Genomic DNA, 564,001 nt, shown 5'->3' with positions numbered 1-564,001 from the left:
GGAGTCCTCGAACAAAGTACCTCATTTGTTCAACATTTGAAAATTCTATTCCATGTTAAGAATCACGATATTTGAGCATAAGTTTGTGACTCTCGAGAATGATATAATATTGTCCACTTTGAACATAAGGTCTCGTAGCTTTGTTTTGGGTTTTCCAGCAGACTTGGTAGGAATGAAGATTCATTCTTGCTGACGTGGGACTCCCTCCCAACAAACTTGGTTGCAGGTAGAATTGGTGGAAGGGTCATCGTACCTCGGGCAGCCGCTTCCGTTCTCGCTCACGGCATTGATCTGGATCGAAGTTCTGGTGATCGGATACATCGAGTTTCAGAGGAACGCGGAGCTAGAGCCGGAGAAGAGATTGTACCCTGGAGGGAAGTTTTTCGACCCGCTGGGGTTGGCGGAGGATCCTGAGAAGAAAGCTGTTCTTCAACTGGCTGAGATCAAACACGCTCGCCTCGCCATGGTTGCCTTCCTTGGGTTCGCTGTTCAAGCTGCTGTGACGGGGAAAGGACCGCTCAATAACTGGGCCACCCATCTCAGCGACCCCCTCCACACCACCATCATTGACAACTTCTCCTCCTCTTCCTAACCTCTTCTCTACTTCCTAAACAATGCCATGACTTTGTAACTTACTTTCATTCCAAATTAGTATGTCAAATAATATATTGATAACCTGTGGGGACCCGAAAAAGAAATTAACTTCAAATTGTGACTAACAATGACTATGATATGTATGCAAGAAATTCAAACGAAAACATTATTTCAAAATGAATCATTTATTTCGTATGAAAAGCGTCCCAATACAAAGAGGACATAGGTAAACTGTTTTAGATAAGGAAAGAAAACATGAAGGACAAAGTGTATTAATCAGTAAGACCGGATTGACGCCCCGAGACACGCTTCCTCTGTGACAACCCACATCGTTCAACGCGCCCTCTCTTGACCCAACGCCTCAGGCATTCTGTGGGGTCCCTTGGAGATCAGCACAGTTCCTGGTTCTAGGTCGATCCCGAAGTTAACTTTCCTAACTGGGGGCAAACTTGGCAAATCCTAAAGGAAAACATCAATGAATTCCCAAACAAGTGTACTGACAAGACTGTCTGGTCATTTCTGCTGTCTAGGGTCACACCGGCTAAAAATGCACTTGCACTACTGCGGATCATCTTTCTAGCCTTTAGTGCAGTTATGACGCTTGGGGTTCTTTTGGAAGTGGCTCCCTTATATGTAAAACTATCCCCGGACGGGAGTCTGAGAGTAACTATTCGAGTTTCACAATCTATTAGAGCGCAATTCTCGCCTAGCCAATCCATACCCAAAATGACATCAAAGTCTTGCATACTTAATACTATTAAAGCAGCTTCCATGACACATCCCGACACTGTCACACTACTTTCCTAAACTCTATAAGTAGCCATTAATAACTCGTGAGCAGGGGTGAACACTGATAGAATGGTCTCTAAGGGTTCTTTTTCTAGGTGCGCTAAGTCAACGAATTCCTCAGACACAAACGAGTGTGTAGAACCCGAATCAAATAGTACAAAAGCCAAATGACCAAAAACGGGTAGTGTACCTGTAACAACTGCGTCAGGCGCGTCGCCTTGCCTGCCTGTGGTTGCATGGCCTACAGCTTGCCCTTGCTGTTGTTGGGCACCCCGACCTCTTTGATTTTGTATTACAGGTCGGTTAGTGTTCTGATCTCTCATCTGAGGACAGTTCGTTGCAAAGTGCCCTGTTTGGCCACAATTGAAACATGCATTAGTTCCAGCACAACACTCCCCCTTGTGAGGGCGCTGGCACTGAGAGCAATTAGTCTTATTCTATGCTGGGGCTCTTTCGCGATTGGTAGTGCCACCACGGGGTGGTCTGTCAGTCCTGGGATAGTTTCGGTTTATCTGTTTCCCCTGAACTGCAATATAGGATTTTTGGGCTGACCCTGACTGTAATTTATCAGTACGAGGCACATTAATGAGGGTCGCCATTTTGAGCGCTGTTGTATAATCTGTGGATGCCTGAGATGCCACATAACCTCTAATGTTCTCCCTTCGACCGACGATAAAACGTTCAACCTTAAGCTCTTCAGTACTGACATATATAGGAGAGAATCTTGGCAATATATTGAATTCCAGATCATAATCCTCCACAGATAGGTCACCCTGCTTGTTCATGGAACGCTGCCTGCAGCTTCATTCTAGCAGTGACTGGATAGTATTTGCGGAGGTAGGCCTCTTTGAACTGACACCAAGAAATAGACTCTACAAGCGGTGCAATCATTTTTTTAGCACCCTTCCACCAGAAATGAGCCTCTCCCTTCAACATACAAGCATTGCAAAGTGCCCTCTTTGAACTGACACCAAGAAATAGACTCTACAAGCGGTGCAATCATTTTTTTAGCACCTTTCCACCAGAAATGAGCCTCTCCCTTCAACATATAAGTTTTGCAATGAATAGCCTCAAGCCAGTTTTCTGCTGCAACGAGATCTATTTTGCCACCATCAAAGGAAGACGGGTTTTGCCTCTGGAAGTCTTTCAGTTAATGAGACTCCACAGTCATAGTCCCAGAGTCTCTAGTCCCTTGCAATGTTGTCTGTTGCATTGCTGCCTGTTTCATTGTTGCCTGTTGTATTGCATGTTGCATTGTATCCTAGTTAGTGACTAGTGTCTGCATCATATGAGTCATCTAAGCCTGATTTTCCCTAGAGGTTAACATGAATGCCTGTAGTACATCTGTAGTGAGGTTAGTTGTTTGCTAACTAGGTGGAACCTCTACATTATTGGTGGGCACCGATGAGACCGCCTAAGGAGAAGGAGCAGTAGAGTCTTGTTGGGTTTTATGTCCTAAAACTCATAGTTTGTAAACAAAAACATATTCTATTTTCGATAAAGTTATTATTGTTATTTATTCAGTAAAGATTGTTATTGAATAAAGTGAACTTTACGATCATTAATCTAAATCCAATAAACTAAGAACACTCTGGCTATAGTATGATTACTTGGACTATATGTAGAGACATAAGAGTGAATCAAATTCAAGTATATAGTCAAAATGATCTATAGTATAAGGATAAGGCTGAGTACCTTATTCTGGGGACACTATGAATGCGGCCCACTTTTGTATATGATATAAACAATGTGATCACTAAATTGTACATGTGGAGACATGTGAGTGGGGGCATCCTATGCAATGAGTATTACATAAGATCGGACCATGAAGAAAACCACTCTCACTTTATAATGTCGTTTACTGTTGAGACTGATTTTCTTTTCATTCGATAACCTAGGTAACTCGGTTTTAATCCTGAGCTAACCATGAACTCCTGTTTATTCGGAATTATCCTTAGATTTGCATGGGTGAGAGTGGCTCTAGTTCGCCGACTCAATAGGCCTCCCATTTCAGGGGTAAGACTGGGTGAATGGCTGGGGACGTGGGGTGCAAGATGGAATTCACTCCTACCCACTTTTAGGGATAGAAAAAAGGTAGTTCCCTTAAGCACTGACTCCAGGTCTTGAACAAGGGGTCCCACCCTCTTATTGGCCTGAGAGGGATTCAGTTTACTAGTTGGACCACAAACCAATTGTTCATTAGAGAATCAGTGAGACATAAGGAACAAGAAGTAACTTTAGGGGTAAAACGGTAAATTGACCCAGCTCTAGTTACGAACAACCTGTGAAGGATCGACTTACTAATCATGGTTATATCAAATGGACAGAAATATATCTATAGTGATGGGAGGGCAACTTCTAGGCTATAGTGGAGTGTCTTAGTAGTTAACGAAGGTTGGTTAACAAGGTTAATGAGTTTAGCCGGTTAATCTTGGATCGTTGGAGCCCATGATCTATAGGTCCATTAGGTCCCTCTGCTAGCTCATATCGGACTAAACCATAGAACAGTGTGACGAGTGAGTTCGAAGTGTTCGAATTCAAATTAGGGAATATGTGCTACATATATACGATATATTTAACCACATTTTTGTTTTATTTACGAACTAAACAAAAGGAGAGAATCTGAGATATTTAAATAAGATTTAAATATCTTAATCAATTATGTGTCGGAATTGATTGGGATTGACATTTGAATTAATATTAAATATTAATTAAATAGTTTAATTAATCATTTAATGTTACTTTAATTTGAAATTCATTAATCAAATTAATTGTTGAATTAAAATGAAGAAAGTCAAAATGTTGACTTCATTTAATGGAAAAATACATGTTAGTGGAATTTTGAGGTGTCAAAATTTGGTTTAACCAAACTTCATGTTTGCCAAATAAACCCCACAAGTTTGAGTGAAATTTTGAGTGTCAAAATTTGGTTAACTCAAACATGCATGCTTGCCACATAATCCCAAACATTTGAGTGGAATTTTAAGTGTCAAAATTTGGTGATCTCAAATTTGCATAAACATGACTCCTTAAATAGAGTGATCATGGTACATGGAAGGTCTTCTTCTTCTTGGTGGAAAACCTGGAGAAAAACCTCTCACAAACACTCTCTTCATATATACAAAATCCCTCCCAAGTTTAGCCACTCACCGGATTCCACAATCCCGTTCTAAGACAAGAGGATAGTGGAGAAGACACTAGTGGTGGTTCGAAACCGGTTCGTGAGAAAAAAGGAGTTTGAACTACAAAAGGTAAGTATCTAAACTAATTAAGTTTTAATACTTATGAACATGCTAGTTATATACTATAATTAATGTTCTAAAAGTGCCTAAGATCCAATTTGCTTCCGCATGTGTTATGCAATGGTTCGAGTGGACCACGGGTCGCCACGGTTCGTTTCATCGCGCGGGTATCGGGTCAGCAGAGGAACGCGGGTCGGGTTTCCTGGTCGCGGACGCGTGTCGCTGGAAGGTCGAAGCCGCGTCTCCCCAGGCGGTGTTCGACGCATGTCCGGTGGTTGTTGGTGCACGCAGGCTCTTGCCGGTTGACACGTGGCGCGTCGTCGCCTTCTCTCTCCTCCTAGTAGAAAAACGAGGTTTTCGATTAGTTTTCGACGTTCTTCTCATTTTTCTATCTCTCGATCCTTAATCCAAACCATAATGACTTCTTCAACAAAGTTTTAGATCATACTACAACCTACGTGCCAATATTTTTTTTCTTGATTTTTACATAATCATACGACGAGTTATGAGCGTCAGAAAGAGGTCCGATAACATTCTTACCGTTCTTGGAAAGATTCTCAGATCTCAACATTTCGTTCGATTTCCTCACAAAATTAGTGACAGATCTTCTCTAGATGAAGATAATAAACTTTAACACTCTATTCCCAAATGAAAATCTCAGATATGAAGAGTAACGTTCGAGATCTTACCTTGCAGATTTCTCTTGGATCTTGGCGAAAGAATGAACCTCAACAACACGAGTCTTTCTTCTCTCCAAGAAGAAACTCCAGAGTTTAAGTCTCGGTAGAGGATGAATTTCTTGGTGATTCTCCGACCAGGACTCCGGCGATTTACTTTTCCATCTCAAGTTTTCTCTCAACTCTCTTTCTCACAGAAACCTCAAGACCCCTATAATGGGCTGAGGGGTAAAATGTCCGTTTTGTTCCTTTGACTTTGACCGACTTTTTTTTTTTTTTTAGCGTTACATAACCTCTGCCACACAAACACAATTTAACCCTAAGAAAATTGGTAGTGAACTCTATTTGAGCAATTGGGAGCACTAACACAACCAAAGTTGTGTTGAGTTGTGAACCCTATTTCGAGTCATTCAGGTCATCAACTAAATTAATTGGTGTTGTGAACTCTATTTTAAGGTTGTGAACCGTGTTTCAAGTCTTTTGAGTCATACATCTAATCTATAGTTAAAGGTTGGGAACTTTAAATCTCAATTTTTCATCATACATATATCCGACAATATTTTTCTACTATAATAATTATATGCATGACGTGATCTTTTTATGCGAAAACTTTCATTTTAAATAGTTCGTAAATGATCTCATGGACTTGCATGTTAAAAATAAAACCCTTAAATCAAATTCAAAAACATATAAGAATGAGAATACATAATATATCAAAAACTAGAAAACAAAACATTGCCCTAATCTAACATAAGTTATAAAATAAGATGAATTGCAACCATCATAACACCAATGGAAATTTCCGTGACCCACGTGGAAACACGCTCCATAACCCTCACCTCGACCCGAAAAGCAACGTCGTCGTGTCCTTCCCCCTGAGTGACACGTGTTGGCCTGCAGCAAACAAAAGCTCTCAGCTTCGTGGCTTAGCTCGACTTGGCTTTGAGCAGTCCCTCGACTCAAAAATGGCTTAGGCGGCTCGATTTAGCAAATTGGACCCCGATCCTTACGTTTCTACCCTCCTGGAGTTGATTTTGACCCCGATTAAAGTAATTGAGGTCGTTTTAGGGCCGTATTTCACATTTACTAGTTGAATGATTATTAAATTGTGAAATACTAACGAAATGTGACAAACGGTGTGATAGAAAACGAACCCCGACAACATTTGGAGTAGCTCTCGAGAAACGGGAGCTAATGTTAATAAGTAGGGAGAATTCTGGCTAAGGCCAACCAAGTAAGTGGTCTTATATAGAATAGGCTAGTAATTGTATGGGCTATGATGTAAGATTGATTGTGATGACGTACGATGACGTATGCGATATTTATGATTTATGATGTATGAGTTGTATCGTATGATGTCTTACGTGAGTTATATTACGATGTATGAGTTATGATGTATGATAATATATGAGCTATGATGCATGATGATATACGTGAGTCATATTACGATGTATGACGTACTTGACATGCTTGATGCATTTAATGGCACTATGATGAGTATGATGTTTTTGCATGACGTTTACCTTAATATGATGATATTTTCCATACGAAGCATGTTGTGTGATGATAAATGTCATATTGCATCATATCGATAGATCGATGTAGGATACAACCCTAAGAGCATAAATAACGATATTAATATAAATATTTAACGAGCATGTGTTACTAAACGTAACAGATAGACGAGACTAGGGTTGTGTTAGAAGAGATGTTAAGATGAGTATTAGAGGAACCTCATGTATGTTGTGTGTACATAAGTATCGGGATACTTCCCTTTTATGACGATGAGTGTGGACGCGCATAGTTTGATGATGACGGTGATCATGGTGAGCATGACACCAGGGGTCTACTGACCTCTGGACATCGCTACGAACAGCTAGCTCGACCAGAGGGTCTAGGGGGTGTGCGAACCGTCTGCAGATTCACACTCGCACATGTGGGTTGTGTGTAGGAAAGTACTACACATCCATAGTAGTCTAGGAGGCCACCCCTACTATGAGAAAGAGATAGACATAGGTCCCTAGAGCATATTTGCATGTGATTGCATTTAGAATGACCCATATAGTGAGGTCACTTGCTGAATATTCTTCAAAATACTCAGGCCGTGTGCCACATCATTTTTCAGGTAAAGGCAAGGTGCCATGTATGGATGATAGTGGCATCGCGAGTTGCATGGATGACAGTGGCATCGCGAGTAGAGACCATGACACATGCATAGGGTAGATGCATATTTAAATTTCTAGTCTTAGGTTAGAATAGGTTGTTTTGCATTTCATCGTTTTAAATTATTTTGTATTTTTTTTTTTTTTTTGAAATTTAGTATTTTGTATGAAACACCTAAGAGCATGACGGTGTTTTCGAGAGATGAAGTTGTTTAAATGTTTTTGACATTTATGTTAGAAATAATATTTCTTTTATATATTTGAATATCTAATATACATTTGTGTCCATTGATTTAATCACTACAAGTAAGTCGATTCTTCACAAGTTGTTCATAATTACTATTGGAACAAACGTTTGTTTTACCCTTATACTTATATCTTACACCTTAAATACTACTAAATGAATAATTTGTTTATAATCCAACCATACACCAAGTCCCTCTCGGGCTACTGAGAGGGTGGGTCTCATTGTTCAAGTGTTGAATTAGCACTTAATGGAACTACATCTACTTACATTACATGAAAAGAAGTGAATTCTATCTCGTGAAATTATGTTACCAACTCCCTATTTAGTCAGTCATCAAAATGGTAGGTATATTGAATTGACTATAAACGTTATTCTCACTCATGCAAATCAGGACAAACCCTCATATGTAGGATTTCATAACTCGTAATTAATGATCATTTTGTAAAATATTAATTTCTCAATTAACGAATCTATAAGGAGAGATTAAGTATTTCATAGTCCAATGTTATACAAACTCATTATATAGGATACCATCACTCATGTCTCCACATAAACAATTTGTATTAAATCGTTTGTAATAATTATAAAGTGCACCATTTAAATCAAGTATTAAATTACATTAATAACTTTAGATTTTTCATACGGGTATTAAATTGTAAACAAAATAATCAAAATTATTATTAAAAATTTAAATAATTAATTATCCGACTTTAAAGCACAAATTCTAACCTCTTAAACTTTCAAAATAAAAATAAAAATAAAAATAAAAATAAAAAAAAACTAAGTTTGTTTTAGATAAAGAATATTAAAAAATATTATTAAACTTCAAAAAAGAATTTAAAAAATGTCTTGAGCTTTCAAAAATTTTATTAATGTTTTATTTTTTTATTCTAAACTTCAAAAACACTTTTAATTTTTTTTGAAAACTTAAAAAGTAATTTTATTATTAGTATACAGACCATAGTTGTGATGTCCCACGTTGGTTGAGGAGGAGAACAAAATACCCTTTACAAGGGAATGGAAACCTTCCCTGACATACGCGTTTTAAAGCTTTGAGTGAAAGCCCGAAAGGGAAGGCCTAAAGAGGAGAACAAAATACCCTTTATAAGGAGTGGAAACCTTCCCCTAACAGACACGTTTAAAGACATGAGGAAAAGCCCAAAGAGAACAATATCTGCTAGCGGTGAGGAGAACAAAACACTATAAGGGAGTGGAAACCTTCCCCTAAAGATAGCGGTAAGGAGAACAAAACACTATAAGGGAGTGGAAACCTTCCCCTACCTTCCCCTAAAGATAGCGGTGAGGAGAACAAAACACTATAAGGGAGTGGAAACCTTCCCCTAGCAAACGCATTTTAAAGCCTTGAGGGAAAGCCCAGAGAGAACAATATCTGCTAACTGTGGATCTGATCGTTACAAATAGTATCAGAGAAAGCCCAAAGAGGACAATATCTGTTAGCGGTGGATCTGATCGTTACAAATGAGCGGTGAGGAGAACAAAACACTATAAGGGAGTGGAAACTTTTCCCTAGCAACAGACACGTTTTAAAGCCTTGAGGGAAAGCCCAAATAAAACAATATCTGCTAGCGGTGGATCTGATCGTTACAAATGGTATCAGAGAAAACCCAAAAAGGACAATATCTGCTAGCGGTGGATCTGATCGTTACAAATGAGCGGTGAGGAGAACAAAACACTATAAGGGAGTGGAAACTTTTCCCTAGCAGCAGACGCGTTTTAAAGCCTTGAGGGAAAGTCCAAATAGAACAATATCTGCTAGCGGTGGATTTGATCGTTACATATGGTATCAGAGAAAGCCCAAAGAGGACAATATCTGCTAGCGGTGGATCTGGATCGTTACAAATGGTATCAAAGCCAGACATGGGACAATGCATAAGTGATTCTTTCTTTTTAAAATTTAAAAAAACTGTAAAATCTTGATTCTAATTTGTAATGTAAAACATGGTAATTAGAGTATGATTATCTGAGGAATATTAAAATATTAAAATCATTCCAACTAAAAACTTCCATAATTCAGGAGTGGGGTCCACCGCAGGAAGGAACCCAATTTGAAAACCACACCAACTTCGAGGCCCATTAAATTTAAAACATTGTCAGACCAAATATCCACCGTCGGATCACCAAGTTTGCTTCATCTCGAGGAATCCAACAGCCCACGTTTAAATCTGACCATCTTCTCCTCCCCCTTTGAATTCCTTTTCAATAATTTACTTTTTAAAAATTTCAATATTTCTACTTCAACTCCAAATTTTTTTGTCCCAACAAATTCATTAATCTTCATTAACTAATTTAATTATGATTAAGTTGTAAATTTTTACATAAATAAATAAAAATGGGCAATTTTTTAAAAATTAAAAATTGGAAAAATTTGAGAAGCTTAGGAGATATTATCTTATTATTATTATTATTATTATTATTATTATTATTATTATTATTATTATTATTAATTATTATTAATTATTATTCCTTGTTTCAAACTATGAGATCATTTATGATATTATTAATATTATTATTAGGGTTCCACGTAGGCGCAACCAAAATAATTCGAAATCAGATTATTTATTTGAATAATTATTTTTAAAAAATCTGAACGGCCACATGGGGCGAAGCCGCGGAGTGCTGAGATAGTGAAATACTGCAAATACTTTGACAAACAGAGCGAATCCAAAGCAAACAAGATTCACTTCATCTCTCCATTCCCGTTTTCTCGATCTTCACTGCTCCACGCCGACGCAATCTTCTGATTCAAGCCCCACCGGAGCATCACCGGCGCTATAAATGGTAATCGTTATTATTTGATTCTTATGATTCATGTTAAGTAATTAGTATATGCTTGTGCTTAAGCTTCTTGTATTCGGTTTGTTGATTTTTCGTTGGATCTGTTGGTCTCGTCAATGTTGAGGAGAGGACTGAGGACTGAGTTTTTTGTACCTGCGGTTTTGTTTTGTTCTTCTTAATGGAAGATTTATGATCAATACTCAGATTCGGACCTGAGATTGAGAGAAAGGACCGGCGGAATCGTGCTTTGTTTCTTTTAGTTAGAATTTCTGGAATGTTCACGAACGGGACGGAGGGAGAGCTTGCAATGTTGCTCGATATGCGAACGATTGAGAAGGAGATGGATAGTCAGACTCTGCTACATCGGAGCTATTCGGAGGATCTTGATCCTAATTCAGAAACCGTTTCGTTTTCCAGTGCCGGTCCGTCATTTTTTCTTCCCACACTTTTTAGAAATTTCTAAGTTTATTATCGATCAGCTTTTTTAGAAGATTTTGACTCATTCTTTTTTTGGCCTTTTCTGATTCGTAAATTGCAGAACCTAACAATAATGGTGTTTGTTCACCCGTCTCCAAGAATGTTGTATCACCCGTTCCACCGCGGAAGATCAGAGCGGAGGATTTTATGGATTCAGAAAATGAAAAATCTGAGTACGAATGGTAAGTAAATCACATTTTCTCTGATTTCATACTTGTAGCAACTCATATCTCAGTGATGAATCGGCTTTTCTTTTCAATTTTCTGTACATGAATTTTGAATACGAACCATGAAATATCCAATTTAAGAGTAGCATTGACTGGTACAGTGGGGTCGAATGTTGTTCATCAACGGATGCTTTTTCAAATAATTTCAAGAATTCATGTAGCACTAGGATGTAAACAGTACCTCACTGAGTTTTCTGGTCCTACTCGAACCTAAACAACGCGCCTGGTTCTTGTTTTCTTCATCTACATGGGGTTCCAATACGTCGTCTTTGTCAGCGAGATTCCCTTTTATTTTACCCGTTAAAGCGAAATGATATATTTGAAAAGACAAAGACGACTCGTGAAAGTCATTTTGTTCCTCAACGTTATCATTCATTCCCCTTTCTTCCTTTATCGTAGAATAAAACAGAGCTCTGTTATACTGTGTACTTCCCCCTTCCCTTTAACTTTATTCAAAGGTTTCCACAAAATCGATTTCATCAACCGCTTTGTTTTTTTAAAAAAACCTTGAACGTTTTCAAATCAAGAAAGTGATATTTGAATTTCTTCGCTGTTTTCATTGAATCCCTTGTTTTGGGAGTTTTATTTTTAGATTATTAGTGTTGGATGATGATAATTTAGGGAATGATCATGGGTTTGTAAACAAAGAAATACTATCTCCATTGGTATGAGACATTTTGGGGAAGCCCAAAGCAAAGCCACGAGAGCTTATGCTCAAAGTGGACAATTTCATACCATTGTGGAGAGTCGTGTTCGTCTAACATGGTATCAGAGCCATGCCCTAAACTTAGCGTGCCAATAGATTGGTAAATCCTCAATCCTCAGTCCTCAAATATCGAACAATGGTACGAAGGCAGTAAAAAATGACTAAGACTTCAAAGGAGGCGTGCTTTGTTCGAGGCCTGCCTTAACTTTCTCTGTTATATCTGTTGGATGATGGAAGTCCCACATCGACTAATTTAGGAAATGATCATGGGTTTATAAGTGAGGAATGCTAACTCCATTGGTATGAGGCCTTTTGGGGAAGCCCAAAGCAAAGCCATGAGAGCTTATGCTCAAAGTGGACAATATCATACCATTGTGGAGAGTCGTGTTCGTCTATCAATATCCACATTGATATCATCATTCAAGGACCAAGGATCATCCCCTGCCCTGAAACACTAGAGTAGCAATTTTTGAATGTCTTAGAACATGAATAGAGCCATGTAATGATGTTGTTGTAGATGTGGTAAATATTTGGTTATTATTGTTGATATGGGCATAATTATTATAAATTTGGATGCTGATCCATTATTTGAGTTCATACTTTTAAAAAGTGTTGCTTTGTTATCAAATTCACTATTCATTGTACTCTCTTTTGTTTCTCAGGCTCCTTACACCACCTGGTACCCCACTGTTTTCATCAATGGAGTCGGAATCACAGAAAAATCCTACAAGTAAGAATGATATGCTGAATTCTCGTTCCACTGCTCTGAAACCGAGGGTAAGAGCTCTCAACAAGTTTGATTAACCGTTTGAATAACTGCAAATTGTATACTTTCCAATCAAAACTGTTGAATTTGCAATTATTCAAACTCAATGTTCCCAATCTGTATTTGATTAGCCTTACACCTTTTGGGGTTGCAGCTTGTGAACATCCAGGAAGAGTCTAACTCGGTGAGTAACATAGCGAATTTGCAATCTGGACAACTGAATTCTTCATGTGCTAGCAATAGAAAGGCCTCATCAAAGGCTTCTGCAGCTACTGCTTCCAGATCTGCGACACCAACTTCACGGCCGACTTTAACTAAAAGTACAAAGCCTACAAGATCAGCCACGCCAACTTCACGAGTCAATGTTAAAGCTTCAGTCCCTCCAGTGAGATCTTCGACGACGGTGAAAACCACTGCTCGGTCATCAACACCATCTGAAAGATCCGTGTCGACTACAAAGAAAATATCAAGGTCAGCAACGCCTAATCGTTGTCCATCAAATCCAACATGTTCGTCTATCACTTCACGTCCTAATGAACGATCATCTTCGACCTCGAAGTTTAATGCTAGAAGCTCTAGTAATCCAAGACCTTCGAGAGGCACCTTTCCATCGATTATGACCAGACCTTCAAAACCCTCTGAGGTGCTAAATTTTCCACTTGATGAAGCTGCACGTCCATTATCAGAAAGGCCAGCTTCAGCCACAAGGGGAAGGCCAGTTGCAGCCAGTAGTGCTAAATCATCATCCCTTAGGGCTATGTCAAATGGGAAAACTCGGCAGAAACCAAGCTCTCCTTCGAAGCAACTTGCCTCAAACAGAAGTAGTGCATACAACAGTGGTAAAGTATTTCCATTCAAGCCGAGAATACGTTCCTCTGATGAAAATGAGGTTAGCCCGGTGGTCATGGGAACAAAGATGGTTGAAAGGGTAGTAAACATGAGGAAGCTCGCCCCTCCGAAGCAAGGCAGCTACCGCTCGAGCAGTGGTGATCCTTCCAGCAAGTCGTCGTCTATTGACGCCACTGGCTTCGGAAGGACACTTTCTAACAAATCACTAGATATGGCTTTGAGGCACATGGTATGCCTCTCCTCTCTTCCATTTTTTATGATGGTTAATTACTACCATAGATAAACATGATTTTTGCTCAACATAACATGGCAGCACCTAATGTGGACTTTTCTTCTTTTACAGGATATAACACTTAGCATTTCTGGTAAAGTACGTCCAGTGGTTACAAAAACTCAGGCCTCCTCCATCGACAGTGGCAGTTCGAGGTCTGCAAAAGTCGGAACGATTGGAGTTTCAGACTCTCCCCTTGCTACAAGCAGCAATGGCAGTTCTGCTCCGAGCGCATGGGGTAGTTCCATTCGTCTGGACGGCAGTGAAACTGAAGACACCGACATTGCCACCGAGACATTGTCGTCGTAGGGAATCCCTCTCCTGGCGAGCTATGTAGGCAACATTACCAGGTTCGTTCTCGGCTGCAAGTTTTTTTAGCAGTTTATATAACTCATGGATCCATTGTAAGGGAGGAGGTTGTAGGGAAGCAAATACATATTAGCGATGTAAAATCTATCATTAGTGTTAGAATTTATAGTAATTGTCCGATAATTCTATGATTTATCAGAGTGTTGTGAAGAAAAAGAAATTGTATTTTAAGATTTGGAATTTGAAGAGCTCCTTCATATGAAATTTGTTGCTGTGTTGTGTAGGAATCTCCATGTTATCAATTATGGCTTCAGTTACCCAACCAATTAACTTTCTGTTAATAATTTTGTTTTTATTTGAAAATAGATTCTATGAACATTCTCTATTTTTAGGTTCTCATTTCTCAAGAAACATTCTTAATTTATTATAGAGTTTTGAACAAAAATGCTATATATATATATATATATATATATATATATATTGCTCAACAAAGATAAATTTTGTATTTTTCTTTTTTGTGGCTATTTTTCCATTTTTTAAAACCAAAATCTAGTCCAATTTAAAAAATAAGAAGCAATATTTTTTAATTGGATAACTTGTTGATTTTTTTTTTATTGTTTTTACCCACAAAAAAAAAAAGTTTGTTTTTCTCACCATTTCTTTATTTTCTTTATTTTGGATCTCATCTTTCTTACAAAATATATATATTCTTAATAAAAATACAAAGACAAGACGGATGCAAAGACAAGACGGACAGCTCATTATCGGACAATCACTTATTCACAAATCTCGTATGGGTTAATAGCAAAAAAAACTAGCGGAAAGCTCACATTTTAAATCATAGCGGAAAGTTCACATTTTAAGAAATAACAAAACAAAAAAAAAAATTATAGCGGAAAGTTCACATGTTTCATATTTTAAATATGAAACAAATGAATATTTTATTTAAATTCACCTAACTTTCTTCGCTATAATTAAATATATAGTAAAATCTACCTCTGTTTTTTTATTCTTTTACTCGAAAAACCATCTCGTTTCTTCATCTTACTTAAACTCTAATTATACATTCAAAAATTTGCACAAATTAAACAATAAAAATTGTCTAATAATAATGCAATTTCTGAAACGATAATAATCAAATCGAAAGACTCGAAAATCGAACAATTTGGATTTTAAAAAATCTACTGAAAGCTCAAAAAATTATTAACCTTTTTTTCAAATTTTTGGTTTCGTTCAAACTAGGAAACAAATATGATTTATAATTAAAAATAAATAAATAAATAAACAAATTTTGTAGTACACACCAAAAATTATCTAGGCTCCATTGGTTGTATAGCATATAAACACTATATATATATATATATATATATATTCACTGAACAAGAGAAAAACTAAGCAGTATACAATAATCCACAATATTCGTGCCCGGATTATGATTTTCGAAGCCTTTTGTGTCTCTACCTACAAAGATCGCTACATTTCTGAAGTGCTTTATTGACTATATATGACTGACTGTTACTAGACATCAAGATCCATGAGAGGTAGCTACTTGTTCTTGAACATGCATAACAGGGAGTATGATATCTAATTTCAAGCAGCAGTTGTACCTTCAGAAGTTGCAACAGCAGCAGTCTTTGTTGAAGCTGCAGAAACCGAATTAGCAGTCGACGTTGCGCCTGCAGCGGAAGAGTCCCTTTCAGGGTCTGCTTTAGGCTTCATGTGAACTGGGGTGTTATGTTTGAGCTTCAAATGTATTTGGCGCATTCTCGAGAGATCGGTCGGTTTTCCGGGCTTGGGACCCTGAATAACTACAATACCAGGAGGCTTCTTCTCCTTGTCTTTCTTACCCCTTTGTTCTATGGCTGCAACCTCATTGGGGATTAGTTCTGCAATTGCCTTCCAATAGTTCTTCTCAGCTTCGGCGTGGAACCGATCTCGGTTCGCTACATATTGCTGCCATATGATGTTCAAATCTGAGTTAAGATTTAAGAAACATGGATGAATGGAGATTTTGTAAATGTTTTTCATTCTAATATGCACTAAACACACACAGAAAAGTAATCATAGTTGAGCTGTTACAACAACAAAATCTTGTTCAACAACGAGTGACTTTAGGATTCGAACCGTTGACTCGTGGTCGAGAATATTGTTCCTCAACCCCTGTTGGGCATGTAAATGTATTTCACACAGTAAAATCTCACACAATGATGTGAATATACACCTAATTAGTGATTCTAATATGATGTTGTGATAGCAAGTTTTGTGCTCAAATTCCTACAAACAACATTCCACAAAATCCTTCATAGATTCAGAAGCCAAATGGATTCAACATCCCACAAAATGATACTAGTTTTTGTTTGATTCTATGTTAAAGAAGAACAAGAACAGTTTTCATTATAAGAATGGGGAGAAATTTAACTAAGTTGTAGGATTATAGGAAATTCACCTTCTCCTTATCCCGATTTGAAGCTTTTCTATTATCTAGAGCAATCTTTTGCCTTCTGTAGAAGTCAATTTTGTACTCATCAGCCTCATCAATTATGTCTTGCAAAAGCTCCTTCTCCATCTTCTCCTTTTCTTCCAATCGAATCGCGTTCAATCTGCCATTCACAGCTTAAATTTACCAAAAAAAGAGAAAAACCGAGTAACAATAAGAACAGAATTACTTGCAAAATTGCAGTTCAGTTCGCAGGGGATTTAATCTCAAGAACATGCAACTCGACGATGCCGATGGCTCTCTAATTCACAGATTGACCTAAAAAACTTACGAAAATCCTCAAATCGCGAAGAATTTCAAACTATTTCTCACCTGCGCCATTCTCTTAAAGGAAATCCTTCCTCCGGTTCCATCACGGTCGGAGAGGAGAGGATCGGGCGGTCCGATTCGCCAAAACCTCCATCGAAGCCCTCGCTGTTCTGCTCAGGCGACAAACTCGAGAGTCCTCCATCAGCCGAGAAATTCGTAGGCGGAGTCGGCGGAACGTCGTCTCCCTGGTTATACGACTGGTTCCCGAAGATCAGTGGCGAGTCGCCGCTAGAATCGGCAGCAGAGGACTCGGCTTCGAAGCTAGTAGAGGATTCAAATCGATGAGAAGAGAGGCCAGATTCGAATCCGATAGCCTCGTCGTCGAACGGAGGAGTTCCGGCAATGGTTGACATGGCGTTGGCGTTTTCTGTTTCTCCCTCCGGCGGCCGGCAACAGTCAACCGCGCGAATCTTTCTCTCTGCAACTTGTCGACCGTTTCCAGTCGTTATTACAAGAAGCGAAGAAAAAAAAAATGACTTAACGGCGTTAATCTCCCGCTACAGCGACCAGCCAGTCCTTTAAAAAATATATATTTATTATTATTATTATTTATTCTTAAATTTCAAATTTGATGTCTATTAACTTTAATAAATTTATAATTTAGTTTTTAGGACTAAATAAAACTATAATATAAAAAAATATATATATTTATATAAATAATTTGATCAAATCATAACAAATTTTCACTTTTAAAAGCATTAAAATTCAATTTTTTTAATTAAAAATTTGTAAAAACCAAATTTATAAAATTTAATTATTTTATTTATTTTTATTTTTACGAACACTTAATTATGAATACTAAAAGGACTTGCTTTATATAATTTGGCCAATATCCTAATTTATCATTTTCTTTATTTTTTCTTGATAAGGATGGACAATTTTTTTTTTTAATTTTTTTTCTTCCAAAAGAACGCACAAAAATCAAACACAAAGGAATAAAATATATTCTCATATAGAAGACTTTTACCAAAATCAAACATAAAGTTACGGCGTTTCTTTAATATTTTTTAATCATAAAATATGAAAGTTGCAACCCCGAAAAGTTTCAAGAAAGGTAAGGGTTTTAACTTTGTGGGTTGAAACTTGAAATATATATATATATATATATATATATATATATATATATATATATATATTTAAGCTATAGGTGGGTAAGTTTCTTTAGATTGCATGTTTAGAATCATTAAAACTTGATGTGACCAATTTTGCTTGTGGAGTGATTCGAATCTCAATGTTTCAGTCTTAGATTTTGATCAATAAGTTAATTTAAATCTTACTTTCGTTAGAGTGTTCTTACCTTTCATTTAGTCGAGTGCTAAGTTTGTTTGCAATTCTATGCAGTTTAAAGTAAGAACACTAATCGTGCAACTTATCAATCCAGTGCAATTTATAACAACTTAATTCATTACTAACGTGCAAATATTCAATTCTAAAGCTCTAAATGGTTTTTTCTTAATCGAATCAGCTCGTAACACATGAAACAATGGTTGAACCGAGTCTATCCAATTTTGTGGATGAAGAATGAATGCTTGTTTATCATCTTGGCCTTTAATCGTATAATAGGTGTAGTTGGAATATTTGGAACAATATGATCCTTAACCGTTAAGATCATGGTTTTGCCTTTTTCTCGAATTCAATTGTTCAAAACATTAGTAAATTCCAATAAGTTTTTAAAATAAATTTAAATAAATTTACATTACATTATTCAATTATTTATTATTTATATAATAATATATAATAATAATTTTTTATAATATAAAAAAATTCTTATTTAAATAATGAAAATTATAAACAAACTAGATTTTTTTTTTTTTTTTTTTTTTTTTTTGAAGTCAAAAGGATTCAAATTCTTCTGATCTTTTATTATTTATTTGATTTTTTTTTTCAAAAAAAAAATTGTGACTTCGTGGTTTAAATAGATTGTGATGCACTTTTGTTAAGTACATAAAAAGCACCAACAAAAGATCGATAGAGAATAGAATCAGATAAAGGAGAACCATCAACAGCCACGTGTTGAGAAACAACCATGGACTGTGGACTATAGAGACGCGAGATAGAGGTTATAGAATTAGAGCGACGATTCTATTCTAAGATAAGAGCAAGAGGTAGAGAGAGAAGGTTTGATACTGACTCTAAAGAAGGAAGGGTGGATGTGGTGGCAGTCCTTGGCTATAACGTTAGAGCTAATACACAAGTCTTACGTTGATAGTTCTGGTTCTAGAAGGTCCGTCATAAAAAGTGCACAACCTAAGCACACGACGCTCTATATTGTTCTTGATTGCCCTATTTCAAAACATGCATATAAATTTTATACCCAAGTCTCATAATTAGATATTACGTAAAATTAGATGTTCACGACTAAATTATCCAAGTCTCATAATTAGATATTATGTAAAATTTCACGTTGTTTGGAGTTCATTTGAGCCATAAACATAACAGAATGTCTAATAGGGACATTTTCGTCATTTTAACCTTTATCGTTGGTTTAAATCCTAAATAGGCACAACAAAATTCATTTCACTTAGGTTTAGTTTTAGTGGAAGAATTTAGATTTTTAAGCCTCGAATTGAAATTCCAATTTTTACCTAGGCTCACCCTCGAGAACTAAATTAGGTAAATAATAAGGCAACCCTAATCTTTAGCCGAACGATCCAAGCTTTTGTTGAAGCAAGAACCCATAAATTCAAGTAATTAACATATGCTTGTACAAAATTCGGATCAACCAAGAGATAATACTAGAATTAAATTATCTCTTACGATCGAAGATCTAGAACGATTACTTTCTTATTTATCAAAGATAAATAAAATGGGTTATAAAGAATTAATTAATCAATTGGATATATGGGAGTCAAAAACTCAGTAATTTTAAAAGTAATTTTTAATTATTTGATTTATTAGATCTTGAATTTTTATGAACTTATTTGCATTTTCAGCAATTCATGGAAAGCTGAATGAGGAAAAACTTATGAATGGACCAGCTACAAGAAAAGACCTCATGATAGTCAATATGGGACCTCACCACCCATCAATGCACGGTGTTCTTCGACGCATCCTTACTTTGGATGGTGAAGATGTTATTGACTGTGAACCAATATTGGGTTATTTACACAGAGGGATGGAAAAAATTGCAGAAAACCGAACAATTATACAATATCTACCTTATGTAACACGTTGGGATTATTTAGCTACTATGTTTACAGAAGCAATAACTGTAAATGGTCCAGAACTGTTGGGAAATATTCAAGTACCTAAGAGAGCCAGCTATATCAGAGTAATTATGTTGGAATTGAGTCGTATAGCTTCTCATATGTTATGGCTTGGCTCTTTTATGGCGGATATTGGCGCACAGACTCCCTTCTTCTATATTTTCAGAGAAAGAGAATTAGTATATGATTTATTCGAAGCAGCCACCGGTATGAGAATGATGCATAATTATTTTCATATCGGGGGAGTCGCGGCTGATCTACCTCATGGATGGATAGATAAATGTTTGGATTTCTGCGATTATTTTTTGACACCGGTTGCTGAATATCAAAAACTTATTACACAAAATCCAATTTTTTTAGAACGAGTTGAGGGAGTAGGCATTATTTCTGGAGAAGAGGTAATAAATTGGGGGTTATCAGGACCAATGCTGCGAGCTTCCGGAATACCATGGGATCTTCGTAAAGTTGATCATTATGAGTGTTATGACGAATTTGATTGGGAAGTTCAGTGGCAAAAAGAAGGAGATTCATTAGCTCGTTATTTAGTCAAACATGGTGAGATGACCAAATCCATAAAAATTATTCAACAAGCTTTGGAAGGAATTTCAGGGGGACCTTATGAAAATTTAGAAATACAATCTTTTGATCGAGGCAGTCTCCGGAATGGAATGACTTTGACTATAGATTCATTAGTAAAAAACCTTCGCCAACTTTTGAATTGGCAAAACAAGAACTTTATGTGAGAGTCGAAGCCCCAAAAGGGGAATTGGGCATTTTTTTTGATAGGGGATCAGGGTGGTTTTCCTTGGAGATGGAAAATTCGCCCGCCGAGTTTTATCAATTTGCAAATTCTTCCTCAAACTTATAAATGACAAATATGATGCTCGAATTTCTAAGGGAAACGTCTCAATTTGAGATCTGAATTACATTCCTTCACTAATCTAATTTTTACCTAACATATTATGGGTATTTATAGTCTCCCGACATTTGTGGCTAAGATTTAATCTCGATCCCCTCTAATCTCCACCAAAGACAAAAGACGAAGTCAAATTGACCATTTGGCCCTTACAAACTTTATACCATTAAAAATAAAACTTTCTAACATATCCATTCTACAAAATATATGGGTAATCTCCGCCTAACGGTGTATGAACAAGTTTTAAAGAGTTTAATGCTCCGTAGGTCCATTATTTGTCCAAAAAACAGTATGCTCGATATCTAGAAAATAGTAGCTTGGTACTCGAGTTAATTGGAAACAGGGTTGGATAGCCGGATACTTACCTTGAACTTTTTTAAAAAAAATTAAAGGGAATTAATTTTTTTTTAAGTTCAAATATATATTTGAAATAAAGTCTAAATTCTTTTATTTTTTCAAATTTTTTTAGTATTTTAATTTAAGAAAAACAACAAAAATAGGAAGTCCTTACTGTGGCCGGGCAGGAGCCGGGCAGGAGAAGGAAGGGTGGTCATTGTCGTAATTTCCACATTCCCTAACAACTTACAAATACGAGCTGGACCGTGGCGCCTATAAATACGAACCCGCTACCGTTTTTCTCATTTGTTTGAAACCAAAGGGCTGAGGCCACGAAGAGAGAAAACTGGGAGGAGAGAGAGAAAGAGCGGAAGAGAGACTGGTGGTGGGGCTGAGATAGAGAGAGAGAGCGGAAGAGAGAGACTGACGAGAAGAGTAATAAGAAGAGACAGAGAAACTCCATGTTCAACCACTCTTTCTAACAATTTCTCACACATTTTTCTCTCCTCTTCTCTTTCTGATTTCTTTGCACGTTTTCCTTAATTTGTGTTGGAATGAGCCGGTTAGGGTTCAAATCGGTGGTCTATCATGGCGACGTGCGTCTTGGGGAACTCGACGCTATTCCGGCGACGGACCAGGATTTTCAGTTTCCGAACAACGAGATTAGAATCCACCGCATATCGCCGCCCAGTGAGAGATGCCCTCCCCTTTCAGTTCTTCAGACAATTTCTTCATTTTCTCTCAGGTGTAAGCTCCAATCTTCCTTACCTGTTGAACAACCTCACTTGATCCAGCTTCATTACTCCTGCTTCCATGAATTGAAGGTCAAGTCATTTTCTTGATTTTTTTTCCCCTGTTTGAATGTTTTGTTTTGTTTCTGAGAGGAAATATATGTATGAAAGTGCATGTGTGATGTGAATACTGATTTCTGGTTCTGTTGATTTTTTTTTTTAAATGATGAAACTGTGAATTTGGAGTGTAGAGGACGTATGAGAGTGAAGTTAGTTCGTAATTTGGATTCTGATGTTCTCGTCTGAACTTACAGACAGCAATTGTGATGGTTGGGGACGAAGAAATTCACCTGGTTGCAATGCCGAGCAAGCAGAAGAATTTTCCGTGCTTTTGGTGTTTTGCGGTGCCCTGTGGTCTATATGTATCCTGTTTAGGAATGCTAAATCTCAGGTGTCTTGCGATTGTTTTTGATCTAGACGAAACGCTTATTGTAGCAAACACTATGAAATCTTTTGAAGATAGAATTGAAGCTCTTCGAGTTTGGCTCACGCGGGAAACAGATCCATTGCGTGTATCTGGAATGTCAGCTGAACTCAGGCGGTACCTGGAAGATCGTTTGCTGCTAAAACAGTATATTGAGAACGACACTGTAAATGATAATGGGAGGATTTATAAGGTGCAGCTGGAGGAGGTTCCTCCCCTAAACGGGACCTGCGAGAAAGTAGTTCGTCCTATAATTAGATTGCTGGACAAGAATATTGTTCTTACTCGCATCAATCCAGAGGTTGGCTCTATTCTCGCGTTGTGCCAATAGTTCCATTCTATTATTGTTATTGTTATTGTTTTCATTTCCTCCCCTTTTCTATAAACGTAATTATTATTTTTGGATCCATTTTGGCATTGCATTTCAATATATACTGATTTAAAATGAGAAGAATAGAACTGACAAATTTGGATTCTAAATAATGATTAGTTATCTTGGAAGCAATCTGAATAGAGAACATCTAGCTCAAATCTCCGAACAGTTAGAGGATACGAATCTGTAGCCTGTTTCGTCTTTGCGTCCTTTTTCTTTTTTGAATAGGCAAAACGCATATATGCTTTAACCTTTAACATTGGTTACCTAACTTAAATAGTTAGGAAGAACATGTGGACATAGTCTTTTCAACGAATCATGGGATGTGTTGCTCAAGTGGTGAAGGCATAAGTAGAGGTTTGAATCCCAACCTCCTCATGTTGTTGAACTTTAAAAAAACGAACACAAGAAAACCGATATGATATGAGATTCACAGAGATAATGACTGGGATGAACCTATCCACCGTAATGACTCCAGGAAATATTTGTCATTCTAAAGCCGTATTTTCATTTCAGATTCGTGATACCAGTGTTCTTGTGAGGTTACGGCCTGCATGGGAAGACTTAAGAAGCTATTTGACTGCTAGGGGTCGTAAGCGATTTGAAGTTTATGTATGTACCATGGCTGAAAGAGATTATGCATTAGAAATGTGGAGGCTTCTTGATCCAGAAGCACACCTGATTGCAACAAAGCAGCTTCTTGACCGTGTTGTTTGTGTCAAATCAGGTAACAATTCTAATTAATCCTATTCTGAACCAGAAGTCACTGATTGTATAAGCAGGTAACTTGGAACAGCCTACAGCATATGGGTTGTAGATTCACATATGTTACCCGATGGCTGATGCCAACACTCATAGCCGCCTTGTGAAGAAGACTTTTGAAATTTTTATGATGATGCTTTTAATATTATTGATTATTTAGAGATGTGAGAAATCCCTTTCTTAATAGCTAATGTTTTAATAAGGGTCTTGAGGTGTACGCCTAGGCATTAGGCACAGATCTGCCTCGCCTTAAGGTGCACTTAAGAAGGTGCTAGGCGCAGCAAGGCAAGGTGCACTTAAGAGGCAGGGCGTTAAGTGTGTGCCTTCCTATGAAGCCCTGAGGCGCGAAGTTCAGCACCTTTCTTCTTTATTAATTGCATTTATGTTTTTTTTCCTCATATTCCCACTTCAACCATGCTCTCTCTTTCCTTGCTAATCCTTGAAGTAGTACGAATCCTGCAAGTAGAAGAGGAGAGTGATCTTCATTTTTTCCTTACTTTCTTGGGGGAACTTAAGACCAATAACTTAGGTTGGGGGACTTGGCAGGTTCTAAGAAATCTTTGCTGAATGTTTTCCAATCCGGTACATGTCATCCAAAGATGGCAATGGTTATTGATGACCGTTCAAAGGTTTGGGAAGACAAAGACCAACCACGCGTACATGTAGTTCCAGCATTTACTCCTTACTATGCTCCTCAAGCAGAGGTGTGAAAATGTTCTCTTTTATTTCAAGTAAAGAAATTAAGATAAAGACCAATTGAGTGTTTAATAATGTGATATTTCTTTTGGATAGATAGCAAACGTGGTCCCTGTCCTCTGCGTGGCAAGGAATGTCGCGTGTAATGTCAGGGGTTGTTACTTCAAGTAAGTGTAAATAGCTGTGCTAACCTACCAACACACGAACACCTGCCTTTATCGTTTGTTAAACCTAATCATATCTTATTGCCCTTATACAGAGAATTCGATGAGAGTTTGTTGCGACGGATTCTTGAAATTTCATATGAAGATGATGTCATTGATCTACCTCCTGCTCTTGATGTGAGCAGTTATATGATGTCAGAGGTATTTGAGACGAAGAATATCCACACTTACCGTTATAATCGTTGGTGGAATAAATTTTTATTAATTGCTTCATTGATGTATTATTGATAGGAAGCTGGTTTTGTATCCAATGAGATTGTGAATGCTCCAGTTGGTGAAGGAATGAATGGTGTTGAAGTGGAAAGGAGATTGAATCAGCCGGTGAGTTTTTCGTATGTGCGAGTCTATCAAACGTTTCATATTTTGAGTAATGAGTAATGAAGGCCTTTTTATATAACTCTTGACACTTCAGGATGATAAGCATGTAATAGACATGGCTAATAATCCTATTACAAGCCATACAGTTGTAAGAGCAGATACTTCTCAGTTGCTTACTCCAAATCCAAATGTTGTTGGACCAAAATCTTCAAGACCTCTACTGCCTTCTCAAAGTATGGGCCTCTAATATTTTTACTTTCTCTCAACGTTTTTCTTTACAGTGAAAAACCAAATTCCATTTTGGCATTCTGTAACGGTTTTACCTGACTCGCTTCTATCAAAAGAGCAGTAGAACTCATTTATTTTTGCATATTGTTTTAGAGCCTGGGTTGCTTGGAGCCCCTGTCAGACGAGATCTCTCTTCTGATTGTGATTATGACATGAAGAGAGGACTCCTTGCTACGAAACCTGGTATTGATCTTCGGGCTCCGAACTTTGGTGAACCCCTTATACTCCCCAGAATGCCCGTACAACTATCAGCATCCGGATTACAGGTGCAAGGAAATTCATTCGTGGATGATGACTCTAGTAAAGGACATCACAATAGTCGATCTTCAGGATTTATTCAAGAATCTGAAGCTTCAAAAGCTGATAAACATCGGTCTCATCAGATCCCATTCAGCAAAAATCCACAAGGTTCTTCTACCAGTTTATATTCCACGATCTCGACTTATTTAATTTTTGTAGTCTTACTTGACTGAAGCTTTGGCAGGAATTGCTATATCTCAAAATCGAGCATCTAGCAATAACAAAGAATCTCAACAACCTGAAGCAGGGAAAGTTACTATACCTCCGCCCTCTTTATACTTTGGAGTTCTACAAGAAATTGGTCGTAGATGCGGCTCAAAGGTACAGGGTGTCGGTTTTTTGAACGGTTTTTGCTTCTCACCTTGTTTTTTCTCACTTTGCCTCATTGTGTAGGTGGAGTTCAAAACTGTCAGTACCAGCAAGGATTTGCAATTTTCAGTTGAGGTTGGTGAAAAAATGCTCGTTATAGAAAAGTTTCAACTGTACATGAACAAAATTGAATATATTTTTTATATTTAAGTTGCTTTTTGCTACATTTAGCGTATTTTTCTGTATCAGAAAAGGAAAATCTTTGTGGATTGTTGATTTTCTAGAGATTGTGGAAATAAATTGTGTTAGAATGTTGCAAATTTCATGTTTCTGAGTGTTTGGTTCAGGTTTTGTTTACTGGCGAGAAGATTGGTGTTGGATTGGGTAAGACGAGGAAAGATGCTCTACAACAAGCTGCGGAGAATGCACTTCACAATTTAGCAGGTACAAATGCATTCTTTTTATTCCTTTAACATATTGCTCCACGGTTACGAAAACTCGTATATTTTGTACCTTCATGGAATTTCAGATAAGTATGCTGCACATATGAAGCCTCTTTTGGGACCTGGAGTAGACGCAGATCTCGACAAGCTTTCGATTGGAGGCGAAAATGGATTCTTATGGGACAATGTAGCTCCAGAAGTTAAGAAAGAAAACAAGTGGGAGGTGTGAATTAGTAGTAATCCATTTGGATAGAGATAGATGATTTGATTTTTGTGGTTCAAAAACATAGGTGGATGCTTGGATAAAGGGTATGAAGGAAAGTAATTTCCAGATGGGGGTGTTACTCTGCTCACAACCTCCTCCTCCGCCTTCTCGTCCTCCTCGTCCTCCTCCTCCCCCCCTTCCTCTACTTCATCTCATTGCCATCCAAATGTGAACACCAAAACCGAAACACTGAATGCAATGCAAAGTGAGCTGGGCTTCATGTTTTCCCCAAGCTGCCTCTCAAAGTTGTTCCAAAAAAAGGTATGAGCTCGGTCGGTGGTCAATCCCCCTCCCCCAGTTTCTACCCCTTATCCAAGTGCCTCCCATGTAGTTGAGTTCATTTGATTTGATTTGATTAGTGGAGGATTAAAGGATTTTGATTGATTTCTGTTTTTTGCTGTTTATGAAATATCTGAGATGAACTCTTTGAATCAACTCAATCTTGTTTGTGGAGGAACATTGGTTAAATAAAAACATTGAAGAGAATAGAAACATAGTTAATTGGTTATTTCAGTGTCATTGTTTTATTCCTGAAACTGCGTTCTTGTGATTACTGACATAAATGCTTTCAGGCTTCTGATGAACCTGAGACTACTAACTCTGTTTCGGCAAATCAACAGAATGTTCAGAAGCGCCAGTGTTCCCCGAGGTAACACCCTTTAACACATTCCTTTTTCTCCATTTGTTTCCAAGCTTTCTTGTTTCCTTCTCTTTTTTGGGAACTAAATTCGCTCTCTCTATCCATAACCACTTTTTGTTTATGTGATTTGAGTCGTTTTAATACTTTTTAATTTAAACATTTTCAATAAAAATGTTCTTATATCTTACATTTCTTCAAAAGTATTTCAAATAAATATTTGTTTAGTTAGATCACTTTAAATCACTCTCACTCACAATAAGCTGTACTAAACACACTTCTTACCATGTTCAACTATGTATATAGATCATTTCCAAGTAAACGATCAAAGGAGGAGGAGGAGGAGGAGGAGGAGGAAGAAGAAGAAGAAGAGGAAGAAGAAGTAGGATCTTTGAGGCAGAAGAATGGGAATTCCATTACTTGAACTGAATAAAACACCCAAACCCCACACACGTAATGTTCATTTTTGGAGACAGATTTTGTTTTGTAACCCAGGCCCCTCCCACCCTACAATGTACACTGCAACCGGTGCTTTCTTTGCCTCCCAACGGCCTTGAGGTGAAGAATAACCTTTTTAATCTTTTTTCCTTTTCTTTTTTTTTTTTTTTTTTTTTTTTTTTTTTTTTTTTTTTTTTTTTTTGGTGAGAAATATGGGCTGCAAATGTTTATTATTGGGTTCAGTCGCGGCCCTATTTCTTACTGCCTTAATGTTGGCCATTAGTGTCTCTACTTCTTTTTCTACCTCCCTCCTTAGGCTCACACTAATAATTTAAATCCTTCTCTCATTACACTCCTACTCAATCAAAATAGTCTTTTTAGCTTCCTTCTTTATTTTTATTATTTTATTTCGGTGAATAAAAAATATTAATACTCTTATAACTATTTTATTATAAATTTGTGCAGGTGAAAATAACCTAATTATTCAAATTTTAGTGTGAAAAAATTCCTTTATATAACAAAAAAGAACAGAACAATTTGAAGAAGAGAATAATAAATGGTCATATTCCACTTTACATTAAAGAAAAAAAAAACATTAAAATAAGTTACAAATAAAACATTCTGTTTTCTTGCTGGTGATTGGTATTTTAATCATTGAAATATGATGAAATTCTGGGAAGAAAGAAAAAACATTTAGTATTATGATTGTTCTAATTATAGCGCTATTTTCAGGAAATTTGATGATGGATTGGAGCAATATGAAAAGAAATATGATCCAACAAAACAATACAGGTTTGAAAGCGGGTCAACTGCCAAAGTCGGACCGGATCTAATGCTGAAAGGAAGAGGATGGTATGTTTTTTTTTTTTTTTTTTTTTTTTTTTTTCTTTTTCCAAAATCACCCATTCTCAACACAGGTCAGGATCATCTAGGCAAGCTTTTTCCTAAAATTTCATTGATTTTTTTTTATTATAACCTAAGGAGGATTACTCATAACCCGAGAAAGTTTAATGGACGACCTATATATCCATAACCCCAGTCATCGACTTTTGCCAACGCTTATTGAGCTACTCATGTCAAATAATCTACTGAGAGAGGTGTTTCCTTCTTTCATCAAGTCTAGTAAACTAAACTACTGCTTCTTAAAGATGATGCAGAGGAGGAGGAGGAGGAACATGAAGATGATACAGAGGAGGAGGAAGAGGAAGAACATGAAGATGATACAGAGGAGGAAGAGGAAGAGGAAGAACATGAAAATGCAGAAGAAGAGTAACTAACTGGGACTCAAGCATTTGTCGGATTCTTTCCTTTTTGGTCTTCTGGGCCAATAAACCTAGGTACCTCTTCTTCTTCCTCCTCCTCTTCAGTTACTCTTGGCATTGACAATAAAAGGCTTTGGTTGACATCAGGAGAAACTTTCTCTTTGTAGAGAGACGGTAGAACCTCCAAAACACTCATAATAAAAGGCAACATAGGTGGCTGAAATTGAGTTAAGAAATACAGTTTATTTTGTAGTAGAAAACACAGCCTATCCAAGGACGCAACCCAACTACTTTTTGTCTATATTTCTGAAACTTTTTTTTTTTTTCTTTTTAGTTCAATGATTGCGAAGTGAAGTGATCAACCATCGGGTGAACAATGCTCCAATTGGAGCTTATATTTTTACGGTTTTGTAGTCATTAAAATAAGTGATTCGTATTAGCCTATTACAGAGAGAATATTGGATAAATCTTCCCAAAGTCCGCTTAGAACTTTGTAGATAAACAAGCAATTGACGCTTCCATACAAAGGCAACAATCGGAAAGAAATTCGTAAAACCAGAAAGGAGCTAGTAGATTCTTTTTGTATCTAACGTTAGTCTAGAAAAGCTCTACTCTAGTGCCTTCGATAACATGGAGGAGGAAGCAAACTTACATTTCAACAATTGCCTGCTAATGACGCAAAGATTATCTATGAAGCATCAATAGTCGGAGCTTAGCTCAGAAAAGGTCAAAAGCAAGAGAAAGGGAGAGCGTACATACTTCGAGTAGACTGAGAAAGCAAACAACTGAAGAATTCATACAAAAATAATGCGAATATAAGAAGCGGAGGTACCTTCTGGATTTAGAAAACAAATTTCAAACAAACAAACAGAACTAGGCTGCTCCATGACTAGCGAGAGAAAAGAGACTCGTCGATTTCGATCTTGATTTTCTCATCGTCGTCAAACTTATCCTTTCTAGGCGGAGAAGGCGGAGTTGGTACTCTTGGTGTCCCTCTCCCTTTCGTCTTGTCCCGAGGCCTTGCCTGAACGTTTTTCCCCAAAAAAATCAAATTCGAACAAAGGAAATTCGAACGAACAAAGAAAAGAGAGAGTAAAGACATTTACATTTCCGAACGAGTGTTTGAACCGCTTTCCTTTCTCCGTCTTCTTATCGCCTCTGCCACAATACACTAAAAAAGCAAAAATAGAACAAAAATCAATCGATTGAAGGTGAACAGAAGAGACGTGAACAGTACAAAAGAAGGTAACAAATGCATACCGGCGGGAATTGAAGAAGGCGAGGAAGTTGCAGAGATTCCAGTAGAAGTACGCAGAGAGGTTCCTAGGGTTTCGGATTTGGAGAAGGAGAAACAACGAGGAGAAAGAGTAGGAGATTGAAATGTTGCCTGAAGAAGTCCGAAAGGAAGTGAAGCCATGGACGGATGAAGATGAAGCAGAGTGAAGGAGAGCGCGCGTCTGTGAAAGAATCACGAAGATAAGTTTCGAGTGGAGACCGTGACGGATTTTATCCCTCTTTTATACCTCACCCGCCCGGACTTTCGGAGCTCCGATAAGATATAAGATTACCGCTCTTTATAAAAACGACATGTCGTTCATGAAGATATAAGGAAGAAAGTAGCTATATAAAGTGGGCTCCACTCGTTTGGATTTCTGGGCTAACGGCCCATTAGACTACCCGTTCAAAAGCCCACACTCCATGATTCTTCTTCTTTATTTTATTATTTTTAATATATATATATATATAAAAGTATACGTACATGGTTATATTTAGTAAAATTAAACTATATAGAGTAAGCTAAAATATTATAAAACATATATATATATACACCGTAAACAGATATATAAAATAGACTGAAATATTATATATATATATATATTAGATGGTTATATCTAATAAAACTAAACTATATAAAAGGCTGAAATATTATATATATATATATATATATATATATATATATATAATAGATGGTTATATTTGATAAAACTATTATATATATATAATAGATGGTTATATCTGATAAAACTAATCTATATAGAGTAGGATGAAATATTATATATATATATATAGCAGATTGTTATATCCAATAAAATTAAGTAGGCTGATATATATAATTTAGAGAATTAATTAATAATGCTAAAAAAAATAGATAAATTTAAATAAAATAGAACAAAAATCCGAGAGTTACACACATGAAAATTAAAAGTTTTTTTTTTTTTTTTTTTTTTTCAAGAGGAAAATATTACTATTTTTCCTCTTACCATATGTTACAGAATAGAGTGAGTCAGTGACGATGTGTCGGCGGAGGGGCGAGGGAGGGCTTGCATTGGTAGCACTTGGCGAAGAGGCCAAAGGAGTCGATCTGTCGAACGAAGTTGGTGACGCTGGCCCAGCCGCCGAACCCGAACCCGACTACCAAGATCCAGACCACTATGAAGCTGTTCAATACGTACATAGCCGTCCAGCTTGGGAGGAAGAACGGCGGCTTCTCCGCCGCATTCTGCCGGAAATCAATCATAATTAGTACAACAAAATGGCGTTGAGAAAGAAGAATGAAAAGAGAAAGAGCGGACCTGTCTGGCTGAGGGCTTCCTGTAAGTGAGCATATGGGCGGCGGCGGGGATGATGTAGACGGTGAAGCTGACCAAAAGGGCGCCGACAGCAGAGTTGATTGGCCCAAAGAAAGGGAAAATAATAGCCAAAAACCATATGGGAATAACCACAGGCAGCCTCACAAGAGCCCTCAAACACAGGCTTTTTGTGTCGTGCATTCCAATCACTTTCTCCCACACAAAGTACAGCGGCGTACACGCGAACCCAAACGTAATGAACTGCATGTTCAATCGTTCGGGTCATAAATTTTCTCAACTCAAATAAATAATGAACCCAACTTAACCCAATCGTAAATTTTTAACGTTCATAATTCCATCCAAACCATTTGTTCCCCTAAATTTTGCTTCATTTCCTTGATTAAATTGACCAATACCCATTAAATAAATTAATAAAAAATAAAATTATAACTATAATTTCATTATAGATCCAATAATTTAATAATTAAAAAGTATAATCAATAATTTAGCTAAATATGGAACACGCCTAAAATGTTTAATTGACAAAAATAAAAGTTTTTTTTTTAAAAAAAAAGTTTGTGATATTTAAAAAGTTTGAAAGCTAATTAGAAATAATTAGAGTGAAAAACAAAATAAATTTGAATTAAAAAAAAAAAAAAAAGAAACCTGGTGAATGAGCATCAAGATAACGGCGGCGTCACGGTATCTGTTCTTGGGGAGGAGAGAGAAAGCGTTGGAATGGTTGAGAAGCTCGTCGCCAAAAGCCCAGTAAACGGCAGAAGCTGACGGAAGCGTTAAAGTGAAAACGTACAGCGTGGCCATGAAGTAAATAGCCTTGAACTTCTGGGGTTTCCACATCGCGTGCATTATTTCCCTTTAATAATAATAATAATAATAATAATAATAGAAATTAATTAATTAATTAAAGACTTATAAAAAAAAATTATAATTAAAAAAGAAAAGGAGGAGGGGGGGGGGGGGGGGGGGGGCTTACACAGTGACAGCGTGGCCGCCGAATGTGTAAAGAATATTGGTGGCGCCAGTGAAGTAGAGCACCAGCTTTGTCGGCCCGGAGTGGATAACACCGTCGACCTGCACCAGCAGCGGAGAGAAATGAGAAGGCAGAAGATCAGAGAGAGAGAGAGAGGGGCGGAGAGATAGAAACCTGGCCGTGGACGAGGGCGGCGACGGCCAAGTACCAGGCGGTGTAAGTGGTCATTCCAAGGCCGAGAAAGGACCAAATCCGGTAGTTATGAAAGGAAGGGATGAAAACAGTGGTGGCGCAGCATGCTCCGAAAATGTAGGTCCATGTTCTTTTGTCCAAGTGGTCATTTATGTAATATATATTACTGGATCACAAATTTAAAAAATATTTAATTTAATTGTTGTAATTAAATTAATTTAATTATGGTTTTGATATGGTTACCTTGCGCATCCAATAAGCTGGATGACAGATCCAAAGAGAAGGAAGGTACAGTTGAAAGCGAGCCCCACGGCCTTCCATTGAGGTCCCAAAAGCCCATCAAGAACCTCGAACCACTGCCAAACCAAACACAACAACAACAACGACGTCGTTTCATATTGGAAAAATGAAGAAGAGGAAGAGGGCTTTAATGGCGGCGGAACCTGAATGACATGGTTTTTGAAGCTAACGTTCTCCTTCTCCTTCCGGCTTCTGTATTCAATATACAGAACACTGATCAAATACGCCGTCCAACTTCCGAGCATCCCGTAGAATATTTGGAAGATGATTCCGGACAGCATTCCCAGCTGGGAAAATGAATACGGCAGTGTTAAAAGCACTTGAGCCACCTGCAAAACAGATATGCGGTAACATTCAGAGTGGTTTTCCGGCCAATTATGGGCGGTTTCCCGGTCAAATTTTGGGGGGGAGGGGGGTTTCACTTGATTTGAGGCACAGCTAAACCAAGCATCCCAGGCGGAGCCGCCGTGCCAGAGTAGATCTTTCATTTGGAAAACAGAGTTCTCTTCTTCTCCTTCCTCCTTTCCGCCGCTGTTTTCCGCCTCATTTGCGGCGGTCGGAACAATGGCTTCCTCTGCTTGTCTCTGTCCCAACATTTTTTTTCAAAATTAAACGTCTAAATCTCTGCAGATCTGTTGGAAATGAACACAAACAAGACAGTAAATATAAGACAAAACCCATCTCATAGTAATCAAATTAAATCAAATCAGATCTGTTTCTTCACCTCCAAAAATTCCTCCAATTTTGAGGTTAAAAAACAGAGCAATAAATCTCGAAAACAGAGGAAACCCCTCAAGAACCCTTAAATGACCTGAAATCCAAAAACCTAAGCTCAGAAATTAATGCGCGCCACCATTACGGTGGTGCTCAACCCGAAAACGGCGGCCCACGGCGGCGACTGCCAGAGAATCTGAAAAGTGAAAAGGCTGCAAAAACAGAGCGTAGGTTCTGCGAGTTTCGAAACGGCTTTTGTTTCAGAATAAATATATATATATAGTGAATGAAAGAGGAGAAATTGGTGATATTGTTGGGAATCAACCACGCCCATTGCGCCTATTTATACCCCTAATTCTAATGATAAGCAGAACCTGTAAACAAATAATTATTTAATTCTTTATAATATTTTCACTTAATTATTTCATTCTTTTTTCTTTTTTTTTTTATAACCTAAATTCTTGTATTAGATATTCCCTTTTTTTTTATAAACAAAATAATTCATTTAGGTTTTTCATCATACGCATCATGTCATATCATTCACATAACATACCATCCATCTCATATTATAAGATGTATTTTAACATATTATAGTCATATCATTTTATAATATATATCTTATCCTCCTCGTATCATATCTCAAATATCTCTTCAAACGCATCATATCATGACAGTTATCATATCATTACATAACATAACATTTACATTATATATCATAATCATATTGTTTCATAAATATTTTACACATGTCCAACATATGACACGTGTAGATTCCATAGGGCATGCGTCATCACACAACATCAAATTTTAAACAAACCAATAATAAGGTCACTTACTTGATTGGCCTTAGTTGACGTTCTATCCTATTTTCGAGATTGGCTTGACTTATCTCTCGTGAAGTGGATTAGGGCGAATAGTTGGACAACCCACTTACCAATTAAATTGAGAGAGCTCTTTGCAAAAATTAACGTTAATGGTTCAGACTATGTATTAATGGTATTAAAAGGTTCGGACTATGTATTAATGGTATTAAAAGTATTTTTTATTTTTTGAAAAATAATTAAAAATATTTTTAAGGAAGTACAAAGCTATTTTCCAAATAAAGAACCACCTTTTAAAGTTTATGAGTATATTTAAAGAAAGTACGAAATTTACAGATATTTTTATTAATTTAACCCTTTAATTTTTTTTGTTCGTATGTCACATCATTTTTTTCAAGAACATAAACTTTATTCAATAATATTCCAACACTCAAAAATTATATACGACACATTTAAATGTTAAAATTCATTAATACTTTTGATTTTTAAAAATTTTCATTTTCTTTACCATTTAGGTATCCATAAACTACAAACTGTTCTTCTCGAACTATTCCAAAAGTTTAATTATATTCTTACGTTAAAATTTTAAAATGATTTTACATCTTCGTTGAATTATTCATATTCTTTATTCATTTTAATCATAGTATTTTTTTTTTTTAATCAATTATTTTCTCTAAATTCATTTAATTCGAAATAAATGAAATATTTCCTAAATATTAAAATAAATAATTATTTATCAAATTTTTTATTAATTGGATCAAACTTCTCTTCTTCAAGCTTATTAAAATTTCAAAGGCAACATTTTCATATTTTTATATATTAAATGGTATTAATGAAATTTTAAGATTTTTTTTGGGTACAAAATTTAAATAGTAAGCCGCCGATCAAGTCTTAAGCCGATAGTAACGACTCCTTAATAATCTCCCACGGCTCAGCTCAAGCCAAGTCGGCAAAGCCACAGCCACTCTGAAAACCCCACCCTCCGTCGCCCAATGAGTGGTCATAATTAAACTTCTGATCCCTTTTTTTGGTTTGACGGCGGCGGCGAGGCCCATTGCTGGCCGCCAGCTCCACCACAATCCAAAATAACAATTATTTAAATTTAAATAAATATATGACGTGTAATTTAATAACATACAACTTAAAAAATAAAAAAAATGTCATTGAAATGGCATGCAAAGGGTGCCACGTAGCACCCGGCAAAGGCGGAATTTGTCGGGTTGGGAAGGCCCGCCACCCGGCCCAACACAGCCCGCACTTCGAAATTCCCGGTCCGGCCACTACTTAAGACTTTCAACGCTTTGTCAAATGGGTTCATTACAAAACAAATAAAAAATTAATAAAAAATAAAATATCTTTAATTTCATATTATTTATTATTATTTAATTTCGTTTTTCGGGGTGGCCAAAAACGTCTGTCATTTGACTGCTGCTAAAGTGCCCTAGGTGAGGGGAGCCAACCAATAAAAAAAAAGGGCCGTTAAGATTTCGTCAACACGCATAAATAAATAAATAAATATCTTTCTTTATTTTTAAAATTTAATTAATTTTTTTTGTTAATTAAACATTGGTTTTAGTGGAAGAAGTAATGATTAGGGAATGGATTATGACGCCACTAATTAATTAAAAAAAAAAACCCTAAACCACATAAAATTTAAGATGCACGTGGGACCCTCCATAAAAAAAATAATCCATTAAAAATCATCATTTAATATAAATTATTAATATAAAGTACCAAATACCTAAGGTAAAAAAAAATTATATTGTTATCTTCGTAACAAATATCTGTTGTTATAAGATACTTCTATATAGATATAAATATTTTGATATGATTCGTAAACTTTATTATAAGATAAGATCAAAGTTTTAATTGAAAGAATGCATCATCTCTATTTAATAATTAAGCATGCCTAGATATGTACTTGTTACTATTTATTTACTTTCAATTATAGAATATGCTTTTGAAACCTAAAATAAAATGCCCTTTCTTGCTAAGAGGGCCATGCTATGATTTCAATATTTGATGCTATAATAATCAGATAATTATGCATATTAATTAACTCTAGAAAATTTAATTATAAGATATAAATTTAGGTATGTTTTGAATAGTTTATACATTTCAATTATTAATGTCGTGTATGATGACATTCGTTATGATTGATTTGTATGATTTTTCTGAGATTAAAAAATGACAAGAACAGGGTTCGATCTTAATGGGCTAAATTTCAAGTCTATCTCCTTAGTCACTTAAACATATATCTCATAAATTATGTAATGGTCAAATGTTGAGACATTTCCTTAGAAATTTGATTAATTTTGTCATTTATAAGTTTCAAGCAATTTTTGTGATAGAATTGCATCCGAACCATTCAATATTTTGCTTCTATTCAGTTAAGCCTTGATCAAGTTAGATTGTGGGGTGACTCAATTTAGAACAAGGTTTCAAATTTTACTTTTAGATCTTTGATCGTAAGAGGTAATCTAATTCTAGCCTCCTCTTGGTGGATCCGAATTTCGTATAAGGAGCGTTAATTTCTTTGATTCAAAAGTTATTCTCCATCAAAAGCTTGGATCATTAGGTTAAGGATTATGGTTGACTTATGAAGTTGGTTAAATAATGAGCATATTAAGAAAAGTCCTTATTTATTCTTAGCTTTTAAGAGCCTAACACAAATCTTTTCAATTTTGTTTTCGATTACATGCATCATGGGAAAATTCACTCCAAGAAAAACGTGCTTAGCAACTTTATTTCTTTAAGCCTTTCTTAGTCATGTTATTCTCATGATTACTCCGCTTCCTCTCAAGGTTTTTAAAACACGTCTGTTAGGGCAAGGTTTCCACACTTTTATAAAAAATGTTTCGTTCTCCTCCCCAACTGATGTGGGATCTCACAATCCACCCCCCTTCAGGGCCCAACGTCATTGCTGGCACACTGCCTCATGTCCACCCTCTTTGGGGCTCAGCTTCTTCGCTGACGCATCGCACGATGTCTGGCTCTAATACCATTTGTAACAATCAAAACCCACCGCAAGCAGATATTGTTCTCTTCAGGCTTCTCTCAAGATTCTTAAAACACATTTGCTAGGGGACAAGTTTCTACACCGGTATAAAAAAATGTTTCATTCTTCTCTCTAACTGATGTGAGATCTGACACCTTAATTTACGTGGATATTACAAAAACTATATAATAAATATATAACGTAGTCTCATCGGTTAAAGTATATATTTATTTGAATAAAATAAAATGTCGGGGTGTGTCTGGATGTTTTTATTTAGGGAGAAATATATTAACGCATGAAATCATAATAATTGATAGGATTTGAATCCGACAGAAGCATTGAATAGATACTTCTATTTGCGTTACAGCTGCTTCGGTACAGCGCCTCCGCCTCCGGTTCCGGTGGTATCGGCGGCGGGAAATCCCCCGTGATTCTGTCCCAAATCCAACCTTGCTTGCCCGCTGCCCGCTGCCCACTAGATTAAAACTAAATATAATTAAACATCGTTTTAATAACCACTCGTTCAAATTTAACCTTGAAAAAATAAAATACTTTTTAAATTAAATAACTAAATATTATAAAAGAAATTAGGAATAAAAAAAAGTGTTAGAGAAGAAGATTTTTAATTAAATTATTTAGGAGAATTGATGCTTTCAAAAAGGATATGGCAAAATCCGTAATTGTCACAGTGGATCTGAAGATATTATGCTAAGTGGATTTGTTTATTTATTTATTAATTTATTTAATTTCCCTTATTTTAATAATTAATAGTTAATTTATGTTGTTGATGGTGAAATAATTATTTTATTTTATTTTATGGTGGTGGTGTGAATCTTTTAGCTTAATTGTTTACGTCATGGTTTTGGGAAATAATATTATGATATTCAAATATTTAAGGGAAATAAAAAGTTTATCTTTGAGTTTAATGTTCTTGTTAGCATTCGTTCTTTCTTTAATCGATGTGAGAATCCCTCGATCCATCTCTCTTCGGGGCTCAACCTACTCGTTGATATATCGTTTGGTGTCCGACTCTAATATCATTTGTAACCGTCAAAACTCGCTGCTAACAAATATTGTTACTTTACTTTTTGGGTTTCTCTGGATCTAACGAGATGTAATTATGACAAAGATAATAAGGTATAATAATAATAAGGTATAATAATGGGGAAATGGTAAGGCCACAAGGGGAACATTGGGGCCTTTGGTGCGTGCGATGCAGATGGGCACCCACGGCGACGGCCACGCACGCCCATCGCCCTCACCGGCTCTCCCATCCCATGCCTTTATCAACTCTCTTTATTCTTTACTTTTTTCCTTCTAAATTTTCATACCATCAACCCATTATCCATTATTATCATTATTATTACTTTCTTCTCTTTCTCCTTCATGCTTTGGCTTTGTTTGCATGCACATATGACCCACCTTTTCTTGTTTTTATTATTATTATTATTATTATTTTGTATGAACTTATTGAGGCTCTAGATCAAGAGGCTCGAACGTCTGCCTTAATTCAAACCGAGTGTATGAGGGTGTGCATTTCACACACCCGCAACCCAATAAATTCTAAAAGAAGCTTAGATCTAGCCTCTTTTTTTTTTTTAAACCCTATTTGAAAGAGGAACCCGGAAATCCTAAGGCAGTAGAGGAAGATGTTATTGGTAGATTCAGCCTTAGACTATTGGTTGGAGAGATGACCTTAAGCTTACGCATGTGGCAAATCTTACACACAAAGACGTCTACTTCGACTATACCATATTGAACTTTCCTCCCAACATTGGAATATAGATTGGGAAGGAAAAGTGGTTGAGACCTTCGAGTTGCGAGTTGCGTCTCAACTATTAGAGTCATTATAATTATATATATAATCGCCCAACACTTTCTTACTAAAATAATAATAATAAATAAATAACTAACTAATAATAATAATAATAATAATAATAATAATAATAATAATAATAATAATAATAATAATAATAATAATAATAATACATGTTAATATTTTGGTCATTTGTAATAAATTAAAAAAAAATTAAATGGGTAGAAATTAAATTGTTACGGAAGAGATATGCAAGTAAAATTAGTTTTTATTTTTAGAAAATATTTATAAAAAAAAACATTTTAAACGGACTATTTTTATTTTATTTTATTTTTGTTGAATTATAATTTTTTTTAGGAGAAGGAAAAAAAGAAAAAGAAAAGTGGTATCTTATCTTAAAAAACTAGTTTTGAAAATACAATAAAATCTTAAAAAATCCGAATCTAATAACCGACTGTTCCTTGTCATGCAGCCATGTAGGGCATGGCCATGTTTCCTTTCGTTTTTTTATTTTTATTTTTTTTTATTTTTATTTTTTTTTTATTTTTAATTTTTTAATAATTAAAATTTTGAAATAACATTTATTGTTAACTTTTTATATTTACCTATTCAATATTATTTTGTACAATGAAAAAATTTATAAAATTATCCTTATTATTGGTTTCAATGATTTTCAATCTCAATAATAATATTCAAATTTTTTTTTTTTGTCAAGAAAATGGTGAGATCTGACTTAGGTTGGGAGGAGAACTAAACATTTTTTATAAGGTGCAAAAACCTCTCTAATAAGGTCATCCTAATCCTCAGCCTAACAATCCAAGCTTTTGTTGAAGCAAATCCTGATGAACCCTTGAATCAAAGTAATTACCACTCCTTATACAAAATTCGAATCAACCAAGAGATAAGGCTAGAATTAGATTACCTCTTAATCGAAGATCTAGAAGAAAGATTTGAAAACCCTGTTTTAAATTGAGTCACTCCACAATCGAAGTTGATCAAGGCATTGAATGGCATGTGAAACCTTATTCTAAATTGAGTCGCTCCACAATCGAACTTGATCAAGGATTTGATTGAATGGCTCGAATGCATGATCAATACTTGATTGAATGACTAGGATGCAATCCTACCACAAGAATTGCTTGAAACTTAGAAATGACAAATATGATGCTCGAATTTCCAAGGAAACGTTTCAATTTGATATCTCAATTTCATTCTTCCACCAATCTAATTTTTAGATAACATATTGGGGTTATTTATAGTCTCCCAACAAAAGACGTTTGTGGTCGGAATTCAATCCCGATCCCTTCTAATCTCCACAAAATACGAAGTCAATTTGACCCTTTCACCATTACATAGGACTAAAAATAATAAAGTGTTCTTTGATAAGATAGACTTGAAATCTAGCCTGCACAGGAAGCTCGAAAAAGAAAGTTCAAACAGAACAATATATGCTAGCGGTGGACTTGGGCTGTTACAAAAATGATGTTAAATATATTTATCGAATCCAAATAATTAATTGGAAAATAAACATGGATGTAAAAAACATTGGTGTACAAAGGTGGTAGTAGCTAAAGAAATTGATTCCAAGGCAATTGAATTTGGTCGTATTATTGGACTTGAAAAATTAATGCATACCCACACACAAAAAAACTCATTAAAAACTATACTATTCTCCATGTGACTATGTTCCTTTTGGTCCGGAATATATTAAGTGTTCAAAATTTTACTTCCAAATATTCGTTTTTAGACCGAGAAATGGGTCTCAAATATAAAAATTTAGGTTTTACGATTCTCTACTCTACTCCTCTATATATAGATTCAGACACTATAAGTCTAAGAAGGCGTGACTTTCGAATATTATAAACGAAATGTGTTCGAAACAAAGAGTCGGGAGGAGCTAGAACCCATAGCTCCCTGTGGTAGGTTTGTGGTGGATACTTATAAGTCATCGAGATGGTGTATTGTGAGATCACATATCGATTGGATACGAGAACAAAACATTTCTTGTAAAGGTGTGGAAATCTCTCCATAACGGGCGCGTTTTAAAACTTTAAGGGAAAACTCGGGAGAGAAAGGCCAAAGAAGACAATATTGTTAGCGATGGGTCTCGAGTTTTTTTTTTTTAAGGTGGCATTATCTCTTAGGTGTGGAGTGACTACCCCATCTTCCACACTAGGTCCCATGGCTATTACATTCTTAGGGGTGAAATTACCGACCCACCCTTCTCAAACCAGGTAAATTCCCCCTAAACTATAAGGTTGACAATGTAATTTGACGATTGAAGAGAGGGGTATTTTGGGGATACAAATGATACTTCCTGTGAAAGCATTTAATGGCGACTCAATAAGTTGGAAGTGATTTTTGGAGGGATTGGGAGACAAACATTCTGATGGAGGGGCCCTCGTGCTTGTCACGTGCTTACAGTCCTATAGACCAAAAACACAGCTGCCCAACAAAGCCAACCACTCCCTTATTGCTCATTCTCCTGCCACGTAAGCTACCTATTATTTCTCCACGTGGCACCCCTACCCTTTTTAGAATTTTACATCATGCCATGCTTTTAGTTGTAGCTTTCAATTTTATTTTTATGAAATATAATGGAAATTAAACTTATTACCAATTATAATTTGTTTATATTAAGAATTCACATTTTTTATACTCGAGTTTGAATTTTTGTCATTTTTTAAGTACAAAATTAATCGATCACGATTTAAAATTGAATCATATAATAAAAAATTACTACAAAAGAAAGTAAGATTCATATTATGTTGATTGGATGTAAACGTTTGTTTGAGATTTCGAGTCACTCCACAAGTAAGATCGATTATGTTGAACATGAATGATTCTAAACTACATATAATTGCACGAAAAAAAAAAAAAAATCTAACTTTGAGCGGAAGGAAAGCAAAAATACTCTTTTTACTACATTTTTCAAATCTATTTTACACTGATAACTTACATGACTTTATATAGCTTCAGAACGAAACCCTTTACTTTCCATGAGCACTCTCTGATGGCTATTGATTTCTCCTTTTTTTCCTTTTTCCACTAAACTCACCGACAACCTCTTGGACTAAATACCCAAATGAGATCTCGTAATCAAATCATTCTTCATTCTTTTTCTCCACTTTTGGCTACAAATAATAACACGGCATGGAATGAATTACTTTCGGGTTTATAATCTAATATTTAGTTTTAGTGGACCTTCGAAATATCTATTTCGATTCATAAACTTTTCTAGAAGATTGTAAAGTACGTGGAAACAAGGGTTAAGTTTAAACTCAAAATCTTTTGATATTGTTATTAGTTAGTGTTAAATTATGGTCTAACACACCTGTAACTGTCGAAGTCCACCGCTAGCAGATATTGTTTTTTTTGGACTTTTCCTTTTAGGTTTCCTTTTAAAACTCGTATGATAGGGGGAGATTTTTACACTCTTACAAAGAATGCTTCGTTTTTCTCCCAACCAATATGGGATCTCACTAAATTTCTTGAAATATAGCCATAAATTTGTATTGAAACCTAAGTTGAAAGATGATACGAATAAAATAGGAATATATTGGAAAGGCACTAGATTTTGAGTGGGTAATGGGGATTGGAGGGTTTATGGCAGACAAAGAGGGAACTCATAGTGATCAAATGTGTCTGTAAATGAAAGAGACATTCCTATTTGCATATCTTAGTCAACATCGTAGTTATGCAATGCAAGATTGGCCACCATTCTAAAGCCAACACACCTTTCTTTTCTACCCTCTTTCAATTTCTAGACCGTCTCGAAGTTCGTAGCTAGTAATGAGTGTTTTGCCTTTTTTAAGTGCACGGGTATGAGGTTAGTGAGGTATGTTCGTGATATCGAACCATTCTTTTTCTATTTGTGTTATTATACTTTATTCTTCATAACTGAAGTATACTGGTTACGTTGAATTTGATCTAATGAACATGATTTTATTATTATTATTATTATTATTATTTAAGCCCATTTCCTCTATTTATGTCGATGGATGAATATATTTTAATCAGTTGAGTCATACTCAAGTAAACATGACCGTGACTTAAAACGACGTAGAAAAAATGACAAAATTAACGAATTTATTATATATATTATTTTTAATATGTGTTGAAAATATATTTAAAATAATATCACACAAATTTACGGATCAATAATATAATATTAAAAAAAAACAAAAAATACATGGGCCATGGCCCATGGGCCGATTGTTTGATGGCCCAAAAGATCCGGAAAAGGCGGCGTCACCTGGGCCGGGAGCCCAAAATCTTACGCGTGAAACTGTGGGAGAGACACTGGGCTGGAGGCCCAAATAACACACGTGTGAGAGGTAGCACGTGCGACTAAATAATATCTCTCTTTGTCACTGTCTGTATGGAATCGCTTCGGCGGCAATCATCATTTCTACAAAACCCAAAAGATAATTCCTTTGCGATCATATTCATATATTCTTTCTTTTTTTCTTATTTATTTATTTTAATTGTTTGTCGGTCACCGGGTATAGCCGGTAAGAGGTCGCTCTTGGTGGGTTCGTGTGGCGGCAATAGAGGCAAGTGTTACCGGTAGTTCAGGTTGCTCTAATCAATTTCCTCCTCTCCACGGGTTCGAATTCAACCCCTGGTTCTTTCTCAACTCTTCTTTCTCTCTCGGTCTTTGGAAAATCTCTGGTATTGATTCTCTGTTTCCTTTCCGATTCCTTTTGGATCGGACGGCTTGGTTCCTCGAAGGTAATCGATTCTCGTCTTTCTAGATCTCTTCTCTTTTCTTCTCTGTTTATACTTGGTTGTTCCACTTTTTTCATCTACTTCTACTTGTTTTGCCTGCAAAATTCGATTGAAACCGATTTGTTGCGTTCTCAATCTTCATCTAATTTGTGGAAGATTGTCTTTGTTGAACTTATTTGTTGTGTTTTCTATTGTTTAGAGTCTTAATAATTGGTACTGGAGTTGTTTAACAACTTCAACGAAAGAGTGAACTGAAGAAAGAGGTAGTAGAATTGAAGTAGTTGTGTTGACTCTATTACATTTTAGGTTTATTTTTCAGTATCTGCTCTGTTAGCGATTGAACTGTCGATTTTTCATGGCTGTAATACGCAGGAATCTGTTGAGTTCACTTTTCCTTGTTGTATGTAGTTTTAACTGTGAATTTCCTGTAGCTGGTTGATTATAGTTCATCAATTTTGGAGAGATGGCTTTTACAATTGAAATTTAGGGATTCTAGTCTCTTTAAGGTCAAATATGTACTTCTCGATTTGTTTGCTTCTGGATGTTCATCAATTATTACTTATCATATATGTAGTGTTCCTTTGACTTTTGTAAGAATGGTTTCTAGAGGTTGCTTTCACAGCATTTCTGCACTTTTTGGCATGTATTTTATGTTAGATATCTTGTTTTATTGATCCTTGTCTGGACTGTTTGAGGTGCTGATCTTTCTTATTTTGCCTCAAATTGTTCTTGTCGTGATTCTTATGCATGTAGGTTGTTGTTGTTTTATGAACTATTGGACTTGTAATAACTTGGCGTATCATTAACACTGTAATTATTTTCAACAGGTATTTGCCTTGCAGAATGAAGGAGTCCAAGGGCAAGAGAACGTCAAAGGTCTCGAAAGAAGCTTTGAAACCAGTGGATGATAGGTAGTGTTTTGCTCATTGTTCCTCTACAAATCTCATATCTTATTGGTTTGATGAAATAAATCCTTGTATATTGTTAGGTTATGAAATAAGTGTTTTCCAGCTAGTTTAATGAGTTCTATTGATGTGTAATATCCACATACTTGGTGGTGTACACAGTGTTTACAGGAATTTTGTAGTGACGGATCATAAATATATCTAATTCTTTACAGAAAGGTTGGGAAGCGAAAGGCTGCTGTCAAGGCCGATAAGGGAATCAAACGACCAACAAAGAAAGATTTGAAGGCCAAGAAAGATCCCAACAAACCTAAGAGGCCTTCGAGTGCTTTCTTTGTTTTCCTGTTCGTATTCGTCGTTTACTGTTTTGTTTTCAGGCTAAAACCTATTTGTTTGATTTCTTCTAGAAAGAAATTTTCTTATTTGTTGAAATTTGATGTAACAGCGAGGACTTCAGAAAGGAATACAAAAGGGAAAATCCTAATGTGAAGTCTGTGTCTGCAGTATGTGATCACTGAAATTGTTCTTAAGATTTACACAGCTTGAGATGCAAATATAGGATAAATTGTTAACATTTGCTCCACACTTGCAGGTCGGAAAAGCTGGAGGACAGAAGTGGAAATCCTTGAGTCAATCTGTAAGTAATATTGTGTATTACATAAAAATGGAAGCAGGCGAACTCTTTATCTTTTTTTACTGGTTGGGTTTTTCTCATTTAATGCCTTACTGATGTAAAAGGAAAGAGCACCATATGAAGCCAAGGCGGCAAAGAGGAAGGCCGAATATGAAAAGCTTATGAAGGCATATGACAAGAAGGTAGGTGTGGTGCTCTGTATTTTTGTGTATCGATCACGTTATAAAGCAACGTGACCACTAAGGTAGCGTGCTTATACTTATACACCCTTTTATCTGGGAATAGGCTAGTGCAGCAGAAGACGAAGAATCGGAGAGGTCGAAATCTGAAGTGAATGACGAGGATGAGGCCAGTGAGGAGGTATTTTTGACATATAATACGCAAATGGCTTCAGTGCCTGTAGTATAAGACTGTTTGCGTGCATTTCAGTTCATAATAAGCAAATTAAGATTATAGGGTATTCTGTATGTGTACATTAATGAAATTATGAGTAGCAACCCGAGCAGAGAAGTTAGAGGTTAGAGGTTAGAGGTTCGACCTCGCACAGGTCACCTGCCTTTCCTGTATCTAAATTATGTTAATTACTCAATTATTTGCAGGAGCATGAAGAGGAGGATGACAACAGTGAGGAAGATGATGACGATGAGGAAGACGATGACTAAATTGAAAGCATCTTTCTGACAATTGGAATGGCCGATCGAGATCGAGGGAGGGATCAGGTCAATGTATGTCCATATGTTTAGAATTTGCGTGCTTTCTGTTCTTTTGTGTGTGCAAAATGGGAAATGTCCTATGGCACTTCCGTGATATCTCTTCTTCTTACTGTTTAAATGGTCTTTCTCCACTCGCATCGCTTTTGTCATTATACATTGTTAAAATCTTTCTGGGGGTGTTCTGCTGGCCTTTTGATAACCAACATAAAATTATCAAATACATCCTTTTGAAAGCTGTACTTAACTTTCATAAATAGTTCTTAAATCCTCATAATCAGTCTTATTATTGAGGCTATTTATATGAAGGTTATTACAACGGTTAAAACTAAAGAAAAGCATTCCAACTTCCTTTGCTAAATTTTTTAATTTAATCTAAATATTCTCTATATTAACAATTATTATTCATAGAAAATGATGTATACTTCTCTTTAAACACATTTCAAAGGAGACTGCTCACTAAAATTTCTCAAAACATATATACATCATCTCTTACAATAAAAAAATGAGACAAGAATGGTAAGTAATACCTAAACTTTTTGTACTTATTAGATGCATACAAAACAAAATGTTTGTCTAATAACTTGCATATACATGTATAACAACAAAAGCAAGATAAGTATATATGGTAGGGGAAATCCCGTTTCCATCCTCGACTAGAATGCAAGAATCCCAGTTTTAACTTCTAATTTGTAGGTCAATGATATATGTTTTAATCAATTGAGTTTATGTTCAAGTCGGTGATATTAGATATTTTTAAATTTTAAAGGCTTATTAGACTCGACAAAGTTGATGGTATAAATTTGTAATTTAATAAAAAGAAAATGGGATGAGGCATCGAATTAGATCACACAAAATTGACCAAGACCATATTTCCAAGAAATGGGGTTCTGAAAAGATCTCAATACTGATATATCGTTTCCTATCAAAATAGGAACATATATGGTCGGCACCTATGCCCCTAGTATTTCATCCATGGCACCTATGCCACTAGTATTTCATCCATGGCACCTATGCCCCTAGTCTTTCATCCATGGCACCTACGCCAATCCTAATTCTTCCTTCTAACCAATAATTCTTCCTTAGACTTGTTATTAAGAATTTGGTCGACAAAATTTAGAGGGGTAGAGGTAGGATGTTGATTTTAAGTGTAATAGTAGAGATGCAGAAACTTCTCAAATTTATGAACCCTTGAAACCTCGAAGATCCAATAAGTACAAGATTAATTAACAAAAATCGATTAGGACGTTGTTTGGTACCTTCAAACTCAATTGATGTGTATCCCATCCACCTCCCTCCAACAGTTGCATAAAGTCATTAAACTTATCTTCCATTTCCGATAGGCTTCGTGCAAGCTGATCGACAACGCCCTCCGTGCTATCCCAGTGCTTGTCCAGCCAGTAAGTCTGCCAAATACTTCGTAAGACTGACATGCTAGAGGCACCCACCTGCATAGAAGTTCTTAGGAGTTAGCCACTAGCCAGTACATTACAAGCAAATAATCCTCAAAATTTTTCATGAGAATTGGTTTCATGAATACCTTAAAGGAAACAAATACTTTTAAGTCTTTGCCTTGTGAGTTCAGCATGAGGATGTATTTCTCATTGGCATATAATTTCAGAAGTTTCATCACCTACGCAGGGAAAATAGTTCAAATTGATGCTTTTCTTGACAAATGATGGAATGGTAAATGCAGCTATCATCATAAACCAAACCGAACCAAATCACCCCACTTTTAAGACCTCAAGCAACATTTCAAGTTGCTTTCCATCTGTGTTGTACATTCTACAAAAGAAAATTTGGCACGAATATACTGAAGCTAATTGATGTGGGAGGGGAGTGAGGAGTAGAAGAATACCGTGGAAGACGATCTATCACCACCCATCATCTCCTCCAATGATACACCAAAGATAATTGATGGCCTGGTAAATCTTTCCCACACTAATATGTTCTCTTGGCTGTTGCAGTCAACTGTTCCTGAAAGAAAGCTACTGACATGTCGATCATACTTGTAGTATGTATAATAAATAACTTGCCGGTGCAGGAGAAAAGTTGGGTTGTTTTAGCAATGCTGCAGAGAAGAATGAGGCAACCAAAAAGCTTTTGAAAACCAAATGTCGATGTCAACAATAGACTATAGGAAAAGAAACAATGTGAATTATAGAATTAATCATCGAAACTGCGAATATCACCAAATAGAAACGGTAAAAACAAGAGGGGAAAAAAAAACGGGCATACTATAGGGGAGGGGACGATTTTAAGGGTTCTCCAGAAAAATGGCACAGGCGTGTAAAGAAAGAGTCAATGATAAATTAACAAAAGCAAGATCCAGCCACAATGCATCATTCTTTCATATCATAATATATTCATACACAGCTAAAAGACCCCTCACCATCTGTCAATAAATAAATAACCATTATATTAAAAAAGATACGACAACAATCTCTAATCACAAAATGACCAGGGTTTTTCAAAAGTGGGGGTTTTCTTACTTTTTTTTTTAAATGGTGAATTTTCCTCTTGATCCCTGCCATAAAATAACACCAAACCCCTAAAACGTCCAACTTTCAGCTTTTCCTCTCGAACAGTTCAGTAGCTATTATTGCTCTCTACCCCTTTCAATTGTTCTTCATTGTTGCATTGGTTCTCCATCTTTGATTTAGGGTTATATTGTTCATACCGTCGATTCCATTTCTGAAATTTAGGAGGGTTTTGAAAACTAGGATTGTAAGCTGAACCAACACGAACCATCTTTGAAATTTGATTATTGTATAATAGTGAGGAAGTTGTCAAATGTTTGAAATACAACAAAAATAAAAACATGGCTAATCCATTGCTCAAACAATGACAAAAACCACTTATATATACCGATAAACAAAATTTGACAACTTTCCCATTTATTAGACAACAAACAAATTCCAGAGACGATTCATGTTGGTTTGACTAACAACCCTAGTTTTCTAAACCTCCTAAATTTTAGAAATGGAGTCGACAATATGAACATACCTTCAATCGAAGATGGAGAAGCAAAGAAACAACGAAGAATGGTTGAAAATGGTAGAGAGCAAGAACAGTTGCTGAAACATTTGAGAGAAAGACAGAGAGTAGAGAAAGTCTGAAGTCTGACGTTTTATGTTATTTTAAAAACAAGGGCAAAAGGGAAATTTCACCACTGAAAGAGAAGAAAAACCATTTTTGAAAAACCAGGTAATTTCTTTTATAGAGTTTTCTCTTCTCAGGTTAGTTTCAGCAATTTCCTCATTCTTATCTTTAATTAAACACTTGGGTCAATTTATGTCAATCATGTCTTAAATTTCTCTTAGACAACACAGACAGCCTGAATATCAATTACCTGGAACTTTGTTGTGCAAAATGTGAGCCCTTACTAGAATACGAGCACGCTTCAGATTTATCTGTTAGTAAAATAAAATAATAACTTAGTACTGAGATACACTTCAATGTATCAGGAGAATAATTTTATTCCCATATACTTCCCAAACCAGAAACGAAACCTAACGAGTACATTTCTGTATGTACACAATATACAATGACTCTTGCCATGCCCTTACGGTGTTAAAATGCAAGACAGCAAGTGATTGGTATCGAAACCAAAGATGCAGAAGTCGCATGCTTAACCATGTCAATGATAACACTGAATGTGAATTTACAAGTCCTGGTGTATCCTAAGTTGACAACAAGAAAGACAATTAGTTCAGCAAATCATGCAGTCATTGGTTTCGAATGAGATTACATTCTGAAAGATACAAATTTTTACAAGATATACCAAGATTAGGATGCCAAGGGCGAGACCGAGTAGCTGTGCAACTACTTCCCAAACTTCTTCCTGATACATTGAAGTAAGGAATGAGTAGCAAAACTTTGGGAAAAATATCTGAAAATAATATGGAACATCTCTATTCCTAATTCCCTTGTAATTATAATATGCCAGGAATCAGGAAGTTGACTAATGTGAGTGAGCTTTGAATTATATAGTTTATGCTTTTCCTAATTGGACTGCCAAATATGTCCTGTGAAAATCTCATCCACTACTTCCCTAGTCTCTATACCTTCTGTTACATTCTTAGCAAACTTTATAACAATGAAAACCGGATGTTTAAATTTAGGATTCCATGACTGAGATGTCGAATGCCTCCTTGTGCCTCTTTGTATAGATGTATAGATAAAATGTGAAGACTTTTGCATCCTAAATTATTTCGATAGCAAAAATATGCAGTTTATGTATAAACATAATATTCAGATATGAATTTTGCATGATGAAGACATTAGAAAGGATTAGTGTATACCTTTGCTGCTATTTCTCCCAAATTTCCTGAAATTGCAAAATGGCTTTGAATAACTCGAAATGAAGGATCTTTCAGTCCTCTTGCAACAGCCTACATAGTTTCAGAATCAGAATGGACACCAATTATTACTGTTAGCAGACGTTTCAAACTCCAATCATCAAGAAGTTTCCTTCAGTTTAAGAAACTAATGATAAATGCATAATTATTAACAACATGGTCTTTTTATGATTTTCTACATAATTTGCAATCATAAAACAGAAACACCACTAGTACTGTAAAATACCTTGGTAAGATTTCCAAGAGAAGCCAATGGTAGAAAATAGCTTGGATACAGTGGAGTAGCAAGATCAAAGATGCTGTGCATCACAGGCAATTACAATTAAGGTTTTACAATTTTAATAGTAAATCAACAATTTCATTGTCAAATAGAGCTTGGAAAATGGCACCTTCCCCCACTGCCAATGAAGTCTGCGTACATGCGCCATTGTTTTGGATCATCATCAAAAAGATTACCAAACCGTCCACCTGGAAAGGATGGCAACACTCACTGAAAAATTCAATATAACCTTCCATATTTTTAGATCTCTTTATGATTCCAGACCAATGAATAAGCGTCCAACAGCTCCAATGCCATCCTTGGAGACCCATCTGCGTAGTCAATAAAATAACGTACATTAGAGTCTATTACAAGACTGTAGTGGCATACAATAGTTTGATTTTTTTTTTTAAACAATAAACCAATGATTGCATAGGGTACAATACATGCCAAAAGATTGTGCAAAGCGTCCATTATTACATAGACAAAGTTCAAAGACAAATTGCTCACGGAGGATGCCTAAAGAAATGTTATGGGAAAACTTAGAAACCTGATGGCAGCAGCAGATGCAGCTGCAGTAGTTCCAGAGAAGGAGCCTATACCAACTGCCTGCAAATAGTCAATAAAAGAGTGGAATAAATACTGTTAAGGACCTTTTCTTTTCCTTCTTGCTAAGAGAACCACTATAATAGAATGAAACTGTACCTTTAGCAATATTTATCAATTAAGTTGAATTCTAGTTTCTTAATTATCTACCTTTAGTAGACTGGATGTGACCAACGTATGGCAGATCCATCCAGTAACATTAGTGGGGAACTGCAGTATCATGTACTGCAAGTAATCGTCAGACACTGATTCTGCAATGAAAACAATATAATTGTAAGAGAGCAGGTATAACGAAATACTGCCAGAAATTTTTTTGAGATATTACATTTGTTAATCATATGCTCATAGTTTCTTAGGTCAGTGATATTTACCCCCATCCCAAATGCTCATCGGCCACATGATATAACTAGGAAGACTAAAATCTAGTGGGTCGGTATTGTTGCAGCCTTGATTTGAATAATATGTACAGAAATGAAGAGATTTTAAAATATCTAGATTAATGCAAAAGATGGAGAGTTTAGAGTTCCTTTTCTAATTGGTGGGAATCCAGAGACGGATAAAGAGGAAAATTTATTGTTCTTATTTTATTACTTTATTAGGTAAGAAACCGTACTTTTATGGAGAGAAATGAATGAAAATACAAGGATATACAAAAACCAAGCCCCAACCAAATCGGAGTCCAAACCATAACTACAGAAACTACAATCCAAAAAAAAAAAAAAAAGGAAAAACAAACAAGATCAATCTCATAATTACAGAACGGCCTAGCGACCGACACTCACACGGAGGCAATAAATCTAGCCGCCTCCCACACCTCCTTACACGATATCTCTATCTCTCAAAAGATTATCTTGTTCCTCTCAAGCCAAATGCACCACAAAATGACAAAGAAACTCAAGAACAACACTTAACCCTTCTCCCAAAAAGGATGATTTGGAAGCACCTCCTCCATCATAGATCTACCATCTCTATTCCTAGCTCCACAAACATCAAACAATCTCATCCACGGACTCCAGAGGGATTGAGCAAACTGATAATTCTAATCTTTGCTAGATTGATGTACGTGATATAGAAACAAAGAAGGTTAAAAAAGAAAATAACCCAATTAGAAAAACGGAATACATCTAATTGAATGAATCAACGTAGAAACCAAATATTCTGGCTTGGAAACATCAATTAACAAAAAAGTTGAACGAAGAAATTATTAAGTGAGAAAGGAAAAGAATCTACGGATTATAGGTACCTGGGAATCCCGAAGGTAAGATAAAATCTTTTATCACATCTGGAAGCCAGGATAATTTTGTTTCTGAAAATTGAGACCCTTCGAACCCCTTGGATGTCGAAGATGTTTGTTCGTCAAGAAAAGTTTGCAACTGTAGGTTATCATCTAGACAATACCTGTTCATGGAATCAAAATTTCCCGAATTGAAGATCTTGTTGAAGCTCTTGGAAGTAGAAAACGATGCAGTTCTCAAAGTATATAAACAATGCTGATTACGTTTACAAGATCTTTAATTATCTCTATTATCCCTTCTTCCGGCAGTAAGTAACTCTCAACTATCAGCTTTATCCTGAAAGAAACTCGAACCTCTATCCTCAGAAAGCTAATGGCGTAGTTTTTCATTCACATGAAATGAATCCAACATATAGATTGCCTCAATAGAGTGATATTAACAGAAGTACAAAACCATAGCAATACGAACGTGAATATATTATCTCTACTAAAAAAATTTTAGGAATTAGATAAACAGATACACAAAAAGTGCATTCTAAGGCAAATATCACCGACTTCTTCACAGCGCTGTTTCCGTATTTCTCGACTAAGATTACTCGCCGCTGGCTGTGTCCTCTGCAACAAGATGAAAATAAAAATAATACAATCAGATGGAATACTACTGGTAGCATTATCACTGTCGGAGTAACAAAAAACCGCTTCCTCTAAATTGATATTTTCTTTCGCCACTTAGATAGCAAGACATATCATTTTCCGCTCAGTACAGAAGGAAATTGATCAAGACGTCAAGACATTTCAGGAAGCAAAGATAGATCAAATACAAAACTATGTTCCACATTTTTTCATCCATGAAATCCACCAGTTTACAAGATAACAAAACGGAAGAATGCAAAAGAAAAATCTCGTACCTGCCACAATCAACGCCGTTCTTTTCATCGTTTCCTCCACCACGAAAGTCAGTTTGGTTACAGAAAATCTGACGACGACTTCGCAGTCTTCCACTGTGAATCAAACTCGAAGACTCAAACGCACAAGTAGGCAATGAGAGCTGCACAGCGCTAGACATGCGGAGAGAAAGCGCTTTCAGAAGTCAAGCGACGTGATAGAGCTTCTTTCTTCAACTCCGTAGGCGTAAACTACAAACGAACGATTGCACTGTGGCAGAGAGATTCTGTTGGTGGTTGTCTGGTTGGTCATTTGCCGCGCGGCCATTGGGGAAGATGACCTCTCTATCCTATTTCTCCGGGCCTATCGGCCCATCTCCTAATTGGACAGCAACATAGCCCAAATGATATAATGGGCTCATAGATTTCCGGCCCAATCTCTCTATAAAATGATTTTTTAATAACACTATTTTCTAAAAGTAAATTGAATACATCATTAATTAATTGTTTTAAACTAACTATTCATAAATTAGAAATAAAAATAAATTATTGTAGCCACATATATCAGGTTGTTTTGTCAAGGTTGTTTTGTCATGAACAGTATCTTATTTTTCTTCAATTTTCATTTAATAGCTTTTATTGGTAGTTGATAGTTGAACTACACTACTTTTGATTATATTTTTAGATGTTTTAGAGGTATGTAATATTCAAGTTAAAAAATCACGGTTGAATTCAAAAATCTTGAAACCCTTTTGGTGTTATTTTTGTTTTTCAAATCTTACTTTACATTTGAAGTTAATCGATTCATTGGATGAGTTATTATCAAGCTAGTTCTTGAGTGAGTCGTCTTAGAATCTAAGAGTGACCATCATAGATTCTAAGTTCGATCTAAGAGTTATTTATCTTTATTTGTAAACGTTTGCAAGGATCCTAAGAAGGCATTTAGCTTTGCAAATCCAACAATTTTTTTTAGTCTCTCTCACTTTTGATAATGTTGATTAAAAAAAAAAAATGTTTTTAATTAATTCAATATTTTTGGAGCAATTTTTATTTTTAAAAAGCAACTTTTTATCCCATAAAATTACTTAATAAACTGTTAAAATAAAAAAATTGATTTGGTTAAAAAGAAACATTTTTCAGAAATTATTTCGAATATTATGAACCGATGTTTATTTATTTTAATTTATAAAGCTCTAACAAGATTAGAGTTATATTTAAAATTTTGGAATAAAATAAATATAATGTAAAAATTACAAATAAATAATTGAAAAGATATATAGCCAAATAATTATTTTATTCCTTCTCTTTCATCATCAAAAGTTCAACAAATATCCTGCTTCGATCTAAGGGAGATGCTGTTCTTGGAATTTTGGATTCTCTCATTAAACTAAAGGACTTGATTAAGGCCTGTTTTGATCATCTTTAATTTAAGCGTTTTTAAAAGAGCATTTTCAATTAAGCAATCTGATAAATAAAATATTAAAAAAAAAAAAAAAAACACTTACTCTATATCTACTCAAAAGTATTTAAACAAATAAAATATATAACAAAAACACTTCCGCTGTATCTACTCAAAAGTATTTAAATAAACTAATATATTTAAATGTGTAGTTATAACAATATGTGTCAAATCACCGATTAGAGAGGAAAACGACATCGGTTGGAGAGAAGAACTTTGAGGGAAAGTTCGAAAAGAAAAATCCAAAAGAAGACAATATCTGCTAACAAAGCTTGGGCCATTACAGATAGTATCAAAGCCAGCCACCGAATGGTGTGCCAACAGAGTATACTGAACCCCAAAGGGGGTTAAATTGTTAGATCTCATATTGATTAGAGAGAGGAACGAGTGCTAGCGAAGACACTGAGACACAAAGAGGTGGATTGTGAGATCTCACATCGATTGGAGAAGGAAACAAAACATTCTTGTTAAGGGTGTGTAAACCTTTCCCTAGCATATGCATTATAAAAATCTTGAGGGGAAGTCCGATAAGAAAAAAATCCAAAAAGAACAATATTTGCTAATGGTGGACTTGAGCTATTATAATATGACTAACCCGCTAACCCGCTATATTCAACCGCGGTTGTTGGAGTGGTCGCTTCTATTAAAAAAAAAAGTTCAAATTAAACCAAACCGACCCAAAATGCTCTAAAAAGTTCAATATGGCTCTCTCAATTGACTTTGCACCTGCATAAAAAGAACCCAAAACCACACATTCTTTTGAAAAACAATGGCAAGAAACATGATTTCCTGCATTGTAGAAGTGATTTAACACCACAAACTCCTTCCTTTTAGGATTATATCTGGCACATAGCCTCAAGTATGGAACTTCAAGACAAGGCAACACTGAACTTGCTATTCCAAACATTTTCGTTTAAAATTATACTCAACTCGAGAATAGGTCGGTCTAAGTCGAAAGCACACGAGTTTCTCAGACTCCAGCAGTCAAAAGAAAAGATCAGGCCTATGAAAAGTTCTTGGAGAATAGGATTTCCAGCTTCTCAAATTTCATCTCATAGATGCAGAAATGAATGCTTAGTAGAACATGATGTACTTTATCATTGAAGACATCTAAAACTAAACCATATGTTGGAAGGCAGGCCAAACTTGGGAAACTAACTTAATTAAAACAAGTATACAATTAAAGAACACAGCTCAAGAACAGATACTAGTATCTAAAAAATTTCTAGCCTAATCCTTTAGCATACACCAAAAATATTAGCTTTTCCTAGATACGCATTTCTCTCACAAAATTGGATATGCAGTAAACAATGACTACAGACACTAAAATGAGACAAACTTCAGGATCGTTCAATTACTTGTTTGGGATTTCTTCTCGCGATTATCTTTAACTATTTGCTCGAACTCCTTTTTACTCATAGCTACGACACCCTTGAGATAGTCGAACACCGTAAGCCTGATGCTGCAGCATAAGAAATGAAGTAAAGAATCAATAGCTTGGACAGTACATACAGACGGACAATTACAAGCGAGAAATTAATTCAATCAAGTTGCATAGGTGTATATGACCATCAAGGGAAGTAAAGGTTTACTAGCTCATAGCTGCATGTGATGGTAACGCCAGTAAAAAAGCTTAATCACTCCCAAAAAATTAATAATAATAATAATAATAAAGAAGAAAGAAAGAAAGAAAAAGAGAGGGCATCATATTAGTATTGATCATCAATGGTAATCAGTTCTCAAAACCTCGGTTCAAATGGGCTACAAGCAAGCTTTAAAAACAAGGCCCCTAGATCCATGCCTGACTTTGGCATATGGAGCAAATCAGTGGGGGATTATACATCATGGTACCATTATCCCTTGAATAGAAATTATGTCATTCAACAGATTAAATCCTCATAACATGGACTTCCCATTCTCAGAAACAAAAAAACAATATCAGATAAATACTCTGGACTTTCAAATATCAAAATCACGAAGAAAGTAGACGTTTAAAATTCATGGCAAAAATTCATTGTGAGTGCATACTGCATGTTCAATTCAAGGGAAACAATAAAATGCATACTGGGTAGAAACATCCTTATATGGAGCGGTGGAAGCATTTATAAGTACACAATAGGAGAGAATGCCAACCTACTGGCTGGAAGGGTTTTCAAAGCATTTGCAACAAAACCCCTGTACAAGCCAACGACTCCATCTTGTTCAACGATACCTGCATCAGAGATGTCAACCAAGATGATTCTTTCCACCAAATTTCAACTCTTTATATTAACAAATCAATGTCTATGCAAAGCTTTAAAAGATAAGTTTCATTCCTGCCTTCCATTTAACTAATGCCCATTCCATTACCTGAGAACGCTTCCAAAACTGTCTTGTAAGGTGTGCCCCTCATTTGCATCTGTCTTCTCACAGTGTCCAAAGGATAACACGTTAGTGTAGCACAGGAAGCTGATATCAAGGCACTTAGTAGAGATGTTTGAGGTCTCTTTTGAACATTCTCAGGTAAAGATTTCTTCAATCTGTATGTAAAAAGAAAAAGGAAAAAAAAAAAAGAAAAAAAAAAAGAACTATTTATATCAGGTCTTAAATTCCATGCAATGGTACATAGGGAAGCTCCGATGAACTCACAAGTCAAACATGCAGAAGTTTACAGCAATGTAAGGAGCTATGCTAATAAGGGAAGGTCCAAGACCATAGTAGAATGATGCAATGCCTTCCTCTTTTAGCATATTCAAGGCAACCTGAAAATGATACAGTTTTCATCTTGATATGGAATTTAACTCTAATAATTGGAACAGGCTAGTTAATAATACCTCAGACATAGTTCGATAACCTGGTTCAACTGCCAACCGTAACCTTAGTACATCTAGTGGGTATGTAATCTACAAGAAAACAAATAGCACCATCTAGAAAAATTGTAATGATATATCACAATGAATGAGATAACAAAATGGAGAAGATAAATAAATCTATTTTTAACTCCGTAGGTTGAATTAATTAAAATTCTTATCTAATAATTATATCAATTAAAACCGTAAACATTCATAAGTTAATTAATTTTAGAACTTTTTATTACGATTTCATTTAATTTTAAATCTGTTAATGCTAATCTCCACGTGTGTAAACTTTCGACAAAGATTTAACATAATATTAGAGGAAAATGTTATCCAAATTGGTAGTAGCGGTTTTTATTAATATGAGCAATTTTTCATCCTCTTTTTTTCTCTACTTATTTAGGAAGAATTACATGCTAACTTTTCTTCCTACCATCATAGGGTTTTGGGGGGAAAATATTTTTATTTAGGCATTTTTTGAGTTAATTTTAAATGGAATCAAGTGAAAATAGTTATAAATAGTATACTTTTTTATCAATAAAAAAAAAGATAAATCTAATTTTAAGGATTTAATGGATACAACTATATTTAATAGTTTAGAATTTTAATTGTTCAACATGCAAAATTAGGAGTATAAATTGATTTTCCCTTCATTTTATATGTATTACCAGAACATAGGCATTGATTTTTTTTGGAATGCATGGATATCAACGTCAAGGATATTACTGATGTCCGAAGATACAAAAGCAGAGCATAATTGTGGGGGCATTTCTTACAAAAGTAGATGTCATGCCAGCACAAGCACCTGCAGCAAGTCTTCCACGCACAGATAGCTCATCATCTTCCCCCTTAAAGAGTTTCTGTCAGTTCAGAAATTAGAAAACGCATAAGAACCAAATGTAACGAAGTGGGTGTTATGCAACATTTAAAGCTTCCTTGTAGTATAGGACATACCTTGTACATTTCATAAGAAAAAAGCTGGACAGCGCTATAAGGTATAACTCGTATGACCTGAAATATTCGAAAAGGAACTATGACGAAATCATAACTCAATATCTTCATCAGTACAGCAGAAGAAAGTCAGATTTTACACCACCAAGAACCAGCAGGTAATTTTAGAACAAATACCTGAGGGAGATTGCCTTTCCAGTAACCTTTAACTCCTTCATTCTGACCTATAGCTGTTATAGCCTGCAGTTAAACGTAAGTTAGGACAAACCATGCAAACATGAGGATTTTTTCATAATGATAGAAGATAACATATGAACCTAGTGAACAACATAACTCCGAATTTAGTGTTTTTTTTTCTCTGCCATTACTATCAATTTATAATTGGAAATTTAGAATAAATTTGAGATAGTGTGCCTCTTCCCCATTCTCAACCGTGAATGCCCTACCTATGCCACTGGTTTATCCATTCTTACTCTTTCAGTTGCCAGAATTTGGATCAAATATGTTCCAAGCTCACTGATTAAGATGTTGCAATCCTCTAAAACAAACGTCATAAGAGTCAATTTAACTAGGATTGAAAAGGGGTCTTCCATACTCTCTTTAGGAGATAAGAATAGGACAATGGTCCTAAATGAGTTTCGTCACTGCAAATTAGCAATACCAAGTGGCAATAATCCACGGATTTCAACATGCAAATTGGGAAAAAGATCTTCATTTTCCAACTAACTACGTGACACCCTAAATTATTCCTAATGTTCATCATCTACTTGCTACGTTTTAGCTCGAGGTGCTCCCAGACAACATTAGGCTTGGCTATTTGAAAGTTTTAAGCCATAAATTCTAGCAATCCCACAAGTATCATCACGTTATAATGCTACAAGTCTACAACAGCATATGGGGAACGCAAGAGGATCAATAACGTGTGAGAAACTCTGCCTCCAAAGCTATAAACAACAACCATCCTTAGCCATACCTCGATGAAACCAATTGCTTTCTTAGTGCCTTCTTGCGCCACTCGTACACCATGAGTCTGCAAGTAAGAAAAAAAAAAAAAAAATTCGAACTATCAAGTGAAAATTTAATATAAAAATGATAGCACGAGGTTCTATGTTCAAGTTACCCATGCTATTCTTATCTCACTACGCATTAGTAGCCCACATATTAAGATTCTAAGACCTCAAACATTTGACTCTACGTAACCCCAACTCAAATAAAATTATGTCCCACACGAATGAACTCAACAAAAGCAAATAGTTTCGAATTGGTCAATTTTGCAAGACAGTAGAAAATTAGCAGTTCCCTTTCGTCATGCAAGAAGCAATTCGATAATCAGGTCAAAAAGCCTCTGGAATTAAAAAATTAGGCGTACAGGATACAATTGACGGTGTTAATACGAGACTAACCTTATTCAAGAACGAGCAAAAAGATGAACTAAACAAAAACAGAAAACAACGACGCCATTAGCCTCGAAGATAACCGCAAGCAAAACATGAAAACAGTTCATAACAAACCTGCATAAGAAGCTTGATGCGGTCGAGAGGAGCCGTCATGGTCTTCGCAAAAGCACCGGCGATGGCGGCTGCGGTAAAGACCGCGGCCTTGTCGGGCACCAAACCAAGTAAAGCCTGTGGATGCGTGAGTAGCTGAGATAGAGACGGAGCGAACTCGTGTTGGTCTCTCTTTTCCACAACCGAAACGCACGCAAATTTGCATCGAAGGCGACGGCAATCGGCCACCGGCATAGGGGAGAGCTGAGCGTTATTGCTCCATAATCCATCGGAGAAATCAGGCGGAGATTGAAGAGAGGCTCTGAGGGTTGGGATATTCCGCCATACCAATGCAGCGTTGCCTTCGTTTGTCGCGGGTTTCGCCATGGTAGAGAGATCTGTTTATTGAAGAGGGAGCATGAAAAGGATAAGGTACGCGGGAGGGACAACAAAATGGAAATTTGTTTTCAATTTTTTGGAGCGATTCAATTGATATATCTCCTTCCAAATATAAAAAAAAATAATAATGATTATATATCCACCATTATTATTTCTTTTAATTGAATTAAAATTTAAATGCTAACTTAATAAAAAAATAATAATCCACAATTTTCAACTTTTAATTTAAAAATATTCATAAACTTTTAGAACTAATCTTTAAATAAAGAAAAAAAATTCATTGCTAATATTTTGTTTTAAATTTTTTATTAATGTCTTTCAAATTTTTTAAAAAATTCAAAAATATCATTTACCGTTAGAGTTAGTATTATATTTAAAGCAACATTAATAATAAAAATATTTTTTTTAGATAAATTGTAAAATTCAATGGTATTTTTATTAAAAATTAAATTAATATAAAATTTTATGCTAATTAATTTATAATTTAACATTTTGGAGTAATTTTAAATACAAAAAATTGATTTTAAACTAGTAATGTGACGATGATTCCATCGTGGTATTAAATTAGATATAAGATATTTAACGATTGCGTCCCAACCAACTCAAATATGGGTATAAAGTCATCTTTTTATTCATTAAAATTATAATCATCTTTATAAAAAAAAAAACCACGAAACTTCGAAAAATGCCACAGAGAGGAGAGAGAAAACCCATCGAAAAAATGCGCATAATCGGGTGAAGAAGAAGGATCCATTGGAGCTGAGTCCACCCGAACCGAATACTCGAGGCCCAAACCACCCTTGGTCCAACCCGCATTTAACTTGAGGCTCAAGTCCAACAGCCTACATTGATCTAGCCCGCAGACGCAACCTGCACCCACTCTCCAACCAAAACCCAATCTAGCCTAGTAGCCACGGTTCATCTCAACGAATTCGAGACCAGATGATATGGAATGGAAATCACTACAACGGGAGTAAGATTCAAATTACCTTGTTGATCGAATATCTCAAGGCAAGAATATTGTTTGAGATTCGAATCACTTCACAAGCAAGATCGATCATGTCTAGCTTGAATGATTCTTGTCTATTTAGTATCTCAATGCAAGAACACTTATTTGACATTCGAATCACTCCACAAGCAAGATTGATCAAGTCGAGCTTGAGTGATTCTGCATACAACCTAAACTGCATAGAATTGGAAAGAAACTTAACCATTGGCTAAAAAAAAAAAAAAAAAAAAAAGCACAAATGCTCCTATTAATATATTTTCCAAATCTCCCTACAAATACAACATACATGTCTTTATATAGCCTCAAAATGAAACTACTAAAGGCCGTCCAGAGTTGTAATATTCATACTTAGGAGGCATAATTAACCATGATGTAATTGTAAAATTAAAAGTCTTTAAATACATTAATGAAATACAATAAATCTAAATTACTCTAAATTGTAATCCACCCAAAATTTATAACATGAAACTTCATTCTTCTTCGATGTGACATGAATGGAAATTTCTTTTGATAATTTCAACAATATTTTCTTCACATTTTCATTGAAGTATAGTGTATGATTGATGTCTTTTGGTTCATATCACTAGACCCACGGTCCAACCGAACCGCCCTGCAGCCAAGCGCTTTCGGACTTTGCATATACTGACTAATGACTCCAATTTCATTTTCGAATTTATTCGGTTGGTCCATGTAGGACTCTCTGTTTAACTCTCCGTCCAGGAAATCATTCTTCATATCGATCTGCCAAAATTTCGGAGGAACCTGTACGATAGTGATCTTCGCCACTGGACTAAACGTTTCATCATAGTCTAGTCCATCGAGCTACATATTGAGTCTTGTATCTTTGGATTGATCCATCCGAGAAACACATTATTTCGTAAGCCCGCTTGCAAGAGATTGATTTGATATATTCTGGACTTGGTACTAGTTCCCAATTTTAATTTTGCTCTGGGATGTAACTTCTTCCTTCATTGCTTTCTGCCAACTCGAGTTTTGTGATGCTTCTTCACATGTCTCTGGCTCATTAACTCCGTCTTCTACAATAGCTGCATTGACATATTCTGGATTTGACTTTTGGATTATTTTTTACTGTCTAAGTTGTTGAGGTGCCATTTTCTTTTCACCAAGTTCGCTTGGTTGAGTCACTTCTTGTTCATCAACATCAGTGTCACTCAAAAAGGCACATCAGCATTTAAGCAAATGTGTATAGTTTGCTCTCCGTCTTTTATGGAAGAATTTCTTCGGTGTTGTCCAAGCCTGGTACTACTTACTTTTCTGAGGGCCACCCCTCTTCCATTACACCACTCTGATCATCAATCATGTGGTTTGAGCATCCTGAATAAATGATCCAGGCATCATCGTAATCGATATGTTCTCCCATCATCACCATGAGCGCTAACTCGTCTTCTTCTAGGGCACATATTGCCTCTACATCTATTACTCCTCCATCTCTATGTTGGAGGATGCCACATTGATTTCGAGATATTTTTTCTTGGACCAATCTCTGGACATGTGGCCCTTCTTCTTGCAATTGTAGCAAATACCTTCAAATCTCTTCCCTTGAGAGTTATTGTTGTCGTTCTTCTGGGCTCTCCGTGGTTGTGTAGTTCCTTGGTGGTTTTTTCCTTCGTCACCATTTATGTTTTCACGTTTGGTAGACGGCTTATTGTGGCTCTGACTTTCATTTGTGTAAAGTGCTTCTTCTTCACCCTTTTGATTGGCTAAAAAATTTTCAAACTCTATAAGTGATGGTTGAGCAGGCCATCCAGCCTTATACAGAACTAATGAAGCTTTTATATTCTGGTCGCAATCCGTGGATAATGATTCTCTTCATTCGAGATTCTCCAATGGCACACTTCGAGTCTAGTTTAGTAATCTCCCGGCAGATCGACTTGACCTTGTGGAAGTACTGAGTAATCGTCATGTCACGTTGTGAAATTTACAACAACTCGTTCTCCAGAAGTTGTAGCCTTATATCGTTCTTCTTTGAGAACATCATCACGAACGTGTCCCATGCTTCTTTCGGTGTCTTGTCATTCCAAATGTGCTCTAACATCTCTTCTCTGATTGTGGTCTTCAAGAAAAACATTGTTTTGCCTGCTTTGGTTCTCCATTTGCGCAAGGCATCGTTAGAATCATCCTCTGGCGGCGTAGTTTCACTCAAATCAACGATCTCCCAAAGATCATGTCTTTGTAAAGAGGACATCATGCATGTTGCTCCCGTGTTGTAGTTGTTGTTGTTGTTGAGTTTCTTGATTTCTCCAACGATTTGGAAATCACCCATCGTATTGGCAATACCTCAGTAATACAAAACAAACTCTTTCGACACAAGACATGTAGAGTCACAGACTACTCACGACACAAAATAAATTCACTCACTAGTAATCTCAAAAAATCGTTCTGACGTGGAAGATCAGACAGAGCTGCAACCACAAAGCATACTAAGAATTCCAAGAGATCACAACCTACACCAACCTCACTCTGATACCAGATTGTTGAACACAACTCTATGTGGGAAACACTCGCACACTTTATTAAGACCAATCGACATATTACAAGACAGAATTACTTTGTATTTGTTGGGATAAAAACATAGGTTGCGTGGATGGTAGTTATAGTACAGGCCACACAATTTATTTGTGAAATTTCTCAACCTTTCATCTAAAATATTTTTTTTTTCTCGAAAATATATAAATCTTTTTATTAAAATATCTATTTTTTTCCCCCTAAAATAATTAGATATATTTATTTCTAAAATACCTAAATCATTTTCCTAACATAAGGATAGAATGGGCTAATAGGTTTGACCCTTCCCCGGATGATATTTGAACATCCATCACATAACTTTCCATGACAACACATAACATGACATTTCATTTCATTCATAGTATAGCGTAATGGATATCACAAACATACATCACATGTCAATACAAAGAGTATATAAGCATCACATAAATAATATGGTACATGCAGGAACCACAAGGCATTCACCATCATACATCAATCAATCATCTAACTCTAACAGTAAGGTCACTTGCTCGGTTGGGCTTGGCCGATGTTACTAATTACTCTGTAGCTGTACCGAGAACTATACTTCGACATTAAATCTCACCTATATGGATCCATATCTTGTACTTATGGCATATCAATGTCTTAATCTAGTTAAAGATGATCATAATTTCTAATATTAGTCATAAAACTATTTTAATCGAGTAAATGAGAGTTTTACCGACCTCAATAGCCTTAAATAAGGTAAAAAATGGGCAATGGTATAAAATTTGTATATTGAGTCGTTTAAGCCAAGCCATCGAGCCGAGACAAAAGTGAGGCGTAAAGTCGAGCCAATTGTGCTGTCAAGCTGAGCCGACGTGGGAATGAGGCGGGTCATCACTCGGGCCAAACCGCACTGGGTTGACATGTTGCGGGCTGGACTTATGAGCCGTGGACGCAGCAGCAACATGGGTCACCCGTAACAAAGGCCCGAGGACGAAACGAGTGGCCAGAATTCACTCAATCTCACCACCCACCCGATTGCAGTTGATTTCTTAAGCCTTGATTCATGTTTAACCATGACTACCCAACTCATGAGCCAGGCCTAGACGCAACCCAAGCTTAGACCATGCAACTCAGCTCAAACTCGTATTCAGCTCGTTTGACATGATTGGCTTGGTCAGCTCTCGAGCAGTACCTTCGGTTTGTTGGCTTCACTGCAGTCGTTCAACTTCAATCGACTCAGATCACATTGTTTAGCTTCGGTTCACGCATGCACTAACCCATAGTCATACCTCAAAAGTATTTTAACGAGCTCACCCAGTAGGTTTATGTGACAATTCTATCATAGTAAACGAGATATATGATTAATGTTCCTTTTCTTTTCTGTTGGTTTCAACTACGTGAGCATGCACTAACCCATAGTCTGACCTCATGAGTATTTTAACGAGCTCACCTAGTAGGTCTATGTGATAATTTTATCATAGTAACAAGATATATGACTAATGTTCCTTTCTTTTCTATCGGTTTCAGCTATGTGAACATGCACTAACTCACAGTCTGACCTCATGAGTATTTTAACGAGCTCACCTAGTAGGTGTATGTGACAATTTATCATAGTAAACGAGATATATGATTAATGTTCCTTTCTTTTCTGTCGGTTTCAGCTACGTGAGCATGCACTAACCCATAGTCTAACCTCATGAGTATTTTAACGAGCTCACCTAGTAGGTCTATGTGACAATTCTATCATAGTAACGAGATATATGAATAATGTTCCATTCTTATGATATACATGAAAATTCAAGACAATTTTACCATGGAGGCCAATTTTGAAATTCAAAAGAATTTAATTACAAGTCCCTCTTATTTTTGGTTTTTGCAATTTGGTCCTTCATCTCAAGGAGACTTCAGGAGAATTCTTCTAGATTGGATTTCCAAATTGGGGATATTTATACCATCTGTGGAAAAAAAAAAAAAAACATTAGTAATATTGTTAATTTATTATAATTTCCGACCCAAAGATAATTCTAATTACTTGAACGATAAAAGTACTTAAAGTTCGAACACGTGCTGAATCTCTATACAATCCAAATACGAGCGAGACAAATTTAGGTTTCGAAACAAGTTTTTCTAAGGGTGTATCCGTGTTGATTGGGTTGAGTTGGGAAAATCTTTTGGACCAACTTGAAATTCACGTAGGTCGGGTTGGGTTGAGTTGGGTTATCGAGTTACCCTAAGCCCTAAACTCTAAACTAAAATCTCATAAAATTCAAATATCAGACGTTCACAACTCACAATATATCACTAACATAAATTGTAAACGTCAAATATTTTTAATCTTCGTAAAAATCTAAAAAGTACGTTTGAGTTGTAACCCTATTTTCTTATTGGTCACCCAAAAAAAACCCACCTGCCAACCGACCTAAATTTTTCGATTTTCTAAAAATTTAATCCAACCCAACTTTATAGTTTGGGTCGGATAGTCTAGATTGGTCGGATTCTCGAGCTATACGAACACCCATAAGTTCTATCTAATTCAAATAGAAACTAGACAAATCGAGACTCCTTTCGAAGCCGAAAAAGAGAAAAAAAAGTCACCTTGTTGAGTGTTGGAGACAAAGAAACAAGCCGCAATAATAACATAACATAACAGAAGAACAAGGCCTTTAATATAGTGAGAGGTTCCATCTTGTAAGGCGAAGGCCGTGGTAATAATGGCTAATCCAAGCGACGCCGTTTCCATGAGGTTGAAATTTAGATCCATATCCACTCCCATTGTCCAAGCAACGATCACACACAGTGGAATCTGCAATTAATTAATTAATTAATTAAGTAATTACCCATTCTTTTGGGGTCAGTTCCTGATATTTCAACCTTTTCTAGGGTTCCAAATTGAATTTTTATAGGGGCTTCAAATCTTCATTAATTACACATTCTTACCACAAAAAGTGCAATTTGTGTTGCTGACCCCAAAGCAACCCCCAAACTTATGTCCTGAAACAAAAACAAACATTTATATCGATTTCTATTCGTTAGGTCTTACGTTAATTTGAATGAAACACGACGAGCTTACCAACTTATTTTTTAAGGCAAAGATGATAGCTCCGGCGTGTTCGGCTGCATTCCCAACGATAGGGAGCAAGATTATGCTGAGGAAACTCACCGACAAATCCCAAGTAGTTGATGCTTCCTACAAAACAATGAGTTCAAATATCATCACTGGTCCAATAATTATATGAAAGTAAAATAATTTAGATATTTTAAGAATAAAGTATTTAAAAAATGTATTATAATTCTTATTAGGTTGAACTTTAGGTTATAATATTTATAATATGTTACAATATTTCATAAAAACTTTAGGTTAAAAAAGGCTTTAAATATATACATCTAAGTTTTACCTCAATTGTGTTGACAACGTATTCCGACAGCAAAGCAATCAGGAGTGTCATTCCTACAAGCCATGCAAATGCACTCCAGAATCCAATAACTGCCTCTTCTCCTGGTACGTCGTCGTTTTCATCCCCCTAATTTTTCAAAAATCCAATTAAAAATAATTTAATTTAATTTTTAAGGATTTTAATATATATTATAATCTGACCTGGGCTTCAAATAATTGGCGGTGAGTCCAGAGTTGGAAGACCAAGTAAGCAATGTAAGCCAAGAGCATAACGATGCTGCTGGCTCTGGACAGGTGGAGGGTGGAGGCGGCGGCTGCGACGGCGGAGGTGGTGGCGGCGTACCCAAATAATAACGGCAATAAATGGCACAGAAATGACAGCATCAGCATCAGTGAGTTCACATCTGCCTGTCTCTGTTAAAATTACAAAAATAAATACATAATTATTCAATTAATTTTTAATTAAAGTCAAAATTATGACCATTGACTTTTTCTTTTTTATTTTAATAATATAATTTCTAGCTTTTTTAACCCAATATAAACTCAAATTATGCCTTTTTACATAAATAACTAAACAAAAAAAAAAAAAAAAAACCTCAATAAATATACTACAAAACTTTTATTACCTATTCTACCCCTCGTCTACCCAAAAATTAAAACTTTTCTTACTGAGTGTGTGAATGTTTGATTAATCCACCACATCTAAATGGTGTGAAAGTTATCTTATTTATAATCAAATAAATTACAAGGATGTGGAAATAGTAATAAATGGAAAGATATCTATGGTAATAAGGTAAATATTAGATATTTGCCTTATAATAAAACATCAAATAGAATATGTATGTAAACTATAATTTATTACTAAATATTCTTAACACTGAGTCATAACATTAATAATTTTGAAAACCCGCTAACCCAAATCTTAATTCCATATTTCTTTTAGTTAAGAGATCGAACCGTCAACTTTTAAGATGATAATTAGTGTCTTATTCATTAATCTATGCTCAGATCGACATATTATTTAAACTATATTATTAAAAAATAAAAATAAGAGAGAGAAAGTTAGAGAGAGATTACTCTGTCAAAAATTTGATGGGTTGATAGATTGGCAATGCCAGCAGAGAAGAGAGAGGTTCCAAGAACAAGAAGAAGGTTTGAAAGAACAGAGCCCAAAAGAGAATACTTCACCACTTCTATCTTTCCCTTTGTAAGTGCAAGAATTGCTATTATCATCTCTGTTGCATTCCCACACGTTGCATTCAAAAGCCCTCCAACTATATTCCAAACCAATATCAATATTTTTTTTTTAAATTTTAATCATTAATTAACATTAACACGTTGCATTTGGTCCCAATAATCCTCCCCTCGAACAAAGTATATATCATAAAGTCTCCCCTGAAGCTTATAAAGCTCTTGAACAACCTTTTCTTAATCAAGGCTCGACTCCCTCTTTGGAGCCCTCAAACAAAATACACTATTTATTCGACACTTGAGTCACTTTTGACTATACCTTCCAAATGGCTAAATTATAATTTAATTTCATAATAATGGAATAATAATTTACCTGTTGGGCCAGTGAAATAAGCGATTTGCCTTTCACATCCGTATGGAAACAATAAGAAGAAAATAATAAATGAGTATAATATGGAAGAAAATTAATTTTAATTAATAAAATAAAATAAAATAAAAAGTGCTTACTCTGTCAGAAAGCTGACACGTTCAGCCAATGGCGTGAGGCCAAGCAAACTCAAAGCAAAAATCCAAGGCTAAATAATAATAATAATAAATGAATAATGAGTGTTTGTGATTAATGGAGAAACGACATGTAGTTTCACGGGATACTAACTCTTCCAAAGGCACAACTCTGAGCCAGAACGGCTAGCGGAATGGCAGGGAAGAGAACGGAAAGCTTAGTTCCCAAAAGGACCTCCTGAAGATGAGCGAGGAAGTTCCTAAGGCAGGGGAATTGGAGTTTGGAGACGAGGGTCAAATCGGACTTTATGCGGAGGGAAGAGGACGACATGTTGTGAGCTGTCCGAAGGCTTCGGCCATGGCCTTGTCGGTTCTCTTTGGTTAAGCACTTAACGCTGCCGTTCTCCAGTAGCCAAGGCTCTGTTTGGGAAGCCATGCCTTTTGACCCTTATTATGGATCGGACACAACATTTATAGACTAATCATACAAACTACGAACCTTCCACCCACCTTCCTACTACTCCATAAATTAGCTTCCTATTATGTAAGTGGGTCACCGGTCACGGGTCGGGGTCAGGTTTAGATTCATTTAATATTAGCCAAGCGTTCAACATGACTTCAACTAAGTCTTAATTTAATGAAAATATACCAAATATCAATATTTATAAATATTATCTTCATATTAGTTTTTACGTATTACAGACATATGGATGTCGTTACTATCTTTTTTATTTTAGTTTCTTAAAATTTAACTTATAAATATTATTATTATTTTGTTCTCGGGTCTATTTCTTACTAATGTTTTCGATGACTTAAAAGCTTTTTTTTTCCTTTATTATTTATTTTTCACTATGAATATTAGAAAGAAAAAACATTTAATTTTTAATTTTACATCATAAATAAATTTATGATGTAAAATATGATATATTTTACGTCATAAATTTATTTATTTATTTGTTTGCAATACAAAATCAAAAATGGAAATGAACAACTACAAACATGATACAACTTTCCAAATTTGCAAAGACCTATAAGAGAAATTCTCATTTTATTATGCCATTTTTTATTTCCATTTTCATGTGATGATAATGTTTTAATTATACAATAAATAAATATTTTTGCTTAGTCGTTGGAGACAGTGTTCGTCAAACTTATCGTTAGCAGTGTTCATCAAAATGGTACTCAAACTTGTTGTCGAGAGTATTTGCCAAAGTGGTTGCTCGTGATGGTAGCTATTTATGTTAGCAATGGACGACAACAACATCCTATTGAGACCGGTGGTGGCCATTGATAAGCGAAGTAGTGTAAGGATATTTTATTCATGACTTCATTGCCAAATTGACTTGTCTTAAATAAATTTTAAGAACGTAACAAAATCGTTGAAAATATTTTATGCATATTAAATTCTATATTTTTCGTGTAAAATTTAACCCATGGACATTATAAACTAAACCTTAACTAAGCCACTTTCGTTGTCGGTTTGCGTCAATGTACGATTACCAATATAATGTTACCCAAACTATAGTACGTTGAGTTAGTATTTAGGACTGGGTTGGGTTAATTTTCTGAAACAGTTCATATGTTTCAAAATTATTGGACAAAATTTCAAGTTGACCTGAACTATGTTAGAATGTTACAATTCTTGCTCGTTAATGAAAAATTTATTTGTTTGAATTATTACTGATTGATGATATATTTTATTTAAGATTATATTGAATAAGTACGAACGTGGATAAACAATTTTTTTTTTTTTTAATAATCCAATACCAATCCAATCAACTCCAACTTTTGGGTTAGTCTAAAAAAATTACCTCAATCCAACTGGACCTACCTACACCATTAATTTTCAAATTATCACTGTAAACTATCTTCATATAGAAATATATAGAGAGATATTAATGAAATTTAAAAGTTAAAACAAATAAATATAAATTAAAATGAGTGAAAATATTCAATAAAAGAGTTCGGATTTTTTTTTTTTTTATTTGGGAAAAGCTAATAAAAATAGAAAATCCACCTGCATTATACTAATTAAGAATGAGTTGAAGAATATTACTAAAAAAAATAATAATAAATAAAAAAAATTATAGAAAAAATAAAGATTTGATATATTTGTCCAAATGTGTCACATTATCATGATCTCACTAATGGACATTATAAAGAAATTTCATGGAAGTTTCTTTGGGCTTTCAAATCGACCCCTCAATAATGTCCCTTTGTTTCATTTCCTCTAATTTGTTTTTCATTAATCATATTGAATTAAATTTTTAATGTGTATTTGTTAATTGGTGTGAGACCGTGTTTAAATATCGTTACTCGAATTATTACGATATTAAATACATTTTTTTATGTATATAAAATAAGGTGTCTTAATCATACATATTTTGTAGTAACCTAAAAAATTAGAAAGGAAAAAAGGAAGGGAAATTGTCCCACGTTGCCTAAATTGAGAAATGGGGAGTTAACCTCTATTGTAACTCCCGAGCTTAGGAGGTATTAATGACCCTTGTTTTCCTTTCTAAGATTCAAAATACGTGCATATAATAAGATCATGTCATGAGATATTATTGTAGGCCGAGGAGACTGAGACTCAAGTCGATGAAGAAGGAAATCATGTTCGGGATAGTTGTGAGAAAAAACGGTCAAGGTCAACATAATTTTGCCGCTACCGGTATGAATAATGGGACAAAACAAGAAAGAGGAAGACACGAAAGATGAAAAGGGAAAAAAGAGAAGAAGTTAGGGATTTGAAAGAGGGAAGTCAGCCACCTCAAATTCGTAGTTGAAGATCGTCCAAGGCAAGTAACTTCAAATCGAGACTCCTTTCGGTGCTGGAGGAAAAGTTTGGGTGGTGGATTCGTCCATTCCGATAAGAAATCTCGAGAATGAAACAAACTCAAACAAAAATTGGAGGACTTGAGTTCGAACCAGCTATCCACACGCAACTCGAATCACGCGAACCGAACTGCATCCAACAAATCGCCTTGACCCAACCACTCTGACCCAACGACTCGCGACTGCGCATGATTTCTGTGCGTGGTACGCGTGAATGGAAGACTCGCGTAGCCTTCCCCTGGCTCGTTGATATTTGATGCATTGCGCATGATATGTCATTTTTTCTTCGTTTGGCCTTCATTTGTTAGTTTTTCGCTCCAGTTTTAGTATTGACCTTACTTTTATGTGAATTAGGACCCATCAAAGAAATTTTAGAATTTTTGGAACTTTGTTCAGCAAGAAATTTGAGTTCGGGAAGGCACGCATCAATCATGTAAGTAACCATTTGGATGCCCATGAGCAGTACTTGTAGGAACTGCTTGGAACAAGCATGCATGCTATCAAACTGATAAATCCTAGCTAGCCGAAACTAGCACATTAGTACATAAGCAATGAAAAATAATTAAATAATAAAATCAATAGTACATAGAATCGATTGACTAGAAGTTCACTTTAGAATGAGATTGTGATATCATATGCATGTTAAAGGAGGAAGGGAGAATTTTGAAATCTACGCTACAAGTGAAGATGGATGCTAGCTTCCCGTTGAACAAGTTTATATTAGTATTGCATGAACTGCTACATGTTAACTCAAGTGGATGCTTGCTTGTGTTGTCTTTTTTGTTGAGAATACGATGAAACGACGAGCCTAGACTAGGGTTTTTGTGACTAAGTAGGCTAGACAAAGACCTAGAACGAGATTCCTCTAGGATACCTTGCATTCAGGCCCGCAAAAGAATGACCAGCAGACCTAGACCCCAGTATTCCAGACCACGATAGTTTGAGAAACCTTGTGCGAGCGTCCTAGAGATGAATGAATCCATGTCTCAGCCACCAAAATTCTCCCTAGAAAGACCTAGTAGGACACCACAGCAACTGTAGACAACCCGAGATAGCCCGCCAGACTTGAGCAGTGTGGATAGTGTCACTAGAACCTCCACTTTCCTCTTTGCTCCAATACTGTGTCGTTGAGACTATACTTCGATACCGAGATTGTTGAGCCAGGTGTCACAACCATACTATGAAGAGAGTAGGTTGTGACCCTCACCTCATGACAAGCAAAGCGACGTCCCTCAAGAGATGCTCATCCGACCACATGCGGGCCAATATAAAAGAGTGTCATGATGCGATCAAGGAGGACGATGCATCATCTAACACACCACCACGCGAAGTGGGCATTGAAGACAAGTTGAGACATAAGCAAGACAGAGACAACAGTAGACATGAAGGGCAAAGATAGGCTTGTTGAAGGGCTGGGTAGGGCCCCGGGCCTTAACCTCAAAAGTCGGAGTTTCGAAAGAAATTTGGGCATGCTGTTCGGGAGTTAAGTTCGTCCATATGAAATATGAATGCTCGCCAAGTTTGGTATCAATTGGACACCGGATGGACAATGTACAACACCGTATGACCGTTCACCAAAATCATGTCTACGCCTCGAAGATTGGGAACGACTCAAAATGTGCTATAGGGGTACCATGGTGTTAGCTCTCCACCACCCCTGGGCCCTGTGACCTAACTGAGCTACCCTGTGGCACATACGTGTGTCACAATGTGGGTGAGCGTGCCGAGACGAATGTCTCGGACGACTTCCTTTGAAATGGATTTTTGAAGGACAGTACCGGACGGCACGGGTGTGCCGGTATTGTGCCCTAGCCCGCGTGTTGGAGGTTGCTACATACACCTGATATCCGGTACGGTATCCATAAATGACTCGGCATGGGCACGAGAGGGCCAATGCCTCGATAGAACCCAGATGGATGGATGTTCGGAAAGTTCCGATGAGATGAAAGACACGCGGGCCCATTCTTGATTGCATAACCGAGCGAGTTATGATGGCCGACGGCATCCCAAGACTCGGAGTGGCGTCAAGACAAATGTACCCTGTCGATGGGGATCAGATGACAAGATGAGAAGCGACGTTGCATTGAGAGACCTTGGTCCGAGCAGAGGCAAGGTCGAGCCGAATGACTTGGCCTAGCGTAGAGACAAGTCAGATGTGTCGCAGACGATTGAACATGTATGCACAGGCGGCGTGTGTGGTTGAACAAGCTTGGATTCTGCACAAGCGATGTTCGATTGGCGAAGACAAACCTCGCCTAAGGTCCGACGAAGCCACAAAGTCGGGGCGAAAAATATATATGGGGCTTAATTTCCCTTAAGGCCAGTCGTGAGCGTGTCAAGACCACAACGCCGCACGGTAAAAATTATAGGACCATGACACCAGGCAGCACCAGACAGGGTAGTGTGATTTGTGCCTCAACCTAAGGTGATAGCTAAGGGGTATCTTGAACAGGACCTTTGAGCCGTAGAAACCCGTCCCTAAGCAGAGGAGCAATGTTTATACAAGTTCATATGCTTGGGTGTGTCGAAGTGGTTATCGGGCATGACTAAAAATCATGTGGGTTTTGACGGCGAACCTGCGCTCACAGTGAATTAAATATTCATTATTGTGCATGATGTATTGTTATTGAGCAATGCTAAATTTGTGGGTCTTTATCTTTGTTTTTAAATATACAAATGCAATTTTTATTTTCGTAAAAATCATGGTAAATGTTTATACAAGTTCATATGCGTGGACGTGCCAGAATGGTTATCGAGCATGACTAAAAATTATGTGCGCTTTACTCTCGATTATCGAACTTGACTACACAAAATGAGATTTTATTTAGGCCAAGTAAACTAACACGTGGGAAAAGGTATCTATGATTTTATTAATTTTACGTTTATTTATAGAGCAAATTGAGGAATAGAGATTTAGACCCAATTCAATTAATATATTTTTTTTATTCTTTCCTATGATAAACTTTGTTATTATTATTATTATATTGAGAGCTTCATAATATTTTAAATTTTTCCGTAAAGTAAAATACTAAACGTATCAATTCTTAAAACTTTTTATTTAAATATAGATTACATTTATTTTAAACTTTCATTACTAATATAGTATAAATACTAAATGATAGCCTCTTATACACAAATGTGGGCGTGCCGGAGTGGTTATCGGGCATGACTAGAAATCATGTGGGCTCTGCCCGCGCAGGTTCGAATCCTGCCGCTCACGCTGTGTTTTATTTATTTTGTTTTCTTTTAGATTATTCTATTATTTTGTTTCTTCCTGATTATTCTTTTTTTTTTTGTTTGTTTCTTCTCCTTGAGTATTCTATTATTTTGTGTATTTCTTATTCTTGATTATTCTATCATTTTTGTTTATAATTTAAATAATAATGAGCAAATATTTTCTTTTATCTGAATAACTTGTATTCATTTTTACTCTAAATAACTTAATTTTTACTTACTTATTCACTGATTAATGCTTACAAAATATATATATATACAAATCTATTGAAATTCATTAACAAAATTAAAACTCAGTTTTCTTACAAAAATTCAAAATACCTTTATTATAAATTTAAAAGTTTATCCTAAGATTAAAATTGTGATATTTATTAAAGTGTAGGGTTAAGATTGCAAACTTAATTATGTTCGGGTGCGATTTGATTTAGGATCCTATCATATACATTCGTAGTTTCTTCTGCTTTAGAGTACTCGAAAGCAAGCTTTTTCTTAGAAAGGTTGTTAAATTAAAATTTTGGAAGGAGGGCACGGGATACTCTTACTGTAGGTTCAGCATAGTGTTTCACCCTCAAACCGATGGATATACAGATCAGTTCAATCAAATTTTAGAGGATATGTTAAGGGCTTGTACCTTGGACTTTGCAGGTAGCTGGGTCGAACACTTGCATCTAGTAGCATTTGCATATAACAATAGCTACGAAGCAATGATCGGAATGACACCTTTTGAAGCCTTGTATAATAGGAAGTGTCTGATCCCTAGTGTTTTGGCAAGAGGTGGGGAGTCAACAGTTAGGGCTTGAGTAGATACAGAAGACGAGCGATGTCGTGTAGAAGATCGGAGTAAGAATTTAGACCGTGTAGAGCAGATAGAAGAGCTACGTCGGCGCCAGAAGAAAGAATCCCAAATTTGAGGTGGGAGATCGCGTGTTTCTCGAGATTGCTCCTATGAAAGAAGTGCTAAGGAGTGCTGAGGTTCGAGAAGAGAGAGAAACTTAGCCCTCTTTTATAGGCCCATTTGAAATCATAGAGCATATAGGCCACTGCTTACCGATTACCTTTCCCACCACCTCTCTCGTTATGAACTCATAATATGTTCCATGTATCCATGCTCATATCCATGCTCATAAAGCACACCTTGGGTAAAGGTTTCGTAAGCTTTTCTTTTCAAGAACTCTCAAATGTGTAGAAGATAATAATCTATGACTTCATCTTGAGCAGATCTACGAGATTTGAGAAGAGTTAGTGGGCGTTGTAAACGAATTCAGAGCCCAAACGCGAAGGCGCCTTGCGCGGCCCAACCCAGGCGTGTGTGACCTGGGGACGGCCAACCCGAGTGGAGGTCCGGCCCACGGCGGTCCAACTAGGCCGGTTTTGCTCCTTTTGCATAATTTCTCCATTTTAACTTCGAGTTTGACGCTGTTTTCACCGGTTTCCATCATTTTTATCATTGTAGGAACTATATGAAGAGTTTGGCAAATTTTGGAGTTGTCTAAGGACGCAAACTTAAACAAAAATTGTCACACTTTTTAGGTAAGTGGTACCTCAAAACCTTGGAATTAACTATACTATGAGTATGCATAAAAGTATGATATGAGAAGTACGTCATAGAAATTTGAGCATGAAATGAGTGTATGAAAAAGCACGTTGAACATTATGAGTCGCAGTTTTCGAGGAATAAACTGTTGAGTTATGATACGACTAAAATTAAGAGCATGCATGTAGTATGATATAAAGCATGTTATGGGAACCTAATTACATATGTTTGAGCATAGAATGAATTGAGATGACACATGTTGAATGTGATTATATATGTTTACTCAAAAGCGTATATGGATTGAAATTTATGACTAGGTTTCTATGTTTAGATCATTATGATATGTTCTGTTGCATATGTTGCGAATGGTTAGGGGTTTGCCAACTAACTCCTGACCATAAACTTGCCGTTAGGGTTGCGAATGGTTAGGGGTTTGCCAACTAACTTCTAACCATAAACTTGCCGTTAGGGGTCCGAATAACTATAGAACTGACTATTTTATTTTGATGGTACTCGTCGGGATTTCTAGGAAGTTTGCTAGTTAATTTCCTGTTAGTGAATCTTTCACAAGTGGCAGAGGTCCACAATGGTACAGTGGTACATTAGAATTGGTCGATCTTGTGACTCTTGATTTATTAGGTCCAATTTATGACTAGGTTTCTATATTTAGATCATTATGATATGTCTCTGTTGCATATGTTGCGAATGGTGGGGTTTGCCAACTAACTCCTAACCATAAACTCGTCGGGATTTCTAGGAAGTTTGCTAGTTAATTTCCTGTTAGTGAATCTTTCACAAGTGGCAGAGGTCCACAATGGTACAGTGGTACATTAGAATTGGTCGATCTTGTGACTCTTGATTTATTAGGTCCAATTTATGACTAGGTTTCTATATTTAGATCATTATGATATGTCTCTATTGCATATGTTGCGAATGGTGGGGTTTGCCAACTAACTCCTAACCATAAACTTGCCGTTAGGGTTGCGAATGGTTAGGGGTTTGCCAACTAACTCCAAACCATAAACTTGCCGTTACGGGTCGGAATAACTATAGAACTGACTATTTTATGGTGGGGTTTGCCAACTAACTCCTAACCATAAACTTGCCGTTAGGGTTGCGAATGGTTAGGGATTTGCCAACTAACTCCTAACCATAAACTTGCCGTTACGGGTCGGAATAACTATAGAACTGACTATTTTATTTTGATGGTACTCCGTCGGGATTTCTAGGAAGTTTGCTAGTTAATTTCCTGTTAGTGAATCTATCACAAGTGGCAGAGGTCCACTAGAATGGGTCGATCTTGTGACTCTTGATTTATTAGGTCCACAGTGGTACATTAGAATTAGTCAATCTTGTGACTCTTGATTTATTGTTCATGCATGTGAGTTTTATGGGTTTGCCAACTAACTTGATTTATTGTTCATGCATGTGAGTTATACAGGGACGTTTATGGGTTTGCCAACTAATCCATAATCGTAAACCTAGCTCAATTATTAGGGTCCAAATAACTATAGAACTAGCTTATTTTATTTTATTGTAGAATTAGTTTTAATCTTTCCAATATTATGATCAATTTTTTTTGTTATTATTATATTGATAGTTTAATAATATTTTAAATTTATCCACAAAGTAAAAATACTAAAAGTTAGTTTTTTTTTGTTACCGGGGATGTAGCTCAAGTGGTAGAGCGTTCGCTTAGTATACAGGAGACACAGTAATCAATATCCTACATCTCCATTTCTTTGATTAATATCTTAAATATAATATATATTATATTACAATGATAACTTTATATGCACAACATTCTAACTTATAAACCATAAGAACCAAATTTATAAGAAGCCGACAAATTTGAATTACTAAACTTCTAATTTAATAGTGCTAAGAGAGATAATTTAAGTAAGAAAACAGCATAGTTTCTCAGTAACTTCCTAATATTAACCAACATGTTTAACTATTACAAATGTAATTACTAACATAATGATGAAAATTTTACTTGATAGATTTGATGCAATAGACGCGGGACCCCAAATGTTTTACTTCAAGACCTGCATTTTCACAGCCACTGAAGAACAGCAATTCATCCTCCTTTCCAATTCTGCGCCTCCAGCTCATTACAAACAGTGGCTTCGCCAAGTATTCACCACCCTCTGAAAGCACAAAAAAACCATCAAAAAAGTTGCAGAAATGTTCTTACCATGCCATGTAAAATCATAAAACTTGCAATATTGGCATTACCGTCGTTTTCAGAAGCCGTTTCGTTGCACTTTCGCTTGTAATTGTACGACGTGAGAAGATACGATACCGTTTTTATCAAGTTTTGATACTGTTTCACATCTGAAAGGAGAGGAATGAAAGGATTCTTTGTCAAGTTAGGAGATAATAACAGGATCTGAAGTTTGCTCTTTACTAATGGCGACATCAGTAGCATAACTTATGATTCTATGATTCTTTTCACCCGGATCGAAAAAAACAGATTCCGAGCACGTCTGGTAATGTCCCATAAAAAATGTAAAAATCTACAAACTCATTGGGTGAATTCAGTAGATTCGAAAGCTTAGAAAATTACTAAGTGATCGAAAGCTTAGTAATGTTAACACAAAGCTTAACAAGTGGACTACTAATGTAAGTTTTCTATAATAACAGTCTCCACAACGGTCCTTAACAATGCAGGTTTTAGAAACATTGTGATTGTCTTTCAAAATGTTACCATGTGGACTCAATCATACTCAAAATTTACCTAGATTCAGCAGGCAGACAAAGTTTAAACAGAACGTTGGACGGTTCTAACTAGAAAAGCCGGGAAAACAAGAAAAAGAAAAGGGATAAAAATTAAAGGGATGATAGACATGAGACAAGACCTTTGGTTTCTATCCGGACCCAATGAAAAAAATTAGGCTGGGCACTCCCACTTGACTAAGAGTTTCGGAAGTCATGCTCTTCTCTTGAGCAGAAAGATGATCCCCAGGACGAGAAGAAATTGAACTCATACACTCAATCCTCGTTCAAGAATTGTTTTTTATCCATTTTGACCTGACAAGGCTTAGGTTTGGGGAAAGATTCCCATTAGCAAGGAAAGAGAAGACACTACTTTTACTTTTGTTTTGTGCCTTACTAGATAAGGTATACCAAGAGAAAAGCCTATTTAGCAGTGTTTACGATGTATTTTATCTAGTAATTCTCATTCCCCTCTTTTTGTGCCTCTTTAGACATATATTCCTACAAATTAATATCTATGTATTATCTAATAATTCTTAGACCCCTCTTTTTAAAAGTATGAACAATCTTGCTCTCAATTATGTGCAAACTCTTATTGAGGTGGAGACAGTAGAGGTTATTCTCGGCAAACACAGCACGGAAACCCAGGTTTTCAGCATCTGAATCACAGCTCCTCTTTACTCAGAGTTTGGAGGAATTGTTTCAAGTTCTCAGGATCCATTGGTGCTTTCAGCAGTCCCTTTTCTCAAATTTTGTTTTTGGTATCCAAATAGCGTATTCTATTACCTAAACACTCGACGTTTTTTTCCCAATCGAAACTGAGTTGATTAAATCCTGTAAAAATATCTCAAATAGACAACTAAAGACGAGGAGCTTACACAATAAAATATCGCTGGCAATGACAAGATCCCAGTCAGGATCCCTAATTGGAAAGTTCTCTCCCCATGTATCTGAAAAGGAAAAATAGTAATGTAAAAACTATGTAATATTCTTAGATCCCTGAATAAAGACAAGTTTCGAAAAAAAAAAAAGATTTTAAAGAAAAATCCCAGATAATGACAATTACATAAAACTAATTTTCTTGGCTGCTCCTGAAATACTGAAGAAAATGCTGCTGAAACAAAGTAAAAGCCAGCCGAGGGGTGACATGCTCACCGCTTCTAAAAGCCAACCGAACGATGAGTTCAAAGGTATTAGCACATCAAATTCAGTCTTCTTATGTTAATAAAAATTGTTCGGACTTAAAACAAAAAAAATCTTCAAAATTCTGGAATAAATCAAAACCGGTTAGAGGATCATTGTCGCTACGATTTATATTTGATCAGAGGGGAAAGATTACTACTTCAAAATGGTGAAATATTCTTTCAAGAACTTCAGAAGAGTAATGTTTCATGAAAGATTCAATTGATCCGCATCCATATTATCATAGCATCACAAAGTCTAATCCTTTAATCTATAGAATAGAAAGAGAACTCACGCACGCTTTATGTGAGGAAGGGCCGGTGCAATTCCATTCACACTGCAATTATAGGCGATGTTGTCTTCAATTTCTTGATCATCATAGTCCGATGTTGTGATATCAAGATTAAATGACTTTCGTAGAAATATCGCCAACGAACCAGTGCCACTGCAAAAACAGGTGCAGAATTAATAGACGGTGGTGCATATATAGGAGATCGAGAAGGCTGTACATACAAAGAGACTAAGGCATAGAAGAAGATTAAAGTGCAATCAAAGAATTAAGTATTTTGGTCGCTCAAACTTACAAACATTTTACTTTTCCTTTTAACTTTGCATAAAAAAATCATTTGAATCCTTAGTGTTAATTTCGTGTAAATCATTTAATGGAAACTTGACATGACATGACATTTCTTTTAATTTACTTGATTTATAAATGTCTATATGGCCAAGCTTTTGAAGTAATATGTAATTGAACAAGTGCCAGTTTTCAAGATGAAAATGGGCTGATGAAAGATTTATCATTGGTAAGAACTGACATACTAAAATATGATATTCCAAAGTTGATCCATATAGAAATTAAGGGATGAACATTGTAATTTAAAACTTTGCTAACTGTTCAAGCGATTGAATAATTGTACCTTCCCAGTTCAATGCATTTTCGTCCTTGAATCCAAGACGGGTTTTGAACCAACCATTCTGCAAATGCAAATGTTCCTGGCCAGAGCAAATTTGCATTCAGCTCATGAAATGAAAACTCTCGAATAATCAATTCCTGCAGTTCAATGCCAATGGCGCAGTGTGAGAAAACAAAAAACCACATAAACAAAACAACTCGAGCTGCCAGTGGCATAACAATTTGCACTGCGACTTGCACCAAAAGAACTCCATCTTAGGTAAATCATCAGCTTAAAATTAATGCTAAGAAACTTCGTTCAGAAGTAAAAAACAAAGCATCTGAACTACCTCTATTACGACATTCTTAAGAAAGAACTTGAAGAAGAGAAACAATACCATTCCAGGAAATTGATGCTTCCTTTCCTCATAGCTCTGCTGCGTCGCTGAAGTTCCCTCATCTGAGCAAACAAACAGGGAGAGGATCGAAATACATCATCCTAAAGAAGTAAAATCATAGCACGATCGACAAGCAGCAGGTAGAGATGGAGATAGGAGTGAAGTAAGTACCATTAGACGATTCGTCCTCGTCGGGGAAAAGCGACGACGGAGAAAACAGAGCTATGTCCATTTCCTTCTTGCAATTTGCAGAGAGATGCAGAATTGAAGGCAGAGAATGAAGCTATGTATGGCTGAGCGGCGCAAGCGAAATCAATGGAACTCGAATTTACTGCTTCGTCAACCATCAAACGTGACTCAAATTCAATTGGATTGCCATTTACGAGCGAGAGCGGGACGAATCTGCCTGGATGAAAATTGAAAACCTAATCTACTGTTCTCCAGTTCTCGAACGACATGTAGTTCGAGCCTCCGAGTACTAGTACGACTATTGAGGAATTAAAACGACATGCCCATCAAGAATAATTCCTAGATGAGAATCCGATCAAGAAAACCTACCACTGCGTCGATTCTGTAGAATTTAGTGGCAATTTTATTCGGCGAGATTCTAAAATTCCAAGACCATAGAAACTTCTCGTAGGTAGAGCATCTATTCTTCAATCTCGACCAATTGGTCAACTTGAGACTTGCTTTGTTGTGTTTGCATCCGACTTGTTTGTTAACTCAAATTCTAGAAACCGACTCGACTCCATACTAAATAGTCACGATCACAAAATATTAGGACTCCTAACACGATTGTGTAACATTTACTCTTTTGTTTTGCATCAAACGTTTCTTTTTTGATCTTTCTCTTTTCTTTTTTCTTTGGTTGGTGTTGTTCCTCGTTGTCAAAACTTGATATAATGTATTGCCAATAATATGATTATTTATTCTTAAACATAAATTTCACTCACATGGAAGAAAATGATCTTTTGCTTCATCAGTTTGATAGATATAAAGTTATGATATTTTTATTTAATTTGCTATAAAAATGGGCTTACAATATGAAAAGTAGACTTCAATTTTATTGTTGGTATCTATTGAACTATAAATTTGTAGTTAAAAATAGACGATGGAACATAGAAAAAGAATAAGCTTCAAAGCTCCTAATCCCACTTGTGTGTTCTTAGTTTCACAATATGTGTAATAAAGTTTTATACATATTAAATTTCATTTGTGAGTATAAAATTTATATAAAAAAAAAAGGCTTAAATATAAAAAAGTATAGTATTTTTATAATTTAGCCATATAAATAACATAGAAAATGACACATAATAAGCAACCAAACCAAACCAAACCTTAGCACTGATCTAAACAGGAGGAAAAATAAAATAAAATAAAAGCATCAATATGAATTAAAGAAATGGTACAACAACTATTTCATCCTCAATTGGCTATATTACAAAGAAAGGTATTTCCTAAAGACCGTTTTAGAGCGTTCAAAGAACCAACCATTTTGTTAATTTTACATGCCCTAAGCCAACGTAGAACCCAAATCAAAGAAACAATACATACAAAAGAGGCTTTTTAAAGTACACACAGTCAAGAAGCAGAGCAGCAGCACCCACAATGTCTCACTCAACTCTGGATTGTTTTCAGCCAACTTCACAAAGATTCAACAATGAAAGACCCCGCGCCAAACGCGACCTTCAAATAAATTAATGTAAAAAGGATGACGAATAATAGAGAATTTGTTGGCTTAGTCAGTTATCGATTTGTCGAGGAAACACGTACGATTACGAGGAAAGCTGGAATCTGCCAGTGGGCTTCTTTCTTCTCCATCCCTTAAAGATTACAAGACAAAAGGAGAAACCATGGAATTAGAACACCAGGAAAATGGGAGTTTAAATCACAAACAAGGACATTGGTTTTGGAAGCTTACGAAGGCAGCGTAATACACGAAGGTTAATCCCGCCAACGCAACGAATGCTATTTGAAACACATTATACCTACAATGCAACAGCCAAGTTTATCGAACCGAATGAAAATACACACATGGAAAAGATTCAGAAGCAGAAAAATCAGTACATAAAATTCAACTCACTCACTTGTACAAATATTTGATACCGCGAAGAGACTGCAATGTGTGTCCAAAGATTTCTTGTGCCGCAGTTGCTCGTGCATAATATGCAAATGCCGTGGAGCAAAACTGAATCACACTATAAAATAGAGAAAAGGCATGCTATAATCAACCAAGCAAATTGATTAAGGTATGGAGTTCCCTTCTAATTTCATACATGACAACTGCTTAACATTTAATAAACATGTTTTTAATCCTAAGTTTAGACTTTACCGAACATCTTAAATTCATCCAGCAGTGTCCCAAAAGAGACCAAACAATTGTACTCGTGCTTAGTCATCCAAGAGCTCAATATATTAACAAAACAATTAGAGGCAGCCCCTCCCTATGTGATGTACTCACAAACTAGAACTCCTGCTATGTCATAACCATATCATAACCATACTTGAAGAAGGTAGGTTGTGACTCTCACAAGTGATGACATAGAAGACGACATATGAGTGTCACCTATTGTACCACATGAGGACCGAGGAAGACAAGTGTCATGATGTGACAGAGGAGGACGATATATCATCTAATACATCAAGAAGAATGGGTAAGATTGTCAAGCTAAGGTGTAAGCAAGAATAGAAGCAATAGTGTTATCAAGGGTGTCAGAGACAAACTTAATGGAATCCATTGGGGTCCAAGCCATAATACAAAAGTCAAGGTTCCATCATGAGATTCGACAAGCAGCTCTGAGTTAATTCCGTATAAGTGAAATATGTAAGCTTGCCAAATTTGGTGTCAATCGAACACCAAATAGCGCTCCACATTGACTATTGTTCATCGTTACTATTGCTGTCTACACTTGCCAGATAAAAAACGTCTCAGTATGTACTATATAGGGAGGCATGGTGTTGGCTCTCCACCACCCCTAGGCCTCAAAGCTAGCCCATGAACTATACGTGTGTCATGGTGTGAGCGAATGAATGTTCCAAGACGAGTGTCTTGGGTATCTTCCTTTGGAAATGGGTTATTGAGAACAATGTAGGGTGGCACAAGGGTGCCGACATGTGCCCCTTCCCTAGAGTCAGAGGTTGAGATATAGGGTCAACTATGGCATCGTATATCAAAATGACTTGGCAGGGATACAGGAGGATTCATGCCTCAATAGTGCCTCGATGGAGGGATGAATATTCTAGAGGTCTTGAAAATAAAGCTAACACATGGGTCGATTCTCGATAAGCATGCTTAAGCGACCTGTAAAGGTCGATGACATCATGAAACTTGATATCATATCATGAAGCATCAATGGGACTCGAGAGTTCTCGGTTAACACAATAGTTGGCTTTATGCTCATTTAAGCATTATAATGCCTCAATAAGTCTCGATAAATGATGCAATGACTCGCAAAGCTATGACGGGGCGTTTTAAGGCCATTTATACCCAATGAAGGGTTCGAATGCATCCAAGTGAAATTCTAGATCAATGTAGAAATGTGTGGGTCGTATTGTAGAGAACCTACATGATGAAATAAGATGTGACGTTGCATTTGAAGGACATTGACCAAGAGTAAAGGCAAGGTTGAGTCTTAGGACTTCGTCTAGAGTAGAGGTAAGTCAGCTAGAGTAAATTGAAGGAAAATATACGCATGAGCGATGTGTATGGCCGAATAAAACTTAGTTCCACAAGTCATCTTCAGTCAGAAGAAATAACTCTGTTTAAGATTTGATGAAGCCACAAAGATGACCGAAAAGTATAACGGGACATGAGTTCCCCCTTAAGTCTAGTCATGATCGTGTGTAACCCATTATGTCGCATGGTTTAAAAAGTGCGACGGTGATACCAAGCTCATTTTCCAAGGGCATGGAGATCCATTTTAGAAAAGAGATGATGAGAAGGTGTAACATTTAAGATGTCTTCCAAAAGGTCATTACCACTAGAGGGATAATGATAATGATTGCAAACATAGAAGCCAATGGTCAAGGTGACATGCTAGTCGAGTGCCAAGTGAGAATTGACGAAGTCCATGTGGGTGGACGGTGTGGCCGAGTTAAGAGCCTGTTGATAAAAGAAAAAGTAGTCCTAAGAGTGGATGTCATGGTGAAGAGAGAGCAGAGGTAAGTAACTCAAGTGAATTAGTTGCTTGCTTGCATGTGGAAATGCTGCGAGAGAAAGGAGTACGCATAAGTCTTCTACATGCCTAAGTAAGTTGCTTCATAAGAAGTTGTTGAGACCAGCGTTCCCTCAAGAAGAAGCACTAGGTAGGATGTAACAGATAAAGAAGAGAGAAGTTGTAGCACGACCAGAGTAAAACATCATTGTAGCATTTGCTACAAGTGGCCAAGTTGAGAGTTGGTTGAATGGGTGCCAGCAAGTGAGAAGTGTATTGAAGTGTATGGGCTGGTGTCATAAAGAGGCAATACAAAGGTAGGCTTGCGAGTCTCACCCTAAAGAGTGCATTGTTACGAGAATGTGTATTGAAGTGTCAAGATTACGTTGGGGCAAGTGTCACCAAGCTGACCAAGAAGCATCCGAAGTTAAGCTATGACCAAACGACATCAAAAGCTTTGTCTTGCATATGTTGCGAGTCTCAAGGCCAAGTCCTAAGAACGAGCATAGGTAGGTCCGAAGGTGAGAACTCGTAGGTACTGAGCATTTATCATATTCGTTCTAAAACAAGATTATTTTATCACGAGTCAGTTAGCAACCAACCAAAAGTTGGAATTGACGTCAGAAGGATGTCAAGATTAAGTGGAAGAGAGTGCAATCCACTATGTCAGTGAGGACGATGACTAGTTTTAGTAGAGGAGAGTGTCACAACCATACTAGAAGAAGGTAGGTTGTCACTCCCACCAGTGATGATAGATAGAAGGCAACAAGTGAGTGATGCCTATCAGGCCACGTGAGGATCAAGAAAGACAACTGTCATGATGTGGATAAGAATGACGATACATCTAGCACAACAAAAGTAGAGAGCTCGATTGTCAAGCTAAGGTGTAAGCAAGAATAGAAGTGACAGTGTTGTCAAGGGTGTCAGAAACAAGCTTAATGAGACAGAAGAGGTACAAGACATAATCTCGAAAGTTGAGGTTCTGTCATGAGATTCAACAAGCCGCTCTGGAGCTAAGTCTGTATAAGTGAAATATGTAAGCTCGAAAAACTTGGTGTTAATCAGACACCAGACGAACCGTCTAAGTTGAGAGGTCTCAGAGCTTAAGCTACCCCATGGCACATGCATGTATCATTATGGACAAGTGTTGCAAGACAAGTGTCTAGGACGTCTTCTTTTGAGAATGGACTTTTTATAATAGTGTTGGGTGGCACAGGTGTGTTGTGGCTTGTCACTTAAGTTGGAGGTTGAAATATAGGGTCGAGCGCTTCAACACAGTATGTAGAAATGACTTGGCATGGACATGGAAGGGCTTACTCTTCAATAGTGCTTAAATGGATGGATGTTCGAGAGGTTCTGAATACAAAATTGACCCATGTGTTGATTCTCGATAAGCACGTCCAAGCGAGCCGCGAAGGTCGATGACATCCCAATACTCGAGAGTTTTTAATTAGCATGATATTTAGCTTTTATGCCACATTAAGCATTATAATGTCTTGGTAAGTGCTCAAATCATCCGATAAGCTCTAGTTGAGCATTTAAAGGCCAAGTTGACTGAATGAAGGGTCCAAACACATTCCGATGAAGTTTCAAATCAATGTAGAAGCATGTGGACTGTGTTGTTGAGAACCTAGATGATGATATGAGAAATGACATTGCATTTGAAGGACCTCGGCCCATTAAAGTGACAGTGTCTTCAGGTTCTATGGCTTAGAGTAGAGGCAAGTCAGCTAAAGTTGCAATTTTAGAAAAATACACGTATAGGCAATATATATGGCCGAATGCACAGCTTAGTTCTCCATAATTCATGTTTGGTTGAGGAAGAAAGAACCTCGTCTAAGGTGTGATGAATCCATAAAATGAGCAAAAAGTATACAGAGCTTGAGTTCCCCCTTAAGACTGGTCATGATCGCGTGTAAGCCATGACACCGCAAGGTTCAAAAACTACGCACCTACAATTTGTACGGACAACAAGTGGCCTCCTAGGGCTAGAAGGATTCCAACACCAGAAAAGTAGACACTTGGAAGATAACCGGAACCGTAATATTCGGAAGGGAGGAGTAATGGGATTCTTAATGATAGAATGAAGGGAGTTTAAAGTTTTCTCACTCTTCAAAAAAAAGAAAAAAAAAAAAGCACCTTTTTTTATAATTTTGCGTACGCACTTGTGTGGCCAGGGGTGCTGTATTTCAAACAGAGAATTCGGCAATCATTCTCCCTTTTTATTCAATTCAATCATCGAGGTTTTGTAGCACCTTTACTAAGGAGAGGGGTTTGAGACCTCATCTCCCTCCTCCATCCCACTTTGTACGCCCTTTACATTAATGATACGTTCCTATCCATATCCATACAAATGTATCCCAGATTTTATCACCCTACATTGTTTCTCCATTAATTATTACTATTGGTTACCACAGAAGAATTTTAATGCAAGTAGATATAATAAGAAATAAAAATAGATTTAAAATGGGGTAAGAATAAGCAATAGAACCTGAAGATCCCCACCTGATAGAGCAGAGGAGGATAAGCCCCACATTAAATAGGAACGAGTTCATCAGAGTGGCTCCCCACCTATATGCAAGCATAGACAAAAGAGAAGCAAAACCACGACATCAATTTCCAGTAATCAACAGCTGGACAAACAACAAAATAAAAGAAAAGGAAAAAAAAATCAACACTAAGAAGAATGAAAGTACTTCATGGGATGAATTGTGATAAAAACTAGTCTCAAGCCAAGCATCATGGCTCCAGCAACTACTGCAAGAAGAAGGTAGAAGCAGAAGAAAGCAAAAGCTGCAGTTCCAAGAAGACCTGGTGACATAGGAAAATAATCATCATACCCACATTCATCACAGAGGAAAAAAAAAAACATGAAAGCAAAATGTGAGAGGAAAAACTGTACCCCAGACATCATCCAGCTTGATAAAAACTTCATTCAGGAAAGGAGAAAGCGGGGGATCAATTAGTAGATATATAACAATATGTACAACCCAAGCCACTGAAACAATCAACCTGACGAATAGAAAAATGGGTAAATTAAACAATGTGACTGAATGTCTCAAATCTGAAAAAAATACAGATACACTCAAGTGTATAAACTTTCTCAAGGAACTTATTTCCAGAAGAGATGGAACATAACTATGAAAAACAAAAATAAGAAATGTGCCAACTAGGTCAACTACCTCGTGCAGATAAACAGAAAGAAAAAGGGAAGTGAAATGGACATCATCTATTCTCAACAAAAAAAAAAACAAAAAAAAAAGAAAAGAAAAGATTTTAAGAAACCCACAAGAAACTGATCTTAGAAGAGCAACACAATGTTTTATCAAGTTTTCCACTAAATATTCTCTTTCCGTTGTTGATGGTTATAATAGATATAAAATGCAACTGAAATGCAACCCCCTCCTCCAATATTATCTACCTCTTAATCTAGCAACATATATATAGACACACACACACACATTAAACTAAGATGCCACCTCTCCCACTTTTCAATTAACCGCTGTGCACCTATTTTTTAAATAAAACTTGAATGTGAAACAGCTGCTAGGCTGACAAGAAAGAAAAGAATAGAATATTCTTGAATATAAATATCTTGGGGGATCATAACTTCCTTACCCCAAAATTCCGAACACAAGTTTTGCCAAGTAGCCAAGAACAGTCATTGCCCATGCAGTCTCGGCCTGTATATTAATATTTTCATATAGGAGATAATAAAGTTATAGCAATTGTCCAATAGAAAAGATAACAGAAATTATATCCAGCAGTCCACCTTTTCTCCTTGTGGGTACATCTCTTCTAAAAGCTTTACATCTTCTTCCAATTGAAGCAACTCCTACAAAATTAAACAAGTAGATGTCCCAATAAGCACACAGTAAGAATTATGGATGAACATCTTAAATCAAGCTTCAATAATGTATTGAAGTTCTCATCTAACAAAGATGATACTCTCAGGACTTCTAGCCAAAGCTGAAGTTCTTCAGTATTTATATGATAACAGTGAAGAATGCAAGTATTCAAAACAAAATTCAAATAGAATTGGGGGGGGACCCAAAAGAGCATCAACACCAAAATGTATCGATAGTAAAACATACCTTCTCTACTGCCTTCACATTCTTTCGCCATTTTCTACCCTTAGAACCACTTCTTTCTTCCTGGTGAAGTGCATCAGCAGCTTTCTTCACTTCTCTTGCTTTTTTCCCTAGATCTGTTGCTTCCTGTAGAATAGAAAATATAACTTATATGATAGAAATTAGCAAGTCAAACCCAAAATTAAAATAATAACTAATTTGCATTATAAAAAACTAAAAAGTACCTTGATATATTGTGAACGAGTGATAACAGCCTTTGGACGCCTAACAAATGAGAAAATGAGGCCCAAGGGCAGACATGCAATGCCAACACCTCCAAATATCTAGTGGAGAGGAAAAGAAAAAGAGATCAGAAAAAAATTGTTTGATTATTGTAAAATTTAACAGCACGAAATATTATTTGCAGGTTAAAAAGCAATAAATTGATAAACACCAAGAAGTTCACTTTGTGGAAATAATTCACTAATGATATTTATATGGGAAGATGAGCAGTATGCATAAATTAAACATGAAACATTTGTCAGTAAATTCAATATTATAATTCGTCGTGAATTCCAATTACTAGACAGACTAATAGGCGATATGAGAAAGGGCAGAGTACATGTATTCAAATGGTTCACTATTTCGTAAATGAAGGAGATATAGTGTTTTCCTCCAATCTCCATTAATGAACTTACAGAGAAGAGTACGGATCCAACAATAGTGGCAAGAGCAACAACATATTCAGGAAAAGTAGTGCGCATTGTCCATGTTTTCTCCGATGAAGCACTTGTTGTGAATGCTGAACACTACAACACAATGAGCAAAAGGAGTCGTGTAGATGTTAACATTATGCAAATCCATAATTAAGATCTGATGACTGAAGCCAAATAGAACCATATATGAGGCCTAAAATTTCCAAACAGAAGTAGAACCTGCCGGGCACCATTTCCAATGCATGGCTGGCTGCTAGAGAACTGCCACTGATTGGGAAAAGAAGCAGTGTTTGAGGAGAGATGCATAACGGTGAAGTCAACTTCTCCTACAAGCCCTGATAAATATACCAACAAAGTTTAGCAGTTAAAAGACAAGGGCACATGGAAAATTTTCAACCGAAAACTGAGTCTTAGAGAGATATAAGAAATTGTTATAATTTAGATACACACATTCACCAATTGAAAGAACATTTATATTCTACAGTAAGAGAACCATGGAACAGTCAATTCATTACTTGGCTATTCTTGAGGTAAAATGAGAATGTAATTATAAAGGAAAGAAAAAATCGAAGCATGATCATATTTCAAGACTTCATTGGTTGATATGTGAGGAAGAAGCCTAAAGTACAATTAACTTGAGAGCAAACAAGAAATGAGCGTAAAACTAAAGGAAGTTTAGTGTAGAGTCGGCACAACTTCTTCTGTCCAATTAAAAACGAAATATAAGACCAAAAAAACGCAAAAATCCTCAAGAATGAGCATAAGAGCTGACCGTATAAAATTCCCAACAGGAGAGCACAGACAATTGCCATTACCACAACCCATATCAAGGCGCTTTTGATCCGTTTGCCAAGGCCCCTTCACAATGATAACACAAATAATAATAATAATCAATAAAGCCTCCAGACAAAAGATATAATTATGTTCAGAAAAGACTCAAATTCTAAGCAATTACTTGTCCTGGTCTCCTTCGTAGTAGAACATGGCGAAAGGAATAATGAAGAAGACGAGCACAGCATCGACGATATAGACAGCGAGCCACAGATCCTTCATCGGCAATGTGAGGTTACAAGCGCCATTATACAAAGCGTGCTTGCAAGCCTGCCGATTAGCGACGTCAGCCGGTAACATCAAAATAGAAATCAAGGCAACAGAGAGGCCGAAAACGACGACAATTTTAGGAAAATACGCCTGATTCTTATCATCAGGGTGCTGGTAATTAACCAGAAGGTACACATTGAAGATGAATATAATGACACAGACGACTATCGCGACGATTACAAGAGCGAGATTAAAATCGCCCATCGTTAACGAGCTCCCGATTCGAAACCAGTAAGAAATCGAATCGAAGAGATCGAAAAACTGAAAGAATCGGGCGTGCTGTTGTGTTTCGAAATTTGAAATGGAGCTTCGCAGATCTGGCTCGTCTCGGGGAAAGGGGGAAAAGGGGGAAAGGAAAATAGGGCTAGATTCCGAAATTCCGATGACATTGTTTGTTGAGAAGCGAGTGTTGAGCTGGGAGGCGTGAAATTACGATTTTCTCCTTTGGAAAATGATGGATTTAGAATCAGACAGAGTTGACAACGAGGAGCGTAAGGGGTAGAAAGGTAAAATGTTGTATTTGGTCGGACAGAAATAAACGTTCCGTCAAAGCCTCTGTTTTCTCACAAGGGAATGGCAATGGGAAAGGGGGCAATTGGGACGGTTTATGCTGAAAGCGCTGAGTAACATGCCCTGTGATGACGTGGCAATCCCCGGAGCTTCTTTTTTTTTTTTTTTTTTTTTTCTCTTTTGATAAATTAATATAAATATTTTTAAACTTTATGCTTTAATTTAAAAATATTCTAAACTTTTTAAATTTTTAATAATAACCTCTAAAAATATATTTAAATTTTTAATTATGTTAAAAAATACTCAAAATTTTTAATTATGCTTTAATGGCATTTTGAATAATTTAGCAAATTTATATTTGTCTTATATTGTTTTGAGTTGGTTGAATCGGAGATGTTCGATGGGTTGAATTGGGTCGAGTTGAGACATTTTTTAGACTCATCTCAATCATCCCGATTGTAAAAGAAATTCATATTAAATAATGAATCCAACCTAATCCAACCATAAATTTTTTGGGTCTGGCTGGTTCGAGTTGTTCGGCTCATTTATTCAAAATTTTTGTTTTTAGTAAAAGTAAAATGTTAGTTTCTAAAGCATCTATTTACTAATTTCATAACGTTTAATTAAGATTTCTTTTGTGGGGAAGACTATATCCACATAATTGATATGTAAAAATCAAATTACGAACCATTCAAATTGAGTTCTCGAAGTTAAAATTTTCACCATTGATCAAATTTGAAAATTCAATTTAGAACAAGGTTCCAATTTTTTATTCTAGATATTTGATCTTAAGAGGTTCGAGAGAAGTTGTTACTACAGAGGAATACAACAAGGCTTGAGAGAGAAACAGAGACATCAAATTTTGGAAATGTTAAGGAATTGATCATATTAGTCGTAATCGTCCTAACAACAGAATCATGATGTGGATGACTAAAGAGACAACCTATTTCACACTTGGTGTTTAGTTAGGGGGACTCCTAATAGTCTTGTTATCGATGGTGGAAGTACATCAGCATAATAAGTACTATGTTGATCAAAAAGTTGTAAATCTCAACCCAACATCGTTCAAAACCTTACAAGCTTCAATGACTCGATGATAGCAGAACAATGAAGGTAGTTTTTCAAGTTATAGTATCTTTTACTTTGAGAAAATATAAACATGAAATTCTTTGTGATGTGTTACGGATACTTGTTGGAGACATATTGCTTAGCCAACCTGACAATTTGATAGGAAGTTGTTTTTGTTTAGTGGGTTTCAATCTCTTTTACAAGAATTTAAGAACGTGTTCGAAGATGAAATACCTAAAGGGCTACCTCCCATTAGATGTATTGAACATAAAAATAGACTTCATTTTAGAGACGGTCATTCTTAGTAGGCTAACTTATAGAGTCAATCGAACTGAGACCAAATAAATTCAAAGGCACATGGAGGAGCTCATTGAGAAGGGCTATGTACGAGAACGTTTGAGTCTATGTTAGGTACTGGTCTCATCCTATTCCTAGTAAAGACGATATCTTAATGAATTTCATGGTTCATTTTTATCAATAAAGATTGATTTGAAATATGAATATCATTAAATTAGAATGCATACCGGAAATAAATGGAAAACTGTCTTCAAAACTAAGTTTTGATTGTATGAATGACTTATTATGTCTTTTTGGCTAACTAATACTCCTCCTCGTACATTTATGCGCGAGTCATGTTTTGAGAAAATATTCGGGAAAGCATGTTGTTGTGTATTTTGATGATATTTTGATTTATCCGAAGACTTTGCTTGAGCACATGACACATGTCATTTTTTATTACAGACAATATGTTAATTTTAATAAGTGTAGTTTTTCGTGGAAAAAGTGAACGATTTGGATCAAAACATTTGTAACAATTCTAAGTGTATCGTATCAATAGTGTTACTAAGATAAGACACTCAACATTATCCACACACTATATCTACGCGATACTGTTTAAGGTTGTACTAAGAACCTTGGATTTTTCAAACAACCGACAATATTAAATAAAATAATCAAATTTATTATTAAAAATTAAATAATTAATGATGAGACTTTACGACATAAATCATAACACATATATCAGAGTGTTGACAAGATTAGGAAGATGTCAACCAAACCTTACTAGAAAGTATGAGAACAACATATGGTGAAAACTATTGGTTGAAATGACATTGGGGTCATGCCTCGAGAACCTATGAGATTTGGGTTAATGATGATGACGATAATGAAGAATATCTGATTAAGATATCTAAGAACCCTAAGAATGAACCCTGAGAACTATCGGCCTCGGCCTCGATAGGCTAAGAAAAGAGGACTTATGACTTCTGCACCATGAACCTAAGCTGGGTTCAGAAGAATCAAGTAAATCTAGGAGATAGCGTAGGAAAACTTATAACTTAGGAACAAAGGAACAGATGAATTAATAAGAATAAGGCTTAAGAACGAACAAATAAAACTACAAACAAATTACGAGTTGGGAGACTATAGGGGTCAGACTAGATCGACATCTTGTATTTCTCCGACTTTATGAATGATCTGATGTATAGAATAATTGATGTTTATTAAAGCCACGTCTGGTTTTAAAAAATTTAAATTAATGTACATTATCAATTATTCTATATCAACGAGTGACGGTTTGTGGCTCGAGTCTTATCTAATTGAATTATGTTCAAATTGACATCCTTAAAAATGTCGGTTGATCGTGAGAGGGATGAAAAATAAAGAATAACATTTTTTCTAATATTTGTAAAATTTATTATTCACTGCAAATTTGCAATTCACTCCGATACAAGTTCGAGACAACGATCATACTTTATACAAATAAAGCAACGTAATTATAGAAAATAAAAGAAATCGAAAAAAAGCAGAAAAGTCAAGTATTTAACACGGTAGAATTTATGATCGAGCCAGAGTTTTTACTTTCTTTCTCATACATTTAATGATATCTAGTCGTACATTGTTCTAACCCTTTCAAATAATTAGTCCCGAGTCATTTGATCACGCACCTTCCTCACAACCCGACTTTAGCTATATTTTTATAATAGCTCGAAGCTTATACCAACCTTTCTTGCAAGCTCCGATGATCTTCCACCCTTGTTCCGAAAATGATTTAAAAGCCATGAAACTTTGACTCTTTTTGGCAATAAGATTCCCCAAATTCCCAATTTATAGAGTGCACCAATCTTCTTTTCTTGGCCATTTCGAGGGTTTTGCTTGGTTAGCGTTAGCTGTAGAAACTGATTGAGAATTTGTACTTATCTCGTACTCCGTTTTTTATGGTAGAGTTTGTAGTTTGGTTTGAAATGACTTTTCAAGTATTTTTATAAAAATCGAGTAAGGCGGGATGCTCGTGAAATTTAAAAAAATATATATAATAATTAAGTTTCTGTACAAGTTATATGGTGTTAATAATGTGACAACATGGTTTGATTTAATATTTGTGTATTTCTGAACGTTGATTCATACGTCCATTAAATTTTTAACTTTAAAATGTCTTAAAAAATTCATAAATTTTAAATTTTGTATTTAATAGATCTATGGATATATTATATAAAATAAATTTAATTATTTTATTATACATATTTAGTATTTAATTTTCAATTTTCAATTTCATAAATACATTAATATTTAAAAAATTAAATGAGTTAAAAGGCTTATTAACTATAAATTGTACCGAGTAATTTTAAAATGAATAAAATTGACATATTTAAATCATTTCAAAACATATTTTTAATTATTAATGAAAAAAAAAATTAAATATTAATGTAATTTTTAATTATTAAAAGAATACTTGACTTAATTTGAATACTTATATTAATAATTTTTTAAACTGTTAAGCTAGCAACAAATTCAGCAGGTTTGCCCGAGTGGTTAAGGGGGAAGACTTAAGATCTTCTGCACATAAGTGCGCGTGGGTTCGAACCCCACAGCCTGCAAATTATTTTTAACTTTGTTTTCCTATATATATGTTAGTAATTTCTTTTTCATAATTTTTTAAAAATATATAATATATTAAATATTATTATCAACGTTTCAAATTAAATATGTATTTAAAAAATAATAATAATAAATAAATCAATTTATAGATTTACACTTCAATCATACAAATTAATTAATTAAACTCTTTAATTAATCATTCTCTACTTAATCGTGCATAAATTGTGTATTGATATAATCATTACAACTAAGTCAAATTTTCACGAGTTGTTCGTAATTTCTGTTGGATAAAAAATCTATTTTACTATTGTAATTACATTTTTTTACCCTAAGTACCACTAATCTTCCAATGAACAATATGTTTATAATCTAACCATAAACTAAGTCTCTCACTGGCCAGTAAAAGGGTGAAGTCTCATTGTTTAAGTCTCAAAATCAACGCTTAAGAAAATTACTTTACTTACCGTGTATGAAAATGAGTGAAGTTCATCTCGTAAATTTTTATTCTTATCTCCCTATTTGGTTAAGTTCATAAAATGTAAGCCTATAGAATCGACTCAATAGTCACTCTCACTCATGCTATTACTTGATAATGATCATTTCATTACAAATGAGGAATGAGTTTGGGATACGATTTCAAACAAAATACAAAAGACCCAAAATATATAGACAAATTGACGCCCCAAGACTACCTCCTTTGTGACCGAACAACTTTCGAACAATCCCTATGTAACAGCCCAAACCCACCGCTAGCAAATAGTGTCCTCTTTGGGATTTCTCTTTCGGGCTTTCCCTCAATGTTTTTAAAACGTGTTTGCTAGGAAAAGGTTTCCATATCCTTATAAAAGGGTACTTTGTTCTCCTCCCTAACCGATGTGAGATCTCACAATCCACCCCTCTTCGAAACCCAGCGTCCTCGTTACCACTCGTTCTCTTCTCCACTCGATGTGGGACCCCAAATCCACCCCATTTCATGGCCCAGCATTCTTGCTGGCACACCGCCTCGTGTCTACCCCCCTTCGGGACTCCGCCTCATCGTTGGCACATTGCCCGTTATCTGGCTCTGATACCATTTATAACGGCCCAAAGCCCACTAGCAATAAGCAAACACCCGAACAAAAAATTAGGAAAGTGATAAGTATAAAAATATTTAGTAAGAAACCTGATCTAGGAAGTTAGGAACTATTTAAGCTTCTGAGAATACCTCGAAGTTTCAAGTGGTTCTCTTATATGTCACAGATCCTATAAGTTGTTCACCGGGTTCTAGCGCCAGAGATCTTTTAGACGATGGATCTCATTCTAGGGTGAACCAATTTTTTCTGTTCTCATACTTAGTGAGCTTGCATGGTAGCAACATTGAATGACCGGCATCCTTGGTCGAGGCTCGACCTTATCAAATCTATTTAGACGGTACAATGTCATCTCTTCTGAACATCATATGTGTAAGGTTAGATTATATGAATCCAACCACTAAGCTCCAAAAGACTATTTATGTAATGTCTTATTTTCTTCCATTTTCATTTGAGACTATCTTTTGGTAGGTAGTAGTTGAACTAACATTATGTTTGGATTATCCTTTTGATCTATTTAAACCCTAATATTCAAGTTTGAAAATTACGGTTAAAAGCATGTAATATTCAAGTTTGAAAATCACGGTGAAATACAAAAACCTTGTGTTTTCTTGAAACTCTTGTTTGTTATTTTCTTCAAAACTTGCTTTAGGTTTGAAATAAAATCGATTCATTGGATTAAGCTAATTCTTGAGCGAGTCGTCTTGGGATCTAAGAGTGATCATCATAGATTTCAAGTTCGATCCAAGAGTTATTCATTAGTTCTTGGTTGGAATCATTTGTTAAGTTAGCTTTATTTGTGAACGTTTGAAAGGATTCTAAAAGAACCTCTAGCTTTAAAAAATCCAGCAATTATTGGCGCTTATTATGTTAGTTGGCAACCCTTAATACGTAACCATAACACCTACTAAATCTAGAGTGACCTTGCATACTCATTAGGGACACTCATCATGGGCGAACTGCCTGTGTAGTCCCAAGTCTCCTCTCGAGATTGGTTTATGGAATTGCAGCCTCAACCATTGTCTTGTTCTACACTGATAGGAGCACTCATCCTCAGTCAACTATATGTGTAGTCTCAAGCCTCTTCTCAAGACAGGTTTATGAAATGGCAGCCTTTGCCTAGACCCATTATTACACTCAATAAAAAGACGTATCTCGAGCTAACTACCTGTGTTAGTCCCAAGACCCTCCTCAAGAATGCGTTAGACGCTGAGGAGTACACGCGTCAAACATTTGAGCAACCACGTTTTAAGGCATCAGAGGAGAACCCAAAATTCACGACTCGACCCAACCTGAATTGGTGAGTACCTTTCCTTGCTACGCACGTGGATCTGCACGTAAGACTCCTCACACCACGTGAGGGCATGAGACTATGCGCGTGAGGTCTTTTTTTTTTTTTTTTTTGCCCATTTCAACAACTATTTAATTGTTTTTCTCCCGATTTTGATACTAACCTAATTATGGCTTAAATTATGACATACTAGAAGAATTTTAGAAAATTGGAGCTCCTAACAGGAGAAAGGTAAGCTCGGGAAGGCACATTTCACGCAAGTAAGTAACCAATTAGACTTCCTTCAACTAATATTTGTAGGTATAGCTAGGACGTGCTAACATGCAAGCATATCTTGTCTTAGACGGTTAGAATATGCATTCATAGGACTTTAGATGGACACTTTTGGATAAATGTATAATGTAAGTTATGAAAAATTACAAAAATACCTCTGAGATTATGTGGCAATCATGTAAGCTTGGTTAAACCATATATTCACACTCAATATTCCACTAACTCAAACATGGATTTTTCGATTAAGTGAAGTCAACGTTTTGACTTTCTCTATTTTAATTCAACAATAAATTTAAATAATCAAATTAAAGTAATATTAAATGGTTAATTATACAATTTAATTAATACATGTCAATCTCAATCAATTCCGGCACATATTCCATATGAATCCCTATTCATAATTAAAATATTTAAATCTTATTTAATATCTTCAATTCTCTCTTTTTGTTTAATTCGTAATTAAAACAAAAAGCTGTTAAATATATCGCATATTCCCTAATTTGAATTCGAACACTTCAAACTCACTCGTCACACTGTTCTAAGGTTTAATCCCATATGCGCTAGCAGGGGGACCTGATGAACCTACAGATCATGGGCTCCAACGATCCAAGATCAATCGACTAAACTCATTAACCTTGCACTCCTCTCACTATACATATATTTCTGTCCATTTGATATAACCATGATTAGTAAGTCGATCATTCACAAGTTGTTTGTAACAACAGCTGGGCCAATTTACCATTTTATCCCTGAAGGTGGTCCAACCACCAAATGCGCCAATTAGAGGGTGGGGCCCACTTGTTCAAGACCTAGAGTCAGTACTTAAGAACAACCTCTCTACTATCCCTAAAAGAGGGGAGGAGTGATTTGACTCTCAAACAAGTGTTCTTTGCCTTGAGATATTCAATCAACAAGGTAATCTGAATCTTATTCTGCTTGTAGTAAGTGAATCCATATAATTTGATATTAGAGCCCTTGTGTTGATTCTATATCATTTGGTAGGAAGCATGGTGGGCTCATAATCCACGGACCCAGGATTGAAACCGAGCTATGATACCATATCATTTGAAACTTCGACTTGGTAGTGAAATTGGACACATGATAAGGAAACAAAGAAATTAAGGGCCAAATAAAAATGACTACACAAACCAACAACACCCAAAAGCTAAGGATTCTAATGGGATTCGTGGGATCGGCAGAGATGGCGTTTTCAGATTCTGAAACAGGAAAAGAAGCTTCAGTTTGAAGGCTCAGAGTGGGTTAGTTGGTCCACTTCCAATGCGCACAAGGTGTTCGACGTGGGGCCTCAATGACAAAAAATATTGGCTTTTCAGCAATCATTGCTTTTGTTGGGAAAAAACACAATGATGTCGTTTGCGTATCGCTTAATCCACACCCTTATTCTCATCAATCCATTCCTCCCGTTATTAATTTTATGTTCGGTGACTTTTTGAATCTTTTTGGTACAATCAGCTCGTAACAAGTTGGGCATAGGAGATGTACGAGAAAATCAAAGTCGTACACTGAATCCAAGTTCCAAATCTCGAGCTAGAGATATTTCATAAGATGCAAGAAAAAATCGAAGTTGTACACTGAATCCAAGTTCCTAGTCTCGAGTTAAGGATATTTCATAAGATGCAAGAAAAATCGAAGTTGTACACTAAATCTAAGTTCCGAGTCTCGAGCTAAGGATATTTCATAAGATGCAAGAAAAAATCGAAGTTGTACACTGAATCCAAGTTTCGAGTCTCGAACTAGGGATATTTCTTAAGATGCAAGAAAAAATCGAAGTTATACACTTAATCCAAGTTCCGAGTCTTGAGCTAGGGATATTTCATAAGATGCAAGAAAAAATCGAAATTGCACACTGAATCCAAGTTCCGAGTCTCGAACTAGGGATATTTCATAAGTTGCAGGAAAAAAATTGAAATTGTACCCTTATATACACTGAATCCATATTCCAAGTCTCGAGCTAGGGATATTTCATAATAGCATTATTTCTTATTCTTTTTTTAACAACATTCCGGGTGGTAGAATTCAGATCGTGAACCTCTCAGTCAAGAATATATATTTTAACTAATTGAATTATGCTCAAATTGATTTTCTTTTTCTTAACTGTATACTTTGTTAACGTCCGTGTTTCAAATCAAAATTAACAAAACAAACCCCATAAATTTGTGTTATTAAAAATTGACCCCTTTATTATTTGAAATTAAAATACTCAAAATCTTTTCGTTACACTTTTCATTAATATCCCAAAATCTGTTTTTGTAAACATCAGTCATAAATTCACAATTTTTAAATAAATTTTATCCTATTTTTATAATAAATTTATGGTTTATAAAAATAAATTAATTTAAACTTTAGTATATAATAATTGGGTCTTTTATATTATAGATTTTCTAACAATTTAGTTCCTACATAAATAATTTTATTGGTATAGTGACAAAATTATTTTAATAAAGATTTTTTTTTTTTTTCTTTTAATGTAAGTAGTTAGAGAATGCTTGTTTTAAAAAAATAAATGAATAAAAAACGGTAGTTGTCAAAATTTGGACAAGATAACTAGATTGACTTTTCGTAAGTCTTATCATATTCCTTCGTCTTTTCAAGACTTCGCCGTTGCATTACAATTGTAGAGTCAACTTCGACTAGAGCTCCTCGACACTATCTTAACATTCTTTTTTGGATCTCGAATCAGTTGTTTCCCATTTCGAGTCTCCGCTCGTTCTTCTCTTGAGCCCCATGATCTCTTCTTTGGTTAGACCCTGTTAAGTAGGAGGTCGTGGAGGTGTAGCTTCACGGATTCTTCATGGGTTATGATCCTCCTATAAATCATCTCGTTCTTGATTTTGATTCTCGACCTTTGACTACGGTAGCAAATTGTTCTCGTCAATGACCGAGAACCCAATAAAAAAAATAATAGCCACTTGCATAATTGGTTGTAAAAAGAAGGTTAAGAAATTAGGGTAACCCACCCACCCCACTCCTCTTGTCTTAACCTCCATAATAGAAGAGATAATAAAAACTCAAACCCAACCACACCTTCCTTTACCTTCACTCCTACTCAAACACACCCATAAAATATTACCTTAAAGTCTCCTAAAATAAACTCCTCTTCTTCCTCTTCCTCGATGAGCTTGTCGGTGCCGCTCCCCTCCGCCCCGATGGCGAAGCCCTCCGTCGCCCGGCTCAAGCCCCACCTCCCGCTCCTCACCGTCGTCCTCTTCGCCTTAACCTTCCTCGCTCTCTTCCACACCCAACGTGTCACTTTCTTCTCCTCTTCTTCCATCTTTAAACTTAATTCATGCACGCGAAAAACTGCCGCCTCGAAAACAAGTAGGTTTGACCGTCTTTTTCAATTAACTTTTTTTGTGTATTACTTTTAGTTTTGAATTTTTTATGTTTCTGAATTGGAGGGGAGGATCCGTGGAGCGACCCGTTAATGGATGACCGGTTCGAGTTCGACCCGGAGGAGTGTAGCGTAGTAAATGGGAAGTGGGTTTTTAACCGATCGATCAAACCGTTGTACACGGACCGGTCGTGCCCGTATCTAGACCGGCAAGTGTCGTGTGTCAAGAACGGGCGGGAGGATTCCGATTACCGGCATTGGGAGTGGCAGCCGGACGATTGTAGATTACCAAGGTTTGAGTTGGTTCGAGTTGTTTTTAGTTGGTTAAATTTGGATTGGTTGTTGCTGATGGAGTTTGGTTTGAATGACAGATTTAACGCAGAGATTGCACTGAAGAAGCTTAGAGGAAAGAGGCTGATGTTCGTTGGGGATTCATTGCAGCGTGGCCAGTGGCAGTCGTTTGTTTGTATGGTTCAATGGTTGATTCCAGAGGACAAAAAGTCTCTCAAAAGAGGCCGATTTCACTCTGTTTTCAGTGCTAAGGTACTCTTTGTTCTGTTTTTTTTTTTTTCGTGTCAGGACGTGGTGGGGACAGATACGTCTCTGACTCGTATTACAATGTTAAGACATGTTTTATAACAGCACAAGCTCACCACTAGCAAATATTGTCATATTTGAGTTTTCCGTTTTGAGGTTCCGCTCAACGTTTTTAAATGGTTTGTTAGGGAGAAGTTTCCACACCTCTTCAACGGACCTGGTATCTCACAATCCACCCTCTTCAGGCCCAACGTTCTATTCTCCTCTCTGATGTTGATCTCACAATTCACCTCTCTTCAGGGCCCAACGTCCTATTCTCCTCTCTGATGTTGGATCTCACAATCCACCCCTTTTAGGGCCCAACGTCTTATTCTCCTCCCTGATGTGGGATCTCACAATCCACCCTCTTCATGGCCCACCGTCCTATTCTCCTCCCTGTTATGGGATCTCACAATCCACCATCTTCAGGGCCCAACGTCCTATTCTCCTCCCTGATGTGGGATCTCACAATCCATCCCTGTTTAGGGCCCACCGTCCTATTCTCCTCCCTGGTGTGGGATCTCACAATCCACCCCTGTTCAGGGCCCACCGTCCTTTTCTCCTCCCCGACGTGGGATCTCACAATCCACCCCTATTCAGGGCCCAACGTCCTCGCTAGAACTCATTCGTCTCTTTAATAGATGTCGTTTCCTTCTCTAATCGACATGAGATCTCGGATTTTTCATAGGGTTATAAGTGGGAATTTGCAAAGATCAGGTTCTAGCCAAAAAAAAAAAAAAAAAAAAAAAAAAAAAAAAAAAAAAAAAAAAAAAAAAAAAAACTCTTCTCTTCCCTATTCCTTGTTTAAACTAGAATTTTTTTTTGCCCCGAACTAGTTAAATGAACATCTATATGTGTTGGTGGTTTTGTATTAACACGTGTTTGTTTCAGGAATACGAAGCTACCATTGAGTTTTATTGGGCCCCATTTCTGGTACACTCAAATTCGGACAATCCCATAATTGGAGATCCAAAGCAAAGAATACTAAGAGTAGACTCGGTAGCCAACCATTCCAAACATTGGACCAACGTTGATATTCTCGTATTCAATACCTACGTGTGGTGGATGAGCGGGGTCAAAATCAAATCCTTGTAATCTCTCTCATTAAAACTTAGAATTCAAAATTTTAAAACTTTGTGTTTAAATTAACATACGAGCAAAAACACAACACAGGTGGGGATCGTTTGGGAACGGAGAGGAAGGATACGAAGAACTTGACACACCAATTGCTTATAGAATAGGATTGAAGACTTGGGCCAATTGGGTCGACTCGAATGTCAATCCCAACAAGACACGTGTCTTCTTTACAACAATGTCTCCGACTCACACAAGGTCCTTCCTTAGCTTATTTGCTTTTTATTTTTTTTTTAAAGCTCAAATCCACGGCTAACAGATAATGATATCTTTGAACAGAAGCATAGATTGGGGGAGAGCGAACGGGAGCAAATGCTTCAACGAAACGAAGCCGATAAGGGAGAGGAAATTCTGGGGGAGCGGATCGGACAAGGGAATGATGAGTGTGGTGGCGAAAGTGGTGGAGAGAATGAAAGTTCCGGTGGCGTTCATCAACATAACACACCTCTCCGACTACCGAATCGACGCCCACACCTCCGTCTACACCGAAACCGGGGGGCGGTTGCTGACGGCGGAGCAGAAAGCGGACCCGCTGCACCATGCCGATTGCATCCACTGGTGCCTCCCCGGCGTCCCGGATACTTGGAATCAAATACTTTTTGCACATTTGTAGCAATATTATTAGTAACAAACACAAACACAAATCAAAGTTTATTTCAATCTTTAATAAGAAATTTGGAATATGATTTAATTGTGTAAATTAATTTATCCCAAATTTAGAAATTTAAATTCAAAACGCTATCAACGTTTAAAACAAGAAATAGAAATAACAAAATGAGAGGTCGTTTATAAAACTACTAATTGAAAACCGTGCATACTAGTGTCCAATCTTAGCTTCTATGGTCATTCCAACATCCATCGTCATCTATCTATGTCACACGTGTCACAATCATGTTCGTCCAAGGCGTGTTGCCCATGGCTGCATGCCCATGACAAGCCAAACTCTATGTCTTTACATGTTTTGTATTTCTAGGGACTATGGCGTTTAGGAAAAATCATATCTAACCGTACCAGACATGAAAAGTTGTCAACTTCTCCCTACCTAAGGTTATATATTGTGAGCCGTTGTTGTTACTCTCTTGCTTGCTTATATAACGTATCTTTCAAAAATCTCTTTTTCAAAATCTCTCTTTGCCCTCGTTTTCTAAAACCTTCTTCTTAAACCGAGGCCAGAGGCTCGAGCATACATCACTTGGCCGTAGGCGACATAAGAACAAATTGGCTTAGCTCACTTGTCGTTAGAAAGTGAGTGCCGCACAATCGCAAGTCTGCTGCTATCAAGAGTGCGATTGTGACAACACGCACACACGCTCGCACCCATTAGTTTTAGACGGAAACCATTAATATTTTGTTTAAAAAATACCCTCAAAATTTTAAAAATATTTCAAAAATACCCTTTACCTTTAATAACCTTAAAATCTTTTAAAAACTAGTATTTTTAAAATTTTTGTTAATTCTTAAATAAATTAATTTAGCCAATAAAATATGGTATATTTTTGGAGTTTAATATATTTATAAATCCGTTCCATAAAAAGCCCATTAAGAATCCAATTAATGTGGCCCACAGCTCTGGTGATATCTCGCTCCAATTGCAAAGTCGGGTCCAAAAGTTCTCCCTATAAATACCCGCCGTCTTCCCTCCATACTCCGGCAGCGGCAGCGAGGGTTTTCGAACGCCATTTCTACATTTCAGGGTTTTGCGAGATTTTACCTTTGATTATGGCGTCCATTATTTCTAGGAGTGCCAAGCATTTTCACTTCGCCAATCGCTGTCTCTCTCTACACCGGCTGAGGTTACAGTCGCCTTCATCTTCGTCTTCCGTTCTAGCGGGCGCGAATCTTCATGATCCTGCTTTTCCTTATCTTCACTCGGTTGGTTTCCTTATCGGTTTTGAATTACTGGTTTGTCGTGTGGAGAAATAGTTGTTAAGGATTCGTGCGTTAGTTAGTAGTTCAGTTTCTGGGAAATTTGACGATGTTCATGAATAATCGCTTCAATCAGAAAGTTAGTGGAAGATCGTAGGTTATACGCTATATTTTATGTGTAATTGTTTATAGTATTCCTGGCACGATGATATTATGAATTCGTTTTCTTCGTTTTTCTTTTATATTCTCACTTATCTCCATCGGTAGGGGGTTATACTATGAGAATTGTGTTTAGAATTTCTCTCTGTTGGTGTTTTTATTTCTATTGTGATTATCTCTTCTTTCTTAGGGGCTTGGAATCAACTATTTAGCTTCTTATATGAGGCGGCTTTATGGTACAACTTCTACTACTCCGGATTCTCAAACCACAGCCTCCGAGAAATCGGCAGAGTCGAATTCTAGTGAAGGGGATGAGTCAGGAAAATCAAATCAAAGCCAAGATACTGGCAAACCTGTTCGTGGTGGGGTATGGTTACCTTAGTTGTTCTAATGGGGCTTTCTACATTTATCTATAGCTTTCTTTTTGGGGTTTGATTGCTTTGAGCTGATTGATTTACTCTTCGCAGCCTGTATCATGGTTGAGTTTTCTTTTGCTGGTTGCCACTGGAGCCGGACTGGTTTTCTATTATGACTGGGAAAAGAAACGTCATATCGAAGGTAGACTACTATGGTGAGTTCTTGAGTGGAATAAATATTCTTTCCCACATTTTCTTAGAGAGGAAAATCTTCCAAGTAATGTCTATTCGAAAAGCTCGCTTGAGCAGGCAGAATTTAGGGGGTTTGTTTCTTAATTTGTTGTAAATTGATTTGTTGTCAAATCATAACATGACTTGTAGGTACGTATAGTATAAATATTTTAATTAATGCTTCCTCCTAACACATATACGACTCCCTGAAATAAGGGGCGGAGCTTGAAGAAGCGAAGCGAGCCTAGAGTAGCAGCCTATTACTTACTATACTACATTTAGCAGTCCCCTCTCCTTTACCGTCGAGCATCCTATAAGCTTTAAAACCTTTAATTTTGATATTTGAGAACAACATAAGATGATGCTTATTTTTCAATGCAGTTTTTTACGGTGATTGTTCAAATGCACTCGACTCTTGTTGCGTACATCTTTGCCCATATTATATCTCTGGGTCCTTTTCAAGCTCCATAATGAGATTTATGTCTACTGCCTATAGCTTTATGTGCATTCTTGTTAGTTGTTTCACCATTTTTTGGAGCTGGAAGACATTAGTGAGAGACATTGCTTGCTTTTAGCAGTTGGGGGCAATATTTTTTTTAGCTTGCTCACGTAGGAGTTTATTTCAATGTTGTCTCTCTAAATTTAGTGTGTGCTTGATTTGATTACTCTTCTGTTCATTAACAGAAATAAACAAGGCTTCCATAGAAGTCAAACAAGGACCGTCTGTAGGAAAAGCTGCTATTGGTGGGCCGTTTAAACTTGTCGATCATGACGGGAAGCCGGTCTCGGAAAAAGACTTTTTTGGGAAATGGACATTGATATATTTTGGCTTCACACACTGTCCCGATATCTGCCCAGATGAACTACAAAAGCTAGCTGCTGCAGTTGATAAAATCAGTTGAGTAAATTTTCCTGAAAGTTTATTTTCATTTGCTTTCCTTCAGCTTATTTGATTTGTGTAGTTCTTAATAACAGTTTTGAAAACAGGATACTGTTTCGAAACTAAAGTCCTTGAATTCTCTGTTTGTTTATAATTTCAACTTTTTTTTTTTTTCTGTTGTGGAAGCAGAAAAGGCGGGAATTAAAATTGTGCCTATCTTCATATCCGTTGATCCTGAGAGAGATACGGTAGAACAAGTACGGGAATATGTCAAAGGTATATAGAAGTTGGTTTTGCATCTATTAATCATATAATTGTCAGTTGTTGTTAGACATACCAAATTACTCTATTTTTGCACTAATGTATGTTGCAGAATTCCATCCGGACTTGATTGGACTAACTGGAACTTCAGATGAGATACGGAAGGTAGCTCGAGCATATCGAGTTTATTATATGAAGACTGAAGAGGAAGACTCGGATTATCTTGTCGATCACTCCATAGTGATGTAAGTATGAATGTTCGAATTCGGTTCAAAATTGTTAAATTTTGAGACAATCTGATGGGGGGAAATTTGGCAGGTACTTAATGGGTCCGGAGAAGATGGAATTTGTAAAATTTTTTGGGAAAAACAACGACGTTGATTCACTTGCAGATGGAGTAATCAAAGAAATTAAGCATTACAAGAAGAAATAGAGAGCTTTTGATCAACCAAGCTCCATTATACTACTACTACTACTACTACTACTACAATCTGGTCAGTTGATTTTCCAACTTTTGGTCAACCTCTTCAATAGGGGATTTTGTCTTAATTAATAATATTCTATTTTCCTCGCCAAACATTTGTAGAACATTTGAAACTTATTTAGAGAATTAGCCTTTGGTATGGCATTCTGTTCATATTGGCTATTTCATTTCTCCCTTTTCACATGTAATGCGTTTCAGTCGTTTTCATTTACATTCCCCTTTTTTATTTACAAATTTAAACTATAATATGAAACTTGCGATGAGTTTATTATAGATTATAGATCTCACTCCATAAGGTCGTTATGCAATGAGTTTATCATCATGAGCAATTGCTTTAATTATAGTGTAATAGACAAATGATTTATTGTGACATTTCCCTCTCTTATTATTATTTTTATTTTTTGGCCAAGTATATAATGATCATATATCTTTGTAGACTGTCCTTTGGGATCTCAACTCCCCATCTCATCCCAAAAAGAATGTGTTTTTACCAATTTGTATGTACCCTTCCCCTTCCCCTTCCCCTTCCCCTTCCCCTTCCCATTTCCCAGTTCCAGGACATCTGATGTATGCAACAATCAAAATCTGGCTTCCTTCCTTTGTTGAGTCGATCATATGAAACCCAAATAATCGAGAATTCAAACCATCGTGCCTTTAGAGATTTAAGTATTCCTCCGTTGTTCTTCACTTCTGAATCTCTTCCGGAATGTCGGCCTTTCCCAAATAAACCAGCTGCATTTCCTCTCTCCAGATCTTTTTCATATTTTATAATATTTAAAGCAACGAAGAAAATTGAAATTGTTAGATGATGATGCCAGAGATGTTCCAAATGAAGGGAAAAAATAGAGCAAGGAAAAAAATTATACCGTATCACGGAATTCCACCCTAATGTGTGGCACATTCGTTCTGTGAATATCATTTCCTACCGACCCTCTCCTGTAATATTCTTTTCCAATCCAATGAGCCTACAACAGAAAGGTCGGGTTCCAGAAATAATAAATGAATAAGTTGTTGCATCACAGAAAATACAAGCATAAATATTTTCCAATGAAGAACATATTTAAAGACTAGATGGTAGTTTGATGCATCGTATGCAGGCGCGCGGGAACTAAATAAGAGGAATATGAAAACTGCATCATATATGGGTGAGGGATTGATTGAAAATTTAAATAGCCCCATGGTTCTGTATTGTACCTTTAGAGCATGAGAGAAACCTGATTGGTAGACAGAATTGCGAGCTATTTCACATAGGTCACAAGAACTTAGCTTCCACACCTGTAAAATAAACAACAAAATAAACCTTCATGACATCTGGTTCTCAGCTCATGTACTGAACTCAGAAGAGAGTTGAAGGGGGTAAGGGTAAGGTCAACCAAAGCTACTCACCGAAGCAGCTATGCTATATTCTTCCACCAGAGGTTCCTTTGTTAAGTGGATTTGTAGAGGATCATCAGTAGAAAGAGAGACATTTAGACCACGAGCGAAGAATGTAGGGAAGGGATTCCGGTGATAGTCCAAGAACAGAGAGTTATTGCTCAGTGGTGACATAGCCAGACCAACCTGTTTATATGCATATGTCGTGTTCAAAATAAGAGATAAAACTCTGCTGAGTTTAATGGGAAATAATGTTGTCCATACCTGGGCTAGATAATATAAATACTGAAGCACTGGAGACTTTCTCAAATTGATTCCATGGGCAATACTATGAGCAGTTAGGAAAGTTGCAGCAAGGTGGTCAATATCACCAGCCTGAAGAGGATTCATGCATTGAGTTGAACGTAAAAACATAACGTATGCATCAAATTTGAATAAATTTCGTAAGTAAGTTGAACGTAAAAACTAAGTACCTCCCCAGAATGCGGACGAAGATTTATAGTGGTCATGCCCTTTGATTCACGAAGCTGGAAAACAAAATCGACAGGATCACCCACAAAGAAAACTTATATGGGCAATTTAAACCGCATTCAAGTAATGGACTGCCATTTACTTTAGAATTTGATAAAAAGATATGGCAGAAAGTAAAGATCTTGAGATCATTTGGCGTCACAAACCTTGTTTAATGTGTAGAGATTAGCGTAGCAGTAATAGACATAGTATGAGAATGCAGGGTTAAAAATGTTTGTCCACTGAGCAGGAGTCGGCATGTGCTTGGTGGGGCGTCTTTCAGGCTTGCTTTCATCATCAACCAAATCCAAACCAACAACCTGAAAAGCTCATAAAGGAGAATAAAGTTTGTGAAGTATGTACGTTATAATGGGAAAATAATGAGACCACAATTCCATCGACAATAGTTTCAGATACAGCCATACAAAATCAATAAAAACATATTTAGACACTATCAGTCGATAAGGTCTTGTAAGATAAATTGAAGATTCTGTTGGGAGATAACAAACCTGTTTCAAGAAAACATGTAACTGCGGATGTGAATCTGGATCCACCGTAACCTCAAATAAAGGAATGAAGATGTTATCAAGAATGTTTTGAAACGAAGTCACAATCCCCATTTCCTTATACACATTGTAAAGTCGTGGCAGCTGAAACACAAACCATAATAAAATAAGACAGAAATAAACAGCATCTAAATTCAGATCTTCAGATACACCAAGAACAGCAAATTTCTGGATAGAAAGTTACTTCTCAGTTAAAAACTGAGGCCGCATTACCTGGATCAACCATACGACATTCTCACTGTACAGATCATTGTTAATTATCCAACTGGCAAGTTGATCCCATTCACTTTGCTTCCTTCCGTATATAGATATCCGATATTCAGCCATCTGCATTAAAAGATTGAAACATCAAACATGGTATATTGGAAAGGGATCCATATCTTGAAAGTAGGGAGTACAATGTATATTATTCTCATCTACTTTAAAGTTGCATAAAGCTATTATGGGTTTTTTTTTTTTTTTTCCATGCATATATGTTATCTAAAATTCTGTACAGAGACATAAACATGCTGCCAAAAAATTTATACCAATTAATTAGCTCATCAGCTTTTATTCTTCCTAACATGCTTACAGCCCGTCAAAGATCTACTGATGCATCAGATGGATGCTAGTATCTAGGGACGACAGCATTTTTTTTCTAGTTGATCATCTAGTGCCCCCATTTTCTCTTTTCTTCTTTTATGATGACAGTGATAAAGAAATAGGAAAGATTTCATAAACTTAAAAATGATACTGTAGACGGTCCTGGACATATGCATCACTAAAAAAATTTATTTCGTATATTGTAGATTTTGTAAACTTACAAACGCCAATTATATAACAATCACAATCTTTTTGGTATAAAAGTGCCCAAGTTTACTAAAGGTACAAATTTTAGTACGGTGACATGAGGTAGGAAATGTCTTGACAAGAAAAGCATTTAGAGCAGGGCTGAAAACAACCTCTTCTCATCTCTGTTCATTGCAGCTAGGAAAAATCTTGAAGGGTGGACCAGTATTAAAATACCTCTTTCCTTCCCATGACATCTTACCCCTCTTGTAACATCCTAATTTTTAAAGAAGAAAGAAGAGAGGAAGAAAATTGGAAATTGAAATTTTAGAAATGATTAATCTAGGGGGAAAAATAGGGAAAGAAATCAGGTTTTTAACAAATCTTAGCTGAATATGAGGAGTATTTTGAAGGGATTTAATTGAAATTTCTCGCCGAAGAACTTTGACTTAGCCACAAGGTCGCCGAAGATTACTGTTCTTCAAATACGTGAGAATGTAATGGGTGAATAGTAAAATTGGTTTGATGAGGTATTTTTAGGCCAAAAACCTGAAACTTCTTTCATCAAATTCTCCTTATACACTTAAAAGGCTAGTGACAAGTGTATACTGGAGCCAAAGATCAATGAAACTAGTGAATTTATTGTTATAAATACATGTTTTTATAGAAACTCATTTGGCTTATTCCATAATGAAATATGAATTGGAAGAACCTTTAGGTTTGGAACTCTTCCCTTTTCGAGATAGAGGATCATTCCTTTGGCAAGCCAATTCGTTTATCAACATTTGGGTACATTTGACTCAAAATGAATGAGATAATTTATGAGGCGTAGAGGACACTTGGGAGGATGTCTGGAATCTGTCTGTTTTGATTGCTTCCATTTGGCTTTTGCTTCCAAGTTTCTTTGTAGTTTATTTATTTATTTTGTTACAAATGATTATAGTAGCCATTTCCTGTTTACTGGTGTTAGTTATCTCTAATCCCTTTAGGCGGCTCCCCTTTTAGGTTCTTTCATAGGGAGTCGATATCATAAAAATTGCTAAAAGCACAAACAAACAGTTGAGAATACACCTAGTAGATACTATAAAAATTAAAGCCACGGCATAAAGCAAATGAAGCTAGAATATTGTACCTAACTATAAAGAAGGAAGAATGATGTACCTGATATTTACTTGCAGTAAGATCAGAAAATACTTGTTTGGTCAGCTCACCAAGAAAACGGCCTTCAAAGAGACACCCATCAGAAACAAACAAACTTACAAAAAAATCCAATAGTCTACAAAAGTTGAAAGGATTGAAGATATCCAAATATCTGTCAACAGTATTCATATATATATCACAAACGAAGATAGAGAGAGAGTGAGAGAGTGAGAGAGCGAGAGTTTCCACTAACAGTTGAAAAATATTGATCATTACATATACTGCAAATGCATGGCTTCGGCTTGCAGATTTTAAATGTTCATTATTCCTTTACTTTAACTAATTTCAACATGTAATATGTAACACGAGAATGTGCACACAAAATCAAACGTCACACTGTTCTCAGCATGCTGAATCTAATAGTTTATAAAGTAAGAAACATAATACCTTGAATTAGATTATCCTGCTTTAGGAAGATCTCCCTGAGTCGACTTTGACCACAGGGGTTGTATTTAAGGTTAAATTTATCAAAGCGGTGAAATGTGCTCTTGTCAGCATGAACATCCAAGAGGTCAACATTCAAGTCATACCTGTTCTTCAGAGGTCAAAAGAAATTAATACTCCATGCTCAGAAATATTTCATGAATGTCCAAAGTGAAGCAGGATCTCTTGTTTTCCCTTTTTGGATGATGAATAAAAACGGTTCTTCATTATCAAAGAAAATGGGTAAAAGAAAACTTACCCCGATAAGTCCAAGCTCTCAAAAACTTCTTTCAAGGTCAAATATGTACCATCCCGAAATATTACAACCTAATTACAGGAATATATTAATCATTATTTTCTTGCCAATATTTACAATCAAAATATAAACGGGAAACACTAGACAATAAATCAAGTCATTATTCATTACCTCATCAGGCTCTTTTCTCAACTTGGACTTTATGAATCTTAAGAGATGTTTTTGGTTCATGCACGCAGAGTGATGAACATGAGTATCGACTTTCCGGACATTATAAAAGTCACGGTGTGGAGCACTTTTCTGAGCCAGAAATTCCTTGTCCGCATTAAGCATCAGATGAAGATTGAATTTCTGAATGACATGAATTTATGGGCTTATCATCAAGGATACGAAATAAAAACATTAATATACATTTTGATAACTAAAGCATTATGAACATGTACCTGTTCGAGAAGATTCAGTCGATGGTGGCATAGACTTCTGATATTTCCAGCTGCAGTGACTCTAAGTATGTGATGAAGATCAGTAAAAAAGGTGGTTGAATCAGCAACAGGGAAAAGTTCTTCATTTGCTGCAAAACATTCAAACAGTACCCACAAGAAAACAATTGAAAAAACATCCAAAAACTAATAGATCTAAATATCTCCCAAGAAACAAACTCTCATGTTCTTACACTCTTTGTTTGCATAGACGTGAACGACCCCATCTTGCATCTCAAAATGATGCTGAAGAAAGGGAAAGCGTAAAATGAATAAGAGGAACAATAGAATAAAATCTAGACTATGATAACAAAGGTCAATTGAAGCAAATTTATAACATGCTGATATACTTGAGTCGGTAGCCAATAAAGACAAACTCACATCAGACTTGCCCTCAGAAGTGTATTGAAACGGATCTGGATTAGGTTTCGGTGTACTGGGGTCAGATATGATTTCTTTCTCCCAGGGAGCAACATCTTCCCTAAAGACATATCTTTTCCTCATCTCAAGGCATTCTTGAAGAACCAGATATGATTCTACTTCATCAGGTAATGGTACCTCTAGAAAAAACAAACCAAAGAAATAGAAACATATTAAAAATCCAATCTACATTCATGTGAGAAAAAAAAAAATCTTTTTTTACTTGTTATTGACCTATGGTGCTTGCATATTGGCAAAGGTCTTAGAAATCCATCCAATACAACAAACTAAATGGGCATGCTTACCTCGTATTGTGTTTTCTGCATAGAAAAGATCATATAACGTCTACTAGTCACTTATAAAATCATTATGAAAGATAATGTCGATGTGCAGCCATAACACAAACAAATATGACCATGCGACCATGTTAAGCTTATTAAAATTATGACCATACAGTACTATTATCAAATGGTGCGACCACGTGAAGCGCATTAAAATTATGACCATACAGCATAACCATCAAATGGCCAAGGAAAGAAAAGAAATAAGTCACATAAAAAGGATCCAATTAGCAATACCAGATGGGGTAATTTTGAGCCGTACAAAAGTTTCTTGCTCGGGCTCTTTCCTCAGAATATCAGCTGCGACTGGATCATGAACACCATGCAGGTCACCAGATATACTATGAGATCGAATCATACTTGAAGTAGCCAAGGCAATCTGTTCTCCAGTGGCATTAATGTGATCAGGCAATTTTTCAAATATGCCCTTACACTCTGGACCCTGTATGCGGAGGGGTGGGGGTGTTAAACGCAACACTGTAAATACTCCCAAGCTCCAAAGGGCATTAGGCGTCCAAGCAAATGCAAGGGAGCTAAGTACTCACCACATTTCCATTAGCATGCAGATATTCTGAACTTAACTTAGTATCATCAGCTATAGTATCGTCTTCGTCATCCGATCCTTCAATACTTTCAAAGGTACTTGCACTTGCAATGGGGGACTTCGGTGAAGTAGGCCTAATTGATTTTTTGGTAGAACTTTTCCCTGATACAAATGATTATTTGGGGAAAAAGCACATTAATATACGTTATCAGCCTTTCAATCTTAATGTCCATAGATGAAAAAAAAAAAGTCAGAAAAATGCAAGGATAATTCAGATAATCAGGAGTGCTCCGGGCAGAATGAAGCCATGAGTTTTGAAGTTGAACTTGCATTAGAAACATGAGCCAAAAACACAACAGAATTTACCTACTGATGCAAACTATTTTAGAGACCGGTTGTAAAAGCCATGAGTTACCCATATCCTTGGCATTTCTTAAAGCAAAGACTATACAAGTCAGGCCAAAATTATATTTCTGGGATGAAATATACTGGAGCAACTTGCCCTACCCTATTGGTGATCTCCAACCAAACGTTGCCAAAGTTTCTTTAAAACTCATTAACTTAAGTTTAACTTCTTCTTTTTTAATAATAATCGATCATGCTTTAACCAATATTCACGTCCTATGGCATGGATAGTCATACAAAAAAATTTCAACAATCTCAATGGAAAGATAATCTGTTTTTGTTCCAAAAGAAAGGAGTAATTATCAAGATGAGACTGAAGGAATCACAAGTAATCTCTAGGAGAACAGGTTATGTTACAGATATGCAGGAGACTTCAGAAAAAAGAAAAAAAAAACGGATTTAAGAATGGGATTCTGAAATTCGTGACACCATGACTCCTTGGATTGCAGAAGTAATCAGCCGAATAAGACCATATTTAATTTTCCCAAATACAGTAAGAGAAAGTTCATGGCATTACGGAAACGCGATATCTATAGAATTGTCCGTCATATGAAGATTAACTACCCCTAATTGAGAATCGTAATGAAAGCGCACGGAAAGCGCTCATATAAGTCAGCTATGATTCAGACAGAACACGTCGACCCGATTCATTTGAACTTAATAGTTGATCATGATTCTAAGGTTAAAGACAATACATCAGCTATATAAATTGAAACGTATATGAGAAAACCTTCTGCCGTAATTGCTTAGAAAGAAAAACGCCAAAGAGGCATCCAGAACATGCTAAAAAAACGAACCATTCCCCTCGAAAACCAAAACCATAATGCGCAAACCACCATACAGAACCGAAAAGTTTTACGCATTCAAACGCCATCAATCTACCGGAGGAAAATCAATGGAATCCATACCTTCACGGAGCGTGTGTAACCTCGGCAACCCAGCCGGAATCACGTCGAGCAGCACCAGACCATTTCGCTTCTCCTCGCCATCAATCCCGACGGAAATAGAAGTGACGTCCGGCAAAGAAGCCGAGGCCCGCCGATTATAACCGCTCCCCTTCCGCCGCACATGGTTTCGTTGTTTCTTCGAATGGCGAGGCGACTCAACCTCCAAGCTATCCTCCCGCTCCCGCTCCCTCTCCCTATCCACAGTCTTGGCAAACTCCAGCAGTTGAGTTAGGGTTTTCCGGTGCATATAGTACGCCGAAACAGCGACGACGGAAGCCCCAATAAGAGCCGCCATGGCCATGTGCAGCGGATAAGTATCCATTGAAGTTCGCTACGAGAAAACGACGCGTCTCTTCCAAGAGAAAAATCTCTGAATCGTTCCAACAAATACAGTGCACCAAAATTATGAACAGAGAACAGAGAACAGAGTTTAATCGGAGAATGGAGGCATTGCTGTGATATTTATACAGAAGAGATATCAGAGAGAGAGAGAGAGCCCAGAGAGTGCAGAGAGAGAAGGAAAGAGATGGACACTACCACCTTTTTCTCTCTCCTACTCTGCCCTCCCTTTCCATTATTTTAGATTTTTTTTTATTATTTATATTTTCTATTGGGTTTTTTTTTCTCTTTTTTTTTTTTTTTTCTTTTCTTCCTTTTATTCAAGCCGCCTTATCTTCCGCCGATAAAAAATGCAGATTTAAAACTTTATTTACCGAATTTTTGGAATTTATTCTATTACCATATTCCTAAATTTTTAAAATTTTGAATTAATTCTTTTACATAAAAATCCTTATTATTAAATTATATTAATTTGTAACTATGATTACCCGTTAAACCTTATCCGTTAATTTGAAAATGTTAGATATATATATATATATGCGCGCGCTTGACAATATTATATATTATATTAAAAAGAGAATATATATATATATTATATTTGATGTATTAAATATTAAAATAAGTATTATTGTAATTTATAATCAATAGTGTATGAGATCCTTATGAAAGAAAAAAAATTTTAATTCAATATTTAATATATTATGTATTAAAAGAGAAAATATATATTATTATATTTGATGCATGGAATAAAAATATACATTTAAAATTAGGATTTTAGTTAAATATATATTGAAATACATTTAAATATGGTTCGAATAATATATTAGATAATTTAAATATATTATTGACAAATATATTTAATTATATTATTGATAAACATTCTCCCAAAGTTTCTATAGGATTCTACGCGTTATGAGAATTTTCTTGAAACTTTCTTCTTCCATCATTTGTGATTTTCAAGAGGCTCCATAAGCTTTGTTTGTTTGTTTGTAGAATGTGGAAAAAACTTCTACATTGTTGGAATATATTAATACGATTTATTGTGAGATCTCACATCGGTTGGGAGAGTAGAATGGAACACCATTTATAAGACTGTGGAAATCTCTACCTAACAGACACGTTTTAAAAACCTTGACGAGAAGCCTAAAATGGAAAGCCGAAAGAGAACGATATCGATTAGTTATGAGCTTAAGCTGCAACCAACCATCAAACAAATTTAATTCGTAAAACATATTTTTACTTGTTTTTAAATATTTAATTAAAATTGCCTTCTAATTAAAAAAAAATATTTGTAAGAATAGTTGGAAAATAAATAATATAAAAATGACGAAATTAAATAAAAAAAATATACCCACTAATTACATCGTAATAGAAAGAATATATATTAATATAATTTTAAATCGCTCGTAAATCAGCTCAATTCATATAAAAAAATTATTTATTTGAAATAAGCGGAACCCGTTCGAGTTAGTTTGGGATAATGTTTTCTAGTTATCGAAGTTTTTTTTAATATTTTTGAAAAAGTTTAGTTTTTTTTAATATTTTTTGGGATATCATTTTCATTATCCACAATGCCACGTCATGCCTAAAATGTCCCATCAAACTTGCTGGTTGCTGGGACATGTTGAAAATGTGGGATTATTCTTACCATAAATATAAAATCCCAGCATTATGCTAAATTCCCTCAAACAAAAATTAATTCCCATTTTTTTTATATAAAAAAACCTATAATTCGGATTTAGTGTTAAAAAAAAATTAAAATACTTAATCCATAACAATAACCGGTAGATATGATTTTCTGAAAGTAAGGTTAAGATTCTAAGTCGTGGGAAATGATATGATAAGGAATCACGGCAAGGGAAGTAAGATTCGGATTACCTTGTTGATCGAATATCTCACGACAAGAACACTGTTTGAGATTCGAATCACTCCACAAGCAAAATCAATCTTGTCTAGCTTGAATGATTCTTGTTGATCAAATATCTTAACGCAAGAACACTTGTTTGAGATTCGAAACACTTTACAAGTAAGATTGAGTGATTCTGCATGCAACCTAAACTAGGTAGAATTGCAAAGAAACTTAGCTATTGGCGGAAGAAAGCACGAATGCTCCTTCTACTATATTTTACAAATCTATTTACAAATAGAACATACGTGGCTTTATATAGTCTCTGAAATTATTAAAAATCTTGTAACATTCATACTTTATGGCCATAATTAACCAAGATGTAATTGTAACATAACTAAATAAAAAAGTCTTAAAATATATTAATGAAATAATTCTAAATTGTGATCTACCAAAATTTATAACATGAAGGTCTGAATTGAAATATCTTTTGATAATTTCAACAGTATTTTCTTTATATCTTCATTAAAGTATATTGTATGATTGATGTCTCTTCGTTCATATCAGTAAATTTATAATATTTGTAAACTAAATTTCAAAATCAATTTTAAAAAAAAAAAACAAAGTAATAGAAACTAAAGCTTATAATCTTATATAATTAGATTAAATAAAATAAAATATTCTATTTAAAAAAAAAAAGTATAATAATATATTCATTTTATTTTTGGAAAAATATAATATAATCATATTCCATCGTGATGTTATGAACATTTTAAAAAGAATAATATAGTAGAAATTAAGAAATAATTTTGAAGCATATGCTTTTATTAATGAATTCAATTATTTTTTAAACATGTTTTTTATTTAAATAAAAGTAACAACTATTTTCAAATAAAAAAAGTTTTTAAAAAGTCCGTACTTTGGTAAAACATTAGTTGTAATAATCATGTAATAAAAGATTAAATTTCACGTAATTCTTGATTTATATATCTTATTTTGTTTTTATTCTATTTTAGATTTAATAGAAAAGGAGTATTTTTTTTCTATTAAAAAAATAAACTTTGAAAATTAAGCAACCGCAGGAATATTCGACAAAAAGAAAAGCAATTTTGATTGTAAGACCCAAACACCTCTCCAAATGGCAATATTCTGTTGGTTCCTTCAAATATTGATTTATTTTCTGGATAAACACGAAAATAGAGAGTTGTATTAGGTTGAGTTGTCTTGTTGTTTTTTTTTAATATTAAAAAAAAAACACAATTATCTGAAATATATATTATATTAATAATTAAAATCTCGTAAAATTCAAATATTAAAACATTTCCAGAGCATCATTAATATTGGTTACAAATATTAAATATTTTTAATTTTTGTAATAGTATCAAAAGTATGGTAAGTCCTGTACGGTTGGGTTAAATTGTAATTCTATTTTAAAGTTGATTGGGTTGATCCGACAAAAATCGTCATAAATTTTTTATTTTCTAAAAACTCGACCCTAACCCAAACTAAAAGAAGCTAACCCAACTCAACCTAGGTAGTTTGTGTAAAAATAATAATAATAAATAAATAAATAAATAGTAGGACGAAGCGTTAAATATTAGTAGGACTACTTTTTAGCTAATTTAAAATTTGGAGTCAAGTTCGAAGTATTTATGCATAATTAAGCTTAACTAGTTTAAATTATTATAAGGAAATTTAAATTATTTTATGCAAAATTATGTGAGTGCTATACGAGTTTCAATTATTAGAAAGAAGTTTAAATTATTTATATATAAATTAGGTGAGCCATTTTCTACAGTAGAATTTTAATTCATGATTGTTGGATTCTCTAGGCAAAATTAGATTTCAGAGAGCAATGTTAAACTAACATTAAAGAGTCGTAGTAGCTTCGACCTAAGCTAACCAAGTAAGTGGCCTTAGTAACGGCTCAGTCGGAAGACTTGTCTTATGTATGACGATATGTGCCTAGTGACCTTTATACCTATCATTTGTGTTTTATGTTATATGATGATGTGATGACATTATGATGGTGTGATGACGTTATATGATGGTGTGCTGACGTTATATGATGATGTGATGACGTTAGATAATGATGTGATGATGTAATGATATGATGATGTGCATGTTGTTGACATGATGATGATGATACATAATAATAAGACGGTGAGAGACCTATGATGATGAATGACTTAATATGATGACGTTCCATATTAATATGACGTGCATGTATTAAATGTCACGATGCATTATGACAACGAGTTTTCAAAGACACAACCCTAGTTAATGATAATCATGATGAATGTATAAAGGCCAATGTGTGCATGTTACTTAGAGTAGTATATGAACGGTGTATAGGTTGTGTCATAAAGATGAAAACTACAGAGATCTCATGCATCTTGTGTGTTCATATACATCGGAATACTTCCCAATTTATGATGATGAGTATGGATGCGTACATTATGATGATGATGGTCATGCCTCATATGACACTTATGGGTCTGTTACAACTAGCTCGACTATGATGGGTTGTATAGGTTGTGTCATAAAGATGAAGACTACTTGTTTTATTCAGTACTTCCTTACGTTGTTTGAAAGATACTTTTGAACACGTAAGTCAAAGACAATGTTTTATAATAAAGTTTTAAAGGTTTAATTCTGCATAAGAGCATAGGTTACGATGACGATAGTAACTTTAGGTTACTCGAGTTGTTCTCCTTATTCGGCACATTCCTAAATAATACCAATAGGAAGCTACAAAAAAATATTCCTTTATTATATATTAATAAATAATATTCTTTTAAATCCGTGTCCACAAAACTTAAAAAAAAATAATAATAATAATTTATTAAACTTGGCATATTTGCAAATATTACTTTCAATTTTTTCAAAATAATAATAATAATAATAATAATAATAATAAAATTTACCTCGGTAAAATCTAGAATAAAGTCAAAATATACCTAAAACAGGCAAACAATTTAAATTCTATTGTTTTTTTTTAACATTATTCTTAAAAAGTATACCACGAATAAAAAAAATATAATAAAAAGCCTAAAGCATAATAAATGGAACAATTCTTGGAATTATTTATTAGCAAAGATGCTTGTGGGAGTTGGAGCCACTACATTAAATTATTAAACCCAAAATTCGGAATTGTTCCTTTTCCAAAAAAAAAAAAAAAAATATATATATATATATATATATATATATAAAATTATTAAAGCCTAAATTAATTTTTTTACATTAAGCTTATAAATAAAATTTCTACCTATATTTTCCTTTATAATTTTATTATTTACGTTTTAGTAATATTTTCAAAATCAAAACTAAAATGAATATCTTTTTTAACTTTTATCTCAATTTTCAATAGATTATGAAAAATCATTTCACTTTCACTATTAAAATTTTAAATAGGTCCGTGTAAAAGTAAAAAATAAATTGAAAGGAAATAAGCAAATAAATATTGAAATTTCTAATGTCGAGATAAAATTGGCCAATTTGTATGAAAAATTAGACAAAATTAACACGAGAAAGTTTAATGTGAAACAAAATATGAGCCAAAGCCCAAATTCAACCTCACGACCACTCAAGGGAGCACGTGTCATGCATGCTCGGTCTAATTTGTTTATCTTTAATCTAATTTGCAACGGGAAAGAGAAAAACCTTAAAAGATTCTTAAAAAAAAAAAAAAAAAAAAAAAAAAAACCAAATGCTTGTCTGACTAGGCCCAATGGGCCAGCCCAATTGCTTCTATTTTTGAATCTCTTGTTGTTAAGGTAAAAATCGGATATTTATATATATATTTTTCCATTTAAACAAATTATTTGCTAAAAATTAACATGGTTAATTGTATTTATTAATAGACAAAATAAGCTAAACAAATTGTGGTTTAGTGATTTTTGAGTTTGGAAGTGTTGTAAAGCAACTTAATTATATTTTTAGAATAATATTTATTCCTACTCATATTTTCCCAAAATAAAAATACATTTAATTAAAAAATTTAAAAATTAACAAATTTTAAGACAGCCAAGCCATCGTAAGTGAGAGCACCTTAATTACCATAGGCTTGGACGTAGTAATATTACCCTCCTCGGGTTACTTTTATTTATATTTTTAGTTTTTACTTCACCCAAAGCAAGTGGTTAAGTTATCAACTTCCACCAGACGGCTTAATTTCACCGTACTCTCTCTTTTTTTTTTAAACCGCGCAATATCCGCAATTCTCAGTGGGAGCTCCAAGAAGGAACGGAGATTGTGCTTCCATGGCGTTAACATTGAATACAGCTCCATCTCTGAGATTATCGAGCATCCAAGCCAATCGAGTTCGATTTCACTCTACTCTATCACCGGTTTCTGTTTCGTTTTCTAGTGAGTTCACTCTGCAATGCTTTCATTAGTTTCTGATAATGATAAAAATGAATACACATTGACATTGAAGAACTTCAGAATTGAAGAATGACCGTTTTTAGTTCTATGTTATATGCATGAATTTTCCAATTTTCTTGTTATTCTTCGTGGACTTCTCTGGCTTTGGTGTGGATTTTGAGATTTTAAGTGCTGATTTCGTTTTTGTGTTGGTAACGATGATTTGTTACTGTTCCAGAGAGGAGGCTTTTGGTTGTTGCCGCTGAAACTGACGCCAATGAAGGTTTTTCATGCGTTTTTTTTTCTTTCAGTTTGCTTTCTTTTTTAATGTTGACTAATGGAATACTTCGAATCTAGCAGCGTATATTTCTCGAAACTTGAGAAATGATTAAATTTGAGCTGCTTTAATTGTCTTTTTCCTTTTCATGCTGTGCTTCGTATTTATGTTTTTCTTATTCGTATTGGTCAGTTAAATCTCAGGCTCCAGATAAGGCGCCGGCTAGTGGTGGTTCGAGCTTCAACCAGCTTCTTGGAATTAAAGGTGCTGCGCAAGAAACTGTGAGTTACCGTGTCCTCAGCTTGTTTTTTAGGAAGATTTGAATGTATATGTTACAATAATTCGTTATTAAGTTCGTCATGTGCACTTTATGCAGAATAAATGGAAGATTCGTCTTCAATTGACAAAGCCTGTTACATGGCCCCCATTGGTCTGGGGAGTAGTATGCGGTGCTGCTGCTTCTGGTATTCATTTTTTACATAGGAAGATATTGAAGTTGCATTTGAAAATTCTTTGATGAATTTACTTCTTTGTCTTCGTGTCTGATAAGAATTAACAAGGTCTTCTCATATCAAAACTTAAAGATCCATTCTCAAGTCTTGTATTATATGGTCTAATGCATCTGATGGTGGTCAAAAGAGTGATTACGCTTATAGATAAATTGGGGATTGTACTAACTGGAATTTTTCTGCTTCATTGATTAGTTACCTCGTTGAACCATTTAATGTACCTTCAACGATTCAAGATTTTCATTTACAGGTAACTTCCATTGGAATTTCGAGGATGTGGCAAAATCAATTGCTTGCATGCTTATGTCTGGTCCATTTCTCACTGGCTACACACAGGTAAACTCTCCTCGTTGCAAAGTTTTCCTCTGCCTTATGAAAGTATTCAAGCACAAAATGAGATAGAATTGGTCCTTTGGTTTTTTAGACAATCAATGATTGGTATGACCGAGAAATCGATGCAATTAATGAACCTTATCGTCCAATCCCATCTGGGGCAATATCTGAGAATGAGGTATGAGCTAAACCAATTGATATCCATTTGCAAAGGCATGTATGATCAATCCTTATTGGTTTCTTCATCCATAAAATTTTATCAGGTTATAACTCAAATTTGGGTGTTGCTTCTGGGAGGACTTGGCTTGGCTGGTTTGTTGGATGTGTGGGTAGGTTCATTAAATTGATGGATCATACTCATCGTTCATATGGATTGTTTTTCCTGAACTTCGTTTTTGTCATTTCCAGGCAGGGCATGACTTCCCTGTAGTCTTTTACCTTGCTCTGGGTGGTTCGCTGTTATCATATATATACTCCGCTCCACCTCTAAAGGTAACACAAAAAGTTTATTGTCTCTAAAGTGGATCTTCTGAATGCTAAGAACATTTTTTATGTGGTTGCAGCTGAAACAAAATGGTTGGATTGGAAATTTTGCTCTCGGGGCAAGTTATATCAGTTTACCATGGTGCGTAATCCTGTGATCCATAGATCTTGGTAAATTGATATAAATTGATGGTCAATAAAGTCTACCAGTAATTTCTGTGTAATTGACTGGTTGACCAAGTCATTTCTGTTTCATATGAAAGTTTGAAAGTTTTCTATATATCTGGTTAGCAGTCAATATTCGCACTCATTTGAATGGCCTAATCAAGTCGGACTTTTGAGCATTCTGTTGTATGATAGGCAAAAGCTGATCATAGGAGAACATCCTTCTTCCGTTGACCACAAACTGAACTGAAACCAATTGACCATGATTACACTTTATCCTTGCCTATTCATATAATGAATACTTTATCCACGTCTAATCCACTTTGAGTAGAACCACATATATATGGAACCCCCCGTGATGGCTGGTTCTATCTTTGGTTTATTATTTATGCACAATTAATTGGCTTGTTCCAGGCTCTACCAGTAACCATACATAGCTCAAAACTATCTTGTTCTTTATTATATGATAAGTTTGCTTTTCCAGTAACAACCAATGTTCAATCTCAGGTGGGCAGGTCAAGCTTTATTTGGAACTCTCACTCCTGATATTGTCGTTCTCACACTCTTGTACAGCATAGCTGGAGTATGCTTCTCAATTTCTTTTTCAGAGGTTGTGTTTTCGCAAAATCCAATACTAATGAGACTGCCTTCTGCTTTGCCATAACCAGTTGGGAATAGCCATTGTAAACGATTTCAAAAGTATTGAGGGGGATAGAGCTATGGGACTTCAGGTATTTCATTCTAAAACAGGGTCTTTGATTTCGTAAAATTAATATAGGTCTTATCAGGTTTATTTTGGTGTTGTTATTTTAATGTGAGCTTTTGTTGTTTACTGCTTTTACAGTCACTTCCAGTAGCTTTTGGTGCTGAAACTGCTAAATGGATTTGCGTTGGTGCTATTGACATAACTCAACTATCTGTTGCTGGTAATGCTTCTGGCACTTCTTGTTCTCGAGGGAATTTCACTTTAAAACCTTGCGAAATAAATTTAAAGCATACAAGATCATTTTCACATAGAATTCAAATTTCTCGATCATTTTCACATTGATTCAAGTTGCTCTTTTCTTGGTTTCGGCCTTTCTTGTAATTTACTTTTTGGTGGATCTTCCTTTTATGTAAGTAGGGGAGACTCTCACAATCCATTGTATGGTGAGGTGGATTGAGCCCCTGAGTAAGTTATCGAGACGATGACTATTTTAACATGGGGAGAGCGTTACAACCACACTAGAAGCAAGTTGTGACTCCCACGTTATAGACAAGAGTAAGGGTGACATGCAAGTGTCACCCGTCGGGCCATGTCAATGGTCAAGAGAGAGAAATGCCACGATACGATTGAGGAGAAAGGATGATGTAGCACACCAATAAGAGTTTACAAGAAAGTCAAATTAAGGCGCAAGCAAGAAGAGAAGCGACCGTTTTGTCTGTGGGTTCAGAGACAAGCTTGAGCGCAAGCAAGAAGAGAAGCGACAGTTTTGTCTGTGGTTTCGGAGACAAGCTCGATAGGGCCATATGGTGCCGTGGGCCATGAACTTGGAAGTCAAGATTCCGTCGTGAGTTTGGACAAGAGACTTTGGAGTTACATGCCAGATTTGGTGATCAGACGCTAAACATGTGCTCCACGTTGGCATATGACGCCTCGTCATTTTGATGAGTATGGGTGTAAGACCAAAAACCCCTTAGAGTGTTACTATAGGTGGTCTCATGTTTGAAGTGAGCCACCTCATTGCACATGCGTGTGTCATGGTGTGAGGGAGCATTGCAAGACGAGTGTCTTGAGCTTCTTCCTTTGGGAATGAGATTCCATAAACAGTGTCGAGTGACATGGGTGTGCTGAAATTGTGCCCTTTTGATGGGTCGGAGGTTGGCGTTATAGGGTTGGGCTTTAGCACAATATGCAAAAAAATGAGTCGGCATGAACACGAAAGGGTTGACGCCTCGATGGTTTTCAGATGGATGGATGTTCAAGAGGTCTTGAAGACAAGATAACTCCATGAGTTAGTTGTCGGTAAGTGTGTTCGAGTGAGTAGCAAAGGTAGATGACAACCCGATGCTCGGGGTGATATCATGAAGTATCAAGGGGACCCAATTGTTCCTCGTTGGCACAATACTTGCCCATTGTGTCTCGGTAAGCATTATAATAGCTCAATAAGTTTTGGGTTGCATAGTTATGCTCCCAGTAAGCTCCACTTGAGATGAGAGTTTTAAGGTTGTTTCGACCCATTGAGGGTCCAAACACATCTTGGTGAAGTTTAGGATTGATGTAGAAATGCGTGGGCTGTGGGATGTGTTGTTGAGAACCAAGGAGAAATATTGCGATGTTGGGTTTAAAGGATCTTGACATAGTGTAGAGACAAGGTTGATCCTTGGGACTTGTAAAGGCAATGGCCTAGTAAAGTTGCGTTGCCTAAGTTCTGACGATGTAACAGTCCAAGCACACCACTAACAGATATTGTCCGCTTTAGCCCATTATGTACTGCCATCAGCTTCACGGTTTTAAAAGGCGTCTGTTAGGGAGAGCTTTCCACACCCTTATAAGTAAATGTTTCGTTCCTCTCACAATCCGATGTGGGATCTCACAGACGAAGTCACAAAAAAGAGCGAAGAAGTATATTGAGGCTTGAATTCCTCTTAACGTTTGCCGTGATTTTTGGTTTGTCATGGTGCCGCACGGTTGGAAGATTACAACTTACAACTGTGACACCTAGCATCTATAACTCTGTTAGTCATTGAAGGAATTGCGCAATGGTAAAAGTACTGGAAATAATATTTTCCTGACTCTCAATGAAGAAGTTCGCTGTAATAATGGACAAGGATCCCAAAAATTTGTTTGCAACTCAACGGACTGAGTTTAAAATACAAAGGCTTTTTGATTGTTGGGAAAATGGATTATTGGATCTCTCTTTTACCTCCAGAAAAATAAGCCCTGAATCTCAGTCTGAAAATGGTGTTCTTCGCAGCTGAAGTTCTAACAACTTTTTACTTTTGATCTTTACTTCTCTTACAGCTATCATCCTATTTATTTTTGATGTAGACCCCAAAATCATGATGACTATTGTAACATCTAATGTAAATTGAAGGCGTTGATTTGAAAGTTAAAATACACTGCCCCCTATAATGTGTTTGAAATGAACGTGACCATAAATGATGTTTACTTATTGCAGGTTATCTGTTGGGAGCTGGTAAGCCGTATTATGCACTGGCCCTCCTTGCTCTAATCGCTCCCCAAATTTTCTTCCAGGTAAATCTCTTTATTTTAACAAGAAACAGAACTTTTCATTGAATAGATAAAAAGATATTGATGCTAAAGAGATAAAAACTCCATAAAGGGAGCCCCAATGTTGAACTAGGAAACGGAAAAGAACAAGGTTCTTAAGATCGCTTAACAACGCATACACTCGATTAAGATGAACACAAAAAACATGATAGAAAAAATTCAAGGAGGAATATTGGCTAAAGGTTTTATTGATGATTTTAGGTATGTATAACAAAAGAGAATATATAAAATGAAGAAAAGTACATTTTGGCCTAATGCGGTATATATATGGTGCCTATTGGGTATATATATGGTTTCAGTTTACTAAATATAGGTTTAACCGATTTAAGACATAATCTATTAAATATATCTCTACCAAATCTTTACCACATTTATCTGATTTGGTGATAGGTTTAACAGATTTAAGACATAATCTATTAAATATATCTCTACCAAATTGTTACCACATTTATCTCAATCACAATCAGATTTATTATAGACAGACATCAAGCTCCATATCCCAAAGGTGGCTGACCTCTTGAGGCTGGAACCAATCTTGAGACTCTAAACCCCACAAAAAACAGACAGGATGCTGATAGTGAGAAAAAAAAAGCTTGGAAATAAAGAAACCCCTAAAGCCAAACCACGAAAAAGAGCCCTCCCAAATAACACAAACTGGCCGCTGAAGACAAGATAAAATCCTCCAAAAACACACAAGGGAAGCTGTGAAGATGTAAAGCCAAAAAGAGGGAGATCAACAACAAACCAAACTGAAGATAAACTATAGAAGCTTTAGCCATAAAGAAAGACCAAAAAAGAAAAAAAATCTTGCAAAGTAAGACCCATGATATGAAACACGAAAATCTGCCCTAAAAGTTAACAACAAAAGGCCATACTGATATGAAATTCTTTTTTGGTCTGAATAAGACCTTTACATCTAAATTATCCAAGAATCCAAAAATAATAAGGGAAAATTTTGGAATAGATTACTTTGATGATCAAGATCAAGAGTAAAAAAAACTCGTTTTTAAACTCGTGATTCGAATCACTCCACAAGATAGCTTGATCAAGACTACTTGAATGACTCTAGCATGCAAATCTAAATACAAGTAATGGAAAGGAACAAACTTATGGATTAAGAAGCATAATATGCAAACTTCATTTTTAATATCCAAAATCTTCATACTAAAACAATAACATGAATGACTATTTATAACCTTGAAAATAAATCTTATAGTACCGTATGGTTAATTTAAAGGTTGTAACTTTCATGGCCATCAAATCATAATGGCCACTAGCTAATTGTAACTTATAATCTTAAAGAAAATCCTCTAAAACTTTAAAAATACAATAAAACCTCCTTAAATCTAAACAACATATATGAATCTTGTCATCCACCATGAAGTTTTTGTGGCATGATTAAGACACCTTATTTCATATCACATCACATGTACGTAAATTCAAATTCAGTCAGGTTATTTGTCATTCCAAATTCCATTGATACTGATGAGATATAATCAACTGTAAAGTAGTGTACGGTCTTATTTCGTCTTGAAATATTGGGGGGTGAAAATTGTGATCCCATCTCTCCATTATCTTGAACTATAATTTAATACTTATGTACGACAATCGTTCCTTTTAGTTATGAGGAACGTAAATACTTGACTAATCCATGCTCTCATAACTTATACAGTTTAAATACTTCCTCAAGGACCCCGTCAAGTACGATGTCAAATATCAGGTACTGAAGATCTCCTCTATGTGTAGATTTGCGTTCATAGAACCATTTCTCTGTACGCTATCTGGAAAAGCATTATAGTTCTGCCTTTTCCAAACATCTCTAAATACAATACCCCATGTCTCGTTCGTAATCGTGTCGTGTATTCCTACCACAATCAGTCCAGATTTTCAACTTATACTGTTTGCAATAACATTTCAGGCGAGTGCCCAACCATTTCTTGTGCTGGGTCTGTTGGTTACTGCTCTAGCAACCAGCCATTGAAGTCTTAACATGGGGAGAATGAACAGTGCAGCAATGGCCGTTTGAGTCGAACGTAAGGCCAGAGGGAGCGGGAAGCCAAGCCTGCGGACTCTCCCCAGCAGCACAGCTCAATTGATGTCTTGTTTGGTAACCGCAGGTTTTGGATCTCTTCCTTCATATTTCAAAGCTTTGATTTAGGCTTGTATCACACTATTAGCTATTTTCGATGTCAAAGCTTTCAGTAGGTTAAATTTGTATGTATTGCATCTAAATCATCTACTGATTACTTAGTGTTTGCCCGTAGTTGCCCACACGTTTATTGTTTCTTTTCTTAAACCCATGCTATTTCCCTGTTTACCACTTTATTTTCATGTCAATTTCTATCCTTCATATTTGAATCACTTTTATAAGTTCAGGATAAAAGTAAAACATCTTAAAAAATGTGAAATCTTTAGGTTTGGATGGAATTGTTGGATCACTTATTAAAAAAATTTGTTAACAAAAATGTAAAATGTTTATATCTCTTATATTTATTTACTTATTTAACTTTTAATTTACGAAACAATCACACTTCGGTAACTTTTAATAAATTAGTGGGGTCATGTCGGTACGATTAAATATGCGTTAGAGAAGTCAATCCCTCCCCTATATAAAATAAATAAAAAATAAAAAATATCGGGCCGAAATTCTACTCGCCCTCTTTCATAGAACAATATCGTGGCAACGTAGACTTAAGTGGTCATATTGGCTCCTTGTGAACCTTCTCAATGGGGTGTACCTCTGGTGGGGTAGGGGCTTTGGTAAGCTGTTCGACCACATTCTTTTTCGATTGCTTTGAGAAAATCATCCATTTTTCCTTCCCTTTTCCTTTCTCTCTTCTACGTATCCTTTTTCTTAATTACAATGGACTATCTAGATTGTAGACCAAAGATATTGGTAAGGGGTATCTATCTATATATATATACACTCTAGATAGTATGGTTTTAAATACCTTAAGTATCTTGTACCTAAATTTATGGGATGGACATCTCACTCTGCTCGGCGTCAACATTTTGTCTTCATGAAGCCAGTTTGCTATCTCATGACCACTTGCAGCCTCATCACCATATTTAGATACTATATATCTCATGACCACTTGTAGCCTCATCACCATATTTAGATACTATATATCTCATGACTACTTGCAGCCTCATCACCATATTTAGATACTATAATTGGATTTAACCTATAGGGTTGACGCTTCACTCTTTAAAGTTCTTATATGTCATCATAATTGAATATCTCAACTACGTAACTCAAATCATACATCGAGTTCATACAGGACTTACATAATTTAATATACTACTTTATAGGTTTAGACTACATACCTGGTTGTGGTGGGGCGTGTCATCAAGCTGAGTCACAAAGGTGTACGACTCTGTCATCAAGCTGAGTCACAAAGGTGTACGATTCTCTGCCTAGACTAGTCTACAAGATTGAAAACATGTCATGACTTGATTTTTTTAGACTTCCAATCTTTGACTATGACTACCAATACAAGACAAAAGCAAATAAAATAAAAATAGAAATAAAAAACATAGTAAAATTGGGTAAATTTTTTGGCAATTTAACTTAAACAATAAGTAAAAAGAAAACAAAATCTATTTATGATCCATTGCCATTCAAATTTATTACAAACAGTTCAAACAAAATACAAAAAATTTCTTCAAAATACACCAGCGCCTCTTGTAAATTTGAATAAACCTTTCTCGACTCTTTGTTTGGATCAGAGCCCAATCGTTATACCACTCTTTTTACGAGTTCAAGAGCAAACTCAATCCTTTCCACGGCTCAGGATCAAACCGGTACACAACTCTCTTTACGAGTTCAGGAGCAAACTTAATCTTTTCCACGGCTCAGGATCAAACCTGTACAATTGTCTGAATTTCTTAGGAACACATCACAACTCTGAATAGATTTACAATTTGATCACTCACAACTCTCTCCTCACAATACAATAAACATCTCTCTGAAATAACAATAAATAAACTTGGAAAGAGCAACAATGGAGGCTTTAGAAAAATTTAGATGAAAGAAGCTAAGGAAGTTGTACGTTGTGTTCTGAAAAAATATGAAGAAGTGACGAGTTTAAATAGTGAACAAGTTGTAAAAATAAGAATTGATACGGACCAGTAAACGTGAACTGAAACGTGGACCACTAAAACATGAATTGATAGTCCTACTATGACACTTAAGATTACTAAGTGCTACTCAAACTTAGATCTTAAGTGACCATTAATCGCCCACTATTAAGTGCTACTCTACTATGCATTAGGTGGAATGCCTTCTGTCACAATCACACTTTTGTGGCAGCGATACAGTGATTGTGCGACATTTGTTCTAACTCAGCAAACAAGTCAGCCATGTGAGATTCAGACTTCACGAACAATATTAGCGTATGCTCGAGCTTCGGGTCACATTTTCGAGAAAACATAAGTGAGAAAAAGCGTTAAAAATAATTTTAAAGAAAGTAATGTTATAGGCTAAAAGTGAATAAGCAACAACCACATCTTTGATAGCATATAATTTACCCCATATATAGTATATTTTGGGGGCATTTTAGCCCTGTCGGGTGTAGACATGATTTTGGTGACCGGTTATGCATCTCCTCCGTATTGACACTACAAGAATAGTAAAGGGCTATCTAACATGGAAGCAAGTAAAAGAGGTTTGGAACTGGCATGCAGTCATGGACAACATGTCCTAGACAAGTATGATTTGGGACATCCGACACACACGGCCACAGGCAATATGCTTGGACAAGCATGACTGTGACATCCTCTCCCACTCAATTGATTGACGTCTCTGTCAAATGACTCTTCACAACTCAGCGATGTAGGATGAGGTTGACTTCAGGTCTCTCGACGCGCTTCCAGTTGATCTCAGCATTGAGGAGTCTTTTCTAATCTGCCACGAACTATTGAAAATTACTTTTCAATTCGTCGACTCTTCATGTCTTCCCTGTCGGATTCTCTCCTACTTTTTTCGCGGCGAAATTTATCTTCATTGTATGTGGTCGTACTACCTCCCTGTGTTTACATCCATGGGACACTTGGATCCTATACGTTGCCTTCCTGACCTCAAAAAGAAAGAAGAGAAAGAACTTGTAGTTGGGCCCTACCTAATAGATTGCTTGCTTACCAAGCCATCTTAGCTTCGCTTCTTCCCTCCTCAACTTAGTAAAGCAATTCCATTGCATGAACCTATTTTATTGGTCTCACTGTTTAGCTCCTCTCCTCTTCTCTGTCGATTAGCTTTGCTCCTCCAGTTGGCTCATGCTACTTTGAACTTGGAGTTGATCTGACCTCAACTTGATCTGAATATTCTCTCTATTTTGAATTTTTTTTTGTTGACGCTTCCAACTGGCCCTTGTCCATTCATCTGGATGGTTTTTTTGAGTGAACACGAGTAACTTCGGAGGTTTATCTCCTCCCTACCATAAAGTTGTTGGGTTGGGGTCTCTCCACACTATTTGGGTGATCACTGACAAGAATCTTTGCGAGTCTAATGAACTTGATTGTCAACAAATCATTTAACTGTTTTATAATTCAGCTAGCTCAGGTTGAGCCATATGACACACACTTGTGGCAGGCGATCTTACCCCGATATAAAATCAATCTCGTGATCTATCAACCCAAATGAAGATAAATACTTTGTCTGACTTTCTGGTCTTACGTTGCGCTGTTTATGTAGTGACCACGAGGTTTCTGTTGGGGTTACCTCACTCGAGCTCCCCTCTTCAACTACGGCAATGGCAGCAAGCGTAAGTTCATCATTAATATCCCTTCTCAACTGTAATGTCGATGTCATATTTACCCCTCTTGTTTGATGGGTGTTTTTTCTGAATGATCTTCGGGTTGGATTCCGTTCCAACTAAGCATTTTATTAGGGGCATGAGAATGACTTTGTATTCTAGCAGGAAGTCCATTCCTAACACGATGTTGAAGTCATCCATCTTGATTATAAAAAAATCGGTTTGTCCAGTCCAAGTTCCCAACTTGATCGGACTTCTCTTCGCAACTCCTAAGACATATAAGATTACCGAATTAATGAACTTCATCTTTCTTATGTTTCGATGCCAAAGGATGTTTAAACATTTTGCGTCGGTCTCCGTCATGAACCTGTGGGTGGCTTTAGAATCGACAATGGTATTCATGGCCGCTCTATGATTAACCCAGACCTCAACATACATAAAACCACATTCCACTAACTCTTCTATTTATTTCCACTCTCGTCTACAGAGCGAAAAAGTAATTTAGATTATGAATTCACTTCAAGTTTTGGTTCGAAGGCATATAGTGTCACCTTTCGTAGGCATTCAGATTCTCCATGGGTCTCCTTGCATATGAAGCAAGACAAGGAACCTTGACTACGACTATTCTAGGTGCGAGCTTTTTACTATTGAGTTCTACCTCCGTGTTAGGAGCTGATATGGAATCACTACAAGGAGAGTAAGATTCGGATTACCTTGTTGATCGAATATGTCAAGGCAAGAACACTTGTTTGAGATTTGAAACACTCCACAAGCAAGATCGATCATGTCTAGCTTGAATGATTCTTCTTAATCAAATATCTCAAGGCAAGAACACTCGTCTGAGATTCAAATCACTCCACAAACAAGATTGATCATGTCAAGCTTGAATGATTCTACATGCAACCTAAACTACATGGCATTGCAAAGAAACTTAGCCACGGACTAAAGAAAGCACAAATGCTTATTTTACTATATTTCCAAGTCTCGTTATAAATACAACATACATGGCTTTATATAGTCTCAAAATGAAACTACTAAAGACATTTCATGAGCGGTAACATTCATACTTTATAACCATAATTAACCATTAAGTAAATGTAACCTAAAGTAAATAAAAAGTCTTAGAATATATTAATGAAATACAAAAACTCTAAACTACTCTAGATTTTAATCGACCCAAAATTTGTAACAATAAAACTTCATTCTTCTTAAATGTGACATGAATTGAAATATCTTTTGATAATTTTAACAACATTCTCTTCGCATCTTCATTGAAGTATATTGTATGATTGATGTCTCTCGGTTCAAACATTCCAAGAGTTGTAACATTCATACTTTATAACCATAAAATTCCACACAAAAAAAATTCATAATTCATAATGTGTTTTATCAATTTCTATGAATTAGCGATTTTTTTTTTCAAAATATTCGTCCATAATTTATTAATCTAAGTTATACATTGCAATAGATATTAATATCAATATATTTAAAGTAAAATATATTTAATAGTATTTAAGTAAAATATCAATATATTTAATTATAATTGATTTTAAAGAATAAAATAGTATTTAAGTTTATTTTATAATTAATTAAATTTGTGTCATTTGAAATATATTCTTGTGCTGATTTGGGATTTTATGACCGAATTTTGTATAAATTTTTTAAAATAATATTATTTAAAATAGGGAGACCTTTGTTTTTTTATTATTTAATTAGATTTTTTATTTTTGGATGAAATATTTTAATAATTAAGCTTGAGTACAACTTGTTTTGTTTTCTTTATTAATTAATTAAATGAAATTATTTATACCGTTAAAAAGAAAATATAATTTTAAAGATGTAATAATGTGACGTACAAATTAAAAATAAGTATAAAATGGTTATTTTAAAATTAAAAATAAAAAGTAGAATAAGAAAACCCAAAACCCTAACCAGCTCAGAGCCATTCCTATATAAACAAACGCGGCCATAGAAGAAGCTACCCTATTTTCTTCATTGTTCTTTGCTGGTAAACGTGAATTCTTCGTCGTGAATCATTTGTTTTTCAGGTAGTTTACGAGTTTTTGAACCTCAAAATTTATGTCGTCGGACGATGAAAGGGAGGAGGTAGAGTTGGATCTCTCCTCTCCGGATGTTGTTACGAAGTACAAAAATGCTGCCGAGATCATAAACAGTGAGTTATTTCCGTCTTTCTTTTGTAATCATTGCCATTGTCTTTCTCATTAGCATGTCTAATTGAATGTGAATTACGACACTGTTGATGGAAACCGAAAAATCCTGCAGAGGCATTGCAGCTGGTGTTATCCGAATGTAAACCTAAAGCAAAAATCGTTGACGTTTGCGAAATAGGAGATTCGTTTATCAGAGAGTAGGTTTCAGGATTAGAACTTTAAGATTTACCCCATTTTTCGCTGATTGTGTTTTAGTAAGTATTTGTGTTTGAATGTGAAGGCAAACTGGCAACATGTACAAGAATGTTAAGAAGAAGATAGAACGGGGCGTTGCCTTTCCAACTTGCATCTCTGTAAACAACATAGTCGGCCACTTTTCACCTCTGGCTAGCGATCAAACAGTGATGGAAGAAGGAGATATACTCAAAATGTAACCGACTTATACATTAATTGATTGCTGTTTTCTCGTGGAGTGTTTAATGACAGTTGATTGATGATGGGGTCTTTCTTGCGGCAGTGATATGGGCTGTCACATTGATGGGTTCATCGCTGTAGCTGCTCATACTCATGTTCTGCAAGAAGGTCCAGTCACTGGAAGGGCTGCCGATGTCATTGCAGCGGCTAACACTGCTGCCGAAGTTGCCTTGAGACTTGTTCGGCCTGGAAAAAAGGTAATAGTTTTGCTAATACTGTTTGGAACCTTTTCTAATTGTAGAACTTGATTCAAGATCTTGTATGTTAATATTTTTATGATTTCTTATGATTTTTTGCCATTTTCTTTCAATTATTTTTGTCTTTTACTATCTCCATTACTCGTTTAGTTTAGCGACCAAGGTTGCGGTTCACTGCATGTCCTTTAGATTATGTGGATTAATTGTTTGTTATAGAAACTATCGGTTAGTCATGGTTATGTTACTTCACAATGTGCATCTCAGTCCTTCTGCCCCTAAATGATGAACTTTTGTCTTAAGCTATGGTTATGCACCATGTGAAGCTTTTGTCATAGTTACTCTGATAGGGTATATAATAAGTACTTAAAACATATTAAGAACTTGTTCAAACTCACATTTGTGAGTATTAATCATTGACTCGTTACTTGGAAATTTTGATTACAATATTGTAAACACGTTTATGTTATGGATCTATAGAGGTGTTTGTTTTTCATAATTTATAAGATACAGTTCCTCTGTTCCATGGTGATATTTGGTTACCGGAATTTATAGGATTCTTCCCCTCAAATCCACTAGACTTTTAGTAGGGGTGTGGAAGGAACTCTTATGCATTGTATTGTCTAGTTCATGGGGGAGACATCGCCATGTGCAAAAAGATTTAGTGGCAACTTTGCCGAGGTGATTAGTTACTTGTTGATTACCTCTTTTCCCTGTTGCCCATATTGAGTATGGTCATGCTTGAATCACTGTAGGTGGACATACTGTGTATGGCTGATGCCTGTGATATTAGTGACCCATATTTTCAGTAGAATTTTGTTAGTGCTATAGGTTTTATGGTTGCAGTTTGTTCTCTAACTTTATATTTTGGTATCCTACTTTAACGGTTCCAAAGTTGAAGGTTTATTTCTTTTGTGAAGCTCACAAAATAAACCAATGGTGATATTACCGTGTACAGTTGATCTTGCTCCAACACACATCATTTATTTGTTTTCACTCACCATTTCAGGTTTAGTTTATGAGTCAATGTTGTGAAGTTTTAAGTATGTTCCCTACAGAAATAAAGGTCGTTGAAGCAACTATAATCCACTGAATTAGGAAGGAAACTTTGCCGGAGGCTATTTGTGATTTGTGGATTGCCTCTTTTCCATGTTGCCTATACTGTGCATGGTCTAATTAAGGATATCATAGGCTGACTTTCATGGATGATGTATGTGGTCTCACTTGTCCAAGTTAATGAATATATATTGTCGTGGTAATCTCTTGTGATGTCTTATGATGTGGTGGGTTGAGTTTATATTATTAAACAATCTATTTTCCCATTACTGGATAATGAAGGCAACTTTGCCGAGGTGATTCGAGACTTGTGGATTACCTCTTTTCCCTGTTGCCTATAGTGCATGGTCAAATTAAGGATATCATAGGCTGACATGTCATGGATGATGCCTGGGTCTCACTTGTCCAAATTCATGAGTATATGGTCATGTTAATCTCTTGCAATGTCTTATGATGGAGGGTAGAGTTATATTATTAAACAATCTATTTTCCCATAACCGAATAATGAAGGCAACTTTGCCGAGGTGATTTGTGACTTCTGGGTTACCTCTTTTCCCTGTTGCCTATATTGTGCATGGTCAAATTTGGGATATTATAGGCTGACATGTCATGGATGATACCTATGGTCTCAATTGTCTAAATTATTGTAGAAATGTATTGTCCCTATGATAACCTCTTGTGATGTCTTATGATAGTGGGTAGACTTTCTGTTATTAACAAATGATCTGTTTTCCCGTAGGCAGTAATGAAGGCAACTTTGCCGAAGTGATTTGCTTCTTTTGGTTTGCCTCTTTTCCCTGTTGCCTATAATGTAAATGGTCAGATTTGGTATATCATAGGCTGATGCCGATGTCTCAATTGTCCAAATTGTTGTACGATATACATTCTGATAGTCTCTTGTGATGTCTTGTCATAGTGGGTAGAATTTGTATAGTTAACCAATAATCTGTTTTCCCGTAACTTGGGATTATATATAGTTTTTGAGGCCTTCAGAATCATAGTTATGCTGTTTCACTTTGTTGATTAATACATAGTTGGATGTTCTTTCCTTTTTCTTTTAATGCATAATGGATTTCTGTTTGAAAATTTCTATTGATTAATTCAAACCCCTCTGATTTCAGAATAAAGATGTAACAGAAGCCCTTCAAAAGGTCGCTGCTGCTTATGATTGCAAAATTGTTGAAGGGGTGCTTAGCCACCAGTTGAAGCAATTTGTGATCGATGGAAACAAGGTTGTTCTCAGTGTCTCAAATCCAGATACAAGAGTTGATGATGCAGAGTTTGAAGAGAATGAAGTTTATGCCATAGATATAGTTACAAGCACAGGTGAAGGCAAGGTAATAAGGCCTTTCACCCAACTAACCACTGTTACCGGTTAACTTCTTGTCATGTGATACCAATTGTTTATGAATGAACAAATCTGTGCAGCCTAAGCTGGTCGATGAGAAGCAGACAACCATATATAAGAGAGCTGTGGACAAGAACTACCACTTGAAAATGAAAGCATCTAGGTTTATTTTCAGTGAAATAAGTCAGAAATTCCCCATTCTACCTTTCACTGCTAGGTTGGTTGTGTTTTGACAATGAATTTATTTGGGAGGCCATTTGGTTCTACAATTCTGAAGCATAGGTTTAACACCTTAATAATAGGGCTTTGGAAGAGAAAAGAGGTAGGCTGGGACTAGTTGAATGTGTTAATCATGATCTATTGCAACCATATCCCGTCCTCCATGAAAAGCCTGGTAGCAATCATCTTTTCCTTTTTTGATTTTTTTTTTAATCTTGTTCAAGTAGTGTACCTTCTCATGCAATGGGTTATTTTGCAGGCGATTACGTCGCCCACATTAAATTTACTGTCTTACTGATGCCTAATGGATCGGACCGAATTACATCTCATGCACTGCAAGAACTTCAACCTACAAAAACTATTGATGATCCTGAAATAAAGGCCTGGTTAGCACTTGGAACAAAGACTAAGAAGAAGGGTGGCGGGAAGAAGAAGAAAGGTAATTGCAATCCATACTTGTTTAGAAGATAATGTATGGATGGATAGATGGATATATTGAACCAAGTTTTGTTGACAAAATTCAGGTAAGAAAGGCGACAACAAACCCGATGATTCAACCGTGGCTGAGCCAATGGATTCAACAACAAATGTGGGTGCATCACAGGAATGAGGTATTCCTTCGGGTCTGCTCTTTTCCCATCCATGACTTCAATTTTGGCATTGTTTTCTTCTTTTTTAATGTATGTTGATGAGGCGTCATATAGGTTTTTAGACATCTAAGGAATGGTGTGCTTAATACTTCATGTATCATCTACGTATTTTTATTGGCAACAAAGTACACTATTTAGTTCAATAAACATGTCTTCACTTGTAATATTATTCCAAAAGTTGGATGGTCGAGCACCATTTCTTCTAAATCTTATTACTATAAACAACTTGTATTTCTATAAATTATCTTACATTTTTCACTTGTATAGTACTGTACTTACCTTGAAGCTCAGGTTGGTAAGGACTAGAGGTATTTGGAGGGGTTGTAACGACCCTACTTTGTCCTTAAAAATAAGACTCTTCTACATGCATGTTAATGATGGTTTATTTATTTATTTATGGAAGTCTATTTAAAATGCATTTTTATCCGAAGGTGCAATGAAAATGATTGATAAACATCCCCGAAATAAATTCAAATCTGGAAATATGGCTAATTTATCCTAACAATAGAACTTTGCTTTTGCCTTTAATTGAAACAAAATGTCAAACATCGAATGACTATTTAAAAATATTTAGTGACCAACATAAAAGGGACCTAAAATACGGTGAGTAAAGTTGGATGTATAGTATTTTCTCTGCATATAGTCATAATAAAGAACAAAGGAACAAAAATAATAATGTGGAGTACGTACATAATATGATGAAGAATTATCTTTAATTACATGATTTTAACACTCAACACATGTTGCCTATGACAACACAATAGGTCTTGGATTTTTTTTTTTTTTTTTTTTTAAAGAGACAATTTCATTGATGAGTGAAATTTACGAGAGGGATGTATAATCCATGATTTTTACAAAAGACCTTCCCAATTTGCAATGAGGGAGGTATAACTATAGGAAGTAAAAATATTAGATAGTTTACACTAACATATACCTTGGTAAACAATATTGTCGAAAAGTTGTGTAGGTCTGTGTCGTTTTTGCAAATATTCTCTGATTTCTTTCTTTCCACAAATTCCAAAAGAAAGTCATGATAAGGTTTTTCCATAAGGCTTTTGCGTTCTTGAAAGGGTGGTACGTTAAGGCCATATCCAAAAAATCATTTAGTCCCTATGAAATGTGAGATGCCATTCGAATATATTAAGAATTGTTGTCCAGAAATTTTGAGTGTATGTGCATTGCATAAACAAGTGACTTTGTGATTCGTTTGCTTTCTTGCATAGTGGACACCAATTTGGAGAGAGAGATGTAAGACATTCTTTTTTGAAGATTTTCACTTTGATGGCTTTATGCGCTATTTCCTAAAGGAAGAACTTCACCTTTTTAGATTGATGTCATTTCCATATTTGCTAGCGTGAGACTTATTGCTTCTACTTTTTCCCCCATATCCATCATCAAGGATTTTGTAGAAAAGACTCCAGGGAGCCAAGTTAGAGTCTTCTTTGTTTGACAATACCACAGGGGCAAGGTCAAGGCTTAATTCGGCCCACTCCGTTGCTTCATTATCCTTTAGATTCCTATCAAGCTTCAAGTCCCAAAATTTGTTGACAACATTCCACGTTTCTTTAATCGTGGTTTTTTTGTTGTGAGAAAGCCTGTACAAAAGTGGATACTTCAAAGCTAGTGTGGTGTTTTCAATCCATGGGTTGGTCCAAAATGATGTGCTTCCCCCATTCCCCACCTTATGGCGAGTTTGGTGGGTGATGAGATTTTGATGTTTCTTTATGTACTTCGAAGGCCCTTTTGTAGAAGATGGAGGGAGGTGATCTTTGTTTGATGTAGAAGTATATTTAGCCTTTATAAGATTTCGCCCTAAGGCCTTTTCTTCATGATGATATCTCTATATCCATTTGGCGAGGAGAACTGTGTTCTTATTCCTTATCGAGAGAAGACCGAGACCTCCCTTTTCTGTTGGGAGGTTTATAATATTCCAATGAACAAGGTGTGCACTATCTTTCCACAAGTAATTTATGAAAAGTCTTTCTATATCCGCGGCCACTTTTTGTGGCATTTCAAATAGTGACCTAGAGTAGGTAGGGAGGTTGGATAATGTGGCTTGTATTAGGGTAAGTCTTCCGCCTTTTGAAGTATAACGTGATGACCATGTTGACAACCTTGTTTCTATTTTCCCAAAATAATCTTCCAGAAGGAAAATGATGTGATTTCTTTTTAGAGGTAGTCCTAGGTACATATTCGTCCCTTCTCCCTTTTTACAACCATATATGCTAGCAAATTCTTCAATGATCTCTGTGCTAATATTGATGTCTATGATCTCTATTTTTTGGAGATTGATATTTTGTCCAGATAATCCTTCGAAGGTTTTTACCGTCTCAATCATGTTTTTTATGGAAGAGGCATTCACCAAATCAGGAAAGAGGATTGTGTCATCTGCGAACCGAAGGTAGTTTATGCTCAAGCCTTCATTACCATTGATGATGATGGAGAAATTTGTGGATGAGATGCATCCTTTAATCCACCTTCGCCATTTTGGGTCCAATCAACCTTGTCGAAGGCCTTTTCCATGTCAAGTTTAATGACTACACCTTTTTGTTTCTTTCTTTCCCATTCATCAATGAGTTCGTTGGCCATGAGGGTTGCATCAAGAATTTGTCGCCCCTCAACAAAAGTTGTTTGTTGCCCAGTTATTGTGAAGGGGAGAACATTTTTAAGGCGTTCTGATAATACCCTTGCTATGATTTTTATAGACCGGTCGTGAGGCTTATGGGACGAAAGTCTGCAACAGTATGAGCATCCAATTTCTTTGAGATCAAACATATGTATGTTTCATTCAGGTTACCATTGATAACTCCGTTTCGGAAAAAATCATGGAATACTCTCATGATATCAGCTCTGATAAAGTTCCAACATTTCTGAAAGAATTCTGAGGTAAAACCATCAGGTCCTAGAGTTTTGTCAAAGCCCAGATTCTGAATCGCCTTCACCACCTCTTCTTCAGTGAAAGCGACCTCGAGGGAGGCAGCTTGCTGTTGATCAATAGGACTCCAGTCAAGATCGTGAGGAAATTCGCAGAGGGCCTTGTCCTTTGTGTATAAGGACGTGTAAAAGGACACAAATTCTGATACAATTTCGTCTTTGTTTACTAAACTTATGCCTTGTGTGAATAGAATTTCCATGATGGTACTCTTTCATTTCTTTGTAGCCATGATACGATGGAAAAATTTGGAGTTTATGTCACCTTCCTCTAACCATCCTTTTTTGCATTTTTGTCTCCAAGATTGCTCTTCATTTACTGCCAACGAAATAGGTTCTACTTTCATGAGTTTTTTCTGTGTGTTGAACTAGTGTGATGGAGCCAGTTTCCTCCATCTGATCAAGGAGGGCAATTTCGTTTAGCAATTGGTTCCTTTTTGTCGAAATACAACCAAAAACCTCCTTATTCCATTTCTTTAGGACTCCTTTTAGTATTCCTCCACCAGTATTCTACCATTGGCAAAAATTCAGAATGGTTCAACCACATATTCTCAAAACGGAAGGGTGAGGGGCCCCATTTACAGCAACCCATGGAAAGTAGAATGGGATAATGATCAGATGTAGGTCTATTCAGTCTTTGAACCCCAGCGTTACTGAATTTTCCAAGGAGGCCTTTTGTGGCAAGAAATCTATCGATGAGTGTCAAGGTGGGTGGAGATATGTTGTTTGACCATGTATAGAGTCCATTACTGAGGGGAAGGTCAATGAGTTCGGCTTCTCTTATGAAATTGTTGAAATGTCTCATGCTTTTGGTGGCTTTTCCACTGGATTTTTCATGTGCCCATCGAGAGGTATTGAAATCGCCCGCCAAAAGCCAATTCTCGTACATAAGCATGATAGATCCTGTAATTCCTGCCAAAACAGATGTCTTTCTTGATATATACAGGGGCCATAGATTCATGTGATCCAAAAACTATAATTATCAGCCAGTGTAATATGTGTGGTTAAGGTGTATAAGCCTTTGGTGACTTCTGAAATGGTCAAAGTTGGGTCATTCCACATGATTAAGATCCCCCCTGATGAACCTGAGGCATCCACAGCTGACCAACCAATATGTCTGGCAGTCCATAGGGATTTAACTATCCAGCGATCAACATAATTCAATTTTGTTTCTTGAAGAATAACTCTAGTGGGATTGTATTTTAGGAGGAAGGACTTGATTAAGGCTCTCTTTTTGCCAATCTGAGATAATAATCATAAGAGGTATTGAACTCCCAATTGAGACTTGCTCGATTTCTCATAATTGATGTTTGAAAGGAGGCCAGCAATCTCCCTAGTCAGTTTACTCGATTTCTTGGCCGTAGTGGGCTTCTTTTTCCCGGATGGAATAGCCATGATGCACATGTGGTGCTCTTTTAGCCATGGTGCCAAGATTTGGATGGCTCTTGTTGGTGTGAGTGTTGCTGATATCGGGGGGACTTCTTCTGCCTCTGTTTCATCTTGCTTTCCTTGAAAAAGAATGCCAAGCTCTGTATCTACAAGGTTGATCTCTAACAACAGGTATCTCCTATGTTTTTCAAGGTATCGATTAACGATTTAGAGGAAGATTTTTTATTTTAATCCAACCTCCATACGAGGGAACCATTGGGTCACTCAGGTGCTTTTCATCGGACCATGGTTCAATTTTCCCGACGTAGTTACCAACTTTTTGCCAACCTTTTTTATTACCAACTAATGAGACTTGCTCCTTTGATGTGAACCGAAGAATCGCCTTGTCTGCTTTGTAGGAGTTTAGTTGGCAGAAGTCGTTTAGCATGGATTGGATGCTCCTATTTATCATAAACTAATCATCGTGAAAATGTTCCCGAGTGACAATCACCATCGTATTCCATATAGTATGAATGGGGGAGAGAGGAAACTTGTTGATCGTCTTTGCCTTTTTAGTTAGAATCGAAAGATACGTTTCTGCATCTGTCTTTCTATCTTCTAGCATTCGTGGCAACTTTTTAGTATCAGGAAAGGGTTGTGTAGGTCGATGTACATGGTCTTGCCTTCTACTCTAACGTCTTGAGTTTAGTTGGTGATCTGATATTTTAGTGGACAACAAGGAATAGTTTCCAATAATATTGAAAAAAGCTATCCAACCTTTTGATCTTCGCCCACGGGGACAAACAATTTGTTGAGACCTCCGTTTCCATGAAGCAATGAGATTTCAGGCATGGTACCCTCCTTGTTGGTGAGTTTTTCTATCCAAATGGTCTGTTCTGGAAAACGTTTCTCTTTGAAAATTTTTTGGTTCAATGGAGCTAACAATAGTACTTTATAAGATGTTTGCAGCCAATGAAAGGAGTCCCATTTCAAAGATATGAAGAAAGCTTTATCCCGAGTGATTTTTGATATCTTGATTCGCGTTCCCTTGTATCTATCATCTAACTCAATTGCGTAGGTCTTCCTATCAATCAATGACTGTTTTGCATCTCTGAAGCATTTGGTGTGGTGCCATGGGTCAAATGTTAGTGTCCAAATGCATTTAAGATCCTCTAATGTATTTGGTGTGGTGCCATGGATGGGTCAATGGTTGCTGTCAAAGAGATTCAAAATCCTTTCTGGTTGATTGGGTGAACGGCTACTGTCCCCAAATGGATTCCAGTATGGTGTCATGGGTCAATGGTTTTTGTCTACTGGAGTCGGAATCCTTAGTTACTGTCCAAATCCAAATGGTCTTCTGTGGTCGGAGGAGCGGCTCGCGGGTTCTGTCATTGTGCAGCGATTTAGACGAGACTCTTCTCAGGTGTAATCCAAGGTTTGTCTCGACTTCCTTCCTTTGATGCTTCGTGAGTCAATAAGGGTGTTCCTTCACAGTTAGCGTAAATGCCTCATAGATAACAAACAATTGGCTTGCCGCACCTCATAAGGTACATTAATTATTGGTTCTTTTCTCAATATTGATCGATGTGTCATTGGCACCCATGTCGGCTATAGTGTTGGGATATCGAATTGCTCGTCTTGTGATGGTCTTATAAACTCTTGATCATATCATGAGTCTAGTTAAGGTACTAAAGTTCTTATCATTCATTCTCGCAAATTCATGCCATATTCATTCATGTGATCATGAGCTAGGTTAGGTTCTTGTACTGTACATGCCTAAACCTTGATTCTATGTACTCTTGTAGTCCCTCACCCTTCTAAAGTAGGTTTATCGAGCATGAGTTCTATTCGAGAGCCCATATCTATCTCCACACAAAATACTTAATCAGGTCACGTGGCCAGTACAAAATCGCATGGCTACCAATCGAGGCACTGATATAATAAGTGACACCTTACTAATCGAGGTGCGGGTCGTGAATTCGTGGTGTAACGAAAGATAAGTGAAGTACAATGTGATTGATCTTAAGTCTATACATCATACTCTAGGGAAGTTCAACTTGAGTACGGAGTTTGACAGTTTTCTAAATTTCTTATTGTTATAAAACAACTTTGTTCTACTATACTCCTCCGATCAGTTTCTAATGATCAATCATGGTTTAAGTTCTCTTTCATGGGCAACTAATCATCTAACGCCTCATTGTGTTGTGCCCAAGCACAAACACTTCCCTAGCACTGTCGCTCTTGTGCACGATCCATTCTCTCTTTGCACAATCAAACTCTTCTCAGGTATGCTTTGTGTTGCTAGTTCATCACAAACTCCACTAGGACATCATTCACGATTGACGTCCCTTTAGATGTCGAGGTGATGTGTCTAACTCTTTTTAAATTCAATTTGATGTCATATCAACATTGACTATTGAGGATAAGAATATCTCTTGTACGTTCTATTTAACCATCCAAGCAAATGCTAAAACTATCCCAAGGGATTGGTAAAACACTCCAAGTACTCTAACCACCATTTACGGAGCGATTTGTTCCTTATCGATTTTATACTTAGCTTACTTAAACTCACCCCATCCCTTATATTAATTATTGCTCTCATAGCCACATTAACCTCCTTTGGCATATCGTGAGTTTAGGTCCTTCGGTGTTGAGCTTACGAGTAAGGTTCATCTCAGTCCTTGTAAAACATTGAACTTTATAATTTCAACCATCCATTTTGGCTCATGCCTCGATCTTGGTTGCGCAAGTACTTGGTTGTCTAAACTCCAAGAGGGTTCCCGCTACATTTGAACGATAGATTCATGTAGATTGTTTGTAACGACCCTAATTTTCTATTGACCTAGAGTCGCTACCATATGGATGACGCAACTTTAAAACGAAAACATTCATTTAAAACGACTTCATGAAACGACGTCAAAAAAAGGTCTTAAAACAATACAAAAGAAATATTTGAAGTAAATTAAAATAAACCAAGGAAAATGTTAAAATAGCAATGTTCATCAAGAGCTGGTTAGAAGATGAATGACTCTTAGATCAAACTTGGAATCTATGATGGTCACCCTTAGATACCAAGACGACTCACTCCAGAATTAGATCAAACTTGGAATCTATGATGGTCACCCTTAGATACCAAGACGACTCACTCCAGAATTAGCTTGATCATGACTAATCCAATGCTCCAGAATTAGCTTGATCATGACTAATCCAATGAATCGATTTTTAACATCAAACCTAAAGCAAGGTTTGAAAGAAACATACCACCCAAAGGGTTTCAACCAAGGTTTTTGTATTCCACCGTGATTTCAAAATTGAATATTACATGCCTTCAAATAGGCGGAAAAGATAACCCTAACATAATAAAGTTCAACCACCACCTACAAATTACTAATAAATGCTATTAAATACAAATTGAAGAAAATAAGGCATTCATAGATGGTCTTAATTGGTAGTCCAACTACGAAAGACAAGTCTTCTAATCACTTTTCAATGTCAGCCACTCAATTATTTTCTTCGGGTATATGCAAGTGATCAGTTGTTGGATTCATATCAATGTCTTGAGGGTTGTACGTTTTAAATCTTCTTGTCTCAAAACATTTCATCACATGTCATACATGTTATAGTATATCATGACACTTCATAGCTTATCATAATTCGTCAAAGCATAATGTGACATCCATTTGTTTTAATGTTACTGATATCATGTTATACCACCTATCGTGTCATGCAACATATCATATCATATCATATCATATGCTATCATTCAACATATCATATCATAAACACAATACAAATATCAAACATATGACACGTGCGGGGCCACTGGACATGTGCCATCATGCCTAACTCAAATCTTTTAACCATACCGATAGTAAAGTCACTTACTTGGTTGGCATTAGTCGACGTTCTATCATATTTCTAAGATTGGCTTGACTTATCTCTCGAAGTTTGTATCGACCTACACGGAGGTATTCCACTATATTAAGAACTTCTGTCTAATTCTTGAAGAAAATTACAGAAAGGAAGAGAGCTGATAAAATCTTGTAGAGGAGTGGAGCGAATCCTTGAACAACTCACTTTCAAATCAAGTTCAAAGAGGTAAAAATTGCATATCTTAGTAAAAATAGCATGTGAGTGGAGAATCTATTAAGTTCCATGAGGAGAGATTTCGTAGCTATGACGATAGTGAGGAGGAGAAACATCTCTTACTGACACATTAGGAGTGGCTCGCACGGATGAAAAAGAAAGACGCGATTGATTAAGTGGGAATAGGACCTGCAAAGTCCCTAGATAAATGACCTTCCTATCGAAACTAAAATCGGTTTGTTTTCTAAATACGGTTAGATATGTATACTAGTGTATGACTGTCTGTCGTATGGTGCATCCTTTATTGGTTATATAATATATATGTTTTGGGACCGTATATATGCATGCATGTTATGATTTATAAATATAAAGAGTGTAAGAAGGACTACACACTGTGCATATCGTAATGAGATGATTAATAATTATTTTTGTGATAAAGGATACATGTGTGTATCGGGTAACAAGTCACCAATGGTCACTGAGGTTGATTTATATAATTGATTTATTTGGTAAAATTTCAAAACATTTATGCTGAACCATGATGTTGTAGCAAATCTGGAAACAACTGATGACATATCTGTACAAATTGCTGACCTTGATGCTGAAGCAATTCAAAAATCAAATTTTTCGGAGATTACATAGAAATTATAATCCAAATCAGAAGGTCAAGTGGGTCATTGATTACCCAATTAGAAACTTACTAGGTGGAGGGTCATTGACTACACAATCAGAAACTTACTAAGTGGACGACTTACTAGTTCGAAGTTGGGTTGGATCAACCTAACTTAATCCAATCAGTAAAATATTTTGGTTGGATTAGTTTGAGTTGTTCAAGTTATTTGTTTAGATAAATTGATAACCCAATCCAATTTAAATCATTCCGAGTGAGTTGATTAGATTTTTTAGCTCATTAAATTACCTTGTTCATCGAATAAAGAATCACCTCTTCAACGAAAAATAAGATACAGATTATCTTGTCAAATTTGAATGATTCTAAACATGCAATCTAAACTATTATGACCATAATCAGCTACTATGTATACTTTATGACTATAATTAGCTACTATGTATACTTTGTGAGCATAATTAGTCCCTTTGTAAATTTAATCTTAAAGTAAATAAAAGACTTAAAATACGTTAAAGAAATACCGTAACTCTAGATTATCATCCACCCAAAATTTGTAACCATTTAATAAATGAAGTTTGATTCTTCTTTTACATGAATTTCAACCCCTTGTGATATTTGAACAACATTTTCTTCTCATCTTCCTTTTTTAGAGTACCTCGAGGACAGATCCAGTGGAGACGGGTGGGGCTTGTAACTCAGAAAATTAGAGCACATGGCTATGAACCACGTTATCGAGGTTCGAATCCCTCCTCACCCACAACCGACCAGAAAGGGAAGGACTTTTCCCTCTAAAGGTAGGAAAATCATGATTGGGATAGCGGAACCAAAGCTATGAAACTTGGGTGTGGGTCTTTTTGGAAATGGAATGACCTTATCTTTTTATTTAGTTCTTTTGTAAAAGGACAGAGATTCAGTTATAAATTAAATTTCGAAAATTTCATTAAAAAATAAAAAAATAAAAAAATAAAACATTTGACCAAGTTTGACGTTTTGGGGATGTTATTTTAAAGAGGATTTTCACCGCTAAAAAATGTTGGAGAAAAACCATTTCAACATATAGTTTTTTTTTTTTTTTTTTTTTTTTTTTTTTTTTTTTTTTTTTTTTTCGTTTTTTACGAAATCACAAAGCTCTACAGTCTCTGTCATATACCTCAATGCACTTCACGCTAACTGAGCAAATCCGACCTCCACCCCCCCACCATGTACGCTCCATAAAATACAAACCAGAGCCATAGCCCGAGAAAAATCCCCCAACCAAACTTCTCATCGGGAGCTTATGATGAACGACCACTACTTCCAATCGCCGGCGAAATCCTCCCAGGTTAATGTGCTTTCTCAACGATCTGCTTCAATTTCCGCTTCTCTGAGCTTTCCTAGGGTTTATTTGCCTAATTCGCCACGTACTTTGCCGATTCCGTTCCGGAATTGTATCGATTCTATGTTTTTATCTTATCGCTTTTTTTCATCCTTCACTTTGAAATTAAATTTTGGGTTTGGTTGTGGAAGCGAAGGCTGTGTGATTGAAGTTTAGATCCGACCGAGTGTGTTCGTTTTATGGGTTGAGTCTTTGGGCAGATCATGCTTGATTTCTTATTTACATTCTGATTCTGATTCTGATTGTTACAAAGACCCCTTTTCGGTGTTCAAAGGAAAAAGAACTATAATGGACGCATATCGTTCGCTTGGAATACTAAATAGAATAATCTTTTAGTTTCCGGAGAATCGTAATCGTCTTTTTGATATCGCAAATATTTATGTCCTTCGATCTGTTACCATTTATATATTTTATTGAACTTTTGTCATCGTTTTTTTTTTTTTTCACTCTTCTTATTTCATCCCTAACTTCATTTCTTGCCATGTCAATAGAAACCTTTGTACGTGGGTAGTGTGGAGTGAAGGAGTACAAAGACCCGTGATGGTAATTAATACCAGTACTCCTAATGAACAGAGATAACAAAATGGCGTCTGCGAGCCTAGGAAATGGGGAAGTTGGCAGTTCTAGGTCTGTCAATGGCTTCAAGGGTTCATCTGGCTCAATTGACTGGCTCGGGAGAGAGATGCATGAGATGAGACTGAGGGATAAAACAGACACTGACGAGGAGAGAGTAAGCTTCTGGATTTTGGTTGTTTATATTTTCTAGCTCAAGTCCTGGCAGTTTAATCAAACTCTTGCAATCTCTTATTGCAGTAGCTTTACCCAAGCTATTTATTCTATATGAAAGCATGGCACCGTTACTTCCCCCTTTGTCTTTTGGCATTTTTATGATTTCATTCATGTAGGATAGTGAGCCAGACATCATTGACGGAGTGGGTGCTGAAGCAGGGCATGTGATAAGAACCACAATTGGTGGTCGAAATGGTCAATCTAAGCAGGTTGGAAGTGAAAATGTTACTGATGACGATGTCTTAATTGTTCTGTGACATATGTTTTGTTTTGGTGTGCCAGACTATCAGCTATATTTCTGAACATGTAGTTGGAACTGGTTCTTTTGGTGTTGTTTTTCAAGTAAGTATAAATGGTATCTAATGCTTATTCAATGTTTCTTCCGTGCAACTTCATAGTTGAAAAACTGAGGTAACCTGGTCACTTTTGATAGGCAAAATGTAGAGAAACTGGAGAAATTGTTGCAATCAAGAAGGTTCTTCAAGACAAGCGATACAAGAATAGGGAGCTGCAGATTATGCAAATGTTGGATCACCCAAATATTGTTTCCCTTAGGCATTGTTTCTTTTCAACAACAGACAAAGAAGAGCTCTATTTGAACCTCGTGCTTGAATTTGTTCCTGAAACTGTCAACCGTATTGCAAGGAACTACAGCAGGATCAGTCAGCGAATGCCCTTAATCTATGTTAAACTATATACCTATCAGGTATTTAATCAATAATAATTTGTAGTAGATTTGAACTTTTGTCTCTATAGCTCCTTGTTGCATATGTCCTCTCATTTACAATAGAGTTTGCATGATTAAATTTCATGAATGAAGATATTAGTAATGGTAGTTGTGAATTGTGATTTTGAAATAACTTTGGTTAGTTCTGTTATAGTGATAGATGACAATCATATTTATATTCCTCTGTAGTGTAAGGGCATTTGTTCTATTTTCTTTTTTGAATTATTTTTATGTCACTTGGTATTAAGAAGTTTCTGCATAGGTGCTCAATCTTTTGGGGCTATAAAAGGTTCAAATATATGCTTTTGCATGTAACAATGTTACTTATAAGTTAATAACAAACATACATTTTGGTTTCTAGATCAACATTATCTGGATTGTAATGTTTGGTAATTATGCTATTAGAAACTTATGATCATTTGTCTTTTATGTTGCAGATTTGTAGGGCACTGGCATACATACATAATTGCATCGGTATCTGCCACCGGGATATCAAACCTCAAAACTTACTTGTAAGTTTCTCTCACAAGTTTTCAGGTTTAGAATTACATGTGAGACTTATTGCATATGAGCTTAGTATTATGTTTTATATGCTATCATATTGTTCGTAATTGTTTCAGTTTTGCATGTGTTTCTTTTTTATGCCGCCTTAAGAATTAGTATTAGTTTCATTATGGTGTATCTGATACTATGTAGGTGGAAATAAGGTTGTGATGTTTGGATTGAATGTTGATGAAAACTCTAATGTGGGGCTTAGAGCTTTTCTCGCATGACTTTGGGACCTGTTGGTTAGGTTTTTGAGAATATTCCTTTATTTTACTCATAAATAATTGAGTTTCTACCGTGTTATCTCTTACATTTATTATTATTATTATTTGCCTTAGGGTAACCTATCTTGCCTTCTTTTCATCTTTTATTAATTTTATGATGAAAGTATTATTTTGTTATCCAAAAACACTAAACACGAGAAATGAAACATGGTGCAATTTTAAAAAATTCCTAAATTTAAGATTATTTTTGGAATTTTGGATAATTGATGGGTTACCAGTGCTATGAATTTTGGTAAAGAATTTCAACTACTTGATTGAATCAGTTGTAAATAATAATTATAAAGATGATATTATTTTGCTCGATGGTTGACTTAAAGTGGAAGGTTTTATGGGATACATCTTAATGCTATTACTATCACCTATGAGTACATGATTATGTTCTGATCCCGTGACTGTTGCTTTCCATATAAGGAGCTGGCCCTTGTAGTAACTTCTGGTCGAACATAGAATTTGGCTTAAAGTCTGGTAATGTCTGTACGTTCACCTATTATACATATTTCACAAATATTTGATTGGTTGGGATATTAAGATCAATGGATTTATTAGATGACTGGATTCATATGTTTCTGTTCATTATTTATTTTTTCTTATTTTAGTTTTGACTACAGAAAGTAACAAGGAAAAAAAAAACTAATGGATTACTAAAATGTTTTTGAGTGATGCCTTAAGACAAGCGTTTGGTTTCAGGTGAATCCACATACACATCAGCTCAAACTTTGTGACTTTGGGAGTGCAAAAGTATTGGTAAGTACCTTTTGAACCATTTATGGAGTGGGGAACTGTTGTCTTTTTCCTTCTGAATTTATTTAATTTGTTTGCCATTTGTTCAGGTAAAAGGGGAACCTAATGTTTCATACATCTGCTCAAGATACTACCGCGCTCCAGAACTCATATTTGGTGCCACTGAATACACTACTGCAATTGATATATGGTCAACAGGATGTGTAATGGCCGAGTTACTTCTTGGAAAGGTGGTGTATTCAAATAACTATATGGATCTTGCGTGTGTTATTCAAAATACTTATGATTCTGATAACTTTTGCAGCCCCTTTTTCCTGGTGAAAGTGGTGTTGATCAACTGGTTGAAATTATCAAGGTGGGTCTATCTATTTATCACCTCATTTTTAATTCTTATTCATTTTTCATATTCATTCTAAGTTCAAGTCTCAAGTGGATATTGGGACAGTCCCCTAAAGTTGGTGGATTTGCTATGTCATTTAAGATTGTGAAATTAGCTCCAGTACATCTTGCTATTACATCTGTGGTATGTATTGGTGATTAAGAGAATTAGTGGGGGCTTTAACTTCTCGATTGGATGATATTATCTTAGAGTTCATGTTTGGGTAGGTCTCCTGTAGCTCTTATGATTTGATCATTTAATAGGGTTCATTTTTATCATGGTTCTATGTTATTGAAGGAAATACCTGCCTATCATATGTTTGAATTTGAAGACGGGTTTCATTTACAAAAATAATGTGTTTAACTTGTCATTTCAACATTTCAATCACGTACACAGGTTTTGGGGACTCCAACCAGAGAAGAAATAAAATGCATGAATCCAAACTACACAGAGTTCAAGTTCCCACAGATTAAGCCTCATCCCTGGCATAAGGCAAGTCTATGTTTCCTCGCTCTTCCAAACATTTTCAATGTAATTTTCCATCAAGTTTCAAGAGATTAGCATCTACTTCCAAACAAAGGCCGTTACTTGAAGGAGGCATACGTTATCACGTTTTGGTTCATTGTTGGATACACAATTCCTTTCACAATGTCAACCTCCAAGTGTTTCTTTTTTAATGTTGAATAATCTTACTTGGTATCTCAGTTGGATTAATGATGTATCATCCCTTCCTCAGCCCTTCTGTTCATTGTCCTCTGCTCTTAAGTAGTTACAAAATGCTCAACCTTTGGGGGCTCACTTCTAGTAGTATCATTATGTTGCATGCCCGAGAATGTTCATTCCTCATTAAAACAAACAGGTGGAGTTTGCCTAGTAGCTTGTGCATAGAATCAGTTAATTACTTAAAAAGGTACAGTAGTTGTGGTTTTGGAACACTGGATAAATTGCAGGGGGCAGGCTTGCACATGCACTCTAGGGCTCTTTGTTTGTCTGCTTCAGCGCTGCATGCTTTTAATTTGTTTCGTACTGTTCTGTTCTTCTCATACTGATTTTTCTAATATTTAGGGAAAGTTGCAGTTATTTCTTTGTAGTCGTATGTTATTAATTTAACATTGTTATTTTAAAATATCCTTACCTAACAGAAAAAGAGGAAACTGAATTGACTTGCTATCGATATTTATTTGAATACCACAATCATGGACAGGTTTTCCAGAAACGTCTGCCTCCTGAAGCTGTGGACCTTGTATGCAGGTTTTTCCAGTATTCACCTAATTTGCGGTGTACTGCTGTAAGTTCAGCTTCCACTATTTTTAATTTTTCCTGGATGTAAGTTATTATTCATTTCTCGTAATATTATGTGGTTTACTTCAGCTGGAAGCTTGTGTCCACCCCTTCTTTGATGAGTTAAGGGACCCAAATACACGACTTCCTAATGGCCGCCCACTTCCTCCATTATTTAATTTTAAACCTCAGGGTGAGTAAGCAGTTTTACCCGTTTCTTTGTGCTATGCTGTCTAAGTGCTGCGGAGATGTTTTGTTTGTACAATTATTGACTAGGTATCTTGATCATGTACGTTGACATGGTTTCCATTTAGAAACTTAGGATGCTGTTTCAAACCAATATTGTAGGACGCATGGGATCTCGTAATTGGATGAAACCGTTTCAAGGAGTGAAGTTATATCTTGATATCTATTTTGCAGCACTCATTACATTTTTATCACGATTTTATGCCTGGGAAATTTCTGTGATCAGTCCATTACGGATCTCTGACATCTGATGAATCTATTTCTATAATCAGACATGTTTTTGTTCAATTTACTCTTCACCTACTTTCATGCACGCTTCTCATGCTGAGGTTTGGGTTGATTTTGTTTGGCAGAGCTTGCTGACATACCACCTGATACTGTTAATCGACTTATTCCAGAGCATGCTCGCAAGCAGAACTTGTTCATGGCATTGCATACTTAGCTACAGATCAGAAGTTTCCATTGCTACTGCTTTTCATCCTGCTCCAAGTCCTGCTCCAAGTTTGGTCTTAGACCAGAATCCACCTTTGCTCTATATCTATCATCGGTGCAATTTCTCTGAAAAGACATTAGCAGTGAACAATTTGAGAATTCTGAAGCTCTCCGTTTGCTTGAAGAAGATATTTTTGTATTTAAAATAAAGACAAATAATTTATGGTGTATATTTTTCAGTCAATCAATACCCGATAATGTGGTTTATGGTACCTCTATGGCTTGTAATGGTTTCTCTTTTGTTCAATATTGTTCCTTTCATTTTGTTTTCCTTTAGCTTGTTGCCTTTTCCCTGCAAGCAAGAGATGTTGGTACGATCTTGAAGGAAAAAAAAAAAAAAAGAGTTCTAACAGCTGTGATCTTTCCTTTGCTGTGTACTGCTCAGTTTTTGAACTTTGACCAAGGTAGAAGCAGGGCGGAAACGGTGGTATGGACTGGACAGGAACGTATTCGGAAGGGATTTTGTCATATTTTTTTACTACTTCGCTAATTTTTTTTGCTTGATTCTTTTCCTTCTCAGGTTTGCCCCACTGTCCCACTTCAAAACACTACAATGCAAAGATTGACAGACCAACTAGAATGGTTGTACATGGTAATTTCCTCGCGCATTATTTCTATTGCCTTGCGTTTCAGATAGAAGTTCCTAAATGTTTGTACCATAATCCCTTCACCCCCTCCTCTTCTGAAATTATCTGAGAGGTTGGAATAATTGAATAGTTAGGAGAGGGGGTACAAACATGCAAACGTTTTGGATTATATGTATGCTTTGTATATCAGTGGAATGTTGTGGCAGATGATGATTCTATACGTTAGATGTAGGGGAGAAATTATACATCCAATATAGTTGGGGAAGAGCAGTCACTACATTGAATAGTTTTCCCTTTCCTCTTCGAACACCTAGAATATGCACAAAAAACATAAGAAAAAAGAAAAACCTTTCTTGTGGCTTCAGGTTTCCTTTACGAGTATAGTCTGTTTAGATCTGAAATAACTAATTTATGGTTCTGTTTGTAACATTAGGGTAAATTAATTAGTTGATTTATGCCCCCAATTGGTGCTTCAGAAACTTACTTTAGTTTCTTTTTGAAGCATAGTTTGCATGGTCGGTTGAGAATAGGGAGGAAAATGACTTGCTGTGTTATTGGCTGTCTGTATATATGGGAGGGGTGGGAGTATTTAAATTTCTAACCTCTTGAACGAGAGTATATACCTTATTATTATTATCTTACTCTTTTTTTTTTTTTCCTTTTTTTCGTGTTATACTTGGTAGGGGTGAAACATGTCAGGCCTTGTATAAGATTGAACTGACCCAACCAGAAGTGATCTGTGTTGAGTTTGAATTGGCTCGCTTTGAAACAGGGTGGGTTGGTTTCAATTTTTTTATTTTATTTTAAGAGTCTTTCAAGTTCTCAGAACTCTATTTCTTGGGAGAGAAAGAAGGGTAAATAGGAGGCTGAGGAGGTGAAAAGAGAGAATGAAGAGAAAATGGGCTATGTAAATCCTGTGAGTTTTGAAGAAAAAGAACCTAAGCTTGCACAGAGGGAGAAGGTGTCAGTCGGCATTGGGGCAAGGCTGGGAACTAAATCGGTTTGGCTCGGTTTGATTAAATTGGCTTAAAAAACCGACCCAAATCAAACCGAACAGATATGGGCTCAGTTCGTTGGTTCGGTCCTATTTCTTTCACCTCTAGTACTTGGAATGTGTAAATAGCTTGCTAATTCAACGAGTTCGACTCAATATCGCTCTCGTGTGTGAATTGGTAGAGTCTAATATGCTTTCCAAGATTCCACACAACTTGGGATTTTACCTCGAGTTGCAACCTAATATTATGTGTCTTATAACCATAAGGGTCTGACTAATTTTACAAGATTTAATATTTTACGATAAGTTTTTACAATTGGACAAAATTGATATGTAAACCTTCAATCAAATGGGTTTTCATAAATATATTATAACTTTATGATATAGTTGATTAAAAGTAAATTTAATCATAATGTAATTTTTTTTTTTTTGGAAAACTGGACTATAATCTTTGAAATAATAAATCTGTAATCTATTCATTAAATTAATAATTGTACATTAAAAAAATCTCCTTATTTTAAGAATTAAAACTATTTTTTTTTCTTAATTTCAACTATATATGTGATGAGAATATTTGGAACTAGTGAAAAATATATATTTAATTAGCAACTATAATATTAATTTATTAACATAATAGTAATATATTTATTTATTTATTTATTTCAAAGATTGAAAAGTGTATAAAGGAAGGTGGAGGGATTTAATTCTCAAATTTAGTCGAATAAGTATTGCTTTTAGCTAAACCCTAAAATTTTAAAAATAAAAAAGTATATACAAAAAATTGAAAATATAATATAGTTTAAATGGAATAGAAGTTTTTTTTATTTTATTTTATTGCAGAATTTAAACAAAAATTGTTAAAGTAAATATTTATACAAATTTTGGAGAGTAGAATAATTAACTAAATTTTCTGCTGCAATAATATAAAAACGAATATAACTCAAATTGAAATAATTTTAAAGTTTTAAGATTTGTATAAATATATATATATATTTTTGGCTCTTTTAAAAACTGGTTTTTTATTTTTGAATTTCAGTAAAAGTTAGATGAAAATCGGAAAATAAATACAAATTTCAAAAATTAAAAAATTAAATAATTATATCATCATTCTTGTTTTTACTTTTTTATTCTCTAAATTAAATATAAAACATTTTTTAATAATTATTTTGAGATATTAAAATATTAGAGGAAAAGTCGAGTAGAGGCTCGACCAGTTTGTAGGGATAGTTAGAAACATAGGGATAATATAAGGGTATTATTGTAATTTCAAAATAATACATCATATTGGGAGACATTTTCCCACCAATTGAGATCAAGAAACGCCATACAGAAAGAAAAAGAAAGCTCTTCAACTTGGAGAATACCAGAAAAAGGTGAGGACCTTAACTGCTTGGTCAAGAAGAAAGCTCTTCAAAGAACATCGGCGAGCAAAAGCATCACCGGACGGCGCCTGAGATTTCGCCATGGACGTGGTTAAGTCGCAGCAAACATCATCACGTCCCATTGAGAAAGTAGTTGTTCATCCTCTGGTATTGCTCAGCATTGTCGACAACTTCTACCGAGTTGCCAAGGACACCAGTAAACGAGTTGTTGGAGTTCTACTAGGAAGTTCATTCAGAGGAATTGTTGATGTCACCAATAGTTATGCAGGTCTGTATTTCGTTTTCTTGGCAACTTGCTTTGGTTCTTGTTTTCGAGTTTCTTTGCTTGGATTTAAGAGGTTCTGGCTTGGTTTGGTTTCCGAGGAAATGTTAGAATGGTTGTGCTCTGTATAGGAAACTAGGGCTCTGTTATTAGGAACTGCATTAATTTGGCTCTACTGATTGTTATCTGAAGTAGGATTCGGGATTTTATGTGAAATTGTGGTTTGCATTGAAGCAACTTTGGTTTGTTGTTGTTGTTGCTGCTGCTGCTGCTTGTTATTAGGACTTGCATTACTGAACTTGAGTATTGCTTTTGTATGAAATGGAATTCTTCTCCTGTTATCGTTAACTAGATAAAACGCCATCGAGTTTGAAGTTGAAGAAGCACTTTTCTTGATAATTTTTCTTGGAATTTCTCTAAAGTGAATTTTCATTGATGGTTGAGATTCTTAAAGTTGGGCTCAAACCTCTTGGCTGCAAGTGCTCTAATAGTTAGTCATTTTCGAATGTATTTGTAATTGAGACTAATCCAGGTCTTCTAGTCATCTATATTTAGTTGTCGGGTTCAATTTTTGCTCGAGTTCATTTGTGTGCTAATTTGTTGAACGAGTTTAAACATTTCTTTTTCGAGAGAGATTTTCTAGATTTTGTTGAGAGTTATAGAACATTTACATCCGATTAGCCAGAGGTTCTTCAGAATTGTAGCACATTTCTAATATGCGAAGTGTCTGACTGCATTTAAATTATATATTCGCATCATTTCAGTGGCCTTTGAGGAGGATGAGAAAGACTTTAGCATATGGTTTCTTGACCACAACTATCTTGAATCTATGTTTTCAATGTTCAAAAGAATAAATGGTTAGTGTTTATTTTTAATTAATATCTTTTAATTTTCTTACTTACCTGTGTTCAATTTGAATTTCTAATTATCATCCTGTTAACTGTTTCAGCTAAGGAGTACATCATAGGCTGGTATAGTAGTGGTCCAACATTACAGGAAAATGATTTAGATATTCACCAATTGTTCCACAAGTAAGAACACTTATCTGCATTTGGTTTGAATATTTTGAATAAAGTGATGTGCTTCTATCTTTACATGGGGAGCCGTACTCAATATGAATTCTTGTAATTCAACTTTGATCTATCGAGGATTGATAAAGGATGTGCATAATCGATGTTTGGTTTTCTTTTTTCAATTATTCTTTTCTGCTACAGATATGTCCCGAATCCTGTTTTCGTAGTTATTGATCTGGAACCCGAGGATCTTGACTTACCTACCAAGGCCTATTGCGATGTTGAAGAAGTTCAGGAGGTATAGGCATGTCACTCAGTTGTGTATTATAGCATGAAAATTGGAGTAAAATGATTTGAAAGATGGATCACGAGAGTAGGAAGACTATGAGAAGATGTAGTAAGGAACAATTGTACTCTTTTAAAGTGATACTAATGCCTCATATTTCACAGAATGCTACTCAGAAGAGCCAAAAGATTTTTGTGCATGTGCCTTCAGAAATTGGAGCACACGAGGTTGAGGAAATTGGTAATTCCCGTGGGACAGAAACTTGCATTTCTATTTATGGGGTATCTCATGTAAGAATTGAATTTTCTCACCCTGCTCATCAACAGGAGTTGCACACTTACTAAGAGATGTTAAAGACGCCGCCATCAGCACGCTTGCTACTGAGGTCTGTCAGATTACTTCCATATTCATCTTTACACTTCACCTTTACTTCAAAGTGTGTGTGTGTGTGTGTGTATATTGATGAAAAACTAAACTTTCATTGAGAAAAAATGAAAGATACCTCAGTATATATCAAGTAATTGGGAGTGCCTTATGGCTCACAAAAAAAAATTCACGGAGAAATTGGAGTTGAATGAAGTTTCATTTTGCAGGTTTCTGGAAAGCTTACAGGTCTAAAAGGTTTGGATTCAAGTTTGCGAGAGATTCGCAGTTACCTTGACCTTGTTGTGGATGAAAAACTTCCTATAAATCATGAGATTCTATACTATTTACAGGTTCAATTTATGACATGTCCACTCTGCTTGCCGTCTCATTGTTTTTTTATGCATTCCCATATTGTATTTTTATTGAATACAGTACAAGATGTGATTTCTATGTTATAAGTTGGAAAGAAAGGTTAGAAGATAAAGACATACTCCCCCTAGACATACCAGCATATTAAACAGAAAGTCTTAATTCCACTTACAACTACAGTATATCATGCCTCTATGTGAAAACTATCATCCTAAAGAAGCTTTAAAATATCACCCAGACTGAGGAAACAACTTCAATATTATGTCAGTAACCGGTGAGACTTTTTAAATTCTCATCCAATGCCCTATTACGTTCCAACAACATCTGCTACTTACTAAGCTGAATGAGCCCATTGTTCTCGAACTTCTCTTATTCTGTGCTTTGATTGTTTTCATGGTATGCATCCTGTCTGTTATATTGAAACATGATTTAAAGTATTCGATTTAAAGTAGTTAGATATGATTCAAAGTATTCAAAGTACCAAGATTACAGGAGATTGTGAGTAGATTTGAATTTATCTCGGATTTTCATAATTTACTATTTCTAGTTAGTGTATAAGCCTATAAATATTGGAATTGCTTAACTCGTTAGGGAGAAAATAATAATAAAGCATGGCAGCTTTTATATATTCATATCTCTTTCCATATTTCTTTTCTCAATAAATTTGGTATGAGAGCCAAGTTCTTTATCAACAAAGTGAGTGATTATATTTTTTCACCCAACGAAAATGGTAGTACTTGATTTTTTTTCTTTGCACTGCTGTTACCTATTCTTTGGTGAGAAATATAAGTGGTGGAGCATCAAGATGAAGACCTTGCTCAGATCGCAAGAGCTGTGGGACTTGGTATAGCACGGGTTCGTTGATGTATTAGAACCCACAGTAGAAGAAAAGGAGAGACTAAGAGAAACCAAGAAAAATGATGTCAACGCTCTATTCATTATTCAGCAAGCAATTCATGAGACTATTTTTTCACGAATTACAGCAGCAACCATATCAAAGCAAGCATGGTCAATTTTACGGAAGGAGTTTCAGGGAGATTCAAAGGTCGTAACAGTGAAATTGCAAATGGCGAATCAATTGGACTTTTTGTCAAGAGCAATGGCAATAGCTAGTCAAATGCGTACCTATGGAGAGAAAATTTCAAATGAAACAATTGTTGCAAAGGTGTTGAGAAGCTTAACTCCAAAGTTTGACCATGTGGTGGCTGCCATAGAAGAAGCTAAGGATCTATCGATACTCTCCGTTGATGAACTGATGGGCTCGCTTCAGGCACATGAGTCAAGAATCAATAGATCATCAGATAGAAATGAAGACACTACAAATGAAGGAGACAGCCAACAACGAAGGCAATGAAAGAGAAAATATCCATTAAATATCCATTTAGCAGGGAGAAGTCGTGGAAGAGGAGAATTTCGCAGCTTCCATGGTGGTAGTGATAACAGGGATAGATGGAGAAATGATGGACAAAGGCAGTTCAATGAACAAAGTAATATGAGGAAGGTCTTACAAATTGCAGAAGGTATGGGCACACAAAAGCTAATTGTTTGTATAGAGATCAACAAATGAATTTCACAGCAAAAAAATGAAGAAGAAGAAGAAAAGCCTTGCATGACGTGTTAATCCAAAGAAAGGTGACTTAATAGTTTGTTGATAGCTGATGGTCGAACCATATGACAGGTACCTAATCCTTATTCCAAGAGCTTGATGATACGAAAAGAATTAAGATGCAACTTGGAAATATAAAAGAGAATGCATCAAAGAATTAAGATGCAACTTGGAAATATAAAAAGAGATGCAGTTGGAAATATAAAAGAGATGCAGCCCATTGAGAAAGCCACGGTAGAAGATATGCAGCCCATTGAGAAAGCCACGGTAGAAGATATGCAGCCCATTGAGAAATCCACGGTAGAAGAGATGCAGCCATTGAAAAAAAATGGAACATGAGATATGGTTGACTTTCCAAATGAAAAGTTCTATGGAGATTTACATGGGACATGCAGTCCATTGCGGTGGCCTGTTTATTAGTTTGGTAGAGATTTACAAAAAGAGGTCTATGTAATGCACCAGAGGGATTCATAAAGAAAGACAAAGAAACAAAGGTATACAAGCTGAGACAGACATTATACGGGTTAAAGCTATACAAGCTGAGACAGACATTATATGGGTTAAAGCAGACATACTTATTAAGATTTTGTGAAAAGAAAAATTCTGCTAATTCAAACGATTATTTGACATCTGCAACTTTGAATCAGGGGGAGTGTTGAAATATGATTTAAAGTATAGTATCAAGATTTTAAGAGGTTGTTAGTAGATTTAAATTTATCTAGGATTTTTATAATTTATTATTTTTTTTGATAGTGTATAAGTCTATAAATATTGGAATTGTGTAACTTTTAAGCATAACAATAAAGTGCAGCTTTGATATATTCCTATCTCTTTCAATATCCCTTTCCCCAACATGTTAGGTATGTTTCTTATAGAATGGATGAATCCACTTCCCCTTTGTTTGTCTGTCTGCAAATAGTAATGCCGAATCTGTTCAGTACATGTGGCTTGGAACAGCCCACATATATATGCTTTGAGGATTCTTAATACAGTGTATTTTCTTGTATCATTGACTACAGGATGTATTCAACCTGTTTCCTAATCTGAATGTGGCTGATTTGGTTAAAGCATTTTCAGGTAAAATAAATCGCAGCCTTTAAATATGCTGGTCATGGGATAGTTGTGTTTAGGTAGTTCATAACTTGATCTATATCAACCCCTTTATGCAGTAAAAACCAATGATATGTTGCTGGTCATATATCTCTCTTCTTTGATCCGAAGTGTGATTGCACTCCATAACTTGATTAGAAACAAGGTAACATCCTCTTTAATTTGGTACTTGCAATAGTAATATATTCACTGGAATCATGATCTGATGGTTATTATCTCTCATCAACAAATGTAAAGATGTTAAATAAAGAGCACGAGAAAGCAGAGGATGCAAAATCCGCTAGTGTTGCAGCTTCATCAGGAAAGTAAATCTTATGTTTGCTTGTCGGTTGAAGATACGTATTATAACTGCGGTCGCGGCTTCTTTCTCAACAACTATGTTTCTCCTACATTGCACAAAGCAAGACTCTACAAAAGAACCAGGTGCTCTCAATATTTCTCATTCCTTCTTTGGTCATATGATTTACTTCAATTTTTCTCTATATTTCTCAAAACTTGAACCGCTGATCTTTGTTAGTCAGTGAACCATATCTTAGTCACTTGATTGTTACATCTTTTGTTTTGAGTGGTTTATAGATTTTGGAATCTTAAATACTTTGTTTTTTGGACATCTTGTGTCTTTTTCCCCCTCTTTAAGTAAGTATTCTTCTTAGATAGTGTGTCAAAGAAGGATAATATGCAATGAAATCCTTTGCATGGAGTGGCCCCTCCAGACTGTGACAATGGAAATATTCTACTTTTGAAGGTTTTGTTTGTTTAGAAGGCTTTTGAAAAAGTTGTTGATGCTCCTCTTATCTTTGAATTCAAAAGAAAAAGAGGCCATTTTTTCAATGAAGAAATTTAGCAAATGTTTTTGTTGTTTCTTATATGGACAACCATTTTGATTTTTAACTTCATTTTAGTTTATATGAGTGAGAGGAAAGATTTGGACGCTTGATAATATGATATCTACTTTATATCTCCTCAAAAAATTGTCAGTGCTCATGTGCTTATATAAGACAATTTATGCTCTTGAAAATAAATATCATCTAGTTTCTTTATTTTGTTTTATTTATTTTTTTGAAATTTTCTTTAAAAATATGATTATTTAGTAATCATTTCTTTGTTTTGCAATTCATTTTTTTAAAAGTTAGACTTTTAGTTATTTATATTTTTAATTGGCTTATGAATAAATTAAAAGAAAGTAAATGGGGCGAGTCATGGTAGCTATATGTCGGATTTAGTATCTTATGAACTCGTTTTGCAATAAACTTTAATAGAGTTGGTCCGTTATTTTATAAGATTAGTTGAGTTGCTTTTTTCAAAAGTTGTAATATTGTAGTTCATCTTTCATTCGAAATTGTTATTCATTAGAATTGTGGACGGAAATTCCGGTGATGGAGATGTTTATTTGAATGAAGTAGGAAGGAATAGTAAAGTAAAAATTAAAAACAAAAATAGAAATGGAATATAAATGAAAGCCCTTAAATTTAATATGATGAGATGAGATGCATTTATAAGGAGATGGAGAGTTGAATGGCTGTGATTTTGACACTTCAAATTCAATGAGTCTTAAGTGCTGAGGGGGAAGTTTCAGTGGGGTTTGGTTACAATGGGCCCCCAAGAAAGGTTCAACTCAAGCTACAATGGTGCTCCAATTTCCATATAAATTTAAGACATTTGCTTTTAATTATTGGATTTGCAGCTCCAAAAAGGATGAGGAGATTTCTTTTGGATTTTATTTTATAATTATTGATGATACCCATTTAATGCTCTTTCCAACTTACAATTCGAATTGGTTAGAACTTTCTCAAAAACATCCTTATTAATGTATACGCAATTATTGCTATCTTTCCCTCATTTATTAGTATTCATCTCATCTCAGTTAGGACTATTGGGGTATCTAATTTCATTTATTCTCCCATCTTTTATTTCTCGGTGTTAGTGTTAATCCAACAAAATGCTTTCGCCGTTGGTGTTTTTTTCGATCTCTACTGAAAATTTCTTATGCCCCTACCGTACTCTAGCTTGGTACTTTCCACTAATTTATATAATTGTATCTTAATTAGATTGGAATAGTCTATCGTTGGAGTAACGACTAGTTTCAAAGACTTTTGCTATAATATGGTTATTAAAAAAAAGAGATTATTAAATTTATTATTCTAAACAAATTACAACTTCAATCATTGATAGTTTTCAACTAGAAATTAAGATTGACCTAATTTTCCATGTCATCTAAAATTATATAAAAATATTAATCCACTTTTGGTTCATTTTTTAAATACGGGTATATTTGTCCTTGGGCTTTCAAAATTAAATTATAATATCTCTTATTTAATTATTCATAAAAATGAACTTCTATTGATTTGACTTCTTATTATATAGAATGTATTGCACATATTTTTAATTAATTTATGGACTAAGGTACAGCATTTCTTTAATAATTAATTAATAAAATAATAATAATAATAATGGAGGGTAACTTTTTTGAGTACGTAATGAGACAAATTAAAGTTTTGTTTGTCTGAAATAAAATACCCAATTTGACAAACTTTTCTACTCCCACTTCTTCTCATTAAAATAAAAATAATAACTAAAATCCAATTATAAACCTAAAATTAATTAATCCACCCTTTTGCTTTTAAAAGTTTTTTTAGAATTGGGTTTATTTAATCTTCATATTATTATTTTTGTATTTAATGAATTTCTGCCCTTATTTTACTTATCCATGATAAATAAATCAAGTTGAATTACACAATAAATTTATTAATCTTCATATTATTCTTAATTATATATTTAATGAATTTCTATCATAGATAAGTAAATCGTATTAAATTACACTATAAATTACTTTCAAACAAGTCTAAATATTTGGTTGGTTTAATTCAAAAAGGTTACGGAGAATCATTACAAAAAAAAAAATAAAATTCAAAATTCAAATCTTACAAAGTTTTTAAAATATGACTTTTTGAAAGTTAGAAATTCATTCAAATAGGCAGAAGTTAAAATTTAAAATAAAAAAAAAAACTACACATGAAAAATAATAAATAACAATAAGCTAAGCAAACTAAAAATTAAAATTAAAAAGGAAGAAAGAGAAAAAACACACGGTAAAAACCAAGAAATTTACCTCAAGAATTACAGAAAATCAGTGGTAAAGGAAGCTGTGGGAATCAAACAGCTGAAGAAGAAGAGGAATTGAAGAAGTGGATGCAATCTTTGACAGCTTCAGCTCTGTGAGATTCTTCCATGGAATCCGACACCGAATGGGATCTGTTGAAGTTAGTAGCGGCGGAGGCCTTTTTTGAACACTCTGACCTCTTTTTCAATGACACATAGCGTAGAACTTTGGCCACTTTGGCTCCTACGCGGCGGAGGAAACTTTCCGGCGAGAATCTGCCGGATTTTGGCAGCCGGAAAACCCACAACACTGTGATCACCCTTTTCCTGTTTCTTTGGAGAGTTGTTGGCTTGGCGGTGCCTTCATCTGACCTCAAACTCACTCCTCTGCTTGACCTTATTTTTGACATTTTTTTTCCCTCTTTTTTGAGACACACAGAAACCAAATATATAGAGTACGTTTTAGCTGTCTCTAGCCATTTTCTCTCTCTCTCTCTCTCATTGAATTTTTAAAAAATATATAAATTGGGTTGTGTCCCAATGGGATCGACATCATTAAAACATTATTTTATGAATCAACACGGGTTAGCTCAATAATCAAAATGGTCTTGAAAAAAATAAGAAAGAACGAATTCAGTTCAGGTTGGCTACCTGCGACCAAAGGTTGTTGAGTAAAATTAATCGAATATATGACCAAATAATTTTTTTTCTTTTCATTTTTAGTTCCAACATTTTAGTAAAAAAAAAATCACTTACATAATTATTTTCTTTTTTTAAAATAATGAAGGTCAATTATGAAAGTTGTAATTAAAAAAAAAAAAATAATAATATTCCTATGGGAATATTTATAATTTTTGTAATTATATATTTTTAAAAGAATAGTTTTTATAATTACTATTTTTTATAAATAAAAAAAAATAGCTGAAAATACTGCTAAAAATGTCTGCGTTGAGGAAAAAGGGAATTGGAGTCTTGCCCAGAAGTGGGCCTGCCATATCTTGATGGGCTGCAATTTCGAGCCCACTTTCAGTCTATTTGGGTTCTAACACAAGAAGATGGGCCTAATATCAGTCAGGTTGATGGGCTCACTCTAGCCCAACTGAATAAAAAAAAAAAAAAAAATATATATATATATATATATATATATATATATATATATGTATATGGGCTCCTTACGGATTAAAAAAAGAAAAAACCTTTAATTATTAAGTTAAATGATAATAAACCTCATATTATCTATTCATTTTCATTTCTTCCAAAATATAACATTAGGTCATTAGACATTTTATGGTGGTTATGCAGTTGGCTAGCGCGTAAGGCTCATAGCTTTGAATTATTTTGAGGTTGAGAGTTCGATTTTTTTTTCTTTTTTTTAACGAGGAGACTTTTGTCACTTTTTCTATTATTTTTCATTTCTTCCAAAAATATAACATTAGGTTGTTGGACATCTCGGGGTGGTGGCGCAGTTGGCTAGCGTGTAGGTCTCATAGCTTCGAGTAATCCTGAGGTCGAGAGTTCGAGCCTCTCTCACCCCAATTTCATTTTTTTACGATGTTTTTTTCATTAAATTTAAAATGTGAGGTCATCTTTTGGGTCTTTAGTGGACTTTGCTCGACATGAGGAATAAGGCCCATCGAAAGACTTTTGTCACTTTTTCTAATATTTTTCATTTCTTCTAAAATATAACATTAGGTCATTGGACATCCCGGGGTGGTGGCGCAGTTGGCTAGCGTGTAGGTCTCATAGCATCAAGTTATCCTGAGGTCGAGAGTTTGAACCTCTCTCACCCCAATTTCTTTTTTTTTTTTTTTTTTTTTATTACAATGAGACTTTTGTCACTTTTTCTATTATTTTTCATTTCTTCCAAAATATAACATTAGGTCATTGGACATCCCGGGGTGGTGGCGCAGTTGGCTAGCGTGTAGGTCTCATAGCATCAAGTTATCCTGAGGTCGAGAGTTTGAACCTCTCTCACCCCAATTTCTTTTTTTTTTTTTTTTTTTTTTTATTACAATGAGACTTTTGTCACTTTTTCTATTATTTTTCATTTCTTCCAAAATATAACATTAGGTCATTGGACATCCCGGGGTGGTGGCGCAGTTGGATAGTGTGTAGGTCTCATAGCATCAAGTTATCTTGAGGTCGAGAGTTTGAGCCTCTCTCACCCCAATTTTTTTTTTTTTTTTTTTTTTTATTACAATGAGACTTTTGTCACTTTTTCTATTATTTTTCATTTCTTCCAAAATATAACATTAGGTCATTGGACATCCCGGGGTGGTGGCGCAGTTGGCTAGTGTGTAGGTCTCATAGCATCAAGTTATCTTGAGGTCGAGAGTTCGAGCCTCTCTCACCCCAATTTCTTTTTTCTTTTTTTTTTTTTTTTATTACAATGAGACTTTTGTCACTTTTTCTATTATTTTTCATTTCTTCCAAAATATAACATTAGGTCATTGGACATCCCGGGGTGGTGGCGCAGTTGGCTAGTGTGTAGGTCTCATAGCATCAAGTTATCTTGAGGTCGAGAGTTTGAGCCTCTCTCACCCCAATTTTTTTTTTTTTTTTTTTTTTTTTTTTTTTTTTTTTTTTTTTTTTTTTATTACAATGAGACTTTTGTCACTTTTTCTATTATTTTTCATTTCTTCCAAAATATAACATTAGGTCATTGGACATCCCGGGGTGGTGGCGCAGTTGGCTAGTGTGTAGGTCTCATAGCATCAAGTTATCTTGAGGTCGAGAGTTTGAGCCTCTCTCACCCCAATTTTTTTTTTTTTTTTTTTTTTTTTTTTTTTTTTTTTTTTTTACAATGAGACTTTTGTCACTTTTTCTATTATTTTTCATTTCTTCCAAAATATAACATTAGGTCATTGGACATCCCGGGGTGGTGGCGCAGTTGGCTAGTGTGTAGGTCTCATAGCATCAAGTTATCTTGAGGTCGAGAGTTTGAGCCTCTCTCACCCCAATTTTTTTTTTTTTTTTTTTTTTTTTTTACAATGAGACTTTTGTCACTTTTTCTATTATTTTTCATTTCTTCCAAAATATAACATTAGGTCATTGGACATCCCGGGGTGGTGGCGTAGTTGGCTAGCGCGTAGATCTCATAGCATCAAGTTATCTTGAGGTCGAGAGTTCGAGCCTCTCTCACCCCAATTTCTTTTTTCTTTTTTTTTTTTTTTTTTATTACAATGAGACTTTTGTCACTTTTTCTATTATTTTTCATTTCTTCCAAAATATAACATTAGGTCATTGGACATCCCGGGGTGGTGGCGCAGTTGGCTAGTGTGTAGGTCTCATAGCATCAAGTTATCTTGAGGTCGAGAGTTTGAGCCTCTCTCACCCCAATTTTTTTTTTTTTTTTTTTTTTTTTTTTTTTTTTTTTATTTATTACAATGAGACTTTTGTCACTTTTTCTATTATTTTTCATTTCTTCCAAAATATAACATTAGGTCATTGGACATCCCGGGGTGGTGGCGCAGTTGGCTAGTGTGTAGGTCTCATAGCATCAAGTTATCTTGAGGTCGAGAGTTTGAGCCTCTCTCACCCCAATTTTTTTTTTTTTTTTTTTTTTTTTTTTTTTTTTATTTATTACAATGAGACTTTTGTCACTTTTTCTATTATTTTTCATTTCTTCCAAAATATAACATTAGGTCATTGGACATCCCGGGGTGGTGGCGTAGTTGGCTAGCGCGTAGATCTCATAGCATCAAGTTATCTTGAGGTCGAGAGTTCGAGCCTCTCTCACCCCAATTTCTTTTTTCTTTTTTTTTTTTTTTTTATTACAATGAGACTTTTGTCACTTTTTCTATTATTTTTCATTTCTTCCAAAATATAACATTAGGTCATTGGACATCCCGGGGTGGTGGCGCAGTTGGCTAGTGTGTAGGTCTCATAGCATCAAGTTATCTTGAGGTCGAGAGTTCGAGCCTCTCTCACCCCAATTTCTTTTTTCTTTTTTTTTTTTTTTTATTACAATGAGACTTTTGTCACTTTTTCTATTATTTTTCATTTCTTCCAAAATATAACATTAGGTCATTGGACATCCCGGGGTGGTGGCGCAGTTGGCTAGTGTGTAGGTCTCATAGCATCAAGTTATCTTGAGGTCGAGAGTTTGAGCCTCTCTCACCCCAATTTTTTTTTTTTTTTTTTTTTTTTTTATTACAATGAGACTTTTGTCACTTTTTCTATTATTTTTCATTTCTTCCAAAATATAACATTAGGTCATTGGACATCCCGGGGTGGTGGCGCAGTTGGCTAGTGTGTAGGTCTCATAGCATCAAGTTATCTTGAGGTCGAGAGTTTGAGCCTCTCTCACCCCAATTTTTTTTTTTTTTTTTTTTTTTTTTATTACAATGAGACTTTTGTCACTTTTTCTATTATTTTTCATTTCTTCCAAAATATAACATTAGGTCATTGGACATCCCGGGGTGGTGGCGCAGTTGGCTAGTGTGTAGGTCTCATAGCATCAAGTTATCTTGAGGTCGAGAGTTTGAGCCTCTCTCACCCCAATTTTTTTTTTTTTTTTTTTTTTTTTATTACAATGAGACTTTTGTCACTTTTTCTATTATTTTTCATTTCTTCCAAAATATAACATTAGGTCATTGGACATCCCGGGGTGGTGGCGCAGTTGGCTAGTGTGTAGGTCTCATAGCATCAAGTTATCTTGAGGTCGAGAGTTTGAGCCTCTCTCACCCCAATTTTTTTTTTTTTTTTTTTTTTTTTTATTACAATGAGACTTTTGTCACTTTTTCTATTATTTTTCATTTCTTCCAAAATATAACATTAGGTCATTGGACATCCCGGGGTGGTGGCGCAGTTGGCTAGTGTGTAGGTCTCAGCATCAAGTTATCTTGAGGTCGAGAGTTTGAGCCTCTCTCACCCCAATTTTTTTTTTTTTTTTTTTTTTTTTTTTTTTTTTTTTTTTTTTTTTTTATTATTACAATGAGACTTTTGTCACTTTTTCTATTATTTTTCATTTCTTCCAAAATATAACATTAGGTCATTGGACATCCCGGGGTGGTGGCGTAGTTGGCTAGCGCGTAGATCTCATAGCATCAAGTTATCTTGAGGTCGAGAGTTCGAGCCTCTCTCACCCCAATTTCTTTTTTTTTTTTTTTTTTTTTTTTTTATTACAATGAGACTTTTGTCACTTTTTCTATTATTTTTCATTTCTTCCAAAATATAACATTAGGTCATTGGACATCCCGGGGTGGTGGCGCAGTTGGCTAGTGCGTAGGTCTCATAGCTTTGAGTTATCCTGAGGTCGAGAATCTCTCACCCCAATTTCTTTAATAGAGTTTCTTCGGAGGAATAAGGTCCATTGAATGACTTTTGTCACTTTTTCTATTATTTTTCATCTCTTCCAAAAATATAACATTAGGTCATTAAACATCTTGGGGTGGTGGAGCAGTTGGCTAGTGTAGGTCTCATAGCTTTGAGTTATCTTGAGGTTGAGAGTTCAAAGCTTTCTCACCCCAATTTTCTTTTTTTCGATGTTCTTTTTCATTAAATTCACCCCAATTTAAAATGTGAGGAATAAGCCCATTAAAAGCCTTTTGTCACTTTTTCTATTATTTTTCATTTCTTCCAAAAAAAAAAAAAAAAAAAAATATATATATATATATATATATATATATATATATATATATATATATATATATATATATAAATTGAAGTATTTTTTAGCTAAGATGATTCAAATATTTGATGGGATCATAAAAATTTCTTGTATTACATGAATACCATACACTTTTTGATTATACCATCGTTATAAATATATATATATATGTTTTGTAATATTTGTGGACTCCTCATTTTTTAAAGAACACTAACGTGACGTGACAGATAATATATGAAAGACATCTATACTATCATAATACTTTAAATTATTCTAAAAAAAAATACTGATATTTCGACTAATTAAATTAAAATTTAATATTATATCGTAAATAAAAAGAATCGAGGAGAAACGAGGCTACCTTCCTTTTAATATTAAATAAAGTTTTAAAATGGTTGATTTTAAGTTGAAATTCATAAGGTTGAATAGAGAATGAAGACAAGTGTTCCTTAGTGTGTTATCAAACAAATAAACAAAGCAAAGACTTTTAAAACCACTATTACGAATATTCCATTTGGATTAGGTTACTATTTAAATTGCATTCCCCTTTTCCCTTTTTCTTTAAATATATTATTATTATTATTATTATTATTATTATTATTATTATTTTAATAATCAAAAGTATTTCATTCATTCAAGTCAAACTCTTCCAGTTCATAAATGACAAAAAAAAAAAAAAAAAAAAAAAAAAAAAAAAAAAAAAAAAAAACTCAAACCAATTATATAATAATGTCGGTCTGTGGGTTAGTAAGTGATATGCATGTTGTAGGGTTTTGTTAAATTTAATATCGTCCTTAGAATGAACGCTAGTTGTGTGAGATTCCACGTCGGTTGGAGCAGAAAACGAATCAGCGGACCCGTTTTAAAAATTTTAAGAAAAGCCCGAAAGGAAAAGTTCAAAGAAAACAATATCTACTAGCGGTCTAATCATTTAGACATTCAGTTCCAGCCTCGTAGTTCATGAAGTTAACCGTGATTCATTCATGATCCGCTCAAACAATATCAAACACAATCATATGATAGAGCAATCGATCCAATCCTAAGTTCTAACAATCAAATATGTCCAAGTAAAACAAAAAGTTCATCCATAATGTGGCATCTCAAAAATAGTATAGTAAGGTGCAATAGCAGATCCATGATTAGTGTTATGATCCAGTAGCTGAGCTGCATCTAACATGTTACCGTTCGTTGTCGTCGTCGTGGTCGATTCGAGAACTCTAGCCATCCCTTGATTCGAACATTTCCAGTCGAATGGCTGCTCGGCCCTACCGACCATTTTCGAAAGCTGATGCAGCTGTGTAGCCATTGATGGTGGTCTGTTACTGTCTCCAGATGGGGATTTCATATCGGGGAGATTAACGGTCGTTATGTCGTGGATACTCGATCTTCTCTTATCCTTCCCTCCCGTCAGCTGTCTAATGAAGTACTTTTGGGCGTGACTAGCCACTTGAGTCGGTGTTCTCGTCGTAACGAAATTACGAGAAATGTTTCTCCAATCTCCTTTACCATATTTTTTAAGACCCATCAGAAATTGCCTGTAGTTTTAAACCAACAAATACCCCCAAATCAAATTAAAAAACACACAATCTAGAACAGACAAGAACACAGACAGCAATTTGAATCCAAAACACTAAGAGAGCAAAGAACAGAGCTAAGAACTACCTGTGTTCTTCTTCAGTCCATGGAATTCCCTTCTTCCTTTCATGATCAGAAGGTGTAGTAGAGGTCCCTGTCTTGAATCCAGCGCCATAAAAATGGCTCAAACCATCAAATCCATGGCTGCTATCGACCCTTTCCAATGTGAAGGAATGGCGATTGTCATAGCCACGAAGAGGGATCAGGCCAGCCTCAATGTCACAGACATCTTCTTCAAGTTCTTGGTAATGCTTAACCACATCGCCGATGGTTTTTCCGGGGATCATGGCGGCGACTTTGAGCCACCGATCAGAAGTGTCCTCATCGTACAAGGCCAAAGCATTCTCGAATCGTTTGTTTTCTTCAGGGGTCCATTGGGTTTCTTTTGTTTCTTGAAATAACCAATTGGAATTTCGAAGATACGAAGCCGGTGAGAGAAATTCCATGGCGGAAAATCTCTCTCAGACAGGAAATGCAGAGAGATTTTCAGGTCATGAAAGGATTAAAACAAAACCCTAGAGGCTCTAGGAAGATTCGTCAAGAACAAAACAAAACAAAACAAAACCCTAGAGGCTCAAATTCAGATCCGTAAATCTGGCATCGCCGCCATGGCCGAGCTTGGATTGAATGCGAAGAACAGAGGGGGTTTGTTCTTGTTTTCCTTCAGAAAAGCTTGATTAGAAGACGACCCATTTGGGGAAAACGAAGAAAAATGCGAAATCAAAGGCAAAAGAAGAAGACCCAAATGGAAAAATGGAAGACCCAGAAGGTAAAATGACAGGAACAATGGAAAATGCTTGAAATAGGTGTATCAGAGAGGCGTAGGGATGTAGTAGTGGAGGTAGTGATAATGAAAGGAGCAGGAAATTGCAGAGAATTAAAGAGAATGAAATTGAAAGGTCAAGAGTGTTGAGGTGTACTTTGTGGGTGTGGTGATTGTGGAGCTGATTCTTCCCACACAACTTTAGAGAGATGCCAATTCCCAAACCATTAGCACATGTGTTATAGGGAGGGCAACTATTTCAAAATGAGTGTCTTCGGCGACTTTTTTCAAAATGATAATTTTTTTTTTGTGACACCAGTGTATTGGTATTGTATCCTAACCCGCGTGTCCAAGGTTGAATTATGTACCTACTATCCCGTAAATGACACGATATGGGCACAAGAGGGTCAATACCTCAATAGAACCTAAATGGATGAATGTTCGAAATGTTTCAATGAGATAAGCGACACATGAGCCTGTTCTCAATGGCATGACAGAGTGAATTGTAATGACCAAACGACACCCCAAAACTTGGGATGACGATTGGGAACCAAGATGACAAGATGAGATGCGATGTTGCATTGAACAACCTTACTCCCGAGTAGAGATAATGTCGAGTTGAATAGAATATATATATATATATATATAATTATTTTAGTTTTGGGAAATCCCTCATCACATGCTAGTAATTAGCTGAAAGAGTAGGGTGGTTTCATCTTACAATCTGTTGGCTCTATAAAAATTTTGATCCAAGAACATATATAGATATATATTGGTGAAAATGGAATCCCAATAAAAAGTTGGCTATAATAATTATAAACACTATTGCCAATAGAGTAAAGAAACAAAAAAGATAGGCAAGAATCTAAGCTTTTTTTTTTTTTTTTTTTTTTTTTTTTTTTTTGTCAATTTGTTTTTTAAAAATGATTAAATCACATATTTGAACCCGACCTTATTACCGACTCGAAATCATCATTTACAAGCTTACAATCCACAAAAAGACGATAACTAAAGTCGTTCAAAAAGAAAAATAACTCATTCCTTTAAATTAAAAAAAAAAAAAAAAAAACTTTTCTTAAACATTTTATATATATAAATTAACTAATTAAAACATATATATTCGTATTTAAATTATATATATATAAGTTAAACACATGGGGATTAGGAAACTTAGTTCCAAACAGCAAGGGACATTAAGGAGATGTTATTGGTGGGTTTAAGGAAAAAGCAAGATTTTCATGGTACTTACACACATTAATCACCTTAAAAAGTGACTTAAAAAGTTTCATCATTAATAATTAAAACAAAAATAAAGTTACATAAATTATAAATTTAGTCTCTAAATTTAAAATTATAAAGACTAAATTGAAAAATAACGAGCACCGAGAATTATTATAATATTAAATTTTGGCAGCTTTATTTATAATATTAAATAATTAAAAGAAAAAAAAAATGAAATATTGATGTATGGAGTGAGGGGGGACATGTGTGAGTGTGCATAGTGTAAGTGCTTTTGTTGCTTCCACTTTTTCCCCATTAATTAAATGTTTTTTGGTGAGTGCTTCTAGTTTTTCACCTACCAACTCATATTACTTTTCTTTTCCAAACTGATTTCAATTTATTTAAATTATTATATTTTTATTATTTATATTTTATGTCACGACCCAATTTTTTAGGTTTTGAACTTTAGAATATGACGAAAAAGACTAAAATAAATAAAATTTTTACTAAATTTTGTGTAATTTAAATCAAGTAATATTACAATTAAAAATAAATCAAAATCTAATTATAAGTTAATGTGGTTCGAGTTTATTATAGAATTTTAAAATATATAAAAAAAACCTAAAATCTACAAATGGACTAATGCTTCATTATGATCTCTCTGTAACGCTCTCCCACCTCAATTGCTAGTCATTGAACCCCAAAAAACGAAAATGATAGGATGAGTATAAGAATATTCGGTAAGTAACCTACCGAATATTTAGAGTTAGAATAGATATTAATGAACTACCCCGTGTGTGATCCCGTGTGTGATAAACTAATAGTCTAACTCGTGTAACAGCAAGGAAAGATATATATATATATATATATATATATATATATATATAAATCAAATCGCTCGTGCACGTGTATCTTTAAAGTTAGAATAGATATAAGAGATTTTCTTTATCCTCAATTATTGGACTATAAGGTAGTTTATCTTTAGAGTCGGTTTGTCTTAACTAATATCATCAAGACATGGATTTGAGCTTGAAATAGACTTTGAGGAGCAAAGTCAGGCTAGTACAAGAAATAATTAGTAACTCTGCTTAGGCCAACCAAATAAGTGACTCTATTGTTAGCTCGTTTGAATGAATTGTATTGTACATGATGTTGTGTCTCACGTTGCCCCTGCACGTGTCATAATTATGATTGCTATACTATGTTATGCCAAGTTGTACTATGACATGCTATCGTAAGTTGTACTATGTTATGTTATGTCACGCTATGCTATGTTGTAGTAGGCACTATGTTGTGTTATGTCACGTGAGGCAATATGTTATGATGATGATAATCTATGATGCCTAAACTTCCAACCATGTCATGCAAGCTATGCTGCGTAGGAAGGACTTACAGAAATTATGTATACATCATTCACCAACGGTATTGATGGACAGAGAATTACAACCTTTTATTTGACCATGGTTACTTTATTACAACCTTTTAATTGACCATGGTTACTTTAAGATTTGTTTAAATAAAAGTGGTATATTATGCAATCTTTTATTTATTATGATTATTTTAAATTTTTACGGTTAAAAAAGGTTGGTTTGGAATTACTATAGATTTAAAAATAATTATTGTAGTGGGCCAGGCGGCCCATTAAGCTATGGGCCAGCCATGAAGCACTCGGTCCAATAAGCCCACTCCCTAACGCCTAAATTCCAAATTTAATGGGTGAAAATATATGACTCGTTTTATTTAAGATTTCAATATTTATTTATTTTTAATTAAAAATAATCCAAACATTCTTATTTAAAATAATAATTAATGTTTTATCTATTAAATTAGGAGGAAATTTCTAGTTTTAAAGGGATATTTTGATAATAATAATTAATATTTTAGATATTAAATTTTGAAAATTATATTTATTTTTTGATTATTTTTCTTCAATAAATTATATATTTTTTTTTAAAAAATATTGGAATTCTTAATCAAATTCTTACAAAGTTTATGAAAACATATGTAAAAGATAAATAATAGAATAAAAAAAATATTAATAATTTATTTTCGCTGTTCTTCATTCAATATAAACTCGTGGAAAAAAATAGAAAAAAAAAAGAAAAAGAAAAAGAATTTGTTTCTTTTTTTTTTCAAACAATTAAACAAAAGAGAAATTTATTTGAACATTTTTGTTTTGAAGAAAGCAAAAAAGAAAATAGGCAACAATGGCTATGTTCTTCTTCCTCAACTTTTGGATCGACAGTATGTTATAACCCTCTTCTTCTTCTTCGCCATGCCGTTCGCTTAGCATTTTGGAAGATCCTTTGGAGGCGGAATGATCGATTGGTTCGGTCCATTGCCATTTTCCACCAAGAAAGCCATCTTTAATCCCCATGTTGTGTGCACTTCCAAATGGCAATGCATAAACCAAACTCCTACACCAACACAAAGATTTGCAATTAGGAAGGATATTTGTGAGTGATTTTCTCTAATCTTTGATGATGTGTTTGATTTAATGATGAACACTGTAATTTAGCCTAGTTTTTTTTTTTTTTTACCTGGATTATCAGCTCTGAATCTGATGGCTATCCATCCACCGGAAGGCACTCCGACGGTGTTTCTCTCAACAGGATCGATGAGATTGAATGATTTGGGGTCATTTTTAGGGTCGTAGTTACCGATTCCGGTTCCAACGACGAAGAAATTAAACCCATGGAGATGAACAGGGTGGTTTTCTGGGACGATGATCCCGGTGTCCTGTAAAACAAGTTCCACCGTTGAGTTGTATTTCAGTTTATAAAGCTTTGTCCCTCTTGTTGTCTGTAAATTCGATGGTCCACTGCCTGTGTAGTTGAAAACATGAGGTGGGGTAGCCGGGAAATCAGTTGTGAAAACTCCATTGATGTTGAAATAATGAGCTTGAAGTAAGGCTGTGGTTGGCATTACGAATGTGACATTGTTAATGCTGGCCACTGCCCGGCTTCCATTCCCAGCTTTGCAGGTGGGACAAGGGTTGATCCCAAGGCCAACTGTGAAGAGAAGGTTATGATCAATGGTCAATGGAACTCTCGCAGGGTAGGTGTTTGAATTAATGCTTCTGAGAGAGTTTAAGAAGTTGTTGGCGACTGATGTTGAGTTTTGAGGAGGTGGGGCAGTTAACGTCGTTGTGGTTGTTGCGAGTGTGCCGGAGTAATGTAGTGTGGCTGTGGCGGTGTTGTTGTCGACTGCGATCGGAGAGGTCATGAAAGGGGAGGCGGCAACTAAGTACTTGCCAGAGCTTTGATCAGCAGTGATGAGGGCATTGGTGGTTTGGCCTGGTGCAATCAAAATTGCGTCTGTTTTGAATGGTTTCACATAGGTAGCATCAACCTCCACAACTGTGAGTTGGTGCCCAGCAATCTTGAAGAACAGCTCCTCATTGAGTGCAGCATTGATTATACGCAGTAAGTAAGTATTTCCATTCTTGACAGGCAATGTGAATCCCCCTGATAAGAAACGTCGATGTTAGATTCGAGTGCACGGCACATAATCTTTAAGTTTTTGATATGCGTAATGGTCGTTTGTACCTTGTGTAGAACAGCTTGAGTGGGGTCCTGAATGACCATTGATTGTGTGAGCATCTGATACATTTGGAGCTAATCCTGATTTAAGAGCTTCATTGATCACGGCTTCGGTGTCGGATTTCCACCATTCAGCTGCAGAAGCAGGATCATTTTTTAGAATCAATTCAGTCAGGTCTAAGTGAAGCTAAAAAGGATGGCAAGGGGACAGATTGTTTTACTTTCAAGCTTGCTCACCTAATACAATGACAACTTCTTTGTGAGGAGCTGGGAATGGATAGGGAACGCCAAGCTTAGGCAAGATGACCAAAGCACCATGGACAGTTGCCCTCAGCCACAGGATATGTGCGTGCCAAAAAAGGGTGCCTCTTTGGCCAGTAACAGTGAAGTTATATAAATAGCTTTGCCCTGATGGGATTGGACACTGCGTAACGTATGCTGGTCCATCTGCCCAACCGGTTCGGAGCTGCCGAATTCCGTGCCTGACCAGAACAAGAAAGTGAGGTAGCATGATTCATTACTTTCCTTTCATTCAAATATTACTACAAATCATTCGTTCTTAGGCTTCATAATATAGGTGAAGTAGAAGTTTTGTAGGCAGGCTTACCAGTGAATAGAAAGGTTGTATTGAACATGGTTAACAACCTTAATAAGTACTGTGTCATCTTCCCTAGCGTAGATGGTCGGCCCTGGAAACTTTCCGTTAACCGTGACGATTTGCTTACTCGAACATAGTTTTGTAGTATTTTTCAAAACCACCTGCCATTAACATATAGAATAGGAATTTGAATCCCCAAAAGGTCTGATTTGTCTTAGTTAAGAACACTGATGGGTCAGCTAAAATGAAAGATCAGAAACCAAGTTTGCCTTAAAAACAAAACACACTTTCGAGTACAAAAGTGAACAAGAAGAGAAAGAAAACAAAGCTGGGAATTGTGAGTGTTAGAAAGTCTTGCCATCTGCTTGTGATTGGTATAAAAGAATCAGTACTTACATCGAACGTGTAGCGTTGAACTCGGCATTCGATGAAAGCTGGGAAAATACAGGCCACGAGAACCAAAACTCGAATTATTAAACCCATTTACCCCTCTCTTTCTCTCCCTCTACTGGATACAAGCCTTGTTTAGATGTGGGTAATGAATAATAGGAAAGCATCCCTTATATAAAGCTTAGCTGAAATGTCGTTTTTGCATGGTTGGTGAATGATAGAGCTGTTTTGCTGTTTTTATGTAAGAAGAGGACTAATCTCTCTAGTTCTGGAAGCCAAGAAACTCTCCAACCAAACCAAACCAACATTAACAGCCCAAGCCTACCGCTAGCAGATATTGTCCTCTTTGAGTTTTTCTTTTCGGGCTTTCCCTCGAGATTTTTAAAACGCATCTGCTGGGGAGATGTTTCTACACTCATATAAAGAATGCTTCCTTCTCCTCCCCAACCGATGTGGGATCTCACACCAACTCATATCTGAACAATGTATTAGGTGCTGGTTGCTTGAATTATATGGAATGACTCTTATTCTAACGATCGAGATAGCGTATGTTCTTTCATCGCTCTCAAGAAGACCTGACTCGAGCGTTCTTCTCGAGAACGGTCATCTAGTACATGAAAGATCTTGATTCAAAACTCGACTTAGCTTTAGAGATTTGAAAAAAAAGATATTTATTTGTCATTTTCAGGTTTCTGGTGAAGAGGAAAGCGCAGAGAAAGTTGAGAGTTGAAGGAAGGTGGCATTCTCAAATCTCAAGTAAGATGAAAATGGATAGTTTGCAAAAAAAAAAAAAAAAAAAAAAAAAAAAAAAAAAAAAAAAAAAATATATATATATATATATATATATATATATATATATATATATATATATATATAATATTATTTTATTGTTGGGAAATGGCTTTCAGGTCAGCTTCTCAACCAATGGTTTCCATATTGAATGCTTAAGATTAAACCATTGTTGTAAGTACTTTCTGTCTCTAAGAACTTGATTTGAATTGGGTGCTGATGAAGACCCAACCCATTAAAGTTTGGCCCTTTTTTATGCTAATTATTTAGTTGTAATTTGATTGGATTAGTCTGATTTAAGTTAGGGTCAATGAAAAAGATGAACAAATAATGCACCAAAAATATGGCTATCTAGATAGTTAGATCCCAGCTTCAAAGTGACAAATAAAGGTATATAACACTGAATTGGGTTGCCAAAACAACACTCAAATGAAATATTAAAATCTAAGTTAAAAGAACTTTCAACACAATTATGAAATCTATAACCCACAAAATCCAATAAACACTTTTTTCTTACCTATTTTATGTATTCTACTTTGGCCTTTAGGGTTTATGGTGAAAGGATAATCAGATTTAATATTAAATTTCATGTCGGTGAAAGGATGTCAATGGTAAACACAACTTGACTCTCAAAATACATTAAAAGATAAAGAGGTTGAATAAATATGAAAAAGTTAAGCTGAGAAGATCAATTATGTTTACCGATGTCTACAGGGTGGGGCGAGATATATATAAGTAATACAAAGTGAGCGTGGTAGGGATTTGGCGGCATTGGGGATGGGAATATAATTCATATTTCCAACCATTTAGGTAACAGGGAAAAATCTCTCCATACTCTCTCTCTCATTTCCCATTTAAGCACCGATTCCTCACTCCGTTTGGTGCATATGTCACTCCATTTGGTGTAGATGTCCATAAAATCTCGACCTTACTAGTTAAATTGACATATTTAATCAAAGCTTTTAAAAAGATGGTTGTTTTTATATCAATGTCATCTTGGGGGCAGAGTCAACCTTGTAACTTTTAAGTTCGTACTTTTGGGACATTGTTGAACGCACGGATGTTTCTTTGATTTTGACGAACTGGGGTTTGGCCCAATCATTTTATTTCTCAATATCCGACAAGTTTGGGGTCAAACACCCTATATCATCCACTTGTTTAATCTACTTGGGCCTATCCTTGGCCCACTAATGTTTGGTTTAGTGTTTTCCAATGGGCTCAAGCCCAAATGTTAAGGGGATTTTACAGGGTTAAGCCCATATTCTTGTGGGCCTGGTTTTCACTATTGCTAATTTGACATTGATTTTGAAAAAGAAAAAGAAAATTTACATGAATAAAAAAATTACACTCCAAAATTCAAAATTATATGTAACTAATTTTGGGCTAAATTAATTTTGTTTTTAATAATAAATTGGGTTTTGATGAAAATACCAATTTTCAAAAGGATAAGAAAGGCAACCAAACTCCAATGAGAATCAATTATCAAAATCTCATATTTTAAATACGAAAGTGTAGTACATAAAAAAAAAATGAGAGGTCCATAAAGAACTCCATCTAAGCTTTCCTCTTCCTTCTGCAATTCTCTCTCTCTCTCTCTCTCTCTAAAATAAACAAAGATGATAATAGTCTTCAAACCAGTTCAAACATCTTTTACAGTCCACAAACATACCTTCTTATATACACCAAAACTTCCCAATTCAAAGACCTCCTCCTTCCTGCGCTTCTGCCAGTCCAACACTTCTGATTCAAGTGAAGGAGACCCTCAAAAGCAGGAGATACTGGCCAGAATAGCTCAGCTTCAAACTCAAAAACTCCGACTCACCAATTTCTTAGACGAAAAATCAGCTGATCTCACTCAGTTTGCTGAAGAGGCCGATGCTGAGTTCGAGAAGATTGGAGAAGATGCCTTCAAAGAGATTGAGGATGCCAGTGCCCGGGTCTATATTTTTGGTTTTTTTTTTTCTCATTTGTCAATGAATTTTGCAGTTTGGAATGTAACCCATTTGTTCTTGTTCATGTTATTTGATGAACAGATTATGGAGAACATTGAGAGCCAGATGCAGGTCTTTGAGGAGTCTGTAGAGTTAAACAGGCAAGAAATAGAGAAAAATGATGATATGTTGGCTAAATTTGAAGGCCGAATCGAAGAAGAACGAAATGAAGGCCTTTTCTTTAAGAATCTGAGACAGAGAAAGCCTGTAGACAAAGAGAATGCTAAACTCGAAATGGAGAAGATTAAAGAGCTTACAAATGAAACCGCTGGTTCCAAGACGAGGCGATATATCTACCTTGCATTCATTGGCCTGCTTGTTATAGCGATTGCCGAGTCGTTCCTTTCTTCACCTGATTGGCGAAAAGTTGCAGTTCTTGGGGTAGTTCTTATTGCTATGGTTTTTCAGTTTTCGTATGAACAAAGGTTGTCATCTGAAATGGAAAAAACAGACATCAAAGAGCAGCCTGAAGAAAAAAAGTGAAGGGAGTTTTGTTATTGATGAAAGTATGAGCAAATGAAAGAAAAGAATAACTATAGCATGAGGCATAACCCCAAGTAAATCCTCTCTACTTGAGGCTGATACATCAAGCAACTTCACTTTTGCATCGATAACATTTGGCCTTGGAGATTATGACTTCAATCACCATGACCTCTGTAATGAATTACAACATTTGATGCTTGGAATTTTCATGACAGTCATTTGAAAAGATCTTGTACCAATATCTTCAACATAATTACATTACCTATTTTCAAGTGAGCAATTATTGCACATTTACTTTGTCCTAGAACCTACCTGGAGTCCCACAGGTATTTCCGAGTGACCAGGCAATCAAGTAAAGACGGCTAGGGTGCAACCCCTAATTGTGAACTTTCCTAGCATGGTTAGGGTCTACTTGATACATAGAAGTTAGTTATCACCCATAGGGGACGCCATAGAGGGTATGTAACTGGGGTGCACCTAGTATGCAGTTGATATGGGATGCAAGCAATCAGAGTACTAGTCTACATATAGTGCACAAGTTACTTTATACACACGAGATTTACCTACGAGCCCGTTATAGGGCGAGTTGACTCATGTGCAAATAGCACAGGGTTAATAATAGACCTTGGGAAACGTAAACAAAAGCTAAGAACAACCAAACCCTACATTATGGTCAAAGGGGTATTAGTTATACACCATAGAGTTTGAGTTTAGGTATATATATAAGCCTTATAGGGCTTGGGCTTGTATAGACGGTAAGCCATGACATTGACTCATGCTAGAGTCAGAATATGAGCACATAGCTTGAGACTATTGTAAGGATTAAGCCCGACAAGAGTCTACATGTAGGTTATTTCACTTTAATTATCAGGTGAACGGTAGATCAGGGTCGTGTGGCAAGGACATACAGAGCCATGCAGCTATGTAGGGGCACTAGAGGAGTCTTTCCCTTTGTGTCAATTTTAATATCATTTTTAACCTTATTTACTTTAAAAATTGTGTTGTTTGTAATGATTCTTCACTAGTCAGCCATCGAAAATGAAAATGAAAGGACCTATAAGCTGATAATATCTGATCAATGCACTTGGTATTCTAAGAAAGAACAGAACTAGTTCAAAACATATGTACTAGCAGATCTGGCATCCTCTTAGGCCGAATGCAAGTGCTGTAACGACCCTAAATTTCTACATACTCAGAGTCGCTACTAACGTCTCATGCTCATGTCTAATGTAGAAATAGAACTCTTAAAAGCTAGTGCAAACACGTCTAGCAGACTTTTGGTTTCAGGATTTGAAATTTTTCAATAAACAGTTAAAAGCACGGTCAAAGGAGTCAGTATGATTTGCTAAAAAATATCTAATAGAGAGAGAGAGAGAGGGACTTACTTCTAAAATCATTTCAATCAAGAAGATGTTGAAGATCCATCGTCAATAATTTCCCTAAGCAAGAACATTTAATGTTATGGAAGTTGGAAGAATTCCTGGATTCAGAGCATCACATAAGAATCCGATCACGTCCTAGACTCTGAAACAAGAGCATATTCCATTAAAGGTCTATCATCAACAACAGCTCTTACAAGAATGTCCCATGTTGGGGCAGTCGGAAGAACTCCATGTTTCAAAGCATCATATAGGAATCCAATGGCATCTGAAACTCTAGCACAAGAACAGAGTCCCTTAAAGGTAATGTTATAAGAAAGAATATCTGGCTGAAGACCCTCTTCCAAGATACGGTCCCAAATTTTTAAAGCCTCTACGCAGTCTCCGACCTTGTAAAGGCCTTCCATGATGGTGTTGTGTGTTACAAGATCAGGAACACAGTTCACCTGTGCCATTTCAGTAAAAAATTTCAGTGCAACATCGACTTTCCGGGCCGTACAAAGACCATGAATTATTATGTTGTGTATGGTTACATCGGGCTTAAGACCCTTGTCGATACATTGATGCCATAAGTTGAGTGCCATGTCGAGCTTATCTCCTCGACAAAGGCCATTAATCAATAAGCTATAGGTAATCATATCAGGCTTCAAACCCTTTTCCAGCATCTCCTTCAGAAAAAGATATGCATCGCTAAATCTTTCTGCCTTGCATAGTCCATTGATAAGAGTGTTGTAGGAGACCACAGTAGGAGAACAGCCTTTCTTGCTCATTTCCCTTAAAAGAAAAATAGCCTCCTCAAGCTTAGAAGCTCGGACATATCCATTAATCAGTGAATTGAAGACATAAGAATTCAGTTTATGTTTATGTGTGTTCATCTGATGAACCAGCTCGACCGCTTGATCCAACCTCGCTTCTTTGCATAACCCATCGATCATCGAGGAGTACGCAAATATATCCAAATCAGCTCCCTCATTTTCTGCTTCTTTTAATATCCTTAAAGCCTTATTCAAGTATCCATTTTTACACAACCCGTGAATCAACAGTCCATAAGTAGTTGAATCTGCAGTAAAGCCTCTCTCATGTAAGAGCTGCCAGTTACAAATCGCTTCTTCTACTTTCTTGTTGTCAAACAACCCTTGAATGAATATGTTATAGCTGACAATATTGCAACAGTTATTCTTACTCATAAGCTCCCATAACTCAAAGCATTTACTTAGCTTACCGGCTTGAAATAGAGCACTTAGCATTGTATTATATGTTGTCACATCAGGGGATAACCCAACGTCAACCATCTCCTGAAAAACTCTCTCAGCAGCATCGAAGTTTCCTGCTTTGCTCAAGCCATGGATCATAGAGCAATAAGTAAATAAGTCAAGTGACCTTTTGTTCTTCTTCATTCTATTCCATATCTCCATACTCTCATCGAACTTCCCCAGCTTACATAAACCATTAATCATAATGTTATATGTCGCCACACTCGGATAAACTGAAGATTCCCTTAGTAATCTCTCCCAAACCTCACTAGCCTTCACGAAATCTCCTTTCCTGAAAAACCCATCAATCAGAAAATTATAGCACATAACATCAGGGTTCACCCCTCTCTCAGACATTTCATCAAACAGGTTCAGGGCATGCGATAGGTTACCACTCTTAGCAAGTGCATTAATTAAAGTACCATAGCTGAAAACATTTGGGCTCAAACCCTTCTCCGATATCCAATTCAACAACCTCTTCGCCTTCTCAAATTGCTTCTTCTTGCACGATATCTTGATCAAAATATTATACGTTTGCAGATTGGGCGACATGCCCACCGTCTGAAAGTATGTGAAAAACAGTTCAGCACGGCTCCATTGATTAGATTCAATGAACGCATTAAGCATAGAATTATATGACCTAATTCCCGGTTTACACCCAAAAATGTCTACCATTCGCTGAAACAAATGCAGAGCATCATCGGGCATCGAACACTTAGTATATGCTTTGATAGCCGTCAGCGCAACATCTTCGGAGCAGATGCATCTCTGAGCTCGTATCAGCTCGACAATCCGACCAACGTGAACAACGAGCTTCGGATCAATAAGTCGCCGGAGAATGTGTTGGAACACGAATGGTGAATGAGCATAACCAGGATGCTGAGACGCCGAATCGAACAGAGCGAGCGCCGAATTGGGGTTTTTCTCTGCTTTGAGGAGCTTTAGAACCAGTCTAGGGGATAGGACTTTGGGGAGCTCAACCATGGCGGTAATAATGAAGTTTCTTGTGTTGTTCAGTACATGCTATGACGACGGCGCCAATACTTTCAAATCGGACTTGCAATCAGCGTCAAGTCTGCGGCGGAAATATGTATCCGGCGCCGATACTCGAGTGTTTGGAGACCTTCTCATTCTTCTGTTCCAAAACGAAGCATAAGCAAAAACACAACACAACACAACGAATTTGGTCGAGTCTCCGGCGAAGGTATATATATATTTTCTAAATTAATAAAAATATACTTTTGCACTCTTGGATGATGAAAGTCTCAGCTAATTTAGAGAATGATCATGAGTTTATAATACTCTCCATTAGTATCAGGCCTTTTGGCGAGCCCGAAGCAAAGGCATGAGTGTTTATGCTCAAAGTGGACAATATTATACTATGTGGAGAGTCAGTTTAACAGCCTAGTCTCAAAATTTTCAATATATCCTCAACTTTTAAAAATAAAATCTCAAAATAAACTATTAAAAAAAATTCAAAAAATATCCGTTTAAAAATACATCAAAAGTTTAATTAATATTATTTTAAAAAATGACTAATTTTTTTTTTTTAAAAAAAATCTTATTATTAATATATGAACCGAATCTTAATTTTCGTCTTTGAATCTATTTGATTTTATTAAGAATTAAAAAAAAAAATTCTACCTTCGTAGAAATTGTTGGTTGCAAGCATGTATCAGATTAACGAAGATAATGTTACAAGCATGTATATCCAACATTGCTCGATTGTAATACCTATTTACATTTAATACAATTTGCCGATAACAATAGTTATTAGAATAACACATTTCAATATGGATGTATGTGTGGACCCCAATTTGTTTGAGAAGAAGTAGGCAGTGGACAGTTGTTGGATCTAGAGTTGTCACAGACAACCAATGAGACAGAGTACAAAAAAAACTAAAGAGAGAATCTTGATAACCCAAAATCACCAAAAGAGTTATGGTAACGTTCGAACAAAAACCAAGAATTTGTAGTGAGGGACTAAGTGTTCTTAAAATTTGCACATGTTCAAGGTGTATTGAGATTAAAAAAAAAAAACGAAAAATTAAATCTACGATTTATGGGGTCTTTTGAGATCCTCGAAAGAATTGACCTAGTAGCTTACAGATTACTGTTACCACTTGCACCTGACGTAGTATGCAACGTCTTGCATGTTTCAATGTTATGTAAGTACGTTGTAGATCCAATTCATATCATCAGCTACGAAATTCTACGGTTGAAGGAAGATTTGAGTTATGAAGAATTGGCCATATAAATTCTAGCGTAGGAAGTGAGATCGTTGCATAATAGAGATATTCTTTTACTAAAGAATTATGAAAAAACCAACACGTCAAGGCATCTACTTAGGAATGAAAAGGAGAAATAAAATATGAATACTGTCATTGTTTTTAGAATTAGAAACTTTTGAGGGCAAGCGTACTTATAAAGAGAGAAGGATTGTAATATTTGAAGCAAGTTGTGCAAGGTTAAAGACGACTGGAAGCACGTGAAAGTGTGACTGGCTGATAGATCAAGCGCATGAGACAAGGTATTTTGGCACGTTAGGATGTGTGCAGCCTCAAATCGGACTCTGGTTCATCCCGTTTGACTCCTCTTGATGTATTCTATTAAGATTGGATTATACTAACCTTGAAATCTATGAAATATAGGTCCAATTATGAGAAATTGTGATAAAATACGAATTATGAGAAAATTACAAGGAGGGATTAGCAATCTAGGTAAGTAGCCTATCGAAAATCCTAAACAAGTTTTAAACTAGAGTTGTGTATAGGTATATTTAGTCTACTAATCTCCGTGAAATCCCTAATTGACACACTGTATGCTAAGTATTGTTGAACAGGTTGTGTGCTATTTCAGGCCGCTAGAGAGTTTAGTAGACGGATCGTATTTAACCGAGAGCGAATCTTATATACGTGTCCAAAGTTTGTAATAAGCATAAGTAGAACCAACATTTAAAACCCAGCGATAGCTAAAATACCTTATAACGAATGAGAAGTCCTAGTAAATGAGACTAAGAGCCAAAATAAAGGTTGGACCGAGAACCGAGCTCATAGCGCAAACTTATAAATGAATAAAATTAACTAATAAAATTTGTGAAAAACAAATAGCTCCTTATCAAGTAAACTACTAATTATTCATGATAGCATCAAGGCGTAAATGCCAAGCGAATGAGGGTGACCGACTATTTTGAAGAAGCAGCACAATATACTGTACTGCAAAAGAAGTGATATGAACTATTACATCAATCATACAATATATTTCAATGAAGATATGAGGAAAATACGGTTGAAATTATGAAAAAATATTTCGTTTGATTGTTATAAATTTTGGGTGGATTACAATTTAGAGTAATTTCATTGTTATAAATTTGTGCAATTTCTATGTAGTTTAGGAACATTGTTGTAGATTTGGTGACTGGACTAAGTTTCTTTACAATTGTATGACGTCACTAATTAGGTTTAGAAAATTAGGAGCGTTACATTTAGTCACCTAATTCTTGGCTCGGAGTTGATCAACTTTTATATAAGTTGCCTATCCATACACTACAAGAAATTTCTTTTTAATTAATTCAATTACAAACGTTTTGTCTCTTAACTACATTGTTGTAGATGTTGGCTACTAATGAATTTAAAACCTCTCCTATTTTGTTTTGGACTGCTCGTGCTTAAAGCTTTTTTGGTTACTTGCGATATAGAAGTCCATTAAGTAAGGCTCGTACTACTCAAAGGTATGATTAATTTCTTTAAGCGTAAAATATTTTAATTTGGAAGTTTGATATTTAATGTTGGCTTCTTTCTTAGATAACAAACTTGGAAAACAGAGTAGAATGAATTCGAAAGAAACAAAGGTTTTTCAGTTAGTGATTCGGGTGCCTCCATGAGGGTTTTTTCATAAGGGTTGAGGTTGTGAAGTCTTGTCGACACGAGTAAATGTTTTTTTTTTCTTCTATATTTTAAGCTTAGGGCAATCTTTAGTGGATATGGTATGATACTAAAACGAGAAAACAACTTTTCAGATCGAGTTAACGACCCTGTCTCAAAGGGGATTAGCAGACAATTGGAAGCCGTTTTTGTGGATTACAACACTAGATATAACAGTGGGAGATTCAACCATTTATGTCTTTTTGTAATTACATACAACAAATACTTCATATTGTATACTTCAAATAACCTCCTTATTTTCTAATGCGGTAATGCGTAAGTAGATTGTGAAATCTCAATTATGAATGAAAACCTTTTGTATTTAATGTGTTATGAAATATCATTACATGTATGTGAATTTTAAATTTAGTCGAGAGTAGATTATATTAAAAAAAATATTGTTGTGAAAAAAGTTATACCTTGCATAATAATGAACAAGAGATATAATAAAATTTATACAACAGAAAATAAGTGCTATCAAAAGTGCATTGTAGCATAAGATCAAAGTTATAAACACTATATCATAGTGTTAAAAAAATGTTATCAAAGCTATAAACACTATATCATAGTGTTAAAAAAATGTTACTATTGTTAGGAATCAATGATGTCGACTTTGAGCATAAACTCTCATGACGTTGCTTTGGACTTCCCCAAAAGACCTCATTCCAATATATGTATTACTCGCTTATGAACCGATGAACATCTCTTTAATTAGTCAATGTGGGACTCCCTACCATTAATCCTCAACAATTATAAGTTAAAGATAGCATAATATTTTAGTTAAACATGTGTAAAATATTTTTGTAGCAACATATATAAGCTATAGTTTCATACTCTATTATAACATCCATTATAGCTATAAAAAAAATATATATATATATATAAAAAGTCCAAGAATTTTAATAATATGGACGGTCACGACATACGAAAAACGTTATAAAAAGTCTACAATAACGTTTTTCGTAAGATATTATGTCCATTATTTCTTATAGTTGGTGGAGCCAATAAAAATGAAAGCTACCCTATTCAATTTCTTTTTTTTTTTTTTTATAGCTTTAACTTTCCGTTTTTTCCTTATTTTATAGGGTGAAAGCTACGAGGAAAACTATTATATAGTATATATTTTGTAGTTAGCAATATTAGACAGAGTAGTCAGGCCAGTCCTTACAGTTGGCGAACACCTTCCATATAACTAAATACATCATAAACATATGAAATAGAGACATGACATAGAGATCTAAACATGGATACATAGTCATAAAATAGTGCGTATGCGTCTAGTAAACATATATAATGATATTCAACTATCTCAACTTATTCTATCCTCAAATTTGTACAATTAGTTTGCTATAACATGTTTAATAATATCATACTAAAGGTGTGCTCTCAATTTAGTACTCTCAATTTCGGTCACATCATAGCTCAACAGTTCATTCATCAATAAAGGTGTTAAATATTTAACATGCTCATGACATGCTTCTCCATCATACTTATAGCTATTGTCAAATGGAACCTATTGGGACAAGAATCATGATATTTAGTTGAGTTTCGAAAACCCACAAAACGTTACCATGGTTGATGCTCTTGATTCCTTCCTCTTCAAGCCTTCGACCCTTTCTTTCTTCCTATGATATCGCGTCAAAAACCGCATGAAATCTCTTATCATTCCTTCGTAGGTGCACACGGTTAGGTCTCAAACATCCCTCTCCGCCTCTTTGCGCTTCCTCTCTCCCTTGAACCAACCATTGCCCCTTTTGTAAGGATCGGGCTGACTACTCCAAAAAGACGGTAAATTTTCTACAAAATAAAACAAAGCAAATTTAAAACATAATATACATTATATTTACATTATATCAAAATAAAGTTCATACATAAATATTTAAAACACAACTTACTAGTTAAAACACAAAATATGTCAAAACAAAAGAGTTGAGGACGACATGTGAGGTTTGTCTATGACACGTGCTCCAGAGTCTGTTCTCGACCTCGACCAACTCCTTATTACCTGAATAAAAAAATGGAGAATAAGGAATGAGTACAAAGACTCAATAAGCAGCCTACTTATATGCTCTTAATCGTGTTGTTGATATGCTAGGGTACCACACTCTTCCTTTTCTTGTTCTTATTCTTGTCGTAAGTTCTTGTTATGTTTCTTAATTCGTTTTCCAAGACACTCCTCTTAGGATTTATGGTACTAGTCATAAACTTGTCAACCTGTGTCCGAGGCTTCATGCATTCCAAGCCACAGTCCTAATACCTACGCTCAAGGTTTCATGCATTCCAATCAACGTAGTTTAAGTCATGAGCATGATGTACTCTGGGAGGTCTTAGGAGGTTCTTAATTCTTGCTCCATCGTGACCCTAGATTACTCCCATGATAGACCATAAAGGTCATGTGATCGATGCATGCATGAACATAGCATAGACCATGAAAGTCACGTGATCAGTGCATGCATAAACATGACATAGATCATAAAGGTTACGAGATCGGTGCATGCATGAACATGACATCCTACAAATCTTTGGGTACCCTTAACATGGTGCAGGGCATCTCATCTAGGTCTAGGAAACATGAGGCCAAACATGAGATCCTACAAAGGCAACATGGTGCAAGGCATCCCACCTAGAAGAGGAAACATGGCCTCTGAAAGCACCCCGTGGTGGGAGGTTATGGGTCACAATTGAACATGCTTAGAGTATTATCTAGCATTTTTTAGTTTCTGAGTTTGAGGACCTTAGTCTCTTATCCTTGAGTGGTACCTAGCATTCTTTTTGCCTTGATAGTTGTTTGATATTGTTCTTGCCCTCAATCTTGTAAGTTCTTAAGGTTCATAATTCCTTGAGGCATGAGTTGTCACAGGCATTCGTAGCTATATGAACCCATCATAATAACTAGCATTAATTATTCTAGAAATTCAGAGAATCATATTGGATTCCTTAGAGGGTTCTAGAAGGATCTTAAATCTTGAGGTGATTGCTTTAGGTTTTTCTTAAGTTCTATCTTGGTTTAGGTTCCAAACTTGCTCCAATCAACTTGAAATCTTGAACTTATTCTCATGTCATATATAATAGGCCTTATAGAAAATAATTAGTAATTGGGAGCATATCTAGACCTTGAGCTAGGATATGTTCTTTAAATAACTTTAGTAGAGGTTTGGATCTTAGGTAATAGTTACTTGAAGTATATCGTTTAATCGTTTCTTAGACTCTAACTTAGTTTGGAACTGGTTCTTTTACATCGTTACTTAGGTTTAACTAAACCTTGTCTAATCACTACCAAATTTCATATATAAACTTAATATGCCATAATATGCTTAATATTAAAATTTTATGAGCAGCGGAGTTCATTTAGTGGGTTATTTTATTTTAATGTTACTTCTATTTTTTAGTAAATCAATCGGTTCAAGGCCTTAACTCACGATTCTCGATGTTTTTCTATCATACTTCTCTAATTCATACTTAGTTTAAGGTTTATACAGAAATCCAAATGATTCCTACAACTATTTCTTAAGAAATGTCCAAGATGACTACATACCTCGTCGTCGATGTTTGGGACATTGAGTTTTCAGTATCTGAACTACTTCAGAATTCTTAGATTGTCTAGTTTTTGAAACCATAAAATGTTTCATGAGAACCGGTCTAGAAAATGGTTAAAATTAAGAAAACTAATGGAGGGTTATGTTTTTGTTTGACATGTCGATTCAATTGAACCAGCCACGCCATCGTCTTCTTCCTTTGGAAGGAAAGAAAACGCGCATGGCCTTTGCGTTGCCTCCTGAAAGTGCCTCTCTCCAGCTTCGCTTGTGAAATTTCTTCCCTTGATTTCTTCATAAAACTTAAAGATGGTGTTTCAAGAAAGAGCTAGGAATTGATTTCATACATTCTAGTGCGTAGTAGCCTAAGTTATTCTCCTCCAAAGTTCGTAGGAAATCATTTTTCTCGTCGGAGCTCAACCGAGGAAAAAAGCTTATTGGGCAACCTTTTCTAGAGGTTCTTAGGACCCGACCTCTTCATGAAATTTCTTCCTTGTTCTTCCCTTTAGCTAAAGAAATTGTTTTGGAGTAACGTCTTTGAGTGTGGCCTTAATTTTGAGAATTATCCTCGGTTTGCAACTCACTCGAAAACACAAAATTTCCTTTTCTTGGGTAGCTTGATCTAGGACGTATTAGCTCTCGATTTCTTTATCAAAGCTACTCGACTTAATCCTCTTAAGATAAAGGAATGCTCAATTTAAAGAAAAATGAACTGCAGATGGGAATTTGATCCTTACTCCAAATTTGTACCCGATACTAAATTTCTCTGATACCCATGTTCTTGGGGTTAATTCACTTCATGATCTTTTACAAAAATGATCCTTGGATGTGCAAAAATTGAATGAGATTGGCCTCACTTGGTGAATTCGTTTGTATCCTCATTAAAATTTCAAGCTTTCAAGGTTTCAAGCTTCTTTAGTGGCGGGCGGAATTGGTATTTTGGGCTCTTGCAGCACTCGATTACTTCATAAAACTTGTGGGTAATCTTATTTAAAAGGTGTAGGAACAAGTTGGAAGGAAAATGGTAGAGAATTTCTCTCGGATTTGAAAGAAACCCGAGAGTAAGAAATCCAAAACTCAACGACTATAACTCACAATTGAAAACTCTACTTAGTTCGATTCTTGTTCCCAATGAACGCCCAAACTTACTTTATAGAGGGAGCTTATATCGTCATTGAAACCATCAGAATCTCTTTGATTTGGAGTTCCTGTTTTTCTGAATTGATCATCTAAAATATCCTCTCAAATTAGCAAACAACCATCCCAAAATTTGAATTCTTGTTGTTGAATGTGATGAGGTGTCTCCTCTCCAACATACTCAAATTTGGTGTAGATCTGATTTTCTTTTTTATTTGTGGTATTTTTGTAAGTACTTCGAAGTTTAAGGATATTTTAGTAATTTAAAATATTTTTGGACTATTTTATTATTATTTTTCTAAAAAATCCAAAAAAATTCTAAAGGTCTTATGGCCTATCATTATTTAATTACTTACTTAGGATCATTGTTCTTATTTAAACCCTTAATTTTTTTATTTATTTTTATTTTTTATTTTTATCTTTTGAATCTTACTTTGGCCTTAATTTTTTTATTTTTTTTTATTTTTATTTTTATTTTTATTGTTTAAACCTAGACATAATAAAATAGTTTTAAAAGTTTATATAATTATAACCATCATGGTGTTTTATAAAATTTCATAACATTTGACGGTCATTAACTAAAGAAAAGTTACCTTATAAACATTATGTCATGTTATACTATTACTTGCTTTAGCTACTCATCCTCCTCCAATGACCACCAAATCCCATATATAGCTTAAAATGTCATAATATGCCTAACATTAAAATTACATCTCCACTAGAATTCATTTAATATGTTATTTTAACATTCTAAGGTAGGTTTTTAACTCAAGGTTCTTGGTTTATTTCTTCCGTAATACTTTAAAACTTACTTACTTGAACGAAGGTTCATATTGAATTCCAATTGATTTCTACCAGTATTTCTTAAGAAAAGTCTAGATTGGCTACTTACCTCTTAGTTGATGTTCGGGTCCTCGATTCTCGAGCTTCCAGTACCTGAATTGCTTTAAAATTCTTGTGCAAAACCCTTGACGTGTTTAGTTTTAGGAACCATATAGAAATTCATGAGAATCGATCTAGAAGGGGCTTAATTTGATAAAACAAATTAAGGGACGTCATGATTTTGGGCTGATGTGGCCGGTTCACTTAAACCGACCACCGTCATCATCTTCTGCCCCAAAACAAGGGAAGAAGACTCGCAACCCTTTCAAGATATCTCTAAAACTCAGCTTTCTTAGTCTCATGTAGTGGCTTTCTCACTCGACTTCTTCACGAAACCTGATGATGTTGAATCAGAAAAACACAAGAGAATGATTTCATACATTCTCGTAGACTATAGTCTAAAATATAAGCCTCGAAACTTTTCCATAAAACATGTTCTTCACTAGAGTAAAACTTAAAATTTTTTTTATTGGCTGAGACAATCTAGACACTTTCAAGCCTTAATTCCTTCATGATATCTTTTCATCTCCTTCCTCTCAAGTTTAAGAAATACTTTTGGAAAAACGACTTTGCATGGACGCCCTCAATTTCACAATTTTTCTTATCGGTTTCATACCCATTTTCCACCTGATTTTAAGGTTCTTTGAGCAGCCTCATAGAGAGCTCCTCCGCCCTTGACTCCTTCATAAAACCTTCTTAATTTGGACTCAACTCCCAGTTAAAACCATTAGTTAAGTTAGCTTTACTCGTAAAAATTTACAGAATACTCGTAAAAGTTTGTAAATCTAGCATGGTTATCATAAAATTTTAAAATATTTTAAATTCACTAAAATTAATTAACGTCATTACCAAATTGAAATATTTGATAATATAATATTATTTGCCCATATATGTAAATTGAGAATCAAAACCTAAAATTTATAAAACCCAACTACTTTAATAATATCAATCCCCTTATTTACTTCTAAGATTGAATGCAATGAACTTAATCATTTCAAAATTAAATATAGGAACATCATCAAATGTCAGGCCATAATAAATAAATAAATAAATTTGTACCAACTTAATTTTAAAAAAAATATAAATAAATAAATAAATAACCTTTAAAATCTTCAACAAATTTAAATTTTAAATTCTTATTTGATATTAAACTTGTAAATTTGTATATAATTGATTTATGAATATTTAAAAAAATGTAAAATAAATAAAATCACATTTAAAAAAAATTATTAGACAGAAAATAAAAGGTTTTAAGTATTTATTAAACTAAATATTTAAAAAAAATAAAGTTGTAAGAAGAATAAAATGTGTAATAGAAATAAAAAGCGGGACCCATAGTGTTGGCAGAAGGTAATTAAGCAAATAATGGGGGTTGTGACAGTGGGGTCCACAAGACAGAGTGGCAGTAGCTAGCTGCACCGTAGTCGTACCCGCGCATAATCATTTCCCAGAATTAAAACCACCCGCAGGCCCAGGCCCATTACTCAAATACCGACAAAATCTCATGGGCCCCACCACCCCCCCCCCCCCTTAAAACCAATGGTCATGATTATACTCATACCCTCAATGTGTTTGACCATAAAAAAACAAAAAAAAAAGTCTACCCGGTTTGCCCGGTTCGATCCCGATGGAAATAAACCCTTTTTTGTCTACTCACCCCGGTTCCCTTTTTATGGGAATTTTATATTTTTATAGCCTTTTTAGTGTAAATTCAAAATCCTTTAATATATATATATATTTAAAAAAAAAAAAATTAGGAGGTCGGATCTGGTACGATAAATTCCAGGTGGTGCCTGTCCTATGGTGGGCCCCTTATCTGACATTGTCATCACTCTCCCAGCACGGACTTTTTCTTTTTCCCCCCTTTTTAATATTGTTTCGAAAATCATAATTCCTTTTACATGTAACCAAATTATTATTATTATTTAGGATAAAATAACTCATAATCAACAATATCTCCTCTTTTTTTTTTATTTTAAAAAGAAGATTACATTTATGCCCCTGGGTATTGTGAATATTTACAGAAGGGTATTTTGGGAAACATGGGAAACTGGGCCATGGATCGATCCTTGGTCTACGGCGAAGACCACTTTGATAGTCGGGAAGACGAAAATGAAAGTCAGGAAGTTTTCCAATTTCCAATGTCACCCCTCACCCCTCCTCCCCTTAACTCCTAATTTAAACTCTTTTTTTTATTATTAAAATAAATAAATAAATAAAAATGGGAAATAAATAGAAGCCCACGTTGAGGCTATAAATAAGATGGGCATTAGAGCATTATTGTTCCACCACACACACAGACACACACACACACAGCATGTAGCATTTAGTTGGGTTTGGTGGCGTTTCTCCTACTGCCTTCAACGCACGGAAGAGTCCGTTAAGCTCAGGAGGGATAGCGCCGTTGTTGCATCACCGCCTTACCACGCCGTCCCATTCTCTTCCGGCGCTATCCATCCTGAGTTTCATGGCTTCTTCTTGCTCCATTTCTGCCCATGGACCACCGCAATGCCTTATTACGTGTGCATGCTTACTATTCCTTTCTTTTTTGTATTATTTTCTTACCTCTACTAACCCAATGAAATGGTAAGGATTTTCTCACCTTCTTTTACTTCTAATATTACAAATATACTCAGATTTTAATGCTTCAATCACGTCTCTTCTACGTTTATGATTTTTTTTAGCTGATTTTTGTTTGAAAAATCATTATTTTACGTTTTTTAAACTTCATTTCAAAAATCAATTCAAATATTTCAAATTCACTTCAATTTGTGGTGCAAAATATCTATACACTTCATATCGGAAATGGAAGTAGGAAGTGTGGTACAAGTTTAAGACCTAAATATACTCTTTAGTCGAAAAATGTTAATGCTACCTGATTTGAGAATTCGACTAATTTGACTATTCAATCTAAATTATATATTCGTTTTTTTTCTGTTTAGGTGGTTGCGTCCGTGTTCATGGCTTGACAATACCCAACCAACCCACCAAGCCAAAAATAAGGTTACAATCCGTCGGTAAAAAAATATTAATGATGTGATTTTTGAATGTTTGAATATTAGAGTTTTATGAAATTTTAGTTATTAATGTAATATGTATGGTAGATATATAATTCTTTTTAAATAATTAAAACTCGACCCAACTCAATTTGAGTTATTGGATCACTGACCCAACTAATTCAAAAAAAAAAAATTATTAGTATAAAAGACTTCTAGAATCCAACTCGTTTTTGAGAAAATGTCAAAACTTACTTTCAATTCCATAAATTTTGAGTGATTTTTATTGGAAAATTGAATTGTATTAAAAGTGTGGAGCAATGTTTTATATTAATGACAATATTCATACATTTTATTTAATTTCTTCATCTACTTGAAAATGATTTTGAATTTATTTAAAATTAAATAAAACTTAAGATTTAGGGGAGAAATTTGGGTATATTTCAATATCTATTATATTAGAATATAATATTGTATTTAAATTATATTTAAATGTAATTTGAATTTTATTTAATTTTTAAATATATATTTTTGTTTAATGTATCTAACATATATTAATTTATTTTAATATTTAATGTAACAAATATAATAAATATTTTTTTATTTTTTATATTTAATATATTAAATATTAATCGAAATACTTCAAATTAAATATATTATCTTTTATTTATATCTAATATATTAAATATTAATTTAAACCTTTTCGATTAAATATATTTTTCTCTCTTTCTATTTAATGTACCTAATTGATTTCAACCATTCAAATCAAATTCAAATAATATGTATTTTATCTTTTATATTAAAGGTATATAATATATTAATTATTAATTTGAACACTTTATTAAATAATTTTCTTAATATTTACTAATTAAGTTTATGAGTTCGAATACATCGAGCCCAGTAAGCAAAATAACTTAAAAGATTAAAACAACTGAAAATGTGGCGTAAAAACATGAGAGAACTAAAATGAGTATAAAATTTAATAAGTAGTCTACTTGTAGGCTCTTAATCGTGTCCATGGTAGATGCTAGGGTACCACACTCATTCTTTGTCATATTCTGTTTTGTGTCTTGAGAACTTTAGTTTTTAGGTTCTGTTCTTAAATTATGAGTTCTTGTCATAGTCCTAGCCCGAGGAACGTGGTCTTAAGTTTTGAGTTCTTAAACATTGTTATTATCTAAGGACCTTAGTTCTGAAGTTTTGGGTTCTTAATTTTGAGAACTTGGATCTTGATCATTGTTTTAGTTTTCTTATCCTTGGTTCTTAGTCCTACGTTCTTGTTTCTTGTTTCATGTTCTTTGAGACACTCCACTTAGGATTAACGGTACAAGACATGAACCTGGCCACCTATGTCCAATATTTCATGCGTTTCAAGCAAAACAATATGAAAACCTATATCGGAAGCTTCATACATTTCAAGCGACGTAGTCTAAACCTGCATCCAGAACTTAATGCGTTGCAGTTTGAAAACATACACCCAAGCTTACGTTCCAAGCGATGTAGTCTGAAACTTGTGTTCAAGGCTTCTTAAGTTCCAAGCGACGCAATTTGAAAACTATGCCCAAGGCTTCATACGTTTTAAAAAGCATAATACCTGAAAAACATGAGAGAACTTGAATGAGTACAAAAACTAAGTAGCCTACTTGTAGGCTCTTAATCGTGTCCTTAAGGTATGCTAAGCTACCATATTCGTTTTTGTTATGTTCTTGTTCTTGTCCTAAGAACTTAGGCCCTTAGGTTATGTTAGTGAATTCTAATTTCTTGTCGTGATCTCGCCCAAAGACCTTGATCCTAGGCTTTGAGTTCTTTAACTTTAGTTCTAATCTATGAACCTTAGTTCTAAGGTTCTGGATTTTTAGTTCTTAGAACTCGAATCTTAATCAATGTTCTATTTCTTATCTTTAGGTTTTTATTTTTTATCTTAGTTCTTGTTCTTAATTCTTGTCCTGGGTTCTTATTCTTGTTTTTTATTTTGTTACTTATGACACTTCCCCTAAAATTTATGGTACAAGAGATGAACTTAGACTACCTCTGTCCAAGGCTTCATGTGTTCCAAGTGAGATACAATCTAAATCTAAGTATAAGGTTTCATGTGTTCCAAGTGATGTAGTAGAACGTATGTCCAAGACATCATACATTTCAAGCGACGTAATCTGAACCTACATCTAGAGCTTCAAGTGTTCATTGCGACACAATCTAAAACCTATACCCATAATTTTTCCATTTCAAGCGATGTAATCTGAAACCTACGTCCAAAGCTTCATACGTTCTAAGCGACACGATCTGAATACCTATGTCCAAGACTTTATACGTTCTAAGTAGCATAATCTAAAACTTGCATCCAAGGATTCTTCCAACGAATGGAAAGCTTACATACAAAGTTTCATGTAACACCCAAAAATGAAGAAAATTAGCTCCAATAAGAATAAGTTGCCGAGTTAAGACCCAAAGGATCCAATGAAAGAAGTTAAGGTATTTAACTGAAAAGGAAGAAAATGTCATTTTTCCAATTTTCAAGGAACTCTCCGGATTTTTAATTCTGAAGTAATTTCAAGATACTCAAGAAGGTTAAATGAGCAACGAGGGATGAAGAATCTTTAAAAAAAAACAATAAAAATATTTTTAATTTTCATAAGGATTCGTAAGGATTGAAAGCATTGAAGAATTTAAAATTAATTCTCGTAAACAGTAAGGGGATGTAGCTCAGATGGTAGAGCGCTCGCTTAGCATGCGAGAGGTACGGGGATCGATACCCCGCATCTCCAATGTAAATTAATTTTCATTCTATTTTTTTGTACGGATTTTGTCGGCATTTTTGGGCCGAGGTCTTAACGTGGACTCTCTTATTTATGGGCTCAGCCCATTACCATTAGCCATTTTAGCGGACAACATCTTAGTGAATGAATTAGGATTAATGTTCACCTTAGTCCTAATCAGATTACCCATGCATTATGATAGACTACCATGAGAGTGATAGTCTAAATGCTTCAAATACTCGAGACTTGTGGAGCCCTCGAACAAACTCGTCTCTTTCTCTAGAGTCTTCGAATAAAGTACACTCTTTGTAAAATTGGTTGGGTCGTAAAAGATTAAACGTACAAGTTATGTTCAATTGGCGAAAACAAACCTCAGTCTAGAATCGAATGAAGCTCAAAAAATGAACATTTTACAATGTTGATTAGCAAATTCAAATCTATAAACCTTTTCTTACAACTCACCCAGTTCTTAAGGTGGGTTTGCACAAAAATTGATGGAAGAAAGCTAATTCAAATTTTGGTTAGATGGCTTGGTTGGGCGGAAAATATAAGCATAAAGAAGCTCATTCCACACATCAGGCACACCAGGGAGACACCAATGAATGCAATCTGCATAAGAGCTTGGATTTGAAATTTGATGGGGCTTCAATGCCTCCCATTGCTTTCTGTATATGGATGGGTGAGCTTCTTTTCTATACTCTGTGAGCTGCGTAATGTTGATCATCTCCACATTCAAGCCTCTTGTTTTGAGCTCAGCTAACACTGTTTCCACTATCTTCATCATCTTTGGATCTGTCCCATTTCCTCGATATCCAACCTCTGCTATCTGCTCTGTTTCGCCGTAACAGTTTTGGCCTTTGTTTTGCCCCCATTCCTCGCCTCTGCGCTTTGTGCAACGCCTTGTTTAGTTTTAGATTCAAAGAAAACACAGCATGAATGGGCGACTTTGTGCTCATACCTGTCGTGGATGGGCGACATGCTCATGAAGAACACTTGGGTGTTGTTTGGATTTATGTTTATTTCCATCCAATCTGACCATGTTCTTAATGCCATTTCATACCCTCTTCTCATCTTCACTACTTTCAACTTGCTTGTTTCTGAATCTTCGAACGATCCCAACCTAAACCCAAAATATATATAACTTTTCATTATCTGGGATTCGATCCTGAAAGAATATTTGTTGAGAATTGTTGGGAGAGGAGTCCCACTTCACCTAATTAAAGAGTTGATAATGGGTTTATAAGAAAAGAATACATCGACTAGGGAGGAGAACGAAACATTTATAAGGGTGTGGAAACCTCTTCTAATAGACGCGTTTTAAAAATTTTGAGGGAAAGTTCGAAACGGAAAGCCTAAATAGGACAATATTGCTAGCGGTGGGCTTGAGTTGTTACAAATGGTATAGAACCAAACACATTGCAGTGTGCCGTGAGAATGTTCGTCTCCTAAAGGGGTGGATTGTGAGATCCCATATCAGTTAGGGAGAAGAACGAAACATTCTTTATAAGGGTGTGAAAACCTTTTCCTACTAGACAACACTGGGCGGTGTGCCAACAAGGACGTTGACCCTTAAAGGAGGTGGATTGTGAGATCTCACGTGGGGAGGAGAATGAAACATTTTTTATAAGTGCGTAGAAACCTCTCTCTAATTCTTTATAAGGGTATGAAAACATCTCCTTAGTAATAAACACGTTTTAAAAACCTTGAGTGGAAGTCCGAAAAACTTCTTCCATCCTTAGTAGGCGCGTTTTAAAAATGTGGAGGAAAAACCCAACAAAAAGAGTGTGAAAACCTCTGTTTAGACTCGTATTTAAAACTGTGAGGAGGAGAAGTCTGAAAAGGAAAGCTCAAAAGACAGTATTTGCTAGCGGTGGGGTTGAGCCATTACAAATACATCTTCATTGGTATGAGCCTACGAACCGAAGCGGGAGTTCATGAGAGGTAATGGACCACTTACAGGGCTTTAATCTTGGGTATTCTCCACCAAAGATAAGTGTTGAAAACGAGTATGTGGGCGTCGGCCCAATGCGTTGCGTGCTTTTCTATGGCTTTCACTCTGACTATCCGATCTGGCAACCGGTGGTTGACTGGATCGTCCGAATTTGACTCCACCATCAACGGGGACCAGTAGAACTCTATGCTCGCATTGTATTCCTTAATATAAATCCAATATTCATTCAATAACAACTACTAAATCAAATCAAATGAACATTCATGAAGTATCTACTCACACTGGCCTTGAACATCATCAACGACCCATTACTCTGCATCGACTGCAGCGCCCGCGGAATAACAGAGCCCACAAGACACACCATCGAAACCCACTGCCCACGATTCAACGAGTCTCCCACGAACACCATCCTCTTATTCCTCAGCCTCTCCAGCACCGCCGTCGCATTAAACTTCGGCAGCTCGCATTCATCCGGCTGCCACCGCCAATTCCGGTACCCCAAATCCTCCCTCCCGAATTTCTCACACGCCAACTGATCCGACATGAAAACACACTCCCTCTCCTTGTAAAGAGGATACGACTCATTGTCAAAAACCCACTTCCCAGTGAACAGGTCACAGCCACCACCGCCGCCACCGCCGCCGCCGGTGCTGTAATTTTCGAGAACTTGGGCGGCTCTGTTTTGGGTAAAATAAACGGCGGAGATAAGGAGAATGGCAATTAAAAGGGCGAGGGCAGCTCGGAAAGTGGTTCGAATTGGGATTCCACAAGTGGCGTTGGGGATTAATTGGGGTTTCTTTGCCATTTTGAAGAACAGAGCAGAGAGGTGTGTATTGAAATTTGGGAGTTTTATTGATTATTAATGGTATGATGTTTGAATGTTGGAGTTGGTAGGAAGTGGGTATCAACGAATTTGGCTTTCAGATAGGAAGCTTGGAGTAGAATTCTTATTAGATGGAAATGGAAATGGATAGTGTTTCAATTCATGGTTGGGTGTATTCAAGTTTTAGTATAATCCATAGTTTATAACTAATTCACCTTTCGGTATGAAAACCAACATTGATTATATAATTTCGGATTCTTTAACGTAAAGAAACTCCAAAAACATTTCTCAAACAAACCCACAAAATAGAATCAAAAGATGTTCATATTTGGCAGCCTGTGCCCATCTCCCATCTTCTCCTCATTCCCCATTTCAATAATCATTCCGACCAGCTTAACTAAAAAAGAATAACCTGACAACCCATCTCATAAATAGATGGTTGAATTGGATTGTGAACTCTATTTATGTCAATTCAATGTGATATGGTTGGTTATTCAGTTGGTGGATAGTATGCCCTACAAATTTTCTAATATTTAAATAAAACTTTTAATGTCCTTCTCCAAGCTCCATAAAATAAACACAGATTATATATATATATATATACTAAACTAATTATAAAAATTTATTTTGAAGCAAACTAGAAATTATGAAAAGTGGGTGAATGATTTAGGTTATATTTATATAAAAAGGCGAAGGTATTTTTAATTAATTTGATCGAAAAGACTGGCCGAAGTATGGTTTGTTGGTTTGGTATTTTATTTAGTCGCAGTTTGATTATGAATATAAAACATGCTTAATGAACAAATTAGTTGACGAAACACATTATAGCCCAAAAAAAATACAAGAAATTAGATAATTAAGATAAAAAGTGAAATATTTTATTTTTTAAAAAAGGATGAAATTGGTTGAATATTAAAAAAAATAAATAATAATAATAATAATAATAATAAAAAAGCAGCACCCCTCAAGTTGCACACCAACTTGCAGAACGCAGTCTTATTCAGCAATTCTTTCTTTAAAGAGAGAGAGAATAAAATTATATTTATTTATTTATTTATATGCAACTTGCAAACTCCAATTTTCTTTTTTAAATTAAAAATAAATAAATAAAATGGAAATTGCTGAGTTGGCAGAAGAGACAGTTTCAAATTGTGGGTTTGTTCTTACCTAATTTCCCCCTCATCCATTCCATTCAAACCCCCAAATTAATAATAATAATAATAATATTTTTAAATTACAATATAATAAATTTTAACCACAAATATATATATATAAAGAACATTATTTTTAATAATAATAATATTTTCTGGCTTTTTAAATTTTAAATTCGAGAAAAGAAAATGGTTCTTAATACATTCAATTAACATGATACAATATATATATAAAACATTATTTTTAAAATCAGCGTCAAACAAAACGACCTCTCACCGATTCTATCCAGCTAACCAAAAAAAAAAAAAAAAAAAAAACGATTACAGGACCGTTCACGGCGGCGCCGCTCGGTTCCGGCCGGTTAAGTTCTCGGCGATCTGAGTCAGCGACTGGAGGTTACATCGAACGATGGTGTCGATGAACACGCACGTATCCTCCTCCGTATTTCCCGGCGGAATATCGACGACGTACGATTCCACTACGACGGTGTCGTCTCCTTCCGGGTGGAGCGTCGTGACAGACCGGTAGTTAGCGAGGCGATGTTCGCCGCCGATGACGCTGAAGCTCATAATATGGCGTTCGTCGTCGAGAATCTCCAGTCGTTCGGTGCTGTTTGCTGCTGGAAGACCGGAAATGACGTGGACTTCACGGAGGCTACCGACGTTGCCGTCTCCAACGATGACGTGGCAACTCTTGACAAAGTGTTTGTACGCTTGTGGGTTGTCGAAACGGCGGACGACGGACCAGACAGTGGAGACAGGGGCAGCGATGTCTTGGACGACGGCAGAGCAGCACTGGTTAGAGGAGACCGCGTGGTTGTGATAACGCGCCACCGCTTCGGGGACTGTGGTAGCGCGTGAGGGAATCTTGCGCTTGAAAAACCCCGGGGGGGCGGTGGCGGAGGGAGCCGGCGTTACCCGGTGAGAGGCGGCGGAAGATTTAGGGGGATTGGGAGGCATTATACGGCGGAGGAGGGGTAGTGGGGGGATTTTTTTGTTCCGGTGGCGAATTTAAATAGAGATGAAATCGGAGGCGGCCGTAATGGTCAGACTTTGGTAGGCAAAATCGGAAGAAGTTTAAGCGAAGTTCATGAGAGGGGGCAAGAGGGGCAACTTGGATGAATGAAATGACGTAAATACCCTTCTTTTTATTTTGTTTGTTTGACTTCAACGGTGGATAAAGTTTAAATATATATATGTATGAATAATGTGGAAATAATTAAATAACGTTTCTGTAATATTATTATTTGTATATCAAGGGTGAATTAAAATTAGGGAGAGAAGAATAATCCTTTGGAAAAGAAAAAGAAAAAGAAAAAGGGAAAAGGACAAAAAAGTAATTTAGCAAATAAAAAAAAAAAAAGAAATAAAAGGTGCGCAAGAGGCATGACAACTGGTAATCAGAGTGCCAATTAGGCAATCAAGTTGCTGAATAAAGCGTAATCCAAAGGATAAGATCAACAAATTTTGTAATTATTTTTCTAATTATTATTAAACCCCTTAAAATGTCATAATTACTATATTATGATAAATAATAAATTAAATATTTTCTTCCCTTTAACAAAATATAATTTTCAAATTTTTATTATTACTCTCAAACATTTTATAAAAAAATTTAAAAATACTTTTAGTACAAAAAAAAATTAATTTTTTTTAAGAGTATTACATGCATTTTACAATAAAAATATAATTTTTTTAGTTTAAAGTTATTTTTTAAACATTTTTTTTTAAAGTTCCACGATATTTTCCGAAATATAATAGTGGTTAGTTGATAAGCGCCTACCATACTAGAATTTGTAAAGCTAGAGGTCTTTCTAGAATCCTTGCAAAACGTTCACAGAGAAAGCTAACTTAACGGATTGATTCCAACCAAAAACTGGTTAGAAGATGAATGACTCTTAAATCGAATTTGGAATCTATGATGGTCACTCTTAGATACCAAGACGACTCACTCCAGAATTAGTTTGATCATGGCTAATCCAATGAATTGATTTTTAACATCAAACCTAAAGCAAGGTTTGAAAAAGAATAACACAAAAAGAAAACACAAAAGTTTTGTTTGTATTCAACCATTCATTTCAAACATGAATATTACGTACCTTTAAATAGGTTCAAAAGATAACCCTAACATAATAAAGTTTACCCACCAACCACAAATCACTAATAAATGCTATTAAATATAAATGGAAGAAAATAAGGTATTCATAAATTGTTAGTTCAACCGCTAAAGACAAGTCTTTTAATTACTTTCCAATGTCAGCCACTCTATTATCTTCTTGATTTGATATGCTAATGCTATAAAGATTTTTAGGCTCAAAAGTCTTTGTTTCAACTTGTATACTAGCTAGCTTTCGAAGATGCAATGTATAGGGCTCTTGAATCTTCTTAACCTTGCTTCTTGTAATCGGTCCTTCGAGTACATGCAAAGGGTCAGCAATTGAATTCATATCATCAGTTTTTGACCGTTTAAGGATGTTTTTTTTAAAAAAAGGTGAAGAGTTTTATTAAAACTTTCGAAAATTAAAGATTTTTTTTTAGAAATAACGATGATATATATATATTTAAAAAAAAAAAAAGGGAATGATTTTGATAAGTGTTGGTGGGAGCCAAAAATTTGAAAGGAAAGGTTTTAAAGGCATGTGAGTTATATAAATTGATAGATGGTAGTGGTTATAGGGTCATGCCCTTATTCTTGTTGTGTTTAAAGAGTAGGGACCATTCAACCATTGAAAATGCCCATCATCCTACCATGTCACATCAATCAAAAACTCCTTAAAACTTTCTTATTTTTCTTCCAATCTTAATTTTAAAATATTTCAACTTGTATTTAATGTATTCCAATTTTGAGGGAAGAAAATGGTCGAACAAACCCACGTGTGCGAGCAAAATCGAGTGGCTATAGGTAGGGCATGATCGGTATGGTCTAATCGAATCAATTTTTTTTCTACTCGTTTTGGCTTACTAAAAAAATGATGAAAAAAATCTAGAATTGAACGAAATCGAAATTCTTACTAGATAACATGTTTAGATTATTATAATATGTCCCTTGTGATGATATCTTCGTGCCTTATACAAGTACAATTAGAGGTTTCCTAACATCCCTTAATTATAACTTAGTTTAGTTATCAGGTTCAATTAGCGTTTTAGAAAGGTCTATGCTTTATTTGTGCTCTGTGGAGACATTTAGGGCAAATTCAGTTAGGAGTCACAAATCATCCCTTAATCGTGATCTTGTTTGGATGAGAGAAAGGAGCCACGAAGGTAGACGAGAGTTGACTAGATTGAGGGTCGCTACCTCCTTTATGATGTTTAAGTTATGGGGCCTGTAGCGACCCTATTTTTTTTTATTAAAAATATGGCTGCCATGACATGCATGACATGATGTTCAGAAAATTCATTAAAAATGTTTCATAAACGATGTCATGGATTTATACGTTCATAATAAAACAATGTGATTTCAGATAATATAAAGAAAGAATTAAAGCAATGTCCCGATCTAATCTAGGGACTTCAAAAGAACAAACAAGAAAGCAACTACCCTAACTTCGATCACATGGCCTTCATCGTGACATCGCCATCTGTGTAGGGGTGCTTACCTTTACTTGAAAAATAAGAGGGGCCTTGGGTTCCCGCTTTTTGGTTTAGGCATGGTTGTATGTGTAGTACTTCCCTATGTACGGCCCACGCATGCACACATGGACCCACTAGGCGGGCTCATATACGTAAACCTGGCTTGTCGGGCTAAGACTCACTAACAGATTTGAGGTCGCCACGAAGGGAAGAGGCCTGCATAACATCATGACAAACATAAATTTCATAAGGTATGCACCGTACTAATCATAACAGAGAAGTATCTTGAACATATTTGACGCACAAAATGCATGAGGTCCCCATGACTTAAAATCATGACATAAGTTAATGATACAAGTCAAATCTCCATTCAATTATAATATAATGAGTCTATGAATCATGTATATATAATTCATGTCAAATCTTTTGTACATAACATAGCTTATATGGCATGGTGTATAGAGGTTTATGCATTATAGGTTATCAATATCATAAACATGATTCTTCAACATGGTATAATCACATTATAACATAGATTATAAACCTGGCATAACACAACATAGCAGAACATAATATAACGTAGCATTACATAGCATAACAATCATAATCATGACACGTGAGGAGCCACAAGACACTTGTCATCATACACCATACAATTTGTCCAACCATGCTAACAATAGAGCCACTTATTTGGTTAGACTAAATTGGAGTTACTAAATATGGATGACCTAAATTTTTTTATGGAAGCCCAATTTAATCTATGTGGAAACTCACGACATCAAGTTAGGGCATATTATACAATTCAACTCATCCAATGGTGTCAACTAAATAAACATTTGGCTAAAAAGCAACTGAATTGACCAAATAGAGGTCTTCGACCCCAATTATTTCTGGAAATGTAAAAAACGGCTCTAGAATGGTCCAAAATGGTAAAAAAGGGTTCGGAAACTTCAAGTTGAGTCCCCTAAGCCAATAAAAGTGAGCTGAGCTGTCAAGCCAAGCCGAAGAGTCGCTAACTAGGAACAAACTGAGGAAATGAAACCAACTCGGGTCGGCTCAGCTCGTGGATCACAAAAAGGATGATGGGTCGGCGTCAGATTATGAACGGGTTGGCGTCGAGTCAAAGCGTGTGTTTTGGGTTGGGTAAGTGAATCGGGAATGAGATGAACCATTTGATGATGAATGAAACTTGTTGAAGATCTAAACAAGAACCCTTACAACCTTGAGAATGAACCATGTGCATGTAAGAGACAAATAGGGTTAAGAAAAGAGAATTTATGATTTCCACCCATAACTCTAAGTTAAGCTTAGGTGGACCGTATAAAATTAGGGTATAGCCTAAAGAACTTGTAACTTAAAACGAATTCCTAATTATGAACAAGATATCAAATGAACAAATGAATGAACCAATAACATAAAACTTAAGTACGAACTAATAACCACAATTAAACTACTTACTGAACATATTTATATTCATTCATGCTACTTTATTCTTGTCAGGTGAAATTGGATGGAGCGGTTGCCGTGAGGGCATGCACAAGTTACAAAGCTATAAGGGTCAGACTAGATTGATGTCTTGTATTTTCTTAAACTTTATGTATTTATATTTTCTTAAACTTTATGTATTTATAAGCTCAATTGTCTATATGTGTCGTCTTGTTTTTTTTGTCATTTTGTAAATTGTGTCTAGGCTATACTTTAACTTATTTTACTAATGTTTTATTTGAATTTTATCAAATACATGCATGATTTAAATAGACGAGGACATCGAATAAGGGCAATGACTTGTCTACTTTCATGAATTTGTAATCCCAATAGTATGATCAAGTGTTACTCTTGTAAAAAAAATATAGACACTATCCAGTAGAGTTCCGCAAGAAGAAGCACAATGAGGAGTAAAAGCTCACACTCACGCAGAATTAAGAGCCCGCACTAATGTTGGTCGAAAAGGAGCCTAGCCTATTGATGCTCAAGAAAGAGAAGATTATGGCGAACCTTCTCACAAAAGGAGAAGACCGAGTGGAGACCAACATGTGGTACCTTAACAACGGAGCAAGCAACCACCTGACCGGAGATCGAAAAAAGTTCAAGGAGCTTGATGAGAAGCTCATTGGAAACGTGAGGTTTGACGATGGATAAATTGTATCGATCCAAGGCAAAGGATCCATATTTTTCTAGTGCAAGAATGGAGACCAACGTTTATTGACCAAGGTATACAATGTCCCAAACATGAAGAGTACTTGGTCAGATGACGGAAGAAGGAAGTAGAGTGGAGTTAGCTGGCTCGTTCCTCAAAATATTCGACAGAAATGGAGCATTGTTGATGAGGGTAAAATGGTCACATAAACGACTGTATAAGATACCATTGGAGACTAGTGAGCCCACCTCTCTATTGATGACACTCGCAGACCTAGCTTGGTTATGACATGGAAGACTTGGGCACGTGAACTTTCAGGTGCTCAAAATGATGGGAGAGAAGAAGATGACTGCAGGGCTACCCAAAATCATACACCCAAACAAGCTATGTGAGAGTTGTCTAGTCTCCAAACAAGAAAGATTGTTGTTCCCAACTCAAATAAGCTTCCATGTTGACCAACCACTGCAATTGCTTCATGAAAATTTGTGTGGCTCGATTACCCAATCATCGATTGCTGGTAACAAGTATTTTCTCTTACTTATTGACGATTATAGTCGTTGGATGTGGGTGTTCATGCATAAAGAAAAAGGATAGACATTATGTGCGTTCAAGACGTTCAAAAGACTAGTTGAAAATGGCTTGAATCACGAGCTAAAAACCTTGTGCACCAGGTGGCGAGTTCTCATCCCGTTACTTCTCAAAGTTTTGCGAAGAGGAAAGTATCAAGCGTCAACTCACCGCACCGCACTCCACAACAAAATGATGTAGTCTAACATAGGAGAAGTGCATTTAATTTTTTACTGTTACATTAAAAAAAAAACGAAGTTATAATGGAAACGTAGAATCTCACATACTGCAAAATAATATAAAGGTAACATTATTACCATATTTCTGTATTCTCCCAATAGAGATAACCCGTCAAAATTTTGATGGTGATCCATTGATATACTTATCATTTATCAACAACCTTCCTCATTTAGACTCATTTCAATTGTTGGACAGTGGTTGATTCAATAATGGAAAACAAAATTCTATTGATTTTTGTTCTTGCTTTCATCCCAACCATTTTGGGTCGTAATGCTACAAAGGGTAAAATTGTGGTTGATGGAACCATAACAATAGTAGAAACGGATGAGAATTTCATTTGCTTAACTTTGGACATTTGGCCTCATAACTAGTGTCGTTGGCCCAAATTTTGTGTTTGGGATGGTCATGCATCTATGCTCAATTTGGTGAGGATTCACAAAATCAAAAGGAGAAAAAGAAATGCAGCTCGTAGTATTTTTTTATTAATCCTTTAAACTGTTCCGCTAAAAATCTAACATAATTTGCACTCTATCATTAGCTTTCAAGTCAGTACGGATTAGAGTAGGAGGTACTTTACAAGACAAATTGATTTATAACGTTAGAGCCGGCTTCAAGGGAAGCTGTCACCCATTTCAAGCAAACAAAGGTTAGTTGTTTGACTTCTCGGTGGGATGTTTGTACATGGGAAGGTGGGATGATTTGAACAACTTTTCCAATTTTTTTTTCTTTCTTTTTTCCTCTACTATACTAAATATATATATTTTTAATATAAATGGGCGACGGTGACTTTTGGCTTAAATGCTCTGTTGGGTAAGTACAAGACACAAAGAATTCAGTGGGAAGGATAATTCAATACACGATAGAGAATAATTATCAAATAAATTCATGGGAGCTTGGTAAGTTAAATCATACTAGACGTCAATTAATTTTGGTTGAGTTAATGCTTTAGTTCATGCTCACCGAGGCATACGCCACTACACAGGCAATGAACTGGCTGGACTTAATAGCATTGGTGAAAGTGTTACAACTTCATAGTGTGCAGAAGACATTATCAAGCTTCGAGAAATCATAGATCGTTTGTACAATAAATCTCAACAAAAGCCTATAATTGTAGCACCTGGTGCATTCTTTGATGAGAAATTGTATGAGGAATTTCTTAGAAAAACGGGACCAGGAGTTGTCAATGTTCTCACTCATCATATATAACATGGGTGCAGGTTTGGCTGCAAACTTACTACAAGTATTGAGAGCGTTTTTTTGGTTTGTAGGTGATGACCCCAAATTGATTTATAAGTTCGTTAATCAACATACCTTTCTTAAGTATCGAACACATTTGAACATCTTGAGAGCGTAATTCAAAAGAATGCCCCTTGGGCTACTACTTGGATTGGAGAAGCTGGTGGAGTTTATAAGGGTGGCAGTCCTCGTTGTTCCTATACATTTATCAATAGTTTTTGGTAATCAAATCTATTTCGAATTTTTTTCCCCTTGATTTGATTTGTATCCATTTAAATATGAAGAAAAGAACAATGTTGCGTACTTACAGAATGAATTGAATGCATTAGGTACTTGGATCAGCTCGGGATGGCTTCAATGTACAATACAAAAGTATATTGCAGGCAGACTTTGATGGGTAGATTCTACGGTGTCATCAAATCCTCAACTTTACTTCCTATGCCAGATTACTATGGGTACCCCTTTCTAATTTATAAAAATTATATCTCGTTCTTCTCCTGTCTTCAAATCATCCTTAAACAAATTCTTACTTCATTTGATATTTTTTCTTTTTTTGATTAGTGCACTTCTCTTTCATCGACTTATGAGACCTCGTGTTCTCAAAATTGACAATAATGTCTCTTCTGACCTTCGTAGCTATGCTCATTGCTCGAGAGGAAGAGTAAGAAGTCCTTTTTAGATTTAAATAAATTAAAATTTTATTTGATACCATTTATTGATCTTAATTTATCATTTCATATAGTCTGGTGTAACCTTGCTTTTCATCAATTTCAGCAATGCAACCGACTTTATAATTGACGTTGAAAATAACATCAACCTGAGTTTAAGTAAGAGAAAAGCTTCAAAAGGTCAAAGAATGAGTATAGATTCACCAACATAGGAATATCATTTGACTCCAAAAGATGGTTTACCTAGAAGTTCCACAATCCTTTTAAATGGTAATCCATCGGAAACTACGAAAGAGGGAGACATACAAAATCTGGTACCTGTCTACCGTCATAGTAACAATTCTATACATATTGTTAGTTGGTCTGTTGCTTTCATTGTCATCCCTCACTTTGTAGCTTCAGCATGCAACTGATTTTGTTGCCGCTCATTTCTTTTAAGCCTACTCTTTTTGTGCTTTCAAGTCCGTAAGCAACTAATTATATGTAGGGTGCAAAAAAAAGTCGTATAACGTTAAAAATAATTTTTTTTAAAGAAAAAATATATTATTGAATGCATCTTGTATTTGTATCGTTCTCATTATTATATATATATATATATATATATATATATATATATATATATATATATATATATCATATTGACAATCTGATGTATCCAAACCTTAAGTTTTGACCTTAAACTCTTATATGATATAAGATTTATCCAAAATTAGTGTTACACACCACCATTCTTATATGATCGAATTTTTCAATTTTTTTTTTTAAAGTTTTATTGAGGATTTGGTAGATGAGAAAAATACTTGTATAAGGAAACAAGAAAAATATTTTTAAAATGATAAAAAATTTAAAGATTGTCGAAGTCAACCAGCACTGAATTAAGAAAGATCGAGCGTTGAATCATTCATTTCCGCCAAGAATCGTCCAAGAACTCGAGGTAAGTTCATGGGTAATTGGTCTTGGGTTATTCTATTTGAAAATTCGAGAGTTGTAGATGTCTTTAGGAACTGATTCCTAAGTATGTTGTTTTAGGCGAGGAAACATCCCAGATTTCTTATTCCGATTTGGTGGAAAACGTGTCGAAATCGAAGTTCTTGGAGATTTCAAAACTCAATAAGGACTTTTAGTTTTTTGAAAGTTTGAATGAGTTTATTAGTTTGTGTTGGGCAAAAATTTACTTTCCAAGCATTGGATATGTGGTCTACAATTTTCATGAAGAACCCTAATCATTTCATATTAGGAATTAGATGATATCAAAATCGAAAAAAGAAGGTTTGAAAATTAAAAAAACGAAAAAAGATTCACTAGATTCTGGGCTTGTGCAGGCGGACAACGAATAAGTTGCGAGCACGTGTCAAGCAATCGGCCGGAGAATGCGTATGAATCAACCAAAGACATGTATCGTGTTAGGTTATTGCAATAACCATAGGTTTTAATAAAAAAATTTAAAAAAAAAAAAACTCAGCACAGCCGCCAGAAAATGCGAGAATTTCGGCGCATCCTCAATCGAGACCACGCCCCCTCACTCCCGACACCGCTCCTACATGCTCCTTCAACTAGACACCTGCAAGGAAAACATCAAGACAGAAAATAAGAGAGAAACGCAAGCTAGAGAGAGGAAACCGAGAATATTCTAGCAAGGCAAAACCCACAAAAATCAACATTGAAACACTTGACTTACGACACGAAAAAGACCACCGACGATCCCACATGCACGAGAGGTAAGCTTTATAAGTTGTAATAACGTCATGTGTCATCAGAATCTAGATTCAATTTGTGGGTTTTGAGAGGCTCATGGATCTGTCGTTTTAGACATCTAAAAGTCCCAAAACTTTGTGGAAAGGAAGCAAAGAGCTCAACAAGAAAAGACGTCGGAAACAGCCATGGAGAGGAGAAAGAAAGGAAATCGAAAAATCGCACTAGAAACTAGGTGAAGAAGACGAGTCCATCGAGCCATACCCAAACCAGTTGACGTTCTTTTTCATAATGTATTACATTTTTGAGTAAATTAATGTAATTTCTACAAAGTATCTTGTAATCTGTTTACCGCAAAGAGTTGTGTGAGACTCCATTACCCCAAACATTCGTCATTTCTCAATCTAAACCCTTCACTCTCATATCTATAATTTTATTTTCTAAAGGATAACATGGAATTCAAAAGTTAGTATTGAGTGTAAGTTGTAGTAACCTCTTTCTTCAGTTCTCCTAATGAGTGAAGTGGTTTAAATGGTTGGATGCACCTTCTAATTGTTGTGATTGTGGAGGTGTTGGAACAATGTCTTTGAGGCTTCATAAGTGGACCAGGCAATGGCAGCAGCAGGCGCATGGAACAGCATCCTTGGAATCCACCCTCTCATCAACCCTCTCTTCCCATCCTTCTCCACCACATGCCTAACCACAGATCTTATTGAACTGCTTGAAAATCTGTCGCACCCACACACTCCCTGTTTTGTACACTAAAACCATTGCCTTACCCATACTAAAACAGAGGACCCCTCTCGAGGCCAACAAGAAGCACAACCACACATTACCTGGCACTGCAGCCGAGTTTTCACTACGTCTAATGGCGTTGTAAGACCAGCAGCAAGCGACCCAGCAGCCGCACCAGCCGTAGCATGAACAACCAACCCCTCCCCGCCATCGCTTCCCGGCGAGCCCTCCTTCAAACCCCTTTTCACTGCTTCATAAATGGCAAAATGGGCAGCCGTGTACGGGGCATTCATCAAAACCGTGGTCCAATATGAAGCATAGAACGCCCCAATTCCTTCCTCGACCAGAATCCTCCTCGCACAGTCCCTCACTCCCTTATAAGGACTGCTCTTCAATTGCAGCCTCTGTTTCACCACATCCATCGGCGTCAACGCGGCGTCGCTCGCCACCGTTGCACAGACTCCAGAAATGGCATGCGCTAATGGGTTGTTGCGATTCCCAATCGAAAATCTTTGTTTGCAGAATTCGTATACAGAGAAGTATACGGCGTGTGCAGGTCCTGCTCCAAGACCCATTGCTCCGATTCCACGGTAGAGCCCGGCTGGACCTTCCGATTTGAGAATCGAAGCGAGTGCTTGTCGGAGGGTGGATGATCCGGCAAGGGCTTGGATTCGGGTCTTGAGTGTGTCCACTGGAAACATGGCCATGTGCTCGACAGACCCTGCAATTGATCCGGCGATCATGAACTGCCAGAAGGACAGGCCGTCGCGGGTGGGCGGGATTACTGAAATTTCAGGGCGATAATCGGGAGAGTGCGTGACGGTTGTTGTCATGGTAGATTGAAATTGGCATTAACAGGGGATTGAAACAAATGGGCACAGAGCATGTTTTATTTTTTAAACTAGAAAGATGCGGAGTTCATTCCTGTTGATTCAAAGCTTGTTCATCTTTGTTCAACCAATTTGTAGGGAATAATTGTGGGGTTATGTCAAAAAAGATGAATGAGACGAGGTTGTAGGTTGAACTGGGTGTTAATCTTATCCTTAATTATCTGGGCAGAATCAAATTAGTCTTTTGGTTCTGCAACATCTGGCGTTTATTTGTGGAGATTCTTCTTTTCTCCAGTTTATACTATGTGGGTACAATTCCAAATTTTGACGTTTTAGTTAAGAATATAGTCTTAGGCTGAGTTATACTAAACTTGTATCATCTCTTTTGTTTTTTTTTTCATCTTCTCTCGAGTTTCACACACGTGGTTAAGATAGGAAACTATGACATTTCGATCAAAAATATATGTTTTAACTAGTTGAATTATGTTAGGTGTATTCTTACCATAACTTTAGATTTGTTTATTTGGAAATGAACAATAAGATTTTATCACCACTTTTTTCTTTTTTTAAGTCAACTTTTACAGCTTTAAGAACCTAAAAAATACCAACAAGAAAGTTGGTAGGCATCTTTCTTTATAAGAAAGTTAGGTTTAAAAGATTCTCGAGAACGGTTAGGACAATAAAATTTGTATTGTTTACTTCAAATCTAAGCTCGTGTTACTTTTTTTTTTCCAGTTCATATTCAGATTTAAGCACGGTTTCGTTTTCTTCTCTAACCGATATGAGATCTCATAATCCACCCCTTTTGAGGGCCCAAGCATCTCATCCTGCTGGCACACTGCTCAATGTTTGGCTTTAATACCATTTGTAACCGTCCAAGCCTACTCCTAGTCGATATTATCTTATTTGAACTTTCTGTTAAGGTTTTTAAAAGGCGTTTGCTAGGGAGAGGTTTCTCCATACCCTTATAATCAATACTTCATTTCCCTCTACAACTGAGATGGGATATCACCGTTTAAAACTATTGAGCATCAAAGATAAATGAATCATAAGTTTATAATTTTCCTGAAAAGGGTTGTGTTATTAAATATAACGTATAAAAATAGGTTTGGATCCAAGCTCTTCTCATCATCGGATAGAAACATAGGAAACACATGAATCAAAGAAGAGGATGAAAAAGTTTGTCTTCAATATGTGGTGGTGGTGTGTGGTAGTGTTCTCTCAATATGTGTGTGTATATATATCGATACTTCTGTTTCTTTTTATCAAAAGGCTTCTTTTGTCTCTGTAATGAACCTACTCCACCGTCTATAACCACAACTCCATAACTTATTAGATTATTAGAAGTGATCATCATAGCATAAACTATATCTCTTTTCTCAACTTCATCGTTTAGAGTCAGATTTAAAAGGCTTCAATTCGACTAAATTTTGTTTTGTTTTACTTAACCTGCAAGAAAGTATAGAGCCTTCGTATAGCTCGAGCAAGTAATAGAGATGAAGATGAGACTACTGGGAAGATAAGAATGTAGGTGTAACAGTCCAAGCCTACCGCTAACTGATATTGTCCTCTTTGGATTTTCCCTCTCGACTTCTCCTCAAAGTTTTTAAAGGTTTCCACACCACTATAAAGAATATTTTGTTCTCCTCTCCCATTTTACGTGGGATCTCACAGCACGACTCTTATCTTAAGAATAAGATAGTTAGGGATGAATGGATGATGTGTGGCCCGAAGTGAGTTTGCTTAATTTGACCTCTCACCAACTGGCGGCTGCCCCCATGGCTTTATCCATATATCTTCCTCTCCATTGGATGGAATGGAAGTTTGAGTGATTGGCATATGAGTTTTAAGGTTTGGTGAACTCAAAGTCAGCCTCCAATGGGAACGAGAAAGAAAAAGAAAAGAATGGTAAGAAACACAAACTTCAAAAACGTTTCCCATTTTTAAGGTTAGGTTAGGTTAGGGGCAGACATGAAATGATGGATTGAATCACCCACTTGCCCTTCCCATTACCTTCAAATATCCCATCAACTTCCATCGCTGCCCCCATCTTTGTGGGGGTGGATTCGATTAGGGGCAAAATCGTCATTCATCTTGAGACCTTCTCCAAACTTAACGTAATTCGATTAGGGGCAAAATGGTCATTCATCTTGAGACCCATCCCTTAACGCAACCTTTCCAATCTCATCCAAACCTACTAATGCGATCTTGTCTATCTATAATTGTGTGTACTACTTCTCAAGCTCTTCACTACATCTGATATGAATCAAGAGACGTCAATCATACAATATACTTCCATGAAGATGTGAAGAAAATATTGTTGAAATTATCAAAAGATATTTCAATTCATGCCACATTAAAAAAGAATGAAGTTTGATGTTATAAATTTTTTTATGGATTACAATTTAGAGTAATTTAGAGTTTTGTATTTCATTAATGTATTTTAAGACTTTTTAGTTACTTTAGGTTAGAATTACATAAGGCTTAATCATGACCCAAGTATGAATGTTACGCCTCTTGGAATGCCTTTAATAGTTTCATTTTTAAATTATATAAAGCTATGTATGTTGTATTTGTAAGTAGACTTGACAAATATAGTAAAAGAAGCATTTGTGCTCGACTAAGTTTCTTTGCAATTCTTTGCAATTCTACGTAGTTTAGGTTACATATAGAATCATTCAAGTTCGACATGATCAATTTTGCTTGTAGAGTGATTCGAATCTTAATCAAGTGTTCTTGCCTTGAGATATTTGATCAACAAGAATCATTCAAGCTATACATGATCGATCTTACTTATGGAGTGATTCTCGAATCTCAAACAATGTTCTTGCCTTGAGATATTCAATCAACAAGGTAATCTAAATCTTACTCTCCTTGTAGTGATTTCCACATATCAACATCTCGCTCTCTTCTAATTCTCGACATGTCATTACTTATATAAAAAATTATTGAAATTTCTCTTATTTAGAGATCTCTACGAGGTAAGATAGAGACAATGAAACTTTTTTCATCTCTAATCTCACGAAACCTTACATTTATTATTGGAAGGATCGGGAAAGAGATTCTCCGTTTAAGGACGTGCAATGATAAGATTTTTCATAAGAATTTTCTTTTGCATAATTATTTTGAAGAAACTTTTTAATACATGATTTCCATTACTCACCCAATACAAATGGAACACAAACTTAAATTTAACAAACACTCCTATGAACTATGAACAATGAACAATGAACGCATTGGAACAGTTCATTCATGGATAATGGAGTGTATCAGAATCGCAGCTTCATCTGTTGTGGTCACTGCATCCCCTGTTTCATTCATCACAAACCCAAACAACTCAGATTCAAATTAACACATTCAAAATCTTTACCTTATAAACATACCCACCTTGAAGTGAAGCAGGCAAGTGGGACACAATGTTATCTATTATGCCACCGCCTCCTCCGCCTCCTCCGCCACCGCCACCGCCGCCGCCGCCGCTTTTGTCACTTTCCCCTTCCCCTGTTTTCTCACAATCCACAACATTGCTTACTTCTTTCCCTTCCTCTGCATTCACCATGTTTGAAATCAAATTCTTCAGAAACCCACTTTTCTTCTCTTCTTCTTCTTCCTCTTCCTCTTCCTCTTTTTCTTCACATACTCTGTTCGACATGAAATTCTTCAGAAACCCATTGGCTTTCCCTTGCTCTGTTTTTTCTTCACTCACAACCCCACTTTCCTTTTCCACTTCTCCTTTCTTCTCTTCACTTCCTTCAGTAGACACCATGTTCGAAATGAAATTCCTCAGAAACCCACCTGCCTTTTCCTCTTCTTCTTCACCTCCGCGTTGCTGGGTGAGGTTCTGAGACAGTTCCTCTGTTTTTCCCTCCTCCATCTTCGAATCTCTTTTGCTGTTTCGATTAGGTATCGATGAAATTATGGAACTTTCTTGTTTATATAACCAGAAAGTTGCAGAGGAATGGACGGGCGTCTCGTTGCAAGTGATGATTAAACAAAAGGAGGCTCTTTTCAGGTTACACGTATTTGGTAAAATTCTGTCGGATGGGGAATTGCTTTTAGCGAATAGTAATTTGACGCGTGGATATTTATGAAATATTTAAATTTAAGGTCGGTGGGAATTTTATTATAAAATATTTATCGGGTTGTGTGCCGGGTCGGATATGTCGGAGTTCGTGGGCCTTCCCAATTTAACCCATATGTTTGGGTCGGGAAAACTCCAATATTTATGGCCTCATACATTTAAACCACTTTTGATTTTTTTTAATTAATAAAAAAATTAAAAATTCAAGAATTTATTACATGCTCTTGGATGATGAAAGTCCCACATACGCTAATTTAGAGAATGATCATGAGTTTATAAATAAAGAATACTCTTTTCATTGGTATGAGACATTTTAAGAAGCCCAAAACAAAGTCACGAGAATTTATGTTTCAAGTGGACACTATGTAAGAATCGTGTTCCTATAACCATTTGTCTTTACTGTAAGAGAAATATCCTTTATTTTTTAACGTTTCAAAACTTGTTTTAAGACGGATTCTAATTTAATATTAAGTGTGTGGAACAATACCATGTTTGTATTAAACTTCCACGTAGGGTTTATTCCAACGTAAAATGCTCACCAAAGACGATTCATTTGTTTTTTCTTTCATAATGCCAAAAATGGATTTTAAAATATTTTTTTTGGTCTCTATAAACAAAAAAGTTGTTCTTTTAGGATTATTATTCAATTCGGGTTCAGAAAAATAAACCCAACCCTATCCGAAATGCTAATCCAACCCAACCCAATCCTTATAGTTCGAGTTGAGTTGGTCCAGGTTGTCGAGTTGAATATACACCCTTCAGAGAAAGAAGGAAAGAAAATAAAAATAAAAAGATAATGTAACCCTAATACAAAGTTGGGTATCTTATAATTTTTTTTTTCTTTTGTTTTAGTGGAAAAATTCGTTCTTATTTTGGAAGCTAAGTATCTAATGCAATGTTATTTTAGAAATATATATATATACCTAAAGTCTTGTTGCATCATGAAAGGGTGTAAAAGAGAAAATTCTCGAATTACTAGTAATAAGTAGGATCAATCTTGTTATAACAGTTCAAGTTCAAGCCCACCGCTGACAAATATTAGCCGCTTTAGCCCGTTACATATCTCTATCAACTTCACGGTTTTAAAATGCATCTATTAGAGAGATGTTTATACATTATTATATGTGTTGAGATATATTATTTATGGAATATATCTTAGATATTATATCTTAATATTCTTCCATTTATGATTTGATTTAGAGTATATTTTATTTTATTCTCGGTATTTAATTATTTTATATTTTTCTCATTTGTACTTCTTGTATCCTATTTAAAGGATATCAATATCAATGACAATATACACCTTCCCAATTATATTGTCTATCTCATTCTTAACATGGTATCAGAGCACCGATCTTGATATTCCTAATATCAGAGCACCGATCGTGGTATTCCTAATACCCCCTTGGACTCAGAGTCCAAGGGGAGTATTAAACCTAAAGCCAAACCCTAACCAATCAGTGAAGCCTTTACTGTCGTCAATCATCCAATATCAAGAATACGTCATAAGCATCTTCAAATTTCTCACCAAGCTCAAAGGTGACATATTCAAGATGTTCGTATTTTCTTTCACAGCCTCTCAAGTGATCCAAAGCACCGATCTTGGTGTTATTATCCACTAAAGCATTTATGCATGGACCAAGAAGTGATCAGGGAGGATATTCACTTGTTCCAAATCAAATTAAATGGACAAGTTATCAATCCTCGAGTCAATCATTGCGGTCTATTTCTAAAGCATTTATGCATGGACAAAAAAGTGATCAGGGAGGATATTCACTTGTTCCAAATCAAATTAAATGGGACAAGTTACCAATCCTCGAGTCAATCATTGCGGCCTATTTCTGAGTCTTGCATCTTTCTTGAAAATTCAATAATTTCTTGAAAATCTAAAAATGCAAACCAATCAAAGGCGGTCTATTTTTTTACGGATATTTTCATTACTGAGAAGACAAGAGTGAAAGACAACTTGGGTGTTATTGACCTACCGTAAAAACAAGTTAAAGACAAGTTGGACTTGATTAACATACACTCTCCAACTTGAGGGGGAGTGTTGAGATATATTATTTATGGAATATATCTTAGATATTATATCTTAATATTCTTCAATTTATGATTTGATTTAGAGTATATTTTATTTTATTCCCGGTATTTAATTATTTTATATTTTCCTCATTTGTACTTCTTGTATCCTATTTAAAGGATATCAATATCAATGACAATATACACCTTCCCAATTATATTTTCTATCTCATTCTACATTCTTAATAATATGGAATTCTCTGTTCATTCGTTCCCCTCTCCAATTAATATGAGATCTCACAATCCACTCTCTTGGGAGCCCGGTGTCCTCGCTGCTGACACAGCCTTCGGTGCTTGATTTTGATACCAATATTGTCTGTTTTGACCTGTTACATATCGCCGTCAGCTTCACGATTATAAAATGCGTTTATACCTTATAAACAAAAATATAATTTAACCTAATGATTGGAATGGATATGTTTGGATAATGTAACTTTTATGGTTGGTTGTTGTTATTCCAAAATAATAAATTAAAAGAAAAACACAAGTGGGTAAAGAAAGGAAAAGCAAAGTAAAAATAAATTGAAAAAGAGAGAGTCCAACAACACCGAAGGCTCCAACTGACAACGACACTGTCGTCAGATATTATTGATATAAAAACAGCAGAGCTGATATCAATCAAAATCTTGTTCCGGCATGATGATCCGCAATTGAGTCGCCTCATAATGGGTCGCTTTAGCCGATGGGACGCCCCCGCCGTGACGGCTCTGTTGATGTTGCTGTTGTTATCGCCGTCGCCATCGGCATCGGGAAAAGTAACAGTGTCGGTGTATTACGAAGCTCTGTGCCCTTTCTGTGCGAACTTCATAGTGTACCATTTGGTGAAGCTTTTTGAAAACGGACTCATCTCCGCCGTCAATCTCCGCATGATCCCTTGGGGCAACGCCTGGATCCAACCCGACGGCGCCTTCTCTTGCCAGGTATGCCTCCCATTCCTTGATTTTGATGTTTTTCACTGATTCTGATTTGGTGCTGTTTGGGTGCAGCATGGACCAGATGAATGTATGTTGAACGCCATTGAAGCGTGCACAATTTCAATTTACCCTGATACAGTAAAACTCTCTTAATTTTGTTCAAATCTAATGGTAACTATCTTGAGAAGATGAATAAAATCTGTGTTTTTGGTGTGTAAAAGGAAAAACATTTCAGATTCATCCATTGTGTTGAGGGATTTACAGTGCAAAACAGACACAATGAATGGACTAAGTGTTTTGACATTGCTCAGTTGAGTGCTATACCCATAGATTGCTACAGAAATGGCCATGGAAAACTGGTAATGCTGCTTTCTTCTTCTCCATCTTCTCTCTGTTTCTTGACTCTGATAATGGAAGCCATTGAAATGCAGCTTGAACAAAGCTATGCTTATGAAACAACTCAACTCAACCCGCCTCACCGATTTGTTCCATGGGTTATTGTCAATGATAAGCCTCTCCAAGAGGTCGGTCAGCCTCGACTCGACTTGAGCCAGTTTGAATCATTGTTCTTTCTTTGCCTTGTCATTCTCTGAAATGAACCTGTTTTCTTTTGTCTGAATCAGGACTACCAAAACTTCATGGCATATGTCTGCAAAGCTTACAACGGCAGTCCTGCACCAGATGCTTGCAGGTCTATAATGCTCGACGACCGCCATTACCTGCAGAGTGACAATGTTGGCAGTCAAGTTTGCTACGTAACTCCGCCAAGAAACGCGACATCTTAAACGCTGGCAACGGGAGATCTCAAGATCAAACCAGTCAGAAATATGGATACTAGTTTCTGTTTCAAAATAACAGTACAAGAAGAAAACTATAGAGTATAACTATTTAGTTTCAGAGTTATGATAAGATGATGCTAATGTTTGTATGTTGATGTAATGTCGGATCGCTCGGATAGAGCGAAGTTTGGAACTTAGTTAAAATGGTCAATGTCTGATGTTTTCCTCATACCAAAAACTAGCAAACTATCACTCTCTATGTACTAAAAATTGCACACTTCTTCAACATGATTGGACAATTCAACTGTTAATGCTCTACAAAAGATTAGGGGAAAGCATAGAACCTGATATTCTGAACTCCATCTTACGAAACATACTGAAACTGAATCTGATATCATGATTCTGATGATGGCTAGATCTCGTCTTTCTTGGTTGCTGCTTCTTCAACAAATGAGTATTATCACCCTAAAATATCGTCTCAGAACTACAGCATAATTAGATACAATGACATCCTGTGATAATAAAATAGTATCATAATCAAACTAATTTAAACTGCCATATGAGATGAGTGGAATGAATACAAGTTCAATTGGCTCCCTTGAGAACCAATTATCCGTGGAAATGAGCAACATTTCATGGAATGGCGTCTAGAATAGATAGGCATTCTTTTCATCAAAAATCTTAGAACTAAGGAGATGTGATTTACAATAAGTTATCACAAACAATACAGTACTTTAGAAATCATTGCTTTAAACATTGGTACTATGGGGAATTAATCATATTCCAAATGTCATTGCATATATCAAAAGAAGACATCTTAGTCGGATCCAATTCAAACTTCTGCACAACCCGTTTATTTCTAACCACAATATCTGTAGTTGATGAACGTTAAGGTAAAGTAATAGCCAGAGAATATATGTATAACAGAAGCGTAGAAACTCAGATGAAGGATACGGCCAGATATTTTAGATTGATCATCCATGTTTGGAATGATATCAGTGACTGATGCATACATTGAAAGCTTCCTCCTGTAAGAACAAAAATGTGTATCAATTTGGAAGATATAGAATTGTCGGTTAATGTCAACTAAAGATTACCGAGATTCGACTTATCAAGTATCAACCAGTTTAAATAAGTTCATAGTAAAGAAGAACATGGTAATTGTAACCATTGTAAATCCAGTTCCTGATGTTATTGTCTAATCCACCTCCATCTACACAAGAAACTGGTGTGGAGGCATTAACAAATCTCAAATACCCTGAAGAGAAATTTCTTGTTATCAGCACAGGACACAAATTCAAATGCAGAGGCAGATCTAAGTTACTTCTGAAGTGTTAGAAGATTGCTGGGGAGAAGTCCCACATCGACTAATTAAAGGGTTGATCATGAGTTTATAGGTAAGGAATACATCTTCATTGGTATGAGGCCCTTTGGGAAAACCAAAAGCAAACCCATGAGAGCTTATGCTCAAGGTGGACAATATCATACTACTGTAGAGAGTCGTGATTCCTGACATGGTATCAAAGTCATGTTCTTAACTTAGCCATGTCAATAGAATCCTCAAATGTCAAACAAAGAAGTTGTGAGCATTGAACACGTAGTCAAAAGTGACTCAAGTGTCGAATAAAGGGTGTACTTTGTTCGAGGGCTCCAAAGGAGTCTAGCCTCAATTAAGAGGAGGTTGTTCAAGGGTTCCATAAGTCTCAGGGAGGCTCTTTGGTGTACTTTGTTCGAGGGGAGGATTGTTGAGGATTTTGTTGGGAGAGGAGTCCCACATCGGCAATAAGGGGTTGATCATGGATTTACAAGTAGGGAATACATCTTCATTGGTATAAAGCTTTTTGGGGGAGCCAGGAGCAAAGTCATGAGAGCTTATACTCAAAGTGGGCAATATCATAACATTGTAGAGAGTCGTGATTCCTAACAAGAAGAACACTAATATGCATAAGAAGAACACTAATATGCATAAAGATTATGGTTGTCAGATAATACTTAGAACTGCATATTAATAAAATAGACACAAATTTTACAGGAATTAGTTCATTGCTACTAAATTAACAGTCACATCTTCACTATAGAAATTAGATATATACTCACTGCGCCCTAAGTTCTTGTTGTTCAAGTTTCTTCGTTGCCTGCTTCCTTTCTTGAACCGAAATCCTTCGTCGGTCTAGCTCATTAATCTGATTGGTGACAAGTGTGTTGAAGAAAATCATTCAAATACATTAGGGAGAAAGAATCATATCTCAAATTTAACTCATAAATTTAATTATATACTCATCTAATCTCCTCCATGAGCAAATGTTCTTCCCTAACTTCCTCTTCGATCTCCTTTTCAAGAATATCCATTTCATCGTCTGCAACAGTTCTCGCTTTCGCCTCCTCTGTTTTCACCCGGCATTCCTCGATTTTCTTCTCATAATCTGAATCATTTAACAACTCGTTAAACAAATTATACGGAACCAACTCTCACAATTCGTTCACCCCAAAAAAAAACCCAAAATCACTAACCGCGAAACGATTACGAATTTAACCTATTTTTCGAGAGAGAGAGAGAGAGAGAGAGAGAGAGAGAGAGAGAAAATAGACCTTGAACTGAGCTGTGAACATTACGGGAATCATCGTGACAAGAAGATTGAAGGGCGTTGAAATGTTGGAGACATTGATTCAAGGTTTGAACGTCGTTTTGGTCCTTCAATAAAGCCACCAGATCGTCGCCATAAGATAAGAGGTCCTCGATGTTCATCTTTCCGGAGAAATCCCCCATATTCCTCTAAATCAACAACGAACCAACAACGAGATTGGAGAGAAGAGTGATGTGATGATACAAATTTAAAATCTACCTCTCATTTTGTTTTTTTCCAGGAACTTCATTAATTTCATTTGAGATTGTGTTTTTATTCATTAAGATTTTTTTTTTTTTTAAGATTCAAATTAATATATTAGTATAATATGTGTTTAAATTAACATTTAACATGTTAAATATTAAAAAAAAAAAAAATGTGTATTTTATATATTAAAATATTAAAATAATTAATGTATATTAAATATATTAAATAAATATATATATTTAAAATTAAAATGAGATTCAAATTGATTTTTGGCTTAAATATTACTTTAATAAAATATAAATTTAAATATATAGTTATTAAAATATATTATTTAAAATTTAAAAAAGATGGTTCCAAAGTTAATATGGTCGTGAGAGGCTGAGTTGTAGATACCTTTTACTTCATAGGCTTTATTAATATCCGGTATCTCGTATCCAAATTTGTTAGTTAGATGTCTCACTGCAACGACCTTAGATATCTATTATTCTAGCTATCATCATCATAACATACTCTGTTATGCGGAATTAAATATTTAAAAGATCCTCGTAAAATATTGTCATCAACTTATATATTTCAAAAAGTTTTTAGGAACATAATGAGATACTAAATAAAACAAATAAAATGATAAAATTAAATTCACCATGTACTAATCTAAAGTCTAGAAATGAAAAACTATTATCTTAGACACGTGTTATGGTCTTGACTTGCAATGTCGTTGTCAGCCGTACAGGGGTGATTTCCTTTTACCTGAAAAAAAAGTAACACACGACTTGATTATTTTAAAAAATACTTGGTAAGTGACCCACTATTAGGATCAGGGAATATAAACACATACAACTCATGTTTAGGAACCTATCGTTAAAACCATTATAGAGATAGCCTCGAGTCTAGACAAAATTGGATGTGTATTACTTCCTTACTTACGATCCACACGTGCGAGCGTTAGTCCACCAGGCGGTTTGCACCCCCTAAGCTCATCATAGTTGGGCTAGTTGTCCATAGCCGGATGTTCGAAGGTCAATAAACCCTCAAATATCATGCACATCATCCTCATCATCATAGTGTATGCGTCCACACTCGAATATCATGCACATCATCATCATCATCCTAGGAGACTCTCTGAAAACTCTTGTTTGGTAGCTAGCCTCCCTCAAACTTTGAAAATGCTTCCTTTATGTCTAGTGTCTTCTCTAAAACGTATAATGTCTCTGCTAGTCTTACCTATTTACAAGTCACCATCTCACTATCTCTCCAGTGGTCTTCAGCATCACGTTGTCTAGGAGTTCAAACTTTGTCTGAACCTACTTCACAAGTATGGCGTCACACTCCTGTGTGAGACTAGAGTTCTACCCTTTGTAATCCAATTAACCTAAACAAGGGTTCTTACTAACACCCATCTATTTTCTCTTTTATATTTAATATATATAATATATTAAATATTAATTTAAACCCTTTAATTAAATTAAATTTTTTAGTGTTACTGTGAGCTAGCAATGAGATATTATGAATTTACAGATTATAAGCCCTAATAATATAAATTAATTAATTAAACTCTTTAATTAATCAATTTTCATTTACTAACTAAACGTGACTCCACCATAGACAAGTTATGTCCAATTATATAATCATTACAAGTAAGTCAATCATTCCCGAGTTGTTCATAATTACAGCTAGGTTAAAAGTCTGTTTTACCCCTATAATTACATCCTTCACATTATGTACCATGATTCTCTAATAAACAATTGGTTTATGATCAAATCATAAATCAAATCCTGGTCGGCCAATGAGAGAGTGGGGCCCATTATTCAAAGTAGAAGAACTCATCTACTTTCCTTATATAGAAATGAGTAAATTTCATCTCATGTTGTTATGTTCCCAATTCTCTATTTGTTAAGTCCCAATATAAATATGATAGACATATTGAATTTGCAAAGAGAGTCATTCTCACCCATACAAATTAAAGAACAAGCCCCAACAAATAGGAGTTCATAACTCACTCAAAATTAAGATCGAGTCGCATATGATATTAATCTTCTTCAATAGCAGATCTATAAGGAGAGATTAAATATTTCTTGGTCAAGCATTATAAAAAATCATTGTATAGGCTACTCTCACTTACATGTCTCCAACTGAACGATTTGGATCAAATCATTTTTAACTATTACAAAGTGTGTTGTGTCATTAGTGTTACCCGGACAAGGCACCCAACCTTATCCATATACTATAGACCCTCTTGGTTATTGCTTGAACACAATTCTCTTATAAGTTCGCATATGGTTCAAGATTACATTAATAACCTTAGATTTTTCATATAATAGATAATATTATTGTAAATAAAATAATAAAAATTATTATTAAAAATCAAATGATTAAGTACGAGGCTTTAGGGCAATCCCAACACCAAGATATGTCTCATGATCAAGAAAAGAGTTTGTGCCCCTAAAATCCACCATGGACACGATTAAGAGCCTACAAGTAACCTACTTACTGAGTTTTATTGTAACGATCCTAAATTTTCTACTTAACATAAGGTCGGTACCGTACACATATTATGAACATTTAATGCAAAATTAACTTTATTAAGACTTTATAATAACCTGAACGTTAGTCTCACATGCTTCAATTAATTTCTTGAAATAATCTAATACTAATTGAAACAAAACGAACAACAATACAAAATGAAATGCCCTATACTAATCTATATGCTACTAAATGGAAATGCAATTTAACTTATACTGACCTATAGTCTACTAAAATTAAAAAATACGAAATTATCCTAACTATGTGCCACAATCTCGGGATTACAATACTACTGTTAGCCTTACAGGACGCCTTGCCTTTACCTAAAAAATAGAGTAGCACGTGACTTGATATTTTAAGAAATACTCGGTAAGCGATCCCCTATTGGGTATATAATGCAAAGATACATAATTGCATACATGAGACCTATCATAACAGTCTATCGGCGTCTATCCTAATGGGAAACTTGGATGTGTAATTACTTTTCCTACCTGAAAAAGCCGAAGTTTACAATTTTTTTTTTTTTTTAATTTTCATATCGTTATACTTATACTCCCTCAATGTCTTATATGTTTTTCAGGTGACAACTAGGACCTTGTCATTAATAACCTACAAGTAAGCTACTTATTGAGTCTTATACTTATACATGTTTTTCAAGTGACAACTAGGAATTGGTCGAGGTTGGGAGCAGATCTGAAGTAGGTGACATAAAGATCCAAGTCTCGGGAACCAAAGCTTCCATTTTTTGTTGTTGTGTCATCTCGTATCGCTTTTCTTTTATGTTCCATCTATGTATTTAAACTTAAAACAATATTTTTTTGATATGGAAACATATAATACAAGAATGTATTTCTTTTCTCTCCCACGCAATTTGTTCTCTTAAAAGCTTCAAAAGTAGAGTCAAGACAAAATTTCTTAGTAAAAGAAGGATGTTTGAATGTGTGATGCTTTTGGACTTTGTCCCTTCATCTTTTACTTTCTTTAATTATATCATATTATATACATCATTTCATCATTTTAGTCGTAGGTATTTGTCAATTTCAATTTTAAATTTTTAATAAGGGAAAATAAAAAAAATATATTATCATAGAATATATATAAATAATATATTATTTGAGTAGATGGAATAATACCACTAGGGCTAGTAGGCTAATTAATTGAAGTGTATGAAATGTACTAAGCATTGGAAAGGGATTGATGGAGTAGATATATATAAAATAATCATGCACCTTATTATTTTAAATTAAGAGATTCTTTCCCTATTTCATGAAGGTGGGTTGTTTTCTTTTATTTTTCTTTTATTTGTTTTCGCTTTCTTCTTTTAGTCTCAATCCTATTTCTTCGGGACTAAAAAACGAAGTCTTAGACACAAAGCTAAACAAAATAGAGGGAAAATTATAGGGTTCAAATTAAATTCATGCATTTTGATGAGATTTCAGCCTTCTTTGTAAGGGTGTGTGTAAATGTATCGAGGCAGCGTTTTAAAAATTTTGAGAGAGGAAGACTAAAATGGAAATATCGGCTAACGATGAGTTTGAGCTATTACAAAGGGTATATCAAATATGGATATCGGGCGGTATGCCAGCGAGGACGATATCCTCGCTAGGCCCCGAAGAGGGGTGGATTATGAAATCCAACATTGATTGGAGAGAGGGAGTGTCAGTGAGGACGCTCGGTCCCAAAGGGGGAAGGGAGGATTGTGAGATCCCACGTCGATTGGAGAGAGGAATGAGTGCCAGTAAGGGGGAGGGGAGGATTGTGAGATCCCACATCGATTAGAAAGGGGAATGAGTGTCAGAATGAGTGTCAATAAGGATATTGTGCACCAAAAGGGGGTGGATCATGAGATCCGACATTGATTAGAGAGAGGGAGTGCCAACGAGGACGCTGGGTCCCAAAGGGTGGAGGATTGTGAGATCCCATATCGATTAGAGAGGGGAATGACTGCCAGCGAGGATGCTGGGTCCCAAATGGGGGAGGATTGTGAGACTCCACCTCTACTATCGGGTAAGTGACACTACTATCGGCTCGGTCCAAAGACTTGTCTTATGTATGATGACACATGTCCTTTGGCCCTTGAACGTGTCATTTATGTTGATATGATATTATAATGTGTTATGATAATGCTATGATGTTATGAGGATGTGATTTGGTATGATGTTATGATGTGTTACGGTGATGCTATAATGTTATGATGATGTAATGTACTATGATGTTATGATACGTTAGGATGATGATGGATTATGATATGATAACATGAGATGTATGATGATGATATGACGTAGTACAATGATATCTCATGTACGATGATGTGCATGTATGAGCTGCTATGTTGCATTATGATAAAGAGTTTTTTGATACACAACTTCTAAGTGGTGTTATAAATGATGAATTTACGAAAGCTTATGCATGCATGTTATCTAGAGTAATATGTGAAGGATGTGTGGGCTGGTGTTACATGAATGATTTAAGATGAAAAGTATACAGATCTCATGCATATTGTATGTCCATTTACATCGGGATACTTTCCCTTTTATGACGAGTACGAAACGCGTACACCATGATGATCATGCCTTGCATTATATTCAAGAGTTTGTTGTACCTTTGGACGTCCGACTACAGTCAACTAGCCCAACCATGCAAGCTGAGGGGGTGTGCAAGCCCGCCTGGTGGGCTCATGCTCACATGGGCGGGTCATGTGTAGGGATGTAATGACCTTAAATTTCTACTTACCTAGAGTCACTACCATCATCGTCATCTATACTTTTATGAGAAATTAAACATTTAAAACTTCATCATAAAACATAAACTTCATGATACTATCATGGACTTATATGTATTAAAAAAACATCTTTAAAATGACACAACGAAATACTAAATTAAATAAATAAACGTAAAAATTAAAAACACTATATTATAACCTTAGTCTAAGAAAATAAACGCGACTCCCCTATGCATGTGCCATGGTCTCAAATTGCAATATCGTCGTCAGTCGAATATGGATGTCTTGCTTTTACCTAAAATAGAAATAGCACGTGACTTGAGTATTTTAAATAAATACTCAGTATGTGATCCTGGGGACAAGGGAATGCAAACACACTCCTGATTTAGGACCTATCATTAAAAATCATCATATAGGTAGCCTCCAATCCAAACAAAATTGGATATGTAGTGCTTCCCTACACACGGACCCACACGTGTGAGCGTGGGTCCCCAGAAGCTTTGCACCCTCCTGGACTCTTCGTAGTCGAGCTAGTTGTCCATAGCGATGTCCGGAGGTTAGCCGACCCCTGAGTGCCAGAGGCATAACCATCATCATCATCATAGTGTACGCGTCCGTACTCATCACCATAAATGGGGAAGTATTCCGATGTATATGAACACATAAAATGCATGAGGCCCGTATACACCATTCACACATTATTCTAAGTAACCTGCACGCATTGACCTTCATACATTTATCATCATTAACAGTTAACTAGGGTTGTGTCTTTGTAAACTCGTTGTCATAATACATCGTGACATTTAATACATGTTCATCATCTTAATATGGAACATCATCATATTAAGTCATTTCATCATCATACGTTTCACATCATCTTATTATTATGCATCATCATCATGTCAACGTCATGTACATCATCACATCATCATATAACATCATTACATCATTAAATAACATCATCACATCATCATATAACATCATCACATCATTATCTAACGTCATCACATCATCATATAATATTATCACATCATCATATAACATAAAGTATAAATGATACGTGCAAGGGCACCATTGAACACGTGTCGTCATACCTAAGACAAGTCTTCCAACCGAGCCGATAGAAAGGTCACTTACTTGGTTGAATTAGGCCGAAGCTACTACGACTCCATTATGCAACCTTAACATTGCTCTCTAAAATTCAATTCTACCTAAGGAGTCAAACAATTATAAGTTAGAATTTTACTCTAGTAATTGGCTCATAATCCTTTAAATTTACTCCAAGTAATTTAAACTTACTCGAGTAATTTAAACTAACTAAGCCTATTTTTGCATAAAATAATTTAAACGTACTCATAATAATATAAACTAACTAAGCTTATGCATAAATAACTTACTCCAAAAAATTTAATTAGTTAAAAAGGTAGTCGTACTAACCTTAAACGCTTCCAAAAAATTGAAACTAAGAGGAAAGGGTACAAACATATCAAACCCAAGCTGTATCAGTCAAAATCTCGCCTTGAGCGGTCAGAAAGTGTAATCTATAGGACTGGCTCAAACCATTCAAGTGGGATGCTAAAATAGAGTGAGGACTAGTGGAGTGGAAACTAACCCCATTCTCAACTTTAAACAACGTGGGACAATCCATTTTCTCTTCTTTTATTTTTCCTAATATTTTGGGTTATTCCAAGGTAAGTACTACACATCAAATTTTTAGTGACTTGAGCCACTCCTATGATGGTTTTAAATGATAGGTCCCTAATCATGATTGCATGTGATTGCATTCTTTGACCTCAATAATAAGATCTTTCGTAAAATATTCAAGTCACGTGCTCCTTTTATATTTCAAATGAAGGTCAGACACTCGTATACAGTTGACGGTAGCAATGCAATTAAAGACCATAGAACTCACATATTCCTAGATCTTAGTTTAGTATAAGACATTACTACTTTTATATTTAACCATGTTTATTTTAATATTTCTTTTGTATTGTTTTAAGATTTTTTCTTAAACACGTAAGTCTATAACATTATTTTATGAAAAAATTTTAAATAAATATTTTCGCATAAGAAGTTAGAACATGGTAACGACTCTAGTTCCATTTGAAAATTAGAGTCTGTCATGCCTTACTTTACTTTACTACTACAATATCTAAAACGTCATTAACATAACCGATTAATTTTGGATACGTTCATTAAAATTTCACTCGAGTTTTTAAACCTAAAGAGGAAGAGTTAATGTTCGAGAACAAGACAACCAGTGCCTTTGACTGAGAGTTAAGAAAATATATTTTTGTGATGTCGTTTTGTGTTCCTTCAACCCATTCATACGTATTGATTGGAACCACACCAATATAAATTAGTCCCTTAATTTGTTCTTCTTTATATTCTACTTAACATTAATTAAATATTTAATTACATGATTTCCAAAATATAATATAATTTTTTAAAGAAAAAAAAAACATTAAAAAAGCCTGTTTTTTTAGACACACACTTATTGAAGTAGGAGTTTAGGAATATGGTAATGACTTGTTTATTTATCTGTCACACATACATAAATAAATAATAAATAATAAATAGATAGAGCATCATATTATTGGCAATAAAATAATATTGATACAAATACCATCCACCTACCAATGAAATATTATATATAAATAAACAAATATGACATGACATGGCATGGTATGGTATGATGCATGTGCAAATGCATGGTGCATATATATATATATATATATATATATATATATATATATATATAGATACATGCATGGTGCATATATATATATATATGAGAGGAGGAATAATATATAAATTAAAGATGAAAAAGGACAGACATACTCATTCTCAAATTATGGGTTAGATCCGCATAAATAGGCTATTCGCATTCTCATGCAAATTTTAAATTATATGTATTAAAATTTAATATAATGTTTAAATTTTAAAAAAAATAATAATAATAAAGAAAAAGAACAGACAAAGGCACTGTTGAGCGTTGACGAAACAGGATGAGGCCACGGTGGTGAGTGAATCTTTCTGACTAAACTTTGGCTCTCTGTTTTGTTTTTATTTTAATTTTTCGATTTTTCCAATGGGATTTTGATGTTCAACATGTGGGAAGCTGATCATGGAACCTCTATTTATTCTTATTTTTTAGGGTTGTAAGAATTTAAATTAATATTATTTAAGAATATTTAGGGAATCTCGTGGCTTTCCGAATATGAAATTCTTTGTCTAGGGACCATACGTTCAAGATTGTTGTTCGAGAGGAGAGTTGTTGCAATCCCACGTTAACAGATTAAAAAGAAGATCACGAGTATATAAATAAATGACACAACCTCTATTAGTACGAGACATATCAAATATTTTAAGAGTTTTGTGTCGCAAATAGGAAAGCTTACCGAATTAGAAAAATAATAATAGGTTTTGTGATAGTGTATGAATTAAGGATTAAACATACAGTAACTGTGATGTCCTACATTGGTTAGGGAGGAGAACAAACCACCATTTATAAGGGTGTGGAAACCTTCCCCTAGCAGATGCGTTTTAAAGACTTGAGGGGAAGCTTGAAAGGAAAAGCCCAAAGAGGACAATAACTGCGGTGGATCCAAGCCCAAAGAGGACAATAACTGCGGTGGATCTGGGTACAAATGGTATCAGAGCCAGACACTGGACGATGTGCCAGCCTTCTCGCTGTTCCCCGAAGGGGGGTAGACATGAGGTAGTGTGCCAGTAAGGATGCTGGGCCCCAAAGGGGGTGGATTTGGGGGCGGTCCCACATCGATTGGAGGAAAGAAAGAGCACCATCGAGGACGCTGGGCCCCAAAGGGAGGTGGATTGTGATGTCCCACATTGGTTGGGGAGGAGAACAAACCACCATTTATAAGGATGTGGAAACCTTCCCATAGTAGACGTGTTTTAAAGCCTAAAGAGGACAATATCTACCAGCGTGGATCTGGGCCGTTACAGTAACGTTATATACGAGCATATTGATGTCAACTCCTAATAAACATACGGATTATTAACGAGACATTTCAATGCATAGAATTAAAATAATAATAAGATAAGAAAATATCCAAGTTGCATATGCATGGGCAGGAGTAAATTAAATACTCAACTAGAATCTGCCTAAAAATGGGGTGCAAAGGCTCAGGACATCCGTGATTTAAAGCCAAGAAAATGCCTCTATCAAGCTAGCTAAGATACACATGAAAGATAGCAAAATCAAGGCCTCATACCTTCCAACCGTATGAAGCAATGCACGTGGAAGGAATGAAAACACCAAACCCATCTCTTCTTTCCCATTCTCTTTTTCAAATCGACCATTCTAAATCACACGTTAATCGACCATTCTAAATCACACGCTGTATCATGCTTTCTTTTTGTTCGTTGTGCATCATCAATAACCTGAAATATGATTTAAATAGTAAATATGTTCGTGATGAATAAGATAAGTTAAGTTTTAATTTTTTTTATGTGACGAAATAATACCAACATGTTTTTTCGTATGTTACTTATATGTTCATGTTCTCCTCGAAGAAAATATCAACGATCTTCCTTGTAAATAGTCATATCTTCTAGATAACTCATATTTGCAGGAGCATATTGTTAATCCAAGAGATCTCTAATATGGATTTTCACTATGATTATACGTTTGAGACTCGCAACTTCAATTGATATGACTAGTTATGATAAAGGTATGGATCGGATATGAACCACTCGATCATTCTCTCTCTGTCTAGAGTGATAAAGTCCGTGATTCTTTTCTCATAGATGGAATCCATCTGCAACACGAGTTTCTTTCTTTTGATCTCATCCACACATGCTAGACTGTGTATATATATAAAAATATAATTAGGTTTATATAATAGTTATAAGAAATATAATGAATATGATCCACCCATTTATATATTATTTTTTATGGGAATTATTAATAAAATAGAATCAATAGAAATAGGAAAGACATCTTTTATGGACGCCAAAATGGTTTTCATAAAATTATTACTTCTAGTTTTGTCCAAATCTCTCACATTTTCCCAACTATATAATAAAATGCATAAACTTAAGGGCCCTCTTTTTTTTTTTCTCTCTCTCTCATCTTTATTTATTTATTTATTTATTTTAAGATTAAATGTTTTAATCAATTAAGTTAGGTTATTTCTAAATATCAAAATAAAATTGCTACGTGTATTTTAAATTAATAATAAGAAAATTAAAAAATGATTTAAAATGGATTAAGTGTTTATTTATAAATTTAAATATTTTTCTGATTTTTTTATTTCAATAAAAGTTTTTAAAAATATTATTAAGACTAAAGATGTTCGTGAGTTGGGTCGGTTGAGTTGAAACATTTTGAGTTCCGTTGGTAATTATTATTTTTAATAAAAGTAAAATATTTTTTTTCGAAAAACATTTATTTGTTTTTCTTTTAAATATTTAATTAAGATTTTTAAGTCAATTTTTGTATTTTAAAAAATTACCTTCCAAATAGTTCAAAATTATTTAAAAGAATCGTTAGAGACTAAATAATAAAAAATAATAATAATGAATTTAAATAAAATTAAATAAATATATGTATTTTAAAATCAACCAGAAATTGATGTTAAGTGAGGAATACTAACTTGATTGGCACGAGGCATTTTGGGGAAGTCCAAAGCAAAGTCATGAGAGCTTATGCTCAAAGTGGACAATATCATACCATTGTGGAGAGTCGTGTTCGTCTAACATGGTATTAGAGTCATACCCTAAACTTAATCGTGCCAATAGATTGGTAAATCCTCAAACATCGAACAAAGAACTCCAAAAGAAAAGGAGTCAAGCCTCCTCGAAGGCAGTAAAAAATGACTAAGACTCCAAAGGAGTTGAGCCTCGATTAAGGGGAGACGCACTTTGTTCGAGGGGAGGTGTTGGATGATGAAAGTCCCACGTCGGCTAATTTAGGGAATGATCATGAGTTTATAGGTAAGGAATACTAACTTCATTGGGCTTATGTCAACGCAACTCAACTAATAAAATTTTCATAACTCAACTCAAACCGTATAGGTTGTAATGTATATATTCTTGCGACACTAACGGATCCTTCGTAAATAATTGTAATAATTTATGGGTTTATTTCTTTTAATTAATGTACTTGATTTACTATAAATTTATAAAAAGTGTAATAATTTATTTATTATTATTTCAAAATTATAAGGGGTATGGGAAAACTTGATATTTGGATTCATTCCAAACCGACAAGAGTTATATTTTAATACACATATAGACATGGGATGTGATGGGATGCATGATGCACATGATCATTATGCCCTAATTTAACCAAGCTGAGGGAGGGTCACACATGATGAGATGCATATAGTTCATGAAGCTTCATTTGAGGTTTCCCAACACATCATCAGACACGAGTCTTCTGTCTTTCTCTCTCCTCTTGGAAGCCATTTGCCTGTTTATAGTCATCATTCTTCCTGTGCTGTAAATCAGAGATCTATGGAAGGGGGAAGCGACGGTGGTGCAGCAGCTGCAGAATGTTCAAACAAGAGTAGAAGTGATAGCAACAAGTCCCAAAGCGAATTGGGAAATGAAGGCAGCTCAAGCAATAGCACAATTGAAGAGAACGATGAGCGGCAAAAGAAGCCCACCGTGAGGCCCTATGTCAGATCCAAACTCCCACGACTCCGTTGGACCCCTGATCTACACTTTCGCTTCCTTCATGCCGTCCAATCACTGGGCGGACAACAAAGTAATAATCAACTTCATCCAATTTACTCCTAATTCATCATCACCCCATCATTTCACAATCATTTTTCTAATTTTTAATTCACTCCTGATCTAACAAATTCTTGATTAGGATGAGCTCAATTCAAATCCATTTCAAAATTTCAAAATTTCAAAATTTTAATTTTTAGATCTAAATTTCCATGTTTTGTTCATGATTTTGATTTCATAGATGCTACACCCAAGTTGGTTCTTCAATTAATGAACATCAAAGGACTAAGCATCGCCCATGTCAAGAGCCATCTCCAGGTTGCTTTACTCTCCTACTAATCTCTCTTCCTTTCTTCAATCATTGCATAAATTCATCTCAATTTCAGATGTATCGAAGCAAGAAGAGCAATGAAATGACAACGGTGGCGGATCAAAGGGTTTTAATGTCTCAAACTAGTGATCGCAACATATTCACTGTCAGCCAAATCCCCATGTTCCAACGCCATAACCAAACCTACCCTTCTAATATTTTTCGGTAAGAACATCTCTTAATTCATTACAATTATTATTTTTGCAAAATTCATCTTGAACTCGATCGTCGTCGTGTTAGATTCGGTAGCCATTCATGGAGTGATTACGAGAACAAAACAACACAAACCCTTTACACGGGGAAGGCCTCGGCATTGAGTGAAGCGAGATCGAGGGAATTCGGCACGAGCACGGTCGGTGAACGGAACACGAGAATGAGGAAAGGGGAAGAAGAACTAGACTTGAGTTTATCGCTAAAGATTGCTGCAAGAGAGGAGATGAAGATTGAGAAGAGAAGGAGGATAGAACAAGAAGGTTTAGAAGATAGAACTGATTTGTCTCTATCTTTGTGCTCATTTCATTCAAAATCTCCTTAGCAAAGGAAGAGGAGGCTAAAGAGAGAGTAAGTACTCTGGATCTGACTATATGAATTCAACACATCAAATTCTAAGTGAGATGTTGAAGTACTTATTTCCCGATATGTACCTAATTTGTCGCAGATAGAAACAATAAACCGTCGTAATGGTACGATATTGTCCATTTTATGCAGATACTTTCATTATCTGTCATACCAATAAAAATAATGTCATTTAGTTAGTCTAATAATTCAAACCCACCGTTAGTAGATATTATTCGCTTTAACTCGTTACATATTACAGTCAGCTTCACAGTTTTAAAACACGTCTAGATTTGAACTTCAATGTAAAAGTTTATAAAATGGGTTTTAGAAAATAAATTATAAAAAGACTTATTAAGTAATAATTCTCTTATTTATACATATAAATGTTCATATTCTCTTATTCCAATACATGCACATACTTATCTGTTGTTGATCAGACAAAATATTAGCATTAATTAAACAAATAAATTACATAAAATCTAATCATGAATTGATTAAACTATTCCATGTGTGTCTCTAGGATGCATGAAGAGCTAATTATTCAATTAAATTAATCACTTCCATGGTACAATTTGAATGTATATTATATGATTGTTTTAGTCTTCATGTGCTTAATGTCTTTATTTACTTATTTATTTTTAACTATGGTAATATTAGAAGTGAATTTTTACATAGCTAAGATGATGTAGAGAGTCGATGAACAACCATGATCTTACGTGTTTAATACGAAAAACTGAAAATTTAAACAAAATAAAAAATAATTTAAATCGATGAAATGTAAAACAACTTATTCTAACCTAAGGTTAGGAATTTAAATATGAATCTACCCTATGCACGTGCTACAATCTCTGTTCTCGATGTCGTCGTCATCCGTACATTTGCGCCTTGCCTTTACCTGAAAAATGATGTGGCACACAACTTGAGTATTTCGAATAATACTCAGTAAGTGACCCCACTCTAGGGGGTCATGCAAATACAAACACATGCAATTATGCTCTTGTGACCTATCTCTATCTCATCTAGGGGTGGCCTACAGTCTCCACCTACACATGACCCACACGTGCGAGTGTGAACCCACGGGGACTCGCTCACCCCTTGGACCCTTTCTGGTCAAACTAATTTGTAGCAACGTCCGGAGGTCAGTGGAACCCCTGGTGTCATGCGCCTCATGAACTCCCTCATCATCATACTGTGCGCATTTGCATTCATCATCTCAAGGGAAAGTATCCCTATGCTTATGAACATACAACATATATGAGGTCCCTCTAATTTCCATATTATCATCTCTTCTGACACAACCCTCTAGTCTAATCTCTTTGTTACATTAATTAACACATATTTGTGGATATTTATATTAATATCATTTTCATGCTCTTAGGATTGTGTCCTATGTCAGCCTATCGATATGATGCAATATGACACTCATCATCGTATATCATACTTAATATGGAAAACATCAACATATTAAAACAAACGTCATGCAATCATCATACTCATCATATCGCCATAAAGTGTATCAAGCATATCAAGTACGTTATAAATCAAAATATACATATTATGTACAGCATCATGCATTATAACGCAAACATCATCATATACTAGTATACGACATCATACGATACAATTCATACATCATCATAAACTCACACATCATCATAGCTCATACATCATAAATTGCAACTCACACAATTTCTAGTCTATCCTATAGTAAGGTCAATTACTTGATTGATTTTAGCCAAAGTTCTATCTAGCTCCAAATTTGGTTGCTTTCATCCTCGAATTCGTTCTCACTTATATCGAGTCTTCACCTATTTTGGATATAAACTTAATTGACTCAATAAAAAATCGAATTCAATATTTTCATTGTTCTATATTGTGTTTGGTAATAAAACTTTTCTTTTCTCTATGTATCATGAAGCAATTTTTTTAATCATGTTTACAAAGCATTTTCAATGGATTCTGATTTTAGTTTCCCACTATGCATCATGAAGCAATTTACAAAAACACTGTAAATAGTTATTTTTATTTGATTTCTAACCAAAAATCTAAATAAGGTAACAAAATAAGGAATAAAATCAAGATAAAAGAAAAACCTATTGTGATAAATTCTTCCCTCTACCTCCTCAGGTAAATCAGAGTAAAACCATTTTTATTATTTTTTTTCTTTGAAAAATTAATGATACTAGAGAGAGAGGTATTTTAGGGAAGGAGTGAAAGAGGAGAGGTAAGTTACTTTTTTTTTTTTCTTTATTTTATAATTATTTTATAATAATAATTATTATTATTATTTTACCGTTGTTACATCATATAGCTCTAAAAAAAACTTTTGTCGAAAGTGCTTTAATCTCGGAATTACTTGAGTCCTTGTCTATCTATAGAGTTCTGTAGTTTAGAACGTACATCAAGTAAGTCAAGTATTTGCGAAGCATGGATATGAGACATAGTTTGAATACCTACGCCCAAGCTTCATGTGTTCCTTTCGACGTAGTATGTGTCATAGGAACATGTTGCACTACTCATCAGGAACTCTTTAGGATATCTCGATTTCTCGTTCTAAGAGTTTTTCTTTTTAAGTTTTGAAGCACAATTAAGCAAAAATTCTTAATGAGTACACCCTAATCCATGAGTCATAAACATTTCTTTACATGCATAAGTTTTTCATAAGCATCTTGTCACTTGATATTCATAAAAACCTTGATTTCTTATAAAATATATTAAGGGGTAGTTACGTACTTTTCCTCTTGGTTCATATCCCAAAGTTTTCGTAGTATTTGAATCTTTTAAGGTCTTGAAAACATCTTAGAATTCTCATAGGGGTATTTTTGTCATTTATCATCCCAAATCTTGGTTTAATTCCTAGCATATTCCAATGGTCTTGTAACTTTGTATACTCCATTCAAACCATGACATAAGGCTCCTCATCAATTTTCATGGATTACTTTGGTCATAAGTCAATGGTACATAATTATAGGGGTATTTTAGTCATTTTACACCTACCCTTGGTTTAGGCGCTCAGTTTGGCCATCTGTTTGATGGTGGAAAGCGGTACTAAAGTCGAGGCGAGTACCCAGTGCTTTTTGAAGTCTAAGCTAAAATGTTGATGTAAAGTGTGGGTCTTGATCTGACACTATCGACAGTGGGACTTCATGTAGCCTTACTATCTCTTTCACATACAATTGAACTAGTTTTCAATTGTACATGTTGTTTTTCCTGGTAGGACGTATGCCGACTTGGTCAACCTGTCGAAAATTACCCAAATCACTGTATAGCCCTTCAACGTTCTGGGTAGTCCTACTATGAAGTTCATAGCTATATTTTTCCACTTCCACTCTGGTATACTTAAAGGCTGTAACATCCCTGTCGTCTTTTTTCTGGGAGTTTTTACTTGTTGACACACTAAGCACTTGCTCAAAAACTCAACCACGTCTCTCTTCATGCTTCTCCACCAAAAGTGTTGTTTTAAATCTTGATACATCTTAGTACCTCCTGGGTGCATGACAAATGGCAAGTCGTGTGCCTCTGTTAATATCTATTTTCTTAACTCTTCTATTGCCAGGACACAAAGGCATCCCTAACACAATAGTTATTCATCTGAGGATTTTGAGAATTTGAATTCGTCTAGTGGACTCTAGGCTAGTTAGCTTAGGATTTTCTGTAAGTTAAGGTCCTTTCGTTGGGAGTCAATAATTCTCTGCCTAAGCGTGGGTTGTACTATGAGTCGAGCCAACTATGCTACGACTATTAATCACGTTAACTGTTATCATTAGTGTTTATGCACACTTTATTGTTGAACCAACAATACCATTTCTGTTTGGGCCATTTAAAACATAGAAAATCCAAAATGGGCCTCGTACTTGTATTGGGCCGAAGTTATAGGCTTGTTATTGGGCCTCATCAAAGCTCAAGTTTAGGATTGCTTTGCAAATATAGTCTTTTATACCTCTGCTACTTTATTGTCTCTATTTCCCCACAAAAAAAGTGCTATCTTTTTAAAAGTATTTAAAAATGTTTAATGGTTTAAAACCCTTAATTTGAAACATTATTATATTAGAGTAAATAAAAAAACACTCATTTGATTAATCCATTTTTATTCCTATTACATAATCATTTGAATTTGACTCCCCTCCCCATGGTTTGGTACACATGCACTTGTACTTTTCATTTTCATCCTTTCATCTATTTTCTTTTTTTCAATACAAAAAACGTCTCAATATTTTTAAAAAATTCGTAATTATGAACATACTTCAACCACCATAAACATATATAGTTCCGAAAAGATGGGTCGAGAAATATATTGAAGAATAATGAAACGTGAATAGTTAAGTATTTATGGGAATTAGGGTTTTCGAAAAAGAGTGGAAAATGATTTTGAATAAGGTTTTTGGTGTGGTGTATTTAGGAAAGTTCACATCAGAAACACTATTTGATTGAGGGACCCAATATATGAATGATTCAATCAATTGGCTAATCCAAATTTGTACTAACTTTCTTCTTCTGTCTCGACACTACTGTACACTCTTCATACCCACACTTATTATTATTAAAGAAATACTTTTTAAGGATCAACTTAAGTATAGCTCAATTAGTTCAGGGATGGTATGGTTGATATTAAAAGTCGAATTTTGAGTCATATATGGATACCATAGTCTTGTTTGTGTTGATAGGGTAGATATTGGAGTTGAGATAGAAAGGGAATTTGTGTTGATAGGGTAGATATTGGAGTTGAGATAGAAAGGGAATGAGTGTGGGTGTTGATAAAACCCTAAGGAAGTTGAATTAACCAAAATGAATGACCAATCTATGTCTCTCTCTCTCTGACTGGTTTTGGAGTAGAGAGTAGAGTGGGGGGCAGGTGAGGTAAGGTAAGTAAAAAGATGAAAGGCAGTAATATTTAGTAGAAGAAAGTAAATAAGAATAATTAGGGTTCTACCAACCCAACGCCAATGCCGGAGCTACTACATGTGCTTTTGTTTCTCCTTTCTTACCCAGGCCCCCTCTCCCTCATTTCTCCCTTTACTTCCCCCTCTTTCTTTCCCTTTCCAATTCCCACCGTTCATTTAAAAGTCCAACTCCACCGCTAGCAAACACTGTCCTCCTCGAACTTTCCTTTCGAATTTTTTCTCAAGGCTAACACTATAACTGATGTGGGAATTGTAAGATCTACATCGGTTGAAGAGAGTAGAACGAACCATTTCTTATAAGGATGTGGGAATTGTGAGATCTACGTCGGTTGGAGAGTGGAACGAAGCATTTCTTATAAGAATGTGGAAATTTCTCCCGAGACCCGTTTAAAGCGGATTTCGTAGTTTATTTTTAACTTTTTTTAAAAAAAAATACTAAAAAGAAAAGGAATTGCTTTTGTTTGTGGAGTTTTAATGAGATGGGCAAAAGAAAAAAAGGGGAGAGTTGCAAAATTGCATGCTTCCTATACGTGGTTCCACTAATGACCATCGTCCTATGTTTTTTAGATTGGAGGGGTCCGCTAATCATCGCCTTCTACTGTTCATTTTTTTTTTTCTATTTTTTAAGAGCGGAGTGAGTTGAATCGTTAACTTCTAAGTAATGGGTCGAATTAGATCGAGTTAGATAGGAATAATAACTATTTTTTTTTTGTTGTTCTTATAATATAAAAATATAAAAATTTAATGTTGGATAATTAAAGTAAGATGTGATTATGTTGTTTAGAAATTTGCAGTGGGTGAGGCAGCCCTGTGGAAGGACCCCCTCTACCCTAAAACCCCCTACACAGCATCCCCAATCCCTTTGGCTTCATTGTTCTGAGCCCTAAACGTGAGTAAAAGTAGTGTCTTTCCTGTGATTGCCGAGTTGTGATGATTGTGAGGAAGAGGGAGAGTGTTGAGGGTCCCCTCCCTCTCCTTAACCTAATCTAATCCTAAACTCATCCAATTCCAACCACACAAACCCATCCCTTCCCTCTCTAACTAAACCAATTTGATCTTTTTACGTGGAAACAATAAAGAAAAGTATTCCATATGAAACATAAATAAAAGCAAACAATGCCCTAATCTAATTTAAGATTTACGAGATAAAAATGTAATTACTGTAACACAGGTTTCATGATGTTTAACGTGACGTCAACGTCAATTATACTAGGGTGTCTTGCCTTTACTTAAAATATGAGAATACCACAATGCTTGAGTATTTAAACAAATACTTCGTAAGTGACGTCATTATTGGGGTTAGGGAATGCAAACACATGCAGAATAAATGTGACCTATCATTTAAAATCGTCATCTCTTAGACGGCTTTTCAATCCAGATAAATTGGATGTGTAATACTTCTCTACACACGACCCACAAATGCAAGCATGGGCCCATCATGCGGGTTAGCATACCTATGGGCTTGTTGGTCGGGCTAGCTTCTCTAGACTGTTGCCAGACACCCGAAGAGAATAACAATTGTTGTAGCATTATGATAAACATGATGGTCATTTCAGTCTCATAATGTACGCATCTGTACTCATCATAAAAGGAAAGTATCCCGATACATGTGAAAATACAATTAGGCCGGAAGGTTCTCACATTTTCCATCGTAATATAAATCTTGCAACACAATCCCATTCTTTCCTCACATATTACATACATAAGCTCTTATAAAGTCATTTTATTCCTCATAATTTTTTTTTTTATTTTAAAACATATCATAGCATGTCATAACATATCATGACTTAATCGTAACATATCATAGTACATCATGACATAACTTATTGTAACATAATATAACATTTCATTTATACCATAATGTTATTTAGCATATCATTTAGCAACATTATCATAACATCACATATCAAATATATCACACATATGGCACACAGGGTCATTGGTCGTATGTCAACTAAGCCGACAGTAGAGTCACTTACTTGGTTGGCCTAAGCCGACAGTAGAATCACTTACTTGGTTGGTCTAAGCCGAAGCTACTACAATCCCTTGATGCTAGCTTAAAGCTAAGAAGTCTCTTACGATTCTAATGTGAAAATTGGCTCCACCTTAAACGCTTTTGAAGAATTGGAATTAGTAGGAAAGGGTCCGAGCGTATCAGACCCTAGCCGCCAGTGGAGCTGTCATAAAATGTATTATTCAACTAGCTTTGAACCACTTAAATGGGATGAAAGGAAGACCAAGGGACCTCCTTTTTATAATAGAACTCAACTTCCCAATTTCTCAACATAACAGATATGGGACAACTTTCATTTATTATTATTATTATTATTTTTATTTTGAGTTATTACACGTATCATAATATATTTGGGTTAACATACTTGGAACACATGCATCAAATATATTCATAAGCATAACATAATCATAACATAATATATCATAGTATTAAAAATAACGTGTAGATAAGCCAGTCAGTAAGTGTTATTCATACAACACTCTACTTATCTAGCGTTACAATGGTAAGTTCACTTAACTTGTTTGACTAACTTGAAGTCATTAAATTTTTTCAGCCGTTGTTCATTTGATCTTACTCGTTAAGGTTTGATTTAAAGCTAAAGTTTATTTACGGGTTTGGGTTTGAAGTAGAAATTTTTGAAGGAGTTTATTTAGTTCCGAATCTAACTCCAAACGTACTTTCTCGCCTTTCTTTATTTTTTTCTTCTACAAGTCATAAGGATGAAAATGGTGCATTTAGGAGATCATTTACCGGAGAAAGGAGAAGAGTGAGTTAAGGGAACGGGAAAAAGAGATTGAGGGTTGAAGGATTTAAGGGGAACTGGAAGAACCGTGTTTTAGTGATTGTTGTTATGTACTATTTGTCATAATGTTTTAAAAGTTATGATATTCATTTGACATCGAGAGTAGAAATACATTATAATATTGAACAAAAAGTCGATTGTGACTTAAAACAACTTGACGGGAATTGAGACAGTTACCTAGATTGAGTTCGAATGAAAGGTACTGAATCACATCAACTTTACATCAAATAATTTAACTAATTTCTATCGTATTAGTTTTGAAATATTTATAAATAATTGAGCATAATATGAGTATAAGAACAAAATCATGGGCACTAAATTAAAATCAAATTTGAAATTTATGGGAGTAATTTTGTTTTGCACAATGAGACAAGGGGATTCCCGTCTAGGGTTTTTATAGGATTGAATCCAACGCCAGAGATCGGTTGACTCACATGGCGACATCTCTCTCTCTCACTCCTCTTTCTCTCTCTTCATTATACATAAAATAATATAAAAGCTAAAAAAATCCATCACTCATTTTGAATCTCACTTCGTTTCTCCAAGTGGGTGTGTTGGAAAAATAATGGATTACACCTTTCCGGCGAGCAACCCCAGCTCGTGTGGGTCATCCTCCGGCGGCGCCACCACCGGAGCAACCAGAAAGGAAAAGTTGAAGAAAAACAATAGCGGTAGCTGCGGAGGGAAGAGGAGCAAAGGCGTGGTGAAGCTGTCCACTGACCCACAAAGCGTGGCGGCGAGAGAAAGACGGCATAGAATCAGCGACCGGTTCAAGATTTTGCAGAGCTTAGTTCCGGGCGGCACCAAAATGGACACTGTTTCAATGCTGGATGAAGCCATTCATTACGTAAAGTTCTTGAAAACCCAAATTTGGCTTCATCAAACCATGATTAATTTCGTTGATTATGATGACTCTTCCAATTCCACCGTCGCCACCGCCGCCGCCGTGAATTGTGGCTTCCATTTGGACCAAATTGCTGGCGGCGAGTTCCATAACAACCACACAAATAGTTTTGTGTACTCCCAAAACGACGTCGTCAAAATGGAGGAGCCCCCTAATTTGTTGCCTCAGCTCGATCCCAACACCCTTTATTTTCCTTCCGGACAAGACCAATACATGTGCTCTTCTTATGATGCTTACATGAACTTCTAGCTCTCTTTTTTTTTTCTTTTTCTTTTTTTTTTCCCTCTCTTTCATGTGGGATTTGTACCTACTTAATTGTGTTAATTATTAATTACTATGTATTTTGCAAAATCTAGAGTTATTATTATTATTATTATAATCATTAATCATTTCAAATTTGGGGTATGATCTAAGAACTTTATGGTAACAAAATTGCATCAACTTCCCAACTTTGTAATTCATATGGGTTTTTATTTTTTTCCCACTCCGAGATATGTTGAGCTCAATAATAGTCTCACATGATTAATTAAGAGTAAGATAATAGATTTTATAAGCAAGAAATATTATTTCTATCGGTACGAAACTTTTTGAGAAAAAGAAATCCACGAGAGGTTAGACTCAAAATGAACAATATCGTGGTATAAACAGCATTTTTAAAAATCTGGGTAGATTTTACAAATTCAAAATAAAAAGTTCAAACCATCATTATCGGAATATAATTTAAATATATATATATTACTAAAATTAATCGTTATCCAACAATGTTTTAATTTGTACTTGCTAGATGTTTATGTTTAATTAATTAATGTATTTTTTTTTTTTTGAAGGAAAAAACGTAAGACATAAAACGTGTTGATTGGGAAGGTCGGTTAAGGGGTGTTTGGGACACGAAGACGCTTTATTGTCCACGAAAATATGATAGTTTTGGATATGTTGATTGATGGAGACAAATATGTAAACTTCAAATAATCTTAAAATAGAAACTCCTCAAATCTTAATTATTTTATTTATCTTACGTTAATGCTACAAATTATATAGTTCAGATCGAGGATAATTAATGGTGTCATGTTACATGAGATATAATAGAATGTTGAGGCCTAAATGTCACGTTTAAATTTCAAATTCTGATTTAAATTTTGGACATGATCGTTATTTTACATTTCTTTTACAAATATTAAAAACAATTCTTAAATCTCAAACGCATAAGATATAAAATTGATAATTTAGGATTTTATTGAATATCGATTTGATTATTTAAAATTTAAGCGACGACTTTAAAAATCTATTAAACATTTTTTTAAAAATTTAAATACTTATTAAACATAAAATTAAAATTTTAAAACTTCTTTCAAAATTTTTAGAGAACCACTAAACTTATAATCTTATTTTTTTTAAAAAAATCAACATTAATTGAGTAAGATCGAATTAAAAAAAATAGAAATAAATATATATAGAAAAAAAATGTAAATAGAATGAAATAATGGTTGAAGTAATTTGAGATGAATGAACCAGAAAAGGAGAGATGACAATATAACATTATTACGATCCAAGAATTATAGAAATAAAAAGAAGTGGAAGAGAAAGAGAGAGATTAGACGTGGAAATTAGATACGTCACAATCCCACATAATTTTCCAAACAAGTGAACAGGTTGGCGTTGGAATTTCGTTACAAATGATAAGGCATCAAACAAACAACGGGTGAGAGAGTCTCTTTTTACGAATCCTTACTACTTTACAATTGCAACCACAGAGACAATAAATGTAAAACATGCACAAACAGTGTAAGAATAACGACTCTCAAAATCGCCTCTCCCCCTCTCTTTTTCCCACATTTATGACTTGACCCAAACAATATTCTTCTTTAATATGACATGACAAACGAGCACGATTTTAGAAAGCATAAAACGAACCCGTCTATTGAATGAAACCTTTTACCTACTTTGTGATCTATGTATTGAAATCTTGGGAATGTACAAAGGTAAGGAAGGGAAAGGCTTTCCATACATACAAAAATCCAGTGGTTTTGTAGTTAATAAGGACATTAAGATAGGAACTCAACGTAATGAATAGGTTTAAAGTGGTGGGCGGGCAAAGGGAAAGGCAAAGGCAAAGGCAAAGGCAATTGGCAATTGACAATGGCGGCAGAGTCGGAGGGGGAGCCCCACCGAAGCAGTTGCGGCCTGCTAACACATCACTCCCAATGAACAATCACCTCAATAAACACAAATTCAGTCCTCCTTGTCTCCTCTCCTTTTGTTGCTTTCTTCTCTTCTCTTTCTCCTCAATTCAATTCAATACATTCACATTCATTTATTTGAGTTCCGCGTTTTGCATAACGCTCTCGATAAACTTTATCTCATGTTGACGAATTTGAAACCTTCTACTACTGTGCTTTGTAACGATTTTATAAATGTAACAGCTTAAACCTACTGCTAGTAGATATTGTCTGTTTCTAGTCCATTATGTATTGTCGTTCTTCTCACGTCTTAAAAATTGTTTGTTAGGGAGAAGTTTTCACGCCCTTATAAGAAATGCTTCATTGTCCTCTCCAACCAATGTGATATCTCACGTCCACTCCACTTGTAGGGCCAACGTTCTCATTGGCACACCGCTCCATGTTTGACTATGATACCATTTGTAGCAGCCCCAACCCATTGCTAATAGATATTGTCCGTTTTGGTTCGTTACGTATTGTCTTTAGTCTCATGATTTTAAAACGCGTCTATTAGTAAGAGGTTTCCACACCCTCTAGAAATTTAGACCTTATGGTCGGGAGAACGTTAAATTTTAGTGAATATAGTCTTTTAAGTGTTTTTAAATAAAATTTAAATTTAGTTTGTTCATCGAGGGTGTCAACCCAAATCCTTTGCAATAAATCCAGGCCCATTTGAAAACACCAGCCCATATTGAGCTGCAGCCCAGCCCAGTTGTCTTCAACCCAAATCCTTTGCAGTAAATCCAGGCCCAAATTATTTTAATTCAATCGAGTTAAACTTTGTTAAGAAGTTTGTTGATGTTAGGTTTATTAAGTTATTGGATTAGATTTGATTTAGTCCTAGTAGATTTTGTCCGGATTTGATTATGTAACGCTATATAATACCCAATTTCATTCTTCAATAGAATGTGAGATTTCTCCTAATTCTTCTGTTCTTTTCAGTTTTCTCTATCTGTTCCTAACATTTGGTATCAGAGCCATGCTCTAAACTAGCCAAGTTAAAACCAGAAGCAGCAGCCTTCGTGTCTCTGCCCTAAACTAGCCAAGTTAAAACTCATGCTCTAAACTAACAAAGTTAAAACTAGAAGCAGCGGTTTTCTACGTGTGTCAGCCAAGTTAAAATTAGGAGCAACAGTCTTCTACGTGTGTCATAATAAAAGTATGTCGATGAGAATTCATTTGTGCAGCCTGCAATTCCGAAATTTGATGGGTAATATGATCATTGGGCGATGCTCATGGAAAACTTTTTGCGTTCAAAGGAGTACCGTAGGATTTGGTGGAGAATGAGATTTCTGCAGCAACAGAAGACATCGTTTCCACAGATGCCCAGAAGAAGCACATTGAAGATCAGAAATTAAAAGATTTGAAAGCAAAGAATTATCTATTTCAAGCATTAGATCGTTCGATCTTGGAGACAATCCTCAACAAGGATACAAAAAATAACATATGAGATTCTATGAAGCAGAAATATCAAGGTTCAACACGGGTAAAGCGTGCACATTTGCAAGCTCTTCGGAAGGAGTTTGAAATGCTTGACATGAAGGCGGGAGAATTTGTAAATGAGTATTTTGCTCAGACCCTCAGCATAGCCAACAAGATGAAAATAAATGGTGAGAACAAAGGAGATGTTGAAGTAGTTGAAAAGATTCTGAGATCTATGACTCCCAAGTTTGATTATATTGCTTGTTCCATTGAGGAGTCCAAGGATACAATAATCTTAACCATTGATGAGTTGCAAAGTAGTCTGCTTGTGCATGAACAACGCATGAGTTCTCATGTTGAAGAAGAACACGCTTTGACGATCACTCATAGTGAACAATCTGGAGGAAGGAGTCAAGGTCGTGGAAGCTTTAGAGGCAGAGGAAGGGGATGAGGTAGACAAACCTTCAACAAAGCCATAGTGGAGTGCTATAATTGTCACAAGCTAGGACATTTTCATTGGGAATGTCAAAGCAAGGAGAAGGAGGCAAACTATGCAGAGACTCAAGAAGAGATGTTGCTAATGGCTTACGTGAATATGAATAAGGTCAATAGAGAAGATATGTGGTTCCTTGACTCGGGATGTAGCAGTCATATGTGTGGGAAGAAGGAATATTTTTCAGACTTTGATGGAAGTTTCAGAGATTCAATGAAGCTGGGCAACAACTCAAACATGGATGTAACTGGAAAGGGTAATGTACGACTGCAAGTGAATGAAATTATACTGATAATTACAAGAGTGTTCTATATGCCAGAGCTGAAGAACAATCTGCTAAGTATTGGGAAATTGCAAGCAAAGGGGCTTAGCATTTTGTTTCAAAATGGAACGTGCAAGGTGTTTCATCCTTAGAGAGGCTTAATCATGGAGACAAAGATGTCTTTGAATCAAATGTTCGTACTGCATGCTATATCTCAACGTAGCATCCGTTCAAACTCAATTGAAACTCATGGGGAGAAGTGTTTCAAGATCTCCGTCGTACACTCCTCGCTCCAATTCCTATCACCATAGTTGGAGAAGCAGAAGGGACCCATGTCCTTCCCCCTATCATTCCACTACCTGTTCCAGGAGAAGGAGCGGTTCAAATTCCCTTAGCCACCGACGTAGAAAGAAGCTTAAGAAAGAGGAAAAAGAGAAGAAAAGGCATGAAGCAGAGTTGAAGAAGTTAGAAGAAGATGCAGCTAGAAGGATGGAAGAATTAATTCAGAAAATTTTGAAGAAAGACTAAACTCTAAATAGACTAAATTAGAATTACAAAGACGAATAGAGAAAGGTCGCAAGAAGTTGTTTGATGATGTTGATGTGCAGCTTGAGAAAGAGAAAGAAACCTCTCTTACTGCTACAAGACAAAAAGAAGAACAAGCATGGAAAGAGAGAGAAGAGCTTGATAAAATGTTGGAAGAGAATAGGAGAAGAAAGGTAGAAGAAGCTCAGCGACGATTAGCTCTGGAGCTGCAGCGGAAGGCAGCGGAAGGAAGAATAACAATATCATGAACTCAAGTTAATTCAGAGACAAAAAGAGGAGGCAACTCGGAGAACTAAGCTAGATGACAAGAGTTTGAGTTGTGTTTTGTTGGGAGTTAGTGAAGAGTCAAAAGCTAAGAGTTTGAGTTGTGTTTTGTTGGGAGTTAGTGAAGAGACAAAAACTTACAGACTCTATAATATAGAAGCGGCAGATGAAAATGTCCTCTGCTTGAATAAGGCGAAGAATAGGAGACAAACACATTTATGACCCATCTTCCACATTCAGTCTGGATGAGAGACTATGCAATAGGTGACAACACATTTATGACCCATCTTCCACGTTCACTTTCCAGTTTGAGCAATTGCCGGAGTTAGTGAAGAGTCAAAAGCTAAGAGTTTGAAAAGCTTTCATCTGGCTTGAATAAGGCGAAGAATAGGAGACAACACATTTATGACCCATCTTCCACATTCACTTTCCAATTTCAGCTATTGCCGGAGTTAGTGAAGAGTCAAAAGCTAAGAGTTTGAAAAGCTTACAGGCTCTATGATATAGAAGCGGCGATGAAAATTTCCTCTCCATGACAACACATTTATGACCCATCTTCCACATTTATTCAAAAGCTAAGAGTTTGAAAAGCTTACAGAAGCTTTCATCTGGCTTGAATAAGGCGAAGAATAGGAGACAACACATTTATGACCCATCTTCCACATTCACTTTCCAGTTTCAGCTATTGCCGGAGTTAGTGAAGAGTCAAAAGCTAAGAGTTTGAAAAACTTTCATCTGGCTTGAATAAGGCGAAGAATAGGAGACAACACATTTATGACCCATCTTCCACATTCACTTTCCAGTTTCAGCTATTGCCGGAGTTAGTGAAGAGTCAAAAGCTAAGAGTTTGAAAAGCTTACAGGCTTTATGATATAGAAGCGGCGATGAAAATTTCCTCTCCATGACAACACATTTATGACCCATTTGTTGAACACTGTCATAAGCCCTATTCTCTAGGACAAGACCTATTCTCAAGGTCTTTTTAGGCTTGTTAGTTTATCTTTAGGTTTAGCAGAAGGCTATATAATGCCATTCTTTCTGCGGTTGAAATCATCAAGTTTTGAGTGTCATATTGGATGTTTTGAGTAACTTTGGTGGTGTGAGTACATTTGTTCCGCTTTCGGCGCACAACAAGTGGTATCAGAGCCTTATTGTGGTATTTGGGGGTATTGTGAAAGTTTGGGCCTCATCGACCATTAGACGTGCTCACAATCGTGTTTATTCTCTTGAAAATCAATTTTCAAGAATTGTGTTTTTGAGTTACATCCAGATTAATTATTGCAAATGGCAGAACCATCACGACATGGATCGAGAGTGTGGAGTTCCAATCTCGAGGTAGAGAAATTTGATGGAACCAATAATTTTGGTGTTTGGCGAGGCGAAGTTAGTGATTTGCTGGTCATGCAAGACCTCGATGTTTCTCTCCAAGAGGAGATGCCTGAAGACATGACAGAAGCAGAATGGACGAAATTAAATCGGCAAGCCTGTGGAATTATTCGATCCTGTCTTGGCAAGGATCAGAAATATCCATTTATGAAGGTTACCATGGCGAAAGAATTATGGGACAAGCTTGAAGCGAAATATATGAAGAAGAGTGTGGAAAATAAACTGTATTTGAAGAAGAAACTTTTCCGTTTTGACTACAAGGAAGGTATCTCAATGGCTGAGCATTTAGATGATTTTAACAAAATCATCACTGATTTGCTCAATCTTGATGTTAAGATTGATGACGAGGACAAGGCGTTGTTGTTATTAAACTATTTGCCGGAATCCTACGAGTTTTTAGTAATGACCCTACTACATGGAATCACTAATATTGATTTTGAAGATGTTTCAAATGCTTTAATAAACAATGAGATGCGAAAGAAGGAAAAGGAGACGTATCAAAGCTCTAGCGCAAATGTTCTCACTGCTCATGGAAGGACTTCTACTTGGAAAAGGAACGAATGTGGAGAGTCTCGATTAAAGTCGAGAGGTAGATCTGATAATCGGAGAAAACTTGATAAAAATGAGTGTGCATATTGTCGACAGAAAGGCCATTGGAAAAAAGATTGTTCGATCTTAAAAGAGAAGGGGTAGAAGTCCAATGTGGTCAAAGATGACGACACTGATACAGATGATGCCTTGACAATCTCCCTATCAGCCAGTCAAACCAGTGAATGGATTCTTGATTCTGGGTGCTCCTATCATATGTGTCCCAACAAAGAGATGTTTTTGGACTTCAAAAAGTTCAATGGTGGAGTTGTCTATATGGGCAATGATAGTACTTGCAAGATAATGGGAATCGGCTCAGTACAAATCAAGATGTTTGATGGGGTTATACGAAAACTCAAAGATGTGAGGTATGTCCCTGACTTGAAGAAAAATTTGATTTCACTTGACGTTTTGGATGCGAGTGGTTATCGCATCATTTTGGAAGGAGGGAATTTGAAAGTAGCTCGTGGAGCTTTGGTGGCAATTATAGGAACTAGAAGATGTAGCATATACTACCTCAACGGAACCACAATAATTGGGCATGCTGCTGTGGCAAGTTCGAAAGAACAAGACATATCGAAATTATGGCACATGCGACTCGGGCATGCTGGTGAGAAGGCGTTTCAGACATTAGTGAACCAAGGAGTCCTTAAGGGTGCCACAACTGGAAAAATTGATTTTTGTGAGCATTGTATATTTGCTAAACAAAAAAATGTGAAGTTTGGTACAGCTATACACCAAACAAAGGGCATTTTGGATTATGTTCACACTGATGTATGGGGTCCCACAAAGAATGTCTTATTAGGAGGAAAGAGGTGGTTTGTCACCTTTATTGATGACTACTCGAAGAGAGTTTGGATGTATCTCATGAGGCACAAAAACGAGGTTCTCCAAATCTTCCTAGAGTGGAAGAAAATGGTAGAGAATCAGACTGACAAGAAAATCAAAAAGCTGAGATCAGACAGCGGGGGAGAATATACTTATGATCCATTCCTTAAAGTATGCCGAGATGAAGGGATCGTTCGACACTTCACTGTTCCTGGTAAGCCACAACAAAATGAAGTTGCTGAGAGAATGAACCAGACATTAATAGAGAAGGTTCGATGCATATTGTCTCAAGCAGGATTGAGTAAGGCATTTTGGGCTGAGGCTCTCAGTTATGCAGTTCACTTGGTGAATCGTTTACCTGTTTCTGGAAACGGTGGGAGAACTCCGCTTGAGGTATGGTCAGGTAGTCCTGTTAGTGATTATGATAAATTGCATGTGTTTGGGTGTCCTGCTTATTATCATGTGACAGACTCAAAGCTGGATCCTAGAGCAAAACAAGCCAAGTTTATGGGCTTTAGCAAAGGTGTGAAGGGCTATAGGTTATGGTGTCCAGAAACAAGTAAGATTGTTATAGTCGAGATGTGACATCCGATGAATCTGTTATGTTTTTGCAGAAAATTAAAAATAATGACGAGACATTGAAGCAGGTGGAGAAGGTGGTGTTCTCTCTTGATGTGGTTGCTCCTACTGAAGAACCTATTGATCAGGTAAATAATAACTTTGATGTCTTAGAACAGAAAGAGCAAAGTCTTGAGGAGCAAAGCCTTGTAAATGAAAGAGTGGAGGAACCTGAGTCAATCGCCAAGAATAGACCACGAAGGATAATTCGAAAACCTGCAAGGTTTGATGATACGATAGTATATGCTTTCTCTTTGATTGATGGAGTTCCTAACAGTTACAAAGATGCTATTCAGAGCCCGGATAGCTTACACAGGCAAGAGGCTGTGAATCAGGAGATAACATCATTGGAGATAAATCAAACTTGGGATTTGGTACAACTTCCAAAAGATAAGAAGGAAATTGGTTGTAAATGGGTTTTTGCAAAAAAGGAAGACTCTTCTGATATACGTTATAAGGCTCGACTTGTGGCTAAAGGCTACGCACAAAAAGAAGGTATTGATTACAATGAAATTTTCTCACCTGTGGTAAAACATTCTTCCATTCGAATTTTGTTGGCTTTGGTTGCTCAATTTAATCTTGAGCTTGCACAACTCGATGTAAAAACTGCTTTTTTGCATGGAGATTTGGAAGAAGAAATATATATGGCGCAACCAGTCGGTTTCCGAGTAGTTGGACAACAACATTTAGTATGCAGATTGAAGAAATCTTTGTATGGGCTGAAGCAATCCCCTCGCCAATGGTATAAAAGGTTTGATCATTTCATGGTAGAGCATATGTATACTCATAGTCAATTTGACCATTGTGTGTATTATCGGTGTCTCGATGATGGATCGTTTATCTATTTGCTCTTATATGTTGATGATATGTTAATTGCTTCGAAGAGACAGGTGGAGATTGATAAGCTCAAAGATGAGCATTCTAAAACATTTGAAATGAAAGACTTAGACCATGCAAAGAAAATACTTGGAATGGAGATAGAGCGAGATCGGAAAAAAGGTACAGTCTGGTTGACTCAGTCACAATATCTACGCAAGGTATTGTCAAGATTTAATTTGAATAATTCAACCAAACCCGTTAGTACTCTACTTGCTCCTCATTTCAAACTTAGTGCTTCCATGTGTCCAAGTTCTGACGATGACAAAAGGTATATGGAGAACATTCCTTATACAAATGCTGTTGGTGCGTTGATGTATGCTATGGTGTGTACTCGACCTGATCTTTCACACGCAGTAAGCATGGTGAGTCTTTATATGAATAATCCTGGTAAAGAGCATTGGCAGGCTGTAAAATGGATTCTTAGGTACATTCTTGGCACTATTGATGTTGGTATTAAGTTTCAAAAACAAGAAATATTTAATCTTGACAATCGTGTAGCTGGTTATGTGGATTCTGATTATGCTGGCGATTTGGATAAGCGACAATCTACTACGTGTTATTTATTTACTATGGCTGGTGGACCTGTTTGTTGGCGTTCAACGTTGCAGTCTACTGTTGCATTGTCTACCACTGAAGCAGAGTATATGGCAATAATGGAAGCTTTTAAAGAAGCTATTTGGATGCATGGTTTGATCAATGACTTGGATATTTTGCAGGAACATATAGATGTATTTTGTGATAGCCAGAGCACTATTTGCTTGTCAAAAAATCAAGTCCATCATGCTCGTACAAAACACATTGATGTCAGTTTTCACTTTATTCGAGAAATTATTAGCAAAGGGGATATTCGTTTATTAAAAGTTCTGGCATTGTTTGGATTTCATCAACGTCGGAAGGGAGTAGTGTGTTGACGTGGTAGCAACAAAAATCGCTATCAACTTGGAGATCTTATGACAAGGTGGAGATTGTTGAACACTGTCATAAGCCCTATCCTCTAGGACCAAGACCTATTCTCAAGGTCTTTTTAGGCTTGTTACTTGTTAGTTTATCTTTAGGTTTAGATCATCAAGTTTTGAGTGTCATATTGTATGTTTTGAGTAACTTTGGTGTTGTGAGTACATTTGTTCCGCTTTCGGCGCACAACACCATCTTCCACATTCACTTTCTAGTTTCAGCTATTGCCATGACAACACATTTATGACCCATCTTCCACATTCTTCCCGTTTCAGCTATTGCCCTTATTAAAGGGCTTTGGATCCCCTGTTAGGAATTACGACTCTCCATTCTTCCTGTTTCAGCTATTGTCATTATTGCCGAGTACTCAGCCCTTATTAAAGGGCTTTGGATCCCCTGTTAGGAATTACGACTCTCCATTCTTCCTGTTTTAGCTATTGTCATTATTGCCAAGTACTCAGCCCTTATTAAAGGGCTTTGGATCCCCTGTTAGGAATTACGACTCTCCACAATGATATTATATTGTCCACTTTGAGCATAAGCTCTCACGGCTTTGCTTTGGGCTTCCCCAGAAGGCCTCATAACAATGGAGATGGTATTCCTCACTTATAAACCCATGATCTTCTACTAAATTAACCAATGTTGAACTCACCCCCAATAATCCTCAACATCCCCTTCATCAACATCCCCTTCATCAATCAACAACAAATAATGTAATGAAGTTACATACCTATTTGGTACTCTGATAGTTCTGGAGGATCCTCTCAACACCTGCTCAAGTGTCACTTTTTCCACCTCTAGTTCCTTAGCAACAGTCGTAGGAGTTTTTTTTTTAGTATCTGAAGTGAATTTTGTCGTAACTCAACCTGAACTCCCACTTACTTCGTTATCCTGGAACCTTTTTTCTTTTTGTTCTTATATAGAACATTTTCTTCAAAAGTCACGTCACAGTATCTCGAGATTATCTTGTTCTTTACATCCAAAACTTGTACCCGAACATGTAGAATCATAGCCTATGAGGTAGCATTTCACAGGCTCAGCGTCATGCTTGTCACTCTTCTCTGGATCAACACGAACATACGTAGTGTAGCCAAAAGTTCTCAAGTGAGAGTACTTGAGTTCTTTTCCTGTCCATACTTCTTCTGCAACTTGAACTCCAAGGGTATTGACGGCCCTTTGTTGATCAAGTAGATTGCTGAATTTACAGCATCGGTTCGGAATGTCTTTAGCAATCCATAATGAATCCTCATACTCTTTGCCCACTCATTCAATGTTCTGTTCTTCCTTTCAACAATACCAATTTGTCTTGTCTTACCAAGAACTGTCCTCATTAATCGAATTCCCTTAGCTGCACAAAATGCTTTGAATTTTGACTTGTTGTACTCTCCTCAATTGTCATACCGCAGACATTTGATCTTCAAGCTAGTTTGATTTTCAATTTCAGACATTTGAATCATCGCTAAGCTAAAGAGAGTGAGAGAGAGAGAACACGAGAGATTTGGAGAACGGGTACTAATAGCGACCAAGCATTTTGTCTATTTCTTGTTTTTACCTCTTTATTTTTCAAGAATAGACATGATTCGTAGCAATTATTTGAAAGTATTACATAATATTACACCAAATTCTACAAACTTCATCATCAAAGTCTTGGAGGACGAGTTGAACAAGCAACCAACTTGTTTCCAAATTCAAGTAACTCTTTACTCGTATCATCTCTATGAACAATAACTTCTATGAAGCACAAGCAATCATTTCGATCTCCCATTGCTATCTCAATTGCATTCACCAACTCTTCTTCGGTATGTACCTACATAAAAGCTCCAACTATTTAATTTTTTTTAAAAAAAAAATCATACAATATGTGCCTTAAAATACAAAAGTGTCATCTTTTCACCATTAACTAATTAACACATTTTGATAAATTATATTGTCTTGTCCTCGAGGCCTTTGAAGGTAAGATCCTAATAAAGGTATTTTGTGAGAGCCCACATCGATTAGAGAGGAGAACGAAACATTGTTTATAAGGGTGTGAAAATCTCTTCCTAAATACGTTTTAAAAACCTTGAGGGAAGCCTGAAGAGGAAAACCCAAAGACAATATTTATTAGCGATGAGTTTGGACCGTTACAAATGGTATCAGAGTCAAACACCAGCCCATGTGCGCTGAGTGTCAAAGGGAGTGGACACGAGACAGTGTGCTAGTGAGGAGGCTGAGCCTAAAGGGAGGGGGGGGAGGGGGTGGACATGAGGCAGTGTGCCAGCAAGGACGCTGCGCTGTGAAAGGGGTGGATTGTGAGATCCCACATTGGTGAGGAGGAGAACAAAACATTGTTTATAAGGGTGTGGAACCTTTCCCTAGTAGACACGCTTTAAAAGCCTTGAGAAAAAGCCGGAAAGAGAAAGTTCAAAGAAGACAATATTTACTAACGGTGGGTTTAGACCGTTATATTGTATATGAAAATAAAGTAAAAAGCTTCTAGAGATCTTACCTTGGTAGTCCAACAATTACCATCACCATTGTGCATAGCATTGACGATGGCAGTGTAATCCCAATTCTTGATAACATTGTAAGGGCCATCGTGAAGTTCTACTTCAATTGTGTATCCACCATTGTTTATCAAAAATATTATGTTCTTTTGACCCAATTTTATCATTGTAGACACCTCTTGTGGAGTCATCTACCACAAAAAAAATTGAATAAGTATTTAAACAATAACAACATGAGATAGAATATAAACTAATTAAAAGTATCAAAAGCTTACCTGAAAGCTCCCATCACCAACGCAAAGAATCACTCGGTCTTGTGGCGCAGCCTGTGCATATCCTAAAGTTGCACCCAAAGACCATCCAATCGATGCATATAGCAATTGCATCTCATACCTAAATTTCATCAATCTCATTCATTAATTAATTAATACTATGATGCATCTCAATTAGAGTAAACTAAACACAAAATTAGCTTACCCGCATGATTTTGGTAGCTTAAGTTTTTGACAATGAAACCAAGAGTCGCCCGTCTCAGATATTACACTCATTTGACTCGATAACATTTTTTGAATATGTTTGAAAAGAACATTGACCCGTAACGCCTCGCCCGGATCCGATTCGGGTGGACTACACTCGGGTACATAAATCCGTCGATAATTCTCGTAAGCTGTTGGATTGGGTTTCACCCGCTTAGCAAGGGCCTGAAGAAAGTCCTTCATTAAAATTGACACGAACGTCCGTCCATTAGGAAACACTACGCGATCTATTTCGACCATGATCGCTTTGTTCTTTTTGTATGTAAGAGTGAAGGCTACGGTTTCCAATTCATCTAAACTGGCTCCAACAAAGATGGAAGCGTCCGCTATTTCCACCGTCTCACCACAAAACGCCGTGCTGATCGTTCCCCAATAAGTTCCGATGAAATGAGCGTGGTCCTCTGAGACCAAACCTATTATGAAATTTGATTTAAGATATCTCTTATTCTTTAAACATGCTAAACATTAATTAAAATTGGACTTTTGATCCCACTTCTGTTTCTACCTTTGGCCGACGGCATAACGGCCACAGCATAGCCACATGTGTCGGCTAGCTCGAGGAACGCGTCTTGTGCTTTGGCGGGTCGGAGCTTCTTCCCGGCGACGATGATGGGCTTTACGGCGCTATTTAGAAGCTGAGCTGCCTTGGCCACTGCCACCTCCAAACTCAATTGGTTAGTTTGCATGTACAAACAATTGGTAGAGAAAGGGATGAGTGGTTGGATTGAGAAAGAAGGGTGAGGAATGGACACAACGTTGCAGCAAATGCTAATGTAAACTGGTTTGCTCTCTTCTAAGCACTTTGAAATTGCAGTGTCTATCTGCCACTGTGCGTCTTCCAGATTGTCGATGATGACCTGATAGCACGTGAGATTTTGAAAGCATCGGAGTTCTTGTCCGAAATCCGGCAACCCAATAGTATGATGAATAATCCTCTTACTCCCATAATCATTAGAATTTGGTCCCCCCACAATGCAAATCACGGGAAGATCCTCAGAGTAAGCACCGGCGATGGCGTTGATCAGGCTCAGCCCACCAACAGTGAAGCTGACAGCGCAGGCTCCAACCCCACGTCGCCTAGCGTACCCATCAGCCGCATACCCAGCGTTGAGCTCGCTGCAGCACCCCACAAGGTTAATTCCTTTTTCCGCCACGAAGTAGTCGAGGAGCACGAGATTTGAGTCTCCCGGAACTGAAAAGATATCCGAGACACCAATTTGGACAAGCCGACGCGCTAGGTAGTGGCCCAGCGTCGAGGGGAGTGTGGTGGGCGGTGGAATTATGAGCGGTGCGTGGGCGCTATTATCCGCGGCTACTATGCCATTGGTTAGAGGCTTAATCGTGGGGCTGTGGGCTGTCGTTGTGGCCATTGGGTTTGTTTCAGTTTGGAAGCTCCCATTTTCTTGCGTCACGGACATAGCTAATGAAGATGAACATTGGGGAACTCATTGCCTCACCCCCATGTATTTATGTTAGCAAGTGGGGTTTGTTATCATTTCATAATTTATTACTTCAAATTATTTCACTCAACTTTTTAAATTAGTTTATTTTGAAATTTTTAATTACCCAATTTATTGTTAATTAAAACATTAATTTAATTATATGTATTTAAATAATATTAATTTATTAATTAATGTACCAAAGTTATTAATTTAATTATTTGAAGTTTTTACGAGTATTAGAAATCGGGATATGTTAACATGCCAACATGAACTATAGAAAAATGTATGTTTAGGTAATTGGAATGAGGTGAAATAATATGCATGATGTATGTGTTATTTACAAATGCCTGAAATGCCCCTAGAAAGAGATTTTAGAACGGCAAAGCTATAGAAGATGAATTTTACTATGCCAGAAATTTTGTTTTTGAGTTTAAGAACGGTACTCCAGGTGATTGATTGACATATCTCCTTATATGAGAATGTATGAATGAACTAAAATAAGGATAAGGTGGTAGAGTTGAGACGATTTTACGATGACCACGGTCAGGACACTTTTAGTAGACTAAGCACCCAAAAATCGTGAAATGAAATCAGTTAACAGAATCTATAATGCTTCGTAACAAGATTAGCCCTAGAAATGAGAGTTCAAGATTTAAACTGTCTAGATGCCTTAAAAAACTAGCTAATCTCTACTACACCTAGGAAAGACTAGGGAAGCTTACCATGCATAGAGTAGTTGTTATTGTGTCACTAGAACTAGACTGCTTTCTATTTATTTTGGTACGTCATTATTGTTATTTAGAGACCTAGGCCAGACCTAATAGTGCTCATGTCGAGCGATTGGTATTCAAAAACCCACATCGTCAAGCTTGGCCTAGATTAGTCAGATAGGATAGCGTGTCGAGGCGACTTAGGTGCCCCCTACTGTTGAGCTAGCCAACACATGGGGTTATACCCAAGAACATTTTACTATATAATCCTATAGAAGGATCGTCAGATAATGTTATATATTGATGTTTCAAGAGATGACACTATACTGTTCTATGAGATGATTATGACGAAGTCGCATTTCCAGATCTAGGATATAGATGATTCACTTTTATGACAATGTAAGTCATCTAAGACTGAAGAATTGAAAAAGTTGCTCACCTAAAGCTCAGATAAGCCGTCCAACAAATTCATGGTATTTGAAAGTTTAAACAACTCCCAAACCTCAATTGGAATTGATGAAAAAAATAAGAACGATATTTAGATCTCGATTGAGTATGTGTCGAGCAAGAGAATCGCTTGGAACTTTGAGGCTTCTCTAGAAGCTCAGATAGTTGTAGAACTTAGGTTAGAACTTCCTAGAACCCAAAGATATACCTGTGGTAAATTATTAGGTCAAGTATGCGATTAAAGCCTAGAAGTAGCAATCGATTCCTCTATTTAAGTGGTTCTCGCTTCTCCTTATTCCTGTTCCTAACTCTTCCCCGGGTAGTTCCCAATGTTTGGCACTTTCCATACTCCGTGGGTGCAACATCAACAAATTCGCTCATTCTCAAGTTACAACCTAAGATCTATGACCATATTATGTTAACTGTTCGTATTTCGTTCATTCTATCGGTATGCTCCCAGGTACCTGTAATTGTGATCTGTTTGCCAGAACTCAGGGGTCTTTCTGTGGAAACCTTCACGAACAATCGTCGTTTTTTTGATGGTTTTTCCGCTTTTTACAGCAGCTCTTTCCACACCTCCGGATATCTAGTGCCAAATCGTCGCCCGTTTCCTTATTTCTAGGGGTTCCCCTCTTCTTTATTTATCGATCGAGCCGCTTTCCCTCATTCCACTCATCCAACCCTCTTCACGAACTTGTACAATCGATGCCACAAAGATAGCCAACTCGAAACTGTTATATCTCTAAAGTGTTACCCTTTAGAGATATAACAGTTTCCCTATATACTCCTTGAAAAAGTACTACTCAACTTTCAGAACACATAAACAAATACAAAAATAATTGGGCTCGGTCTCTAGTATCATTCAATATAGAACTCGGTCCTGTCTCGGGTAGTGGCGCATTAGTTATATCAACCTAATGAAATCATCCCATGATAGAGACAACGTTGAAAAGATAGAGAGGGGTACGTATATCAGTTTCAATCCGAAGGAAGCTCTACAGAATCATTATTCTGTTATGCGACTAGAACAAAACCCCCTTACTTCTTTATTATTCCAAGCGGTTGGTTTTGATGAGTCAAATTTGTATAAGATAGCCAGTAGAACATAATATGGGAAAGTCGTTCCTCTCGTCCTTTTATTTTGTCTCCTTACTTAACTACTGAACCGTAACCTGCCTTCGCTACTGAACCTGTCTCTGATCTTTCTCCTTAATGAGAGTTGACTCCTGAACCTATTTCTTCTTGATCCTTCCCCGTAACCGATATTACCTGACATCCCCTTTCCTATTTATTCACTCGGTAAAGCAGCTAACTCATGTCTCTCATGGGAGGGCCCCAATCAGTATATTTTTACTCACTAAATACCGCTTTTCTTTTTCAGGTGTCTATTGACTATTGCCTGAGTTGGGAGGGTGTTCCAGAGCTGCGTGATCATAAGGGGGCTATTCCGAGGCATCAGTCTTATGTGTAGGGGATGTTGTATTTTTATTTGGTTCTCATTTTCTAATAATCCTGGAAAACAACAATTTTTTTAAGTAAATGTTTTTTAATGGGTCTTTTTAATGCAGTGTTGTTTGATTTTAAATTTTTGTAAATTTTTTTCGTTTTTTCTCGATCTTGGCGATTTGTGATCCAAAACTTCAAAAATTAGGTCGTAACTTAAAAAAATGATAAATATTAACTTAAAATTGTTATAATAAAAGAAAACATATTTAATTTATTTTTATAATAAACCATATTTAATGCACTATTTATTAATTTAGAGAAATAGGAACTCCAGCTCAAGGTATTAATAGGGTGTGTTTAAAATCTTATAATGTTATATTCTAAAACAAATGATGTCCATATTCAATTTTATCAAATTTTATCTTATTACATGTTGAAATTTTTACCCTTGGCTTGTGTTTGAAGAACTGTAAAAGATTATTCCCTTAGTTGAATGAACACATGAAATTGATAGCGCATAGAAAACGATAACACTCGTGAATTTTTGGCTAAGATTGATGAGTTGTGAAATATTTATTTATTGACCAATCTTGTACGCATAAAAAATGTAGGCACTAAATGTGAGATCTCACATTGGAGAGGGGAACGAAACACCTTTTATAAGGGTGTGAAAATCTCTAGACGCATTTTAAAAACCTTGAGGGGAAGTCCGAAAATGAAAATCCAAAGAGAAAAATATCTGCTAGCGGTGGACTTGAGTCGTTACAAATGGTATCTAAGTCAGACACCGAACGATGTGCTAGCGAGGATGTTGAGCCCCAGAGGGGGTGGAGTTGAGACAGTGTGTCAACATGGATGCTGAGCCCCAAAGGGAGTGGACATGAGACGGTGTGCCAGCCTGAACACTGGACTCCAAAAGGGGTAGATTGGGAGGGTCCAACATCGATTGGAGGAGGGAACAAGTGTCAGCAAGGACTCTAAGCCCCAAAAAGGGTGAATTGTGAAATCTCACGTGGATTGAAGAGGAAAACAATTTTTTTTATTAGAGTGTAGAAATCTCTCCCTAACATATCATTATTACTGCCCTATTGATTTAATTATTTGTTTCTCCATCCTACCATCCATAATTAAAGAAAAAAAAAAGTTAATAAATAGTTAAATAATAATTACATAATTTATTGCCTAATGACTTTATATATTAAGTAGACTAAGTATTTCAAAAAATGGGGGCATCACTTTAGGCCACATGATTCTCAATTCAAAAAATGGGGCATCAAGTTAGGCCACATAAATGTAAAAACTTTCTTATAGTTAATATAGGAATGGAAAACATTTAACTAGACTTAACCGAACATCTTATATCTTTCCTCTACTTTAATTTATAATTCAACAATTTATCATATCTTTTTAATTTTTCCTTCTTGAGTATCTTTTTAATCCCTTTCTTTCGTTCTCCGTCTCTAAAACTTGTCTCATTTCTCTAGTCTCTACATCTCTTCTTAAATATCAAAATTTGAAATAAAAATGAGGCATTATAAATACATTGCCCTATAAATAGAACAACCTAAAACATATAAATAGAACAACCTAAAAACATTTAAATAGTTGAAATATGGTATTGCTAATGAGGGCATCTACTCTAGATCTGTGTCTTAGATTAGCTCCTTCTTGTCACCTGAAAAATATAGAGAGAATAGAAATGATTTTAAAGACTCAATAAATAGCCTACTTATAATCTCAATAAAAAGCCTACTTATAGGTTTTTAATCGTGTTTTTAAGGTGTGCTAGGCTACCACAATCTTTTTTATAATGTTCTTGTTCATGTTCTTGTCTTGAAAACTTAGACCATCAGTCTTGTTCTTAATTCTTATTCTTAGTTCTTGTTTTTATTCTTAATTTTTGTTCTGTCCCCGAACACATCTCCTTAGGATTTTGTAATATCCCGTTAGAAAAAAAATAATAATTAGTTGAGGTCGCTGGAGAAGTTGTGAAAGTTTCGGTGATCGCCAAAATTTTCAGACTGCACACGACAACAGATCAAATAAGCTCCATCGACCTTTCAGTCAATGCCCCACGCTTCATCGAGCACCTGAAAAAGAGAAAAGTGAGAGAGGAAAAACGAGAGGGAGAGAAAGAACTCGAAGTTTTTTGGCCAGCGAAAACCACCAATCAGGACTCTCGAAACCTTGGCCTCGACGCTTAATCTGAGCAAACCAAACCGTGAGTCATCACCGATCTTAATACTCCACCCAAAACAAACCTACGCCATGTCGTCGTCGTCGTCACCGTTGGAGAAGAAATCTGGAACTCGAATTTTTTAGGAAACCTGATCTACCTCCTCAGACATCCAACAGCCACGAAACTTCGTGGGAGAGAGAAGGAGGTGTCGACAGAGAGACAGAGAGAGAAAAGATGTCGGAAAACGTCACGGAAGGAGAAAGAAAACTCACTAGAGAATCGTGTTGGAAATCGGACAAAGAAGAAAGGATCCATCAGATCTAGGTCGGACCCAAATTGATAACCCGAGGCACGACACCAACTAAGGCCCAACCCATCACAGCAGCCAAGTCCAACTGCAACAACCTGACATCCGCAACCCGACATCTACAATCCGCTTGCAACATGAACCGCTAGCCCGACCTACAAACCCGAGAGTTGATGCCCAAGTCCTTCTCGGCCAAGTAAGCACCTGTGGCCCATGCATCCGTGAGCTGACCCGGACCGCACCTCGACCTCGTACGCCTGCACTAACGTTGCCCGCTCTTGGCCTGCCAGGTGTCGAACCGCGGTGCAAGCAGCCCTTTGGCTTGAGCGACTTACACAGCTCGACTCGACTCTTCCAACGGCTCCTTGGCGTATTCAGCTCGAATTTCTAATTTTAGCCCGATTTCCAACGTTTTGACCCTCCTAAACCTGTTCTCGACTCCTATTAAAGTAATTGAGGCCGTTTTAATGTCGTATTTCATAATTATTAATTGGATTAATAATAAATTGTAAAAACTAAGGAAAAGGTGACGAATGGTGTGGTAGGATACAAATCCCGACAACCTTTGGAGCAGCTCTCGAGGAATGGGAGCTAACGTATATTAATTAGGGAGAACTCCGACTAAGGCCAACCAAGTAAGTGGCCTTACTATAAGATATAGTAGAAATTATATGAGTTATAAGAGATGATTGTTTGCGATGACGTACGATGATGCATGCTATATTTATGATGTATGAGCTGTTTCATGTGATGTCGTATGCTAGTTATATGATGATGTATGATATATGAGCTATGATGATGTACGATAACGTATCTGCGTTATATGACGATGTATGATGTACTTGATGTACTCAATGCACTTGATGACTCTATGGTGACTATGATGTCTTGCATGACGTTTACCCTAAAATGATGATGTTTTTCCATATTAAGCATGTTGTATGATGATGAATGTTGTAATGTATTAGGTCAATAGATCAACCTAGGACACAACCTTAAGAGTATGAAAATGATATGAATATAAATATCTAACGAGCATGTGTTACTAAGCGTAACAAATAGATGAGATTAGGGATGTTAAGATGAGAGATAGAGGGACCTCATGCATGTTGTGTGTACATAAGCATAGAGATACTTCCCCAAGAGATGATGAGTGCAGATTCGCACAGTATGATGATGAGGGTGATCATGATGAGCATGACACCAGAGGTTCTACTAACCTTCGGACGTCACTACAGATAGCTAGCTTGATCAGAGAGGGTGTAGGGTGTGTGCGAGTCGCCTGGAGATTCACACTCGCACGTGTGGGTCGTGTGTCAGAAAGTACTAAATTTGATATTATGAGCTATGATGTATGATGTTGACATGTGTCCCATGGTTCTGCATGTGTCATAAATTTGATATGTGTGAATTGTTTTTTAATCGATATGACTATGTGTAACAACCCGCTTTTTCGAGGAACTCGAGAAGTAAGTCGTTACCTTTCTGACTAGGGAATGATGAAAAGTGCATAAAATTTAAAACTTTCGAACATGCATACACATAAGGAAATTCAGTTCATCCACATCAACATCTGACAACTCTCCACAATATCGACACTCCACACTACGTACACACAAAGGGACATAACACAGGAAATTCATAAAACCTAACTATACCAATGAAACGAAAAGAGATCGATAAGAAGACATATCAATGAGACACATGACACTAGCCCCAAAACTCCATACCCCCAGCTCGTGTGCACCTCTGCCCCGATCGTTCCATTAGGCTTCGTCTGAAAGAAAACAAAGTAGCAAGCATGAGTATATACTATATACCCAGTAAGCAGCCTGCTGAAGGTTCATATTGGGTTTTTAAGTCTTATTGATCTTGCTTATGTATTTGTCATTTATTTTCTGTGGGGGTTTAACCCCCCGTGTGGGTGCCCCTAGGCTACCCCCCCCCCCCCCTAGGTTCTTCTCGTTCTAGTTTTCTTTTGGTTCATGGTCCTATCTGGACCTCCAGCCCTCGGAATTTCTCATAAGTTCTCTAGGTCACTAGGCTAAATTTCTCTACTAGTATCTCTTCTTCATCATCAAGTCTCAATGACCTCGAGGAGCGACCTCGATATTCAAGGTTCACGCATTTTAGGAAACGACCAACTCTCAAATGTACCACCGTGGACCCCTGTCACTTCCTATAAGTCCCCACAAGGTACCATCAACAATAAAATGGCCAGTTCTATAGTTACGCGGACCCTTGACAATCGAGTCAAGTTCACGATTAGGGGTTAGTTGGCGAACCCCTAATGGTCACCAGATAACTGCTAACTCATATACATGAACAATAAATCTCGACCAACTCTAATGTACCAACGTGGACCCCTATCACTCGTGACAGACTAACTTAAAGGAAACTAACTGGCAAACTTCCTATAAGTCCCCACAAGGTACCATCAACAATATAGTTACGCGTGTTAGACGAACACAACTCTCCACAATAGTATGATATTATCCACTTTGAGCACAAGCTCTCATGGCTTTGCTTTGGGCTTCCCCAAGAGGCCTCATTCCAATGGAGTTAGTATTCCTCACTTATAAACCCATGATCATTTCCTAATTAGTCGATGTGGGACTTCCATCATCCAACACCTCCCCTCGAACAAAGTGCGCCTCCCCTTAATCGAGGCTCGACTCCTTTTGAGTCTTAGTCATTTTTTACTGCCTTCGAGGAGGCTTGACTCCTTTTTCTTTTGGAGTTCTTTGTTCGATATTTGAGGATTTACCAATCTATTGGTACGACTAAGTGTTAGGGCATGGCTCTGATACCATGTTAGACGAACACGACTCTCCACAATAGTATGATATTGTCCACTTTGAGCATAAGCTCTCATGGCTTTGCTTTGGGCTTCCCCAAGAGGCCTCATTCCAATGGAGTTAGTATTCCTCACTTATAAACCCATGATCATTTCCTAGATTAGTTGATGTGGGACTTCCATCATCCAACAATGGGGTTTTTAAGTCTTATTGATCTTGCTTATGTATTTGTCATTTATTTTCTGTGGGGGTTTAACCCCCCGTGTGGGTGCCCCTAGGGTACCCCCCCCCCCCTAGGTTCTTCTCGTTCTAGTTTTCTTTTGGTTCATGGTCCTATCTGGACCTCCAGCCCTCGGAATTTCTCATAAGTTCTCTAGGTCACTAGGCTAAATTTCTCTACTAGTATCTCTTCTTCATCATCAAGTCTCAATGACCTCGAGGAGCGACCTCGATATTCAAGGTTCACGCATTTTAGGAAACGACCAACTCTCAAATGTACCACCGTGGACCCCTGTCACTTCCTATAAGTCCCCACAAGGTACCATCAACAATAAAATGGCCAGTTCTATAGTTACGCGGACCCTTGACAATCGATTCAAGTTCACGATTAGGGGTTAGTTGGCGAACCCCTAATGGTCACCAGATAACTGCTAACTCATATACATGAACAATAAATCTCGACCAACTCTAATGTACCAACGTGGACCCCTATCACTCGTGACAGACTCACTTAAAGGAAACTAACTGGCAAACTTCCTATAAGTCCCCACAAGGTACCATCAACAATATAGTTACGCGTGTTAGACGAACACGACTCTCCACAATAGTATGATATTATCCACTTTGAGCACAAGCTCTCATGGCTTTGCTTTGGGCTTCCCCAAGAGGCCTCATTCCAATGGAGTTAGTATTCCTCACTTATAAACCCATGATCATTTCCTAATTAGTCGATGTGGGACTTCCATCATCCAACACCTCCCCTCGAACAAAGTGCGCCTCCCCTTAATCGAGGCTCGACTCCTTTTGAGTCTTAGTCATTTTTTACTGCCTTCGAGGAGGCTTGACTCCTTTTTCTTTTGGAGTTCTTTGTTCGATATTTGAGAATTTACCAATCTATTGGTACGACTAAGTGTTAGGGCATGGCTCTGATACCATGTTAGACGAACACGACTCTCCACAATAGTATGATATTGTCCACTTTGAGCATAAGCTCTCATGGCTTTGCTTTGGGCTTCCCCAAGAGGCCTCATTCCAATGGAGTTAGTATTCCTCACTTATAAACCCATGATCATTTCCTAGATTAGTTGATGTGGGACTTCCATCATCCAACAATGCGGACCCTTAACAATCGAGTCAAGTTCACGATTAGAGGTTAGTTGGCGAACCCCTAAACGTCCACGCTTAACCGCTAATATCATATACATGAACAGTAATCCGCGACCAACTCTAATGTACCAACGTGGACCCCTGTCTCTCGTGACAGGTTCACTTAAAGGAAACTAACTGACAAACTTCCTATAAGTCCCCACAAGGTACCATCAACAATCAAATGGCCAGTTCTATGGTTACGCGGACCCCTGACAATCGAGTCAGGTTTACGGTTAGAGGTTAGTTGGCGAACCCCTAAACATCCCCGCTTAACCACTAATACTGTAACATGCGTGACGGAGGCATAACTTAATCATCTAATCATGGAAAGCTAGTCATGAATCTCAGTTCATAAGGTGGTTGCATACGCGTTTCGGTAAAGTTTCAGCGAACATGCATAATCACTTTCAACATGTATCATCTCAACTCATTTTATGTTCAACTTCTAAAACATACTTCTTATACCATAATTTCATGCATACTAAGAACGTAGCTAAATCCAAAGTTCCGAGGTGCCACTTACCTGGGCAGCGTGATGTTCTCTTTTTTTTTTTTTGTTCGACAGGAGTTCCAAAGTTTGTCAAACTCCTCGAATAATATCTACGTTAGAAAAACAAGAATACGGGTGAAAGCAGTGCCAAAATCGGAGTCAAAACGGATAATGCTTCGAAGAGAGCTCGGCTCAATAAGACCGCACTGGGCCGGCTGTTGTAGGCTGGGCCCGTACTGAGCACACGCCCTTGATGGGCCGCGCGTCCGTGTCGGGCCTCGCGCCCATGCTGGGCGGGGCTACGCGGGGGAAGAAGAGGGCAGCTTCTTCTTCCCCGATTCCTCCCTTCTCTCTCTCTTTTTTTTTTTTTTTTTTTTTTTGTAAAGTGGCCTCGAAAATCTGCAGGTGGTCATTTCGCCGCCAAAATTCTGACGCACGGCTGGCGGCGTCAGTGTACCATAACCTCTGCCACACGTTTCCCCTCTTTCCCCTTTATATTTATTTATTTATTTTATATACTTGGGGTTCTACACTATGATATGTTATGTATGTGAGATAGGATACAAGAAGGATGAGATAAACGTAATGTAACGATATAACTAAGGTATGATTGATATAACGATATGGTTAGGTTATGTAAAGAAAAGGATATGATTATGGTAGGTTGATAGAACGATATGGTTAGGATACGCTCCTGTGACGGTATGACTAGGATTCGTCCATGTAACTGTATGACTAGGATACGTTCATGAACCGATATGGTTAGGATGCGTTCTTGTAACGGTAAGACTAGGATACGTTCATGAAACGTTTGATTTAGGATACGTTGGACGATAATAGGACTAAGGTATGTTCATGAGATGATATGACTATGAGATGTACAAGGATGATAAAAGATGATAAGACTATGACAAGTTTAGGAAATGATATGGTTAGAATATGCATATGGAAACAATATGACTAAGGTATTATTCATGAAATGATACAACTATGAGATGTACAAGGAGGACAATAAGACTATGACAAGTTTAGAAAATGATATAGCTAGGATATGCATATGGAAATGATATGACTACGAAGTGTTTACGAAATGATCTGATTATGATATGATATAAGAATGACGGATATATATATGTTGTGATAAGATATGAAAATGATATGAAATATGTTGGTATGAGATATGTGATCAATTGACCTGTTTATGATATGATATACTATGATGCGATATGTTACGGTATGAGATATGTGATAAATTGACATGTTTATGATATGATATATTATGATGCGATATGTTACGGTATGATATGTATATGATGAAAATTGTTATGTCTGGAAGCGTTGAACGTTATGATATGACATATTTATGTAATTTGAATGATATGATATGATTGACATGCAAAATGACAAACTAGCATGAAATACAACTCTGACGTATACATAAATATATATGATAAGTGATATGATAAACAATATGAGAAATGATATGAAAAACGATATGATGTGTATGAAACGTTAGCGGGGTTGTATTAAATGAAAAAATGTTGGGATCTCATGCATTATTGTGTATCATGCATCGGGAGATACCCCTTTTTATGATGGTATGGATGCGTACATTAAGAGGCAGGAAAACGATAATTGTGGATATCATAATGCTGCGACGACCAGGCAGGAAAACGATCATTATGTTTATCCTAATGCTGCAACGATCGTTATTCCTATACGGGTGTCTGGCATCAACAACTACTAAAGAATGCTCGCCCAACAAGAAAGGGGCCCAGGAGGTGTGCGAACCGACTGGTGGGTCCATACTCGCATGTGTGAACCATGTATAGAACAAAAAATACACATCCAATTAGCCCGTTTAGGATAGTCGCCGTAGGTAAATAGACTAATATGATAGGCCACCTCCATGAAATTGTATGTGTTTGCATTTAACCCCAACAGTGGAGTCACTTACTAAGTATTTCTTAAAATACTCAAGCCACATGCTACCTTTATTTCAGGTAAAGGCAACGCATCCTTGTACGGCTGACGATGACATCGCAACTCGAGACCATGACACATGCATAGAGTAGTCACACTTATTTCCTGAGACTTAGGGTAGAATAGAATGTTTTTAATTTAAATGTTTATTTATTTAATTTAGTTTATTGTTGTGTTGTTTTAAAAATGTTTTCAAACACGTAAGTCCATGACTATATTTTAAGATGAAGGTTATGTTTTATGAAAGTTTAAATGAAGTATTTCCGCATTCAATGTTCATGAGATGAATACAGAAGCGACCTTAGATTAAATAAAAAAATTAGAGTCGTTACATCAAAATTTTGATATGAGTTTCGACATGCGGCTCTAGAATTAAGTCTATCTATATGAAAGATGAAACCTCACAAAATTTGGTGTCATTCTAGTATTTGATGGACGCTTCACGGGAAAGTATGACCACTCACCAAAATGACGTCTACTCCAAAAGATTAAAAATGGCTCAAAATGTACTAGAGGGGGAGGCATGTTGTCATCCCTCCACCACTCCTGAGCCCAGTGGCCTAAGCGAGCTACCTTATGACACATACGTATGTCATAGCGTGGGCGAGCATTGCAAGACAGTATTTCAAGCGTCTTTCATTTGAAATGGGTATTTTAAAGAAAGTGTCATACGACATAGATGAGCTGGCAGTGCGCCTTAACCCATGTGTGAAAGGTTGGTATACACACCCGCTATCTGGTACTATAACGACCCGACTTTTTGCATATGCATCGGTTGTAGTCGTCACTTAACAACCTAAAATTTAAAATTTAAAATGCATGAAAACATGTTAAAGATAATTTATTAGAAAAAATAATGCTTGGGTGCCCCCTTCTAAATAATTTAAAAACATGCCATTTAACCAAATAGTTTAACAAAAGATAATTAACGAAAACTACAACAAACTAGGATGTTTATGGAACAAAACTTAAAATAATAAAATCTTTTTATGCGGAAGCTCTTTAACTCTAACTCTAAGTTGTCCCAGGATTGTCACTTCCATGTTGCCCTTACTTGACAATCATTTTAAAGTAGAATGAGTATGAAAATACTCAGTAAGGCTCTCCCCCATTGGAGTCAGACATGCAAACAACCATACAGTTCATCAATTAAAATTGAGGAATCTCGATGGTTGATTGCTCCTAACATATAGCGCGTAATCTACTCACCTAAAATAGTTTTCAACAATCACTCCTTAGAGACTAGTAGTGGTTGGTTACCCGATACACACCGTGTATAATCCTTATCAGTTGATTGCTCGTAACATATAGCGCGTAATCTACTCACCTAAAATAGTTTTCAACAATTACTCCTTAGATACTAGTAGTGGTTGGTTACCCGATACACATAGTGTATAATCCTTATCAGGTTTATAAATTTCAACAATCACCCATGTGACCAAGACCAATAATGACTGGTTATCCGATACACACAGTATTTAACCCTTACCACATTTATTTCATTAAAAAATCATAATATGCACAAACAACAACATCAATATAACACTTCATATCATAACATAAACATCCAACCGTGATTCAAAAAACAAAACAATTTAGTTTCAATACGAAAGTCTCTTACTTGGAACGCTTCCCTTAATCACTACTAGAAATATTGGTCCAACTCTGACTTAAATCAAACCCACATCAATAGAGTTACCAATCAATCTAGATTGCACAAGGTATAACAACTCTAAAATTCGTTGGATTTTATCACTCACCGTTCTATTAGGGAATATGTGTTCTCCATGAGTGAATCTCAAATTAAATAAGTTGTTCAAGATGGCAGGTCAGGTAGAGAGTAAAAAGGATATGTCCAAACCACTATTGAGTGATCTATGGGAACCAAAAGTTTCAACCACTTGAGAGGTCATGTCATGGAATTCTTTCTAGGTTTATCTAAGATAACAAAAAGTCACACCTTCATCAAGTAGTGATGGGTTGTTGCACTCACAATATTACATAGGTTACTTTGGGTAAAGTCTCCACCCTATTGGGAATAGATAAGACTATATGTTGTCGGTATTAGCAGTACCAATGCCTTACTCTCATAAATAGTTTTGATTTCAAGTTTATCTTATGAAAATTGCTTACAACAATAGATATTAGACAACTATTAGTGTGACATTGTTCATACTTTATACTGAAACAATGAAAGTCCTAATGTGTTAAAATGAGGTAGGTGAACGTGAACTGTTAGAACAGGAGTAAGTCCAAGACACCAATGAGTTCATGTAAAAGATCAAGACAAGAATGCACACGAGTAAAGTAGACAGAAGAGTTATGTCAACATGAGACATAGAAACTTGAAGTTTGAGGTAGTTGACAAGGCATTCTTGAAGGAGTCTCCAATAAGGCATCCTGTGGTTTGGATGAGAGGGCAAGCTAAGCTCACACTTCATCGAATCCTTCGACATTTTAGATCGGATCAAATTAGTAGCATATAGTTTGGCCCAACCACTATCTCTTCTTACCGTGCAAATTAGTGTTCCACATATCCATCTTCACAAATACTTGACTGACTGAACAAGCGTTATAGATTACGCACCTCTCTTGATTAATGAGGATCCAACTTAGTCTAACCTTAGGTAGTTTCTTGGATGAAAGTTTCTTTCAAATGTGTATAATCTAACAATAAAAAATTAGAAAAACAAAAAAAAGTTAGTCTCACATTGGTTAGTTTGAGAAAGTGGACAATTGGATTTCAGTACTAGAAGGGAGGTCCTTGGATTACCGAGTCACAACAATTGTTCTATTTCATCCCACTTGAGCAGTTTGGAGTGAGTTGGAGAATACTTTTTCTGACGGCATCAACTCGACTTCTTGACTAATCCGACTTGGGTTTAATATGTTGTTTCCTACCATTTTTCGACTCCTTGGGAGCTGTTTTGACACTTTTGGAAGCGTTTAAGGTTAGTATGGCTACATTTTAGCTCAATTAAATTTGGAGCTAAGTTTAGATTATTTTATGCAATTAGATTAGTCAATTTCCATACTAGAATTCTAAATTATGATTGTGGGGCTCTTTAGGTAGGATCAGATTTCAATAATTAGCTTTAAGCTAGCATCAAAGGAGCGTAGTAACTTCAGCTTAAACCAATCAAGTAAGTGGTTTCACTGTTGCCTTGGTTGGATGACTTGTTTGCTGAATGAACAATGCTCGTCATGTGGCCCTTTCACATATCGCGTTTTATGATTGTTTGGCATGTGCTATGTTGTGTTTATGCTATGATATGTTTTGTCATGCTACAAATTATGTTATGTTATCAGTTATACTATGATATGGGTTTATATTTATGCCCCAAAGACTCGTAATTAATTATTTAGTTTTTAACAATAATTTTTATTATTTTATTTGTAATTTAATTGGTATTCATTATATGAAAATCTAAGGTTATTCATGTAATCTTGAGCCGTATGTAGTTGACATACAAGATAATAGTGTTTAAGTACTAAACTAAATGGTCTATAGTATATAGATAAGGTTGGATGACTTATTTTGGTAACACTATTCTACGACCCATTTTGTAATATTTACAAATGATTTGAACCAAATTGTTTATGTGGAGACATGTAAGTGAGGGTATCATGTACAATGAGTTTGTATAAGATTGAACCAAGAAATATTTAATCTATTTTTATAAATCTGTTAATTGAGAAGATTAATATTTCACATGACGATAATATGTGACTCGATCTTAATCCAAAGTGAGTTATAAACTCTTGCTTGTGAGGGCTTGTCCTTTAATTTACATGGGTGAGAATGACTCTTTAAGCCAATTTAATGTGCCTACCATTTTAGGGACGTGACCAAATAAGAAGTTGAAAACATAATATCATTGGATAAAATTCACTCTTTTCCACATAAAGAAAGTGGATGGGTTGTTCTCTCAAGTATTGATTTCGTGACTTCAACAATGGGCCCTATTCTCTCATTGGACTTTTATGATTGGAACATAAACAAATTGTTCATTAGAGAATTAAGGTAAAAGATGTAATTAAAGGGGGTAAAACAAATTTTTGACCTAGTTGTAATTATGAGCCACTCGTGAAGGATCGACTTGGTTGTAATGATTATATCAATGGACATAACTTTTTCTACCGTGCATAAGAGTGCAACTCTAGGTCTAGTGTGGAGTATATAATTAATGAATGAAAATTGATTAATTAAAGAGTTTAATTAATTATTTTTGTATACTGGAACTTATAATTTGTAGGTCCACGAGGTCTCTTTGCTAGCTCATAGTAGCCCTAAAAGATTCAATTTACTTAAAAGAAAAGAAAAATGGAAGTATTCAAATTAATATTTAATATATTAGATATATTAAATAGAAAGGAGAAAATAGATTTAATTTGAAATGTTCAAATTAATATTTAATATATTAGATAGGATAAATATAAATGGAGAGTACATTAGAAAGACATGTGAACTATGATAATATGTTCGCTCTATGCGTATGAGACATTAGAAAGCCATGTATGTTAATCATGAAAAATAAGACAAGTATTGTTATATGTCTCATAGGAACATTATGTCATGAAAAGAATGAATGGACTTGTATTGTAAGTATATGTCATATTTTGATGTTATGCTACCTCATACATTTTGTGTGTAATGTGCATTGGTATACTTTTCCATTATGATTAGTATAAAGGCGTACCTTAAGATGTTTATGTTTATCACGATATTACGTAGACCCTTTCCCTCCATAGAGTCCAGCAACATGCACATGCGCTAGCCTGAACAGCCAAGTTCAGGGGGTACGATACGAGCCCGCAGGGTGGATCCATGTTCACGTGTGTGGGTCGTACGTAGATAAATATTACACATCCAACCCCACCCAGACCGGAAACTAGAGCCCAAGGCCTTTATATTTTTTTAAAAAAAGATAGGTCTCACCATGGTTGTTTGTGTTTGCATTTTTTGACCGAATAGTGGGGTTACTTACTGCATATTTTTAAATACTCAACCACATGCTACTTCTTTTTCAAATTAAGGTAAGACACCCTTAAATGGATGATGACATCACTATGAAGGCCATGAAAGCGAGCCAAGGTAGTTGCCCTTATATTTGGTATAGTAGCCCTAGGCTAGGTTAGATCAGAACGTTTACTTTGTTTTCTTTAAATTTCTTATATGAACCAAGACATCAATAATAGAAGAGAAACTTCAAGAAATATGTAAAGAAAATGTTGTTCAAATTATTACAAGAGGTTGTAATTCATGCAACATTAAAGAAGAATCAAGCTCTATTTAATCTTGAATGGTTACAAATTTTAGGTACATGATAATTTAGAGTTACGATGTTTCTTTAATGTACCTTAAGGCTTTTATTTATTTATTAAATTTATACCATGGCTAATTATGGTCGTAAAGTATGAAAATTAGAACTTTTTCCCTGTGTTTTCATTTTGAGGCTACATAAAGACAGGTATACGATCCGTCTAAAATAGATGTAAATAAGGTAATAAAAAGAGCATTTTTTGCTTTCCTTCATCCATGATTAAGTTTTTTTTTTTTGCAATTTTATGTACTTTAGATTGCATGTTTAGAATCATTCAAGCTTCATAACTATTGTTGCTCGTTAGTGATTCAAATCTAAAACAAGTGATACCAAATATCCAATAATAAACGACTATATCTTTTTTCTATGTAATTGTAATGAAACTACATGAATGGTATATATACTTGCTATATATAAAACAAATGAAAGAATGTGATCATGCATTTCTCATCCCATCTCAACCCTGCTAAAAATTATTAAATACATTTCCACAACAAGGAGTTCATAAGTTGAGAAACGACTCATGTGTAGATCTTTATTCAAAGTTTGCCTCATCTTCTGAAAAGATATTAAATATGAAGTCCCGAAATCGCTTCGAGTATTGTTTTGGATCGACAGCTGATATCGAAGTAGGATCGTATTGAATTGACTTGTAGGCATGCTCAAGCTTCTTGCTAATGTCATAATCTTGAAGTATGTCAATGATACCAAAGAACATAACCACATCATAATACTCCCCTGTTGGTTCTCCTACCAATTGAAACTCACAGTCACTTTTTCTCACCGTTCGTTCCACTCGAGCAGGCATGTTTACACCCAATTTGATACTCGACCATCTGCAATTTAATTGTTGTGAAGCTCATACAATTAAGAACAATGCAAATTGTTGTCAATCACATTTCACCTGGATGGATCGAGGAAAAGCTGATCCATGTCGACTCTTGATAGACGAGGAGCTGCTTCATTCTCTGCCCCTCCTGAAAGATTGGAACAGAGACATGCTAAGTGGTTGATAGTGTGACAGTTGGAGGACAAGAACATAGAGAAAAACCTGTCGGAGTTCGAGCACCGGAAGGTATGAAATCACCAGCAGCTGAAGTTTCCCTGAAGTGAAGACCAACAAGAAGACTATAATCCATAATTCTTTCTTGTTCGAGGAACTCACAGTCTCGATCGATTTGCCTATAAGAACGACAATTAATAAACATCAAGTGGAGACATGAAAGTTAAGATCTTTGTTGGTGTCCCTAACCATAGCTTTTTCACCTGCAAAACTCTTGAAACCATGATTTTTGCAATCGAAATACGAAGTTAAGATCGAGGTCCTTCAGGATGGTAGTGTCGTCGATTTCACTTAAAGGCTTATCTGTTGTGCGTCCAAGAATTGACCCTTTCAAGTCGAACCGTCGGTGAATGGAATACTCCGAGCAAAAAAGGTTTCCCATAATGATGAACCTTACCTGAAAGTCCCACATGGACTAATTTAGGGAATGATCATGGGTTTATAATCAATAAATATATCTCCATTGGTATGAGGTCTTTTGAGAAGCCCAAAACAAAACCACGAGAGTTTATGGTGTTGGACGAAAGTCCCACATCGGCTAATAGATCATGGCTTTATAATCTATAGAATACTATACTATCTCCATTGGTACGAGGCCTGGACAATATCATATCATTGTGGAGATCTGTGATTCCTATCACCCTAAACAACACAAGAATATTCTTCTCGTAGTGGTTTCAAGTTGATGTTGTGCACAAATGTTAATGTACCTTCTTTTGAATTGGCCCTGTTAATTTAACACAATGAAGACCATAGAATTTGGTCACCAAAGTAGTCTGAAAGGCTCTAACATGGTTATAATAGGCAGAGAGCATTCTTATCAAAACCTGCACAATCACACCAAGTTCTCCCCAATTACAATTGCCATAGTCGTTGTTGTATAATGATTAGTGTAAGAAAAGAAAACAATGTCTCACTTTAGCTTCGGCCTTCTTCATCGTCTTGATCATATATCGATCGTCGTTAGTCAAGTAGAAGAAGCTACCACTTTTTCCTGGAGAAGAAAGTTCTCGAAGCGCATCGTTCCCACAGATAGATAGCATATAATCAGCTGGATCCACCTTGAACAATTTCCTTAGAGTTCTGAAGACAGAGGGCAATATCCATTAACACGGCTAACAATTTGGTTCGACATGTCATATTCGATCGAGAAAACGACATTGAATTGTACCTGAAAACCAAAGGGCAATAATCCTTCCATTTGAACTCACATGACTGATGGGGTGGCGTGTGTTTGCTCCCTTCGGAAGGGAATTTGGTCCAAACTTTTTCCTTTGGATCAAAAGCTGATGGCTTCAAATCAAGGGAAGCCGCCGGGGCTGGTCTTCCAACCGAGTGCCTGTTGAATCCTCACGTACACATACAAATGGTTAAAGAGGACATCAAAATGTACCAAAAACATTGCTTAAAAAGCATCAAACTACCTGATCCCAAGCTGCAAATTGAGCATAAGATCATAGTTCTTGTGGCCTTTGCAGATAGTCTCTCCTTGCCTCTTACAAGACTTTGACATCCTCATTGGCGTCCCAAGTCCCTCCTTCTCCAAACTCAATCCCAACATATATTCACTCATATCCCCCCGCCCTCCTCCTCCTCCTCCTCCTCCTCCTCCTCCGGCCGATGACGTCCTCTCGCTGCAACACCCCGTCACAAAGTCGTCGATATCCCCACACCCCCACATTTGCATTCTATCAAACGGTCTCTCGACCTCAATACTCACCCGTCCATCCACTGACATCCTCCTCGGCTTCACCCCGTCCTCTCCCTTCGACGACCTCCACGCTGCTAGCTTCTTCTGCGACGGCAAAATCGACACCTTCTCCCCAAGGCAAATCTTGCAATCACTAAAGTCCACATTATACACATCTTGTGGATCCCATTGCACATTCCCTAATGAGCCAGAGGGATAGTAACTCCCGTTTTGTTCTTGTGGATCTTTGCTCCAATATCCTACATAGAAACTCCCATCAGGCCATTTGAATGTCCCATTGCCTCTAGGCAACCCTGATTCCCAATTGCCTTCATATTTATTCCCATTACTCCAAACAAAACTCCCTTTCCCACAAATCTCCCCATTCTTCCATTCACCGACATAATGATTGCCATTCTTCCATTGATATTTCCCATTCCCTTCTTGCAATCCCCTCCTCCATTCCCCATCATAGCAATCGCCATTTGAGAAGCTTTTAACTCCACGCCCATGTTTCAAATTCATCACCCAATTCCCTTTATAAGTGTCCCCATTTGACCCTGTGTAGGTTCCATTTCCATCCATATACCCGCTCTTGAATTCGCCTTCGTATGTGGCTCCCGATGGCCAGCTGAATCGGCCACGGCCCATTGTCTTGCCTTTGACCCATTCTCCGACGTACATACAGCCGTCGGTCCAGAGGTATTTTCCGTGGCCGTGTGGGAAACTGTCGCACCATTGGCCGGTGTAATAGTCGCCATTTGGGAGGATTCTGTCAGCGTGGTAAACCTCACCGGCAATTAATTCAGGGTCGAAGGCGTCAGTATAGCCGCCGTTGATGTCGCTATCGTCGGCATGACCCACGGAGGTGGAGCCGAAGATGCTATGGGCTCGCTTCTTGGCCGCTTGGGTTCTGCGGATCGTGGCTTCCCATGCCTTCAAAACTCCACTTTCTCTGTTACTCATAACGGAAGATTTTGAGACGAACCCAGATGGAATTTTGGATTAAAAATTGTGAATTGGGGATTTTTGAAAACACCCAATTGGGGAAAAGTTGAAAATTTAAGATGGAGAAATAAGGAAATGAATGAATGAATCAATGAGTCAAACGATCAAAGCATCTGAATTCCATTTTGAATCCCAAATGTGGGTTTGTTTGTTGTTTCTTCTGTCTGTCTCTGTCTAACATGGTTTGGTTTTGGGTGTTTTTGTTGGTCTCAGCTCTTGATTTTGTGGTCAAGAAATGCTAAAAAAGAACACGATTTGAAGGAAGGGAGAGAGTTGATCCAATCATTTATTCCCCCTTATTTCTGCAAACAGAACAAACGGTCATGTCTATAAACTGAAGACAACAATTGAATCTTTGTTGATTTTTAGGTGTTTTTTTTACAGGCTATTAATTGATTGATGCTTGGACATTCGCATAAAACAACATATCATCTGGAGAGAGAGACTCGCTCTGTTGTTTAAGGAGCATTTGACATGTGGTGTTCTAAATTTAGAACAACAAGATGAGGTGAGGATGTCGTGGAATTTGGCGCTGATGCCCATAAAACATGAAAGGGGAATAGATTTTGATTAAAGAATGGTGAAAAGAGACATGGATTCTGGTCTTTGTGGGCATAACACTCCCTCACCCTGTTTGGTTCCTTGGGATTTGGTCGGAGGATTGTTTTGGTTTCATATTATTTTATTCTTCTCTAAACTTTAAACAAAAATTTCATAATTATTTATGAATATATTATACACTAAATTTAGTTTTATATATAATACACACCAAATTTGATGCTTTCTAGTTTTTTTTAGAAAAAAACAACTAAATTATTGTCAAGACACCATGTCAATTGAACAAATGTTTCCAAGTGTTTTATGTATGTGGACATCAATTAGGGATAGGTGCCTATTTGATGCTCAAATGCTATGGGGACACCAAGACTCAACACAAAACCAAGAAAGGTAAGCCGTTTACTTAGACAACTGACCATACTTTCACGAGCTGCGACTTGTTAAAAACTTAAAAATATGAAAAGACACGTAAAAGCGGATGGTAAAATTTTTCGTATTTAAAATAAAACATAAATATATTTTAATTTACAAATTTAATTTGAAGTTTGAATACATTGGACCTAGTAAATAAAATAATTTTAAAATATTTAAGTAGTCGAAAATGGTATAGGTTTGTATGCCATTTGTTCTCGATGTGGTCTATACTCGATCAATTTTTTATTTACCTGAAAAATATGAAAAACATGGAGGGAAGACTTAGTAAGTAACCTACTTGTAGACTCTTAATCATGTCTATGGTGTGTGTTAGGCTACCACAATCTTTCTTGTCATATTCTTTTTCTTAACTTGAGAACTTGGACCCTTAGGTTTTGTGGTTGAGTTTTGAGTTTTTGTTGTGATCTAGCCAAGGACCTTCGTCCTCGGTTCTAACTTATTCTTCTTGTCTTTGGATCTTATTCTTGTTCTTGTTTCTTGTTTTGTTTTCTAAAACACTCCCATTGGGATTTACAGTACAAGACGTAAACCTAAAGATCTATGTCCAAGGTTTATACGTCCTAAGAGATGTAGTCTGAACCTGTATTCAAGGCTTCATGTGTTCCTTGTGATATAGCCTGAAACCTAAACCTAAGTTTTCTTACATTCCAAGCGGTGTAGACTAAAAATCTACATCCAAGGCTTCTTACGTTCCAAGCGATGTAGTCTGAGTCATGGACATGTTGTACCGTGGGGTATACTCGCTTTTGTGTTAACAAGGGACTTATCTTCGCTTCTTGTATCATGAGCCATGACATGTAGTCAATCTGGAGGCTATCCCTAATGTGGCCCTAGATTACTCCCCATGAAAAACTGAGAAGGTCACATGATTGGTGCAAATAGGGACGTGAAGTCCTCCAAGAATCATGACTAGAGCATCCCCCAACCATGGTGCAAGGAATTTCATCTAGGTGAGGGAAAACATGAGACCTGAACATGACATCCGGCTAAGAAAAACATGGTGCAGGGCATCCCACTTAGAAGAGGAAAATATGTGCCTCAGGAACCACTGCGTGGTGGGAGGTTATCGGTCACCTTGGAGATAATTAGAGTATTACTTAGCATTCTTTAATGTCATGATAACTTTAGGTCATGGAGTGTAATGTCTCATCTTACTCATATCCTTCGCTAGCAAATATTAACAAAATCTCATGTGCTAACCTTAGGGTAATGTGTACTGGTAATCCACCCCATATTCATGACACGCTTAAAATTCATGGGCATAAAGTATACATGTCTTATTAGTTTAACAAGTCATCCTCATGAGTTCAAGTCAATCGTGACACCGTATTTATCGGAGTTCATAGAATCTTTGTTAATTCTTTTAAGGATGTCAATAAGAATATTTTTTTTATCTTTTAATTCTCAGGTCATACATGAGTTTCTTTTAGCTTTTTATGTCTTCATGTTCTTGAGTCTAGGTGGTCAAGGGGTTAGTGTTGTGCTCTTTTCCTTGTACTTTTCTTTGGAGTGTCTTGTCCCAAAAGTTATTTTTAGAGCCTAACAACGCACAAGTCCACAATCTCATAGGTTAAGTATATGTCAAATTGTCATAACAACTTGCCCAAGTCTTTATAAGGATCCTAACATGTTTCTTGAGGTAAGTAGATAAAAGCATGGATTCTTACTATAGGCCTTTAGGGGTAGTTTAGTAATTTTCCTTAAGTTTTGGCTTAGCCCAATCATGTTCTAATGTCCTTGGAAACTTGCATATGTATCTTATAAGGGTGTATAACACATGGGGTTCCTAGAGCCTTGAAAACATCTTGAATCCTTATAAAGGTATTTTGGTCATTTATTTCTTCATTTATTGGTTTAAGCTCTTAATGTATTTCAAAATCCTCGAACTTTTGGGTAGCTATTCATGTCCTAATATATAGTTCTTACTTAAAATCTTAGGCCATTTGGAGGTAGTTTGTACCTTGAAATAGCTCACGGTTGTTTTAGGGGTATTTTGGTCATTTTATCTATAATTCTTAGTTTAGCCCCTATACACACTCACACGACCTTGATAACTTTCATAAACCAATGCTTAGAAATATAGGGCATTTTGGATTTATACTTTTTCTTGGTTGAGTCCCTAAATAAACTCCAATAAATTTTAAATCTTTCCTAGCCCCTTTTAACAAGCTATATATAAAATCTTAGATTATTTGTAGTTCATTTAATCCATAAATCCATAAATAAGTGCTTATGCATTTGGGGGCATTTTGGTCATTTTACACTTTTAGTCATTTTACACTTTATTCTTGCTTCAACTCATAAAGGGACTTCAATCACTCCAAAACTTCTGGAATATCCTTATATTTCTACCTTAGGCCTTTTTATTAAAATCTAATGTCAGTTTAGGTCATGGACTGATGGTACTTTATTTTAGTCATTGCATGCTTCAAATATGATCCAATAATTCTCAAACTTAATATAATCCTTAAAAATCACGGAATAAGACATTTCATAAAGTTTTATAACATTTAAAGGTCATTTGGATCATAAACGGAAAGTAAGTAACCTTAAGAACATTATGGTCATTTTACACCATTTGGTTTAGCTACTTAACTATGTGTAATAACCACAAATTTTCATATAAATCTTAACATATCATAATATGTTTAGCATTAAAATTTCATAGAAAGCAGAGTTCATTTAGAGGACTAATTTAACATTACTTGAATTCTAGCAAATTGCTCAGTTCGAGGTCTTAACTTACCGTTTTTAGGGCTTTCGAGTTGCGAACTATTTCATCTACCTCAAGCCACAACCCTTGTTCGCCTGCATCCATCTCCTTCTCTTAGTTCTTCCCTTACAAGACTGAAGGGCATCTACTATCTTCACCAACCTTGTAGATTTATGTGCGCTGAGTTTAACAAGACATGTGTCATTAAGAATCGTTCAAAATTGTGGGAGAGGTATCACCATTTGACGTTTCTTACAAAAAAAAAATTGAGACTCGATCTTTTTTGCCATCGATGAAGTTCATTTTACTGCCATATTTTACATTTTATAACGTATTTGATTCACCAACACAACTTATAATGTTTTCACACTTAGAACGAGTTAAGAATTTACGTAAAGTCGTGGAAAAATCGATAATCTTTACTACTTTATGTTTGTGACTGTGTATACTTGCACATGTCGACAATAATTTACTCACATCACATCTAACAAAATTTTTAGCGTCATTAAACGGAGATTGCCCGTTGACTTTTAAAGTTGACCATTGACTTTTTTTGTCATCATGTTTTCTCTCCAACCCAGAATTCTGCATTTCCATGTCTTACCCTTGTCTTCTATACTTGTGTACAATTGGATATAGACCTCAAATGAACTGAGTTTCCTCACAAAATCTTTAGCTATCATTTTCATGAGGACGGTGGGTTCTGGCACAAAATTATGATTGTTGGTGTTAAACCTAAAATAGATCATAACTGTATATACTAAAATAGTCTAAGATTTACTAGTTGTTATGATTTGAAGGGTTTGTTACCAAATCTATGATTTTATGGTTTGTTACCAAATCATAGATTTGGAATGTAATCTTCATTATACGCATCTATAAATACATGAGGTCGTGACCCATATAGGTCATCGTGCCATTCAATCTAACATGGTATCAGAGCCATGCCCTAAACTTAGTCGTGCCAATAGATTGATAAATCCTCAAATCCTCAAATATCGAACAAAGAACTCCTAAAGAAAAGGAGCCAAGCCCCTCCTCGAAGGCAGTCAAAAATGACTAAGACTCCAAAGGAGTCGAGCCTCGATTAAGGGGAGGCGCACTTTGTTCGAGGGGAGGTGTTGGATGATGGAAGTCCCACATCGACTAATTTAGGGAATGATCATGGGTTTATAAGTGAGGAATACTAACTCCATTGGAATGAGGCCTTTTGGGGAAACCCAAAGCAAAGCCATGAGAGCTTATGCTCAAAGTGGACAATATCATACCATTGTGGAGAGTCGTGTTCGTCTAACATAGTATCAGAGCCAAGGTTTATTTTTTAAACTCCTCGCCATGTCTTCTTCCTCCTCTCCATCCACCATCTCCAACACCGTCTCAACTACCATGGCGACTTTTGGCCTTAAACAATATCCAATCCCTCTACACCATGTTGTCACAATTCGTCTAACCAAAAACAACTTCATCATATGGCGTGCCCAGCTCCTCCCCTACCTACGGAGTACGAAGCTTATGGGCTACCTCGATGGGACCAATGTTGCACCTGCCAAGCTGATCCCTTCCTCAACTGCTGCTGGTGCTGAGCTGGTCTCTAATACGGCCGATAATCAGTGGTATGATCAGGATCAACAAGTCCTTAGCGGCCTTCTCTCCTCCATGTCTGAGGAGATTCTTCATGATGTGGTTGCCACTACTACGTCCAAGGAGGCGTGGGATACCCTGCAGCGGATGTTTTCATCGTCAACTCGTGCTCGCACTACTCAGATTCGTGTTGAGCTCGCCACGTCCAAGAAACGAGATCAATCTGCTGCAAATTATTTTTGCAAGATCAAAGGGCTAGCCACCGAGCTGGCCGCCGCCGGCTCTGCCTTGCAGGATGATGATGTGATCGCTTATCTTCTCGCTGGTCTTGGCCCTGACTATGATCCCTTCGTCACCTCAATGACTACCAAGAGTGAAGCCCTCACCCTTGATGATGTGTTTGCACATCTAATGACGTATGAAGCTCGCCAACTACAACACCAGGCTGAACTTCAGTTAAATCTTGGATCTTCTGCCAATTATGCTAGTCGTGGTGGTCAGCAGAAGAATCGTGGGCGTAGGGATCGCGGTCGTGGTCGTTCTCAAGGTTATGCACCCTCTCGTCCTGCTGGTGATCGTCGTGGCCCTTCTGCTCGTCCTTCCTGCCAGATCTGCGGCAAAGTGGGGCATACTGCTATCCGCTGCTGGCATAGGATGGATGAGTCCTATCAAGATGAACCTTCTTCTGCTCCTCCTACGGCATTGGCGGCTACTTCCTCTTACAAGATTGACCCAAATTGGTACAGCGACACAGGCGCTACAGACCATATCACCAGTGACCTGGATCGTCTCGCTGTGCGTGAACGTTATCATGGAGGTGAACAAGTTCAAGTCGGCAATGGAGCAGGTTTGCGTGTTTTGCATACTGGTCATTCTCTAATTAATACTGCTACTCGTCCTCTTGCGTTGCGTAATTTTGCATGTGCCTGAAATTTCCAAACATCTTCTTTCTGTTCATAAATTTTCTCGTGATAATGACGTATTCTTTGAATTCCATCCTTGGCATTTTTCTATAAAGGATCGACAGTCGAGGAAAAGTCTCCTAAATGGGAGGTGTGAATCTGGTCTTTATCCTATTAAGCCATCCGATGTCGATAATCTCAAGCACGCCTTGGTGAGCAGATCTACTACTCACGCCCAATGGCATGCACGTCTTGGACGTCCTTCATCTCAAGTAATAAAATCCATTTTGCGTCTAAATAATATTTCGTGTGCTAGTGAGTCATCTTTGTCAGTTTGTAATGCGTGTCAGTTAGCAAAGAGTCATCGATTACCATATACTAGTTCTTCCCATAGGTCTTCGTCACCTTTGGAACTTATTTTTTCGGATGTTTGGGGCCCTGCACCTCCATCTGTTGGGGGTTTTAAATATTATATTAGTTTCATTGATGATTTCAGTAAATTTTCGTGGATCTATTTGATGCATGATCGTACAGAAGCTCCTCGTATATTTTTGCAATTCCAAGCTCATGTTGAGCGCCTCCTAGATACTAAAATCAAGTGGGTCCAATCTGATTGGGGTGGGGAATATCAGAAAATTCATAACACATTTTTTCGTTCCCTTGGAATTGGTCATCGTGTTTCGTGCCCTCACACACATCAACAAAATGGGTCTGCTGAACGCAAGCATCGTCATATTGTTGAAACTGGCCTAGCCCTTCTAGCTCATGCTCATGTACCTATTAAATTTTGGGACGACGCGTTTCTTACAGCCACATATCTCATCAATCGTCTTCCTACTCGTGTCATCGATAAAAAATGCCCCTTAGAGCTTCTTTTTCATACCCCACCAAATTACTCCTTATTAAAAATTTTTGGGTGTGCTTGTTGGCCTCATCTTCGTCCTTATAACAAACAAAAGTTCTCTTTTCGATCAAAGAAATGTGTCTTTCTAGGCTACAGTTCTTCACATAAAGGGTATAAGTGTCTTGACACCGATTCTGGTCGTGTCTATATATCTAGAGATGTCATATTTGATGAAAATGTTTTTCCATTCAAGAGAGCCTCACCTAATTCTTCCCCAATCATGCAGTCGACGCATAATGCCCCTGATTTGTGCACCTTGCATTTGGGTAATAGCAGTACTAATTTGGAGAATGATCACATGCATATGTCTGGGCCTACTAACTCTTTGGATGCAGAAAATTTGGTGTCTACATCAGCTTCGGAATTGCCGCAACAATCCTCCGCGTCGCTGCCATGCGAATCGGCGTTGGTTGTTCCGCCAATGATTGAGGCCTCGGCTCCTCCGCCAGCAGATGATATTGCGCAATGCCCGGTCGAATCCTCGGCCGTTGGTCAACCAACTGCTGTAGCATCGGTTGCTCCCCTCGCAACGGCTGATAGGGCCGTCCCCTCAAATGTGGATCCTGCACCTACTACTCATCCGTATGGTACTCGATTGAAGCACAATATCAAGAAACCCAAGGTGCGTACAGATGGAACAGTAACATATCTTGTAGCTCGGTCTTCTGCCTCTGAACCTACTTCACATATTACTGCTATTGAGCATCCCCTCTAGCGTCAGGCAATGAATGATGAATTTCAGGCACTTCAAAAAAATAAGACATGGCACTTAGTTCCTCCTCGTGCTGGTCTTAACGTTATTGATTGCAAATGGGTTTTCAAACTCAAACAAAAGCCAGATGGCTCTATTGATCGCTACAAAGCACGCCTGGTTGCTAAAGGTTTTAAACAGCAGTATGGCGTTGATTATGATGATACCTTTAGTCCAGTTGTTAAGCCCACTACCATTCGGCTCTTATTATCTCTTGCTATTTCTCGTGGTTGGGCTATTCGGCAGATTGATATTCAAAATGCTTTTCTTCATGGCCTTCTTAATGAAGATGTTTATATGAAGCAGCCCCCTGGATTTGTGGATTCTCAACACCCTGGTTATCTCTGCAAGCTGGATAAGTCGCTTTATGGCCTTAAACAAGCTCCGCGTGCCTGGTTTTCTCGCCTTAGCTCCAAACTATTACAGCTGGATTTTACACCTTCAAAGGCTGATGTCTCTCTTTTTATTTTTAACAAAACGGGCATTCAGATGTATATCCTCATCTACGTTGATGATATTATTATCATCAGCTCATCTTCTACGGCTACTGAGAAACTTCTTACACAGCTTCAGGATGATTTTGCCGTCAAGGATCTTGGTATTTTGAGTTATTTTCTTGGGATTGAGGTCCGCCATACTTCTAGTGGACTTATTCTGACACAACATAAATACATTCGAGATTTATTAGCCAGAACCAATATGCTCACCTCCAAAGGTGTGCCCACACCTATGCTTCCCAGTGAGAAGTTGTTATTGAATGGTGGTGAAAAGCTCTCACCTGAGGATACTACTCGCTATCGAAGTGTCGTTGGTGCTCTCCAATATTTGTCTCTGACACGTCCTGATATATCCTTCTGTATCAACAGAGTGTGTCATTTCATGTCCTCTCCGACTTCTATACATTGGGCGGCAGTCAAACGAATTCTCCGTTATCTACATGACACGATTGATATGGGTTTGTGTCTTACAAAGTCCAGCACTGATTTGTTGAGTGCCTTTTCAGATGCTGATTGGGCTGGGAATCCTGATGATCGTCGAAGCACTGGAGGCTATGTGATCTTCTTTGGTGGCAATCTTATCTCTTGGAGTTCGAGGAAACAATCGACAGTTTCTCGCTCTAGTACGGAAGCCGAATATAAGGCGGTTGCTGATGCCACTGCCGAATTAATTTGGATCCAAGTCCTCTTGCGTGAGCTCGGGATCTCGCAAGCGCGAGCGCCTAGCCTATGGTGTGACAACATTGGTGCCACCTACCTATCTGCCAATCCAATCTTTCATCGACGGACGAAGCATGTTGAGGTTGATTATCACTTCGTTCGTGAACGAGTATCGACTCGTCAGCTTGATGTTCGACTCATATCTTCCAAGGATCAGCTCGCCGATATCATGACAAAGCCACTGCCAGCTCCTTCTTTTAGCTATTTTAGGCGCAATCTGAACTTAGTAGTACATCGTCCAGATTGAGGGGGGTGTTAAACCTAAAATAGATCATAACTATATATACTAAAATAGTCTAAGATTTACTAGTTGTTATGATTTGAAGGGTTTGTTACCAAATCTATGATTTTATGGTTTGTTACCAAATCATAGATTTGGAATGTAATCTTCATTATACGCATCTATAAATACATGAGGTCGTGACCCATATAGGTCATCGTGCCATTCAATCTAACAGTTGGAAGATGGCTAAAGGTTGACTATATTTTTTGGACTTTTTTTGGTGGTCAATTGTCTTCTAAATTGACTCGTGTCGAACGTTAGAGGCCATTTCAACTCTTGATTTTTCTATAAAGTTGTTCATCTATAATACTATGAAACCATAGGATTCAATCTCATGAATAACAATTATTCAGCAACAAATCAGAGTTTAAAATAAGGGATTTCATCTTACTCTTTTCCAAAAATTCCAACATTTCATGTTCTTCCTATTTTCTTCTCTTTTTCTATGTTAGAAGAATTTTAATCCAATAAATTAATGTGATTCTGTTTCGTTAACTTTCGAGAGAAATAACTGCATTCAAAGTTGACTAAGAACTCATAAACTTACTGTTCTTAAGAATCATCGAAACGCCGAGAAAGTTGTGAGAGATGGATTATAATTAAATAATTAAATTAAAACATATTTGAAGCATCTTAGCAAGAAGTATAGAAAACGAATGGATAGAATTGACACGCAAATTTTGGGGGCAAACTTGTCATTCAATTGAAATGAATGGATAAAATCGGCATACCCTTTACACATTCTATCCATAAACAAATCTCGACACTTATATAAAGAAATAATACATGAATGAACCGAGATAACATTGAAATAAGAGTGATATTAAGTATATAAGATTAAAAAAAAAAAAAAAAAAAAAAAAAAAAAAAAAAAAAAAAAAAAGTTAATCTTGATATCGAATTTAGAGCATAAACCGTATATCTCATCGCAAAAAACTTGAGTTTAGAGCATAAATTGTATATCACAAAAACAAAGTTAATTTCTAAAATAAAAATAAATAAAAAATTATTTGTATATCTCGTCAACTTGTTATTTAATTTATGTAAATAAAATTGGTTAAGTCAACGGGCAAGTCTATTGTCGTCATAACAAAAACCAGAAAATAAAAAGAAAAAGGGACCCACATATTATTAAAATTTTGTGGTGAAGAATAAGCTTCGTCATTTCTTTATAGATGTAATGAAAGGAAAAAAAAAAACATTTTGTGGTATTATATGATTATATATGATTATATATGATTATATCAATCATATAAAGATAAAATATATTGGTATAAATGTAATTTACACAATATTCATGTCCATTATCTATATGTAACAATCTTAAAATTGTTATGATATTAAAATAAAGTTTATATATTGACTTCCTTTATGGGTCTTTGAGATTTTGTTTGTTTGTTAAATTAAAAAATAATAATATAATATCCAAAAAAGGGTTTGATCTAAGAACAATATAGATGTGGTAATTATATTGTTAAGCATTATTTTAGATATAAATTCCTTTATTATATAATGTATATGTTATGAAGCGAATGGGGGAAATGGAAGCTTATTAAAATTAAATAGTTTCAAAATTAGAGAGAAATTAAACATCACATTGCATAAGATTCATACATCACCGCCGCCGCCGCCGCCGCTGGTAGAAATTCGGAGAAGTTTCCGATGAGTGGAGGAGGAAGAATCAGGTCGTCAAAGTCATCATAAAAGCTACCAAGAAGGTAGTCCTCGGCCGGCAGCTCAACACCAAGTGTAGTAGTAGGGATATTATTATTCATCGTTAGACTATCATAGTCCTGGGCGGCGTCGGCGGCGGCCGTGCTGTGGAGGAGGTCGGGGGTGGCTCCGGCGTCTACGTCGGAGGAGTGGAACTTAGAGGGGTCGGGAAAGTCGGCATCTTGGCCGGTGAGCTGTTGGACCAAAGCCATGAATTTAGAGGCACTGGTTTTAACCTTCATTGGATTCGATATGTACACAACTTTGATGGGTTTCTTTTTGTTGTTGGGTTGGTTTGTTTTCTTCGTCGGCTTTCGTCGGCGGACGCCGCCGAGAGATGTGTGGTCGTTGCGGTTGCCGCCGCCGTCCATTTCGGGAGGTTATTTGGTGAGGAATCTTTGGGATGAAGGGAAAAGGGGAGAGAGTGAAGGGAAAATATAGGGATTGGAGGGAGGGAGGGAAACCGACAAGAATTTAATTGGGAAAGAAGGGAGGCCAATCGCCGACAAGGAGCGTATGAGACGAAGATATTTTGGGGGAAATTTAAGGACATTTAAAAGTTATTTAGTTGGGGGTTAATTTATTTATTTATTTATTTATTTATGTATTTCCTTTTTAGACTCTCGATTGTTTTTCCCGACATTTGGAGTTAGGGTTATTAGAGTCTCACGTTCACTAAGTAAGAGGTAGATTCCTGAAAATATAAGAAATACTATTTTTATTAGTATAATATGTATTGGGAAACTAAAAATAAAGTCATAAAACTTATACAAAAAAGAATATTATATCATGATATTACCTGTTCGTATCCGTGGTATCAAAATTTATAAAAAGTTGAAGTCACCCATATTAATTGAAGAGGAAACGATATAATTTTATGTTAAGAATGAGAAACATGAGTGAGATTGAAAGTTTAATCTTCGTTGATTTTCACAATATTTAAATAAAATATAAGCTACCGACTAACCACTAAAAGGAAATATATTATTAAACAAATCTTGAAAATAAGATAAAATACATCAAATATACTACTAACCAAATTAATATACTAATAACCAACTCTAAAAATAGGAGAAAAAAATACTAAATAAGAGAGTGTATGTCAATCAGCCCGTACACTCACCTCCCCGAGCATATGCTTCAACAGGAATTAAACAAGGGTAGATTGATACAATAGAAACCTCTGGTAAAATGCCCACCCGTAACCCAACAGATAAAGGACATTACATAGACGTTTTAGGGATTGGCGACTTACTCATTCAGTGACTTTAGCACTGGACATTTGGCGACCTACCCATTCAGTGACTTTAGCACTGGACGTTCCTTCCAAAAATGGGTTACTATCGAGTTGGGTGAATTCAAATAATAGACACCTGCTGGCATTCCAGCTTTCCTTCTCCTTTCAAGGCCTACCCAAAAGAGAATCCACTTGGTCGTGAATATTTGAACTTGTCTTTCACAAAATGAGGCTATTTTTCCAAAGCTTTAATGAAAATATCTGCCAATTTCATTTTAGCTAAAACATAACATGGTTTGATGATTCCAGCTTATAACATTTCTCGAACTATGTGACAATCTATTTCAATGTTCTTCGTATGTTCGTGAAAAAATGGATTAGCTGCTATATGCAATGTTGCTTGATTATCACAATACAACAATGTTGGTTCGGACAACGGAGCTTTCAAGTCTTGAAGAATGTATCTCAACTAAGATAACTCTAAACAAGTATTTGTCACAGCTCGATACTCGGCTACTGCTGATGATTTGCACACATTGGTTTGCTTTTTTTATCTCCAAGAAATAAGTGAATTTCCCAGGAAGATGCAAAACTCAGATGATCTGGACACATTGGTTTGTCTTTTAGACTTACAAGAAATAATTGAATCTCTCAAGAAGATGCAAAATCGAGAAACAGACCTCCAATGATTTACTCAAGGATGGTTAATTTGTCCCATTTAATTTAATTGGAACAAGTGAATATCATGGCTGAGGTGAATGTATCAAGGATGTGTTAAATCAACCTTCGAAATTTTGAAGTTAGATTTGGCTTATTCGGCCAAAAAAGGAAATTTTGATATTTAAGAACAACTACCAAAATCGGTGTTCCCCTTGAATCACTTGAGAGGTTTATGAGCATGGGCTAATCTAAGCGTCAAGTTCTTGATTCCTTTAAAAACGTTTTAGAGGATAACCCAAACAAGGATATCTCATCACTTTGGCCAGCAGTCTCATGTCGCCTTCATGAAGATTTGTTTTCGATGGAGTAGAAACAGTTGGAAGGTTCTAACAAGGGACATGCGCCAAAGATAGTTGTTAGTAACAACGAGAGAGATCTTTTTAACTTAAGAGCTTGCTCATCATTTAATCATTCCATCACTGAATCCCATCAAGATGTTGCGAAAGAAAATATGAACATTTTGAGCATGACACCTTTGAGCTTTGGTGAGAAATATGAAAATGTTTATAATGTAGTCTTGATATTAGACGATCGAGAACAGTTTGCCAACCACAGTTCTCGGTCTAGGAGACTTATCGAGAATATCTGTAGTCAATTCAAGATCCAGATTGAGATTAGGAGGCTACCTTTTGGTGACAGAATCGCTCGCCACAAACATCTTGATAATGAATATGTTTTTTTATATCTTAATACTTTCAACCTACTTTCTTAAGTTGGGTTAGATTTCTTGTATCTACTTTAGATTTCTATTTACCTAAAGTAGTTATCGTCATCATTACATAATTGTGCAGAAATAAGCTTTTAAACTTCATCTTAAAACACTGTCATGGACTTATATGTTTGAAAACATCTTTAAAACGAAACAACGAAATACTAAATGAAATAAATAAACATTAAAATTAAAAAAAATATATTTTATCGGACTTAAGTCTAAGAAAATAAATGCAACTACCCTATGTATGTGTATGGTCTCAAATTGCGATGTTGTGGTCAGCAGGGATGTCTTGCCTTTACCTGGAATACAAGTAACGCGTGACTTGACTATTTTAAGAAATAATGAGTAAGTGACCCCATTACTGGAGTTAGATGCAAATACATACAATCATGAGTGAGACCCCGGTCTATATTCCTTGGTCATTCTCAACGAGTTAATTAGATGTGTATTTACTATTCTACACATGGTCCACACGTGTGAGTATAGACCATCGCACACCTCCTAGGTCTCTTTCTTGTCGAGCGAGCATTCTCTAGTAGTTGTTGATGTCAGACGCCCGTTTAGGAATAGCAACCATTGCAGCATTATGATAGACATAATGATCATTTTCGTGCCTCGTAGTGTGGCGCATCCATACTATCATAAAAGAGGGGTATTCCTCAATGCATGAACATACAATGATGCATGAGGTCCAAACATTTTTTTATTTATTATCATGTAAGACAACCCCTACCATTTTTCTTTTATTTCATATCATTTTCATCGTAGCTTTCCTTATATAATTTGGGGATGTGCATTATGTCGACACATTTTGCAGTATATCATTCATATCGTGCATCATGTCATATCATATCATCAGTATAGCATGTAAGAACATGTACTACATCGCCAAACGTGTTACACCATAACATTTATCATATCATCATAACACTTGTCATAATATTCACGTATCTTCTCGTAGTCACATCGTATTACAAATATAACATGGACTTATCATTTCATATCGTTTCATAAACATCTCATAGTCATATCGTTTCATATACATATCATAATCATATCATTTCATAAATACATCAGAGTCATATTATTTCACAAACATATCATAATCATATCGTTCATAAACATATCCTGATCAAATTGTTTCACACATATCATAGTCTTATTATTTCACAAACACATCATAAACATATAACACCTACTCATTGAAAGACCGAATCACGAAAGTTACTACTGTACCACATAGTTACATTTAAGAAACATAATACTAGGGGAATAATTACAAACTCAAAACACCATATATAAGTTCACAAACAACAAAAGTAAATGTACTAAAAAATAGACTCGGATCTAGATAGGAATTCCTGGAGCCTCCACTTGTTTCATCACCTTGGTCACTCGGCATCATGTTTATCTAAAAAGAAAAACTAAAATAATTTCGATGAGTAATTAATTTAGGAGCTAACTTATCTTTTACTAGTTTTATTAATCATCTTTCGGGTCATTTTTAAGTTTCATTCACCAATAATTCATAGTTTCTTTTAGGAGGATCTTTTGTTCATTAAAGGATATTCTAGTTATTTCAAAGTTAGACTGGTCACTCATTATATGCTTATCTAAATTTTCGAACACGTATATAAGACTCCCTCTCGGTCAAATACGACCCGTCTACTAAACTCTCTAGCGGCCTGTAATGTCATATAATCCGACAGTCAGGATTCTCATTCTCTCTAACTTAGCACACAACATATCAACTAAGAATTCGCGGGGATTAGCATACTAACAATACTCATATATAGCCCATGACATAATTAACCCATAAGCATCCCCTAGAGTCATAACACTTTAGGCATGAATCCATATATATATAATTAACTCATAAACATTACTTAGAGATATAGCATTTTCATTTTACATTTGTAGCATGCTCACATCTCACGTATGCACCCGTATATAATCAATTAACCACTTCATAAACACATATATTAAACTTCTAATGACATAATCAACAAGCTCACGTAGAAACAAGGTGAGAACTTGTTTAAAAGTTTCGATATGCGACTTACTTAATTTCAAACTTCTTTCTTCTTGTAGTGTATGCTTAATAGGGTAAAACTACCACAATCTTTCTTAATATAACCTATATTTCACAATTTTCAAGATAAATATAGGCAATCTTAATAGAACATGTCATAAGTAAGTCTAACCGAACAAACAAGAGGCTGAATGGAGCTCGCACACGACCTCACACGCCTGTTATGTTGCTAGTCACACCCTTCACCCACAATCATGCATGCGTGTCTTACGCGCCAGTCGTCTTCAACCTTGCGCCTACTCAATAATCTTCCTAGAATTTCATTCTTTTTTCTTCTACAATATTTAAGGTCTCATTGCCACAAGTCTAAAGAGTATAATTGTAGCCTCTACTAACAACCACACACCACACTATTTGAATTCAAAACTTAACGAGTTTATGGATTTTAGCTGTGCTCGATCGGGGTTTAGTAAATATTAATTTGAACCCTTTAAATTTATTTGTTAATTAAATTCATCATTTTAACGTTTTTATGAGCTCGCAAGGGACCCTATTCACCTATATATTATAAGTTCCAAATTAATTAAATAATTTTTAATCAATTACTATGGGTCATTCAATTATAAACCTAGAGTTGCACTCTTATGTATTGTCAGACAAGTTGTGTCTATTAATATAATAATTGCAAGAAAGTTGATGATTCACAAGTTGTTTGTAATTATAGTTAAGTCAGAGTCTATTTGATTTCGGTAATTAAATCTCACCTCTTAATTATCCCTCATTTTCTAATGAACAATTTATTTATGATCCAGCCATAAATGAAGTCTTTAGGCTAGTGAGAGGACGAGACACCATTATTTTTAAGTCTTGAAATCAACCCTTAAGAAAACTACTAATCTACTTACCCTATATGAAAATGCGTAAAATGATATGTCTGTAATATGATTATGATATGATATATTTGAAATGATATGACTAAGAAATGTCATGAAATGATATGACTATGAAATATTATTGATATGTTATGCTAATGTTATGACATGTGTTATGATGTGACGTGTTGATGATAATATATGTTATGGTGTAATACGTTTGATAATACAAAACATGTTGTGACGTGTTTTATGATATGATATTATATGTCGAAGCATATGTTATGTGCATGATGTGACATAAGATCATATATGATATGAATGATAGGAGATTAAACCGTAATATGTGCCTTAAAGGCTATGGTGTAAAATGATATGATATGAAGGAATACGAGATGGGTTATTTTACATGATAATAAATGAAAATGTTGGGATCTCATGCATCATCGTGTGTCATGCATCGGAACACGATCATTATGTTTATCATAATGTTGCGAATGTATAATTTGATTACCTAGTAACACATTTATACGTTCTTATGCTTTTCATGTCTTTAAAATTTGAGATTCAAATTCCAATACCTCGATTTGTTATATTAAAAAAATGTCCAAATTATTTAAGATTTTTTACCATATTTTAATTTTTCTCACTTTTAAATATTTCAATCCTATTTTCTTTTTTATTAAAATTATATAGATGATTATAAAATAATTTATTTCATTCCTAAATATAATGAATAGTCAAATGTTTTAAATATAATGAATAGTCAAATGTTTTAAATATAATAAATAAGTTGATTAATACATAACACTTTTCTTTTGATAAATTTTAAGAATTTAAATTAAAATTTTAAATAATAAAGAAGAAATTAAGAAGATTTATAAAATTAGCAACATTTTAATTTATTTAAATCAGAAAACAAAAATCAACGACAGTGAGGAACAGTGTAATGCACGCGCTAGGTAGAGTCGTAGGAGAGGCAAAGCAATAAGTAAATTTCCAGCGCAATAATGGTAGTGAATAGCTGTCCACCTAATAGCCACGTAAGAGGACTGACATCAGCGACACGTCACCTGAATGACATCATATTTAAGGATGGCAAAGATAATTTAAATTTCTTTTTAATATTCAATTTTATTGATTTTTTTTTTTTTAAGTTCTCTTACCTTAACAAAATATTTTCAAAATACAAGTTAATTTTTCAAAAAAAAATAAAATAATAATATATATATATATATATTTTGTCAGGAGAGACGAAAACGCTCAAAGCAAATGAGTATCTAATGTGACCTAAATACAAGTTTTAGTTTGAGAAGTTTCGAATTTATGGTTGTTTGGTCTAACTTAAAAAAAAATATTTAATAAATAGTTGAACGTGTATGTAATCTATTCAATTTTTTTTTTTTAATTTATTGATTGGTTAGATAAAAGAATTTAAAAGTTTTAAGATTTCATTTACCTAAAATTCAATTTTCTAACTAATATATTAATTAATTTTTTAATAAAAAAAAATGGAATATATTTTAGTTGAAATTTTTGTTAAATAAAATTCAAACTCATTAGACTTAAATTAAAATATATTATTATTATTATCCTTACAAGGGTACTAAATTTATTATTATTATTATTATTATTATTATCCACTCCAATGTGTACTAAATTGTATCTAAATTTGTTTTTAAATATTAATTATAAAATATAACCTATGCTCTTATATGGAACTAAACTTTTAAAACTATCATAATACATTATCATGAACTCTATACTAACCTAAGACTAAAAAAAAAAAAAAAAAACAAGTAAAATACCACTATCCTATGCATGTGTTATGGTCTCTACTTACGATGTCGTCGTCAGCCATATTGGGATGTTTTGCCTTTACCTGAAATAGAAGAGGCGGATAGACTGGTGCAAACTCGTGCTCAAGCTAGGGCTATGCGTCCACCAGAAGAGATACTGGGAGGTCCGACACTGGATTAACAGGTATACTAACCATTTTAGGTCATTACATTTTTACCATATTTGATTCTGGCTCTACGCGCTCTTTTATATTTGTTCCTTTTGTTACACAAGCAGAGTTCGAACTAGAATCCTTATTGCATTGCATGAATTGTCTATAAGTACCCATGCGGGGTGGACCTAATAGCTAAAGATAGACTAAAAGATGGCCAAGTAATCGTAGCTGATCGGACCTTATGTGTAGAACTGATAGTAGTTAGCATGACAGATTTTGATGAAATACTAGGCATGGATTGGTTAGCTAAAAACCATGCTAGTATAGACTGTCGTACAAAGGAAGTGATATTTTCACTGCTGTCGGGACCCAGCTTTAAGTTTAAAGGTACATGCACCAAGACTACCCCAAAGGTAGTGTCAATGATGAAGGCTGAGAGACTAGTTCAGCAAGGGGGTTGAGCTATATTAGCATGTGTCGTGGATGTAACAGGAAAGGAAAAGACCTTAGACATTGTACAAGTAGTGAACAAATTTTTTGACGTTTTTTCGGAAGACCTACCAGGAATACCCACTTCACGAGTAGCAGACTTTGCCATAGAACTTGAGCCGGGAATTGGCCTATTTCCAAAGCACCCTATCGCATGCCGCTAATAGAGTTGAATTTACTCAAGGCGCAGTTACTGTTGGTGTTAATATAACACATGCGGAAGCAATTTGGATCTTAGGCACTTTTAGAACATCAATTATTGTAAATAACTAGCATGTTCATAAGTATTAAAACTTAATGAGTTTAAATACTAACCTTTTGTAGTTCAAACTCCTTTTGCCTCACGAACAGGTTTCGAACCACCACTAGTGTCTTCTCCACTATCCTCCGGCCTTAGAACGGGATTGTGGAATCCGGTGAGTGACTAAACTTGGGAGGGATTTTGTATATGTGAAAGAGAGTGTTTGTGAGAGGTTTTTCTCAAGGTTTTTTTTCATCAAGATGAAGAAGCCCTTCCAAGTATCATGATCACTCTATTTAAAGAGTCAAGTTTGCATGTTCATGCAAACTTGAGATCACCAAATTTTGACACTTAAAATTCCACTCAAATGTTTGGGATTATGTGGCAAGCATGCATGTTTGAGTTAACCAAATTTTGACACTCAAAATTCCACTCAAACTTGTGGGGTTTATTTGGCAAACATGCAAGTTTGGTTAAACAAAATTTTGACACCTCAAAATTCCACTAACATGGATTTTTCCATTAGATGAAAGTCAACATTTTGACTTTCTTCATTTTAATTCAACAATTAATTTGAATAATGAATTTCAAAGTAAGGTAACATTAAATGATTAATTAAACTATTTAATTAATATTTAATATTAATTCAAATGCCAATCCCAATCAATTTCGACACATAATTAATTAAGATATTTAAATCTTATTTAAATATCTCAGATTCTCTCTTTTCGTTTAATTCGTAAATAAAACAAAATTGCGGTTAAATATATCGTATATATGTAACGCATATTCCCTAATTTGAATTCGAACACTTCGAACTCACTCGTCACACTGTTCTATGGTTTAGTCCGATATGAGCTAGCAGAGGGACCTAATGGACCTATAGATCATGGGCTCCAACGATCCAAGATTAACCGATTAAACTCATTAACTTGGTTAACCAACATTCGTTAACTACTAGGACACTCCACTATAGCCTAGTAGTTACACTCCCCTCACTATAGATAAATTTCTGTCCATCTGATATAACCATGATTAGTAAGTCGATCCTTCACAGGTTGTTCGTAACTAGAGCTGGGTCAATTTACCGTTTTACCCCTGAAGTTACTTCTTGTTCCTTATGTCTCACTGATCCTCTAATGAACAATTGGTTTGTGGTCCAACCAGTAAACCGAATCCCTCTCAGGCCAATGAGAGGGTGGGGCCCCTTGTTCAAGACCTGGAGTCAGTGCTTAAGGGAACTACCTTTCTTCTATCCCTAAAAGTGGGTAGGAGTGAATTCCGTCTTGCACCCCACGTCCCCAGCCATTCACCCAGTCTTACCCCTGAAATAGGAGGCCTGTTGAGTCGGCGAACTAGAGCCACTCTCACCCATGAGGATAATTCCGAATAAACAGGAGTTCATGGTTAGCTCACGATTAAAACCGAGTTACCTAGGTTATCGAATGAAAAGAAAATCAGTCTCAACAGTAAACGACTTTATAAAGTGAGAGTGGTTTTCTTCATGGTCCGATCTTATGCAATACTCATTGCATAGGACGCCCCCACTCACATGTCTCCACATGTACAATTTAGTGATCACATTGTTTATATCATATACAAAAGTGGGCCGCATCCATAGTGTCCCCAGAATAAGATACTCAGCCTTATCCTTATACTATAGATCATTTTGACTATATACTTGAACTTGATCCACTCTTATGTCTCTACATATAGTTCAAGTAATCATACTATAGCCAGAGTGTTCTTAGTTTATTGGATTTAGATTAATGATTGTAAAGTTCAATAACAATTTTTTTTTACTGAATAAACATCAATAATAACTTTATTGAAAATAGAATATATCTTTGTTTACAAACTATGAGTTTTAGGACATAAAACCCAACAGTTACAAGACCTACTGGACAAAGGCTTCATCTCACCTAGAGTATCCCCTTGGTGTTGTTTGTCAAAAAGAATGATGGATCGATGCGCCTGTGCATTTATTAGAGAGAGATAAATAAGAAATAAAGAAAAAGTACCCTCTCCCTCATATAGAAGACATATTTGACCAACTTATGGAAGCAACGGTATTCTCCACGATAGACCTTCGGTCATGGTACCATCAAATCAAGATTAAAGAAAGACGAGATACGGTCACTACGAGTTTGTAGTGATGTCGTTTGGCCTCACCAATGCCTCAGTTGTGTTTATGGAATTAATAAATAAAGTGTTTAAGTATTGTCTAGACATGTTCATTATTGTGTTCATAGATGACATCCTAGTATACTCGAAATTAGACCAAGAACACCTCCGAAAAGTCCTGACAAACCTGAAAGAGAACAAGTTGTACGCCATGTTCTTCAAGTGCGAATTTTGGTTCGACAAGAATCATTTTTGGGACACGTGGTATCAAAGGATGGAATATTTGTAGACCCCACCAAAATCGAAGTGGTTACCAAGTGGGAACGTCCAACTACAGTTACAGAGGTGAGGAGTTTTCTAGGATTAGTGGGGTACTATCGAAGATTTGTGCAAGACTTCGCTAAGATAGCCTTGCCACTTACACAGCTAACAAGTTTTACATGGAGTGATGCGTGTGAGGCAAGCTTCCAAGTCCTAAAACAAAGATTGGTAACAACCCCAATGCCCATGGTACCAGAGAGCTTACCTAATCATACTTAGATATCGTGGATGATTACTATGTCCTTGGGGGCATCTAGGTAGTTTAAGACAAATCTAATTTTTTCTAGAATTCTCGAGGTTAACTTATTAGGGCTAATCAAATCTCTAGGTATACTTAAACTTAGAACTCTAATCGCCGCTCACGATCCTAGGGTGTTTGGTCTACTGAAACATTATGACGTAGGTTAATGTGAAAACCGCTCTAACTCTAGCGCCCTAATATTAGCTTCTTTCACTCATGCATGCTTGTCTAGGCAGACATTCTATGGAACACTTAGAGCAAGAAAATCATAATCTAAACATACAAGCAAACTCAACCAGGAGATAACATTCATCAATCACTTAGAGCACAAGTCACAATATCCCTTCCCCCTTCTATTAGAAAAGAAAGAATTTCTTATTCTAGGAGTGTTTTCATAATTTTCCTAACATATAAGTCATTCTCATCCAAAATGCTCATTTTGAGTCATAATCATGCATATTATAATAACTTCTAGCAAGATTGCATGCTAACACGTCATAGCGACCCCTACAAGTATTACTTGCATCAAGTTCGAGTGGCTACTTAGATCACGCGTGCCTCCCTAAGTTAGTTTTTCTGTATGTTAGCCGCTCCAAAAGTAGATTCTATTTCAAGTAAAAATAGTGTCTATATCAAAATTAGAGCGAAAATAGACTAACAGGGTCACAAAGGCAAAGAAACTTCATCTCGCACGCAACTATTGAGCCTTCCATGTGCGCAGCCACATGCAAGTGTGCATGTACGTCTAAGGAGGGGCACTCGCACCATCGTTGCACCATGTGGCGATCTCTGGTTGGTGGAACCAACCTCGACCCGTGGGTTCGAATCTAGAGGTGTGTGCGAATTCCTTTGATTTTTCCCATGGAGGCACGTGTGGCGCTTGATTTGGCGCGTCCAATCCCACGTTTCATAGTTTGATCCACGCCCTATCATTTTCTTTCTCTTTTTTTTCTTTTTTCACTAACATGTTCCATCCTAGACATTCTTTAGTACCGATTACATGGATTATACCGATTTGCACAAATACCTCGATGATTGCATGTCTCGTATGGATACATGTTCATGTCTTAGCCAGCCTCAATCATCCACTCTGCATCTAACACGTGTCCCTTGTAATTTATCATTCTCCTTCCGTTTCCAAATTTATTGAGATTTTTTTATAGGTTTTTCTATTTTCTTCCAGTTTTTGTATCTTTTTGTACGTAACTCAAATTAACTTGATTTCTTTAGAAGAGTCATAGAGTTTTAATCCATCTTTACAATTATATATATATATATTTTCCGTAATTTAAAATCAACTACATAATGAAATAAATACGTCCAAAATCAGTCTAAAATTGTAAATCTCACCATTCTTGATGCACGAGCCGAACATTGACCTTCGTTTCAATTCAACTCCAGCTTCCTTCCAAAACATGTGCTAAATTCTTCCAAGAACAACATATTGAATTACCAAAACTAAAAACCTAAAATCTTACCCTTGAATCTTGACAAATTTGGATGATCCAAATATCTAAATTTGGTCAAATTTTGTAATTCATTAGTTTTACTAAACTTATTTCCAAAAAAATTGATCGGTCAACGAATTTGATAGTAAAAAATATTAATTCTATATTTATGATTTCATGAAGACTAGTCGTTTGTAAATATATATTTTGAGTGTGTTATGAAATCATTGATTATTCATTAGGATTCGATAGGATCCTAAGTATATAGTTTCTTACTTCTTTGATTCTCATACATAACTCATTCTTCAACCAATTTACTTATTACAATTAGGAACCACTCTATTATATTCAATGTATTTAATTAATAATTGTGAGTAGAAAAATCTATACCATTAGATTTCGTAAATACCTCATCTTTAGTCTGGATCTGTCTTATTCAAAACTAATCTTATTATACTAATTATTAGCCCATTTCCCGTTCATTTCACGTCTTATGCGTTTTTGAAGCATTATATACACTTGTTCACACGAAAGCTTTAGCATCTTTGAAAAGAATTGAATAATCGAATTACAGAACGTTGCAAGGAAGTGTAAAGAAAAATAACGAAATTTAAATTTTCGTCTTTTTCTTTGTATTAAATAGAAATTATTTTTTAGTTATTAAACTAAAATATGAAGGTCTTGAGGTATCTTTATTTATTGCGCATAGCAATGATCTCAAGGAGATGATGTCATGACAAAAGTAATAATAATATTAAATAAAATTAATTAATTTTTAGAGGAATTAAAACTTACCAAACTAGATGGTCCTAATGCAAAACAATAAATATTATTTTATTATTTCCATAAGTTGTCTAATTATTTGTGTCAACTAATAAATAGCTCAATTAATTTTTAATTAATGTTCTTCCAAAAAAAAAAAAAAATTAAGCTTTGAATTTGAATGGTCAATAAACTATAATTGCTGTTCTAATTTAATGGTAAAAATAATCTGGTCACGAAAGAGGTGTTCATTTAGTGGGTTATTTTAACGTTTCTTAAATCTCAAGTAAGTTGATCTGTTTAGAGTCTTAATTCTCGATTCTTGGTGTTTTTCTTTCATATATCCTTAACTAATACTTGGTTTAATGTTCATATAGAAATTCAAGTGATTTCTACGAGTATTTCTTAAGAAAAGTTTAAGGTGGCTACTTACCTTGTCGTCAACGTTCGGGACTTTCGTTCTCAAGCTTTCGGTATCTGAATGATTTGAAATTTTCTTCATTAGATTTATCTTTTGAACCTGACTTTAGGAATCGTAAAGAAATTTATGAGAATCGGTCTTGAAGAAGTCAAAATTGAAAAAGTGTAGAAAGGTGAATGGAATCGATTTCCTCACATAACATTTAGATAAAGTTTCAAAGAAGAGATAGAGACTCATTTCATACTGTTTCATAAAAGGTAGCTCTAGTTATAATCTTCCAAAGTTCGTTCAAAAACATGTTTCTCATGGTAATAAATCTAAAAAAAAGTTATTGGGCTTCGAGCTTTTGAGGGCCCAATTCCTTCATGAAATTTGTTGGAAATCCCGAGATGAAAAATGATAAACCATGCCCCCTATAATATAAGTTTAAAGGTTTAAGAATCCTAATCACTTGATTCTTGTCGTAAAATATTATCTAAAACTTCTTATTTATAGATAAAGCTTACACTGTCATTGATTGTTCTTGTAGTGAAATTTCTCTTTTTATTTTAAAAGTTTCTAGAATTCACATCGGAAATATCTACTCCGATAAGGGTCCTGTTGAAATTGGTTTTAGATTTCAACCACTGGATCTAAAGAATGTCGAGTCTTCTCGAACATATTCAAATTTTGGCTCAATCCAATGTTTGGATGTGAGATACTGATGATTTCGTAATAATGGACAATTCTGGAATCCAAATATGCTTGCGGATTTTCTTCAATAGTAGTTTCGTAATTAAGTGAAACTTCATGAGCATTTTGGTAATTTTCCATTTTCTAAATATTTTATTATTATTTTTCTCCAAAATTCTACCATTTTTCTAAAATTTATTGTTCAGCATCTTAAAATTCCTTCTAATATAAGAAATTAAAAATCTAGAAATTGGAAAAATGACATTTTTGTCCTTTAGGGTTTTTTTTTAATCCTTCTCCAAAGGCCTTATATCCCTAAAATTACTTCTCAATGTATGAAATGTCTTGCTTAATAACTCTCGTTTAAAGGTGGCTTATTCTTATTAGAGTTAATTACCTTCACTTCCTAGAGTTACAAGAAATTTATCGCACATCGCTTAAGTTGAGAAGGGGAGTTGGCTTCAACTATAAATGGGAGATCCCTTCCTTCATTTGATCATCCCACTTGAACGGGAGATCCCTTACTTGGAGTCTAGTTTAAATTTTTGCCATAGCAGAATGCTAATTTATAATTGTAAAATTTCTTATGTAGAATTAAATTTTAGAGAGCAGCGTTAAGCTAGCATTAAGAAGTCGTATATATATCCGTATATGCAAATTGTTATGAAATTATATGTATATGCTATGATAAGTGAATGTTGTTGTATTTGATGAATTGATATGTTTATGATATGATGTGTTAAGATATGATATGTTGAAGACATGCTTAGAATAAATGATGTAATTGTTATGATATAAGATATGATATAATATGTGCATAATGTGGATTGTTATGTCAGAAAGCATGGAAACGTTATGATGTGATATATGTGTAACATGAATGATATGATATGATTGACATGCAAAACAATGAACTAGCATGAAATACAACCCTAAAATACGATGCAAGATATGATAAATGATATGACGAAATGATATGATACGAAGGAAGATACTAGCGGGGTTGTATTATTTGATAATGAAAATGGAAAAATGTTGGGACCTCATGCATTATTGTGTGCTCATGCATCGGGGGATACCCCTTCCTTTCACGATAGTACGGACGCGTACGCTATGAGACAAGAAAACGATCATTATGTTTATCATAATACTATCGTGACAGTCGCTATTCCTAATAGGTGTCCGGCATCAACAGTTACCAGAAAATGTTCACCCGATAAGAAAGGGACACAGGAGGTGTGCGAACTGACTGGTGGGTCCATACCCGCATGTGTGAACTGTGTGTAGGAAAATTAAGTACCCATTCAAGTTGCCCATTTAGAATAGCTCTCATAGGAGAATAGACTATTATGATAGGTCCCATTCATGAAATTGTATGTGTTTTCATTGACCCCATTGACGCCCGATAGCGGAGGTCAATTACTGAGTATTTCTTAAAATACTTAAGCCATGTGCTACCCTATCTTTTAGGTAAAGACAAGGCTCCCATATACGGCTGACAGTGACATCACAACCACGAGACCGTGACACATGCTTAGGATAGTTTCCTAATTTGAATTTAGTAGACTATAAGTTAGTATTGGTTAGTTGCATTTCCATTTAGTAACATATAAGTTAGTGTACGACATTTTACTGTTATTTTTCTTCTGATTTCAATTTGATTAATTTATTAAAGTTCTTTGACGAGACATGCAAGACCAAAATCACATTTTATTATAATGTTTTAAATGAAATACATCGACATTAAATGTTTATGATATGGGATGGATAAAACTAATATTTAAATGTTTGATTTTTACATATAAAAATTATTAGTAGCTAAATTATATTAACATATTACTAACTAAAATTCAAAATTCAAAAATTAAAATATTAATTTCGCAAAGGATGGACTATATTAATAAAAATACCCTTTAATTTTTAAATTTTTTTTAAAAATAAATAGTTTTAGATATATTCTTTAAATATAAAATAAATATTTTTGAACGGGTACTAATAATTTTTTTAAAAAATTTAAATATATATTTGACATATTATTAAAAATTTAATAATAATATTTAAAAAAAGTAATGATTTTCATTCTCGAAGTGTATGAATATTTTATTAAAAAAAAAAAACTATTTTTTAACCTAAAAATAAAGAAAGAAAGAAAGAAAAAAAAAAAAAGAAAATCCCTGAACCTACCCATCTTCCTCCCATTCTCACGTTCTTCAACCCGTCTCCTTCTCACGCCATCTCCTCCTCCGTTTCAGCAGCTCAGTGTCGCCGCCGCCGCCTTTCTCCGGTCCAACCATATTTTTTCCAGCAGTGCCGTCACAGCTCCCTCTAGCGGTATGCAGTGATTTTCTACTCTCTCGTTGTTACAGTATTTTCCCAAATCTCCATCTTTGTCTTTCTTCTCACTTGAAAAAAATGCAAATTAGAACTTGTGAATGAAATAATGGAAGGACGAAGGAGTTATTTTAATTTTCTTAGTTAATAGCAACCAAAGAGAAAAGAAAGAAAGAAAGAAAAAAAATCTTGCGGCAAATTGGGACTTCTCCGACTGCCGTTTGCTACCGTCGGCCATTTAAATTATTGCATATGTCCTTCAATTGAGGCTTGGTGTTCTGTATATATCTCTATTCTCTGCAGAAATTGCATTGTTTCTATTCTTCAAAAAATTTTAAAGCACCGCCCACCATGAATTTTCCAGAATCTCCCTTCCTTATTTATCTAGAACCAGTTGAAGTGAAGTAATCTATTGTATTCCAATTTTTCCTAACAAGCAAAAGGTCAGATATTAGGATCAAAATAGTTTAGCCAAATTTCTTTTGAAAACTTAGACCTGGTTGTTCTGGGTCCTTCTTGCAAAGCGCACACCACAGTTCAATGGATACCCTTTTTTTTTTCCAGTTGTTATTAACATTAGAGGCTTCTTTATCTAATTCTTTTGTAATCCCTAGGTTGTAGGAGTTGGTCTGACTGACAAAACAACCTTAACTATGATGATATTTCTAGATTATAATTGGGAAGATGCGTATGCAGTGCCGTCACAGCTCCCTTTAGTGTTTAGTCTAAACTGTACTTAGGATTCAGTTTTGAATTGTTCGTTGAAATGTCCCTTAGAATGTCACTTTTGGAATTGGCATTAACAAGAGTGACGGAATGTCCCTTAGAAACCACTTTTGCATTGCATTATTATTTTTGTGAGGTGAATTGGCTTTGACAAGATAGTAGATGTCTGAAAGCTTTCTAATCTATACCAGCCATTTGCAATGTTCAAATCTGAGATATCATCACTATAAATAACACGTCTGAGATCAGGGGAATAATTCAAATGAGTAATTATTCCTACATTGTAGGTATTTAGTAATTCATTTTTAATATAGAATGTAGGCAATAGATTTTTGTGTTTAAAATTTATACTTTTTGGGTGAAAAACCATGTTGTGGCTTTATCTTCCATTATACTGATTAGAACTATCTTAGTCAGCAATTATAAGATGAATAACTTTCAGGCTCGTATACATGAATTAAGTTATTCTTCTTCTGTTCAAAATTATTCATGGCGTGTTTTGTCTTCTCTTCTCAGAATTTCTGGATTCATTTTAAAAATTATTCATGATATGTTTTGTCTTCTCTTTTCAGAATGACTGGATTCATTTCTAGGACTCAGATTCAGAACTTGTTAGAGTTTTAAAAAAAATTGATTGAAAACTATGCCGCACCGAACACGACCTATGACTGCGCTCCTTGTGTTTACTGGTCTCAATGTGGTGCTGGTATCAACCATCACACCAGTCTATGATTTTGTATGCTTTCATCCATATTGGGAAAGAAGGGTACTTTCAATTATCACTTACTCAAGTTATTTGCATGATATCTACATAGCATCTTTGTTAGGGTTCATCATGCCGTTTTTTTATGTACATGGATACTAGTTTATTATACTTGTGGTAAATATGTATTATTCTCTGTGTTTGGTGTCAATTCACATTGTCATTGTTTCTCTGTCTGGCTTTAATGTTGTGATTGAATGTCTGAACCAGGATATTTGTAAGGTTTCACTAGAGAAGGTAAAGTTGCAGTTGGCTGAGGGATTGTTAGCTTCTAGTTGTGAGAACTATAGAGTCTGGACTATGTACTGGGAGAAGATAGAGGGGGGAATAATTTTGAGGAAACTCGAAGAGCAATTGTGCTCACAGAGTGCTGATGTTCTTGAGTGATTGACTTCGTATTCTATTTTATGATCCATCCACTTGAATTATCAATTAGTATTAGAGTAACAATTACGGGAGTCTACTTGGATTATCAATTAACTATATGTCTTTACAAAGTTATTGCTAGATTGGTTTCCAACATATTGAAGAAAGTTCTCCCCTCTGCAATCCACAAAACACTAATTGGTTTCTAACCTCTCACATGTCTCCCCTTTCTCTCTCATCACCCTCTTACCTCTCCCCTCCCAACTTTCCTTTCCTCATCCCATTAGCCATGTTTTGCAGCTTTGAATGGAATCGTCGTCACATTGCTATGTTACGAGCTGGTATCTCCATCCCACTTCCTTCAAGATTGAAAGGAAAACATTTTCCATAAGAGATGATCCCAGGGTACCAAAGTCATTTTCAGTCTCACCAAAGCTTCTAGTTCTGCTCCATGCTTGTTTTGCTAGACTTTGCAATCTCCCCTTGACACACAAGGTTTTCAATGGAACAAGAATAGAGGAGACTTTCATTTGGGTGAAAAAGATATCAAACAAAAAGGGTCACTATGATGAAATAGCCAAGCTTGGAACAGATGGACGAGGATAAAAAACGATGGCAAAGTCTCATTTCTAGCATTAACTCCTTCACCAACAACAACCCACAAGTAGTAATTGGGTATCATCCAAAAAAAGGCATTAAAGAGGAATAAATAAGAACCCACCAACCACATTAACCAAGCGACACAAGTTTTACTGATTCACTAAGTTCGCGACTCTTTACCTAGCACCTATTCTCTGCTATCAATGTGCGAAGGGAACATTTCCATGACAATTGGCATGACATCATGAGAGCCCTTAAACAAAATCTCTCAGCTTTCGCATTGGTTAGCCCCCTACAACCTGACAAAGGTCTAACTCGTGTCGTTCCAACAACCAATGAGGAGGACCTCAATATACGATCGCACAGAGTAGTTGGGAGTCCTATTACATTTAAGGTCAATTTCAATTCACCAAACCAAGGTTTATTGCGTGTAGTGATTGTGGACTTGTTCAAGGATATTGAGTAGATAGTTGATGTATTAGACTAAACCCTATCTTATAGAGCTTGCATTCCCATTTGTGTTACAATTGATTTGGTAAGCTACATGTCCAATGCACGGAGAATTGACATCCCTATCTCCTAATGCATCTTCTTGCCATTTTTTTGTTCTCGTCATTTTGATAGTGATATGCTTTGTATCTTTTATAAAAAGTAAATAAATAAATTGTAAGAAAAAATTCTTGCGAATATAGTATATTGATAACCCAAGAATAAGGATGTCATTTTACTTTTCTTCTATGGACTCAGTAAACGACATTGTTCAACTAGGAAATAGCCCATGTTATTGTTTCTGTACCTTGCCTGCCCCCTTAACATTGGAGTTGCAACAATGATGTATAAGTTATCATAACCATACACTAGAAGATGTCATGATTCCTTTTGACCTTTGTCTGATCGAAGTCCTCATTTAAGCCTGTACGGCATGGCTTGACTATACTCTTAATGGAAGGTTCTGTGACATGATGGATGTGCCACCAACAATAAATGCTTTATTCTGCTGCATATGGCCGCACAGTTGCTAGCATTACAATTATAGGAAGAAACATCCATATCTAGAGTGGCTTAGGGAGTTTTAGACAATGATAATTCTTGATTAAAATCATGGCCACTAGGGATCTAACTTGGAACATTTGATTTTACATTTTGCATTTTTTTTACCTTGAGGGAAAGATAAAGTTTGGATTGCAGGGTTGGAAAGGAGTTACAAAATTAGTGGTTTGAAAGCAAGGATGCACTGTATGGTGTCGATTTACTTCATTTCTTTCGGGCATCAACGAAAGGCTCACTTGAAGAAATAAATTAATAAATTATATATAATGTGTGTATTCGTAGACGATAACCTAATGCTAATACCTAATAGTAGTAGTCGTACCAACAAAATATTTTAAAAAGAAATAAGAGAGTTGGAGGGCGGACCAAAGTATCAAAGAAGATAACATTTCCCTACATGGTTAAATTGAACAATACTAAAGAGACATAGTTGTGCACATTGAGTTATTATTTACAAAAAATTTATGTGAAAGGAGTTCTGTTTTTTGAAATTGTCATTTGTGAGAATTGATTGACCCCGGTCCCTAAGGTGATATGTGTGCGAGAAGAATGGGAAAGGGGGACTTACTGGTAATGAGCAAGCGCTGTATTAGTGGGGCTCAAAATATTTTAGTTATTTGAGTGGCATCGTCTTGGTTAAAGGATGGAAAGTTAGGTTGCGGAGTCTCACAACCATACTATGAAGAGAGTAGGTTGTGACCCTCACGTAGAGTCAAGTAAGGCGGTGACCCTCAAGAGGCGTCCATCCGGCCACGCGAGGGCGAATATTGAAGAATGTCATGATGCGACTGAGGAGGACAGTGCATCATCCAACACACCATGTAACTTGTGCATTGAAGAGAAAACAAGGCATAAGCAAGATAAGGGCAATGAATAGACAAGAGTGTCACAGATAGGCTTGTTGAAGGGTCGGGTAGCGCCTCAGGCCTTAACGTCAAAAGTCAGGGTTTCGAAGGAGTTTAGACATGCGGTTCTGAAGTCAAGTTCGTCCATATGAGATATGAAGCTCACCAAATTGGACACCGTCGGATTCCACGTCACTGTATGTCCGTTCCCCAAAACCATGTCTACACCCGCCAGTTTGGAAATGCCTCAAAATGTACCTTAGGGGGAGACATGGTGTTAGCTCTCCACCACCTCTAGGCCTTATGGCCTAAGCGAGCTATCTTGTGGCACATACGTGTGTCATAGTGAGGACAAGCGTTGCAAGACGAGTGTCTCGTATGACTTCCTTTGAAATGGGTCTTTCAAAGACAGTACCGGGTGGCACGAGTGTGCTGGTATTGCACCCTAGCCCAAGTATCGGAGGTTGGATTATGCACCATCTACCCGGTATGGAGTTCATAAACGACATGACATGGGCATAGAAAGACCAATGCCTCGACTGAACCCAGATGGATAGATGTTCGAGATGTCCTGATAATATGAACACATTGGCCCATTCTTGATGGCATGACCGAGCGAGTTGCAATGACCAACGACACCCCATGACTTGGGATGGTGTCAAGACATATGGGCCATGTTAATTGGGAACCAAGATGATGTTGGATGTGACATTATATTGAGAGACCTTGGCCCGAGTAGAGGCAAGGTCAAGCTGAATGACTTGGCCTAGTGTAGAGGCAAGTCGGTTGTGTCCCAAACTATTGAACATACACGCGCAGGCGACATGTGTGGCTGAACAAGCTTGGATTCCGCACTAGTGATGTCCGGTTGGGAAGACAAACCTCGCCTAAGGTTTGACGAAGCCACAAAGCCCGACGAAAAATGAATATGGGGCTTCAGTTCCTCTTAAGGCTTGTTGTGAGCGTGTCAAGATCACGATGTCGCTCAGTTGAAAAAGTAAACATTATGTACATTATGTACGTTTAGGCTTTTTTGGTTGAGTGTTGGATGAGATGGGACGTTCTCTGATCTCCTTGGGCCTGCACTTAATTGCTATCTGAAAAACAAGTACTCATCAAGAACATGCTAAAAAGAAAACAAGAACAAATTAGCTGTGCAAACACGAAATAAATAAACTGTTCTGAAAACAGTTGTCAAAACAACTTCTTTAGTTCTTGATCTTCTTTTTTTTTTTTTTTGTTCCAACTGTCCTGTATCTTCCATCATTCCTGAGTGGAGAACTTTTTCTGCCCTTAACTCCTTCAGCCTTGAGAGATCTTATCAATGAGATGTTGTTTTGTATCTTATATCTATACCTACCAGTTATGTTAGTAAGTAGCCTAGCTTTGCTGGTATTTTGTATTGCACTTGTCCACCCACTTGCTTGTACAGCAAGTCTGATTTTTTTGCTTGGCATCCCAAACCTGTTAATAACATGGACATTTACTATTTCCAGAACAAAACTTCCCACAAAGATCTTTCTCTGTTATATATTTTTGTAACAGATGTTCTCATATTCTTGCTGCAGAGAGAACATCGCCGGGAGCAACGCGAAGCTGCTATAGGGAAAAGCTAGCAGACAGAATCTTATCAGCAATGCATTAGGACTGTACATTTCATCTAGGTTCCCCATACTCCGATCTTTTTATGTGGGATTTTCTCTTATCATTTCTATCATTCAAGAAATAAAGATAAAGAAAATGGGATAAGAAAGCCCTTTGCTTGCTAACTGCAGGATTTATTGTTTGTTAACACTTGAACTGGACCGTGGTTCATGATTGATATGTCATAATCAATATGCCTTCTTTTTGTGATTTTGTTGATATCTGCTTTGCTTGATCAGTTTGCTCTGCCAACGATACAGACATGCTAACTGAGTCTCTATGTTCTTTCTTGCACATAGTATTGGAAAAATAGGTCTGAGAATGATGTTCTTACTGTCTATGCTCACTATCTTACAAATTCAATTTTTTCAATGTATCATTGTACCATTCAAGTTTTGATGTAGGTGGGGACAAAAATAGTTGTTTTCGAGATGGATGCATATTTCACTTTGGTAGTTTTAACTTCTTACGTTTTGAAGGTGGGCATTTACATCTTTGTGATTCAAATGCGAAATATACTCTGTTTTTTTGTGCATAGAGAGCTTGATCAACCTTTTCTTTTTGAACTAGATTTAAAGTTATGAACTATGCTCTGTCTTATTAACTTATAGAACATCAATGTACCAGTTCTCTGGATCATAGAGGGGGTCTTTGCTTGGCTCTTTCTACGCAAGACGACTAAGATCAAATGGTTAAGAACAAGCATCTTCCTCTCAATAGTGCTTTAGCTATAGTTCATTAACACAATAGTGCTTTAGCTATAGTTCATTAATAGTGTTTTGTAATATGGCTATGGCTAGAGTTCATAAATGGCATGTTTGCTAGAAGCCATAGCCATATTACAAAAATGTGATTTTGTTTTGGTTGATTTTTCATTGGTCAAAGTTCTCTTAGACAATGCATAATAGGAATGATTTTAGTGTCATTAGATTCATCTCAGTGAATAGAATGAGATTGCAAAAGATATCGAAGGCAATAGAAGGTTCGTCCAGTGAGGTCTTGTTAGAATCTAGGTGTGTTTTTTGAACCCCGATAACTTCCTTCCATCATATCTCACTGAATATTAGATGAGAAGTGATGAAATTTGTACCAACATGATCATAGAGCAGAGATCTACAATATTGGTGAAGAAATCAAGCTCAAAATCATGAGAACCGGCAGTTGAACAAGTTGCCGGAGAAGAGAGTCCCTCAAATCTTGTTCAGCGAGATATAGGTGACGATGACATGATCGATTCAATTGAACCAAACAATTGGTTTGGTTGAATGAGTTTTTTTACCATTAATTGGCAAAGGAAAATTTTGTTCAATTGGCAAAGGTGAATCTCGCTTAAGATCCGACGAAGTCACAAATTAGAGTGAAAAATGGAAATAGGGCTTGAGTTCTCCTTAAGATTTGTCATGAAGCGTGTCAAAGTCATGATGTGGCACGGTTGAAGAAGTATAACCATAACACTTGGGCAGGCATGAGGGTTGCCCCTCCAAAATTATGATGACATTATGTGGCCTATAAAGAGTCACTAACGAATCTATTTTAGTAGATTAGTATCATTTATTTGTTGCATAATGTCCTACTAAGTAATTTAAGTCAGTTTAAGGTTGAACGTTTCATACACCCTAAGAACCACACAATGTATAGATGATGTTATGGTGTAGGGTCAACATTTCAATGTGGATATAGAATAGGTCAAAACTCATGTTATTGAGAGCTAAAGGGTGCAATACCTTACCAAAGCCCGTCTAGAGCTACATAACTTAGAGTCCCAAAAAGTTGACCTAGCCACATGGTAACTAATTGATTTTTTTATTTATTTTTCAGATTGATTATGTGATGCAACCGTTGATAATGAGAGTGTTGTAAAGTTGTGCTGTTATAGGGGACGACTAGATTTAAGTTGTACAGTCTTTCATGTCTTTTGGTTTTTTATTTGACTATTGTGATATCTTTTTTTGTAAACTAACTCCCGCAAAATCGTTTTTAATTGATAATCTTATGAAACTTGTGTGTATTTCATATTAATATTGTATTCCTCTGTGTCCTTTAAATTAAAATGATTTTTATTATCGAGTCATTTTAACCTTGTACATCGGTATATAAAGGTCCTTAGATCGAGTCTATTGAAAAGTAAGTCATTACAGATTAGTACCAGAGGTTTAGGTTGATAAGTCGTATAGACTTCTCTAGATAGAGTCATGGGGATTCTCTATAGCTTCACTCAAGGAAACGCTTTGCCACGACTAGGTATGAAAATAAATGTATAAAGCAGCGAGTTAGTGTCACTTAGTGCCTATGTTCATAACTGATGCATGTTTGTGCAACATAGATTTTTGTTGCACCATGAGAAAGGAAGGACTCTAATAGAGCCTGATCTCGCTCATGATTCCCTTTGAAAGAAAGAGAGAAGCACCAAGAGATTACGTGTTAGAGTAAGTGGTTTCGTTAGCATCTAACATGATAGCAATCACAATAAAGACTACAATCTCTAATTCAGGCCGTTAGAACAAATCAAGAAAGTCTGAGATGTAGTTGATGGAGTTCTTAGGTCTTTCACGATAGAATGGCGATGGGTGATGGTGAGGTGTCAATGGTCGTTTCGTGGAAAATGGCAAAATCTAGTGGTCAATGTCAACGAATAACGACAGTTGTTAGTGATAGTTTCCTTTGACGCAATCAATAATGGTTAGGTAGCAGCAATTGCAAGTGACTATTAGTGGTGGGTGACTACCACGAGAAAATGAAAATAGTAGGAGGGTATTTTGGTCATTTTCTTTACCATAAAAATTTAGGAAGAATTCTGAATGAGTATTTAAAAACGCTATTCTTAAAATTTGGATTCAAATATTTCAGTTTCAATAACTTATTTCTCACATTCATTTTTTAATAAGTCATTCTAAGTGGTTGCCAAACACTACAAATATTAAAATTAAATACACGTGAAAAGGCAATCCAATCCAACTGCATCCTAAATATAATTCTAGAAATGATACATTTATTATAGGTATATAATAAAAATTAATGAAGTCAAGAATAAAATAAAGTCAAAATGATTAGGTCAAAACCATCTTAATGATAGTGATTATCATTATCACATGTTAATTGCTAGCCACGTCGGATTTAAAAACATTATTTGAATTTAGTTAATTATTGATAAATCACTGTCATTAAACTAATAATCTCTAAGAAATATTATGACTTTTTAAAATATATATATAAATTTTGAGAGAGAAGTATGAGTGGAAAATCTAAATTAGTTTAATTATATTAAAATATAACTAGTTGCTAATTAAAAGGGATTAATATTTTGCACGATATTATCAAGCCATTGGTTGACTTTGGCGTATTGAAAGTCAAACCCTTTGAATTATTTAATATAAGAACACTAAATTTGTTTTGCTCACTCAATTATTATTATAATTAATTAGATGACTATATGATTGGAGTTTGAGTTTCTATAAAATTCAATATTTAAAATAAAAACCCACCTGATTGGTATATATATGTGTTTTCTTTCTTCGAATTGGAATAAACACGGAAAAACAGAGGAGGCATTTTCAAAACAAAGCGAGAAAATGGGAAGAAATAGTTTGAGAACCTTTGTTATGGTTGTGGTTATTGTTTTGACATCGTTGTTCGCCGTTGTTCCGACGTCTATGGCCCAGCTTCGGCAAGATTTTTATGCTGATGTTTGTCCTAACGTTGAGAGCATAGTTCGAAATGCTGTCACGAAGAAGTTCCGACAAACGTTTGTTACTGTTCCCGCCACCCTACGCCTCTTCTTTCACGACTGTTTTGTTCAAGTAATTAAATTTATTCTCTAACTGTCTAAGTTAGCTAGTAATTAATTCTATGAACTGAAAAACTTGGTTTGATTGATGTAGGGATGTGATGCGTCAGTAATGATTGGTTCGGACGGAGGTAATACAGTGGAGAAGGATCATCCTGATAACCTTTCATTAGCAGGAGATGGATTTGATACGGTGATTAAAGCGAAAGCTGCTGTGGACGCTGTGCCAGAATGTAGAAATAAAGTGTCGTGTGCCGATATTCTCGTGATGGCTACTCGAGATGTCATTTCATTGGTTTGTACTCTTAACGATTATGATATTATTGATAAATAAAGATGAATAGGATTTAACTATTGGATTACAGGCTCGAGGACCATCATATGCAGTGGAGCTAGGGAGAAAGGATGGGCTTGTTTCAAGGGCTTCAGATGTGGAAGGCAAATTGCCTAAGCCAAGCTTTAATCTCAATCAGCTCAATGCCATGTTTGCTGCCAATGGCCTTTCCCAGACTGACATGATTGCTCTCTCTGGTATCCATTTCCTTCCCTAATCATTATTATTCCATTTCAATTCTAAACCGAGTTCGGCCCATCAAGTTGAAAGTGACTAATTAAGGGAATGATCGTACGTTTAACATCTCCATTAGTAATGAGGTCTTTTGAGAAAACCATTAGTACGAGAGTTTATGCTCAAAGTAAACAATATCATATCATTGTGGAAGGTCTGTGATTCCTAACATAGTATCAGAGTCATGCTCTTAATTTAATTATGTCAATAGAATCCTCAAATGTCGAACAAAGAAGTTGGGTCCCTCGAAAGTGTAGTCAAAAGTGACTCAAGCGTCGAACAAATAGTGTACGTTGTTCGAGGGCTCCAAAGAAAGTAGTCGAGCCTCAATTAAGGAGAGGTTGTTCATGGGAGACTCTATGGTGTACTTTGTTCGAGGGGAGGTGTCACGACCCAAGCCCACCGCTAGCAGATATTGTTCTTTTTGGGTTTTCTCTCTTGGGCTTTTCCTTAAAGCTTTTCGTTCTCCTCTTCAACCAATGTGGGATATCACAGAACGGAATGATCATGGGTTTATAAGGAAGAAATACATCTCTATTAGTACGAGGTCTTTTTGTTTATGCTCGAAGGGGACAATATCATATCATTATAGAGATTCGTGATTTCTAACCGAAAGTTACTGTGATGCAGCTGCGCACACGGTCGGATTCTCCCACTGCAGCAAATTGGCAAACAGAATATACAATTTCAGCCGTACAAATCCAGTGGATCCAACGCTGAACCCAACCTACGCAAGCAGGCTTCAAGAGATGTGCCCAAGAGACGTGGATCCAAGGATAGCCATAAACATGGACCCAAACACACCCACAAGGTTCGACAATATGTACTTCAAGAATCTGCAGCAAGGAATGGGCCTCTTCACTTCCGACCAAGTGCTCTTCAGTGACACAAGGTCGAGACCCACTGTCAAGGTTTGGGCTCATAGTGGACAAACCTTCTACACTGCCTTCGTTACTGCCATGACCAAGTTGGGTCGTGTGGGTGTCAAGACCGGATCCGATGGCAACATTCGCACTGACTGCGGTGCTTTCAACCCTTGAAGCAAACTTGATTATCAACGCACTTTGCAATTCTATTGTTATCAAGATTGATTGGAATAAAAGGAAGTTCAAAAGAGAGAGAGAGATGGGCATTTTTAAAAAATGCCTCAAATCATTTCATGTTTCTAATGTCATTCGATTCGATTTGATTTTCATTCTTTGATCAACCCTGTCGTGTTCCGACGATTTGTGTACTTTTGTAAAAAAGTATCAACTTTGAAGGTGTCAATTTTTTAAATATTTTGGATTCTATAATTTTAATTCTTAAATGGGATGCATAGTTTACTTATTTTGAGATTTGTTAACTTTAAAGTAAGATACAATGTCAAACATGTGAGTGTAATAAAATTAAATCCGTACTCAAATGCAACATGTTTCAAGACTTTTTTTTCGGCCTATTCTTTGAGTTTTACTTTCTTTTTTTGAGCCGGGTTGGATTATAATATATTTTTTTTACTTACAGTTCACGCACGTGCGCATGAATCCACCAGATGGGCTCCTATATATACCTCATAAACTTGACTGCGGGCTAGTGTACGCTCACGCTACTAAAAACCAACAAAAAGAAAGGAGCACGTATCATATCATGGTGTATGCTTTAGTATAAAACATACTTCAGAAGTATCCCGTGCTCATGACATGCAACATGCATGAGGTCCCTCATTTTAAATCATGCTACATGGTTATGATATACATATGTGACACTTGAGTAGAAGGAAGGTACATCAATGAGTCAAAATCACATCCAAATGAAAGCGATCCTGAGGATAGATTGACTAAGAAAGACTTAAAAGAACTAAAAGTTACACATGCACATTCCTTGTCAGTGGCTCAATCGTAAGAATTCCAAAATTAAGTATGTTTCACTTTAAGCAATTCTATGTTAAGTACCTTCGGAAAAATTTCCTAGGATGTATGTGAGTGAAGATAAAACATACTAAAAGGACTCGTGTTAGTTTGTTGTGATAGTATTCACTCTTAGAAACAACAAGTAACATGACCATGTTGTGAAGGATGGCGAAAAATGTCAGAGCCATCAAGTGCCGAAATCGAATTATGAATCATGATCAAAATCCTAGATTTGGTTTGTTAGAACATCATACTTTCGTACTTTTCATGAAACAACTTTCTTATGAGACAGTGTGTATGACATATCAATCATACTTATCATACATGACGTAAAAATAAAAAATTGAAAGAAACATAGAATTGTCCAAGATCTTTTAGATTGAGAAAGTGGGAGTTAGACTCCAATATAGAAGGGAGGTTCATTGGCTTACTGAGTCACAACAATTGCTTTGTTTCATCTCACTTTAGTGGTTCGGAGTCAATTGGCCCTAGCATAACTTCTCAGCTGATCTGACTTGGGCTTGATGTGTTCAGACTCTTTCCTATAACTTTTTTACTCTTTGGGAGTCATATTTGACACTTTTTGAGACATTTAAGGTTAGTATGGCATGCAATTAGATGAGTTAATTTTTACCGAAGAATTCTAAATTAGGATTGTGTGACTCCTAAGGTAAACTTAGATTTCAAGGAATAACTTTAAGCTCCATTCTTAGAGTGTATGTCAGACCAAGATATGCACTTTACATCTAATTCTACCTAAACTAGAAAGTAGAGACCATGACCATGATATTTTATGAAAGGATAGGTTCCATCATGATTGCATATGAATGTATTTTTCAACCCCAATAGTGGGACTATTTACGGAGTATGTTTAAATACTCAAGCCATGTTTGTTTGTTTTTTTTGTTTTTTTTTTTTTTTTTTTTGTAAAGGTAAGACACCCATGTACAGATGACGGTGTCGTTGTAAAGGTCATGGAAGTGAAGTTGGGATAGTTATATTCATATTTGGTTTAGTAGCCCTTAGGTTACATCAGCGTGCTATTTTATTTTATTTTATTTTATTTAAATTCATGTTACTTATTTTTTCATTATGTTGATGAGAACCGTATTGTTTTAAATGAATTTATTACGAACGTTTAAGTCCATGACATCCTTTATGAAATGATTTTAGATACTTTCCCGCACATATTAGGCATATGCATGTAGTGGCATCTCTATTTTATTAGAAAAAATAAGATCTTTATAGTTAATATAAGAACTCTAGGCTTATAGATTCTATAGACTAGCCTAGGATGTAGACTCAAATTGTTTCCATGACCTTACAGCGAACGACTTCTTCACCGTCAAGTATGCCTTATAAAAGATAATAAGTGATGTTTATATGTTATGCTATGCTTGGAACATGAGTACTATATAATATATTAATGATTCAGAACATGTTAAGATTAGCAAGATTTGTATTGTTATCATGGAGTTACAATGTAATGAAAAGTAATAGACGACTAAACACTAATATATGCATAAAAATGATGTTGTTGAGGAGAGTTAGATATTTAAACTAGATGTCTCAAAACATAGAAAATAATGTAATGTTATGAACAGAGAAGCTTGGTAGTCCGTAAGATCCTATAGGCTACTATACATATCAAGAGTGGTAGTATCGAAAAAAAAGTTCCGTCTATGGAGTACGTAACTATGAAATCATAGTATTGGTATGAACATGGAAAGAGTGACTCGAGATTTTAGCAACTTTAAAATAGCTCACTAAATGGTCTCCCCTCCTCATGAAATTTTAATAAAAGGCTTAATATAACATGATAACGACATGCATAAAATTGGGTAGTTATTAGAATATGTCAAGGAGCTAAATCAATTATATGTATAAAATGATCGAAATGTTCCTATAACCAAGAACTCAAAACCGTAGACCAAGGTCTTTAGTCCAAAACCATATACCAAACAATGTTATCCCTCAAAATATTTACTAGCCTCACGGATAATTTCATTACCCTCACAGTTATCTTAGAGGTGGAAAAGTTGTGAATTAAGATTGAATTAAGTATTTGAGTTTTCTTAACATTCGTATCAACATCTGATTGAGTCATAAACTTACTTCAAGTTCTTACAATTATAGATAGAATGATGGAGTAGATTTGAGTACATTAGTGGTGATGTTAAGAAGAAATGATTGGCCCATGTGTCAATTTATTGAATATTAGGAACTAATTAAGGCAACAATGGAGAAAAGGTAGGCTTCTAGAAACAAAGGTTATGAACCAAGAAGAACAATATGTTGAAAAACTCCTTACATTTCAACATGATTCTTATGGGTGATTGTGAGGTCTTTTGACTCATTAATGCCTACAACTTGTATAATTTTATGAACTAGATATTTGAAGAAGTTTTTAGACTAGTTTATAGTAGTATGTATCCTAAAAAACTTCAAAAACTTTCTACGGGCTTCGACAAGCACCATGTGCCTGGAACGCGAAGCTCGACAGTACCCTGCTGACGCTCAAGTTCAAGCGTTGTGCCTCTGAGCATGGCGTATACACGCGCGGCTACAGCGAGCAACGACGGATCGTGGGAGTGTACGTCGACGATCTCATAATCATTGGAGGCGACATGGAAGTTTTTGGAAGATTCAAGAGGGAGATGTCAACGATCTTCAAGATGAGCGATCTCGCGCGCTCAGCTACTACCTCGGCATCGAAGTGCAGCAGAGTACTGTCGGCATCACCATTTGTCAAGGTGCGTACGCGAAGAAGCTGTTGGACACAGTTGGGCTGGCGGACAGTAACCCTATAAGAACGCCAATGGAGGCCCAACTCTAGCTAAGGAAGGTCAGCACTACGCCGATGGTCGACGCCACTAATTACCGCAGCATCGTCGGGAGTCTGGGCTATCTGGTAAACACACGCCCTGACCTCGCCTATTCTGTTGGATACGTGAGTAGGTTTATGGGAGCACCAAGGGAGGAGCATCTTGTAGCAGTCAAGCACATCCCACGTTATGTGCCCAGAACCAGTGGCTGGGGTGTGAGATACTGTGCAGGGAGAGGAAGGAAGAAGCTTGAACTGGTTGGCTACAATGATAGTGACATGCCTGGTGACGTTAATGATCGTAAGAGCACCAGTGTGATGATTTACTTCCTCCCAGGCAGAGCGATTTGCTGGCAATCAACTAAACAAAAGGTAGTTGCTCTGTCTTCTTCCGAAGCAGAGTACATCGCCGCTACGATGGTGGCCACATAGGGAATCTGACTTGCGCGATTGATGGAGGAGTTGATCGGAAGAGAAGGCGATCCACCAATGTTGTACGTGGACAACAAATCTATGATCTCCCTGATCAAAAATCCAATTTTGCACGACCAGAGCAAGTATATAGAGATTAGATTCCATTACATCCGAGAGTGTGCAGATTGGAGACTTATCAAGATTAACTTCATCCGAGTGGAGGAACATCTTGGAGATATCTTCACTAAGTCTCTAACGTGGGTGAAATTTGAGGAACTACGCTCGAAGATCGGAGTTCAAACAATAAGGTAGTATACTGCCGGTGTTAGGAGGAGATTGTTCCTGTTTTTCTTATTTTGTTTAATCATAATTTTCACCTTCAATTGCATTTTTTTGTTTCTGTTAGAAAATTTGACGCATCCACGTCAAGTGGAGTAGCATAATTTCAGTTTGTCATTTCAGCATGTTTAGAGAGGAGTGATGCAAGTTTAATTGGTCACTTCGGCAATTTTTAAAGTCTAGGTTTGTTTTAGATACTCCAATCAAATGAGAAACATATACACTGTTTTTTGCACCAAGATTCACAGTCTTCATCCTTACGCCTTCTATTATTTCTTCTTGTTCTCACCGGCGACGTGCTGCTGTGGCTAAAGACAACAGCGACGAGGGGTGTTAACTCGCCCACCCAACTCAACAGTCACGTACTATAAGGATAAAGAGTTCATTCTCTTAGTGTGTGCCTTGCTTGTCCTCATTCAAGTTAAATAGGCTTATTCTTAAAATCAGAGCTAAAAAAGAGGTCGAAAAGAGCAAAAACTCACCCTTAATTCACGTGAAGAGAGGTCATACGCATAAGTCTCACATACGACTCCTCAATGTAATAGCTCTCCAGACCACCGTTTGAGCCTCAGCGAGCATAAGGTTTTTCCTCGATTTTCTACGATTTTCTATAATGTGACATGTGGCGTCTCCTAAATGCTCCTCCTTGTGCATAGGTTGGCTGAGTCTTAAGACTAACATTTTTTTTTTCTTGAATTTCTAAGTGTTCGATGCCTGGTGACACAATCGCGCTTTCGAAGGCAGCGGACTAGCGATTGTGCGACACTCACTTTCCAGCGACAAGTGAGCTTAAGCCAATTTGTTCTTGCGTCGCCTACGGCCAAGCGACATACGATCGAGCCTCTAGCCTCGGTTTTAAAAGAAGGTTTTAGAAAACGAGGAGAGAGAGAGATTTTAGAAAGAGAGATTTTGGAAAGAGACGTTATATAAGCAAGCAAGAGAAAGATAACAACCGCTTAGCATATATAACCTTGGGTAGGGAGAAGTTGACAACTAGTCGTATCCCCTATAGTACATTATGAGCCATTTTAAGTCTCGCAGGCCTAGACATGATATTTTTGAGGCGTCATACGCCCTAGAATTACAAAAGGAAAAACACTAGAATGAAAAGACATGACAAGGGTTGGCTTGTCATGGGCATGCGGCCATGGGCAACATGCCCTGGACGAGCATGACCGTGACACCTGGCACCCCTTTACTCCAAGTGCGAGGGTTTGAAACCGATGGAGTGTATTTCATTATATTTATGACCATCAATTTGAGGTTAGAGATGTTTATTTAAGCCGCCTCGAATAGGGCAGGGATTTCTAGTTTAGACCGTGTTAGTGAAAGAGGGATTGATTGAATAATTGATGAGATGATTGAATTTTGAAGAGCAAGAATGCTCTATATATACACAGAGAATAGAAAGAGATATCTAGAAAATCTACCTAGAAATCAGAAAATCTGGTAACAAATCAAAACAAAATCTAATCAAATCAAGAGTAAATCAAATAAAAAACAAATCGACTCCTAACCATCAGAAGATTTAAATCAAATACAGCAATCTAAACACGTAATCTTTTAACACTCCTCCTGGTTTAGATGCTGCAAACTCCAAGTTTTTTTCTGAAATCTTCAAACTTGCTAAGTGGCAGCGGTTTGGTAAGGACATCTGCAATTTGATCTTCAGATTTGCAATAGCAAAGAGTCACATCACCACTCTTTTGAACTTCTCGAACAAAGAATAACTTGATGTTGAAATGCTTAGTCTTTCCATGAAAAACTGGATTATTGGAGATTGCAATAGCAGCTTGGTTATCAACTAGTATCTCAGTGCTGTGTTTTTGCTCCAAGTTTAGATCCACGAGAATTTTCCTTAACCAGAGAGCTTGATTTACTGCGGCGGTTGCAGCTATCAATTCTGCCTCAGCAGTGGATTGAGCTACAGTTTCTTGCTTTCTTGAGCACCAAGAGAACATGCCTGATCCGAGGCAAAAACAGTAACCAGATGTACTCCTCATGTCATCGATTGAGCCACCCCAATCACTGTCAGAGAAACCAATTAGCTTCATTTCCTTGTGCTTTAAGAACTTCACTCCATAATTCCAGGTCCCCTTGATGTATCTGATAACTCTCTTTGCAGCTTTCATGTGAGTCTCATTGGGACAATGCATAAATCTGGAGAGAATACTTACAGCATTTACGATATCAGGTCTGGTTGTTGTTAAGTACATCAGGCACCCTACCAAGCTCCGGAACTCAGCTTCAATAACTTTGGCAGAATCATCATCTTTGACCAGCTTCTCCTTTTGATTCATAGGAGTATTCATTGCTTTGCAATCCTCCATCTGAAATTTTTTTAGTATCTCCTTTGCATACTTTTTTTGACAAATGAACACTTCATCTTGGGTTTGCTTGATCTCAATGCCAAGGAAATATGACATCAGACCAAGGTCTGTCATTTCGAATATCTTTTTCATTTCCAGTTTGAACTTGTTAATTTGCTTTGGATTGCTTCCTGTAATTAATAAGTCATCTACATAAAGAGAAATGACTAAAGTATTTGTACCTTCATGCTTGACATACAGTGTGAGTTCAGATTGACTTTTCTGAAAGCCAAGACCAACCAAATGATCATCAATTTTACTGTACCATGCTCGCGGAGCCTGTTTAAGACCATATAAAGCCCTTCTCAGCAAGTAGACTTTATCTTCATTGCCTCTGCTAACAAAACCTTCAGGTTGCTCGACAAAAATTTCTTCTTGCAAGACTCCATTTAAGAATGCAGATTTAACATCTAACTGGAATACTTTCCAACTCTTTTGAGCAGCAAGAGCAAGCAACAATCTTACTGTATCAAGCCTGGCAACAGGTGCAAATGTTTCTGAATTGTCAACTCCAAAAACTTGTGCATATCCCTTCACAACAAGTCTTGCTTTGTATTTGTTAACTGAACCATCAGGATTTAGCTTTGTTCTGAATACCCATTTTACTCCAATTATCTTTCTGTTTAGAGGTCGATCAACCAACTTCCATGTTTTGTTTTTCTCGATCATCGAAAGCTCCTCCTGCATTGCAGCCATCCAATGTTGGCTGTTTTTTGCATCATGGAACCCTGCAGGCTCACAAATAGCTACATTACACCTTTGATAAATATCAGATAGTGACCTTGTACCTCTCACAGGTGCATCATCAACCAAATCATCTTGTTGTTCATCTTCAGACTCTTCTTGTCGTTCATCTTCAGATTCTTCTAACATGCTACCAAAGGTTAAATTGTTTGGTGCATTAGGAATCTGATTCACCTTTGTCAGTTCTTCCCAATTCCATTGCTCATTTTCAGCAAAATGAACATCTCAGCTCATAATAACTCGACTAGTGTGCGGTTGAAAAACTCTGTAAGCTTTGGATATAGTGCTATACCCAACAAATATGCCAGCTTCTGCCTTCTTGTCAAGCTTATCACGCTTGATCTGTGGAATGTAAGTGAAGCAAAGACACCCAAATACTTTAAGGAACTTTAAAGAAGGTTTGTAACCATACACTCCTCAACAGAATGGCGTCAGTGAAAGGAGGAATAGATTCATAATGGAGATGACGAGATGCATGCTTCATGAGAAGGATCTTCCAAAACGTTTTTGGGGAGCTGTCAACTGATGTTCAATTCCAGCCTCTTCACAAAACCTGTTAAAAGTTTCTGAAGTGTACTCCTTGCCATTATCTGATCTTACAGTCTGAGTCAAGCATGCACTTTCATTCTCGACTCTGGCCTTGAGTTTCCAAAATACACCCGCAACCTCTGACTTTTGCTTCATAAAGAAGATCCAACACATTCTTGTTAGATCATCAATAAAAATAATGTAATAAAGATTACCATTTAATGATGGTGTTCGCTGAGGACCACAAAGATCAGTATGAACCAGCTGCAGTTTTTTCGAGGCTCTCCATGCCTGTTTAGGAAAGGGTTGCCTATGTTGCTTCCCAAAATTGCAAGCACGGCAAGGAGGCATGTCATCATTAATGTCAGCGAGTCCTTCCACCAGCTTCTTTGACTGCATCTGAAGCAAACCTCGATGATGAAAGTGCCCAAGTCTTTTGTGCCAAATCTCAGTGGCACTAGCTTTGGATATAAAGGCCATCTGCTCTTTCTCCATCGAATTTAGAGCAAAGCTTTTTCCTTTCATTTTGACATTGAACAAGTCTTTGCCACTAGCATCTTTGATAAAACACTGTTTATTCTCAAACAACACTTTATAGCCTTTATCAAGTAACTGACCAACACTTAAGAGATTTTGATCAATTTTAGGTACAAATAAAACATCTGGAATAAATTTTGTACCTTCATAACTTGTTATAGCTACTGTGCCTTTTCCTTTGACTTCCAAGTGTTCACCGTTGCCAATCCTCACTCTCTTGACGTTAGTGTCTCTTAATTCCTCAAAAAACTCCTTGTCATATATCATATGATTTGTGCACCCACTATCAATCAACCAACTCTCGCTTGATTCTTTGCCTGAGAAACAAGTGGCCACAAGCAATTGATCTTCTTCTTCCTCTTCTTGATCAACTACCTCTGCATCTACTTCTTTCACCTGATCTTTGGCTTTACAGATCACAGCTTCATGTCCAAGTTGATTGCATTTGGAGCAGAAGGCGTCAGGTCTTCTCCAACACTTGAATGGTGGATGACCTTTCTTCTCACAATGGCGGCAAGGTGGATAGGATTTTCTGAAACCTCCTCCTTTTGTCTTCTGATAATCTGCAGATGGATCTCCATACGTCGATTGGTTTTTGAAAATTTTCTTGTTTTTATACCTGTCCTGATGCTTAACAGGTAAGGCATCTTCAATCACCCTTTCTTGCCTCATAGACCTCCTTTGCTCTTGTGCTTGTAAAGCATTCAAGAGCTCTGTAAGAGAAATCTTTGACAAGTCTTTGGTGTTCTCCAGAGTAGTAATGGTGGCTTCAAACTTCTCTGGAACAGTGACTAGCAGCTTTTCAACGATCCTGGAATCATTTAATACAGAACCAAGCAATCTCACCTTGTTGGCGATGCTGAGAAGTCTGTCAGAGTACTCTTTTATCGACTCTGACTCCTTCATCTTCTGCAACTCGAAATCCCTGATCAAATTCAGGACTTTCATTCCCCGAATCCTCTCATCTCCTTCATATTCGGTCTTGAGATAATCCCAGATTTCCTTTGCTGTTTTGAGGGACATTATTCGCATGAAGATCATTTGAGATACAGCGGCAAATAGGCAAGCTTTCGCCTTTGATTTCCTCGTCTTCTTTTCCTTATGTAATTTGATTTGTGCTACAGTAGGATTTGCTGGGAGTGGAGGGACCTCATAATCCTCTTCTACTGCTTCCCAAAGATCCAAGGCCTCCAAATAAGTCTCCATACGAACTGCCCACATTTGATAATTGTCTCCATCGAAGATTGGTGGTGCAACAGCGGAAAAACTAGATTCTCCTTCCATCTTGATCTCACAGATCCCTTAAGAAGATAGCTCTGATACCAATTGTAAGTGAAAGAGGGATTGATTGAATAATTGATGAGATGATTGAATTTTGAAGAGCAAGAATGCTCTATATATACACAGAGAATAGAAAGAGATATCTAGAAAATCTACCTAGAAATCAGAAAATCTGGTAACAAATCAAAACAAAATCTAATCAAATCAAGAGTAAATCAAATAAAAAACAAATCGACTCCTAACCATCAGAAGATTTAAATCAAATACAGAAATCTAAACACGTAATCTTTTAACAGACCGGAAATGAGGAAGGAAGTGAGGAGAGATTTTTCTTTATTAGATAAATGGGTTGAGGATGAGGAATATATTCCTCGTCTCCATCCCCACTTTGATATTATATTTTTTAAAGAATATTATTTTGACCCCTTTGATATTATTTATTAAAAATAAAAAATAAAAAACTAAATTATCATTAAGTGGTGTATTGGACTGATGAGTCAAATTAAAGGTCCCACAATCATACGACGGTCTTCAATCTTGGCAGATCAGACGGTACACAACAGTCCCAGAAAAAGCTCAGCCCGTACACAATCATCTCTCCCCTGAACTTGATTCCTTCATCTCTCAGTCCGTCCAAAATCAAAATTCAGCTTCTATCAAGCTCTTCTAAGTTCTAAGCTCTCCTTTAATCTCAAAACTAATCTCCATTCTCTCCTTTAAATCCCTCCTTAAACCCCTTTCTTAATCTCCTTTTTCTCTCCCTACCCATTTCCCCTGTTCCCATTTCCCCTTCTGGGTCTCGCCATTTCTCTTAGGGCTGCTGCGGAGCAATTCGCTTTATGACTGAGGCCGGGAGGATTCTGAGCTAGATCTTTAATGGCGAGTAACCACATTAACTCCTCTGCTTATGGTGGGGATGTTCTCGATTCTGCTAAGCTCTCGCTTTCCTCCTCTGCTTCTTTCAAGACTCGTAAGAAGCCCAATGTTGCTGCCCCGCCAATTTCACGTGCTGGGTCTGATGTGGATGATATTATTACTCTCTTGCACGGTTCTGATCCAGTCCGCGTCGAGCTCAATCGCCTCGAGAATGAAGTTCGAGGTCCCTTTTTTCTCTTCCTTGTCTCTACTTTTTTTGTTTTCGAATGCCGGTGGAGAATGGTTGTTGTTGATATGAGTTTGAGGGGTTTGTTTTGTTTTGTTCCGTTTGAATTTGAATTTTTCATCTGGGGTTTGTGTTTTGTCCTTTGCTTTCCAGATTTGAAGTGTTTGTTGCTTTCTGATGTTGGATCGATTTTGAATTGTTTGCATCTACTTTTTCGATCTTTCTACTGTTCTTATGGAAAATAGAATCGGAACTGGGAAGTTACCTACCTTGGAGAAAATTAATGATGGAACTCTGAAATGCACGTTATTAAAATTGGAGCCGTGTAATTGCTAGTGATAATTGCTGCATCATGATTCCATGGTGTTTCTGATTTCTTTTTTCTTGTTATTGTTATTTATATGTATACATGTCTTCTGTAAATTCGGTCTTTGGTTGATTTATATTCTGGGTTTCCGTTAATAGTTGAAAGAAACCACTTGATATGGTCTGAAGAGAATTTCAATATGTTTTGCATAGAAGAAAGGAATTCTATATTTTCTAGCTAAATAATGTTTTTTCTCCTGAAAGTGTTCGTAGGATTTCTTTTCCTTCTTTAATTTTCAGATAAGGAAAAAAATAAAAAAAGGGAACGCCAGCAATGTATTAACGAACTATAAATGGGAAGATAAGACTTCTGAAGAAAAAAAAAAAGGATTTATGGAAGCATCCATTGGGCCAATGAAGAAAACTTCTACCCGAGCTCTCGAAATGAAAGCTGTTAATCGTGTAACATTTTTTAATAACAAATTTCTATATGCCTTGTATATTCTTTCAGTCTTGTAGTGAAAGCTCGAAGTTATAGTTGATTCCTTCTATATTTGCGCTAAAATATGTCGAACATTAATCTTGAAGGAAGCATTTTGTAAGATGTTTGTGCTCGAACTTTCTTCTGTGAGGTGCTCCTATTTGTTTCGAGTTTTAATTGGTCTTCTCTTTGTCACTTGTGTTTGGCCAACTTGCTGCTCATTATTTGCGGTTTATGCTCCACTTTTGAACCTAGACTATCAGATTGTATTGATGGTTGTTATCTTTAGAACTCAAGGACACAATTGTACAATTTATAGAACAAATCCTGTTCAAGTAAGGTCATATTATTGACAGCTGTTATTTATGGGTCTTCAAATTTTATGTTCTGAAATGGATAACGTACTGGCGGTATACTGTACCGAACACCTAGGGAGGATGAAATAGGACAGCCACCAATTATGTCTTTATATCTGAGATCACTATCAAGAGAACTAAATTGTATGAAAGGGATATAAGGTAATATTGGCTGCACTCGAAATACTCCTATAGCGACTGGAGCCAACAATGCCATTGCTTCCTTTTTAATGACCATTATATATTGCATGTTTGGCATTTCATGTATCTTATGAAATTCTTATTTTTTAACTTTTTTAAGTCTTGGAAATGTTAAATAGTCATTTTCATGTTCAAAGAAGGAATATAACAAGAATGAGAAGAGACTCAGGTTTCTTTGGAATCAAGTATTATTCGACCCAATTGAATATATATATATTTTGACATATGCAGACAAGGACAGAGAACTGGGGGAGGCTCTTGCTGAAGTTAAGTCATTAAAAATTTCTGAACGGCTCAAAGAGAGGGCTGTTGAAGAGGTACTATTTTATTCTTTTATCAACTTTAGCAGTTCATAGTTGAACATGAACCAAAATAGAATGAAAAGGATCAAATTGCTGCTTTGGATGAATCATATATTTGTTATAAGTATGCATGTGATTATAGGAGCTTATTAGTCTTCTTTATTGTAATTTTACTGTTCTTTGTTTAGAGCTTACATGTATGCCTATATAATGAACTTAATATATCGACTTGGAAGGATTCATCTGTATTTTGGCTTGACATGAACATGGTATTAGAACAGTCTGTGTTTTTCTAGGGCAATTAGGGTTAGGGAACATTTGGGTTAGAAGTTTTGGACCCTCTTGTTTTCCACCTTAGGTTTGGAAACATAATTGTCAAAACTCTAAATGAGGAATGACCCATGCGAAAGTGATGCAACCAAATCGTATCTTTATTAGAACTAAGAAATGACATGGGTGCAGGACTGATTGTTCTCTCAGATAATTGCAAGTAGGATAGGCCATTCAATTCCTTAGCAAGTCCAATCGTCTGTTTCGAGTTCTAGTCTTGAAAAACATGACATGACGAGGAGAAAATAACATGACAGTGGCTGTCATGAGCAAGCTTTGTATGGAAAGTATACTATTAGATAGTTTTGGGACGTGTAGAACGTTTTTTAGTTTAAAGGTTTGAGAAACAAATACATTGCCTATTCCTGCCATAGTGGCACTGGTTCCATTTGCCACTGTAATTTTTTTATTACTCGAGCATGATTTATATGCTTTAAAAAGGTTGTGAGTGTGGGATCATGTGATCAGTTGCACCGGAGTCTATAATCCAAGAGTTAACTTGACTTATCTCTAAAGGGTTTATACAAAAAGTGAAGGAAGACTTACCTGAGATTGTAAATGTACTAGAGCTTGATGGTTTGTTGAGCGAGTTCAAGAACACCTTCAATCTATCAATCTCTTCATTATTGCATACACTAGTCCTTCACAATTGGGGCCTTTTGTTCTGATTTGAACTCCTTTGCAATGTACGCTCATGCCTTTGACATTTCTCCCTTGTTTCTCATACGATGATTTTGTGGGCCTCCCCGATTTCCTTATTCACGACTGGGAGGCTTTCTGTTCAATTTCCAACAACTCTCCTTCATTTGTCGTGGTTTCTTGTAGCGAGTATACCATAAATTGTCTTTGTTACTCTTCCATTAGTAGGCTCGTCCATTGGTATGCGTTGGGTGGAAGCACTTGTGGTGGGCTTGTGGTGGATATGGGCTTACAAAAAGGTTGATATGGAAAGGGCTTTGGTGGATATGGATGATATGGGCTTAGGAGGATATGATATGTGGTACTTGTGTTTGATATGGAGAAAGATAAAATGTGGTGGATATAGGCTTACGGTAATTTGGATATGGGCTTTTGGCTTGGGATATGGCTAAACGGAAATGGAACAGTGACTATGGACTTTCACAATCTTGCGTAAGGTAGAAGAAAGTGTATCAATTTGCTTACGGAATGTAATATTTGGAAGGTGAATCAATCTGAGTTCGCAATCTTGCGGAATTTTCTTCGTTCGTTTTTTTATAAAATGGAATCAATCTTGCAAAAATTACGAAGTGTGGAAAGTGCAGAAAATTGAGATTGCAACTAGTAATGGATGTTAATGGGCTTGCGGATTGTATGAATGAGTTTCCTTCTAATGTTGATTAGTGGCTTGAAAGCGGGGAGGAATGGATGCATTGGTAATGGGTATAGTAGGAATTGATTGCTAGGCTTCAAAATTCACTTAACTTGCGGAAACCTATGCCAGACTTGCGGAAACCTATGGATGTTTTGACTATACTGGACTTGCAGACTTGTGTTGTTGGTTCTATATCTAGAATGGATTCGTCGTTGGACTTGCGAAACGATTGCGGAATGGGCTTGCTTGCGATTACTAGGCTCTCAAGACTTGAGCAAAGAATGGACTTGCATTGCTGAACTTTTGGGGAGACTAGCGCAAAGCTTCCAAGAGTCACAATGATATGAACTAAGACATCTCAATCATGCAATATGAACTTCAAGAAAGATGTGAAAAGAATATTGTTCAAATTACCACAAGATAAACTCAAGTTGCGATCCGTGCCACATTAAAAAATAATCAAGTTTCATTTAGTCTTAGATGATTATAAATTTTGTGTGGATGATAATCTAAATTGAGGTGTTTTATTAATGTATTTTAAGACATTTTATTTGTTTTAAGGTTACATTTACATAGTGGCTAATTATGGTCATAAAGTATGAACGTTACATACAACTTTTGAAATTCCTCATGTAAGGTGAAGGATTTAATTTTGAGGCTATATAGAGCCATGTATGTTGTCTTTGTAAGTAGACTTGGAAAATGTATTAAAAAGAGCATTTGTGTTTTCTTTTAGCAAGGACTACGTTTCTTTGCAATTCTATGTAGTCTATGTAGTTTAGGTTGCATGTTTAGAATCATTAAAGCTTGACATGATCAATCTTGCTTGTAGAGTGATTCGAATATCAATGAAGTTTTCTTACCTTGAGGTATTCGATCAACGAGATATTCCGGATCTTATTTTCCCTTGGGGTGATTCTTAATCATTTTGAGGTTCTTGGATATATTTAGATCTAAAGGTCTTATTCTTCAATAAGGTTGTTAGATCATACTCCCGAGAGTTGCAATCATTTGGAATGAAATCAAATTGATTCGAGGGTTTTAGCATTTGTGATTTTGGAGTTTGCATATGCATAGTGTTTAGGAGAGTTCTTAGATCCAATTGGCTAGGGTTACCATATCACACAGATTATTGGGCTTGCTTGCAATTACTGTTGGGCTTACGATACCAGAAAACGTTGTTCTAGAAACGAAGGTCTGTCTTGAAATCTTGAGCAATTTCTCTCACCAATCTCTGGAAGGGTCAGTCTTGAAATCTTGACAAGTATCTCATACGTGTTGATCTCTCTCAAGGGTAATATGATGAAGGCGTTGTTGAATAAACTTGGGCGTTGTGATGGTAGCTATGAAGCCTCCAAATGAAACTTCAGTGGAGGATTGATAGCTATAAAAGCTCCACCAATTAGGTTAGGGTTTAGTTATAATCAGATTTTTTCAGAATAGAAAAATCTCTAGTACCATGTTGCAAATCTAAATTAAATTGCTGTTTTACTTTATTTTTTTGGATATGAAGCATTGGCATTGAAATTAATAATTCTATATTGTTTGATTTTTCCACATCCACAACCACAACCATTCTTCAAAGTACTTTTATGAACTTTCTTCATATGTTTATTTTACAACTTTTGGTCAAGTGATATCTAACCTGTGCTTAATGACGGTCACACACTAGGCAGTAGATGATACTCATACTCTTGCCTCATATTCTTAGTTAACAGATGAGTTGAAGAAAGTAGATGAAAAGCTCAAGGCAACTGAAGCTCTTTTGGAAAGCAAGGTACTATATGAAGTTAATATTTATCTTCTGATAGGAGTTGATATGCCCATAACCATCCCCCATTACTACATCCACTAATATTATTTTTACTATGATTGTAGAATCTTGAAATCAAGAAGATTAATGATGAGAAAAAGGCTGCATTAGCTGCCCAATTTGCTGCTGAAGCCACCCTTCGAAGGGTACACACCGCTCAAAAAGATGATGAAATGCCTCCAATTGAGGCCATTATAGCACCATTGGAGGCAGAGCTTAAGCTAGCCCGGCTGGAGGTAGAATTAAAACTCGTCTTACATTTTTCATCTGAGTGTACATTTGTATGTCATTTCAACAGTTTCTTTTCAGCTCCATGTACAAGTCATGGAAGAGTAACCTTTTTCCATGTCTCAGTAACAATTATCTGGCTTTTAGGTAGCAAAGTTGCAAGATGACAATAGAGCTCTGGATAGACTTACAAAATCCAAGGAGGCTGCACTGCTTGAGGCCGAGAGAACCGTCCAGATTGCTTTGGCAAAAGCATCCATGGTTGATGACTTGCAAAATAAAAACCAAGAGTTAATGAAGCAAATTGAAATATGCCAGGTTGCTCGATCACTCAAAAGTTCTTTAGTAGTTTTCAGGCCACCTATTTAATTCTTGGTTTTCATTTAGTTGTTAAATATATGACAGAATGCTTAATTTAACTTGTATTCGCCACAATGTTAGGAGGAGAATAAGATATTAGACAAGCTGCACAGACAAAAGGTTGCAGAAGTTGAAAGGCTAATGCAAACTGTCCGAGAGCTCGAGGAGGCTGTCTTGGCTGGTGGTGCTGCTGCCAATGCTGTGCGTGATTACCAGCGAAAAGTGAAAGAGATGAGTGTAATAATTCTGATTTAAATTTTCAATTATTTTTATCTCGGGTGCACGTTACAAAATTGCCAATCAACATCAATTTTGCTTCTTGTGTAGGATGAAATAAGAACTTTAGAACGTGAGGTAGCTCGTGCAAAAGTTACCGCCAACAGGGTTGCTACTGTTGTTGCTAATGAATGGAAAGACGCAAATGATAAAGTGATGCCAGTAAAACAATGGCTTGAAGAAAGAAGATTTTTTCAGGTGTGTCGTAGTTAGCATGTGCATTTTTAAATACCTGGAATGAGTTTCTTAATTTATTTTAGTTTCTTGCATTGAGGCAAGTGTGGCTTAACTCCCAAATGAAGATTTTGACCTTTTTGAGATAGGTACCTTTCCGATAGAAAAATAAAGAACTTTAAAGCTCCTATCACCCTGTGAGACTAATGAGCTGGTAAGAGATTTAGATGAAAAAGGTTCCATTCTTCTCCACCATCCGTCAGGTGATTCATTGAGGACTATGCTGTCAAGTGTATGAGATAGCATATAGCCCGTTCCTCAGTCTCACGATTAGTTAAGTTTCTCATGGGGTTAAAATTTCGTGCCCGTGGAGGAATTTCAGAAACCAGCCGCCTTTGCCTCCTAATCTATCGTGATAGAAAATAATAAAGGGAACCGATGCAAGAGAAGCACACCTTCCAGCCAGTTATCACACCAAAACCTTATACCAACCACCCATTTCCAACTTTGCAAGTGGTAGTGGTGTAAATCAGGTCTTCGAACACTGTATCAATTTCGAAGGCCCTTCGATGAGTCTAGGGAGAAACTTCGAGGCTTCTAATCAAAATGCAGAGAGACATATTTTGATACAATAACCTCCTCTAAAGAGCACAGATCTTTCTTTGTGAAATCGTCAGATCCATTTAGCCAAGATGTATTGTTAAAGTTTTATGTCAATAATCCTTAGGCTACCTTCCTCTAATGGGCGTTTAACTTTATCCTATCTTAAATTGTGAGAACCACCCTGTTCTCTGTTCCCTTCCATAACAAATTCCTAAAAAGACTCCCAATGACGCTGAAAATTTTGTGGGAGTAGAAACAGGGATAGATAGTGTGGATGGGGAGGATAGCCAAAGTAGTTTGAATAAGAGTCAAATGTTGAAAATGTAGTTCCATGAATAATATTGTGTATTACACAGGTTAATCAATGTAGTCTTGAATACACTTGCAGGGAGAAATGCAGCAACTTCGTGAAAAACTAGCAGTTGCTGAGCGCACTGCAAAGGCTGAAGCACAAATGAAAGTGAGGAGAATTAACTTTTGCATTCAGCGGTTTATGTCCTCTTGAATTATTCACAAATGTTGTTGCATGTGTTGATTGGAAACTTAGGAAAAATATCAATTGCGCTTCAAGGTTTTGGAGGAAAAGCTTAGATCATCTAATGGTAACCCGAAATTTGCTTCTGAAGGAAGAAGCATAAGCACAGGACCTTCGAGACATCAATCTCTTGGAGGAGCAGAGCTATCTAAACTGTCTTCAAATGGCTATTTATCCAGGCGAAATACAAACTCGCACACAGGATCGCTCCAGTCGAATAGTGTCAGTGCATTGTTGAAGACTACTACAAAACCCTCTTCTAGATCATTTGATGGTGGTAGTAGATCACTGGAAAGAGAGAAGCTTGTGCAGGATGCGGCAGTAAAAGATAAGTCAGACACAGCGACCAGTGGTGAGACGATCGTTCCATACGAAGAAAATGAAGACAGTATCGCAGTCGAAAAAACCAAAACAGAGCAAGAAGATTCCGTTTCTGGAGCATTGTATGATATGTTACAGAAAGAAGTCATATCTCTTAGGAAAGCTTGTCATGAGAAGGATGTAACCCTCAGAGACAAGGATGATGCAATTGAGGTTAGTTTGTAGACTGAATTTTACGATTATCCATTCATCTCCATTCTCTTGTATTTCATCCATGGCTTATTGTGCATTTATTTTGGCCGTGTATAGATGTTAGCAAAGAAGGTCGATACTTTGAATAAAGCAATGGAGGTTGAAGCAAAGAAAATGCGAAGAGAAGTAGTGGCAATGGAGAAGGAACTCGCTGCTATGCGTGTAAGCAGGGAGAGTGATCAAAGGCCTCGACGCCAGAGTGCACCTAGAGGGGCTGTACTTGGTTCTCAGTCACTTCCTGTCAGGTGAGTTCTTCCTCTATTTGTGACTTATTTTATGCGCAGAAGTTGCTGCCTTGCTATATCAGCGCTCGACTACAGGGTCGAGTTGACTGGTGCCTTTTATGTTTATAAAATGGATGGTATCTTAAGATATCATGTAAGATCCCACGTCGGTTGGAGAGGGGAACATAACATTATTTATATAGGGTGTGGAAACCTTTTCCTAGCAGGCGCGTTTTAAAAACCTTGAGGGAAAGCCCAAAAGGGAAAGCTGAAAGAGGACAATATCTGCTAGCGGTGGGCTTGGGCTATTAGAAATGGTATCAGAGCCAGACACTGGGTGATGTGCCAGCGAGGAGGTTGAGTCTCGAAAGGGGGTGGACAAGAGGCGGAGTGTCAGCAAGGACGCTGGTTCCCAAAGGGGGTGGATTGGGGGGTCCCACATCGATTGGAGAAGGGAACGATTGCCAGCATCCTCGCTGGGCCCCGAGGGGGGTGGATTGTGAGATCCCACATCGGTTGGGGAGGAGAACGAAACACTCTTTATAAGGGTGGGGAAACCTCTCCCCACCATACGCGTTTTAAAAACCTTGAGAGGAAGCCTGAAAAGGAAAGTTGAAGACAATATCTGCTAGTAGTGGACTTGGGCTATTACATATCATATCGTGTTTTAGATGTTTTGATTACAATTTAGTGTCATTGTGATGTATTTACTTACTGCCTCGATAAGAATCTCGAGGGAATCTACTGTTCTTGCATTTGCAGTAGATCCATTATTTACCTTTTTCTTCGATTATTCCACAGGAGTATCCGAAACAGATAGGGGTTCGACATGGGAATACACAGCGATGAAATGACTTTTTTTCTCGACAATATTGTCAATATAATTGTATTTTATGATGTCATAAAACACTGCTCCTCCTTTGCCTTCGTCTCGGTGGAGCAATGTTGGGAAATTTTATGTATTTGTAAAGAAACTAACACGAGGAATTCATCCTGTGTCTGTATATTTTTGTACCAATGGTATGAACAGCAAATGGAAGTTTATATATTAGGCGATGGATAACTTTGTATTCTGTCACCTACAAGTAGATTGAATTTTTGGCATAAAACTGAATATGCATGTTAGATGATTAATATATCATATTTGTTTCCATCATATATCTTCTTCTCTATTCTCCTATTCTTCAATAGTATTTAGTTGGATGGTTATATATCCTTCTCTAGTTCCATTTTTTTGGTTAACAAAATATTTTTAACTTAATAAGTAGAAGAAAATGTGTTAATATATCTTCTGGTTTCCATCATTGGTTCACAATGTGAAATCCATTTGTGGTCTCATAGTGGCTTTCGGATCGTCTCCTTATTGAAACGCCATCGTCTCCTAGCCCATATTGATACTCGTTCTAGACACAATTTTCAGTCTATCCTAGAAATTTGAAAAGACTACAACTTCGAGAAGGCTGAGAACTGCGAGCTTGAACATGCACAAACAAGTAACCAAATGAATCAAGTATTCAAGTAGTCCTTGTAGGAGTTCATTAGGACGTGTGATAGATTATTAGAAATCATATTTAAGAGCCTAATTGAGAAACTATCATGATAGCTAAACTTAGAAACGAGTACGGTTTACAGTTTAGCATAGTTTACAGCATAATTAGCTTCCGCTTGCATGTTTGAAAACTTTGGTAGTCTTAACATGTTTATGAACTTTCCAACATGCCTTGATTGATTTTTATCTCATATATTGAGCATGTTGAGCATGATGTATGCATGGTTATCCTTACATGCATGTTAGAGGGTTTGGAAATCCATTTATGCCCAGTTATGCTTTGGATGATTGCTATTTAGAGCTTCTGTTATGATAGTTTTATCTTATGAACCAAGGCTTTACGTTACTATAATATTAGAACCTAGTTGCAGGTCCCATTATCTTCATTTGGTTGACCAAGTACCTTGTAGGGACAATATGGGTGTAGCCCTTATTCGTGAACTAACCAAAAAAGGTTAGGGTCTTTTTGGTACATAAGTCTTGGTAGTCACCCATAGTGGGTTACGGGAATCATAGAGGGTACGTTACTAAGTTAGTATCGCTTGTGCCTAGGGAGGGAGCCAGATAATTTACTGTCTCCGCTTGAGAGGGCGACGTGATAGGTAGTTTACTGTCTCCGCTCAAGAGGGCGAAGTGACAAGTTGTTTATTGTCTCCGCTCGAAAGGGTAATGCAATATGTGGTTTACTATCTCTACTCGAAAGGGTGACGCAACATGCAAGTTACTGTTTCGCTTGAAAAGACGATGCAACAAATAGATATTACCTTGTATCACTAGTGAGAATTCTCTAATTTGAACTTAGTAAATAGTCAGATGTGGAGTATGTTTATCACATTAGAGCAAAATGGCTCCTCTATATTCACTAGATTTACCCTAGGCCCAACCTTGTGAGTGTACAAGTCGACGGGCAAATTGACTCGAGGTGCACTTCGCACAAGTATTACGAGGGACCTAAAGATACGTAAAAATTAGAGTACAAAGCACTCGAACCCCTTCAATTATGAACTCCGAAGGGGTAGTGCACTCTACATAGGAGTTATGTTTAAGGTTTTGGTATTTAGAGACCGGAATAGGTCGGAACAGATATAGAGCTAGGGATAGATAGGAGCACAAAGCATCAGATTTTGGGTATAGAAATAAGTTTCGACAAAAGCCTACAAATATGTTGTTTATACTCCCTCTTACTCTATTCTCATTTCTTATATGTTTTTTTTTTTTTTATTGATTTAAATATTTTATTTTTAACGTGGGAAGTCCATGACATCGTTTATGAACTATTTAAAATGAATGCTCTGAATGCTAGACATAGGTTTTACCAAGTTCACGTAGTTGCAAAGCATAGATACATAGAATTTCAGCCGAAAGGGATGGTAGTGAAGCTAATTGATCAGCCACTGATTCAAGATTTCGAAGGGCCCGATAAAACGTGGGCTTAATGACTTTACACTCAAATCTCATAACACCTACATAAACACTACTTTCACGGATACTTTATTACCGACCTCGAACTTCAAGTTTCTATGCCTTACATCGGCATAACTCCTTCATCTACCTTGGGTCGTACGCATTCTCATCTTGATCTTTTACCCGACCTCATTTCATTTCAATGTATTAGGGGCCTACAACGTACCACCTGTTTGTAGGGAGGAAAGCGATTTTGAAATCCAAGTTCTTGTCGTTCAGCGGATGTGATCCCATTACTACATCATTTCTGTGTTCGAGTGAATCTAATTCCAATCACTGTGCGCTGAAGATTTCAATCTCTCTTCCGCTCGGCAGTTTCAATGCCGCTTCACAGAACCCAGAAGCCAAAACCCAAACGCAGATCCCCACTCCTCTTCTTCTTCTTCCTTGCCCTCGCTGCCATTACGCTTCTTTTCATTTTTTCCTCTCTCATTTCCACCAATAAAATCTTTACATTCAAGAATCTGACCCCCAAACAGAGCCGTAACCGCTACGTTTTTAGTGCGAACGATAAGTTCTTGTACTGGGGCAGCAGAATCGACTGCCCAGGGAAGCACTGCGAGTCTTGTGAGGGTTTGGGTCACCAGGAGTCTAGCTTGAGGTGTGCTCTTGAGGAAGCCATGTTCCTCCAGAGGTAATTTTTATGAAGTTCTTCTGAATTCTTTGGTTTAATTCTTGATTGGAGGCATTATCTTCTTGTTTAATTTGTTGGATTGGCATGATCATGTTTCTGTCTGGAAGGGATTTTGGATTAGAATTAGATGTTTAAACAATTCTGTATAGATTTAAAGCAGCTACTTACTTTTGCATGCAACATTCAACTTAGAAACTTCTGTTTGCCCTTGATTGATGTATATACTACGTTAATTGCTCGGCGGTGAGGTGCCATTTAGTTCTTTCTCTTTTGTAATGTGTGCCGGCACTGAAACTAGAACTAATGGAGACAAAGCGGGTCTAGTAGTCGGGGTAGGAAGATTTTTTAGCTTTGACGGATTAGGTGTGTGGTAAGTCGGACGAGATCCTACGGTTCACTTTTCTTTGTACCTTTCACATCCCACTCCACTTCACAAGGGGAAGTGGATATTACATCCGGCCTTACTAGAAAGATAGACTCTGGAACTTCCAAGGCCAAGAAGGAAGACCTGGATGATCCGCTCAAACTCGTTTCAGTATTTGTCCTTCCTTTAAAAGCCCCCGTGCCATTTCGTCCAACATAATTTATTGAACGAATGCTTTTGCATATCCTACTTAGACAATTTACTAATCTTCCTTTTTGTTGCAGAACATTTGTAATGCCCTCTAGAATGTGTATCAACCCTATTCATAATAAGAAAGGGATTCTTCATCAGCCCAACAATGCAAGCTCCGAGGAAAGGTGTTTCTTATGACAAACATGTTCTATTGACTTGATTCTCTTCCTGCTTCAAACTAAGACGCAAACTGCATCACATAAAAGTTCATCTGTTCTCTGTTCTTTCATATAATTGTGATGTTTTTATGTATTGTAGTTGGGATGCTAACTCCTGTGCTATGGACTCTTTGTACGATATGGATCTTATATCCGACACCATACCAGTGATTTTAGACGACTCGAAAATATGGTATCAGGTGTTGTCAACTGGTATGAAATTGGGAGCTAGAGCAGTTGCCGATGTTGAGCAAGTTGGTCGTGTTGAACTTAGAGACAACAGTCATTACTCCAATCTTTTGCTAATAAATCGAACTGCTAGCCCTCTTTCATGGTAAATCAAATCTTGGAAAATAAGATTCTTTTTACCTCTGTTGTGCATGTGCAAGTAAAGCTGAAGTAGGCTTGTCCTTTTAATGTCTTGTTTTTATGCATTTCTTTTCAACTTAGTGTGACAAATATTTCGTTTTAAGATCCCAAGTTATGAATTATTTGGGTGTTAATATGATCATAACTCTTTAGGTTTATGGAATGCAAGGACAGAAACAACCGCAGTGCCATATTGTTGCCATACAACTTTCTTCCTTCAATGGCAGCAGAGAACTTGAGAGATGCAGCTGAGAAGGTATTTTTTTGAAATTATATTTGGTTCTTTCTTTTGTTATCCATTCCATTGCATACACATAAATTATTTGAATTCATTTCCGTTTTTCTATGTTGGTGTTTTATGGTCTTAGACTCTCAACTTCAGTGTTATTAGATTAGGATTTGGTTTGTTTGGACTTTCCGGATATGTCTAAGCATAACCTCACCACAATGGAAACATAATTATTGAGTTCAACTTTAATCTAGATGCTCTTGAATGTGTCTAGCAAACAACATTCAAGCAAACATCTTGTTGAAGTCTCGTGAAATAGTTTTTCTCTTTTCTTTTCAATGATAACTAGGGGTGTACATTCAACCCGACAATTCGGACCAACCTAACCCGAACTAGAAGGGTTTTCGGTTCGGTTAACATTTTGGGTTGGGTTGGATTAGGTTCATTTTTCTGAACCCGAACTGAATCGGTTCGGTTTCGGGTTCGTGGGACAAAACCTTTGAGTTGACCCGAGCCAAATAAAAATGTATAAAATATATTAAGAATCCTTCTGTATTAATGGGTTTGTTAGAGTGGTACTTTGACCGGTCTAAAGAGTCTCATGCTCAAGTTTGATGCCAGGCAAATACATTTTATATATATATATATATGTATATATATATATATGTTGGGTTGGGACCCAACCCGTACCATGTACACCCATAATGATAACTAGAATATTAGGAGTTATCACTAGTTGCGTTTATCTCAGGTCCCATCATTAGTTTTCCACCCACTAGGATGACTCAAAATTATGTGGTGCCCTCTGATATGTATTTTATGTCGGTGATTCCCTCAAAATTGATCGAAGATACGTATTTTATGTCAGTGGTTCCCTCTTGGAAACTGCCTAGAAGGCACATTGATGATTGGTGATCTTTATATGCTTCATAAAGGAAGATTTAGAATACAGGTGTTAAATGTCAATAAGAGTATAGCACAACTGGCATAAATATGTATGCTTGATCAAGAGGTTGATCAAGAGGTTAGAGGTTCGATTCTCCTATCCCATATTAAGAACATAAGGGTTAGTTCCGTTAGAGAAATTTAGAAAGAGTAATTAGCTATGATGGGTGGTTGGTAGTTATTTGGCTTGCTTTGGGTTAGAGGATAAATTTGTTAAATCCAGTTCTCTGTTTCTCTTTCGGATACTTGTGTTTTGTACCAATAACTTCATGAATCTCTCATCTTATCGATTATCCTGAAACGAATGCTGATTAATAGATTAAGGAGGTACTTGGCAACTATGGCGCCGTCCATGTTCGTCGGGGAGATAAAATAAAGACGAGAAAGGATAGGTTTGGCGTTGATAGAAGCTTACATCCACATCTTGACAGAGATACACGACCCGAGTTTATGGTGAAGAGAATTGCAAAGTGGGTTCCGGCAGGGCACACACTTTTTATTGCTTCAAATGAGAGAACTCCTGGGTTCTTTTCACCCCTCTCTGCTCGGTGAGCCCTTCTTACTCACCTTCTGGAGTTAGAGCTGACGCATTGGTTCCTTGCCATTTAGTAGTAAAAAGACATTTATTCAATGGATGTTGTGTTCCAATATAGACATCAAAAACTCTCTTATTCCTGTTTTAACCGAGAATAAAGAATGAAGTGTTTCGTCGCTTGGGGCTTCGATGCATTAGTCCTTGCCTTGATTCTTGATACCTCGGTTTTGCAGGTACAAGTTGGCATATTCGTCGAACTATAGCCATATTCTGGATCCAGTGGTTAAGAACAATTATCAATTGTTCATGATCGAAAGGCTGATTATGGGAGGTGCGAAGACATTCATCAGAACGTTCAAAGAAGACGATACAGATCTTAGCCTCACGGATGACCCAAAGAAGAACACAAAAAATTGGCAAAAACCTGTGTACACAGATGAGGAAGAAAGAAGGTGAGAAGGATTTGGGCTGTGTGGGAAAATGTGTTGGAGAGGTAATTTTGATCCTTGTTAATGCCAACCTACAAAAGCTTTTCTTATTGTTCATTGAAAAGCTTCATAGTGAAGAAGACATCAAATGTTGAAGGAGAGATAGGTGCTTGGCTTGGCTTGTAAATGTGTAGTATAAAAATATGATCCAGGTTTCTGAATTTCATTACTACCATTTTCTTTTATTTTGGAAATATGATAACATGAATTTCATGCTGAATCTGTAACTCTATGCACCCAACCATCCAACAAAAACCCATCAAATCAAACTAGTTATTCCAGGGATGTTTCATATCAGCTGAATCTATATCACTGTCCGCCTCAGCTTTAAAACTCGTCTATTAGAGAGAAGTTTATAACATTTTTATTGAATGCTTCATTCTCCTCTCTCTCCAACCACTCTAAGATCTCACAATCCACCCCCTTGAGGACCAACGTCGTTGCTAACACATCGATCGATGTGGGATCTCACAATCTACCCTTCGGGAGCTCAACGACATTGGTAGCACACCGCCCGATGTTTGGCTCTAATACCATTTGTAACAGTCCAAGCCCACAGTTAGTAGATATTGTCTATTTTATCCCGTTACATATTGTCATTAGTCTCATAGTTTTAAAACACATCTTCTAGGGAGAAGTTTTCACACTCTTATAAGGATTGCTTCGTTCCCCTCTTCAACTGATGTGGGATCACACAGAATTTGAGGCAACCTAATAATTTTCTAAGCTTCATAAATGCCCTAATAATTTTCTAAGCTTCATAAATGCATAACGCCACAATCCTAAGGTTTTTAGGGGAGGTGGGGAAGGGAAGAACATACCTTCGAAAGTTGTCGATTGCACATTCAACACAACTCTTGCGCAGCAACATAAAGAAAACATTCTCATAACAATTTCATCCAAGCACACAAATAATCCAGAGCCAACGGCCAAGATGCTTAAAGACCTAATCCCACAGTTCGACCATCTCTTCTTCGTAGTCCAGCAGTGTATTGCTTTTCTAAATCCATCTGCAGCTCCTTTTGCTTCTCGGCACGGAGAAGTTCGCTGCGATCTTGGTTGGTTGGTCGAAGCTTCATCTTCAGCTCGCCCTTAACACCCTACAATTGGCCATACGCACCAAGGCAACCTCAGACTCTAAAAATGTGTCAGTAGGTGATGAAGAAACTCTCTAATAAACTGAGTCACGACTAAGCAATTAAAGGTTTCTAACATTCACGGATGTATTGAATATAAGGGAAAGAGAGGGAGGGTAGGGGGAAAGTTTACCATGAGTTTGTTGAATTTTTCTTGCCGTTCACGATCGGTAAACAACGCCGTATCCCACTGGTGTCCGGACTGTATACAATGGAAAAGGATCCATATGTGATCTCATTCATAATAACAAATTTCATGCTGAACAAAATTATAAGATGATAGTAATAGATTATCGTACCTCCTCTACGGCAGTGCTCTTTTTGCTCCCCCAAAGCAGCTTCTTCTTTTGATCGGTGCTCATATAACCCACTCCAACAAGGTTCTTATTAACTGTTAATGGGAGAGAATTACCATTTTTATAAACTTCAAGGTAAGAAGTTAAAAATAACTCAAATCTGAGCTAAAGCTATTCTATTTCATCAAGTCATAAACCAAAATTAAAACGAAATGTAACCTTCAAACAGAATCTTGTTCCAGTTTCAGTTACTAAGTTTCACAGGTGGAGTAGCTAATTAATTTCCTCTCCCGTAACTCGGTCTCACATATTCTCTCCTCTCCCTTCTTGAACTCGGTAAATAGGTTCCAGAGCGGTTAAGTTTGATTTTAAACAATTTCCTCTCCACTAAAGGTTCAGAATCAGTCTCAACTAAAAAGAAGAGGGAGGAGGAGGTTCGGGAATGATTAAAGCACTACTAAACTAAAAGAGGGAGGGAAAGCCACAGACAAGTGAATGGATTGACTAAGCCAATCATGAATTGAATGACCACTAAAGGAACCGGCTAGGCTATAGTTAAATTTGGTTATCTTCATAATCGTTGTTTGGTTTTCTTAAAGTAATAAAAACCAAAATTAACCAAGTAATAAAATCCAAAAACGAAAACGCGTCGAGAGAAGAGGGTGAACGTGCATACACTAAATAAGACCTAATCTTAAGGATATTAAAAGAAGCCATGCAGATTTCGTAACCATATTCTTTCAGAATTGTAAATAGAACACCATTAGAATGCAGTCAACTTTCTTCCAACGCCCAAAAAAAAGTTAAAAGTTATGAGAAAATGTCCATCAACAAACTTTGTCTAGAACTACCGGTGTCTAATTTAGAAAAAATTTAACGAAACTACTCATGTAAGAACATTAACTTAATTTTTTGCATAAGGAATCAGATTTTACCTAATTCAGCAGCTTTCATTGCAGCAACTTTTGCAGCACTAAAGTCAGCAGCAAAATCAGAGTCGCTACTCTGGCCTTGTCCTAAACTCAGTTTTCCATCCTGTTCTTGCTTCGAGATTGAAGATTGGTTTTCTTCAGCTGCACGTTAAAATTTCAAAACTATTAAGGCAAATAATGTCGACCTTAAGCTACATGAAAACAACTTGAAATAGGATACAAAATCACGAACCATCCAGTTCATGATTAACTTCTTCTCCCGAGCTAAGCAATTTAGGTTTTTTCGCAGGCGATGCTTGATTTCCAACAAAAACACCTTTACCATCATACTTTCCCTTTGATTCTTTCCCTTGCCCCTTGTCCCAGTTAGTTTCTCGGTCCTCATATTTCCTTTCCTCTTTAGCAAACTTTTCACCATCAAGTTCCTTCCGGTCACTCTTAAAAATTTCTTTCATATGGTGCCTACTTTCACCCCTTCCCGAAAATGGGTCATATCGATTACCCCTAGCATCATCATGGGAGAGCCCCTGTTCATGTTTGTAATCTCCAGAATGTTTCACATTGTCTCTCTTCTCATCTCGACCATCTCGGTCTCTTATATTCCTATTTTTCCCCATTTCTTCAGAATTTGAGTGCCTTCTACTACCTGAACCATGTCTCTCGGATAATGAATCTCCATCTCTACTTCTATCTCGTCTTGTATGATCATAATGAACACCACCCTTTGAATCCCTACGAGAACGAGAGGAATACCGCTCATTATCTCTTTCTTCACCTGCATATCATATTTGTCATGTTTGGCATAATCATCATGCCCAGAGTAACCATGCAAACTTCTAGAGGATTTATGATCAGAATATTTATAAGAATCAGAACTTCGACTATAATGACTTCTATAATCCTTATTCAAACCTCTTTCATCATCTTTTCTTCTTGGTTGCCGTTCAGAGTCTTTTGAGGCATCATCTCTCAAGAGCTTCGGACTCAAACTACAGTCTCGCTTAGGACTTTCTGCAAAATAACGATTAACATGAGAATGAACTGAGATTCACGTGACAGTTCTCTCCAAGAAAAACACTTCACAAAAAAATGAATATCCAAAATCCAAATCAAACTAACCATCCAATGATGATGACCCACTGACGGGAGATCGATGCCTATACTTTCTGCCAGCTGATTCAGAAGATGGCTTGCAAAATTCTGACTTCACACCGGTGTTTTCCATCGTAGGAGGCTATAAGTTAAATCCAAAATGAAAATAAACTAGCAAACAGAGTGACCTGCAACAAACAGGGGGAGTCAATGAACAAGTCCACTTCAAAAGAAATTATCAAAACCTGCAAACTTGACTCAAAAGCGCAAAAACAACAAAAATTGTCCATCATCCAATCAAACCAAACACTCGTTGTCAAGGGAAAGAGAACAGACGATTGCAAGAAAGTAAAGCAAGTTCCACATAATGCCATTTCATAAGACTACAAACCATAGCAGCCAGTGCTTCCGTATCAATACAACATTCCTACCAAATTTAACAAGCTATCAAAACAAGAAGACAACAACATCACATTTCAGCTCCTAAAAGTTGCAGAACGCGAAAGCTAAGTCGAATGCTTCTATCAAAACCCTAGGGCTTCAAACATAGACGCATTCCAACACAAACCCTAACCCAGAAAAGAGAAAAAAAAAAAAAAAAAAAAACAATGCAAAATGGAAAGATCGAAAGGAGGAATCGACATTCATACCTTAACGAGGAGATTCAATAGCAAATGAATTCGATTCATTCACTGCATTTGAATAATTTTGTAAGCGATTGTTCGTTGATTTCTCTTTCCATTTTCGCATGAATTTCTGTTCTGCTTCAGATATTTTTATACGTATACTGATAGGTAATTACTGCAATTTATATGGCAATTACTTTGATTGTCATGATTTCTTTTTTAAACTATAGGGTGATGTTTCGATTATGCAGCGCCTTCACTTCCGTTACTAGAATTTGCACCCATTTCTCCACATTGTTTAATCTTTCATCCAACTATAAGGGATTCATATAGTCAACTATGTGCGTAGGATTTGCTATGAACTTGTGCAACATTGACATATGCAACACGTCATACACACCCCGAGAGAGTTGGGGGTAACTGCCATGACCTGCTCTTTAAGATTTCGAATCACGGATCACAATGTGGGTTGATATGGAGAGGGTGCTCTCAAATTCTTCCTCAAACCCTTTAAAATTACTAATTTTCTTGCAAAAATTTTAAAAATCTCATTTTTCTAAGATCATGCATTACGAATACCACTCCTCTTCAAAACTTTTATCCTAGAAAGTTGACTGATTATGAAATAGCTCGGAGCAGGATGCTCGTATCTCATCTTCTCTTGCAAATCAACTCATTAGCCCGATGATTCTTCCAGATGACCTTGGTCAGAGGAGTGTCCTTATTGCATAGCTTCTTACTCTCCCATATGAGAATTCTTAGTAGTTTATCCTCCTATGTTAAGTTCTCTTCTAAGGAGAGTATCTCATGCTCTATGACATGCGAGGCATTGAAACATGAAATATGTTATACATGACAATAAGTTCGGGTGGCAACGCCAATCTATAGGCCATAGACCTAATTCACTTTAAAATCTCAAATGAGTCGATAAATCTCGAGCTCAACTTGTCATTCATATTGAACTTGAGTGTCGCAGTAGGAATTTTATTTTTAATCATCACTGAAATACGCATGTTCCAATGACCCGTGCTCCATTTGAGTTGACACTTTCATCCTCTTCTTAAGATCTCCTTTCCACTACTTCTCCTTAGTCAATTTTGGATTCTAAATTGATGAGACACATATGTACGCTATACCCTGAAAATAAATTGATAGTTTCATTAGTTTTCTATATGAATTTTACTTCAACTTCAAATTCTCACAAACTTTTTCAATGAGACCAACCATCGATTCCTTACCAAATAAACCTTAAAAGTTGCATTTTAATAATTTTTTAATAGTCATTCTTAATAATATTGTCCAACTAGAAGGTTTTTTCCTCTAACTAGTTTGTAATACTAAGAATTGAAGTCTTCTAATTTTCTAAATAAGATTCATCTTCAATAACACATAACTTATGACTCATCTTCAAAAACACATAACTTATGATCAAAAACACATAACTTATGATATTGTACCACGAGCTATGTACTCTATTTGTCTGCAATTTATCATGAACCGTGTTTTATATTTGTACAACTAGTCATCTGCAATTTATCATGAACCGTGTTTTATATTTGTACAACTAGTCATATGTGACGTTGTGCACTCTTATCTCATGATAATTACTCATTTGTGTGAATTATTCTACTACTTAAACATTCACACTACTTAAACAATTTTAGGTCAGTCAACTTGTTTACATTTATATCATAAATATATTTTCAACTTTTAAAACAGGGAAGCCCATATTTTGAGTAACAGCTCCAATTGGTTCGAGTTTGGAAAGTAAAGGAGTCGAAAATTGAAAAAAAAAAAAAAAAAAAAAAAAAAAAAGATTTTACCTTTTCAATTATGCAAGTTGCAATTTAATTCTATGTGTTTACAAATTGGTCCTACACTTTGGCAAGCAAGAGGTTGATGATAACTAGGCTCGTTGGAAACCCAATTTACCAAAAGGGAGACATAAAGATTATAATATTTATAAATGCAAGTGCAAAGTGTGCTGCCAAATAGAGTATTAGGTGATGGATAAGCAATATATGAAAAGAAGACAAAGAATCATCAATGACAAGCCTACTAGTGTGGATCACACAGCTGATATCATCAAAACTCAATTAAATTACCAAACCCAGTTCACACATTCATCCCCAGAACAGAAGGATCCACACTTACAAAGAGGCAAAATCAATGGAAGCAACTGCAATTCTCCATCAACGCAACCGTCTAGCTTCCCTCTCAGACTCGAGTAGGGTAAGAATATCGCCTTCCCTGACAGGTCCCTTTACATTCCTCATAATGTAACGATTCTGATCATCAAGAAATTTGACTCTCACTTGAGTAACCTGCCCTCTGGATCCAGTTCTACCCATTACTTTCACTACCACAGCATGCTTGATCTGTGACTCCATTCCTACCCAAACACACCTATTAAAAGACCAAACAAACAAATCTTATAGCTACAATCAGAGTGAACCTTTTTCCGTATAATGCCACTTCTCTAAGGATTTGGGTTTTGAAGTACATTTAAATCAACTGATATTAGCAAAAGTACTTTTGATCAGATTATCAATTGCTAACCCTACTTCATTCGATTGCTAATTATTGCTAAGGAAAGTCATACTGCATAGATGGCCAACATAATTTAAACCCAATACATCTAAGCAAATCTATTTTTTCAATGGCCCTCATGGCTACTAGGTGAACGCATTGTGATTGTGAGTGTTTTTTGACAAATCTAGCAGCCAAAACTTATTTGCAGCAACTTATTCCTCACAAAGAAATCAGACTTTTTCCGTAAAGCATTACAAATCACTTCCAAACACAATAAAGGCTGACCTGTTCGTCAGTGATTTTGAAATGTAATTATCATACTGTAAAATTTAATTCTGAATAACTAAGAACAATCAAAGGTGATTTTAAACACGAAGAAGTGCTTTTAGACGTCATGCTAAAACAATACATCATCATCTACCAGAAAACACATGGCGATAATTATAATTCTAATAACTTAAACAAATTTATTAATTAAACCATACAGTAAAACATCCGAGAAAGGCTAGTTCTTCAACTCAAAGAAGGCGAAATCTCTGTTAACATAGTAACCATCTCCTTAATACGAAGACCTATAGCAACAATTCTTAAGTTTCCTGTTTAATTAATAATCGAAAATTACCAGCCTCGTATAAATTCAACTACAGAAACAAAAGAAATCAACGATTTTACGGCAACAAAACTGGTAAACAGCTGAGTACTTAATCAACTATCTGGAAGATAAATGTAAAGATACAACTGTTTAGAGAGAAACACCTGAGAGCAAGAGATGGAAGACGATCGAGGAAGAAGCTTGTGCGGCAATGCGGCAACGAGAGAAAAATTGGAAGCTAGGGTTTACGTTTCTTATAAAGTGGATTGGGCCGGGCCATGTGGGTTGGGTCGGTGGGTTGGAATGGAGATCCATATTCCGCACGAGCGAAATTGTCTTTTTTTTAAAAAAAAAAAAAAAAAAAAAAAAACATAAATAGGCCTTTTTATACCCATAATTTCGTCCACTGTTCATAAATGTCTTGTGAGTTTCATATATGCTCAAAACTCATAATAATTTCATTAATTTGCCCATAAGTGAACTTTATATTAAAAATAAGCAACTAAAGAAAATATTTTACAAATTCTTCATTGTTATTCTCGTCCTTCCAAATGAAAACGTTTCTCGTGCAAACCCATTCAAAAATATTTTAGCAACCTTATTCTTGAAAAAAAATTTGCGACAATATTGCTTCGCGTTTGGAGAAGCATAAGAGATTTGACTATGGAAGACTATTTTAGTTTATTTTATACGTAAGCACACATGTTAGAAGGTATAACATTTTTTTAGTTCAATTTGAGGAGTTGAGAATCGAATCATGACTCTTTGAATGGTAACGCGGGGACGTAGCTTTTCCATTCGTTCTAGGATTTTGAAGGGTCCGATAAAGCGGGGACTTAACTTGCCCTTACCTCCAAACTTTAGGACATTTTCATAGGAACCACTTTTAGGAACACCATGTCCCTTACCTCAAATTCCAGGTTTCTACGTCTTACATATGCATAGTTATTTTGTCTACTCTGCTTGGTGCGCACTCTAGCTCTAATTTTTTGTATAGTCTCTTTTGTAATGCAAACCAGCTCAAGACCCACTAGTTCTCCTTCACCTACTTCATCTCATCACAATGGGGACCTACATCGTTTTTCATTCAATGCTTCGAACGGTGTCATCCCAATAGTTACTTGGAAGTTGTTGTTGTACGAGAATTCCATCAGATGTAATTTGTGTCCCAACTCCTAATGAAATCTGTAACGCATGCTCATAGCATGTCTTCTAGAATTTAGTTCAATCGCTTTGTCTGACCATTCGTTTGAGAATGGAGGGCAGTACTGAAGTCGAGGCAGGTACCCAACGCTTTCTAGAGTCTACCCCAAAACGCTGACGTAAAGTGTGGATCTCGGTCCAATATTATCGACATTGAAATTTCATGCAACCTCACAATTTCTTTCCCATACAGTTGAGCCCAGTTGTCTAATGTATATGTTGCCTTGCCCGGTAGGAAGTATGCTGACTTTGTCAACCAACCGACAATTACTTATATTAATATATATCCCTTCAGTGTTCGGGGTATACCCACTATGAAATCCATAGCGATATTCTCCCACTTCCGCTCCAGTATGCTTAGAGGTTGTAATAGTTCCGTCTTTTTCTACCTAGGAGTTTTTACTTGGTGGCACACTAGACATTTTCTCACGAATTTTGCCATAACCTTTTTCATATTTTGCCATCAGAAGTGTTATTTCAAGTCTTGTTACATCTCGGCACCACCTGGATGTATCGAGAAAGGTGAGTTGTGTGCTTTAGTTAGTATTTCGTTCCTTAATTCTCTCAAAACTGGAACACATAGTCGTCCTTGACATAATAGTCCACCATCTTATGATTTAGAAAAGCTATCTACTGTAGCTAACTAAGTATCTTATTTAGGCTGGGATCCTCTTGTTGTGATTCTATAATCCTTTGCCTGAGCGTGGTTTGAACTGTGAGTTGAGCCATTTGTGCTACAACCCTCTTAGTTAGTACATCTATGTCTGCTCGTTTGAAATCCACTTGTACTCGTGGCTCCCTTGTGATGAGGGTCGACGAGTGTGTCGTTTATTACTCAAGGCATTTGCGACCACATTTGCCTTTCTAAGGTGGTACTGGATATCTATATCGTAGTCATTCACCAATTCCAACTACTTTCGTTGTCTCATGTTCAGTTCTTTTTGGGTGAATAAGTATTTTAGGCTTTTGTGGTTAGTGTAGATTTGAGTTTTTTCGCCATACAGGTAGTATTGCCAAATCTTTAATGCGAACACCACTACGGCCAATTCTAGGTCGGGTGTAGGATAGTTTTTCTCGTATTCTTTAATTAGCGTGATGTGTACGCAACAACCTTACCGTTGCATCAATACACAACTTAGTTCCTTTTTTAATGCACTGTATATTATATATTCTGCTGAGCTTTCTGGGACCATGAGTACTAGAGCTGACATTAGTCTTTTTTTTAGGTCTTCGGAAGTTGGCCTCACATGCATCATTCCCATAAAAAAGTTATGTCCTTTCTTGTCAACTATGTAAGAGGCGAGACTATTCTAGCAAAGTCTTGGACAAATCTTCGATACTAGTCTACTAACCCCGAGAATCTTCGTACCTCTATAACCGTAGTTGGGCGTTCCTATTTAGTTACAGCTTCCACTGAGTGGGGTCCACTAAAACCTTGTCCTTAGACACTACATGTTGTAAGAATGAGACTTATCGTAGCCAAAATTCACATTTGAAGAATTTCGCGTACAACTTGTTCTCCCTTAAGATAGTTAAGGTTTTTCAGAGTTGTTCCAGGTGTTCGTGATCCATTTTCGAGTATATTAGGATGTCGTCTATGAACACGATGACAAACATGTCTAGGCACTCATTGAATACTCGATTCATTAATTCCATGAACACAGCTGGGGCGTTAGTGAGACCAAATGACATCACTACAAACTCGTAGTGACCATATCTTATTTGAAATACTACTTTCGGTACGTCTCCATCATTAATCTTAATTTGGTGATAGCATGATCGAAGGTCTATCTTGAACAATACTATCATCTCTTGGAGTTGGTTGAATAAGTTCTCGATGCATGAGAGTGGGTATTTGTTCTTTATTGTTCTCTTGTTTAGCTCCTTATAGTCGATACATAGGCGCATCGAGTTGTCTTTCTTTTTCACCAACAACATTGGCGCACCCCAAGGGGATACGCTAGGTCGGATGAAACCCTTGTCTAGTAGGTCATGTAGTTGTAATTTCAGTTCTTTTAATTCTGTTGGAGTCATACGGTACGGTGCTGTAGAGATGGGTCCAATTCCTGGTTCGAGTTCTATTCCAAAGTCTACCACTCGTGAATAAGGAACTCCTGGTAGATCCTTCGGAAAAACAACTGGGAATTCGTTTACTATGGGTACCGTATCCATTGTTTTCTCTTTTCCTTTTACGTCTTCTGCACTAGCTATTATAGTCCACCCTCCCTATTGTACCAAGCATTTGACTTTCATCATTGACACTATCTTTGGGGTGACTCCCGTGCAGATTCCTTTAAATTTAAAGTTTGGTCCGTTTGGTGGCATAAATGTCACTTCTTTCTTATGAAAATCTATACTAGCATAGTTCTCGGCCAGTTCATTCCTAATATGACATCAAAATCTGTCATATTTACTACTTTCAGGTCTATGCTTATGGTTTGTTTCACTACCGATACTTGTTTGTCTATTACCCTATTCTCAGTAACTAGGTTACTTGTTTGTCTATTACCCTATTCTCAGTAACTAGGTCTACCCCCTCTGGGTACTAACAAATAACACATGCAATAGGGATTCTACTGTGAACACTGCTTGACGAAAAAAGACATGGATATAAAGGAATGCATAGAACCATAATCAAATTACGTTAATGCATAAGGTCCCAATATAGATAGCGTCTCTGTCACCACGGTATTAGATGTTCCATCGTCCCTACTTGTGGCTGCATACGCCTTTGGCTGCGAGCGGGTTTGCACAGGTGATCTGTGCTTGTTGTGATATGTGTTTTGAGTGATTGATGGATGAATTTTTAGATTAAGTTTTTGTGTGCTCTATGTGATATAAGAAATAGCTCCCTAACAAAGGATGCATGAATGAACCAAGCTAAGATTAAAATGCTAGAGCTAGAGCAGTGTTCACATTAACCCATGTCAATATGTTTCTAGTAGACTAAGCACTCTAGGATCGTGAGCGGTGATCAAAGGTCTACATCTAGGTGCACCCAAAGAATTGAATTAGTTTTAAAGAGCTAACCTCAAACGACTTGGAAATGTGAGATGAGATTTAAACCGCCTAGACACCCCTGAGTACCTAGCAAAGCTCCATTGCACTACAGAAATTTTACAAAAACTTACGAGACTACTAGCAACATGAATGGAATGAGTTTGAGGTGTCACTACTATATGTAGAAGCGTTCATAAGCTCGTAAGCTAGTCTTGAAAGGGGACGAGAGACTACATAAGTAGATGATAAGAGGAGCTACTACTATGTGTAGAAGCAAGTCAAAAGCTCATAAACCAGCATCGAGAAAGGACGAAGGACTACAAAAGTAATTAGTTGAGGAGTCACTACTGTGTGTAGAAGCGAGTCAAAAATTGTAATCCAACCTTGTGAGGGGATGAGAGACTACATAAGTAATTAACGTGAGGAGCAACTATTGTGTATAGAACTGGGTCGAAAGCATGTAAACTCAGCCTTGAGAAGAGATGAGGGAACTTCCTAGAGCCCATGGTAATTTACTAGATTAAGGATGCAATCAAAGCGTACAAGTAGTTGTTTACTGAGTATTCACCCTTTACCTCTTTTGTATTTTCCTCATCTCAAGTAACACTCCACGGCGGCAATCCACATAAACGTTCAAACCAATATGAGAGCTGAAAACAGGATCACAATGAACATAACAAGTGTGGATAGTTTATATTACATGAATTTCTCGACCCTTTCTTTAAAAATATTAATATTGATAAATTAGAAGGAGAGATTAAATTATAATAAAATGAAAAGAATATATATTAAATAATTAAAAAACTTAAAAAGCAGATGATTAAAGTTTAGATTAGTAGATAATAGGGAGCTAGAAACTAAATAAATAAAGAAAAGAAAAGGGTAAAAAGGGAAAATGTGGGGGAAAAGAGGGAAATGAGTGAATGGACAGAGGAAAGTGGAGGTCTGGAACACGCAGAATCCCCGACAAATCCTCCCATTTTCGATGCAATTGTCTCCTCACCTTCTCCTTCAATAAATATATATATATTTTTAAAATTATTAGAAAAAAGAAAAAAAAAAAAAAAAAAAAAAAAAAAAAAAAAAGTAGAGTAGAGTAGAGGTAGGATTGAGAAAGGTAAGAAAAAGAAGGAAGGTAGAAGAAACAAAAGATGCAGAGGGCGCAGGCGGCGGCAGAGCAGGCAGGCAGGCAGCTGCAGCGCCCCCCTCTGCCTTTCATTACATATTTGACTCCTATTACTCTCTTTTACTCTGCCACTCTGCTGCTACTGCTCCTCTTCTATGTCGGCCTTCTTTACGCACGCTCCCCCCCCCCCGCCCCCTCGCCCACCCAACACCATCTCCCCTCCCCTCCCATCTCTTTCTTTTCTTTCAACGTTGTGGGTTTCTTCCGGACGTGAACTAAGAGATTTCAATCATACAATATACTTCATTAAAAGAAAATATTATTGAAATTATATAAAAATATTTTAATTCATGTCACATCGAATAAAATTTCATATTATAAATTTTGGGTAGATTACAATTTAGAGTAATTTAGAATTATTATATTTCATTAATGTATTTTAAAATTTTTTATTACTTTAATTATAATTACACGATGGTTAATTATGAATGTTATCGGAATGTGTTTAATAGTGTCATGTATTTGTATTTGTAAGTGACCTGAACAATATAGTGAAAGAAGCCTTTGTACTATTTTTTTTTATAGTCAATGACCAAGTTTCTTTCCAATTTTATATAGTTTAGGTTGCAGGTAAAATTATAGACATGATCAATTTTGCTTGTGAAATGATTCGAATCTCAATCAAGTGTTCTTGCCGTGAGATATTTGATCAACCAGAATCATTCAAGCTAAACATGATCGATGTTATTGCATTTGAAATATTCGATCAACATGTAATCATCAAATTCGAGTATAAGAATATCAACCACAAATTCTAAAAATAAATATTTAAATAATTCAACGGCGGTTTTACAACGTTTCTCTAAATAGGCCATCCTATCCAACTCCTTCCGTCAAAGTCTCATCAGACAACCCAATTCACCTGCGCCTCCGTCTCCTCCCCCTCAACTCAACTACCCCCGCGGCGGTGGAACAAAGATTATGGAGCGTTTCGCGAGAACTGAACCGATTTTCCGGCCGGTCTCCGCCGCAACGTTTCGAATCCGGCCCGGCGAAAATGCGGACACTGGAGGTCGGTTGTTCTAGTTCTAGTAAAAAATGTAAATTATGTAAATAAATTTAATAACTCATTTTTCTTTCCCAGTATATTAATTTCAATATATATATATATATATATATATAGAGGACGTTTTTTTCAAAAAATAAAATAAAATAATTTTATTTATATTTACAAAATTATTTTCAAATACCACAATTTATAAATAATTTCAACGGTGCAATTCTTTTACCTTTAGTTTTCCATATATATATATATATATATATATTGGAGAATTTGAATTTTGGAACTTTTTTTGGATTAGTATTAATGTATTTCTTATCAAAATAATGTTTAAATTTATTTTATTATTTAAAATCAATATTGTGCTTGATTTTATATTATAAAATTGAATTTTAAATAATTAAAAATATATTTTAGGGTGAAACAAAAGTCACCTTATTTTTCTCAAATAATCCTAAATTCACATATACATTTCATTTAAAAAAAAAATATTACATGATTTATAATTAGTTATTTAAAAAAAACAAAATAATAAAAATAACAAAAACCCAAATCAATATTTTACCATATAGTATAAAATACATTAATTAATGTTAAATTAAGACCAACCGTAATAAATTATCGAGTTTTAAGCAATTTTTTACTATCCGAGTTAATAATCATATTCATATTTTTACAATAATTACTTTTATTTTATTCTAAATGGATGGAGTAATTATGATACCTATAACACTAATTAACCATTATAATAGGATTTGTGATTAATGTCTTCAACATTTTCACTTGACATGGATATATCACATGTTTGACATAGGATATATAAGACGTTAATTTTTCTAAGCAATTCAAGATGAGTAAGTGGTACGTTCAAGGTCGAAAAGACAATTGAAGTAATACTATTATTATTCTATGATTTCACCCGAGCCTCCGCTAATATTTTTTTCAGTGGCTTTCTGGATTGGTAGTGGAAGATGAACTACCCTCATTAGAATGATATCTACTCGAGGAGGGTTATAGTAATTTTGTAAACATTGGTAAAGGGTTCGATTTGATATTATACATATGAAATGGGTTGTTTAGTGAAGGGGCATGGCATGATGCCAAATGAGATCCTAAATGTACTTTCATTATAAAGAAATGGCATATAATATATGAAATTTGAAAAAAGGTTTGTTAAAAAAAGGAGCCAATGTTGTAAAGCCACATGTGGTGCATATTCTTTGTTAAATTAACACTAAATTTTCAAGAATGCTACAATCATCATCAAACCATTTTCCTTTCATGCTTATAATAATAATCATAATAATTAGGAATTCAACTTTTTATTATAATTTCCTTTTATTCTTATACTATTTTAATCATCAATTATTTAAAACGCTCCACTATGACGATAACTCACAACAATTCTATGTTGAGTGACATGTTGAGAATTTTTCAATCCTTTTCTTTCGTGGATATCCCACGTGAAATTCACTATGAGGGTTTCAAACCTCCTTTAGACCACGTTGGTACGTTAGAAAAAGGTGGGATTGGGCACAAACTCAACTTCTTCGATCACTCGGGACTTGGTTTAGCTGAGGATGATATTTACTACCCAATGAGTCTCCCTAATTAGGCACGTTTTGTTTAGACTTTGACTCATAGACTAAATACAGATAAAACATGCTGAAATGACTCGTATGAATACAAAGATATGTGTTTTCCTTAAAAAGGGAGCCGAAAAGAATAGAAAATGAAGGGGATAGTGGAAATAGGAATGATGACGGATGGGGGCATATTATTATTTAGTTTTTTAAGGGTAAACAGGTCATTATCACATGTAATATACAAACCTAAATAAATAAATAAATAAATAAATAACAGACACAATTAAATGCAACGCACAAAAGACGGAACAACAATAGTACACTGAGATAGCAGCGCAGCGCCATTATTATTATTATTCTTTTTATTTTTAATAATAATAATAATAATTTATTTTCATTCCCATATCTTATAAATTTCCCTTTTTTTATATTTTATTTTTTAAATATTATATATGTATATAAATAATTATATATATATATATATATATATATATATATATATATATATATATATATTTTTTTTTTTTTGTAATATGAAAGGATATAAAATTTGATTTTAAATTTGAATTATTAGCACAATTTTCAACATATTATTAATTTAATTAGTGGGGTGAAGAGTGGTTGAGAATCCATTTGAAAAAGCTTTCATTTACTTCCCATAAAAGAACAAAAGAAATAGAGCACAAAAAAGAGGCCAAAAAATTACAACAAAAAAGGCTTAGTAGTCCTCATCTTCTTTAATTTCTTGTCCATCGTCGCACTTTCCCGCTTCAAAGTCCCAATAAGATGTAATAAACCAACGTTATCGGTAGCGCTATCAGCATCCCAAATATAACACTGCAACACACGATTCAAACAAAAAAATTCCAAAATTCATGTAAAAATAACGCGAATAATTGGTATTATCGAGACTAAGATTAAGATTGAGATCGAACCCGGTGCTTAATATGTCGGGATGAACGTTGTATTCCTTGGCAAATACGAAAGGGACTATCCCTTGTGGGAGAGCAGCCTACGAATCAAACATACGTTAGTGACATCAAATTAAATTCTTAAACGGATTGTGTTTGTTTCATTTTCTTCACCTGAACTATGGCGATGTGAAGCAGCACTCCTTTAAGCCCAACGGCAATGGAGGCAGCTGCCATCACTGCCGGACCGGTGATGAACCGAACCGCCATTGCGAATGTAGCGATCGTGTTTCCACAGGCAATGATCTTAGGCTGCAATGCCATGAACAACCCTACATACATCCCAAAACATAACATCGTTGAAGATACAATAGTTTACGTCTACGATCGAGAAAGTGTTTGAGATCGAAAGAAAGTCGATACCGAGACTAAACATTGCCATCCCGAGCCCGGCATCGGATAAAATAGCGATGGATCGAGCAACGATTGCTGGCATTACAATGTTCCACCTAAAGGAGATCAAAGACCAAGCAAGGCCAATCAAGCTAGAATAGGTATTGGGATTTCTGATCAGTTTCCTCCAAACCATGATCAGAATCAACCTTGTCATCACACTTGCCGGCGGCATGGCAGTTGGCTTGGACTCCGCCGTGTCGTCTCCGGATTTCGGATGGAGCTCGGCGGTGGAGCTGGATCCAAGCTTGGATAACACAGGCCCACCGTCGTTTCCTCCGCCGTTCACGGCGGATTTGTTCCCAAAGCTGAACTCATCCCGACCAAACTCATCAAAATCTAAAATTTCAACATAAACAGATCAATACCCTGAAAAAAGGCAGCTCCTTTTGACAAAAAATGGGACAAACTCGAAAAAAAAAACACGGGAAAACATTCTTTAGTGACCCACTTGAAAAAAGTACAAAAATCCAACACAAAAAAGAACAAGAAACCAAAATCTTAACTCCGTACCTTTCTGGTTCATCCCGCCGGCGCCGGCGCCGTCGTAGTCCCCACCCCGGAAAACGTTCAACCCACCTTCAGAAACCGGCGACGTACTTGAACTCCAAACAAACATATGCAAATCCTTTCCCCCATCTCCACCATGGACTCTTTTTTTCGCCGCCGCCGCCGCTGGTCCGGTCATCGGAGAAAAAAGCCCACAGCTCGCCGGCGCCGGATACCCATTAACATTACCATTCATCGCCCTCCCTTTGAATCCACCACTTTCCTCATCAAAATTCCCAAAGTTCCCATAATTAGAATGCCTCGGACTCGCATTCCCCAAAAAGAAATCCGAATGATTAAAACTCGAGCCCCTCGGAGTCGGATTCCTCGAAGATTGCAGAGAATAAATCTCCGCATTCGTCAAATTCGATGGCCGAGGTGTCAACGAAGCTCCGCCGCCACCACCTCCTCCATGCGACCGCCGCGAAAAAACTTCCGATCGAGAACTCGCGGATTTCCTCACCACCACTCTCAACTTCCCATCTTCCCCAATTTCCGCCTCCGTCTGTAGCGGCTCTTTCCCATCCAAAGACAAAATATCCGAATCAACTCTAAACGAAACAATCTCCCCTGCAGTATCAGGAAACTGCTCTGCAATCAACAATCTAGCTCCCCTGTACTCAAACAAAAACAGCATCAATGTGTACCAAATGATGCACTGAAGAACAACGATTTGGACCATGAGAGTACCGGTGGAGTCGCCGTACATACCCTTCAAAAGGGGGATTCCCATAACCAGAGTATTGGGCAGAGTCGAGAGTGAAAACAGAGTAATCGCCCATTCTAGAGAGCCCTTCGAGGAGAGATGCGACCAAACGGCGAGGGCGGCGAGGACGATCAACTTTTGAAGGGTATCGGCGGCGATGAATCGGAAGTTCATGGAGAAGGGGTTGTTGGAGGAAATGAAGTGGAAGGAGAGGAGGGGGACAGCGAATAGTGCGACGAAGCGGTTGATGCCGGAGCATTGGTCCGGGGAGAATATTTTCCACCATTTGACAGAACCGTAGGCTAGGATCATGGCGACATAGAGAGGGACGACAGCGGTGAGGACATGGTATAGGTCGGAAACAGAGATCATTGTCGTTTGTTGTTTAAGATGCTGCTCTGTTTCTTTGGGTTAACCCATTGGTCGGAGGAGGAAGAAGAAGATAAAGTCCGGGGGAAACGGGGAGGTGGGGAGGTGTATTTATGGAGGTATTGTAATGGCGGACAGAGTGAGGGGAGAAAAAAGCTGATTTTTTTAGGAACTTTTAAGTGTTTCAGAATGGAAAAGAGAAAATAAAGTGATTCTGAGGAAAGTGAGAGTCCAGGAGCTTCATGAGATTCTTCAGGACATTATGTCGTCTCTTTTAAAAATTGTATTTCAGGTACTATATAAAAATAAATGTTATACATATACATATACATATACATATACATATACATATACATATACATATACATATACATATACATATACATATATATACTCCACATTTCTCAGTTGTCGTATAGGCCTTCATTCTTCATTCTTCATTCTTCATTCTTCAAAGGTTTTCGGACATTTTCTCATGTTTAGGGGGAGGACTTTCTTGATCATCTCATTCTTCCCTTCCATCCAGGGGTTAGTGGCTAAAGTTTTTCGATGGTACGCTGAGGTTAGCGTAAATTACGATGTGTCGCTTGAGGTCTCTCGAGCCCCCTGTTGTACCAATGTCTATATTCCGTTCTAGGAATAAGGTAATGAACGATCTTCGGGTACGTAGTTTTGTTTTGTTGTTACTCAGGTGTGATTTATTTTTTATATTTAATATATAAATTTGTACTACTTTTGATTTGAAGATTTTCAAATTAATATATTAGTAATGCAAAATTACAAATAATTAAATTTGGGAATAATTTGGAGCTAAAGCTGACAAATTGTAAATTTAAAAGTTATATCTTAATTATGACTATTTTAATTTAGTCAAATTGGGTCAAAGTAAATTCAAATGGTTAGACCCAAGCTAAGAAAGCCCAAGTTGACTAAGATCCAAGCCCACATTAATTTCTCAATAGAAGTGGGAGATAATTCCAAGTAAACAAAGTGACTCCTTTGTAAGTGTTGTAATAACTATATGCATATGCACATAGAGATGACCAAAGTCAATAAGAAGTAATGGAAATCTCGCGGGCGCGCACGGGGAAAGAAGGGGATCAAAAGAAGAAGTCGATGTGCTCAAACTGCGGAAAGAAAGGCCACTTGAGCAAGAATTGATGGAGCAAGCTCTGGAACAAAGAGAAGGCCCAGGTGGCTCAATCTAAGGAGGAAGAGCCGGTTCTTTTCATGGTGAGCACATCAGTCTTATCCGACGTCCCCTATTCTGATTTCAAATCCACGAAGGTAACCGATGGTGTAACTACTCCAGTGAGCGTCGTCGGTGAGGGGTCGATAGATCTCGAGGAAGAGCTCCAGTTCGGCGTGACAAAGGCACCGACTGAGAAGCTGATTCAGCTAAAAGAGGAGCGAGTGTTCGCTCAAATCGGCAAAAGAGGTGAGCAGCAAGAGCACTGGCGATGGGTCCTCGACACAGGGGCAACAAACCATATGATCGGGGCCAGGTCTACGTTCTTCAAGCTCGACTCAGGGATTTGCGAGACGGTGAAGTTCGTTGATGACTTCGTCGTCGAGATCGAAGGGTGCAACACCATCCGATTGGCAAGGGAGGCAAGCACCGCACGCTGATCGGCGTCTACTTCAACCCGAGGCTCAAGGCTAACCTTGTGAGCCTAGGTCAACTCGATGAGGCCGGATGCTACATTTCCATCGAGCGTAGGCTACTCAAGATCTGCCGTGATTGACGACAGCTGCTCACGCAAGTTTGGTGCACGACAAACTGCCTCTACATCCTGGAGTTGGAGATTGAGCAGTCGGTCAGCTTCTCAGCCAGGACCGAAGAAGTAGCTTAAAGGTGGCACGCTAGGTACAGGCACCTGAGCTTCTCGGCTCTACAAAAACTACATAGGAGGAGATGGTGTACCGTTTGCCAACAATCGAAGACATGAACAGGCTGTGCGACAGGTGTCTCATTCGCAAGCAGAGGCGCACCCCTTTTCTGTCTCAGGCATCCTACCGCGTCGGTGAGCCGTTGGAGCTTGTGTACGACGATATCTGCAGACCCATCAAGCCGGCAACCCCAGGCGGCAAGACCCTCTTCCTTCTGCTGGTCGATGAAAAAAATCGCTTCATGTGGTTGATCCTACTGCAAGTGAAAAGTGAGCCGATAGAGGCGATTAAGAGCACTCAAGCGTGAGCGAAGACCGAATACGAGAAGAAGATGCGAGTACTGCACACAGACCGAGGTAGAGAATTCACCTCAGTGAGCTTCGACAAGTACTGCGACGAGCTCGGCATGCAGCAGCACCTAACGACGCCGTACTTCCCTCAGCAGAACGGGGTGGTGGATGACCAAAATCAGACCATCGTCAGGACGGCAAAGTCATTGCTGATGACGGGCAGGATGCCCGGGAAATTCTGGGAAGAGGCGGTCATGACGGTTGTCTATCTCCTCAATTGGTCGCCAACGCTAAGCCTTGACGGGAAGACGCCACACAAGACCTGATACAGCAAGAAGCCAGCGATACATCATCTCCGAGTGTTCGGCTATGTCGCATACATGAAGATCACATGTCCCTTCCTTGCAAAGCTCAATCCCAGGGAGCTGAAGGTCGTCTTCATCGGCTACGAACCTGAGAGCAAGGCGTATAGGCTCTATGACCCTACGGGCGGACGAGCTCACGTGTCACGCGACGTCGTCTTCGACAAGAATACCTTCTGATGGTGGAACGACGTGACCGAGGTGGACCAAAACCCAAACCAATTCATGGTGGAGTACCCTGTCACCGAGCCGGGAGAAAGAGGAGCATAGCATCTGGCACTATCACCACCGCCAGGGTCACAACCTACCGAGCAGCTGGTCGCCCCTTGTCTTGTCGTAACGTAAGGGTCACAACCTACTCTCTTAATAATAAAGTTGTAGGTTGTGACACTAAGCAACTGGTCGAAGATGAGATCAATTTGGAGTTTTGCAGCCATGGAAGAGTGTGGATTTAAGTCTTCAATAACTTCAAATATTTTCTATATAGGTTTTGTGTTGTATAAGATTCTTAGATAGTCCATGTCACATGGGATGACTATGATAATTTCTAAACCATTTTGGCCTAAATTATACTAATGAAAAAGCTCCAACTATATTAATTTTATTTTTAATTTAACCTATAGTTTTTTCGTTTTACTTCAAAACCCATATTACAATTATAACTCTATTTTTATTATTCTCGAAAGAAAAAAAGAACTTTACTTTTAATATTACCGATATTGGAAGTACCAAAATTTAAATGGAACTCTTTAAAAGGCAAAGTCAAATAAGCCTTCCATTCCAGTTGCTAGGTCAAAATCTAAGAAGGTATTTATTAAATAAAGTAGATTTATGTAAATTTGTTGACTTAAACCATATACTTAATTGTTCCATTAATGCCTAATTCATAGGCTTACATTTTAAAGCTTATGCTAATTAATGTGTTTAATTTGGAAAAAACACACTTCATTATTCCACACAGATTAAACCGGTGGTAGGTGTACATCACACGTGCGAACTATATAAACTCACGTTTTTTCTTTTTTTTTTCCTATTTATTTCCATTGCTGCTTTTTGTTGAACCAATCCTCTCCTCCTCCGCCTCTGTTTACTTTGTCTGTAACTTCGCAGCTTCTTCACCGGGACTTATGGCGGCCCAGCATCCTTCTTCTACTCACCTCGAGCCTTGGAACACGCTGCACGGGAAAGTGGTCATGGTCACCGGAGCTTCTTCGGGGCTCGGTCGCGAGTTTTGTCTCGATCTTGCTAAAGCTGGTTGCAAAATTGTCGCCGCCGCTCGGCGAGTCGATAGACTTCAATCTCTCTGTGAAGAAATTAATCGACTCGATTTTGTTTCTTCTTCTTCCGTCTCGGCGGTTGACGGCCCACGCGCGGTGGCTGTGGAGCTCGATGTTAGTGCAGATGAGAAGAGCATCGAGAAATCCGTCAGAAATGCATGGGATGCGTTCGGATTTATTGACGCGTTGGTGAACAATGCAGGTTTTCGAGGTAATTTTCTTCCGAATTCGAATCCTGTTTCTGTTTGAATATCTAGGAAACTTATCGAATTTTTAGTAGGTTTTGGTCGAGCTCGATTATAGACATTATTCGCTGTAGAAACTGTTGAATATTCAATTGATTGCTGCAAAATATGGATTATGACTTGATCTTCAAGAAGAGGGAAATGTCTGAATATATATGCTAGATATGAAAAAGAGGAGGCTAGATTTACATAATTTCTTCTTTGATTTTAGTTGAAGAAGCTTATATTGTTAACTCTGTATTTCAATGGCCATTTCATTATACCACATAGGCACTGTGAAGACTTCTCTAGAATTGTCTGAAGAGGAATGGGATCAAGTGATGGGAACAAATATTAAAGGATCTTGGTTAGTATCAAAACATGTGTGCACACGCATGCGTGACTCAAAACGAGGCGGATCGGTGATCAGTATTTCTTCGATTTCTGGTATTGAAAGAGGGCAACTACCTGGTGGCCTTGCCTATGCTGCTTCAAAGGCAGCCATAAACACTTTGACAAAGGTAATGTTTCTTTGTATGAACTAGTTTTTCCTCTAGATGTTGTGGGAGTGTTTGTCTTATAGTTTTCATCAACTTTAGTTTGTGTAAATCCAAGCTGGTAGGTGGGAAATGGGAAGGTATATATATATAGTTTGTGCTTGAAATGTGTACTGAATTGGTAATTGCTTAGAAGTTTAGAAGCATAAGTTTGCATAGTTTGTGTTTAGTTTATGAATTCATCATATGAAGAACTGTGTAGCTCATGAGATCAATTTTAAAAGTTGGATTGGCAAATTGTTTGAGATTATCAAAATCTTCATACCACCATCATCCCTAGAACAACCCAACTGGTTAACTCTTATGCCTTCTACCGAGAAGTCTGAGGTTCGAATCGCTTACCTTCACAATCTCCAACTAAACAAACACTTGATGTTATATACTTGATTTGGTTATGCAGGTTATGGCTCTTGAATTAGGGCCACACAACATCAGAGTAAATTCTATAGCACCGGGACTTTTTAAATCTGAGATTACAGAAGGACTTCTAAAGAAAGATTGGCTAAAGACAGTAGCATTCAAAACTACCCCTCTAAGAACATTTGGAACTTCTGATCCAGCGCTAACATCACTCATCCGATATCTCGTGCACGACTCTTCTAGGTACGTCTCGGGCAACGTTTACATTGTCGATGCTGGCGCCACATTACCTGGTTTCCCCATTTTCTCATCTCTTTGAAGAAAAATTACTATTTATCATCTTTTATGCTCCAAGTTTATCATCTTTTTGGAAGATTGTTCTTTTAGAGATTGATTGCAGGCCCAAGTATGTTACATTGCTTTTTGCCATTTTAAACAATTCCCACTTCATAAACATAATAATAAATTAAATGCTAGTGAAATTATTTAATTGGTCTCATTTCGTCTCTCAATTAATTTACACTTTTACCCTCGCCCAGTCAAATAATGAATGAAATATAAAATGTTTTTTTTGTTTTATTTTTGTCCGTGAGTCATTAAAAAATATATTTTAGAAGTTAGGAAATTTAAGATGAATAAAATACGGAATGGGCTTACGTGGCTCTGCTAATAATGTGGGGCTAAACCAAATTTTAAATAATAATAATAAAATATGGGCTTCTTGGGGTTGCTGTCCGACCAGTATCGCCGCCGTCATCCGCCAGTTCGGCGCCGCTCGATCTGACAGGAGGTTCAACGGCAGTGGGAGGATCACCGAAGAGTTACTCTTTTTTGTGGGAACTTGATTTGGTTGATTTTGAAAAGATTCGATGGCTCAACTTGGGACTTGGGATTTGGATTTAATTGTTTTTCTAATATTAGTTTTTCTTATTTAAAATTTTAAAAATAAAGTTTTTTATTTATTAAAAAATTATATAATATTTCCTTTTGGGTTTGGTAGTGGAGAGTTGGATGAGACAAATTGGCATTGGATTCTCACGCAACGTGACCAAATTGATTTCATTACTATGAAAGCTTTTTAATATTAAATCAAATTAGAAATAGTGAAAATATGGAAGACATCAAATTTTAATTTAAACCTCAAAAACATAAAATTTTTAATTATAAATTCCCCATGACTTACGTATTTTCGTGCTTTGGTGCATTATTAGCACAACATTCCAACCAATTGAGCTAATAGACTTGGCTTTGATAAACTTCGCTACTCCACAATGATATACAATAGGTAACAGTATTTAGATTCCAAGTGATTTGTTTCTCATTAGATTGACATATTTAAATAATAATTCTACGCTAAAAATGGAAAGGAGTGGCAACACAATTAACGTCATTCCACTCAACGTGGACATTCCACTCAGCTTAATTTTGTGGGGATTTATCTAACAAGTTTTACACCCAAATCTTACCCGATAACGAATTTCTTAGATTACACACGTTCTTAAGGTCTTCTCTTTTCGTGAACTTCTTCGAAAATGATCCTTAAGTATGTAGAAATCAATTGGAATAGGACTCATCTGGTGAATATGTCTGTGGCCTTGGATTGGATTCGAACACTCCTTTGGGTTTCCTTCAATGGCGGATAGAGTTGGGAGAATAGGATAAGGACGTTTTTGAAGCTTACTTCCTTCATCAAACTTATGAATAATCTTCCGTAGAACATGTAGAGAAAAGTTGGAGAAGGAACATTGGACTGTAGCTTCCAAATTTGAGGTTAACTCGAGAATACGATACCCAAAATCTAAACGTTCATAACTCTCGAGACTCGATTAAACTCGCTTCTTGCTCCTATTAATTTTTCCTGCTCCATAATTTATAGATGGATGATCCACCGTCATTGAAAATTTCAGAATCGGTACAATTTCATTCTTGAGTTTTCTAGATTTTTCGTCACAATTATTTGCTCCCATTTGAGCCTTACCGACCTTTTTTTTTTTTAATTCTAGCCGTTGGATGTGATGATGTGTGAGTGTTCTACATTATATCCAATTTGGAGGAGATCCAATGGCTGAGATTTGAAATTCAAAGGTTTTTATGCAGATGGCCAATGGATAATCTAATTCTGGCCCGAATAACATTTTTGTAATTATCTATACTTTCAGGGGTATTTTGGTAATTTGACCATTTCTATTATTCCATTGTCTCATTTTCTTTTCCATTTTTTTTTTTTGTTTTTTTTGTTTTTTTTTGTTTTTTTTGTTTCTTGTTTTCTAAACCTAGTACAATCTAGTAGGGACAATAAGCTACCTATGACTCCTTTGATACATCATGTCCGTAGTAGATGTTAAGATACCGCACTCATTTCTTTTTTTATTTTTATTTTTATCCTTATCCATGGAGCTTAGATCCTTACATTCTGAACTATTTCTTATCCTTAGTCCTTTTTTGTGATCGATACCTAGTTTTCATGTCTTAGTGGACTTAGGGTTTAGATAGTGCTTCTTTGGGTATGAGTATGGTAAACTTACTTGACTTGATTTATGTTCTTAAGGTACATCCTGATTACTTGAAAATCAAGAGTTAACCATGAAACTTGTTTTCTTATCTTGGTTCTTAACCTTACTTAACCTTAAGGTAGTATTTTTTAGCCAACGGTTGAATTGGTTGATGTTGTTAATAGCCAAAAAGTTGAATTAGTTAATGTTGGTAAGTGAGTTAAGTCATTTGTTATGTCTTAACCCAATGTTATGGGACTTCTGAAGTGGAGTTGGATTTTAAGGAGCATAGGAACTAGGGTGAATCTAGTGAATCTAGTTTAAGCTAATCAGATAAGTTGTTTTACTCTTGGATACCCACAGACTTGGTTGGATGATTTTTGGGCTGTATGAATGGTACGTACTCTATGATTCTTGTACATATCATATTTTCATGATGCTATGTTATGAAATTACGTTATGGTATAAATATTATATGATGCAGACACTTCCATGTATCATGTTACGTATATTATGATAACATATTCACACTATACCTATAAGACATTGATAAGCCATGTATGTTAACCGTGAAAGATATGTGAAGTATACATACGCATCTCTCGTAGAAAAACTATGTTATAAAAAGAATGGAAGTATGAATTGCATCATAAGTATGCACCATGATTTAAAATTATGGGACCTCATGCATTTTTTATGTCACAAGCATCGGGATACTTCCCCATTATAATTAGTATGGACACATACACCATGATATTATATGCACTTCTTGATCTCTGAGGCTTCCGATAATGTGAGCATGCACTAGCCCGTAGTCAAACCTAGGGAGTATGTATACAAGCTTGCATAGTGGGTCCATTTACACGTGCGTAGGTGCGTATAGAAAAATACTATACATCCAACCTTGCCAAGCTTGAAAAGTAGAGCTCAAAGGAAAGTTCATGAAACGATAGGTCTCTCCATGATTGCATTTCCCGATCCCAACAATGAGGCTATGTACCGAGTATTTTTTAATTACTCAAGCTACTTTTGTTATTTCTTTTCCAGGTAAAGGTAAGACACTCATGACAGACGAAGACGTCGTTACGAAGATCATTGAGATAAATCATGGTAGTTATATATTGCATTTAAGTTGTAGCCCTTAGTTCGGCATAAACATTTCTTTTAAATTATTGTTATTTCAATTTCGTTGTCTTATTGATGTTACTGTTAACTTTTAAGTCCATGACATCGTTTACATATGAATATTTCTAAATGAACTTCGACACATATTAAGCTTTGGTAAAGAGTTTTTATTAAGCCTCTAAATTAAGCTAAATGTATAAGTTTAAATAGTTTGAGGTCGTAATTCACAATTTGTATTTGATTATGTAATAATGTGATAATTGTATATGTATATATGTCATATCTTATGGATAATCAGTTGGAGACTCTATATTTATGTGTTGTCGACGTGTAGATAATAAAAGTGTAATATTAACCAAATAATTTTACGAGATACCGTGACTTAGCTCAATTGATAGGGTGTGAATTGACGTCAGTTGGGTAAAGTCTCTAAAAACTCTCACTTATGCACCATCTAAACATAGGTACATCAGCAAGTTACCGTTAAAATTTAGGTTTTATAATGCGTGTTGTATATATTTGATCATTAAAGAGATTAATTATTGAGTATTTTTTTATATTGGATTGGATGGTTTATTAATCCATCACAATTCAATTTTTTTTTGAATTAATAATATTATTAACATAAAAAAAATTCATTTTCTGATAATTAAATATTCTTAAAAATAAATTATAAAAAAAAAATGTAAAATTATTTTTCTATTTGGATTATTTATTCTAGATCTCAAGTTTCCATCCTTATCCATTTTAAATTCTTAAATTTAATAAAAAAAATCATTTTTGACTCTTTAATACGTTATTTAATAAAAACAAACATAGCTTCATCTTTCTTTAATCAATATTGCAATATTACACCAAAACAATACTCAATATAAAATCTTTTTAAAATAAGAACTCAAAATATAATTACATATAAAATATTATTCATTATTTTTTAGTATATTATTTAAAAAAATTCGACCAATCTAATCCAACCTGTATAATTTGAATTGGATTATGAACGTATTTGAGTTGGATTAGATTCAAATAAACGAAGATTTTATAAATAAAATTTGTTAATAAGTTTTCCAATTTTAAAATATATATTTTTGCTTAGGATACAATTATATATACATTTATTTAATTAAATGATTTATCCTCCAACCATACTTTAAATAATTTTTTAAGTATTTAGAAAAAAATATTAAAATTGGGTTAAATGTTTGAAAATAAATAAATGTTTTTTTCTCACTAAAATTTAGTTTTGTTTAATAATAATAATAATAATAAAAATGAATAAATGACGGGAACAATTCAAAAAAGTTTATTGTTAAGTTTGTTTCGTTGTTTAACACGAGTTGTTTGGGTTGAAAAAATTTACAATCACAAATATTGAGTTAAGTCTAAAAAATGTCTTAATCCCGTCTGATTTAGAGTTAATTGTGAAAGAAATTCTTGCGAAATTTAAAATATTATTCAAAATGAATTGGAAGTCATATTAGCTAAGCATCGAAATCATTTGGAATATGACTTCCAATTCCAATCATAAATAAAAATCAACTAATAAATAATATATTCCCTCCCAAGCCCACTTTATAAATTTCAATTAATAAATTAATGAGCATGTGGCTTTCATGTCTCTCTTAAATAAAATTTTAATTAATAAATTAATTGAGAATAATTCCTGAAACCACGAACCGTGGAAAAAGTTCTCTGTAATTCCACGGGTCGATACAAAATCGTGATGCTAACCATTAGAAGAGTAATATCATGTGTCATCCTGTCAATTGAGCCAAGATATCCCACCAATCGAGGCGATGAATTCTAAGCTGATGGCATAACAAAATGGAAGGAAAGTCGAGGGTGACTTGAGGCATTAATATGCTAGTCTCGGTCCATATGCCTAGTTCCTTGACATGACCTATGAATGGAGATGAGGAATTGAAGTTGGTGAAGGGATGAATGAAGAATATTTTTTAAATTTAAGCAGTTTGTAGAGCACTCAAAGTCGACGGATGATTAGGCTGTAAAAAGGGAACGGGGGCAAACTCAAGTTATAAGCAATTCATGTTTTGGATTCAAGCTCTCGATTTTCATAAAAACAATAAAAATTGAGAGCTCCTGTAACGACTCTAGATTTCTACTTAAACCTAAGGTCGCTATTGTATACATACCATGAATATTTAATGCGGAAATACTTCATTTGAAACTTTATAATAAAATTAACCTATACTAACTTATAGTCGACTAATTTAGTACAACATTTGTCTTCAACAAATCAAAACCAACCCGCATCCTTCTCCCTGTTCCACATTTTGTAAGGCTCTATGGCTTCTTCCATTTCTCATCAAACCAGAGAAGCCATGGCCATCCAACAACAAACTGCTCCTGAGCTCGAGTCATGGAACAACTTAAACGGCAAAGTCGTGATGGTGACCGGAGCCTCCGCAGGCCTCGGCCGTAAGTTCTGTCTTGATCTAGCTAGAGCTGGATGCAAAATCATTGCTGCTGCACGCCGTCTCGATAGTCTCCGATCTTTATGCGATGAAATTAATCGACTCGATTTCTCAGCTTCGTCGGCCTCTTCGATGGCGATGGAGAGCCCCCGAGCTGTGGCTCTGGAACTTGACGTTACTTCTGATGGAAAAACTATTGAGAAATGCATAAAAAAAGCTTGGGATTCTTTTGGCTTCATTGATGCCTTGGTTAACAACGCTGGGCTAAGAGGTATTTAATCTAAACTCTCGTGGCTTTTACTTTTGATTTCTCCAAAAGGCCTCGTACTAATGGAGATAGTATTCTTTACTTATAAACCTATGATTAGCCGAGGTGGGATTCCTCTCCCAACAATCCTCCCCTTGAACCAAGTACACCGTAGAGCCTCCCTTGACACCTATGGAACCCTCGAACAGCCTCTCCTTAATCGAGGCTCGACTTCTTCTCTGGAACCCTCGTACAAAGGACACCTTTTGTTCACTTTTGACTACACCCTCTAGGAATCCTCCCCTTGAACAAAGTACACCATAAGCCTCTCTTGAGGTCTATGGAGCCCTGGAATAGTCTCCTCTTAATCGAGGCTCGACTCCTTTGGAGCCCTCGAAAAAAGTATACCCTTTGTTCAACACTTAAGGCACTCTTGACTACACTTTCGAGACTAGCAACTTCTTTGTTCGACAGTTGAAGATTCAATTAGCATGACTAAGTTAATGGCATGACTCTGATATCATGTTAGGAATCATGACTCTCCATAACAGTATAATATTGTCTACTTTGAACATAAGCTCTCATGGCTTTACTTTTGATTTCTACAAAAGACCTCGTACCAATGAGATGTATTACTTATTTATAAATGTATGATCAACCTCTAAATTAGCCAAGAATTACCATACAGATTCGTGTCTACTTTTGGTCGTTAAAATAACCATTTCATAATAGGTGCGGTGAAGTCTCCATTGAGACTAACCGAAGAGGAATGGAGCAAAATAATGAACACAAATCTTAGGGGATCTTGGTTGGTATCAAAGTATGTCGGCATACGCATGCGTGATACCAATCGTGGTGGATCCATCATCAATATCTCTTCAATGGTTGGTGTTAACAGAGTGCTACAACCAGGAGCTCTAGCCTATGCTGCTTCAAAGACTGCCTTAAACACACTAACAAAGGTACAATTTCTTGTATCAACAAAGCCCTTTACTAGTTTATCTATGGTGACAGGTATTCGCCATGGAATTAGGAACACACAATATTCGAGTAAATTCTATATCTCCTGGATTGTTTAAAGCTTATGAGAAAAGATTGGCTTAAAAATGTAATACGTAGAACCGTTCCTTTACAAACATTAGGAACTTCTGATCCCGCGCTAACAACACTCGTTCGATATCTAGTGCACGACTCGTCTGAATACATTTCGGGCAATATTTTCATTGTTGATGCTGGAACTTCCTTACCTACTATACCAATTTTCTCATCACTTTGAAGATATATATATCCTTAGGGGGACCATCCACTTGTGTTCTTCGTAAATACTAAGCTAATTTCTTTAAACTTGCACCTGTTTCTACATACTTAGAGTTGTTACCGTTATCATTTCTATGTAAAAATAAACGTTTAAACTTCTTCATAAGACATAAACTTCATCTTAAAACACTAATATAGACTTGCGTGTTTGAAGACATCTTCAAAACTACACAACGAAATAATAAATGAAGTAAATAAACATTTAAATTAAAAACGTTCTATTCTAATCTATGTTTAAGAAAATAAATATAACTACCCTATGCACGTGGCATGGTCTGGAGTTGCGATGTCGGCGTCAGCGTAGAGATAGGCCTTGATTTTACTTGAAATAGAAGTAACACATGATTGGAGTATTTTAATAAATACTTAATGATTGACCACAGTATTGGGGTTAGATGTAAATATACAGAATCATGAGTGGGACCTATCATATCAGTGTATATTCCTTACGGCTATCATAACCGGGCAATTGGATGTGTACTCTACTCAGATTGATACCCTTTAGAGTACAAGTCAAAATCGACTATGTCTCTTTCTCTAGAGGTCGGTCCTGTTTCGGGTAGTGAAAGTGCTCCACACGTGCGAGTATGGACTCACCAGTCGGTTCACACACCTCCAGGACCATTTTTTTGGTCGGGCGAGCATTCTCTAGTAGTTGTTGATGATGTTATCTTTTTGTCCCTTAATCTCACTTTAATTAATTGATGTTTTGATGATAACAACCTACTTTTAATTATTAATAATTTTCAGTATTTTGAACTGTCTAGTTGGTAATAATGATTTCAACAATTTTTCAACTACTCGAATGAGAGCTAAAACGAAGAAATTACAGTCGAGACAACATATCCAACGTGATGATGTAGCAGCTAAATCAAAATGATGAACCAATCAAAATATGACCGTTATAATTTAGGATCAAATATTCCTACCATTCAAAGCATAAATGTACTAGTAGCATTAGTTTGCATAACAAGTCATTCATACAATTCAAACTTAGTTTTGAAACTTATTTTCCATTCATCTTTTGATAATATCTAAATTTCAACCCTAATTCTTACCCCAATCATACAATATTTTGTTGAAGTAAGAACTCTTGAATCAAAGAAATTAACACCTCCTTAGACAAAATTCGGATCAACCAAAAGATAAGCTAGAATTAGATTACCTCTTATCAAAGATCTAGAAGCAAGATTTGAAAGTTTTTTTTTTTAATTGATTCACTCTACCGTCGAACTTGATCAAGGCTTGATTGAATGGCTCGGATACAATCTACCACAAGAATTGCATGAAACTTAGAAATGACAAAAAATTATACTCAAATTTATAAGGGTGAAAGTCTCGAGCTAAATTTCATTCGTAAAAAATCTGCCTAGTAATTGTAGATATTGATAGTTTCTCCACAAAACAAATTTAACTCTTTAGATGTCCACTCAAGAAGTTAGTGACCATGATGGGTGAGTCACTCTGACTATCTTTCAATCTCCACAAAAATAGAAGTTATAGTCACTCTGACAAGTAACTTCTCACCTGTCTGTCCACTCCAATAAATTATGGAATTAAAATAATAAATAAAGTATTTTAACAAATTATCAATCAGTGCTAGTTATAGCAATTTCATTTACTTCAAACGTGCAAATATACACTTTCGAAGTTTCAAACGGTCATTCCTCAATCGAATCAGCTTGTAACACATGAAATAAAGGTTTAACCGAATAATGAACATCATCACCTGGGTTTTCCTCTATTCATACAAAGAAATTAATACAAATGAAAGTTTTATTTCACAAATTAATTTTTTTGAAAAAGAAATCTCTTGTCTAAAATATTTTTAATTTGCAAATTTAAGTACCACATACAAAAATAAAAATGAATGTGATTTATTATTATTATTATTATTTTGGCTGTTCTCAATTTATTTAAATATTATGTAGGTGTTCTAACTTCTAGGGCACCTAACAAGAACAAGAGAGTACTATGGTGTGGCCAACATCACCTGCAACCCTATTTGCCAAGCAATTATGTGAAAATGAAATTTGAGAGGAGAAAAAAAATAAATAATATGGATGAAAATGTTTTTTTTTAAAAAAAAAATAAAATGTTAATATTGATATTTATCTCGAGTTGCAGGTGATGTCATCATTAGCTATTAATCAACTAACGATGATTAGCTCATTAGACGTAACATAAATAAAACGTTAATTAAAAAAATTGTTAATTTGAATAGTTATGTCAGTCTTATTTAGTGTTCACAAAATATACTCAACTACAATACAAAGAGTGAAACGGTAAAAATATTAAAGTTATCCTTTGGATTTATATTTATTGAAAATGAAGACACACACCCAAAACGATAACATTTATTACTACATGCTCGTAAAACTAATGATGAAACTTTTTGACGTTATTTGGATCAGTAAATTAATTGATTTTTTTGTCTTAGTTCCTAGAAAAGACAAAAAAAAAATGGTCCTAGTAAACGTCCTTATTTCTCTCTCTTTAATGTTATATTTCAATTGAGTGTTAGCCTAATTTATAATCTCATAATCTTTTAATATCTAATTTCAATTTACGAGAGTCCCATTCTCTTCTTACGTAGCACTTGAATGAGGTTCGGATGTTATTTCTTTGTCGATGTTGTCCTTATTTTGTATCTTTTTACACCATTTTCAAAACTTTGGCATTATCTTATGTCTTCTTGTCGTTTTGGTTATGGAATTTGGATCTAACTTGCCTTTGTTAGGTACCACTTTTAATGGAGAATGGAAAACACTTTTATAACCATTTTAGCTTACTTTTCAGTTTCTAAAAATTAACCTTCTCCACTACTTTTCGTTGAAATAATCTTAAAATCGGTAGAAATACTCGGTAAGTGATCCTACTATTGGGTCGAGGAATACAAACACATATAGAATGACGGAACCTATCATTTAAATCTGTCTTCTCTTAGACAGCTTTCTAGTCTTGATAAATTGGGTGTGTAGTACTTCTCTACCCACGACCAAAACATGCGAGCATGAACCAACCAGTCAGGCTCGCATTCCCTCTAGTTCTGCTAGTCCGTTAGCTTCGTTGGGCTATTTTCGAATACCCTGAGGGAAAAACAACCGTCGTAGCATCATGGTAAACATGATGATCATTCCTGTCTCATAGTGTATGTGTTCATACTCATCATAAATGAGAAGTATCACGATGCACGTGAACATACAATTATACATGAGGTCCCCATATTTTTTTATCATGACGTAATAAATCATGCAAGACAACCTTCATTCTTTCATCACATATCACACTTGGTAATATGTGTACATGAACTCTCATAATTCATTTAGTTCATAATAGCTTTCAAATCATGTCATAGGGGTTATGCATCCTAACTTTTCTTATTTCAAAACATATCATAACATGTCATTGCATGCCATGACCTAAAATAACATAGTGCATCATGACATCTCATACATTACATGACTTATCGTAACATAACATGACATTTCATTTATATCATAATATCATTTGACATATCATATGGCGACACACACATAACATCACATCACATATTAAGGCATATCACACATATGACACGTGAAAGCCCACTGTACACGTGTCATATACATAAAACAATTCTTCCAGTCAAACCGATAGTAAAGTCACTTACTTGGTTGACCTAGATCGAAGCTACTACGACAATTTGATGCTAGCTTAACGTTGCTCACTGAAATTTAATTCTACTTGAAGGACTCCCACAATCATAAATTAGAATTATACTACGAAAATTGTCTCTCCAAATTTTGCATAAAAATAAAAATTTAAACTTCGACTCCAAATAATTTAAACTATGACTCCAAATAATTCAAGCTAGTTAAAAGATAGTCACGAAGAGTTGAAACTAGTAGGAAAGAATCCGAGCATATCATACTCAAGTTGGATCAATCGAAATGTCGGCCTGAAGCCGATAAAAACTTGCTACAAACTACTCAAATGGGATGAACGGAAACAATTGTTATTACTTAAAAAAAAATTAAGGGACCTCCCTTTTCTCCCCACTTTCTCAACTTAAGCAATATGGTACAACCGTTTTTTTTTTATTATTATTACATTAGCGCCAAAAGTTGAAAAAAATTATTAACGTGAATATATGGACGAAAACTATCTATCAACACCTCATAAATTACCTACCAACGTTTTAATGTTATTTTGTAAAGTTCATTAATATTTTTGAAACGTGATACCAACCGTAACTATACTTTTAAATTTTTTAAAAGAGTTCTAAAATATTTTTGATAAGACGAGATGACACGTTCTTATCTCGGAGAGGCGGACGTATGAGAGATAGAACACATATATGTAGACATAAATCAAGACATAGAATTAAGTGATGGATAGAATTGGATACTCACACATGAAAGAAGAAAGCATAGAGAGGTAGGGAAGAAAAGGGACAAAAAAGTCAAGAAATGGTCAAATAGCAAAAGAATGCTTTAACACACTCTTTTTCTCACTCTTTTTCTCCAACTTTCCAAATTCCCATCATTATTTTTGTTCATCATTACAAAAATACCCTTCAAATTATTCTACTTTCTATTTTATTTTTATTTTTTTAAATATTGCTTTAACACAATAAAATATAAATAAATAAATATTCCTTTAAAAAAGAATGCTTTGTTTCTAAGTCAAAATTGTCTCACTTTTAGAATAAAAAAGTATCATGTATGGCACGCCCAAAAAAAATCTTCCAAAAAAAAAAAAAAAAAAAAAAAACTTGTTTAGTGGTTAAAATATATTATCAAACCGTTCTTGCTACTAATGTTGGACATCAGTGTCACAATCCAAAGTGTGGTTGTGCCCCGAAATAAGTTATCGAAGACGATGACTAGTTTAAGTGATGGAGAATATCACAACCTAATAATGGTTGTGCCCCAAGCAAGTCATCGAGGACGATGGATAGTTTAAGTGGGGGAGAATGTCACAACCTAACTATGAAAAGAGTAGGTCTGACCCTCATGTTGTGACAAGAGAAAGAGTGACCCTCAAGTGGTGCTCATATGGCCACACGAGGGCTTATTGGGTTGGATTATTGACTTTTTTTTAAGTCTTTTAAAATGGTTACTTATCCACCCTATATGTTTTATTACTAACTAAAAAATCGGTTAAGCCGTAGGTATTCTTAATTTTTTAAAAGTTGGGTAGGATAGGATTGAGTTAGATTATAACTTTATTTTCAGGTCTCGACCAAAATAACGTCAACCCACAAACTGAACTAAAATTTTGATTTTCCAAATATTCGACCCATTTATAATCTGAAAAAAAATCTAATCGAACCCAATTTTTATAATTGGTCGAATTATCAAATTACATGAACACTACTATCGAAGAAAATCAAAGTTATAGCCGAAAATAATTATGATTGGCTCCTATGATTCGATTATAATTGAAAGTTTAACACAAAGTGTAAATTAGTGTGAAAAATGTAATATAATTAACCTTTATTTTTTTGTTTTTTTGTTGTCATAGAGGTGGACATGACATGGTGGATGAGGGGAAAATTATAAGATACAAGAAAGTAGGTCCCTTTGGAATCATTATACAAAGAAATTAAACAACATAGGGTATAACTACTCTTACATTTATTTCAAACAAATAATAATAATAATAATTAATAATAAAAACCATGGATGAAACGTTTATATATATATATATATATATATATATAAATAAAGTTACATATTTAGACACGAAAACGAAGATTTTCGTAAACAAATATTAGACCGAGAAGAAAAAGAAGAATAAAATCAAGCTTAAGCATTCTCTAATCAAATTTATAGTAAAATGCTCGAACATTTTCATTTCACGATTCAGATTTAGAACACGAATTTGTACCTAACTAAGATTTCAATGAGGGAATCTCGACACTTTCAAAAAAAAAAAAAAAAAAGACCAAGAATTAAAATTTTGAGGAAAGTTTATGGGACAAGGAAAAACCCTAATTAGAGAAGAATTAACATATGTTATTAATCAAAACCAAAATATTCATTGATTTCAGTGATGTTAATTACATCTCATTTACATATATCTGGAAAATTATAGCTTCAACATACTAATAATAATAATAATAATAATAATAATAATAATAATAATAATAATATATGAAGAAAAAAGAAGATATTTTTGTGGGTTTTTTCATATCCTCTCTTCTTGAATTACTTATCTGTTGTGAAGTGGATTTGGGCCAGTGTAGACTCGTCTCTTCTGAGATTCAAACACGGCGGCGCCACCGTCATGGGATTTCGGAGAGTGGTGGCGTTTGGGGCGGACGATGGTGGTGGCGGCGGCGGCGACGGTGGAGGTAGGTATCTCTGTTTGAAAATTGAAGGGAAGTAGAAAAAGAAAAAGAAGAAGAAGAAAAAACAAGGTAAGAAGCTCTGTAATGTTCTTCAATCTCATGTTTTTCTCTCTCTTTTTTTTTGCAAGTCGCTGCCTTTGGGTTAATGGGTTAATGGGTTTTCTATTTTCACTTCAAAGTTTGCATCTTTTTCTCTTTCTCTCTCTCCCAAGAACTCAAGAATCGATGAAGAGTGTGTCCAAATTGCATAGGATTTGGTGCTTTTCTCTTTGTTTTCAAAAACAAAATGGCTTATTTGGTGGCCTTGGAAACTTCCTTCGTTTCCGATTTCAGCTCCTTTTTTCATTTTCGATACCATGTTAAGAATGAGAAGCTCTGATATCATGTTAAGAATGATGGTCTAATACTATGTTAAGAATGAGAAGCTCTAATACCATAATAAGAACGAGAAGCATAAGTGAAATTGAGATGACTTGTAGAAGGTGAACCCAATTCATTCATCGTCCTCTATTTTGATCTCTATCACTTTTCTTATGTTCTTCCTCTTCTCCTACTCTGATACTATGTGAAGAATGAGAAGCTCTGATATCATTCTTAACATGGTATTAGAGTTTCTCATTCTTAACGGCTTTTAATCCTTAAAGAGAAAAAAATTTATTTTTTTCAATAGGCGAATGATTCAAAAGGACTCTAAATACTTTCGTGGACGGTGATGAAAAGAGGGGCAAAAGGGGAAAAGAAAAATAAATAAATAAATAAACCAAGGCAAAAAGTTACCAACCTTTATTTTATTTAAATTTGTTTTGTTTTGTTTTTTTGTTTTTTTTTTTTTAAAGAAAAGTTAATGATAAGCTAATTAATAATAGGAACTAATTTATTGTAACACTTGATTGAAAGATATGTTTTTTTTTACTTTTTCTTTTAATTTGAAGTTTGACTTATTTTGGTCAAATCACGAGGGATATTTTGGTCCTTTTTCATATATAATCCAATTAGGTAATTGATGAGTTATCATTTTGTTTTGTAAAGTGTTAAAAGTCAATTTTAACCTTGAGATTTGATGAGTTTGAGATGTTTTTGGCCGAGCATCCTTGATGGAAGTTGCTCATAACTCTATTTTCTATTGATCTCGGCTTTTGAATCACCTAAATCGATAAAGAATCGAGGGAGAACTGAAGGTATGATTTTGCTTAGTTAAGAGAGAAAACGCTTGGAAGATCATTTTTCATTTGATGTCCGACACTGATACGAATTCAAAAAACGTCTACATTATCTTGACTGAAATTAATTTTATTGAATTTTAGATTAGAGTCAACTTTAATGAAGGGATTGAGGTATGTCGGAAAAGATATGAAAATCGAAAGAAATTAGGAAATGTTGCAAAAAGAGTTCTACGTCTTCTTTGGGCATTGAACCCAAGTGCTCGATCGAAAAAGAAAAAAGAAAAAAAAGGACATGCACATCAGCCATTCTTTCATTTTGTAACGGTTCTATTCTTGACGTGTGAGTCTTATCATGATCTAAACTAAGGACATTTTTTGTTCTCCAAGATACTAGTCATGAATCGGATAACCCTTTAAGTATTGTCGACTTTGAGCATAAGTTTTCATAGTTTTGCTTTGGGCTTCCACCAAAAGGCCCGGTACGAATAGAGATAGTATTTATTGATTATAAACTTATGATCATTTCATAATCAATTCCTAAATTAGCCGATGTGGTACTTTCATCCAACAAGATCAACTTAAAATTTTGAATATACCTCTATGTTCGTAGGAACAGGCCTTATAAAAAGTATTAAGTCATTTAGAGGATGTATAGACCTTGAAATATAGTCCTACGGGCGTTTTGGTCATTTTATCCCATAATTCTTGGTTTAGCTGTTCCAATAACTTTGAAACTTTACCAAGTTATCAATCATCATAAAATACGGCTTAAAAAGTTTTATAGCATTTAGAGGTCATTTAGATCATGAGTCATTTTACACCGTTACTTGGTTTACTACTTAACTTTGCCTAATGACAACCAAATTTTATATATAATCTTAAAATGTCATAATATGCTTATCATTCAAATGCTAAGGGCAGTACAGGGTCATTTTAATGTTACTTAAATCTTGAACAAATTGATCGGTCAGGGTCTTAACTCATGGTTCTTGATGTTTTTCTTTGAAATTCTCTTACTGCATATTTATGTTAAGGTTCATACAGAAATCCAAGTGATTCCTACGAGTATTTTTTAAGAAAAGTCCAAGGTGGCTACTAACCTCGTCATTGACATTTGGGACCTCTGTTCTCAAGCTTTCGATATCCAATTTATTTCAAATTTTCTTTGATAGATTTCTTAGAGGGTATAGTTTCTATAACCATAAAGTTTTTCATGAAAATCGGTCGGAAAGAAGGTTAAATTGAGAAAAATAAACGGACGATTAAGTTTTGGTTTGACATGGTCGGTCAAGATAGTGTTACAAAGAAGAGTTAGAGATTGATTTGATACCTTCTCGTGGATTGTAACTTAAATTATTATTCAAGTTGTTCGTGAATCGGTCTAAATTTTTTTTCAATTTTTAATAGTGGTATGAAAAAAGTGTCATAAACTAAAACATTTGTTTGAATTAAGTTTTATATTTTACTAAATTTATATTTTTATAAATTAACCTAAATTCAATGATTATTTTATTTTAATTTATTTTACAATTTGTAAATTAGAAGAATTTGTGACTAAAAAAATAACTTGAAGAAGAAGATTGAGTACCTTCTAGAACATACGGGAGATCGGATAATTGACGAAAATACCCTCGACGAATATAAAAATAAGGATAGGCTAATGTCTATTTACGTAATTTAGCACTAAAGGCTTCCAAACCCCTCCTTAAACCCTAGCCCATAGCAGAAACTTTGCGCAATTTGCAGAATCCTCTTCCACGTTGGTCCTTAGGGTTTAGGCTGAGTTTCAGTTTCTCCGATTGCCTCAGATGGCGAAGCGATTAGTTCCATTGCTGAATCGCGTTCTGATCGAGAAGATTGTTCCCCCTGCCAAAACCAATTCCGGCATTTTGCTTCCTGAGAAGTCCAGCAAGGTGAATCTTCCTTACATCTTTCCCCAATTTCAATTCCTCCGAAATTTTTGTTTCCTGGGTCGTTTTCTGTGGGAGAATCGTATTGCGCTTGAAATTTTGCTTTTGATTTCGTTGTTTTTTACCGAGCCTCTGGTAATTTCCGACAACGGATTCTGTCTAGAGTCATTTTCGTTGATGGGTGTTTTTATAATAATTTTTCGTTTAGTTCTATTTGCTGTTACTTTTTTGTTTGTTCTCGTTCTATTCGATTTGTGATCTCATTTGGTGTTTATCTAACTAATTTCGATATTAGACATTGTTATTGCCTATTTAAAGAAGTCGTGCAAGTGTTGAATATACAATTTTCATTTCCTCCGGATTTCAATGTTAGTCTGTTCAATGATATGATTTATAATATCCTTTCTCTTCTTTTCAAATCGTGAATATCCGTGAAGACCGAAATGCTTAACACTGAAATCTATTTCAGTTTTGTTGTTGTTGGATGAGCTTTGCTGAAGAGTTTAGGATACATCCTTCCATCAAGCTTTTTGAGATACAAAATCATTTGGTTATTTTGTTAATGGCAATCATTGCGTGGATTTTAGCTTATGTTGATTTAATCAAATCTTACAGTCCTTGTATTGAAGGACAAAGTTGGAAAAACTTCTGTATATAAACCAGCATGTGCAAAGTTGTTATGTTGTTCAGCTATGCAACATAAAATTTGTGGCTCACTTATTGATTTCTGTCTGAACTGATTTTTGTTCTTCATCTAGCTCAACTCTGGAAAAGTTATCTCTGTTGGTCCTGGGACTCGTGACAGAGATGGAAACATTATCCCTGTTGTTGTAAAGGAAGGTGAAACCGTCCTTCTACCAGAATATGGAGGAACTGAAGTCAAGCTTGGAGAAAAGCAGTATGTATACTCGTTCTATTATATTGCTTTTTTCATTTATGAGAATTTCCGGTTTGTTGTTTGCTCTAGAATTTGGTCCTAAATTTAACCCAGAAACTTTAAATGCCCTCAAGTGGTAGTTGAGCCATTCTTTCTTATGATTTAATAGTTACTATGATCGCTATCTTAAGTTTTTATTTTAACTTATGTTGTGCTTGAACTTGCATGCTGCTGAACTTAAAGTTGAATATTTCAATATTATGTTTTTGAATTTTTTGAACAGGGGTTAGGGAGTTGTAATGTTATGATTTTATATTCATCACTTTACCATGCTTTGGTCAATTCATGTTTGTCGTTGATTTGTTAAAAAGAAATGTCTTTGGTAATGGTGGTGACGCCTCCTGTCTATTTATTGGTACTGCATAATTGGCTGTTTCTAACATTACTAAGGTCGGTGGTGCTCGGTCATGAAACTTAGTTTTTGATGGTTCTCATCAGCATTTGGGTTATACAATTGTTTTCAGATAGGCTAGTCAGGTATAGGAATTACCTTATTGTAGGAACTCTAAACATTGTCTCGATGAACTGTGGTATGGGCAGAGATAAACACATAATAATGCATTTTTCTATGTTCTAAATTCTAATTTTAAGTCGATCAAAAACACGATGCTGCTACTATTGAGAAGGAAGAGGCAAGCTCAGCAACTAATATTACTTGGGGATGTAGAATAAAATTATTTTGGGCCTTTTAAAAGGTTGACATGATTGCTGTGTGATCTTATTTAGGTCAAAGTTCTAGACTGTTAGTCCTAATTTTTGGTTTAAAGAGAGTTTCTCTTTAATCCCTCAACATTTTAACATTTTTCAATTTGATAGTGGATGTGATATGTTGTTAAATAAGCTTATATGACGAATCATTATAGCGCTGACAGAAATTTGTGAGAGAAACTAAGCCTTCTTATAGGAGTCTTAATTCCTTCTCCAAAATTCTAAAAAGTTGGAAAAAAAATGGCCTTTTCTCTTCTGACTGACTTAATTCCTACTCAAGTCTTTGCCAACTCACTGAGTATCATGTCAATACCGTCAGTCACATTTTATATGCATTTACAAGAAGTTTATAATGGATAATTATTAGTACCTGAAAGACTGTTTGAAACTTTTTTACAATTGGGATTAAATTGAATAAACACTCGACATATATTTAGAATTTATTTCGTTAAGAGTTTTCTATTGGGTCGTACCTAAACTCCATCTCTCTCTATTGTGTTTATGGTTTGGGTTGTTCTGAATCTGGCTTGTGGTTGTTATACTTGCCTGCTTCGTTGTTTTCTTGTAACAAAATGAAGTTGCTAGTTCATGCGAATATCATTCTTATTCTTGCATTAGACATATGTCATATGGTTGGTTACGGTCAGAGTTTTCTTCATCTTAGCCTCTTCTCTTTCTACTTGTTCACTATTTCAATTTCGCTCACTAAACTCTTTCCCTTGTTTCTTTTCTATATTTAGTTCTTGATGAATAATTGGGTTATCTAATATTACAGGTTCTATCTATACCGTGATGAAGATCTGCTAGGAACACTGCACGAATGATTGATCATGTGAAAGTTGGATTGTTTTTCTAAGTCTTTAGTAGCTACATGTTCTGGGTATAGAGAGCTAGTTTATGTTGTCTGTATTCAAGTGAGACTTCAAAACAACATCCATTTCGTGTTATTGGACAAAATCATAACTTTTTACTGGAGCCAGATGGGTATTTTTGGCATGTCCTAATAAATTGTGATTATTAGGCTATCTCTACCCTTACATCAATGTCAAATAATCGTGCTAGGAAGAATATGGTTATTTTAAAACACGGCATATGGCAGATTGAAATTTGGTCTAATGGATCGAATACATTAACACTGAATCAGGTGAAATGTCATTCAATTGATTCAATCAATGCCCCACCAAATTGACTGAGCAGTTGGTTTGATCGGTTAGTTTTTTGTTTTGTTTTGTTTTGTTTTGTTTTGAGATTGAGTGGTAGTTGATTACAGTAAGAATAGTTGAGTAGGTAGCTCTTATTGAACCAATACTGCTCTCAATGCCAGGTTTGCACTCGAGGGAGAGTATAAACCCCGAGAGTAATCGATAGAGAGTTCAACTCTGGAAAAGTCTCTTAATGACATGGATCAAATTTGTAATTTCACTCTTGAGGTTGGGAAATGCAATCACATGCAATTATGGTTCATGGTGGAACTTATCTTTTTGTACCTGTTCCTTAGACTCTACTTTCTTTTAGGGATAGGGATGAATGTGTAGTATTTCTCTACTCATAGTTCATGCACGTGTTGAACCCACTATGCGAGCTTGCATACTTTCTAGGCTTGACTATGGACTGCCGCATGCTCATACTACCAGAAACCAATAGATGGAAAGGAGAGCACATCGTATTTTGGTGTATGTGTCTATACAAAATATATTGGGGAAGTATCTTATGCTCGCGATAAATAACATGCATGAGATTCCATAGTTCAAAAACATTGTACATGGTTATGATACACAAAGTAGTCCCATTCTTTTTGTAGCATAATTCTCCTATGAGACATGTATACGTATACATGACATCACTTTCAACATTATCATACATAGCTCCAAGATGCCTCAGACATCATGGTATATTTACATACATGACATAACATACCAGAAGTACATGCATCACATAGTACTCATATCATCATATAACCATGGCAACATCACATATAGAATAATATATCATAACATTACAAAATGACACATAATTGGGCCATACTTGTCATTCATTTCATGCATCACTCAAGTCTTCCAACCAAGTTCGAAGGCGTGCCAATAGTAAGACCACTTACTTGGTTGGCCTAAATCGAAGTCATTACATGTCTTTGGTTGGTCTAAGTGTCCATTTACTTGGTTGGTCTAAATCGGAGTCATTAAGTGTCCGGAGGCATGCCAACGGCAAAACTCTTTAGAGTTAAGCACTTCTATAAAATTCTAGTTGCAACTAAAGGGTTTAGAGATTTTCCAAAATTATCACCCATACCATTCTAAAACAGGGGAAGAAGACGCGACTATCAGACTCAATACCTCTGAAACTCGCCCTTCTCAGCTTCATATAGAGTGTTTCTCCCCTCCCCTCGATTCCTTTATGAAACTTAAGGATCATGTTGCAAGAAAGAACTAAGAACTAAAAATTTACCTTTTTCTCGACTATAGCCAAAGTTCATAAAAAAAATATATTATTTGTCAAAGAAAAATATAAAAATTTCTTATTGGTTGGGACATTGGACATTTTTCGATCTGGATTCCTCCATGAAATCTCTTTTATCCTTTTCCCCTTAAACTTAAGAAATAGTTTTGAAATGATGAATTCATGTATGGGCTGCTAATTTTGAGTTTAAATTTCTCGAATCTCTTACCTGTTTTCACACATAATCATTTCTTATTAAGCAGAACAATACACGTCTCTTCGACTCATAATTTCTTCATGAAACCTTCTCCTCTTCTTGCCATGTAGCTAATGGTGTCCTTTGATTGAAGTTTTATGGATTGTGGATGAAGAATCTAGAGTTTCCCCCAAATTTATAAAAAAACAAACTCGATAAAAACTTCCTTCGACTACCCTTGTTCCTAACCTCTTTAGCTTTCGTGGTTCTCAAGAAAACTACTCCTTTGAGTCCGAGACTGGGACTGGTTTGAAGGGAAGATATTGCCCATAGGCTCTAATTAGATTTTCAAAAATTCTCTTATAGTCCGCCATGACTACTCGGATTGGGGTTAAATGCAAACACATACAATTTTCTGTCTCGTAACGTACGCGTCCGTACTATCGTGAAGGATAAGAGGTATCCCTCAATGCATGAGGTCCCAACATTATTCCATTTTCATTATCATTTAATACAACTCCGCTAGCGTTTCGTACATATCATCATATCATTTCTCATATCTTTCCTGCATAAATCGGGGTTGTATTTCATGCTAGTTCGTCATTTTGCATGTCAATCATATCATATCATTTATGTCACACATATACCACACCATAATGTTTAAGTTCCCTAACGTATCTTGAAACCTGAGCACAGAGAGTTGTACCAGAAATCTGTTCATCCGCTTGGCAGGCAAAGCTACGACACCATTTTGGTGGTAATCGCTCGTGTGCATCAAGGTGATCTATGGCTTGTTAGTCCTCTCTTCCATGGCGTTGCACTACCTTTATACATTTGAAGGAAGGGGATTTTCATCTCACCAGCGTTTATGTCCGACGGGGTGAACCATTCGTATTCCGTCGTTTTCTTTCTATATTTCACCTTTCCTTTTCTTGCATGTGAGCTTATGACGAGTAGTTGTGCATGGAGAATGTTTGAGAATTATTCGTGGCTCATTGGGTGTCTTAAAACGAGAGGTGAGCTTCGATTTGTCTTTACCGGTCACCGCGCAAATTTTATTTTATTATTTTAATCCTTACGAAAATGAAATTATTGGGTATAAAAAGTTCAATATAGTTATCTATTTTATTTAATTATTAACTATTTTGCCAATTTAAAGATGGGCTAAAAAGAGATCAACTGGGCTCTCTATAGATACTCAGGTGATGTAAGCCCAAAAAATTATATTCTTTTAGTTCTTTTCATTATTTCCATTGAGAACATTACAATTTTAGTCACTAAGTTGATATTAAAAATAATAATAATAACCTATGGAAGTTTAGTAATGTTTAGATTAGTTGATCTAAAAAAAACCTTAAACTCATTTATTTATTTAGAAAAAAATTATTATATTGATATTAAACTATTTATACGAGGAGGTCTGATAAATAAAATAATAAATCAAAGGGCATTCAAAACAAGACAATAATAGTGATATTTTCTCGAAAAAAGAGCCTCGAAAACAAGGCATCTAGCCTAACGTTATAGACTTTAAACGAACATGATGTTTAGTTTGGGAGAGGTCATAATTTGTGGCTACTTTTTAAACCACACATTGCCCACTTTGTCAATTTGGAAAGCTTTTGGAATCTTTTTCACTTTATTTTCTTCTTCAATCCGTGATTGTATTACTTGTTTTAGTGTTTAAATAATGCATACTTCTAAGAATCTTACCTTCAAATAGTTCAAAAGATAGCTTCTTGTTTATTTTATAGTGTTGGTACAAAAGTAAAGAGTATACTAAAAACGTAACCAGCTTTTCTTCGTAGGAGTTCAATGGTTCTCATCAAATCAATGCTACATGACTAGGTAAAACATTGTCGTTATTATTAAATATAAGGTTTTAAAAAATCTCTAAACGTCCGTAAAACTTTTTTTTTTTAATTCAAAAATACTTTTTCCATTAGTACAATCAAATTTTAAAAGTATAACACTCTCCACCGTTATAATAAAAGTAGACCAAAATGGATTATTGACACCCTGTAAATTATCTCCAAACTTTTTATTGTTATTTTTAAAAGTTTATGAGTATTTTATATAAACTCGTGTAAAACGAAAATGTATTTTTTTTGAATTTTTTAAAAAAGTTTAAAGGTGTTTTTTTTTTTTTTTTTTGTCTTCCCGGAGAATGTCGAGATAATTGTAAAAAGAAAGTTAAGAGAGTTGAGTCATACGAGTAGTATCAGAGACTACGTTAAGCAGTTTTCTGGACTTATGTTAGATATTCGTGATATGTCCAAGACACGCAAGGTCTGTAGTTTTATTGAGGGGCTGGAGTCGTGGGTGAAAATAAAGCTCTACAAACAAAGAGTTCAAAACCTTTCTACAGCTTGGTCTACTGTTGAATGATTGTTTGATCTTAGTATCAATGAATCCCAAGAGATAGAGCAGAACCACGCCTCTACAAGTGGTGAAGAAGAGAATTACCGACCAAACTTCAGAGGTGTGGGAAGTGACAGACTCGAAGGCTGAGAGGAGGAATACAAATCCTCTCTCAATAGAGAGGGACAAATCCACGGCGGAGACCTCATAGCTAGAACAGTCAAAGTCAAAGTGAAGACACCCTATCTTGCTTCATATGCAAGGGGCTCATCAAGTATTCAAATGCTCACAGAAGGCGCCACTATACGCCTTCCAAGCAAAACTCTAAAAGATTTAGAAGTTGAATATGAGACGGTAGAAACAAAAGACCATTAGTTGAAAATGTTGGACACCTTCGCGGGATGACTAAATTACTTGCCTGCTTTCCAGAAGAGATAGAAGAGCCAATCAACCTGATCTTATGTATGTCGAGGCCTAGGTTAATCATAGAGTGGCCACAAACACTATTATCAACTTTGGAGCCACCCACAAATTCATGACGGAGACCAAAGCAAAACGCTTAAATATCCTTTAGCATCAAGACGCAAGAAAGATGAATGTCGTAAATTCAGTAGCTTTCACATCTTAGGAGTTGCGAAGAGATCTCTCATCAAGCTTGGTACTTGGACTGGACGAACCAACTTTGTGATAGTCAAGATGGACGACTTTGTCATCGTGTTAGGGATGGATTTCCTACTAGAACACAAAGTAATTTTCATGCCCTTAGCAAAGAGCTTAGTAATAACGGGTTCCAACCCGACGATTATCAAAACAAATACTCGTCGACTAGGAGGGGTAAAAATGATGTCAACACTATAATTGAGAAAGAATCTAAGCCATGATGAAACTTAAGCTTGCTACCATTATTGTATTTGAAGAGGAATCTCAAGCGAGCCAACCCCAACACAAGCCTGACGGTCAGTTCAGAAAACATCGTGATGTGAGATAAGGAAGTGAGACAAAGTATTTATCTCCATTTGGGCAGATAAATAATGAGATTGATGTTAAATCAAGGGCGAGATCGCCTGCCACAAATGAATGTCATACGACTCAACTCGTGCTAGCTGAATTCTACAAGCAACTAAATGACTTGTTAACAGTCGGGTCCATTAAACCCATGAAGCTTGCTGTTAGTGGTCACCCAAGGGCTGGGGAGAAACACCAAGCCAAAACCTCCACCGAAGAAGGAACATAGAGACAAACCTTTGAAACAACACATGCTCACGCAGAAGTACCATCCAGACGAATAAAGAGAAATGCCCATCAAAAGCGTCGACCACAACAGTTTCAAGACGGAGAGAGAGTTCTGATCAAGTTGAGTTTAGATCAACTCCGAGATCAAAGTAACAAGAGTTAAAGACTGGTGTGAAAATGCTATGGACCAGTCAGAATTATCCACAAAATTGGGAAGACATCATATAGGATCAAATTGCTCTCATGGATGTGGACTAGCCCTGTTATCCACGTTAGTAACATGAAACGTTACTTTGTCAACCAAGAAGACATCAAGCAAAGAGAGGCAACACTGACAAAGAAGACGCCAAAAGTCAACAAACCAAGATGTGGTTTTCAACCGTTTCTTGAAGATTGGAGGAAATCCCTCAATGCTGGCTAGAAGCGCGTCAAGAGACCTAAAGTCAGTCTCAACCTACATCACTGAGTTTGTGAAGAGTCGGTTGACAGAGACGTCAACCAATTGAGTGGGGGAGGATGTCATGGTCATGCTTGTTCAAAGCGTGTTGTCTATGGCCGCATGTTAGATGTCTCAGTCATACTTGTCCAGAACGTGTTGTCCATGACCGGATTTCGTTCCAAACTTGTTTTACATGCTTTCATCTAGAATAGGTCGTTAATATTTCATGTTGTGTCAATACGGGGTATATGACTGTTCACAAAATTCATGTCTACACCTGTTAAAGTTAAAATGCCCGAAAATGTATTATAGGGGACATGACTATTTGTCAATTCTTCCTACCCTAGGTTATATGCTATTTAATCTGTGGCGTTCCTTTAATTGTTTATAGTCATATAACGTTGTTTTCCTCAATTCTTTCAAATCGTTTTCAAGTGTACTTCATTGTTCACATTTTCTAAAACATTTCTTACAAACGTGACTCGAGACATGAACATACATCGACATTGCCTGCAACTTCCGAATTTCTCACGACTGACTTGTTTGTTGGTTTAGAATAAGTATCGCACAATCGTTATCCCACTACCACAAGAGTACGATTGTGAGACCCAACCGATTTCAATCAACTAATCAATCACTTTTACCCCATGCCAGGCTCCTATTGGCGAGGTGTAACGATCTGGCCTCCTCGGGCCTCGAAGTGGCCAAATTGGAGAGGTGTCCTTTTGGTGTGTTGGATTTGTAAGTTTTCTAAACCATGGAGGCTAAGTTTTCACATTTTCCACCTTACCTTATACATCTTCCTCAAAGTTTGATCCAAAATAAAAATATTTTTTTATCACTAAATATATGTTTTAGAATGTTATAATGACATACGAGGCATGTGACAAGTCATATCTTATTGAGCTATGTAGTTAATGTTAGCATGTTTCCACATTTATTTTATGTACTATCAACTATGTGTTTTATTTTAGAGGGTAGGTTTAAATTCCCTAATCAAATTTAGTGATGTTGATATTAATTTTTATAGGTCAATCATTAACCATACAAATTAATTATCTATTATCATATAAAATAAATACCATATTTAATCAACATTTAGGTTAACTAATTATTGCTATCACTATAGTTAATTAAAATCTAGGTATTCACTATCATACATCCAAGCCAAATAGTGATTACTATTTCTCAAAAACATGCAATATTAAAAATTCCATTTTAGAAAATACTAATATTTGAAAATTAGTTTTATTACAATAAATTTTTTTAAACCATAGGGATATTTTTTTAAACGTGATATTAATTGTAAGGATGTAACTGTCCAAGTCAATCGCTAATAGATATTGTCCTCTTTCGGTTTTTTCTTTTCGGGCTTCCCCTCAAGATTTCTAAAACGCGTCTGCTAGGGAGAGGTTTCCACACCCTTATAAACGGTGTTTCGTTCTCCTCCTCAACCGATGTGGGATCTTATAAGTTAATAAAAATAGAGTAATGGACGGACAAGTAGTAATAGCTGGACGAACCATCCAAGTAGACTTGAAAGTAGTAGATATGACGGATTTCGATGTCATATTAGGAATGAACTGGCTAGCCAAAAATTTTGTCAGCATAGACTGCAATAAGAAAGAAGTAGTATTCACACCAACAATCGGACTTACCTTCAAATTTAAAGGAACTTGCACGGACCCCACCCCAAAAATAATATCAATAATGAAAGCCAAACGCCTAGTACAACAAGGGGGGTAGACACGAGGCGGTGTGTCAGTAAGGACGTAGGGCCAACAAGGACGCTGGCCCCAAAGGAGGATGAATTTGGTGAGGGTCCCACATCGATTGGAGAAAGGAACGATGTGTCAGTGAGGATGTTGGACTCTGAAAGGGGGTGGATTGTGAGATTCCACATCGGTTGGGGAGGAGAACAAAACACCGTTCATAAGGGTGTGGAAACCTCTCTCTAGCAAACACGTTTTTAAAACCTGAAGAAAAGTACGAAAAAGAAAACCCAAAAAGGATAATATCTGCGGGTGGTGGACTTGAACGGTAGAATAACACTTTCGATTCCAACCACTATATTAATTAATTAATTAATTAAAAAAAAAAAAACAGCTTTTTCAAATATTTGCCCTTTATTATTAGCATTAATTTTGAACCCAAAAGTCAGCAAGAACCTAACAAAAACAGGCACCCAGAGGGTAATGGAGAAGGCTATTAATTGGTCACTATAGTCTTGTAAATCTTGGGTCCCTTCCCATATTATTGTAATACAACTTGGGATGGGCTAACTTTTAAGACCCTCTTTTCCATGGGTCCAACCCTACCCTAAAGTCTACCTATTACGCCCTATTTCACCTCTACGGTAGATCTTCTGTACTCTAATCTACTAAAGTTAGACCTACGTCCACTAGCACCCAAGAAAAAATAAGATTCAAGTTACTTCTGTTTTTTTGAGCGCCTCTATTTTTTCATCTAGTTAGCCTGGTTGAGTAGGATGTCATGACAATGTAACATCCAACATTCTTTATAAGTGACGATCCTCTTCTAAATCATTCTCATCTTAATTCAGATATGACATGTTGATCTTTCTAGCAACCATTTTCTTCTCCACAAATGGCGTCAAACTATTGTTGACAAAACTCGAAAAGGGTAACACATTTGACCTTCACGTGACAACAACCTTAAGATTTCTTCAATGAATGACTTACAAAAACAAGAGAAACATGCTCACTAGTGTAGTGCTTTTTACAGGCTCGGATGCTTATTAGCTAGGAAGAATTTTAGTAATCACAAAAAAAAATACCTTCTTCAAGTTTAAAGAAAAGTATTTATATGATCCTCTTACACGTTTTTGTTAACTCTTTTTCTAATTAGATCAAAAGAGAACTCGATCGATCTAGACCAGGATTGGATGGACAAGAGGTATGTCGGGTGTGTCCCATATATTGACGGAGAACTTGGACTTCATCCCAAGTTTCCCTTCTCTTTTTTTTTTTACTGAAGGTTCGAGCAGAGACATTTATCAATTACTACTTAATTATTATTCATTTCTTTAGTATGCGTATATTGATAATATAGTTTTAAATAATTAAAGTATTAAAAAAATTTAAACAAGAGCTAAGCATGTTGCCAATCTAATAGTAATTTTAAAATTATGAAGCCGACGGCGATATATAACGGATTAAAGCAGATAATATTGCTAACGGCGGGCTTAAGCTGTTACAAACACAATATAATAAACGAAATTTCAGATTCGTCAAAACATCTAAAATTATTCTAGTTGATTTATATTTAAAATATTTATAAGAGTTTCACATCTATTGAAACAGTTCAAGCTCACTCCTAGCATATATTGTTATCTTTGAACTTTTCTTTCCGAATTTCCTTTCAGGTTTTTAAAATGCGTCTATTAGGGGGCCAGCGTACAGATATTGTTCGCTTTGGCCGGTTACGTATTTCGTCAGTCTCACAGATTTAGAACGCGTCTATTAGAAAGAAGGTTCCACACCTCTCTCTAATTGGGATATAGTAATTAGAGAATAATAAGTTGGTACGGAAGACAATAAAACACTGTCCATGTGAACCGGTCAAATCGATCTGACAGAACCGGTCACTTTCTTTACCAGTACCGTGCCCTTGTGGTAAGACCTTTCCGACGGCGTTGTGGCCCAAATCGAAGACAGAGGCGGTGGTTGAGCCCAATTGGAGTAGAGATCTGGCGGCTACTCTTTTAACTCCAACAAGCTTTGGCGAGTGGCGGAGGGCACAAGATTTCTTGAATCATAGGCGGCCGGTGATCAAATCAGTTCCGACTAAGGGCGGAGATGAGCGGCGGCCACAAGATTTCCTATAACATGAGTTAACTTTCTTTAACTGAAATAAAAAGATTTAGCCATAAAAAAAATCCTAGTCGAATTTTGATGAAAATGACAATTTAGTCCTTTTAACCCGTTAGCTTCTAAATTTTAGTATAAAACAATTTAAGCATAATGCTCCACCTAATTCTAGGATTTGAAATTCGGATTCGACACCTAATGACCTCGACATTCTTGTGCATCTCCTGTAATATGGTCAAGTTACATTCTTCTCGCTTCCAATAGTGATGACTATCTTCATAAATCAACATAGATCTTTGCAACATACTTTGTTCTTACTCACATGCTTCCTAAAAAAATTATTAAGAGCTCACCCAACCCAACGTAGAATTTGTCGAAGTACGCCCTAAACTATAGACTTCTCATGATTGAACCACAAAAAAGAAAAGTACACTGGGTTGGTATAAGTAATAATTTTCAATTCTCTTAAGTCTTCCATCTACCCCTCATTTACTCGGGTGTCACATTATGCTTTAATAACAGTTCATTTCTTACCATGTAAAACTCCATCAAAATTAAGTGTCGATCTTCGATTTTATAATTTACAAACACATTTGGTCTCTAATTAGTTTATAGATCTTAATGTATCTAAAATTATTGAAAGAAAAGATTAAATTGTTATAAACTAAAGTTTAGATACTAAATTATTATTTTCGGACCACGAGTAATAATTCATTAACATAATGCAAATTTAATAACTCCAACATTGACACCCAACAAATTAAAGAAATGAAAGGGATTTTCCCTTGAAAAACAAGCTACATGTTTGGTGTGTCTCTTTCAAAGTTTGGCACCAAAAATGTCACATTCTAAGCAACAATATGCATGCAATATGTTTGGTGTACTTTTTGGCAAACTTTGGAATATACATCACATTGTGTGCTTCCTCCTCCTTCTTTTATTTTGATATCATTAATATTAGGAAAAAAAAAACATTCGTCTTCCATATTTCACTAATTTTGATTCGATCGGGTGATACGTCGCTTCAATGTTCATTAGTTTTTATTCGATTGGGTCATACGTCTCTTTTTATTAGATTTTGATATAATATATTGTCGTCGACATATAGATAGAAAAGTTGAGGTCTTAATCATTCATGTTTGTAGTTATAATTGGAAGATTACTTTATATCATTAATGTTTGTATAAGAAGATATAAACTATGTTGTTTTGGTCATCTTTATGTAGTAAAACGCTTAGTTTACACGTGTACAAACTTAAGTTATATTACTGAAGTTTCATAAGTGAACTAGCTTAAGACCGTTCATTTTAAATAATAGACGATTTTCAAATAGAAAGTCGAGTTTATAAATACATTAATCAAAAGTTTGAATATTCACTCGAGTCCCTAAAACATATGACGCCAATTTTGTAACGTCCTAAGCCCACGATTAGTAGATATTGTCCTCTTTAGGCTTTCCCTTTCGGGCTTCCTTTCAAGGTTTTTAAAACGTATCTGCTAGGGGGAGATTTTCACACCCATATAAAGAATGTTTCGTTCTCCTCCCCAACCGATGTGGGATCTCACAATTGGTGGCCCATGTAGGTGATGCAAATGGTATCAGAGTTGGACACCAGGCGATGTGCCAACAAGGACACTGGACCCCAAAAGGGGGTGGATTTGGGGATCTCACATCAATTGGAGAAGGGAACGAGTGCCAGCAAGGACGTTAGGCCCTAAAGGGGGGGTGGATTGTGAGATCCCACGTCGGTTGGGGAAGAGAACGAAATATTCTTTAAAAGAATATAGAAACCGCTCCCAAGCATATGCATTTTAAGAACTTTGAGGGGAAGCCCCCTAACAGATGCGTTTTAAAAAGGACAATATGTCTGTTAGCGGTAGGTTTGGACTGTTACAAAACGTAAATAAGAAAACGTCAAAAGGTACATTCTCGATAGCAACTTTAGTACACATAGCATAGGGAGGGTAAGGGGAAAAATTAGGGTTTGGGGGTAAAATGTTGAGGTTCCATGGGATAGTTTGAAAAAGAGATAGGGCCTAAGGAAGGATTTTCTTTTTATTATGTCCTTTTGAGGACCCTACCATGTGCCATTGCTACCTACTTTGAACATTGTTGAAAACCCCTATTTCCCCATGTCTTTTCCACAAGCTTAAAAAGAACCCATTTCACTTCCCTAAAGATAGAGATGATATTGGGAACAAAATAAAATAAAACCATCTCCATCTTCCATTTTTGTTTTCAAGGCCATCAAATAGAGAGAGAAAATTTGTTGAAAGATTCCTATATTCCAACTCTTACTCTCATCATTACGTTCTTATCGGGTTAGATTGTATTAGGTTAAAAAAAAAAATCACAAATCAGAAATTTCGAATCCCGAATAACTTGAATAGAGTTCACAATCCAACCTAACCATCTACTTTTGAGTTGGGTTGAGCTAGCTTGTCGGGTTGTTCAACCCTACTTCTTTACTGTAGATGTTATGTTAATAACTAAAATCTCATAAAGTTCAAATATCAAACATTTATCAGTCACAAACGTTAAATATTCTTAATTTTTTCAAAAGTAACGTAGGGTTGGATTGGGTTAAATAAGACCAAGAAAACATCAACCCAAAAATCAAAACGAATTTTTCAGTTTTCCTAAAATTCAACCCAACCTAAATCGAATTTTTTTTTTGACACAAACGTTTTGGGTTGAATAGTCTGGATTGGTCAGGTTATCAAGTCATATGAACATCTCTATCCATCATCAATTTACGGTTAAGTATTTATATAAGTGAATTTCAATATTAGAAATCTACTTTAACACCCTGATGAAAAAGATTACTAAACCACTCTTACGGGATCACTCTGGTTATCATCTATGAATGTGAGGGTCAACCCAATTGTTCGGTTCAACTATATATTAATAAGCTAGGTAATGTGGAGTAGTGTGTATATGACACCAATAAAATGGGTAATGCATTGAAGAGCTGTTTCTTGGAAGATTTTAATAAGATCGTGATTGAACGAAGGAATCGTAAGGACCTTTTTTAAGGGAGAGAGATTGGAATCTCCACCAACAATGCAATCTCTTTCACCTTCCATTATCGCTTTGAAGAGTATAGGAGGTGTCACTTGGATTATGTATATTTGTACAACATAGAATTGGAATTTAGGGTTCATAATTTTTGGATTTTAATTTTTACTCAAAAACCCATCATTCTTAATCATTCTTAAATCAATATTTATGTGAATTAATCCAATATTTTATGAGAACTTTGGTGGGGCATGATGTTGTTGGGCATAATGATGGATAAAAATTAAATAAACCCCAAATGTTAGAAATCTAATGATTAGGGACAATAAGTAGTTCCAATTCTCACCTACTAAGACTTCCCCACTAACATTTAATTTAAACCAAAACCATACTTTATTCATTAATCAAACAAATCAATGACTTTTAAACCAAACCTTCCATCATTTCCTCTCTTACATATCTTAAATGGTAGTTTATTTTTAGTTTCTTATCTTAAACGCTAAATGAGGTTATAAATTTGTAAAACGAGCTAAACATCGAAATCCAAGTTTCTTGGTTGATTTTATATGAGGCTTGCTACCAATGTCCCCTATTCTGAGTCATTTTGGTCTAGCCTAATCTCGATTTTCTTATCTTAACTCTGAACTAACTTATACATTGAAACTTGTTGACACACCACATTCATATGAAGATTCGTTGTTGTCATATGATGGTCAAGTATTTTATCCTGTCCAAATTTTGATAGGAAAAAGTTAGCATCATATGCGGGAAAGAAAAAAATGCTTGAAAGTCTACGAATTGAAGTGAAAATGGAGATGATTTATATGAGAATTGTCACCTATGAAGGATGTAGGAAGTTACACCTCTTCGACCTTCTGTTGAGGATTATTGGGAGTGAGTCTCATATTGATTAATTTAGTGGAAGATCATGGGTTTATAAGTGAGGAATACTATCTCCATTGGTATGAGGCCTTTTGGGGAAGCCTAAAGTAAAGCCATGAGAGCTTATGCTCAAAGTGGACAATATCATACCATTGTGGAGAGTCGTGATTCCTAACACCTTCTACTCAACAAGATCGGCTAGGGAGAGATTGTGAAGCTCAAGACAATGAACTAATACCTAGTTCGGATCCTGGCATGATTGGGCAATCAAGCCCCTCCCGAGAAGATTTAAGCCAGAAGAGTTGTCGACAAGGTACTAACAATATGACTACAAAGTCTTGAAAAGATGAAGAAATAAGATCAAAGTTACAAAGTCCGATCGAGAAAAAGTGAAAGCGACAAGCTAAGGCCAAGGCTAAGAGGTCGAGGTCGAGGTTAATGTAAGAAACCCTCCATGAAAAGTTGGTCTACTCAAAATCCAAAAGAAACTCATAGAGGAAGATCATAGTAAGTTTTTCAAATCCTCAAAATGTTTTAACGATTAGGTCAAAACACTAATAACTTTCGCTCAACTAATTTTTCAAAATGTTTTCCAAGAATAAGTGTGGACGTTTCGAAATTGAACCATTGTGCAACCAACAATTCGAGTTTGAGTTGGTTGACTTATACAAGGGCGAGACGAAGTGTCACACAATTAAACCGTACGTGAAACATCTTAAATAGAGAAAACATAAAGATTTTGGAGTTACCCCATGACTAGCTTCTCCACTCTCTTTGTCACTCTCGTGCTCCAATCTTGCCCTTACCTAAAATTTATTTTAAAAACAGTGCGAGTATTAACATATTCTGTAAGGCACCCCATTGAGGTTAGATATGCAAACTATTATACAATAATCAATCAAAATCAAAAGACCTTGGTGGTTTCGAAACACACCGCATGTAATCTACTCATCAAATACCATGTTCAGCAATCACTCTTTAGTGACTATTGATGGTTAGTTATCCGATACATACACATAGCGTGTAAGCCTTACTACACTCTTTGCATTCGTAAATCATAATATATATATATATACACAAAGTCCATAATATAGGTCTGCCACTTATAGAAACATAGTTATTTGATGGGGTATATAATGTTTTGTTCTTGTCTCTCCTAATTCTCTAACATGATTGTAACACACAAATAATTGCTTAATTAAAAGATAAATACTTTATTATACATAGAATTTAAAGCTTTAATGAAAATATTAAATTAAAAACTTAAAAAAGAGTAAAAAAAAATAATAATTAAGGTATATTTTAACATAAAATTTAATTGCTTTTTAGTCAAATGGGTTTACTTTCAAATAATATATCAAATCCAAGTATATAACTGAATTTAATTTTATTATTTTAATATATATTTTTATGTTCTTTTCAAATTGACAACACATAAAATGAAGAATTTTAGGGGAATGAGACGTCAATATCAAATTATTTTTAAGTCAATTGTTGACTTTCCATTTTTCCTTCCAATTTCATATTTATTTTTATTTTCATGCCTTTAATTTTAGTTTTATTTATAATTTCAAAATAAATCAATTTTGTAATTTAAATGATTAATTATTATAAAAATATTAGGACGTTTTAAGGGTTTTTTTTTTTTTGGATTTTATATCTTGGAAATAATTATTTTGTATTACTTTTGTACAAAAAGAACCAATAATAAAATGTATAGATTTAATGGATAATTAATTAAATTAAGAATATTAAAAGTTGAAAGATAATTTATAAAATGTAGAGTTTTTTTTTTTTTTTTTTTTTTTTTTTTTTTTTTTTTAATATTAAAATGGTAAGACTTTTGAAAACCATTTGAAAATACTTCAACAAAATGCACTCACGTATTTTCAAAAAGAAAATAAATATAATATTATTGGAACACTATTTGAAACAAAATTTATAATTTTATTTTTAAAAATATTTTACATTTTTATTCTTCAAATCCCATTTAAACTTTTCTTTTCTTCTTTTTAAGTTTTTGTAGGTCGAGTCGGCAAAGGTGATGGAGCATCTAAGAGATGCACGATCACAGAGAAGGTCGTTCCAGAACGTCAGTCCGTCTTATATTTTTTGAAGTATTTTTTTTATGTCGTTTTGTAATCTTATTTTAAACTCATTTTTTCTTATCTAGTAAATATGACAGTGCCGTCCCATAATTAAATTTTGATAGTAATGTTATTTGTTTTAATTTAATTCAAAAGTTACCATATTTTATAGTATACTTTTATTTTATTTTCTTTTGGTCTTTATCTTTTTGGTCACCGTCCCAAATTTGAAACTTTCGGGTCGTGACAAATTAGTATGACAAATGTATTTCTCCTCGAATACCATCAATAATAATAATAAAATAAATAAATAAATAAATAAACAACCCTAGTGGAAATTAAAATATAAATGAAATTTTGGTCAACAAAAAAAAGAAAAGGTTGACCAAACAATCCTTTAATAGTGATAGCTTCTTCCTTTCTCTATCACAATCGTATGATGCCTTTGCCCCATCATAATCATGCCACGTATTCCCATCTTTTTTTTTTTTTTTTTAATTATCCATTTACATGCAAATTATTTATAATAATAATTGCAAAAATAAATATATTACCCAAATTTAATCTAAAATAAATACAAAATTTTTAAAAATAAATATATTTAATCCTAATTTTAATTTGTTATATACTTCTAAAACTTTCATTATCAATTCTAATTAAAAAGCTTATCATCAATATTAAAATTTTTCTTTTATAATTTTTAACTATATAGTCCCTATCATAATAAAATAAATAAATAAAAGAAAACTTGTCAAACAAAAGTATCGTTTATTTAAATTAATTCGATGTAATTTATTAATACAGTCATTATTCGAAATAGATATTAAAAAAATACTTCAATAATTTTTTACATATTAAATTAGTTAAATTAAAATTTTAGTAATTTAAATATTGTTTATTTAATTTTAAACAAAAATTACAATTTTATTAATTAAATTTCAAGTACAATTAGGTGATAAATAAAACTAAAATAAATAAAAAAAGAAAAAAAAAATTATTTGGTATTACCGTAAATCCCGGATGTAAGGTATTTATTTGGACACAAGCGGTTACCAGACGGCCCAGCCTAATGGTTCCAAACGATAGACCCACTCGCGTAATCCCACGCGCCACCAGGTATTATTTTAAGGTGTGGACCCACCGGAGATGGTGGGGCAGGCGCGTGGGGTGGCAGCTTTCATATATTCACTGGCAGCCTTTTCTTTTTTGAATGTCTTTTTATTTATTTTTATTTTCTTTAAAGAAATAAAAAATAATAATAATTTTCACCAAGTAATCACTTTTTTACAAGAGGGAAGAAACAATGATGGTGTCATGGTGAAGCATGGAAATTTCAAAAGTATTTTCTAAGAAAAAAAAAATAATAATAATAATAATATAGTACTAAAGTTATTTTTATAATTTGTAATCCCGAATTTTTCTTTTTATTTATAATTTTTTAGAGACATAATTGAAATACGAGCCTATTTTAAATAAGTTGACTTTTGTTATAGCTATGTCAGTTAATAAATTTATTTGTTGTTTACTCTGTATAAAAAGTTGTTTTTATTATTGAAGGTTTATTTGACGTATATATTTTGGAGTGAAATTCTTCTTAAAAATATTAATTAATTGACTTTTGAAATCTATTTTTTTCCAAAATTACTTATGGTAGATTCTTAAAATTATGGACGGAGAATCCAACTTTATTGTTTCTATTAGGGTAAAGATGTTTTTAACTATTTAGCTACTGTATCGAGTTTAGTTACCGTAAAAAATACAGTGATAAATTGATTTTAAGATCGAACGAACTTCTACGATCGAGAAGAGAAAACTCACGGGTTGATGAGAAATTAAAATGATTGAATGAATGGAAAAAACCAATAAACAGCAAAAAGCAAGTTGTATGAAATAAAAGATTGGATCTTTAATGTGAAGAAGAATACAAATCCTCATGAATTGAAGAAAAACAAATAGTTGTGAGGGGTATGATCAGAAATTTGGGGGTTTGTAGGGTACTGTTCGAATACTACAAGAGATGTGAAGGAAGGGCAAATTTGCAAATTTCAGTCTTTTATTCATTCTTGCTGACAAAAGGGGACATGCCAAGACCCAGGACAGAGAGGCCAGTGACACACAGACCAGGTCTTTGGGTCCTTTAGCCTCTTTTCCATTTAGCCCTTCTCCTCCTTTTTTTCCCCCTTTACAAAAAGCATGCCATAACCAACCTCTCTCTTTAGATTCTTCCTCTTCTCCTTCTCCTTCTCTTTGTTTCCCCCCCTTTCTTTTTGCTCTCCTCTAGCTGGAAGACCTTGTTTCTGATCTGGGTTTGCCTTGGTTCCATGTTTTTCATCTTACTTTTCCTGTAATCTGTAAGTTTTCTTGGAGTTTTTGAGCTGCATTTTGTTGTTCATCATCTGGGGTTTTGTTGTTTCTCTTTTTTTAAACCCTTGTAGCGTTTTTTTCAACTTTGAAGTTGATTGGTGATGAATTCTTTCCCTGGTAGCACTTTTTTGATTATGGGTTTCTTCTTTTATTGAATTTATTGGTTGCTTTCTGTGTTAATTTGTCTTAATTAGTATGAATGAGTCATTGAGTAACGTAGATTGGAGGGTTCGGACTGTAGCTTCCTAGACCTCTTTTTGTTTACTCTGAATGTTGTGTTTCTATTTTCATTTTCTTTTTGTCCTCTTAAGTTTATCTCTTTTACTGGAAAGAAACACTACATTTCAAGAACAGCGGGATTTCTGTGTGGATTTTCCTTTCTGGGTGCGAAATTCTTCCATGATTCTGTTTGTTTTTTGGCCATGTGGGTTTGACAAAAACATTCTTCCTTGGGGAGAGAGAGATTTTTGGTTGCATCCGTTAGAGTTTTGTTGAAATTTGGTGGATTTTTTCAGGGATTTGGTGAAAGAACAAACAAATATGCTTCTAATCTTCCATAGTTTGGTTTACTTACTAAATCTTTTTATGTTGTATAAAGTTCTTGTCTACTTGATTTGTTCTTTGTTTAACCTCTCCCTCGATCCGTTGATTCGCCCTAAAATTCAATTGATCTGCTATTAGGTATTGATTAATGTATGAGATGAAGTATAAGAATGCGTTTTCCCCATCTGGGGCATTGGATTGTTCTTATTTTTCATCATTGGATTTACATGAAAAGTGAATATCCTTGGTTTAATACAGAATCGAGTTCAGATCAATGACGAAGATTAGTCCCGAGTTTGAAGAAACTGTGAACATGGAGGCAATGTTGCCAGTTTCAGTTGATGTTAGCTTTGCTTCGAATCAATTTCCGAAATATAAATTAGGACCTGACAATCAGATTTTAGAAGAGCCTCAGGATGTAAACCAGGGCCCTTCTCTTAAAGAGGTTATCGAAGAGGAAACTACACACTTGTCTGAGCAGCATAAGCGACTCTCGGTTCGTGACCTTGCCTGTAAATTTGACAAGAACTTGGCCTCTGCTGCTAAGCTGTCGGATGAGGTTCTAACTACTTCGACAAGTACTTCTATAGTTTCAATTCTGTATCGCGTCTCTCATTTAACTGAATTGTAATTTGATGTTGTTGGGATTCAGGCAAAGCTCAGAGAAGTGCCTTCACTGGAGGGACATGTTATTTTGAAGAAGCTTCGTGATGCTTTAGAGTTTCTGAAAGGTCGATTGGCTGGACGAAATAAGGAGGATGTGGAGAAAGCTATCTCCATGGTTCGTATCTCATGACTTTTCATTTCCAATTGATCGTTATAGCTCATGTTGAACTTTGATATCGAAAGCTTCACTCACAACACTTCTCTGGCCATAGGGGTAAAGATATTCTCTTGGTGAATATTTGTTATTTGTTCAAATTGTTACATAAAATCGTCAATTTTCTTGTTTTTGGTGCACGTTCTTTGCTGGTGAGTTTGTTGATCTCTTTGATATCGATCGAGCTTGTGAAAGTTGTAGAAAGCGCCTAATATTAACAATCTTCCTTTCGGAAACTAAGTGTCGTTCGTATTGTTTGTTGTTTTCCTCGTAATCTTTGTCATAAGTGTTCTCAATATTTTGCATTCTTTGCCATCATAAATCGTTCAGGTGGAAGCTTTAGCTGTGAAGTTAACTCAAAAAGAAGGAGAGCTGATTCAAGAAAAGTTTGAAGTGAAAAAGTTGGCTTCCTTTCTCAAACAGGTTATCAGATTCACATTCTTAGATAATATTTAGATGACTTCAACATGTTATTCTTATGATCTATCTGTACAATTATCCCAATTATCCCGGGTGAACATCGGACCCACATTTGACGTATTTCACATGTCAAGTTATTTATTATTTGTGTGAGATCTCACATCGGTTGGAGAGGAGAACGAAGCATTCTTTATAATGGTGTGGAAACCTCTCCCTAGCAGATGCGTTTTAAAAACCTTGAGGGGAAGCTCGAGAGAGAAAGTCCAAAGAGGACAATATCTACTAGTGGTGGGCTTGGGCTGTTACGAATGGTATCAGAGCTAGACATCGGGCAATGTACCAACAAGGAGGTTGAGTCCCAAAGGGGGTGGATACGAGGCGATGTGTCAGCGAGGAGGTTGAGCCCTGAAGGGGGGTGGACACGAGGCGGTGTGCCAGCAAGGACGCTGGGCCCTGAAGGGGAGTGGATTGTGAGATCCCACGTCGGTTGGAGAGGGGAACGAATCATTCTTTGTAAGGGTGTGGAAATCTCTCCCTAGCAGATGCGTTTTAAAAACCTTGAGGGGAAGCCCGAAAAGAAAAGTTCAAAGAGGACAATATCGGCTAGTGGTGGGCTTGGACTATTACAATTCGTGCCATTTGTTTTTTCTTAGTAGCAACGCCAAACTCATATAACTTTTTTTTGTTTACTTTAGGCTTCTGAAGATGCTAAGAGGTTGGTTAACCAAGAGAAATCTTTTGCTTGTGCTGAAATTGAAAGCGCAAGAGCGGTCGTGCAGCGAATTGGGGAAGCTCTTGATGAACAGGAAAAAAATTCGGACGAATCGAAAAAACAGGTCCAAATTTCTTCTACATCTCCTTCTCATTATCTGTTAATTACTGTTTTCATTTTCTCCCTTATTTATGAAGATATACGCCCGATCAGCTCATTGTAAAGAATCAGCAATAAAAATGAGCGATATGACCGAAAATATGATCGATATATGCAGCACGATTAGCTCGTTATCTCCCTTATTTTCTCATACGATCTGCATTAACTGGAAGCTTATATATAAGAGATGCCTTTTATATGTGCCATTAAGTTTATCTGTATAATCTTCATTCACTTTTAGCATTTTTAGCATCAGTTGATAATTTGATTTTGTTTAAGATTCTTAATACTTAAGCAATTCTTACAATGTTTATGTTACATCATATCGACAGAACGTCGAAGGACTAGTAGATGAAGTTCAAGAGGCTAGAAGAATTAAACTATTGCATCAACCAAGCAAGGTAGATCCGAATATCAGGTCTTTTGTTTCGGTTTCAAATCAAAGATTCCGATTCTCCTTAAAATTTCAAATAAGGATATGCAATTACAGGGAAGTTAATCATCTTACACTCGATTCACTTATTATTTAAACTCGTGTTTATATTTGCATAGGTGATGGGCATGGAACATGAGCTACGTGCGCTAAGAGCTACAATTCGAGAAAAAACTATAATCTCCGCAAAGCTTCAAAGAGAGGCATGTTAAGAAATTAGGATTTACGTTTAGATTATTTTGATGCATACGAGTTGCTAACCTCGCCTTTATTATTTATCCAGCTCACAATGTGCAAAAGGGCTGCAGAGAACAAGTCGAGTTTATACGACTTGGATGGTTCAGAAACTCTAGGTTCATCTTTGAGAATCAAATGTGCCTCAGATGCAGCACCCCCACTCTCAAAATGTTCTATTCAATGGTATCGAATGTCGTCCGATTGCAGCTGGAAGCAAGTAATTACAGGTAAACATTTTGTTTTAGACCTCGACTCAAGCCAGATAATAGGAGCTTTGTCGATCTCATTTAGGTTCATGAACACACGGTACTCGATCATAAAACATCGATAGCATGGACTTTTTCGTTGTATAGTCTTGCCTTTTGTTCATTACCTGGTTTAACATATTCTTCTTAGTATTAGTTTAGTTTGTTTTCTGCCTTAACAGTTTCATGTTCTTATCAGGTGCGACCAAGTCGATCTATGCGTTGGAACCTCTCGATGTCGGGCGAACCTTACAAGTGGAAATAGTGTCCAATGGCCAAAAAGTGGACTTGATGACAACCGGTCCCATCGAACCTGGTTGGTTTTTCTCATTGACATTTATGAGTCATATTTTGCCCGGCCTAGCCGAGTTAAGGAAAACTGACAAAATCACCTTCGACAGTTTCAGGACTCGGAACTTATGTTGAGACGCTCATGCAAAAATCCAACTCCGAATTCAATGTATGATTATCCTCTCTGATTCACATCCGATATATGCATGTCTACTTTCAAATTTGTGTAAACTTCGTCCCGGCCTTGGCTGTACGTAGTAATCCGAAAGTTCAATCATGCTATACCTGTACTTAGCTTACTGAGTTCTTCCCTCGAAGCGAAGCGATGCGATAATTGAAATTACATTAGATTATGAGGGTAATCATGCTGGCGACTCTCTGAACATCGATTCTCGTTCGATTCTAAATCTGCAGGTAACTATATCCCAGATGAACGGACAAGATTATTCATCACATTCTGTTCATGTATTTCATGTTGGGAAAATGAGAATGAAGCTATCCAGAGGTTGGATAACGAAGGCACGCGAGAATTATTCGTCTTTGATGCAGGTATCGTAACAAGTTATTTATTTTGCAACTCGGGTATCAATTGTTATAAACATTGAAAACGACGCCGAGCCAAAAGAATGGACGATTTCTTTCTGTTCTTTTTGGGATAAGAGTTTAGTGAAAACGTGCTTTTGATAGCTGTTTCCAAAGCTATGTCCTATTGGAGAGGGGAACGAAACATTCTTTATAAGGATGTGGAAATCTCTCTTTAGTAGACGCGTTTTAAAAACCCTTGAGAGGAAACCCGAAAGGGAAAGTCCAAAGAGGACAATATCTGCTAGCGGTAGGCTTGGGTAGTTACACGACCTATTTCTCCCAATGTCTGTGATTCTCATCATCTCCCTCTTCAACTCTAGCTATGCGGAGTTCGAGATGACCGAAGTACCGCAACCAAGGCACTATTCTGGCAAGGAAGGAAGGGACTATCGTTCGTGTTGAAATTCGAATCAGAGCGGGAAAGAAACGCCGCAATCATGCTTGCCAGAAAGTACGCCAACGACTGCAATGTAAGTAATTTCTTTGAATCATATTCATTATGACCCCATTCCTTTTCGTGCTTGGTAAACTCTCCCAACTCGTTTTTGTGCACAAACTCTCGTGTCTATATGAGTTCTGAAGCTTAAAAACATACGATTCGACAGGTGATGCTGGCTGGACCAGATGATCAAGTATAGAAGTGAAACCTAACCAACTGATCTTCGTGTTAGAAACCCGAGTTTTTTTTTTTTTTTTTTAATTATTTTTTTTAAAGCAGGGTTTTTTTTAGGAGTGTGATAGTACAATGGCTTGTGAGTGAAGTAAATTTGGCTTCTTTGTAATGTAATTTTGTTCAATTTTTTTTTGTTCACTAATCATGTTGAGCTGTTTTAGGCATCCTTTTTTATCTGCCTAATCATCTGTTGTAACAAAGCTTATTAAGTTTCTTATTATCAATTGGTTGATTTGTGATTGATTGTTCCATTTTCGGGTAACGATTTCGTTTTTAGTTTTATTGATATCCTGTCGTTTATACTCCAATTTCAGCCTCGGTTTCTTGTATGAACGATTCTCGACAGCTAAACATCATAAACCGAGGTCGATTTGTAGGATTATGCACCTTGTTCTTGTTAGTACTTAATGCAACTTAATCGATTTAAGTTGAGAATATTTTGTTCCTTATACTCCTCGGCTGTTGAATCGAACTCTACATTTCAAATTAGTTTTAATTGATAGAATTGTCGGTTTTACACGTGTAAACTAATATTTTAAATCCAAAGCAAATGAAGAATGTAGTTCGATATAATTATTAGTTTAGAGCTTTAATTGAAACGATTCAGAAGATTTAGGGATATAATTATTAGTTCGATATAAATGATACTTTTATATTATTATTAAATTAAATTAATTTTCACTTTTTTTTTTTTTAATAAACAAGTCAAATTTACGTCAAAAACGTTGACTGTATTTGATTCAACCAACCATAAATAAGACATTTATATATTTTTTTAAAAGTTTTTAATATTTATTGTCCGAACAAAAAAAAACATTTTTTATATTTAAAATTAATTGGTAGGGACCATAAATTAAAAAATTAAAAAAAAAAAACACGAACCAATTTCATCGTGTTAAACCTTAAACTTTGAGTTTGGTAACGTTCTCTTTAACTTAATAATGTTTAATTTTTTTTTAAAGAAATAGTTAATTAAAATATTATCATGATGAATAACCAAAGATTACTCTTAAATTTTAGAGAAAAAACAACACGAAGAGTCGTGTTACAAGAGTGATCCAATGCTCATGGGCTTGGGTCCTTAACGCCCAAGATAATTCTAAGGGCACATGTACACGTCTTGGTTGAGCCCTAAAACCGAGTCGGGGAGGAATGCCAACTACTCTTTGAGGGTATAACGTCGTTATTACTACGATCTAAGTATTGACTTAAATATTAAGTTTGACATAATACCACATTGATGCGAGCTCTTTCTTGAATGTTCGATTAGCTTTTAAACTCTGCATCCGCTCGTTAGATTCTTGCATCAACACAATGAAACTGTTAATTTTGTATGGTTAAATGTATGAAAGAAGATGTCGGTTACGAGCGAATATATTTCAAGATCTAAGTCGGAGTATTTGAAGTCAACCTAATTGATAAATTTGTGTCTGAAGTCAACCAAACCAAATGGGTCTGTGTTGTTTTGGGTAATTTTGTGTAATTCAGATATGGAAAGTAAAAATTTCGATTTCTTTTGGTATAAATTCAACAACCCTTCTTCAATTTCAATTTCCCTTCCGCCGTTGAGCCCTTTTGTTCGTCTGTAGGGATAAGATTCATCCAGACCCCTCTCTCTCTCTCTAGAGATTTCTCTCACTGTTTGTCTCGAAGAAGAAGAAGAAGAAGAAGAAGAAGCTTCAAGTCTCTGATTACAGTAGTGAGAGAAAGTCTTCAGAGAGAGAAAACAATGGATTCCATTGATGGCCTTCCAGATTCCCTCAAAGAGAAACTCTCCATGGTTGACCCCTTTTTGGTCGAGGCACTTCACAACCCTCGACACCGTCTAACCAGTCAGTATTTTCTCTTCTCTTAATTTTGATTCAACTTCGAGTTTAGATTCTTCTCTGTTTCTGTTCATATCACATGATTTAGGTTTAATCTGTTATTGGTCTTCTTCTGAACAAAGGGTTTAAGTTTTTGCCCCAATTTTGATGCCCTATGCTTAGTACTCTTAGATCTTATGGCCATTTACTTTAAGTTTTTGTTTGCTGAGTTATGTTTTTGTTAGATTTTCTCTGCTCATTGTAGTTTAATTGTCACCATAGTTCTGCGAATGGAACTCGATATCCAGAGGTTTTTGGAAAATCAAGAACAGCAAGTGTTTGAGTTCCAACACTTCCCTACGTCGTATCTTCGACTCGCAGCTCATCGTGTTGCTCAACATTACGGCCTGCAAACTATGGTTCAGGATAATGGCATTGATGGACAAGGGAGAATTCTGGTGAGGAATACTGGTGAAGCTAGATTCCCGCCTATCTGCTTATCTCAAATACCTGCAAAACAGTCTGTTGATGATGAACTTGGGTGCGTTAAGATTGCGATTAGACCGAGGTTGAATAAGTCATCTGATGATGCTGGCAATGGTATGGCCAGGCAATGTCTTGGTAGGACTGTGGAGCAGAGGATGGAAGAGTATGATAAGGCTCGTGCTCGAATATTCAGTAGACATGGGAGTACTGTATTGTCCAATGCCTTCCCTGAGGAGAAAGATATATTGGCAAATGGAGATGGAGGAGAAGGGTGTAGAGTGAATGAAGTTGAGAAGTATACGAGTATCAAAGATGCCGGGAGTGGGGCTACTTCTCGGGTTGCCATTTTAAGAGATAGGGAAAAGGATCTTAGTGACCCGGATTATGATCGGAGCTATGGAAGGTAATGCAAACTTGGACTTTGTATGTGGAATTCGAGATGTTTTTGGATGATGTACGCATATGCAGCTAGGCCATCGTGCCATCGTGCCATTCTTATGGAGTGTATTATATCCGTTTTTTGTAGTATTATCTGAATGCTTGAGTGTTTAAATGCATACTAATCAGAACCTATTCCTTCGTTTGTAGGTATATTAGGAGCCTTCCGATTAATCCAACTCCGATCATGAAGTTTGCTCCTTTTACCGTGCAAAGCATCCCGCCTTCATTTACTGGTTACCATGTACCTCGGAACGAGGTTTCGTTGGGCTATATTTCTCCTTCACCTATCAAGACTGCAGGATTGAATCAGATATCTAGAACCATGGCCAATGTCCCTTGGCCATATGCAGGGATGCTGCACGCTCATACTACTTTCCGGGTACGCATACGATCTTTACACTATACAAGTTCTGCTTTATCTAATAAAAAATAGAGTAGCTGCAAAAAGGATTAGACAAAGGACGTGTGAACTTCAACTAAGTCGATCACTTCGACCTCCACCCGATTCTTTACCTTTCCTTAGAATGTTCTGGAGCTTCACTCGATTCTTGTACTCGATAGAACTGCTCTTAGTACATTTACCTCAAGATCTTTCCCTTCGTGCTTCGAATATGGCTATAGAACTGTTAGAATGGTGTCTCCTTTGCTTTTTTTTCCCACAAAGATAGAAGTAGGACTTGAAAATTATTCCTGCTGGCCCCACGACGTCAAACACGCTAATGAACAACAAATGGTTGATATTTGTTCTAAGAATCGCTCTCTCTATTTCAGGGTCCATTGATTAACTTGTTCTATTCTCTCTGTTTTAGGGTCTATTCATTGAATACTTGTTCTATACCCTCTTTTTTAGGGTGGATTCATTAGAATCATTACCTTCTACTCGAATACTTGTTCTACACTCTTTCTTCTAGGGTCGATTCATTACTACGGAATACTTGTTCTATTCTCTCTTTTTTAGGGTTGATTCATTAGGGTCATCACCTTCTACCCGAATACTTGTTTTTACATTCTCTGTTACAGGGGTCGATTCATTAGATTATCACATTCTACCTGAAAAATTTGCTCTAGATTCTTTGTTTTAGGGTCGATTCATTAGGGTTATCACCTTCTATCTCAATACTTGTTCTATATCTTTAGTCGAGAAATAACGTAGTTTATACAAACCCGAAACCTCATTTGATTTTAGTTTTCCTTCAATTTTTGGAATTAGTTTGGGTTGATTTACTTGTGGTGTTATTGCAGGCTCCATTGTACCAACAGGCTTTGAGGTCAGACTATGTGCAATACCATTGATTAAAACTGATTTTACTTAGGTAATCATATTATATATATACTCACTATGTTGCTTCCGAACCTCCAATTATAATCAATTATTTTAAATTAAAACCTTTTATTTATACTTACTATTCTTTTTAATGTTCATTATTCAGTGTCTTTCTTCATGAATGATTATTGGAAAATTATTATTTAAAAATGAGCAAATTAAGTAATTCTCAACTTTCCATTTTAAGTCATCATCTACTTCCACTAATTAATAAAAAAAAAATATCCCTTCATCCTTATCAAGGTTTTCTTCTCAAGAAATCTCAAACAGTCTCAACTGGAGTAAAGTGAAGTCGTATTTTACAAACTAACTTGTAATATCTTCTCGAATGGTCTTAATAAAGAGTGCAAATGTCTCCCACGAAGAGTTATGTTAGACAAATCTAGTATCAGAGTGAGGTTCGTATAGGTTGTTTGATATCTTGAAATTCACAGTATACTCTGTGGTTGTAGCTCAATCAATCTTTCACATCATAAACGATTTCTTGAGATTATTAGTGGGTGAGTTTCTTCGTATCATGAGTAGTTCATGACTCTGCAAGTTTTATATCGAAAAGACTTGTTTTGTATTATTGAAGTTAGCCCATACGATGGGTGATTTCCAAATCATTGGATGAATTAAGAAACTCAACAACTACTACAACAAGTGGACAACATGCATGATGTCCTATTTATAAGGACAAGACTTTTGGGAGATCATTGGTGGGAGTGAAACTACACCGCTAAAGTAAGATCCCAATGGCGTCTTGCAAATGGAGAATCAAAACAGACAAAGGAATATTTGTCTTGAAGAACACAATCGAAGAAGAGATGTTAGAACACATTCACAAGACAAAAAACTGATAGAAACATGGGACACATTCATGTGCGGTTCTCAAAGAAGAACAATATGAGCCTACAACTTAAGTGTTGGAGTTGGAGTTGTGAACAATATGTAAATCAAAGAACGGTAAAATTTTTCTAAACAAATCAAACATAAAATGTTGGAGTTGTGGAAAAAAATGTCACTTTCGGACAGATTGTAAAAGACCAACGAGGATAAAAAATCACAAATCAAATGATGATGGTGATTCTATAAATCGAGTAGGAAACATTGGGGATGCTCTAACCTCAACATGGATAGTCAAATTGAATCATGGATTTTGGATTCAGGTGCATCTTTTCATTTTTCTCCAAATAAAGAGCGGTTTTGAAATTTCAAGTCTTAAAATTTTAAGAAGGCGTAACTTGTCAACAACAATGCCTTGGAGATTGAAGAAAAAGAGGATGTTTGCATAAAAGCTCCCACAAGAAATCAGTGGACATTATAGGATGTTGGATATATTCCTAGTCTAAAAAAGAACATGATCTCCATTGATCAGCTGGACAACAAAGGTTATGCAACAAAGTTTGGGAAGAGTTTATGGAAGATTGTGAAGGTTGCTATGGTGGTAGCATGTGACACAAAATCTAGAACCTTACACACCACTACAAGGTGTATGAACATGGCTACTGCTATTGAGAGTGCTTCAAATTCAAGTCTATGACACAATAGACTTGGACATATGAGCGTCAAAGGAATGAAGATGCTGGCTGCGAAAGGAGTTTTAGAAGGTCTGAAATCTTTTGATATGGGTCCTCGTGAGAACTGGGTTATGAGCCAACTGAGTTAGTTTCACAAAGGTTGCCAGAGAATTGAAGAAAGCGGTTGGAAATGTTACATACAGACGTTTGGGAATAATTTCTAGTTCCATCACTTGGTGGATCAAAGTTCTACATCACCTTCATCGATGATTTTAGCAGGAAGGTGTGGATCTATTTTATGAAATACAAGTCAGATGTGGTTGCCACCTTCAAGAAGTGGAAAGCTAAAGTTGAAAATTAGACCAACTTGAAGATCAAATGCCTGAGGTCTGACAATGTGCAGTCGAGGGAATTAGATTAACAAAGACAGTTCCCAATAAAGCAAGGCAAAATGGTGCTGCTAAAAGGATGATTAGAACGTTGAATGAGTAGGCAAAGAGCATGAGGATTCATTCTGGACTACTAACAATAATCTGTACTGATTCTGTGAAAACAGCAGCTTATTTGATCAATAGAGGGCCGTCACTACCCTTGGAGTTCAAATTTCCAAAAGAAGTATGTACAGGAATAGGACTCAAGCACTCTCACTTGAGAACTTTCGGTTGTACTACGTATTTTCAGTTTGATTTCGAGAAGAGAGACAAGCTTGATGCTAAGGCTGTGAAGTGCTACTTCATAGGCTATGACTTTGACATGTTTGGGTACAGGTTTTGGGATGATAAGAATAGAAAAATCTTAAGACATTGTGACGTGACTTTTGATTAAAATGTCTTGTACAAGGACAAAGAGAAGAAAGGTTTCGGGACAACAAAGCAAGTGGGAGTTGAGGTTGAGCGGCAGAAAAATTCACTTAGTGATGTTGTATCAGATACTCAAGAAACTTCTAAGACTGTTGCTAAGGAACTAGAGGTGGAGCAAGTGACACCTGAGCCGGTGTTGAAAAGATCATCCAAAGCTATAAGAGTACCAAATAGCTATGTACCTTCATTACACTATTTTTTGCTAACTAATGAAGGGGAACCAGAGTTCTTTGATAAGGCCCTACAGTTGGAGGATATAACCGAGTGGGAGCAAGCCATGGATGATAGGATTTCTAGGTTTCAGAAATGCATTGCTCTTTCATATACTGGGGCTGAGTACGTGGCAATAGCTGAAGCTAGAAACGAGATGATATGGATGACATAATATCTAGAAGAATTGGGCAAGAAGCAGCACGAGAAGATTCATTATATAGATAGGAGATGATATGATGAACTTGTACTCTTGCATTTCTTGGGTTAGATTTGCATGCTAGAGTCATTCGAGTAGTCTTCATCAAGCTATCTTGATCGGAACCACAAGTTTAGAAACTAGACCTACTTTCTATTGCTCAAACATGTTTGTACGTGGATTTATCGAGTTTAAAATATAATATGTTTGTTTTACGGGAACTCTAAACTTATTTCAGATTTTTTCATATTGAATTTCCTTTTCAAATCCGCTCCTTTTATATTTATTTATAAGTAAAATCTCTTCCATTGATTTGAAAGGTATGTCGTTACAAAGTAGATAACAAAGACAAAGAAACTCATAAATAGAAACAACATTTATAATTATAATTTTTATTAAAAAAAAAAATGTCTGCGTGCATTTCATTTTTACATTGCGTCAAAGTCACGGTTTATAAGTACGTTACATTAAATCACGCCACAGAGTTGACTAATAATTTAGAACGGAAGTTCAAAATTCCAAAAATTCGATTGAAACATTTTGATAAAGATAAGTACTAAGATGAACCTAAACCACTAATTCGACTCGAAACTAAAAAGACCACTCGAAACTAAAAAGACGGGTTAGGCATAGAAAAAGTATATATGCCATTTATGAGCTTTAAAAGGGCTAGAAATAGAATCTTTCACAACCAAAAAAGAGAGAACTAGTTCATCACCAAACAAGATAAAAAGAATTAAAAGGAATAAAACCATTAAAAAGATGTTGAATTTGATGTGCCATTAAAAGAGAATGAGGGAAAGCCAATCAACTTTCTTATCCAATTTAAAAGCCTTCACCTTTTTTTTTTTTTTAGTGAATAATTATCCTATAAACAACTTATTATTACTCAAATTACTCACTCGAGAAACTGCTCTGACTGTTCCTTAAGTGAAAAAATGACGAGAAAAATAAAAGATGATGACTTTTAAATGATCGAGCATGTAAAAAGTTGGTGATATGAATTAAGATGAATTATGTAAGATTAACTTCGAGAAAGATGTAAAGAAACTGTTGTTCAAATTATCCGAAGGGGTTCGAATTCATATCACATTAAAGAAGAATCAAGCTTTTATTTATTCTTAAATGGTTACAAATTTTGAGTGGATAATAATCTAGAGTTATAGATGTATTTTAAGGTTACATTTACACCGTGGCTAGTTATGGTCATCGAGTATGAAGGTTAGAACTCATGAAAAGTTAAGAGTTTTCATTTTGAGGCTATAAAAAGCTCACGTGTTTAAAATCATTCAAACTTGACATAATCAATCTTGCTTGTGGAGTGAAGTATTCTTGCCTTGAGCTATTTGATCAACAAGAAAAACCATAACGGGCGGCATTATAGAGGGTACCATAGAGGGTACCTTAAAAACTAAAGGCCACTTATCCCCACCAAACCAACTCACTTGATTGCAGATATCAACTTCAGTTGTAACATAAACTTCCTTTGAACAAAGCGATCATTTAAAACAAACCCAGAAAATGAACACCTGATATCGCTAAGTACGGCATAGATTCGAGCAAAAAACGCTTCAACTTTACCAACAATGAATTACACAATGTTCAAATGGATATCTAATTGTAAACTAATAGTAGCAAAGTTTACTAAGATTCAAGATGTTCATGTAACAGTTTCAATACACCAACATTCTAATGAACTCAGAATTGTTCAAATAGATACTCACATATTATGAGTTCTTTCAACTTTTATATAAGACTCAGCTGGTTCCAACCTGATTACACAAGAAGCAGCAGGTTCTTGGATTATGAACCTGAGCTTGACATCAGAACAACTGCAAACAGAAAAATCTAAGGGCATTATGTTCGGTTCGAGCGACACGACGATGAACTGATTATCGGATATGATAGAACAGAAGTCTCATGTGGGGGAACTTGACAGACAAAAGATGAACTCCCTATGTCCCTCTATTTACCACCACCATTAAAGGGATGGGCCACTCTACCTATTTGAACTTCTGGATTTGGTCATGCATTTCATATTATAATGACAGCCAAACCAACTAAACAGATAAGGATATTAGAAAGAACTATATAGAAACAAGAACTAAGATAACATTATCCGGAGTTTCAGATCAAACCCATAACATTTAAACCAATTTCCACAAGAATTAGAACAGAACAGGAAGAACAAACAAGCTCAATCATCCCCAGTAGGAAATAAGGTGAGGACTTTTCTTCCTCCACTGGCATTGCCTGATTCCAAATCCTCAATGTAATTAGGAACTGAATTATGCACTGGTGCCCCCATTCTATGGATAGGTTGGGACTGTCTACCTAAAAATGGATGCTCGAATTGGCCGTTTGATGGTGACCCAAACTGCCCACGATGATAGGGGGGCTGGAGCTGAGGGTGGGCGACGACAGAAGCTGCGGCCATCTGCTGCAGGTGGTGGTGGTGCTGCTGTAGAGTGGCCATGGGAACAAAGGGCATGAAGTGGTCTGAACTAGCACGAGCGGAGTGAAGCAAATGGGGTGGAACAGGGGAGCTAGCGAACAAATGGTCGGTGGCGGGATCAGAGGAAGCAACCAAGCCAGCTGCGGCGCCGCCGCCGCCACCACTGGATAAACCCTGCATACGCTTGAGATAGAGGCGGTACTTCTGCAAATGGCTAGCAACGTTCTCTCTGGTTAAGCCATCAACACTCATGAGCTGCATTATGGTCTTAGGGACAGCATTTTTGATCCCCAAATGGGCAACAGCGTCAACGAATCGCTTGTGGAGCTGTGGAGTCCAGACTAGGCGTGGCCGCTTGAGGGTCCGGGCTGGTTCGTCGCTGCCGGCGCCGGAACCTAAATCAGCGGAATCGCCGAAATCCCCCGAGTTGGGCAGCGGAATTCCGTTGCCGGAGCCGGGTAGGGGATTCGAAAGCGGCGGAGATGGGCAAGGCAACGGCGGACTGCAATTGGTGGGATTTTGAATATCGAAAGCTAAAGCTAGATCGGGGGTTATTAGGGTTTGAGAAAGAGGCATGAGTTCATCTGGAGATGGAAGCTCCTCTTCCCATCTCGAGAACCAATTCGAATGCTCTTCCCTCATTCTTCCCCAAATCTAGGCTCGACCCAGTTCACTGTTCTTCCTCCTGGTCAACAGTTCAAAGACCCTCTTCAAGAACACCACAAAAAAACAGCAAAAATTGAAGAAACCAAAGAGAACCCAAATCAATTAACTGGATTAGCAACAGTAATCAACAAAAATAAACAAAACCCAGAAACAAAAATCACCCGAATCGGAAGAACAGATAGAAACAGAGAAAAACAGAGAAAAAGGGGAGATGGGGAAGGATGATTATGAAGATTAAGATGAAAGGGATGAAGAAGAGGCGATGATTATGAAGGGGGTGGCCAAAAAGGTCGAAGACGAAGAGAGGTTCGAGGTGGATCTTGTTTTGTTGTAGCTTTAATTTTCGCTCTCTCTCTCTCGTTCTCATAGTTTATCTCTCACTAGGGACCGGGGGAGGCGTGGAGGTACTGTTGCTGATGCTCTCTTGGCCCTCGTCCTTTTTTCTCCTACTTGTTTGTTTGTTTGTTTCTTATGATTTTTTTTTTCTTTTAATTTAATTTAATTTTATTTTATTTTGTGAAGAGAATTATTTTCCAGGATTTATGGGTCTCATTAATAATACCTGAAAGTGAGTGTTGTAAAGATCGATAAGATTTTGTTCCCCATCATCAATTCTCTAGCGCGTGTCACACACGCTCCATTTGAAAAAAAAAAAACACTAAATATCAATTTAATCTCTTGAAAATTAATAATTATATATAATTTAAGAATCTAAACATCCATGGCTAAATAAATTTAATAGAGGATGAAAAAAAAAAAAAAATTGCAAACAAACATCGACTCAAAAACTTTACTGACTTTGCCTTAGCCAATCGGACTTTCCATTGGAGCGCATTTTGGCTAGGTTAGAGAAATTGCGTGTTGTATGAAAGACATGTACTATGATTTAAAAATAGAAGTATGTTGTATGTCACAAGTATAGGATACTTCTCCAGTATGGTTTGTATGAATGCGTACATCATGATATGATACGTGCTCCTTTCTTTTTATTGATTTTTTGTAACATGAGTGTGCACTAACTTGTAGTCAGGCTTACAGGTAGGTATACAAGCTCGTCTAGTGGGTTCATGCATGCATGCGTGAACTATGCTGACAGAAGTGTTATGAATCTACCTCTACCAAGAAAAGAAAGTAGAACACAGTGGATAGTCATGTGATTTCATTTCCTAACCTCAACCATAGGGTAACTTGCTAAGTATTTTTTAAAACTCAAACCATATTTAACATTTTTTTTCTTAGCAAAATGCAAATTTTAAGATATTATTAATTTTGAAATAAATTTATGAAGTCTATGGCTATGTTTTAAGAAATTATTTGTTTATTTTCATACTAGTAGTCATGACATACATGTAATAAGTTAGGATCGTTACAACGGGTACCAGAGCTCTAGGCTTATAGATTTTATAGACTAACCTACAATGCTGACTTAAAATATTTTCAAAGTTGTGCAACAAATACTTCGTTCCGGTAAGGAAAAGTAAAATTTTTGGAAAAATCTCATAAACTCAAAAAAAAAAAAAGTTAGTCAAAGTCAACTGAAGGGCAAAATAGTCATTTTGACCCGTTTTCTAATTAGGGGTGCGCATTAGCTCTAAAGAGAAGGTTAATCATGAAGAAAAGGAAAAAAAAATGAAGGAAAAGGAAAAGTGGAGATGAGAGTTAAAGTTTTTGAATGAGAAGTAGAGAGAGAAATTGAAATTCGCTCCAAAGACTGACGGGAATCGAAATTCTTATTAGAGATCCTTTACAAGAAATGTTCGGTGGCTTTGGGAGAACTAATATGAGTTTTGAATGGTCGAAATCCGTGCTTGGAGGTAAGAATTTTGAATTCTTATTCTAGGTTTTTCCTTATAACCGCTTGTTTTACTTGGATGACATAGGTTCTGAATTTTTAGTAGGGTGTTCTTTTAGTAGGTTAGATAAGACTCTTTTCAGTCTCGGGCAAGGTTGGATGTATGATATAATCATGCAATATGATCTTATCCTTTCATAAAAACATCATGACATGAGCTTAGGTTTCGCTTTTCAGTCCGAATAGGGTTGTATGTGTAGTACTTTCCTACACACAACCCATACATGCGCACATAGACCCACCAGGCAGCGGACACTCATGCTACCAGACACTATGGAACGCAAAATGTAAGACTACAACCTGTACGATAATGATCTTCATCATAAGTGCGTTCTTCTTGAAATTGGAGGAACTTGTACGATAATGATCTTCGCCACTGGACTAAGCGTTTCATCATAGTCTGAATCCGAGTTAGTTTGTATGATGATGCCATAATTATGTATAATGATGCTAGTTTGAATTCGAGACATTGTTGAGAGAAACATGGAGCTACAGTCCAAGCCTTGTATCTCTAGATTGATTCATACGGGTACATTTTATTTTATGAATCCACGTGTAAAAGATGGATTTGACATCTTCTGGTCTTGACACTGTTTTCCAAGTTTTGATTTTGTTTCACGGCTATAATTTCTTCCTCATATGTCTTTGGCTCTTTAATTTCGTCTTCTATAATAGTTTATTGGTATAGTATGAATTTGACTTTAGGATTTTTTTTACTATCTGAGTTGTTGAGGTGTCATTTTCTTTTACCGAGTTCATTTGATTGAGTCACTTCTTGCTCACTATAGCACAAAATCGGTTAAAGTCAACCGAGGGGTAAATTAGGTCATTTCCCCCCCCCCCCAACCCGTTATTGGGGTTTGAGTACCATGACAGATTATTGCAAAAGGGAAAACAAAGAGAGAGGGTTGAGAAAACCTAGAGAGAGGAAGAAGAAAGAACCGCCGGAAATTCACCAGACCATAGCCGGAAGTCGCCTCCAACCACGATTTGAGGCAAGAACTCCTCCTAAGAAGAAAGAAGGAGATTTGAGTGACCGAAGCTTCATTTTCCGTCAAGAACCGAGAAGATCCGCAAGGTAAAATCTCAGATCCGAGTCATTTCTTACGAGTTAATGCCTAAGATTTTGATATGTTCTTCTAGGAATTCTCCACAGATTTCGTGAAGGAACTTATCGTTCTTCTGAGCTCTCCCTGGTTGTGTAGTTCCTGACTTCTTACTTCATTATCATTTTTGTATCCACATTTGGTAGACGACTTATTGTTACTCCGACTTTCACTTGTGTAGAGTGTTTATTCTTCAAACTCTAAAGTGTCTTGAGCAGCCCATCCTTGTACAACAATAACAAAATTTCTATATTCTGGTCGTAATCTGTGGATAATGATCCTCTTCATTCGACCTTCTCCAACGACAGACTTTGGATATAGTTTAATAATCTCTCGGCAGATCGACTTGACACTATGGAAGTACTGAGTAATTTGTCATGTCACGTTGTGATAACAGTTTGTTCTCCAGAAAGTTGTAGCCTCGTATCATGAGAACAATATCATGAACTCTAGCTTCTTTTGGTGTCTTGTCATCCCAAATGTGTGATTGTCGTCTTCAAGGGAAACATTACTTGGCATGCTTTGATTCTCTCCATTCGCGCAAGATGTATTTAAATCCTCCTTTGGTGTTTGAATCCGGCCAACCACCTCCCAAAGGCCATGTCCATGTAAATAGAACATCCATGCATGTTTCCCATGTCTGGTTTGTTTTTGTTGAATTTCTTTATTCCTCCAACGATTTGAAAATCGCCCCTCGGTTGGCTATAATCTCAGTAATACCAAATAAGTCTTTTCAGACACAATATCTACCATTCAAAAGTGTAAATAGATATGAAAATATTATTACTCAACTAAATAATACAGATTTAAGAATGAAAAATAGAATTGAGATTTCAATCTTCACTGATATCCACAACCGATATAAGATACTAACTAAATGCCTACAAAAACAAGTAAAATATAAACTAACTAAATCTGGATAATAAAATAAAATATTATTATTCAAATTTAACGAATTACCAATATTTAAGATATATTCCCTGACTAATACATCCTTCAAATATTAAATGATTAAGAGTATCATATATTTCATAACTCATTCAAACTAGAAATATGTAGACTAAATTCGGACAAAAATTCGAGTCACATACTACCCATGAGACAAAAGAAACAAATCGAACACAAATTTTAAACTACAAACGTGAACACATAAGACAAAACTCAATAGGGTTAACTGAGAATGAGATATGATATTATATTATGTTAGCAATTTTCTAACAACACATATTATACTTTTAGTGACATAAGAAGATTGTTGATTACAACTAAAAAAACATCATATTCAACTGCTTTTCAGGGAACAAAAAGGCAGCCCCAACCCCCAAAAATCAACACAAATTCAATTCTTTTCAACCAAATGTTTCATCAATGACCATTAGGAGTCACCAAGAGAGCTTTGGGTGGCTGAAGTAATGCTACCGCTCCCCTCTCGGAGCTGGAGTACTTTCTGTATATTACTTGCAGCTTGTTCTTGCTTGCTGCCCCATGGAATCCCACCAAATGCTTTGCACAATCACTGTGGTTCACATATAACAACAACAACAACACAATTACTTGACGCCTTATAATCAATCACACAACAAACACACACAATCTTTTCAATTCACGTACATCAGTTGAGGCTCTGTGAAGCCAGTGTGCAGTTTGAGGGTCTCATCCCAACCAGGGCTTTTCTTCAGCGTGCATCGAGCGGCATAGACTGCCGAGGCGGCAATCATTGATGGGCTGTACATTATTGAGGTGTTGTAATGCATTACGCCAAGTTCTGCAAGAAAATATACCAGATTTTCCATCTGCACCAAGTTTCATGTTCATATATTACTCAGTTTTCTATTTCTAAACCAAGGAAGGGATCAAGCATTCATTCGTTCATCGTTACTCACCTCGTGATCGGAGTCCTTCGACGCCTTGATGAACCGAGCAAGGAAAACATAGGGAGTAGGCAGAGTCATGGTCCATTCCAGCTTCCCAAGTATCCTTTTCTCCATCATTAGTATCTGTTCATTCGTGTACGCTCTATCTGAAAGGCACACGAAGTCGTTTACCTGCAAAAACGATGCCATGTTATGTTAGGACACCCACCTCTAGTAGTTATTGTTCTTAACAAATGTCGAGTTTTACGCATACCTCTGGCGCCCAGATCTCCTCGTATTTGGAGGATATGAGCATTGCCCCAATACCCAACAACTGCAATTCCCTTCTTGGAACTGCCTTCCTCGCAAGGAAGCGATCAATTATGTTGATGGTGAGGTAGAAGGTTTCAGGGGAAAGCTCGAACTTGTTGTGGACATCAACTAACCAATCCACCAATATTGCTCTCATTGAAGTGTTTATCTCCGGTTGTGAATCCATATAGTCATGAGGCCTACTCTCATTCTTTACAAATACAACACAGACTCATCAGTGAATTGATTCGAGGGGCCGACTCGTATGAACCAAAAATGAATACAATAATAAAACATACCTCAACTTCCTTATAGAACTTATAAATGTCCTCAACATATTCCACTTCTGCCAACTCATTTCCAACATCTGCTGCGTCAATGTCAATTATCTGTTCCTTTGGTTTCTTGGTTACACCACAAGCAGCCTAAAATGAAACAGGTGATTCAATTATTAAGAGAACCACAACCAACTACGACTTTCAATGTCAAAAATTGTACCTTGCTTCTAGCCGTCATGACTGCGGTGAGAGTCTGTGCCTTCTTCTTTGAGACTCCTTCCTTTTTCTTGTTACCACATTTCACTTCCTTGCCCCGATCTTGTTCGACCGAATCCGGGCTTATCTCGATCACCGCCGCTTTCGGTTTGGAAACAACTTTCTTCGTTGCAGCCTTGGGAGCTCCTGGTTTCTTAACAGCCACAACCTCACCATCAAGAATGGGAGCAGCCCCATCTACACTAACAGGCACTTGTTTCTGCATTACCAAAAGAAAACCAAAGATCTTCACAAACCTGAGAAACGATGAAGAAGAGTAGGACAATATATCCGATGAAGGGATTATGAGGAGACCTTATTATTTTCAGCTTTTGCAGCCGCTTGGGCATTAGCAAGCATCTGAGCGCAGAAACTCCTTGTAATAGGGCGATTAGCCTTTGCGTCAATTCCTCGAACAGTTACCAGATTCCCAATATCACCCAATGCTCTGCGGTTCCTTGCATCCACCGCCGCCCCGCCCTTCCCCTGCTTTCCTCCTCCAATCGCCGCTTCACCTTCCCCCACAAAAAAAAAAAAAACCCCATTCAACATAAAAGGGACCGAAAGAAAACGAAAAAACACTAGACCCAATGAAAATTTCATAGAAAACCCAACCCAGAAACACTGAATACAGATTTTCAAACGCAAACACACGAACAAATCATCATAATACACGAAATAACAACATGCGAAGAACAAGAAAAGGGCAGAATTCTTAGTATTAGAAGCAATTTGGGGTTCGAATCATCATAAATGAAATTTCAGAAGAAACCCAGAAAAAAGAATTAAATTCTAGATGGGAAATCTCTTGTACCTCTGATTTGTTGAGGAACGACTGGTCTTGTAGCCATTTTTTGTTCTTCTTCTGAAAGTATTCTTGAAGACGACGACGCTTTCACTCACTCTCCTTCTCTCTCACGAATGAAGATGAATTCATTTGGAGACTTATGAGACGCAATGAGAAGCATTTTGAAGCTACAGACAACGTTCTAACGGTCAGATGACTTTGAAATCTTGACCGTTGGATCTTTCTATGATCTGACGGTGTTGGTTTGTCGGGAAAGATAGCCGTTGAAGCTTTAAAAACTATCCTATAGTGCAAAGTAAAGCTGAATTATATATAAATGTAATTTTTTATTTTGTCTTTAATTTAATCTTCCTCTTCACGTTTATAAATTCATGTATCCTTTAAATAAATGTGCAAATTCTAATAAATATTAATTAATTAATTAATTAATTAATTAATTATATCTATACAATTAAAAAATTATTAAACTTGGTTGTTAGATTTAAATTTAAATTTTTAGGCATTTTGTATCTTTAATAGTTTATAAACAATTTATTATAAATATTAAATTAGTTAATTAATTAAATACCAATAACAAACTTTTTGAATTCTTAAAGGTTTCAAATGCAAAGGGTTTTTCCTACCATGAAAAAGATTATTTATTTTGATTGGTCAATCATAATCGAATTTTGAAAGTTTGATTTAAAAGTTCGTAATATCTCCTTCTACTGCCAGGAAAGTGATAAAAATTATATGGTCGGGTGTCGAGTTGTGTGAATTTCGATGACTCGCTAGAATTCATGCAACCAACTAACCGATAAGTGCCCAAGGAACAACCACAACTGATAAGTGCTTCATTATTATCTTTCCAATCACTTTGGTTTTGGTTCGAATTGTCTATCTATTTCTCTAAAAGTGCAACTCGTCCACGAATCCAAGTCCTTTGGCTAATGTCACAACCATACTATAAAGAGAGTAGGTTGTGACTCTCACATTACGACAAGTAAAGCGACAACTCTCAAGTGGCGCTCATCCAACCATGTGAGGCCCAACATAGACAAGTGCATGATGCGATTGAGGAGGACAGTGCATCATCTAACACACCATAGAAAGTGGGCATTGAAGCTAGAATGAGGCATAAGCAAGATAAGGGCAGCGAGTAGACAAGAAATTCGGGGTTTCAAAGGGAATTTAGGCATGCAGTTCTAGACTCAAATCCGTTCATATGAAATATGAATGGTCAGTAAAATGACGTCTACCCATGAAAGATTGAATGAATAACCGGGTGACTTGATGCCTCAAAAAAGACAGGTAAATTTTTCGCGAAGTAAAACAAATAAAATTTTAAACATAATATACATTATATTTATATTATAACAAAATAGTGTTCATACATAAGTAATTAAAACACAATACAAGAGTTAAAATACAAAATAAGGAACAAATACAAAATATTTAAAACAAAAGGGTGTGGAGGACGACAGGTGAAACTTGTCTAGGGCACCTACTCTAGAGTCCGCTTTGGCCTCAACCAACTTCTTGTTTACCTGAAAAAACATAGAATGAGTATAAAACTCAGTCAGTAGCTTACTTGTGGGCTCTTAATCGTGTCCTTGATATGCTAGAGTACCACATTCTTTCTTTTCTTGTTCTTGTTCTATGTACTTAGGCCCTTTAGTGTTCTTCTTGATTTGTGGGTTCTTATCATGATCTATTTTGAGGACCTTGTTGGTCCTTGGATTCTGAAACTTAGGTCGGTTCTAAGGGCTTTAGTACTATGGTTCTTGGTTCTTGGTTCTTGTCCTTAGAACTGAGATTCTGATCCATGTTCTAGTCCTTGATCGTTGTCTTGTTCTTGGTTACTTTCTAGGTGCATGTTCTGTTCTTAGTTCATTCTGCAAGACACTCCCCTTAGGATTTACGGTACTAGCCATGAATCTGACAACCTGTGTCCAAGGCTTCATGCGTTCCAAGCGACGTAGTTTGAACCTACATCTTAGGGCTTGCCTTTCGATATAGTCTGAAAACCTACATCCAAGGTTTCTTACGTTCCAAGAGATGTAGTCTGATTCTATATCCAAGGCTTGCCCTGTGGTATTAGCCTAAATACCTATGCCTAAGGCTTCATGCGTTCCAAGCGGCATACTCTGAATACCTACGCTCAAGGCTTCATACGTTCCAAGAATGTAGTTTGAAATCCTACACCTAAGGCTTGCCATGTGGTATAGCCTAAATACCTATACCAAAGGCTTTATACGTTCCAAGCGGCATAATCTGAATACCTACGCTCAAGGCTTCATACGTTCCAAGTAGCGTAGTCTGAGTCCTGAATATGTAGTATCGTGGGAGGTCTTAGGAGGTTCTTGCGTGGCTAAGGTAATTTACTCTCTTCTTATTTTACCGTGACCCTAGATTACTTCCCATGAAAGACCATAATGGTCATGTGATCGGTGCTTAACATGAAGATGACATCCTGCAGATCATGAATAAGGTACCTATAATATGGTGCAGAGAATCTCATCTAAGTGAGGGAACATAAGGTCAAACTTGACATCCTGCTGAGGAAACATAGAGAAGGGCATCCCACCTAGAAGAGAAAAATATGGGCATCTAAAAGCACTGTGTGATGGGAGATCATGAGTCTCATTGGACATGATTAGAGTATTACCTAGCATTCTTTAGTTTCTGTATCTGAGGACCTTGGTTCCTTGTCCTTTGAGTCTAACATTATTCTTATCTTGGTATTCCTAGAGCTTGTGTGGTATTGATCTTGGTTCTCAATCTTGTAAGTTCCTAAGATTCATAATTCTTTTAGGCGTAAGTTGTAACATAAATTATAATGAATTCTTTAGAGAGTTTTGGGTACGGGTTACTTGAGGTGTTTTCTTTAGGCGTTTCTTAGGTCCTCACTACGGTTAGGTTCCGTACTTGCTCTAATCAACTTGAAATCTCAAACATATCTCAATGTACTTTAGAATAAGCCTTATAGAAAGTAGTAGATGATTTGGAGCATGTTTAGACCTTGGAATATCACAAGTAGTCATAGCGGCATTTTGGTCATTTTACCCCTAATTCTTGGTTTTGCTGCTTAACGTATTCCATTGAGTTTCAAACTTCACAACATCATCAAAAATTATAAAATAAGATCTACTATAGAGCTTCATAATATTTGGATGTCATCTAGGTTATGAACCGAAGGTAGATTACCTTAGGGACACTGTTTCTTGGCATAAATACTTATCTTTAAACAATGACTACTAAATTTCATATATAATCTTAATATGTCCTAATGTGGTCAGTATTAAAAATTCAAAGGCAATAGAGTTCATCAGTGAGTTATTTTAACATTACTTAAAACCCGAGCAATTGATCGATTCAAGACCTTAACTCTCGATTCTTGGTGTTTTTCTTCCATGTTTTCTTAATTCATACTTATTTTAGGGTTCGTACTCAAATTCAAGCGATTCCTACAAGTATTTCATAAGAAATGTCCAAGGTGACTACTTACATCGTCGTCCACGTTCGGGAGCTCTGTTCTCGAGCTTTCGGTATCTGGATTACCTCAAATTTTCTTCAACAAATTCCTTATTGTGTCTAGTTTCTGGAACTATAAATATTTTTATGAGAACTCGTTTGTAAGGGGGTTGAAATTAAGAAAAATTAAGGAGAGGTTGGATTTTGGTTTGACATGAACTGGCCACGTCATCGTCTTCGTCCTTTGGACAAGAAGAAGACGCGCGTGTCCTTTGCGCCACCGTTTGAAACTCACCTTCCAAAACTCTATTTACAACGTTTTTTTCTTTAATTTCTTCATGAAACTTAAAGATGGTGTTATAAGGAAGAGCTGAGAATTGATTTCATACTTTCTCGTGGATTGTAGTCTAAGATATTCGCCTCCAAAGTTGGTCGAAAATCAAGTTTTTCGTCAGAGTTCAAAATAGAGGATTATTATTGGGCAGCCGATTCTAGGGATTTTCGAGGTCCGATTTCTTCATGGAACTTCTTTCTTATTCTTCCCTCAAGCTAAAGGATTTGATTTGGAGGAACGACTTTGAGTGTGGGGACCTTAATTTCCAGAAATCGTTCTCGGTCTGCAACTCACCCGTAAACACCAATTTTCGTTTTCTTGAGTAGCTCGTTCTACAAAGTTTCAGCTCTCGATTCCTTCATCAAAGTTACTCAATTTGTTTCTATGTAGCTAAAGGAATTTTCAATTTGATGGAGAAGGGACTGTAGATAGGAATTCAATACTTACCCCATAATTCTACCAAAAACAAATTCTCTTCAATTGAGCACGTTCTTGAGGTTATTTCTCTTCGTGGTCTTCTATGGAAACACTCCTTGGAGGTGTAGAAACTTATTGAGATTGGCCTTTCTTGACGAATTTACATGTAAACTTTGACGCAATATCTACCACTCAAAAGTGTGCATAGATATGAAAATATTATTACTCAACGAAAGAATACAGATTTAAGAATAAGAAAAAGAATTGGGATCAAAATGTTCAATCTTCATTGATATTCACGACCTTTCAATAGGATACAAGATACTAAATAATATCTACCAAGAAAATATAAACTAACTAAATCCTGATAATAAAATAAAATGTACTGCTATTCAAATTCAACTGATTACGATATCTAAGATATATTTTCTAACTAATATATTCTGGAAGATTACGAATATCATATATTCCATAACTAATTCAAACTAAAATAAGTTGCACTAAATTGTGACAGCCTCCCTCAGTGCAAGCTTATTTCTCAATAACTCCGAGAGCTTCTACGAAAAACTTCAAACTTCACTTTGGCAAGTGCCTTAGTAAATATGTCTGCAACTTGCTCATTAGTATGTATTTCCTGCAATTCAACATCCTGCGTTAACACGTTCTCTCGAACAAAATAATCTACGAAGAATTTCTTCCAAGTAGGCTTGCTTATGGACTTCTTAGGCATGCCACCACCTGAATAAGACATTGACAGATCATGTTGAATGATTTCCTTCTTAATAAGTTCCACATCACAGCGATTCAATCGGGTAATCTTCTGAAAAGATCTAATTTTGAGAGCATTTGACAGTTCCGGTCTCAAAATAGTCTTCTCTCCAATGGTCTTAAACTTTGAGGCTTCAACAACTATAAAAGCTCCTTCACCATTTGAGTCCACGTAAAGTCCACCCAAAATATTTGCAGGAGCTTTATATCCTTGGTCAAGGTCCAAGGCATCCTTACTATGATCATCAAGGGCATGCTTTAGCTTTTGAGCAAGGGACTCATCTTCTTCAACTACCCAACCATCATGCTCATCATAAGCACTGTCACCGTTGTCACTAGATGCATAGTCCTGACTTAAGAGGGTATCAAATCGATCATCTAAAAGCTGTCGAGTTCGTGGCTTATCAACATCATCCTCCACATGGTCAACATCATCCTCCACATGGTCAACATCTGCATCCTCAAAAATGTCGTCGCCAAAAGATTTGTTATTAACAATATTCTGGCTTCCTGTCGCCTTCTCAAAATCCTTAGCCACACTAAACTTATTATCCATTGAACCATCCTCCCCTTCTTCACATAAATTTACCTGAACTATGAAATCTTCCTCCAAGTCCTCAACATCAGAACCAAATCGTGATAAATCATCATCATCAAGCAGTGCAGCTATTTCTGGGTCAGACTGGGGCGGAGCATCAGTAGCCGAATCCTGCGAATTGGTAGTTTGATCCAAATTCTCCAAGATGAGAAAATCGTCAGCCTCAGAGGGGAGGTAAAGACCGTCAAGATCGTCAAACGTTAGCTCGACAACTTCATTTTCGTCGAATCTCAAATTCAAGGCCGTGGAGTAAACAGAAGGGTCATCAGGGGCAATAGAATTGAAATCGGAGAAAAAGAGAGAGTCCAGATGCGAAATTTGGAGAGAATTAAACTCAGAAGCGTAAGTAGTGGAATTATAATTTTGATCACCTGTAGAGACATCATCTTGATATACGGCTGAAGTCACGTTTGTTGGCTGGTCAAGAACCTCAGTGGTTAAGCAATATTCCCAAATTGGATCTGGAGAACTTTTATTTTCATGTACCGCATTTGCTTCTGATTCCTGCATCTTGACTCGACAATTTGGTTTAATATGGCCTGGCTTTCCGCAATGATCACACACCACTTTCGCCTGACAATCTCGTTTAAAGTGGCCTGGTTTTCCACACCTGTAACAAGCTTTAAATGGCTTCTTTGACGACTCGTCACTTCCGAATTGATTCTCATTGCTAGATGAAGGCCTTGAGTGAAAATTCTGTCTCCTTTGATCTTTGACATACAACACACCTTCTGACTTTCGGGAAAATTCGTTGCTACTAGTCATTTGCTTAATCAATGCTTCCTGATTGGAAAGAAGATTCTCCAGTTCAATAACTGTAGGCTGATTTGCCCACCCTTGTATTGAGGAAACAAATGGCATAAACTCTTTTCGTAATCCACGAATAAGATAACGCCGTAATCGAGCCTCACTCACTGGCTCCTCAGCATCTAATTCTGAAATTTCAGAACACAGATTTTTCACTTTCAAAAAATATTCTTCAACAGAAAAATTACCTTGAGTTACCATAGCTAGTTCATTCTCTAGAAATTGCAGTCGAGCGGTATTTTTCTTAGTGAACAACTTTTGAAGTGTATCCCATACTTGCTTTGGTGACTTTAAACCACGAACATGATCAATATACTCCTTGCTAATCAAAGTCCGCAAAGTAAACAAGGCTTTTCCACATTTGATCTTCCATTGTTGGCGTAATTTTGCATTCTGTGGAGTATCGGCTGGAATTTCTGTGTCATCACCTTCAATTAAATCCCACAGATCTTGCCCTTGTAGATAAGCTTCCATGCATAACTTCCAATAACTATAGTTATTGCCAACGAGCTTCTCCATAGCTACACCCATAGAAGCACTCCCACTATTCATCTCGTTGAGTAATAATATCAAACCGTACCAACTTGGCTCTGATACCAACTGACGCAATATCTACCACTCAAAAGTGTGCATAGATATGAAAATATTATTACTCAACGAAAGAATACAGATTTAAGAATAAGAAAAAGAATTGGGATCAAAATGTTCAATCTTCATTGATATTCACGACCTTTCAATAGGATACAAGATACTAAATAATATCTACCAATAAAATATAAACTAACTAAATCCTGATAATAAAATAAAATGTACTGCTATTCAAATTCGATATCTAAGATATATTTTCTAACTAATATATTCTGGAAGATTACGAATATCATATATTCCATAACTAATTCAAACTAAAATAAGTTGCACTAAATTGTGACAAACTTAGATTGAATTTTTGAGTTTTTCTTGAAGCTCTTAATGACGAATTGGATTCAATAGTTTCTAGGCACTTTCAACGCTCGATTCCTTCATAGAAATTGTGGGTAATCTTGTTAAGAATCTGTAGGAACAATTTTGAAGGAAAATTGCTCTCGAATTTGGAATAAATGTAAGAGTAGGAGACTCAAAATCGAAACGCTTATTGCTTGTGATTGGGAGCTCGACCTTGCTCGATTCTTGGTCCACACTATTGCTCCAACTTTAGACTTTACCGAGGAAGCTTACACCGACGTTGAAACCTCCAGAATCGTTGAAATTTGAAGATTAATTTTTTTGGATAATTCGTCGAAAAAATCTTCTCCGAATAGTGAGCTACCGACTTCCAATTTGAACTTTGACGGTTGGATGTGGTGATTTGTGAACGCTCTAGATTGTGTCTAATTTTGGAGTTGATCCAACAACTGGGTTTTGAGATTCTATAGATTTTGTGGGGGAAGTTCAACGTGGAAGTTCTAATTCTAGGCCAAATGACATATTAGTAATTATCCATATTTTCAAGGATATTTTGGTAATTTGTCATTTTTTTTAATATTTATTATTATTTTACTCGAAAGATCTAAAAGTTTTCTACAAATTCTTCATCCTTTGCTAGAGCATCTTGAAATTAAAACTTGAAAAGTTCCTTATATTTTCTACAAGAATGTTTAATATTACTTCTTAGGGTATAGGAATACTTGCTTAAGACCCTTCTCCTTGCTTAAATCCTTTAATTTCTTTCCTGGGATCTTTTGGGTCTTATACGGGCGACCTAAATCCTATTATAGTTAATTTACCTTCACTCCGAGTGTTACAATGAAAATAACTCAAAATGCACTATAAGGGAGGTATGGTGTCAACTTTCCACCACCCTTGGTCCCTATTGTGCATACGTGCGTCACAGTAAGGGCAGACATTGCGAAACGAGTGTCTCGAGCGACTTCCTTTGAAATGAATTCTTAAATGATAGTGTCGGAGAATATGAGCGTGCCAACATTGTGCCTTAGCCCATGAGTTGAAGTTGGACCAACCGGTACGAAATTCGTAAATGATATGGCATGGACAAAGAAGGATGCAATGCCTCGATAGAACTCAGATGGATGGGTGTTTGGGATGTCTCGATTTATGAACAACACGTCTGCCCATTCTCGATGGCATGACCAAGTGAGCTGTGATAGACGAAGGACCTATGTTATTTGCCTCCAAAGTTCGTTGGAAAACGTTTTCATCGATGGAGCTCAACCTAGAAAAAGCTTATTAAGCATATGATACTAGAGGTTTTCACGACTCGATAACTTGGGTTGGTCAAAGAAGTGGCATAGGGAACTGTTGTTTTTCTTGACTAACTTAACTCTGAGGAGGTATTGTCTCCAAGCTCGTAAACAGTTGACTACTGCCAGCATTTCTTTCTCATAAGCTGCATACCTTCTTTCTGCCTCATTCAGCTTCCGACTCTCGTATGTAATGGGGTGTCCACCTTGCAGTAGGACGCCCTCGAGGACAAATTCTGATGCATCTGTTTCGACTACGAAGGGCTTTGTGGCGTTCTTCAAGTTGTGCCATCCATCATGGTGTTCTTCAAGTTGTCGAAGGTTTCTTGACAACATGGAGTCCAACTCCACTTGTTTTCCTTTTTTAGTAGTTCAGTCAGGGGACCTGCGCGCTTCAAAAATCCTTCAACGAATCACTAGTAGTAGTGGCTAATCCAAGGAAGAAGCACACTTCTGTCATTGAAGAGAGGATCTTCCCGTCCTTGTGGCCTTGACTTTCTCTTCCTTCATGCCCACCCTGCTTGTTTCAATTACGTTTTCGAGAAAGTTATTCTTCACATACAGTTGGTGTTCTCTCAACTTCTTGAAGACTAACCGCAAGTGATGTTGATGCTCCTCCATGGTGAAAATGTAAACCACTATGTCGTCTAATACCACGAGTTTATCGAGGTACTCATGAAAAACTTGGTTCATCAATGTACAAAATGTGGCAGGAGCATTAGTCAGACCAAAAGGCATGACTAGAAATTCGAAGGCCCCATATCTAGTGACGCAAGTCATTTTGGGTTCATCTCCTTCAACAATCCGGACTGATAGTACCTTGACCTTAAATCAAGTTTCGAGAAATACTTCGCATCATGTAGTCGATCGAACAAGTCAGTAATGATGGACAGAGGATACTTGTTTCTGTTGAAATTAAATTGCTCTGATACCAATTTGTAGAAAAAGAAAGTCACTCCGATACCAACTTAAGAGAAAAAAACACTAGCTCTGAATCTAACTCATTTAGATAACTCTCACTAAACTTGAAAGGGAGTGTCGAAAGGGGAGAGATAAGGAGACAAAGAAATTCTCAAATGTCTTTCTCTACTACACATGTTACAAAAATTGATTTTTTTTTTCTCTATTTTTTCTCTGCTATTACATCGACAAGTGAAGCCTTTTATACGCTTTACTACGCCAAAAATTGGCCTTAACTACCCATAATTTTATCACCCATTTGCTCTCATTCCAGTAATTTTATCACCTATTAGTTTGGCCTTAACTACCCATAATTTTATCACCCATTTGCTCTCATTTCAGTAATTTTATCACCTATTAGCTCTCATTTGAGATAATTATGCCCTTGTGACTGAATTAAAAAAACAAAAAGAATTAATTTAAGTTTATTTTCCAACAAAACTCCCCCGTAAACTTAAATGCTCGTCCTCATGACTGAATTAAAAAAACAAAAAGAATTAATTGAAGTTTATTTTCCAACAAAACTCTCCCATAAACTTAAATGCTCATACTCAATGATTTCTTCTGCGCCGTTTCCGTTTTCTCGATCTCAATCGTGGTTTCTTCAATTTTCTCTTTTTTTCCTCGAGCGAAAAAATGGGATTGTCCTTCTCTGATGAGACTTCATTTGGATCTTCTCGAGAACATCCCATTTGTGACATCACCTCTTCATTTTTTCAGTTCTCAGCTACGCTTGACTCAGACTTCATGGCTTCGTTCAGTTTATTCAATTCCCTTCATAAGTCCTCAGCGACCTTTACAGCTAGCATTCTTGTTTCCTCCATCTTGGGTATTATCACGAGTGAGTGTCTCAATCGCCTTTCTTTTTCTCCGCACCTTCTTCAACTTTTTTCGTAAGATCGGAGATTGTCTTCTCATTATTTTCCTTCTCCTGTTTTAGACAGAAGTAACTCTTACTCAACTCAGTCACTCCCTTCTCTAACCGTTGAACTTTTGTTTCTAGCTCTTTCTTTTCTTCTTCAATTTTCACCTCTTTCTTCTTTCTACCTCGAATTGCTTTTTCGACCATTTGAGCTCTCTCTCTTCGAGTTCGGGCTCTCTGTTCTTCAGTTGTTCATCCTTCTTCGATTTTCTTGTCTCGAATACCGCGATTTCGCCAAATCCGCTGCGTATCACCTCATTTCCAACAACTTCCACTACCTCACGACTATCGCCATTGTCTTTCGCGCCGCCGTCTCCTTTTGTGTTCGGCTCTTTTTGAGCCATCAAGAGGATGCCTCCATTTGTTGTGTCATCCAAGGCTAGGTTGATGGTTTCTTCCACTTTCACTTTGGCTCGACAATCTCTCGCATAATGACCAATTCTGCCACAATTGTAACATTTTCAGAATTACAATTGTTTGCATAGGGGCCATATTTCTGAATAGGGGCCATATTTCTGAATAGGGGCCATATTTCTGAATAGGGGCCATATTTCTGAATAGGGGCCATATTTCTGAATAGGGGCCATATTTCTGAATAGGGGCCATATTTCTGACATTTAAAGCACTGGATGTTGGAATTGTATCCTTGACCGCACTCTTGATTGCGTCCTCTTCCACGCCAATTTGCTTGGCTCGATAGTCTCTTCTCCTTATAATTTTCTTCATAACCATTGCTTTGAGCAGCTCGACCATTCCCGCGGCTTCCACTATCTCTACCTCGAAAATTCTGTGAGTAAAGTATTTTTCCATCCTTTATTGATGCCTTCGTCTGAAGCGCTTGATCGAGTGGTTTCTCCTTCTTTTTCTTATGTTGCTCGTGTGCCTCGAGAGAACTGGCAATCTCATTGACTGTGAACTTCGTCAGGTCCTTTGACTCTTCTATGACACATATGACATTCTCGAAGTTGTCTGTTAACGACTTCAAGATTTTCTCCACAACCCACGTCTCGGGTAACATTTCTCTGTTCCGATTTAACTAATTCGCCACGGTTTGTACATGAGTAATGTAGTCAGATACATTTTCTAACTCCTTCATCTTCATGCTCTCCACTCGCCTCGCAGAGTCTGGAGACGCACCTGCTTGACTCGGTCGGTTCCTTTGAACACATTTTCTAGGGTATCCCACTCTTCTTTTGAAGTAGTTGCCCTTGCAATCTTCTCAAAACCTGACTCGTCAACAGCCCGGAACAGCATGTATAATGCTGCCTTATCCTTTTACCGTAATTCCTTCAGCGCCTTGTTTTGCGCCACCATATAACCCGTGGTATTAATCGGTTCTTCGAAACCGTCTTCAACCACCTCCCATGCGTCCTACGAACCAAGAAGAGCTTTTATTTGGATGCTCCAATTCTCGTAGTTCGTCTCCGTCAATCGTGGTAGCGGCATTTGTCCCATCATGTTCGCCATCGGCTCTGATACCAATTTGTTGAAATTAAATTGCTCTGATACCAATTTGTAGAAAAATAAAGTCGCTCCGTTACCAACTTGAGAGAAAAAAACGCTCGCAATCTAACTCGTTTAGATAACTCTCACGAAACTTTAAAGGGGGTGTCGAAAGGGGAGAGACAAGGAGACAAAAAGATTCTCATATGCCTTTCTCTATTACACACGGTACAAAAATTGGATCTTTTTCTTCACTCTATTTTCTCTATGCTATTACATCAATAAGTGAAGCACTTTTATAAGCTTTCTAAGGCTAAAATTGGCCTTTAACTGCCCATCATTTTCTCACCCATTGCTCCCTTTCATTAATTTTCTCACCCATTAGCTCTCCTTTGTGGAGATAATTATGCCCTTTGAATTGAATTAAAAAAACAAAAAAAAATAATTAAATTTATTTTCCAACAGTTTATAAGGGTAATTTTGTTTAGGGCGCGGTAGTCTATGCATAAGCGGAGACTCTCGTCTTTCTTCTTTTGAAACAACTCCAGGGATTGGTAGGAAGCTCCAGGTCTAATAAACCTGGCGATAAGTAGTTCGTCCAGTTGTTTTTACAGCTCCGCTAACTCTAGTGGAGCCATTCTACAAACATTCTTTGTCGGAGGTTTTGACTCAAGCATTAGTTCGATCTCATGGTCTATGCCCCGACGGGGGTGTAAGGTCTTTGGTAGACTCTCTAACATTACCTCACGATACTCTTCTAGTACCTACTATATTTCAATGGAACAAATCTAACTGCCATTTCAGTTTCAACCATAGGGATGCCCATGAATGTGGGTTCATTGTGCGTAAGACCTCGTTTCAATTTGAGTGCAAATATCATCTTGATTTCGTCGAGCTGTTTGATGTTTGTTTGGACAATGGTAGGGGTGGATCCTGTTTGATGTTTGTTTGGACAATGGTAGGGGTGGATCCTTTTATGACCAAACATTTGGCCAAAGACATGGAGATCACTTTGTGTTATAGTAAGAATTCTATCCCAAGTGCCACATTGAAGTCGTCCCTTTTGACAATTGCAAAGTCCACTTGACTGCTCCATGTTCCCAACTTGAGTGCAGTCTTCTTCAAAATTTCAAAGATCGGTAAGGTCGCAGAGTTGACAACCTTCATCTTCCCTAAGTCTCGATACCTCTTGATATTCAGCCAATTCACTTTAGTCTCGGTCATGAAGTTATGAGTGGCTCCTTACTGTTGGCCAATTTGTGGTTCACCCATGCTTCCACCACATACATGAGACCTTTTTCGTTCTTTTGAGTCTCCTTTGGCTTCTTCACCCTTTGACTTCGCCTCTTAATCTACGTCTAAATCATCTTGGAACGCTTGTAATGACACCTTCTTTGGACACTCATATCCCATGTGATTCCCTCTACATAGGAAGCAGGATGGAGGTGGTTGATTGGAGTGGTTTTGATTGTAGGGTCTGCCTAAGACTCTAGTCCCTTATTGGGGTTGTCTTTGTTCTCCCCCTCCCGCCTAGGTGGATTGAATGCATGGTTGTGTTTGTCTCAGCTCGAGGAGGTTTGGCTTCGCCTTGTGTCTTGGGACTGTTCGATGCTCAAATCAAGCAGTCATTCGGTCATAGTGTAGGTCGTGGAAAGGTCTTCTATGTTTTGTTCATATAGTTTGGACTTCGCCCATGGCTTCAGTCCTTATATGAACTAGAAATAGAAAATCTTATCTAGCTCAGACATTCGGATGTCTAACATGAGTAGCGAGAATTGTTTGACATACTCTCAAATGCTCCATGTGTGTTTAACTAGATGCATCTTCAACTAGATGCATGGTAGCCAAGGTGACCTTTCCTTCTTCCGTCTCAGTGCTTGTCTTTTTGAAGTACTGCTCAAGGTCGAAGATGTAATTCTCTAGGGTCTTGGCATCTCGAGCCCCAGAGAAGGGCTTGGCTCGGAACCTTGACCTTGTTGGGTCACATTGTTCTCTGTGTAGGGAGTTTAATTTCCCACTGCTCTCACGACAACGTTCAGTCTAGCGCTTATATCTGCCATTTCTGTCCTGACCACGTCAAGGGTTGCCTTCACGTTTTCAGATAGCTCAGTAACCATTTGAAACATTGCTTTTTGGGAGCTGTCTAAGCCATCAACTCACTCCTCAATCAAGTCAGTAGAGTCTGTCGAGCTGTCTCCCCGCTCAAAACCACAACATTGTGGTTTTTGCTTCTAGGTTGTCCATTCGATACATTAGTTCTTGAATGGACAACTTATCTAACTGACTCGTTATTGTATCAACGGTGCGGGTCTTTTCGGTGAGTTCCTTCACTTGCTCACCTAGATACCAAATAATGTTGGGGACTTCCCATTAGTCGGTCGACGTGGGACTTATTCAACTGTTTGGTCTTAACCATGTCCATCGAATCACTTTTGGAGCCAACTAGGCGCTGATACCAAAACCAAAGTGTCACAATCGTCATTTTCTTGGCAGCGAATTTGGCGATTGTGCGACATTCACTCTTAGAACTGAGTAAGTCAAGCTAACTTAGGATAACGTCGCGTACGATCGGCCAGCGTATGTTCAAGCCTCTAGCCCCTATTTAAGAAAACGATTTTAGAAAATGGGGACAGAGAGATTTTGAAAGCAGGGTGAGAGATCAAAAACAGTGTTATCAAGCATAAAAGACAATATAACAACTTAAATAACATATAACTTTTTGGGTAGGGAAAATCTGACAATTAGTCGCATATAGTGTATTTTGAGGGGATTCAGGTCAAAGCGGACCTAGATGTGATTTCGCACCACATTCATACAAAATCAAGGGAAGATGACAACCAGTACATTCTGGGGCACTTCATGTTTACCAGGCGTAGACATGATTTTGTCTAAATGTCATACACTTGAAAAAAACAACAAAGAAATAAGGTAAGCGGATAAAGTGATAAAAGGCAAGGATTTTTGGCCTGTAACAAGCATTTGGCATTGGGCAACACGCCTTAGACAAGCATAACTGTGACTCGATGTATGGTATACTCGTATGATCATGGATTACTTCTCAAGTTATGTATTATGAAATGGTTCAACATTTACATTATTATTCATTCATGTTCCTTTCTTTTTGGGTTAGTATTTTATATTTGCGATAAGAGGAGTATGCTCATGTGGCGACTCCATAATCAGGCCTACGAATTATTAACAAGCCGTCTTAGTGTACTCAAGCATGTGTGTGCTAAAAAAATGAAAGTAGAACCCAAGAAAGACATAAAATTAGGTCCCAACAATAGTATTTGTATACGCATTTCATGACCCAAATATACTCATTAATAGTAGTTTGAAAACTTATTTTTTACGTTAGTTTGCTTTATTTGTTCATAATGTAAAAGTAAAGTGTATAAAAAAACTACCCCTGTTATATGCTTGCCTTTATATATATTGCTAAGACAAAATATAGACAGAGACAAATCAAGGTAATTTGGAACTGTTTGTTATGCTTTGGAATGGGATGAGTTTGGTCAGTAATCTATTCCCCGCTTTCGACTGACTTTTGGATATTAGTAAAGAAAAAGCCAACCCCCCTGAAAAAAATATCAAAAAATGAACCTTTTTCAACCAAATGTTTCATCAATGACCATTAGGAGTCACCACCAAGAGCGCTTTGGGTGGCTGAAGTAATGCTACCGCTCCCCTCTCGGAGCTGGAGTACTTTCTGTATATTACTTGCAGCTTGTTCTTGCTTGCTGCCCCATGGAATCCCACCAAATGCTTTGCACAATCACTGTGGTTCACATATAACAACAACAACAACACAATTACTTGACGCCTTATAATCAATCACACAACAAACACACACAATCTTTTCAATTCACGTACATCAGTTGAGGCTCTGTGAAGCCAGTGTGCAGTTTGAGGGTCTCATCCCAACCAGGGCTTTTCTTCAGCGTGCATCGAGCGGCATAGACTGCCGAGGCGGCAATCATTGATGGGCTGTACATTATTGAGGTGTTGTAATGCATTACGCCAAGTTCTGCAAGAAAATATACCAGATTTTCCATCTGCACCAAGTTTCATGTTCATATATTACTCAGTTTTCTATTTCTAAACCAAGGAAGGGATCAAGCATTCATTCGTTCATCGTTACTCACCTCGTGATCGGAGTCCTTCGACGCCTTGATGAACCGAGCAAGGAAAACATAGGGAGTAGGCAGAGTCATGGTCCATTCCAGCTTCCCAAGTATCCTTTTCTCCATCATTAGTATCTGTTCATTCGTGTACGCTCTATCTGAAAGGCACACGAAGTCGTTTACCTGCAAAAACGATGCCATGTTATGTTAGGACACCCACCTCTAGTAGTTATTGTTCTTAACAAATGTCGAGTTTTACGCATACCTCTGGCGCCCAGATTTCCTCGTATTTGGAGGCTATGAGCATTGCCCCAATACCCAACAACTGCAATTCCCTTCTTGGGACTGCCTTCCTCGCAAGGAAGCGATCAATTATGTTGATGGTGAGGTAGAATGTTTCGGGGGAAAGCTCGAACTTGTTGTGGACATCAACTAACCAATCCACCAATATTGCTCTCATTGAAGTGTTTATCTCCGGTTGTGAATCCATATAGTCATGAGGCCTACTCTCATTCTTTACAAATACAACACAGACTCATCAGTGAATTGATTCGAGGGGCCGACTCGTATGAACCAAAAATGAATACAATAATAAAACATACCTCAACTTCCTTATAGAACTTATAAATGTCCTCAACATATTCCACTTCTGCCAACTCATTTCCAACATCTGCTGCGTCAATGTCAATTATCTGTTCCTTTGGTTTCTTGGTTACACCACAAGCAGCCTAAATGAAACAGGTGATTCAATTATTAAGAGAACCACAACCAACTACGACTTTCAATGTCAAAAATTGTACCTTGCTTCTAGCCGTCATGACTGCGGTGAGAGTCTGTGCCTTCTTCTTTGAGACCCCTTCTCCTTCCTTTTTCTTGTTACCACATTTCACTTCCTTGCCCCGATCTTTTTCGACCGTATCCGGGCTTATCTCGATCACCTCCGCTTTCGGTTTGGAAACAACTTTCTTGGGTGCTGCCTTGGGTGCTCTTGGCTTCCGAACAGCCACAATACCATCATTAAGAATGGGAGCAGCCCCATCTACACTGACAGGCACTAATTTCTGCATGACAAAAATAGATTCATAGATCCAAACACGTTACAGTCCCGAGATAAAAACAAGAAAGACTAGTACAAAATCGGATGAATGATATATATGAGGAGACCTTATTATTTTCAGCTTTTGCAGCAGCTTGGGCATTGGCAAGCAACTGAGCACAGAAACTCCTCGTAATAGGGCGATTTGCCTTTGCGTCATTTCCTCGAACAGTTACCAGATTCCCAATATCACCCAATGCTCTGCGGTTCCTCGCATCCACCGCCGCCCCGCCCTTCCCCTGCTTTCCTCCGCCGATCGCTTCATCACCTTACCCCATAAAAAAAAAATACAATTCAATACAAAAGAAACAGAAAGAACATGAAGAAATATGCCAGAGACTTCCTCAATCCTCACTTTACTGAAATTCCATAGAAAATTCAACCCAAGAACACGGATTACAGATCTTACAAACACGAAGCGACTTGGAGTTCGAATACTCAAAATACTAATCAGAAATTTAAGTTCAGAAGAAACCCAGAAAAAATTGCACCTCTGATTTGTTGGGGAACTACTGGTCTTGAAGCCATTTTTAAAATCTTCAAAGGAGAAAGAGAAACAAACACAAATCGAAACCCTTTTTTCTTCTTCTGAAAGTGTTCTTGAGGTCTCCTCTCCCTCTCTCTCTCTCTCTCTCTCTCTCTCACTCTCTCTCTCTCTCTAATATGAAAATGAATCCATTCGGAAGCAATGAGAGAAGCTTTTTGAAGCTGCAGGCGGACGCTTCCAACGGTCGGATGAGTTTTACATCCTGGCCGTTGGATCTTTCATGATCCCACGGCGTTGGTTGTCGGGAAAGATAGCCGTTGGAGTTTTAGAACCTCAAGGGGTCTAAGTAAGGGAAAGTAACCAAAATAAAATGAAAATATATTCAATTAATTATAATGAAGAAATCTCAAGGGGTCTTTCTAAGTAAGGGAAAGTGACCAAAATAATGTAAGAATTTGTTAGATTTTCTTTAAATAAAATATTCAAAAATAGAAAATTGTAAAGACGCCCTTCAACTAATTGGTAATTGCGCTTCAGCTTCTGCACAACATTTGTAGTCTAGATTTTATTTTCGAATGAGCCTATTAGAGAAACGTTTCTAAATGAGCCTACTAGATAATCTTCTCGATATCTTTTAGATAAAATTACTGAATTGTCCTCAAATTTTAATAGGACCTATAGGAGGCTGACACCTATGCATTCAAAGGTGAAATTTGCAACGTGGAGTCAAGACAAGACCACAAAAAACGAGGTTGGATGAGCCTTCAATAGATATTGTCCTCTTTGGGCTTTAGTATATGAATGAAGTTGGGTACTTTATCCCGGTAACACTATTAATACTCAATTTTGTAATTGTTAAAAATGATTTGATTCAAATCATTCATGTGAAGACGTGTGAGTAGGGGTATTCTATAAATAATTATGTATGAGACTGAACCAAAAAAATATTTAATCTCTGTTTATAAGTTTATTAATTGAGAAATTAATATTTCACACTATCTTAATCCTGAGTGAGTTATGAACTCCGGCATATGAGGCTTTTCCTTTGATTAACTTGAGTAAAACTATGGTTTTGTAACCAATTCAATATGCGTTAGGGACTTTGATCAAATAAGGAGTTGGGATCATAATTTCATTAGATGAAATTCACTCGTTTCATAAAATGCATGAATTTTTATCATATTTTATTTATATTTTTACAAGTTCGTCATGATTGGACGTGAAAAATCAGGTCACGACATATACAGACTTTGAATTTGCAATGGGATACAAGGCGTTTTGAAGTATGGTCGAAAGGAAAAATGGAGCTCACACTCTATCGAATTGTTTTAGATTTGGAAACGGTTTGAATTACTAGCTTATCATTTGGCCCTACCACCTTCCCAATTCGTAATGTCTTTTTTACTGATCTATGTTGCATAAATATATGGCAAATCCTTCTTACATAATCCGTTATAACAGTTGCATCTACACGAAAGCTTGAGTTACGAAAAAAAGCCTATGCAAATTCTTAGAAGGGACGTGAGGACATTGTGTAGTTAAAAAATAGCACTTATCGAGATTTTTTTTTGGTAGAATCAATCAATTAGAGAACAAAAGGATGAAACGATGATTAGGTGACTAGGTGTCTCACACGGCACCTAACTTTTTTTTTTTTTTTTTTTTTTTTTTTTTTTTTTTTTTTTTTTGTAACCGCCCTAACCCACCACTAGCAGATATTGTCTTATTTAAACTTTCCCTTTCGGGCTTCGTCTCAAGGTTTTAAAACGTGTCCGTTAGGGAGAGCTTTCCACACCCTAAAGAATGTTTCGTTCTCCTCCCCAACCGATGTGAGATCTCACAATCCATCCGCTTCGGGGCTCAGCGTCATCGCTAGCACTTGTTTCCTTCTCCAATCAGTATGGGACCCCAATCCACCCTCCTACGGGGCCCAGTGTCCTTGCTAGCACATCACCTCGTGTCCACCCCTTTTCGGGCTTAGCCTCCTCACTAACACATCACTCCGTGTTTGACTCTAATACCATTTGTATAACAGCCCAAGTCCTCGCTAACACAACTCAATTGTGATGACGTGAAATAGTGAATTTTTTTTTTTATCAAATATAAAATAAAAAAACTCGGAGACGTATTAATTATTATAAAATTTAAAAATTAGGACCAAATGAACATACATTTTTAAGGCTCCGCTATTATCATACATTTTAAGATTAAGAGAAAATAAATACAGAACTTCAAAAGGGAAGGGAATAAACTTGTAATGGTAGTTTTTAAAACTCCAACGGCTATCTTTCCCAACAACCAAAGCCGTGGGATCATTGAAACATCCAACGGCCAGGATTTCAAACTCATCCGACCGTTAGAAGCGTCCGCCTGCAGCTTCAAAATGCTTCTCATTCCAACGCTTTGCTTCCGAATGAATTGATTTTCATATTAGAGAGAGAGAGAGAGAGAGAGAGAGAGGGAGGGAGAGAAGAGGAGACCTCAAGAATATACTTTCAGAAGAAGAAAAAAGGGTTTCGATTTCAAACAATGGCTTCAAGACCAGTAGTTCCCCAACAAATCAGAGGTACACTTTTTTCTGGGTTTCTTCTGAACTTAAATTTCGATTACTTTTATGATGATTCGAACCCCAAATCGCTTCAAATACAAACAATTCTGCCCTGTTCGTTACTTCCCATGTTTTTGTGCGATCATGGGGTCTTGTTTTTTTTCGTTTTCTTTCTGTTTCTTTTGTATTGATTGGTATTTGTTTTTATGGGGGAAGGCGAGGCAGAGATCGGCAGAGGGAAGCAGGGGAAGGGCGGTGCAGCGGCGGATGCCAGGAGCCGTCGAGCATTGGGTGATATTGGGAATCTGGTAACTGTTCGAGGAATTGACGCAAAGGTTAATCGCCCTATTACAAGGAGTTTCTGCGCTCAGATGCTTGCTAATGCCCAAGCGGCTGCAAAAGCTGAAAATAATAAGGTCTCCTCATAATCCCTTCATCGGATATATTGTCCTACTCTTCTTCATCGTTTCTCAGGTTTGTGAAGATCTTTGGTTTTCTTTTGGTAATGCAGAAACAAGTGCCTGTTAGTGTAGATGGGGCTGCTCCCATTCTTGATGGTGAGGTTGTGGCTGTTAAGAAACCAGGAGCTCCCAAGGCTGCAACGAAGAAAGTTGTTTCCAAACCGAAAGCGGCGGTGATCGAGATAAGCCCGGATTCGGTCGAACAAGATCGGGGCAAGGAAGTGAAATGTGGTAACAAGAAAAAGGAAGGAGTCTCAAAGAAGAAGGCACAGACTCTCACCGCAGTCATGACGGCTAGAAGCAAGGTACAATTTTTGACATTGAAAGTCGTAGTTGGTTGTGGTTCTCTTAATAATTGAATCACCTGTTTCATTTTAGGCTGCTTGTGGTGTAACCAAGAAACCAAAGGAACAGATAATTGACATTGACGCAGCAGATGTTGGAAATGAGTTGGCAGAAGTGGAATATGTTGAGGACATTTATAAGTTCTATAAGGAAGTTGAGGTATGTTTTATTATTGTATTCATTTTTGGTTCATACGAGTCGGCCCCTCGAATCAATTCACTGATGAGTCTGTGTTGTATTTGTAAAGAATGAGAGTAGGCCTCATGACTATATGGATTCACAACCGGAGATAAACACTTCAATGAGAGCAATATTGGTGGATTGGTTAGTTGATGTCCACAACAAGTTCGAGCTTTCCCCTGAAACCTTCTACCTCACCATCAACATAATTGATCGCTTCCTTGCGAGGAAGGCAGTTCCAAGAAGGGAATTGCAGTTGTTGGGTATTGGGGCAATGCTCATATCCTCCAAATACGAGGAGATCTGGGCGCCAGAGGTATGCGTAAAACTCGACATTTGTTAAGAACAATAACTACTAGAGGTGGGTGTCCTAACATAACATGGCATCGTTTTTGCAGGTAAACGACTTCGTGTGCCTTTCAGATAGAGCGTACACGAATGAACAGATACTAATGATGGAGAAAAGGATACTTGGGAAGCTGGAATGGACCATGACTCTGCCTACTCCCTATGTTTTCCTCGCTCGGTTCATCAAGGCGTCGAAGGACTCCGATCACGAGGTGAGTAACGATGAACGAATGAATGCTTGATCCCTTCCTTGGTTTAGAAATAGAAAACTGAGTAATATATGAACATGAAACTTGGTGCAGATGGAAAATCTGGTATATTTTCTGGCAGAACTTGGCGTAATGCATTACAACACCTCAATAATGTACAGCCCATCAATGATTGCCGCCTCGGCAGTCTATGCCGCTCGATGCACGCTGAAGAAAAGCCCTGGTTGGGATGAGACCCTCAAACTGCACACTGGCTTCACAGAGCCTCAACTGATGTACGTGAATTGAAAAGATTGTGTGTGTTTGTTGTGTGATTGATTATAAGGCGTCAAGTAATTGTGTTGTTGTTGTTGTTATATGTGAACCACAGTGATTGTGCAAAGCATTTGGTGGGATTCCATGGGGCAGCAAGCAAGAACAAGCTGCAAGTAATATACAGAAAGTACTCCAGCTCCGAGAGGGGAGCGGTAGCATTACTTCAGCCACCCAAAGCTCTCTTGGTGACTCCTAATGGTCATTGATGAAACATTTGGTTGAAAAGAATTGAATTTGTGTTGATTTTTGGGGGTTGGGGCTGCCTTTTTGTTCCCTGAAAAGCAGTTGAATATGATGTTTTTTTAGTTGTAATCAACAATCTTCTTATGTCACTAAAAGTATAATATGTGTTGTTAGAAAATTGCTAACATAATATAATATCATTCTCAAGTAACCTGATCTGTTTTCTTACGGGGTCAAGTCGTTATTAGTTTTTTTTTTTTTTTTTTTTTTTTAAATAAAATAATTTAGGTATTTTAGTGTAAAGATATTAAATATTTTAAGAAAAGATTTAAATTCGGATGTTTTAAGAATAGATATAAGTGTCTCCCTACCATAACTTACCTTTTCATTCCAAAACAAATCCAAACCATATAGTGAAGTTGTTTCTAAAAATTATCTTGTAATATTTTCTCGATTGATCTTAATAAAAGTGAGTGTTTCCATAAAGTTGTCGTTGTTTGATCTCTTGAAATTTTTAGTATCCCATGTAATTGCAACTCTATTTGATCTTCACATCAGAGACCATTTCTTAAAATTATTAGTAAGTTTTTTTTTGTGTCGTGAATAGTCCATGACTCAACACGACCTTCGAAAGGTCGTTGGTAAAACTAACGCCGCTAGAGGAGGATTCTAATGGTTTAATTTAATTGATTCTTAACATTTTAATTTTGTTAAAGTATATTCCCAATTTTTAATTGATTCCTAATTGATTCTTATCAATTTAATCACAATTATTGACCAATTTTTAGTCGATTCATTTGGCTACAGCTATAACATTATTGATCTAAAAGAATTCATATAAAATTATTACATTTAATTTCTAACTCAAACCTAACAATCTAACCTATATTTGGCTGTTATCTTCTAAAAATGAAATTAGATTTAACGTATATTTGGCTATGAAATGAGATCTAGCACGTATTTCTTAGTATTTGACTGTGATTTGCTAATAATGAAATTAAGATAAAAAAAATGAAGATTTAATATATACCTTAACCAACTAACCAGATCTCTCCTCACCAAAATTTGAGGAGTCCGGAAGAGTTTTTTTTTAAGTAATCTTCTTTTCATTTAATTATTATTATTATTATTATTGGGCTATTACACCCCAATGTTAGCAACTCAGCTAGCTCAACGTAGTCGTATGACACTCTTTTGTGTAGACGATCTCGCCTTCAATGTAAATACTTTGTCTGGTGGTGATAAATACTTTGTTCGGTTTCCTTGTCTCACATCACGATATTTTTGTTGGGATTGTCTCACTCAAGCTTCCCTCTTCAAATATGGTGATGGCAGCGATCGTTAGTTCATTATGGCTAAGATCCTTTCTCAACTATAGTGTCGACATCTTTTTCACCCCTCTTAGCTGACGAGTATTTGTCTGGATAATCATTAGGTTGGATCCGATTACTACTAAGCATTTTGTTTGGGGCATGAGAATTATTTTATGTTCCATGATATCGAAGTCGTCCATCTTGACTGTCACAAAGTTGGTTCATTTAGTCCAAGTACCCAGCTTGATTGGAGTTCTCTTTACAACTCCCAAAACACGTAAAGTTACCGAATTGAGTGCCTTTATCTTTCCTACGTCTCGAAGCCAAAGGATATTCAAGCATTTTGCTTCGGTCTCCGTCAGGAAGTTGTGGGTGGCTCCAGAGTCATAATAGTGTTTCTGGCCGCTCTAGAATTAACTCAAACCTCGACATACATAAGACCCTGTTCCACTGGCTCATCTGTCTCTTCCACTCTATTCTAGAGAGCAGACAAGTACTTTAGTCCCCCATGCGAGGGTGTTCAACATTATAAGCTAACGACATTTTTGTTTCTATCGTCTCATACTCGGCTCCTAAATTCCCTTTGAGTTTTGCATGGAAGCGTATGATGTCGTCTTCGGTGGGCATTCAAATTCTTGACGGCCCCCTTTGCATATAAAGCAAGACGCAAGGTCTCAACTTTGACTATGATTGTTCTGGTTGTGAGGTCTCCACCATGTAGTCCTATCTCTCTATTGGGAGGACTCGCATTCCCCTTCTCTGCCTTTGAGTCTATCACTTCCCTACCTTTGGGGGAGTCGATTTAGTAATTCATATTTTCATCATTTGTGGACGACTGGTTCTGCCCTATCTCTTGGAGTTGATCGATACTAAGATCAAACAGTCATTCGGTGGTAGCATAGGACGTGGAAAGGTCTTGAACTCTTTGTTCGTAGAGCTTGATTTTCGCCCACGACTTCAATACCTCAACAAAACTTAAGACCTTGCTTGTCTTGGACATATCACGAATATCTAACATAAACCCAGAAAATTACTTAACGTAGTCTCAGATACTGCCAGTATGCCTAAACTCTCTTAACTTTCTTCTTGCGACTATATCGGCATTCTCTAGGAAGAACTAAGAGAAAAGTTCTTGTTTCATGTTATTCCAAGTGTCCACAGTGCATTGACCATCTTGAATGTCCATGTACTTGGACCTCTACGACAACTTTGCATCGTCGGTTAGATCCATTGTTGCCAACACGACCTTCACTTCTTCTGCCACGGTATTTGTTGCTCAAAAGTATTGTTCGAGGTCGAATATAAAGTTCTCTAGAGCCTTAACATCTCATACCTCAGAAGGGCATGAACTCTAGGACCTTTATCTTGTTAAATTGTATTGTACCCATAGTCGGGGTTTGGTTCTCTACCACTTCCATGGTGAGGTTTAATTTGGTGTTTAAATCCACCTCTTCAGTCCTAACAACTCCAAGGGCAGCTATCAAATCTTGAGACATTTCTTAGACCATATGAAAGATCATTTGTTGGGTCTTGGCTAAGCTCTCGGCGCGTTCTTCCATTCCGACAACAAAGCCCGTCGAGCTATCCCTACACTTGAAGCCACCAACAGTTGTGGCCTTGTCTTCTAGGGCCTCGATCCTAATCATTAATTTGCGGACATACATGATTTCAAGATAGCCTGCCATTTCATCGATCCTGTCGGTTTTAGCGGCAATCTCATTCATGCAAGACTCTGAAAGTCTCATCCATCATGAATTTCCTCATGGAGAGTAATTGCTCTTCGATTTCAGTCCATCAGTCAGCCTGAGACTTGCCCCATTGTTTTGCAACAGACATGTTTGTGTACTACTTTTCAAGGAACCGACTCAGCTCTGATACCACTTGTCACAATCGCTCTTTTACGGCAAAGGGATAACGATTGTACAACACTTGTTCTAATCTAGCAAACAAGTCAGCAATGAGAAAGTCAGATTTTGTTCTAATTGAGTCACATTTGAGAGAAATGTTTTGAAAAACATGAGCGAAGAAGTACGTTATATTTTTTTTTTTTTTAAAGAAAACAATGTTATAAACTAAAAGAGATTAAGCAGCAACAACAACTTTGATAACATATAACCCAGGTAAAAAGAAATGACGACTAGTCATATTTCCGATAGTACATTTTCGAGCATTTTAGCTCAGGTGGATGTAGACATAATTTTGGTGAATTGTCATACACCCACCCACATATTGACATAATATGAAATAGTAAAGACCTATCTAAGATAAAAGCATGTAAAATGAGTTTAGAACGAACATGCGGCTATAGACAATACGTCCTAGACAAGCATGATCGAGACATCAAGCATGCGGCTATAGACAACACGCCTTAGAAAAGCATGACCGTGACAAGTAGCACACATGCCTTTTGTGGGACAATCTCACTCGCTACTTGGCACGTATCACTTTATGATTCACTCCTCCAACTCCCGCGACCTATATTCGAGCCTCGAGTGCATTTCTTTTCCTCAATATACAGGGTTGCAACACGTCTTCACACTATGCACGTCTTGAAAAGTGCCTCTAGGTGGATAGATCGCGATGCCTCGAACACTTATTTTTCTAAAACCCTCCTCCCTCTCCTTAATCACTTACATGATCATAATTAGGAATAAGATGGTGAAATGACTAAAATATCCCTCAGGTTGACTTTAACTTCCTTTTATTTGTGAACATTTTTTTTTTTTTTTTTGGTATAAATCCTATATATATACTTTATATGATTTCTTTTTATAATGTTTTAAATTAATTTTAAAAATAAAAAATTTTATCGCTTTTTTACTCTCAAATCTACGTAAGAGTCTATCATTTTAAGTCTCGAAAAATGCGCTGTAAAAAAAATATACATTTCATCTAAATTAACTTCGTTTTACTATGTCTAGACAACGTATAATTTAAGCTAACGTGCTCAAATAAGTGTTTTTTTTTAACCTTATCCTCTAAAACTAATATTTTGTCTCATATTGTCATCACAAATTTAATGCTTGGATTATTATAATTAGCACTATGGTGATTTCAACAATGAGAACACTAAAGAGCCACATTGAGAATATATCTTATGACTAATCATTTAATAATTGGCACTACGAGAGACCACATGTATTCTAGGACATTTATTTAATAATATTCTACGATAAGTATAGTGTTACAAAATCATTATTCAAATAATTTAGTTGAATGTATATTAATGCTCAAAACATTATTTTGTTATGTTATAGGCATGATCAAACCCAATGTTGGAAGCCACGTAGAAGTGCTCATGAAAAGAGGCTCACCAATACCAAGCTTGATTAGAGTCGGGTTAGTCTAACTTAGCTCAACATTACATTATTTCGGTCTAAATACATTATATCTTAAGCGTGAGTTTGGTTTCCATACCCAACCGCTCAACTTGTCACTGTTAATCATATTTGACCTTTGATTATAAGATAATATCTTGTATTGTAAAGGATATTTACCCTTGTGCATCTTTCTATTTCGTTTGTAATTTATTTGATTATGTAAATGATTATAAATAGAGAATTTACCGCACTTTATATATAGTGGTTTTAGAAAATATTCTCAGTGTTTCTCTCGTAACTAACATAAAATATATATTCTCAATCAAGATGTCAGATATTCTAATCGTGCACCTAATTATTATTGAAGTAAAAAAAAGTTTTACGGTTTTCTTAGTTTTCAAAACTAGCTCGTCGAAAATTATTTTTTATGTCATTGATTGATGCCAAAATTAGGTTGATTACAACGGTTTAAAAAAAATATACCCGACTAACTTAGATACATATCAATTTGAACATAGTTCGACCAATTAAGATATATATATATTTTTTTTTTACTGAAGGGGTAGAGACTCAAATCTTCTATTATGGTGGATCATATATTTTCGAATCAACTCGATTAATTTATCAACTTTATTGTTCTCATTGATTTTCATTCTTATTTCATTTGGTGACCAAAGTTGGTTCTTTTAGTCACCAACTTTCTTCATATTAACACCATGTCCTTGAGGATCCTCCTCATCGCTATGCTCTATTCCATCACTACCATTTTTATTATCATTGTCACCATCTTTAGAGTCATCTCCATGATTATCTTCGCCATCCTCGCCACCTTTGTAATAATCATCATCTTCTTTGTCGCCTTCCTCGTCTTTGCTCCCAAACTCGTCTTCGGAAGAATAATATTCATCATTCTCTTCGGAATCTCCTTTTCCGTCATCAGGAACTCCCTCTCCAGATTCTCCTTTATTGTCATCGTTAGGAACTCCCTCTTCTTGTTCTCCTTTCTCGTCGTCGCAAGGAACTCCTCCCGATCCTCCTTCGACTCCGGAACGTTCACGATGAAACTTTGCTTCTAAATCACTGCCTTGCTTCATGGGGTTGGAGTATTTTTGGAGTAAGAGCCTTCTAGCATCAACTTGTAGAGGAAGAAGAGAGATGGAGAGAATAGATAGTAAAAGGAAGAGAAGAAGGTGCAACTTCATTTTCAACATAAAAAACATAAGTGTTGGAAGTTTTAGTATGTGTTGAGGTTATGTTGTGTTGTAGTATGGTATTTATAGAGATATGAACACGTTGGTGACATTGGTGGAATTCAATGGCACTAAGCAATGGAAATTTAGTGGAACTCCCACCATGAATTTGATTTGAAGTCTTTCAATTTGGAGCACATTAGGTGATGCACTAGGGTTACCATTTGTATTTGTTTAATATGTAGTTGATTTAGACGAGGGTTGGATCACGAGTTGGAAATATTGTTCTAACGTGTGAATCTATACCACTTTACAGTGGCTCAATTATAGGAACTCTAATGTAACGACCCGAAATTTTCTACTTAATTTAAGGTCGCTACTGTATACATACCATAAACATTGAATGCGGAAGACTTCATTTAAATTCCATAAAACATAACCTTTAACTTAAAAACACAGCCATGGACTTACGTGTTTCGAAAACATCTTTAAAACGACACAACAAAAGACCCGAAATAAAATAAATAAGCGTTTAAGTTTAAAACATCCTATTCTATCCTAAGTCTAAGAAAATAAATACCACTATCTTATGCATGTGCGATGATCTCGAGTTGCGATGCCGTCGTCAGCCGTACAGGAATGCCTTGCCTTAACCTGAAAAATGTAGTAGCACATGGCCTGAGTATTTAAAGAAATACTCAGTAAGTGACCCCACTATTGGGGTTAAATGCAACAATCACATGCAATGAAATGATGGGACCTATCTTTCATTTCGTTTCTTTTCGTTTCGTTTCTTTTTCGTTTCGTTTCGTTTCGTTTCATTTTCCCTACGGTGTAATCCTAACAGGTAATCATGGACGTGTACCATATACTCTACACGCAGCCCATACGTGCGAGTATGAGCTCACCAGCTAGTTCGCACACTGCTGGGCCACTGTCCCTAGCCGGTGGGCATGCTCTGGGGGCCCACCGGGACCCGTTAAAACTAAAACCGTCACGGCAGCGCTATGCAAGGCATAACGATCGTTGTCCTGCCATTTGGATGTACGCGTCCGTACCCTCGTGATGGGATAGGGGTATCCCCCCAAATGCATGATCACACAATATGCATGAGGTCCCACTAGTCCTACAGTCATCATTTAATGAACATAACCCCGTGTCACGTTTTCATGCTTACATGTCATTCTCATTCTCATTTCGTTACATATCATACATATTCCTAGCGGGGTTATGTATCATGCAATTTACCGTATTTCATGTCATACAATTCATTCAGTTACATTTCATTACCCATACAACAAGCCATAATCGTACAAGGGCCACACATCGTCACATGCATTCATATCATATCAACTAAGCAGCATAAATAACATACATTCACGTTCACATGATTTCGTACTTAAGCACAATAATCTAGCATACAATGTATCATATAATAACCAAGTCATAACGTAAACACTTCATAGTCATATCGTTCTCTAACTTACCATAGCGTTAACGTTCTTATACCTATCACAGACATATCATTACGTGACGTACCTTAGTCATATCATCACTAGAACGCATCCTAACGCCATCGTTCTATCAATCTATCACAAACCTATCCCTTTCTACCCATAACCTAACCGTATTCTTTCATCAATCTCTCCTATCCATAGCACTCCGGTATGTAACCTAACCTTAACGTTTCGTGAATGTATCTTACTCCTATCGTTACATTTTGTTTTGTGCATCCTTCTCGTATCCTATCTCAAACATCTCCTAGAGCACATCATACCATAATTATTATCATACAATCCACATATTATATAACATAACATAACATATAAGAAGCATATCGATCCACAGACAATTCACACATATCAATATATATGACACGTGCAGAACCACAGGGCACGTGTCAACATCAAAAAAATAACCATGCCGATAGTAAGGTCACTTACTTGGCTAGCTTAAGTCGTTGTCACAAATATATCTTTAATGAAAGTTCGATTCCGTCCTTTGAAATCCGAGTCAACCTATATGAGTTCATGACATCAGTTTCAAGTTTGAACTCTATAAAATTATTTCTCTAATTTAGATTGGCCATCGTAAAATTCTGATATTTCCGATTAGACAAAATTTAAAGGAGCTCACGGCACTCTGATATTTCCTGTTTTACTGTTAAATCCTGTTCAACAAATCTTTCCTCAATCTTTCCTCTTCTTCTGTAATTATTTTTAAGAAGGTATTATTCAATTTAGTTAATCTATTCTTATTTCCAAATCTTCCATTTTTATTTTTGTTATTATTTTTCTTTTCAGTTAACAGTATTTCTATCTCTATCTCATTTTTTTTCTTATTTCCTTATATTCTTTTCTTATAATTCATATAAGAGTACAACCTAAATCATTGCAACAATTCAGTAGATCTAAATCATTGCAACAAAGTAGATCTAAAATATAATTGGTTTTGATTTCCTAAACTCATATAGAATTCTTTTCATTTAATCTCTAATATAAAACTAAATAATTGTAACCAAATTAATATTATTTAATAAAATAAAAGAAAGATTTAATATACTGACCTCTTCAAATGACATATCTGGCGTAGCTAGTCTGCTTAAACCTTTTGTTTTCTTTTTCTATTTGTTTTTGTAGGAAGGAAGAATTCTGGGTAAATCTGCATTGTCTTTACAGAAAAGAGATTCGTGATTTGTTGCCAGATTTATTTTTAGGGAAGGAGTGGTGAGAGATTGAAGGAAGGATGAGGGATCGGTTACCAAATGTTTTTCTTTTTTTAATTTTTATTTATTTATTTATTATTTTATTATTTTAACTATATTTTTTTTTTAATTATTTTTACTTGTTTATTTCTTTATTTATTTTTGGGCTATTACATCTAAAGTTAAGCATGAATAAGGATAAAGCTTGGTGAAAGGATTCGTGTTAGTTTGTGGAGATAGTTTTCACTTTTAGAAGTGAGGAGTAAATAACGTGACCATGTCCTAATGCCAAGGCCATCAAGTGTTGAATTTGGATTTTGAATATTTATCCAAATTTTGGGCATGGGGCGTTACAAATGGTATCAGAGTGATACCTCTCCCAGTAAGATATGAATCGGAGACGAACCAACGTGGAAGATTGTGGCTATGAAATACTTGAGTAAAGGATTACATGAATGAACCAAGAACACATCCAGATAAGAGCAATTCTGAGGACTTAATAGAATTAAAAATATTACTTATACTCATAAGGTGCATGTAACGATTCAATTTTCGAGACTTAAAATCTCTAATCATGACTAAAAAGACAAGCTTAAAGCAAATAAAATAAAAAATATATAAATATTAGTAACTCCATTAAAATTTAAATTAAACAATACCACAATTAAATCAAAACAAAATTCAATTATAAGTTCGTGTTGTTCGAGTTTAATATAAATGGGGAATGATTTTGGGATAGAATTACAAACAAAGTACAAAGGATCCAAAATACAAATAGTGGATTGACACTTTGAGTCGACACCGCTCAATCACAATATAGATCTTGAATGCTCCCTTACCTCGATCGGCAGTCTGCGAACACATGAAAAAAAGCGATAAAATGGTGAGTATAAAAATATTCAGTAAATGACCTACTTGTAAGCTCTCATCACGTCCTTAACCTAGAAAGTTACCACGATATTTTTCTGTAGATTCTATTAAGTTTGGGTCTAGTTTAGGAGACCCTTGACTGCTTCCACACATGATAATGACACCTATCATGAGCTAAACTATTTATGTAATCTTTCATCCTCTCTCATAGCTGGTTTACAGGCTCTCAGCCGCTACCTACGCACAATAGTATCTCTTAAAGACAACCAGTTATGTAGTCCCTCGTCCCCTCTCAAGGCTAGTCTATGGGCTCTCAACCTGGTTCTACACATAGTAATAGCTCCTCAAGTCAACTACTTATGTAGCCCATCATTCCCTCCCCGTTAGGTTATGGGCTCTTGACTCGCTTCTACACACATAACGACTCTAAAAATTGATACTATTTACGTTACTAATGGTTTAATAAGTTCTATTAAATTTCTTGGGTGAAATGGAGGTTTACTAAGTTTTTAGAGGCATCTAAGCAGTTGAAATGGAATTGGCTTTGGAATATTGAAAACATGAAAGTATTCTTCTAGGGATGACTCAAAATTTACTAGTTCGAATGGTTTAGATTAAATTAATAAAAATATTTTTAAGCTTTGTATTTTATCTCAAAAATAAAAATTTAATAATATTTCTAAGCTTTGATTCGGGCCTCCCAGAAGGCCTCATACCCATGGAGATGTATTCCTTTACTTGTACCTCATACCCATGGAGCCTCATACCAATGGATACCAATGGAGATGTATTCCTTTACTTGTACCTCATACCCATGGAGATGTATTCCTTTACTTATAAACCCATGATCATTTCCTAAATTAGACAACGTGGGACTCGGGACTCACTCCATTGGTATAAGTAAAGGAATACATCTTCATTAGTACGAGCTCTTTTTGGCAAGTCCAAAGTAGAGCTATGTATTCCTTTACTTATAAACCCATTAGGCTTCTCGGAAGGCCTCATACCCATGGAGATGTATTCCTTTTCTTATAAACCCATGATCATTTCCTAAATTAGACAATGTGGGACTCGGGACTCACTCCATTGGTATAAGTAAAGGAATACATCTTCATTAGTACGAGCTCTTTTTGGCAAGTCCAAAGTAGAGCTATGTATTCCTTTACTTATAAACCCATTAGGCTTTTCGGAAGGCCTCATGCCCATGGAGATGTATTCCTTTTCTTATAAACCCATGATCATTTCCTAAATTAGACAATGTGAGACTCGGGACTCACTTCATTGGTATAAGTAAAGGAATACATCTTCATTAGTACGAGCTCTTTTTGGCAAGTCCAAAGTAGAGCTATGAGAGCTTATGGTCAAAGTGAACAATATCATACTATTGTATCGTGGAGAGTCGTGATTCCTAACAAAAAAAAAAAAAAAAAAAAAAAAAAAAAAAAAAAAAACTCTTGAACTTTGGAAGGTTTCAATAATAACTTTCGATTTAAAAAAAAAGTTCAAATATACTCTTGTTATTAATTATATTTAAAAAAAAAAACACTCATGAAATTTTAAAAATAGAATTACGGCTCTTTACCTTTGTAAGAAAGTTTAAAAAAAATCTTACTTACTATGACGCTTTATAGAGCTTTATAGATTATCTCCAATAATGTTGCATTTAAAATTTAGAAAAAAAATTTGAAGCATGATACTCGGTAGGTAAAGATACTTTTAGATTTTTTTTTTTAAATTTAAAGATGTTATTGAAGATTTGTTTAGATAAATACTTTAGTGTTTAATAGAATCATACAAATTTCAAATTTCAAATTTGTGTGGTAACAAATTCATAGATTTTTAGTTAAGAACTCGGGACTATTTTAGAGTTAAAAACTTATTTGAAACAAACAAAAAACAAAAAAGAAAGAAAACATTTGAATTTGTAACTGCGGAGAGCGGATCGTGGGGGAGGGAAGCGGATGAGAGAGAAGAAATGAAGAAGAAGAAGAAGCAAAAGTATGAAAGAGTGCGTTGATATTTGAAGTTGGTTAGAGACAGTTTTAGTTTTAGAAGGAAAAAAGGTGTCTGAATCGCCCAAATATGGAAAATGGCTAAAACGGAGGCGATGATCGTGGGAGGAACAGTGTGTGAAATAGAGATTCAAAAAGGGGTTGGGGCTGTGGGTTTTTTGGGCACTGCATTGGGGTTGAGGAATTTCTTCTTCTTTCATACTGGTCAAAGGGGAGCGGGAGGGCTCTCTTTCTCAATTTTGCCGGTGACCCAACTGGTTTCTCTCGCGCTCCCATTCTTCTTTTCGTCTCCCTGAATGCCTTAATCAGTGTTCAGGGTAATTTCCCTCCATCAATCCTTCTTGTTTTTGTCTTGTTTTTGGTTTCCGGGAAAATTTCTATGAATCCCACGAATGATTAGTAGATATGATCTTGTTGTTGTCTTTTTGGTTCTTGTTTGGTTATTGGGTACTCACTTGTTTATCTTTTCTGGGTTTTGTAGATGGGAGAAGGGTTTATTTTCTGTTTGGTTCCTGGGAAATTTCTATGAATCCCACGAATAATTAGTAGATATGATCTTGTTGTTGTCTTTTTGGTTCTTGTTTGGTTATTGGGTACTCACTTGTTTATCTTTTCTGGGTTTTGTAGATGGGAGAAGGGTTTATTTTCTGTTTGGTTCCTGGGAAAATTTCTATGAATCCCACGAATAATTAGTACTTATGATCTTGTTTTTGTCTTTTTGGTTCTTGTTTGGTTAATGGGCATTCACTTGTGTATCTTTTCTGGGTTTGTAGAGGGAGAACGGCTTATTTTCTGTTTGGTTCCTGAGAAAATGTGCATAAGTCTGATGGATGATTTTCATTAATGATTGAAATTCAAGTGTATTCTCTATTGGAATTGAGTTCTAGATGAGAACTCTTATGTTCTGTTTGGTTGCCTGGAAAATATGTGCATTAAGCAGATAGAACGTGCAATGTTTAATGATATTCTTGAGAAATGGCGTTAAATCTGAGTCTTATTAACTGTATCTAAGTCATAGTATGATATGATGAGCTATTTTATTTTGGTTTCAGAACATTCTGGTGATTTAAATGCAAAGGGGCGAGGGATTAATAGGTTTGATACTAACACTCAACAATCATTTACTTGATTTTCATAACATGATATTCAGATTTTTTTATTCTAACTTCTCTGCAGGTTGTGATGGATTCCAGAATATTGGGTGGAAAACGGCGTGCATTTGTTAATCATGCATAAGCTGAAGTACAAAGCTGCATCTGATATATTTCAACTTAATCTGACCTTAATGGGTAATGAAATCTAAGAACTATCCACCTTTCTGTATCTTGCTGCTATGGTTGTTCATTTGATCTAGTGGAATAGATATTGGTTTGCTGCTATGGTTGTTCATTTGTTCTAATTGAATAGATATCGGTTTGCTGCTATGGTTGTTCATTTGTTCTAATTGAATAGATATCGATTTGCTGCTATGGTTGTTTCTATAATGGAATAGATATCGATTTGCTGCTATGGTTGTTCATTTCTTCTAATCGAATAGATATCGATTTGCTGCTATGGTTGTTCATTTCTTCTAATCGAATAGATATCGATTTGCTGCTATGGTTGTTCATTTCTTCTAATCGAATAGATATCGATTTGCTGCTATGGTTGTTCATTTCTTCTAATCGAATAGATATCGATTTGCTGCTATGGTTGTTCATTTCTTCTAATCGAATAGATATCGATTTGCTGCTATGGTTGTTCATTTCTTCTAATCGAATAGATATCGATTTGCTGCTATGGTTGTTCATTTCTTCTAATCGAATAGATATCGATTTGCTGCTATGGTTGTTCATTTCTTCTAATCGAATAGATATCGATTTGCTGCTATGGTTGTTCATTTCTTCTAATCGAATAGATATCGATTTGCTGCTATGGTTGTTCATTTCTTCTAATCGAATAGATATCGATTTGCTGCTATGGTTGTTCGTTCATTTGTTCTTCTAATCCAATAGATATCGATTGGAAATGGGAAATGGTTTGATTGGGGGAGTGATGTTAATTACAGGGAAGACAGATCCTTAGGGAAAACCGTGATAATATTTGAATTCATTGGCATGCAACTGTCAGTAAGCTGCATGAACAAGATGGCCATTGTGGTTAATCAGCATCGTGAATTTAAACCATTCTGCCGGTCTCAGAGATGTAAGCTTCAATCTTATAGTCATCTTCACTACAGCAATGGTGAAATCGACCGAACCAATCTTGTGAATTCGTTGAGAGAAGCATTTGAAGTTGCTTGTATACACCGAAGCTTTTCGACACCGTGTCTATCTTTGGTAGAAGAAGTTGAGAACAAACCAAGAATAAAAATGGTGGTTGGCCGTAGTACTGCACGGCTACATGCTGTGATAGAAGAGGCTGCAAACGCTTTGGCATGTGGTGTGGATCCGGTACCGGTGTCGAGTGGGTTAGGTGGTGCCTATATCTTGTGTAATGAAAGTGGGGTTAACATTGCTGTGACAAAGCCTATCGACGAAGAACCATTTGCCTGTAATAATCCAAAAGGTTTTGTAGGTAGGTTGATGGGTCAACCGGGTTTGAAACGCTCGGTTCGAATTGGTGAAACTGGGATTCGTGAATTGGCAGCTTATCTGCTCGACTATGGTGGCTTCGTCGGTGTTCCTCCAACAGCTTTGGTGGAAATTTCTCATGTTGGATTCCATGTTAATGATTCATTTGGGACTCCAACAACAACTCCTCCTCCGTGCAAGATTGCATCACTCCAGAGTTACGTAGATCATGATTGTGATGCTGGAGAGCTGGGTCCGTCTAGCTTCTCGGTCGCTGCTGTTCATCGCATTGGGATTTTTGATATCAGACTCCTAAATATTGATAGGCATGCAGGCAATTTACTTGTGAAGAAGAAGCAAAGGCATGAGAATTGTGGTGTTGGGGAGGTCGAGCTCGTGCCGATTGATCATGGACTTTGCCTTCCCGAGTGGCTCGATGATCCGTATTTTGAATGGCTTCACTGGCCTCAGGCCTCAGTTCCTTTCTCTGAGACTGAACTTGAGTACATTGCCAATCTGGATCCCTTCAAAGATGCACAACTCTTGAGATCTGAGCTTCCTGGTATAAGGGAGGCCTCCATTAGAATTCTCATTCTGTGTACCATTTTTCTGAAAAAAGCTGTAGCTTTTGGACTTTGTCTTGCTGACATTGGCGAAATGATGACCCGGGAATTCGGCTGTGGCGAAGAAAACTTGAGTGCATTAGAGAACCTTTGTGCTCGAGCTGTGGCCCTTGTACCAATTATCGGTTCAGGCGAACACGAAAACGAAGACCCGGTAATGTTTCAATTCGAAAGCGAACGCAAATATGGTCACAACAAAGAGGATTTTTATTATCCCCAATGCCAAGACACTCCTGAAGTTAACCTCCCATGTCCTCTAACTCAATCAAACACTACTACTACTACTATTACTACAACAACAACAACAGCATTGTTCAACACACACAATGACCACATCAATGACATGTTTCTGAAAACTAGTAACCACACCAGTTTGATCAAGAGCAAGAGTTTCTCTGTGCGGAATCTTCACAGCGAGAGCGGGGCGATCATGTTCGGAGAAATGAGTTGGGAAGAGTGGGAGATGTTCTTGGTTAGTTTCGAGAAGCTCTTACCAGAAGCACTCGACAAGACGAGACACGTAGGCTCGAAGTTACTGAGGATGGGAACTTCTTGCAAGTTCTGATTTTGTTTATCATATGGATGTGGATGTGGTGGAATGCAGCAGGTTGCCCATCCTCGTTACTAGAGAAGAAGGAACTGTATAATATATTTATATTTTGTTTATCATAGAATAGATGAACGACGACGATGTTGACGATGACGATGATGGCGGAGACGACAGACGACGATAGTTGCAGAGGGGGAAAAGTGAGTGGTGAGTTAGGCAAGCCATCCTTTCCTTTGTATAACGTTTCTTTACACAAATTTCCTCATATTTTCTTTTGCTTGTGACACGAATCAAAGGCCTGGAGACGCTGTGCTCTCTAGAGACATATCTTTGTAATCCCATAATTCACTTTCTTATATATAATTTATAATCTATACACATATCTATGTGTACCCATTTTTTATCTCTCTCTCTCTCTCTCGCTCTCTCTCTCAGTTTTTTCTCAATGTATTTTCTTCGACCCTTTTTTGTACAATAGACCGACTCTCACAGCAGGAGTATTGTACTTTTCTTCGACCCTTTTTTGTACAATAGACCGACTCTCACAGCAGGAGTATTGTACTCTTCGGAGTAACTCCTGTGCTCTCTGGAGACGCTGTGCTCTCTGGAGACGCTGTGCTCTCTGGAGACGCTGTGCTCTCTGGAGACGCTGTGCTCTCTGGAGACGCTGTGGTCTCTAGAGACGACAGGAGACGCTGTGGTCTCTAGAGACGACAGGAGACGCTGTGGTCTCTAGAGACGACAGGAGACGCTGTGGTCTCTAGAGACGACAGGAGACGCTGTGGTCTCTAGAGACGACAGGAGACGCTGTGGTCTCTAGAGACGACAGGAGACGCTGTGGTCTCTAGAGACGACAGGAGACGCTGTGGTCTCTAGAGACGCTGTGCTCTAGAGACGACAGGAGACGCTGTGGTCTCTAGAGACGCTGTGCTCTAGAGACGACAGGAGACGCTGTGGTCTCTAGAGACGCTGTGGTCTAGAGACGACAGGAGACGCTGTGGTCTCTAGAGACACTGTGGTCTCTAGAGACGCTGTGCTCTAGAGACGACAGGAGACGCTGTGGTCTCTAGAGACGCTGTGCTCTAGAGACGACAGGAGACGCTGTGGTCTCTAGAGACGCTGTGCTCTAGAGACGACAGGAGACGCTGTGGTCTCTAGAGACGCTGTGCTCTAGAGACGACAGGAGACGCTGTGGTCTCTAGAGACGCTGTGCTCTAGAGACGACAGGAGACGCTGTGGTCTCTAGAGACGCTGTGCTCTAGAGACGACAGGAGACGCTGTGGTCTCTAGAGACGCTGTGGTCTCTAGAGACGCTGTGCTCTAGAGACGACAGGAGACGCTGTGCTCTCTTCACATATCGTACTTTACCTATTCTTTCTTTCTTCTTTGTTTTACTTTTTAGTTGAATTTATAACTCGCAATGTTTTATTTTAATTATTTTTATAATCTTTGAACTTTACATGTAGTGGGCACTAAACATAAAAAGAAGTCAGTTATTCAATTATTCAATAAAATATATTCTAAATTAAGTATTCAATAAAAATATTTTAATTTCATCTCATTTATTATTATTATTATTATTATTAATCTTATAAATCTATAGAGTGACCAAATTAAAAAAAAAAAAAATAACGATATTTTCTTAAATAATTTGTTTAAATGATGTGTGACACGTGGACACATCTCAATCATGCCAAAACTATGGGATCACTGGAGTGAGGTTCACATGAAATTTCATAATCAAATGGAGGGTATTTCAGTCATTTGAAATCGAAGATGCTTAAATAGTTTTCCCAAGTGTGAAAAAAAAAAAATAAGCGAAAAAGAATTTGTATCTCTTCGCAAAGAAAATGGCAGAGCCCCAAACTCGAGAAACTTTCGCCCAAAATCCATCACTCTCAATTCTCTCCCGCTCCTCTTTCGTTGCCGCCGATTCAGATCCCGCCGATCATCCTCTAGCACCACCTGCCGTAGCCGTTACCGTCACAGCCGCCTCCGATTCCAGTGATGTTGCTATCGGGGATCCCGATTTGCTTCGAGAACCTAAACGCCGAAAGCACTGTCCGACGGCGCTCGAGAATCTGGACGAATTGACGTCAGCGTCGAACTCCAGCTTTGCCTTCACTTTCGACACCAAATTCTGCGGGTTCTCCGCGGAGATCACTCCGAAATTCGGATCGTTCAACTCGATCGCACACGAAACCGAGACGACGAAGAAGAAGAAGAAGAAAGAACAGAGATCGGTTCTCGATTTGGCGAGCGGAGTAAGAGGAGACGAAGAAGAGGAGAAATTAGATTCCGTACAGCGCGAACAAGATGAACAAGAAATCAAAGTCACCGATGCGTTGCTAGAAGCAATTGGAGAAGGAAGAGAAGGTCTGGAATCTGTGGCGGATTGAAACAGCAAATTCTTTGTAACGTTAAAATTCTCTCTCTCTCTCTCTCTCTGTTTCTGTCTGTGATATGAATTGTTATTGTTCGTTCGCCAATGGCGGCTCTGAAAATCACGACGGGTTTAGGGGATGATCTGGTTGCATATTAGGGCAAACTAATTGGAAATATCAAATTCAAATCAAAATCAAGAACGAGTGAATGAATTGTTGTAAAATCATGGAGTATGGATTCAATGTTCTGGTGAAGTGTTTTGGTTTCTTCTTGATTGAATTGCTAAATCAATCATGTTTAAGAGAGAGTCTGAACGAATGAATGAATTTGTAGAAAGCGTTTTTGGTTGGGAAAGAGTCAGCAACCACTACTTTTGACAGCACACGTGCATTGTTTTTGTTAATTTTTCAGTGTCTTTTCTCTAAACACTTTTGCTTTATGTATTTGCCAATCAATTGATTCTGCTCCTTTTTGTTCTTCTCTTGATTTCGGATTGTATCCCTTTTTTCTTTTGATCACTAAAATTTTGAAGGTTTGTGGAGAACTATGCTACAAATAAATGGTTTTAAATTCAACTATTTATTTAGGATTTAATCATTTATATAAATCTTTTGATGCTTGATAATCATTTAATTTTTTATTTTTTTATATAAATTTTTACTATTTTCACAATTATTTTCATCTTATTAATTAAATATTTGATTTGGTCTTTAAAATCATAGGTAAAAGTTAGATAATAAAACAAAACAAAAAAAAAGTTATAGATGAAAATAGTATTTATAAACTAAATTTTCAAAAATTAAAGTCTAAGTAAGTCGAAGCCATAACATTAGTCGAATTACTTGCAAGTTGCTTTAAATGCTTATAAATATATTGTTAGGATTCGATTTCCGAAGCTTCAAATTTTAGATTATGACGAAATAGATGAAGAAAGAAAATAAAATAAAAGTATAAAATACAGAAAGATTTTGTACTATGTACCATTTAAAATTAACTACTCCATATTTAAAAACAAATTGAAATCGGATACAAGTTGGTGTTGATCAGTTAATTTTACAAATGAGGAATGGGTTCATGATACAAATTCCAACAAAATATAAAAAGACCCAAAATACACCGATAGGACTAATGCCTCGAGACAACCTTCTTTGTTGACCACACGCCTCCTGAACGTTCCCCACCTCGACCAGCAATTACAAAGACTTGAAAAAGAAATGTAGAATGGGGTGAGTATAAATATACTCAATGAGCAATCTACATGTATGTTTTCATAGTATCTAATTCTAGTAGGTTACGACGAGTTTTTCTATAGGCTCTAGGAATTTTGGGCCTAATTATACATCTATCTGAGCTTTTGAGATGGCCTCAAAGTTTCGAGCAGTTCTCTCGTCCATCACAATCCACTCTGGGTCTGGAGGAGGTTCACCAATTTCTAGCACCAGGTCTACTAAACGACATATCTTGATTTGGGGTGAAGTATCTTAAATGCTTTTTTGACTTAATCAGCTTGCTACGACACAATAGTGAATAACCGACCTTTTGGGTTGAGGTACTACCTCTTAAATATATTAGGATAGCATGACATCTACTGCTCTAATCATCATCAAAGGATAAGTGACAAACTCTTCCGCAGGGCCTTTGAGTCATTTCGAGTCTGGGAGAGTGATCTCGTATACTTGCTAGCTACTAGGTTACCTGCAAGATCTCACACCCTCTCAAGATTTCAGAAAGGTCCAAATATCCAAAACAAACCTATCTCTGAAAATAAAACCTTTAGTAATTGAATTCAAAAGTTACGAGTCTCGAAGGTGTAATCATAGTGATACGGATATCGAACAAAGAAATTGTGAACTTGTTTAAAGGGAAACTCGATGACATACTCAACTCGAGGGCTCTAGGGAAGCAGACGTCAAGATCACAAGTTTATAAAAACCTTACCGGGACGTGACATGCCACAAATTCTCGAAGGAAAAGGGTGCCTTCAAGATAGTTCCGACCCACACAAAAGGCATAGACGGTTTTATGTGTTTGTTTATATATACATACAAACAAAAGGGTTGAGAGAAAAAACAATGAAGGTAAAAGAAAAAAGTTAAGCATTTGCTATGTTGGTTCTTCTTTTTCTTTTTCTCTTTGCATTTTATGGAGAAGAAGATGATAAGATAATACACAAAAACAGTGGGAAAATATGCAAGTTTCTGAAGGCCTGCCACCTCTGTGGGCTTTGACCTGAAACTGCATCTGCCTGCAACAACTTTCTTAATCAGACATCATATTTACACACTTTCATTCAACAACCAATGCCTCTTTTCCTTTGCTTTCCTTTCCTTTCCTCACACTTCTAAGCATCTCTCGACGTCATCGACACGTGCTCATCACAAAACCGCTAGTCTTCTTTCTCAATGTTACATGTAGAATGCGACAATTAGAGACAGTGTGAACCCCCACCGAGTAATCATACACCAATGATGTGCGCTAGCTGCAAAATCAGTCGAATCAGTCGAAAAAGTTTAGCAATGGAAAATATGGGATTCTTCAATGAAGTGTATGAATCGGTTGGTTACTCACATGGAGATGGAGATGGCACAATGGATGGACTCGTCGTGGACTTTTCGGGGTGGTTGGAGTCACTTTTCGATGGTGGTTGAACATGAGCGTAAATGACACTCGGCAATGGAGTCGATGCCTGAGTTGGAGAGACGTGATGTTGTTGTGATGGCGATGCAGCAGAATGAACAGGAGATATGCTGGGCGATGCAAGCGGGGATAAATGAGGTTGTTTTCCCTCTTTCCTACCAGATTTCCTCTTATATTGACAACCAGGAGGCTTTGCCTCGTAACTTCGCTTAGGTGATGCTGCACTTTTAGGGGCAGGCAACCCATATTCCGGTGCACCGGTCTCAGGCGCAGGGGCAGGTGAAATTACAGGCGTTAGAGGAGCATGATGGTGGTGAGACGGTGGATGATGGAAGTTATGGGGCTGTGGTGTAGGAGCTGGAGAAGGTGACCTTATGGGGCCTTTCCCATCCATACCATTGAGCGAGTGTTTAAGAATCGAGGAAAGGCGAACTTGCTTCACTTTTCCAAACTCGGTATTATTCAGGCCGAGGTTGCTAGAATTAGAAACAGAGATGGTCTGAGCTAGCTGCTTCAACCGTTGCATCGATGGCGTATTTCCAACTTCTAGAAGAACAGATGACTGGACAATCGTCGGGGCAGTCACAGTCGACCCTTCCGCATTCCACAGTTTAATATACAAAATCTGCATTTAGAACAACACAACTAGATCAAACTCGAGCAGCAAGACATTTGCTAACTTTTACAATAAAAGTAAAAGATAATTCAACACGAAACCTCGTAGGGAGCTAGTCGTAATCCCGCATCCAGTTGGCTTGTCAGTTCACTGAAATGTACTTGAATCTGATGAATAGAGAAGTTCAATGTAAAGTTGAAAAGAATTTGCACTTTCTGCAAAAGAAATGCACTCTGAGGCGGGATTATCGTTATTCCTCCGGGGAATTTCAGTACTTCAAACGAAAACGCCTCACCAAACATGGATTTAGTAATGCGGAGGAACGACTGATTTGTTACTAGACTTGCACAGGTCGACCTGATTAAACTCAGATAAGTTGACGGGATTTCGGGATCATCCGTATCTGGATCAATGCCGAATACAACTTTTGTACGGTTTGATCCTGATAACGAGTTTAAAGATAGTATATCCACCTGATTTAGAAGAGCATAGGATCAAAACACATTAAGATATAGAGGCACAATCAGTGAGAATGAAAAAGAGTAGATACTTTGATAGAAGGTATAGGGAACTCTTCAAAAATGTCGGTCCGGAGTCGCTCGATATTGTCTTGCAGCAAAGAAACTGGTCTCTCAACAACGAACGTTGCTACTATATCATGACCTGGAAACAAAAATTAACATAAGAGATACTGTAAAGAGCCATATTTGTCACACTTTCTTCATCGACGATATAAATTTTAGCTGCAACCCATAATATGTCGAGTTTTCGAGATAGAACGATAGAGTTAAGGAACTACTATTTCAATTGCAGCAGCTCTAACTATGCCTATATAAGACAGTTTTGTGAATCTAAACAATTTTAAGAAGTTCACACACTACTTTTGCAACTATTATAGTCAAAACAACAATACGCCAACAAAAACACGATCACCTCCCGTTCTAGTTAAGAAACTGTTGCATCGGCGGTTTCCACTGACCTCAAAGTACTCCGTTTGCAACAGTCTAGAACTGTGGAGTCAAAACCTTACTTCGACACATGAATACTGGGTAATATCCAACGCTACGGAGATGGAAATCAAATCACTCCATTTATACGAACCTGCTGAAATAAACTAAAACACTAGTTTACGAACGTAGTCACATAACTCGTACTCAATTTTAAATTGATATGTACAAGTTAACAAGTGGTAGAGATCATTCGAAAAAAACCAAAAACACTTGTGAATCGTTATATACGAAATGATTACGACAAGGCTCTTGAATAACGGAAGTGTTTGGACAAGGAGCTGCAATGAAAAGCTAAGAACTAAACCAAATCCAGAACTTCCTTGAACTCAAAACACTCCCAAAATTATCATTATCAAACGTCCTTTTAACCCTATGGCTCGACCAACCTAACCATCTATCCACAGAGAAGTGAAAAATCACAAGCAACTCGAAACTTCGGTTTGTAAAACGGATGATCCACTTCAAATTACAAACATTGAGCTTTAAAACTAAACATCTGAGCATTATCCATGAGTAGAGGTGGATAAAAGTACTTGCATCCAATTAGTGAGACATGGGATCGAAATTAAATCGATTTTTTTGACAAAGTGATGCGATAAAGGTCAATTGATTCGAGTTTTGAACGTTAGATCTTTTCTATCCTAGCAATGAGTTGTCATGAACAACTCAACTAGCAAAATTTAGTTGAAGCAAGCAATCCAGGCCTCTATATTCTTTTGTAAGTAAAATTTATTGCCAATGATGAAGGCATGTAATGAACTGAATCTAGAACAACCCTACAGCAACCTTCAATGAGCTACCCAATGTTTAATAAGGAAGGGGTGAAAATCAGGGCTCAATCGCTACTCAAAGCTACAATTAATTTCCCCTCTACCAAAACAAACCAAACGATTCAAATGGCAATACTCTAGCAGCGCACCGAGAGGAGCGCCGTAAAAAACTCATCAAATTCCAGATCAAAATTAGCCCAAATCCATCAAACAAACCAATCTCATTCGCTTAAATAGCCTCATTTTCCTCAATCATCACAGAACAACAGACAATAAGCAAGAAACAAGCCACAAAATTAGAAAAATCAAAGCCAGATTCTCAGAGCAATTCCCAGATCTAGTTACCCATCGACGAACAATCAAAACCCTAAAAGATTTCAGAATCGACGAAGAACCCCACCTCGATACGAGGAATTAAGACCCAGATCCTTTTGATCTGAATAATGGAGAAAAGGGGGCAGCCAAAAAACAGCAGAAACGAACAAGGCGACGGACAAAAGCAGAATGAAGACGCATCTGAAGCCAATGAGCCTTCGAATTGAAACACACCCAAAACAGCATCGGCCTTGGGACGGAGCGGAACCGACGGCGGAGGGCGGTGGGTGTTCTCCGTCGTTTTTCCCCATCGGGAAGAATGGTGGGGAAGTGGGTCAAGGGCCATTCCGGCTCTGCTCCGCTGGGGATGAGTTGGGTGCGCCCATTATTGGGTGTGAGAGTGAGAACAAGAAGTGGGGAAGTGAAATTTGAATGTGGGTGTGTGTAATAATAAGATTGCGATGAATATGAAAGGTGTTAATGTCAAAAAAAGGAGAGGAATCGCCACAGAATTGCTTGGGGATTGAAATTTCTACTTTACTTGGGGGTTTCTAACTGGTTTCCTCATGTGGGTCATTGAAATTCAAGTTGAAGATTTAAAAATATATTAGTTTTATGGATGTTTTGTGGGTTAGGGTTTGGATTGAAAATGAGTAGTAACTTGAACAGTAAGAGAACTGCAAATGACAAACTCTACGCCTTTTGGGGCCTTTCCGATGGTGGACTGCTCACTTACCACCCATCTCTTTTTAATTCTTTTCAAATTCTTTTCAAATTCTTTTCAAATTCATTTGTTTTTTCAAATTGAAAGTTGAGGACTTTATGGCTTAGTTTCTTAGTTAGTTGTAACAATATTTTCTAATTTGATTTCTTAACAAAAATGTTACCAACTATACTCTTCATTCCAAAAAGAATCAATACCTATGCATCTTGAAAAGACCAGCATTGGTTTATGATGATAGTTTTTATGGATAACGTGACCATATCCCAGGGAATGTCGGGCCATATGATAATAGTTTTCATGGATAATGTGACCATGTCAAGACATGCCATGGGTCACCCAACCAGCACGACTTCTCCTCTCCTGAGCTCATGGTACCACACGTGGGTAGCCTTCCAGGCATGTGCGAGTGCATGACGCGCAGGTGTAAATGTGACACCCGAGTAAACGAGGGATGTATAAATGAAATGAGACCACATCAAAGTCAATGCTCATAACAATAAGGTGCAACTTCCTTATGTTGAAAGGATTTGTGTTAGTTTTTGTGGATGGTTTTCACTCTTAGAAGTGAGGAGTACTCTTAAAAGTGAGGAGTAAGTAACCTGACCAGGCTGACCAACCTCCATTTTACTATTTTCTGTCCCAATTTTGAATCTAACCCTAATTTTACTTAAGACCTACCACAGAAATTTCAAAAAAAATTTTAGACTAGTAATACTTGTAAGGATCGTTAAGACGTGCCATTAAGACTTAAATGGGCAAATATGGATAAGAATACGATGTATATTATGGAAAAAAATATGAAAATGTCCCTATAATGGAATTCAGAGATGCACGTTGATTTTTATGCTTTCTGTCAAGCTAGAAAAGAAATATACTTGTTAGGACTCAAGTAGGGCAATTTTGTTGAGTTATGCATGTTTGAATAATTACCAAAAAGTCCCTAAATCGATATTTTGAGACTTATGTTGTTCTCTATACTTTCCGTTCAAGCTAGAGCAATTTACATGTTGACTTAGGTTAGAAAATTTTCAGTAGATCGAGCACACTAGGATCTTGAGCGATGGATCAAAAGTCTAGACCTAGGTACACCTAGAAAATCAGTAGACTGAACTAGAATGCACCGCCTATATTGAACTAGAACACTAGAATCTTGAGCGATTATCAAAGTTAACACTTACAAGTGATGGTCACTCTACGATTATAGGAACCTACCCTCGAATAGATTATCTAGATGACTAAGAGTTGAACTCTAGTTCCACACGCGTTAGGCTAGTAGGAGACTTACCTAGGTAAACATCAGGCGACTCATGAAGGGATTATCTACTCCCAAATAGGCTAACTCAGATGAGTAAAAATGTTCAAGTGAACCACGTGACAAGGTGTCATGCTATGAAGAAAGGGCCACATGAAAAGGAACTACAAGGCTATCATTAGGGAGACGGTAAGAACCACAACGGTCATGGCACGAAAAAGAATAGCAGGTTCGAGTGTAAGGCAGGTTGGGTAGACATAGTCCCTTCATAACTTTAATCATTGAAAATTTGAAAGGACTAGAGGCAAGATCGAGTCGAATGACTTGGCCTCGTGTAGATGCAAGTCAGTTGGGTCATAGAAGATTGAACGTGCATGTACAGACGTATTTAGGTGAATAAACTTAGATTCCGCCACAAGTTGTATTTGGTTGAAGAAGATAAACCCCATCTAAGGTTCGACAAAGCCACAAAGGCGGGGCGAAAAATGAATATGGGACTTCAGTTTTCCCTGAAATTTGTCGTGAGCGTGTTAAGATAACGACGTTGCACGGTTGAAAATGTACGACCGTTAGTGAATTTTGTGAGACCTCATGTGATGTCCCACATTAGTTGGGGAGGAGAACAAACCGCCATTTAGAAGGGTGTGGAAACCTTCCCCTAGCAGACGCGTTAAAACCTAGAGGGGAAGCCCGAAATGGAAGCCCAAATAGGACAATATCTGCCAGCGGTGGATCTGGGCCGTTACAAATGGTATTAGAGCCAAACACCGGACGATGTGCCAGCCTTCTCGCTGTTCCCCGAAGGGGGGTAGACACGAGGCGGTATGTCAGTAAAGACGCTGGGCCCCAAAGGGGGTGGATTTGGGGGCGGTCCCACATCGATTGGAGGAAGGAAAGAGTGCTAGCGAGGACACTGGGCCTCGAAGGGGGGTGGATTGTGATGTCCCACCTTAGTTGGGGAGGAGAATAAACCACCATTCATAAGATAAGGGTGACGCGTTTTAAAGCTTTGAGAGAAAGCCCGAAAGGTAAAGCCCTTGCATATACATGTCATATAAAAGAGATCGATTAAACTCAATCAACCAAAACACATCAATTCTTTGAAGCTTAAGGCTTAAATTTAGAAAAAGTAAATTAGTAGTCATATTTGAAGCTCGGATGGTTACATTTGATCTATATGGAGAAGAGAAACAACCAAATTTTGTAGGTATGTTGATCTAAAAATGTCTCAACCTTTTGCATTTATAGTATGAACATTTTGGTTTACATTTGGAACTAATTCAAACAAGATTGTTATGGCAGCTTCACCTTTCAGCAGAGCTAGATCTCTAGCTTGTAGAACAATCGCCATTCTTCAATGCTCTCCATTTGATGCGGATCAAGCGCAGGAAGCTTCGTCTTCTCAACCAGTTTCAAAATGTTCCCCGTTTTCCCAAGAATGTAAGCTGCTTTTCTCACACTCTTCTCTCGTTTTTCAATCGCACTGTTCGAACACTTTGTTGATATCACTTTCTCCAAGTTTGTCAGACACGCTCCCATAATGGCACCGATAATGGCTTCGATTTCTGTGAACAATTGCTCACTTGAGTGCCCGTATTTCTTTTCATATTTTAGTAGCATCGATTCACTTATTCTGTACATACAGTTCGCAGCCAGTACCTTGATCGGCCATTTTGAAGGACTTAGCTTCAAGCATAGATGTTGATTTGTCTTCTTCTCTGCCGAGTAGATTTTCTTTGCACAATTTGAAAGCTGTTCGAGAACTTCCTTTGGACTTTCTTTTTGATGTGAAATTTTGTGGATGTCTATGTCCAGCCATTTATGGTGTAGATCGATCCCTAGCCAAACGATTTCGCCTGCTTTCTTTAGGTTTATGAAATCCCCTTTGGTGTCGAGGTGATCTTCGATGAGTCGTATGTATTTGAGACCTTCGTTTACTGCGCGTAACAAGTGTTTGATTAATCTACGATTCATGTTTGGAAGAGAAGTTGCTATGACTGTTAATGTCACCACAGGGAGCATCCAGCAGTTTTGGGGCTGTTGGGAATCTAGACATGGAACTTGAAGATTGTCGAACTCTGCCACTCCCTTGAAACCTCGTGACATGATAGTTCCTTCCAGCAGGTGAATGAGAATCTTAGGTTTTTTCTTCTGCCCTTTCTGAATCCAGTGATGTGTGGCATGATAATTGTTTGCGATCATGAGATGAACTAGATCATCTTCACCTTCAAGATACAGAACAAAACGACTGAGATCCATCTTTGAATCAGTATCTACCTCTGACTCAGAACTGTTCATAGAAATTGTGTCTTTAAAACATAACTTGTTTTTCAAACTTTTGAAACAATCACAGAATGAGAAGATTCCTCTGACAAGGAAAATGGATATGAGTCGAATTACTTTGCTTGTGAACACTATGGTTGTTTGTAGGATAATACATCCGTCCAGAAATTTGTTTTTTGCACTATGAACAAGCTTTCTACATCTTCTGTTTTTAACTTTGATGTTTAATGGACACTGCTTCATCTCTACCAGATATTGGATCCAATAGTTTTCTAATGTGAATTCCTTCTTGTAGCCCTCTTTTCCCAGCTTTGGACACCTGAATTTTATGGCTGCAAACCATCTGATTGCTGGGGCAATAGTCCCTACTACCACTGCAACACACTGTATCACGAGGATAAAACTGATTGACCATTTATAATCCGACTGGCCATTGCAGAACTTAAAGGATTTCTTCGTTAAGTAAGATGTAAGAATGGCCTCTGCTAAAATTCCAGCACTAAGAAGACAGATTGCCCCAGAAGCAGTACATGTAGCGGACCGACCCATCACAAACTGTGGGCTGCAGGTTTGAGCCATCATCCAATACTTTATCATACCCTCTTTGAGTCTTTCAACTGCTATTTTGCCTTCTTTTTCATTTGCTTTGCACTCTTTTGATGCTAATTCATGTCTTAGGCTATACTTCATTTCCAGGTAGCTTTTTGTTGATGGAACAACTAAAGCAGAAAAACTCAAGATGCCAAGCAAAACAAGCATCAAGATTAGAATGGAAACATGCTCTTTCATATAACCATAGATCACTCCAGTTCCCATCTCCATACAGGCGTTTATGATGAGGGTAATAACAAGAATCCCCAGAGCCATAATGTTCATAAAGATTTCTTGATTCTCCATAGATCCAAGAGAAGGCATACAATTAGCCATGATAGTGCACATCAACACAGCACTACTTAGCTTTGCAAGCTGATCCTCTCTGCCAGGCATGGAGGTGTTCAGATCCACAGAGAGTTTGATGGCCACAGCTATCAGGGTTAGAGAAGTAGAGTTAAGAGTGAAGAACTTACAAGGGAACCAGAATTTTCTGTGGCGGAAGCCGTGGACAAGATCGGCAGCCATTGCTAAGAGGCAGACCAAAGAGGCTGTGGCTATGTAGATGCCAATCCATGGCATGGGCTCGCTGAACTTGGCATCATTCAGGTATCCATCGTTGCTGCAACCAACCACTCCCATGTTTCTCTCTTTTTGAGCTTCCTTTTCCGCTTGTGTATCTGATCTGATCAATTTTATCCAATTTCTGCTCTTATTGAAGAGGTGGTTTCTGTGTCAATCCTTTATGTCTTTCCATTGTCTGGTTCAGTGCCGGTTATGATGAACATTTTCCCCTTTTATGGATAGTCAACGTGGGCCAATTACAATACTGGTCACTTCATAGCTTTAATAATTGAAGGGAAGTTCGAAGGAGTCTTCTATTTCTTACCCTTTAGTAGCCTGACTTTTAAAAACATTTTGACATTTTAACCATTAAATTCAACATCTTGTGGTAGCTGTTTTGGACTTATGAAGATTAAAGAATCTGGACATTGGATTCTACAAGCTATTTATCTTATTGATCAAGGCTTATTGGAAGAAGTCAAAGTCCTAGAAAAATCAACATCCCACCTCGGTTGGAGAAGAGAACAAATCATTCCTTATAAGAGTGTGGAAAACCCTCCCTAGTAGACGCGTCTTAAAACCGTGAGGCTGGTGGCGATACATAACAGGCAAAAGTAGACAATATTTGCTAGTAGTGAGTTTAGGCTATTACAAATGATATCAGAGCCTGACATTGAGCGATGTGCCAGCAAGTCCCCCATCGGTTGGAAAGGGGAACGAAGCATTCCTTATAAGGGTGTAGAAACCTCTCCCTAAACAAATGCATTTTAAAACCGTGAGGCTGACGGCGATACATAAAAGGTCAAAACAGACAATATATGCTAGCGGTGAGTTTGAGTTGTTACAATATTTCTGTTTGGCTGGTTTGTTTCGGGAGTCCAACGTACGGATAGGCTTCGGTAGGACAAGATCTTCTTCTTTTTCTGTTCTTTTGAGTGGTGAAAGTTGGGAAAAACCGGTGAAATTTTTTGAATTAGTTTCAGGCGTTGACAGAAGTTTGAAGGAGAACATGCCATTGAAAGAGACCAAACAACTCCCAAAGATAAAATATTGTAAATGATTCTGAAAGATTTGGGTCGGCTAAAGCTTACGCTTCAACTTTTTTTTGTTATTTTTCATGCTCTTCTTTTTAGAAGTAGAATTGCTTTGACATTTAACCTACTTTTCCTAATTATTCCTTTTGAGTTTTATCCATTGCAGGTGGAGCCTTTCTCGTGTAAACTGTAAAAGCTTTCTTGTTGGGTTGAGCAAGGTATGGCCTATCTTTCTCTCTTTTGTGGGGGAGATTTGAACCTTTTTAGTGTTGTGCGCCGAAAGCGGAACAAATGTACTCACAACACCAAAGTTATTCAAGACATACAATATGACACTCAAAACTTGATGATTTCAACAGCAGAAAGAATGGCATTATATAGCCTTCTGTTAAACCTAAAGATAAACTAACAAGCCAAAAAAAGACCTTGAGAATAGGTCTTGGTCCTAGAGAATAGGGCTTATGACAGTGTTCAACAATCTCCACCTTGTCATAAGATCTCCAAGTTATAGCTAATTTGGTTGCTACCATGTCAACACACTACTCCCTTCCGACGTTGATGAAATCTAAACAATGCCAGAACTTTTCACGAGTGATAACCTTTGTCAACATATCAGCAGGGTTATCAGCTGTTCCAATTTTTAATAACCGAATATCCCCTTTGCTAATAATTTCTCGAATAAAGTGAAAACGGACATCAATGTGTTTTGTACGAGCATGATGGACTTGATTTTTTGACAAGCAAATAGCGCTCTGGCTATCACAAAATACATCTATATGTTCCTGCAAAATACCCAAGTCATTGATCAAACCATGCATCCAAATAGCTTCTTTAAAAGCTTCTGTTACTGCCATATACTCTGCTTCAGTGGTAGACAATGCAACAGTAGACTGCAATGTTGAACGCCAACAAACAGGTCCACCAGCCATAGTAAATAAATAACCCGTAGTAGATCGTCGCTTATCCAAATCACCAGCATAATCAGAATCCACATAACCAGCTACACGATTGTCAAGCTTAAACATTTCTTGTTTTTGAAACTTAATACCAACATCAATAGTGCCAAGAATGTACCTAAGAATCCATTTTACAGCCTGCCAATGCTCTTTACCAGGATTATGCATATAACGACTCACCATGCTTACTGCGTGTGAAAGATCAGGTCGAGTACACACCATAGCATACATCAACGCACCAACAGCATTTGTATAAGGAATGTTCTCCATATACCTTTTGTCATCATCAGAACTTGGACACATGGAAGCACTAAGCTTGAAATGAGGAGCAAGTGGAGTACTAACGGGTTTGGTTGAATTATTCAAACTAAATCTTGACAATACCTTGCGTAGATATTGAGACTGAGTCAACCAGACTGTACCTTTTTTCCGATCTCGCTCTATCTCCATTCCAAGTATTTTCTTTGCATTGCCTAAGTCTTTCATTTCAAATGTTTTAGAAAGCTCATCTTTGAGCTTATCAATCTCCATCTGTCTCTTTGAAGCAATTAACATATCATCAACATATAAGAGCAAATAGATAAACGATCCATCATCGAGACACCGATAATACACACAATGGTCAAATTGACTATGAGTATACATATGCTCTACCATGAAATGATCAAACCTTTTATACCATTGGCGAGGGGATTGCTTCAGCCCATACAAAGATTTCTTCAATCTGCATACTAAATGTTGTTGTCCAACTACTTGGAAACCAACTGGTTGCGCCATATATATTTCTTCTTCCAAATCTCCATGCAAAAAAGCAGTTTTTACATCAAGTTGTGCAAGCTCAAGATTAAATTGAGCAACCAAAGCCAACAAAATTCGAATGGAAGAATGTTTTACCACAGGTGAGAAAATTTCATTGTAATCAATACCTTCCTTTTGTGCGTAACCTTTAGCCACAAGTCGAGCCTTATAACGTATACCAGAAGAGTCTTCCTTTTTTGCAAAAACCCATTTACAACCAATTTCCTTCTTACCTTTTGGAAGTGGTACCAAATCCCAAGTTTGATTTATCTCCAATGATGCTATCTCCTGATTCACAGCCTCTTGCCAGTGTAAGCTATCCGGGCTCTGAATAGCATCTTTGTAGCTGTTAGGAACTCCATCAATCAAAGAGAAAGCATATGCTATCGTATCATCAAACCTTGCAGGTTTTCGAATTACCCTTCGTGGTCTATTCTTGGCGATTGACTCAGGTTCCTCCACTCTTTCATTCACAAGGCTTTGCTCCTCAAGACTTTGCTCTTTTTGTTCTAAGACATCAAAGTTATTATTTACCTGATCAATAGGTTCTTCGGTAGGAGCAACCACATCAGGAGAGAACACCACCTTCTCCACCTGCTTCAATGCCTCGTCATTATTTTCAATTTTCTGCAAAAACATTCCAGACTCATCGAATGTCACATCTCGACTATTAACAATTTTACTTGTTTCTGGACACCATAACCTATAGCCCTTCACACCTTTGCTAAAGCCCATAAACTTGGCTTTTTTTGCTCTAGGATCCAGTTTTGAGTTTGTCACATGATAATAAGCAGGACACCCAAACACATGCAATTTATCATAATCACTAACAGGACTACCTGACCATACCTCAAGCGGAGTTCTCCCACCGTTTCCAGAAACAGGTAAACGATTCACCAAGTGAACTGCATAACTGAGAGCCTCAGCCCAAAATGCCTTACTCAATCCTGCTTGAGACAATATGCATCGAACCTTCTCTATTAATGTCTGGTTCATTCTCTCAGCAACTCCATTTTGTTGTGGCTTACCAGGAACAGTGAAGTGTCGAACGATCCCTTCATCTCGGCATACTTTAAGGAATGGATCATAAGTATATTCTCCCCCGTTGTCTGATCTCAGCTTTTTGATTTTCCTATCCGTCTGATTCTCTACCATTTTCTTCCACTCTAGGAAGATTTGGAGAACCTCGTTTTTGTGCCTCATGGGATACATCCAAACTCTCTTCGAGTAGTCATCAATAAAGGTGACAAACCACCTCTTTCCTCCCAATGAGACATTCTTTGTGGGACCCCATACATCGGTGTGAACATAATCCAAAATACCCTTTGTTTGGTGTATAGCTGTACCAAACTTCACATTTTTTTGTTTACCAAATATACAATGTTCACAGAAATCAATTTTTCCAGTTGTGGCACCCTTAAGGACTCCTTGGTTCACCAATGTCTGAAGCGCCTTCTCACCAGCATGCCCGAGTCGCATGTGCCATAATTTCGATATGTCTTGTTCTTTCGAACTTGCCATAGCAGCATGCCCAATTATTGTGGTTCCGTTGAGGTAGTATATGCTACCTCTTCTAGTTCCTGTAATTGCCACCAAAGCTCCACGAGCTACTTTCAAATTCCCTCCTTCCAAAATGATGCGATAACCACTCGCATCCAAAACGCCAAGTGAAATCAAGTTTTTCTTCAAGTCAGGAACATACCTCACATCTTTGAGTTTTCGTATAACCCCATCAAACATCTTGATTTGTACTGAGCCGATTCCCATTATCTTGCAAGTACTATCATTGCCCATATAGACAACTCCACCATTGAACTTTTTGAAGTCCAAAAACATCTCTTTGTTGGGACACATATGATAGGAGCACCCAGAATCAAGAATCCATTCCATGGTTTGGCTGGCTGATAAGGAGATTGTCAAGGCATCATCTGTATCAGTGTCGTCATCTTTAACCACATTGGACTTCGACCCCTTCTCTTTTAAGATCGAACAATCTTTTTTCCAATGGCCTTTCTGTCGACAATATGCACACTCATTTTTATCAAGTTTTCTCCAATTATCAGATCTACCTCTCGACTTTAATCGAGACTCTCCACATTCGTTCCTTTTCCAGGTAGAAGTTCTTCCATGAGCAGTGAGAACATTTGAGCTAGAGTTTTGATACGTCTCCTTTTCCTTCTTTCGCATCTCATTGTTTATTAAGGCATTTGAAACATCTTCAAAATCAATATTAGTGATTCCATGTAGTAGGGTTGTTACTAAAAACTCGTAGGATTCCGGCAAAGAGTTTAATAACAACAACGCCTTGTCCTCGTCATCAATCTTAACATCAAGATTGAGCAAATCAGTGATGATTTTGTTAAAATCATCCAAATGCTCAGCCATTGAGATACCTTCCTTGTAGTCAAAACGGAAGAGTTTCTTCTTCAAATAGAGTTTATTTTCCACACTCTTCTTCATATATTTCGCTTCAAGCTTGTCCCATAATTCTTTCGCCATGGTAACCTTCATAAATGGATATTTCTGATCCTTGCCAAGACAGGATCGAATAATTCCACAGGCTTGCCGATTTAATTTTGTCCATTCTGCTTCTGTCATGTCTTCAGGCATCTCCTCTTGGAGAGAAACATCGAGGTCTTGCATGACCAGCAAATCGCTAACTTCGCCTCGCCAAACACCAAAATTATTGGTTCCATCAAATTTTTCTACTTCGAGATTGGAACTCCACACTCTCGATCCACGTCGTGATGGTTCGGCCATTTGCAATAATTAATCTGGATGTAACTCAAAAACACAATTCTTGAAAACTGATTTTCAAGAGAATAAACACGATTGTGAGCACGTCTAATGGTCGATGAGGCCCAAACTTTCACAATACCCCCAAATACCACAACAATGCTCTGATACCACTTGTTGTGCGCCGAAAGCGGAACAAATGTACTCACAACACCAAAGTTATTCAAGACATACAATATGACACTCAAAACTTGATGATTTCAACAGCAGAAAGAATGGCATTATATAGCCTTCTGTTAAACCTAAAGATAAACTAACAAGCCAAAAAAAGACCTTGAGAATAGGTCTTGGTCCTAGAGAATAGGGCTTATGACAGTGTTCAACATTTAGTTCGTTTAGTTCGATATGGCTTCAGTTTAGTTCGATATGGCTTGATTTTTTCATGATACCCATTATAATGGAGGGCCACTTCTGTTCATGATTGATATAGTCACTACATAGTGGGGATCGGCAAATTGATGTGAAAGAGACAGAGTGCAGTTCAATGTTGTTGTGGCATCTTTCTCATTGATCGGTTCGCCTCCACTCGAGGGAAAGGTCTCCATTTCTACCACACTTTTGCTATCACTAACTTTGACATGTATTCTCTTTACAGCCATGAGTAAGGTGGTTTTTTTTTTTTTTTTTTTTTTTTTAGAATCAATGAAAAATCGTAACGAAATTGGACTTTTTAAAGTTATAGCGGATGGAAATAAAATTGAAATTAAACTTAAATAATAGAAAAGTTATTTTGTGATGGTGAAAGAATTAAATTATACAGCATTGGTAGATGTGATTGAAAGATTTTAGATTTGAGATTGGAGAAAAGAAGCGTAAAACATTTTTCTTGGCTTTGGAATTTTCAACACCCATAATGCTTCCAAATTTGATGAATCAAACAAATTGGCTTCATTATCAATTTAAATGCTTTTTTTAGGAGAAAAATAAAATATTTATTATTGTTCGACAACTTGGATCAAGATTTTGAATTTTGATCGAACACATGATAGTTTCGGTAATCTCTTGCATTCCTTGCAACATGGTCAGGTTACTCGTTCTTTGCTTCTTAAGAATGAAGATTGTGCCCACTGATCAACCTAAGTCATTTCTGCATGTTTTATTCTCACTGAAATGTTCCAACCCAGCTCGTTTAACCTTCGAGTTCATATGAATGAACCACAAAAAGAAACGTGCATTTTGTTGGTATTGGTAGTAGTTTTCATTTCTTTGAAGTATTTTTTGGTCATTCTATCTTTAGGATTGCCTTCATTTGAATGTAATCTCGGTTCATTCATGTACTCCTCCTTTTACTTGGTTCATCCCTAAACCACATTTTTTTAGAGGGATATCACTCTAACACTAATACCTTTACTTGAGATTTGGATTTTGACCCGAAATGAAATGAGGCGAATCTAGCTCAAATTTCAAAAAATCTACACCTACCAATAAAGAGATGCATGTAAGGGTTGATTATTGACTGACTATTGGATGGGCTCGAGTTATCAAAGCTCGAACGTCACGAAAAAGACAAAATATGGGATAACTTGAACGGCAAAAAAAGTTTGAATCTTTTTTTTAACTAACAATTTATTATTATTATTATGGATATGATTTTAAAATAAAAAAATTCCATAGACTATGTTTTTTAACCGTATTTTTTTTATTTTTTTTTAATATAAACTAATGCTTTTCAACTACTACATCAATTAATAACTTTCTAGGGAACATCATTATGCATCTTGAAATCTCTAAATGAAGATATGAAGTATAATATAATTTTAAATTATAAAAACTATTATGACTAAGAATGATTAAAGCATATACAATAATTTAATATTTTTATATAATATAAAGTAATTTAATATTTTAGAAACTATATATTATAAAATTGGTATAGTTATATTATGATTATTAATAATATTATTATTATTATTTGTCTTATATGGGTAGAAAATAAATTATTGAAGAGTGTATGTTCCTTGTGTTGTGGGGTCTGTGGTTGAATTCCATGGCCGAACTTAATGAAATGCAATTACTTAGACGTATGGTTCAATAATAAATTTTGGTTCATTTGAGACTCATTCATAAGTTTGAAACCAATTAGAAATTTATACTATGCCCTCGAATTAATGTCACCTATTTAATATTGATTTATTATATGATTTAAAGGTGGTCCAATCAAATTATGTCGCGTGGGGATTAGATTTGAAACTAATTTAGTTAGATATCACTAAAAGTAGATTGAGTCGACCATGCCTAATGGTTAGACCTAAAGTCAATCATATTCGAGCCAAAAGTCATACAAGATTCTTCAATGAGATCATCTATGACGACTCTAGATGTGAAAGATCATTTAAAATAATTTACTTCAAACGTTGTCATGTACTTAAATCTTTGCTAATCGAATATCGTTTGTGCGGAATCCAAGCTTGCTTGACCACACACGTCGCTTGTGCGTGCATGTTCAATCGTTTGCGACATAACCGACTTGCCTCTACACTAGGTCAAGTCATTTGGCTGGACCTTGCCTTTGCTTGGGGCCAAGGTCTCTCAATGCAATGTCGCATCTTATCTTGTCATCTCGATCCCCATCGACATGGTCCATATGTCTTGATGTCATCTCGAGTCTCGGGATGTCGTCGGCTATCACAACTCGCTTGGTCATGCCATCGAGAATGGGCCCGTATGTCGCTCATCTCATCGGGCCTTCTTGAACATCCATCCATCTGAGTTCTATCGAGGCATTGGCCCTCCCATGGCCATGCCGTGTCATTTACGGATACCATGTCAGATAGCAAGTGTATGTAGCAACCTCCAACATGTAGGCTGGGGCGCAATACTGGCACACCCGTGTTGTTCGGTACTGTCCATGAAAAACCCATTTTAAAGGAAGTCGCCCGAGACACTCGTCTCGACATGCCCGCCCACACTGTGACACACGTATGTACCACAGGGTAGCTCACATAGGCCACAGGGCCTAGGGGTGGTGTTGGTAGATTTATTTCAAATTTAATAGCTGTATCATAAAAATAACATATTTTAAAATCGGGAAAAAAAGAAATACAATTGCCCAACCCTAACCTAAGGGCTACCACTGGAATGCACAAATTTAACTATCATGACTTAATTTTTATGGTCTCCTTAAGTGATGATATCATCCGTACCTACATGTAAGTCTTACCTTTATCTAGAAAAATAGTAAATGTGGTTTGAGTATTTAAAAATACTCATAGTCCCACAATTGAGGTTCGAAAATGCAATCACATACCGTTATGGTTCGTGGTCACACCTATTCGTGACTATTTCCTGGCTCTATTTCTAGGGTTAGATGTGTAGTACTTTATGGTTCTTGCACACGCGCATGGATTTACTAGGGGTGCTTATAGGTATATCGTGAACATGGTATCATAGCATACATAGTTTGACATACTGAAAATACATGCATCACATAAAGATAATAAAACATCACATCATATAAGTAACAACACGCATATCAGCTAAAAAGTATGTGTTATTCATACAACTCAATCTAGTCCAAAGGCGTGCCAACAGTAAAGTCATTGATCTCGTTGGTCTAAGCTAACGTTACTAATATCCTTAGTTGGTGTTAGCCTGATCTTGCTCATAGATGTTCAATTACACCTGTACCTATAGAGTTTCAAGACATCATATGAAAATTAATTCACCTACCTTCTCTGACTAATCTAAATTTGGCTCCAAATATTTTAAATTGACCAAACAATAGCTATATTAATCTTAAAACACTCCCAAACACATAAAAATGTCTCTATTCAAGTTGTTTAAGAAGGAGCCAAGTCGAGCGCAAGCCGTAGCTGGAGGGCAAGCGAGTCGAAGTAGGTCATAGATTGAGTCACCCGTGGTGCACGGATCATAGATCGGGTTGGCATGTAGGTCACAGATCAGGTGTGGTTCAAGAATCACTTATGTGTGGGCGATGTCATAGAGCTTTGGGCTTTTGGGTCGAGAGTTATCTTCACGTCTGTTTGAGGCTCCATGGGACGTGTCTCGAGTCGCTGGCATGAGATGGAATCTAAGGCTAACTTCTGGCCTCATTACTCCTCCAGTGTGCCTCCTTTTGATGATGAATTCATGTCTTATTTTTTTTTTTACAATAAAGAAAGTCAATCTTTGTGATGTCCCACATTGGTTGGGGAGGAGAACAAATCACCCTTTATAAGGGTGTGGAAACCTTCCCTTAGCAGACGCGTTTTAAAGCCTTTAGGGGAAGCCCAAAGAGGACAATATATCTGGGTCGTTACAATCTTTTTAAGATCATGTATGTTATGAATGATACGGAATTCAACCCTGATACATGCCTTTAAGACTATGTTGAAAAATAATATGATACGAAGAAAAATGGAAGGGGTTGTTTTACATGATAATGAATGAAAATGTCGGGACATTATGCATCATTGTGTATTCATGCATCGAGGAATGTCTCCTTATTATGATGGTACGAACGCGTACGTTACGAGGTAAGAAAACGATCATTATGTTTATCATAATGCTGTGACAATTGCTATACCTAATGGGTGTCTGACATCAACAGCTTTAGAGAACGCTCGCCTGACCATAAAAAGGGGCCCACGAGGTGTGCAAACCGATTGGTGGGTCCATACTCGCACATGTGAACTGTATGTAGAACAGTAAATACACATCCAATTAACCCGTTCAAGATAGTCGCCTAAGAAAATATAAACTGATATGATAGGTCTCACTCATATCAGAACGGATTAATTTAGATGTAATCGTTAATTCATTCATGTACCATTTCTTTACCCAGGTGTCATAATTATATGGTAAACAAATGTTGGTAGTTTAAGTGTTTAACACGATTCTTTTCCATCGGGAAGAGCATAATTGAAACCAATATGTTATTTACATAGTTAAGCATTATATTTAGGTTAATTTAATCAAACATGAACGTAGCTCAATTGCCATAACACACATGTATCATTAATCAAGAGATCAAAGATTCAAATCCTTCTGCTATGAAATTCTTGATCGTTGAAAATAAACCTGAGTAACATATGATCAATTGAATGATATAATCTTGTCGTTCACTATGAAGTCTATGACATGATTAAGATACCTTATTTCGTTTCATCGTGTTTTGTCGTGTTAATACCAAAATCCTTATCCGAACTGGGATCCGAACCCGGGACCGAATAAGCTCATATAATAAGCCGGAGCTAATTGGGCTTTTAGGGTTTCTTCTGTCGTTAGAAGCTCTCCGTGGTTTTCGCTTCGTGTCGCTGATCTTTTACTCATCTCCAAAGCCATGACTGCTCAGACTCAGGAAGAGCTTCTCGCCGCTCATCTGGAGGAGCAAAAAATTAATGTAATCTCTCTCTCTCTCTGTGTCGTGTCTTCTTTTTGCTTGAACTGAAAGATTTGTCAGAAGTTTACTCCTCTAGTGTTGGTAGTGATTTGTAGTAGTTTGAAATCAGCTGCAATGATGGATTTTCTTGTTTTGGACTTCTTTTCTGACTTAAGACATTTCCTTGATCGATTCCGATGTGTTTTTATATATGTTTCCAAATTCCAGTGCATAAGAGTAATTTGCATGGTTTGAATTCATTTTCGGTTTTAGTCTTGGAGGAGATTTGGCGTTGGTAACTGAATCTGAACTTGTTTCTGTTTTTTGAAAGCATTTGGAGTGTATTGAATTGGAATGTCAGCATTCTAGAATCATATGGTTGTATTTAATGGTGTAAGTTGTACAATCAATCAAGAAACTAAACCTGGGGTTGAGGATTTGACATTACGTATTCTGCAACTGTTAGTTCTATTATAAGTAAAAGAGTTTGCTCAAATTTTTATTTTTACCTTACAGATCTAATTGGAATCAGAATTAATTTGTATATGGATCCGTAAAATTATATTTTCATGATTTTATTGCAGTCTGATGAACCTGTGATTGAGGTTGAGGACGATGACGATGATGATGAAGAAGATGATGACAAAGATGAGGATGATGCAGAAGGTACGTGAATATTTGAACTATTAACCTTGTATATGAATTCCCTTATTAGCTCTTTAAGTTCTCCAAATTTTGCTGCATTGTGCATATAGTAGTAGTGCATTATTGTTTAGACTTTTCCAAATCCTATCTATTCATTTGGTTAACTTTGCTATAATATGTGAAAACAAAGTTATTTTAAACGATTGAGATACATTCATTCAACACCTTTAATACAAGGTGAATGCGACAAGGAGCTTTAGGAGTTGAGTTATTGTTTCCATTAGCATTTTCTTTACACGGATGCTTTCTAAGGCAATAAATTAGTGTACTTTTGGGATTCTTAATGTTATTTGCTTATTCATTCTGCATGTGGAGCTGCGTAGGGCATGCATATATGTTTGTGTGTGATCATAATATAACTTCTATAAACGAGTTTAATTTGTATGGAAAGAAGTGTGATTAGTAAATTTTAGGCTAAATTAGAAATATTATTGAACTTTGCTCTTTGTTTCAAAAGGTTTCTTATTCTTTCTATAGTTGCAATATTTTTGTTGATATTTCATAAATGTTTCAAAACTAGTATTGAAATAAAAATCTATTAGAATGTTAGATGAAAAATGGACGTGAGAGTAACTTGAATGATGTGGTGGTGAGTAGGACATGCTTGGATTAAATTTGAATAAATGACATTCAGACACATTGACTTTTCGTCCAATATGTAAGTGGCTTTTTCTACTCCAAAGGTAGTTTTGAAACTTTTATGTAAGTTCGAGAATAATGTTGGATCTCTTGGAATAAGAAAGGTATGTGTCAAACAAATGACAAAATTTAGAGGTATTTTTGTAATATAGCCTAAATTTTATCAAGCTAAAGCAAATAATTTATGTCCATTTATGTGAGAGCCCACATTGGTTGGGGAGGAGAACGATACATTTTTCGTCAGGGTGTGAAAACCTCTCCCTAGCCGACGCGTTTTAAAAACCTTGAGGGAAAGTCCGAAAGGGAAAGTTCAAAGAAGACAATATTTGTTAGCGGTGGGCTTGGGTATTTACAAATGGTATTAGTGTCACACTAGGCGATGTGCCAGCAAGGAGGTTGAGCGCCAAAGGGGGGTGGAAACAAAGCGGTGTGCCAGCAAGGACGTTGGGCCCCGAAGGGGTGGTGAGTTGGGGGTCCCACATCGATTGGAGAAGGGAACGAGTGCCAACGAAGACGCTAGGTTCAAAGGGGGGTGGATTGTGAGATCCCACATCGGTTGGGGAAGAGAACAAAGCATTCTTCATAAGGGTGTGGAACCTTTTAAAAACCTCGAGGGGAAGTCCGAAAGGGAAAGCCCAAAGAGGACAATATCTGCTAGCGGTGGGCTTGTGCCGTTACAAATTTTCATATAGTTTGAATCTTGCCTTGATCTTTTTCAGTCTCTTAGTCTCTCGTGTTTGTGTGTTGCTCGTGGGTTACTAGATTGGTAATTTGGTATATGTCGTAAGGAATTTCTTGTGGCAGGGCATGGGGAGGCCAGTGGCAGGTCTAAGCAAAGCAGAAGCGAAAAAAAAAGTCGCAAAGCAATGCTGAAACTCGGAATGAAGCCGATCCTCGGTGTGAGCCGTGTCACAGTCAAGAAGAGCAAGAATGTTGGTTTTCTCTAAGTCCCAAATCTTTATTTCCTAAATTGATTCAACCTAAATACATCCAACATCTATGAACATTTCCCTGCAGATTCTTTTTGTCATTTCAAAACCAGATGTCTTCAAGAGCCCCAATTCCGACACCTACGTTATTTTCGGGGAAGCAAAGATCGAAGATTTGAGCTCCCAACTACAGACCCAGGCTGCAGAGCAGTTCAAGGCTCCTAATTTGAGTAACTTGACAACAAAGCTTGAGCCAGCAACTGTTGCTGCTCAAGACGACGAAGTAGTCGATGAGACCGGGGTCGAACCCAAGGACGTCGAACTAGTGATGACTCAAGCTGGGGTATCAAGACCAAGGGCCGTGAAAGCACTCAAAGCAGCGGATGGCGATATTGTGTCTGCTATTATGGAACTTACAAATTAATAAAGGGCAGTCAGGAGGAGGATGTTTCTATATGGAATGTTGGAATCTTTTTCCCCAAATGTTTCACCTGCCGAACTTGAAGTTGAGAGATTTGAATGTACTGTAAACTTTATGTTAGTTTTCATATGTACCTTATGCTGATCATTAGCCAGACAATGGGGGGTTCTCAGGTATTCCGAATCGAAGAAAAATGAAGCTATACAAAAATTATTCGACAATGAACTCAATTCAACCCAACATTTTTAGATTGTATTGGGTTGGTTTGGGTAATTTATTCAAAATTTTATTTTTAACGATCAACCATATTTCATATTTCAATTCAATCTAACCCAGATCGTACGGGTTAGTTTGGGTAGTTTAAGATTGATTGAATTTTTCAGGTCATTGAATTTTTTGAACGGCCCTAATACGGTGGCTTGAACCTACGACTTCGAAGATTACATGCATGCATATTAGAGTTAAGTGATACCATATTTTTTGATTCCATGGATTAAATGATACCTTATGCATATATTTCTATAGGGTAAGTAAATTCAGTAACGGCCCACTATCAATTTATGCCCAAAATCTTTTAACCCTAGACCGTGCCCGGACCCGGACCCGGACCCGAATTTGGTCATTTGGGGGATCCAATATAAACGATCGGAGCTATTTGGGTTTTAGGGTTTCTTTCTTCGTCCGACAAACACTTCACTGTGCTTTGTCTCTTCGTCTCGCTGCTCTTTCTACTCTCATCCCTATCGCCATGACTGCGCAGACCCAGGAAGAGCTTCTCGCTGCTCAGCTCGAGGAGCAGAAGATTAATGTATCTCTCTCTCTCTCTCTCTCTCTCTCTCTCTCTCTCTCTCTCTCTCATGTTCTTGTTTGTTTGAAATCGATTTCATTTTCTGATGAGTTGGTAGTAGTACTTTTGTGGTAGTTTGATATCAGATGAAAATACGAGTTCTCTTTTCTTTGGAACTCAGTCTAACAGTTTCATTTCGTTTTCGGGTTGTTAGATGTAGATAATTTATTTAGTTCCTATCTTAGAAGCGATTTCTATTGGTTTTAAGTTCTTTCCGTGTGTAGTCTTGGAGGAGATTTTGTTTTCTTGATGGAATCTCTTAATTGCTTGTATTTTTGGTGTAGAAATATATTAAGTGGTAGAGGATTTAAATTTAGAATATTGTACAACCTTCAGAAGATGTAGATATTCAATGCCCCATGTACCAAGATTACTCAAGAAGCTTGCTCAACATGTTTACTTTTATTGTACCTATTTAGCTGGACTAAATTTCTACCAACTATCTTGCAGCCTGACGAGCCTGTAGTTGAGGATGACGACGATGACGATGATGATGAAGAAGATGATGACAAAGATGACGATGATGCAGAAGGTATGTGCATATTTAAACAAGTAACTAAGTATGAAGATCCTCATATTAATTCTTAAGTTATGCATTTTATTCCTACTTTGTGCCTATACTTATGCATTTTTTTCGCTTCAGATAGTATTGTTAAGCATTCAGATTGAATCATTATTTAATTCAGCGTTCAGTCTCAAGTAGAAAATTCCTTTCAAGTTGAATGAGACAGCTTGTGGCTTGATGCTTCAGGAGATATATGGTTATCATATAACTTCAGTAAATGAGTTTAGGATGTGTTTCCTTACACGTTGCCTTACTCATTCTCCATATTATGTTAGTTTGTGTTGTTGCCTTGATACTTTGATTAGAACATATTGTGAGTATGGAGTTGTTGGTTGCAGGCCATGGAGAGGCCAGTGGCAGGTCTAAGCAAAGCAGAAGCGAAAAGAAGAGTCGCAAGGCAATGTTGAAACTTGGGATGAAACCAATCCCTGGCGTGAGCCGTGTCACAGTCAAGAAGAGCAAGAATGTTAGTTTTTCCTTATGTCCAATATTTGATTTTCTAAAATATTGTCAGTTCGATAATCTTGCTCACATTTCGGATATATCTGATACCTATCACCATTTCCTTGCAGATTCTTTTCGTCATTTCGAAACCAGATGTTTTCAAGAGTCCCACTTCTGATACCTACATTGTTTTTGGGGAAGCCAAGATTGAAGATTTGAGTTCCCAACTACAGACTCAAGCTGCAGAGCAGTTCAAGGCACCAAATTTGAGTAACTTGACATCAAAGCCTGAGCCATCAGCCGTGGCTCAAGAGGATGAAGTAGTCGATGAGAGCGGGGTTGAACCCAAGGACATTGAACTGGTGATGACTCAAGCTGGAGTATCGAGACCAAGGGCCGTGAAAGCACTCAAAGCAGCTGATGGTGATATTGTATCTGCTATAATGGAACTTACAAATTAACGAGTACAAGTAAGATGTTTTTGTATCAGAGTGTTGGTTCCTTCTTTACCCTTGTGTTTTACCTGCAGAATTGATGTTATGAGATTTTGAATGGTTCTGTAAACTTTCATATTAGTTTTTATATTACCTTGTGCTGATTATTAGCCACAATTTTAAAGCCTGCTGGGATTCTAATGTTATGTGCATTATGATCCAAGTTTTTGATTTTATCATTTTGAGGTTTATGGTGGACGAGGTATAGTATCGATCGACTTTATGGTGGACGAGCCAGTAGTTTAGCATGCACGAGGTATAACTTGACATGACGTTATGGATCTAATTCCTTGTAGATGAAAATCTAGTATTGATTGACTTTATTCCACAATGTCTCTTAGTGCTTAGTCTTAAAAATAGAACGAGGTCGCATCTCACGGATCATGACGGGTGGACTTATAACATAGACTGTAGAAAAGAACAATTTTAAGTGTGCTTTAGGATTCTATGCATAACTCTGAGAGACCCACACAAAATTCATACATATAGATGTGATTCAATGAGTAATGTGATGAGGTATTATGATACGATATGAACCTCTATTGGGCTCGACTATGATGAATTAAGAGCTACATGCAAGTCATTTGGCTCGACCTTGACTCTACTCGCAGCCAAAGTATATGCAATGTTGTATCCATATTCTCATCTTGGTTTCTAATTGCATGGCCTTCATGTCATGATGTGCTCTTAAGCCTCGGGATGTAATTGACTATCTAGCTTACTTGAACATGTCCATCGAGAATGGACCCATATATCGTTCATATTATAAGGGCCTCTTGAACATCCATCATCTTGGTTCTATTGAGGCATAGACCTTCCTATGTCCATGCTAAATCATTTATGAAAGCCATACCAGATAGCGGGTGCATATCTCAACTTTTGACACACAGGCTTGGGCGCAATGTAGACACATCCGTGTCGTCCGATACTGTCATTGAAAGATTCATTTCAATGGAAGTTGCCTGAGGTATTGGTCTCGCAATGCTCGCCCTCACTGTAACACATGTATGTGCCACAGAGTAGCTTGCTTAGGCCACATAGGGGTGGCAGAGAGCTGACACCATGCCTCCTCCTGTGGAACATCTGGCCAGTGGCATACGACCCTGTGGAACGTCCGTCAAGTGTCCAATTGACACGAAATTTGGTGAGCCTTCATCTTTTATATAGATGGACTTAACTTCAGAGTCGCATGTTGAAAATCATATCGAAACCTTGACTTCTGAGGTTATGTTCTGGAGGTCTACTCAAGCTCGTGTTCGAGCTTGTCTTCAACATTCATGTCGCTTTGTTCTCCCCATTTTACTTATACCTCAGCTTGACTTTAATGCACACTCTTCTTGATGTATTGAATAATACACCATCCTCCTTGATCGCGTCATGAGACTTGTCTGTCTCAACACTCACGTGGTCGGATGGGCACTACTTGAGAGTTGCTACCTTGTCAGTCTACGTGTGGGAGTCACAACCTATTGTCTTCATAGCATAGTTGTGACACTCTTCCCCATTTAAACTAGTCAACATCTTCGATGACTAACTCGGAGGCACAATCGCATCATAGATGGTGACAATTTCCGCCATTTAATCTCGACATCGTCTCGATGACGACTAAAACATAGGACAGGTTGTTAACTTGACTCGCTGAACTTTATCGTTCTCCAAAATGAATATGAAAACTTGCGCATTACTTTTGGTCTATCCCACTAACGATATTCTCTTGGTCTTGGAGACTCGCAGCATAATCAAGACAAAACATAACCGCCCGATGGTTGTAGGCTTCCCACCAGAGACCTAACTTGCCCTTCTCTCTGACTTGGCGTGGGACTCACCAGATAATCAATGACAAAACTAGCACAGGCATTTTTCACCTAAATTAGAGGGAGTGCACCCCGAACATGGTCACTTTGACCTCAACCATCATACTCTCTTAGTCACACGGAGATTTGAATCATAACATTTTCTCATCATGGCCAGAACCCTTTTTAGAAGCAATGTCTAGAAGCTGTACACAACCTCATGTTGGCACTAGACTTCACCAACTTCTCGTTTGACCATTAGTACGTGGCAAATGCTGCAATAACACTTCTCGAGTCTTACTACAACTTTGTTCTTTACGTTGTTCACGTCCAACCTGATGTTATCTTCTCGAGCGGATGCTGGTCTCAACATTCTTGTGAAGCCTCCCACTGTAGGCACTAGGTAATGGCTCAAAGAATACACGTATGCTTGCTTCTTGGAGCAATTCTACAGGTAAGCAACCCATTTTCTAGATCATCTCTGTCTTGTTGATGCTAAGCTAGGGGGATGTGACTAGTTCTCAATTTTTCCTACCCAAGTTATATGCTATCAAAATTGTGGTCGATACTTATTCACTTATAGCCTATAACATTACTTTCTTACAAACTCTTTCTAACATATTTCCTCACTCACGTTTTATAGAACATTTTCTGCCAAACATGACTCGAGGCTCGATCATACATCAAAATTGTCAACAAACTTCAATTTTCACACAACTAACTTGTAGGTCAGGTTAGAACAAGTGTCACACTTTCGTTGTCTCACTACTGAAAGAGGGTGATTATGCCAAAGGGCAGAGTAGGGACGAAGACAAGAAATACAATCCCTTTCTGGCCTCATTTATCTAACAAGAAAAAATCTCTCCCTGCTCCCACCCTTATCCTTCGTCTAAATGAGAATTTCCTACCCCATTCAGGATGGGTCCTCACGGATCCCGGACCCTATAAGATAAAGGAATATCTTTATTGTAGACCACGCCCCTGCCCCTAATTCTAGTGTGGCCTACTCGACTGCAGTAGTAGGCATCTAGATAATTGAGAATTTGGTGTGATCTAGTCAAATCTCCATTTCTATCTCGAGGCAACTCACTAGAATTCTCGCAAGCAACCAACGACCTCTATTTTTTTTTTTTTTTTTAAGAAACAATTACAAAATTAACGATCAACTAAAAACGAGAGAGAATGCCAGAAAAAAAAAACAAAATTTTACCGGCATCAAGTTGGTCTAGTTCAAGTGTATAAAAAATAGATAGATTAGAATTTTTTTTATCGCTTTTAGAACCCGACTTTAAAAAAGATAGCCATATTCTTCTAAAACAAATGATCAACCTCCGTTCATTCGACTCTACTACCTTTTATGGATTCTTCAACTTTTACTTTATTTTTTTTATATTTTTTATGAACTCTTCAAATATTCTTAATCTTCCTAACAGTATAAAAAATAGAGTTGGATTGTGAACCCTAATCTCGAGTTAGTCAGTTGACTCGATAAAAAAATTTCAATATACAAATCAAAATAAACTTTTTAAGTTTTTAAAAATTCAAAAATCTAAACAAAAAAAAAAAAAATCAAATCTTTGAAAAGATAATTAGTCTCTTTCTTCACTAAGATTGGATTGACTTGCATTGTTGTGTTTTTATTTAATGTATTAATTAATTAAATCAATTTTCACTATAAAAATTTAGAATAATACATATTTTAGATCATTTAAAAAATGCAAAATAAAATAGTTGACGTTTGTAACCAATAATAATAATACGTTGTGACTTGTGAATGTTTGATATTTGAGATTTATGAGATTTTAATTATTAATGTAACATATATGGTAGATAATAAAAAAAAATTAAAATAATAATAAAAAAAAACGTGACAGCCAACCAAATCCAACCTGAAAATAGAGGGTAGGGTTGTGAATTCGATACGGGTTGCTGGAGTCACGGGTCCAACTAACTCAAAATTTTAGGTTGGTCCAAAAGATTTTTCCAATTCAATCCAACCCAACTTGTATACATTAGAAGTGTACATGGTCCGGATTTGGTTGGGTTGAGGGAATTTTTTTACCCAACCCAACCCTCTATTTTATATATTTTTATTTAGCTCGGGTCAATCCAAGGGTTTTACCCCATGAACCCAAAACCAAATCGAGTTAGTTCGGATTCAGAAAAATGAACCCAAACCAATTCGAAGAGGTAATTCAACCTAGCCCAACCTTTATAGTTAAGGGTTGGGATGGTCCGGATTGTCGGGTTGAACGTACATCCCTAATTATTAGACTTTCGATTTCGGGTTGGTTTCCCTAAAAACGGGAAAAGATAAAAGGTGCATGGTCCACTATTGTTAGAGATGAAATTATTAGGGATGCCATATGCTGTGATCCATTGAATTATTACAACCCCACATCTTCTTTTCTGCCCTAATTTGGATTCTTTTGTATGTCTATATACAATTATTCATCTATATTCTTACATTAAATATTTCAAATTAAAGTAAAAAATCATTTTTTACTTCCCGATCGTGATTGGATGCAGAAGCTAACTACAATGGACTATCGTATAGCTTCACGAAAAATACTATCAATTATTCGGGATTACTTGTCTTTACCTCAAATTTTTTGGAGAAGATTCAGTATTTAAAATACCAAGTAAATGACCCGAGTATTGAGATCAGAAAACGCATACAACACATGCAATATGACTATAACTATCATAACCGGTGAGACTTTAGATGTAAATTACTTCATGACTCGTGCACATGCACATGAACCCATTAGGCTAGTATCACTATTATACTCCTTAGCCCTAGCTACGGGTCTATGTATGCTTGCATAGGTGGATCAAACATAAAATAAAGAACACACGATAAAGTTTCGTAACTGTATGCATACGACCACAACATGAACGAGGTCCCACGGTATAAAAACAATAGTTCATTGATATGGTACAACGTATCATATTTTTATATATAAAGCAATACTCATAACTGACGTGACCGACTTGCTATCATCCATCACTTAATTAATAGGACTATTAGCCACAATAACTTATAACATGATATTCATTCAACCGAATCCTAATTGCTTATGGTGAGAAAATTTCAGATGAGACAATTGTAGAAGTTGAACTCCAAAGTTTGACTATGTGGTGACTACTATAAAAGAAGCTACGGATCTATTAGTACGTTACGTTGATGAACTAATGGTCTCTCTTCAAATTCATGAGTTATGAATAGATCGTAAGAAAAGAATAAAGAAATGACACTTCAAGTGAAGAACGGCCACCACTAACAAAGGGAAAAATGTTCATTCGACATGTAGAGGTCGTAGAAGAGGAGGATTTTGCGACAGCCTTGGTCGTGGTAGCAGGGGTAGAGGGAGAAATGATTGACAAAGACAGTTCAATGAGCAAGGAACGACATTCAATGTTACAATTGCCGAGATGCTAGTTAAGGAAAAGGAAATTAATTATGTAAGATAAGACGGTTGGGAGTGTTCAATTTGTACCTGATTTAGAAGGAAATTAATTATGGTAAGATAAGACGGTGGGTAGTGTTCAATGTCTGCCAAATTTAGGGTATAATTTATTAGTGTGGGGTAATTAATGACTAAGGACATTCCGTTCTATTTCATGACAACACGTGTCATTACAAATAAGAAATCTGGCCAGAAAGGTCAAATTTTCACGACTTCAAATAAAATGTTTCTATTGGATGCTTCTAACGTGTTGAATTTTGCTCTTGGTATGGGTATATTTGTATAAAGAGCATAAAATCACTCACGGATAAAGGTACGAGTTTTAGGGTTACCAAAAATTGATTAATCTAGAAGCATGCATTTATGGCAAGCAAACTAGAAAGCTGTTTCTTGTTGGAAAAGCTAAAACAGGCTTCAAATTGTCTGGAATTAATTCATGTTGATTTATGTAGGTCAATGCAAATCAAGTCTTACCGTGGAGTGTTTATTTTTCATTATTTATTGATGATTACAGTTGCATGAGTTGGGTTTACTTCCTACGACATAAGTCATAAACCTTTGACAAGTTTCAAAATTTTAAGGTTATGATGGAGAACCAACATGTCTGCCACATCATTAAAGTTTTTCACACAAATAAAGGTGACGAGTACATGTCTATTGTATTCAATCTTTTTTGTGAAGAAAATGGCATCGAGAGGGAGTTAACAGCTCCTTACATCAAGAAAATATTTAATTGTTGTAGAGATGACGAGAAGTATGTTACAAGCAAGCAAGGAAACTTTCAAACCAATTTTGGGGAGAAGATGTAGAACAAGAGCTAACTACAGTATATCATCTAGTGCCTCTACTGCAACACAAAATTTGTCAAGCTCATCAATTTTAGCATCATCAAACGGCAACTTTTTTTTTTTTTTTTTTTTTTTTTTTTTTTGAAGAATCTTCGAATGAGACACTACGAAGAAAGTATAAATTTTTAGCTGACATATATGCATGTTAATTTGCTTCTATTGTTTCAGACCCTATAAGTTATGAAAAAACAATTGAAAAAGATTAGTGCTAGAAAATCATGGTAAAAGGGATGCCGACAATTGAAAAGATTAGAACATGGGAGACGATTGATTTACCAAATGAAAAAAAAAAAAAAAAATCATATAGCAGCATAAAGCTCGTCTTGTGGTGAAAGGGTATGCGCAACAACAAAGTCTGAGTTTTGAAGAAATTTTCTCTCCAGTAGCTCGCTTTAAAAATATAAGAACGGTTCTAGCATTAGCAACAGAATTGTGGTTGCCTATTTATCCGTTTGACATGAAGTCAACATTCTTTAAAAGAGATTTATGAGTAGAAGTCTGTGTAACAGCTATAGTGATTTATAAAGAAAGACAAAGAAATGAAAGTATACAAGCAGAGAAAGCCATTGCACAGATTAAAACGGGCCCCTCGAGCTTGGTATACCAAGATTTATGAGTATTTTTAAGAAAAATGGTTTTCTAACTCTCTTGTAGATAAATTTAAGTCGACTGAATTTGAGATGTCACAGAATTTGAGTCCAATGTACCAAGTTTATTATTATGAGCAAATTTAGTATACGCAATTGTAAGAGAAATTACAACATGAAGATAGAATAGAAATGACGGATGCTAGATGGTTCAGAAGCTTGGTTGGTAGATTGATTTACTTAATGCACACACGACCCGACGTTGCATTATAGAGTAGCAAAATGGGTCGTGTGTTATTTTGCTCGAACTATGGAGTACGGAATTTAGTATTCGAAATCTTCTAATTTCAAATTATATGGGTTCATAGATAGCAAATAGGTTGGATCGCTAAATGATAGACAGAGCATTAGATCAAAGTAATCCCTTGGAGCCCAAAAAAGCATCGAATGCTGCGATAACTATCGATCGACGAACACAAACGATCAAGCATGAATCAGAGATCGAAGAAGTGAAAAACGTTCGGTAAACGATCAAGCATGGAAAAGAGTTATTCAAGTAATGTTGATCAAGCTATTTCATGAAGTGATTCGAATTTTGAGTTTATAAAAATTAATTCAATAATATAAAATTTATATATTTTTTTAAACTTTTAATTATATATTTAATGAATTTCAAGAAGGGTATTATGGACAAACCACATGTAATAAAATTTTGTTAAATCCAACCAATTAGAATAAAATAAGAATTAAAATAGAATTAAAATAACAACCAATTAAATAAATAGATAAATAGATTAATAAATAAATAAAATGGAAATGGAAACAAAAGGTCACGTCGGTCCTCTCTCCACCTCGTAGCCCAAAGCCTGGGTTAACCCATCATCCACTCTGTCTTCTTCGTCTTCTTCGTCTTCTCTCTTCTTTCTCTCTCTTCTTTCTCTCTCTTCTCTGTGCCTGTTCAGTTCGAGAGAAAAAGGGAATTCGGTGGATCCACCTTTTCTCTTTCGTCTTCCTAAAGGTTAAATTCTGTAACTCATTTTCTAGGGTTACTTTTTCTCCCCCTTTTTCTGTTAGTTCATTCAATTCCAATCAATGCCTCTGTAACACTGCTTTCTGTTTTAGAAGTTTCTTGAGTCTTTTGCTGTTTTCTATCTTTGGAGGATTTTTGGTAATTTGCACGTATGGGTGCTGTTTGATGAATCCTTGATTTGTTTCTCTGACCTATTTAGAATTGAAATTTGAGTGGGGATTTTGAAGTGTTGTTAATTGTTTTTACTTGTATCAACTTTGGAATATGTGTTTTAGCTTTCGTTTCCTGCTCTGTGTTTGTTTTTTATTTTATAATGAATTTGTGCTTGTTCTGTACTGTTGCGGCTTGAATTTAGTTTGTGGGATTTGTACGTTTATCTGTCTTTATGATGTTGGGCGTTTTATTGGATGAATTTGGAGTGATTGGTTTGTTCAACTTCATTGGATTCTGATACTTTATTAGCTTTACCACTTCTTTGATTTTGTAAATTTTGATCAATTTGATGCTTCATATTAAAATTTGTCTTTATGTTTCATTCATTTACCTCAAAATTTAGCTCAATCTCAATATTGATGTTGATGTATTTAGTGTCAGCTCCTTGCTCAAAGTCCTAGAAGCATCACTTCTCTATATTGGTGTAAAAATTTGGTTCTTGTTTATAGTTATGGGTTAAATTCTCTCATATCTACTGGAGGAATCTTGTGTGATCTCTTTGGATGGGTATCACCTTTTGTATCATATCAATGAAATTGTTTCCTATATAAAATTATAAAATCATTGATATGCATGAGCTATAGGGTTATGTTCGTGCCAAGGAAGATCAAGAAAAGAAAAAAAAGACTAGTTAGGAGTTAAGAGTGGAGCAGATGAAAATATGAAGTGTTTGATATCTGGATTTTCTGTTGTGATTGTCATTTATGCATAAACTATAGAACTTGTTGATGGTTATATTTGGGTGGTAGGTATGGGTTCTTGACCGATAGTTATATTCGAGTTTTATGAACTCATTATGTAATAGCCCAAAGCCCACTGCTAGCAGATATTGTCCTTTTTGGGTTTTCCCTTCTGGGCTTCCCCTCAAGATTTTAAAACACCTCTATTAGGGAGAGGTTTTCACACCTTTATAAGGAATGTTTCGTTCCCCTCTCCAATTGATGTGGGATCTCACAATTCACCCCGTTGAGGGCCCAATGTCCTTGCTGGCACACCTCTCGGTGTCTGGCTCTGATACAATTTGTAACGGCTCAAGCCCACTGCTAGTAGATATTGTCCACTTTGGGCTTTCCCTTCTAGGCTCCCCCTCAAGATTTTAAAACGAGTTTACTAGGGAAAGGTTTTCACACTCTTATAAGGAATGTTTCGTTCCTCTCTCCAACTGATGTGGGATCTCACACATTAGTTTACTTCAGCTTAGCTTATGATGTATGGTTTGGTTCTTTCTAATGCTTTTTCATGATGTATCAGTTGCTTGTGATGACTACACATCTTATTTACTCGTTGAAGTTGATTTAGTCTTATATATATTGCAAAAGTTAGACATTATGCTGAGATAACATTTTGGTGCTGGAGGAGTTTCAGGGATAAGTCTCAGCTTTCTTCTGCTAATATATTTCTATAGAGAGTAGGAGGAGAGAGGATGTCGAGTGGGCAGAACACCCATTGGTGTTATAGATGCAGAAGGTCGATACGTCTTTGTGGTCGAGATGCAGTTTGCCCCAACTGTAATGGAGGATTCATTCAAGAACTCGACGACATGGTGCCTGGAAACCCGTTTGATTTCTTTGGTCTGGATCATGACGAAGACCGTGATCATGGGCTGGGAGCGTTCTCTGCTTTTATGAGACAACGGTTAGCCGAAAGAAATGACATGAGGGGAAGATCAGAGTCACTTTTCGAGCGTAACCCAGGATTTGGCCCTCTATTAATATTTGGTGGTCAAATTCCTTTGAGAAACCGTAGGCTAGAAGCTCTCTTCAATGGGGCTCCTGGCATTGGAATTACACGGGGTGATGGTGGTGACTACTTCATAGGCCCTGGACTGGAGGAGCTATTCGAACAGCTTTCGGAAAACGGTCATCGTGGTCCTCCACCGGCATCTAGATCATTGATTGACGCTATGCCAACGGTTAAGATCACGCAGCGACATCTTCGCTCAGATTCACATTGTCCAGTTTGCAAAGAAAAATTTGAACTGGGATCTGAAGCAAGGCAGATGGCCTGTAATCACATGTACCACTCAGATTGTATAGTTCCATGGCTGGTTCAGCACAACTCTTGCCCTGTCTGCCGCCAGGAACTGCCACCACAGGTAATGGGGGGCGGGGGCCATAACACCAACAGTCAAAACCGAAACAACAGCTACAACAACAATGGCAATGGCTCCTCCAGGGTTAATCCAGGAAGGCGGAATCCATTCTCTTATCTGTGGCCATTTCGGTCATCGAATTCTAGCTCCAACCATGGCGGAGCAGGGAGCAGTGAATCGAGGAACCACCAGATGGGGTATTCGGGATAATCGATACACTAGCTTTTCACCATGAATTGAGTTTTGAAGATTGTTTGTAGTAAAAATGGGTGAATTTTGTCTCTAAAATACATGGAGGCTCCAGCTTTGTTTGAAGAAGATACACAGGGTATTGTATTTTTTGTGAAAATTTTCGTATGTAAATGACCTTTAATTTGTAGCTGCTTATTGCTTACGTTGTTTTTTCCTTCATTTTTCCAAGTTGAAAAGATGACACATCAAATGGGGGAAAGTGTTTCACTTCCTCGTGTTGGAGTGCTTTACATTTATATATTTTTTAGATTTTTTTCCCTTCTTTTTCAATATCGGATCGAGATTGAAGGGTGTTCTTGAAATAGTGGTCGTGACACACTCACAAAATTTTCATTAAACTCTCGAGTTCTTTGTCGACTTGGATACACAAAGTGTGGCTCTCATATCAATTGTCATGATCGTACTTCAATCATGCGGCGTCGTGGTCTTGGCACGCTCACGACAAAGTCGTAAGGGGAACGAAAGTCATCTGGCTCGACCTTGCCTCTACTTAAGCCAAGGTCTCTCGTAAACAACGTCGCATCTCATCTTCATCTTGGTTCTTAACAACACGACCTCATGCACCATGATGCCATCCCATGTCTCGAGACAGCTCGGACTTCTTGGCTTGCTTGGACACATTCGACGGAGACTGACCATGCATCTGATGGGGGCATTTCGAACATCCATCCATCCGGGTCCTCATTGGGTATTGAACTCTCCCTTGTCCATGCTAAACCATTTATGACATCCATTCTGGATAGTGGGTGCATATTCCAATCTCTAACACATGGGTTGGGGTGCAATATTGGCACACCCCATGCCGTCTGGTACTGTCCTTAAAAGACATTTTTCAAAGGAAGATGTCCAAGATGCTAATCCTGCAACGCTCGCCCACACTTCGACATACGTATGTGTCACAAGGTAGCTCGCTTAGGTCACAGGGCCTAGGGGTGGTGGAGAGCTAACACCATGTCTCACTCTACAGTACATTTTAAGGCATTTTCAATCCTCCTCGAGTAGACGACATTTTCGTGAGTGGTCATACGGACTCGTGCATCATCCTTCAAGTATTCGATTGACACCAAATTTTTTCATGTTTCATATTGACAGACTTAACTTCAGAGCTACATGCCGAAACTCATATCAAAACCCTGATTTCTGATGTTATGGCCCGGGGCCTTACCTTGCCCTCTTCGAGTTTGTCTTCGACACTTGTGTCACAAATCTTGCATATGCCTCGACTTAGCTTGAATGCACACTCTTAGTGTGTTAGATGATACACCGTCTTCCTTGGTCGCATTATAACACTTCTCAATCTTAATCCTCACGTGGCTAGATGGGTCTCACGTAAGGGTCGCCCCCTTGTCTCTCTTGTGTGTGGGGGTCACAACCTACTTTCTTTTAGTGAGGTTGTGACACTAGGCACCTGGTGGTGGGTTGGCGATTGATTGGGACGCACTGGCTAGGTTGAGCATTCACATGGGCTGGGTGTCAACCAGAGGTGGAACAGGGCGCGTCTACATGGTTGGAGTGGGCATCCAAAGTTGTGACAAGTTCAAACGACTAGGGTCTAGAGGTTAAGGTTCAGACTCTGGTTCGAATTCTGAGCTTGAGATCTAGATTAGAAGCTAGTTTTGACCGGATTTAGTCTCCTTTTTCCTCTTATGTGATTTTCTCTCTTCTTGCTTCTCTTTGTCGTTGACTTTGACCACTTTTAATCGATTCTCGACCCTTATTGAAGACGAATCCATGACGGAATTCCTAAAACACAAACTAATTTCGGTATTATTTGGGGATCGAGATAGATCGATGTCAACAGAAAAGTTTGAAAATCTATTTACCATAATGGTCTCTAATTGGATCCATGTAACGCTAGGGGCTTTTACAAAGGCAATTGGATCGACTTAAATGAAATTACAAGAAATATATGAATTCTTCTACCACTAATAATCAATTAATGTGATTAATATATTTGCTAATTTTTTTATTTTGCTTCTTTCTTCCCACTTCGCGGCTACTCTGTCCGGCTTTGCTGTGGCTGCAAACTCCGCCTCGTCCTCCTCCCATTCACCGTCTCCTCCGGCGTACTCTACGGTGTTTCACCACCTCACTCACTCATGGGTGGCGATCTACGCTTTGAAATTTCACAAAATGCCTACATAAAGCTCGTTCTCCACGCCCTAAAGCACCGGACCTCCGCCGTCAACGGAGTCCTCCTAGGTCGCATCTCCGGCTCCAATGATGTCATCGAAATTGCCGAATCTGTCCCCCTCTTCCATTCCAGCATCGGCCTCCTCCCTCAGCTTGAAATCTCTCTCCTTCTGGTACTCCTTTTCAACACTTCTGCGCGGAATTTCATGTTTAGGTTTGAGTGAACTAGTTGCTCATGCGAGAATTTGTTGTGTTTGTTGCCGTTTTTACTGCCTTTTTCACTTGCGTGTTTGAGATCTATGATTGATGAAGTCGTGGCATCATTGATTTGGAATCAGATTGAAGAATATTATGCGGCTCAGGGATTGAGTATCGTGGGGTATTTTCATGCCAACGAGCGTTTTGATGATTACGATGTCGGTGGTGTAGCGAAGAATATTGCTGATCATATTTCTCGATCCTTTCCTCATGCTGCTCTTCTTTTGGTAAGACATGTCTTATTGTACTTTAACTGCAGTGATTTGTATATTTTGTTGTTTGATTCTTGCTTCTCTGCAGTTAGATCACAGAAAACTTGAAGCTTTGCCAAAGAGAAAGGATAGAAGCCCTGTAGTGGAGGTGAGTATGTAGCTATAGAATTCTTATCATGGTTTGGTAAATGTATTTGCGCGCTTCCTTAGAATTTCCGCCATAGTTTCCTCTTTTTAGTCTGTTTCAAACTGATTCAGGTGAGTAATGTTAAATGGCGAAAATGAAAATTTTAAATATTTTTGGTTGAGATTGATGCTGATATTGGCGCATTATTCTCGGGACCAACTGCTTGTTAGGAATCATGAACCTCCACAATGCTATGATATTGCCCACTTTGAGCATAAGCTCTCGTAGCTTTGCTTTGGGCTTCCACAAAAGGCCTCATACCAATGGAGACATTCCTTACTTATAAACCCATGATCATCCTCTAAATGAGCAAATGTGGGACTCCCTCCCAACAATCCTCAACAGCTTTGTTCAGTTTCGTATAAATAACTCTCTTACATCATTGATAATTCATTCATTTACTGGGGGGAGGTTCTTATAGTTTTCCCAATTAATTGATCTGACACCACGAAAATGTCACGAGAAATGTATTCGAGTCTTTAGACAATTTCTCAGTTACCTTCCATTGGTGGAGACTTGATATCATTATCTCAGCTTATGCTATTTGAAATATAAAGAAATGTATGTTGGAGCTTTTCACTGACTTTCTGTCTTGTTTAACTTTAATTCCAGCGGGTAACTAGACCCTTGAATTTATTGAACTCTCTGACCCCTTTTTAATGTTGTTTGAAAATTTGGTTAGCTTGTACGTATTCTGCATTGGAATGGATAAAGCATGTGGGGTTTGTTTTAAGGAGGTGAGAGTTTGATAGAGTCAATTGGAGGGCAATCTTCAATTTTCCATAATGTTGGAGCTGCTCCAGTTTTAGATGTAGAATTGAACATAAGATGTTCTGCTTGGAATTTCAGGACTTTTCTTGGAGAAACATCATTTGATCATTAGAAATTTTTTGCCCAATTAAATAGTGAGCCATTACACTCCTTTATTTAGTTTGCCCCTCAGCCACCAGAGTTTATGCATAACGTTTTATATCAAAGGAGAATCTTAGGGCCTATATTATAGGAGGCACGTTTGTGATGAGGAGGCAGCGGAGTAGGTTTCTTTTTCTTTATCTCTTGTTTTTTGGGGGCTTCTTGGACCCTAAATAAATTATCAGAAGGTGGATGCTTGAAGCTATGGGGGTTTTCTATTGTAAATCTTTCTATTATTTTTTTGAGAAAAGATCCAAATGTTACACATCAATAAGATTGACTTAATTTGAAGTTAAAGATCTCAAAGAAGTTCATTGTGCAAACAGTGATTGATAGAGTGCTGTAATGGAAGCAAACACATATCCATCTGTATTGTGAAGCAGTTAAAAACACCTGGATGTTCTCCTTCAATTCTTGGAAGAATATTGGGAGCGTTTGGAGGCCCCTTAATATGAAAACTCTAGCCAATTGGATCTAATAACCCTTGTGGATGAGCAAACCCCTTGATAAAAAATGCTAAAACCCCTGAATTAAGATGATTTCATCCCAAATAATTGCAACTCGTGGGAATTCAATGTAAGAACCTTATTGAAGAATAAGACCTTTAAATCTAAAATATCCAAGAACCCCAAAATGATAAGGAAGCACCCCAAGTGGAAGTAAGATCTAGATTACCTTGCAGATTAAATATCTCATAGTAAAAAAACTTATTTGAGATTTGAATCACTTGAATCATTCCCTTTTAATATATATATATATATATATATATATATATATATATATATATATATATATATATATATATAATATACTTTGGCTAGTTGGAGGTCCTTGTATTGGTTATTATCTCGTAAACCATGGTTCAGGTTGGATGTTGGACCATCAATTTGCCCTCTCCTGACGTACATGTTTCCTTATTAGTTGCTATTTGGCCTCAGAAGTGCGGAAGATCACTTGTTGAACCTTTTTTTTTTTTTTTTTTTTGAAAGGTATGCGTTAGTTAGAGGAGGTAACTATTATATGTTATCTTATTGGTCAAAAGTATTAATTTTGAGTTGAACTCCTCCGGCGTTCATAGTTTATGACATCAATCTGGATGTGTGGCACAATCTCACCATGATTAAGACATACATCCTTGACCAAAAGTACGTGATTTGAGTTTCTGACCCCAGGTTGAACTCGAAAGATCAATCTAAAGTGAGCTCAAACTTTGGTAATTGTTTAACATAAAAGATAAAAAGATCTCAACGTAGTCAAATTCGTTACTAAACTTATGATGGTAAGTGTTGTCAGTGGAAATTTACTTATTCTGGGATTTTGAGTGTTTTGTTTGCCAGCATCGATCCTGGTTGCTTCTTGTTCGAGTCGCTTTCCCTTTTTTTTTTTTTCCGAATATCTCCCAAGAAATTATTATTTGTTCTATCTAATGTGAAACTTGAGATCTAAAATTACTGACTTGTGTTGTATGAAACTTCTCTAGTATTTAGATATTATCCGGATATTATTTCATTTTTCAAATGACTGTAATTTCTGATGAACATTTATTCATTATCTTGGCTATCTTTTGCTGCCACTCTGTCACCTTAGGAACCCTTTTAAACTATAGGCCTTGTCTATATTGCTAGTTTCACCATGAAATAAAGTAGACCTTAAGCATGAGGAGATGGCTGCATAATGCGTTTCTTGTTCCATTTCGTTTGTTTCGTCTCCGATCAGCTATACACGAGGGAAACCTCCAAGAATTGGAAGTTGGCTGGTTCAGATGGAAGCAGCCAGCTAACAATCAAGGAACCGTCAGCAAACGTTGTCCTGTTGGATTTCATATCATCTGAAAAATGGCAAGGCGTGGTGGATTTCGACGATCACCTCGATGACATTAGCAAGTACGATACACAATGTTCCTTCTCTTTTTGAATATTGCATCAATCATGAATGAGCAACAGTTAAACTTCATCGTCTTAAACCTTGAAAATTTGCAGGGATTGGTTGAACCCAGACCTGTTCAAGTAGAAGATCTTTTCCCGTAGTTGCAAGGCGTGATTGCTCTAGAAAGGATTAGTTGGAAACTGGAGGCTTGTGCTTTTCAAGGTTTGAGAATGTTAATGGTTGAATTTTATTTTGTTAAGACTTCGATTACTTGTCTTCGATTCGAATAAAAGCTCAGTCTTGAAATTGAAATTGAAGTCCTGTTTGTTTTAGTGTTTTAAATTAGGGGCGGACATTTAAGGAGTTGTTTGGATGTATGCTAACATAATGCCAGAGTTCAATTGCAGGAGAAAAAAGTGGCACTTATAATAATGTTGATACCTATAAATGTAATGAACCACGGAATCCCCTGAAATGTTATCAGCTCATCATATCCGTTGTCCTCTCTCACTGTTGATTCAGTGCGTAAGGATCCACGGTGCACGATTTTGCGATTTCCCTCCAACGTCGTTGATCAAGTCGAGTCGCCGCATCAACTACCATCCACCATTCACGTTCACCGACAATCAGTCAGCCTAGGTCAATTGGTGGATTTGCGGTGATATGTGTTAGACGAACACGACTTTCCACAATGATATAATATTGTCCACTTTGAGTTTTGGGCTTCCCCAAAAGGCCTCACACTAATTATTAGACAGTATTCCTCACTTATAAACTCATGATCTTTCATTAAATTAAGCAAGGTGGGACTTCTCCCAATAATCCTTAACAATACGAACAAAGACCAAGACCAAGGATTTTGAGAGTCGAGAAGTCACAACGAGCTTTAGTCACTTGTATTCAAGTTATGGTGAGCTCTTCAAAAGAAATTCTAAAAAATGTTGGAGTCCTTCCTTCCATGTTCTACAAATTTTCTAGAAGATATTGGAGTTATAATCCACACCGGTTATCCTATTTCATCACTAACTAGTCATTTTAATATGAAGCTCAGATGTTAGGTTAAAGTTGCAAGAAGGGTAGACTCGCAGCTTCGTTAAGAGACTATATGAAAGACTATAATTGAAAGAAATATGAGAGTAGGAAATCCAAAATCTTAGAGGCTATAACTTGGGATTAAAGGCTTGACTTAGCTCGATTCTTACTCCAAATGAAAGCCCCGACTATTTATAGAGGGAGCTTATATTCACGTTAATCCTCCAAAATTGTAGTGATTTGGAATTTGAGTTTTCTAGAACTTCGATTGGAAATGTTCTCACCTATCAGCTAACAACCAACCTCCATTTTGAATTCTGGTCATTGGATATGACGAGGAATGTCTTACTCTAGAACATACTCAACTTGGTGAAGATCCAACGGTTGAAAATGAAGATACTGTGGTGTGGATTTTATGTAGGATTTTCATCGTCTCCAATCTAATTTTTTGTATGTGACATTTTCGTCATTAAAAAAATGACTAAATCCATTTCCAATAATGAAGCAAATGAAGAAAGAATTGATAAAACAGTCAAAAGTTAAAAGGGTATTTTGGTAATTTGTTATTTTTGGAATATATTATTATTATTTTTTTTGAAAAATCCAAACTAAAAAATAAAAAATAAAAAATTATTTATCTCGTTAGTAATTTTTCTTTTCTTGAACACCTTAAAATTTTTTCTATTTGAGAAGTTTCTTAAAAATTTAAAAATGTCGTTTTTGCCCTTAATGCTTACTTTTTCCTTTCCCATCCTTCTCCAAGGGCCTTAAATCCCCATAATTATATATTGAAATGACTTGCTTAAGCCCATTGTCGTTGCTTGAATGCTTTAGTTCCTTGAGCTTACATGGACAACTTAATCTTATTTGAGTTACTTTAACCTTACTTCGGGTATTACATTAGTTGTCAACTAAAACACAGCATCACCCGAGACTTGGCAAACATTGAGTGATGTGTTCAAATTTTCAGAAAATCTACACGTTGTCATTCCTCCCCACAGATTGTGGTCAAAACCAACTCAGATTAGTTCAAGTTAGTCTTGGGTGTATAGAAAAGAAATGACATGTTTATACAATCCGGATTCAGGTCCTATAGTGTATTATGTGTGCACACATGTCTAACCACATTCGAGATTTACTTACTGATCAACATTTTTCAAGCAACGACAAGAACGTACGAAACGTGTGACAAGGTGTTCACTAATCGGGTCATGGAGTTTAGGTCAACCCGAATTTTCTTCTTTATTGTAGGTCTCGAGTTCGATTTGGATTGAAGTTGGATTTTTATGGTTGGAGTAAGCTTTCCAAAAAGAAGTGGTAGAAGTCTATTAGTTACAATAATCTTGCATCATTCATCTTAATTGAGAAGGGTAAAAATGACATTTTGGAAAGAGAAAAGGCAAAATTTGATAAATAGACCAAAATAGAGCTTATCCAAAGTGTGCGAGGGGCTACCGGAGAAAACACCATGGCTTTTCTTCTCTGCTCCAATCCCGTCTCCACCTCTTTCCATTCATCTCTATTTCCGCCGTCGCCGTCATGTTTCCCGATGACCTCCGCCGCCCAAAGTATGCGTATCTTTCTCTTCCCCTCCCGGATTTCCCTTCCCGCGATACGATCGAACGAATGCATTTGTCTAATTCTGTTTCTTCATTTCTCTTTATACTTCATTTTTTTGCTGCGTGTTAATGCAAATGGCGAGTTTCGTATTCACGAACACGAAGAATTGTTTTATGTACTTGAAGGAATTGTTTGTAGTCATTTGTTTGTCAGGCATTTTGTCAAGCAGTTAGTATCTGTGTGTTAGAGGCTTTTGATTTTACGCTTTTTAGTTGATGTGCACTGAATTTCTATTTCCTGAATGTGTTTTTATTTTCTGTAACTTGTGTTTTAAATTCTGAATGCTCTGCTTCTTGTTCATCGCCCTCAATTTTATGTGATTACAGTTGAGGATTGTTCGAAATGAGTCCCACCTCGGCTAATTAAGGGAATGATCATGGATTTATAAGTAGAGAATACATCTCCATTGGTATGACACTTTTTGAAGAAGCCCCTAAGCAAATCCACGAGAGTTTACGCTCAAAGTGGACAATATCATACAATTGTGGAGAGTAGTGATTTTTAACATGGTATCAGGATCATTTTCTTAACTTAACCATGTCAATAGAATCCTCAAATGTTGAACAAAGAAGTTGAACAAAGAAGTTGAGACCCTCAAAAGTGTAGTCAAAGTGACTCAACTGTCGAACAAAGGGTGTACTTTGTTCGAGGACTCCAGAGAAAGGAGTTGAGTCTCAATTAAGGGGAGACTCTTCGAGGGCTCTATAGGCCTCAGAGGAGGCTCTTGGCATTTTGGAAAAGTCCAAAGCGAAACCATGGAACTTTATGTTTAAAGTGGACAATATCATACCATTATAGAGAGAGTTGTGATTTTTATAATACTACAAAGGTCTCTCCATTATCGATTATGTTTCTGATTCTTCTTTGAACTTTAAAGCTATATCATATACCAAAAGAAAAAATTAGATATCACCTCAATCTTTGGCTTTAATTTGAATGACTGTTCCCCTCCTTTTTTATAATCTATCTTGACTCAATTTCCTCTACTTTGTTGTTTAAATTTCAGGTTCTATGTTGCTCATGAAGCCTAATGTGTTTCAGCCAAAGCATTTCAATGGAGTTGGACTTGGAAACCCCTCTTTTGTTGAAAATAGATCGTCATTGATTGTGAAAGCTGCGTCTGAGATTGATGCTACGGTAGAAACAGACAGTAGTGAACCACAGCCCCCTGCAGTTCCAGTTGACAAACTTCCATTAGAATCAAAGCTGCAAGAGAGGGAGGAGCAGAAGGCAAGGATGAAGCTAGCAAAGAAGATAAGGCTTCGGAGGAAGCGGCTTGTTCAGAAGCGCCATTTGAGGAAGAAGGGACGATGGCCTCCTTCAAAGATGAAGAAGTTGAAGAATGTTTGATAACCAAGCTCCTTCAGCTATTGCAGGTTTAGAGCTTTACCCACTTCTCATTGCTTCTAATTTGTTTATACTTTAATGAAAACGTTCTTGTTGTTAGATGAACAAACTCTCCACAGTGGTATGATATTGTCCAATTTGAGCATAAGCTCTCATGGGTTTGCTTTGGACTTCTTCAAAAAGCCTCAAACCAATGGAGGTAGTATTGTTTGATAATAAACCTATGGTCATTCCTTAAATTAGCCGATGTGAGACTTTCATCGAACACTCCTTTTTATATACGAAAGAATTCAGTGAGCGATGAATACCAAACTTGTGGGTAGATTTAAATGCCTAATGTTGAGTTTGAAGATATTCTGGACAGTTTTGAACAGACATGCAATTTCTTAGGAATTTAGACATATGAAATTGGTTCAGAAGACTATTTTAGTCCTTTGTTTCTCATTTCTTTTTCAAATAGAGGCAGGTCGAGTCAATGCCCCCATCAAAGAAAGAGTTTGAGCTCGGCGTGCCTGTCTTGATGTGTGGCTCACGCGTTGAATAGAGGTGAAAGTTGGGTGGAAATTAAATGGACACGTGAGGAAATATAGAGTTTTGACTTTTGATGCCAAATCTTAATTTAAATCCTTAACATATTCTAATGACATTGTAATTTTGTATAATCCATTTAAATTATGACATGAGCGTCTTTAGCAAATTTCATGTCATTTAGAAGTCACTTGGGTAATAAGTAAGTGGTACATAATTATAGGGGCATTTTAGTCCTTTTAAGAAACCCAACATTAAATTACTGCAACATTTAGTTCATAGTGCACTATTGAAATATATTACGTGCAGAGGTATCATAAAAATTAACATGAACTTCTAATTAATTTATAAATAATTTTTACATTTTTAAATCATGGTTTCTTAAATTTAAGATATCTTGAAATCTTGAAATTTAAGATATCTTGAAAATCTCATATTGCACTTTAACATGGAATGTGCTGAGTCTACCTCGTAGGCTAGTCTATAGAATATATAACCTAAAGCTCTGATAATGTCCTATACTAATCTAGCTTTTAGATGTCCATTCAATTATGTCATAGTTTAAAGAGATTATACAAAGTTACAAAGCCTTGGTATATGTTAAGAATTTAAACCAAGATTTGAGGTGATAAATGACCAAAATACCCTTACGAGATTTCTAAGAAGTTTTCAAAATCCTAAAAACACTCAAAATAGTACGAAAATTTATATAAGACTCACTTATGATTTTGAGGGCAAGTATGCAAGATCTTAAGGGGATTAGAACAACTTTAAGATATGAACCGAGAGGAAAAGTACAAAACTACCCCTCAAGACATTTTATAAGATATCAAATTTTTTTTATGAATACCAAGGGACAAGATGCTTATGAAAGATTTATGCATGCGAATAAATGTTTATGACTCATATGGATTAGGATGTACTTGCTAAGAAGTTTTCCTTAATTGTGCCTCAAGACTTAACAAAAAAAACTCTTAGAATTAGAATCTGAGATATCCTAAAGACCTCTCAATGTGTAGTGCAACATGGTCCTATGACACAGACTACATCCCAGGGAACGCATGAAGCCCTGGGCGTAGGTACTTATACTATGTCGCAGGGAATGCATGAAGCCCTAGACATAGGTATGTAGATTGTATCGTAGGGAACACATGAAGCCTCGAACATGAGTCAAGATTGAGTTGTTCACTGAACATAGAACCCCATAGATCTCTCGGGGGAAGTTTCAATGTGGTAGTTATGAGTGATTTTGAGGTCTTTTTATGATTTATGGCATTATGTTTACCATAATGTATTGATGACCCTTTCCCTCTGTGGTGTTCAGCAATGAGCTCGTTAGCGAGTGTTGATCCAACAAGTCCAAGCCAAAGGGATGCACGAGCCCGCCTGATGATGGACCCATGCTCGCATGCGTGGGTCTTGTGTAGAGAAGTCCTACACATCCAACCTTGCTCTGATGAGAAAGTTGCTTAAGGTCATAATATGCTATGATAAAAGGACAAGTCTCCCATGTTGCATGTGTTTGCATTCTCTAACTCCAACAATGAAGTCACCTACTAACTATTTCTTCAAATACTCAAGTCACGTGCTATTCTTACATTCTAGGTAAAGACAAGCACCCCTATATGGATGACTGTGCCACCGCGTTGACTTTATGTTTTGAGTCATAGTCATAAAGACTTTATAAAAAAGATTCAACCATAAGACGAGTTGGAGCAAATAGATTAAAGATCCGTAAGAATATTTTCGATATTACTTCAATGCAAGTTTGTTTAACGTTTAATTTTATTTAATTCTATATAAAATCAAAATCGATTCTAACTGTTAGATTGAATGGCACGATGACCTATATGGGTCACGACCTCATGTATTTATAGATGCGTATAATGAAGATTACATTCCAAATCTATGATTTGGTAACAAACCATAAAATCATAGATTTGGTAACAAACCCTTCAAATCATAAACTAGTAAATCTTAGACTATTTTAGTATATACAGTTATGATCTATTTTAGGTTTAACACCCCCCCTCAATCTGGACGATGTACTACTAAGTTCAGATTGCGCCTAAAATAGCTAAAAGAAGGAGCTGGCAGTGGCTTTGTCATGATATCGGCGAGCTGATCCTTGGAAGATATGAGTCGAACATCAAGCTGACGAGTCGATACTCGTTCACGAACGAAGTGATAATCAACCTCAACATGCTTCGTCCGTCGATGAAAGATTGGATTGGCGGATAGGTAGGTGGCACCAATGTTGTCACACCATAGGCTAGGCGCTCGCGCTTGCGAGATCCCGAGCTCACGCAAGAGAACTTGGATCCAAATTAATTCGGCAGTGGCATCAGCAACCGCCTTATATTCGGCTTCCGTACTAGAACGAGAAACTGTCGATTGTTTCCTCGAACTCCAAGAGATAAGATTGCCACCAAAGAAGATCACATAGCCTCCAGTGCTTCGACGATCATCAGGATTCCCAGCCCAATCAGCATCTGAAAAGGCACTCAACAAATCAGTGCTGGACTTTGTAAGACACAAACCCATATCAATAGTGTCATGTAGATAACGGAGAATTCGTTTGACTGCCGCCCAATGTATAGAAGTCGGAGAGGACATGAACTGACACACTCTGTTGACACAGAAGGATATATCAGGACGTGTCAGAGACAAATATTGGAGAGCACCAACGACACTTCGATAGCGAGTAGTATCCTCAGGTGAGAGCTTTTCACCACCATTCAATAACAACTTCTCACTGGGAAGCATAGGTGTGGGCACACCTTTGGAGGTGAGCATATTGGTTCTGGCTAATAAATCTCGAATGTATTTATGTTGTGTCAGAATAAGTCCACTAGAAGTATGGCGGACCTCAATCCCAAGAAAATAACTCAAAATACCAAGATCCTTGACGGCAAAATCATCCTGAAGCTGTGTAAGAAGTTTCTCAGTAGCCGTAGAAGATGAGCTGATGATAATAATATCATCAACGTAGATGAGAATATACATCTGAATGCCCGTTTTGTTAAAAATAAAAAGAGAGACATCAGCCTTTGAAGGTGTAAAATCCAGCTGTAATAGTTTGGAGCTAAGGCGAGAAAACCAGGCACGCGGAGCTTGTTTAAGGCCATAAAGCGACTTATCCAGCTTGCAGAGATAACCAGGGTGTTGAGAATCCACAAATCCAGGGGGCTGCTTCATATAAACATCTTCATTAAGAAGGCCATGAAGAAAAGCATTTTGAATATCAATCTGCCGAATAGCCCAACCACGAGAAATAGCAAGAGATAATAAGAGCCGAATGGTAGTGGGCTTAACAACTGGACTAAAGGTATCATCATAATCGACGCCATACTGCTGTTTAAAACCTTTAGCAACCAGGCGTGCTTTGTAGCGATCAATAGAGCCATCTGGCTTTTGTTTGAGTTTGAAAACCCATTTGCAATCAATAACGTTAAGACCAGCACGAGGAGGAACTAAGTGCCATGTCTTATTTTTTTGAAGTGCCTGAAATTCATCATTCATTGCCTGACGCCAGAGGGGATGCTCCATAGCAGTAATATGTGAAGTAGGTTCAGAGGCAGAAGACCGAGCTACAAGATATGTTACTGTTCCATCTGTACGCACCTTGGGTTTTTTGATATTGTGCTTCAATCGAGTACCATACGGATGAGTAGTAGGTGCAGGATCCACATTTGAGGGGACGGCCGTATCAGCCGTTGCGAGGGGAGCAACCGATGCTACAGCAGTTGGTTGACCAACGGCCGAGGATTCGACCGGGCATTGCGCAATATCATCTGCTGGCGGAGAAGCCGATGCCTCAATCATTGGCGGAACAACCAACGCCGATTCGAATGGCAGCGACGCGGAGGATTGTTGCGGCAATTCCGAAGCTGATGTAGACACCAAATTTTCTGCATCCAAAGAGTTAGTAGGCCCAGACATATGCATGTGATCATTCTCCAAATTAGTACTGCTATTACCCAAATGCAAGGTGCACAAATCAGGGGCATTATGCGTCGACTGCATGATTGGGGAAGAATTAGGTGAGGCTCTCTTGAATGGAAAAACATTTTCATCAAATATGACATCTCTAGACATATAGACACGACCAGAATCGGTGTCAAGACACTTATACCCTTTATGTGAAGAACTGTAGCCTAGAAAGACACATTCCTTTGATCGAAAAGAGAGCTTTTGTTTGTTATAAGGACGAAGATGAGGCCAACAGGCACACCCAAAAATTTTTAATAAGGAGTAATTTGGTGGGGTATGAAAAAGAAGCTCTAAGGGGCATTTTTTATCGATGACACGAGTAGGAAGACGATTGATGAGATATGTGGCTGTAAGAAACGCGTCGTCCCAAAATTTAATAGGTACATGAGCATGAGCTAGAAGGGCTAGGCCAGTTTCAACAATATGACGATGCTTGCGTTCAGCAGACCCATTTTGTTGATGTGTGTGAGGGCACGAAACACGATGACCAATTCCAAGGGAACGAAAAAATGTGTTATGAATTTTCTGATATTCCCCACCCCAATCAGATTGAACCCACTTGATTTTAGTATCTAGGAGGCGCTCAACATGAGCTTGGAATTGCAAAAATATACGAGGAGCTTCTGTACGATCATGCATCAAATAGATCCACGAAAATTTACTGAAATCATCAATGAAACTAATATAATATTTAAAACCCCCAACAGATGGAGGTGCAGGGCCCCAAACATCCGAAAAAATAAGTTCCAAAGGTGACGAAGACCTATGGGAAAAACTAGTATATGGTAATCGATGACTCTTTGCTAACTGACACGCATTACAAACTGACAAAGATGACTCACTAGCACACGAAATATTATTTAGACGCAAAATGGATTTTATTACTTGAGATGAAGGATGTCCAAGACGAGCATGCCATTGGGCGTGAGTAGTAGATCTGCTCACCAAGGCGTGCTTGAGATTATCGACATCGGATGGCTTAATAGGATAAAGACCAGATTCACACCTCCCATTTAGGAGACTTTTCCTCGACTGTCGATCCTTTATAGAAAAATGCCAAGGATGGAATTCAAAAAATACGTCATTATCACGAGAAAATTTATGAACAGAAAGAAGATGTTTGGAAATTTCAGGCACATGCAAAATATTACGCAACGCAAGAGGACGAGTAGCAGTATTAATTAGAGAATGACCAGTATGCAAAACACGCAAACCTGCTCCATTGCCGACTTGAACTTGTTCACCTCCATGATAACGTTCACGCACAGCGAGACGATCCAGGTCACTGGTGATATGGTCCGTAGCGCCTGTGTCGCTGTACCAATTTGGGTCAATCTTGTAAGAGGAAGTAGCCGCCAGTGCCGTAGGAGGAGCAGAAGAAGGTTCATCTTGATAGGACTCATCCATCCTATGCCAGCAGCGGATAGCAGTATGCCCCACTTTGCCGCAGATCTGGCAGGAAGGACGAGCAGAAGGGCCACGACGATCACCAGCAGGACGAGAGGGTGCATAACCTTGAGAACGACCACGACCGCGATCCCTACGCCCACGATTCTTCTGCTGACCACCACGACTAGCATAATTGGCAGAAGATCCAAGATTTAACTGAAGTTCAGCCTGGTGTTGTAGTTGGCGAGCTTCATACGTCATTAGATGTGCAAACACATCATCAAGGGTGAGGGCTTCACTCTTGGTAGTCATTGAGGTGACGAAGGGATCATAGTCAGGGCCAAGACCAGCGAGAAGATACGCGATCACATCATCATCCTGCAAGGCAGAGCCGGCGGCGGCCAGCTCGGTGGCTAGCCCTTTGATCTTGCAAAAATAATTTGCAGCAGATTGATCTCGTTTCTTGGACGTGGCAAGCTCAACACGAATCTGAGTAGTGCGAGCACGAGTTGACGATGAAAACATCCGCTGCAGGGTATCCCACGCCTCCTTGGACGTAGTAGCGGCAACCACATCATGAAGAATCTCCTCAGACATGGAGGAGAGAAGGCCGCTAAGGACTTGTTGATCCTGATCATACCACTGATTATAGGCCGGATTAGAGACCAGCTCAGCACCAGCAGCAGTTGAGGAAGGGATCAGCTTGGCAGGTGCAACATTGGTGCCATCGAGGTAGCCCATAAGCTTCGTACTCCGTAGGTAGGGGAGGAGCTGGGCACGCCATATGATGAAGTTGTTTTTGGTTAGACGAATTGTGACAACATGGTGTAGAGGGATTGGATATTGTTTAAGGCCAAAAGTCGCCATGGTAGTTGAGACGGTGTTGGAGATGGTGGATGGAGAGGAGGAAGAAGACATGGCGAGGAGTTTAAAAAATAAACCTTGGCTCTGATACCATGTTAGATTGAATGGCACGATGACCTATATGGGTCACGACCTCATGTATTTATAGATGCGTATAATGAAGATTACATTCCAAATCTATGATTTGGTAACAAACCATAAAATCATAGATTTGGTAACAAACCCTTCAAATCATAAACTAGTAAATCTTAGACTATTTTAGTATATACAGTTATGATCTATTTTAGGTTTAACACTAACATTCTTTGCGTGAATTAAACGTTCATTCTTAATAATTCGATTATCCATATAGATGTTCTCTCTGACTCTATTTATAAGCCTAAGAGAATAGCGATTACAAGATCTAAATTAAACTGGGAAAATGAATATGAATTTATAATCTAAGAGTTATATGTTCACTTAAAAAATAATAATAATAATAATAATAATCCGTCCCATAAAATTCTAGTTTAGTTTTTATAGTTTTAAATATTAGAATTAGTTACTCGATCAAATTTTTATAAATAATCTCTATTATAGAAACTATTTATACCATTTGATCGAAAATAAAAATGAAATTCTAACTCTTAGCCAGAAAATTGTAGAATGTGCCATGAACTCGTTAAAAAGGATTAAATTTGCAGTTGAAGGCTCCATTAAGTTTTGACGAAGGAATTTAAACCTATTTGTTGAGTACACAGAGTAAACCTATCGTGTGATCCTTACAAGTTTTTTTTTTTTTTTTTTTTTTTTTTTTTTTTCTTTTTCTTTTGGCGGATTATTATACTGTTTCGTTTTGAAGCGCTTTTGTGGTGGCTGCTATGTTTGATTGCTATCAACGGCATGTCAAGTTCTTCCCTGTTTTGCGTCTACCTTTAGTATCATTTAACTGTTTGTTTCTTTAGCTTGTTATTCAAATTTTGATTTCTTGATTTCTTCCATCTGGGTATTCGATGTCCTCTGGATTAATGTTTTTTCGTCTAGTGCTGAATCGTTTCTACTGTTCAATGGTTGGAATTTCATCCAATTCTCTTATTGCTCGGTATTCTCGACTGGGTCAAATCGAGAAAGCTCGGGCTGTGTTCGATGGAATGCGTGACAAAAGCATTGTGTCATGGAACTCCATTGTTGCTGGGTACTTTCACAACAATCGGCCTCAGGAAGCCCAGAACATGTTTGATAAAATGTCTGAGAGAAATACTGTATCTTGGAACGGCTTGATTTCTGGGTATATTAAGAATGGGATGATCAATGAAGCTCGGAAAGTGTTTGATAAAATGCCTGAGAGGAATGTTGTTTCTTGGACTTCAATGGTTAGGGGGTATGCGAAGGAGGGTATGATTTCTGAGGCAGAGGCACTTTTTTGGCAAATGCCTGAAAGGAATGTAGTGTCTTGGACGGTGATGTTGGAGGGGCTTATTCAAGAAGGTCGGATTGATGAGGCTTGTAGGCTTTTTGATATGATGCCGGAGAAGGATGTGGTGGCTAGAACTAGTATGATTGGAGGGTATTGCCAAGCAGGACGTTTAGCTGAAGCTCGTAGGCTTTTCGATGAGATGCCTCGTAGGAATGTTGTGTCTTGGACTATGATGATCACTGGATATGTGCAGAACCAGCAAGTGGATATTGCTAGAAAGCTGTTTGAAGTTATGCCTGAGAGAAATGAAGTGTCATGGACAGCTATGCTGATGGGCTACACCAATTGTGGGCGGCTTGATGAGGCTTCAGAGCTTTTTAATTCAATGCCAATTAAGTCTCTTGTTGCTTGTAATGCAATGATTCTTGGTTTTGGCCAGAATGGGGAAGTTCCAAAAGCAAGACAAGTGTTTGATCAAATGAGAGAAAAGAATGATGGAACATGGAGTGCTATGATTAAAGTGTATGAAAGGAAAGGCCTTGAGTTAGAAGCACTACAGTTGTTTTGTATGATGCAAAGAGAAGGAATAAGGCCAAACTTTCCTTCTTTGATCAGTGTTCTTTCAGTTTGTGCTAGCTTAGCCACTCTCGATCATGGTCGAGAGATACACGCACAGCTGGTGAGATCCCAGTTTGACCTCGACGTCTATGTCGCCTCTGTACTTCTCACGATGTATGTAAAGTGTGGCAATCTGGTGAAGGCAAAACAAATATTTGATAAGTTTGCAACTAAGGATGTTGTCATGTGGAACTCTATTATTACAGGATATGCCCAACATGGTCTAGGGGAGGAAGCATTACAAGTTTTCCATGATATGCATTTTTCACGTGTCGTGCCCGACGATATCACATTTATAGGAGTTCTTTCAGCATGTAGTTACACTGGCAATGTGAAAAAGGGCTTAGAAATTTTCAACTCCATGGAAATGAAGTATCAAGTGGAACAAAAAATTGAACATTATGCATGCATGGTTGATTTGCTTGGTCGAGCGGGTAAGCTAAATGAGGCGATGGATTTAATCGAAAACATGCCGATGGAAGCGGATGCTATTATTTGGGGGTCTTTATTAGGTGCTTGTAGAACCCACATGAGATTGGATTTGGCTGAAGTTGCAGCCAAGAAGCTTCTACAGCTTGAGCCTAAGAATGCAGGGCCTTACATTTTGTTGTCAAATATTTATGCATCTCAAGGTCGATGGAACGATGTTGCCGAGTTGCGAAGAACTATGAGAGATAGAAGTGTGAGCAAGTCCCCAGGCTGTAGCTGGATTGATGTGGATAAGAAAGTACACATGTTTACAGGAGGTGAGAGCTCTGGACATCCTGAGCATTCTGAGATCATGAGAACATTAGAGTGGTTATCTGGATTGCTAAGAGAGGAAGGATATTACCCGGATCGAAGTTTTGTGCTACACGATGTCGATGAAGAAGAGAAAGTGCAAAGCTTGGGATATCATAGTGAGAAACTGGCTGTGGCTTATGGACTTCTCAAACTACCTAAAGGGATGCCGATTCGTGTTATGAAGAATCTTCGTGTTTGTGGGGATTGCCACACTGCTATTAAACTTATTGCAAAGGTTACAGGAAGAGAGATCATCTTGAGAGATGCCAATCGGTTCCATCATTTTAAGGATGGCTCGTGCTCGTGTCGGGATTATTGGTGATATCGAATGTGTTATTGTATCGAGTTTGAATTAATGCATCCAAATTTTCCCATGCGTTCGAGATTGAAGTCGAGTAAATGACTAAATGACCAACCTTAGTGATTCAAGTTCAGTAAATGACTAACGGCCAACCTCGTACACCCTATATCTTGTTGATTCGGGAACAACAATCAATTCTGCTGGGGAGAAATGGAAATCAACAAACATTTTGGAACAAGTTGTCTGATTCATCATCCAAGTGAGTAAACTTGAACTACTTCATTGTTATAAAAGTTGGAATAACTGTTCTGATAGTAGATATTGTCTCTTTAGGCTTTTCCTTTCGGGTTTTTTCTCAAAAAAATTTTAAAACACGTCTACTAGGGAGAGGTTTCCACCCCTTATAAAAGGTTGCTTCGTTTTCCTCCCCAATCAATATGCGATCTCACAATCCACCCCTTTTCGGGATCTCACAATCCTCTCTCCTTCGGGGCCCAGCGTCCTCGCTGACGCTCGTTTCCTTTTCCAATTGATGTGAGACCCCCCAATCCACCCCCTTCGGAGCCCAACGTCCTTGCTGGCACACCATCTCGTGTCCACCCCCTTCGAGGCTCAGTCTCCTCGCTGGCACATCACCCGGTGTCTGGCTCTGATACCATTTGTAACAGTCCAAACCCACCGCTAACAGATATTATCCTTTCTAGGTTTTCCCTTTCAGGCTTTTCCTCAAGGTTTTTTTAAAACACGTCTACTAGGGAGAGGTTTCCACATCCTTATAAAGGATGCTTTGTTCTCCTCCCCAACCAATGAGCGATCTCACATGCTCCCTTTCAGTGATATTAATATTTTTCAGTGATATTAATATTTTATAGGGTGCAGCAATTATAAACGAACAGCTTCTACTGTAGAATGTCAAACGTTTGTTGCGACTAGTCATCAAGCCAACAATACAATTTAAGACTGAGACTTTACGGAGAAATTCTAGTTTAAGGGGAACTAACATCCCTCTTTATATCTATCAACAGGCTTAGTTACAACCTGACTAATATAAAATCCCCCATTGATATGAGATACTTGTGGATTGGGGTACTAGACGTCTTCCAAAACGCAAAGCTATTACATTGAAACCATTTTATTTCAATTCTTCTCCACATTCATACTAAATGATCTGAAGCAAATTGTAGTTAAATGGTGTTTGCCCATCTGAATGAAACCTTCAAATACTTTCTTTATTCTTCTGCTCGATCCAGTACGTGACGTTTTCTTCTTTTGGCCCTGTTTCTTGCCTTCTTGTTTTTCAGTCCTCAGCTTCGATTTCGGCCAGAAGACGTTCCGAGTCCATTTTTGTAGGTGGTCGTTACTGTTGAGTTATGAGTTATGGAGTCTGCTCCCTGTATTTATAGCTTGGTCAATGGCTATATCCGGTAAAGCTATATTTGGTAAAGCCATATATGGTAAAGCTATATCCGGTAAAGCTATATTTGGTAAAGCCATATATGGTAAACCTATATCCGGTAAAGCTATATATGGTACATAGCTATATATAGTAGATGGTTAAATCTGGTAAAGCTATATTTAGTAGACTGAACCATATATATATATCCCGTCTAGTAAAGCTTTGAAATGTACTTTTCTATTCTCTGTAGTCTCTCTTGTTGTACATACCTGAAGTCATCAATACAAAATCCTTTTAGCCAGAGTTCCGAGCGTGTGCGTTGTTGTGCGATCCTAACAACTGATATCAGAGCAAGGCAAAATTCACCACGATCTGTGAAGATGGAAAGTTCAAAGATTGGAATTGAGAAGTTCGATGGATCCGATTTTGGTTTCTGGAAGATGCAGATTGAAGATTATATGTACCAGAAAGATCTTCACGAACCTCTGTTGGGGGTGAAGCCGGATACCATGACCACGGAACAGTGGAAGCTCAAGGATCGACAAGCCTTAGGGATGATCCGGTTGACGCTATCCAGAAACGTGGCGTTTAACATCATCAAGGAGAAGACAACGTCAGATCTGATGAAGGCGCTGTCAAATATGTATGAAAAACCGTCGGCTATGAACAAGGTGTATTTGATGCGTAGATTGTTCAATCTACAGATGTCTGAAGGTGGACGTGTTGCGGATCATATAAATGAATTCAATATGATCATAAGTCAACTGGGTTCGGTGGAAATTAATTTCGAAGATGAAATTAAAGCGTTGATTTTGATGTCATCCTTACCCGAGTCATGGGATACTGTTGTTGCCGCAATCAGCAGTTCCCGAGGATCTGATAAACTGAAGTTTGATGAAATTCGAGATGTAGTTCTCAGCGAAAGTATTCGCAAACGGGAAACTGGAGATTCATCAGGCAATGCTCTCAGTGTTGATCGAAGGGGAAGAAGCAAATCAAAGAGCTCAAACAAACATGGGCGTTCAAAATCAAAGAACCGGGGAAAATCTCCAAACAAACCCAACGTAACGTGTTGGAGCTGTGGGGGAAAAGGACACTTTCGGACAGATTGTACAAAGCTAAAGAAGAAGCAGAATCATAAATCTGAAGATGATGATGATTCTATATACACAACAGAAGATGCTGAGGACGTTTTAATCCTTAGTGTGGATTGCCCAGCTGAATCCTGGATTTTGGATTCAGGTGCATCGTTCCATTCGTCTCCAAGTAAGGAATTGTTTCGAAATTTCAAATCAGGAAATTTCGGGAAGGTGTATCTTGCCGACAATAAAACCTTGGAGATTGAAGGAAAGGGAGATGTCTCCATACAAACTCCCGCAGGAAATCAATGGACATTACAAGATGTCAGATACATTCCTGGTCTCAAGAAGAACCTGATCTCTATTGGTCAGTTGGATAGCACAGGCTATGCAGCAGAGTTTGGAAAGAGTTCCTGGAAGATTGTGAAGGGCGCCATGGTTGTTGCGCGTGGTACAAAATCCGGAACCTTATACACTACTGCAGAGTGTATAAACATGACTGCTGCTGCTGAGAGTGCTTCCAATTCAAGTCTATGGCACAATAGACTTGGACATATGAGCGTCAAAGGAATGAAGATGCTGACTGCGAAAGGAGCTTTAGAAGGCTTAAAATCTGTTGATATGGGTCTTTGTGAGAGCTGCGTTATGGGCAAACAGAAACGAGTTAGTTTCACAAAGGCTGCCAGAGAACCGAAGAAAGTGCGGTTGGAAATGGTCTATACAGACGTCTGGGGACCATCTCCAGTTTCATCACTTGGTGGATCAAGGTACTACGTCACCTTCATCGATGACTTCAGCAGGAAGGTATGGGTTTACTTTCTGAAACACAAGTCAGATGTGTTTACCACCTTCAAGAAGTGGAAAGCTGAAGTTGAAAATCAGACCGGCTTGAAGATCAAATGCTTGAGGTCTGACAATGGAAGAGAGTACAACAAATCAGAGTTTATAACATTTTGTGCAGCTGAGGGAATTAGATTAATAAGAACAATTCCCGGTAAGGCAAGACAAAATGGTATTGCAGAAAGGATGAACAGAACCTTGAATGAGCGAGCAAGAAGCATGAGGATTCATTCTGGATTGCCAAAGACATTCTGGGCTGATGCTGTGAACACAGCAGCATATTTGATTAATAGAGGGCCGTCAGTACCCTTGAAGTTCAAATTGCCCGAAGAAGTATGGACAGGAAAAGAACTCAAGTACTCTCACTTGAGAACCTTTGGCTGTACTGCGTATGTTCATGTTGATCCAGAGAAGAGAGATAAGCTTGATGCTAAGGCTGTGAAATGCTACTTCATAGGCTATGGCTCTGACATGTTCGGGTATAGGTTTTGGGATGAGAAAAATATGAAGATCCTAAGACACTGTGATGTGACCTTTGATGAAAATGTCATGTACAAGGACAGAGAGAAGATAAACTCTGAGACTACGAAGCAAGTGGGAGTTGAATTTGAGTGGCAAGAAAATTCACACAGTGATGGTACAACAGAAGCCCAAGAAACTCCTGATCCTATTGCTGAAGAACCAGACGTGGCTGATCCTATTGCTGAAGAACCAGACGTGGAGCAAGTTGCACCTGAGCAGGTGTTGAGAAGATCATCCAGAACTACCAGAGCACTAGATAGATATTCAACCTCATTACATTATCTGTTGCTGACTGACGAAGGAGAACCAGAGTCCTTTGATGAGGCCCTACAAGTGGAAGATTCAACTAAGTGGGAGCAAGCCATGGATGATGAGATGAGCTCACTTGAAAGGAATAATACGTGGGTGTTGACTGAGTTGCCTACAGGAAAGAGAGCTCTGTTGAACAAATGGGTGTTCAAAATCAAGGTTGAACCAGATGGCAGAAGGAGGTTTAAGGCTCGGTTAGTAGTTAAAGGATATTCACAAAGAAAAGGCATTGATTATGCTGAGATCTTTTCTCCAGTTGTGAAATTAACTACTATCCGAATTCTACTGAGTATTGTTGCATCGGAGAATTTGCACCTTGAGCAAATGGATGTAAAAACGACATTTTTACATGGAGATCTAGATGAGGAGATCTATATGCAACAACCCGAAGGATTTGCAGCTCCAAGCAAGGAGCACATGGTGTGTAAGCTCAATAAGAGCTTGTATGGACTGAAACAAGCACCGAGACAATGGTACAAAAAGTTTGACTCCTTCATGAGCAAGAGTGGTTTCCACAGAAGTGAAAAGGATCAATGTTGCTACCTCAAGAAATACACTGATTCTTATGTGCTTCTACTCCTGTATGTGGATGATATACTAATTGTTGGATCAAGTATGAGGGAGATAAACCACCTGAAGGCAAGCTTGTCTTCAGTATTTGAGATGAAAGATTTAGGTGCAGCGAAGCAGATCCTTGGGATGAGGATTTCTCGAGATAGATCTGCTGGCACATTAAATCTATCCCAAGAGCAGTACATTGAGAAGGTGTTGTCCAAATTCAAGATGAATAATGCTAAACCCAGGACTACCCCCTTGGCAAATCATATTAAATTGTCAAAGGGGCAATCTCCCAAGACAGTTGAGGAACGTGAGCACATGGCATCAGTTCCGTACGCTTCTGCAGTTGGGAGTTTGATGTATGCTATGGTCTGCACTAGACCTGACATAACACATGCAGTGGGAGTTGTTAGCAAGTACATGGCAAATCCAGGGAAGGAACATTGGGAAGCTGTGAAGTGGCTTCTGAGATATCTGAGAGGTACATCCAATACTACGCTTTGTTATGGCAATGGCAAAGTAGTTCTGCAAGGTTTTGTGGATGCTGATCTGAGTGGAGATGTAGACTCCAGCAAGAGCACATCTGGGTATATCTACACTATAGATGGAACAGCAGTGAGTTGGATGTCCAAGCTTCAGAAATGCGTTGCTCTTTCATCTACTGAAGCTGAGTACGTGGCCATAGCTGAAGCTGAAAAGGAGATGATATGGATGACAGACTATCTAGAAGAATTAGGCCGGAAGCAGTGCAAGAAGATCCTTTATACAGATAGTCAGAGTGCCATACAATTGGTGAAAAACCCAGTCTATCATTCAAGGACAAAACACATTAGAAGACGGTACCATTTCACTCGCAGGTTAGTGGAAGAAGGCGATATGTGTTTGGAGAAGATAGAGGGTGCAAAGAATCTAGCAGACATGTTGACAAAATGTGTTGATGTTGGAAAATTAAAGCTATGCAAAGCCCTAATTGGTATGGTGTAGGATCAGTCTCCAGGTGGGAGAATTGTTGAGTTATGGAGTCTGCTCCCTGTATTTATAGCTTGGTCAATGGCTATATCCGGTAAAGCTATATTTGGTAAAGCCATATATGGTAAAGCTATATCCGGTAAAGCTATATATGGTACATAGCTATATATAGTAGATGGTTAAATCTGGTAAAGCTATGTTTAGTAGACTGAACCATATATATATCCCGTCCAGTAAAGCTTTGAAATGTACTTTTCTATTCTCTGTACTCTCTCTTGTTGTACATACCTGAAGTCATCAATACAAAATCCTTTTAGCCAGAGTTCTCCTTGTAAATTCTCTCTATCCTTTTCTTTGTGTTCATCTAGATCGAGCGTGTGTGTTGTTGTGCGATCCTAACAGTTACTGTAAGCAGAATTGAATCCATGGAGATCCTCCTTGGACAGACACATTGTGATATGAGCACAGTATATGCGTTGGTTGTTCTGTATTGTCTCTGAAAGAACATTTCTACATGTGCCAACAACTTGTGTAAGCCTATAAACATCCTCGTTTCATTATGGTGTTCTTGAATGTCCTCTTTTAATCCTTAAACTTTCATCTCAAATATTTGTACTACTTTTATCTCTTGGTTGTGCCTAAGCATTTGTTTTTGTCTCAAATTTCATGCTTTCAGGTTAGCTGGAGTGAGACAAGACACAAATTTTGGAGAATCCCTTGTTTGCAATGGAGACGAGGAAAACAATGCATAAAAAAACGAGCGTACGTGATAATTTCACTTCTTCTAGATTCATACCAATCGTGGTCGTAAGTATTCTTCTGTAAAAATATTTCTCAATCTTGAAGTCGTCTCAAGAGAGATTCAAAAATTTGGTCATAAATTATTTTAGTCCTCGAACTTTCATAAAAGTAACAATTTAATTATTGAACTTTAGAATGTATCAATCTAGTCACTACACACGGAAATTTTCATCAAAATTAAATTTTTATGTCTATTTTGCATTAACTTATTTGAATATTTCTATATTTGACAGTATCTTTATGGCACAATTTTGTATAAGTTTTAATTATCTCTAAATGGGGGGCATTTTAGTCTTTTGGTAAAATTTGATTAATACTTAGAATATTCTTTGACCATTCATTCACTAACAATTTCTGGTGCAGCCATGGTATCTTTATTAGGTCCTCTCTTTTATCTTGCTTGCTCCTATTCTTGATATTCTATTGATGCATATCTAACGGGTTTAGAGCGGTAGCATGGTCACTTGAAGTATGGGCCACTACTGACCTCGACGCAATTTTGTGAGGCGTTGTTCAAAAGAAAGTTTTATCTTAGTAAACTAATACAAGAAATTGTTACTAAGAAAATGAAAGGCTGGAGGAAGGGATGCATTTATTAGTTAAAAGGTCGACGCGGGCTCTGCCCGTTGCTCTGATACCAGTTGTTAGGATTGCACAATAACGTACCCATTCGATCTAGATGAACACGAAGAACAAGAGAGAAAATGCAAGGAAGAATATTGGTAAAAAAATTTGTATTGATGACTTCAAGAGAGATAATACAAATTTAACCAATATTCTTATTTTCTCTCATGTTATTTATATTTATCTAAATTGAGTGTGTTGTTGATTGATTGGTTCAAATTTGTGCAATAAGTTCTTTTGAATCTTCCATGTGTTGTGTCTCACATGCATTATTGTATTCTAAAAAAAAAAAATAATAAATAAATAATAATAATAATTAATTAATTATTGTTGATATTATAAATAAAAGTTGTATATTATAAATTAATTAAACATTTATAAAGGATGTTTCGTTCTCCTCTCCAACCGACGTGGAATCTCACAATATTTGCTAGTTGTGGACTTGGGCCATTACAAATGGTATTAGAACCAGACACGGGGTAATATACTAGTGAGGAGGCTGAGTTTTGAAGAGGGGTGGACAGGAGACAGTGTGCTAACAAGAACACTGGGCTCCGAAAGGGGTGAAATGTGAAATCTCACGTTAGTTAGGGATAAGAACAAAACATTTTTTATAAGGGTATGAAAACCCTTCGTAACCGTTTTTAAAAGAAACAACCAAAGGTCTTAAACATTTTTATTTAAACAATAAGGAATTGGGTATATTCCAATCCATAGCACAATATTTGTAAAAGAAAAGGAATGGCGACCATAAAATCCCAAGAAAACAATTTGACTGATTCAAGGTGATATCACAAATGGATGATCGTTCAATCGGTGAATCGAGCGCAGCCGGTGATGGCAGCGCAGCCACGGCGATAAGGGTTGATCCTCCTTCGCTTCCTGCAGTCATAGTAAGAGCTGCCGCGATGGCCGCAAGGTATATTGTTAAACATAAGCGCCTCATAGCTTAAATACCTTCTACTATACATCTTGTTTGTCCTGTCATATCCATACTGGAAAAGTAGCCGTCGACCATCTTCCGTCAACTTTGCTGGTGCCTATCCGCCGAAGAAGGCGGAGTCAGGGGCGGCGGCGACAACCATGAGGAGGAGACATAGGCAGAGCTTCATGAATCCCATTTTGGTTTGTGAAAATGGGTCGGAAATTTGGGGTTTTTATTTTGGTTTTGGTGTAGTTAGCCAAATAATTCATTTAAGGCTTTGTGATTATCGTAATGGATTAGGCCACTTTCAAAAGTGAAAATTATCCTCACAAATCAATAAGAGTTTTTTTAGCGTGTTTTATCTTCACATGCAGGTTTGGTCTAAAAAAAAAAAAGTACATCTTGTCTTAGTAAGCTCAGGAAGCACAAGTGGTAAAGTTATTCTATTCAAGTTGTTCTCTCTGATTCAGTTATTTGTTTCGACATATTTCGATCGTGGGTCACATCTCAATATGGTGGATTGCATTTATGAGGAATTGACATGGGCATAGATCGTCCATGTTTAGGAGAAGAGAAGAGATTCTCCAATAGAATGCACACACTCGAAACTTTTTAACTTTAAATTACTTTTTTCAAGAATATATAATGTAACCCGTTAAACTATGTTCAAATTGAAAACCGGCCTAAAATTTTCATATAATAATAAAAATATATGATCTTGAAACTTAAACACGGGAATAAAAAGAGAATTTTTTTGGATTTTTTGAATTTTTTAAAAAGTTTATTTTTAATATCAAAATTTTTGGTAGAATACAACCATGCATGTGATACACAACAAATGGAGGCTTCTAAACAGGTATGGGCAGCCCATACAAGTGTCACAATCGCTTTTTCTTGGCAGCAGATTTGGCGATTGTGTAGAATTCACACTCAGTACTGAGTGAGTCAAGCCAACTTCGAATTACGTTGCCTACGGTCGAGTAATGTGTATTCAAACCTCGGACTCTAATTTGAATAGAAGATTTTATAAAACGGGGAGAGAGGTTTTGGAAAAAGAGTTTTGAAAGTAGGAGAGATAGAGGCAATTCAATGAGCAAAGTAATATAAGGAATGTCATACAATGTTAGTATTACAGGAGGTATGGGTACATAAAAGTTGATGGTTAGTACGAAGATCAACAAATGAAATTTGCCGCACAAAATGAAGAAAAAGAAAAAAAAATATTAATCTAAAAATGAGTGATTTATGGTTTGTTGATAGCGGATCGAACCATATGACAGACTCCAAATCTTTATTCCGAGAGCTTGATGGGACGTTAAGGTGTAACTTGGAAATACAAGAGAGATGCAAGTTGAGGGAAAAGGGAGAGTGAAAGTCGAAACCAGTCATAATAAGATGAAACTGTTAGATCATGTTCAATTTGTGTCTGATTTAAGGTAAAATTTATTGAATATTGGACAAGATGATCAGGGGACATTTAGTTCTATTTGATGACAGCACATGGGTCATTACAAATAAGAAATCAGACCATAAAGTTCAAATTGTCGAGCATCCTAATATGAAGGGCTTGAAAATACTCATGGTTAAAATATGATTTTCGGATTACCAAGAATTGATTCAATTAGTTTATATGAAGGATGCATTCATGGCAAGCAAACTAAGAAGTCCTTCCCCGTTGGTAAAGCTATAAGAGCTTCGGTCTAGAACTAGTTCATGCTGGTTTATGTGGGTCAATGCAAACTAAATCTTTGAGTGGGAATAGTCGCATGAGCCGTGTTTACTTCCTATAATAAATTAAAGAAACTTTTCAGAAGTTCCAGAATATGAAAGCTAAGGTGGAGAACCAAAGTGACTGCCACATTAACTTTCTTCGCACGAGGTGGTGAGTTCATATCTAAAGAGTTCAATCTGAAGGGAGTTAACCGCTCCTTACACTCCAGAACAAAATAAAATCGAACTATTGTGGGGATGATAAGAAGTATATTAAGAAGTATATTACAATCAAGGAGACTTTCAAACCAATTTTAGGCAAAAGGTGTAGCAACATCTATTTATCTATTAAATCTCTCACCAACAAAGGTCGTTATGAACTGAACTCCTTATGAAGCATGACATCGAAGGAAACTATCGGTAAGTCATTTATGATGGGTCTTTGATTGTATTAATAGAAAAATGCATTTTCATTGGCTATTGTACTCCATCAAAAACATATAAATTATAAAACCCTCCTAACGAAAAGATTTCAGTTAAAAGAGATGTAATATTTGATGAAAATATGTGTTGGGATTGGAGTAAAAAATAGGAGCATCAGATTACCGTTGAAGTTTCTTTAGACGAAGAGATATGAGTCAACTCTAGTGCATCTTCTAGTGTCTCTACTGCAACACAAAATTTGTCAAATTTATCATCTTCAGTATCACTGAACAACAACTCTTCTCTCGAAGAATTTTCGGATAAGATACCCCCCAGGAAGTATGTTGATATAGATTCAATCGATTCGTTGAGGCTACCCATCTACTACCTCAAGAAAATCGATGGCTCCTACATTCATCTTCAATTTTAGCTCTAGTCGTCTCGATCTTTCATCCATTCTCATGATATTTCAAGTATTAATCCAAACGAACACAATGATACCAACTTCAAACTAGAGGGAAATGAAAGGTTAAAAATTTTGGGATCCAAAAACTAACCCACTCCCTGAGTGAGGCTCTTTAGCAAAGAGAAAAACAAATAATGAAAAATTAGAAAAGTGGTCCAAGTCAATCTCGAGGAGCAAAATGGTCATTTCGACCCACTTTTTCTAAAGAGTGGTCTATAAGGAATAACACCGGAGAGACAAGGGAGAAGAAAGGAAAAGAAGAAAACAAAAAAGTTTGGAGATGAAAATTAGTCGAGGAATCTTCTAAAAAAAATTGCTCAATGGACATTAGAGGACTTATCTAAGAGCTTGAATCACTCAAATCCATCAAGAATCGAGGAAGAACAGGATGTATGAATTTTGAGATTTTTGCATCGACTTTTCTTTAGACCTGATAAGTTTTGGAACCTTAAGTCAAATCGAACCGGAAGTCGAAGTTTTGATGATCGTCAAGAAACTATAAGTTCATCTTTTGGACCAAATTTAGACTTATTTATTTTTCTATGTAGTCATCGTACGGTGAAAATACTTTTGTGGGAAAGATGGATTTAAACTCTACAACCCTAATGAATGAATTAAGTTGAATCGAACTACGAAAAGACAAAAAAAAAAATTAAGAAATTAGAAAATAATCAAAAGAACTGAAGGGAGACAGACAGGAAAGAAGAGACAGTCGTCGAACTACGAGGCCGAGAGCACGACTGGTTGTGTGGTGGACAAATGTCAAATGTAGAGAGGAGCAAGGCGTCAGGCACTGAGTGGGGACACACATTGTCTGATCCAACCTAACCCGAATGCTTGTGTCTGACCCGAACCACTACCCGCACCCGTCGACCCGACCCGACCCGACCCGCTACTACCTTTCCCCTGATAAGAAGCTCTGAAAATAGAGTTGTTTTAGTTCTGGAAAATGCTTGAAAATGAAACACAAAGTAGGAAGCTTCATGAAGAGTGGACTACCATGCCATTTTCTGGCCTCACAAATGGAGCCACATTCAATCAATTCTACAAACTTACAATAGAGGCTTTGCTAAATTCTCTCTCAACATGTTAGAACAACAGGGTTTTTAGAGAGAGAATTAATACGTCTAAATCAAACTACAACATTTCCACTAACATCAAAATTATCAAAACTCTCTGTCTGCCTGCAAAAGCCTGATTCAATTCATCTCCAGTCTCTTATCAGGCACAAACAAGATTCTTACTATACTCAAAATTGGAGGGTGGTGTAGAGGAATTACGTTTTAAGATGACTCCGTATTGGATCTTTCATAATTCTCACTTGAATCATGTTCTTCTGATGGTGCTGCTTCGGCTGGCTTTTCGGGTCCGGGACCAGCCGATACTTTCACCATGGATGGTCGCAAGAGTCTGTCACCGAGCAAGAATCCTTTACGGAACTCGTCGAGTATGATACCTTCATCAAACTCTGTGGAATCCTCCCTCATAATTGCTTCATGAAGCTGTAAGAAGAAATTGATTAAAGAAGTTTCAATTAACCAAACTTGGTCCCCAAAAGGAGAGGAGAGATTAAACAGCAGATCCCTGATTAATTCCATGGTCGATCATGTCATGCAGTTTAGAATGCATATTAACAATAAATCAAAAAAGAAACATAACATATCAGCTCAGAATTCAATGGTTTGAAGATAATCCAAAATTACACAGAAACATAGAAATAGAAATAATAGCCTTGTGAGGGCAACCAAAATATGTTTTGCAAAAGGCACTATCAAGGAAAATATGATTTACTCTCTCACATTATAATGCAAAAGATCACAGTTCTTAGTCAGGGCAACCAAAATGATTTGGCCTTCACATAGGCAAAAAGCCACAATTCACAGTTTTCCTATGGTCAAAATCGACACCAATACATGAATCCTCAAGGGTGATGCCTTAAAACTATATTCACGTTTGACATTCATCAAAGATCAGACTGTGGAGGATTATTGGGAAGGAGTCCCACATTGGCCAATTTAGAGAATGATCATGTGCTTATAAGTAAGGAATACATCTCCATTGGTCTGAGGCCTTTTGGAGAAACCCAAAGCAAAGCCATGAGAGCTTATGCTCAAAATGGACAAGATCATACCATTGTGGAGATCCGTAATTCCTAACACTAACTAGAGGAAGTTCATCAAGTTATGATCATTAGATTTGCAAGGAAAGGTCCTATAGCTCCACTAGTTTCCAGAGTTTGATCACCAATCTCACTGAAATAAATGTCACTAAATCTATACAACCATTTTACTCATCAAGTTGATGGAATAAATCCACCATGTCAGCTACTCTAAGAACCTGAACAATTTAAACAATTTGAAAGCGAAAAAGGATGGTCATTTTGTAACTAAAGGATATTAGAAGTCACATACCGATTAATAGTGACTTTACTTGATGAATAAAGGCAAAAGGAGGCAGATGAGATTTTGAAATTTTAATAAGTGGACTGGAAGCGAAAACTCACCAGCGGATCAAAAGGTTTTCCAACTGTCTCGACAGGAACTACACCCAATGAGCCCAAAATCTCGTTGAACTGCTTATAAATGCTCTGGTAACTCTGATTTATCTTCTCTTCTCCCTCTGTCTCCACCTTGATTTGTGCCCTAGCTCTCTCAAAATTATCTAGCACACCCAATAAAGTCTCTACTACTTCCCCTTGGGCATTTTTTACCAAGGAAAGACGTTCCCTCTCTGTTCTCTTCCGAAAATTTTCGAAGTCAGCACTGATCCTCAAAATTCGATCCTTCTCTACAGAAAGGTCTTCAGTTAAGGATTTCAATTTCCTTTCGGCTGCAAGCTTTTCATCTTCAATTGACTTCAGAAAAGATTCTATTTCAGCTATTTGAGATTCATTGTTATCAGCTAAAGCCTGCTTATAAGATTGAAGTGCTGCTAGGATGACTGATTGAGGTGAATCCTCAGCATTAACTTCTGCACCATCATTTATGTCACTATCACTTGCAGCATCTTCCACACCAGTATAACTAACAGAAGAGTCCTGTTACATAAATATATGAGCAACAAGAAAATGCAAGGCATGATTTATGTATAAACTTAATTAAAACAATCTAAATCCATGCCGTGAGAAACTATTTTTCATTGTCAGAAGTTATTACACTTCCTAAGCATGCAATATCAAAAATCTTCAAATTTTAAAAAATCAAATCAATAATTTAAACTTGAAACTTGTAGGTCTAAAACACTATTGGTCATGTTTCTTTATAAAGAAACCAAACCTTCGTCAAGAGACTTTGATAAGAGTATGGTATTTGTGAAATCCCACGTCGGTTGGGGAGGAGAACGAAACATTCTTTATAAGGGTGTGGAAACCTCTCCCTATCAGACGCGTTTTAAAAACCTTGAGGAGAAGCCCGAAAGGAAAGTCCAAAGAGGACAATATCTGTTAGTGGTGGGCTTGAGCCGTTACAAATGATAGCAGACACCAGGCGATGTGTCAACAAGGAGATTGGACACGAGGCGATGTGCCAGCAATGATGCTGGGCCCCGAAGGACAGGTCCCACATCGATTAGAGAAGGAAACGAGTGCCAACGAAGATGATGGGCCCCAAAAAAAGGTAGATTGTGAGATCCCACATTGGTTGGGGAGGAGAACGAAACATTTTTTATAAGGGTGTAGAAACCTCTCTCTAGCATACACGTTTCAAAAACCTTGACAGTAAGTCCGAAAGGAAAAGTCCAAAGAAGACAATATCAATTAGCGGTGGGCTTGGGCCGTTACAGTATTTACTTCAAATAAACTTACTAAAAGATATGCACGAGAGGTGTCAATAAGAACCAAAATCGATGACAAGTAAAGCAGCAAAGAATAATTTAACCAAACTCCGAATAATGGAAAACAACCAAAACTGCTACCATACTCTCAATTTTTTAGTTTCTACTAAAATTTCAAATGTTAAGTGGATAATTTCAAGGTAAGTTTTGAGAAGGTCTAAAGCTCTCTAGAACATCCGACTCTGTCTACATACAATCCAATAGAACAATTAGAATCCAGAAATAAACAATGAGCAAAAGATAGTGCCAAAATTCCGTATTCCCTCTCACAAAACTTGGCAAATTCATTCCAATCGATATTATTAGATACAACAACGCGATTGTATTAACATCTCTGCAAAAAACAACATTCAGCTTCTAATTCAATCCAAGCACCATAACTAACATTAAATCTCCTCGAACACTATCAAACCTAACCAACTAAAGAATCAAACTACATTAGCTCGAGAAAGAAAACAAAGAATTAAAGTACCTCAGCCTCAGATTCGTGAACTTCCTCTTCGACCTCGCTAACTTCCGTATTTCCAGAGGAAGCAAACGGGCAAAGCTTCGGGAACCGGATAGAACGAGGACGAGAAAGCTTGGAGGAATTGACGCAACAAAAGGTAGAGTGAGAAGTTCTGAAGGAAAGAGATGAGGATTTTAGGGTGGATTTGGAAGAGAAAATGGTGGATACATTTGCCGGAGGAGTTGCCTGAAAAAATGGAGCTCTGAGAATCGTGGCCATGAGATAAATCACAGAGCGAGAGAGAAAGGAAGAGAGATAAGGGTGCAGAGGAGAAGAAAGTGGGAAGTGCCAGAAAGGTTGGCTCAGAAATTATATTAATATTATAAATTCCCAATTTTTTTTTAAAAGGAAAATATTAAAAATATTATAATTCATAAAATTAGAGATCGATTGCCAGCCGTTGATGGAAAGTGTTAGGCTTGTTGGGTGATAATTAATTAAATATATTTAAATTAGATATAATTAAATTTATGCTTTAAATTTTATGACAAGGGTCGTAGATGTATGGGACAACATATCTCATCTCTCGGGTGAACTACCTTTTTGGTTCTTTAGACTTAGTTAGCTTGCATTGTCATAGTAGTGAACGACTGATATCTTAGATTGAGTCACTACCTCATAAAATCTAATAGGATAATATGACTTTGGTTGATTTGAACATTATCAATGGAAGGTTAACTGGAAAGCCCTTCCACACGATCATAAAACCACTCTAAGTTTGAGGGAGCGACCTTGTGTGCTTTCCAGCTACCAAGTTACTACGTGGTTCCTCGTTCCTCTCCAAATGAGTTTACAATGTGGTGACCCTATTTAAAAGACTTCGGGCCATTTCCACCAAATAAAAGGAACCTAGTCGCTTTGACGCATTACACTAGAACGACTAGAGATAGTTATATCCTCAATACTAGTCGTAAGAAAATTTGAAGATGTATTTTCGGAAGAATTACTAGGTCCACCCGTAAAGTGGGCATCAAGAAAGCTCATTGGAGATTTGTTCCCACAAACACTGGTATATATATCCCTCTCTCTCTTCCTCCTCGCTCCGATCATATTTTTAACATTGGGGTCTTGTCTCGTTTACTTTCTCTTCGACTCCTTGACGTCAAAATGACTTTATATGTGAGATCCCATATCGGTTGGAGAGGGAAACAAACCATTATTTATAAAGGTGTGAAAACTTCTCCCTAACGTTTTAGAAACTTTGAGAGGAAGCATGAAAGGAAAAACCTAAAGAGGACAATACTTGTTAGTAGAGGGAAGCAAACCATTATTTATAAAGGTGTGAAAACTTCTCCCTAACGTTTTAGAAACTTTGAGAGGAAGCATGAAAGGAAAAACCTAAAGAGGACAATACTTGTTAGTGGTGGGCTTGAGTCATTACAAATGGTATTAGAGTCAGACACTGGACAGCGTGCATGTGAGAACGCTGAGTTTCGAAGAGAGTGGACACCAGGCAATGTGCCACAAAGACGTTGGGCCTTGAAGGGAGGTGGATTGTGAGATCGTTGGAGAAGACAACAAAACATTCTTTATAAGGGTGTGAAAACTTTTCCTTAGCACACACATTTTAAAACCTTGACGAGAAACACGAAAGGGAAAGCACAAAGAGGATAATATTTGCTAGTGGTAAACTTGGGGTCATTACAAATGGTTTTGAGCCTGGACGGTGGAGGCTTGAGAAGTGGTTGCTTGAGGACACTGGTGTTGAAGTAAATGTTGTAACCATTTCTTCTTTTTTTTTCAACCATCATTCATAATTTAGGTTGAATAGTCGAGATTGATCGAGTTCTTGAGACATTTAAACACTTTCTTGAGACATTTAAACACTTTAATATCAAAACATTGAATTGTACGACAACGACGTGCATTGGACACCGCTTGTTTTATAGCTTCTTTACGCTATACAACTCATAGAGATGATGAGAAAGAAACTCAAGTGTTGCACAGCAAAATGAGAAGAAAGAAGGAAACTTGTGATCTTTTCTTCACCTTTCGGTGTCTTAAATCCCTTATTATACCATTCCATACATATCTCTCTCTCTGCCCATTTCCGTGAACACCATTAGAGCCAGAAAGTAAAAAGAGGGAACAAAAACATATTGAAAAGTGTGAAATTTTTCATAGAATATAGTACACAGTAGTAACACAAACACAAGCAAAACTCATGAAGAAGATATACTTGAAAAGTGTAAAAATAAACCTCAGAAACCAAAATGGATGAAGTAGAACGTGCTACCTGAAAATCCAACATATTACTCAACTAATCATCAACCTCAGCTTTAATCTCCTTTTGCAATTCTTCCTTGTATTCCTCGAAAGTTCCAGGGAAAAACTCGACAGTGCCATTTTCGACAACCCAAATTTCACTTTTTTCTTCATCCTCGCAGACTCGTGATATGAGTCGGGAATCGTGACTAACCAAAACAACTCCACCAGTGAACTCATCTAAGGCATCTGCAAGTGCATCAATACTCTGCATGTCCAAGTGGTTCGTTGGTTCATCAAGCAGTAATATGTGTGGCTTTGACATGGAAATTGAGGTAAAAACAACCCTGGCTTTTTGGCCCCCAGATAACTTGGCAATTGGCGTGAGGTGATTGTGGCTAGGGAGTCCAAATTTCCCCAACTTAGCACGTACAGCCTCCTGCTTGCTTAGACCCTCTTGATCGGGATGAAGACGAAGAAGATACTGAACTGGTGTTTCCTCCATTGTCAGAAGGTCTACGAAATGCTGTGAATACCTCCCAATCCTCAGCTTCTGACTCCTACGAACTTCACCTTCTGTGGGTACCAAATCACCTGCTAGCAGGTTCAGAAGAGTGGATTTCCCCGCTCCATTGGGTCCAACAATAGCAACCCGTGTTCCCATATCAATACCCACATCAACATCAGAAAGTCTGAAGTCTTTTCTATTTGGGTAGCTAAAGCTTACTTCAATCAATTGTAATAGTGGTGGGGTGAGCTCGGTGGGTTCAGGGAAGTGGAATTCTACACTGTAATCTCTCCATTTTCTGGGGGCCTCCGGCTGGGGATCATCCTCATCAACCTTTCCCTTGGACTTGTTCTTTGAGGATTCCTTAGCAGCAGCAAACTTGGCTCGGTCTTTCACCTTCTCTTCTTGAGCCCTACTTCCAGACCTCTTAGCTGCTTTCACCTGCTTATCATATATCTCAAACTTCTTGTTCATTTCTTTGCGACGCTGCTCATAACCGCTCTCAAAACTGTCGAAATTTCCACGATAAAAATGAAGCTTAAAGTCATGAAGATGAATAATCTCACTGCAAACAGTGTTCAGGAAATCTCGATCATGTGATACAACAACAAGAGTTTTCTTCCACCGACAGAGGTACTCCTCCAACCAGAGAACAGCCCTGAGGTCTAGATGATTTGTGGGTTCATCAAGTAATAGAAGTGTTGGCTGAACAAAAAGAGCCCGAGCCAATGAAATTCTCATCCTCCATCCACCACTAAATGAACGGGTGGGTCGTGCTTGCATATCCTTGGTAAAACCTAGTCCAGCAAGAATTTTGGAAGCTTGAGCCTCAGCTGCATCTGATCCTATGATTTGCAGCCTTTCATATAACTCAGCAAGCCTCTCTCCTGCATCATCCTGCTCATCATCTTCATCTTTACCACCATCGGAATTCTGCAAATCTGCAACTTCTTGTCGAAGCTTGACCAGCTCCTCATTAGCAGAAACAACTGCTTGAAGTGCAGTTTTATCATCACCAACCACCTCTTGTTCAACTAAGAGAACATCGATATTTTTAGGAACTGGTATCTTCCTCCAAGCAAGGAGCTTTAATAGTGTAGACTTTCCCATACCATTAGGCCCAACTAAACCATACCTCTTCCCGTGAGATATCTTCACTGATGCATTTTTTAAAAGCTCTTTACCTCTAGCTGAAACAGAGAAATTCTCAATTGTAACGTCTTTGACGTTTGCATCAGCTTCATCATTTCCATCAAGAACTGAAGCTCGGCTACCAATTACAACAGTGAAAGCATCATGGTCATCTTTTAGAGCTTCCTGTCTGGCCAGTTCTGCTGCATGGACAGCAAACATGTCTTTCCTCTCTCGTCTTTTCAACTCTTTGTCACTTACAGCAACCTCCAGAGGCTTCACCTCAGCTCTATCCTGCCAGGGTAGCCGTTTCTGGGAACTGGAACTCTGTTGCTCTTCATCAGGCACAATTTCTTCTTCCTCATCATCTGAGGGAGGGAGATCAATGCCATCAGTGTAAGATGCAACCTTCTTTGGAGCTTTGGCTTGAGGTTTAGCACCACCACTCGAAGATGAAGATCCCTTTCTTGGTTTATCTGGTTTCTGATCCATATTAGCAAGCATTTCTGACACTGAAAGCTTCTCTCTCTTCCCAGAAACATCTTTACCAGGTTTGACTTTGGAGTTTCCACCAGCTTCTTCTGTTTTCTTTCTTCCCATTGCACCAATCAACCTGATTATAGGAAAAAATAAAATTATCAAACATAAACACAAAAACCATCCACATGAGTTATTTCACATCTAATAATAGCCATTGCCATTCTATTTCTGCAACATACGGATCGGACAAAAAGTGAAATCATTTTAAAATTTAAGAACCCAAAGATGTGGTACATACATACTACCATGTCAAATTTTCCAAGGAAAAAAAATTGTCATGAACAGCACACGAAAGACAAGTAAAACACAGGTACAGTTTTAGAAAGGAACTTGTCATTGAAACAATCAAAACTTACAAAAATCTAGAGAATCAAATGACAACTGTATATATCGAAGGATAAAGAGTTCAATACAAACTAAGAAACTTACTAAATTACATATAGTACAAGAAAATATTAGGAGAATATGACCAGAATTATCAGACCTTTGATTACTGAAAAACTATAGCCTCCAACATATACTCTTAAAAATTATAACAGAAAATTGATGCCTTACGAATTGACAAGAGATCATTCACCACAATATAATATATTTCCCTTCTTTTGCCCAACCTGAGTTCTTTTTAAGTCATAACTTTCAACACATTATATGCGCCCAATTTCCTGTTCATGCAAAATGAAACTTAAAAGTTCATTTCAACTTCATGCTTGAACAACTAAGACCCCTTTGGTAACTTTTTTTTTTTTTTAATTAAGCTTATAAACGCTACTTCAACCTATGAGTTTCTTTGTTTTGTTATCTACTTTCACTTTCAAAAAGTATTTCAAAATCCAAGCCAAGTTTTAAAACCTAAAAAAGCAGTGTTTAGAAACTGTTTTTGTTTTAGAATTTGACTAAGAATTCTAAGTTTTGTTTTTCAAGAAAGAAAGGGAAAAACCATAAAAATAATTTGGGAAGAAACAAGAATGAAATTCAAGAACAGGACACCAAAAAACAAAATGGCTATCAAACCGGCATCTAAAATATTAAGAGGAAACTAAATAACATAACTATTCAAATTACAGAATTAATTGTTCGCATGAAAGAATCCAAACCGTAACATAAACCAGACCAGAAAATTGCCGATTTAACAACAAAGCACATTGGCTTTAGAAACACAAGCATAATCGAAAAGGCACAGATACAAGTTGTCAAAATTAAATAGTCCTAAACATGAATAATTTTGTCCGTAAGTTCAATTCTCAAAGAAACAAACCACAAACGAAAATGAACTTGGAACTCTCATGAATTCAAGCCTCAATAGCCAGTAGCCACCAACTAATACTTACAGTCAAGTTTAATAATCAAAAGTCAAGAAAATCAAGAAAAAATAAACAGAGCGGCTCGGACGAGATAAAATATAAAACAGTGGAGGGGAACGGACATCACCGCAGGATAATCAAACGAAAAACAAGCAGCATAACGAAGAATAGAATTTGATATTCAGTACGATTTGAAATCTAGCTTAGAATAATTCAATTCACGATTGACCTAATTCCAAATCTACCCTATTTTGAAGTTGATTGAATAAGAAAAAAAACACTTGATCCGAGCAAACCTCGACGGCGAGCCACGGAGAGACGGAAGGGATACGGTGGCGGCGTGAGGTCCGGCACCGTGAAGAGGAAAGAAAACGGAGCGTCTGCTGGCGGCGGTTGGAAATGGAGAAATCAGAGATAGAAAAGGGTGGAGAATCTTGAAGAAGGATGAACCAGTGGGCTTAGACTTTACAGTTATTTTTTTAATATATATTTTCCTTTTATAGAGTTTTCCTTGCAAATTCCTTTCTTTAAAATATATATTTTATTTAATTTTTACAAATATGTTTAAATAAAATATATTAAAACTACGATAATAATGCTATTAATTAATATTTTGTAAAATATATTAATTAATTAACTAATAATAAGAAGTACGAGATTCTTGCCCGGCTTAAGAAGGTAGCGGTGAGAATGAGAATCACTTCAGAACTCATTGAGAATGAGCGTTTTCGGGTCTAAAAGCTCTCCAACGTGTTGCGGATCCTTCGGCCGTGAGAGGGTTTTGACCGTCGTATGAAGCTTAGATTGCTTTAGCAACCACGTGATGATTCGACGTTCGTGGTAGGCATAGGAGTTGGGCGAAGCAGGAGTCAAACTCTAGTGGTGATGTAAGTGCGCGATGAGCGTAGTAGCTTCCATCTATAGAAGTGTTGATTCGACATTCGTGGTAGGCGTAGGAGCTACGCGAAGCAGTAGCCAAGCTCTAGTGGTGATGTAAGTGCGCGGTGAGCTTAGTAGCCTCCATCTATAGAAGTGTTGATTCGACATTCGTGGTAGGCGTAGGAGCTGGACGAAGCGGTAGCCAAGCTCTAGTGGTGATGTAAGTGCGCGGTGAGCGTAGTAGCCCAATCTATAGAAGTGTTTAATTTTTTATAATTATAGTTAAGAATTTTAATTATAAATATTATTTGACGAATTAAAATATATCAACTTTTTATTCCTATGTTTATAATTGACCCTAAGTAATTAATTAATTAATGATTTATATTTTACACATAGAAAAAGAAATAGAGAGAATTAATTATATAAAATAAAGACAAATATTATTTATTGTCATTTATTGGCATCTTCACATGCAGCACATGTAGTTTATGCTGTATTTATAAATTAATAATAAATATTTATATCATTGTTATATTAGACATTTTTAAATTTAAAAATTTATTAAATGCAAAACTAAAATAAGAGAGATCAAATACACATTATACAATTTAATCTATATATTTTATTACCTCTAATTCTACATTTCTTAAGAAAAAAAATTGTAAAAAGAAGGTAATGGACACCGTACTAATAGTAAATAAATTCCCGGATGTATTCATAGAGGATCTATCGGGAGTTCCTCTTACCTGAGCCATAGACTTTAGGATAGAACTCGAACCAAGAACTGGACCCATCTCTAAAGCATCATACTGCATGGCACTAGCAGAATTAAATGAACTTAAAGTACAGTAAAAAAATCTACTGGATAAAGATCTCATCTAACCTAGTATATTTCCTTGGGTGCGTCGGTGTTGTTTGTGAAAAAAAAAAAAAAAAAGATGACTCGATGCACCTCCGTATTGATTAGAGGGAGTTAAACAAGAGAACAGTAAAGAACAAGTACTCACTCTCTCGCATTGAATATTTGTTCAACCAGTTCTCAGAGACGACGGTATTTTACAAGATAGATCTTAGATTAGGGTATCACCAGATTAGATCAAAGAAGGGGATGTACCGACAACCTTTCGAACAAGGTATGACCACTACGAGTTTGCAGTGATATTATTTGGCCTCACCAACGTTCCAGCAGCTGTGTTCATAGAGTTAATGAACTGGGAATTCAAGGAGTGTAAACACATTTGTTATCATGTTCATATACGACATTCTAGCATACTCGATGGTGGACCAAGAGCTTCAAGACCACCTCCGAAAAGTCCTAACCATCTTGAGGGAGAATAAATTGTACGCCAAGTTTTCTAAATGCAAATTTTGGTTGCGACAAGTCTCGTTCTTGGGACACGTGGTATCAAAAGATGAAATTTCAGTAGACCCCACTAAGTGGGAATACCCAACTACAATTACAGAGTTACGAAGCTTACTGGGGTTAGCAAGATAAGATTGAAGGTTTGTGCAAGACTTCGCTAGAATAGTCTTACCACTTACACGGTTGACGAAAAATGTCGTACCCTTTGGATGAAACAATACATGTGAGGCCAGCTTCCAAGGCTTAAAACAGAAGTTAGTGTCAACTCCAATGCTCACGGTACCAGAGAGATGCTTCCAACAAGGGACTAGGTGCGGTTGTTGCATACGCGTCCCATCAGTTGAAAGAATATGAGAACTATCTCACACATCATATCTCGTATCCTTTGTATGGAACAATACATGCGAGGCCAACTTCCAAGGCTTAAAACAGAAGTTAGTGTCAACTCCAGTGCTCACGATACCAGAGAGATGCTTCCAAGAAGGGACTAGGGTGCGGTTGTTGCATACGCGTCCCATCAGTTGAAAGAATATGAGAACTATCCCACACATCATATCCCATACATGACCTAGAATTAGCTTAAGTCATGTTTGCATTAAAGAGTTGGTGACACTACATGTATGGAGAAAATACTCAAATCTACCCCGACCACAAGAGCCTAAAATACTTATTCACCTAGAAAAAACTTAATATGACGCACTAAAGGCGGTTGGAATTGGTGAAGGACGAAAGAACTAAGTAGTTAGAAGAAACATAATTGTTTAGTTGATATGACAATCAAATCGAATTTCATTTCAAATATAAACTATCTCAGTCTTGTAGTTGCCACCCGACTATATCGCTTCAGAAAGCTTATTTCAAAGTTGTCTCTTGAAAAGACAATTTCAGCAAAATAAAAAAACTAGGGTGGACTCTGCCAAATGATGCCATCAATTATTCTACAGCACTGCAAAATGAAAAAGACCTAAGAAAACAGCCTCCTAAGAACATAAATCTTTAGCTCTAAATTGAGACATTATTCAAATTTTCAAAACTTGGGAGGAAGAGAAAAATGATGCTTAGTTCTAGTGAAGAACTTTGAGGAGGAATCAGAACATGAACAGCATCTCTGGTGCGTATCCAAGAGCTTCAAGATGAGCAGCCATGGCCTTGTTCATTGGTGGTGGCCCACATCTTAAAATCTGCTTATAAAACAGGGTTACATATGAGGTTTAGCTCATATAACACTTTGTAATGATTTAGTGGGTTAAAATTTCGATCAAAATATAGACACGTAAATGAATCTAATGAACCTACTCCAATCCAACAAGTTATCGAGCACATGAACACTCTTCGTTAGCTTTAAAAAGTAGGTCATTCGTAGAAACAACTTACAGGAAGACGAGCGAAAGCACTTTTGACAAAGGAAATTATTCAAACATGTTTTTGAGAACCAATCTGAAGCATCCTTGTCATTTAAAACTAATGAGTTGGTGATCAAACATACCCGAACATCAGAAGCAGGAGCAGGGCAATGGGTTTGAATCATCTCCTTCGTCACGAATCCAACGCCACCGTCCCACGATTCAGGAGGCTGGGTAAGCAATGGATATACAAATGGTTGATCAAAAGATATGGTAGAGATAAGTATAAATTTGGAGTTGTGGCTGAAGGAGAAGACTGACCTGGTTTAAAACATAATAGAGCTTGAAGCTATCTGGGTACCTTGAGGCAAGAAGATCCAACTCCTCCTACAACCACACAAGTTTCTTTTGGTAAGAAACAGTTCTGAAATTAGAGAAAGAGATATCATAGAAACAGGATTATTGTTATAAAAGCAAAAGTGAAGCCCAAGAGGTAGCTACAAAAATATTAAGATCCTACACGTTTTTCTTATCTATATAAAATGATGAACAACGGGCCTTTTAGTTGAGGACAGTCGAGCTATGACAAGGACAGAGGATTATATGACTTAACTAGTTAAGCTATGTTCGCTATGTTCATGTTGGCAAAAGAACTCCACGCAAGTGTTAAACTAAGGAGTTTGAACATTAGATGTACTGAAAACATTCCAATCAAATCACTATGCCGTTAAAATTCACAGCGCGCTGAGAAAGGAGTAGATTCATTACAATATCACTGAGACAGTGTGGAAAATAAGCCTCGGTCGCACTGGTTGGCATGGCTTATCTCTCCATGAAGGTAAAACTTAATAAACAGATGCACAGGTATCCACATTTTTGGTCAAAATGAGGACAAAAGGGAACTTCATTGAAAAGAAATGGCAAAATTACCTTTAAAAGAATGTCCTCGTAGCTGACGTTGGCATAAATGAGATGTACCTTCGTCTTGTCATTTGGATTTTCTAATATGGCTCGAGCAACCTAAGGAGAGCAACGAAAGCATGAATATCCATAACAACGATCAAAGCAATCCAAATGATAGTATGTTGAGGAACAAAAATGAGCAAGCAAAAGTTAAGGAAATATGTACTTGATACATAGGAGTAATGCCAGAGCCTCCAGCGAGCATCCCAAATGCTCTGACCTCGCCTGGTTGATACCTGAATCGCCCCTGCAGTAATATTTACGTTGTAAATTCTGAATATTCTCAGCGTTTTCAAAGGTACTATGCAGTTATTTGTTTTTCTCTGCGACAAATAAAATGTTTCCATTAAATTCTCGAAATTGAGGGTGGGAGGAAAAGTCCATGCCCAACGCTAAGGAAGCTGAATGCTAGACAGACAGATAGATAACATAAACCAGGGCAGTAGATACAGGAGATTGATTTCCATACCAACTTCAACTTGAACATTGAAGGCCACAAGTTTTAATACTGTTCTCTGTTTAATAAAATTACACCTATTTACTAAAATCTTTCTTAGTTTTCTAGTTTACTGTCAAAATTGTTTCAAAATCACGATCAAGAGAAGGCTTCCAACATAAATTGAGTCACGGTATTAATTCAAAAGAGAATTATAAAAAACGAAAACATGAATTGATTTAGACATACAGAACATAACATCAGAGATCAAATATATGCGAAGAAAGTGTATGAGACAAGTTTGGACAGAAAAGGCCACTCATTTGTCGATGGAATAAAATGTTAAGAATCCCAAAAAACATAGATACCTAAAAGCATAAGAAATGATAACTTAAATAGCAGCCATTAATTGATCGACACATACCTTGGGCCCTTTCACAGACAGAAAATCACCGACACGCATCTGTCGGAAATGGTGTGACATCCTTCCTTGGGGATACATCTGATTAAACACAATACAGAGTTAGGATTAAGATTAACATGCATGTAAAACATTAAAAAAAAAAAAAAAAAACACACAAAGATACGTACCTTTATGACTAATTCAAAATATCCGACATCAGAATCCAAAGTAATAGGTGTATAAGGTTTGATAACATCTTCACCTTGGCCATCCTTGCCCCTGTAGGATGGATGAATTATAGTTTCTCAGGAGAAATAAATCCTTTTTGTCATATGAAACAGAATCGTCTTAAAGAACAACACCAGGTGAAGAGGGCAATAAGGCATTCATCCACATTCAAACCGAAGGGAGATTAAGAAAAACATTTCTGTTAGCTTGTTTCAGATGATGCAAATTATTAGAAAAGTGTTTTGAACACAATTAAACAGCTAAAAGAAACACATGATACTCCACCTAAACAACGTTCTTAGAGATTACTCCCAAACAATAACAAATAAATAAACAAGTACTTAGAAGTTCCCTTTAAAGTTTTACAGTTTCTCTCAAGCTAAAAAAACCATCCCATACAAGTTGTGACTGACAATGAGCTGGATCAGAAAATCTATCACAAGGCAAAGGCGTGATTGATAGTTTAACAGGTATCTTTAAAGTAAACATATTGTATTCCATGTTTTCTCTACAGAGTCAACACGAGAGAGTATAGTATCGAGATTCGAACTAATCCTATGACAAATAACTAAGGATAAACTACTAGACCTGCAACTTATATGTTGTCCAATGGGAAGGCCCAAAACTGAAGTAGAACTTGGGAGTGTAAATGTAAACTTCGCCACATTATGGCTCAGCTGCGCACGCTTGATAAGCTTAAACTCCTTGAAATTCTCTGGATCCAAGCAACCTGAATGCACGAACCATATTGTATGGGAAAAAAACGTAAGAAAATAAATCGAATAAAACACCAACGACAGACGATGTTCTAATGTATCATCACAATGAAACCTTCCATATGCACAAGAATCCACTGAAAATGTTGAGTGAAAAATCCATTTGTCCACATATTACTGCATTAGTACTTCATATTATCAAATGGTTATGGAAGTACTCCCTGAAATTGCCTTAACTAGTACCAATTCAAACAGATCATACGCTTAATTTGAACAGAAATGTCCATTACAGAGTAACTATAGTAACATTCAGACTCCAGACGTCCACATATCCACAAAGTAACAAGAACTTCAAACTGCACTCTCAAAATTTCATCAAAATGGCACGAATCAAAACACAATAGATCCTAGAAACTGCTTACAACATTCAGGTAAAGTAGATTGCAACCGCAAATCATGAATCCAAAACACTCAACAAGGAAATCCATACACTGGAAATTAAAAAATAATAATAATGAATGAACTGAGATTCAAGAGCAGCTAACCTCCGGATTTGGTTTTCTTGGACGAGGATAACAAATAGAGAGCACCAAAGGCAAGAGCTAAAACAGCCACAGCCGAACCCAGAAGGATTTGAGGATCCAAAGACTGTAATAAGTCCATTACACGATTCTTCACAGACAAAAACCTTGAGAAAAATCAAATGGAGTTGTGATTCACCTAACTTTTTCCGTTCCACAGCTCCAGAGCCCACTTTCACCGAATGCAGCAGCAGCCACCGGAGAAAAATGAAACGCTCGAGTTAGGTGGAGATTGATGAAGGTATTTGGAGGCCTCTTAAGTATGCATATAAAATTCATCTTAATTTTTTTTTAGAAATTATGTTTATTATATTATAATTTTATTATTAAATTTACTACGATTTTTTTAATTAAACAAAATTATATTATAAAATAGAAACTTCATTAAAATAAATATTATATATAAATAAAAATAATTATTCACCTAACATGTGACGTATCACAGCGACGACGAGCGGTCTGAGATAAGTGTCTTGAACAATTTTTTTTTAATGGGGTTTTCAAGGACAGTATCGAACAACACAGGTGTGCCGAAATTGTGCCTCCGACCCATGTGTCAGAGGATAGACTATGCACCTGCTATTCCGAACGGATGTAGTAAATGGTCTAGCATGGATACAGGAGAGTCCAAAGTCCGATGAAAATCCAGATGGATAGATGTTCGAGATGCCTTAATGGAACAGTCGACACATGTGTGTATCATAGCGAGGGCGAGTGGTCTGAGATAAGTGTCTCGAACAAATTTTTTTAAATGGGTTTTCAAGGACAGTATCGAACAACATAGATGTGTCGGTATTACACCTTCGACCCATGTGTCAGAGGATAGACTATGCACCTGCTATTTCAAACAGATGTCGTAAATGGTCGAGCATGGATACAGAAGAGTCCAATGTCCGATGAAAATCTAGATTGATAGATGTTCGAGATGCCTTAATGGAACAGTCGACACATGTGTGTATCATAGCGAGGGCGAGTGGTCTGAGATAAGTGTCTCGAACAAATTTTTTTAAATGGGTTTTCAAGGACAGTATCGAACAACATAGATATGTCGGTATTACACCTCCAGCCCATGTCAGAGGATAGACTATGCACCTGTTATTTCGACAGATATAGTAAATGTTCTAGCATAGATACAGGAGAGTCAAATCTCCGATAAAAATCCAACTAGATAGATGTTCGAGATGTCTTAATGAAACAGTCGACATATAGGTCAGTTTCCAACAAATGTATCTGAACAAGCCAAGATAGCCGAACTGAACACATAAGGTTTATATTTATGATTTTAAATACAGAAACATTTTTTTTTTTTTAGAAAGTAACCAATTTTTTTTCCCTTCATTAATTATGTTTATGAGGGAGGTGGGGAAACCTATGCAGGGGGAGTTAATCTCTACAACGCAGCCCATGGTATTTCTATCAATACCATTTGCGGACTTCTAATTTAATTTTTAATTTTTAAATAATTTAAATTACAAATTTGATTTAAGAAAATCTATAATTTTATTAATGATCAAAATTAAAACAAATTTACAATTTCCCTGATATTAAATTATTAAATGTATATTAAATGTAAAAATAATTTTTTTTTAAATGAATTTTATGCATGAGTCTCACGTGAAACATGACCTCATAATGTAAATTTACGATTATCTCCCTGTCTTGCTAAATGTCAAACTAAAAGATACTAAAAAAGATGTACGGTTTGAGTTTTTACACGAATTTGATCGATCATATCTCCCTCGTTTCTCCATGAAACTTATCTCATTGTGCTCTTTGATTGTAGATCTACGCGTTTGGTGAATGAAGCAACTTGATTCGAGCGATTGAACATCCAAAACATAAGGAATGGAATGACGTTGTTGAGCTAAAGTTATGCTGGAAAAGAAAGAGAAAAGTAGAAGCGCCACCAACTACGTTAGTGATGACATCACTAATGACATCATGCTGACCCAAATCGACTCCAAAAAATTAATCGACCATGTTAGTAACCATTTAGATTTTTCGGCAAGAACTACATGTGATGGAATCGACTATGACTCGGACATATGGACTGCTAGCACTATTTTTGAATGAATTGAGCATGAAAATGGATAGAATTTGATCAGTTTGCACGTTTTAGAATTTCCACTATGCAAAATTCGACTATGATTTATTTAAATGTTTCATTAGGACTATGGCACGTTATGATTATCGTACCTTACTCGATATGCATGTATATTATGCAAATATGTATGATTTGTGACTTAATGTCATTTATGCCCCTAGAGTTATGTGCCCGAGAAGATATATATATGACTTCGTGTAACAACTCGAAAAAAAAACTCTTCAACGTTACGTAAATTCATGATGATTGGAAGATGCCAAATTCGTGTCCCATATCTCTCTTTTTTCATCAATTCTTTCCAATTTTTTTACTATTCTCCCCATTTAGCTTTAGAAAAAATTACCAAATTGATCGATCGATGTGTTCTCGAAAACTCCGTCTCAAATCCATCATCAAAAGGGGTCGAGAATCAATCAAATGTTGCCAAAAGTCGACTTCAAACATAAGTAAAAGGAAAAAAATTGAAATTAGGTTAGAATTAGCCTCGAATCTAGACCTTAGGCTTAGAACCGAAGCTAATTCCGAACTTCGGCCTCCACAGACATATACCCAAACCTGTTGCAACTTCGGGCGTTCAATCTAGAAATAGAACACGTCTTAGAACCACTCAGGCGCTATACCCCACTCTAGATCCAGCCCTGCCCTCACCTCGGCCTAGAAATATATGGCTAGCCCGACCTGCACGTAGACTACTATCCAACCCCCGCTGTCCCCTTGCTTACGGCTTGTCGTTAGCTCAGCTCATACTAAAACCTTAGACCATTTCTTATTAATTTCAATTATTTCAAAGTCATTTTTTATACTTTTGGAAGCATTTAAGGTTAATAAGGTTGCTATTACTCTAATTTCGAAAGATTCAGAGCTAAATTTAGATTAGGATTAGTTAACAAAGTTACGGACGTCGTTCACTGGGGCTTCGGTCGCCGGCTCCCCTGTCAGGTCACCAACTTCCTTGACCTTCCGGCACTGGGCAGGCGTCAGCCCCCATACATGGTCTTACAACTTTGCGCAGACCTGTATTTTTGGTAAACAGTCGCCCGGGTTTGGTCACTGTGACCCCCTTTGTGAGGAGGCACACCTTCTCCCGAAGTTACGGGGCTATTTTGCCGAGTTCCTTAGAGAGAGTTGTCTCGCGCCCTTAGGTATTCTCTACCTGACACAAATTTAGAATTCTAGCTCTTCCAGAGTGGTATCTTAGTGATGGCTCGGGCTCCCCGGAAGGGGGCCTTCTTCGCCCTCCACCTAAGCTATGCAGGAAAGGCCCAAAGCCAATCCCACGAAACAGACGAATTAATTTTTTTTAGTAATGTCCTAAATATGATGCCATGGGACTCAGGTGGAGTTGAACTTTAAAGAGTAGAGCTAGGCTAGCACGAACTTAGGGCAATCATGTAAGTGGACTTACTATTAGTACATCTTCGAGCTTGGTTGGATGACTTGAGTGATGTCTGAATGACATATACCTTTGTGACCCATTTACGTGTCATTTTTCTTTTTTCATGATATGTTATGTTATGATTATGTGATATTACTATGATTATATCAGGTATGTTATGCTTATGAGACGTTGAGCCTTGTGTGATAATAATGAAAGTAATGTCATGTATGGAAGTTAAACCATGCAAAGAATGAAAATATGATGTGCATCATAAGCATGTACTGCATTTTTTTTAACCTCGTGCATGTTGTATATCACAAGTATATAATACTTTTCCAGTATTTTTTGTATGAACACGTACCCCGTAATACGATATGTGCTCATTTCCTTCCATTGATTTTCTATAACGTGAACGTGTTCTAGCCCGTAGTTAGGCCTAAGGGGTACGTATACGAGCCTATTGGTGGGTTCATGATGCGTGCGTGAACAATGTGTAGAAAAGTACTACACACTCAACTCTGCCCGGAAGAGAGTAGAGCCGAAGAAATAATCATGAAAAGATAGGTTCCGTTTAAGATACGACAATTACATTTCTTTTAAACTTTGACGAGACGGGTTATTTTTCTTGTTTTCAATTATACTAATGCTATCTTAAAATTTTAGGGTATGTTAATGATAACATGGGTCGATTAGGTCTATGAAGGGACAGTTAGCGTGCAATCTCTAATTGTGAACTTAGCATATTGGAATGCAACGTTACCCACTTAGTAAACACGTTAAGCAAATACAAATTAATAATATGTTGTACAATAAATTAATGAATATTGAAAATTTACAAAATTTAACTGATAATTTACGGTTTAATTTAATTGAACAAACACGTTATTATTTATATTGATTTAATATCGAAGTTATATTAAATATTATAAAGAATTTATAATAGTTTCATAGTTTTATTGGAAGGCATGCTATATTTTATTATATAATAATTATAAATTTTATTTCAACTAAAAAACAAAACAAAATTTATTAAAAATTATGGGATAAAATTTATATAAAATTTGTTTTTTTTCCTAATTAAACATAAAATAATTATTGCGAAAAAAAAAAAAGGAAAAAAAAAAAAGAACAGCGCAGCCAGTTGGGCAGTGGGGAGTTGTGCGAGGCAGTGTCAGAGGAGACAACAATGGCGAACCCTAGGAGGGCTTCCATTTCATTATCTTCTTCAAGCAATCCCCAAAGCTTGGAGAGTCCATTTCACAGTCAATCCCAAGGCGAAACCCTTTCGCTATCCTTTGAATCGTTATCGTTTCTGAAGAACTTTCTGAAGAAGCCTCACGCCTTCCCTTTCCTGCTCTCTGTTTTCCTCTTACTCACATGGATTTCTCTCAGAATCCAGCACTCTTCTTCTCGCTTCTCATTCCCCGATTTCTCTCGCTTTCAACACACTCCTGATACATGGAGCAAGGACGATGATTTCAAGGCCAACCTCGTTCGTTTCAAGCCTAGATTTCCTTCTCGGATTGCTAAAGACAACAGGGGATGGCTACTCGATCCTATTTCTCTTGCGCTTGATTCTGGCGTTCTTGGTACTCCAATCGCCTTTGTTTTTGGTTTGAATTCATTTATATTCCGTCTAGTTTGCGCTGAATTCTGCTTGGATGTCTACGTAGCGTATAAGTTATGTGAGTTTTGATTTGTAAGTGTCTGTTGATTTCGCGTTGCATTTGGAGCTTTATTGAGCCTCAAATTCTGTCTCAGTTGAGCTTGAAACTGAGTGAAATTTTATCAATTGCGACTGGAATAGAAACCTTATTGTTTACTAAGCCTGCAAATGATCCAACGTTATTTCAATTTAATCCCAATTACCTGTTTTAGGGCATTGTGATTTCTGAGGGAAGATGTGAGATTCCACATCGGTAGGAGAGGGGAATGAAACATTCCTTATAAGGGTGTGGAAAACTTTCCCTAACATACGTGTTTTAAAACCTTGAGTGGAACCCCACAAGGGAAAGCCCAAAGAGGACAATATTTGCTAGCGGTAGGCTTGGGCGATGTGCTAGCGAGGACGCTGGGCCCCCAAAGGGAGTGGATTGTGAGATCCCACATCGGTTGGAGGGGGAATGAAACATTCTTTATAAGGGTGTGGAAAGCTTTCCCTAACAGACGTGGAACCCCACGAGGGAAAGCCCAAAGAGGACAATATTTGCTAGTGGTAGGCTTGGGCGGTGTGCCATCGAGGACACTAGGCTCCCAAAGGGAGTGGATTGTGAGATCCCCACATTGTTTGGAGAGGGGAATGAAATATTCCTTATAAGGGTGTGGAATCCTTTCCCTAACAAACACGATTTAAATTCTTGAGGGCAACTCCACAAGAGAAAGCCCAAAGAAGACAATATCTACTAGCGGTGACTTGAGCTGTTACATTTCAGTGATCATTATGTTATTCTTACAGGCGGAGCAGTGACCTGTGCTTCAGTTCATATTGGAGAAATTAAACCTGGAGCTATGAGGGGAAACCACAGGCACCATACTTGTAATGAAACATTTGTCCTGTGGGGTGCTAGAACAATATTCAGAGTAAGCTAAAAGCGTTGGAAATCATTTATTAATTCTCTGTTCTACATCATGGATTGGCTCGAAGTTGGGAGCTCTTCCCTTGAATGAAAAATCACAAAATTCAACAATAAATATGTTTTGCTAATTTGGATTGTGTGTCACTTGATGCAGTTGGAGAACAGCGAGGTAGGTGATAAGGGATACGCTGAAGTGATAATTGGTGCGGATGAGGTTGCTGTTGCAGCAAGTCCAAGAGGAACAGCCCATGCATTGATAAACATGGATCCTGCACGGTCTACATGGTTTCTGGGGTGTCAAGATGGTATTATAAACTATAACACTTCAACTTCTGATTTTAAGGTTTGGAAAGATCTTTAGTGTTTGCAACAATCTCTCTTAACTTGGGCCCTATTTAGTTCTTGACAAGAACTCCCTTTTGTTTCACTTCTCCTGTGGGAATTTTTGCTAGGAGGTGGGGGATAGCATTGTAGTTTCAAATCTAGGGAATTTGTGAGCTGATTGTCATGAGATGAGATAAACTTTTACATCTTTGTATACAGGATAGATTTTATAGTATTAAGTACACTAAAGCACAATGGTCCTCTCGATCATACAAGGATCATACAAGTTAACCACAAAATTACATTACAAATACTTAAAAGGTCAACTCATTATCACAAAATAGGACTACTGCATCTCCATTTTCTCCCATCATTAGCCTTATAGCCTCCTTATTTTCCTCTTCTAGTATCATTTTCATGTGGCTCCGCTAGTATTGGAGGGAGGGAGGGAGGGAGAGAGCTTGAGTGTGAATGTCAAATGAAGAAGGTGAACTAGCAGTGTCTTGTCTGAGTTATTCTTCTCTTTTGTTATGAGATCCCACATTGATTGGAGAGAGGAACGAGTGCTAGTGAGGACGCTGGTCCCCAAAGGGAGGTAGTTGTGAGATCCTAGACGGTGTGCCAATGAGGACGCTGGAACCTGAAAAGGGGTGGATTGTGAGATCCCATATCGGTTGGGGAGGAGAACGAATCATTCCTTATAAAGGTATAGAAACCTCTTTCTAGTAGACGTGTTTTAAAACCTTGAGGAAAAGCTCAAAGAGACAATATCTGGTAGCGGTGGGCTTGGACTGTTACATTTGTTTTTGTCTGTGACCCTAATTTGTTCTATTTAAAACATTGCCCTTGAGCACGTACTCTCACAGCGAGGTGCGAGGTGCCTTACCTGAGCGTAGGTCCACGCCTTTTGTGATTTTCTTTTACAACAATGTATGTACATGTGTTTCAGTTGTAAACTTGAAAGATCTTATAGAACTATTCCACTTCCGACATCAAGG

At 36.6% G+C, this 564,001-nt stretch overlaps 64 protein-coding genes, 2 long non-coding RNA genes, 6 other non-coding genes and 5 pseudogenes across 92 annotated transcripts in view; 42 read left to right on the top strand and 35 right to left on the bottom strand.

Moving 5' to 3' along the window:
* The window catches only part of LOC111780948 (chlorophyll a-b binding protein CP29.1, chloroplastic), a 1,459-nt gene extending 784 nt beyond the window's left edge, over positions 1 to 675 (top strand). The window contains exon 2 of the mRNA XM_023661315.2: positions 227 to 675. Coding sequence (XP_023517083.2) covers positions 227 to 592 — 366 coding nt within the window. The 3' untranslated portion in view covers positions 593 to 675. The remainder of the gene's footprint in view (positions 1 to 226) is intronic.
* A 9,639-nt stretch (positions 676 to 10,314) lies between these two features.
* Positions 10,315 to 14,376, top strand: LOC111781227 (uncharacterized). Of its 2 annotated transcripts, none has more exons than XM_023661706.2 (6): positions 10,315 to 10,510; positions 10,712 to 10,929; positions 11,046 to 11,166; positions 12,580 to 12,694; positions 12,838 to 13,761; positions 13,876 to 14,376. In XM_023661706.2, the coding sequence occupies exons 2-6, from the start codon at positions 10,782 to 10,784 to the stop codon at positions 14,110 to 14,112; spliced, it is 1,545 nt and encodes a 514-aa protein (XP_023517474.2). In that variant the 5' UTR covers positions 10,315 to 10,510; positions 10,712 to 10,781; the 3' UTR covers positions 14,113 to 14,376. The 2 variants fall into 2 exon arrangements, with proteins under 2 accessions (XP_023517474.2, XP_023517475.2); XM_023661707.2 differs by having other exon boundaries at positions 10,693 to 10,929.
* Positions 14,377 to 15,494: 1,118 nt separating this feature from the next.
* On the bottom strand, positions 15,495 to 17,399 carry LOC111781069 (clathrin light chain 2). Its single transcript, XM_023661477.2, has 3 exons — positions 16,922 to 17,399; positions 16,559 to 16,712; positions 15,495 to 16,065 (listed from the first exon to the last, which is right to left on the bottom strand). Exons 1-3 carry the CDS (start codon positions 17,269 to 17,271, stop codon positions 15,703 to 15,705), a joined length of 867 nt encoding a protein of 288 aa, XP_023517245.2. The 5' UTR covers positions 17,272 to 17,399; the 3' UTR covers positions 15,495 to 15,702.
* A 4,397-nt stretch (positions 17,400 to 21,796) lies between these two features.
* On the top strand, positions 21,797 to 28,029 carry LOC111781444 (RNA polymerase II C-terminal domain phosphatase-like 2). Its single transcript, XM_087120106.1, is given in 15 exon segments — positions 21,797 to 22,200; positions 22,422 to 22,892; positions 23,481 to 23,691; positions 24,273 to 24,430; positions 24,519 to 24,589; positions 24,682 to 24,787; positions 24,878 to 24,967; positions 25,059 to 25,197; positions 25,346 to 25,712; positions 25,714 to 25,873; positions 25,946 to 25,996; positions 26,209 to 26,305; positions 26,391 to 26,527; positions 27,142 to 27,218; positions 27,513 to 28,029. Coding segments are annotated over 15 exon segments (2,523 nt in total). The 5' UTR covers positions 21,797 to 21,930; the 3' UTR covers positions 27,631 to 28,029.
* A 1,621-nt stretch (positions 28,030 to 29,650) lies between these two features.
* PSRP4 (plastid-specific ribosomal protein 4) lies at positions 29,651 to 30,410 on the bottom strand. The gene is made up of 3 exons (XM_023662031.2): positions 30,167 to 30,410; positions 30,013 to 30,077; positions 29,651 to 29,930 (listed from the first exon to the last, which is right to left on the bottom strand). Exons 1-3 carry the CDS (start codon positions 30,321 to 30,323, stop codon positions 29,796 to 29,798), a joined length of 357 nt encoding a protein of 118 aa, XP_023517799.1. The 5' UTR covers positions 30,324 to 30,410; the 3' UTR covers positions 29,651 to 29,795.
* A 657-nt stretch (positions 30,411 to 31,067) lies between these two features.
* Positions 31,068 to 33,993, bottom strand: LOC111781159 (auxin transporter-like protein 4). Of its 2 annotated transcripts, XM_023661611.2 has the most exons (9): positions 33,684 to 33,992; positions 33,382 to 33,591; positions 33,103 to 33,288; positions 32,903 to 33,015; positions 32,642 to 32,825; positions 32,471 to 32,568; positions 32,143 to 32,350; positions 31,480 to 31,737; positions 31,069 to 31,406 (listed from the first exon to the last, which is right to left on the bottom strand). In XM_023661611.2, exons 2-9 carry the CDS (start codon positions 33,553 to 33,555, stop codon positions 31,191 to 31,193), a joined length of 1,437 nt encoding a protein of 478 aa, XP_023517379.1. In that variant the 5' UTR covers positions 33,556 to 33,591; positions 33,684 to 33,992; the 3' UTR covers positions 31,069 to 31,190. The 2 variants fall into 2 exon arrangements, with proteins under 2 accessions (XP_023517378.1, XP_023517379.1); XM_023661610.2 differs by having other exon boundaries at positions 31,068 to 31,406; positions 32,903 to 33,288; positions 33,684 to 33,993.
* A 9,863-nt stretch (positions 33,994 to 43,856) lies between these two features.
* On the top strand, positions 43,857 to 46,530 carry LOC111782246 (high mobility group B protein 1). 3 transcript variants are annotated; one of them, XM_087120104.1, is made up of 9 exons: positions 43,857 to 44,042; positions 44,239 to 44,302; positions 44,867 to 44,950; positions 45,160 to 45,288; positions 45,390 to 45,447; positions 45,537 to 45,581; positions 45,683 to 45,760; positions 45,864 to 45,938; positions 46,178 to 46,530. In XM_087120104.1, exons 3-9 carry the CDS (start codon positions 44,883 to 44,885, stop codon positions 46,238 to 46,240), a joined length of 516 nt encoding a protein of 171 aa, XP_086976230.1. In that variant the 5' UTR covers positions 43,857 to 44,042; positions 44,239 to 44,302; positions 44,867 to 44,882; the 3' UTR covers positions 46,241 to 46,530. The 3 variants fall into 3 exon arrangements, with proteins under 3 accessions (XP_086976230.1, XP_086976231.1, XP_023518849.2); XM_087120105.1 differs by lacking the exon at positions 44,239 to 44,302 and having other exon boundaries at positions 43,858 to 44,042; positions 44,882 to 44,950; XM_023663081.2 differs by lacking the exon at positions 44,239 to 44,302 and having other exon boundaries at positions 43,885 to 44,042.
* A 921-nt stretch (positions 46,531 to 47,451) lies between these two features.
* RUS5 (root UVB sensitive protein (Protein of unknown function, DUF647)) lies at positions 47,452 to 53,965 on the bottom strand. 4 transcript variants are annotated; one of them, XM_023661370.2, is made up of 15 exons: positions 53,657 to 53,965; positions 53,304 to 53,363; positions 52,758 to 52,912; positions 51,665 to 51,765; positions 51,459 to 51,517; positions 51,194 to 51,240; positions 51,039 to 51,117; positions 50,876 to 50,948; positions 50,593 to 50,682; positions 50,073 to 50,132; positions 49,858 to 49,971; positions 49,641 to 49,701; positions 48,147 to 48,259; positions 47,829 to 47,921; positions 47,452 to 47,736 (listed from the first exon to the last, which is right to left on the bottom strand). In XM_023661370.2, the coding sequence occupies exons 1-15, from the start codon at positions 53,812 to 53,814 to the stop codon at positions 47,515 to 47,517; spliced, it is 1,485 nt and encodes a 494-aa protein (XP_023517138.2). In that variant the 5' UTR covers positions 53,815 to 53,965; the 3' UTR covers positions 47,452 to 47,514. The 4 variants fall into 4 exon arrangements, 3 of the variants coding, with proteins under 3 accessions (XP_023517138.2, XP_023517137.2, XP_086976229.1); XM_023661369.2 differs by having other exon boundaries at positions 48,147 to 48,265; positions 53,657 to 53,964; XM_087120103.1 differs by lacking the exon at positions 49,858 to 49,971 and having other exon boundaries at positions 48,147 to 48,265.
* Positions 53,966 to 56,237: 2,272 nt separating this feature from the next.
* LOC111782286 (putative envelope ADP,ATP carrier protein, chloroplastic) lies at positions 56,238 to 60,838 on the bottom strand. The gene is made up of 10 exons (XM_023663137.2): positions 60,388 to 60,838; positions 59,850 to 59,906; positions 59,054 to 59,116; positions 58,880 to 58,936; positions 58,702 to 58,785; positions 57,905 to 57,973; positions 57,720 to 57,832; positions 57,441 to 57,610; positions 57,225 to 57,303; positions 56,238 to 56,553 (listed from the first exon to the last, which is right to left on the bottom strand). Exons 1-10 carry the CDS (start codon positions 60,748 to 60,750, stop codon positions 56,442 to 56,444), a joined length of 1,167 nt encoding a protein of 388 aa, XP_023518905.2. The 5' UTR covers positions 60,751 to 60,838; the 3' UTR covers positions 56,238 to 56,441.
* Positions 60,839 to 66,026: 5,188 nt separating this feature from the next.
* Positions 66,027 to 69,812, bottom strand: LOC111781167 (vacuolar cation/proton exchanger 3). The gene is made up of 10 exons (XM_023661620.2): positions 69,508 to 69,812; positions 69,360 to 69,427; positions 69,226 to 69,254; positions 68,739 to 68,935; positions 67,863 to 68,075; positions 67,663 to 67,788; positions 67,338 to 67,454; positions 67,205 to 67,258; positions 66,863 to 67,070; positions 66,027 to 66,222 (listed from the first exon to the last, which is right to left on the bottom strand). Exons 1-10 carry the CDS (start codon positions 69,787 to 69,789, stop codon positions 66,161 to 66,163), a joined length of 1,356 nt encoding a protein of 451 aa, XP_023517388.2. The 5' UTR covers positions 69,790 to 69,812; the 3' UTR covers positions 66,027 to 66,160.
* A 5,514-nt stretch (positions 69,813 to 75,326) lies between these two features.
* TRNAS-AGA (transfer RNA serine (anticodon AGA)) lies at positions 75,327 to 75,408 on the top strand. Its single transcript has one exon. It is a non-coding gene; the product is annotated as a tRNA-Ser (tRNA).
* A 3,404-nt stretch (positions 75,409 to 78,812) lies between these two features.
* LOC111781115 (S-adenosyl-L-methionine-dependent methyltransferases superfamily protein) lies at positions 78,813 to 82,627 on the bottom strand. The gene is made up of 7 exons (XM_023661555.2): positions 82,318 to 82,627; positions 82,147 to 82,208; positions 81,774 to 81,907; positions 81,156 to 81,301; positions 80,553 to 80,624; positions 79,195 to 79,293; positions 78,813 to 79,106 (listed from the first exon to the last, which is right to left on the bottom strand). Exons 1-7 carry the CDS (start codon positions 82,376 to 82,378, stop codon positions 78,949 to 78,951), a joined length of 732 nt encoding a protein of 243 aa, XP_023517323.2. The 5' UTR covers positions 82,379 to 82,627; the 3' UTR covers positions 78,813 to 78,948.
* An 885-nt stretch (positions 82,628 to 83,512) lies between these two features.
* Positions 83,513 to 92,668, bottom strand: LOC111781533 (LIMR family protein At5g01460). Of its 2 annotated transcripts, XM_023662186.2 has the most exons (15): positions 92,042 to 92,668; positions 91,859 to 91,944; positions 91,306 to 91,421; positions 91,069 to 91,179; positions 90,616 to 90,714; positions 90,395 to 90,517; positions 90,073 to 90,135; positions 89,919 to 89,983; positions 89,203 to 89,312; positions 88,997 to 89,111; positions 88,806 to 88,871; positions 84,234 to 84,344; positions 84,068 to 84,134; positions 83,920 to 83,969; positions 83,513 to 83,832 (listed from the first exon to the last, which is right to left on the bottom strand). In XM_023662186.2, the coding sequence occupies exons 1-14, from the start codon at positions 92,389 to 92,391 to the stop codon at positions 83,922 to 83,924; spliced, it is 1,530 nt and encodes a 509-aa protein (XP_023517954.2). In that variant the 5' UTR covers positions 92,392 to 92,668; the 3' UTR covers positions 83,513 to 83,832; positions 83,920 to 83,921. The 2 variants fall into 2 exon arrangements, with proteins under 2 accessions (XP_023517954.2, XP_023517953.2); XM_023662185.2 differs by having other exon boundaries at positions 83,513 to 83,969; positions 92,042 to 92,661.
* Positions 92,669 to 96,558: 3,890 nt separating this feature from the next.
* TRNAL-UAA (transfer RNA leucine (anticodon UAA)) lies at positions 96,559 to 96,641 on the top strand. Its single transcript has one exon. It is a non-coding gene; the product is annotated as a tRNA-Leu (tRNA).
* A 5,715-nt stretch (positions 96,642 to 102,356) lies between these two features.
* On the top strand, positions 102,357 to 105,038 carry LOC111782019 (protein trichome birefringence-like 3). The gene is made up of 6 exons (XM_023662777.2): positions 102,357 to 102,615; positions 102,696 to 102,921; positions 103,000 to 103,171; positions 104,096 to 104,295; positions 104,378 to 104,536; positions 104,618 to 105,038. The coding sequence occupies exons 1-6, from the start codon at positions 102,411 to 102,413 to the stop codon at positions 104,949 to 104,951; spliced, it is 1,296 nt and encodes a 431-aa protein (XP_023518545.2). The 5' UTR covers positions 102,357 to 102,410; the 3' UTR covers positions 104,952 to 105,038.
* A 926-nt stretch (positions 105,039 to 105,964) lies between these two features.
* On the top strand, positions 105,965 to 108,728 carry HCC1 (electron transport SCO1/SenC family protein). The gene is made up of 7 exons (XM_023661559.2): positions 105,965 to 106,210; positions 106,554 to 106,730; positions 106,831 to 106,921; positions 107,635 to 107,847; positions 108,020 to 108,106; positions 108,204 to 108,336; positions 108,410 to 108,728. Exons 1-7 carry the CDS (start codon positions 106,058 to 106,060, stop codon positions 108,522 to 108,524), a joined length of 969 nt encoding a protein of 322 aa, XP_023517327.2. The 5' UTR covers positions 105,965 to 106,057; the 3' UTR covers positions 108,525 to 108,728.
* Positions 108,729 to 108,935: 207 nt separating this feature from the next.
* Positions 108,936 to 117,387, bottom strand: LOC111781116 (AMP deaminase). The gene is made up of 19 exons (XM_023661556.2): positions 116,770 to 117,387; positions 115,458 to 115,618; positions 115,150 to 115,354; positions 114,533 to 114,711; positions 114,346 to 114,397; positions 114,116 to 114,243; positions 113,844 to 114,023; positions 113,676 to 113,743; positions 113,381 to 113,523; positions 112,955 to 113,016; positions 111,239 to 111,352; positions 110,969 to 111,109; positions 110,627 to 110,779; positions 110,423 to 110,476; positions 110,214 to 110,324; positions 109,962 to 110,135; positions 109,770 to 109,850; positions 109,442 to 109,540; positions 108,936 to 109,328 (listed from the first exon to the last, which is right to left on the bottom strand). Exons 1-19 carry the CDS (start codon positions 117,128 to 117,130, stop codon positions 109,260 to 109,262), a joined length of 2,535 nt encoding a protein of 844 aa, XP_023517324.2. The 5' UTR covers positions 117,131 to 117,387; the 3' UTR covers positions 108,936 to 109,259.
* Positions 117,388 to 123,136: 5,749 nt separating this feature from the next.
* Positions 123,137 to 130,724, top strand: LOC111781117 (chlorophyll synthase, chloroplastic). Its single transcript, XM_023661557.2, has 15 exons — positions 123,137 to 123,361; positions 123,597 to 123,641; positions 123,828 to 123,916; positions 124,012 to 124,099; positions 124,395 to 124,480; positions 124,569 to 124,655; positions 124,741 to 124,806; positions 124,886 to 124,969; positions 125,041 to 125,102; positions 125,633 to 125,708; positions 125,794 to 125,856; positions 125,970 to 126,051; positions 128,287 to 128,363; positions 130,072 to 130,119; positions 130,318 to 130,724. Exons 1-15 carry the CDS (start codon positions 123,256 to 123,258, stop codon positions 130,378 to 130,380), a joined length of 1,122 nt encoding a protein of 373 aa, XP_023517325.2. The 5' UTR covers positions 123,137 to 123,255; the 3' UTR covers positions 130,381 to 130,724.
* A 5,360-nt stretch (positions 130,725 to 136,084) lies between these two features.
* LOC111782137 (ERBB-3 BINDING PROTEIN 1) lies at positions 136,085 to 140,522 on the top strand. Its single transcript, XM_023662937.2, has 9 exons — positions 136,085 to 136,325; positions 136,436 to 136,520; positions 136,604 to 136,753; positions 136,841 to 136,994; positions 139,169 to 139,384; positions 139,476 to 139,612; positions 139,698 to 139,789; positions 139,874 to 140,053; positions 140,139 to 140,522. Exons 1-9 carry the CDS (start codon positions 136,232 to 136,234, stop codon positions 140,222 to 140,224), a joined length of 1,194 nt encoding a protein of 397 aa, XP_023518705.2. The 5' UTR covers positions 136,085 to 136,231; the 3' UTR covers positions 140,225 to 140,522.
* A 9,869-nt stretch (positions 140,523 to 150,391) lies between these two features.
* On the top strand, positions 150,392 to 156,408 carry LOC111781507 (shaggy-related protein kinase kappa). Of its 2 annotated transcripts, none has more exons than XM_087120051.1 (13): positions 150,392 to 150,598; positions 151,144 to 151,382; positions 151,558 to 151,650; positions 151,724 to 151,783; positions 151,875 to 152,147; positions 152,606 to 152,680; positions 153,686 to 153,742; positions 153,829 to 153,969; positions 154,044 to 154,094; positions 154,515 to 154,610; positions 155,332 to 155,406; positions 155,490 to 155,592; positions 155,999 to 156,408. In XM_087120051.1, the coding sequence occupies exons 2-13, from the start codon at positions 151,218 to 151,220 to the stop codon at positions 156,085 to 156,087; spliced, it is 1,278 nt and encodes a 425-aa protein (XP_086976177.1). In that variant the 5' UTR covers positions 150,392 to 150,598; positions 151,144 to 151,217; the 3' UTR covers positions 156,088 to 156,408. The 2 variants fall into 2 exon arrangements, with proteins under 2 accessions (XP_086976177.1, XP_023517914.2); XM_023662146.2 differs by having other exon boundaries at positions 150,393 to 150,598; positions 155,323 to 155,406.
* A 2,447-nt stretch (positions 156,409 to 158,855) lies between these two features.
* Positions 158,856 to 165,451, top strand: LOC111781508 (26S proteasome non-ATPase regulatory subunit 7 homolog A). Its single transcript, XM_023662147.2, has 10 exons — positions 158,856 to 159,368; positions 160,127 to 160,219; positions 160,312 to 160,393; positions 160,577 to 160,673; positions 160,826 to 160,901; positions 160,988 to 161,046; positions 161,255 to 161,377; positions 164,022 to 164,079; positions 164,172 to 164,257; positions 164,350 to 165,451. Exons 1-10 carry the CDS (start codon positions 159,182 to 159,184, stop codon positions 164,419 to 164,421), a joined length of 933 nt encoding a protein of 310 aa, XP_023517915.2. The 5' UTR covers positions 158,856 to 159,181; the 3' UTR covers positions 164,422 to 165,451.
* Positions 165,452 to 167,206: 1,755 nt separating this feature from the next.
* LOC111781626 (uncharacterized) lies at positions 167,207 to 167,701 on the bottom strand. The gene has a single exon (XM_023662315.2). The coding sequence runs from the start codon at positions 167,619 to 167,621 to the stop codon at positions 167,265 to 167,267; it is 357 nt and encodes a 118-aa protein (XP_023518083.2). The 5' UTR covers positions 167,622 to 167,701; the 3' UTR covers positions 167,207 to 167,264.
* A 961-nt stretch (positions 167,702 to 168,662) lies between these two features.
* Positions 168,663 to 168,746, top strand: TRNAM-CAU (transfer RNA methionine (anticodon CAU)). Its single transcript is given in 2 exon segments — positions 168,663 to 168,700; positions 168,711 to 168,746. It is a non-coding gene; the product is annotated as a tRNA-Met (tRNA).
* A 5,033-nt stretch (positions 168,747 to 173,779) lies between these two features.
* Positions 173,780 to 175,444, bottom strand: LOC111781160 (transcription factor DIVARICATA). Its single transcript, XM_023661612.2, has 2 exons — positions 174,485 to 175,444; positions 173,780 to 174,357 (listed from the first exon to the last, which is right to left on the bottom strand). Exons 1-2 carry the CDS (start codon positions 174,901 to 174,903, stop codon positions 173,904 to 173,906), a joined length of 873 nt encoding a protein of 290 aa, XP_023517380.2. The 5' UTR covers positions 174,904 to 175,444; the 3' UTR covers positions 173,780 to 173,903.
* A 3,137-nt stretch (positions 175,445 to 178,581) lies between these two features.
* On the bottom strand, positions 178,582 to 181,588 carry LOC111782309 (laccase-4). The gene is made up of 6 exons (XM_023663167.2): positions 180,978 to 181,588; positions 180,591 to 180,742; positions 180,221 to 180,465; positions 179,990 to 180,118; positions 178,982 to 179,908; positions 178,582 to 178,858 (listed from the first exon to the last, which is right to left on the bottom strand). Exons 1-6 carry the CDS (start codon positions 181,062 to 181,064, stop codon positions 178,728 to 178,730), a joined length of 1,671 nt encoding a protein of 556 aa, XP_023518935.1. The 5' UTR covers positions 181,065 to 181,588; the 3' UTR covers positions 178,582 to 178,727.
* On the top strand, positions 179,741 to 181,798 carry LOC147786605 (uncharacterized). Its single transcript, XR_015414351.1, has 3 exons — positions 179,741 to 179,870; positions 179,999 to 180,487; positions 181,660 to 181,798. It is a non-coding gene; the product is annotated as an uncharacterized LOC147786605 (long non-coding RNA).
* Positions 181,799 to 183,376: 1,578 nt separating this feature from the next.
* LOC111782049 (uncharacterized) lies at positions 183,377 to 184,510 on the top strand. Its single transcript, XM_023662820.2, has 2 exons — positions 183,377 to 183,697; positions 183,794 to 184,510. Exons 1-2 carry the CDS (start codon positions 183,377 to 183,379, stop codon positions 184,232 to 184,234), a joined length of 762 nt encoding a protein of 253 aa, XP_023518588.2. The 3' UTR covers positions 184,235 to 184,510.
* Positions 184,149 to 188,047, bottom strand: LOC111782048 (uncharacterized). The gene is made up of 2 exons (XM_023662816.2): positions 185,620 to 188,047; positions 184,149 to 184,184 (listed from the first exon to the last, which is right to left on the bottom strand). The coding sequence occupies exon 1, from the start codon at positions 187,848 to 187,850 to the stop codon at positions 185,745 to 185,747; it is 2,106 nt and encodes a 701-aa protein (XP_023518584.2). The 5' UTR covers positions 187,851 to 188,047; the 3' UTR covers positions 184,149 to 184,184; positions 185,620 to 185,744.
* A 13,982-nt stretch (positions 188,048 to 202,029) lies between these two features.
* Positions 202,030 to 202,102, top strand: TRNAA-AGC (transfer RNA alanine (anticodon AGC)). The gene has a single exon. It is a non-coding gene; the product is annotated as a tRNA-Ala (tRNA).
* Positions 202,103 to 202,426: 324 nt separating this feature from the next.
* On the bottom strand, positions 202,427 to 204,875 carry TBL34 (TRICHOME BIREFRINGENCE-LIKE 34). Its single transcript, XM_023662636.2, has 4 exons — positions 204,325 to 204,875; positions 204,051 to 204,247; positions 203,052 to 203,213; positions 202,427 to 202,974 (listed from the first exon to the last, which is right to left on the bottom strand). Exons 1-4 carry the CDS (start codon positions 204,847 to 204,849, stop codon positions 202,599 to 202,601), a joined length of 1,260 nt encoding a protein of 419 aa, XP_023518404.2. The 5' UTR covers positions 204,850 to 204,875; the 3' UTR covers positions 202,427 to 202,598.
* A 1,377-nt stretch (positions 204,876 to 206,252) lies between these two features.
* Positions 206,253 to 207,147, bottom strand: LOC111781845 (abscisic acid receptor PYL4 pseudogene; annotated as a pseudogene).
* A 4,376-nt stretch (positions 207,148 to 211,523) lies between these two features.
* Positions 211,524 to 214,849, top strand: LOC111781625 (heparanase-like protein 1; annotated as a pseudogene).
* A 938-nt stretch (positions 214,850 to 215,787) lies between these two features.
* LOC111781204 (uncharacterized) lies at positions 215,788 to 217,922 on the bottom strand. 3 transcript variants are annotated; one of them, XR_002812955.2, is made up of 3 exons: positions 216,965 to 217,922; positions 216,622 to 216,877; positions 215,788 to 215,997 (listed from the first exon to the last, which is right to left on the bottom strand). XR_002812955.2 is itself a non-coding variant. In XM_023661675.2 (2 exons), the coding sequence occupies exons 1-2, from the start codon at positions 217,694 to 217,696 to the stop codon at positions 216,677 to 216,679; spliced, it is 933 nt and encodes a 310-aa protein (XP_023517443.2). In that variant the 5' UTR covers positions 217,697 to 217,922; the 3' UTR covers positions 215,788 to 216,676. The 3 variants fall into 3 exon arrangements, 1 of the variants encoding a protein (XP_023517443.2); XR_015414307.1 differs by having other exon boundaries at positions 215,788 to 215,989; XM_023661675.2 differs by having other exon boundaries at positions 215,788 to 216,877.
* A 2,938-nt stretch (positions 217,923 to 220,860) lies between these two features.
* On the bottom strand, positions 220,861 to 221,696 carry LOC111782128 (uncharacterized). Its single transcript, XM_023662926.2, has 2 exons — positions 221,081 to 221,696; positions 220,861 to 221,001 (listed from the first exon to the last, which is right to left on the bottom strand). Exons 1-2 carry the CDS (start codon positions 221,565 to 221,567, stop codon positions 220,940 to 220,942), a joined length of 549 nt encoding a protein of 182 aa, XP_023518694.2. The 5' UTR covers positions 221,568 to 221,696; the 3' UTR covers positions 220,861 to 220,939.
* A 2,546-nt stretch (positions 221,697 to 224,242) lies between these two features.
* On the bottom strand, positions 224,243 to 225,246 carry LOC147786604 (uncharacterized). The gene is made up of 2 exons (XR_015414557.1): positions 225,092 to 225,246; positions 224,243 to 224,897 (listed from the first exon to the last, which is right to left on the bottom strand). It is a non-coding gene; the product is annotated as an uncharacterized LOC147786604 (long non-coding RNA).
* LOC111781836 (gamma-interferon-responsive lysosomal thiol protein) lies at positions 224,519 to 225,852 on the top strand. Its single transcript, XM_023662549.2, has 5 exons — positions 224,519 to 224,773; positions 224,840 to 224,905; positions 224,989 to 225,126; positions 225,199 to 225,291; positions 225,391 to 225,852. The coding sequence occupies exons 1-5, from the start codon at positions 224,519 to 224,521 to the stop codon at positions 225,550 to 225,552; spliced, it is 714 nt and encodes a 237-aa protein (XP_023518317.2). The 3' UTR covers positions 225,553 to 225,852.
* On the bottom strand, positions 225,349 to 228,421 carry LOC111781837 (kinetochore protein SPC24 homolog). 2 transcript variants are annotated; one of them, XR_002813017.2, is made up of 6 exons: positions 228,136 to 228,421; positions 227,828 to 227,969; positions 227,644 to 227,745; positions 226,486 to 226,574; positions 225,891 to 226,058; positions 225,349 to 225,486 (listed from the first exon to the last, which is right to left on the bottom strand). XR_002813017.2 is itself a non-coding variant. In XM_023662550.2 (5 exons), exons 1-5 carry the CDS (start codon positions 228,311 to 228,313, stop codon positions 226,309 to 226,311), a joined length of 606 nt encoding a protein of 201 aa, XP_023518318.2. In that variant the 5' UTR covers positions 228,314 to 228,420; the 3' UTR covers positions 226,178 to 226,308. The 2 variants fall into 2 exon arrangements, 1 of the variants encoding a protein (XP_023518318.2); XM_023662550.2 differs by lacking the exons at positions 225,349 to 225,486; positions 225,891 to 226,058 and adding an exon at positions 226,178 to 226,418 and having other exon boundaries at positions 226,501 to 226,574; positions 228,136 to 228,420.
* An 11,569-nt stretch (positions 228,422 to 239,990) lies between these two features.
* LOC111782050 (uncharacterized) lies at positions 239,991 to 241,304 on the top strand. The gene is made up of 4 exons (XM_023662821.2): positions 239,991 to 240,355; positions 240,563 to 240,639; positions 240,708 to 240,856; positions 240,932 to 241,304. The coding sequence occupies exons 1-4, from the start codon at positions 240,103 to 240,105 to the stop codon at positions 241,224 to 241,226; spliced, it is 774 nt and encodes a 257-aa protein (XP_023518589.2). The 5' UTR covers positions 239,991 to 240,102; the 3' UTR covers positions 241,227 to 241,304.
* An 8,159-nt stretch (positions 241,305 to 249,463) lies between these two features.
* Positions 249,464 to 250,292, top strand: LOC111781623 (transcription factor LRL1-like). The gene has a single exon (XM_023662313.2). It carries the CDS (start codon positions 249,532 to 249,534, stop codon positions 250,117 to 250,119), a length of 588 nt encoding a protein of 195 aa, XP_023518081.2. The 5' UTR covers positions 249,464 to 249,531; the 3' UTR covers positions 250,120 to 250,292.
* A 3,250-nt stretch (positions 250,293 to 253,542) lies between these two features.
* Positions 253,543 to 253,959, top strand: LOC147786603 (uncharacterized). The gene has a single exon (XM_087120214.1). The coding sequence runs from the start codon at positions 253,543 to 253,545 to the stop codon at positions 253,957 to 253,959; it is 417 nt and encodes a 138-aa protein (XP_086976340.1).
* Positions 253,960 to 254,512: 553 nt separating this feature from the next.
* LOC147786602 (uncharacterized) lies at positions 254,513 to 255,295 on the top strand (annotated as a pseudogene).
* A 5,818-nt stretch (positions 255,296 to 261,113) lies between these two features.
* LOC111781622 (pyruvate decarboxylase 1-like) lies at positions 261,114 to 264,777 on the bottom strand. The gene is made up of 5 exons (XM_023662312.2): positions 263,854 to 264,777; positions 263,290 to 263,761; positions 263,088 to 263,205; positions 262,815 to 263,003; positions 261,114 to 262,133 (listed from the first exon to the last, which is right to left on the bottom strand). Exons 1-5 carry the CDS (start codon positions 264,764 to 264,766, stop codon positions 261,966 to 261,968), a joined length of 1,860 nt encoding a protein of 619 aa, XP_023518080.2. The 5' UTR covers positions 264,767 to 264,777; the 3' UTR covers positions 261,114 to 261,965.
* A 17,401-nt stretch (positions 264,778 to 282,178) lies between these two features.
* LOC111781997 (phosphatidylinositol 4-phosphate 5-kinase 4) lies at positions 282,179 to 285,884 on the bottom strand. The gene is made up of 8 exons (XM_023662753.2): positions 284,330 to 285,884; positions 284,077 to 284,244; positions 283,823 to 283,988; positions 283,616 to 283,732; positions 283,109 to 283,302; positions 282,894 to 283,024; positions 282,747 to 282,819; positions 282,179 to 282,678 (listed from the first exon to the last, which is right to left on the bottom strand). Exons 1-8 carry the CDS (start codon positions 285,559 to 285,561, stop codon positions 282,378 to 282,380), a joined length of 2,382 nt encoding a protein of 793 aa, XP_023518521.2. The 5' UTR covers positions 285,562 to 285,884; the 3' UTR covers positions 282,179 to 282,377.
* Positions 285,885 to 291,009: 5,125 nt separating this feature from the next.
* Positions 291,010 to 292,196, top strand: LOC147786600 (uncharacterized). The gene is made up of 2 exons (XM_087119923.1): positions 291,010 to 291,737; positions 291,909 to 292,196. Exons 1-2 carry the CDS (start codon positions 291,038 to 291,040, stop codon positions 291,947 to 291,949), a joined length of 741 nt encoding a protein of 246 aa, XP_086976049.1. The 5' UTR covers positions 291,010 to 291,037; the 3' UTR covers positions 291,950 to 292,196.
* On the top strand, positions 291,176 to 291,315 carry LOC147786601 (small nucleolar RNA Z247). The gene has a single exon (XR_015414595.1). It is a non-coding gene; the product is annotated as a small nucleolar RNA Z247 (small nucleolar RNA).
* Positions 292,197 to 296,407: 4,211 nt separating the features above from the next.
* Positions 296,408 to 297,044, bottom strand: LOC147786599 (uncharacterized). Its single transcript, XM_087120326.1, has one exon. It carries the CDS (start codon positions 297,029 to 297,031, stop codon positions 296,540 to 296,542), a length of 492 nt encoding a protein of 163 aa, XP_086976452.1. The 5' UTR covers positions 297,032 to 297,044; the 3' UTR covers positions 296,408 to 296,539.
* Positions 297,045 to 313,058: 16,014 nt separating this feature from the next.
* On the top strand, positions 313,059 to 319,453 carry LOC111781173 (uncharacterized). The gene is made up of 3 exons (XM_023661628.2): positions 313,059 to 313,240; positions 314,539 to 314,732; positions 319,159 to 319,453. Exons 2-3 carry the CDS (start codon positions 314,610 to 314,612, stop codon positions 319,204 to 319,206), a joined length of 171 nt encoding a protein of 56 aa, XP_023517396.1. The 5' UTR covers positions 313,059 to 313,240; positions 314,539 to 314,609; the 3' UTR covers positions 319,207 to 319,453.
* Positions 319,454 to 322,807: 3,354 nt separating this feature from the next.
* On the top strand, positions 322,808 to 324,687 carry LOC111781621 (peroxidase 51-like). Its single transcript, XM_023662311.2, has 4 exons — positions 322,808 to 323,031; positions 323,113 to 323,313; positions 323,384 to 323,549; positions 324,217 to 324,687. The coding sequence occupies exons 1-4, from the start codon at positions 322,834 to 322,836 to the stop codon at positions 324,624 to 324,626; spliced, it is 975 nt and encodes a 324-aa protein (XP_023518079.2). The 5' UTR covers positions 322,808 to 322,833; the 3' UTR covers positions 324,627 to 324,687.
* A 3,648-nt stretch (positions 324,688 to 328,335) lies between these two features.
* Positions 328,336 to 328,731, top strand: LOC147786598 (secreted RxLR effector protein 161 pseudogene; annotated as a pseudogene).
* Positions 328,732 to 332,645: 3,914 nt separating this feature from the next.
* On the bottom strand, positions 332,646 to 334,253 carry LOC147786597 (uncharacterized). The gene is made up of 2 exons (XM_087120213.1): positions 333,396 to 334,253; positions 332,646 to 332,843 (listed from the first exon to the last, which is right to left on the bottom strand). Exons 1-2 carry the CDS (start codon positions 334,251 to 334,253, stop codon positions 332,646 to 332,648), a joined length of 1,056 nt encoding a protein of 351 aa, XP_086976339.1.
* An 895-nt stretch (positions 334,254 to 335,148) lies between these two features.
* On the top strand, positions 335,149 to 344,786 carry LOC111781737 (microtubule-associated protein 70-1). Its single transcript, XM_023662427.2, has 11 exons — positions 335,149 to 335,610; positions 337,189 to 337,274; positions 340,634 to 340,699; positions 340,801 to 340,971; positions 341,111 to 341,281; positions 341,405 to 341,560; positions 341,651 to 341,797; positions 342,765 to 342,836; positions 342,924 to 343,445; positions 343,542 to 343,729; positions 344,510 to 344,786. The coding sequence occupies exons 1-11, from the start codon at positions 335,388 to 335,390 to the stop codon at positions 344,526 to 344,528; spliced, it is 1,821 nt and encodes a 606-aa protein (XP_023518195.2). The 5' UTR covers positions 335,149 to 335,387; the 3' UTR covers positions 344,529 to 344,786.
* A 1,999-nt stretch (positions 344,787 to 346,785) lies between these two features.
* LOC111781754 (uncharacterized) lies at positions 346,786 to 350,915 on the top strand. The gene is made up of 6 exons (XM_023662446.2): positions 346,786 to 347,355; positions 348,004 to 348,096; positions 348,230 to 348,463; positions 348,652 to 348,754; positions 349,991 to 350,220; positions 350,441 to 350,915. Exons 1-6 carry the CDS (start codon positions 347,042 to 347,044, stop codon positions 350,661 to 350,663), a joined length of 1,197 nt encoding a protein of 398 aa, XP_023518214.2. The 5' UTR covers positions 346,786 to 347,041; the 3' UTR covers positions 350,664 to 350,915.
* Positions 350,916 to 351,513: 598 nt separating this feature from the next.
* Positions 351,514 to 354,995, bottom strand: LOC111781086 (uncharacterized). 2 transcript variants are annotated; one of them, XM_023661508.2, is made up of 8 exons: positions 354,802 to 354,995; positions 354,179 to 354,339; positions 353,972 to 354,070; positions 353,292 to 353,834; positions 353,063 to 353,200; positions 352,131 to 352,222; positions 351,965 to 352,033; positions 351,514 to 351,795 (listed from the first exon to the last, which is right to left on the bottom strand). In XM_023661508.2, exons 2-8 carry the CDS (start codon positions 354,282 to 354,284, stop codon positions 351,634 to 351,636), a joined length of 1,209 nt encoding a protein of 402 aa, XP_023517276.2. In that variant the 5' UTR covers positions 354,285 to 354,339; positions 354,802 to 354,995; the 3' UTR covers positions 351,514 to 351,633. The 2 variants fall into 2 exon arrangements, with proteins under 2 accessions (XP_023517276.2, XP_023517277.2); XM_023661509.2 differs by having other exon boundaries at positions 351,566 to 351,832; positions 354,802 to 354,991.
* A 1,723-nt stretch (positions 354,996 to 356,718) lies between these two features.
* LOC111780991 (small ribosomal subunit protein eS28z/eS28y) lies at positions 356,719 to 358,179 on the bottom strand. 2 transcript variants are annotated; one of them, XM_023661380.2, is made up of 2 exons: positions 358,066 to 358,179; positions 356,719 to 357,183 (listed from the first exon to the last, which is right to left on the bottom strand). In XM_023661380.2, exon 2 carries the CDS (start codon positions 357,165 to 357,167, stop codon positions 356,970 to 356,972), a length of 198 nt encoding a protein of 65 aa, XP_023517148.2. In that variant the 5' UTR covers positions 357,168 to 357,183; positions 358,066 to 358,179; the 3' UTR covers positions 356,719 to 356,969. The 2 variants fall into 2 exon arrangements, with proteins under 2 accessions (XP_023517148.2, XP_086976011.1); XM_087119885.1 differs by having other exon boundaries at positions 356,719 to 357,169; positions 358,066 to 358,168.
* Positions 358,180 to 366,512: 8,333 nt separating this feature from the next.
* Positions 366,513 to 369,064, bottom strand: LOC111781864 (putative auxin efflux carrier component 1b). Its single transcript, XM_023662588.2, has 5 exons — positions 367,754 to 369,064; positions 367,211 to 367,579; positions 366,962 to 367,119; positions 366,812 to 366,888; positions 366,513 to 366,713 (listed from the first exon to the last, which is right to left on the bottom strand). The coding sequence occupies exons 1-5, from the start codon at positions 368,865 to 368,867 to the stop codon at positions 366,647 to 366,649; spliced, it is 1,785 nt and encodes a 594-aa protein (XP_023518356.2). The 5' UTR covers positions 368,868 to 369,064; the 3' UTR covers positions 366,513 to 366,646.
* Positions 369,065 to 372,452: 3,388 nt separating this feature from the next.
* Positions 372,453 to 374,314, top strand: LOC111781029 (uncharacterized). Its single transcript, XM_023661424.2, has 3 exons — positions 372,453 to 372,894; positions 373,199 to 373,428; positions 373,865 to 374,314. Exons 1-3 carry the CDS (start codon positions 372,534 to 372,536, stop codon positions 374,141 to 374,143), a joined length of 870 nt encoding a protein of 289 aa, XP_023517192.1. The 5' UTR covers positions 372,453 to 372,533; the 3' UTR covers positions 374,144 to 374,314.
* A 16,348-nt stretch (positions 374,315 to 390,662) lies between these two features.
* LOC111781094 (10 kDa chaperonin, mitochondrial) lies at positions 390,663 to 393,520 on the top strand. Its single transcript, XM_023661523.2, has 3 exons — positions 390,663 to 390,853; positions 391,609 to 391,748; positions 393,271 to 393,520. Exons 1-3 carry the CDS (start codon positions 390,749 to 390,751, stop codon positions 393,317 to 393,319), a joined length of 294 nt encoding a protein of 97 aa, XP_023517291.1. The 5' UTR covers positions 390,663 to 390,748; the 3' UTR covers positions 393,320 to 393,520.
* Positions 393,521 to 411,070: 17,550 nt separating this feature from the next.
* LOC111782204 (stomatal closure-related actin-binding protein 3) lies at positions 411,071 to 416,711 on the top strand. The gene is made up of 13 exons (XM_023663026.2): positions 411,071 to 411,329; positions 412,144 to 412,444; positions 412,538 to 412,666; positions 413,036 to 413,128; positions 413,821 to 413,961; positions 414,329 to 414,397; positions 414,549 to 414,632; positions 414,713 to 414,893; positions 415,111 to 415,227; positions 415,313 to 415,371; positions 415,617 to 415,751; positions 416,108 to 416,257; positions 416,393 to 416,711. Exons 2-13 carry the CDS (start codon positions 412,160 to 412,162, stop codon positions 416,423 to 416,425), a joined length of 1,476 nt encoding a protein of 491 aa, XP_023518794.1. The 5' UTR covers positions 411,071 to 411,329; positions 412,144 to 412,159; the 3' UTR covers positions 416,426 to 416,711.
* Positions 416,712 to 418,011: 1,300 nt separating this feature from the next.
* Positions 418,012 to 420,595, top strand: LOC111782104 (uncharacterized). 2 transcript variants are annotated; one of them, XM_087119863.1, is made up of 4 exons: positions 418,012 to 418,292; positions 418,531 to 419,154; positions 419,340 to 419,571; positions 420,435 to 420,595. In XM_087119863.1, exons 2-4 carry the CDS (start codon positions 418,556 to 418,558, stop codon positions 420,483 to 420,485), a joined length of 882 nt encoding a protein of 293 aa, XP_086975989.1. In that variant the 5' UTR covers positions 418,012 to 418,292; positions 418,531 to 418,555; the 3' UTR covers positions 420,486 to 420,595. The 2 variants fall into 2 exon arrangements, with proteins under 2 accessions (XP_086975989.1, XP_023518666.2); XM_023662898.2 differs by having other exon boundaries at positions 418,013 to 418,292; positions 418,548 to 419,154.
* Positions 420,596 to 424,991: 4,396 nt separating this feature from the next.
* Positions 424,992 to 426,856, bottom strand: LOC111781105 (transcription factor MYBC1 pseudogene; annotated as a pseudogene).
* A 3,680-nt stretch (positions 426,857 to 430,536) lies between these two features.
* Positions 430,537 to 433,032, bottom strand: LOC111781813 (G2/mitotic-specific cyclin S13-7-like). The gene is made up of 8 exons (XM_023662522.2): positions 432,879 to 433,032; positions 432,380 to 432,579; positions 432,030 to 432,284; positions 431,831 to 431,956; positions 431,494 to 431,742; positions 431,250 to 431,411; positions 430,978 to 431,159; positions 430,537 to 430,882 (listed from the first exon to the last, which is right to left on the bottom strand). The coding sequence occupies exons 1-8, from the start codon at positions 432,913 to 432,915 to the stop codon at positions 430,732 to 430,734; spliced, it is 1,362 nt and encodes a 453-aa protein (XP_023518290.2). The 5' UTR covers positions 432,916 to 433,032; the 3' UTR covers positions 430,537 to 430,731.
* Positions 433,033 to 448,141: 15,109 nt separating this feature from the next.
* Positions 448,142 to 450,701, bottom strand: LOC111781191 (G2/mitotic-specific cyclin S13-7). Of its 2 annotated transcripts, XR_015414228.1 has the most exons (9): positions 450,523 to 450,701; positions 450,100 to 450,299; positions 449,736 to 449,996; positions 449,538 to 449,663; positions 449,201 to 449,449; positions 448,957 to 449,118; positions 448,685 to 448,866; positions 448,333 to 448,589; positions 448,142 to 448,302 (listed from the first exon to the last, which is right to left on the bottom strand). XR_015414228.1 is itself a non-coding variant. In XM_087119803.1 (8 exons), exons 1-8 carry the CDS (start codon positions 450,557 to 450,559, stop codon positions 448,436 to 448,438), a joined length of 1,371 nt encoding a protein of 456 aa, XP_086975929.1. In that variant the 5' UTR covers positions 450,560 to 450,701; the 3' UTR covers positions 448,331 to 448,435. The 2 variants fall into 2 exon arrangements, 1 of the variants encoding a protein (XP_086975929.1); XM_087119803.1 differs by lacking the exon at positions 448,142 to 448,302 and having other exon boundaries at positions 448,331 to 448,589.
* Positions 450,702 to 452,930: 2,229 nt separating this feature from the next.
* Positions 452,931 to 455,318, top strand: LOC111781786 (G2/mitotic-specific cyclin S13-7). Its single transcript, XM_023662483.2, has 8 exons — positions 452,931 to 453,084; positions 453,283 to 453,482; positions 453,578 to 453,832; positions 453,906 to 454,031; positions 454,120 to 454,368; positions 454,451 to 454,612; positions 454,703 to 454,884; positions 454,980 to 455,318. The coding sequence occupies exons 1-8, from the start codon at positions 453,048 to 453,050 to the stop codon at positions 455,128 to 455,130; spliced, it is 1,362 nt and encodes a 453-aa protein (XP_023518251.2). The 5' UTR covers positions 452,931 to 453,047; the 3' UTR covers positions 455,131 to 455,318.
* Positions 455,319 to 466,404: 11,086 nt separating this feature from the next.
* On the top strand, positions 466,405 to 470,644 carry LOC111781212 (phosphatidylinositol 4-kinase gamma 8). Its single transcript, XM_023661687.2, has 4 exons — positions 466,405 to 466,833; positions 467,569 to 467,611; positions 467,693 to 467,805; positions 468,564 to 470,644. Exon 4 carries the CDS (start codon positions 468,613 to 468,615, stop codon positions 470,254 to 470,256), a length of 1,644 nt encoding a protein of 547 aa, XP_023517455.2. The 5' UTR covers positions 466,405 to 466,833; positions 467,569 to 467,611; positions 467,693 to 467,805; positions 468,564 to 468,612; the 3' UTR covers positions 470,257 to 470,644.
* Positions 470,645 to 474,626: 3,982 nt separating this feature from the next.
* On the bottom strand, positions 474,627 to 478,574 carry LOC111781920 (uncharacterized). Its single transcript, XM_023662653.2, has 5 exons — positions 478,060 to 478,574; positions 476,430 to 476,542; positions 475,981 to 476,352; positions 475,195 to 475,888; positions 474,627 to 475,105 (listed from the first exon to the last, which is right to left on the bottom strand). The coding sequence occupies exons 1-5, from the start codon at positions 478,283 to 478,285 to the stop codon at positions 475,032 to 475,034; spliced, it is 1,479 nt and encodes a 492-aa protein (XP_023518421.2). The 5' UTR covers positions 478,286 to 478,574; the 3' UTR covers positions 474,627 to 475,031.
* Positions 478,575 to 481,018: 2,444 nt separating this feature from the next.
* On the bottom strand, positions 481,019 to 484,091 carry LOC111781294 (uncharacterized). Its single transcript, XM_023661805.2, has one exon. The coding sequence runs from the start codon at positions 483,464 to 483,466 to the stop codon at positions 481,271 to 481,273; it is 2,196 nt and encodes a 731-aa protein (XP_023517573.2). The 5' UTR covers positions 483,467 to 484,091; the 3' UTR covers positions 481,019 to 481,270.
* Positions 484,092 to 494,155: 10,064 nt separating this feature from the next.
* Positions 494,156 to 497,207, top strand: LOC111781295 (nascent polypeptide-associated complex subunit alpha-like protein). Its single transcript, XM_023661806.2, has 4 exons — positions 494,156 to 494,313; positions 494,877 to 494,958; positions 496,441 to 496,568; positions 496,654 to 497,207. Exons 1-4 carry the CDS (start codon positions 494,254 to 494,256, stop codon positions 496,987 to 496,989), a joined length of 606 nt encoding a protein of 201 aa, XP_023517574.2. The 5' UTR covers positions 494,156 to 494,253; the 3' UTR covers positions 496,990 to 497,207.
* A 426-nt stretch (positions 497,208 to 497,633) lies between these two features.
* LOC111781296 (nascent polypeptide-associated complex subunit alpha-like protein 1) lies at positions 497,634 to 499,460 on the top strand. The gene is made up of 4 exons (XM_023661808.2): positions 497,634 to 497,794; positions 498,284 to 498,365; positions 498,737 to 498,864; positions 498,971 to 499,460. The coding sequence occupies exons 1-4, from the start codon at positions 497,735 to 497,737 to the stop codon at positions 499,301 to 499,303; spliced, it is 603 nt and encodes a 200-aa protein (XP_023517576.1). The 5' UTR covers positions 497,634 to 497,734; the 3' UTR covers positions 499,304 to 499,460.
* A 7,412-nt stretch (positions 499,461 to 506,872) lies between these two features.
* Positions 506,873 to 509,748, top strand: LOC111781515 (putative E3 ubiquitin-protein ligase RHC1A). Of its 2 annotated transcripts, none has more exons than XM_023662158.2 (2): positions 506,873 to 507,052; positions 508,683 to 509,748. In XM_023662158.2, the coding sequence occupies exon 2, from the start codon at positions 508,701 to 508,703 to the stop codon at positions 509,577 to 509,579; it is 879 nt and encodes a 292-aa protein (XP_023517926.2). In that variant the 5' UTR covers positions 506,873 to 507,052; positions 508,683 to 508,700; the 3' UTR covers positions 509,580 to 509,748. The 2 variants fall into 2 exon arrangements, with proteins under 2 accessions (XP_023517926.2, XP_023517925.2); XM_023662157.2 differs by having other exon boundaries at positions 506,874 to 507,052; positions 508,643 to 509,748.
* A 1,812-nt stretch (positions 509,749 to 511,560) lies between these two features.
* On the top strand, positions 511,561 to 515,506 carry LOC111781717 (ER membrane protein complex subunit 8/9 homolog). Its single transcript, XM_023662404.2, has 5 exons — positions 511,561 to 511,927; positions 512,093 to 512,239; positions 512,313 to 512,372; positions 515,040 to 515,206; positions 515,303 to 515,506. Exons 1-5 carry the CDS (start codon positions 511,721 to 511,723, stop codon positions 515,331 to 515,333), a joined length of 612 nt encoding a protein of 203 aa, XP_023518172.2. The 5' UTR covers positions 511,561 to 511,720; the 3' UTR covers positions 515,334 to 515,506.
* Positions 515,507 to 517,632: 2,126 nt separating this feature from the next.
* On the top strand, positions 517,633 to 519,329 carry PSRP5 (plastid-specific 50S ribosomal protein 5). Its single transcript, XM_023662405.2, has 2 exons — positions 517,633 to 517,789; positions 518,848 to 519,329. The coding sequence occupies exons 1-2, from the start codon at positions 517,690 to 517,692 to the stop codon at positions 519,189 to 519,191; spliced, it is 444 nt and encodes a 147-aa protein (XP_023518173.2). The 5' UTR covers positions 517,633 to 517,689; the 3' UTR covers positions 519,192 to 519,329.
* Positions 519,330 to 525,345: 6,016 nt separating this feature from the next.
* On the bottom strand, positions 525,346 to 525,485 carry LOC147786596 (small nucleolar RNA Z247). The gene has a single exon (XR_015414596.1). It is a non-coding gene; the product is annotated as a small nucleolar RNA Z247 (small nucleolar RNA).
* Positions 525,486 to 526,723: 1,238 nt separating this feature from the next.
* Positions 526,724 to 535,687, top strand: LOC111781193 (pentatricopeptide repeat-containing protein At1g56690, mitochondrial). 3 transcript variants are annotated; one of them, XM_087119870.1, is made up of 2 exons: positions 526,724 to 529,319; positions 535,410 to 535,687. In XM_087119870.1, the coding sequence occupies exon 1, from the start codon at positions 526,955 to 526,957 to the stop codon at positions 529,079 to 529,081; it is 2,127 nt and encodes a 708-aa protein (XP_086975996.1). In that variant the 5' UTR covers positions 526,724 to 526,954; the 3' UTR covers positions 529,082 to 529,319; positions 535,410 to 535,687. The 3 variants fall into 3 exon arrangements, 2 of the variants coding, with proteins under 2 accessions (XP_086975996.1, XP_086975997.1); XM_087119871.1 differs by lacking the exon at positions 535,410 to 535,687 and adding an exon at positions 530,362 to 530,425; XR_015414290.1 differs by lacking the exon at positions 526,724 to 529,319 and adding an exon at positions 535,137 to 535,264.
* Positions 535,688 to 540,268: 4,581 nt separating this feature from the next.
* On the bottom strand, positions 540,269 to 544,315 carry LOC111781285 (uncharacterized). Of its 2 annotated transcripts, XM_023661791.2 has the most exons (4): positions 543,986 to 544,315; positions 542,186 to 542,719; positions 540,963 to 541,184; positions 540,269 to 540,601 (listed from the first exon to the last, which is right to left on the bottom strand). In XM_023661791.2, the coding sequence occupies exons 1-3, from the start codon at positions 544,238 to 544,240 to the stop codon at positions 540,966 to 540,968; spliced, it is 1,008 nt and encodes a 335-aa protein (XP_023517559.2). In that variant the 5' UTR covers positions 544,241 to 544,315; the 3' UTR covers positions 540,269 to 540,601; positions 540,963 to 540,965. The 2 variants fall into 2 exon arrangements, with proteins under 2 accessions (XP_023517559.2, XP_023517558.2); XM_023661790.2 differs by lacking the exon at positions 540,269 to 540,601 and having other exon boundaries at positions 540,643 to 541,184.
* Positions 544,316 to 546,118: 1,803 nt separating this feature from the next.
* On the bottom strand, positions 546,119 to 550,179 carry LOC111781284 (ABC transporter F family member 4). Its single transcript, XM_023661789.2, has 2 exons — positions 550,003 to 550,179; positions 546,119 to 548,478 (listed from the first exon to the last, which is right to left on the bottom strand). The coding sequence occupies exon 2, from the start codon at positions 548,463 to 548,465 to the stop codon at positions 546,282 to 546,284; it is 2,184 nt and encodes a 727-aa protein (XP_023517557.2). The 5' UTR covers positions 548,466 to 548,478; positions 550,003 to 550,179; the 3' UTR covers positions 546,119 to 546,281.
* A 2,532-nt stretch (positions 550,180 to 552,711) lies between these two features.
* Positions 552,712 to 556,861, bottom strand: LOC111780925 (NADH--cytochrome b5 reductase 1). Its single transcript, XM_023661281.2, has 9 exons — positions 556,586 to 556,861; positions 555,913 to 556,054; positions 555,285 to 555,375; positions 555,118 to 555,195; positions 554,424 to 554,504; positions 554,225 to 554,314; positions 553,616 to 553,681; positions 553,438 to 553,524; positions 552,712 to 553,132 (listed from the first exon to the last, which is right to left on the bottom strand). The coding sequence occupies exons 1-9, from the start codon at positions 556,701 to 556,703 to the stop codon at positions 553,040 to 553,042; spliced, it is 846 nt and encodes a 281-aa protein (XP_023517049.2). The 5' UTR covers positions 556,704 to 556,861; the 3' UTR covers positions 552,712 to 553,039.
* A 4,356-nt stretch (positions 556,862 to 561,217) lies between these two features.
* LOC111781724 (uncharacterized) lies at positions 561,218 to 563,242 on the top strand. Its single transcript, XM_023662411.2, has 3 exons — positions 561,218 to 561,692; positions 562,559 to 562,683; positions 562,834 to 563,242. The coding sequence occupies exons 1-3, from the start codon at positions 561,290 to 561,292 to the stop codon at positions 563,038 to 563,040; spliced, it is 735 nt and encodes a 244-aa protein (XP_023518179.2). The 5' UTR covers positions 561,218 to 561,289; the 3' UTR covers positions 563,041 to 563,242.
* Positions 563,243 to 564,001: the final 759 nt, after the last annotated feature.

Source organism: Cucurbita pepo, chromosome 19 (assembly GCF_057944985.1).
Source record: "Cucurbita pepo subsp. pepo isolate OVF chromosome 19, ASM5794498v1, whole genome shotgun sequence".
In the NCBI taxonomy this organism is placed as follows: Eukaryota; Viridiplantae; Streptophyta; class Magnoliopsida; order Cucurbitales; family Cucurbitaceae; genus Cucurbita; species Cucurbita pepo.
The sequence above is the reverse complement of the archived record's forward strand: the minus strand, read 5'-3'. Positions and strand labels throughout refer to the sequence as shown.

Coding starts and splice junctions, on each gene's coding strand:
- LOC111781227 (XM_023661706.2), top strand. CDS start 10,782: ATGTTCACGAACGGGACGGAGGGAGAGCTTGCAATGTTGCTCGATATG. Junction 12,695..12,837: donor CCACTGCTCTGAAACCGAGG/GTAAGAGCTCTC, acceptor TTGGGGTTGCAG/CTTGTGAACATCCAGGAAGA. Junction 13,762..13,875: donor ATATGGCTTTGAGGCACATG/GTATGCCTCTCC, acceptor CTTCTTTTACAG/GATATAACACTTAGCATTTC.
- LOC111781069 (XM_023661477.2), bottom strand. CDS start 17,271: ATGTCAACCATTGCCGGAACTCCTCCGTTCGACGACGAGGCTATCGGA. Junction 16,713..16,921: donor CCTTTAAGAGAATGGCGCAG/GTGAGAAATAGT, acceptor TGTGAATGGCAG/ATTGAACGCGATTCGATTGG. Junction 16,066..16,558: donor CAAATCGGGATAAGGAGAAG/GTGAATTTCCTA, acceptor ATCATATGGCAG/CAATATGTAGCGAACCGAGA.
- PSRP4 (XM_023662031.2), bottom strand. CDS start 30,323: ATGGCTTCACTTCCTTTCGGACTTCTTCAGGCAACATTTCAATCTCCT. Junction 30,078..30,166: donor GCCTTCTTCAATTCCCGCCG/GTATGCATTTGT, acceptor TTGCTTTTTTAG/TGTATTGTGGCAGAGGCGAT. Junction 29,931..30,012: donor TCAAACACTCGTTCGGAAAT/GTAAATGTCTTT, acceptor AAAAACGTTCAG/GCAAGGCCTCGGGACAAGAC.
- LOC111781159 (XM_023661610.2), bottom strand. CDS start 33,555: ATGTTGGGACAGAGACAAGCAGAGGAAGCCATTGTTCCGACCGCCGCA. Junction 32,826..32,902: donor CAGCTTATTGGATGCGCAAG/GTAACCATATCA, acceptor TTTGTGATCCAG/TAATATATATTACATAAATG. Junction 32,569..32,641: donor CCGCCCTCGTCCACGGCCAG/GTTTCTATCTCT, acceptor CTGCTGGTGCAG/GTCGACGGTGTTATCCACTC.
- LOC111782246 (XM_087120104.1), top strand. CDS start 44,883: ATGAAGGAGTCCAAGGGCAAGAGAACGTCAAAGGTCTCGAAAGAAGCT. Junction 44,951..45,159: donor TTGAAACCAGTGGATGATAG/GTAGTGTTTTGC, acceptor AATTCTTTACAG/AAAGGTTGGGAAGCGAAAGG. Junction 45,939..46,177: donor AGGATGAGGCCAGTGAGGAG/GTATTTTTGACA, acceptor AATTATTTGCAG/GAGCATGAAGAGGAGGATGA.
- RUS5 (XM_023661369.2), bottom strand. CDS start 53,814: ATGTCTAGCGCTGTGCAGCTCTCATTGCCTACTTGTGCGTTTGAGTCT. Junction 52,913..53,303: donor GGAAACAGCGCTGTGAAGAA/GTCGGTGATATT, acceptor TTCCATGAACAG/GTATTGTCTAGATGATAACC. Junction 49,972..50,072: donor CCCTTGGCATCCTAATCTTG/GTATATCTTGTA, acceptor TTGTCAACTTAG/GATACACCAGGACTTGTAAA.
- LOC111782286 (XM_023663137.2), bottom strand. CDS start 60,750: ATGGCGAAACCCGCGACAAACGAAGGCAACGCTGCATTGGTATGGCGG. Junction 58,786..58,879: donor TTTCTTATGAAATGTACAAG/GTATGTCCTATA, acceptor CTGAACTGACAG/AAACTCTTTAAGGGGGAAGA. Junction 57,304..57,440: donor AGTTTTGGAAGCGTTCTCAG/GTAATGGAATGG, acceptor TCTCTGATGCAG/GTATCGTTGAACAAGATGGA.
- LOC111781167 (XM_023661620.2), bottom strand. CDS start 69,789: ATGGCTTCCCAAACAGAGCCTTGGCTACTGGAGAACGGCAGCGTTAAG. Junction 69,255..69,359: donor CGTGTCAGCTTTCTGACAGA/GTAAGCACTTTT, acceptor CGGATGTGAAAG/GCAAATCGCTTATTTCACTG. Junction 66,223..66,862: donor TGTCTCCAACACTCAACAAG/GTGACTTTTTTT, acceptor TTTTTTCCACAG/ATGGTATAAATATCCCCAAT.
- LOC111781115 (XM_023661555.2), bottom strand. CDS start 82,378: ATGGACATAGCTCTGTTTTCTCCGTCGTCGCTTTTCCCCGACGAGGAC. Junction 81,908..82,146: donor AGCATCAATTTCCTGGAATG/GTATTGTTTCTC, acceptor ATTGAACTGCAG/GAATTGATTATTCGAGAGTT. Junction 80,625..81,155: donor GGCCCTTCCTCACATAAAGC/GTGCGTGAGTTC, acceptor TTTCCTTTTCAG/ATACATGGGGAGAGAACTTT.
- LOC111781533 (XM_023662186.2), bottom strand. CDS start 92,391: ATGGGCGATTTTAATCTCGCTCTTGTAATCGTCGCGATAGTCGTCTGT. Junction 84,135..84,233: donor GGTATCAAATATTTGTACAA/GTGAGTGAGTTG, acceptor GTTGCATTGTAG/GTATAATGTGTTTCAAATAG. Junction 83,970..84,067: donor TCGTGTATTACGCTGCCTTC/GTAAGCTTCCAA, acceptor GTAATCTTTAAG/GGATGGAGAAGAAAGAAGCC.
- LOC111782019 (XM_023662777.2), top strand. CDS start 102,411: ATGAGCTTGTCGGTGCCGCTCCCCTCCGCCCCGATGGCGAAGCCCTCC. Junction 102,616..102,695: donor AACTGCCGCCTCGAAAACAA/GTAGGTTTGACC, acceptor TCTGAATTGGAG/GGGAGGATCCGTGGAGCGAC. Junction 103,172..104,095: donor ACTCTGTTTTCAGTGCTAAG/GTACTCTTTGTT, acceptor TGTTTGTTTCAG/GAATACGAAGCTACCATTGA.
- HCC1 (XM_023661559.2), top strand. CDS start 106,058: ATGGCGTCCATTATTTCTAGGAGTGCCAAGCATTTTCACTTCGCCAAT. Junction 106,211..106,553: donor CTTTTCCTTATCTTCACTCG/GTTGGTTTCCTT, acceptor CTTCTTTCTTAG/GGGCTTGGAATCAACTATTT. Junction 106,731..106,830: donor GCAAACCTGTTCGTGGTGGG/GTATGGTTACCT, acceptor TACTCTTCGCAG/CCTGTATCATGGTTGAGTTT.
- LOC111781116 (XM_023661556.2), bottom strand. CDS start 117,130: ATGGATACTTATCCGCTGCACATGGCCATGGCGGCTCTTATTGGGGCT. Junction 111,353..112,954: donor TTACTGCAAGTAAATATCAG/GTACATCATTCT, acceptor CTTTTAATGCAG/ATGGCTGAATATCGGATATC. Junction 110,136..110,213: donor ATTTATATTATCTAGCCCAG/GTATGGACAACA, acceptor GCATATAAACAG/GTTGGTCTGGCTATGTCACC.
- LOC111781117 (XM_023661557.2), top strand. CDS start 123,256: ATGGCGTTAACATTGAATACAGCTCCATCTCTGAGATTATCGAGCATC. Junction 123,362..123,596: donor GGTTTCTGTTTCGTTTTCTA/GTGAGTTCACTC, acceptor TTACTGTTCCAG/AGAGGAGGCTTTTGGTTGTT. Junction 128,364..130,071: donor CTCCCCAAATTTTCTTCCAG/GTAAATCTCTTT, acceptor TAACTTATACAG/TTTAAATACTTCCTCAAGGA.
- LOC111782137 (XM_023662937.2), top strand. CDS start 136,232: ATGTCGTCGGACGATGAAAGGGAGGAGGTAGAGTTGGATCTCTCCTCT. Junction 136,754..136,840: donor GAAGGAGATATACTCAAAAT/GTAACCGACTTA, acceptor TTCTTGCGGCAG/TGATATGGGCTGTCACATTG. Junction 139,385..139,475: donor CAAGCACAGGTGAAGGCAAG/GTAATAAGGCCT, acceptor AAATCTGTGCAG/CCTAAGCTGGTCGATGAGAA.
- LOC111781507 (XM_023662146.2), top strand. CDS start 151,218: ATGAACAGAGATAACAAAATGGCGTCTGCGAGCCTAGGAAATGGGGAA. Junction 153,970..154,043: donor CCGAGTTACTTCTTGGAAAG/GTGGTGTATTCA, acceptor TAACTTTTGCAG/CCCCTTTTTCCTGGTGAAAG. Junction 155,407..155,489: donor CTAATTTGCGGTGTACTGCT/GTAAGTTCAGCT, acceptor GGTTTACTTCAG/CTGGAAGCTTGTGTCCACCC.
- LOC111781508 (XM_023662147.2), top strand. CDS start 159,182: ATGGACGTGGTTAAGTCGCAGCAAACATCATCACGTCCCATTGAGAAA. Junction 160,674..160,825: donor ATGTTGAAGAAGTTCAGGAG/GTATAGGCATGT, acceptor CATATTTCACAG/AATGCTACTCAGAAGAGCCA. Junction 164,258..164,349: donor ATAACTTGATTAGAAACAAG/GTAACATCCTCT, acceptor ACAAATGTAAAG/ATGTTAAATAAAGAGCACGA.
- LOC111781626 (XM_023662315.2), bottom strand. CDS start 167,621: ATGTCAAAAATAAGGTCAAGCAGAGGAGTGAGTTTGAGGTCAGATGAA.
- LOC111781160 (XM_023661612.2), bottom strand. CDS start 174,903: ATGGAATTTCTCTCACCGGCTTCGTATCTTCGAAATTCCAATTGGTTA. Junction 174,358..174,484: donor TGGACTGAAGAAGAACACAG/GTAGTTCTTAGC, acceptor TTAAAACTACAG/GCAATTTCTGATGGGTCTTA.
- LOC111782309 (XM_023663167.2), bottom strand. CDS start 181,064: ATGGGTTTAATAATTCGAGTTTTGGTTCTCGTGGCCTGTATTTTCCCA. Junction 180,466..180,590: donor TACAACCTTTCTATTCACTG/GTAAGCCTGCCT, acceptor TGTTCTGGTCAG/GCACGGAATTCGGCAGCTCC. Junction 180,119..180,220: donor AGAAGTTGTCATTGTATTAG/GTGAGCAAGCTT, acceptor CTGCTTCTGCAG/CTGAATGGTGGAAATCCGAC.
- LOC111782049 (XM_023662820.2), top strand. CDS start 183,377: ATGATAATAGTCTTCAAACCAGTTCAAACATCTTTTACAGTCCACAAA. Junction 183,698..183,793: donor TTGAGGATGCCAGTGCCCGG/GTCTATATTTTT, acceptor TTTGATGAACAG/ATTATGGAGAACATTGAGAG.
- LOC111782048 (XM_023662816.2), bottom strand. CDS start 187,850: ATGGTTGAGCTCCCCAAAGTCCTATCCCCTAGACTGGTTCTAAAGCTC.
- TBL34 (XM_023662636.2), bottom strand. CDS start 204,849: ATGGCAAAGAAACCCCAATTAATCCCCAACGCCACTTGTGGAATCCCA. Junction 204,248..204,324: donor TGATGATGTTCAAGGCCAGT/GTGAGTAGATAC, acceptor ATTTATATTAAG/GAATACAATGCGAGCATAGA. Junction 202,975..203,051: donor ATGTCGCCCATCCACGACAG/GTATGAGCACAA, acceptor CACAAAGCGCAG/AGGCGAGGAATGGGGGCAAA.
- LOC111781204 (XM_023661675.2), bottom strand. CDS start 217,696: ATGACAACAACCGTCACGCACTCTCCCGATTATCGCCCTGAAATTTCA. Junction 216,878..216,964: donor AAACTCGGCTGCAGTGCCAG/GTAATGTGTGGT, acceptor TGTACAAAACAG/GGAGTGTGTGGGTGCGACAG.
- LOC111782128 (XM_023662926.2), bottom strand. CDS start 221,567: ATGGAGGAGGGAAAAACAGAGGAACTGTCTCAGAACCTCACCCAGCAA. Junction 221,002..221,080: donor CTTGCCTGCTTCACTTCAAG/GTGGGTATGTTT, acceptor TGAATGAAACAG/GGGATGCAGTGACCACAACA.
- LOC111781836 (XM_023662549.2), top strand. CDS start 224,519: ATGGGTCGCTTTAGCCGATGGGACGCCCCCGCCGTGACGGCTCTGTTG. Junction 224,906..224,988: donor TTTCAATTTACCCTGATACA/GTAAAACTCTCT, acceptor GGTGTGTAAAAG/GAAAAACATTTCAGATTCAT. Junction 225,292..225,390: donor ATGATAAGCCTCTCCAAGAG/GTCGGTCAGCCT, acceptor TGTCTGAATCAG/GACTACCAAAACTTCATGGC.
- LOC111781837 (XM_023662550.2), bottom strand. CDS start 228,313: ATGGGGGATTTCTCCGGAAAGATGAACATCGAGGACCTCTTATCTTAT. Junction 227,746..227,827: donor TTGCTCATGGAGGAGATTAG/ATGAGTATATAA, acceptor TTTCTTCAACAC/ACTTGTCACCAATCAGATTA. Junction 226,575..227,643: donor CAACAAGAACTTAGGGCGCA/GTGAGTATATAT, acceptor TTGTTCTTACAG/GAGGAAGCTTTCAATGTATG.
- LOC111782050 (XM_023662821.2), top strand. CDS start 240,103: ATGGAAGGGGGAAGCGACGGTGGTGCAGCAGCTGCAGAATGTTCAAAC. Junction 240,356..240,562: donor ATCACTGGGCGGACAACAAA/GTAATAATCAAC, acceptor TTGATTTCATAG/ATGCTACACCCAAGTTGGTT. Junction 240,857..240,931: donor TACCCTTCTAATATTTTTCG/GTAAGAACATCT, acceptor TCGTCGTGTTAG/ATTCGGTAGCCATTCATGGA.
- LOC111781623 (XM_023662313.2), top strand. CDS start 249,532: ATGGATTACACCTTTCCGGCGAGCAACCCCAGCTCGTGTGGGTCATCC.
- LOC147786603 (XM_087120214.1), top strand. CDS start 253,543: ATGAAGCAGAAATATCAAGGTTCAACACGGGTAAAGCGTGCACATTTG.
- LOC111781622 (XM_023662312.2), bottom strand. CDS start 264,766: ATGTCCGTGACGCAAGAAAATGGGAGCTTCCAAACTGAAACAAACCCA. Junction 263,004..263,087: donor TTGGTGATGGGAGCTTTCAG/GTAAGCTTTTGA, acceptor TTTTTGTGGTAG/ATGACTCCACAAGAGGTGTC. Junction 262,134..262,814: donor GTAATTGTTGGACTACCAAG/GTAAGATCTCTA, acceptor GCTTTTATGTAG/GTACATACCGAAGAAGAGTT.
- LOC111781997 (XM_023662753.2), bottom strand. CDS start 285,561: ATGAGTAACAGAGAAAGTGGAGTTTTGAAGGCATGGGAAGCCACGATC. Junction 283,733..283,822: donor TGAAGAAGGCCGAAGCTAAA/GTGAGACATTGT, acceptor GTGATTGTGCAG/GTTTTGATAAGAATGCTCTC. Junction 282,820..282,893: donor CGGTGCTCGAACTCCGACAG/GTTTTTCTCTAT, acceptor CCAATCTTTCAG/GAGGGGCAGAGAATGAAGCA.
- LOC147786600 (XM_087119923.1), top strand. CDS start 291,038: ATGTTTTCATCGTCAACTCGTGCTCGCACTACTCAGATTCGTGTTGAG. Junction 291,738..291,908: donor TCAAGTCGGCAATGGAGCAG/GTTTGCGTGTTT, acceptor TTTTCTATAAAG/GATCGACAGTCGAGGAAAAG.
- LOC147786599 (XM_087120326.1), bottom strand. CDS start 297,031: ATGGACGGCGGCGGCAACCGCAACGACCACACATCTCTCGGCGGCGTC.
- LOC111781173 (XM_023661628.2), top strand. CDS start 314,610: ATGCCGCACCGAACACGACCTATGACTGCGCTCCTTGTGTTTACTGGT. Junction 314,733..319,158: donor ATCCATATTGGGAAAGAAGG/GTACTTTCAATT, acceptor TTCTTGCTGCAG/AGAGAACATCGCCGGGAGCA.
- LOC111781621 (XM_023662311.2), top strand. CDS start 322,834: ATGGTTGTGGTTATTGTTTTGACATCGTTGTTCGCCGTTGTTCCGACG. Junction 323,314..323,383: donor CTCGAGATGTCATTTCATTG/GTTTGTACTCTT, acceptor ATTGGATTACAG/GCTCGAGGACCATCATATGC. Junction 323,550..324,216: donor TGACATGATTGCTCTCTCTG/GTATCCATTTCC, acceptor ACTGTGATGCAG/CTGCGCACACGGTCGGATTC.
- LOC147786597 (XM_087120213.1), bottom strand. CDS start 334,253: ATGTCCCTCAAAACAGCAAAGGAAATCTGGGATTATCTCAAGACCGAA. Junction 332,844..333,395: donor AAGTCAAAGGAAAAGGCACA/GTAGCTATAACA, acceptor TTCTTTATGAAG/CAAAAGTCAGAGGTTGCGGG.
- LOC111781737 (XM_023662427.2), top strand. CDS start 335,388: ATGGCGAGTAACCACATTAACTCCTCTGCTTATGGTGGGGATGTTCTC. Junction 340,700..340,800: donor AAGCTCTTTTGGAAAGCAAG/GTACTATATGAA, acceptor CTATGATTGTAG/AATCTTGAAATCAAGAAGAT. Junction 342,837..342,923: donor AGGCTGAAGCACAAATGAAA/GTGAGGAGAATT, acceptor TTGGAAACTTAG/GAAAAATATCAATTGCGCTT.
- LOC111781754 (XM_023662446.2), top strand. CDS start 347,042: ATGCCGCTTCACAGAACCCAGAAGCCAAAACCCAAACGCAGATCCCCA. Junction 348,464..348,651: donor ACTGCTAGCCCTCTTTCATG/GTAAATCAAATC, acceptor ATAACTCTTTAG/GTTTATGGAATGCAAGGACA. Junction 350,221..350,440: donor TTTTCACCCCTCTCTGCTCG/GTGAGCCCTTCT, acceptor TCGGTTTTGCAG/GTACAAGTTGGCATATTCGT.
- LOC111781086 (XM_023661508.2), bottom strand. CDS start 354,284: ATGGAAAACACCGGTGTGAAGTCAGAATTTTGCAAGCCATCTTCTGAA. Junction 353,201..353,291: donor AGTTAATCATGAACTGGATG/GTTCGTGATTTT, acceptor TTTAACGTGCAG/CTGAAGAAAACCAATCTTCA. Junction 351,796..351,964: donor AAAAATTCAACAAACTCATG/GTAAACTTTCCC, acceptor GGCCAATTGTAG/GGTGTTAAGGGCGAGCTGAA.
- LOC111780991 (XM_023661380.2), bottom strand. CDS start 357,167: ATGGAGTCACAGATCAAGCATGCTGTGGTAGTGAAAGTAATGGGTAGA.
- LOC111781864 (XM_023662588.2), bottom strand. CDS start 368,867: ATGATCTCTGTTTCCGACCTATACCATGTCCTCACCGCTGTCGTCCCT. Junction 367,580..367,753: donor CGGCGGGATGAACCAGAAAG/GTACGGAGTTAA, acceptor TTGAAATTTTAG/ATTTTGATGAGTTTGGTCGG. Junction 366,889..366,961: donor TTCACATCGCCATAGTTCAG/GTGAAGAAAATG, acceptor TTTGATTCGTAG/GCTGCTCTCCCACAAGGGAT.
- LOC111781029 (XM_023661424.2), top strand. CDS start 372,534: ATGGCGGCCCAGCATCCTTCTTCTACTCACCTCGAGCCTTGGAACACG. Junction 372,895..373,198: donor GAACAATGCAGGTTTTCGAG/GTAATTTTCTTC, acceptor TATACCACATAG/GCACTGTGAAGACTTCTCTA. Junction 373,429..373,864: donor CCATAAACACTTTGACAAAG/GTAATGTTTCTT, acceptor TTGGTTATGCAG/GTTATGGCTCTTGAATTAGG.
- LOC111781094 (XM_023661523.2), top strand. CDS start 390,749: ATGGCGAAGCGATTAGTTCCATTGCTGAATCGCGTTCTGATCGAGAAG. Junction 390,854..391,608: donor TTCCTGAGAAGTCCAGCAAG/GTGAATCTTCCT, acceptor TTCTTCATCTAG/CTCAACTCTGGAAAAGTTAT. Junction 391,749..393,270: donor GTCAAGCTTGGAGAAAAGCA/GTATGTATACTC, acceptor CTAATATTACAG/GTTCTATCTATACCGTGATG.
- LOC111782204 (XM_023663026.2), top strand. CDS start 412,160: ATGACGAAGATTAGTCCCGAGTTTGAAGAAACTGTGAACATGGAGGCA. Junction 412,445..412,537: donor CTGCTAAGCTGTCGGATGAG/GTTCTAACTACT, acceptor GTTGGGATTCAG/GCAAAGCTCAGAGAAGTGCC. Junction 412,667..413,035: donor TGGAGAAAGCTATCTCCATG/GTTCGTATCTCA, acceptor TAAATCGTTCAG/GTGGAAGCTTTAGCTGTGAA.
- LOC111782104 (XM_023662898.2), top strand. CDS start 418,190: ATGGATTCCATTGATGGCCTTCCAGATTCCCTCAAAGAGAAACTCTCC. Junction 418,293..418,547: donor CCCTCGACACCGTCTAACCA/GTCAGTATTTTC, acceptor TTGTCACCATAG/TTCTGCGAATGGAACTCGAT. Junction 419,572..420,434: donor ACGCTCATACTACTTTCCGG/GTACGCATACGA, acceptor GTGTTATTGCAG/GCTCCATTGTACCAACAGGC.
- LOC111781813 (XM_023662522.2), bottom strand. CDS start 432,915: ATGGCTACAAGACCAGTCGTTCCTCAACAAATCAGAG. Junction 431,743..431,830: donor AGTTCTATAAGGAAGTTGAG/GTATGTTTTATT, acceptor GTATTTGTAAAG/AATGAGAGTAGGCCTCATGA. Junction 431,412..431,493: donor AGGAGATCTGGGCGCCAGAG/GTATGCGTAAAA, acceptor TCGTTTTTGCAG/GTAAACGACTTCGTGTGCCT.
- LOC111781191 (XM_087119803.1), bottom strand. CDS start 450,559: ATGGCTTCAAGACCAGTAGTTCCCCAACAAATCAGAG. Junction 449,119..449,200: donor AGGAAATCTGGGCGCCAGAG/GTATGCGTAAAA, acceptor TCGTTTTTGCAG/GTAAACGACTTCGTGTGCCT. Junction 448,867..448,956: donor CGAAGGACTCCGATCACGAG/GTGAGTAACGAT, acceptor AACTTGGTGCAG/ATGGAAAATCTGGTATATTT.
- LOC111781786 (XM_023662483.2), top strand. CDS start 453,048: ATGGCTTCAAGACCAGTAGTTCCCCAACAAATCAGAG. Junction 453,833..453,905: donor TCATGACGGCTAGAAGCAAG/GTACAATTTTTG, acceptor GTTTCATTTTAG/GCTGCTTGTGGTGTAACCAA. Junction 454,613..454,702: donor CGAAGGACTCCGATCACGAG/GTGAGTAACGAT, acceptor AACTTGGTGCAG/ATGGAAAATCTGGTATATTT.
- LOC111781212 (XM_023661687.2), top strand. CDS start 468,613: ATGCAACTGTCAGTAAGCTGCATGAACAAGATGGCCATTGTGGTTAAT.
- LOC111781920 (XM_023662653.2), bottom strand. CDS start 478,285: ATGGGGAAAAACGACGGAGAACACCCACCGCCCTCCGCCGTCGGTTCC. Junction 476,353..476,429: donor TCCCTATACCTTCTATCAAA/GTATCTACTCTT, acceptor CTTCTAAATCAG/GTGGATATACTATCTTTAAA. Junction 475,889..475,980: donor TACGACTAGCTCCCTACGAG/GTTTCGTGTTGA, acceptor TTCTAAATGCAG/ATTTTGTATATTAAACTGTG.
- LOC111781294 (XM_023661805.2), bottom strand. CDS start 483,466: ATGGGAGTGGTTGGTTGCAGCAACGATGGATACCTGAATGATGCCAAG.
- LOC111781295 (XM_023661806.2), top strand. CDS start 494,254: ATGACTGCTCAGACTCAGGAAGAGCTTCTCGCCGCTCATCTGGAGGAG. Junction 494,959..496,440: donor AGATGAGGATGATGCAGAAG/GTACGTGAATAT, acceptor TTCTTGTGGCAG/GGCATGGGGAGGCCAGTGGC. Junction 496,569..496,653: donor CAGTCAAGAAGAGCAAGAAT/GTTGGTTTTCTC, acceptor ATTTCCCTGCAG/ATTCTTTTTGTCATTTCAAA.
- LOC111781296 (XM_023661808.2), top strand. CDS start 497,735: ATGACTGCGCAGACCCAGGAAGAGCTTCTCGCTGCTCAGCTCGAGGAG. Junction 498,366..498,736: donor AGATGACGATGATGCAGAAG/GTATGTGCATAT, acceptor TGTTGGTTGCAG/GCCATGGAGAGGCCAGTGGC. Junction 498,865..498,970: donor CAGTCAAGAAGAGCAAGAAT/GTTAGTTTTTCC, acceptor ATTTCCTTGCAG/ATTCTTTTCGTCATTTCGAA.
- LOC111781515 (XM_023662158.2), top strand. CDS start 508,701: ATGTCGAGTGGGCAGAACACCCATTGGTGTTATAGATGCAGAAGGTCG.
- LOC111781717 (XM_023662404.2), top strand. CDS start 511,721: ATGGGTGGCGATCTACGCTTTGAAATTTCACAAAATGCCTACATAAAG. Junction 512,240..512,312: donor CTCATGCTGCTCTTCTTTTG/GTAAGACATGTC, acceptor GCTTCTCTGCAG/TTAGATCACAGAAAACTTGA. Junction 515,207..515,302: donor CACCTCGATGACATTAGCAA/GTACGATACACA, acceptor GAAAATTTGCAG/GGATTGGTTGAACCCAGACC.
- PSRP5 (XM_023662405.2), top strand. CDS start 517,690: ATGGCTTTTCTTCTCTGCTCCAATCCCGTCTCCACCTCTTTCCATTCA. Junction 517,790..518,847: donor GATGACCTCCGCCGCCCAAA/GTATGCGTATCT, acceptor TTTAAATTTCAG/GTTCTATGTTGCTCATGAAG.
- LOC111781193 (XM_087119870.1), top strand. CDS start 526,955: ATGTCCTCTGGATTAATGTTTTTTCGTCTAGTGCTGAATCGTTTCTAC.
- LOC111781285 (XM_023661791.2), bottom strand. CDS start 544,240: ATGGCCACGATTCTCAGAGCTCCATTTTTTCAGGCAACTCCTCCGGCA. Junction 542,720..543,985: donor TTCACGAATCTGAGGCTGAG/GTACTTTAATTC, acceptor TTTATGTAACAG/GACTCTTCTGTTAGTTATAC. Junction 541,185..542,185: donor GAAAACCTTTTGATCCGCTG/GTGAGTTTTCGC, acceptor TTCTTCTTACAG/CTTCATGAAGCAATTATGAG.
- LOC111781284 (XM_023661789.2), bottom strand. CDS start 548,465: ATGGGAAGAAAGAAAACAGAAGAAGCTGGTGGAAACTCCAAAGTCAAA.
- LOC111780925 (XM_023661281.2), bottom strand. CDS start 556,703: ATGGACTTATTACAGTCTTTGGATCCTCAAATCCTTCTGGGTTCGGCT. Junction 554,315..554,423: donor GCATTACTCCTATGTATCAA/GTACATATTTCC, acceptor TGCTCTCCTTAG/GTTGCTCGAGCCATATTAGA. Junction 553,525..553,615: donor TCTATTATGTTTTAAACCAG/GTCAGTCTTCTC, acceptor TTGCTTACCCAG/CCTCCTGAATCGTGGGACGG.
- LOC111781724 (XM_023662411.2), top strand. CDS start 561,290: ATGGCGAACCCTAGGAGGGCTTCCATTTCATTATCTTCTTCAAGCAAT. Junction 561,693..562,558: donor GCTTGATTCTGGCGTTCTTG/GTACTCCAATCG, acceptor TTATTCTTACAG/GCGGAGCAGTGACCTGTGCT. Junction 562,684..562,833: donor GTGCTAGAACAATATTCAGA/GTAAGCTAAAAG, acceptor CACTTGATGCAG/TTGGAGAACAGCGAGGTAGG.